Source organism: Crinia signifera, chromosome 1 (assembly GCF_055691185.1).
Source record: "Crinia signifera chromosome 1, ASM5569118v1, whole genome shotgun sequence".
Taxonomy (NCBI): Eukaryota; Metazoa; Chordata; class Amphibia; order Anura; family Myobatrachidae; genus Crinia; species Crinia signifera.
The window spans coordinates 280,785,469-281,362,184 of NC_139217.1; the positions used below are offsets into that span (position 1 = coordinate 280,785,469).

Sequence of the window (576,716 nt, forward strand, 5' to 3'; positions counted from 1 at the left end):
GTGCCTTAGCACGTTTTTTTTGCAGGAAAGTGGGAGCAGTGTGTTTTGGGATATTATCGGGCGGAGGCAATGCCAGCACCTTCCGCACTGGCGACCTAGCCAGCACCTCCCGCATTGCCCAGAAGCATATCTGCAGTAGTGTCGCTGCACGTCTAGCGAAGGGATCATGCACGGAGTGCGCCAAACAATCCTAACCCCCTTTACTTTTTAAAGAAAAAAATAACACTTACAGTATTTCGCCACCCAACACCCAGGTGAATAAAATGATGTGAAAATGACTAAGTTTAGACGACTAAAAATTATCACCAAACATTTGAGTAGGAAGCCCATTGAAAATGACTGTTGATATCACACTAATATCATGACATATAAAAGTTGTGAAAAATGGAAAAAACAACAATTGAATACCACCCCAAATTGTTAGCTCTTTAAACATGCTTAGGATAGACATAATAATATACTTAGAAAGAACTAAGGATTAATAAGGTGGAGATTACCTAAAGAAAAAAGGAAAGTGGCAAACTACAGTAGATAGGCCAAGTGGTTCTTATCTGCAGTCACATTCTGTTTTTCACTACTATTCTTAACAGTGGTTCCAGTGGCGTATTATAATGGGGCCAATGTGCGCAGTGCTCTTTAGTCCCAGGTGGGCCCACACCACGCATATTGCACCCATTTTTAATACTTGGCTGTTGGGAGTCCCGTGGTGAAGGCAGCATTGCTGTGTGAATCGCCGGAAAAATGGCAGTGGACATTTTTTTGGAGTTCTGTCCTCTAGTGCTCAGACTCTACTGTGCTTTGCACTAGTGCAGCGCTGGCTGAGAGAGAGAAGGGGGCCTGAATGGAGGAGGTGGCAGACATGCCTCCTCCTCCCTTAAAGAGCCTCTTAGTGGTTCTTAATATTTTTGAAACACAATGCTCTAGAGCAGGGATGGGGAACCTTCGACCCTCCAGCTGTTGTTGAACTACACATTCCCACATGCCCTGCTACAGTTTTGCTATTTGCCCATGCTAAAACTGTTGCAGGGCATGCTGGGATGTGTAGTTTACCAACAGCTGGAGGGACGAAGGTTCCCCATCCCTGCTCTAGAGTATCGGAAAAAATTTTTTCACAGCAACCCTTCGCCAAAGCTTCGGAAAAATGAATTAAACTGTTCTTACCTGTCAGCCTTAGGCTCCATTATGTGCGGGTGTACAGGGTTGCACGTCTCTTAGTCTTCACATTTTATGATTATCAGACACCAGCACTGGTTTTACCTGTCACATGTAAGGAACAGAAAAACTATAGTAATGTGTACAGCGACAGGTCTCTAAGTTTCATACTCTAATTCTACCAGAGTACAATGCCCATATGTGTGTAATATAACAACTTCTGTGCATGTGGCTTCCATAAGTGTCTCTCTCCCTTTTCTGCAGTGATACTTCTGGTCAGCAGATGAACTTGCTCATAATGAAGTCATTAGACGCACTGGAGGCTTGCTGCTTTGATTCCAGCCAGGACCACAAGTATGTAACATGGATATCATATACAGGGATTATTTTGGCAGGTTTAGCAAAAGGCTTCCAAAAGCATTAAGTAAAAACATCATTAACTCTTCCACCTATTTTTAGTAAACATTATCCAAAACCAATATGCTTAGTGACATAGTGTTTTGGTCCTTCTATGGAAACATTGCTTTCTTTGTGACCAAAGAAAGATTTGTAAATAACTTTTTGCTGCCAGTTAAGAGCAATCAGAAAATAACATCCTCCACTGTGGCCCATGTAGTGAGCTTAACATATATTTCAAGTGAGTTTGTCCATAGCTATATATAAATCTGTGTTCCAAAATCTCCAGTATCTAGGTTGACCAGGGACACTGATAAATGCTGGCTCTCACAATGTGACGGGTAAGCTGCATTCAGTCTCAGCTCCCGGAGTATTATTGATGTCGGCTTTTATTATAAAGCATTAGGCTAAATCACACTCTGATTACGAATGACATTCAAAGTGTGCATTGTGTAGGCCAATAAGGCTTTCAGGATAAATAAAATAGCTTTTGCCATACATTTCACTCACATTTCTTTTGAACCATGTTTTAGCACCAGTAACTGTCTTCCAGCCTTTATAAATGATCTTAGAGAGGTGCATAGTGCCATTTGTTTGAACATTTGCAATGTGCAGGCACCCATGTTGTCTAAAAAAACAGCTTATCAAGAATAATGATCTTAAAATGAGTCTTTCAAAACTGTTCCCTAGACGTAATTAGGCAAATTAAACCTGTGCAAATGCTTTTCTTCAAATAGCATTAAAACGGAGAATAATGTATCCATTTTATTTCTCATGTTAAATAGCTCTTTCCACCTGTGCGTTTGTGGTCTCACAGGCATGTGTACTCTAATGCATGCACAGTCTTATTTGGCACACAGAATGTAACAATTTAAGGAAATTGACCTGTGCATGTGTAGGTTTCTATGGTTGCTCTAGAAGAAATCCTTTGTGCTTTGTTGTTCGCTCATTCACTGTGAAATACTGCCATCTACTGGGCATTGCACAAATGATTGCTTAAATAATTGTCTTTGTTCGGATAATCAGAAAAGGAAGTGCACTAGGATAATTAGTTTGCTCTTACTATAAGTGCATTCACAAGACTTGACATGGACCCCGTATCAGTGCACCACATCCACTCATGGCTTGTTACACTTACCATGCTTCGGGCACGGTGCCTCGCTATGCTCGGCACACTATTGTATTCTCCCTAGTGCTGGGGTAGCCAACGCTAGTCCTCGAGAGCTACCAACAGTGCATGTTTTGCAGGTCTCCTCACAGAATCACAAGTGAGCTAATTAGCTCCATCTGTGGATCTTTTAAAATGTGTCAGTGATTAATGAGTGCAGCTGTGCAGCAGCTAGGTTGTCTGGAAAATGTGAACTGTTGGTAGCTCTCGAGGGCTAGGGTTGGCTACCACTGGTCTAGTGCATGGTAGGGCATGAAATACCGCCTGCCGGCTCAAACAAAAAGTGAAAAATCCACGTCGATCTTTTGACTGTCAACCTTCCCAATGTCGACCTAATGCATGTGTCAATCTTATGACCCTGTCAACCTTAGGCATGTTGACATTTTATCTGTGTCGACCTTCAGTGGTCTATTCAATGCATGTCGATCTAATGACCCATACCCAAACAAAGTGTTTCAAATCAAATGTGTTCTGCAGCAATGTGAGGATATTGTATTATTTCATGTGTAACCACTAATTGGAATGTGTTTCTTTTTACACTTTCTCACCAACCCTTTTTTCACATATATGCCCCCAAACTAGCAGCTCTCTGCTTACATAAATTCTATCAAGTATAGCAAATTGTTTTCTAAACCTGTCACAACACAAGGGAACCTTTCAGGGAATCAGTAAGTTAACATATGATTGCTTTTTCCTGAGGGAACTGCACGATTCAACACCAATGTTACCTTTAACAGCAGAGAGCTGTGAAACTGGATGACACCTCTATGGTGGTGAGAACATGTAATGGGAATGGTAGTCCATGAAAGTAAAAAACAACAGTTGTAAAATAACCAAAATAGAATGTACAGAATGTTGTTGTGATATAAATGTAATTTACAGAGCCACTACCGACAGTACAGCATTCATCCATGCCCAAATCTAAAGACTCTTGCTTTTAAAAGTAAAGCTGGTTAATTTTCTATCGTAGATCCTTTTTTATTCAGCACTTTATTTGAACCATTATAATCTATTAGAGCACAGCTTGTAGACGCCAGAGCCATAAAAATAAACTGACTTACCTACTTTTATATATACTTTTTATATATTAAAACTGTACTCGCATGTTCATACTCTGTTACAGCAACTCCCTGAGTACGTCTGCTGAACAAGTAGGCGGAGCTCATTATCCATTTGCCCATGTACCGATAATACCACTCATTACCTAGACACCTGTTACTTAGACATGATAGAAAACAGAAACAAGTCTGTTATGTCAGATGACACCCAGAAATATACGGCTTTTGGCATGAAGTACTGTTATGTACTGTACATACTGTAAAGAGTAACAATTGAAAAGATAATTGACCCTCCTTTGGAAAAACCATAAGAGTTTTTAGTACTTAGTAATGGTTACTTATTTATATATGTATATATATATTTGTATAACTGTGCCTGAATTGAATGAGGAGTTTATTGAATACATTAAAACATTCCACGAAAAAAAGCTTTTGTTACCTCAATGATTGTGTCAAAAACATTTAAAGGGTTAATCCACAACTTGAGAAGTTCAAACTCTCGAGATGTGGATCCTTACCTTAATAAATGTAAGTAACTGATTACCAGTGGTGTAGGTTGGTTCCACGGTGCCCGGAGCAAGTGCATGTTTGGCGCGCTGCTGGCCACGCTGCTGCTTTTCCTCCTCCTGCCCCTCGCCATGCAGCTTCACTCTCCTTCTCCTCCTCGTCGGGCTGACCCCCGACCCCGGGCTTCCTCTTCCTCTCCAGGGACCAGGCACATCTCTCCAAGGCTAATGTGGGCTCCTTGTTCCGCCCCCCTACACAGGCACAATGGGGATCCACGGCACAGAGCGGAGCGGGGGGAGCCTGCGTCAGAGCTCCAGGCGCCAGGTGACATGTCGGCGCCCGGAGCTGGTGCTCCGCCGGCTCCACCCTAGCTACGCCTCTGCTGATTACACATTAAGATGCAGCCTCTAATCGTATCTTTATCATTTCTTTGCACAGCATTGGCTGCATTTTAGGAGTGGGACTGGTCCTATCTTTTATGAGCCAGAACAGTCAGACTGACAGCCAAGTCCATGTCTCTGCTACTCTTCGTAAGCTCTACAGTTGCCTGGATAACAGTGCTGACCTCAGCCGTTCTGTGCAAGAGGTAATTGGTTTTATGTCGGTGTCAGCTGCTTTGATCTTTACCTCACCAAAATGTAGATTGTCCCTGAAAAATATAGGACCAATAGCGATACCAATGCCTTAGTATTTTTTTGGATTCAAGGGAAGCTAAGTTAAAGAGTTCTAGAGAAAGGTACAACGGTAACAGAGTCTCAACTGGAAATCACCTCTGGAAACTGAAATTTGGATTGAAAGTTAGGCCTTTCTTAAATAGATATATGCAATTTTCCGCTGCTGAAAATACTCATTGAAATATTGAGCTTTTTTCTGGTCAAAGAAAAGTAGTTAATTTGATATTGCAGCTTCTCTTGTAGCAGTTTATCTCAGTATCAGTAGCACTAGCTGCTGCTAGCAATAAAGAATAGAGGTGCCCACAGGAGCTACCACAAGTCATTTGCATTGCGTTATTTATATGCAGCCTATACACAAGAATGGGGAACATCGACTGATTGAGTAGGTCTATGGCTATGCAGACTGGATGCGGCAGTAGTCATGCTGGCGCCATGTTTTTGTACACTAGGGCTTGCAGGTGATGTCAGATTGCGCGTTCCAAAATTGGCCATGAAACATGCATTTTAACAGCTGCTCCCCATTAACACCCCAAACAGTCCCTTTCTGCGAATTACTTTGTGGATGCATCCTTATTGTGTGCAAGTATGGCACCCTGGCACTTGCACAATGCAAGCATATGCGTAGCTCTGTGGATCATTGTCTTTGAACACATCTCTAAATCAGGCCCACACTCATATGTGATTCTACCATGCCAGGTAAGTGACCTGCACCCGTACTGCGTTATTCACTTTTACTGTTGAAGTTATGAGCCTAATCTGTTTCGCAATGAGACTCACCACACACTATGCAAAGTACAATTTCTGTTTGCCAAATAACAGACAGGGTAGATGTATGAAGCAGAATGCTGGATAGATGAAGTTAGGTACCTGATAACACATCAGTTAAATAACAGATTATCTAGCCATCCATCCATTGCTAGCTTGTTGACTTGTTTATATAAAGCTGTTATACTGCGCCTATGAAGCCTATACCTTCTGTAAGAAATCCACTTGCGTATCGCTTACCTGTCACTATACACCATTTTTCTTTGCATTGAAACATCATTTGCGCCAAATCAGACATAAATATAATTCGATTTGGACTACTTTTGTTAAAAGTCATTTACAGCAAGTGCAAAGGTAATTCAAATAGTATTTTGCAAATAATATTGCCCTTTTTAGCTTAACCCTTACAGCTCCAACATCTAGTCAGGCTCAACAGCCCTAGCGCTAGTAGCAGATCCAATGGTGAGCCGCTTTAAAATAAGAACAGCAAATTCGTTCAACATTCAATGTGGACCATTCTTGAATAAACAATTTTTTTATTTTTTTTAAATACTTAAACCAGACTGAATTGCAAAAACAAAATTTGGACTGCAAGGGTTAATTCTGTCCAAAAATGTATCTAACAGAACTTGGAAATTAAAAAATGTCTCTTTTTAATTTTACATGCAGTAATACACAACATTAGATACATTACATACTTAAAATTGTCCCTGCCAAGCTAAAAGGAGGAGCAGTGGGTATAATCATTAGAAATTACAGATTGATTCCATTATATTTATTTATTATTTATTTATTTATATGCATCATCTTTAACACAAGTGCACTATTTCTTTAAATTCATAAGAAAATGAAAATAAACAATGATGGTCTAAACATAAATTGCACAGAAACTTCCCTGTATTAACTAATACCACTTTCAAGGGGTGTACACACCCTTTGATTTTGACAGGTTTTTTGATGCAGTTTTGCTTATAGAAGTAAAATCAAATCAAAATTGATCCGATTAGGGCTCCCATTTTCTCTATATCAAAAAGAAAAATAGTCTGTGCAGACAAGGAAATATCGAATTCGATCCAGTAAATCGAATGTGTACATCTAAATCAAAATCGATATTGAATGCAAAAGTGCAGATCGAATGTGAAATCGAATGGAAAGCAAAGGCCAAATCAAACTGGGTGAAATTGGGGAGATCGAAAGCAAATCTAATCGAAAAGTGACTTTCGGAAAATGGCTGCCCCCACTTTTTTTCATAAGTGCTTCCCCGACCATACTTCACTGCCGGGATCCACAACGAAGGTACCGGCTGCACGGCGGGTGTCGACACACGTGCCGCGTGGGGGGGTGTCGACACATGCGCGGGGGGGTGACACGCGCGGGGGGGCGGCTCCAGTGCTGCGAATATTTAATGAGTGCTCATTAAATATTTGCTGCTCTGAATTTAGGACCCAGCTCATTGGCTGGGTCCTAAATACCGTTTCAGACCCGATTTTGATCCCAAAATACCGGGTCTGAAACGGGTAGGACCCTGCATTTTAACCGGTTTGAAAAAACGGTATTTTCAAACCGGTTAATTGGATCTGCACCTTTCAGACCGCACAGATTACCGTTTTAAAACGGTAAAAAAACGGCAATATACCGTTTACAAAGTGCGGTCTGAAAGGGGCATTACAGTGTTCACATTTAATTTTGTCTATGTAGTACAGAACTGTACTATATAGTGTTTCCTGCCAAGACTATTTTTCTATTTGATTTACACTACACGGGAGCACGCATTTTGATCATATCTTCATCAAATGTAGAAAAAAAATGAGATTTTCTATTCGATTCTATTTTGCTTCTATAACCCTGGTTTAACCCAGCTCGGACCTGGACACTGAACATAGATTGAAGTTGGGGTTGTCTGTACTTATCCCCCTACATATAACTCTTCACACCTGGGTCTTCCAGCTTAGAGTGGTCACTTGAAGATGATCTCATCTCCATACGCTAATGTCCCCCGGCCAATTGATTTTTTTAGGTATGATCCAGGTCATCAAAACCCGGGTTATACCTTTCAAATACAACCTGGAACACTGACCCAAGTTACAAGTCCCGCGAATAACGCTGGTCAAATGAAGGGGCATGTACCCGGGTCAGACCCTACTAGAAATTAGCTGCACATACACTGCATAAATCCCAGAGACTTGGTTTATGTCTAAAAGGAGTATTACAATTGTCACAAAATAAGGTGTCATTTTCATGAAAATCAATGTTTAGTGTATGTAATTCTAATGTTCTAGTTAACAGGACAAACAAAATATTATAATATAGATTACATTCCAGCAAGACAAGACCAGTATTTGGCTTCTTGGTATATGTGTGTGTAGGGGTACAGATGTAACATGTGCAGAGAGATTTAGCTTTGGGTGAGTTACTTTGTTTCTGTGCAGGGAAAATACTGACTGCTTTATTTTTACACTGCAATATAGATCTCACTTTTAATTAAAACCCCACCCAAATCTTATTCTCTCTGCACAAGTTACATCTGCCCCACCTGCAGTGCACATGGTTTTGTCCATCGAAGAAGGAATTTGTCAGAAGACGTGAACCAGAATAACCCCCATAGTCTTTAAGTTTGCATATATTTACCATGCTATGCTTCAAAGTGTGTGGCTATACTTGGGCAACCACTTTCTCTATATTACAATAGCTCTATGTGTAGGAGAAGTAACCTGTTAGTTCTAAAAGTCTTGTTGATCCAAAGCACACATCTTGATCTGGAATAATGCAAATAGCTGGTATCTGGTAACAATATTGCAATGCTATTGTATTATACTGTACTTAATTTTGTACAGCTTTGTTCTTTGCATGTAGAAATATGTGCAGCACAGAAATGTCAATAATGTGAAATCCAGGATGCATCAAACATGTTCTAAGTATATTTTACATGCAGCATTTAATAACTAATTAATTACATCCATTATTAAACGTTATAGGTCATTTCATACTCTGTTGCCTGCGTCTCCGTATCGGCCTTCAGTTCAGGCATTCTTGCTGCCGAGGAAGCTGAAGAACATATGAATAAATTGAGAATATTGACAGAACAAAACCAGCAGGTTAGCATACATGCTGTTCAATTTTTGTTATTGTGTACCAGTGCCGTACTTAGAATAATGCCCAATCTAGTGTAAATATTAAAAGTGGCTAAGAAGTTCTGTGACCAAAGAAACATAAAATTCTATTTCCCAATAGCTTTTATTTAGGCCACATAAATGCAGGATGACTTCTAATAGTCGTATGTTAAAAATGAGATTACCTCAAAAAAGGGTAACAAAATGTGCCTGCTGCTTTGAATTTTTGCTTATTCGAGAGGTAGTTATGGAACCTACCAAAGAAACCAATAGCTTTTAATAAAGCTGTGTTGGACAGTGGTAAATGACATAATCAGCACAGATAAACAGCACAGACTTGTCTCTCCATGTCATGTTCTAGACCAGGGCTCGACAAATTTCTTTAAATTCTAGGAGCCAGGATGAAAGTGTAGGAGCCAGACCAACTAAAAATAGGGACAGGGCACGCCAAAACTTAACATCATAATGCCTGTCACACACCCATTACGTATTATACCACCATCCATAATGGGTATATAGTGTGTACACTAAAAATCAAATATATTTCGGATAATCCTTTAGTTCCCGCTAGTGCGGTTTGTCAAAACAGTCAGTTATGTAGCTAGATTTAGTAAGGTGCACAAATGCTAAACCCTATAAGATACATGTTATGCTCCATCTACGGGCAACCTGGGAAGTGTCAGTGAGTAATGAGTACACCTGTGTTTCTGCCCGGTGAACTGGGAAATGTCAGTGAGTACACTTGTGTACCTGGGAAGTGTGTCCACCTGTGTAACTGCCGGGTGACCTGGAAAGTGTGTCAGAGAGTAATGAGTACACCTGTGTGTCTGCCGATTGGCCTGGGAAGTGTGTCAGTGAGCGACAGTACACCTTTGAACCTTTCGGGTGACCTGACCCATATCACCTGTCTATAGCAGCAGAGTAACAGGACCACCATGTGCATGGTCCAGATGTCACAGCTGCTGGTGTGTGCAGCACTATCACTCACCCAATCACCTAGTTGCTGTAGTTCCTGCACTTCCAGGGGTTGCTGCTGTAGGAGCCCCTTGTTTTCCAGTCCCTTGGTCAAGCCTGCAGTAGGCTGTAGTTAAGCTGATAAGGCCATAGGTGTGCTATGGGCGTGCTCGGGTCCTTTCCTCCAGGACCAGGGGCTCTGGCTGAGTAGCTGTTGGTCACCAGGGGAAGAAAGTCTCTCTGCTCCGACAGCAGCTGCTGGGTACATGGTGGCCTCCCAGCCGGAGCTGCGGGGGGTGGCCGGGCTGCTGCAGCCATTAGAGGGGGTGGCTGCTGTGGGGGAGGCCAAGCTGTGCTGTCTGCCGCGTCCGTGAGTGGGGGTGGCCGGGCTGGGCTGTCTGCCGCGGGGGTGGCCGGGCTGGGCTGGCTGTCGCGGCCGTGAGCAGGGGGTGGCCGGGCTGGGCTGTCTACCACGGGGTGGCCAGGCTGAGCTGGCTGTCACGGCCGTGAGCAGGGGGTGGCCGGGCTGCTGCAGCCATTAGCGGGGGTGGCTGCTGCGGGGGAGGCCAAGCTGTGCTGTCTGCCGCGTCAGTGAGTGGGGGTGGCCGGGCTGGGCTGTCTGCCGCGGGGGTGGCCGGGCTGACTCAACTGGCCTTGCTGCCTCCTGTGAGGTGGCCCGGCTGGCAAAGCTGGGGGGGAGGGGGGCCGGGCTGGCCGCCGGGGCTGTGTGCGCTGGAGGCCGGGCTGCTGTGGATGAAGTACTGGTTCGCAACCCTCTGGGTTGTCCAGTCCACCGCTCTGACCAGATTCTGCTTCCTCCCCCCAAAAAAATCTGGTCGCCAGGAAGCAGAATCTGGTCGCCATGGCGACCTGGCTCCCGGGGTTTGTCGAGCCCTGTTCTAGACAATTGTATTATCTACAGTTTGGGGGGCATGTTAAATTACTGTTAGCAGATTAATATAATATATAAAGGATTAAAACTGCATGTCTGGTTTTTAAAGATTAAATGTCATAATATGTGCAATCTAGAACAGGTTGGGAGGGCACATTGACAAATAGATAAATTGAATAGATGCATTATGGGAATGACAAAGACATGGGTAACCTTTAATAGTAAGGTTCAAAGCACTTGGTATCCCGATGACTGACAGACAATGTCTAGGTTGACACAAGTACGCAGAACACTAATTTGGGGTCCATGTGCTCAGCTGTCAACATTGACACCAAATAAGCATGACAAATGCATGTCAACCTTTTCATGTGTTGACCTTTTCCACATTGTCCTTGCTTGTGAGCTGATCCGCACCCAAAGCGCTCATCACTAGCATTGTTTCTTATGTGTAGCTACCACATGGCATTTGTGTGACCATTCTACAACCTAGAGATAATTCTAGGTATCAATGTACAATATAGAGGGAATATTAAAGACTTATTACAATGCAGACAGCATGTTACTAGACAATACATATTAAACGAGTAGTAGCTGTACAATGCAAATTGGGTTCTAGTAGCGGAATCCGGTCAACACCATATGAATAAGGTTTACGTAGACATAAGGTTGTAATGACAATGGTTGACAAATTCAAAGATGCATTTTTTGGATTATTTTCTTTTTCATACTTTGAGGTCCATGTGGACACATGGACAACAAAACAAGACTAGTAAAGTGGTACACTAGTTTGGAGTCCATGTGATGAAATCTACAAACTGACACAAAAAAAAACATGAAAAATAAATTTCTCTGGTCCTGGTGACACAGCTTCACATTGAGATGTAGGAGGGTCCGCAGGAGCCAGGCACCTATACCAAAGCTTTTAGAGAGGTAGGCTCCTCCCACTGCATCCTAGAATCCTCAGTTCGTTTTAGGTGCCCACCGGAGTGGGTGCTATACTGAAGAGGCTGCTGCGCAACCGAAGATTAGAGATAGATAGGTGTTTTTTATTTTATTAATTTTACACTTATTAGGTAGGACGCAGTGCTGGGGATTCTCATAGAATCCTCGCACTGCCAGCACAGCAGGGGCTGACAGAAGCGCGTCCTGTCAGCTCCCTGCGCACAGAGGAGACACTGTCTGGTCTCTGTGCAGCGCTGACAGCTTCTATTAAGAGGCTGCCTGAGCTCCAGAGCGCCCCTGATCCGGCTTCACAAAGGTGAGGGTCATGAGGGATGGGTGCTCCGTTATGGCGGCGGTCATTTTATGCGGAGCTTACAAGCTGAGTTCTTTATTGAAAAAGACAGCAGCTTGTTACAGGGCCTGCGGGCGATTCCAAGTGGTCCCCAGTTGAAGGGGAGACACTGGGAATTAGGAGATCCAGCAGTGGGAGCGGCTACTGGGGGTAGTTTGGCGCCAAAACTCCACAGACCCTGCAGTAGCAGAGATAGTTGGTCTCTTCCCTCACTCTGCTTTGGGAGACGATGACTGCGGAGCTGAAGCGCTGTTTCTTGCTGAGTGGTGGATTTTCCTGGGCATCGCTACCCCCTACTTCTGGTGGAGACTACTGGAGCTGCAGACAGATAAGTGCTGTGATATACATTTATTCAGTATATAGCGCCTGTCATTTTGCACTGTGTGAATTACTTAATCATGTCAGAGCAACAGTCTGTAGCTTTGGGGGAGGGAGCCCAATTTGCATTATGCGCATGCAGTGTTTATGCACTCCAAATTTCCCCTGAACAGATGGCCAAGGGGGGATTGTGCCCTGCTTGCGCAGCTTTGAGACCCATGGGTAGTGTACCCCAGAGGGTAGAGCAGACAGAGCCTGCGTGGGCTAGTGCCCTGGGCAGGTCAGTGAATGCCTTAGTACAATTGTTTCAGCAGGTTTAATGCCTTGCTGGATAGATTTGACAATGACTCTGATGGGACTTCTAGACAGTCTTATTCAGTCCCCCTGTTACCTGTTGATTCAGGGGAGGAAGGAGAGATTACCTCTGATGTTCCCTGGGAGCAGGGTGATGATAATGAGGATTCCTCGACCCCTGGGGTGAAGGATTTGATTGCTGCTGTTAATCAGGCCTTGAATTTGTCAGAAGAAGACAAGACTCCTTTTAAAGGGGTGTTTAAGAGGCAACGTAGAGAGACTATTACCTTCCCAGCAGATGAAGGTTTGCAGGATCTTTTAGAAGGGGCTTGAAAATGCCCGATAGAAGGCTCCAGATGCCTAAAAGTTTTTTGAGTCTTTATCCTATGGCTGAGGAGCATTCAAATCTCTGGGAGAAGGTTCCTGTGGTGGATGCTTCAGTAGCCAGACTATCAAAAGCTACAGTGCTCCTGGTCCGAGGGGGTGCGGCTTTTAAGGCCCCCGTCAGGGGCGGGCTGGGCCGGGGGGCAGGGTGCCACATGCCCCCCCCCCGGGCCGGTATCTGCTCGCTGGGGCTGGGCTGGCTGTGTGCATCTTGCCGCAGCCGCTGCCTCCTCCTCCGGGTCCAGCCGCAGCGCAGAGCAGACAGCCTTCTGTAAGGCGACGGCCCCTCACAAAATGGCCGCCGCCCTGGAGGAGACAGACACTAGAGGTACTGCCATACCTCTAGTGTCTGCAGGGTCGGAGCTACGTTTAAGCAGCTGCCTATAAGTGCTGGCCACTAGGGGGCGCTGCTAAGTTCCCTTAACACAAGAATGAAGGATGTCTCTAAAAAAGACATCCTTCAGTGGCCATGCCATGTGACTTACCAGCCCTCTGTCTGCAGTCACCAGTCTCTAGTGTGGTCACCACACAGCCAGAGAGAGATGTTAGTGCACATGCAGCCTCAGTGCACTGCTGCCTCTCCCCCTCAGCCAGACACAGAGAAGCTCCGCCTCCATGGAAGACATGGAGCTGGTCTGAGCTGGGGAGCTGCATGATGATCATCAATTGAGGATCTTCAGATTGCAGCAGCAGACAGTCAGAGACCCCAGCAGCCAGGGCTCAAAGTTGAGGCTGACCTGACAGATCCATGGCATGTGCAACCTGTGTATATATATATACACACCTATATTGCATCTGTCCAGCATTAATTAAACTAGAAGTCCCACCATACTGTGCTGGTACTTGTAGTGCCACTGCAGGAGTATGTGTAATTAGTACATCTTGTGTCAGGTTTTTTTTTTTACTATAATTATTTTTCTTAATTTCTGTATACTGTATGCTTGGATACATACAGCATTCCAATGGTCAGGATGCCAGAGGTCATAATACCATCCCTGCATCCTGACAGGGGCTGCAATGACACCCTAACCTGCTCCCCTATCCCATAACCCTTCTTTCTAAAGCTTAACTCAGACCCTAAAGCTTACCCGCCACTGCCTAACCATAACCCCCGCACCATGATGCCTAAATCCTCTGCATCATGCAACCTAACTCCAACCCTAACCACCCCTGCAGTTTGACCCTAGCCCTACCCACTAGTGCCTAGCCCAACACCCCACTGCCTATACCTCACCCTCACAGCTTGCAGCTTAGCCCTAACCCCCCCTGAACAGGACATAACCTAACCCCTAGTGCCTAACCCTCACTGGCTAAACTTAACCCCCAAACAGCCTGTTCCTTACCCTACCGACCAGTGCCTAGCCCCCGCATCCCACCACCTAACCCCCCCATTGTATGTGCCTAAACCTAACCCCCCACAGCATAACCTTAAACCTTCCCATTACCACAGCCTAACCCTACGTCCCCCCAGGGTTTCATTAACCAACCCCCCCCCCATTCCAGGGTGCTTGCTAGCTAGCAACACACACTCACCAACCAGGATCCCGGCAAATACAATAGCAATTCTGATTCTCTGGGCCATGGAGCTGCTAACATTTACAATTGAAGCTGCCGCCCAGGATTGTAAAGATATGGCCACAGGAGCCATCGCAGACACCCAATTGTGTCCACATTAGCTGAGTATATACAATTATGGAAAACATCAAGAGTAAAGCTGTGTACACACGAGGGTGATAGGGGCTGAAATCGCTGGAAATATGGTCGCTGGCGACCATATTGCCAGTGATTGGAGTGTGCCCCGGTGATAAATCGCCGGGTGCACGCTCCTGTTTTCAGCCCCGTTCTAATCGCTGGTCGCAGGAGCTTGCTCCTGCGACCAGCTGATTACCTCTGCGGCTCCCCCAGCAGAGGTTCCTTCTCACCAGCGACCATCTCTGGTCGCTGATGAAAAGGAGACACTGAGCAATATATTGCTCAGCCATATATTGCTAGCAATATATGGCTGAGCAATATATTGCTCAGTGTGTACGGGGCTTAAGAGCTGGTCTATGACTATGCAGACTGGCCACAGCAGCAGAAGATATACATTCCCAAATCAGCCATGGAACATCTGCATGTGCATTGCCAATGCAGCACATTCACAGTTTGTCCTGTGTAGGCCTACAGGGCAGGAGTGGGCATTTACATGGGTTATGGCATGAATGGTCCACAGTCTGTAGGTTGGCAGTCACTAGACCAGGCATTCCCAACCACGGTCCTCAAGGCACACCAACAGTGCAGGTTTTAGTGATATCCAGGCTTCAGCACAGATGGTTTAATCAGAATCCCTCAGATACTAATTAAGTCACCTGTGCACAAGCCTGGATATCTAGAAAACCTGCACTGTTGGTGTGCCTTGAGGACCGTGGTTGGGAATGCCTGCACTAGACCGATCATTAATGGTCGACAGACAGAAGGTTGACATGGTCAAAAGGTCGGCATAGAAAATGTTGACATGGAATAAGTTTAACTTTTTTTTTTGCCTATGTCAACATAAGTCAACATGGACACCATCTAGTGTGCCCGTGACACAGTATTATAATCTTACTGTATGCCCTTCTGGGATGGTAAAGTATGAATAGTCTTTTTTTATAAAAAAAATCATGAAAAGTTATGTCAACCTTCTCCATGTTGACCTTTTGATTTGTGTTGAACCTTTGACTATGTCAACCTAATGCATGTTGTCCTTTTTCATATGTCCGCCTCCTGTCTGTCGACCTAGTGACTGTCCACCTAGACACTGTTGTAATGTAATGAGCAAGTAGCACTCCATAGCAACAAGAATGTAATTTACCCTAAAAATGAGCATGTAACCCCTGGCATCGAGCAATATACCCCTGACAGTGAGCATGTAGGTAAGCAGCAGTTATGTGTTATAATATGTAATAGGCATTATTATGTTTATTGGGCATTTTGGTGTGTGGCATTATGTGTAATGGGCATTACAGTGTGTGGCATTATGTTTATTTGGCATTACATTGTTGGTATTATGTGTAATGGGCATTACGGTGTTGGCATTATGTGTAATGGGCATTACGTTGTGTGGCATTATGTTTAATGGGCATTACGTTGTGTGGCATTATGTTTAATGGGCATTATGGTGTTGGCTTTATGTGTAATGGGCATTAGTGTTGGCATTAGGTTTAATGGGCATTATGGTGTTGGCTTTATGTGTAATGGGCATTACGGTGTGTGGCATTATGTGTAATGGGCATTAGGGTGTGTGGCATTATGTGTAATGGGCATTACAGTGTTGGCATTATGTGTAATGGGTATTAAGGTGTGGCATTATGTTTGATGGGCATTATGGTGTGTGGCATTATGTTTAATGGGCATTATGGTGTTGGCTTTATGTGTAATGGGCATTACAGTGTGGCATTATGTTTGATGGGCATTATGGTGTTGGCTTTATGTGTAATGGGCATTACAGTGTGTGGCATTATGTGTAATGGGCATTACATGCTAAAATTTTGCAAAGCGCCTTTGGCGCGCACTGTCCCCATTTCTGGTGTATGTGTGTGTGGGGGAATGATTATTTAATCCTTGGTGCATACTAAAGGGGAGAGGATAGGGTAGTGAATCAATGGCGGTGGGCTACTTGCTTGTGTTGCCCCCCAGGCTGAAAGTTGCCAGCCAGCCCCTGGCCCCCGTGGTTAAGAAGCTGGAAGGAAACCTTAAAGCTATATTTGAGGGGGTGGGATTTACTCTCAGGCCTCTTATAGCGTCTGCTTGGGTTTCTAAAGCCATGATTGTATGGGCAGGCAGTTTGTGTACAATGATGCACACAGATCCGGGTGTCCTGCTGTTCGCTGAAAAATTGAAGGCAGCGGCTGAATATGTATTAGAAGCTGAGGAAAAAGCTCTTAAAATGGCTTCTAAGGTGTCCACTATCTCGGTTAATGCCAGGAGAGTCCTGTGGCTAAAAGCATGGATAATGAGTCTAAGAAGGCTTTAGCATTTAAGGGTAAACCGCTCTTTGGTTCTTAGCTGGAGGAAATTATTAAGCAGGCCCCTCAGCTAAACAGTCCTCTAAATTCTTAGTCTTTCGGCCATCCTTTCGGCCCTCCCCTAGAGGAGGTGCGTCCTTTCAAGGGCAATCTTAAAGGGGTAAGTTTTAGTCGGGAAAAGGAAAAGCCCCAAAGTCTCGCTTTGGCTCCTTTCATAATAAAGGAGTGGGGCGTCGGCTTTTAAGGTTTTGGGAAGCTTGGGCCTTATTGGATCAGGATCCTTGGGTGTTGGACATTGTCTTTCAGGGATACAAGATTCCTTTAGGGGTCTTCCTCCAAGAAAGTTCTTACCCACACCACTTCCAAAGGAATCCCGGATCAGGACTGCTCTTTTGGGGGCGGCTCAATCCCTTCTAGAAAAAGGAGTGGTGATCCCGGTACTGCGGGAGGAATGGAAGAAAGGTTTTTATTCCATTCTGTTTTTAGTGCCCAAGCCAGACGGAACCCTCAGACCCATCCTGAATCTGAAGTCTTTAAATCTCCACTTGTGGGTGGATCACTTCAAAATAGAGTCTCTGTGGTCTGTGCTTCTCAGCCTAGACCAGGGAGAATGTTTGGCATCTATGGACATACAGGACGCATATTTACATGTCCCAATTCACCTGGAGCATCAGGCTGTTCTGCGCTTTGCAATTGGGGACCGCCATTACCAATTCCAGGCGCTTCCCTTTGGGCTCGCAACGGCTTCGAGGGTGTTCACAAAAATTATGTCGGTAATGGCTGCTGTTCTACGTTTGCGGGGTATCATCGTAATACCTTATTTGGACGATCTGCTGTTCAAAGCGGAATCAGCAGAGACTTTACAAAAGCATCTAACAGAGGCTATTCAGTTTTTGCAAACTCACGGGTGGCTGTTGAATTTGCAGAAGTCTCAACTGGTCCCGGCCCAGAGGATTCAATTTCTGGGAGTCATTCTGGATACTCACTTACATCGAGTATTTCTACCAGAGGTGAAAGCCAAGGACATTTGCCTCGTGGTAGTGTCGATTCTGGAATTACCGGACCCGTCGGTTTGGAAATGTCTGAAGTTGCTGGTCAAAATGGTGGCGACTTTTGAGACTCTGCAGTAAGCCAGATTCCATTCTTGGGCCTTTCAGTGGAACATCTTAACATCCTGGTCGGGGAACACGCAGACCATGAAGTCAGAAAGGGTGACACTGACTTTGGAAACAAGGTCCTCTCTACCATGGTGGACGGATGTGCATTCCCTTCAGTGGGGTCGGTCTCTTCAGTCTTGGGAGTGGCTGGTAGTTACTACCGACGCCAGTCTCAGGGGCTGGGGAGCGGTAGTCTTGGACCTAAGGCTTCAGGGTCTGTGGACTGCAGTGGAGTCAGCTCTCCTGATCAATATCCTAGAACTTTGTGCTGTATGGAAGGCTTTATCCCTGGCGGAAGACAGATTGAGGGGCCTCCCTATAAGGATTCAGTCGGACAACGCCATGGCTGTGGCATATCTGAATCATCAGGGCGGCACACACAGCAAGCTGGCTATGAGGGAGGTGTCGCAGATTCTGGTGTGGGCGGAGCAAAATGTTCCAGCCTTATCGGCAGTATTCATACCAGGCGTGAGGAATGTGGAGGCCGACTTCTTGAGCAGGGAAGAACTGCTAGAAGGGGAATGGGCTTTGAATTCACAGATATTCCAGGAGATTGTGTCTCGGTGGGGGCTCCCTGAGGTGGATTTAATGACGTCTAGGTTCAACAGTCAGGTCCCCAGATTCTTTTCCAGGACAAGGGATCCTCTGGCGTCAGCAGTGGATGCAATGACGGTGACCTGGTCAGGGAATCTGGCATACATTTTTCCACCATTCCCAATGATTGCCAGGGTTCTGAAGAGGATCACATTTCAAGGGATTCCGGTAATACTGATAGCACCAGATTAGCCAAGGAGGTCTTGGTATTTGAGTGTTTGGAGACTATCAGTAGAGTCGTGGCGTCTACCTCTAAGACCAGACCTACTAAGTTAAGGTCCGTTTTTCCATCAGGATTTAGCTCGGCTAACTTTGACGGCTTGGCTATTGAAACCGCCATTTTAAAGAACAAAGGATTTTCGGAGGCATTTGTGAATACGATGATCAAGGCTAGGAAGTCGGTGTCTTCGGCTAACTACTATAGGGTCTGGAAGACATATATTCGATGGTGTGAGCGCCAGAAGTCTCATACGTACAGATTTTGGCTTGAATTCCTTCAGGATGGATTTTCTTTAGGGCTGAGTCTCCAGTCTCTTAAAGTCCAGATATCGGCTCTGTCAATTTTCTTTCAGAGAAGAGTGGCTGTGATTCCAGAGGTGCAAACCTTCCTTCAGGGACTTACCAGATTAAAACCACCATACAAACAACCGGTGGCACCATGGGATTTGTCTCTGGTATTGGACATTCTTCAAAAGCCTCCATTTGAACCATTAAGGTCGTCTGACCTCAAGTTTCTTACTTGGAAGTTAGGGTTTTTGTTGGCTGTTTCCTCTGCAAAGAGGGTTTCGGAGTTGGGAGCGTTGTCTTGTAAGCCTCCCTTCTTAATTTTTTATGATGATAGGGCTGTTCTGAGAACAGTACCCAATTTTTTGCCGAAAGTGGTTTCTGCTTTTCATTTAAATCAGGATATTGATCTTCCTGTGTTTCAACCCCCTGAGTGTTCCAAGAAAAGGGACAAATTGAGCAATTTGGATGTGGTGCGCGCTTTGCGCATTTATGTGGACAGAGTTAAAGGTTTTCGGAAGACCAATACCTTGTTGGTCTTGTATGATGTACACAAGATAGGCTGGCCCGCTTCAAAACAGACCATTGCTAGGTGGTTGAGATTAGTTCTTGCCTTTGCATATACTAAGGTTGGTAGGCCTGTACCGGCCAGAATAAACGCACATACCACCAGGTCCATTGCTACCTCTTGGGCGGTACGCCATGGGGCTACGGCTGAGCAAGTATGTAGGGCTGCCACTTGGTCATCTGTTCACACTTTTGCCAAATTCTACAGGTTCCATGAGTTCGCGTCAGAGGATGCATTATTCGGGCGAGCAGTGATGAGAGCTGCAGACCTGAGCATACCCTCCCAAAGGACTGGCTCTTGAACGTCCCAATGTGAAGCTGTGTCACCAGGTCCATTGAAAGAGAAAAAGAGATTTTTGTAAGAACTTACCATTCGAATCCCTTTCTCTGATATGGTCCTGGTGACACAGTGATCCCTCCCTTACGCTCAGTAAGTATTGCCAGTTTTTATGATGTCATGTTATGATGGTAAAATTAAAGTTTGTGCATATAATATGTTCAGGCGTTGTACTGAGTCAATGTATTCCAGTGGCTTTGAAAGGTGAACTGAGGATTCTGGGATGCAGTGGGAGGAGCCTACCTCTCTAAAAGCTTTGGTATAGGTGCCTGGCTCCTGCGGACCCTCCTACATCCCAAAGTGAAGCTTTGTCACCAGGACCATATCAGAGAAAGGGATTCGAACGGTAAGTTCTTACAAAAATACCTTTTTTGAGCTTTTCATGCATCAACCATTTTCAAGTCGACCTTTTGTCTGTGATATTTTTTGTGACATGCTTTTGGTGTTAACCTAGTCACTGTCAACCTATACACTGTCGACTGTTCATACCATAATACTAGTTACTATATACAATACAGAAAACATTCTCATAGACCAGATACAATGCATACTAAAAAATGAAAATCCTGTCCTAGAGACCACTTTGGAAGACATATCTCTTAATGGGGCAGACATGTTAAGCCTGGAGAAGGGATAAAGTGAAAGGAGATAAAGCACCAGCTAATCAACTCCCAACTGTCATTTTCAAACACAGTTCATTGGCTGGTGCTTTATCTCCTCTCACTTTGTTCCAGATGTATCAAGCTTCAAAAAGTGAAAAAGTGGAGAGTGATAAACAGCCAGCCAATCAGCTCCTACCAGTTATTTTGCAAACCCAGCCTGTGACATGGCAGGTAGGAGCTGATTGGCTGGCTGTTTATCACTCTCCATTTTATCGCTTTTGAAGCTTGAATCATCTGGCCCTTTATCTCCAATTTGACGTTGCCCATATACAATGCGATTCGCACCCCCACGCGGGCATCGCATTGCACAGTACAAAAAGTATGTGCTGCACATACTTTTTGTACTGCCCGCGGATTGCATCGTTTACAAATCGCATGCGAACCCCATACATTGCTATGCGATCCAGCCCATAATGCATCACAATGCACGCTGCTATCACAGCGTGTATGGGCACCTTATCTCTTCTCCAGGCTTAATACATCTGCCCCACTATCTCTTGGTTTTATAGTGTAGAGATGCACCCAAATATCTAGTGCCTTTAAAATTTAGGCAATTCTAAATTGATGGTATTGTAGTTTAAGCCCTAGTAATTGTACTCTACCCAACCCCTACCCCAACCAACCTTGGCCTTGTCTATATATACTTAATTGAGAATACTGATAAAGTGTTTCCCAGAATCTTATTTTTTTCCCTGCTTTTGTGTATGTATTTTATGTGTTTTTTGTTGTTGTATATTCTGTATTTATTGAGTGTAATCAAATAAACGTTACAGCATGTCTATACAGTCAAGTATGAACGTAATAAAAGTAAATTACCAGTCTAGTTCTGAATAAACTACCAGTAGTCTCAGATCCCTGGAAACTTGCATAGACTTTTACTGTATGTTAAAATAATCTTCAACATATAAAACTAAGAATTTTATTGATTATTCTTACAGTGCGTAGACCACAGATTTGTAGTGGATTTATATTGCAGACACACATAATATATGTTGGCGACAAATCTTTTGTGACAAAAAATGTACCATTTACCAATCTAATATCGTGTCTTCACCTTTGAATTTGCTGCAGACTCCAGGTTTAGCTTTAGCCCTAGGAAGTATTGTCCATGGCCTATCTGTGTGTGGTCATGGAAAAGCAGAAGACCTGAACAACAGATTGATTCCTGCCTGGATAAAAATTCTACTTGCAGAGGTAACTGATAATTCAATATATTGTGATTTAAAAACATCGGATGAAAATAGTTGTTTATATAGTCTGGCTGTATTTCAGGGTTGTCCTACCATGCAACGCCTAGCTGCCCTCAATGGACTTGTTTCGCTGGTTGGATCAGAATCAATACTCATACAAGTAAGTGAAACTAACATAATGAGTACATAATTTCTACTACAAGAAAAATAGTATGTTTTTGTTTACTATTCCACCACAATTTATCTATGGTTGTAAACAATTTGATGAAATTCTCTTACTTGATAAAACCTTTCATTACAAGGGGGTTATCCAATTACTGAAATGCAGGGCTACTTTCGTGCATTTTGATTTGCCTGCCTGAGGCAGGTGAAAGAAAACCCCCAATAAGCCGGTGCTAAACTGAGAACCCCGGCGAGGAAAATCCCCCTTTGTCTACAAAGCTACCTGCTATTGTGCAGCGTTAAGAGGCAGAAAACACAAAACTGCTTTACTTTATAAAATATAAAGGTCTACAGAAGATACACGGGTTTATAATTGTGGAACTATTTCTTCATTAAATTATTGATATTATACCTGATAAATTAACTATTTCTTCAGCCAAGACTGAACTATGAAGAATATAATCTGCAAAGTGTCTACTGTTCCCTTTTTTGGGAAGGTGGTTGATTTTTAATTTAGTTTGAAATATCTGATTAAACGTTTAAGTACTTTGAAAACAGGCAGCATTCTGATGTTGGCACCATCTGCAATGCACCATCTACAATGCATGCATCTCAGGCTGCAGTCAGGCTCTGTGTTGTGCTATAGGCTCTACGTTGCACTATTTGTAATGAACACTACTTTTCTAGTTGATGTTAAATGTTTATCTCATTGCAGCTGAAATCTGAAGCTATCCAGTCATCTCTATTCCAAAGCAAACTTAATGAAGTAATTAAAACAATTACTCAGGTATGACAATGAACCCAATGTGAATAGGTTGCTCACAATCAGAAAGTTGACACCAATATCCTTGCTGCACTAAGGGAATAACTCAGACCTGGGTGCTGCTAAGCAAATTAACAGCATCCAGCAATCCAATAGATGCCGCCCAGCTAGAGTGAAAATGTCCAAAGTCCTTCATTACAGGCTCACCTCCTAATGATTTCTTCACTGGGCACCGGTCATCACAAGCTAGGAGTAGCCAGAGACTTGGCAGCTGCGATGAATCTGTGTCCGGCCTGGAGCTAACGTCACACACCCTCCCCTAAAACAGTTGGGTACACCTGTGTTTTCCTAGGCACGTCTACCGTTCTTCTGTCATGCCTGCGTTTTTCTTAGCACTCCCACTGAATGGCCGGTTACAACCCCCAGTGGCAAGATTTCTTTGCTAGCAGGCATTGAGCATGCATAACACATACTGTACACATACCTAGTGTATCAATAATAGTCTGCTATGTGAATTTGCACAGCAGCGATCAGGTCTGAATCGGGCCCTAAGTCTTAGGGACAGGTTCGGTTAGCCAAGAGGTTTCAGATAACATAAGATCGCTGGGGGAAAAGCCACTCAGTGCATACACACTGAGCGGCTTTCCCCCTGTCCGGCGCTGTCAGCGGGGAGTGGACGGCTTTACATAGCGCAGCGCTATGCAAAGCCATCCACAAAGCTACTTATCTGCTGGTAATACCAGCAGATGAGCAGCTTTCCCAACGATGATGCGGAAGCTCATCAACGGGCCATACACACTGGGCGGCATTGAGCTGAAATCCGTTCATACTGCTATGTTACCTGGGCTGGAAGAACGCACAATTTTGCTTGTATCCCATAGGGGTGACATTTTGTTATGTGTGGTTAATTGAATCGACCCATTGCTAGTGAAAAATCTCATGATTACTAAAAATAATTGTGTAACTAATTTTCATGAGAACCAATCTTCTTTAAGTAGAGAAGGTGTTTTTTATAGTATATTAAAACATTGGAGTGTGTACAAGTAGTTCTAGGTCTCCAGGGCTTCTGGGCTATAAAACAGACCCTGCTGTGTTAGTGGTTCTCCTGTCACAAATACAAAGCCAAATGTATTATTTTGAACATTTATTTTTCTCCAGATTATCAACTTTTCTGGGGTCATTGGTCTACAAACGAATGCAGCATGGATCCTGGGACACCTTCACCTATCCAGTCTGTCTTCATCTCAGAGCAGAACTTCTGGTATGAAAGTCCCCAAACTCACATAACTTGGAAAGGTTCACTGAGGTTTATTTTTCATATAGACCTGAGAAATTTGTTACAAATATGTGGTACAGATAGGAAATTATTATTATTATTATTATTATTATTATCATCCATTATTTACATGGTACAGCCGTATTATTATTATTTTTATTATTATTATTATTATTATTATAATTATAATAATCATCCTATATGTATATGGTACCACAAGGGACCTGCAGCACCCAATTACAGATTACATAAAGGAATAAGCAAAACAGTGACTTACAGTTGAATGCAATAGAGGACAAGTACAGGGTACATAACCATAGCTGTATCAGCAGAGGACACTGGAACAAGTAGAGAAGGAAAATTGGTACTTGTGTATTATCACGGAGCCCGATTTCATCTAAATCGCATACAATATCGCATACGATTTTTTTTTTGTCAGATTTGATCTGTGATGCGATTTTGCGGCCGATTTTTTGCCGATTTTCGGCCATTTCCTGCCGATTTGCATGTTATTCCATCCTTGCACACCCCCAGGTACTATGCAATGGTATGCAATGTGATTTTCGGGAAAATGACCCTGATTGTACAATTAAATATCCCATAGCAACGCATGCCAGCAAGTGGCATGCGATGCGATGTGATTCGCAATGTTAAATGCACCCCCATTGTTAACGCCACCCCCCACTATCAACGCCAACCCGAAGTGTGGCGAGGGGCGGCGGTACGTGTCCTCCGACCTTTTCATACCCCCACTATCCACGTTGGCGTGGAGTTGATTTTAGATAGTGTGGTGAGCCACCGAGCCCGAAGCGTGGCGAGGGGACGCGGATTACTTTACATGTATTTTGCGTCCCCTCGAGGGGCATGCTGCACTCGCCACGCTTCGGGCTATCTAAAATCAACTCCACGCCGACAAGTATAGTGGGGGTATGAAAAGGTCGAAAGGACACGTACCGCAAAATCGCATGCGATTTGCGGCCGATTTTCGGCCGATTTCGTGGGCGCCGTGATAATACACAAGTACCGGAAAAGCATAAGAGGGAAGAGGGTAATGCCAGTTAGAGATTACATAGCGTTGTTCACGTTGTGCTTTCCCACAGTGGTGTTTTCCAAATTCAGGCTCCCAGTGCTAGATTTCTTTGCTTTTTTTTATTCAGAAAGCGTTACACATTCATGTGTGTCCTTGGCCTAAGGCAGGAAATTGGTATACCCATATGGCAGAACATACAGTACAGACTGCATGCAGATTGCACCCTGGGTCAGAAATAAAACCAAAAACCTATATGTACCAGAGACGCCAATGCTAGCCACTGAGCCATCGTGCAGCCCAAGAACTGTTCAATAATATTTTACTCAAGTGAGCTTTTTAATTTGATTACAGTTCCCCCAGATTTCAGCTATCTGCCTGAGAGAAGCTTGATACGCAATGTTGTGGATTTCCTCATTTCAGCCGGAAAGAAAGGTACTGTTTGCTCTTGGCATGCATCTCTGATATATGGCTTGTTTATGGAAAGTAGGTGAAAGTGTCCAATGCCACCTAGATAATGGAGCTTTCATACCAACATCTACAAAAGTATATATGTTACACAGTATATACATATACATGGACCAGTTACTATGGAGGAACATGTGATATTTTACATCTTTGCATTTGCAGCATATACCACCTTTCTAAAACTTAAAGGAATTACTGCAGTGGCGAGGCACACAATAATTCAGTTGACAGGACCCGCATTGTGCAGTGTTTGCATAACACAATAACACGATTAGCATGACATCATACACAATGGTCCCAATTCAGACCTGATCACTGTGCTGCTAATCTTTGGAGCCCAGCAATAATTTAGCCATCCCTGCCCATGTGCAAGGCTGTGAATGGCATTGCAGCCTTGCGAGTTTCTGCAAATCCATTTGCGATCACAAAATATCTATTTTATTTTTTTCCTGGTTTGTTGAAGGTCCTGCTCAAGAACAGGAAAGAGCAGGTAACCCTTGTTCTATTTGAGGCAGAAAAGCTAGCCAAAATGTAGTCTGTTTCCAAACCCATCCAACCCCAGGACATGGTTTCAAACTTTGGTACTTATGTATTATCTGGACTCCCATGTTAAATGCACCCCATTTTTTCATACCCCTACTATCCAACTACGCATGGAGTTGATTTTATATAGTGTGGCGAGCGCAGCGAGCCACCTTGCCCGAAGCGTGGTGAGCGCAGCGAGCCCCGCGAGGGGACGCGGTCTCATAAGAAAAACGGGAGCCCAGATATTACATAAGTACCCAAACTTTAAATAATCAGTACTGACATTGTGTACGGAAGGATATTGTGGTACTGTAATACAGTGTGTGTGTGTGGGGCTATGGGGCGTTGCGAGTGTATGTGAGGCTAATAGATATACTGGTCTAATAATAATATGCAATATTTCTACAGAAGACAAATAATATTATGAGGCATATTGTGAAGGGTAAGCGCTAGTACAAGTCTCTCTGTCATGTGTAAAAATGGACACTTTTTAGTATGGGATTATTCCACAATATAATTTAACAGGAATCTTGTGTTACAGGTCCTGAATCAATCCCCCCAACTCTGGTCAAGGTGTGTGTGTCTTCCATTGCTGCAGCTGCTGACGAGCATCAGTACCCTCCTGTGAACTGGCCCTCCATACTTGCTCCTCTTATGAGACTCAACTTTGGTAAATAATTTACATGAGATCCTACACTGTTTTGTTCTGGAGTGTGAAGTCCTAACACCAGCATTGTGGAAAGCTGTGCATGTTGTGCTTTACATATTTGCAGGATCATACTAAAGCTGGCCATAAGACTGAACAATTGTTTAGACCAGGCATGTCCAACGTTGGCCCTCCAGATGTTGTGAAACTACACATCCCAGCATGCTTTGCAATAGTTTTAGCATTCTCTAATAGCAAAACTGTGGCAAAGCATGCTGGGATGTGTAGTTTCACAACATCTGGAGGGCCAACGTTGGACATGCCTGGTTTAGACTATCTGATGGAACAGATGAGGGCGGATGTATGGTTCAATATGCTCCCATACACTGCACAATGTACAGATTTTACTTTATTTCCTCATGTGTGCCAAACAGCCCTTCTTGGCGCACCAGCCCCATGTGACACACTTTGTGCCAAGTCTTTTTCACTTGAATGTGCACCTTAGTAAATGAAATAGTTGGATGCAGAGACTGCATAGATTATTTTATATGTGGCACTTGCATAGCTGTGTGTGAGTCTGATTCTATATAGTGCTATGATGCAGAGGCCACAGCAAGTTCCATTGTGCTTCATCTGCAACGTTGTATGTATACCAATTCCTGTGCGGTTAAAGTCGCAGCCCGTTATTTCTGATACAGATCGAGTGGTATGTACGTCTGTCTGTGTTATGATTGAAATGCGAAATAAAAGAAAACTTTTCTGTGCTCCGTGCGGGTCACTTGTACCTGGTGTTGTCTTGTGCTGTATGGCATATTGAGGTTTATTGAGGTCAAATTGGACATGTTTAATAATCAAATCCTGACCGTTTTTCAGCCATATCCATGCTGTAATCGATTATCATTGTCTGAACGATTGCTAGCATGCTAATATTTTATCCTATTTCACCAATTGTAGACCACACATTACAGATGCCAATATTGTACAAAGTATTCGGTACTCGTGTAGTTTCACGGCGCCAGCATGGCGTCTGAGTCCCCCTTGCGGGGCTCGCTTCAGTACTTGTGTAGTTTCACGGCGCCAGCATGGCGCCTTGCGTCTGAGTCCCCTTGCGGGGCTCGCTTCGCTCGCCACGCTATCTAAAATCAACTCCATGCCAACATGGATAGTGGAGGTATGAACTATCCATGTTGGCATGGAGTTAAGTTACTTTATTTTACATAGTTTGTGGCGAGCGTACAGCCCGGAAGTAGGACGGCGCCATGCTGGCGCCGTGAAACTACACAAGTGCCAAGTATTCATATAGATTTAGTAGTGTCTCTGAGCTGTGACTTCTGGTACAGTCTCTGTTTAACACATTGCCATAGATCAAAGTCTTACTTTACCATGCAATGCATGAGTACCAGTGTTTTATCATTTGACCACAATATATTATTTACAGTTCAGGTTTTTTAGCTATTTGATGGGTAAATATGTCCATTTGTTTAGTACTTCAAAGGGTAATTACTAAAACGTCTAAAAATTAAAAGAGGTTATGTTGCCAATAACAACCAATCAAATTCTTTCTATCATTTCTCTATTGCAACATCACCTCTTTTAATTTTAAGCTTTAGAAAATCTACCCCATAGTGTCATATCTGTATTATATTTTCTGAGGTTTTCTTTTCTTGAATTTTATTTGTGCAGGTGAAGAAATACAAATGCTTTGTGTTCAAATAGCAGTGACTCAGGCCCAGACCTCACAGAACGCAACAGTGCTACTTGGAATGTGGGTGATTCCACCCTTAGTTTACAGCCTTACTGTAAGTCACTTCTTGAGCAATGTTACATAGAATGCAAATACCTTTTTTTCTTTTGTACACTGGGGGACAATGTGGTATGGGCAGCGGCATGAGTACCTAGAACTTTAAAACCGATTTGGTTGAACATAAACTTCTCTACCCTATACCCTGCCAAGTGCCTTTAAACAATATTCTATGGACTTAATTCAGCTTGGGTTGTAATTGTATGAATCCTTGCAAAACTACATCCCGGGGGGAGACAGCACAGAGTGAGTCCATCCCTGAACGCCAGGTCCCGCCCTGTGATGTACCTGGAAAATGTTGTGGGCACATTGCTTTGCTATACAACAAAGTGCTAACACATCACCAGCGCCCCCCCCCACCCCAAAGCCAGGCGCAGGTCCACCATGTTTGTGATGTTACTCAGCCAACACAGCCCTTCCCCCAATGGCTCAGACATGCCTGGCCAAAAACACTGCATTACCGCTCCCAGAATGGTCTGTCTCCATCCCTAGTCTCTACTTGAACTATTTGCGGGTCTTGTTGAAACTGGCCTTGTACCAACTGGCTCTCAGGGGCAGATTTATTAAGCTCGGTGAAGTGATAAAGTGTCTAGTTTTTATCACCAGCCAATCAACTCCTAACTGTGAAGTTACAGGCTTGGTTTGAAAAATGACAGGTAGGAGCTGATTGGCCGGTGATAAAAAACAGACACTTTATCACTTCACCGAGATTAATAAATTTACCCCTCAGTCTGGTATATTTAGGTTGTTGCAATGGTTTTTAACAGCTACACTGACTGATGCCACAATGGGAAGCATCTCTAGAGATTTGCCACAGCCACTGCAGGCTGGTGGCAGGCATCCCTGAGCTCCATGTGACCATCAGTAATGTAGTGGCTGGTAAGTACTCTTCCTGTCTATGATAGGAAAGCAGTTTCATTATAGTTTTGGTCACCCTTCTATGACATAAAGATATTTTAAGGGCTCTGAAGCCATATAAGTATAGCAGTCCCTCATTTTTATGGTGTCAAGAAAAATGAGTCCAATTATCCAAATACATGATTTACAGTAGTTATTTGTTTGTATTTCAGGTTAAAACCCGCTCCTACCTACTCAGCTCCATATCACAGTGGATGAAGTATGTCTCTGAGGATAAGCTGCAGAGCTTTGCTGATGCCTTCATGATTTCACCGTTTGAGGCCCAGAGTAAGACATGGGATGTGGGGATGTCCAACACTATTCTGTCTGGTCTGAGCCAGGCAATGAAGCTTCCCAATCCCCCACAGCACTGCTGGAGCTTCTTGTGCAAAACTACAGATCGGATCTACCAGCTATTACCAGATGAAATACAGGTACAGTTCTAGCCAGTGTGCAGTTTAAAAATGGGTTTTATTTCTGGGTTATATTTCTGGGTTACCGTATATTTCTGTTGCATCTAGTTATATATATGTGTAATCGTTAAACAGATACAAGCTGGTTTGCTTTGTTTTTTTTTTTAATATAATTTATATTTAGTACCATTTGTATCCAAGAAGCTTTTAATGCGCGATATTCCAACCATCTTTTTCTTCCAGTATGGTGACACAGCTAATATTTTGTTTTTCCTTATACTTCAATACAGAGGACAAATGTGGAGCTCTACACTGAAATTGTTAAATGCATCTCAGAAATGGCCGATAGTGAGATTGAACGAATTTGTTGCATTTCCAAGGTAAATATACTTGAAAAAGGGCGGTTTTATTGTAATTCTTCATCATACGTTCACTTAATGCAAGAATGACCATTCTTAGAAGAATTCATTTTTGTAGGCCTAAGCTGAGACGATTTTATAACTTTCCAATTCTTCCCCGTTCTCCAACTACAGGAGATAATCACAAAATCTACATTTGTGCGAGTGAATTTGATCTCTCAGGGTCGGCTACCATTTTCATACCTGAGTGATGTGATGGGAGTGGCCGCAGGGTGCAAGGATAAGCAGACCATAATCTGGCTGTTACTGCAGGCTTTCTATCAAGCACGAGTCATAAGCCACCCCAACACAGGTAAGTTAGATTTAGTGCAACGACCCTGCTGTTATTTTTGTTCTCTTATATAAAACATAGTGACATTTAACATTTACGGTTAGGGAAGGAGGGTGTTTGGGACAAAGTCACACCAAATTTCTGGTGCTATAATTTAAATCAGTTTAGAAAGAAAAAACGCTGCATGTGACACGAAGCAAGTGAGCTTGTAAAATTTGGAGAGAAAAAAAAAACAATGGGAGATAACTTTCCACTTTATTATAAACAATCTTGTTCAGATCCACTTTTACAATAAGTAAAGCATTGTTTTCTTTATATAGAAATATTCAGCATAAAAAAATAATTTTAAAAAGCACAGAAATACACAGAATAATAAACAACAAGAACAATAAGTTTGAAAAATAAAATGAAAAAACTTAAAGCTGGCATCCAAACTATTGTTAGAAAGAAGCAATGTTTATGCGGCAGCAAGATTTACACTGGTGTAGCGAGGTTTAAGCAGATGCTAGTGGTTAGTAGCATAGAATCCCTATATAGCCATGGGGGTAAATAATGCATTTGTTTAAGTACCACATTGGAAAGATTGTCACTAACACAGTCACAGTGAGCGGGTATCGCCTTTAGGAAGTAGCATCTGCTGCTGTAGATGGAAGTTCAGCTGTCTTTTCCCATTTAAGATGCTAATATGGAGAGTGACTGTCCAGGTGCTGTAGTAATGGATTTTAAGTGCTGACCTGCCTTCGCAGTCAGCTGTTTGGCCTATCCACAATACAGGCACTGGAGCACTGCAGCCTTCTCAGGTTTATGACTGCTGGGCTGTGTGGCATGGTCGGCTCACTCAGAGCTCGTGGTGGTGTGGAGTTGCGGTTTGGCAGTGCAGGTCCAGGTTTTAGGGCTATCCCTGCTTGTGCACAGATGGTATAATCAAACTGATAGGTACAAATGTGTCTTCATATATCTTTTCTTAATGGATATGTGTGGTGTGAGTGAACTATTGTCACCTAGTTCTCCACGCCTTCTGGTAATTACATGCCTCCTCCTGCCCTTTGAGATTGATGTGGATTGATACACTGTCCATGTTCTTTTTATGTGTGTGTTTTGAGAACGTGTCTTCTCATAGAAAATTGAATTGTGCAAGTCTTCTTGTGACTATTGCCCTTGAAGGGATTTTACCTTGTTTTTCATGCCTTTTTTATGCCTTTTTTATGTCATTTTTAAAAAATAACACCCATGAAACGCTGATTGTTCCCATGGGCATGACTATACTCCCCCTCCCCCCCCCCACCTTCGCCGTGGCCCCACACACCCTGCGTGTGAACGCACTGGGGATTCAAATTAATCAGAATAATCCCCTATGCTGGAACTAATATGCAAAATGAAGGTTAAAGTTGCAATACTGAAAAACGATGCAGTCTATTTAAAATGCAAGCAGGTCCAATATGAGTGACCTGCAATATGCATGGTTATGCTTTTTGTGACAGAAATACTAATCCTAAGTACCTAGTATACTATATGGGCCTGATTCAGATGAAGTTGCTCACATGGACGCAGCAACAATAGCACTAACATGTTAATTCTGAAGGCAGCGTCATGCAGAACCCAAAGGGCAGCAGCTGCCATTCTGCTTTTGTATTTATGTGCAGTACAGATTCAATTTGTGCAAAAGCACTGACCTCTAATCATATTTAATTAGACTAAAAAATGTGAATTAAAACATAAAATTGAGGATAAAGTGCACAGCATGGTAATTGTGTCATTTTGGCAATACACATTTAGATGTATGAGGACACATCTGTATTCATGATTTTAGGGTTAAGTGAGTTGAGTAAGAAAATTGTCCGTAACATGTTTATCACCAAGGTTACACGTTAGACCGATAGGCTAAATCAGTGGTTCTTAAACTGTGGGTCCTGGCCCTTTAGTGTGTTCCGGCCATCTCTGCATGGGGTTAGGCTGACAATTTCCCTGATCTCTCAGTCAGTGATCCAGAGCCTGAAAAATCAGTTGAATTGTCTGTTACTTCAGACTTCTTGCATTGATGAACAGTGGTGAGAGCTGCTCAATCAAAGTAGTGATACTCTCCAGGTGCTGCAAGGGAGGGGGATTTAACCCCCAGCACACCAAAGGGCATTAGTAATAAGATTTGAAAAACCAACATAATAGTGGGTCATTCAGAGATCTTAGTTAAATATATTTTGCAAAAGATATGATAAGCTTCCGGGCCTCGTCAAGGCTTCTCTGATACCGGAAGTCCTACACTGCATGATAACAGTACCCATTCTGGGCCATATAATTGTCTACTGTAAGGCTACATTATAACAGCACTTACCAAATTATCAGGAGTTACCCCTAAATCCTCCTTCTTGCATTGATGGCTTAACAGATTTGAGGAGCCATCAGATAGCTCTAACTACACCTCAGTGATCTGCCTCTCATGTCCCATCCAGCAGGCTGCATTCCTAGCTTGCTCATCTACATGCAGATATTCAAAAGTTGGCGTTGAAGGTTGCACCAGTGTCTTGGGGTTTCTATTCTTCTGCTAAGCTTTGCATCTCCCTGCCATTCACTGCCTGCCCAGTCTCCCACTGCCACTTCCTGTCATCCTCTGCATCCCCCTGTCATCCACTGCCTCCCTGCTATCACCAAAGCCTTCACAGCAGGTATAAGCTTTAACATTTGCAGGCATATATTAAAAACCACGTGCAGGGCAAATACTCAGAAAGGAGCTGCAATTGTGTAAGAAATTAATTGATCAAATTTGCGGTAACTCACTTCTGGTTTGTGTCTCTGCAATGCTGGTGTCCATGTGTGGTCTGCTGACCGCACATGTGTGGCGGCCAATTCTGTGGTAAGTGCAGGTTCCTGTAATAATTTTTTTCCCCTGAAGGTGTACCTGAATTGAAATATTTAAAGATCCCCTTGGCCAGATGGTTGTAATTGATTATTTTACATAGATTGCTTCCCTGCAGTAATAACCATTCATTTTCTCAGACTTTACTTTATATCTCTATGCATGCCTGTCACACAGTTTTGCCATAAATCAGCCAAAAGTGGCATACAAATTGTCAATCCCACGGAATACAATAGAATAGTATTTGTTAAGTAGTTGTATGTTTTTAACCCTTTGAGTGCCAACATCTCTGTGAGAGATGTTCAAAATAGCCGTTAAAAATGCCAGCATCTCTCACATAGGTGTAAATCGTATTGTCGACCAGACTTAGGTCGACAGTCATTAGGTCTACACCGTAAGGTCGATAGGGTTGTAGGTCGACATGGGTTTAGGTCGACAAATGCACTGTATTGACAGGGGTTAGGTCGACAGGTCGCGAGGTCGACATGGGTTATTTCAGTTTTTTTGACCCGAATGTCAACACAGTCGACATGAACACAGTTGGAAGTGAACCACAGCACCTCGCATCGCTCGCAATGCTGCGGGCACGGTGCCACTGCACTCGGGACACTATTTTATTCTCACCCCACGCCCTAGTGGATGGTAGGGCATGAAATACCGCCTGTCGGCACATGTCGGCTCAAGAAACTGTGAAAAAACCCTTGTCGACCTTGCAACCTGTCGACCTAACCCATGTCTACCGAATGCCATTTGTCGACCTAAAACCATGTCGACCTAGTCCCATGTCGACCTAGACACATCCTCTACAAAGTAAACATTGCAGGTCATTATTATGAATAAAAAAATGTTTGCTTGGCAATTTGTACACCTATTTTGACAAATTCACTTGGCACTCAAAGGGTTAATGAGGAGATTTAAAGTTCTCTTCTCAGATAATTGATTTTACAATATGCATATTATTGTTATTTTAAAATTGAAATGCACAATCAAATACAATAAAAAAAATATACCCATAGTAGTGTATCAGGGATAAAAAGAGGAAAAAATATACAAAAAGAAAAAGAAAACATTTTTTTTTTTTATCACAATTTCTACGTAGATAGGAAAAAAGAAGAAAGTCTTATCTTTATGTTCCTGGATAGAGGCAAAGTTTCCAACGCGTTTGGTCATGCAGACTTTATCAAGGGATAAAGTCTGCACAACGAAACGCGTTGGGGAAATCTGCACAAAGAAACGCGTTGGAGAATTTGCCTCCATCCAGGAACATAAAGATAAGATTTTCTTCTTTTTTCCTATCTACGTAGAAATTGAGATTTAAAAAATATATATATATATTTTTTTTCTTTTTGTATGTTTTTTCCTATTTTTATCCCTGATAAACTACTATGGGTATATATTTTTATATTTTTAACTATTCCACCTAAAATAAATATATATTTCTTATGAATTATGGTCATTCGTAATTAATCCTTATTTATTTACATATATATGTCCTTGGCTATAAGACTATTTGTCGCTGAACCCTTATTCTGCCTTAATAATCTTTTTACCACATGTAACTTACCATTACATTTTTTACATAAGGGATAGCAGACACCCTTGGAAGCTAGGGGTATTGATATATGTATTGACATATATACCACTTAGAAGCTCACAAGTGGCGCGACACACCAATCCACTAGAAAAATATATATATTTATTTTTTCTTTTGGTAGGCGTTCTGAAGAGAATGGAATGGTTGCTGGACCTGATCAGTCACATCAGAAATGTAGCCCATGAGTGCATCCAGTTGCACAATGTTCAGCTAAGCACGGTACGGTTTATTTATAGCTTTCTAATACTCAGCATTGTATATTTGGCATATATAATGCTGCTTTTACTTTTTTATTTAATTTCTTTGGTCACTTCCTGTTTAGGCAGTGGATTTCCTGCTTCATGTTTTTGCTGCATCTGTAGTGTCTTGGTGTGATCATGCGATTCCGTTAGTTCTCGGAGTCCATGGCAGCTGGTTGCCATGGAAATGTGAATCTCCCATCACTCCTGGAGGTTTGGGAAAGAATCCTCTGGACATAGTGACGGTACATGAGTGCTTAACAGCACTGCCCTGTAGTTTGCGACTGTTGTTAGCCAAGGAGCCTTGGAAGGAACACACCGTAAAGGTATTTTGTTCAAGACAAAGAAAAACCTCTTCATTACTTTTCAATGCATTAGTGCTACTGTCCAATCGGGTTGTATCACAATTGTTATCTAGAATGAAAAGCCATTATATAAAATGTTGGTACTTTTGGTTTCCTAGCACGGCGCCCATCGCATCGCATACCATCATGCATATGATGGTATGCGATGCGATGTGCCCCCTATAAGATAATTAATTGTATAAGCACCGTAATTGGTGCTTACAATGTTAAAAGCACCCCCACGCCACCCCCACTATCAATGCCAACCCGAAGCGTGGCGAGCGCAGCGGTACGCATCCTCCGACCTTTTCATAACCCCACTATCCACGTCGGCGTGGAGTTGAACTTCTATAGTGCAGCGAGCCACCGAGCCCGAAGCGTGGCGAGAGCAGCGAGCCCCGCGAGGGGACGCGGAATACATGAAAAGTAATACGCGCCCCCTCGCTGCGTTCGCATCACTTCGGGCTCTGTGGCGTGCTGCGCTTGCCACACTATGTAAAATCGACTCCACGCCGACGTGGATAGTGGGGGTATGAAAAGGTCGGAGGACGCGTACCGCCGCCCCTCGTGGGCTCGCTGCGCTCGCCACGCTTCGGGTTGGCGTTGATAGTGGGGGTGGCGTGGGGGTGCATTTAACATTGTAAGCAACCAATACGGTGCTTATACAATTAAAAATCATATAGGGGATAATACAATTTAAAATCGCATGCGGGCATTTGGCATGCGATGCAATGCAATGTCATACAACTTAATATCGTGGGCGCCGTGCTAGGAAACAAGTACCAAAATGTTCTACCTGCCCATTACTGAGTCTGCATTATAATTAATTTACATATTTAACAATAATGCATGAGCAGGATAATGTGAATTTATTCCATCTTTTTTTATTTTATTTTTTATCTCAGATGATTACAGTATTCCCTTATATAAACAATGTTTTGACCTGTAAACACTGAGAATATTTTACTATACAGGTTTCTTACTCTCCATCATGGCAAATGTGGAGCAAGTCCAAATCTGATTTTGTTTATCCCTTTATGACCCATTGCATGTTTCTGGTGTATGAAACAACAAAAGCAGGGGGGAGAATCGGCATTCTCCCCTGCTTTTGTTGTTTCATAAATCTTTATCTGGGGAACTGACCATCCCCTGAATCGGCTGCTCTCTAAGGGAATAGACTCATACAGAAGCACTCTAATAGTCTTTTTTCCATGTTTCTGGTGTATTCTAGTGATAACACTGGTAAAGATGATGAATGAGGCCCAAAGTAACCCCCCAAAAATATGGTTTGGTCATTTTAGTGCATAAAGCATTGTAGCTTGTCTACCAAAACATTGATTCATTCTAATCCCTTAATTTGTTACTTTAGCATCTTCCGAAAACCTTTCACAGCATTTTGTACATTTAAATGGACATTGGAACTTGAATGGCAACCATCATCACAATGCAATCTACGCAATATATATTTCCATACAGACAAGAGGTTATATAGTGCATACACACGGTTTGATTCAGTTTTTGTTTCATTTTGATTTGATTTGGCCTATTCGACCTGTTCTGAAGTTTTTTCTACTTTATTTTCCATTTGATTTACTATTTGCTGTGCATTAGATTTGCACTATTCGATTTCAATTCGATCTCACAGTGTTCCTGATCCTTCAGGCAGGAGATTGAATCTGGATTGAACACATTCGATTTGCACTATCTACATTAGATTTGCACTAGATAGTCTTGCGTGTCAATACTTTTTCTATTCGATATACACTACACGGTACATTTGTGCAATCGTACTCTTTCCCTCAGCATAGCCTGTATAGACGTTATTGAAAGTATTAAATCTAAAAATGATTGCTTTGTACAGCACATAGGATGTGTGTGACCGGTTCTGGTATCTATACATCATGGAGGCATCCTTATGGTGCCATGAACCAGTATGCTATGAATTTGCCTGGAACTAGCAACATTATTGATAAAGTGCATTTTCCTGGTATTCAGTCCAGAGAGTCATCAGGGGCTGGTTTCTAGGAAATTCGTAGTTCACATTCTTTGATGTCTCTGCTGTATGCTTTTCTTTAAACAAAATATTCTTGTAAAATATATTTAACTCACTGGAAATTTTGAAAGACTGAGGCATCTATTTACTGAACCTTGGATGGAGATAAAGTGGAGAGAGATAAGTACCAGCAAATCAGCTTCTAACTGCCATGTTACAGGCTGTGTTGGCTGCTACTTAATCTCTCTTTCCAAGACTTAGTAAATAGTCCCATGAATTAACTACGTTACTTTATGAAAAATAAAGCAAACCTAAAACAAAAAGTATTATACCAATCATAGGGGTTTTCCATGTAGGTGATTTAATAGACACTCTTCTTCTTTTCACAAGTTTATTGACTGGCTAATGATTCTCCTTGAAAGTCCTGAAGAAGCCTTATCAGAATCATCAAGAAAAGTTTTAAAAGGTACGGTCATTTCTGCTGCTGCCTTGTTTGATTGACATAATGGGCCTAATTATATACCTGTATGCATACCTCCCAACTTTTGTCGACCTCGATGCGGGATGCAGCTCCTGCGCGCTGGAAATTTCGGGGGTGTGGCCTAATTTTGGGGGCATGGCCTATACTCGTGGCTCCCCCGCGAGGCCACGCACCCATTTTGCCGCTATGGGGGCATGACCCAGAGGCTCTGTGAGCCTCTAGCCATGCCCCTAGCCCCCTGGCTGCGGGGAATAGACGCTGTGCGCATGCGCACAGCGTTTATTCCCCGCTGCTTAGCAGCCGACAGGGGGGACTCCCAACAGCCCCCCTCACCGTGGGACACTGCCGCCCGCGGGAGGGACAGCGGGACAGGCCCTGATAATCGGGACTGTCCCGCTGAAATCGGGACTGTTGGGAGGTATGTGTATGGTGATCCAGCAGGAGGCCTCTAATGCAAGCAGATGCCTCCTGCTGCAGCATCGGATCTCTCCCACCATCAGGCAACGTAAGGCACCTATGGTGCCACCCATCACAGAGGCCAGGAAGTTGTCTGTCTTATGACAGAGATCCTTGACCTCTTACCTCCCACTAAATGGCAGCAACTTGCCTTCGTTTTTCACAAATGGAGGCCATCGCCGCCCCTCCCTGCCCCTGAAAGGCAGCAAACTGTTGGTCACTTAGGACGGGATGTATTAAAATACTTCGCCGCCTGCCCGCCGTGATGCCAGCGCATATGTACTTAAATATGTGGCTGGCATCGCGGTGCGATGATGGAGACCCCCTGCGATACCTGTACTGTGGTGTGCGGGGCAGTCTCCGTCACCTCCCTGCCACCTGCTTCTCCCCTCACGCCGGGGACAGCTAGGGTGGCCAATCCCGGGATCGGCGGGATCCCGGGATTTGGCCCCTAAAACGCCGGGATTTCAATCCCGGGATTGGAGTTTCCAATCCCGGGATTTTCGGGATTAGACTGCGCATGCGCAGTCTAATGCCGGGCAGCGTCTGAGCGTGTGCTCAGACACTGCCCGGCTTCTCCCTTACCCGGCAGTATGGCTCTGCGCAGCGTGACGAGGCCAGAAGTCACGCTGCGCAGGCCAAGTAGCAGCAGACGCGCACACAGCCGTCCAACATGACACGCCCGCCTGCCTCCTGTATCCTGCCTGCCCGGCTCCTGCTGCTCACCCGCCCGCCTCCCGACATCAATCAGCCGCCCACCCTCCCAGCTTCACCGACCACCCTCCCGGCCGCACCGCACATGTAAGTAAATATGCTGGGCGGCCGGGGCAGGTTTTTTAATCAGGGAAGCCAATCCCGGGATCCCGGGAATCCCGGGATCGGGCATTTTTCAATCCCGAATTCCGGGATTGAAAAAATGCTCCGGGATTGGCAACCCTAGGGACAGCTAAGCAGGCTGTCCCCGGCGCCGCCTCCTCTCCCTGCAGCCGGAAGGACGTACGGCTGCGTTGCTTGGGTAAGGAGGGGTTTACCTTCCAGGGTCCAGGAGGACCTTTCAGGAAGGTAAGTACAAGGGGGGGGGGGGGGGCGGCCAGGCGGCGGTGGCGGCAAAAAGAAGCCCATAGGCTTCTAAAGGGTATCGCCACCCGAAGGTGGCGATACCCTGTCCAGCTATATCGGTGCAGCCGGGTTTTAGTAAATATGAAAATGCGGTAAAATGGGGGGGGTTTACCGCATTTTCATTTTAATACATCTCGCCCTTAGTCTACTACCGTGCTGCTTCTGACTTTACAGGATCCATTGGTCGAACACACAGACAGGTCCTACTCATGTTCAAAGCACCGAACATCGGTACTTTGCGCATGATAGCACTATAACAACCGCACCTGGATGACCCTCAATATGGGCATGTAAAATACTAAACAGGAAAAAATAAAATCATTATTTCATGTATAAGTACTGGGAACATAAGTCTAGCATGTTTATGCATGTTATCATATGTTACGCAGATAAAAGTATCCTAATACTTAAGTGTCTTCACTACATTTCTTTAGTGTGTACATTTTGCCTTTAAGTCCTACAGTATATAACATGTTTTTTACTGTCTATGCAATGGTTAATCTATATTTTCATATACTGGATTTTATGTCTTTCAGCTTCACTTTTCAACTTGAGAGACCTGCCAGAGTTTAAGAGAAAAGCGGTGTGGACTAGAGCTTATGGCTGGTAGTGGGCTTCTGTTGTGGGGTATCTATAGGACCAGCCATGGCGATCATTACTTTCGGTACATAATTAAGGGTATTTCACCAGAGGCAAGTATAAGTAAATGGGAATTGTAATTTACATCAAACAGTTTTATTTAATTTCTATTATTTATTTCCACCGTGCCTGTATAACACTGCTAAAAATAAAAAGAACACACTCAAGCCAGCATGAGGATGTTTGTGTTTTTATTGCATAAATATAATCGCTTCTTGACTACATATTCATGATTTTTAGTTAATAGTGAACAGATAAAAGCTCCTCCTTCAATAAAAGTGTCCTAGCAGAGCAAGGAACAGTCACGATAATCACTTCATGGCTAGAAGGACCAGGAACAGCCTATGGAGATGGTTGTCATATAAACCATCAGAAATATGATACATCGTATGCAGTGGCGTAGCTTGGTTTAGGCCCCCCCCCCCCCGGTGCCGTTAATGGGGGGTTTGGCCCCCCTCCCCGCCGGCCTCCCCACCCCGGCCGCCGGTGCCCAACCCCCCCCCCCCCCCCCCATCGCCGCAGGCTTACCTGTCTGCGCGTCCCGGCTCCCCTCCTGGCTTCCATTAATAATTCTATGCAGACAGACCACGATAAAATGGCCGCCCCATACCGCAGACAGTTTCAGAGAACTGTCTGCTTTATGGGGCGGCCATTTTATCGTGGTCCGTCTCCATAGAATTGATTGAAGCCAGGAGGGGAGCCGAGACGCGCAGACAGGTAAGCCTGCGGGGGGTGGGGGCATTACTATAGCACCGCAGCCCCCCGGCGCCCCCACATGCACAGTGCCCCCCGCGACCGCGGGGGCCGCGGTGCTATAGTTAAGCCACTGACCGTATGCTTACGTCTGCTCCAAAATTTATAGTGTAATCATCACTATAGGTACATTTTCTATTATTATACATGACTCTTTATGGTTTCTGGGTACTTGTTTCCTAGCACGGCGCCCAGATTGCTGCATATCGCATCACATGGGCCATTATAGCGGCATGCGATGCAATTTTTTTAATGTATTTTTTTCTATGCTCATTGTACCCTACTATATCGCATCGCATTGCATTGCATCGCATGTCCTGCAAAATCGCATGCGATTTAATAGTGTGTGCGATGCCATGACATTAGCTATACAATAATGTGATTGTATGTCCCAAAAATCGGTTTAACGTAACCCCCCCCCCCCACTCTCCACGTCATCCCGAAGCGTGGCGAGCGCAGCGGAACAAGTCCTACGACTTTTTCATTACCCAACTATCCACGTCGGCGTGGAGTTGATTTTATACAGTGTGGCGAGCGCAGCAAACCACCGAGCCCGAAGCGTGACGAGCACAGTGAGCCCTGCGTGGGGACGCGGATAACTTTACATGTATTCCGCGTCCCCTCGCGGGGCTCGCTGCGCTTTTGCCACGCTTCGGGCACTATGTAAATTCAACTCTGCGCCGACGTGGATAGTGGGGTAATGAAAAAGTCGCTGCACTCACCACACTTCGGGGTGACGTGGGATGACGTGGATAGTTGGGGTGGGGGGGGTGCGTAAATAAATGACATTATATGTAATTTAATGGTATAGCACATTAAATGTGCAATCAGAACATTAAAAAGATAGGGTGCGATAAAAAATCCCATCCCATCGCATGCCATACAATAATGGCATGCGATGCGATGGGATGCAATTTTTTATCGCACCCTATCTTTTTAATGTATTCACTGACAGAGAGCAGTCAATACATTACATACAAAATCGCATCGCATGCCATACAATAATGACATGCGATGCAATTTCCCTATGCAGAATAGCCCACTACACAAATGCTGTAGTGGGCGCCGTGCTAGGAAACAAGTACCGGTTTCTGTATAATGTGAGTGGTACATTATTTTATGAACATTTCTGCTTATATGAGCTGTAGCCAGGTTTGTGCCCCTGAAATTGGGTGGGTTGGGGTGGGAACTGGGCAGCTACAATGTGATCGCACATTACCGCCCTGACTTGCGGGAGTGTTATGGGCAAAGTACAGTAACTCAAGCTTAGTTGTGTCTTCTCATCGATCTGTAGGCCATCCTGACCCCATTAATCCTCTACACTGTTGTTCTCATATGTAACAGGAAAGTACGGACTTTGTACCTACAGAATATGGTCCCTAGGGGCCAGGGTAAAATGTGCACTGAAGACTGTGCTAAATAAACAGTTTGTACGGTACCTTGAAATACACATTACTTGGGATTAATTGGATCATACACATTGGGGGAAATTTACTAAAAATACAAATTCTTAATTCTTAAAATTAATGCATACGACTGGCAACGGACATATTTTTTCATAAATAGGGCAGATTTACGAATTCGGCCAATGGCGTATGCATTCATATTCTGCTGCATTCGCATTTAGCGGCCGTATATACAGCTGCTAAATACAAATACGAGTCGGCAGCTTGCATGGATCAGTCAAAGATGCATGGACCGCATCTTCTTTCCAAGTAGCAAAACAAAAAAATGAATGACCCGACACCAGTACGGACTCCCGTAGACCTCAAGCCGGTCGCCACAATGACTAAACTCGTCACTTCCAACCACTGTTGCCTGAGTATCCACCCACCTCACATTTCCAGCCTCCCGTCTGGCTTCCTGGTTCCCAGTGCTCTGGTCTGTTGCCTCAATGAGGCTGCACGCTCCACTGCCACCAATGTGAGCCTGTCTGTTGACTGGATGGACATTCCTGCTTGAGCAGCATTTCTCTATACACGGCTGCCTATTTTATTATTATGATTATTAACAGTTTCTTATATAGCACATACATATTACGAAGCGCCTTACAGAGAATATTTGAACATTCACATCAGTCCCTGCCCCAGTGGAGTTTACAATCTATATTCCCTACCACATGTACACGCACACACAGACATTCTAGGGTTAATTTTGCCAATTAACCTATCTGTGTATTTTTGGATTGTGGGAGGAAACAGGAGTAAACACACGCAAGCACGGGGAGAATATACAAACTCCGCACAGTTAGAGCCATGGTGGGAATTGAACCCATGACCTCAGCGCTGTGAGGCAGTAATGCTAACCATTACACCATCCGTGCTGCCTAACACAACGCAGCATTAGGCAACAAGGCACCATGCATTTCTCCCTCCAAACAGGAGAGGTGAGCATAAGAAAAACTACTAAGTAACTGTGCTTTATTACTATCAGCTGCTACAGCTATGCTAACACTCTACAGCACTACAAAATCTCAGCAGCACTATTAACCTCATCTGCCAAACTGCTTTTGCCTGCTCATAAGCTCACTGACCTGATGACCTACTGCTACAAAATAACCTATTAACCCTTGTTGCTCCTGACCAGAGCTCCTGAATTTAATTGTATTACCAGGCTATTACTGTCTCATACATTCCAACTGGACATTAAGGCGGATTTTCATTTAGTTAACCTTAGGATCCTTTGGCTGGGATGCCAGTCTAATTAACCCCATTGTTGTTATTTGGAGAACCATTTATGTGGACGGCTCTCTCAGTGTGTAATAAAAATACTAATTTTTTGTCTTCCTGAGAAGCTTGAAAGGTACAAATTGATTTTATCGACCAAACTCATCAACGCAGTGTATTTTCATGTGCTCTTTTTGTCTTTTTGATGTCTCAACTAAAGGACTGATTTCTCTTTTATATACCTATAAGTAACTATACAGATGGTACTACCTGCCTTCCAGATTGAGTAGAATATGTCCTGGAATACAGTAACTGATAAAGACGGTGTACCTATGAGGGCAACTTTCTTGGTGATCCTGTCTGAAGATAGTTCCACTTTGGAGTTAAGTACTGTAATTGGTCTCTCATACCGCGTAGTATGGGTGTCACGCCAGGGGTCTGAGTCCCAGTGACCAGGAACTCAGGCCGATATAGAAATCGGGGAGGCTTCAGAAGAACCTTGTGCATTCACTTGCGTGACAGTGCACCAGATGCAGGAAGGAGGCAAGGTAAAATACAACCGGGTTTTATTAGAGAAACCGATGACAGGAGGGTTGTAATTGGCAGGCAGCAAAGTATAATAGCAAAGGGATAGTTTCCAAATATCAGTGCGCGATTAAAAAAATGTGCAGCTTATGTTCTTAACACCAGAAGGTATATATCCACAAATACCCAGAGTTACACATAGACAAAAAAAAAGGGGTAGGTGTGAAAACAATAGCGCTCAATGATTAACCACAGTGTAAATAATGAAATAAAATGGATTTCACCAAATTTTTTCGGGCACTTTTTGTTCCAGGCAGCAAAGTATGCAAGTTGACTGATACAAAGTAGGACAGATGGCATTTGGTGCAGTGCACAGCACTGATGAAGACTAATGGATTATTAGAAAACCCGGTACTTCTTTACTTTCACGGCGCCAGCATGGCGCCGTGCTACTTCCGGCTTCTACGCTCGCCACAAGCTATGTAAAATAAAGGAACTTAACGCCATGCCAACATGGATAGTTGATACCTCCACTATCCATGTTGGCATGGAGTTGATTTTAAATAGCGTAGCGAGCCACCGAGCCCGCAGCGTGGGAGAGCGCAGCGTGGGCGAGCGCAGCGAGCCCCGCAAGGGGACTCAGATGCACGGCGCCATGCTGGCGCCGTGAAAGTAAAGAAGTACCGAAAACCCTTGTGCAACTATGTTAGCACTGCTGAAAATGGGGATGCTCTTTAGAGAAACTATAAAACTGGCCTTCCTTTGACCTAGTTGAGTATCTGGAGTATCACATTTGTGGGTTCAATTATACCGCTTTCAGACCACAAATACAGTGTCGCATCGGGACTTTGAAATGGAGCGGTGGAGAAGGCAACGCTTACAGCTGGCGCTGCTCCAAGCACTGCCACCTCCATAGTGTGAACGGGAAACCCAATTAACCCGTTCACACCACAAAGCAACACACCAACAGACCGGTAAGAACACTTATTTTTAACCGGTTCGTATTGCATTGTTGCTGCCAGTTTGCTGTAACCAGTAACCCTTTTCACATTGCACAAATTGCCAGGTCGAACCGGCAAGAAACCGGCATGAACCCGGTAATTAGATGCGATGTTAAAGGGGTATTATGGTCTGAAAATGGCTTGAAAAAGAGAATTTTCATGTGAAACTTGACAGTCTTTTCTTGTTCTTAGAATTGAAGGCTATTCCATGTGAGAAATTGCCAAGAAACTGAACATTTCCTACAACTGTGTGTACTTCTCCATTCAAAGAACAGCACAAACAGGTTCTAACTCAAGCATGTCCAAACTATGGCCCTCCAGCTGTTGTGAAACTACAAGTCCCATCAAGCTTTGCCAGAGTATTGCTCTTAGGGAATGCTAAAACTATGGAAAAGCATGCTGGGATGTGTAGTTTCACAACAGCTGGAGGGCCACAGTTTGGACATGCCTGCTCTAACCAGAGTAGAAAGAAACGGGAGGCCCGCTGCACAACTAAGCAAGTACACTAGAGTCTCTAGTTTGAGAAGTAGACACCTTTATAGGTTCTCAACTAGCAGCTTCATTAAATGGTACCCACAAAACGCCAGTGTCAACGTCTACAGTCAAGAGGCAACTCTGGGATGCTGGCCTTCTAAACAGAGTGGCAAAGCAAGAGCCGAATCTGAGCCTGGTCAATAAAAGGAAAATAATAATATGGGTAAAATAACACAGAAGTCTGACAGAGGAAGATTGGAAAAAGTATTATGGACAGATGAATTGAAGTTTGAGGTGTTTGGATCACACAGAAGAATATTTCCGGGACACAGAACAAGTGAATCGGTGCTGTAAGAGTGTCTGTCACCATCTGTCAAGCATGGTGGAGGTAATGTGATGGTCAGGGGCTGCTTTGGTGCTGGTAATGTGGGAGATTTGTACAAGGTAAAAGTAGTGGCGGTTTTTACCTATGGGCTGCAGCCCCCCAGGTAAAATCCGCCACTGTAGTGAAGCCAGATGCAGTCTGTGAGACTGCAATGGCTTCACTGTGACTGTCAGTGACTTCCTATTGGAAGTCCGACCTGCCAGTCACAAAGGCAGTCCCATTGGGAGGTGTTCCCTCCCTCCGGGACGCCTTTGTGCAGGCTGCCGTGCAAAAACGGCAGATGCGCTAGTCCCGGCACCTGTCACTCATCACAGCACAGGCGCCGGGCCCGGGATGGGAGAGGAGGCAGCGGCGGGGACAGGGGAAGGGGGGGTGCCTGAATCGCTGCACCCCCACTGCGGCCAGAGGCAGCCCCCTCCCCCAATAAGGTACGAGCCACCGCTGGGTAAAAGGGATTTTTTAATAAGGAAGGCTTGATTGGAGGCAATTTCCTCCTCCAACAGGACAATGACCCAAATCACACCTCCAAATTATGCAAGAACTATTTAGGGTAGAAGCAGGTACTGTAGCTGGTATTCTGTCTGTAATGGAGTGGCCAGTGCAGTCTCCAGATCTCAACCCCACTGATGGTTGTTTGGAAGAAAAGACTGCGCATGGGGGCAAAAAGGTAAGTGGCAATTACTTTATAAATAAACAGAAAAATATTAATAAAAAAAAAGTTATATTTATTAATGAAACTTCTTACATACTAGATGATTGAATGTGTTTGGAATAAATAAAATAAACAGTAATTCCTCAATTGCACATATCATTTTTATTTAAGACTGAGGAATTTAAAATATCCTTATTGAAAAAGCAGCAAATGTTCCTTGTAAATAAGGAGATTATTCACGTAATCAGCTAATGGTTATTATGGAGCTAGTATCCTCATCAACTGGGCATTCCAGTTGATGAGGAAGATATTATAACAGTGATTATGTTTTAATATATGAAAAGGTGAGCTCACCTGAGGTGTGTTTTGGGATCTGAGATGGTGGGTGAGGGATTGCCACATAAAGAGACCTGCACTTGGTATTGCTGGGTCACTGGCACCAGGAAATCCCTGTCTTCTCAATGACCGCCGCTGGCTCTGTAAGCGGACAAAGCCAGCGGATGGAGAGGATGGGAATTTTCCATTGCCAGGACGCAAGCTCCAATTGGCTTATGAACTGAAGCCATATTTGAAATGGCTGCAGGAGGTGCTAGTAGTGGTGGCAGTGTGAGTCAGTCTGGGCTGAGGGAGAGTGCGGAGCGGTGGCCGCATCTATGACAGTCACCCCAGCCCCTGCAAGAACAAGGAACACACATGGCTCCGCCCCCTCTATTGTACTTTCCTACTAGCAGCAGGGAAGGTAGGAGGGGAGGAATGTTTCAGGGTCGCAGCATGCCTGCCCTGGCCCCAGCAGTCCCCTCACTCTCTTTAATTAGTTAGGCAGTACCCAGCTTCCTTATGTCTTGTGCCAGCCTACTCCTGCTGTCCCCAGCTCCCACCTATTCTGTCCTGGCTCTCCTCTAATATGCAGCACTCCTTGTCCTAATGCAGTTTCGGCCAATTCCTCCTTTCCCCAGCTTCCACCGCAACCTACATCTCTCTTTCCTCCCTAGCACCCTGTGTCTCTCATCCCTCCCTAGCACTCTTCATCTCTCTCTGCCCTCCCTAGCGCCCTATGTCTCTCATCCCTCCCTAGCTAAATACATCTCTCTATCCCGCCTTAGCGCCCTGCTTCTCTTTATCTCTCCCTAGCACCCTGCGTCTCTCTCTGCCCTCCCTGGCACCCTGTGTTTCTCTATCACTCCCTAGCACCTTGCGTCACCTCGCACTCACTGTCCCTGTGTCTCTCCCTGCCATCACTGTCCCTGTGGCTCTCCCCACCATCACTGTCCCTGCATCTCTCCCCGTCATCATTGTCTCTGCATCACCACCGACACTGTCCCTGCATCACCACCAACACTGCATTGAGGCCCACTCCATGTGGCATATTGTGAATTTTGGCTCAGTTTATGTGAATTTGGCTTATTCTGTGTGGAATGATGTGAATTTTTAATCATTGCGTGTGAATTTTAGCTTATTCAGTGTGGCATAATGTGCATTTTGGCTTAATCTGTGTAGTATAATGGGATTTGTGGCATGATGTACATTTTGGCTCCTGTGTAAATGATGGCTTATTCTAATGTTAATGTATCACGTCATTAAATTTTTTGTTAGTTGAAAATACACAATTGAATGTGTTCAGCTGAGCAGGAGCATGGCTTCCTAGTTATCTACTGGATTATACTGTAGTAAATGCACACATGTAAGAAAAGAACAAAACCAGAATGCTTAGTTAGATACATTTTGTTTATGCTCAATAGTAATACCATTATTTAAAGATCTAAACAAAGGTACTATTTCCATTGCTTATGTATAAAATATTTTTCCATTTGTTTTTTAAACTAAGGAATATTGTTCTGATATTTTATAATACTATACAATGTCATTTTAGTTGCAATATCAAACTATGTACTTCAAATTTTTTTTTGCATCAATAGTTTTTATTGAGAGTTTTGTTCCGTTAACCACGGAAGGGGAAGGGTACAGAAAATAAAATTGGAGGGGGTGGTGGGGAATCCAAACATAATCAACAAAATAATAGTATGTAATTTATACAATTTTGCCAAACATACGCATATACAACTCAAGTGGGTGATCCTGTCGTACCACAATATTATTTATATATACGATCAAGAAAGCCAACTCCCTGTCATCAATATTAGACTGTTCTAGAGCATACTGTCAAGGCCTTCACCAGAGGTTGAGTATTGATGCCAGCTGATCCATTTAGATGTGGGTGATCTAAGGCTGGTAGGGGGAGGAACACCTACTGCTTCCATTTCGTATGCAAAGAAATAAAAAATACTTTTTTCGGATAATCTTCGCAATGGGAGCGGGATCTGGGCATTTCCAGTTTTGAGCTATCGCTGCTCTAGTAGCTATTAGTATATGTCCAAGGACATAGTGGGCCGAGGTAGGGATGGCCTTCGGGTAGACGTGGAGTAGGGCTAGTGATGGCGACGTTGGAATAGATACCTGTAGGACCTTAGAGGCTAATGCGAATACGTCGCTCCACAGCTGACGGATTTTGGGGCATGTCCAGAATATATGGAAGCTATCTCCAACTTCTGTACAGTCTCGCCAGCAGTACTTGGAGACTGATGGCCATATCTTATGCAGCTTTGCAGGTGTGAAGTAGAGGCCGTGTATCAATTTGAAGTGCATCTCTATATGATTGCTACATTTAGACATAGAGTGAGACGACATACAAATTAGTTCCCACTGATTTTGTGTGAACGACAGGTTCAAGTCGGACTCCCATTTCATCTGTGAAGGTGACTTAGCGACCAGATCATCTCTATGTGTCAGCTGATATCAAAACTTAATAGAGCCCCTAGAGTTACCAGCCGAAATCTTGGCTATGATCTCAGGGGGAGGGAGAAGCACTGGACCAGATGTTCGGAGTGAGCTTTTTAGCCAGTGAATAATGTGGGTATAGGAGAATAATTCTGTATGGGGTAGATTCAATTGCGTTTGCAATGTGGCAAAAGGGGTAGTTATACTACCGTCTATGAGGTCTGTTATATTGTCTATGCCCCTAGAAACCCATCCGCCAAGTGCTAAATCTGGGATTATAATAGAGAGGGCCTGAAGCGATAGGGAGCGAGTGGGTAAAGAAAGCATCTTTGATGCGGCCAGGATCTCATCCCATGCTTTTAGGGAGTGTTTGAGCGCACAAGGGAAGTCATGTGCTAGAGGTCTCTGTTGTGCCGGGATCCACAGTAAATCAAGTAAGGGGAGTCTGGGGTACATTTGTTTCTCTAAGTCTACCCAGGGTTTTGTATCTGCTGGTAATGACCAGTCACAAATCTGGGCTACTAAGCTTGCCAATTGGTATTTGCTGAGGTCTGGTACTGCCAACCCACCCAACCTTCTACATCTAGTCAATCGCTGATATGCTATTCTAGGGGGCTTCTTCTTCCAGATGTATTTAAGAATAATTGTATGAATTTGAGTAACAACTTTCTGAGATATAAGATACGGAATGGAGCGGAACAAATACATCAGCTTCGGTAGGATCGACATTTTGAATGCATCTAGTCTTCCCATCCATGAGACCTCCAGACTCATCCACCTTTTTAATAATAAATCTATTTGTGCTATGAGTGGCTTGTAATTGATATCTACCGTCGAGGAGAGATCACTGGGGATGCGGATGCCGAGGTAAACAATAGAGTCTATCCTCCAGTTGTATCTATACCTCTGTTTAAGCTGGGAGAGTTTACGGGCTTGAATATTGAATGGTAACGCTTCTGTTTTAGTAGTATTAAGTTTATAAAATGATGCTGCACTGTTATGTACTTCAATTTTAATGTATTGCTTATAAGCATTACAGATAGAACATGGAGAACATTATGTACTATGGTACAATTAGTTGGCTCAATTTTCTTAAAACTTTAAGTATGGGATACGGCCGCTAGGTCAACATACATTAAATTAACCACTAAAGGTCAGGAGGTCGACAAAGAGAAGGTCAATAGTCAAAGGGTCGATATGAGTTTTTCATGGGTTTTTTTTGTGCCGACAGGCAGTATTTATACCCTACCATCCACTAGGACGTGGAGGTAGAGTAAAATAGTGTGCTCAAAGCATGGCAAGCACAGCAAGCCATGCGCTGGGACGTGGTACACTGATACAGTGTCCATGACGTCAAAGTTCGGGACAAAAAAAAACATTCACATTGTCAACCTAATGTATGCCGATCTTCATAGTGTCGACCCTATGACCCATACCCTCCAGTATGAAAGCTCGCTGCAATGGAGGCGCGTTTAACAGATCATCTGACTACCACCCATAAACTCTACGCCATCTCTTCCTTCATAGCCGAGCTGTCTATATACTTTAATTGTGAGAGAGACTTGCTTGGCCACATTTATGCATGGCAGATCCTGCTGTAGGAGGATGCTGAGATTGCATCAGAGGATGAACTTCAGATCTTCATGTCAGGAGGCAACCTATACACAAAACATTTTGCATTACATTTGAGCTGCTATCCTGAAAGTTTTTCAACATTTAGGAATTTGTCTAGGGGACTGTTAAGAATTGAAGACCAGTATTCATGCAAATGTATCCCCATCCCCCATTATCCCACCTTCCCCCTTTTTTTCATTCTGTATCCCTTTCCCTATTTGTGTTTTATAAAACGTTAATAAAAACTTAATTTTGAAAAAAAAAGAATTGAAGACCAGATTTGTAATAATGGTTCAGATTTTCCTGTATTTAACCCTTTGAGTACCAACGTTGCGGTGAGAGATGTGCAAAATATCCACTAAAAACAGCAGGGCCGTAGTCGAGGAATATCAATCACTTTAGTTATTGCTGGCAAATGTTCTGAAGTCAATTAATTGAAATTTATTTAAATATTACCCAGCAAGGCTGGCCTTTTTTTTTTTTTTTTTAATTCAATCATTTTTATTGAAAATTTCCATTTTTTGCAAAAACAAAAAAAACAGTTGCCGACAAAAACAAAGTAGGTGATAAACATATTAAGATAAGTGGTATTTTGGGTACATAGAAGAATGTGCACAGTTAGGATTTACACAGTATTGATTACTTTTACCTCTGTAGCAGAAACATTACAACCCGAAGGCGCCATCTGTGCATACATATCAGTATATAGCAGAGCGCGTCTACAGGGCAAGCGTTAGAGTAATACCTATATATATTAGAATATTTATCTGTCGAAAACTCTAACCTAACCCAATATTACTATTAAAATAAAATATACCTCCCCAAAAGCCCAAAGCAACCCTCCCATATAACCCCCCACCCTGTACAACCCAACCCCAACTAAGGTGTACATGGATCCCAATAACAACCCTATACCACCCTAAGCTATCCCACTAAACACACAACACCCTCTCCCCCCCTCTAGAGGAATAAAAAAAAGTGCAGGATATTAAAAAGAATATGTTGAGGGCTATATACTTAGGACCCTGAAACAAACTACATATATCCAGCTCCCCCACTCAAACGCCCAAATACAATATACCTTAGATGTTAAACAGAATATATTAAAAAATTACTGTTCTGGACCTATTAAGAATTATTTTCTGCCACACATAAAACAATAAGCTGAGAATAAAGAAAAGCATCTTACAGGGGGTAATAATAGAAATTAAGTATGGGTTAGACATAGGGGGTTATCCAAATTGCAATTTGATGCATAAATTTAGTCCAGCCACTTTACCAATCCAGGAAAATATAAGGAGAAAGGACCAGTGTCTCCATCTTCATCAAAAGGAAAAGGAGAATGAGTTCCATAATACAGACGTGACCAGATCCAGTATGTGGAGTTCATGATATGTAGATAAGGCCGGATGAAGCATACAGGAGCATATGTGAAACACCAAGGCCTGTATCAGGCATATTTTCAATTATTGATATAGGGCTCTGCGGGTAGTCGTCTTGGTTATCCAAAGGGGCAGAGACCATCTAAGTCACGATGTCAGTATGCATACATGCGGTATCATCAGGCGCGACAGCATGTGCAGTATTATTATACAAAGGAAGAGGATTAGCTTGCTGTAGATCAGTGAGTCAGTCTGGTTAAAAGCCTATCAGTAAAGGAGGTAATAGCTTGTAGGATATGACACACAGAAGCTTCCATCTTGAGCTTGGTGAAAGGAGTAGACAAGAGAGCACCTTCCCAGCCACAGGATATCTCCAGGGGGAAATAGAGATGGCTAGCACGACCCAATAGTGTATCCGGAAAGGCAACACCAAGTCCTTCCACACCTTAACCTCTCTAAGTATATTCCCGTGGATATACCACATATAGACAAGGCTTAGGGAATCAAATATTAAGCAGATGCGCTTCACCAGGATGCCAATTGAAGATTTAGAGAACTGCTCTCGGGTCTGATCCTCACCACATATGTCACAGGCTGTATAACCAGATACACCTCACCCAGGCAATCATGTGCCACAGGAGACCTTATAATGGCATCACCGCCTCAGGAGGGAGGAATCCTGCAGGTTGTAGGTTCAATGTGCGTCTCTCAACTCAGGGGAGAGGGAGCGACAGGAATGGAGCACAGGAGAGGAAGGTCGTGGTGGAGTCCACGCCACCAGTTCCCTCCAGCAGAAGTAGCTCGTTGCAGGTGCCCGCGGCCCAGGAGACGGTCAGGCAAGATGGCGCCAGCCCCTCTGTGCGGACAAGCAGCGCGCCTCAGCGAAGATGGCTCCCGCTTCTCACCGCCAATCCCCCATAGTCACCAGACGCCTTCACACACCCGCACACCCGGCAGGAGGCACCCACTCAGTCAAAGTATTGGATCGCGGTCCAAGAATGCCAGCACCCAGCAAGAGCCACCGGAGGTTCTAAAATGGCGCTCGCATCCAAGGGAGAGGACACACGGATCCTAGAAGGCCCAGGTCTCCACAAGCCACCAGGGAGGACCATGAGTGATGAAGGAAGCACAGGAACAGCTCCGGAGCCAGGAGAGGTAAGCAGAGAGCTTCCGCGGGTCCTGGGGCAGGATACTGTATATTGAAAGGATATTGCCAGAGCTTTCAGTCCGCGCCCGCTCACATTGCCGGCCAGGCCACACCCCCCAAGGCTGGCCTTTTTAACAGATATTTTGAACATCTCTCACAGCAACATTGGTGCTCAAAGGGTTAAAGTAAGTTACAGGTCATCATTTTATGACTAGAACACAGATGTCAGCAGTGTAGAGAAGTAATAGTTTATAGAAGGAACATTAGTACCAATGTATGCATGATATACTGTTATTCAAATAGGTCTCTTACTGTACCTTGTGTTTATTATTTAACTTTTAGCTTAGCATGCCTTTGTTTGAGATAACATTTCCTTTCTGAAAGTAAATGGCTGCATGTGTACAGCATTCCTAAGGGAGGACATGACAGTGTTAGCTGAATGGTTTATGCAGAGGATTCCAGAGCATATAATTTCTTATTAGTAATGTACCTGCAGGCAGGAAGACCTCATATACTTTTAAAACGTATGGAAAATGAATTGATACAGCAAATGGCAATGCCATTTTGTAGCAAAATGTGCCGAGGGTTTCAAAATATGGAAGTGATTCATAGACTGTATATACTGTAAAAAAAAAAAAAAAGTTAATCATATTACCTAAACACAAGAAAATAAAAAGCGCAATATAGTCTAGTAAATAGTATTGCAGCGATCAACTTATTTCTCCATCAAAATGGACAAATCATATGGGTTCCATGTTCCAGATACTAGAGTTCTAGAATAACCAATCGCTGTATTTTACACTTCTCTATTATGTTGAGCTCTGAACAACTGACCTTGATCAGTGCACCCAGGGAAGAGCATCCTACCCTGGGTGCACCCCCAAATGCTGGCTTCCTGTCAGTGAAGCTCCAGTCACATTGCATTTATGATCCATATGCTAATTGTAATTCCACATACCATGTATAGTATGCGATCCAGCCTCTGAATTGCAGTTGCCCAGTTATGGCATGTGAGGCTGCATGCAATACCTCAGTTTAGTGTACGAGAGCTTTTATATCGCTATAGTTTTTAAATCCTTGATGGCATAGAAATGTAATGTTGTTGCCATAGTCTATCTATGTAGCGGGTGAGAAGAACATTAAACAGAGGTTGCAGGAGATCAACATAGACGCAGACATGGAAGCAGGACAGCCCAAAAGGAAAAGAGAGCCAGAGAGTAGCGAGAGTTGGAAAAAAAACAAAAAGAGTATAATAAGGGAGATGTTGATTGGTATAGTTACAGATGGAGCCGCTCTCATCAGAGCAGCTCCCATTGCACCGCCCACCACACTGAGCCATTCGGCAGAATGGGGCATGCATGTTGAGACTCTCGTGCGCCACATTCTTGTCAATGGACGCTCGCGCATCCATGTCACGGCGGCCGCCGGATCGCCATCCTCCAGAAACCTGTGGATGGTGCGCCAGCCGCCACAACGAGAGTGGCCCCATCTATAGTAACTATATTTTTACTCAAATTAATCAAATAATATGAAAAAGTATCTCACGAATGTATTGAAGGGCTTTTGAAGCAAAACTTTAAATCAAAATTTTTAAATAATCGCATAGCATTTCCCATGATGTGATCTGGCCAAATTGATAAAATATATATATATATATATATACTGCAGTGAGCACTGTGATAATTACATCAGTTTACCTACCTGGGGACCGGTTATTGGTGCCCCAGTGAGAGCTGTTGGTCATCGGGACTCCTTGCTGCTCCTATGTCCCCCGGTAATGTTAATGCTGCAAAGATCTGATCGCTGGGGTTTGAAAAGTATGACCAGTAGTGGGGGGTTGTAAAATACCCCAATATGGCTGCAGGCTGGAATAGCAATACCCCAATATAAATGCAGCCTAGCATTGCAGAGATAGAGCTTTCTCACATGCAGGGTGACATTTAATAGAATGAGAGTTTTTCCCCAAAATACGGGGGACAAAATGACTAGGGGTAACCCATATTGGAATTTTCGCAGGGGACCTGAGTGAGTAGGATTTCCTTCCACAGGTCCCCCATGGATTTCTTTGGATCCAGGACCCCGGACTCTTCAGCCCTGGAGCCCCAGAACCAAGCCACCGGACCGGACACAGGGACCTACCGACGGGCTCAAGATAGGTAAGTATCAGTATGTGTGGGCTTTGTATGTATTAAAGTTTTATTTGGGTGTCAGTGTGTTTATTTAACTATTTATTTTTTCTGTGGAACTACAAGTGCTGGGACTTGTGGTTCTCCAAGTCCCAGCATGCGGGGGAGGCTTGCTGGGACTCATAGTTCCACGGTATAAGATAATAGTTTTTCATCTATTTTTTTACACCATTTATCAGCTCGATGCCCACCGCCCAGGGGCATCGAGGACAGCCCTGGGCTTCAGCATGGGCAGGTAAGTTCTGGAGGGGGGGGACCCCTTCCCCACTCCCCCAGGACCCCTGCTCTTGCTGACCGGTCAGGGGGATGAATGCTTTGGCCGGGGGGACTTGTATAAAAAGTCTCCCCCCGGCTCGTTGCGCACCCTATCAAATGTGTGTTTTGGCCAAAAAATGCGGGAAAAAAAATATCGCAAAAAAACAGAAATCTACTCCTTTTAAATGTCACCCGCAGTGTTTTCAATTATCACATTTGTGATTAGGCCAATATTATAACAGCACATGGGGATGCAGATGGTGATAAATTAGAGTTACCGAATTTGAGGCTGCCCTCTCCAGAAAGTAGGGGGTAGGGCCACCCTGATGTCAAAGGGGTTGGGCCAGAGGCAGAGCTCACCAAAGGAGCTTCTGAGTGGGGGCATGGCCATTGCAGTCACATCATTGTGGCCATGAATCTCTCCCCCCCTCCCACACCTTCTGTGTATTGCGAATATTCCAGGCATTGCACATCAAGGGGAGGAGAGGGGGGGGGGGTTGCGGGAGACTGGGTCATTGAGGGTGACTTGTCCACTTTTTCAACTAGGCGAGAATGTGATAAATCTGCCTATCAATGCCTAGCATAATTACACTGTATTAAACATAGTACAACTTTATGATTTCATGTAAAAAAAGATTTCAGTGTGGAAATGTTGGCTTAAAGGACAAACAGTCAATGAAAATATACATAATTACCTTCAGCCACCAGTGACAAAGGATAAACTGGAATCCACATGGTATGGTGGAGCCATGTCAGAATGGGGTAGTCTATTCCTACAGCTGACAACAGATGGTATGGGTATCTGCATAAAAACAATACAAACATGACTAAAACAAAAGACTGTTAGATCATAAGATGTCAAGCATGTCAATGAGTGCCATTGTGCTACTATTTTAAGTAATTAAAAAAATTGTTCATAAACACAAAGGAACATTTAGGAAGTTCTTCTGTGGAAAAAATATGCAGCAGATTGGCCGATACACTTCACACGTCTAAAAACTGCACTTGTAGTTTATGGGTTATATTCAATGCACTTTGGCGAGCTGTGACAGCGAGCAGTGCCGATAGCGCACCATCACAGTTCGCGAGTTAGTATTCAACTGACTCTCCTGCACTATTTTGACACCACTCTGGAAAAATGGAGCGAGATGGAAACAGCGAGTGCAGCCTTCAAAATAGTGAGGGTTGCCGCTATATGCAGCAGGCTTGCTGCATTAGTGGCGAACCTCGCCATGCTGGGGAATCCTCGCTGTCCTATGAATGATAATGATATCCTTAATGTTTATATAGTTTAGTGCGTACGCCCAATATATGCATGCTCTCACGCATCGGTAATGACCACCACCATCCCCCGTAGTCTGTGTTGCACATGTTACATTTGCCCCACCTGCAGTGCACATGCTTTTGCCCATTTTGAGAACATATTTTCCCTGCGATCAGGTCTGTATTATGCCCACTGTTCTATACAAGAATAACTCCCAATATGACCCTCTCCTGGAGGGACACAATGCTCTGCTCCTGGACATCCCTCTTAATTTATGTTTACCATCACCTGTGTTGAAACACCCTTCTCATCAATTCACCTGTTCAAAACAGGGGACAGCCATCAAAAATTAAAAAGGAAGTCCAGGAATAGAACATTGTGTTCCTCCTGTAGAGGGTCATGTTGGGAGGTAGGTACAAGGGCTGCACCTACCTGGCGTTACTTAGATCATTTCATTTTCACTGTGATCTTCTAGGGGAGGTTTGATGAGAATTCAGTTTTGCAGGGGGTGGCATAAGGTTGGTTGTGTAGCCCTAATGAATTCTCTCTTTAAACTTTTCCGAGTCAATCCCAGTGAAAATCAAGCAATTTGCATTCATGTTATTAATTGTGTACTCTATTCTGCCTATAAAGATAGAGAATTATTATGCATTACAATGGGTGACGACAGCAATATCTCAATCCCCACAAACATTTAGGTTTCTGCTCTTTTGACAACCTATTTCCTTGAGAAAGCTGCTGATCCCTAGACAGGAGGTGGGGAAACGCGTTGGGCCATTGAATCTACACCAGAGGGATACCATATCTCAGGGGCGGATTGGCCATTTACGCCACCGGGAACTTTCCCGGGAGGCCGGCCACATGTGAGGCCGAAAGTTGCAATCATCCACCCCCCAAACATGAGATGCGCCTGTGTAGCACAGCAGGGGCGCAGTGGAAGTTCAGGTGCGCTGTAGTAATGCATACCTCCCAACAGTCCCGATTTTATCGGGACAGTCCCGATTGTCAGGGCCTGTCCCGATGTCCCACCCGCGGGCAGCAGTGTCCCGCGGTGTGGGGGGGCTGTTGGGAGTCCCCCCTGACAGCTGCTAAGCAGCGGGGAATAAACGCTGTGCGCATGCGCACAGCGTCTATTCCCGTAGCCAGGGGGCTGGGGGCATGGCTGGAGGCTCACAGAGCCTCTGGGTCATGCCCCCATAGCGGCAAAGTGGGGGCGTGGCCTCGCGGAAGAGCCGCGAGTATAGGCCACGCCCCCGTTAGACCACGCCCCCCGAAAATTTCGGCGCGCCTCCGGCGCGTAGCAGCGGCGTCCCGACTCCCGTGCAGCTAAAGTTGGGAGGTATGGTAATGAATGCTGCTGTGCGCTGCTGCTTTATCCTGCGCCTGTCATATACTGTATGACAGGCAGCAGCAGCGTCAGCAGCAGAATCCCCCTACGGTACCTGCTCCGTGTCTTTCCCTCTCCTCTGCACTTGGCTGCCCCTGTCAGGCAGCGTCACTCCCTCCCCACAGTGTTTGTTTCCCCCGGCTTCCTGATCTAACCAGGAAGTCACATGGTGTGACTGGAGGAGCCCTGCTCACCGTGCTCAGCCTCAGCCCAGCAGAAAGAAAGGAGAAGAGCAGCAGCAGCAGCCACAACACTGCCACCCACTGAAGCAGAGGCCAGGCAAGTTCTTCTAAAAACAATCAGGGGAAAGTGTCACATTAAGGTTTGGGGAGGGAGGGGGCAGAGTGTCACATTAAGGTTTGGGGAGGGAGGGGGCAGAGTGTCACATTAAGGTTTGGGGGGGGGCATGTCACATTAAGGTTTGGGGGGGGTATGTCACATTACGGTTTGGGGGGGGGGGCATGTCACATTAAGGTTTGGGGGGGGCATGTCATATTAAGGTTTGGGGGGGGGCATGTCATATTAAGGTTTGGGGGGGGATGTCACATTAAGGTTTGGGGGGGCATGTCACATTAAGGTTTGGGGGGGGCATGTCACCTTAAGGTTTGGGGGGGCATGTCACATTAAGGTTTGGGGGGGCATGTCATATTAAGGTTTAGGGGGGGCATGTCACATTAAGGTTTGGGGGGACATGTCACCTTAAGGTTTGGAGGGGCATGTCACATTAAGGTTTGGGGGGGCATGTCACATTAAGGTTTAGGGGGGGGGCATGTCACATTAAGGTTTGGTGGGGGCATGTCACATTAAGGTTTGGGGGGGGCATGTCACATTAAGGTTTGGGGGGCATGTCACATTAAGGTTTGGGGGGGCATGTCACATTAAGGTATGGGAGGGAGGGGGGAGAGTGTCACATTAAGGTTTGGCGGGAGTAGGGAAAGAGTCACAGTAATATTTGCTGTGGGCAGGGCCGCCGAGAGGGGGGGGGGGGGTAGCGGGTACATTTTACCTGTGCCTGTCAGGGGGGCCCATATCTGGAGAAACACACACTTTATTTTTTATTTGGGGGGGGGGGGGTTGGGGGCAGTTCGGAAGGAGGGGGGTGAGCAGGGTCAGCTGCGTGTCCAGCAGTCACTTTCCAGGGACACGCAGCGCATCCAGCAGTCAGGACACCGTGGCGCTGCAGAGCTTTGCAGACAATCATGCAAGATGATGATCTCATCATCTTGCGAGTCAGATGCAGCAACCAGCTCGTGCCAGGGGATGGGGCTGCACATAGGGAGGGACGAACTCCGGGAGGGTGAGCCTGTGAGGACGCAGATGGAGGGAGAGGAGAGAGAGTGAGTGGCAAGGCTGATGCTGGCTGTGCGTTCCTCAGGCATGTGGCGCAGCAGCAGCTAGCATCAGAGAGAAACACCAGCAGGATCTGCGATCTGGCTACCTAGCTGTTAGTAACTTTTTGTGATTGGAAAAGGGTATTGGATATATATATATATATTTATATAGGCGGATTGGCCATTATTTCAGTGGCAGGCGTCATCACTGGAGGTGGGTGGCTGCAGTCACAGCTAGTGGCCCTGCCTCCTCCCGCCCGCTGTTCTACCTAAGCCTCTCCTAATGCTGCTGCCGGGACTTCACGTCCTCTTCTAGTGACACCCCCGGCGCGAGAAACAGCGGAGAGGAAGGAAGAGCTGGTGATGTGATGCTGCCTGGCAGGCACATCCTCCATGTGACTTACTACTGTCTACAGCTCCCGCCACCGGACTCGTGGCCTCATCTTCCATGGGCCACGCTGCCTCGGTCTTCTCCACGTGACTCACTTCTGCTCTCTCCACACAGAACCGTCCGCCACTACCACGGGACCTGCCACCTCCTCTATGGTACCTGCTGTTGACCTACTACCAGGTACACTAGTTGCCTTGTATATTGGAATGAGGGGGGGGGGGGAGTGTTTGCTGAGTTCTGTACAGGGGACGACGACACACATATCATTTTCAACCCTCTCCCTTTCCCCCACTTTTCCCTCTCTTTCTTTCTCTCCCTCTCTGCTCTATCTCCCCCCCTCCTATTTTTCTCACTTCTCTCTCTCTGCGCTCTCCTGGTCTCTCTCTCCGCGCTCTCCTGGTCTCTCTCTCTCTCTATGCGCTCTCTGGGTCTCTCTCTCTCTCTGCGCTCTCCTGGTCTCTCTCTCTCTCTCTCTGCGCTCTCCGCTCTCCAACTCTCGCTCTGCTCTCCATCTCTCTATCCTTTTTCTCTTCCTTCCCTTTTATCTCTCCAGCTTCTCTCAGCTCTTGTTACCCCCTACTCTCCGCTCTCCATCTCTCTCTCCGCTTTCCATCTCTCTCACTCCGCTCCCCAACTCTCGCTCTGCTCTTCATCTCTCCGCTCTCCATCTCTCTATTCTTTTTCTATCTCCCTTTCCTTTTCTCTCTCGCGCTTCTCTCAGCTCTTGTTACACCCCATGTTTTTTCCTGCCTGTCTGTCCCACTTGAGACCAGCTACCCTCTGCCTCTCACACTGCCTCTTCCTTTCACCTATTGTCCACCCTCTGCATTTCCACATCACCCTCTACTCCTCCCTTTCACCCACTCTTGGACACCCTCTGCCTCTCCCCATTACCCATGTTTTCTTTATGTCATGTCCCTCTTCCTGTTACCCTCTCTTTGTACTCCACAGCTTGTCATTCTCTGTCTCTACATCTCCCACTGCCTCTTTCTATCATTCTGTATACCTCAGTCATCCACAAGCCTGTGAGGCCACGCCCTTGGTCATGAACCCACACCCCTTTTCTGAGAGTGTTTGCACACCTGGCACCACTATCCACCCCTTGCCCTAACTTGGTGTCCCCCCTGTCATATTTTTCTGGATCCGCCCCTGTCTGTTACTACTGTATGCAGGCCGCTTCCTCCCACCTGCTGTTCTCCGGGACTCAGCCATTTGGAGAAGAGCGGGTGGGTGGAGGCGGGGCCGCATATAGTAGCAGGGCACTGTATGCGGCGTTGCCGCCGATCGGGGATTCATATTTTTATTTATACATTATGTCATAGCATTTATGATTATTGGCAGCATGGTCCATGTTGAGGAGTCATGAAGCTGCTGCTCCTCTCCCCCCTGTTCCGCCAAGATGCTCATGAAGCTGCTGTTCCTCTCCCCCTGTCCCTGCCGAAACGCTAATGAAGCTGCCACTCCTCTCCCCCTGCCCTAACAGCGCCAGACAAGAGCCTGCCGCTCCCCCGCTAACCCTGATGTTGTCCCCCTCTCCAGCCAAGTCATGAAGCTGATTCTCCTCTGCCCCTGTCCTGACAAACCATAAAGTGGCACCTTAGCCGACAGCAGCTCCAAACAACTGGAAGCTCCCTACCACCAGCAGAGCAGCGGAGCCACAATACACAAGGACCCAGTGGCAGCTCTGCACTCCTCTCCTTCCCTGAATGCCTGATACCAGCCTGCAAAAAAAAGGTGAGCATTACCATTGTAAGGGACACTACTGGGGGCATTATGTATAATGGACACTACTGGGGGCATTATGTATAATGGACACTACTGAGGGCATTGTGTAATGGACACTACTGGGGGCATTATGTATAATGGACACTACTGGGGGCATTATGTATAATGGACACTACTGGGGGCATTATGTATAATGGACACTACTGGGGGCCTTGTGTAATGGACACTACTGGGGGCATTATGTTTAATGGACACTACTGGGGGCATTATGTTTAATGGACACTACTGGGGGCATTATGTATAATGGACACTACTGGGGGCATTATGTATAATCGACTCTACTGGGGGCATTATGTATAATGGACACTACTGGGGGCATTATGTGTAATGGACACTACTGGGGGCATTATGTGTAATGGACACTACTGGGGGCATTATGTGTAATGGACACTACTGGGGGCATTATGTATAATGGACACTACTGGGGGCATTATGTATAATGGACACTACTGGGGGCATTATGTATAATGGACACTACTGGGGGCATTATGTATAATGGACACTACTGGGGGCATTATGTATAATGGACACTACTGGGGGCATTATGTATAATGGACACTACTGGGGGCATTATGTATAATGGACACTACTGGGGGCATTATGTATAATGGACACTACTGGGGGCATTTTGTATAATGGACACTACTGGGGGCATTATGTATAATGGACACTACTGGGGGCATTATGTATAATGGACACTACTGGGGGCATTATGTATAATGGACACTACTGGGGGCATTATGTATAATGGACACTACTGGGGGCATTATGTATAATGGACACTACTGGGGGCATTATGTATAATTGACACTACTGGGGGCATTATGGGTAATATACACTACTGGGGGCATTATGTGCTAACTGAATAAGCAGGAGTGCTGCGGAGCATTACAGTAGCATAATGTGTAATGGGCATTATGGTGTGAAGTATAATGTGTAATGGACATTACGTTGTGCGGCACAATATGTAATGGGCATTATGGTTTGCAACATAATATGGAATGGGTACTATGATGTGTAATGGGCATTACAGTGTGTGGCATAATTTCATGGGCATTATGGTGTGCTGCATAATATGTAATGGGCACTACGGTGTGCGGTATCATGTGTAATTTGCAATACAGTGTGTGAATTTGTAATGGACGCTACAGTGTGTAGCATAATGTATAATGGGCATTACGGTGTGTAGCATAATATGTCATAGGCGTTATGGTGTGCTGCATAATATGGAATGGGCACTACGGTGTGCTGTTTAATTTGCTTTACGGTGTGTAATTAGTAATCATTGGTATACTATGTAATGGGTGTGTGACGTGTAATAGGCATTACGGTGTGGATTTTCGACGCGCACTATCCCTGTTGTCCCTATTTTATTTTATTTTTATAATGGACACAACGGCATTAGTTTTGCCTGTCAACAATGTCTAAGTATAGTGATGTAATAATCCCGCCTACTGTAATGCTGGCTCCGCCCTTTATTGATTTGTTGCCGCCCACATGAGGCCACTTTCAGAAATTTTCCAGGGCCACTTTTAGTCCCCAATCCGCCCCTGCCATATCTAAAAGAACAGACCATCATTTCCCAAGGCGAGTCCAGATAAAGTTGTCTAAATAGGTGATTCAGCATTATCAACTGGGAGGCCGGAAGAATTACAGGTGGCAGCTGTAAGGTACACTCATTATTGAAAATGTCTGGCCAGACATAATACCTGGACATTATCAAATTAATTTTTTCCTTCACATCATCACTGGTTAACTAACCAATTACTAATCCATAACAAAATGTGTACTAATCAACCATTTAATCAAGTTAACAAACACTCCAATCTGACTGCTAATACCAGCAAGAGAAGTTATTCAAACTAATTATTTTTTAATCAACTAATGTCTGCATGCATTACATAGTCACAACCGGTTGTGTGTATTTTTTGCAATTTTAATAGAATAATTTTCTCCCCCCCTTTTTATGTTGTGTGATGTGTTGTACGTCTTGCTTATTTTAAAGAGCAAATAAATTGCTAATACTGTTTTACCCCTCATATTGCGCAGTTCTATTTTTCTTTTATCTTTCCGCTCTTTTTATATGTGACCTGGTTAGCTCCAATATATGGTAAGTTTCCCTTGATGTGCCATAAAACTAGGGCCCAATTAAGGGTTCCAGCTGCCCTAGGCTAATACAGAAGTGCGCCCCCCCCCCCCACTACCAATTTTTTTTGCCCATATACAGCTAGACATCTGTAACAGGATTGGGCCTAAGCTCCATTCATATTCCCACTTGGAGTCTTGGCAACAGTGGCAGAGGCATCCATCACAGTCTTGGTCCTTGGTCGGTGGAGGAGCCAACCATGGTTCTCACAGGATCTTCTCTTCCTGGTGCCCATGACTCGGTGATGCCAGCAATCCCAGCAGGCACCGCTGCTTCCACAGTTCCCAGGGGAAATCTCATGAGACCTTTCTCAACCTGGGAAACAGTGGCACCCGGCAGCACTCCCATCCCAGCACAATTTATTGTGTTGCACCCCTCCATGACCAAGCATCCCAGGTGGCAGCCTAATCAGCCTACTGGTCAATCAGGCTCTGCATGCAACTGATAACTACATGACTTGGTGTCAATGTAAACCTATCAGCCTGTCTGTGCAGTTCTATATAAGGGATACATATAATATTGCTGGTGGTCAAAAGACTGACCCTCTATCTCAATATGGAAAAATCCAGAGAATCTCGACACTGCTGCCTAAACCTAACCCACCCCAGCCAGAGGCTTAGCGATGGCGGAGCCGGTGGAGCACACGCTCCGGGCGCCGGAAGATAGCATGGCGCCAAAGTTGTGCCGGCACCGCCAGCTCACCCGCTCCCCTGCCCGCTGTGTCCTGGAGAGAGACGTGCTGCTATGTAGAATTCACGTCTCACGCTAGCCAATGTGCGCTTGCGGTCCAGCAGCCAATCAACTGGTGGCTGCTGGACCGCGAGCGTCTATTGGCTAGTGGTCCAGTGGGAGATATGAATTTTACATAGCAGCACATCTCTCTCCCGGACACAGCAGGCAGCAGGGAGCGGGCACAGGACGCAGCACATTCAGGGGGGTGACTCAGGACGCAGCACAGGCAGGGGGGAGGTGGGAGAAGAGCAGCTAACCGGCGGCTGTCTGGCTAAGTAAGGTGTACTCCCTCCCTGCTGCACACCACTGTACCCACCCTGCTGCACCCACCCTCGCACCATGCTGCACACTACTGCAACCCATCCTGCTGCACACTACTGCAACCCACCCTGCTGCACCCACCCTGCCGCACCCTACTGCACCCACCCACCCTGCTGCACACTACTGCACCCACCCTCCCTCCTTGCTGCACACTACCGCTCCCACCCTCCCTCCCTACTGCACACTACCGCTCCCACCCTCCCTCCCTGCTGCACACTACCGCTCCCACCCTCCCTCCCTCCCTCCCTGCTGCACACTACCACTCCCACCCTCCCTCCCTGCTGCACACTATCGCTCCCACCCTCCCTCCCTGCTGCAGACTACCACTATAATGGGCATTACGGTGTGTTATATAGTATGTAATGGGCATTGCGGATTGTTATTTAGTATGTCATGGGCATTGCGGAGTGTTATATAGTATGTCATGGGCATTGCGGAGTGTTATATAGTATGTCATGGGTATTGCGAAGTGTTATATAGTATGTCATGGGCATTGCGGAGTGTTATATAGTATGTCATGGGCATTGCGGAGTGTTATATAGTATGTCATGGGCATTGTGGAGTGTTATATAGTATGCAATGGGTATCATGTGTGGGCTTATTTGTATTTGGAATTACAAAGTTCACTAAACTGTGCAATGGGCATTATGGTGTGTGGTATAATGTTGGTCCGTGCTCACTTTTCACTGCGCAGGAGCCTCACCTATTACAAATTGGGGGGGGGCGCGAAACATGCCCTTGCTCCGGGTGCCGTGGCACCTAGCTACACCACTGACCCCTGCAGTCCAACCCTGTGCATAGTAACAGAATCCTAAAGATACAATAATCCCGGTTTGTACTTTTGAATGAAAATGGCACATGTGGTTGGATGCAGTCATCAGAGTTTTCATCTTTTATGATCAAAATAAGAAATATCCTCATCCTAACTGGCATCACAGCTCCCATTGGTGTCTTTGAGTCACTATCTTAGAAGAATTACCTGATTACATCCCATAGGTTCCACAGAAAGAAGAGGGCACATATTATACACTTGCTCTGCACCTCTTCCTGACTGCTGATGACCACAAACAAGATGACTAGTCTCTCTGTTACCTGTAAAGGAAGAGGGATGTATTACTTAATCACTCAACTGAAATGACAACTGGAATGACCAGGAACATATACTGTACATGCTGGTCTCAACATTTTAATCCTGCATATAGGGTTTCTTTAGATCCGGCTCTGTGTAACACCCCAATAAGGGTTCATGTTTAAATATAAACTAAGATTGTATATGATTGTGATACAGTAAATGTAGAGGATATCAAATGTTATATTAATAGTTGGTAAATTATTTAGAAAAGGTATTAATGGGTTAATATCTCTTATTAAAGGAATATTGTGGACTGAATATTGATTTCCCCTTTCCTGAACTGGCAATGGACTTGTCCTCATAGCCCGTTTGAGTGAACTATACCATACACCCTGCTTCAAAGGGGAGAACTGTAAGAAACATTCCAGAAAGGAAACTCTGACAGTTGGCAGAACCACTGCTCGTCAGGAAACCACAGAGCAGAGACTATAAATAAAGGTGTTGAGTAGAAAGAGCGGTACTTGTGTAGTTTCACGGCAGCAGCCTAAGCTACGTTGTCAGCGTAGCCCAACAGTAATGACGACATGTGGTAACTGGTAACTGAATTTTAGTGAACACTAAAGAAGAAAAAAAACAATGAACAATGTTCAATAATATCAAAGTTATATCAGAGTTAGTGCATGTAAAATGCGCATGAAAGCATTCTCTGCATCAAGGGTTTTGCGCCAAATAAATTCCTGCAACTAGTAGTCAAGGTATTGGCATGCAGTGCCCCTCTGTCTCTTGTTCCTCCACTTGCATGACCCCCAGATCCTATCAATGTTTTTGGTATGAACCCCAGTGTCTGGGTCCACAAAATTGTAGCGGTGGTTGACGCACGCATGATGGTACCCCACCTGCTCAAGTTGTTGAGTGTTGTACGTGCCAACAGTCATATGGTGTATATGGTGGTACCCGGTTCAATATGCATCTGGATGGCGGACATCAGAGTGCTGGCATCACAGCTGGCCACAGGTGTTACGAAACATTGACCTGTCACACAGGATATGACACCAAACAGCATACCTCCCAACTGTCACGATTACAGCGGGACATTCCCGATTTTCGGGTCCTGTCCCGCTGTCCCACCCGCGGCAGGCATTGCGGGGGGTGGCAGTTGGGAGACCCCCCAAACTAATAGAATAGACGCTGTGCGCATGCGCACAGCGTCTATTCTCGTATGAAAATGAGGTTGCGGCTAATTAGCATAAGTCACCGGGTTTTCTTGGAAATCATGAGGTGGTGCTCACAAAATTTAATGCTTGTTAGCTCCTCCACCCAAGAAAATATGAAGTGTAGAAGTCATAAATGTCAGGTGACATCCTTGAAACCATTGTGTGGCCCGGAGACTAACCTTCTTGCCCCAGCTTCTTATGTGGCAGCGCCACATCCACTCCTTTGCATCTAATTGGATGCCCATTTAAACAGGTCTGTGTCTCTGGCAGCAAGTGGTGGCGTTGTAAAAACACCACCAACTCCTCTTCCGTCTGCGGCAGGTTAAAGATTGTTAATGCTTCAGCAGCCATAACTGACGCAAATAAATTAGTGCTGACAGAATGCTGACTGACTACGCTAACTGACTATGCCAACTACGTAAGCTCCGGATAGCCGTCCTGGGGTGTGCACTGATTCTGACAGGGACACTAACTACGCTGGCCACGAGAACACTACGCTGATTCTGACAGGGACGCTAGATTGACTACGCTCACTACTTAAGCGGCTGCAGGAACACACTCTATTGACTATGCTAACTACAGTACTTAAGCAGCCGTAGGAACACTACGCAGATTCTGACAGGGACACTAACTACGCTGGCCGTGGGAACACTACGCTGATTCTGGCAGGGACGCTACGCTGACTATGTAACTGCCGCCGTGAAAGTACACAAGTACTGAAAGAGCAGTTGGTGTGCTGTGGAGATGGGCTGAGGAAAGCTGAAGTGCGGAAGAAGGGCACTGTGAAGCAGAACCTATGGAGAGTGACGCAGCAGCTTCCCCTGAAGGCCTAGTTACTGTAGCGGAGAAAGAAGTGTTCCAGTATAATAAACTTCCAATAAACTTGTTAAAATTCTCCATTATTGTTTTGAAAATGTAAATGCTGTTGATGTTATATGCAATACCTTATGTTCTGTGAATGGTGTGAGACACTGGACCACCTCACCAAAAGAAATAAAATTGCTTCAGACTAAAATACTTACCTGAAATTCAACCTGATACTTACCAAAGTGTTACATCTGTTTTTCAGGAAAAACACACTTCATACTTTACCATCCCAGTGGGGATTCAGTGAGAATATGCCCGAAGCATGGTAAGCAAAGAGAGCCATTCCTGGGGACTGGTCCACTGATACTTTTAGTAGTAACTAGAATCTCCAGTAATTCATCAGGGGGGAGGGGGGGGGGGGGGGGGGGGGGGGGCTAGCTTTTACAAACTGCACACACTGTTCAAGTCTTTGGAGAGTGATAAAGTAGAGAGAAATAAAGTACCAGGCTATGACACAGGCGTTGATTGACTGGTACTGTATCCCTCTCCACCTTAACACACTCCAAGACTTAGTACAATTTCACATATATGTATATGATCACATATCAGGCTGCGCTGATGGGCCAACTGTTATTTAAATAGTAGGAAGTCTTGACCTAGATAGACATGCTGCACATTTCCTGGGGGAAGTACATGTTTGCATTTGATGCCTCCAACTGTCAATACACCACTGGAGTAGAGTGTACATCAATGGCACATAAACCTCACTGTACAAGGGATTAATGTAACACATATCTCCCATGTCCCCTAAAATTTCTTATGCTGGGTACACACTAAACAATGCATGTACCCAACCGACGATACAACAGATATAACAATATATTGGTTGGCTGTACACAGGGGCGGATTGGCCTGGCGGGAAACCGGGACATTTCCCGGTGGGCCGCTCTCCCCCTGGCCGGTCTCCCCCCTGCCGGGCCGCAGACCGCACTACTGCACTGATTAGCGGCCGCGGCCGCAGCATCCCTCTCCTGCCCAAACCAAATATGGCGGCCGCGGCCGGCCGCAGCTATATCATTGACAGATTTAAAGATGGCCGCGGGAGGGCTGCTGCGCATGCGCGGCCGCACGCAGCTCCTCCCGCGGTTCAATGCAGAGGTGGCCATCGCGGGTGACGTCACCGCGCTCCCGCACTCCCGCACACTAGCCGCCCACTAAAAGGAGACAGGCAGGCTGCACGCACTGCAGTGTGTGTGGGTCCAACTTGGAATGCTGAGCGGCGGCAGGGGGCAGATTTACTGAAGCAGGGGAAATAAGTAAGAGGACTGCATGTTTTTTTATTTTTTTGTGCTTAATTGATATGGACGTGGGTCTCTTCATTAATGTATGTGCATGTAAGTTGCTGCCTGGGAGCAGTTTTGTGCCCCCCCCCCCCCCCCCCCTTAAGTGTATGTATATATGTATATATATATATATAAATATATATATATATATATATATATCATTATTATTAAAGGGGGGACAAAAATTCATCACAGGCACTTAAAGTCCATACACACTGGGCGACTATGCCCAGCGTGTATGGACAGCTGAGGGGAAAGCCGCTCAGTGTATACTCAGCGGCTTTCCCCCTGCCCGACACCGACGGAGGGGGGGAGGATGGCGCTGCATAGCGGAGCGCTATGCAAAGCTGCCCTGAAAGCCGCTCATCTGCTGGTATAACCAGCAGATGAACGGCTTTCCCGGCGATGTTGCGGAGCATGCAGCATACACATTGGGCGGCTTTGAGCTGAAAGCCGCTCAAACCTGCTGTTTTGAGCGACTTTCAGCTCAAAGTCGCCCAGTGTGTATGGGTCTATACACTTGTGAAGCCACGCCCTGTAGAACAAATTCTGCAAGATAAACGAGTATACATTGCAATATCTTAAATAGAGTAAATCTGTAGAGACATGACATGCCCTGACGCCGTTTGGGGTCTCCGTGGCAACGGATGTACACTTCTTGATGTCATCAGTGGCAGAGCCGTAAACGGCTTCCAACGTGTCCTTCCTGCCCCAGCCCCGGCCTGAGACTTTCATTACAGATTTGGGTACTTATGTACTATCTGGGCGCCCGATTTTTTGATTGTATGCCTTAACTTAAGGTATACAATCAACGCGATGCGACGCGATAATCGCATCGCATTCGACCAAATCGGATGCGATGGACCCGATTTTTCCATAGGATTCAATGTTAAAATGGTCTGAGTCCATTTTAACATAGAATTCAATGGGAAAAAGGGGTCCTGTTCCTTGCCCCACTATCCAAGTGGGCATGGAGTTGGATATAAACCTGTGGCGAGCCCGAAGCGTGGCGAGCGAAGCGTGGCGAGCGAAGCGAGCCCCGCAAGGGGACACAGATTTTTTTAAAAAGTATTCTGTGTCCCCTCGAAGGGGCTCGCTACGCTCGCCACGCTTCGGGCTCGGTGGCTCGCTACGCTCGCCACAGGTTTATATCCAACTCCATGCCCACTTGAATAGTGGGGCAAGGAACAGGACCCCTTTTTCCCATTGAATTCTATGTTAAATTGGACTCAGACCATTTTAACATTGAATCCTATGGAAAATCGGGTCCATCGCATCCGATTTGGTCGAATGCGATGCGATGCGATTATCGCGTCGCATCGCGTTGATTGTATACCTTAAGTTAAGGCATACAATCAAAAAATCGGGCGCCCCGATTTGGTCGCATGCGATGCGATGTGCCCGATCCGACCCGATTTCTAAATCGGGCGCCCAGATACTACATAAGTACCCAGATTTGCTCTATTTAAGGTAATGCAATGTATAATCATTAATCTTGCTGAATTTGTTCATATATTAGCATGTACAGCAGAAGTGGCCAAATGGTCGATCGCGATCTACCGGTCGATCGCTGACCTTCCGCCGGTAGATCGCGATCATTTTCTAAAGTGTAAAACCCCCGTTACTTTCAAATTTCTTCTGAAGCCTCTTCTGGCTTCTGCTTTCCCAGTAGTGCATTGCGTGGGTGCGTGGATGACGTCACCGTGAACCCGCGCACTGGCGCTGTGCAGGACCACCAAGGCGCTTTCATCAGGAGTGACGGTGAAAGCTCTGCAGGGCAGGAGGTCAGAGCGATGGAGACTGGAAGTCAGAGGGGTGGCGGCGGTAGCGACTGAAGGCTGAGCAGCAGCAGGCAGAATCTCAGTCGAAAAAGTGAGACTGAGTTTTTTTTTAATAAATGCTTAGTATGGTGGGGGTTTGGGTTGGGTGGGGGTGGGGGAGCAGAGAGAATATTGGTCTCTTTATCCCAGCTAAATGGGATGTTGATTTATGGCCCATATATTTTCTATAAAAAGTAAAAAAAGTAACACTACTGTTTTTTTATACTATCTCTGCACTGTTGTGTGTGTGTGTGTGTGTATATATATATATATATATATATATATATATATATATATATATATATATATATATATGAGGGCACATTTCGGCTCATTCCCTGTGTCAGAATGTGAATTTCAGGCTCATTCCCTGTGTCAGAATGTGACTTTGGGGCTCATTCCCTGTGTCAGAATGTGAATTTCGGGCACATTCCCTGTGTCAGAATGTGAATTTTGGCTCATTCCCTGTGTCAGAATGTGAATTTTTGGCACATTGCGTGTGTCAGAAAGTGAATTTTTGGCACACATCCTGTGTCCTAATGTTAAATTTTGAAACCTGTGTCCTAGTGTGAATTTTGACTCATACCTTGTGTCCTAATGTGAATTTTGGCCTATTTTGGTGTGGCATAATGTGTAAGGGGCGTATTGCACTGGAAAGGGAATATTTTTTGCACATGGGGAAATGCCGATAGATCACAGGTAAGTAAGTGTACAAAAAGTAGATCTCGAATTACAAAAGTAAGGCCATCCCTGATGTACAGTCTTGAGAAAAGGACCGCTGGTTCCTGAAACGTCAACCTTCAATGTACATGCCTTCATTGCAGTATTTGTGATGTGTGAGGTAATTTTTTAAAAAAACAGCTATCTATTTTAGGACTATATATATATATATATATATATATATATATATATATATATATATATATATATATAATATATAATATATAATATATACAGGTTGAGTATCCCTTATCCGAAATGCTCGGGACCACGAGCATTCCGAATTAGGGATTTTTACGGTTTTTGGATTTTTATTTTACATACTTACCTATCCTCCGGTTGGGTCCCCGATGGTCCTCCGGCGTCCATGGCAGTCCTTCAGCTTCATCTTCGGCGTCTCCAGCGGTCCCAGGAGTGCATTGCGCGAGGTCTCCTGGGAACTCGCTCAATGCGCTCCTGGGACCGCTGGAGACGCCGGAGATGTAGCTGAAGGCCTGCCTTGGACGCTGAGGGACTAGTTAAGTATAGAAAAAGGACCGGGGGGTGGGGAGAAAAAAAAATTAAAACTATTCCAAAAAAAAAAAAAAAAAACGTTTTTTGGAATAATTCAGATAACTGATATCTGGATACGGGATACTCAACCTGTATGTGTGTGTGTATATATGTGTGTATATGCACGTGGGGGTTAGACCCTGAAAGAGCTTCCAATATTAGATAGCGGCTACCTCTACAAAATCTCCCCTGTTAGTGGGAGACTATATACATATATATATGTTAGTGGGAGACTATATATATATATATATATATATATTCAGCAGATGTGGAAATGAAGTAGATACCCCAACGCATGGCACTTCAGGATTTTAACAAGCAGGTGAAATTTAATAATTACAACGTTTCGGGATGATAGACAACACGTCGTCAGGTGTACTGCGGCACTCAGAAATAAAGAAATACACAGAACGCCAGACGACGCCAACGTTTCAATGTTCAAAAAACTTTGAAACGTTGGCGTCATCTGGCGTTCTGTGTATTTCTTTATTTCTGAGTGCCGCCGAATCTCTGCTGTATGTATGTATGTATGTATGTATGTATATATATATATATATATATATATATATAACTTGCATTACACTCAATGTCAATCGGTATAACTTGCATTTCACTTATAACTTCCAGAATACTACCATTGAGTTTCTTGACATTCTCTTAACAGTTCCCCAAAACAGCGAGACCCACGGCTACTGCAGAAAACTCACTGTTTTTAGCCACGAGTCTCGCTGCTTCTGGAGCCGCATCCGCCAATTCTCCCTCGCTCAAAAAACGGAGCGAGGGGGAATTGGCGTATGCGGACTGTGTGTTGAATACTGTCAGGGTGAGTGGTGACAGCGAGCAGGAAGCCCTGCTCGCTGTCACCACTCGCAAACAGCATTGAATACCTGCCTTTGTGTCAAGGGTATAGAACAAATTAAACAAGGAAAAAGAGGAGGTGACATTGATAAATATCTCATAAAAAGGGAAACCCAGTGGATTTTAAAATGGGGAACTCTGGCCCCCGCTGGATTGAATGAAGGCTATGAGATTACGCCGTTCCTCAGATAGAATGGGTTCTGTATGTGTAAGCGCTTCTGTTTATCCACTACTCTTTTACATTATATCGATGAAAGTGTTATTATAAGGCCGATGCTAATGGCCTATATGATATTAATATGCTATGTTTTTATGTCTATTTTTTATATATATTATTATCATTATCAAATTGTTTGTTGTATAAGTATTGTGTTATTCATGTATGCTATTTTGACATGTGTCGTCTTTTAAAATGTCAGCAAGTGTGTTGACTTTTTTCCGATAAGTGTGTCCTCACAAACTGAGGTAAACTCAGGTGATGAGTGACTAATTTACTTGTTTCATAGTGATCTCCTATATTGGGAAAGTCTAAAATGTTTGTATTTACAAATGTCGACACATATGTATGTATTTTAGCTCTTCTGTTGAATTGCTAGGCTGGCCACAACCAGCATTACATCACTCTGCCGTGAGAGCAATCTCATTGGTTGGAGTCTTGTTTAAGTTCGGGTGAGACGTCACATTAGCCACGCCCTTGTGGCTTGTGACTTACTGCCCGTCCTCACTGATTCCCCGCTCCAAGCCAGTGTTGGTGTCTCCGTGTCCTCCTACAGCGTACAGCGCAATCCAGCGTGTGTGGGGTGTAGTGTCCAGGAGCTTTCGACCTGCCTGCCGGTGAACAGTGAGCTGATATTGCCTTTGTGGTACATGTTTATGCCGTGTGGTAACCAGCCCACATTGTATATCAATTTGGTACGAGCAATTGTTTTTACTTTGGATCAAGTGTATTGTTGGATCCTTATTCAACTCTTTTAATGCACCATGAAGCGCCCTCTTCTATCTTCCTTGTGTAATATATATATATATATATAAAAATATATATATATTCCACGAACTGCATCACTCTGTTCTGATTGAAGTGTGTAAATGAAGACTCAAATCATGGTTTTGATGCATGAATTTAGTCATACAGACCCTGCAGCATACCCCTAGCCATAGCTATTGTAGAGCCCAATGTGTTTTTATTTTATTTATTCATTTTTGTGTCTAGTGTCAGTGTGTTTTTTTCCCCTGTTGTGGCCACCAATGTGTATGGTTTTCTGTTTGGGCCAATTTTTGTTTGCTTTTACTTTGGGGCCAGTCTGGTTATTCATGTGGGGGCATATGTTTTTGTTTTCTTTGGGATTCTTTCTCCCTATAGGAGGTCAGTATGTTTGTTACCTGTTGGGGGTCAATTTTTTTTTTTTTTCCTGTGGGGTCAATGCTTTTTATTTATTTCTGTGGGGGCTTATGTAATGGTGTTCATACAGAGTTGCTGAGGCGCAAGCACCAACAAGTGTATTATTTATGTGTTATGCTTTCCTTGGGGTTACAGAAGGTCAGCTATTCACAGTATGGGCGTGTTATCGGAGTGATATGGGCGAGTTGCTGAAAGTGGTTGCTTACTGAGAAGCTGATTTGCTCTGGTTTTAGAGGATGAACTGCACCTAGGATCGGGCTGGTAAAAGCTTCAATAATGCATAAATAATAGTAATAATAATAAAAAATAGAAGGAAGGCCGCAACTGCATGCAATGCTGAATCCGATTCTATTAGTAGGGGTCCTCCCACTCTTGACAGACTCCACCCCCTCAGCAGACCCCGCCCCCAGGGCTGCTTCCATAAATTTCCCGGGCTGGTTTAACATCCCAATCCGCCCCTGGTGAGGGGCAGATTTATTAAGCTTGGAGAAGAGATAAACTGGAGATAAAGCGGAGAAAAGGTAAAAGGAGATAAAGCACCAGCCAATCAACTCCCAACTGTCTTTTTCAAACACAGCTGATTGGCTGGTGCTTTATCTCCTTTTACCTTGTCTCCGCTTTATCTCCAGTTTATCTCTTCTCCAAGCTTAATAAATCTGCCCCTGAATGATATTTTGCGCAATATATTGCTGGCAACTGCATATAGAAAGCATACCTCCCAACCGCCCCTCTTTCCTCAGGAATGTCCCCAAAGCCTTAATCAGCTCTTTGGACAGAGGGTGAAAGATGGCGTTCAATCCCTACCTTGCTGAGCAGAGATATACTGCTGGTAACCTATCAGTGAATACACCACAGGCATTTATGCACTGCCAACACCACTGTCATCCCCGCGCTGAGGATACTGCCGGCACCCATGCATTACTGACACTGCCAGCTGTTTATACCACAGGCACTCCTGCACTGCTGACACAACTGCCACCCTCTGCACTGCTGACACTGCCATCGATCCAGCACTGAGGACACCGCCAACAACTGCACACTGTGTACACCACAGACACTCCTGCACTTTCGACACAACTACCAGTGAGCCACTGCCGATACAGCTGTCACCCTCAAACTGATGACACCGCCATCACACATGAACTGGGTTAAACAACCAAAATTCTTGTACTTCCGACACTGCCTGTACTCCCTCACTGAGTACACAGCCGGCACTCCTGTACTGCCTACACAGCCGGGACCCATGCACTGAGGACACTGTCATCACTCCTGCACTGCCGACACAGCTAACACCTCCTGTCACAGTAAGTGTACAATTGATGTATTCATCCCACATTGTAAACTAGCTGCACTGTTTCCAACCCGCACTGTGTCCATCCCCCATTGTATTGACCCACACTTTATATAACCCACACTGTATCCTGCACTTTTTCCAACCTGCTCTGTATCTAACCCACTCTGTATTCCGCAATGTATACAACCTGCATTGTATCCAACCTACACTATATCCCGCACTGTGTCCGACCCACACTATTTCCTGCACACTATCCAACACACACTGTAACAAACATTGTATTTGAAGTGCACAGTATCTAATTAACACTGTATGGGACCAGCACTGTATCCTGCACTACATCTGAAGCAACTGTGTCCTACACTGTATCAGACCTGTATTGTAATCTGTACTGTATACGAGGCGCACTGTAACCATTTGTTTAATCATGGCGGTTTGGCAAACTAGAGCCAAATTGAAATCCAAATCCAGCAAAAATGGTCTGGCGCACATCTCTAATGTATATGCTTATTATGGATTCAATCCTAGTCATTGCAGCAGCAGACACACTTTACTAGTCCAAAAGTGCTCTTTGACAAAAACGCTCCAAACATTTCTATGCGAATCTGGGATGAAACCAGTTTGAGAAGGGTGCAATGAATCCCTGCGGCAATGACACATCGCACCGCACCCTCCGCCAAGCCTTCGGATTGATGTCTGCCTTAAAAATGATACATGTACCGGTATATGTCTTTCTGTCTACTAGGAAGTGCCTGCACAGTGATCACACAGCTTCTGTGCTGGGATCTCTGTAGCCTGATAATAATTATAGGATCACTTATTGCTGTGGTTCCCAAATTATTGAATCACTGCCCTAGATTATCAGAATCTTTCACAACACCACTAGGCCAAAGCTTTACTTTAATGAGAAGTTTACAAAAAATATGAGCGCTGTCCCTATCCGTCTGATCGTGTCAAATGGAAGGGTTCCCTACTGCTTAGAGAGGTGCCTACCACGTCCTTAGCATGCACCTGGCATCCTGTTCCATGCTCCAAGCCCCTCACTTTTATGCTGTCATGATGCCATATTTGGGGTGGTGTGTCATGGACTAGTACCGGGGCCCTTATTCATGTTTGTATGTAATTGCTTTTTTCTTTAGGCTTTAGAACAGCCTATCTTAGCAAGTGAAGCTGCTGCCCAGAATAGAAGACAGACTCCCACAGGAGCCACCGCAAACTCATGCAACTGCATACACCTACATAGACTACAGTATAAGCAAGGACCAGGAACATATACAGCTAGAGGTACACTATGGTCATGCAGACTGGCTGCACAGTTGGAATGCTGGCACCTGGTCTCTCTACTGACATGAGCTCTGCTAATGGCAGGTACACACCCTGAAAACGAATATAACATGGCAGTGTTTTTACTATCACTCCCTATTATCTCCCCCTTCTGTCAATCACTCTACAATAAACATCTCAGTGCGTGATCACAAAAGCATTCTGACGTGTGTGTAGTGTGAATGCTGTGCAAGCACAGTCTGCATATAATCACTCACTTGCATGAATATCGGCACTGGTGTATACACAAGAATTAGGCCCACGGCGTGTAAGTACCAGGCTACAGCTCTGATAAGATTATCTCTGAAGTACATGTTTATATGTTTCCCATGAGCATATCCAGATGGGATTTCTAAACAAGAAAAGGTGTGTGCAAGGTATTTCACGAGGGACAAAAGCAAAAGGGAATATGGGTTTGCTCTATATAGTTAAAAACATACACGTCCGAATGTTTGCAAAAAAAAAAAAAGCTGTTTCTGGATGACTGAAATAAAATATCACTATTAATACATAATGTAGTAATATTTATTTATTTATTTACAGTTTCTTATATAGCGCAGCAGATACCGTTGCGCTTTGTAATATCAACATACCTGTAAAAACTTTGGGAGAAAAGATTGTTGTTCTATACCAAACAAAACATGTAGTATCTCCAGGACTGACAGTAACTGGCACACCTGCATCACCAGCCCAATTGCGTAGAATGTATCTGCAAAAGAATCTAAACACAGTATGTTTTATTGAGCAAGCATACAGCTTATGGGCAGTGTAAACAATTGCCCTCAGCATAAAATGCAATACTGTGTCACTATTTACATGACCTTATTGGCCACACTTGCACTCAGACTACAGAATTCAATATGGGTGCAAATAATTTTTATGAGTATATTATATGCCCTACAGGCAGTGATGGACTCCGTTTTGAAAACTTAACGGCTCCTGTGACACCTCAACCAGTCACCGCTGGCAGCATTCCCAATGTCTCCAAACAATCAATACTATCAGCATTTCCAGTCTTCCCATCCATTTCCACCTGAGGCCTCTGTCTTTACATCCCTGCAAAGGTCTCCACAGTACTGAATAGGGCATTCTCCTCTATAGGCTAGGCCTCAGACTCCAGCTACCCCTCTTACTAGGCTTATGTAGGGTACACACCAGAATGATTTGGCCTCAAAACACCCAATTTATATACAATCTCGACCGATTGTATGTAATTTGGCCATGTTTTGGGCCATTTCCGATCCAATGCGCGACCCTGAGGGTCATTTTGTAGTTTCACAGATCCTACCTGCAGCAGGTAGGATCTGGAAACGACCATTCAGCTGGGTACAGGTCAAGATCGGATCGGATTCAGATCGTGTGCAGGTCGTGAGCCGATTGTACGATCATTTTACGATCTGCTCATGACCTGCATCGTTCGTGTGTGTACCAGGCATTAGAACCCCATGCCCTCCTGCACCAGTCAACTTTTATGGCTGCAGGAGCAGCATTGACTATGAGGCTGGATGGTGATGCTCTATCACTAACTTGTAGCTAGCACGCAGGAGGCAAGAGTGGTGCACACTACCCCCAGGACAGGAGCAAGCTGGAGTTCTACATCTGGCTGTTAAGAGACAAGCTAAGGCTGAAGATCAAGTTAGATGCGGACATCAGTAATCTGCTGGGGGGGCTCCCAGCAGGAGGTAGTAGGGAAACCTCCTGCCCCAACTGATATTTAACATTACGCATTTACTATCCACAGTACTGCCCAAGCTACTATCTATAGCTATATCGGCCTATAAATACTTTTATCAGTCTTCAGTAGTCAATTGGTTCAGTAGTCTTCATAGCCCAGGCTGTAAAACACTGCAAGTTATTAAACTGTGATGTAAATCATAAGACACACACACACACACTCTCAGGGAACACAACTGCAATATTACCTTTTCCAAAGAAAAGAAGCCTGGCTGTCATATTTGTAAAGATCCAAGAATGGCCACAGAATTGAAGGAGATAATAGATTGAAAGATAAGCCTTCATCTTGGACCTGCAAAGAGTAGGAACATAGAGGAGACGTTCAATTAAGTGTAGTCCGTTATATATCTTATTTTAATAGAGCAAATACTTGGTCAACAGGCAATCATCTCTGTCAGGCACATCAGAAAAGGGAATAACGTGAGTTATGGTTCCCATACACTAGTGCAATTTGGCCTGTTTTCATATGATGAAATCAGGCCAAATCACATGTGTATGACGTCCAAATCGACCAGATGCGGGGTCCAGTGGGCATTGGGTCAGACGTCAAACATGCTGCACATAAGATACATTGTATGTGCAGCTGTCAGTTGCACATTCCGGGTGCTTTGTAGCATTTGTTTTCCCTTTAACTCCCCCGGTAGCTCCCCGGAAGTCTTTTTACGTGCGATAAGACTGCCAGGGAAGTTCAAGGCAGACTTGTGGCAAGTCGGGTAAGTGTATGGGGGGGCTTTAGAGCACAGGGTTCTACTCACTCTAGTGACACCACTGGAACTCTGGGGGAGATGTATTATAGCAGCACTGATCAGGATACTATAGCACTCCCTGCTTTACAGAGGCAAAACAAGAAGTAGTTACAGTAGGATGCACTGTATTAACATCCCATCTGCCAAAGTGGGGACTGGAAACTCCCCTCTCCTGCAATCCCTGCCATTACTGATGTTCTGTGCCTCACCTGCTGGCCAGCTCCACTGGAGCATGCACAAGATTTTGGAAGTATCTTGAGAACTCCTATATGCAGCCCGAACCCCAGCAGCCACCACAGACATGGACAGTGTTGTCACCGCTGTGGTATTGTTTATTACTGCTGCAGCAGTTGGTGAGCTATCTTGTCATCACCTACATGTCTCATTAATACATGGGGGAGTAGTATCTGCAGCACTTACCAAGCGCTAAAGACCGCAATCTATTCTTTTTCTGTCTATGTGCGTATACTTTATACAGTATATGAAAACACAACAAGAAGTGGATCTCCTCAGCGCTGTTCACAGGATACTTCTCAATAGTACTTCCCAGACTAGCTAGAAGAGGTTCACATAAAGGTTTCTTTGGAATGGTCATCAATTACAGGTACATATGAAAAAGGACTCACCTAGGGTCAATGCCCTATATGCATCCAAAGGTTTCTTTAAGATGAAATAGGCACCGGGACACTTGGAAATTCTCCAGAATAAAAGTTCACACTTTATTAATAAAACAGGAACTCCATATCACCCATCTACAGCCACGTTCAAAAAACCCTCACCCGGAATGGGGGTTAGTCGGGGGCAGTAAGTCCACAGATGTTTCCAGGGAAATTGGAGATAGGAGTCCTGAATAAAATCCTTCAAACACCAACGCGTTTCGAACACTGCTTGTTCTTCCTCAGGGTGTGACATAAAAATGATCTCAGGGGGGGATTTTATACCCTAAAGCCACCTGAACATATCTAAAACCCGGCAAAATCCATATAATAAAACATTCCTTAAAGCCTATTTCCATACATAAAAACATCCTATCTTCTAATATAAAGCCTCTCGTCCACAGATATCATTACTACTATTATAAACGCCACAATTATATGCATAAATGTGTTTTTATATTCAGTCCGTTCAGTTCAGTACGCTCCAGGTCTTACTAGGAAGCTCTTTCACTGTGTAGCGCCGGTTTTCCGTACTTCCGCTTCCGGAAACCGGCGTCACTTCCGCCGCATGGAGCGCATATGCGTGTCATCCGTCTCCTTCCTGGATCTCTGCTTCCGGAAGGCGGTGTTACTTCTGACATACGGAGCACACTTGCGTGTCAGCCTGTCACTTCCGGATCCCTTACTCTTCCGGAGCTTTATAGTTGGAACGCAAACGGACTCGTCTCCTAGGATACCTCCTTGTACTTATGGTATCCACGGAGATCATAGCATCAAACCGGAGTAGTCTCCCATATTTAGAGGTCAGCGTGTAACCAACGAACATAAAATATAAATAGAAAGCAATTAGGCAATATTCCAGGACATAATCTCATTATATACAGTATACATTTTATTCTGTGAGAAAACATTTTAGTTCAAAATCGGCATTTAAGCCGCGGGGGGACAAAGTTTTTAGATTATAAATAAGACGCATTTCCATCTGTGACAGTCTGACATCCCTGTCATCCTTTCTCCAGTTGGAATTGATGACCCTTATGCCACAAAAGGATTTTATTTGGCTAGGGTCACTTCCATGATGGATTTTGAAATGGTGAGATACATTATGCGTCTCCACCCCCTTTCTAATGTTCCTTACATGTTCTGCAAGGCGGATTTTTAGTGCCCTGGAAGTCTTTCCAATATACTGTTTATCACAAGAACAGCTCAACATATAAATACAATATTTGGAGTCACAAGTAATAAAATCTTTTATTAAAAAACTTTCTCCCGTTTGGTTAGATTTATATTCTGTGATCTTACTGCTATTGGATTTGCATATTTTACAGATACTACAAGTCCCACATCTGTGGAAACCTTTTGATTTGATAGTGTTTCCAATCTTAGGGGCATTAATGGCGCTTCTCACCACCATATTCTTGATATTATTAGCTCTCCGATAGATGAACTTCGGTACCGGTCCTATATGCTTTTTCAAAAGGGGGTCATTATTGAGTATGCCCCAATGTTTTTTTATTATCTGTTCGATTTGTTTGTGCTGAGTATTGAATTTTGTAATGAAAGGGACTCCAATCATACTCTCTTTCTTCTTTTTGGGCCCTTTCTTGATGGCCTCTAATCTATTCAATTCAGCTCCTTCTTTCAGTGCAACCTCCACTCTCTCTGGGTCATATCCCTTGGCTAAAAATTGGGATTTTAAGACATTTGCCTGATCATTATATGTCTCCAAATCTGTACAGTTCCTCCTGATCCTATAAAACTGACTCTTTGGGACACTCTTTTTCCAGTTTTCATGGTGGTTGCTTTCAAACGGAATATAGGAGTTGCAGTCAGTGCTTTTTACATAGTTTTTAGTTTTCACAATATTTTCATCTATGTAAATGGATAAATCCAGAAAATGCACCTCCTGTTTACTCCTCTCAAACGTCAGGACAATGGATGAGTTGTTGTCATTGAGATGTTCTGAGAAAACATCCAATGAAGCCTCATCACCCCTCCAGACGAACAAGATATCGTCAATGTACCGGGACCAGGACACCAGGCTGGCACCATATGGGTGACCACCCCACACGGAGGTGGCCTCCCACCACGCCATAAACAAATTGGCGTAGCTTGGTGCCAGCCTAGTGCCCATAGCGGTCCCGGTCAACTGAAGGTAGTAAGATCCCTCGTACCAAAAGTAATTGTTATTTAAAATAAGGGATATACCCTCCAAAATAAAACTCTTGTGATCACTGGGTGTATTATTTAAGTCCATAAAATATTCCACCGCTGTTAAACCCAAATCGTGCTTAATTATGGTATACAAGGAAGTCACGTCTGCAGTGACCAAAAAATTACCCTCCTCCCATGCAGTTTCTTGTATTTTTTGAAGAACAGAAATGGTATCCTTCAAATAAGAGGGTACCTTCTGTACCATAGGTTGGAGTAGTGAGTCCAGGTAATGGGATAGGTTAGATAGTATAGAACCTGTCCCAGCCACAATAGGGCGTCCCGGTGGATTCTCCTTGCATTTGTGTATTTTGGGTAGCACGTATATCACTGGTACTGATGGTGAAGTGATGGAAATGTACTCTTTTACATCCTTGGTGATAACGTTCTTTCTGTGATAAGTATCTAAAAATGCTTCCAATTTTAATTTTATTTTGTCTGTCGGGTTGCCTCTTAATCTCTTATACGTATGAGCATCGGATAGTTGTCGCATTATCTCCTCCTGGTACTTAGTAGTATCCAGGATCACTATGCTACCCCCCTTGTCCGCGGGTTTTATAGTGATCAATTTGTTCTCTTTTAAATTTTTGACGGCTTCCCATTCTTTTTTTGAAAAATTTGGGTTCCTCTAGACCATATAATAGAACCTATAGAAGAGATAGATCTGAGGAGAGGAGGTCCCCTAAAAGATGGTTTAATAGACCTCAGTTTAACCCTAGAGGGAGAGGATCCCCACTACAGGATAGACCCAGAGAACAAAGAAGGGAATACCGTGAAGACAGGAGGAGGGGAAGAATTAATAGGGATACCCCATATCGGAGATATGAGGAAGAAGATAACCATCATTTTTTAGACAGGAGGATACAGAATGTAGAGGAAAATTGACCCGGATATCTGAATTAATTAAAACTAGTGAGATAAGACCGCCCTTGATAAACACAAAAAAAGCCAACAAGGTTAAACATAAAAAAAGAGGTAAAAGGGGAAAGAACCCCCATAGGAAAGAGAAAAGAAAGAAAAATAAACGTAGAAAAAAGAATAACCTAGAGGCCCCCCAAAATAATTCAGAGGAGCAACAACATAAAACGACCATTTTTAATCTGAGTTCCCACGTATTAAATGAATACGAACAAAGAGTCCTGGAAAAGGGTTTAAAGTTTGCCCCTACCAGCACCCCGGATAATTTCGAGGTGTTTATTGATTTACAAAAAATGGTGAGGAAGCTTGCTCTTAAACGTTTTTTCGAAGAAAAAAATAAAGATACGGAGCAAGTTGAAGGGGAAGAAGTTTACTCCACCTTCAGAAAAAAATCCACATTTTATCCCTTACATAAAAGGGGGTGCTTTGTGGAGTCGTTTGAACGACTTGTTAGAGACGACCTGGAGAAAATAGATTTTAAACCCGTAAGGAACCCAAATTTTTCAAAAAAAGAATGGGAAGCCGTCAAAAATTTAAAAGAGAACAAATTGATCACTATAAAACCCGCGGACAAGGGGGGTAGCATAGTGATCCTGGATACTACTAAGTACCAGGAGGAGATAATGCGACAACTATCCGATGCTCATACGTATAAGAGATTAAGAGGCAACCCGACAGACAAAATAAAATTAAAATTGGAAGCATTTTTAGATACTTATCACAGAAAGAACGTTATCACCAAGGATGTAAAAGAGTACATTTCCATCACTTCACCATCAGTACCAGTGATATACGTGCTACCCAAAATACACAAATGCAAGGAGAATCCACCGGGACGCCCTATTGTGGCTGGGACAGGTTCTATACTATCTAACCTATCCCATTACCTGGACTCACTACTCCAACCTATGGTACAGAAGGTACCCTCTTATTTGAAGGATACCATTTCTGTTCTTCAAAAAATACAAGAAACTGCATGGGAGGAGGGTAATTTTTTGGTCACTGCAGACGTGACTTCCTTGTATACCATAATTAAGCACGATTTGGGTTTAACAGCGGTGGAATATTTTATGGACTTAAATAATACACCCAGTGATCACAAGAGTTTTATTTTGGAGGGTATATCCCTTATTTTAAATAACAATTACTTTTGGTACGAGGGATCTTACTACCTTCAGTTGACCGGGACCGCTATGGGCACTAGGCTGGCACCAAGCTACGCCAATTTGTTTATGGCGTGGTGGGAGGCCACCTCCGTGTGGGGTGGTCACCCATATGGTGCCAGCCTGGTGTCCTGGTCCCGGTACATTGACGATATCTTGTTCGTCTGGAGGGGTGATGAGGCTTCATTGGATGTTTTCTCAGAACATCTCAATGACAACAACTCATCCATTGTCCTGACGTTTGAGAGGAGTAAACAGGAGGTGCATTTTCTGGATTTATCCATTTACATAGATGAAAATATTGTGAAAACTAAAAACTATGTAAAAAGCACTGACTGCAACTCCTATATTCCGTTTGAAAGCAACCACCATGAAAACTGGAAAAAGAGTGTCCCAAAGAGTCAGTTTTATAGGATCAGGAGGAACTGTACAGATTTGGAGACATATAATGATCAGGCAAATGTCTTAAAATCCCAATTTTTAGCCAAGGGATATGACCCAGAGAGAGTGGAGGTTGCACTGAAAGAAGGAGCTGAATTGAATAGATTAGAGGCCATCAAGAAAGGGCCCAAAAAGAAGAAAGAGAGTATGATTGGAGTCCCTTTCATTACAAAATTCAATACTCAGCACAAACAAATCGAACAGATAATAAAAAAACATTGGGGCATACTCAATAATGACCCCCTTTTGAAAAAGCATATAGGACCGGTACCGAAGTTCATCTATCGGAGAGCTAATAATATCAAGAATATGGTGGTGAGAAGCGCCATTAATGCCCCTAAGATTGGAAACACTATCAAATCAAAAGGTTTCCACAGATGTGGGACTTGTAGTATCTGTAAAATATGCAAATCCAATAGCAGTAAGATCACAGAATATAAATCTAACCAAACGGGAGAAAGTTTTTTAATAAAAGATTTTATTACTTGTGACTCCAAATATTGTATTTATATGTTGAGCTGTTCTTGTGATAAACAGTATATTGGAAAGACTTCCAGGGCACTAAAAATCCGCCTTGCAGAACATGTAAGGAACATTAGAAAGGGGGTGGAGACGCATAATGTATCTCACCATTTCAAAATCCATCATGGAAGTGACCCTAGCCAAATAAAATCCTTTCGTGGCATAAGGGTCATCAATTCCAACTGGAGAAAGGATGACAGGGATGTCAGACTGTCACAGATGGAAATGCGTCTTATTTATAATCTAAAAACTTTGTCCCCCCGCGGCTTAAATGCCGATTTTGAACTAAAATGTTTTCTCACAGAATAAAATGTATACTGTATATAATGAGATTATGTCCTGGAATATTGCCTAATTGCTTTCTATTTATATTTTATGTTCGTTGGTTACACGCTGACCTCTAAATATGGGAGACTACTCCGGTTTGATGCTATGATCTCCGTGGATACCAGAAGTACAAGGAGGTATCCTAGGAGACGAGTCCGTTTGCGTTCCAACTATAAAGCTCCGGAAGAGTAAGGGATCCGGAAGTGACAGGCTGACACGCAAGTGTGCTCCGTATGTCAGAAGTAACACCGCCTTCCGGAAGCAGAGATCCAGGAAGGAGACGGATGACACGCATATGCGCTCCATGCGGCGGAAGTGACGCCGGTTTCCGGAAGCGGAAGTACGGAAAACCGGCGCTACACAGTGAAAGAGCTTCCTAGTAAGACCTGGAGCGTACTGAACTGAACGGACTGAATATAAAAACACATTTATGCATATAATTGTGGCGTTTATAATAGTAGTAATGATATCTGTGGACGAGAGGCTTTATATTAGAAGATAGGATGTTTTTATGTATGGAAATAGGCTTTAAGGAATGTTTTATTATATGGATTTTGCCGGGTTTTAGATATGTTCAGGTGGCTTTAGGGTATAAAATCCCCCCCTGAGATCATTTTTATGTCACACCCTGAGGAAGAACAAGCAGTGTTTGAAACGCGTTGGTGTTTGAAGGATTTTATTCAGGACTCCTATCTCCAATTTCCCTGGAAACATCTGTGGACTTACTGCCCCCGACTAACCCCCATTCCGGGTGAGGGTTTTTTGAACGTGGCTGTAGATGGGTGATATGGAGTTCCTGTTTTATTAATAAAGTGTGAACTTTTATTCTGGAGAATTTCCAAGTGTCCCGGTGCCTATTTCATCTTAAAGAAACCTTTGGATGCATATAGGGCATTGACCCTAGGTGAGTCCTTTTTCATATGTACCTGTAATTGATGACCATTCCAAAGAAACCTTTATGTGAACCTCTCCTAGCTAGTCTGGGAAGTACTATTGAGAAGTATCCTGTGAACAGCGCTGAGGAGATCCACTTCTTGTTGTGTTTTCATGTCATTTTGGGTTTGGTAGCCCTCTATGTGTGATTTCTAGCGGCTGGTCCAAGTGAGCGCAGACTGTTTCCAATAATTCCCTTGTGTTATCTTTATACAGTATATGTGTGTGCAATGAGGCAGCAGTCGGGAATAATGATAGCCAGCAGTAATGTTTATTAACTTCATCCTCAGGATAGATACGTACATAAAATTTGCATAATCATACACACCAAAAAATTCAGAATGAGTGTGCACTAAACCTATTTTCTGAGGAGCAGACAAATTTGTGAGTCCTCACTGATACAAGGTCAGTCTAAATAAAAATTAAAACAACAAATAAACAGTGTTTATCTGAACAAATCCTGTAAAGTGGGTCTCATATCACATAAGGAGGAATCATAGTGTACCACAAGAAACAAACAGGATTTATTGGACTAATAAAAAACACATACTGTAAAATGTAAAAACATCAAAAAGCTTATTTGCATAAAGTAGGGCTGACTGCTGGCTGGAACTCTGTGGACTTCCCCTCACCCAGTGCGTTTTGTCTATGGCTTGGGCACCATATCTACTTGGTAGCCACATCCATAAGAAAGTTGTGTTAGGTAACTTACTGGATTGTTGGACTGAATCCACGTGGAAGGCCAAACACCTACCTGGAGATGTTAATTGTGTCTCCATAGAGGTCTTGTTCTATGCATTTGAACCATTAATTTGATGTAAATGTTTTTAATGTAGTATTTGAAGTACTATAATATGAGTGGACAAACAGTGAGAAAAGTCCCAAGGCGCTTGCAGCCGCAAATCCGACGGAGGACCACAACCAAATCCTCAGCTAGAAAGTATACCAAAACCCGAAAGGCGGAAATGATGGCGTTGAACTTGTTTGCAATCGAATCTTTGCTCTTGATGCGAAGTGATTCAGGTAGTTTTTCTCGTGATGTTCATAAATATGTGAAAAAGAAAATGTGTAAAAAACACAATGTGTGAATAAATGAACTGAAATGGGAAAATATTCCAGAAGTTCATACTTGTGTATTATAGCGGTGCCCCCGATGTACATCGCGCAATGTTTTTATCACATCGCATGCCATGCACCCGATGGCATGCGATGCGACGCGATTTTGGCCCCCTATGCGATGAAACATTGTATAAGCACCCTAAAGGGTGCTTTTAAGCACCCAAATTGGTGCTTTTAATGTTAAATGTACCCCCACGCCACCCCCCCACTATAAACGTGAACCCGAAGCGTGGCGAGCGCAGCGGTACCGCGAGGGGCGGCGATACGCGTCCTCCGACCTTTTCATACCCCCACTATCCACGTCGGCGTGGAGTTGAGAATACAAAGTGTGGCGAGACACCGAGCCCGAAGCGTGGCGAGCGGACACGGATACCTGTGAAGCCCGCGAGGGGACGCCGATACCTGTGAAGGTATCCGCGTGCGCTCGCCACGATTTGGGCTCTGTGGCTCGCTGTGCTCGCCACATTTTCTATTTTCAACTCCACGCCGACGTGGATAGTGGGGGTATGAAAAGGTCGGAGGACGCGTACCGCCGCCCCCTTGCGGGCGCGATGCGCTCGCCACGCATCGGGTTCACATCGCATTGTATGGCATTGTATGCCATACACAATGTCATACAATTTTAAAATTGTATGACATTGTACAATATCGCACCGCATCGCATACCATCGCATGCCTTATGGTATGCGATGCGGTGGGCGCCGCTATAATACACAAGTACCGAAATCTAAATTGCAGTGTTAAAATAATGCAGCCAGTATTCACCCTGCACAGAAACAAAATAACTCACACAAATCTAACTCTCTCTGCGCATGTTACATCTGCCCCACCTGCAGTGCACATGGTTTTGGCCATTTCTAAACAAATTGGTACTGCAATCAGATCTGAATAAGGGCCTTTGTGTTACTTACACATATTTTTTCTTTTTCACATATATATATTTATGAACATCATGAGAAAAACTGAATCACTTGACATCAAGAACAAAGACCTCCAGACAAGTTCAGCACCATCCTTTCCGCCTTTCAGGTTTTAGTATAATATGAGTGGCATTTTCCATTCTTCTCAAAATGCTTTCTGGTAAAGAATATTGGTATAGGCCAATGATAAATTTGCTTGGATAAAAGTAAAGGACAGATTTGCTGGATAAAGGAGATTTTACAGAAACCATATATAAGCATTCAATATACAATATGCATATATTATTTGAAAATTACTTTTATTGTATACTAAATGACTACACTATCGGCACCATCTTGTTCTACTATTGATCTGGCAACAATCTTTCAGGACAAGCAGCTGTGTTGTTCAATTGTGTTGTGTGCATGTTTGTTCATATAGATACATTCAGGGCCGGCGCCACCACTAGGCAGCTTTAGGCATTTGCCTAGGGCGCTGGCCACTAGAGGGCGGCACCGAGCTGAGCTCTTTGAAAGCGAAGAGGACCAAGACAGATACAGTCGCCTGCCAATTAACCATCCCAGCCGGCTGGGTCACTACCATTAGTGAAGTAAGTCCCCTCACACTATCAGCACCGCTCTCCCCCCCCCCCCCCCTGGTTATTACCTGCGGTTAGCATCCCTCCCCCCCCCATGGAGCTGGATTGCGTATGCCGCCGTTAGCACTGTCCCGCCCGCCGTGTATTTGTGTGGATAGTGCCCACAGGTAGGTGCCCCCCCCTCACGGTTAGGCACGTTGGATGGTGGCAGCCGCAGGTACCACCTTAAACCCCCCCTTCCCCGTGCAGCCAGATAGCGAAATCTGCGGGTAGAAGCCCCTGCCCCGTGCAGCTGTATAGTGGAGCGGCCCGCAGGTAGCACCCCCACCCTCCCGTGGAGCTGGATTGTGGCGGCCACGGGTAGCACCTCCACCTCCCCCTTGCAGCTGGATAGTGGCAGCTGCGAGTAACAGATCCCCGTGGAGCTCGATAGTGCAGCCCACTGGTAGCACCCCCCACCACCCCGATGGAGCTGGATAGCAGCGGCCGTGGGTAACATAGACACCCGATCACCCACGCCTCCTATATCTTTGTTTCAGCGCTCTACTTGTAGCAAAGAGATTTCTTTTGTAACAGGTGCCTGCATTGCATTAAAGAGAGCACTATTCATATGTTATAAGTGAGTTAATTATAACTTATCATAATTATATATTGTACGCCCACGATTCCTAATGCCCCATACCCTTGTGATTCACATCCCCCTATATCCCCATGTGATTAACAACCCCCCCCCCCCCTTCCTTCCCTAGCCAACCACTACTGCCCCTGCATACTCAGTAACCAAGATGCTGGATGCACACATGATGACAACATGGGCAGGCTGTTTTAGCAGGGCACTGCTAGAGGGGCAGGGTACATTTTGCCCTTTAAACATTGGGAACAGGACAGAGTCATGCTAAAATAGCCTAGTGTGAACACATTTTGGTGGTGGTGGTGGGGGAAGGAGGAGGGGGGGGGCTTGGGCTAACAGTTTGCCTAGAAACCGCACCGGCCCTGGATACATTTTCATAGCGACCATGTGACCCAACCTTATGGTGAAACGCATGTAACTTCCAGCTCTAAGTCCTACAGGATGGACCACACTCCTGAACAAAGGCCCTCCTGTACTTACTAACACATGTATCTTTTATTTCCTACTGGGAATGATCTCTCATCTGTGCTAACATTTATCCTCCTGCAATGCCTCCACTGATATTGTATCAGGGGTTATTTGCTGTAACATTTAACACAGAACTCAGAATTCTTTATTCTTCTACATCATTCTTGTGATCCAGCTGCCCACTCAACCGCCAATGAATGCCTGGGAAATGGCAGATAATAGAAGTGGTGGGAAACTCACATTCTAACCCAAAGTACTTGAAGCAGCTTCTTCCCATCTCGAATACTGCAATCTGCAGATGATGGATTATAAACAATATCTAGAATTTGCCATCTGGGGGTAGGTAGAGCTTTCGGTTTTGTGGCTCCGAGTGTAGAATCCTTCAAAAATAGACTCAAGGCTTCCTGTTCTCTCAAGCATTTCACTATTAGCCACTGTTAAGCTTGTTTTGTGTGCTGTAAAATGTAAAGGACTTTCAGTCCTATTGGGAGAAAAGTGTTATATAAATAGTATTATTATTATTATTATGATGATTGTAACTTTGCTATTTAGAGGCACAGAGGTATTTATTACCAGACATTTGGCTACTACCTAGATAAATTATTTACTTACTAGTTACCAGCTCATAAAAATGATTCAATAACATAACAGTAATGTCAGTGCCAGCGGCTGAATAGAGAAACACTGATATTGCTCTTAAGGGGCCCATACACAGTGCGATTTGAGGGTGCGATGCAATGCATGCTCCCGTGCACATCCCATTGCACAGATCAAAAAGTATGTGCTGCACTCCCTGAAATAGCAGCAATCTCCCTCTCTCCCTCATTAGTCTAGCAATCGCCATCATTTCCCCTAGCCCACATTACACTGTTACATTTTTTTTGGGAAAAAGGAATGAGAAATAGATACATTTACATTGAATCATCAGCACCATATCCCAGCACTTTACCAAGTATAGTAGCTCTTACTGACTGCTTTGGGGCTCATCTACATCTGGATATAAATAATTTTAAAAGATTCCGCTCAAATGTAGCAATACACTCACGCTTCTAGGTGCCATGTTCACAATCTCTTTTCACAATCTCTCCATATATGGAACTAGACACGCCCTTTAAGTGGAGAATGACACGCCCCCTCAATGGGGCGCAGTGCAAAATTCTACTACCAACTATAATCATCTTGAAACTATTTTTCAAAAGTAGGCAAGTATGTGGGACTATAAGTACTAATAATTGCTACACATACTTTCTGGGGCATGGATTCTATGAATATATAAGAATATAAATAAAATGATACTACTGCAGCATTGACAATGATTGTAGACATTTTCAGTAAAATTAGTTGAATACTTGTGATTGGTTTTCAGTTTATTTATGATATAAGCCTGCAGAGGACACATTGACTAAAATTTATGAAGATTGGAGTTCTATTGAAAATGTTGATATGGGCAACCATATTCTATCTATTATATTCAAGAAAGTGCTAAATAAATAAGTAGAATCTGATTGGTTGATATACTGTAGGCAACATCCCATCTTCAATACAACTCCCATCCTAGTAAAAAAGATGTACATCAGCACAAATTCTGTTGGACCATTAAATCTGTAAAAAATGTTGAGTACCTTATTAAATCCTTTGAATAATACTTAATATAGCTATCAAGTGATACACTAACACTCCAGCCCAGAACAGTGATTTTCAACCTTTTTCAACTCGTGGGGCACCAATTGCCAAGGCACACCATCAGACCGCACAGGAGGGGAAATGGCCTCCACAGAAAACAAACAAGCCCATATATCCCCAAGAACACACAAAGAAAACACTATTACCCCCTGATGGACACAGTACAGTCTGAACCAGGCTCATCTGTTTGCAGAACATAGGACAGACCTCATGCTAATGCCAATTGTTTTAAGTGGGTAGTGTCCCAGGAGAAACCGTTAAAAATGCCCTCATGTGAACACCATATGAGGCACTTAAAAAAAAAAAAAAAGCTGTGGAACCCGTGCTTTCTATTGGGGTTCTAAAGGTATCTAGTAGTTCAAAGGACTGTACCAGGTACTTCCAAACCATAAACCCATTTGGACCAGCTGGTCTTCCTCAGGGACACCCTCATGATACCCTGATAAAGACCAGCTGGTCGAAACACGTTGGTTGTTTGGAGGTGCCTGGTTGTCACTTGTCTGGACTGAACATTAGGATGCTTTGGAGGCCTATACAGAGGTGTTACCTTGTATTACAACCATCTCCTTTATGCTGACATACAAGCATTTTGTGTTAAGGCCGGGGACGATACAAGGCTTTATTTTATTTGTGTGTTTATATTTTCCTTTATGAATAAATGTTACATTTTTACATTATGAGAGGCTTCTACTTTTATTTACATTAAGGGATATCGGAGGAGGAAGGAAAAGAACCTTTGATGTTAGTATCTTTCATATGCCTATAGTATAAGATTGATTGATACTGTGTTTATCACAATTTTCCCCTCCTAGCACCCAAATCTGCACCATGAATTGTCTTTGTTTTTTTCTTTGAAGTTTCTTATCATGGATCAAAGTTCATCAAAATAATAAGGACATTTACTGGATATAGACCCATGATCCTTTGAAGTACTACTATATACCATTATCACTCCAATAGGAAGTGCAGGTTCCAAAGCTTGTATTTTTGTATACTGATTGTGTTGCAGGAGATGGTCCGACGGGTACCCAGCAGAATCCTAGTGAAGCGCAGAGAAACTCCCTCTACCTCTTCACCATACGAGTCACATCCTAGCAGTCATTATGTTCTCCTAAGAAGCTACTGGGGACAGTATAACAGCAGGACGCCTGAGAAGCGCCTCACCTAGCTCCCTGTGACTCATTTCCTATAAATCCGATTCATGTCCTATGCAGTCTCCAGGCAGCTTCTTAAGCAACCAGCCCTTGAAATGGGACACTGGGACTGACACTGACACCATCATTGAGAGAGGAAGCAACAATTGCTGCCGCTAATCAAAGTTGATTAAAGGATGAAGAGGAGGGGGACAGATCTGCACCCACTGATATCAGCAACGGGTGGTCTCATACTGTATGCCCAGGATACAGAGACAGGACTGGAGCAGGAAGATACCAGTGAATAACAGTTGAAGTGGTGGTTGTGGCTGTAACTGGTGTGGATATCTCTAGCTCTGGGAGCGCCCTTGAGAACAACTCAAGGCACACTAGTGTGCCATGGCACAGCAGGTGAAAAACATTACTAGACAGTGGATGTTTCATCATCTCAAAGTTATATTTTAGATGATCTATCTTTTCATGTCTGAACGTTCACCGAGTGGCGTGCCCAGTGTCTTATTTCGGTCCCAGCAGTCATGTGAAAAGCAGTTTTACTGGTGATATGTGAGCAGTGGCAATTTGGTGGTTAATGTAACCCCCAATCCTAATCTCTACCCATAACCCACCTAGTGCCTAGCCCTCACCCTCCCACCATCCCATGCAGCCAAAAAATAACCCCCTCCCATAGCCCTCACAGCAGCGCCTAACTGTTATCAAATGTAGCAATTTCCCATGTCAACATTGAAAATGTGACATATTGAGGTTGGCAACACTGTACAGTTAACATGAAGAACTAGCTTGACATTATGAATGTCTATATGGTAACTGCCAATATGTGCCCTAGTAATTGTATGTATTTAATTAACCCTAGAACACATACAGGGGTAATAAAATGCCCCAAAGAAACTTGAAATTACTGCCTGCAAAAATTATGTATGTGTTCTAGGGTTAACATTTTTTGTCTAATTGATTCATGATATACACTGTCTTCTATGGAATTATCCCCTCTGTTTCTTGATAAATCTTTAGACTAGCTAGAACAGTGGTGGCCAACCCGTGGCTCTTGAGCCTCATGCGGCTCTCCCCCTTGTAAAGTGTGGCTCCTGCTCCCACTGCTACCCGCCGCCCACCATCCGTTCCAGTCCCCCCTGTTGCCGGTTCCCTGAATCCCTTCTCCTTTTGAGGGGAAGAGAGTGTGCATCGTGCATCTCTCCTACCCCTTACTGTGCATCCTTGTGACTGGGCCGTCTGCCAATTAGAGCTCGCGGGCCAGCAGCCAATCAGGAGCCGGCCAGCGAGCTTTGATTGGTGGACTGCCCAGTCACAGGGAAGTGAGGGGGAAGGAGATGCGCGGTGTGCTGTGCTCTCCTCCCCTTGGTGACATCACAGGACTGCAGGGGGATGCCAGACTGTCCTCTCCCCGCCCGGCAGCAGCAGCAACAACGGTGAGTGCTGCTGCTGGGAAATTGCACTGTGGGGGCATGAGCAGTTTGTGGCACTGTGGGGGCATATCAGTTTGTGGCACTGTGGGGGCATACCAGCTTTCTGGCACCGTAGGGGTCATACCTGGCACCGTGTGGGGGGCATATGTATATATGGCACTGCACTATTGGAGGCATATTTGTATCACACCCACCCAAGGGGTCAAAATAGACTACCCCCCTTTTTTTGGCGCATGCGTCTTCGGCGCACGCATGATGTTGGCTCTTTAGCTTGACTACCGATATTTTTCGGCTCTTTACCTCTGACCGGTTGGCCACCCCTGAGCTAGAAAGAACTAATTGCTGCCCACCAATTTGTTGGCATTTAACCAGGTAGTCATTATTATTATCCTTTATTTATATCTATGGCACCACAAGGAATCCACAACGCCCAATAACAGAGTACATAAATGAAAAAGCAAAACAGTGACTTAGGCCCCATACACACTAGGCAACCGCAGCAGCAGCATGGCCGTCATTAACGAGTTAGCGATGCATGGGGGCACGCATTGTTCATGACATTAAGCATACACACTAGCAGATCTTTCAAGATAGGCTTTCTGAAAGATTTTCACTTTATTTTCTAGTGTGTATGGGGCACTACAGTTGAATACAATAGTGGACAAGTACAGGGTATATACACATTGTTACATCAGCAGAGGACACTGGAATAAGTATCAGCATGGCAGAAATCTACAGGATTTGGTGCCCTCAGAGATGGTTTATGTAATACCCCTTTTACACCGCTGCAAAACTCCGGGTCTTCGGAGGGTCAGACCCGGGTCAGCGGCGGAGTAAATGGGACACGCCGTGTCCCTTTACATGGGACTTCGACCTAGGTCCTGACCTGGGTAGAACATGGCCAGGACCTGGGTAGATAGTGGTGTAAATGAGTACGCCAGGTCATCCGACCCGGCTCAAATTGACATCAATGGGGGACGTGCAACCTGCAGACCAGTGGCGTAACTATAGCACCGCAGCCCCCGCAGTCGCGGGGGGGCACTGTGTATGTGGGGGCGCCGGGGGTCTGCGGTGCTATAGTAATGCCCCCGCCCCCTATCCCCTCCTGGCTTCAATCAATTCTATGGAGACGGACCACGATAAAATGGCCGCCCCATAAAGCAGACAGTTCTCTGAAACTGTCTGCAGTATGGGGGCGGCCATTTTATCATGGTCCGTCTGCATAGATTTATTAATTGAAGCCAGGAGGGGAGCCGGGACGCGCAGACAGGTAAGCCTGTGGCGATGGGGGGGCACTGGGCACCAGCGGCCGGGGTGGGGAGGCCGGAGGGGGGCGCCCCCCCATTAACGGCGGGGGGGCGCCCCAAACCAAGCTACGCCACTGCTGCAGACCGCAGCATCTGCAGGTTGGACGGGGGGGGGGGGGCACACACAGGCTGCGCTGCTGTCTGCTAAACTCTGCAGACAGCAGCAGCAGTGGAGGAGGAGGAGGTGAATGGATGCCTGTGTGCTTGTTAAGGCATGGTACGCTTCATTGCTTTAATGTGGCAATTTCGTCTGGTTATCTAATATGATATCTTATTAGATGACCTGACAAAATTGCCACATTAAAGGACATGAAACGTTGTTATATCATGCCTTAATGAGTGATTTATTTGAAAAGCCAACTGGGGTGCATAAATTGTAGTGGCTGCGGCACTCATCCACAATCTGCAGTACTATACAGGTGATAATGATACTGTGCCCTCCTTAGTTGGGGTAGATGAATCTCCAACGCATATATTCATATCATAGCGGCGGTACTCAGCAAAATAAGGGAGTCAAAAACATTTCAAAGCATTTAATGCTTGTCAGGAAATGGTGAACCATGTCCTAGTGATAAAGCAGTAAATGGTGGGTTAGGGTCAGACTCACAAGATTCAGCCACCTGCAGCATTAATTAGTGTTCATTTCTGGGTCCTATCTCACCGCCCAGCAGTAGCGACGGGTGCACCGTGCTTGTTTACGTACTTTCACGCCCCTTTTTTTTACAAGACCACCCCCCCTTTTTGGTGTGGGCGGCTACGCCGCGCAAGGGTCCCTGATTTTTGTGAGTGGTTGTGTAGGTATGGGCCCCACTGCACCTGTTTGCCCAGGGGCCCATCATGTTGTTAAGATGGCCCTGTGCCCATAGCAACATCCCATCTGAAATAGAACTCCCATCTTAGTAAATTCCCCCCTATGATTCAGATTAACAACATTCCAGAATATACATTCCTTGTGTGTCCAGATAAAGGATTGATTATAACAGTTTTCTATAAATATGTTGCATTACTTGGCACCCAAAGTGCAGCATTTGCTGACTTGCTCTGACTACTTCCTTTCTGTTTCCTGTTTCAAGCATACCGTATTAAATAAAATAGGCAGCTAGTGTAATATACAGATACATGTTTATGCAATCTATTAAAACTGTTAATTTATGGGATTCTGAAACAAGAGTGTGATTCAAAGCATTACAATGCACACCAGCTTCAGGCTGTCATTGCAAAACGTGTTTGCTAGCTAGGAAAGCCTTGCTGCTGTTTCTTGTTTTTTTCGGGATCAGTTTGTACAGGACATGCTGTGCTGGAGCTCGCAGCTCTCTGTCCCCGCAGCCTTTAATGAGAAATAGCAGAACTTTTAGTTCCCAATGATCACTCACATACAGTATCGGGATGCGGTCATTTGGTCTACTGCATTATGGTAGAAAGTCATTAGGTCGAATCCATTAGGTCGACATGCTAAAAGGTCGACATGACTCTAGGTCGACATGGGAAAAGGTCGACATGATTCTAGTTCGAAAGGTCATTAGTTCGACAGGTCATTAGTTCGACAAGGTCATTAGTTCGACATTGTCTATGTCGACATTCACAAGGTCGACATGGAGTTTTTCACTGTTTTTTGAGCCAACATGTGCCGACAGGCGGTATTTCATGCCCTACCATCCACTAGGGCGTGGTGGGAGAATAAAATAGTGTGCCGAGCGTAGCGAGGCACCGTGCCCGACGCATCGCGAGCGCAGCGAGCGATGCGAGGGGATGCAGTGCACTTTAAACTGTGTCCATGTCGACTGTGTTGACATTCAGGTAAAAAAACAGTGAAAAACCCCATGTCGACCTTGTGAATGTCGACATAGACAATGTCGAACTAATGACCTTGTCGAACTAATGACCTGTCGAACTAATGACCTTTCGACCTAGAATCATGTCGACCTTTTCCCATGTCGACCTAGAATCATGTCGACCTTTTAGCATGTCGACCTAATGGATTCGACCTAATGACTTTCTACCATAATGCAATAGACCAAATGATCCCAACCCACAGTATCTGCCATTAACAACAATGGGAAACAACTCACCCCGGCTGGATCTATTAGTTGAGGATGTCACCCTTTTCTGGAAGTGTAAAGGGCAGCTTTTCTCCAGGTGGGACCTCTCATCTGCAGTGCGCCAAAAGCGGAGAGTGGAGCTCAGTAATCTGTGTGTACTGTATATATATATATATATATATATATATATATATATATATATATATATATACACAATATACACTAATCCCTGCACTTCTGTTCTGCACTGTACCAAGCTACAGTCTTGGTCAGGGAGTGGAATACACGCCCATTAACTAAAATCAACTGCTCCTTCCCTCTTCTCCCCTCCTACATGACATTCTGCTTCATAGTTCATAGCCGTCACTGAGGAACAAGCCCACATAAAACCACAACTCTGAGCAGCTGCACTATGTCACACACTTCTGCTTTCATTTATTTTAATGTAGCCTATATACATAAATGAAGATTATTGAATTACATCTTAGAAGTGTGTATATATATACATATACACAAGCCCCAGCACCCCAGATATAAACTGTGTATCAGGACTGGGGTTTTGGGATTTTAGTGGGAGAGAACCAGATACCTGCTCACCGGTGTCTTTAGAGGTCTGGAACTGGAAGGGACATATATAATTCTTCCTCATAGATAGTTAGAATTGTAATATGAATATAGAAGAGTGGATAACCGTATATGTGCATAATCACTACACAGTATATTGTTAACGATATGCACAATAACAAAATATCGTTAACTGTATAGTGTGCATATTGTCTTGTGTGTACGCACTACTGTATATAGTTAACCATATGTACTCCCGCAGTTGTTGATGATGTCCTCTGTCATCTGAACATGCAGCTCAAGGTTTATTATATTGTCAATGACCGCATGTTCAGTGGGGGCCATGTGACATCACTGAACATTATCATTAACAACATTGTTCAGTGTGTATGCATTATATTATTCACCCAGTAGGTTATGAGATTTGTTGATGATATCGCTCATGGAGTGAATTGTCTAGCGTGCACCCAGATTACTGGCCTTGACAAAACTGTCTACTTTAATAGGCTGGCTTTGAGTTGAGAAAGCACAATAACTGGGAGCAGGCTGGAACTGGTATGGCACACTAACCGGATCCATACTGGAATGGTACAATAACTGGATCCATGCTGGAACTGGTATGGCACACTAACTGGATCCTTGCTGGAACTGGTATGGCACACTAACTGGATCCTTGCTGGAACAGCACACTAACTGGATCCTTGCTGGAACTGGTATGGCACACTAACCGGATCCATGCTGGAACTGGAATGGTACAATAACTGGATCCATGCTGGAACTGGTATGGCACACTAACTGGATCCTTGCTGGAACTGGTATGGCACACTAACTGGATCCTTGCTGGAACTGGTATGGCACACTAACTGGATCCTTGCTGGAACGGCACACTAACTGGATCCTTGCTGGAACTGGTATGGCACACTAACCGGAACCTTGCTGGAACTGAAATGGTACAATAACTGGATCCATGCTGGAACTGGAATGGCACACTAACTGAATACATGCTAGAACTGGAATAGTACAATAACTGGATCCTTACTGGAACTGGAATGGCACACTAACCGGATCCATGCTGGAACTGGAATGGTACAATAACTGGATCCATGCTGGAACTGGAATGGCACACTAACTGAATACATGCTAGAACTGGAATAGTACAATAACTGGATCCTTACTGGAACTGGAATGGCACACTAACCGGATCCATGCTGGAACTGGAATGGTACAATAACTGGATCCTTACTGGAACTGGAATGGCACACTAATCGGATCCTTGCTGGAACTGGAATGGCACACTAACTGGATCCTTGCTGGAACTGGAATGGTACAATAACTGGATCCATGCTGGAACTGGTATGGCACACTAACTGGATCCTTGCTGGAACTGGTATGGCACACTAACTGGATCCTTGCTGGAACTGGTATGGCACACTAACTGGATCCTTGCTGGAACGGCACACTAACTGGATCCTTGCTGGAACTGGTATGGCACACTAACCGGAACCTTGCTGGAACTGAAATGGTACAATAACTGGATCCATGCTGGAACTGGTATGGTACACTAACTGGATCCTTGCTGGAACTGGTGTGGCACACTAACTGGATCCTTGCTGGAACTGGAATGGCACACTAACTGAATCTATGCTGGAACTGGAATGGCACACTAACTGGAACCTTGCTGGAACTGGAATGGTACAATAACTGGATCCATGCTGGAACTGGTAGGGCACACTAACTGGATCCTTGATGGAACTGGAATGGCACACTAACTGAAAAATTTGACTGAAAACAGAGAAACTCAATAATTGGATCCAGGCTGGAACCAGGCTGGTACCGTAATGGCACTATACAGTAGCTGAAATAGACTGGTACTGAAATAGCACATACTGTAAGCTGGATCAGGCTATGTTGTTTTTCTTTGCTCAGTGTAAAAGGGGTATAGGTGATGTGATTTCTTTCTGATAAATGAACACCTTATGGCTTCCAGTTTCTAACTGCATAATAACAGTTTATGAGGAAATAGAACCTCACAACTGTGTTTCTAAACCAACCGGTAAAAAGTCCCTGAATGACACAATACATACAAGAAACAATTACATTGCCATCATACTTCTACTGAAATCATTGGGAACTTTCTAGATCAGTGGTTCCCAACCCTGGTCCACAAGTACCCCCAACAGTGCACGTTTTCCAGGTCTCCACACAGAATCACAAGTGACATAGGGCCTTATTCTGGTTCGGTCGGCCAAACGTACGTACATTCCGTATCACTGTACGTTTCCCGTATGCGGACGGCGAGCAAAAGTCCACCCACAAAACATCCGCATACGAACGGTCAGAAAGACCGACAAAGGGGAGTGGCATACACTTGAGCGTACGCCACTGTACACGGACAGATCTCCTCTTAGACACGATAACTGGCGTACAACAGAGCATACACCACCGTATACGGACGGGTCTCGTCCCCTATCACACCGACATCTAACGGCTATCTGAGCGTAATGCCACCTTGCATGGACGGGTCTCGCCTGTTTTCAATGGAAAACTCAGCGTATGTCACCAATCGTGAGAGTGAGCGTACGTCCGTGCATGCTGGCATACCCTTCACATATATGATCCTTCTAATCTAGCCTTTCAACTATGATTAAGCCAATTAAATTAATTATTCTAATTGTTAATCAATTATTGTTTTCTATTACCTCAATTGTCTACCTTAATGAACAGCCTAATAAAAATACCTTTTATCCCTCCTTACATGTATATTTATTATGTTCTAATGTTGCATTTTAATCACTATCTATGTGTCCCCACATTGCTGTTACTTTTAAATAAAGTTATGTTGGTGTTTGTGTGTATGTACTAAATTATGTCCATAATTAGTTGGATCACAATTGTTAACATGTATACCTACCCTGATGTTATGTGTGATGTTTTAATCTACCAATATAAACAAGAAAATTGCCTTTTCGCTATGTGGTATTTATCCCAAAAACACACACATTCACACATCAATCGTTACCCCTCACCTCAAATTACAAATATAAGTTACATTACACATCTGTATGTACCTGCCCTTACAAACCCTCTAACATATTTATGATTAAAAACACAGGCAACTTCTAACTGAACACAAACCTTTATTTTTATAAAACATAATAATGAAAATAAATAAAAAATTAAAGGAGGGCCTCTAGTCGGGCAAAAAGCAGGTTCAAATACACCAGAGTGAGGAATATTTCCTGGAGAATCTGGCCCACATCATCCTGGTGCCGTTCAGTGTCTGTAGTGAAGGAAAAAAAAAACAGGTACTTGTTTCCTAGAACGGCCACACCGATTTGCATCAGGGTGGTCGTGTCGGAAAAATCGCGTCGGTCGCATCGCATGCGATGCGACCGACGCGACCGACCCGATTTTTTAATTGAATCAAATGTGAATAGGGTGCCTGGGACCCTATTTTACATTGGATTCAATGTAAAATATTCCCTAGACCACCAATTTTACACCCTCAACGCCACCCCACGATTGAAGCCAACCCGAAGCGTGGCGAGCGAGGCGAGCCCGCGAGGGGCGGCGGTGCGCGTCCTCCGACCTTTTCATACCCCTACTATCCACGTCGCCGTGGAGTGGAGAAAATAAAGTGTGGCGAGCGTAGCGAGACCCGCGAGGGGACGCGTATAACTTCACAGGTATATGCATCCCCTCGCCACACTTCGGGCTCGGTGGCTCGCTGCGCTCGCCACACTTTATATTCTCAACTCCACGCCGACGTGGATAATAGGGGTATGAAAAGGTCGGAGGACGCGCACCGCCGCCCCTCCCGGGCTCGCTTCGGGTTCGCGTCAATCGTGGAGTGACGACGGGGCCATATACAATGTGAATGTGGGTCCGACCAGCGCCGCTCCACCTGCCCCAGGCTCCTGTGGACGTGGGTCCGGGCGTAAATTAAGCGCCGGGCAGCGTTATACGCCTGGTGCTTCTCCATATTGGAGACATAAGGGCCCCTGGCCCCCAGGCAACGGTCGATGACGAAGACCAACGCCAGCAGTTCCTGGGTGGAAAATGGGGCAGCCCGTGTGGAAGACATATTAGCAATGGCGCAGTTATTAATTGCAGGTACATATATAAGTTTTGGTGGTTGTTGATTGGTCGAAAGCCTAGTTTTTTTATTGTTAACTTTATTAATCCATCTTACATTAACAATATGTATGTGAATGTAAAGTTTCACTGACCGTTCCGATACGCACACCAGAACATACATTATGCATTCAATGTAGGGAGACACGTACTGTATATACAGTGTGCGAAAAATTATACACGCAACCTTGTACTAATACATACGCTGATAACAATGCACATACAACATGTTGCTGTGTGAAAAATTAATACACATTACAAATGTAAGGAAAGCATTGTAACGTTGGTATGTTTTTAAATTTGTTTAAGAAAGCATACACGTACTCCAACAGAGACCACCTGAAAACACTGATCATTGGAATGACATGTGCACACTTTTAGCCATGTAGCACATAATTTAAGCAGCATTTATCGGTGGTAATTAGCTACTACATTGCGGGGAAAAAAATATGCCCCTTGTGCAAGGCGGGAGTTTACCATATAAATATGCAGCCACAAGCAGACCACATTTGCTGCAAACATGTCAGGCTCTGATGATTTCGCAGCTGAGGACACCCTTCAGAGGGCAACAGCGGAATCCTTGCTGGAGGCTTTGACCAAGAGGGGACTGGAGCGGAGAAGGAGGGCCCAAGAGAGGAGTAGGACGCAAGAACAAGGGGACACCTCACAAACAGGCCCTGTTCCAACTCCACCGGCTCAACAACGGCCCAGCAACCAGCCAGAACAAGAGGTTGCATCTCTGCAAACATGTGTGACCCTGCAGCTGCATGGTGAGGTGACTGGGGCCACCAGAAAATGACCTGCAACATCTAGGCCGAGTACTGAGCAGGATTCCACCAGCAAAAAGAGAAACCCTGCATTTCTAGAGGAAGAATTGAGAGTTTTAGTGCCCCTAGCACGAGAATGGATTGAATTAGCTCCCAGGAGGCCGGTTGCCAGTGCAAGGCTAAACATTTGGGTGAAGATCACAGAGGAAGTGAACAAGGTGTCAAGACTGCCAAGGGATTTGGCGGCAGTGAAGAAAAGGCAAGTGTGTTTCTCCCCCTGATAATGAAATATATGTTTACATATGTTGCATGTATGTTTTGAGGATAATAGAAAGGTGTGTTTGTAGATAGTGCTACACTTCAATGATACATGTGAACACAACCATGTCTAATAACCAACATTTATATATGAACCATGCACCATTGGTGTGATTTGAGGTTATGGCCACAGTTCTGCTCATGTGAAGTATGTGATGGGACAACAACAAGTGTGTTTTTGTTAATGAGTTGTAGAAACAAGTTCCACATGATGCTAATGAAACAAGGATGTCCAAACTGTGCACATGTAACTGTTGAGAAACTACACATCCCAGCATGCCTTCCCATATTTAAATTACTCCCTAATAGCAACACTGCCAAGCTATGGTGGGATGTGTATTTTCTCAACAGCTGGAGGAGCATACTTTGGCCATGGCTGCTCTCATTTCAGCATAGTGAGACATGTACGTGCATTAAGCGGCCTAATGAGTGATATGAGACACTGTAATGCCTCATAATGGTGACATAAATGTGTGTGTAGCAAACATATGCAGAAAAGAAAACATATCACCCACACTAGGAAATGGAACGCAGTAATGATGTTCTGTAGTACAGTGGTGCACACATCTCCTGATGATAATTTTTTAATTTTGATTTGTAGGTGGTCAGACTTCAAAACTGTACTGAAGAGGAAGGTGACTGACCGGTACAATCACAGCATGTCCACCGGGAGGGGCCTATGCCATTCAATTTGGGATATACCCCCCTGGAGCGGGATGCTTTGGATGTGATAGATGTGGCCGAGGTCAGGGGAATATCCAATATGGATAGCGAGCTCCCGGTGGAGGTCTTTACTGCTGAGCTACCAGGTAATTTACAGTAATGCATTGATTGTGGTAAGAGATATTGTTTGTGTATGTGATGGTGACATTGTTTTAAATTTTTATTCTAGAACAACCAGATACTCCTGAGGAACCGGCAACATCTTCCCCTTCAGAGCCACAAGTTGATCAGCCTCCACCAACACAACACCCCCAGCCACAGGCCACATGGGATGCCAGGTGGATTGAGCTGTTGGACAGGATCGAGCAGCGAGGGGTGGAGGCTGCAGCCCGTCAGCAGCAGTTTGGGGAGTTTCTGGCGGATTGGAAGGAGACAAACAGGCAGCAGTTTGAGGCCTTCAACCGCCAGAATGGGCATGCAAAGCATTGCCCAACAACTCAGCCGCCACAATGACATTCTGGCGGAGCTGCTCACCACCGCCAGGTCCCAAAGGGACGACACCCCATCTGCTGCTCCACAACCTTCCACCTCTGCCGACCCTCCTGTGTCCACTGCCCAAAGACGCCGTAAAGGCTCCTGTCCCCAAGGTCCCATCCAAAAAGGGGAAAAAAGGGCCCAAGAAATGACACCTGATTCACTTCCTCTGTGTTTGTACCCCAAATGTTTGAATTTGCACTGGGGATCCACTTCCTGAGTGCTAAATCTGTCCATTCTCGTGCCAAGGGCAGTCATCTGTTTAATTTGACCTCTTGAAATGCAGGGTTTATTTTTGCTGGTGTGTATCGTGCTTAGTATTCTCCCTGGGTGTTACAGGTTGTTTGCTGGTGTCCACATTTATGTCACCATTGCAGTTGCTGGGTAACACATGTTTGTAGATATGCAACTTCTTGTTCTGGCAGATTGTTATTTTGGTATTTCTTTTTTATATGTTATTATTTATGGCATTACATTTAAAAAAAAAAGCTGTGATGCTTAACAGCAAATACAAATATTTTTTTCAATTAAAAACCACGTGTTGTATGTGTAATTTCTTGTGTAAACCAAATAATACATTTATGTGTACTAACTGACCTTGGTCTTTTGGTGCATTTAGTGAAGTGTTGTTCAAGTTTGCCAAGTATAACCCTCTCCATGGCCATGCACATGTTCATATCCACCATTTACCTGTTAATTTGTTTGTGTCAGCACATGTGCAGAGCAACTTGATAGGTGAGAAAGTAGTGTCTGTGCAGGTGAGGTAATTCCTACATTAGTAGTTAAAAGCAGGGCCAGAACAATGATTTCCTCATGGAGTGGGTGAGGTAGGCAAACAAGGGGCCAAAGTGACATTTGTGTAGGAATGCATATGTGTCCTCCCCAAAAAAACAGTCAGGTCTTGGTACAGGTATGTTAAAGATGTGTGAGTCGACCAAGCATGATAAAATTGTTTGTGTGCAAACATGTTAAAATATTTTTTGAAATATGAGTTTTCAGTGTCATAAGCAGATGCTGGGATCCTTTGTTAGAGAGATGTGATTGCAATAATGTGATTGGTGGCATCTTACATCCAGAGTGTGCTACTGTACATCCAATTCATAGCAGATATGAAAGTGGTTAAGTTATGTATTTTGGCTACAATATAAAGATTGTGTGCAAAATAGTGGCCATGGCCTTAGGACATTGCTGAAACATCCTTGTAGCTCTTAGATGTGGTTTATGTAATTTTATCATAAAAAAACCCTATGTTTGTATTAGAGTGAAAAGGTTGACACAGGTCGACTTGTGTAGATTGAGTGTCCTGCTGTTTAAAGTATATTAAAACACTTACTGAATGTGTGTAAATGGTTATAAACTAACTACCTTGGCATATATAAGCAGGTCTTAAAATTAATCTTAGCTAAAATGAAACCAACCTTTACATGTAGAGAAGTGTAGAAAGATATGCTTCCAATGTGTTTGAGGGCTGTGTGTGGCTTGCATGTAGTGAAATAATGGTTTTGACTTAATAGACTGCAGCATTGCTTATTACATTCAGGTGTATGTGTTTGAGTAGTAATCAGCGTTAATTAGCAGACCCAGGCTTCTGCTCTCATACTGTATCTCTAGGGGTGGTCTGGAGGTGTAATTGGCGTCCGCCTGTTTTCTGTCCGAAATGCAAGGTGCTTTCGCCGATCGAGCGGTTGTAGCACTGTACATTTTTGGTGCACCCCCCCGTGTACGCCCATGTTTACGCCCAGTTTCCCTCATTATTTTGGCTGCTCCCCTCAACACGCCCCTATGCCGCCCACAATGACCGTACTCTTGCGGACAGTTTTTTTCGCACGGAAAGACCCGTCCGTGAGCGTTGTGAAGTCGCCGCGCCTGCGCATTGCGGAAGGTACGCATGCGCAGAACAAAAAAAAACCCGATCCACCGGCGTACGTTCCCAACGTACCAACCAGAATAACCCCGATAATTAGCTCCACCTGTGGATCTTTAAAAATTTGTCTGAATAATGAGTGCACCTACCGGGTGACCTGGAAAATGTGCACTGTTGGGGGTACTTGAGGACCAGGGTTGGGAACCAGTGCCCTAGATGCTTTCGCTCCATCAGTGTGTGTGTCAGCCGCCGCCGTCCCAGAGCGCCTCTGCGTGCTGTCACGTCCGGGACGGGCGGCGGATATGGAGCGCCGGGGGAGCGTCGGGGGCGTTGCCTAGCAATGCCCCGAGCTTCCGGCTCTGTAGCTCCGGCTGCCGGACGTCGGGGCGTTGCTGGGCAGCGCTCCCGAGTCTCCAAGCAGCGTGCGGCGTCAGCGCAGCTGACGTCAGCACAGTCACAGGCGGCAGATTCAAATAAATAGCCGGCGTCTGCTGGGAACAGACGCCGGTTATAGCTTTGGTCATACCTGAGTGTGCCTTGGTGTTCCTGGTTCCAGAAGTGCTCTGCAGTGCTGTGCCGTTCCGTTCTGTGCCGTGCCTTGTGCTGTGCCTTGTGCCGTGTCCCGTGTACCCGTGTCCCCGTGTCCGGCTACAGATAAGTGTCATCAGAGAACCTGGTTGCCAGTGCTTTCTAGTCCCATATTCCATCTAGTTAGAAGCATTGCTGCCAGTTGTATCTTTTGTCTTTATATTCCATCTTCGGCATTGTTGCCCTCAGTTGTTGTGATAGCATACCATCTTCGTAGCATTGTTGCTCCCTTGTTCATCATTTATATTCATTACCATTTTCACGTATTGTTACGTTTAGTCATACTCCCCTGGATCTATCCCGTATTATTGGGTAGTGTCCCCCAGGGGTATTACACGCCAGGCGTCCGGGGTCCCCTTGCCTTCTGTAGGTGTAGTTAGCTGTACCCTTGCTCTCTATTGGCCTTGGCGGTCGTGTTGTCCTCTCATAAGACCAGGTGGCATCGGGGTTGGAGCCGGACTAACTGGCTCCCTCGAACACGGCTATTATTGGTGAAGCCTAGCTCTCTGCACACGTCCGCCAATCCCGGTTTGAGGCAACGGAGATAGGGGTGGCAAGGTGGTCCCCGGATCATAACATTATAACCGGCCACAAAAAAGTTGTAACACAACCATATTACCTCTACAGTGGTTGTGTGTTTCTTGGTTTAGCATGGATCCCAATGCGGGGGTTCCGGCCCAGGTTTTTGCTGAACTGTTACACCACCTCACTCAGCAGTTGCAGGATCTTACTTTCAGAGTTGAGTCTCAGGAGGAGGTTCGTAGAGCAGCTCCTGCAATGGCTGTGTCGGTTAAGGAACCCAAAATGAGTCTTCCTGATCGGTTCACTGGGGATAGACATCAGTTCTTTAATTTTAGGGAGAGCTGTAGATTATATTTTCGGTTACGGCCCCTGTCCTCCGGGTCTGAAATACAGAGAGTGGGGTTGGTGATTTCCCTACTCCAGGGGGATCCACAGACATGGGCATTTGGGCTGAAGTCAGACAGTCCGGCTCTCCGGTCCGTGGAGTCTTTTTTCCAGGCGATGGGGATTTTATATGATGACCCAGATAAGGCAGCCGCAGCAGAGGCTCATCTTAGATCTCTCAAACAGGGTCGCCAGGTGGCAGAAGCCTATTGCTCTGAATTCCGGCGACACGCCAATGATTCAGGGTGGAATGATCCAGCTTTACGCTCCCAATTTAGGGTTGGGCTGTCTGACCAAATAAAAGATTCCCTGGTGCAGTATCCCACACCGACGTCCTTGGACGATCTCATGCAGCTGGTTATCAGGGTGGATCGCCGGCTCCGTGAGAGACGCTCAGAACGAGGGGCAGGGTTGGCGCCATTGCCCAGTGTCCCCGAGGACTCCGCCGTCGACCTTGGGGAACCTATGCAGTTGGGCGCAGCTCGCTTATCTCCGCAGGAGAAGGCAAGACGGCGTGCTCAGGGTCTCTGTCTATACTGCGGGGTCCGTGGACACTTGGTGAATGCTTGTCCTGAGCGCCCGGGAAACGCCAAGGCCTGAGGATGCGGGGAGACATCCTATCAGGCCTATCTCTTATATCTCCCAGTAATTCTTTATTAATCCCCATATGTATTTTTTTCTGAGATTCATAGGTGGGATGGCCAGGCATTTATTGATAGTGGGGCTGCGGGTAATTTTCTGGACTCCCAGTTAGCTAAGGAACTGGGGATTGCCCTCATACCAGTATCTCCAGAGATTTCGGTGTATGGCTTAGATGGCAATCGCTTGCCCAGTGGGGTTATAACACAGCGCACCGTCCCCCTACAGGTCCAGGTTGGGGTTACCCATTCCGAGCTCTTATCCTTTTTTATTTTTCATAGTCCTGTTACACCCGTAGTGCTGGGATTGCCATGGCTCAAACTGCACAACCCATGTTTTGATTGGCAGTCAGGAGAACTTGTAAGTTGGGGTGAGCAATGTTCTCATAATTGTCTAGCTCTTCCAGTCCGCATGGTGACTCCCTCAGTTTCTGGGGTACCTGAACCTTATTTGTCATTTTCTGATGTGTTTTCCAAAAAAGAAGCAGACGTCTTGCCTCCTCATAGACCTTATGATTGCGCCATTAATCTCGTTCCTGAGGCCAAACTTCCCAAGGGGCGACTATACTCCTTGTCCCTTCCTGAGGAGAAGGCGATGGAGGAGTATATTGAGGAAAACCTTAAGAAAGGGTTCATTAGGCCCTCAAAATCACCCGTCGGAGCCGGGTTTTTTTTCGTGGGGAAAAAGGACGGCTCCCTTCGCCCGTGTATTGATTTTAGACAGCTTAATGCCATTACAGTAAAGAATTCGTATCCTCTTCCACTCATATCTGTCCTCTTCGATCAGCTTCGTAAGGCATCCATTTTTTCTAAAATTGATTTGAGAGGGGCGTACAATTTAATTCGCATTAAAGCAGGTGATGAGTGGAAAACTGCGTTTAATACGCATTCTGGACATTATGAGTATCTGGTTATGCCCTTTGGTCTCGCTAATGCACCTGCTGTGTTCCAGGATTTTATTAATGACGTCTTAAGGGAGTTTCTGGGAGTTTTTGTCGTAGTGTATCTGGATGATATTTTGATCTTCTCCCCATCACTGGAGCAACACCGCTTGCATGTATGCGCAGTTCTTAAAAAATTGAGGGAGAACAATTTATATGCTAAGTTGGAGAAATGCGAGTTCGAGGTGGAGAGCATTTCTTTCCTGGGTTACATTATTTCCCCTCGGGGTTTTCAAATGGACCCAGTAAAGCTTCAGGCCATCAAGGATTGGGTTCAACCATCTAACCTCAAGTCCACTCAAAGGTTTTTGGGGTTTGCTAACTATTATAGGAGATTTATTCCATTCTTCTCCGATATTGTAGCCCCCATAGTTGCTTTAACCAAGAAGGACGCCAATCCTTCGGTCTGGTCCGATGCCGCTGTTAACGCCTTTACTAAGTTGAAGGCAGCCTTTCTTTCCGCCGGGGTTTTGCGGCATCCCAATCCTGAATTACCCTTTGTCATGGAAGTAGATGCCTCAGAAGTAGGGATTGGGGCAGTCCTCTCACAGGTGGATAGGCAGGACGGGTTCTTACATCCTTGTGCTTTTTTTTCTCGGAAATTTTCCTCAGCGGAATGTAATTATGACGTCGGCAATCGGGAGCTTCTCGCCATTAAAGCAGCCTTAGAGGAATGGCGACATTGGCTGGAGGGGGCTAGGTTCCAGGTTACCATCATAACGGATCATAAAAATCTGGCATATCTCCAATCAGCCAAGAGAGTCAATGCTAGGCAGGCTAGGTGGACATTATTCTTTGCCCGATTTAATTTCATTATCACTTACAGGCCAGGGTCAAAGAATGTCGTTGCCGATGCTCTTTCGAGAAGTTTTTCTGCTGTCCAAGACCCGCATTTACAACTAGAGTCTATTATTCCTGCCTCTTGTATTATTGCTGGTTTTACTCACAGCCTTCTGGATCAAGTCATTTTGGCACAAGCTTCGGCTCCTAAGGCCGTTCCAGAGGGTAGACTCTTTGTACCTTTAGAGCTCCGCAAAAAAATTTTTTGGGAGTTTCATCAATGTAGATCGGCGGGACATCCTGGCATTGATAAAACGTTATCTTTGTTATCAAGAGCTGTCTGGTGGTCCACCATGAGGAGAGATGTCAAGGAATGGGTGTCTGCCTGCGACGTTTGTGCCAGGAATAAAACTCCCCGTTCTTCTCCAATTGGTCAGTTGGTTCCCTTGTCGATATCCCGGAGGCCATGGTCACATATTTCCATGGATTTTATAACCGATTTACCACTATCCAGGGGTTGTGATTCCATCTGGGTGGTGGTAGACCGATTCAGTAAGATGGCACATTTTGTCCCCTTGACCGGTTTACCTTCCGCGGAAAGGTTGGCCTCTTTGTTTTTATGCCACATTTTTCGCTTGCATGGTCTTCCTACTGATATTGTCTCAGATAGGGGCGTTCAATTTGTGGCCAAGTTTTGGAGGGCTATTTGCTCTGCGTTACAGATTAAGCTCAGTCCATCTTCGGCCTATCACCCACAATCTAATGGGCAGACGGAACGTGTGAATCAGACACTCGAGCAGTTCCTGCGGTGTTACGTATCAAAGTCCCAACAGGATTGGGTGGAAAATCTGCCATTCGCAGAATTTGCCTATAACAATGGCTGGCATTCTGCCACCAAGATGTCTCCATTTTTCTGTAACTATGGTTTCCACCCTCGGGCTAATTCTTTTGATCCTGTTCCCGCCAGAACAGGTAATCCCAGGTGGGTGACCAGTAGGAGGAGTATCTGGGCTATGGTCCGTAGGGCTCTCCTCTCTGCGACCACGGCCGCAAGGCGCTTCTCCGACCGTCACAGGAGACCTTGTTCGTTTAAAGTCGGAGACTGGGTGTGGCTATCCACCAGGAATATTAATATCCATCAGGCATCCAAGAAGTTGGGTCCTCGCTTTATCGGTCCCTACAGGATCATTAGGAGGATCAATCCTGTGGCCTTTCGACTCCAGATTCCACGCTCTCTGAAGGTCAATCCCACGTTCCATGCCTCATTACTTAAACCTGCCCATCGGCCGCGTGCTTACAGGCCAGCACCAGTAATTCGGCAAGGCATCAAGGAGTTTGTGATTGATAGTATTCTTGATTCGAGAATCACCCGCGGTCGTTTGTTCTTTCTGGTCCATTGGAAGGGCTATGGACCTGAGGAAAGGTCCTGGGTCCCGGACAAGGACCTTCACGCCCCATCCTTAAAAGAATTATTTCATAGGCAAAATCCGTTGAAGCCAGGACTTGGAGGTCGGTTGACCTCTCCTCAAGGGGGGGGTACTGTCAGCCGCCGCCGTCCCAGAGCGCCTCTGCGTGCTGTCACGTCCGGGACGGGCGGCGGATATGGAGCGCCGGGGGAGCGTCGGGGGCGTTGCCTAGCAATGCCCCGAGCTTCCGGCTCTGTAGCTCCGATTGCTGGACGTCGGGGCGTTGCTGGGCAGCGCTCCCGAGTCTCCAAGCAGCGTGCGGCGTCAGCGCAGCTGACGTCAGCACAGTCACAGGCGGCAGATTCAAATAAATAGCCGGCGTCTGCTGGGAACAGACGCCGGTTATAGCTTTGGTCATACCTGAGTGTGCCTTGGTGTTCCTGGTTCCAGAAGTGCTCTGCAGTGCTGTGCCGTTCCGTTCTGTGCCGTGCCTTGTGCTGTGCCTTGTGCCGTGTCCCGTGTACCCGTGTCCGGCTACAGATAAGTGTCATCAGAGAACCTGGTTGCCAGTGCTTTCTAGTCCCATATTCCATCTAGTTAGAAGCATTGCTGCCAGTTGTATCTTTTGTCTTTATATTCCATCTTCGGCATTGTTGCCCTCAGTTGTTGTGATAGCATACCATCTTCGTAGCATTGTTGCTCCCTTGTTCATCATTTATATTCATTACCATTTTCACGTATTGTTACGTTTAGTCATACTCCCCTGGATCTATCCCGTATTATTGGGTAGTGTCCCCCAGGGGTATTACACGCCAGGCGTCCGGGGTCCCCTTGCCTTCTGTAGGTGTAGTTAGCTGTACCCTTGCTCTCTATTGGCCTTGGCGGTCGTGTTGTCCTCTCATAAGGCCAGGTGGCATCGGGGTTGGAGCCGGACTAACTGGCTCCCTCGAACGCGGCTATTATTGGTGAAGCCTAGCTCTCTGCACACATCCGCCAATCCCGGTTTGAGGCAACGGAGATAGGGGTGGCAAGGTGGTCCCCGGATCATAACAGTGTGTATTGGCAGCATTTGAGGAAGATATTCTGGATAAGCTTACCCAATGTTATATCATTCATTTATGCATGTTAGTGAAGGTATGCATTGCCAGATCACGGTTGGGGTATGGCTATCTTTGACTAATGGAGTAGAACGGCATGAGAAATTTGTTTATGTACAGTATCTATAAAGTCGGAGAACATATATTATACAATTTGGAATAGGTGGTTGGATTCTTGTAGTGATATTTGGTTCCTGAGTGATTTGTAATGTTGGGCTAAAATAGTAACTTTCCATGGTAATATTGACTCAAACTATATTCATGACCATGCCACTTCATTTTTCAATGAAGGCTTGAATGACTGTGTTTTGACTTGAATGGTAAACATTTTTTCTTTATATACATTGGATAATAATGATTACAAATATGTATTGGTGAATCTGGCTATGATTGTTTACTGACCATATTTTTTATTACTGTACTTGCATTTATCTGCAGTAACAAGAAATTGTTGTATTTGTCTATCTGGGGTTGTTCTTTTTTTACTTCCCTTTCCCCCCCTCCTTCTCGTACAATGTTTGTATCTACAGTATGTGTACTATAAACAAAACAAAAAATGTACTCAATAAAAATGATTGAATTAAAAAAAACAAAACATTATTGTGGTGACAGCTGTGGTGTATTGCATACAAGACAGTTATGTTGACATTAAAATGGTTTCCTTTTGACATTAAGAAAAGATCAGAGACACCACTTGTACTCGAGGTCTCATTGGCTGGTGGCCGGTGCTACAGGAGGCATTTCATAAATCAGACAGGCAGCTATGCAAGGGTAGCTGGCAGGGGTGGGATGGGCCACATTAATCATTCCCTTAGCTCCGCCCAACACATCAGCCAGACCAGGAAGCTATCTGGCTGAGCCTCTATCTATTCTGGCCGCAGCTTAGGGTTACCACCTAGTCCCTTTAATTCCGGACACATGTTAATTACACAGGTTCTGTGGCAGTTTAAAATCAGGTGAAGTGGAGTCTTGAAGTCAGCCAGCCACAGAACCTGTGTAATTAATATGTGTCCGGAATTAAAGGGACTAGGTGGTAACCCTACCGCAGCTGCACAGCATTCAAGATGGGTGGGCTTGTAGAGGTGTGGCTGCTATGTCTGTTTTTCTGATTTACAGCTGATGATAGGATGGAGGATGAGAGGCAGACAGTGTGAGTCACAGCCTCTCATCATCCATCCTCTCATCAGCGGCAAGCCGACAATGAGTCGGCTTGCCGCTGTGGAGCCTGTCCGTGATAAGTGCATCAAGTACCACATTTGTGGAGTTTATATAACGTTATGCATATGCGTGTTTCAAATATTATCAGTTATTACACTGAAGACCATATTATTGACACAGAGTGTCAACATGCTGGTTACCCACTAAGGTATTACACCACGCGAAGGGTACGTGCACCCTATGAATTTGATGGGTAATTACTGGCAGCCCATGCACCAGTTCTGACAAGCACGGGCAACCTCTACACGGATATAAGTTACAATTGAGCCATAACGACACAGCGTGTCGACCCAGTTATTTAGCAGGTAAACAACACAATTATTTGGGCATCCTTATTTAATAGACATACAGGTCTAGCCCGTGTATCTGCTCTGCCAAGCGCAAGCAGCTTATTATCACAGTAACTACATATTTAACAAATGTAACAAGAGGAGGCATTTCCCACATTTGAAACAGTTAATGTTCTTTTGAGACGCTACATTGTAATATTATAGAGACCAACTTTAAACACATAATCAGTCCCAACACGTGCTGTTTTTAAACACGCACTATAATCACTTTGTTTGTCATCTGTATGTTTTTTTTATATTTCGCAGTTTTAAAAAATGTCTTATTAAAAGTTATATTTTATTGGCTTTGATTATTTCTTCATGGTGCACCACACCAAGACACACTTTTTCTTTCTTTGTATATTCTAATATATCAGTGTCAGTGGTAGCACACCCCTGACAACAATGGTCATTTTGAAATCATACTAATAGGGGGCCACAACATATACCATCAATTGCAATATTAAGTCCTGTGAGGCAGATTCCCCAACTGTGTCTTTTGTGTACAGATTCATATTGGGGCCAAGCATGGTGGGCGGACAGAGGTGGAACTGTTCCACCTCCAAATTGGAGCTGATGAAATGCAGTTCCGGTCCACTTTAACCCCTGAGTGGGTGAGTCATAAAACACCAGGGCCTACCAGTGAATCCCCCGGCTCCCTGCCAGACCAGTCCAAGCCTGGTTGTATGGAGTGCTATATCTGTGCCAGACCAAGTGGGAACATCCATAGCTTGCAACCAAAAATCATCTGGTAAAGATAACAGATACATTATAGACTGCTCCATAACCATCCAGCTTAGGGTTGGTCAGGTGGTGCTAATCCCTAGCCTGCCTGTGTACAAGCTGAGTGGTATTTTTCAAGAGAACGCTACACACTGTTTAGTGAGAGAAAGAGTATTCCTGGCTATTCCAGGCTTAGCATTCCTCCAAGTATAACAAGAGAGAATCCAATTAAGTGTATTACAAAGAAGCCTAAGCAATAGCCTCGGGATAGTCTGGAAAAGGTACATCCATTTAGGTAAGAGGACAATTTATACAGTTGTACTGACACCAGCAATTGCCTGTCTCTAAGACATCCTCCCTAAAAATCTGCATGGACATTTGTTTGCTATTCACTCCCTCTCTTCCACTGTGGATTGGAGGCTGCACTTGCACGGAGAAGTGAGGGTCCCGGAATCGGCGGCGGTGAGCCTGTCTCCTTCACGAGTGTCCGCCCCCAGCTGTGAGCATGTGGACGACTCTCAGATGCAGCGTTGGAGTGAACTGGTCTCACGCTGCAGTCTGTCTCCCAACAGAGCAGTAGATGCTACATACAGCATACCCTACTCCCCACTAAAATCTCCGGTGCCCGGGACATTCCTTGTGTGCAATATACTACTTAGAGCAGGCATGTCCAAAGTCAGGCCCGGGGGCCAATTGCGGCCTGTGCTGTCAATTCAAGCGGCCCGGTGCCTCCATCTGGAAGTGGGCAGGGCATCAGATGTGGGAAGCACAGCACAGGACACTAAAGGTGGGGCCCCAGCGAGCGCGCCTTTACCTTGTTGTCTGCTGCAGTTAGGAGGTGCCGGCCGCCACAGTCAGATGTGTTTGGCATCATACCCCTGCTGCTGCAATCATATATAACTCTACTCCACAATCACAGTGACAGCAGTGTTTGGGGAGGGGGGCAACAAGGGGGAAACTTGCTCCCATAACATGCAGAGCAGTGGGAGCCCAAGCATCTCCTGTCCTTGCAGTTCCGGCTTGGCCTCTCCTTCCTCTGGCTCACACAAGAGGCTGGGAAACATACAGAGAAGGGAGGGGGCAGAGTGGGGGACATACAGTGAATGGGGGCAGAGTGGGGTACATAGTGAATGGGGGTCATACAGTGAATGGGAGTCATACAATGAAGGAGGGTCAGGCTTGGGGACATACAATGAATGGAGGCACTGATGGATATTAAGAGAAGGGGGCAGGCTGGGGGACAGAGTGAATGGGTGCAGAGTGGGGAACATACAGTGAAGGAGGGGCAGGCTGGGGGACATACAGTGAATGGGGGCAGGCTGGGGAAAATAAAGTGAAGGGGCAGGCACGGGGACATACAGTGAATGGGGGCAGAGTGGGGAACATACAGTGAATGGGGGCAGAGTGGGGGACCATTCTGATCTGATTAATGATTCAAAGAATGTCAGGCTGAATGGTCGGCTCTCACACTTCACCAAATCTGGCCCTCGTCGCAAAAAGTTTGGACACCCCTGACTTAGAGGAATGCAGAGACACCAATCCTAAAGGTAATGTCATTACACACCAAAAAATTCCTTGCATGGCTGTGAATTGTTAATTAATGGAACTGACCATCCAAGCCCTTGCCGTCTGGATATAACTCCCTGTCAACTATAGTTAAATAAAAGGAGCAAACCAGTCTGGATGTCATGCCAACTTGCAGTATCAAGATTACTGCAAACTAATTTCATTACTAATCGAGCTGAACTGTCAAATCTTATGCTGCATAAAACTTACTGACTGTGTGGCACAAAGGCTAGATGTGTCTTAGAAATTAAATGGTACATCAAAACAGCTTCTAATCTCTCATTAGCCATAACAATGGATTAGAAAAGGCTGCTGTCTATCCCACTGTTTTTTTAACGCTTTTAAAGTATTGATTGATTTTTATAGTTGTGATTGATACATGTGTATCATATTAATAAATTATATATTGTGTTAAAAATGTCAGTGTCACCGGTGCGCTCTCTAACTGTTAGGAACCATTAATAATGGTTCCGTTCTGTTTTGTGTTCTGCTCGTTTGTGTTTGGCATTTGACTCTCTGGTGGCCTCCAGTGGTAGGTCTGTGCCATTACAGATCAGTATTCTGTGAACTTAATTTATTCACAAGTCTGAGAGGTAAAGAGCTCGTTATCATAGCTGGATCTCTCCCATGTGAAATTAAACACTTGAGCCATTCTTAAGGCATTCTCCCCAGCTTTGGTCTGCCAGTGATAGCTTCTACTTCTAATGCTGTGTACACACGGGGGCGATAGGGGCTGAAATCGCTGGGAATATGGTCGCTGAGCGACCATATTGCCAGTGATTGAAGTGTGCACCAGCAATAAATCGCCGGGTGCGCGCTCCCGTTTTCAGCACCTGTATGGTCGCTGGTCGGAGGAGCATGCTCCTCCGACCAGCGACAGCCCCTGCCTTTTCACCCAGCAGTGTTTGAATTTTCATCTGCGACCATCTCTGGTCGCAGATGAAAACGGGACACGGGGCAATATGATTGCTGAGCAGTATTGCCAGCGATCATATTACCCCGTGTGTACGCACCTTTAGTTTCCTGTTCCTTTTGCAGGTAGCTTCTAGTCCTGTTTCCTGCTGGCCCTTAGTCAGGTTACTGCTCTGTTAGGAGCTCACCAGCCGTCTGCTGTTCTCTTGTCTGATACTCTCAGTGCAGCTTTTCCCGGCCCTGTGCTGGTTCAGTTAGCTTACGTCCAGACGCGGTCCACCTGCCCAGAGGCGTAGGGAGGGCGGAGCCACCGGAGCATGAGCTCATGCACCGGGCGCCGATTGGTCAAATGGCGCCGCCGGCCCGCCCCCCCTCCGCAAATGATCCCACTGCAGTCTGCACAAGTAGTTCAAGCATCATGGCAGCCGCCGGCGCTGCGCATGCTGCCCGTTAGTATAGTACTATGATAGTACTATACTAACGGGCAGCATGCACAGTGCTGGTGGCTACCCTGTCCGGCCCCGCGGCAGGTAGGAGGAGCCAGCGCCGATGGGGTCTTCAGCGGCGCATTGAAGATCCGGAAGTACAGACTCCGAAGGCTCAGGAGCTGCTGCTGCAAGGAAGGAGGTGCATCATGGCCTGGTCCGGCTGTCACTGGGGTTAAGGAGGTCTCAGAGGCCTGTGCTCAGCTGTCTGCCTGAGCAGAGTTCAGTATATGCTCCTCCCCCATGTGACAGGCGTTTGCAGCAGTCAGACAACCTGAGGAAAGCTGATCCATTGGTGATTGAAGTCACAACAGCTGCCTGGCCCATTCTGGGGGTCCCATGTAATCTTGGACACGGTGCTTCAGTCCTAGAGGTGTGCAGGAATAGGTAAGCAGTCTGGGGGTCCTCAGGGTAACTACAGTAGGAGCAAGTTTCATCTTGTATTGCAGCTGAGAACAATAGAATAGCCATGGCTAGCCATGGCTAGACATGACCAAAGGAGCAAAGATGAAACTTGCTCCTACTGTATAATGATGCTTGTGCCTGTCCAAATGTGGTGGTACTAAAAGTCCCATCTATAGATCTATATACACACACACACACGTGGGAGGGGAGGGGGGAGCTAAGCAGATTCCGTTACAGTGTCTTATATAGCGCAGCAGATTCCGTCACAGTGTGTTATATAGCGCAGCAGATTCCGTTACAGGTTGTTATATAGCGCAGCAGATTCCGTCACAGTGTGTTATATAGCGCAGCAGATTCCGTTACAGGTTGTTATATAGCGCAGCAGATTCCGTTACAGGTTGTTATATAGCGCAGCAGATTCCGTTACAGCGTCTTATATAGCACAGCAGATTCCGTTACAGTGTCTTATATAGCACAGCAGATTCCGTTACATCGTCTTATATAGCACAGCAGATTCCATTACAGCGTCTTATATAGCGCAGCAGATTCCGTTACAGTGTCTTATATAGCGCAGCAGATTCCGTTACAGTGTCTTATATAGCGCAGTAGATTCCGTTACAGGTTCTTATAAAGTGCAGCAGATTCCATTACAGTGTCTTATATAGCGCAGCAGATTCTATTAGCCACGCCCCCAATTCATTACCGGGGGAGGGGGGGGGAATATGCCCTTGCTCCGCGCACCATGGCACCTAGCTACACCGCTGCACCTGCCTGATCCCATCTACTCCTGTGCCTGTCTGCTGCTGGGAATCCTACTTGGTGGTCACCTCTTGGCTGGCAGTCCGTTCCTGGTGCTGTAAGTTCCCCTGTCTGGGGACTTGGTTCTCTGGTTTTTGCAAGTTGCTCTCCTGGGCATTTTTCCTTTCTTTATCATCCCTCCACTTTGCTATTTAGGGGGAAATCTCCAGCAGTTGCTGTGTTCTCAGTTTCCCCAGCCTGGGTGTTCCCAGTGTGGGTTTATTCTTGGTGTGGTGTGGTGTATTTTCTATTGTGCAGTCGCGGTTGGTGGGCGACTAGGTCGCTGGCGCTATTAGTCGCGTTAAAGAAAAGAGGTAACTTGCCGAAACTATCTATGTCACAGTTAGGCTTCTGTAGTTAGATTATCCTTTTGGCTGTACTCTGAGGGGGTCCCTGGTTCCTTGTCTGCACATAACACCTAGCTGCACCGGAGCTAGGGCGGGCTTAACTCGCCCTTTCAAACATGGTGGTTACAGGCGAAGCCTAGTTCCTGCAGGAACCAGTCACCCTACTCGAGGGGTCAACAGAGTTAGCGTATGATCCTGCCGTGGCTGTCCTAAACAGCAGTACCGGCTGCGGGTGCATACCCAAAACCGTAACACTAACAGTGTGTTAAAATTGTGCAATTTAGGTAAAAGGACAATTTTTGCTGCTGCAATACAACCAAGCCAAGAGGTTTCATGGAGCATCCACTCTTTAGGTTAAACCCTCAAAAGCGTTCAATAATGGACCATATTTACATTCCAAGTACAGGGTTTATAGATTGACACCTAAATATTAGAGGGTCCTAGATTGCCACCCTCATTTATATTCCTCTTTCAAGCTCCAGTCTATGGCATCAGGAAGTCTGGAACATTAAAAGGGAGAGTAATGAGAAGAAAATAATAATAATAATAAAAAACATATGTAAGGGGCACAGCACTACACAGAACCCAAAAAATGAAAATGACACATCAAACATACACCCAAATACAATAACAATATTCAGAACACAAGGGCAGATTTTATTGGTATGTATTAAAATATATCACATTAATATCGGTACACAATCGGTGAAATGTAAAATGAAAAATGTAAAAAAGTGTATTCCAATATGTTTAAAAAAATGTAGGGCTGCTGTCTCTTTTCTTTTGTTAATCTGACATTTCGTAAAGAGTAAATTGCCAAATTTATTTATAATACTTAAATGTCACTTTAATTTATATGTGCCCCTAATCGGTTTTCTACATCAGCACTCTGTGGGATTCCTCCCCTATATCATAAGTTCATATATACAGGAATAATGGAGTATATCAATATAGTATTCCTGATAAATACAATGTAGTGGTATTCAAGAACACTGTGTTTATGAGCAGAGTCATTACCATCTGCTTTGACACCTGGTGCAGGCCCATACTTGCCTACTTTTGAAAACTAATCAGGGAGATTTGAGCTGCTAAAAGAACGCAACGTGTCGCTGAGAGGGTGTGTCATGCTCCGCCCAGTAGGCATGTCTAACTTCACCTATGGGCGCACCTATGGCCACTATGGGGTTTTCGTGCAGTGGCAGAAGAAAACTCTGGACCACTTTGGGCCTGATTCAGTTACGGATGTTGCTTCCAGGGGCGGATTGGCCATTTAAGCCATCGGGAACTTTCCCGGGAGGCCGGCCACATGCATACCTCCCAACTTCTGCAGTTGGGAGGTCGGGACATGCGCGCGGCGAAAAGGGGGCGCATTCCCGAGAAAAGGGGGCGTGGCCTCGCGGGACGACGCGATCTCCGGCCACGCCCCCGTTTTCGCCGCTCGTCGGCGCTGAATAAGACGCTGTGCGCATGCGCACAGCGTCTTTTCACGGCAGGCTTGGGGGGCTCCCAACTGTCCCCCCCCACCGCGGGACAAAGGGGGCCCCCGTGCGGGACGCGGGAACGTCCCCGAATATCGGGACGTTCCCGCGGTAAGCGGTACAGTTGGGAGGTATGCACATGTGAGGCCGAAAGTTGCAATCATCCACCCCCCAAACATGAGATGCGCCTGTGTAGCACAGCAGGGGCGCAGTGGAAGTTCAGGTGCGGTGAAGTAATGCATACCTCCCAACAGTCCCGATTGTCAGGGCCTGTCCCGATGTCCCACCCGCGGGCAGCAGTGTCCCGCGGTGTGGGGGGGCTGTTGGGAGTCCCCCCTGACAGCTGCTAAGCTGCGGGGAACAAACGCTGTGCGCATGCGCACAGCGTCTATTCCCGTAGCCAGGGGGCATGGCTGGAGGCTCACAGAGCATCTGGGTCATGCCCCCATAGCGGCAAAATGGGGGGCGTGGCCTCGCGGAAGAGCCGCGAGTATAGGCCACGCCCTCGAAAATTTCGCCGCGCCTCCGGCGCGTAGCAGCGGCGGCCCGACTCCCGTGCAGCTAAAGTTGGGAGGTATGGTAATGAATGCTGCTGTGCGCTGCTGCTTTATCCTGCGCCTGTCATACTGTATGACAGGCAGCAGCAGCGTCAGCAGCAGAATCCCCCTACGGTACCTGCTCCGTGTCCTTCCCTCTCCTCTGCACTTGGCTGCCCCTGTCAGGCAGCGTCACTCCCTCCCCACAGTGTTTGTTTCCCCCGGCTTCCTGATCTAACCAGGAAGTCACATGGTGTGACTGGAGGAGCCCTGCTCACCGTGCTCAGCCTCAGCCCAGCAGAAAGAAAGGAGAAGAGCAGCAGCAGCAGCCACAACACTGCCACCCACTGAAGCAGAGGCCAGGCAAGTTCTTCTAAAGACAATCAGGGGAAAGTGTCACATTAAGGTTTGGGGAGGGAGGGGGCAGAGTGTCACATTAAGGTTTGGGGAGGGAGGGGGCAGAGTGTCACATTAAGGTTTGGGGGGGGGGATGTCACATTAAGGTTTGGGGGGGGGGGCATGTCACATTAAGGTTTGGGGGGGGGGTATGTCACATTACGGTTGGGGGGGGGGGCATGTCACATTAAGGTTTGGGGGGGGGCATGTCATATTAAGGTTTGGGGGGGGGCATGTCATATTAAGGTTTGGGGGGGGATGTCACATTAAGGTTTGGGGGGGGGGCATGTCACCTTAAGGTTTGGGGGGGGCATGTCACCTTAAGGTTTGGGGGGGCATGTCACATTAAGGTTTGGGGGGGCATGTCATATTAAGGTTTAGGGGGGGGCATGTCACATTAAGGTTTGGGGGGGCATGTCACCTTAAGGTTTGGGGGGGCATGTCACCTTAAGGTTTGGGGGGGCATGTCACCTTAAGGTTTGGGGGGGCATGTCACATTAAGGTTTAGGGGGGGGGCATGTCACATTAAGGTTTGGTGGGGGCATGTCACATTAAGGTTTGGGGGGGGGCATGTCACATTAAGGTTTGGGGGGGGGCATGTCACATTAAGGTTTGGGGGGAGTGGGGAAAGAGTCACAGTAATATTTGCTGTGGGCAGGGCCGCCGAGAGGGGGGGGGGTAGCGGGTACATTTTACCTGTGCCTGTCAGGGGGGCCCATATCTGGAGAAACACACACTTTATTTTTTATTTGGTGGGGGGGGGGGGTTGGGGGCAGTTCGGAAGGAGGGGGGTGAGCAGGGTCAGCTGCGTGTCCAGCAGTCACTTTCCAGGGACACGCAGCGCATCCAGCAGTCAGGACACCGTGGCGCTGCAGAGCTTTGCAGACAATCATGCGAGATGATGATCTCATCATCTTGCGAGTCTTGCGAGTCAGATGCAGCAACCAGCTCGTGCCAGGGGATGGGGCTGCACATAGGGAGGGACGAACTCCGGGAGGGTGAGCCTGTGAGGACGCAGATGGAGGGAGAGGAGAGAGAGTGAGTGGCAAGGCTGATGCTGGCTGTGCGTTCCTCAGGCATGTGGCGCAGCAGCAGCTAGCATCAGAGAGAAACACCAGCAGGATCTGCGATCTGGCTACCTAGCTGTTAGTAACTTTTTGTGATTGGAAAAAGGTATTGGATATATATATATATATTTATATAGGCGGATTGGCCATTATTTCAGTGGCAGGCGGCATCACTGGAGGTGGGTGGCTGCAGTCACAGCTAGTGGCCCTGCCTCCTCCCGCCCGCTGTTTTACCTAAGCCTCTCCTAATGCTGCTGCCGGGACTTCACGTCCTCTTCTAGTGACACCCCCGGCGCGAGAAACAGCGGAGAGGAAGGAAGAGCTGGTGATGTGATGCTGCCTGGCAGGCACATCCTCCATGTGACTTACTACTGTCTACAGCTCCCGCCACCGGACTCGTGGCCTCATCTTCCATGGGCCACGCTGCCTCGGTCTTCTCCACGTGACTCACTTCTGCTCTCTCCACACAGAACCGTCCGCCACTACCACGGGACCTGCCACCTCCTCTATGGTACCTGCTGTTGACCTACTACCAGGTACACTATTTGCCTTGTATATTGGAATGAGGGATGGGGGGGGGGAGTGTTTGCTGAGTTCTGTACAGGGGACGACGACACACATATCATTTTCAACCCTCTCCCTTTCCCCCACTTTTCCCTCTCTTTCTTTCTCTCCCTCTCTGCTCTATCTCCCCCCCTCCTATTTTTCTCACTTCTCTCTCTCTGCGCTCTCCTGGTCTCTCTCTCCGCGCTCTCCTGGTCTCTCTCTCTCTCTATGCGCTCTCCGGGTCTCTCTCTCTCTGCGCTCTCCTGGTCTCTCTCTCTCTCTCTGCGCTCTCCTGGTCTCTCTCTCTCTCTGTGCTCTCTCCGCTCTCCAACTCTCGCTCTGCTCTCCATCTCTCTATCCTTTTTCTCTTCCTTCCTTTTTATCTCTCCAGCTTCTCTCAGCTCTTGTTACCCCCCTACTCTCCGCTCTCCATCTCTCTCTCCGCTTTCCATCTCTCTCACTCCGCTCCCCAACTCTCGCTCTGCTCTTCATCTCTCCGCTCTCCATCTCTCTATTCTTTTTCTATCTCCCTTTCCTTTTCTCTCTCGCGCTTCTCTCAGCTCTTGTTACACCCCATGTTTTTTCCTGCCTGTCTGTCCCACTTGAGACCAGCTACCCTCTGCCTCTCACACTGCCTCTTCCTTTCACCTATTGTCCACCCTCTGCATTTCCACATCACCCTCTACTCCTCCCTTTCACCCACTCTTGGACACCCTCTGCCTCTCCCCATTACCCATGTTTTCTTTATGTCATGTCCCTCTTCCTGTTACCCTCTCTTTGTACTCCACAGCTTGTCATTCTCTGTCTCTACATCTCCCACTGCCTCTTTCTATCATTCTGTATACCTCAGTCATCCACAAGCCTGTGAGGCCACGCCCTTGGTCATGAACCCACACCCCTTTTCTGAGAGTGTTTGCACACCTGGCACCACTATCCACCCCTTGCCCTAACTTGGTGTCCCCCCTGTCATTTTTTTCTGGATCCGCCCCTGTCTGTTACTACTGTATGCAGGCCGCTTCCTCCCACCTGCTGTTCTCCGGGACTCAGCCATTTGGAGAAGAGCGGGTGGGTGGAGGCGGGGCCGCATATAGTAGCAGGGCACTGTATGCGGCGTTGCCGCCGATCGGGGATTCATATTTTTATTTATACATTATGTCATAGCATTTATGATTATTGGCAGCATGGTCCATGTTGAGGAGTCATGAAGCTGCTGCTCCTCTCCCCCCTGTTCCGCCAAGATGCTCATGAAGCTGCTGTTCCTCTCCCCCTGTCCCTGCCGAAACGCTAATGAAGCTGCCACTCCTCTCCCCCTGCCCTAACAGCGCCAGACAAGAGCCTGCCGCTCCCCCGCTAACCCTGATGTTGTCCCCCTCTCCAGCCAAGTCATGAAGCTGATTCTCCTCTGCCCCTGTCCTGACAAACCATAAAGTGGCACCTTAGCCGACAGCAGCTCCAAACAACTGGAAGCTCCCAACCACCAGCAGAGCAGCGGAGCCACAATACACAAGGCCCCAGTGGCAGCTCTGCACTCCTCTCCTTCCCTGAATGCCTGATACCAGCCTGCAAAAAAAAGGTGAGCATTACCATTGTAAGGGACACTACTGGGGGCATTATGTATAATGGACACTACTGAGGGCATTGTGTAATGGACACTACTGGGGGCATTATGTATAATGGACACTACTGGGGGCATTATGTATAATGGACACTACTGGGGGCATTGTGTAATGGACACTACTGTGGGCATTATGTTTAATGGACACTACTGGGGGCATTATGTATAATGGACACTACTGAGGGCATTGTGTAATGGACACTACTGGGGGCATTATGTATAATGGGGGCATTATGTATAATGGACACTACTGGGGGCATTATGTATAATGGACACTACTGGGGGCATTATGTATAATGGACACTACTGGGGGCATTGTGTAATGGACACTACTGGGGGCATTATGTTTAATGGACACTACTGGGGGCATTATGTTTAATGGACACTACTGGGGGCATTATGTATAATCGACTCTACTGGGGGCATTATGTATAATCGACTCTACTGGGGGCATTATGTATAATGGACACTACTGGGGGCATTATGTATAATGGACACTACTGGGGGCATTATGTGTAATGGACACTACTGGGGGCATTATGTATAATGGACACTACTGGGGGCATTATGTATAATGGACACTACTGGGGGCATTATGTATAATGGACACTACTGGGGGCATTATGTATAATGGACACTACTGGGGGCATTATGTAATGGACACTACTGGGGGCATTATGTTTAATGGACACTACTGGGGGCATTATGTTTAATGGACACTACTGGGGGCATTATGTATAATCGACTCTACTGGGGGCATTATGTATAATCGACTCTACTGGGGGCATTATGTATAATGGACACTACTGGGGGCATTATGTATAATCGACTCTACTGGGGGCATTATGTATAATGGACACTACTGGGGGCATTATGTGTAATGGACACTACTGGGGGCATTATGTGTAATGGACACTACTGGGGGCATTATGTATAATGGACACTACTGGGGGCATTATGTATAATGGACACTACTGGGGGCATTATGTATAATGGACACTACTGGGGGCATTATGTATAATGGACACTACTGGGGGCATTATGTATAATGGACACTACTTGGGGCATTATGTATAATGGACACTACTGGGGGCATTATGTATAATGGACACTACTGGGGGCATTATGTATAATGGACACTACTTGGGGCATTATGTATAATGGACACTACTGGGGGCATTATGTATAATGGACACTACTGGGGGCATTATGTATAATGGACACTACTGGGGGCATTATGTATAATGGACACTACTGGGGGCATTATGTGTAATGGACACTACTGGGGGCATTATGTATAATGGACACTACTGGGGGCATTATGTATAATGGACACTACTGGGGGCATTATGTATAATGGACACTACTGGGGGCATTATGTATAATGGACACTACTGGGGGCATTATGTATAATGGACACTACTTGGGGCATTATGTATAATGGACACTACTGGGGGCATTATGTATAATGGACACTACTGGGGGCATTATGTATAATGGACACTACTGGGGGCATTATGTATAATGGACACTACTGGGGGCATTTTGTATAATGGACACTACTGGGGGCATTGTGTAATGGACACTACTGGGGGCATTATGTTTAATGGACACTACTGGGGGCATTATGTTTAATGGACACTACTGGGGGCATTATGTATAATCGACTCTACTGGGGGCATTATGTATAATCGACTCTACTGGGGGCATTATGTATAATGGACACTACTGGGGGCATTATGTGTAATGGACACTACTGGGGGCATTATGTGTAATGGACACTACTGGGGGCATTATGTATAATGGACACTACTGGGGGCATTATGTATAATGGACACTACTGGGGGCATTATGTATAATGGACACTACTGGGGGCATTATGTATAATGGACACTACTGGGGGCATTATGTATAATGGACACTACTTGGGGCATTATGTATAATGGACACTACTGGGGGCATTATGTATAATGGACACTACTGGGGGCATTATGTATAATGGACACTACTGGGGGCATTATGTATAATGGACACTACTGGGGGCATTTTGTATAATGGACACTACTGGGGGCATTATGTATAATGGACACTACTGGGGGCATTATGTATAATGGACACTACTGGGGGCATTATGTATAATGGACACTACTGGGGGCATTATGTATAATGGACACTACTGGGGGCATTATGGGTAATATACACTACTGGGGGCATTATGTGCTAACTGAATAAGCAGGAGTGCTGCGGAGCATTACAGTAGCATAATGTGTAATGGGCATTATGGTGTGAAGTATAATGTGTAATGGACATTACGTTGTGCGGCACAATATGTAATGGGCATTATGGTTTGCAACATAATATGGAATGGGTACTATGATGTGTAATGGGCATTACAGTGTGTGGCATAATTTCATGGGCATTATGGTGTGCTGCATAATATGTAATGGGCACGACGGTGTGCGGTATCATGTGTAATTTGCAATACAGTGTGTGAATTTGTAATGGACGCTACAGTGTGTAGCATAATGTATAATGGGCATTACGGTGTGTAGCATAATATGTCATAGGCGTTATGGTGTGCTGCATAATATGGAATGGGCACTACTGTGTGCTGTTTAATTTGCTTTACGGTGTGTAATTAGTAATCATTGCAATTGGTATACTATGTAATGGGTGTGTGACGTGTAATAGGCATTACGGTGTGGATTTTCGATGCGCACTATCCCTGTTGTCCCTATTTTATTTTATTTTTATAATGGACACAACGGCATTAGTTTTGCCTGTCAACAATGTCTAAGTATAGTGATGTAATAATCCCGCCTACTGTAATGCTGGCTCCGCCCTTTATTGATTTGTTGCCGCCCACATGAGGCCACTTTCAGAAATTTTCCAGGGCCACTTTTAGTCCCCAATCTGCCCCTGGTTGCTTCCTTGTCACACTGCACTAAACATGTGAAAGACAACTTCTGCCTCTTTTGCTGCCTATACATATATAAGTATGCATTACACACATCTACACCACAACCCTCCCCTCATATTGCAGTCAGTACACACCACTATATTACATTACACACATTCCCCCCATATTACACCCAGTACATACACGCTATTACATTACACCAGGGCTTGGCAAATGTTTAAAAATGTAGGAGCCAGGATGAAAGTGTGGGAAATAAACAAGGAAAAGACTGTGATAGTGCGCGCCGAAGGCGCGTAAAAAATTACACATGCTACACACCCATTACATATTATACCACTTGCTTTTGATGCCAGGGGTAACATGCTCTTTGCCAGGGGTTGCATACTCTTTGCCAGGGTACATGCTATTTGCCATGAGGGATTACCCCTCCTCCTCTTCCCTCTCTCTCCCTCCCCTCCGTTACAATGTGCGGTAATGACAAAAGCCGGGCAGAGTAGGGGACAATCCACCTGGCTCCGGCTGTATTAGATCAGGTCCGCGTCGTGGCTATTTCAAAACTTTAGGGCCAATTGGAGCTTGTGGTCCGACAGCCAGTCAGGAGCCACCACTGTAGCTCCTGCTTGGCTCCCGAAGTGCGAGCTCTGATTGGTCGCAAGCCAGCTCCACACTGCGGACTTGATCTGACACAGCCGGAGCCATGTGGAATCAGGTGGATTGTCCCCCACTCTGCCCGGCTGTGGCATTAACACAAACCACCACTCTGCCCAGCGTGATCAGATGCCTGGCATAATATTCAATTATACACAGCACCCCATATTACAACCAGTACACACACACTGCTATTTCATTACACACACACACACACACCACACCATTACACAATAATACATTATACACATCCCCCCCCCCAAAAAAAAATCATATTAAAGCCATTAAAACCTCTGTTTTAAATTACACACAGCCAACTCCTAAATAACACACACACACCTTTTATACAGCCCACCCTTTGCCCCAGGAGATACAGATCTCACCTGGCTGTGTTCTCCCTCCTGTGGAAGTGCAGGGACCCGGCAGTGTAGTGGAGCAGGCAGCTGAGCTCTCCGAAGGCAGACATAGGAGCAGGAAGGAATAGGCAGGAGCAGGGCTTGCTCCTGATACACGGAGCCTGGCTGCTGCTGCTGCTCTGAGTGTGGTGGGCGGGGCCAGCCTCAGCCGTGCAGAGCCCTGGCTGCTAGTCAGTCTAACTCTCTCCTAGTCCCGCTGATCAGCCGCACTAGACTGACTACCTCTCAGCTCGGCCGCCGTTACTCGCGGTGGCCGGCTGTGATGCGCGCATGCGCAGTCTGTCTCTCTAGGGAGGGGGTCCCAAAAACCGGGAGGATAGAGCCAGCTTGCGGGGCAGCTGGAGGCTCCTGTAAAATCCGGGAGCCTCCTGCTAAAAGCGGGAGGGTAAGCAAGTATGCTGGTGCAGGCCTCTACATAGAGTATAAGGCGAAGCTGCATGGTGTTAAAAAGTGTGCATGTCTTTGTGGGGTAGGGGATGTGTCCACCCGGGTAGTGCGAACCGTATCATCCTGTCTGTTCGCTGAGGTGTGGGCAGGATGCAAGAGATATGCCTGCTTTTCAGTGGGTGCGGGAGGCTCCCTGAAAAATCATGAGCCTCACGCAATTTCCAGGAGAGTAGTCAGCTAAGTATATACTGTATCTCCTATTATGCTCTGCCATCTCACTTCTTACTTATAGAGTAATAATTGTGTAACTAAACTGGTATTAAGATTGTAATACAGCCGGCATTGAATAGAGTGGTGGATGTATGACCACTAGAAATACAGATTGAGTACATGTCATATTAAATGTAGCCTGCCATCTCACAAGGGGGGTGACACTAGTACGGTTTTACTTTCGTTACTGATGATAGGGGTGTAGGTGTGACCTGTGTGCCAATTCCGTAACAGAATTATTACTCCATAGTGAGGCTGCAGAACAATATTATTTATTTAATTATTAACAGTTTCTTATATAGCGCACACATATTCTGCAGCACCATGACCTCAGTGCTGTGAGGCAGTAATGCTAACCATACAGATAGTGGTAGATGCTCAATTAGTTCAGTAGCATTTCCCAGGTGCATGAGGGAGGGGTTAAATACTGGGTAAGTAAAACAAGACATTTTTTCCCTCAGCACACTGAGCAATGCTAGTAACCAATCTAGAACACTACATGATAACAGAATTCAGAGATATTGGTTACATATACCTGCGCAGGTGTATGCTATGCCCCCAAGCCGCGTCAAGGCTTCTCTGTATATTGGGGGTCCCTAGCGCTATATCTAGGTGCAGGGTGCGCCACCCCAAAAAACCATCATAAGCTGGGAAGCCCAGCGCGGCATGCCAGTGATATACTAAGTGTTAGTAATTAGTGATAGGAAGCCGAAGCTATATAAAAAGAGAGAGATAAATGAATGTAATTAAAATAGGATAGAGATAGTGTTAGTGAGGGAAAAGTGTTAATAGAATGTAAGGGCATGCCGCATTAAAGTCACCCAGCCCATCCAGTCCAGGAGCACCGCACCCCACACCACCATTACCCTAAATTGGGTCTACGATTAACCAGCAAGGAGCCACATGATAATGGCTCCTTACTTGATATATCCAAACTAAGAGCTACCTACCTTGGAGCAACCCCAAACTACTCCATGTGGCATATTAGGACCCACATCTCCTCCTAATATGGGCTCCCTTCTGCCTCTAACAACATACATACAGATAGTGGTAGATGCTCAATTAGTTCAGTAGCATTTCCCAGGTGCATGAGGGAGGGGTTAAATACTGGGTAAGTAAAACAAGACATTTTTTCCCTCAGCACACTGAGCAATGCTAGTAACCAATCTAGAACACTACATGATAATAGAATTCAGAGATATTGGTTACATATACCTGCGCAGGTGTATGCTATGCCCCCAAGCCGCGTCAAGGCTTCTCTGTATATTGGGGGTCCCTAGCGCTATATCTAGGTGCAGGGTGCGGCACCCCAAAAAACCATCATAAGCTGGGAAGCCCAGTGCGGCATGCCAGTGATATACTAAGTGTTAGTAATTAGTGATAGGAAGCCGAAGCTATATAAAAAGAGAGAGATAAATGAATGTAATTAAAATAGGATAGAGATAGTGTTAGTGAGGGAAAAGTGTTAATAGAATGTAAGGGCATGCCGCATTAAAGTCACCCAGCCCATCCAGTCCAGGAGCACCGCACCCCACACCACCATTACCCTAAATTGGGTCTACGATTAACCAGCAAGGAGCCACATGATAATGGCTCCTTACTTGATATATCCAAACTAAGAGCTACCTACCTTGGAGCAACCCCAAACTACTCCATGTGGCATATCAGAACCCACATCTCCTCCTAATATGGGCTCCCTTCTGCCTCTAACAACATACATACAGATAGTGGTAGATGCTCAATTAGTTCAGTAGCATTTCCCAGGTGCATGAGGGAGGGGTTAAATACTGGGTAAGTAAAACAAGACATTTTTTCCCTCAGCACACTGAGCAATGCTAGTAACCAATCTAGAACACTACATGATAATAGAATTCAGAGATATTGGTTACATATACCTGCGCAGGTGTATGCTATGCCCCCAAGCCGCGTCAAGGCTTCTCTGTATAGCCTAGCCTATTTTAATTACATTCATTTATCTCTCTCTTTTTATATAGCTTCGGCTTCCTATCACTAATTATTAACACTTAGTATATCACTGGCATGCCGCACTGGGCTTCCCAGCTTATGATGGTTTTTTGGGGTGCCGCACCCTGCACCTAGATATAGCGCTAGGGACCCCAATACACAGAGAAGCCTTGACGCGGCTTGGGGGCATAGCATACACCTGCGCAGGTATATGTAACCAATATCTCTGAATTCTATTATCATGTAGTGTTCTAGATTGGTTACTAGCATTGCTCAGTGTGCTGAGGGAAAAAATGTCTTGTTTTACTTACCCAGTAATGCTAACCATTACACCATCTGTACTGCCCCTAGTATAGGACCATTTTGATTAAACTAGAGAATAATATACTGTTGTAGGATTGTTTTTGTGTTTGTTGGTGCCAAGCAATGACTAGCTCCTCTGAAATGTTTTGAGGGAGCTGCTCCAACCCCTATGCGGTGTTTCATGGCCAATAACTGTTTTAACTTTTGTTCATTTGCAATTGTAAGATATTGTAGTTCAGGGCTGGACTGGCCCTCTGGCACATGCCGCCCAGCACTCTGTTTGGTTTGCATGCCACGTCTTAGTACTACAGCCCCAATCCATCAATGATGTAGCTCCAGACTTAGTTAAAATAAATGAAGAGTTTACAGTTTTGCTAGTATTGCTAGTGTCACTTTTGCTTGCTTGTACCAATTATAGCCAATTATGGAGCTTCATTTAAGTGGAGTAAAAATCTTCTAGATGGTGTCAGGATACCAGCATGCTGTTTGGTTATTTCCAGTTGGCTACTCCTGAACGTGCCTTAAGCCTACAGCCTGCCCTTACCCTCTACATGGCAACTAAGCACTCATCCAGGAAAAAATCTGCATGAATTATACACAGGAAAGGGAAAACCTCAACAGGTAACAGAAACCAAATACCAGAATATATTATACCAGTACACTATGGGCCTAATTCAGACCTGATCACAAGACAAGTTTGTTCTCCAAATAGACAAAACTATGGGGCAGATTAAGACCTGTCCTTGATGGTGGGGGGCGTAAGAATGTGCATGTGCAAACCCCAGAGAGTGCCTGATTGACAGGCAAGGGTCACACCAACGGACCCGCACAGCGTTTCCTCGGCATGCCGACATAAAGGGTGGCACTAAAGAAACACTGGGTAGGCCCATCAGAACACAGTCCCTAACTGTTCACGGTTGGCTGACATCAGCGCTCCCAATGCGTTGGACAACATTCAAATGAAAAGTCCTAGTTTACTATTCACAATGAACAGAGGAAAAAAATCGGTACTTGTTTGCTAGCACGGCGCCCCCGATTTTGATCGCAGTGCATCTTATGCAATCGCATTGCATGCAATATAGCGGCATGCGATGCATGCGATGTGATTTTTAATTGTACAAGCAAACGTCGTAGGACGAGTACCGCCACCCCTCGCGGGCTCGCTGTGCTCGCCACGCTTCGGGTTGGCGTTGATAGTGGGGGTGGCGTTGACAATGGGGGTGCATTTAACATTGTAAGCACCCATCAGGGTGCTTGTACAATTAAAAATCACATTGCATGCCATTTGCTGGCATGCGATGCTATGCATTATTTCATTGTACAAGCACTCCTGTTAATTTAACGTGAATATTGCATCGCATGCATCGCATACCACTAAATACCGTATGCGATGGGCGCCGTGCTAGGAAACAAGTACCAAAAAATCATTTGATGGTGAGTAACCTTGGAATGATTGTTTCCTTTATGCAGGTGCATGTGTGTGGACGCTTCTGCTTGCATGGGGATTCAAGCATTGGGAGTGCCGTGCGTTCGATGAATAATATAAAGAGCAGGCTTAGGCCCTCATTCTGGTTGAGCTGTGCAAAGCTCGCAGCCTATCGAGTCCCAGCGAACGCAGGTCAGTGAGGGCACTCACACAGAAGTACTGCACATATGACAATATGCACATATGCAAAACTTAACCATCGGTCCCCGGTGCGAACAGCACTGTCCCTGCTGTGGAGATAGGGCTTTGCCACCCTGCTACTAGCGAAACAGATAGCAGCAGCGATGCTGACCGTTTATGCATTCGGCCTGCTATAATTTAGATAGCAGCACCATTACGGACAGGGGCATTTAGCGCTCACCGGCTGCTTTATACATGGGGGAGAAGCAGTATCAGTACACATAATAGTACGCTGATACCCCTTCTTCTCCATAACGCACCGTCATACATCTGCTCCATTATGAGAAATAACAGTATACAGTATAGAAAACAATAAATGTGGTAAGAAGTGTCTGCTGCTTATACTGATAGCTAACCAAGAAATAGCTCTTATTCTATAATGGGAAATGGAAGGAAGGACTGCAAAGGGCTAGATAAGAATTCAAAATATGCATTGTGTGGACACTTTAAAAAATATAAAGTTATATTATTATTACATACCATAGTAGTCAAGGTTTTAAAGATACAGACTGTAAAATGTATTAAACTACTTTGGCCATTGGTGTAACTATATAGACTGTGCTCCTTTGCTGTAATAAAAAAAACCTGGGCCCCCTCCCATGGTACAGTACCTGCTCAATATCAGGGGATTCCCCCCTTCCCCTCGGCAACTGCTTCCAGGAGCTTTCACATCTGCCCACATTCAAAATGTACTTCCCAAAATGGCTGTCTCCTCCTTAAGCAACCCTTAGGTGCTGGCCATTAATGCTGGGCATTTTCAATAGGAGGCAGGGGCGACAGATCCTAGTGGCAGTTAGACGAAGGAAGGAGATAGGGGTATTCTGTATTTTCAATATCAGCATTTTGACAGTGTTGGCATTTTGAATAATAAATGTTGTAATAAATGTCGTAATTTTGACACTGCCAATGCTTGACAGTGTTTTGACTGTCTGTATTTTGAAAAACTTTTTTATTAAGGGTTGAGCATATTTGGAACATAGTTTCCAATTACAGTCAAACTTTTGGAAATGACATATTGGTAACAGATAAAGAATTTTTCTTTTTAAAAGCATTCGTATACGGATACATTTTTAGTGATAAAGCTTAAAATTCTAAAAACAGTGTCAACTGGGGGCGGACACCACTCAAACAGTGGCTATATTTGGTAGAAAGTCTATCAGGTTGGGCCCAGTGAGGACACGAGTCTCGTACCATTGAGTGGAATGGAAGCATTTGTGAACTTGTGTCTTCAGATCATTGGACAACGAATCGATAAAACCCACCCATATTTGGAAAAACGTTTCCGTGCGCTCTTCTTTTTGGAGGGATGACTCCACCCACTCCATGTGAAATATATGGAATATCTCAACTCGAAACAGAGGAATAGAAGGAGGGTCCCTATGGATCCATTGGTGTAGGATACATTTGCGGACTACCGCTGATATGATGAGCATCATCTTTTTGCTTTCCTGTAGAATGGGCGTTCAAATGGGGAAAACGCCCAGGGTTGCCCACTCTACCGTCAGTGGGAGACGATCTAGTAAAAATGTAACGGAAAATCCCTGAACCTGTTTCCAGAAACGTTAATAAATTGTAGGGAAGTCCCACATGAGGTGTTGGAAGGTTGGTTTGGGACTATTATTTATTTACAGTTTCTTATATAGCGCAGCAGATTCTGTTGCGCTTTACAATGGGACTAGTGTGAGTTGAGGGAATGTTCACAACCATGTGGATAGGCCACTGCGTATTGTAGAATGCTCAATGGGTGTATGAAGGGTGTGATAGTAGGTAGAAATTGCTTTTCTGCCAGAAGTAGGTTTGAAGCGTGTCAAATTCGTTTATGCGGTCTGTAGGTGATAAGTACCGAAGTACTGAGCTAGCGTAATGTCTGGCCTGGTATACTGCCAATGCTTGTGTAGCAGGGAAAGCATACTTGTCTACAAATCCTGCACCGTCAGTGGGGCTGAGCCCGTGCTATCAACAAGGGCCTGAACCTGTAATATTCCCTTCGATTTCCAAGAAATAAATGGGTGCATTGCCGAGCCATTCTGGAAATTAGGATTGTTCAGAAGCAGGAGAAACAGTGAGTGATGGGATCTATCCACCCACCCTCCAATTTGTTTTAGTGTGCATGTACACAATACAGATGGATCAGGGACTGGAATAGGGACTGGGATGCACGTGCGTCTCATGCACACGCGCATCCCAGTATCAGTATCTCCCTGCCCGTCTCCGCTTCAGGAATATGGGCAGGGTTCGGGGGGGGGGGGGGGTGGGGCACGATGACGGCGGGGGGGGACCTAGGGCAAGCTCCGTTGGCACGGGGCGCGCGAGCGTCTTGTGCGCTCGCGCCCCTAGCGGGAGCCGGCCGCTGACGATACTTTTGCCAGCCCCTGCAAAGGCTAGGCTGGCTCCATCTGCACCAGAAAGATATTACCAGTAATTAATTATCATTAATTACCTGTCTGAGGCTCCAGTTGCTGAGCTTACTCTTTAATCCATGCCTTTAGTACAGAGAATCTCACAGTAGTCACTATTATGCTCTCTTCATTGGTTTCATGGGGAAAAAAAAACCTAAAAAAAAAAAAAAATGTGATCATATGTTACTGGTGTACATTGACACATAAAACCCATCTCCATCTGTATATTTATCTATCTACTCAAGCATCCATCTTTGTAGCCATGCATCCATCTTTCTACCGATACATCCTTCTTTCTAGACGTTAGGGGGTCTAGTATCTGAAGGGTCTAGTTATAAAGGGTCATCTTAAAATTAATAGCAGCGTTATACCCGCGTTATATTATTTATAACTTCCTTGGATATCGATTGTGAATTGACTCCTCTCTATATTCCATCAACAGGTAAACCTATTTCAGATTTCTACTGCAGAACATCGCAGCTGTTTGCACTGATTTAAACGGGGTAAACCTATTTCAGATTTCTACTGCAGAACATCGCAGCTGTTTGCACTGATTTAAACGGGGTAAACCTATTTCAGATTTCTACTGCAGAACATCGCAGCTGTTTGCACTGATTTAAACGGGGTAAACCTATTTCAGATTTCTACTGCAGAACATCGCAGCTGTTTGCACTGATTTAAACGGGGTAAACCTATTTCAGATTTCTACTGCAGAACATCGCAGCTGTTTGCACTGATTTAAACGGGGTAAACCTATTTCAGATTTCTACTGCAGAACATCGCTTTAAATCTGTAAAAGCTGCTATTGTGGTTTTATCTGTGCTATGTGAAGAACTTAGAAATATTGGGATAGTGCTACTGCTCTTACATTGGTTTGGTCTGATTAGCACCTTTTGCTGGTGGGGGAGGTGTATTGGGAGGGGCAGCTAATTCAGGATGGACATATGTTTGTTTTAGGCTTATATATTGAGTATAGTTTGGGACGTCAGTCCTTTAGGACGTTAGGGGGTCTAGTATCTGAAGGGTCTAGTTATAAAGGGTCATCTTAAAATTAATAGCAGCGTTATACCCGCGTTAACCCGAAGGAAACCAGAAGGCAAAGAACAAACCATCATTACTGCTGAAGGACTGCATTATACCCAAAAAACTCAGGAATATCATGTGGCCTCAACTCACCTTTGCCATGAGTGGACCAGGCCCACCACCCCTACGGCTGAGAACACCTGGACTACCCCCAGCCCTACCCCTCATGGTGAGCATGGAGCTGTGAGGGGAAGCAGCAGGGTCAGCCTATGCACCAACACTTCACCCATCAATCCCTTGTAAAAGTGTCAGTCCCCTGCAAATGTGTGTTCATGTCTTTTCTCTCTCCCCCCCCCCTCCTCCTCTCCTGCAGCACACATCAACCCCACCATGTGCTTTTTCCTGTATTGTGTACCTCCGCAGATTGCACACCCTGCCAGCGCTGACCTATGCAGTGCACCAAGCTGGTTGCCTCAGATGGTATCTCCGCGGACAGGATGTGGATCACGTGGATGTTTCTGTGCAGGGTTTATCATACTACTACAGAAGTATTTGCTTTCCAATGTATGCATTGGGTCCTTGTATGGCTCGCCCCTTACAGTTTAACCTTCGTAGTGCGCCCTCCATGGCTGCCTCATCTGGTGCACTTGTGAATGGGATGAAAAATACATGGACCTGAGTATACATTGAAATCATCCATTTTGGGTAGTTTCTTTTAGGGGTATTCTATTTCACCCAGGGTAATCCTACGCAGAGCGCCTAAAATGGCTGCCGCACTTGGTACCTTGTCAGGGTGGAGTACACAACCCATGGAAGTTATTATCCAAAATGCTGCACCACTCCTGCATTATGCTTACTGTGTGCTCAGGGGCTTTTGTCTGTGACATGTCTGTTACTGTACCTCCAACATCCTCTGTATTATGTGCATTGTTTTTTTTTTGTTTTTTTTAATGTCTGTAAGCGCCTTGAGTCCTGCTGGAGAAAGTGCGCTATATAAATTTTACTTACTTACTTACTTACTTACACCCACCCTCCCATATTTTTTAGTGTGCATGTACACTATACAGATGGAGCCGGGACTGGAATGCACATGCGTCTCATGCACACACGCGTCCCAGTATCACGGCAGCATCTCCCTGCCTATCTCCGCTTTAGGGAGATGGGCAGGGTTTGGGGGGGGGGGGAGTCAGGCGACGATGACGGTGGGGGGGACCCAGGTCAAGCTCCGTTGCCACGGGGTGCGCGAGCGTCTTATGCGCTCGCGCCCCTAGCGGGACCCGGCCGCTGACTGTTAGAGAATTTGAATGTTGACTGTTAGGGAACTTGAATGTTGACTGTTAGAGAATTTGAATGTTGACTGTTAGAGAATTTGAAGGTTGACTGTTACAGAATTTGAATGTTGACTGTTACAGAATTTGAATGTTGACTGTTAGAGAATTTGAAGGTTGACTGTTACAGAATTTGAATGTTGACTGTTAGAGAATTTGAATGTTGACTGTTAGAGAATTTGAATGTTGACTGTTAGAGAATTTGAATGTTGACTGTTAGGGAATTTGAATGTTGACTGTTAGAGAATTAAAATTTTTAGACTAGGCTGGCTCCATCTGCACTAGAAAGATAATACCAGTAATTAATCATCATTAATTACCTGTCTGAGGCTCCAGTTGCTGTGCTTACTCTTTAATCGATGCCTTTAGTACAGAGAATCTCACAATAGTCACTATTATGCTCTCTTCATTGGTTTCGTGGGGAAAAAGAACCTAAAAATTGAAAAAAGTGTGATAATATGTTCCTGGTGTACATTGACACATAAAACCCATCTATGTCTGTCTATCTATCTATCTATCTACTCATGCATCCATCTTTGTAACCATTCATCCATCTATCTACCGATACATCCTTCTTTCTACCTATACACCCACCCTCCCATTTTTTTTAGTGTGCATGTACACAATACAGATGGAGCCGGGACTGGAATAGGGACTGGGATGCACGTGCATCTCATGCACACGCGCGTCCCAGTATCACGGCAGCGTCTCCCTGCCCGTCTCCGCTTCAGGGAGATGGGCAGGATTCGGGGGGAAGGCGGGCGACGACGATGGCGTGGGGGACCCAGGGCAAGCTCCATTGGCACGGGGCGCGCAAGCGTCTTGTGCGCTCGTGCCCCTGGTGGGAGCCGGCCGCTGGCGATACTCTTGCCAGCCCCTGCAAAAACTAGGCTGGCTCCATCTGCACTAGAAAGATAATACCAGTAATTAATCATCATTAATTACCTGTCTGAGGCTCCAGTTGCTGTGCTTACTCTTTAATCGATGCCTTTAGTACAGAGAATCTCACAATAGTCACTATTATGCTCTCTTCATTGGTTTCATGGGGAAAAAGAACCTAAAAATTGAAAAAAAGTGTGATAATATGTTCCTGGTGTACATTGACACATAAAACCCATCTATGTCTATCTATCTATCTACTCATGCATCCATCTTTGTAACCATGCATCCATCTATCTACCGATACATCCTTCTTTCTACCTATACACCCACCCTCCCATTTTTTTTAGTGTGCATGTACACAATACAGATGGAGCCGGGACTGGAATAGGGACTGGGATGCACGTGAATCTCATGCACACGCGCGTCCCAGTATCACGGCAGCGTCTCCCTGCCCATCTCTGCTTCAGGGAGATGGGCAGGATTCGGGGGGAAGGCGGCCGACGACGATGGCGTGGGGGACCCAGGGCAAGCTCCATTGGCACGGGGCGCGTAAGCGTCTTGTGCGCTCGTGCCCCTGGTGGGAGCCGGCCGCTGGCGATACTCTTGCCAGCCCCTGCAAAAACTAGGCTGGCTCCATCTGCACTAGAAAGATAATACCAGTAATTAATCATCATTAATTACCTGTCTGAGGCTCCAGTTGCTGTGCTTACTCTTTAATCGATGCCTTTAGTACAGAGAATCTCACAATAGTCACTATTATGCTCTCTTCATTGGTTTAATGGGGAAAAATAACCTAAAAAATTGAAAAAAAGTGTGATAATATGTTCCTGGTGTACATTGACACATAAAACCCATCTATGTCTGTCTAACTATCTATCTACTCATGCATCCATCTTTGTAACCATGCATCCATCTATCTACCGATACATCCTTCTTTCTACCTATACACCCACCCTCCCATTTTTTTTAGTGTGCATGTACACAATACAGATGGAGCCGGGACTGGAATAGGGACTGGGAGGCACGTGCATCTCATGCACACGCGCGTCCCAGTATCACGGCAGCGTCTCCCTGCCCGTCTCCGCTTCAGGGAGATGGGCAGGATTCGGGGGGAAGGCGGGCGACGACGATGGCGTGGGGGACCCAGGGCAAGCTCCGTTGGCACTGGGCACGCAAGCGTCTTGTGCGCTCGTGCCCCTGGCGGGAGCCGGCCGCTGGTGATACTCTTGCCAGCCCCTGCAAAAACTAGGCTGGCTCCATCTGCACTAGAAAGATAATACCAGTAATTAATCATCATTAATTACCTGTCTGAGGCTCCAGTTGCTGTGCTTACTCTTTAATCGATGCCTTTAGTACAGAGAATCTCACAATAGTCACTATTATGCTCTCTTCATTGGTTTCATGGGGAAAAATAACCTAAAAAATTGAAAAAAAGTGTGATAATATGTTCCTGGTGTACATTGACACATAAAACCCATCTATGTCTGTCTATCTATCTATCTACTCATGCATCCATCTTTGTAACCATGCATCCATCTATCTACCGATACATCCTTCTTTCTACCTATACACCCACCCTCCCATTTTTTTTAGTGTGCATGTACACAATACAGATGGAGCCGGGACTGGAATAGGGACTGGGATGCACGTGCGTCTCATGCACACGCGCGTCCCAGTATCACGGCAGCGTCTCCCTGCCCGTCTCCGCTTCAGGGAGATGGGCAGGATTCGGGGGGAAGGCGGGCGACGACGATGGCGTGGTGGACCCAGGGCAAGCTCCGTTGGCACGGGGCACACAAGCGTCTTGTGCGCTCGTGCCCCTGGCGGGAGCCGGCCGCTGGCGATACTCTTGCCAGCCCCTGCAAAAACTAGGCTGGCTCCATCTGCACTAGAAAGATAATACCAGTAATTAATCATCATTAATTACCTGTCTGAGGCTCCAGTTGCTGTGCTTACTCTTTAATCGATGCCTTTAGTACAGAGAATCTCACAATTGTCACTATTATGCTCTCTTCATTGGTTTCATGGGGAAAAAGAACCTAAAAATTTAAAAAAAGTGTGATAATATGTTCCTGGTGTACATTGACACATAAAACCCATCTATGTCTGTCTATCTATCTATCTATCTACTCATGCATCCATCTTTGTAACCATTCATCCATCTATCTACCGATACATCCTTCTTTCTACCTATACACCCACCCTCCCATTTTTTTTAGTGTGCATGTACACAATACAGATGGAGCCGGGACTGGAATAGGGACTGGGATGCACGTGCATCTCATGCACACACGCGTCCCAGTATCACGGCAGCGTCTCCCTGCCCGTCTCCGCTTTAGGGAGATGGGCAGGATTCGGGGGGAAGGCGGCCGACGACGATGGCGTGGGGGACCCAGGGCAAGCTCCATTGGCACGGGGCGCGCAAGCGTCTTGTGCGCTTGTGCCCCTGGTGGGAGCCGGCCGCTGGCGATACTCTTGCCAGCCCCTGCAAAAACTAGGCTGGCTCCATCTGCACTAGAAAGATAATACCAGTAATTAATCATCATTAATTACCTGTCTGAGGCTCCAGTTGCTGTGCTTACTCTTTAATCGATGCCTTTAGTACAGAGAATCTCACAATAGTCACTATTATGCTCTCTTCATTGGTTTCATGGGGAAAAATAACCTAAAAAATTGAAAAAAACTGTGATAATATGTTCCTGGTGTACATTGACACATAAAACCCATCTATGTCTGTCTATCTATCTATCTACTCATGCATCCATCTTTGTAACCATGCATCCATCTATCTACCGATACATCCTTCTTTCTACCTATACACCCACCCTCCCATTTTTTTTAGTGTGCATGTACACAATACAGATGGAGCCGGGACTGGAATAGGGACTGGGATGCACGTGCGTCTCATGCACACGCGCGTCCCAGTATCACGGCAGCGTCTCCCTGCCCGTCTCCGCTTCAGGGAGATGGGCAGGATTCGGGGGAAGGCGGGCGACGACGATGGTGTGGGGGACCCAGGGCAAGCTCCGTTGGCACGGGGCACACAAGCGTCTTGTGCGCTCGTGCCCCTGGCGGGAGCCGGCCGCTGGCGATACTCTTGCCAGCCCCTGCAAAAACTAGGCTGGCTCCATCTGCACTAGAAAGATAATACCAGTAATTAATCATCATTAATTACCTGTCTGAGGCTCCAGTTGCTGTGCTTACTCTTTAATCGATGCCTTTAGTACAGAGAATCTCACAATTGTCACTATTATGCTCTCTTCATTGGTTTCATGGGGAAAAAGAACCTAAAAATTTAAAAAAAGTGTGATAATATGTTCCTGGTGTACATTGACACATAAAACCCATCTATGTCTGTCTATCTATCTATCTATCTACTCATGCATCCATCTTTGTAACCATTCATCCATCTATCTACCGATACATCCTTCTTTCTACCTATACACCCACCCTCCCATTTTTTTTAGTGTGCATGTACACAATACAGATGGAGCCGGGACTGGAATAGGGACTGGGATGCACGTGCATCTCATGCACACACGCGTCCCAGTATCACGGCAGCGTCTCCCTGCCCGTCTCCGCTTCAGGGAGATGGGCAGGATTCGGGGGGAAGGCGGGCGACGACGATGGCGTGGGGGACCCAGGGCAAGCTCCATTGGCACGGGGCGCGCAAGCGTCTTGTGCGCTTGTGCCCCTGGTGGGAGCCGGCCGCTGGCGATACTCTTGCCAGCCCCTGCAAAAACTAGGCTGGCTCCATCTGCACTAGAAAGATAATACCAGTAATTAATCATCATTAATTACCTGTCTGAGGCTCCAGTTGCTGTGCTTACTCTTTAATCGATGCCTTTAGTACAGAGAATCTCACAATAGTCACTATTATGCTCTCTTCATTGGTTTCATGGGGAAAAATAACCTAAAAAATTGAAAAAAACTGTGATAATATGTTCCTGGTGTACATTGACACATAAAACCCATCTATGTCTGTCTATCTATCTATCTACTCATGCATCCATCTTTGTAACCATGCATCCATCTATCTACCGATACATCCTTCTTTCTACCTATACACCCACCCTCCCATTTTTTTTAGTGTGCATGTACACAATACAGATGGAGCCGGGACTGGAATAGGGACTGGGATGCACGTGCGTCTCATGCACACGCGCGTCCCAGTATCACGGCAGCGTCTCCCTGCCCGTCTCCGCTTCAGGGAGATGGGCAGGATTCGGGGGAAGGCGGGCGACGACGATGGTGTGGGGGACCCAGGGCAAGCTCCGTTGGCACGGGGCACACAAGCGTCTTGTGCGCTCGTGCCCCTGGCGGGAGCCGGCCGCTGGCGATACTCTTGCCAGCCCCTGCAAAAACTAGGCTGGCTCCATCTGCACTAGAAAGATAATACCAGTAATTAATCATCATTAATTACCTGTCTGAGGCTCCAGTTGCTGTGCTTACTCTTTAATCGATGCCTTTAGTACAGAGAATCTCACAATTGTCACTATTATGCTCTCTTCATTGGTTTCATGGGGAAAAAGAACCTAAAAATTTAAAAAAAGTGTGATAATATGTTCCTGGTGTACATTGACACATAAAACCCATCTATGTCTGTCTATCTATCTATCTACTCATGCATCCATCTTTGTAACCATTCATCCATCTATCTACCGATACATCCTTCTTTCTACCTATACACCCACCCTCCCATTTTTTTTAGTGTGCATGTACACAATACAGATGGAGCCGGGACTGGAATAGGGACTGGGATGCACGTGCGTCTCATGCACACGCGCGTCCCAGTATCACGGCAGCGTCTCCCTGGCCGTCTCCGCTTCAGGGAGATGGGCAGGATTCGGGGGGAAGGCGGGCGACGACGATGGCGTGGGGGACCCAGGGCAAGCTCCATTGGCACGGGGCACACAAGCGTCTTGTGCGCTCGTGCCCCTGGCGGGAGCCGGCCGCTGGCGATACTCTTGCCAGCCCCTGCAAAAACTAGGCTGGCTCCATCTGCACTAGAAAGATAATACCAGTAATTAATCATCATTAATTACCTGTCTGAGGCTCCAGTTGCTGTGCTTACTCTTTAATCGATGCCTTTAGTACAGAGAATCTCACAATTGTCACTATTATGCTCTCTTCATTGGTTTCATGGGGAAAAAGAACCTAAAAATTTAAAAAAAGTGTGATAATATGTTCCTGGTGTACATTGACACATAAAACCCATCTATGTCTGTCTATCTATCTATCTATCTACTCATGCATCCATCTTTGTAACCATTCATCCATCTATCTACCGATACATCCTTCTTTCTACCTATACACCCACCCTCCCATTTTTTTTAGTGTGCATGTACACAATACAGATGGAGCCGGGACTGGAATAGGGACTGTGATGCACGTGCATCTCATGCACACGCGCGTCCCAGTATCACGGCAGCGTCTCCCTGCCCGTCTCCGCTTCAGGGAGATGGGCAGGATTCGGGGGGAAGGCGGGCGACGACGATGGCGTGGGGGACCCAGGGCAAGCTCCATTGGCACGGGGTGCGCAAGCGTCTTGTGCGCTCGTGCCCCTGGTGGGAGCCGGCCGCTGGCGATACTCTTGCCAGCCCCTGCAAAAACTAGGCTGGCTCCATCTGCACTAGAAAGATAATACCAGTAATTAATCATCATTAATTACCTGTCTGAGGCTCCAGTTGCTGTGCTTACTCTTTAATCGATGCCTTTAGTACAGAGAATCTCACAATAGTCACTATTATGCTCTCTTCATTGGTTTCATGGGGAAAAATAACCTAAAAAATTGAAAAAAAGTGTGATAATATGTTCCTGGTGTACATTGACACATAAAACCCATCTATGTCTGTCTATCTATCTATCTACTCATGCATCCATCTTTGTAACCATGCATCCATCTATCTACCGATACATCCTTCTTTCTACCTATACACCCACCCTCCCATTTTTTTTAGTGTGCATGTACACAATACAGATGGAGCCGGGACTGGAATAGGGACTGGGATGCACGTGCGTCTCATGCACACGCGCGTCCCAGTATCACGGCAGCGTCTCCCTGCCCGTCTCCGCTTCAGGGAGATGGGCAGGATTCGGGGGGAAGGCGGGCGACGACGATGGCGTGGGGGACCCAGGGCAAGCTCCGTTGGCACGGGGCACACAAGCGTCTTGTGCGCTCGTGCCCCTGGCGGGAGCCGGCCGCTGGCGATACTCTTGCCAGCCCCTGCAAAAACTAGGCTGGCTCCATCTGCACTAGAAAGATAATACCAGTAATTAATCATCATTAATTACCTGTCTGAGGCTCCAGTTGCTGTGCTTACTCTTTAATCGATGCCTTTAGTACAGAGAATCTCACAATAGTCACTATTATGCTCTCTTCATTGGTTTCATGGGGAAAAATAACCTAAAAAATTGAAAAAAAGTGTGATAATATGTTCCTGGTGTACATTGACACATAAAACCCATCTATGTCTGTCTATCTATCTATCTACTCATGCATCCATCTTTGTAACCATCCATCTTTGTAACATAAAAGTGTGATAATATGTTCCTGGTGTACATTGACACATAAAACCCATCTATGTCTGTCTATCTATCTATCTACTCATGCATCCACCTTGTAACCATCCATCTATCTACCGATACATCCTTCTTTCTACCTATACACCCACCCTCCCATTTTTTTTAGTGTGCATGTACACAATACAGATGGAGCCGGGACTGGAATAGGGACTGGGATGCACGTGCGTCTCATGCACACGCGCGTCCCAGTATCACGGCAGCGTCTCCCTGCCCGTCTCCGCTTCAGGGAGATGGGCAGGATTCGGGGGGAAGGCGGGCGACGACGATGGCGTGGGGGACCCAGGGCAAGCTCCGTTGGCACGGGGCACACAAGCGTCTTGTGCGCTCGTGCCCCTGGCGGGAGCCGGCCCCTGGCGATACTCTTGCCAGCCCCTGCAAAAACTAGGCTGGCTCCATCTGCACTAGAAAGATAATACCAGTAATTAATCATCATTAATTACCTGTCTGAGGCTCCAGTTGCTGTGCTTACTCTTTAATCGATGCCTTTAGTACAGAGAATCTCACAATAGTCACTATTATGCTCTCTTCATTGGTTTCATGGGGAAAAATAACCTAAAAAATTGAAAAAAAGTGTGATAATATGTTCCTGGTGTACATTGACACATAAACACCATCTATGTCTGTCTATCTATCTATCTACTCATGCATCCATCTTTGTAACCATGCATCCATCTATCTACCGATACATCCTTCTTTCTACCTATACACCCACCCTCCCATTTTTTTTAGTGTGCATGTACACAATACAGATGGAGCCGGGACTGGAATAGGGACTGGGATGCACGTGCGTCTCATGCACACGCGCGTCCCAGTATCACGGCAGCGTCTCCCTGCCCGTCTCCGCTTCAGGGAGATGGGCAGGATTCGGGGGGAAGGCGGGCGACGACGATGGCGTGGGGGACCCAGGGCAAGCTCCGTTGGCACGGGGCACACAAGCGTCTTGTGCGCTCGTGCCCCTGGCGGGAGCCGGCCGCTGGCGATACTCTTGCCAGCCCCTGCAAAAACTAGGCTGGCTCCATCTGCACTAGAAAGATAATACCAGTAATTAATCATCATTAATTACCTGTCTGAGGCTCCAGTTGCTGTGCTTACTCTTTAATCGATGCCTTTAGTACAGAGAATCTCACAATAGTCACTATTATGCTCTCTTCATTGGTTTCATGGGGAAAAATAACCTAAAAAATTGAAAAAAAGTGTGATAATATGTTCCTGGTGTACATTGACACATAAAACCCATCTATGTCTGTCTATCTATCTATCTACTCATGCATCCATCTTTGTAACCATGCATCCATCTATCTACCGATACATCCTTCTTTCTACCTATACACCCACCCTCCCATTTTTTTTAGTGTGCATGTACACAATACAGATGGAGCCGGGACTGGAATAGGGACTGGGATGCACGTGCGTCTCATGCACACGCGCGTCCCAGTATCACGGCAGCGTCTCCCTGCCCGTCTCCGCTTCAGGGAGATGGGCAGGATTCGGGGGGAAGGCGGGCGACGACGATGGCGTGGGGGACCCAGGGCAAGCTCCGTTGGCACGGGGCACACAAGCGTCTTGTGCGCTCGTGCCCCTGGCGATACTCTTGCCAGCCCCTGCAAAAACTAGGCTGGCTCCATCTGCACTAGAAAGATAATACCAGTAATTAATCATCATTAATTACCTGTCTGAGGCTCCAGTTGCTGTGCTTACTCTTTAATCGATGCCTTTAGTACAGAGAATCTCACAATAGTCACTATTATGCTCTCTTCATTGGTTTCATGGGGAAAAATAACCTAAAGAATTGAAAAAAAGTGTGATAATATGTTACTGGTGTACATTGACACATAAAACCCATCTATGTCTGTCTATCTATCTATCTACTCATGCATCCATCTTTGTAACCATGCATCCATCTATCTACCGATACATCCTTCTTTCTACCTATACACCCACCCTCCCATTTTTTTTAGTGTGCATGTACACAATACAGATGGAGCCGGGACTGGAATAGGGACTGGGATGCACGTGCGTCTCATGCACACGCGCGTCCCAGTATCACGGCAGCGTCTCCCTGCCCGTCTCCGCTTCAGGGAGATGGGCAGGATTCGGGGGGAAGGCGGGCGACGACGATGGCGTGGGGGACCCAGGGCAAGCTCCGTTGGCACGGGGCACACAAGCGTCTTGTGCGCTCGTGCCCCTGGCGGGAGCCGGCCGCTGGCGATACTCTTGCCAGCCCCTGCAAAAACTAGGCTGGCTCCATCTGCACTAGAAAGATAATACCAGTAATTAATCATCATTAATTACCTGTCTGAGGCTCCAGTTGCTGTGCTTACTCTTTAATCGATGCCTTTAGTACAGAGAATCTCACAATAGTCACTATTATGCTCTCTTCATTGGTTTCATGGGGAAAAATAACCTACAAAATTGAAAAAAAGTGTGATAATATGTTCCTGGTGTACATTGACACATAAAACCCATCTATGTCTGTCTATCTATCTATCTACTCATGCATCCATCTTTGTAACCATGCATCCATCTATCTACCGATACATCCTTCTTTCTACCTATACACCCACCCTCCCATTTTTTTTAGTGTGCATGTACACAATACAGATGGAGCCGGGACTGGAATAGGGACTGGGATGCACGTGCGTCTCATGCACACGCGCGTCCCAGTATCACGGCAGCGTCTCCCTGCCCGTCTCCGCTTCAGGGAGATGGGCAGGATTCGGGGGGAAGGCGGGCGACGACGATGGCGTGGGGGACCCAGGGCAAGCTCCGTTGGCACGGGGCACACAAGCGTCTTGTGCGCTCGTGCCCCTGGCGGGAGCCGGCCGCTGGCGATACTCTTGCCAGCCCCTGCAAAAACTAGGCTGGCTCCATCTGCACTAGAAAGATAATACCAGTAATTAATCATCATTAATTACCTGTCTGAGGCTCCAGTTGCTGTGCTTACTCTTTAATCGATGCCTTTAGTACAGAGAATCTCACAATAGTCACTATTATGCTCTCTTCATTGGTTTCATGGGGAAAAATAACCTAAAAAATTGAAAAAAAGTGTGATAATATGTTCCTGGTGTACATTGACACATAAAACCCATCTATGTCTGTCTATCTATCTATCTACTCATGCATCCATCTTTGTAACCATGCATCCATCTATCTACCGATACATCCTTCTTTCTACCTATACACCCACCCTCCCATTTTTTTTAGTGTGCATGTACACAATACAGATGGAGCCGGGACTGGAATAGGGACTGGGATGCACGTGCGTCTCATGCACACGCGCGTCCCAGTATCACGGCAGCGTCTCCCTGCCCGTCTCCGCTTCAGGGAGATGGGCAGGATTCGGGGGGAAGGCGGGCGACGACGATGGCGTGGGGGACCCAGGGCAAGCTCCGTTGGCACGGGGCACACAAGCGTCTTGTGCGCTCGTGCCCCTGGCGATACTCTTGCCAGCCCCTGCAAAAACTAGGCTGGCTCCATCTGCACTAGAAAGATAATACCAGTAATTAATCATCATTAATTACCTGTCTGAGGCTCCAGTTGCTGTGCTTACTCTTTAATCGATGCCTTTAGTACAGAGAATCTCACAATAGTCACTATTATGCTCTCTTCATTGGTTTCATGGGGAAAAATAACCTAAAGAATTGAAAAAAAGTGTGATAATATGTTACTGGTGTACATTGACACATAAAACCCATCTATGTCTGTCTATCTATCTATCTACTCATGCATCCATCTTTGTAACCATGCATCCATCTATCTACCGATACATCCTTCTTTCTACCTATACACCCACCCTCCCATTTTTTTTAGTGTGCATGTACACAATACAGATGGAGCCGGGACTGGAATAGGGACTGGGATGCACGTGCGTCTCATGCACACGCGCGTCCCAGTATCACGGCAGCGTCTCCCTGCCCGTCTCCGCTTCAGGGAGATGGGCAGGATTCGGGGGGAAGGCGGGCGACGACGATGGCGTGGGGGACCCAGGGCAAGCTCCGTTGGCACGGGGCACACAAGCGTCTTGTGCGCTCGTGCCCCTGGCGGGAGCCGGCCGCTGGCGATACTCTTGCCAGCCCCTGCAAAAACTAGGCTGGCTCCATCTGCACTAGAAAGATAATACCAGTAATTAATCATCATTAATTACCTGTCTGAGGCTCCAGTTGCTGTGCTTACTCTTTAATCGATGCCTTTAGTACAGAGAATCTCACAATAGTCACTATTATGCTCTCTTCATTGGTTTCATGGGGAAAAATAACCTAAAAAATTGAAAAAAAGTGTGATAATATGTTCCTGGTGTACATTGACACATAAAACCCATCTATGTCTGTCTATCTATCTATCTACTCATGCATCCATCTTTGTAACCATGCATCCATCTATGTACCGATACATCCTTCTTTCTACCTATACACCCACCCTCCCATTTTTTTTAGTGTGCATGTACACAATACAGATGGAGCCGGGACTGGAATAGGGACTGGGATGCACGTGCGTCTCATGCACACGCGCGTCCCAGTATCACGGCAGCGTCTCCCTGCCCGTCTCCGCTTCAGGGAGATGGGCAGGATTCGGGGGGAAGGCGGGCGACGACGATGGCGTGGGGGACCCAGGGCAAGCTCCGTTGGCACGGGGCACACAAGCGTCTTGTGCGCTCGTGCCCCTGGCGGGAGCCGGCCGCTGGCGATACTCTTGCCAGCCCCTGCAAAAACTAGGCTGGCTCCATCTGCACTAGAAAGATAATACCAGTAATTAATCATCATTAATTACCTGTCTGAGGCTCCAGTTGCTGTGCTTACTCTTTAATCGATGCCTTTAGTACAGAGAATCTCACAATTGTCACTATTATGCTCTCTTCATTGGTTTCATGGGGAAAAATAACCTAAAAAATTGAAAAAAAGTGTGATAATATGTTCCTGGTGTACATTGACACATAAAACCCATCTATGTCTGTCTATCTATCTATCTACTCATGCATCCATCTTTGTAACCATGCATCCATCTATCTACCGATACATCCTTCTTTCTACCTATACACCCACCCTCCCATTTTTTTCAGTGTGCATGCAGGGCAGCCGAGAGAGGGGGGGAGCGGGTACAAATTACCCGGGCCCAGGCTTGCTGGGGGGGGGCCCCGCAGGGGTCCTGGTCCGACCCCTCCCTTCCCCCTCCGTCCCTCCCGGGTAGCAACAGCAGCACACACTTCTACAGCATGTGCTGTGCTGACAGCAGGCTCAGCATGAGTGTCTCACTGACAGCGTGAGAGGTCATGCTGAGCCTGCGGTCAGCATAACACAGCACATGCTGTAGGTGTGTGCTGCTGCTGAGATTACAGTTTTAAGAGTTTTCTCTCACCCTCCTTTAAACATTTTGGGGGCGTGGCCTAAGTGCGGGAGGTGCCTACACCTCCCACACTTAGGCCACGCCTCAAATTTTTTACCGGGGCCCAGCATTCCTCTCGGCTGCCCTGTGTGCATGTACACAATACAGATGGAGCCGGGACTGGAATAGGGACTGGGATGCACGTGCGTCTCATGCACTCGCGCGTCCCAGTATCACGGCAGCGTCTCCCTGGCCGTCTCCGCTTCAGGGAGATGGACAGGATTCGGGGGGAAGGCGGGCGACGACGATGGCGTGGTGGACCCAGGGCAAGCTCCGTTGGCACGGGGCACACAAGCGTCTTGTGCGCTCGTGCCCCTGGCGGGAGCCGGCCGCTGGCGATACTCTTGCCAGCCCCTGCAAAAACTAGGCTGGCTCCATCTGCACTAGAAAGATAATACCAGTAATTAATCATCATTAATTACCTGTCTGAGGCTCCAGTTGCTGTGCTTACTCTTTAATCGATGCCTTTAGTACAGAGAATCTCACAATTGTCACTATTATGCTCTCTTCATTGGTTTCATGGGGAAAAAGAACCTAAAAATTTAAAAAAAGTGTGATAATATGTTCCTGGTGTACATTGACACATAAAACCCATCTATGTCTGTCTATCTATCTATCTATCTACTCATGCATCCATCTTTGTAACCATGCATCCATCTATCTACCGATACATCCTTCTTTCTACCTATACACCCACCCTCCCATTTTTTTAGTGTGCATGTACACAATACAGATGGAGCCGGGACTGGAATAGGGACTGGGATGCACGTGCGTCTCATGCACACGCGCGTCCCAGTATCACGGCAGCGTCTCCCTGCCCGTCTCCGCTTCAGGGAGATGGGCAGGATTCGGGGGGAAGGCGGGCGACGACGATGGCGTGGTAGACCCAGGGCAAGCTCCGTTGGCACGGGGCACACAAGCGTCTTGTGCGCTCACCCCTGGCGGGAGCCGGCCGCTGGCGATTCTCTTGCCAGCCCCTGCAAAAACTAGGCTGGCTCCATCTGCACTAGAAAGATAATACCAGTAATTAATCATCATTAATTACCTGTCTGAGGCTCCAGTTGCTGTGCTTACTCTTTAATCGATGCCTTTAGTACAGAGAATCTCACAATTGTCACTATTATGCTCTCTTCATTGGTTTCATGGGGAAAAATAACCTAAAAAATTGAAAAAAAGTGTGATAATATGTTCCTGGTGTACATTGACACATAAAACCCATCTATGTCTGTCTATCTATCTATCTACTCATGCATCCATCTTTGTAACCATGCATCCATCTATCTACCGATACATCCTTCTTTCTACCTATACACCCACCCTCCCATTTTTTTTAGTGTGCATGTACACAATACAGATGGAGCCGGGACTGGAATAGGGACTGGGATGCACGTGCGTCTCATGCACACGCGCGTCCCAGTATCACGGCAGCGTCTCCCTGCCCGTCTCCGCTTCAGGGAGATGGGCAGGATTCGGGGGGAAGGCGGGCGACGACGATGGCATGGTGGACCCAGGGCAAGCTCCGTTGGCACGGGGCACACAAGCGTCTTGTGCGCTCGTGCCCCTGGTGGGAGCCGGCCGCTGGCGATACTCTTGCCAGCCCCTGCAAAAACTAGGCTGGCTCCATCTGCACTAGAAAGATAATACCAGTAATTAATCATCATTAATTACCTGTCTGAGGCTCCAGTTGCTGTGCTTACTCTTTAATCGATGCCTTTAGTACAGAGAATCTCACAATAGTCACTATTATGCTCTCTTCATTGGTTTCATGGGGAAAAATAACCTAAAAAATTGAAAAAAAGTGTGATAATATGTTCCTGGTGTACATTGACACATAAAACCCATCTATGTCTGTCTATCTATCTATCTACTCATGCATCCATCTTTGTAACCATGCATCCATCTATCTACCGATACATCCTTCTTTCTACCTATACACCCACCCTCCCATTTTTTTTAGTGTGCATGTACACAATACAGATGGAGCCGGGACTGGAATAGGGACTGGGATGCACGTGCGTCTCATGCACACGCGCGTCCCAGTATCACGGCAGCGTCTCCCTGCCCGTCTCCGCTTCAGGGAGATGGGCAGGATTCGGGGGGAAGGCGGGCGACGACGATGGCGTGGTGGACCCAGGGCAAGCTCCGTTGGCACGGGGCACACAAGCGTCTTGTGCGCTCACCCCTGGCGGGAGCCGGCCGCTGGCGATACTCTTGCCAGCCCCTGCAAAAACTAGGCTGGCTCCATCTGCACTAGAAAGTTAATACCAGTAATTAATCATCATTAATTACCTGTCTGAGGCTCCAGTTGCTGTGCTTACTCTTTAATCGATGCCTTTAGTACAGAGAATCTCACAATAGTCACTATTATGCTCTCTTCATTGGTTTCATGGGGAAAAATAACCTAAAAAATTGAAAAAAAGTGTGATAATATGTTCCTGGTGTACATTGACACATAAAACCCATCTATGTCTGTCTATCTATCTATCTACTCATGCATCCATCTTTGTAACCATGCATCCATCTATCTACCGATACATCCTTCTTTCTACCTATACACCCACCCTCCCATTTTTTTTAGTGTGCATGTACACAATACAGATGGAGCCGGGACTGGAATAGGGACTGGGATGCACGTGCGTCTCATGCACACGCGCGTCCCAGTATCACGGCAGCGTCTCCCTGCCCGTCTCCGCTTCAGGGAGATGGGCAGGATTCGGGGGGAAGGCGGGCGACGACGATGGCGTGGGGGACCCAGGGCAAGCTCCGTTGGCACGGGGCACACAAGCGTCTTGTGCGCTCGTGCCCCTGGCGGGAGCCGGCCGCTGGCGATACTCTTGCCAGCCCCTGCAAAAACTAGGCTGGCTCCATCTGCACTAGAAAGATAATACCAGTAATTAATCATCATTAATTACCTGTCTGAGGCTCCAGTTGCTGTGCTTACTCTTTAATCGATGCCTTTAGTACAGAGAATCTCACAATTGTCACTATTATGCTCTCTTCATTGGTTTCATGGGGAAAAAGAACCTAAAAATTTAAAAAAAGTGTGATAATATGTTCCTGGTGTACATTGACACATAAAACCCATCTATGTCTGTCTATCTATCTATCTATCTACTCATGCATCCATCTTTGTAACCATTCATCCATCTATCTACCGATACATCCTTCTTTCTACCTATACACCCACCCTCCCATTTTTTTTAGTGTGCATGTACACAATACAGATGGAGCCGGGACTGGAATAGGGACTGGGATGCACGTGCATCTCATGCACACGCGCGTCCCAGTATCACGGCAGCGTCTCCCTGCCCGTCTCCGCTTCAGGGAGATGGGCAGGATTCGGGGGGAAGGCGGGCGACGACGATGGCGTGGGGGACCCAGGGCAAGCTCCATTGGTACGGGGCGCGCAAGCGTCTTGTGCGCTCGTGCCCCTGGTGGGAGCCGGCCGCTGGCGATACTCTTGCCAGCCCCTGCAAAAACTAGGCTGGCTCCATCTGCACTAGAAAGATAATACCAGTAATTAATCATCATTAATTACCTGTCTGAGGCTCCAGTTGCTGTGCTTACTCTTTAATCGATGCCTTTAGTACAGAGAATCTCACAATAGTCACTATTATGCTCTCTTCATTGGTTTCATGGGGAAAAATAACCTAAAAAATTGAAAAAAAGTGTGATAATATGTTCCTGGTGTACATTGACACATAAAACCCATCTATGTCTGTCTATCTATCTATCTACTCATGCATCCATCTTTGTAACCATGCATCCATCTATCTACCGATACATCCTTCTTTCTACCTATACACCCACCCTCCCATTTTTTTTAGTGTGCATGTACACAATACAGATGGAGCCGGGACTGGAATAGGGACTGGGATGCACGTGCGTCTCATGCACACGCGCGTCCCAGTATCACGGCAGCGTCTCCCTGCCCGTCTCCGCTTCAGGGAGATGGGCAGGATTCGGGGGGAAGGCGGGCGACGACGATGGCGTGGGGGACCCAGGGCAAGCTCCGTTGGCACGGGGCACACAAGCGTCTTGTGCGCTCGTGCCCCTGGCGGGAGCCGGCCGCTGGCGATACTCTTGCCAGCCCCTGCAAAAACTAGGCTGGCTCCATCTGCACTAGAAAGATAATACCAGTAATTAATCATCATTAATTACCTGTCTGAGGCTCCAGTTGCTGTGCTTACTCTTTAATCGATGCCTTTAGTACAGATAATCTCACAATAGTCACTATTATGCTCTCTTCATTGGTTTCATGGGGAAAAATAACCTAAAAAATTGAAAAAAAGTGTGATAATATGTTCCTGGTGTACATTGACACATAAAACCCATCTATGTCTGTCTTTCTATCTACTCATGCATCCATCTTTGTAACCATGCATCCATCTATCTACCGATACATCCTTCTTTCTACCTATACACCCACCCTCCCATTTTTTTTAGTGTGCATGTACACAATACAGATGGAGCCGGGACTGGAATAGGGACTGGGATGCACGTGCGTCTCATGCACACGCGCGTCCCAGTATCACGGCAGCGTCTCCCTGCCCGTCTCCGCTTCAGGGAGATGGGCAGGATTCGGGGGGAAGGCGGGCGACGACGATGGCGTGGGGGACCCAGGGCAAGCTCCGTTGGCACGGGGCACACAAGCGTCTTGTGCGCTCGTGCCCCTGGCGGGAGCCGGCCGCTGGCGATACTCTTGCCAGCCCCTGCAAAAACTAGGCTGGCTCCATCTGCACTAGAAAGATAATACCAGTAATTAATCATCATTAATTACCTGTCTGAGGCTCCAGTTGCTGTGCTTACTCTTTAATCGATGCCTTTAGTACAGAGAATCTCACAATTGTCACTATTACGCTCTCTTCATTGGTTTCATGGGGAAAAAGAACCTAAAAATTTAAAAAAAGTGTGATAATATGTTCCTGGTGTACATTGACACATAAAACCCATCTATGTCTGTCTATCTATCTATCTACTCATGCATCCATCTTTGTAACCATTCATCCATCTATCTACCGATACATCCTTCTTTCTACCTATACACCCACCCTCCCATTTTTTTTAGTGTGCATGTACACAATACAGATGGAGCCGGGACTGGAATAGGGACTGGGATGCACGTGCATCTCATGCACACGCGCGTCCCAGTATCACGGCAGCGTCTCCCTGCCCGTCTCCGCTTCAGGGAGATGGGCAGGATTCGGGGGGAAGGCGGGCGACGACGATGGAGTGGGGGACCCAGGGCAAGCTCCATTGGCACGGGGTGCGCAAGCGTCTTGTGCGCTCGTGCCCCTGGTGGGAGCCGGCCGCTGGCGATACTCTTGCCAGCCCCTGCAAAAACTAGGCTGGCTCCATCTGCACTAGAAAGATAATACCAGTAATTAATCATCATTAATTACCTGTCTGAGGCTTCAGTTGCTGTGCTTACTCTTTAATCGATGCCTTTAGTACAGAGAATCTCACAATAGTCACTATTATGCTCTCTTCATTGGTTTCATGGGGAAAAATAACCTAAAAAATTGAAAAAAAGTGTGATAATATGTTCCTGGTGTACATTGACACATAAAACCCATCTATGTCTGTCTATCTATCTATCTACTCATGCATCCATCTTTGTAACCATGCATCCATCTATCTACCGATACATCCATCTTTCTACCTATACACCCACCCTCCCATTTTTTTTAGTGTGCATGTACACAATACAGATGGAGCCGGGACTGGAATAGGGACTGGGATGCACGTGCGTCTCATGCACACGCGCGTCCCAGTATCACGGCAGCGTCTTCCTGCCCGTCTCCGCTTCAGGGAGATGGGCAGGATTCGGGGGGAAGGCGGGCGACGACGATGGCGTGGGGGACCCAGGGCAAGCTCCGTTGGCACGGGGCACACAAGCGTCTTGTGCGCTCGTGCCCCTGGCAGGAGCCGGCCGCTGGCGATACTCTTGCCAGCCCCTGCAAAAACTAGGCTGGCTCCATCTGCACTAGAAAGATAATACCAGTAATTAATCATCATTAATTACCTGTCTGAGGCTCCAGTTGCTGTGCTTACTCTTTAATCGATGCCTTTAGTACAGAGAATCTCACAATAGTCACTATTATGCTCTCTTCATTGGTTTCATGGGGAAAAATAACCTAAAAAATTGAAAAAAAGTGTGATAATATGTTCCTGGTGTACATTGACACATAAAACCCATCTATGTCTGTCTATCTATCTATCTACTCATGCATCCATCTTTGTAACCATGCATCCATCTATCTACCGATACATCCTTCTTTCTACCTATACACCCACCCTCCCATTTTTTTTAGTGTGCATGTACACAATACAGATGGAGCCGGGACTGGAATAGGGACTGGGATGCACGTGCGTCTCATGCACACGCGCGTCCCAGTATCACGGCAGCGTCTCCCTGCCCGTCTCCGCTTCAGGGAGATGGGCAGGATTCGGGGGGAAGGCGGGCGACGACGATGGCGTGGTGGACCCAGGGCAAGCTCCGTTGGCACGGGGCACACAAGCGTCTTGTGCGCTCGTGCCCCTGGCGGGAGCCGGCCGCTGGCGATACTCTTGCCAGCCCCTGCAAAAACTAGGCTGGCTCCATCTGCACTAGAAAGATAATACCAGTAATTAATCATCATTAATTACCTGTCTGAGGCTCCTGTTGCTGTGCTTACTCTTTAATCGATGCCTTTAGTACAGAGAATCTCACAATTGTCACTATTATGCTCTCTTCATTGGTTTCATGGGGAAAAAGAACCTAAAAATTTAAAAAAAGTGTGATAATATGTTCCTGGTGTACATTGACATATAAAACCCATCTATGTCTGTCTATCTATCTATCTATCTACTCATGCATCCATCTTTGTAACCATTCATCCATTTATCTACCGATACATCCTTCTTTCTACCTATACACCCACCCTCCCATTTTTTTTAGTGTGCATGTACACAATACAGAAGGAGCCGGGACTGGAATAGGGACTGGGATGCACGTGCGTCTCATGCACACGCGCGTCCCAGTATCACGGCAGCGTCTCCCTGCCCGTCTCCGCTTCAGGGAGATGGGCAGGATTCGGGGGGAAGGCGGGCGACGACGATGGCGTGGGGGACCCAGGGCAAGCTCCGTTGGCACGGGGCACACAAGCGTCTTGTGCGCTCGTGCCCCTGGTGGGAGCCGGCCGCTGGCGATACTCTTGCCAGCCCCTGCAAAAACTAGGCTGGCTCCATCTGCACTAGAAAGATAATACCAGTAATTAATCATCATTAATTACCTGTCTGAGGCTCCAGTTGCTGTGCTTACTCTTTAATCGATGCCTTTAGTACAGAGAATCTCACAATAGTCACTATTATGCTCTCTTCATTGGTTTCATGGGGAAAAATAACCTAAAAAATTGAAAAAAAGTGTGATAATATGTTCCTGGTGTACATTGACACATAAAACCCATCTATGTCTGTCTATCTATCTATCTACTCATGCATCCATCTTTGTAACCATGCATCCATCTATCTACCGATACATCCTTCTTTCTACCTATACACCCACCCTCCCATTTTTTTTAGTGTGCATATACACAATACAGATGGAGCCGGGACTGGAATAGGGACTGGGATGCACGTGCGTCTCATGCACACGCGCGTCCCAGTATCACGGCAGCGTCTCCCTGCCCGTCTCCGCTTCAGGGAGATGGGCAGGATTCGGGGGGAAGGCGGGCGACGACGATGGCGTGGTGGACCCAGGGCAAGCTCCGTTGGCACGGGGCACACAAGCGTCTTGTGCGCTCGTGCCCCTGGCGGGAGCCGGCCGCTGGCGATACTCTTGCCAGCCCCTGCAAAAACTAGGCTGGCTCCATCTGCACCAGAAAGATAATACCAGTAATTAATCATCATTAATTACCTGTCTGAGGCTCCAGTTGCTGTGCTTACTCTTTAATCGATGCCTTTAGTACAGAGAATCTCACAATTGTCACTATTATGCTCTCTTCATTGGTTTCATGGGGAAAAAGAACCTAAAAATTTAAAAAAAGTGTGATAATATGTTCCTGGTGTACATTGACATATAAAACCCATCTATGTCTGTCTATCTATCTATCTATCTACTCATGCATCCATCTTTGTAACCATTCATCCATCTATCTACCGATACATCCTTCTTTCTACCTATACACCCACCCTCCCATTTTTTTTAGTGTGCATGTACACAATACAGATGGAGCCGGGACTGGAATAGGGACTGGGATGCACGTGCGTCTCATGCACACGCGCGTCCCAGTATCACGGCAGCGTCTCCCTGCCCGTCTCCGCTTCAGGGAGATGGGCAGGATTCGGGGGGAAGGCGGGCGACGACGATGGCGTGGGGGACCCAGGGCAAGCTCCGTTGGCACGGGGCACACAAGCGTCTTGTGCGCTCGTGCCCCTGGTGGGAGCCGGCCGCTGGCGATACTCTTGCCAGCCCCTGCAAAAACTAGGCTGGCTCCATCTGCACTAGAAAGATAATACCAGTAATTAATCATCATTAATTACCTGTCTGAGGCTCCAGTTGCTGTGCTTACTCTTTAATCGATGCCTTTAGTACAGAGAATCTCACAATAGTCACTATTATGCTCTCTTCATTGGTTTCATGGGGAAAAATAACCTAAAAAATTGAAAAAAAGTGTGATAATATGTTCCTGGTGTACATTGACACATAAAACCCATCTATGTCTGTCTATCTATCTATCTACTCATGCATCCATCTTTGTAACCATGCATCCATCTATCTACCGATACATCCTTCTTTCTACCTATACACCCACCCTCCCATTTTTTTTAGTGTGCATGTACACAATACAGATGGAGCCGGGACTGGAATAGGGACTGGGATGCACGTGCGTCTCATGCACACGCGCGTCCCAGTATCACGGCAGCGTCTCCCTGCCCGTCTCCGCTTCAGGGAGATGGGCAGGATTCGGGGGGAAGGCGGGCGACGACGATGGCGTGGTGGACCCAGGGCAAGCTCCGTTGGCATGGGGCACACAAGCGTCTTGTGCGCTCGTGCCCCTGGCGGGAGCCGGCCGCTGGCGATACTCTTGCCAGCCCCTGCAAAAACTAGGCTGGCTCCATCTGCACTAGAAAGATAATACCAGTAATTAATCATCATTAATTACCTGTCTGAGGCTCCAGTTGCTGTGCTTACTCTTTAATCGATGCCTTTAGTACAGAGAATCTCACAATTGTCACTATTATGCTCTCTTCATTGGTTTCATGGGGAAAAAGAACCTAAAAATTTAAAAAAAGTGTGATAATATGTTCCTGGTGTACATTGACACATAAAACCCATCTATGTCTGTCTATCTATCTATCTATCTACTCATGCATCCATCTTTGTAACCATTCATCCATCTATCTACCGATACATCCTTCTTTCTACCTATACACCCACCCTCCCATTTTTTTTAGTGTGCATGTACACAATACAGATGGAGCCGGGACTGGAATAGGGACTGGGATGCACGTGCGTCTCATGCACACGAGCGTCCCAGTATCACGGCAGCGTCTCCCTGCCCGTCTCCGCTTCAGGGAGATGGGCAGGATTCGGGGGGAAGGCGGGCGACGACGATGGCGTGGGGGACCCAGGGCAAGCTCCGTTGGCACGGGGCACACAAGCGTCTTGTGCGCTCGTGCCCCTGGTGGGAGCCGGCCGCTGGCGATACTCTTGCCAGCCCCTGCAAAAACTAGGCTGGCTCCATCTGCACTAGAAAGATAATACCAGTAATTAATCATCATTAATTACCTGTCTGAGGCTCCAGTTGCTGTGCTTACTCTTTAATCGATGCCTTTAGTACAGAGAATCTCACAATAGTCACTATTATGCTCTCTTCATTGGTTTCATGGGGAAAAATAACCTAAAAAATTGAAAAAAAGTGTGATAATATGTTCCTGGTGTACATTGACACATAAAACCCATCTATGTCTGTCTATCTATCTATCTACTCATGCATCCATCTTTGTAACCATGCATCCATCTATCTACCGATACATCCTTCTTTCTACCTATACACCCACCCTCCCATTTTTTTTAGTGTGCATGTACACAATACAGATGGAGCCGGGACTGGAATAGGGACTGGGATGCACGTGCGTCTCATGCACACGCGCGTCCCAGTATCACGGCAGCGTCTCCCTGCCCGTCTCCGCTTCAGGGAGATGGGCAGGATTCGGGGGGAAGGCGGGCGACGACGATGGCGTGGTGGACCCAGGGCAAGCTCCGTTGGCACGGGGCACACAAGCGTCTTGTGCGCTCGTGCCCCTGGCGGGAGCCGGCCGCTGGCGATACTCTTGCCAGCCCCTGCAAAAACTAGGCTGGCTCCATCTGCACTAGAAAGATAATACCAGTAATTAATCATCATTAATTACCTGTCTGAGGCTCCAGTTGCTGTGCTTACTCTTTAATCGATGCCTTTAGTACAGAGAATCTCACAATTGTCACTATTATGCTCTCTTCATTGGTTTCATGGGGAAAAAGAACCTAAAAATTTAAAAAAAGTGTGATAATATGTTCCTGGTGTACATTGACACATAAAACCCATCTATGTCTGTCTATCTATCTATCTATCTATCTACTCATGCATCCATCTTTGTAACCATTCATCCATCTATCTACCGATACATCCTTCTTTCTACCTATACACCCACCCTCCCATTTTTTTTAGTGTGCATGTACACAATACAGATGGAGCCGGGACTGGAATAGGGACTGGGATGCACGTGCATCTCATGCACACACGCGTCCCAGTATCACGGCAGCGTCTCCCTGCCCGTCTCCGCTTCAGGGAGATGGGCAGGATTCGGGGGGAAGGCGGGCGACGACGATGGCGTGGGGGACCCAGGGCAAGCTCCATTGGCACGGGGCGCGCAAGCGTCTTGTGCGCTTGTGCCCCTGGTGGGAGCCGGCCGCTGGCGATACTCTTGCCAGCCCCTGCAAAAACTAGGCTGGCTCCATCTGCACTAGAAAGATAATACCAGTAATTAATCATCATTAATTACCTGTCTGAGGCTCCAGTTGCTGTGCTTACTCTTTAATCGATGCCTTTAGTACAGAGAATCTCACAATAGTCACTATTATGCTCTCTTCATTGGTTTCATGGGGAAAAATAACCTAAAAAATTGAAAAAAAGTGTGATAATATGTTCCTGGTGTACATTGACACATAAAACCCATCTATGTCTGTCTATCTATCTATCTACTCATGCATCCATCTTTGTAACCATGCATCCATCTATCTACCGATACATCCTTCTTTCTACCTATACACCCACCCTCCCATTTTTTTTAGTGTGCATGTACACAATACAGATGGAGCCGGGACTGGAATAGGGACTGGGATGCACGTGCGTCTCATGCACACGCGCGTCCCAGTATCACGGCAGCGTCTCCCTGCCCGTCTCCGCTTCAGGGAGATGGGCAGGATTCGGGGGGAAGGCGGGTGACGACAATGGCGTGGGGGACCCAGGGCAAGCTCCGTTGGCACGGGGCACACAAGCGTCTTGTGCGCTCGTGCCCCTGGCGGGAGCCGGCCGCTGGCGATACTCTTGCCAGCCCCTGCAAAAACTAGGCTGGCTCCATCTGCACTAGAAAGATAATACCAGTAATTAATCATCATTAATTACCTGTCTGAGGCTCCAGTTGCTGTGCTTACTCTTTAATCGATGCCTTTAGTACAGAGAATCTCACAATAGTCACTATTATGCTCTCTTCATTGGTTTCATGGGGAAAAATAACCTAAAAAATTGAAAAAAAGTGTGATAATATGTTCCTGGTGTACATTGACACATAAAACCCATCTATGTCTGTCTATCTATCTATCTACTCATGCATCCATCTTTGTAACCATGCATCCATCTATCTACCGATACATCCTTCTTTCTACCTATACACCCACCCTCCCATTTTTTTTAGTGTGCATGTACACAATACAGATGGAGCCGGGACTGGAATAGGGACTGGGATGCACGTGCGTCTCATGCACACGTGCGTCCCAGTATCACGGCAGCGTCTCCCTGGCCGTCTCCGCTTCAGGGAGATGGGCAGGATTCGGGGGGAAGGCGGGCGACGACGATGGCGTGGTGGACCCAGGGCAAGCTCCGTTGGCACGGGGCACACAAGCGTCTTGTGCGCTCGTGCCCCTGGCGGGAGCCGGCCGCTGGCGATACTCTTGCCAGCCCCTGCAAAAACTAGGCTGGCTCCATCTGCACTAGAAAGATAATACCAGTAATTAATCATCATTAATTACCTGTCTGAGGCTCCAGTTGCTGTGCTTACTCTTTAATCGATGCCTTTAGTACAGAGAATCTCACAATAGTCACTATTATGCTCTCTTCATTGGTTTCATGGGGAAAAATAACCTAAAAAATTGAAAAAAAGTGTGATCATATGTTCCTGGTGTACATTGACACATAAAACCCATCTATGTCTGTCTATCTATCTATCTACTCATGCATCCATCTTTGTAACCATGCATCCATCTATCTACCGATACATCCTTCTTTCTACCTATACACCCACCCTCCCATTTTTTTTAGTGTGCATGTACACAATACAGATGGAGCCGGGACTGGAATAGGGACTGGGATGCACGTGCGTCTCATGCACACGCGCGTCCCAGTATCACGGCAGCGTCTCCCTGCCTGTCTCCGCTTCAGGGAGATGGGCAGGATTCGGGGGGAAGGCGGGCGACGACGATGGCGTGGTGGACCCAGGGCAAGCTCCGTTGGCACGGGGCACACAAGCGTCTTGTGCGCTCGTGCCCCTGGCGGGAGCCGGCCGCTGGCGATACTCTTGCCAGCCCCTGCAAAAACTAGGCTGGCTCCATCTGCACTAGAAAGATAATACCAGTAATTAATCATCATTAATTACCTGTCTGAGGCTCCAGTTGCTGTGCTTACTCTTTAATCGATGCCTTTAGTACAGAGAATCTCACAATTGTCACTATTATGCTCTCTTCATTGGTTTCATGGGGAAAAAGAACCTAAAAATTTAAAAAAAGTGTGATAATATGTTCCTGGTGTACATTGACACATAAAACCCATCTATGTCTATCTATCTATCTATCTACTCATGCATCCATCTTTGTAACCATTCATCCATCTATCTACCGATACATCCTTCTTTCTACCTATACACCCACCCTCCCATTTTTTTTAGTGTGCATGTACACAATACAGATGGAGCCGGGACTGGAATAGGGACTGGGATGCACGTGCATCTCATGCACACGCGCGTCCCAGTATCACGGCAGCGTCTCCCTGCCCGTCTCCGCTTCAGGGAGATGGGCAGGATTCGGGGGGAAGGCGGGCGACGACGATGGCGTGGGGGACCCAGGGCAAGCTCCATTGGCACGGGGTGCGCAAGCGTCTTGTGCGCTCGTGCCCCTGGTGGGAGCCGGCCGCTGGCGATACTCTTGCCAGCCCCTGCAAAAACTAGGCTGGCTCCATCTGCACTAGAAAGATAATACCAGTAATTAATCATCATTAATTACCTGTCTGAGGCTCCAGTTGCTGTGCTTACTCTTTAATCGATGCCTTTAGTACAGAGAATCTCACAATAGTCACTATTATGCTCTCTTCATTGGTTTCATGGGGAAAAATAACCTAAAAAATTGAAAAAAAGTGTGATAATATGTTCCTGGTGTACATTGACACATAAAACCCATCTATGTCTGTCTATCTATCTATCTACTCATGCATCCATCTTTGTAACCATGCATCCATCTATCTACCGATACATCCTTCTTTCTACCTATACACCCACCCTCCCATTTTTTTTAGTGTGCATGTACACAATACAGATGGAGCCGGGACTGGAATAGGGACTGGGATGCACGTGCGTCTCATGCACACGCGCGTCCCAGTATCACGGCAGCGTCTCCCTGCCCGTCTCCGCTTCAGGGAGATGGGCAGGATTCGGGGGGAAGGCGGGCGACGACGATGGCGTGGGGGACCCAGGGCAAGCTCCGTTGGCACGGGGCACACAAGCGTCTTGTGCGCTCGTGCCCCTGGCGGGAGCCGGCCGCTGGCGATACTCTTGCCAGCCCCTGCAAAAACTAGGCTGGCTCCATCTGCACTAGAAAGATAATACCAGTAATTAATCATCATTACCTGTCTGAGGCTCCAGTTGCTGTGCTTACTCTTTAATCGATGCCTTTAGTACAGAGAATCTCACAATAGTCACTATTATGCTCTCTTCATTGGTTTCATGGGGAAAAATAACCTAAAAAATTGAAAAAAGTGTGATAATATGTTCCTGGTGTACATTGACACATAAAACCCATCTATGTCTGTCTATCTATCTATCTACTCATGCATCCATCTTTGTAACCATGCATCCATCTATCTACCGATACATCCTTCTTTCTACCTATACACCCACCCTCCCATTTTTTTTAGTGTGCATGTACACAATACAGATGGAGCCGGGACTGGAATAGGGACTGGGATGCACGTGCGTCTCATGCACACGCGCGTCCCAGTATCACGGCAGCGTCTCCCTGGCCGTCTCCGCTTCAGGGAGATGGGCAGGATTCGGGGGGAAGGCGGGCGACGACGATGGCGTGGTGGACCCAGGGCAAGCTCCGTTGGCACGGGGCACACAAGCGTCTTGTGCGCTCGTGCCCCTGGCGGGAGTCGGCCGCTGGCGATACTCTTGCCAGCCCCTGCAAAAACTAGGCTGGCTCCATCTGCACTAGAAAGATAATACCAGTAATTAATCATCATTAATTACCTGTCTGAGGCTCCAGTTGCTGTGCTTACTCTTTAATCGATGCCTTTAGTACAGAGAATCTCACAATAGTCACTATTATGCTCTCTTCATTGGTTTCATGGGGAAAAATAACCTAAAAAATTGAAAAAAAGTGTGATAATATGTTCCTGGTGTACATTGACACATAAAACCCATCTATGTCTGTCTATCTATCTATCTACTCATGCATCCATCTTTGTAACCATGCATCCATCTATCTACCGATACATCCTTCTTTCTACCTATACACCCACCCTCCCATTTTTTTTAGTGTGCATGTACACAATACAGATGGAGCCGGGACTGGAATAGGGACTGGGATGCACGTGCGTCTCATGCACACGCGCGTCCCAGTATCACGGCAGCGTCTCCCTGCCCGTCTCCGCTTCAGGGAGATGGGCAGGATTCGGGGGGAAGGCGGGCGACGACGATGGCGTGGGGGACCCAGGGCAAGCTCCGTTGGCACGGGGCACACAAGCGTCTTGTGCGCTCGTGCCCCTGGCGGGAGCCGGCCGCTGGCGATACTCTTGCCAGCCCCTGCAAAAACTAGGCTGGCTCCATCTGCACTAGAAAGATAATACCAGTAATTAATCATCATTAATTACCTGTCTGAGGCTCCAGTTGCTGTGCTTACTCTTTAATCGATGCCTTTAGTACAGAGAATCTCACAATTGTCACTATTATGCTCTCTTCATTGGTTTCATGGGGAAAAAGAACCTAAAAATTTAAAAAAAGTGTGATAATATGTTCCTGGTGTACATTGACACATAAAACCCATCTACAGTATGTCTGTCTATCTATCTATCTATCTACTCATGCATCCATCTTTGTAACCATTCATCCATCTATCTACCGATACATCCTTCTTTCTACCTATACACCCACCCTCCCATTTTTTTTAGTGTGCATGTACACAATACAGATATAGCCGGGACTGGAATAGGGACTGGGATGCACGTGCATCTCATGCACACGCGCGTCCCAGTATCACGGCAGCGTCTCCCTGCCCGTCTCCGCTTCAGGGAGATGGGCAGGATTCGGGGGGAAGGCGGGCGACGACGATGGCGTGGGGGACCCAGGGCAAGCTCCATTGGCACGGGGTGCGCAAGCGTCTTGTGCGCTCGTGTCCCTGGTGGGAGCCGGCCGCTGGCGATACTCTTGCCAGCCCCTGCAAAAACTAGGCTGGCTCCATCTGCACTAGAAAGATAATACCAGTAATTAATCATCATTAATTACCTGTCTGAGGCTCCAGTTGCTGTGCTTACTCTTTAATCGATGCCTTTAGTACAGAGAATCTCACAATAGTCACTATTATGCTCTCTTCATTGGTTTCATGGGGAAAAATAACCTAAAAAATTGAAAAAAAGTGTGATAATATGTTCCTGGTGTACATTGACACATAAAACCCATCTATGTCTGTCTATCTATCTATCTACTCATGCATCCATCTTTGTAACCATGCATCCATCTATCTACCGATACATCCTTCTTTCTACCTATACACCCACCCTCCCATTTTTTTTAGTGTGCATGTACACAATACAGATGGAGCCGGGACTGGAATAGGGACTGGGATGCACGTGCGTCTCATGCACACGCGCGTCCCAGTATCACGGCAGCGTCTCCCTGCCCGTCTCCGCTTCAGGGAGATGGGCAGGATTCGGGGGGAAGGCGGGCGACGACGATGGCGTGGGGGACCCAGGGCAAGCTCCGTTGGCACGGGGCACACAAGCGTCTTGTGCGCTCGTGCCCCTGGCGGGAGCCGGCCGCTGGCGATACTCTTGCCAGCCCCTGCAAAAACTAGGCTGGCTCCATCTGCACTAGAAAGATAATACCAGTAATTAATCATCATTACCTGTCTGAGGCTCCAGTTGCTGTGCTTACTCTTTAATCGATGCCTTTAGTACAGAGAATCTCACAATTGTCACTATTATGCTCTCTTCATTGGTTTCATGGGGAAAAAGAACCTAAAAATTTTAAAAAAGTGTGATAATATGTTCCTGGTGTACATTGACACATAAAACCCATCTATGTCTGTCTATCTATCTATCTATCTACTCATGCATCCATCTTTGTAACCATTCATCCATCTATCTACCGATACATCCTTCTTTCTACCTATACACCCACCCTCCCATTTTTTTTAGTGTGCATGTACACAATACAGATGGAGCCGGGACTGGAATAGGGACTGGGATGCACGTGCGTCTCATGCACACGCGCGTCCCAGTATCACGGCAGCGTCTCCCTGCCCGTCTCCGCTTCAGGGAGATGGGCAGGATTCGGGGGGAAGGCGGGCGACGACGATGGCGTGGGGGACCCAGGGCAAGCTCCGTTGGCACGGGGCACACAAGCGTCTTGTGCGCTCGTGCCCCTGGTGGGAGCCGGCCGCTGGCGATACTCTTGCCAGCCCCTGCAAAAACTAGGCTGGCTCCATCTGCACTAGAAAGATAATACCAGTAATTAATCATCATTAATTACCTGTCTGAGGCTCCAGTTGCTGTGCTTACTCTTTAATCGATGCCTTTAGTACAGAGAATCTCACAATAGTCACTATTATGCTCTCTTCATTGGTTTCATGGGGAAAAATAACCTAAAAAATTGAAAAAAAGTGTGATAATATGTTCCTGGTGTACATTGACACATAAAACCCATCTATGTCTGTCTATCTATCTATCTACTCATGCATCCATCTTTGTAACCATGCATCCATCTATCTACCGATACATCCTTCTTTCTACCTATACACCCACCCTCCCATTTTTTTTTAGTGTGCATGTACACAATACAGATGGAGCCGGGACTGGAATAGGGACTGGGATGCACGTGCGTCTCATGCACACGCGCGTCCCAGTATCACGGCAGCGTCTCCCTGCCCGTCTCCGCTTCAGGGAGATGGGCAGGATTCGGGGGGAAGGTGGGCGACGACGATGGCGTGGTGGACCCAGGGCAAGCTCCGTTGGCACGGGGCACACAAGCGTCTTGTGCGCTCGTGCCCCTGGCGGGAGCCGGCCGCTGGCGATACTCTTGCCAGCCCCTGCAAAAACTAGGCTGGCTCCATCTGCACTAGAAAGATAATACCAGTAATTAATCATCATTAATTACCTGTCTGAGGCTCCAGTTGCTGTGCTTACTCTTTAATCGATGCCTTTAGTACAGAGAATCTCACAATTGTCACTATTATGCTCTCTTCATTGGTTTCATGGGGAAAAAGAACCTAAAAATTTTAAAAAAGTGTGATAATATGTTCCTGGTGTACATTGACACATAAAACCCATCTATGTCTGTCTATCTATCTATCTATCTACTCATGCATCCATCTTTGTAACCATTCATCCATCTATCTACCGATACATCCTTCTTTCTACCTATACACCCACCCTCCCATTTTTTTTAGTGTGCATGTACACAATACAGATGGAGCCGGGACTGGAATAGGGACTGGGATGCACGTGCGTCTCATGCACACGCGCGTCCCAGTATCACGGCAGCGTCTCCCTGCCCGTCTCCGCTTCAGGGAGATGGGCAGGATTCGGGGGGAAGGCGGGCGACGACGATGGCGTGGGGGACCCAGGGCAAGCTCCGTTGGCACGGGGCACACAAGCGTCTTGTGCGCTCGTGCCCCTGGTGGGAGCCGGCCGCTGGCGATACTCTTGCCAGCCCCTGCAAAAACTAGGCTGGCTCCATCTGCACTAGAAAGATAATACCAGTAATTAATCATCATTAATTACCTGTCTGAGGCTCCAGTTGCTGTGCTTACTCTTTAATCGATGCCTTTAGTACAGAGAATCTCACAATAGTCACTATTATGCTCTCTTCATTGGTTTCATGGGGAAAAATAACCTAAAAAATTGAAAAAAAGTGTGATAATATGTTCCTGGTGTACATTGACACATAAAACCCATCTATGTCTGTCTATCTATCTACTCATGCATCCATCTTTGTAACCATGCATCCATCTATCTACCGATACATCCTTCTTTCTACCTATACACCCACCCTCCCATTTTTTTTAGTGTGCATGTACACAATACAGATGGAGCCGGGACTGGAATAGGGACTGGGATGCACGTGCGTCTCATGCACACGCGCGTCCCAGTATCACGGCAGCGTCTCCCTGCCCGTCTCCGCTTCAGGGAGATGGGCAGGATTCGGGGGAAGGCGGGCGACGACAATGGCGTGGGGGACCCAGGGCAAGCTCCGTTGGCACGGGGCACACAAGCGTCTTGTGCGCTCGTGCCCCTGGCGGGAGCCGGCCGCTGGCGATACTCTTGCCAGCCCCTGCAAAAACTAGGCTGGCTCCATCTGCACTAGAAAGATAATACCAGTAATTAATCATCATTAATTACCTGTCTGAGGCTCCAGTTGCTGTGCTTACTCTTTAATCGATGCCTTTAGTACAGAGAATCTCACAATTGTCACTATTATGCTCTCTTCATTGGTTTCATGGGGAAAAAGAACCTAAAAATTTAAAAAAAGTGTGATAATATGTTCTTGGTGTACATTGACACATAAAACCCATCTATGTCTGTCTATCTATCTATCTATCTACTCATGCATCCATCTTTGTAACCATTCATCCATCTATCTACCGATACATCCTTCTTTCTACCTATACACCCACCCTCCCATTTTTTTTAGTGTGCATGTACACAATACAGATGGAGCCGGGACTGGAATAGGGACTGGGATGCACGTGCATCTCATGCACACGCGCGTCCCAGTATCACGGCAGCGTCTCCCTGCCCGTCTCCGCTTCAGGGAGATGGGCAGGATTCGGGGGGAAGGCGGGCGACGACGATGGCGTGGGGGACCCAGGGCAAGCTCCATTGGCACGGGGTGCGCAAGCGTCTTGTGCGCTCGTGCCCCTGGTGGGAGCCGGCCGCTGGCGATACTCTTGCCAGCCCCTGCAAAAACTAGGCTGGCTCCATCTGCACTAGAAAGATAATACCAGTAATTAATCATCATTAATTACCTGTCTGAGGCTCCAGTTGCTGTGCTTACTCTTTAATCGATGCCTTTAGTACAGAGAATCTCACAATAGTCACTATTATGCTCTCTTCATTGGTTTCATGGGGAAAAATAACCTAAAAAATTGAAAAAAAGTGTGATAATATGTTCCTGGTGTACATTGACACATAAAACCCATCTATGTCTGTCTATCTATCTATCTACTCATGCATCCATCTTTGTAACCATGCATCCATCTATCTACCGATACATCCTTCTTTCTACCTATACACCCACCCTCCCATTTTTTTTAGTGTGCATGTACACAATACAGATGGAGCCGGGACTGGAATAGGGACTGGGATGCACGTGCGTCTCATGCACACGCGCGTCCCAGTATCACGGCAGCGTCTCCCTGCCCGTCTCCGCTTCAGGGAGATGGGCAGGATTCGGGGGGAAGGCGGGCGACGACGATGGCGTGGTGGACCCAGGGCAAGCTCCGTTGGCACGGGGCACACAAGCGTCTTGTGCGCTCGTGCCCCTGGCGGGAGCCGGCCGCTGGCGATACTCTTGCCAGCCCCTGCAAAAACTAGGCTGGCTCCATCTGCACTAGAAAGATAATACCAGTAATTAATCATCATTAATTACCTGTCTGAGGCTCCAGTTGCTGTGCTTACTCTTTAATCGATGCCTTTAGTACAGAGAATCTCACAATAGTCACTATTATGCTCTCTTCATTGGTTTCATGGGGAAAAATAACCTAAAAAATTGAAAAAAAGTGTGATAATATGTTCCTGGTGTACATTGACACATAAAACCCATCTATGTCTGTCTATCTATCTATCTATCTACTCATGCATCCATCTTTGTAACCATGCATCCATCTATCTACCGATACATCCTTCTTTCTACTTATACACCCACCCTCCCATTTTTTTAGTGTGCATGTACACAATACAGATGGAGCCGGGACTGGAATAGGGACTGGGATGCACGTGCGTCTCATGCACACGCGCGTCCCAGTATCACGGCAGCGTCTCCCTGCCCGTCTCCGCTTCAGGGAGATGGGCAGGATTCGGGGGGAAGGCGGGCGACGACGATGGCGTGGTGGACCCAGGGCAAGCTCCGTTGGCACGGGGCACACAAGCGTCTTGTGCGCTCGTGCCCCTGGCGGGAGCCGGCCGCTGGCGATACTCTTGCCAGCCCCTGCAAAAACTAGGCTGGCTCCATCTGCACTAGAAAGATAATACCAGTAATTAATCATCATTAATTACCTGTCTGAGGCTCCAGTTGCTGTGCTTACTCTTTAATCGATGCCTTTAGTACAGAGAATCTCACAATAGTCACTATTATGCTCTCTTCATTGGTTTCATGGGGAAAAATAACCTAAAAAATTGAAAAAAAGTGTGATAATATGTTCCTGGTGTACATTGACACATAAAACCCATCTATGTCTGTCTATCTATCTATCTACTCATGCATCCATCTTTGTAACCATGCATCCATCTATCTACCGATACATCCTTCTTTCTACCTATACACCCACCCTCCCATTTTTTTTAGTGTGCATGTACACAATACAGATGGAGCCGGGACTGGAATAGGGACTGGGATGCACGTGCGTCTCATGCACACGCGCGTCCCAGTATCACGGCAGCGTCTCCCTGCCCGTCTCCGCTTCAGGGAGATGGGCAGGATTCGGGGGGAAGGCGGGCGACGACGATGGCGTGGGGGACCCAGGGCAAGCTCCGTTGGCACGGGGCACACAAGCGTCTTGTGCGCTCGTGCCCCTGGCGGGAGCCGGCCGCTGGCGATACTCTTGCCAGCCCCTGCAAAAACTAGGCTGGCTCCATCTGCACTAGAAAGATAATACCAGTAATTAATCATCATTACCTGTCTGAGGCTCCAGTTGCTGTGCTTACTCTTTAATCGATGCCTTTAGTACAGAGAATCTCACAATAGTCACTATTATGCTCTCTTCATTGGTTTCATGGGGAAAAATAACCTAAAAAATTGAAAAAAAGTGTGATAATATGTTCCTGGTGTACATTGACACATAAAACCCATCTATGTCTGTCTATCTATCTATCTACTCATGCATCCATCTTTGTAACCATGCATCCATCTATCTACCGATACATCCTTCTTTCTACCTATACACCCACCCTCCCATTTTTTTTTAGTGTGCATGTACACAATACAGATGGAGCCGGGACTGGAATAGGGACTGGGATGCACGTGCGTCTCATGCACACGCGCGTCCCAGTATCACGGCAGCGTCTCCCTGCCCGTCTCCGCTTCAGGGAGATGGGCAGGATTCGGGGGGAAGGTGGGCGACGACGATGGCGTGGTGGACCCAGGGCAAGCTCCGTTGGCACGGGGCACACAAGCGTCTTGTGCGCTCGTGCCCCTGGCGGGAGCCGGCCGCTGGCGATACTCTTGCCAGCCCCTGCAAAAACTAGGCTGGCTCCATCTGCACTAGAAAGATAATACCAGTAATTAATCATCATTAATTACCTGTCTGAGGCTCCAGTTGCTGTGCTTACTCTTTAATCGATGCCTTTAGTACAGAGAATCTCACAATTGTCACTATTATGCTCTCTTCATTGGTTTCATGGGGAAAAAGAACCTAAAAATTTAAAAAAAAGTGTGATAATATGTTCCTGGTGTACATTGACACATAAAACCCATCTATGTCTGTCTATCTATCTATCTATCTACTCATGCATCCATCTTTGTAACCATTCATCCATCTATCTACCGATACATCCTTCTTTCTACCTATACACCCACCCTCCCATTTTTTTTAGTGTGCATGTACACAATACAGATGGAGCCGGGACTGGAATAGGGACTGGGATGCACGTGCATCTCATGCACACGCGCGTCCCAGTATCACGGCAGCGTCTCCCTGCCCGTCTCCGCTTCAGGGAGATGGGCAGGATTCGGGGGGAAGGCGGGCGACGACGATGGCGTGGGGGACCCAGGGCAAGCTCCATTGGCACGGGGTGCGCAAGCGTCTTGTGCGCTCGTGCCCCTGGTGGGAGCCGGCCGCTGGCGATACTCTTGCCAGCCCCTGCAAAAACTAGGCTGGCTCCATCTGCACTAGAAAGATAATACCAGTAATTAATCATCATTAATTACCTGTCTGAGGCTCCAGTTGCTGTGCTTACTCTTTAATCGATGCCTTTAGTACAGAGAATCTCACAATAGTCACTATTATGCTCTCTTCATTGGTTTCATGGGGAAAAATAACCTAAAAAATTGAAAAAAAGTGTGATAATATGTTCCTGGTGTACATTGACACATAAAACCCATCTATGTCTGTCTATCTATCTATCTACTCATGCATCCATCTTTGTAACCATGCATCCATCTATCTACCGATACATCCTTCTTTCTACCTATACACCCACCCTCCCATTTTTTTTAGTGTGCATGTACACAATACAGATGGAGCCGGGACTGGAATAGGGACTGGGATGCACGTGCGTCTCATGCACACGCGCGTCCCAGTATCACGGCAGCGTCTCCCTGCCCGTCTCCGCTTCAGGGAGATGGGCAGGATTCGGGGGGAAGGCGGGCGACGACGATGGCGTGGTGGACCCAGGGCAAGCTCCGTTGGCACGGGGCACACAAGCGTCTTGTGCGCTCGTGCCCCTGGCGGGAGCCGGCCGCTGGCGATACTCTTGCCAGCCCCTGCAAAAACTAGGCTGGCTCCATCTGCACTAGAAAGATAATACCAGTAATTAATCATCATTAATTACCTGTCTGAGGCTCCAGTTGCTGTGCTTACTCTTTAATCGATGCCTTTAGTACAGAGAATCTCACAATAGTCACTATTATGCTCTCTTCATTGGTTTCATGGGGAAAAATAACCTAAAAAATTGAAAAAAAGTGTGATAATATGTTCCTGGTGTACATTGACACATAAAACCCATCTATGTCTGTCTATCTATCTATCTATCTACTCATGCATCCATCTTTGTAACCATGCATCCATCTATCTACCGATACATCCTTCTTTCTACTTATACACCCACCCTCCCATTTTTTTTAGTGTGCATGTACACAATACAGATGGAGCCGGGACTGGAATAGGGACTGGGATGCACGTGCGTCTCATGCACACGCGCGTCCCAGTATCACGGCAGCGTCTCCCTGCCCGTCTCCGCTTCAGGGAGATGGGCAGGATTCGGGGGGAAGGCGGGCGACGACGATGGCGTGGTGGACCCAGGGCAAGCTCCGTTGGCACGGGGCACACAAGCGTCTTGTGCGCTCGTGCCCCTGGCGGGAGCCGGCCGCTGGCGATACTCTTGCCAGCCCCTGCAAAAACTAGGCTGGCTCCATCTGCACTAGAAAGATAATACCAGTAATTAATCATCATTAATTACCTGTCTGAGGCTCCAGTTGCTGTGCTTACTCTTTAATCGATGCCTTTAGTACAGAGAATCTCACAATAGTCACTATTATGCTCTCTTCATTGGTTTCATGGGGAAAAATAACCTAAAAAATTGAAAAAAAGTGTGATAATATGTTCCTGGTGTACATTGACACATAAAACCCATCTATGTCTGTCTATCTATCTATCTACTCATGCATCCATCTTTGTAACCATGCATCCATCTATCTACCGATACATCCTTCTTTCTACCTATACACCCACCCTCCCATTTTTTTTAGTGTGCATGTACACAATACAGATGGAGCCGGGACTGGAATAGGGACTGGGATGCACGTGCGTCTCATGCACACGCGCGTCCCAGTATCACGGCAGCGTCTCCCTGCCCGTCTCCGCTTCAGGGAGATGGGCAGGATTCGGGGGGAAGGCGGGCGACGACGATGGCGTGGGGGACCCAGGGCAAGCTCCGTTGGCACGGGGCACACAAGCGTCTTGTGCGCTCGTGCCCCTGGCGGGAGCCGGCCGCTGGCGATACTCTTGCCAGCCCCTGCAAAAACTAGGCTGGCTCCATCTGCACTAGAAAGATAATACCAGTAATTAATCATCATTACCTGTCTGAGGCTCCAGTTGCTGTGCTTACTCTTTAATCGATGCCTTTAGTACAGAGAATCTCACAATAGTCACTATTATGCTCTCTTCATTGGTTTCATGGGGAAAAATAACCTAAAAAATTGAAAAAAAGTGTGATAATATGTTCCTGGTGTACATTGACACATAAAACCCATCTATGTCTGTCTATCTATCTATCTACTCATGCATCCATCTTTGTAACCATGCATCCATCTATCTACCGATACATCCTTCTTTCTACCTATACACCCACCCTCCCATTTTTTTTTAGTGTGCATGTACACAATACAGATGGAGCCGGGACTGGAATAGGGACTGGGATGCACGTGCGTCTCATGCACACGCGCGTCCCAGTATCACGGCAGCGTCTCCCTGCCCGTCTCCGCTTCAGGGAGATGGGCAGGATTCGGGGGGAAGGTGGGCGACGACGATGGCGTGGTGGACCCAGGGCAAGCTCCGTTGGCACGGGGCACACAAGCGTCTTGTGCGCTCGTGCCCCTGGCGGGAGCCGGCCGCTGGCGATACTCTTGCCAGCCCCTGCAAAAACTAGGCTGGCTCCATCTGCACTAGAAAGATAATACCAGTAATTAATCATCATTAATTACCTGTCTGAGGCTCCAGTTGCTGTGCTTACTCTTTAATCGATGCCTTTAGTACAGAGAATCTCACAATTGTCACTATTATGCTCTCTTCATTGGTTTCATGGGGAAAAAGAACCTAAAAATTTTAAAAAAGTGTGATAATATGTTCCTGGTGTACATTGACACATAAAACCCATCTATGTCTGTCTATCTATCTATCTATCTACTCATGCATCCATCTTTGTAACCATTCATCCATCTATCTACCGATACATCCTTCTTTCTACCTATACACCCACCCTCCCATTTTTTTTAGTGTGCATGTACACAATACAGATGGAGCCGGGACTGGAATAGGGACTGGGATGCACGTGCGTCTCATGCACACGCGCGTCCCAGTATCACGGCAGCGTCTCCCTGCCCGTCTCCGCTTCAGGGAGATGGGCAGGATTCGGGGGGAAGGCGGGCGACGACGATGGCGTGGGGGACCCAGGGCAAGCTCCGTTGGCACGGGGCACACAAGCGTCTTGTGCGCTCGTGCCCCTGGTGGGAGCCGGCCGCTGGCGATACTCTTGCCAGCCCCTGCAAAAACTAGGCTGGCTCCATCTGCACTAGAAAGATAATACCAGTAATTAATCATCATTAATTACCTGTCTGAGGCTCCAGTTGCTGTGCTTACTCTTTAATCGATGCCTTTAGTACAGAGAATCTCACAATAGTCACTATTATGCTCTCTTCATTGGTTTCATGGGGAAAAATAACCTAAAAAATTGAAAAAAAGTGTGATAATATGTTCCTGGTGTACATTGACACATAAAACCCATCTATGTCTGTCTATCTATCTATCTACTCATGCATCCATCTTTGTAACCATGCATCCATCTATCTACCGATACATCCTTCTTTCTACCTATACACCCACCCTCCCATTTTTTTTTAGTGTGCATGTACACAATACAGATGGAGCCGGGACTGGAATAGGGACTGGGATGCACGTGCGTCTCATGCACACGCGCGTCCCAGTATCACGGCAGCGTCTCCCTGCCCGTCTCCGCTTCAGGGAGATGGGCAGGATTCGGGGGGAAGGTGGGCGACGACGATGGCGTGGTGGACCCAGGGCAAGCTCCGTTGGCACGGGGCACACAAGCGTCTTGTGCGCTCGTGCCCCTGGCGGGAGCCGGCCGCTGGCGATACTCTTGCCAGCCCCTGCAAAAACTAGGCTGGCTCCATCTGCACTAGAAAGATAATACCAGTAATTAATCATCATTAATTACCTGTCTGAGGCTCCAGTTGCTGTGCTTACTCTTTAATCGATGCCTTTAGTACAGAGAATCTCACAATTGTCACTATTATGCTCTCTTCATTGGTTTCATGGGGAAAAAGAACCTAAAAATTTTAAAAAAGTGTGATAATATGTTCCTGGTGTACATTGACACATAAAACCCATCTATGTCTGTCTATCTATCTATCTATCTACTCATGCATCCATCTTTGTAACCATTCATCCATCTATCTACCGATACATCCTTCTTTCTACCTATACACCCACCCTCCCATTTTTTTTAGTGTGCATGTACACAATACAGATGGAGCCGGGACTGGAATAGGGACTGGGATGCACGTGCGTCTCATGCACACGCGCGTCCCAGTATCACGGCAGCGTCTCCCTGCCCGTCTCCGCTTCAGGGAGATGGGCAGGATTCGGGGGGAAGGCGGGCGACGACGATGGCGTGGGGGACCCAGGGCAAGCTCCGTTGGCACGGGGCACACAAGCGTCTTGTGCGCTCGTGCCCCTGGTGGGAGCCGGCCGCTGGCGATACTCTTGCCAGCCCCTGCAAAAACTAGGCTGGCTCCATCTGCACTAGAAAGATAATACCAGTAATTAATCATCATTAATTACCTGTCTGAGGCTCCAGTTGCTGTGCTTACTCTTTAATCGATGCCTTTAGTACAGAGAATCTCACAATAGTCACTATTATGCTCTCTTCATTGGTTTCATGGGGAAAAATAACCTAAAAAATTGAAAAAAAGTGTGATAATATGTTCCTGGTGTACATTGACACATAAAACCCATCTATGTCTGTCTATCTATCTATCTACTCATGCATCCATCTTTGTAACCATGCATCCATCTATCTACCGATACATCCTTCTTTCTACCTATACACCCACCCTCCCATTTTTTTTAGTGTGCATGTACACAATACAGATGGAGCCGGGACTGGAATAGGGACTGGGATGCACGTGCGTCTCATGCACACGCGCGTCCCAGTATCACGGCAGCGTCTCCCTGCCCGTCTCCGCTTCAGGGAGATGGGCAGGATTCGGGGGAAGGCGGGCGACGACAATGGCGTGGGGGACCCAGGGCAAGCTCCGTTGGCACGGGGCACACAAGCGTCTTGTGCGCTCGTGCCCCTGGCGGGAGCCGGCCGCTGGCGATACTCTTGCCAGCCCCTGCAAAAACTAGGCTGGCTCCATCTGCACTAGAAAGATAATACCAGTAATTAATCATCATTAATTACCTGTCTGAGGCTCCAGTTGCTGTGCTTACTCTTTAATCGATGCCTTTAGTACAGAGAATCTCACAATTGTCACTATTATGCTCTCTTCATTGGTTTCATGGGGAAAAAGAACCTAAAAATTAAAAAAAAGTGTGATAATATGTTCCTGGTGTACATTGACACATAAAACCCATCTACAGTATGTCTGTCTATCTATCTATCTATCTACTCATGCATCCATCTTTGTAACCATTCATCCATCTATCTACCGATACATCCTTCTTTCTACCTATACACCCACCCTCCCATTTTTTTTAGTGTGCATGTACACAATACAGATGGAGCCGGGACTGGAATAGGGACTGGGATGCACGTGCATCTCATGCACACGCGCGTCCCAGTATCACGGCAGCGTCTCCCTGCCCGTCTCCGCTTCAGGGAGATGGGCAGGATTCGGGGGAAGGCGGGCGACGACGATGGCGTGGGGGACCCAGGGCAAGCTCCGTTGGCACGGGGCACACAAGCGTCTTGTGCGCTCGTGCCCCTGGCGGGAGCCGGCCGCTGGCGATACTCTTGCCAGCCCCTGCAAAAACTAGGCTGGCTCCATCTGCACTAGAAAGATAATACCAGTAATTAATCATCATTAATTACCTGTCTGAGGCTCCAGTTGCTGTGCTTACTCTTTAATCGATGCCTTTAGTACAGAGAATCTCACAATAGTCACTATTATGCTCTCTTCATTGGTTTCATGGGGAAAAATAACCTAAAAAATTGAAAAAAAGTGTGATAATATGTTCCTGGTGTACATTGACACATAAAACCCATCTATGTCTGTCTATCTATCTATCTACTCATGCATCCATCTTTGTAACCATGCATCCATCTATCTACCGATACATCCTTCTTTCTACCTATACACCCACCCTCCCATTTTTTTTAGTGTGCATGTACACAATACAGATGGAGCCGGGACTGGAATAGGGACTGGGATGCACGTGCGTCTCATGCACACGCGCGTCCCAGTATCACGGCAGCGTCTCCCTGGCCGTCTCCACTTCAGGGAGATGGGCAGGATTCGGGGGGAAGGCGGGCGACGACGATGGCGTGGTGGACCCAGGGCAAGCTCCGTTGGCACGGGGCACACAAGCGTCTTGTGCGCTCGTGCCCCTGGCGGGAGCCGGCCGCTGGCGATACTCTTGCCAGCCCCTGCAAAAACTAGGCTGGCTCCATCTGCACTAGAAAGATAATACCAGTAATTAATCATCATTAATTACCTGTCTGAGGCTCCAGTTGCTGTGCTTACTCTTTAATCGATGCCTTTAGTACAGAGAATCTCACAATTGTCACTATTATGCTCTCTTCATTGGTTTCATGGGGAAAAAGAACCTAAAAATTTTAAAAAAGTGTGATAATATGTTCCTGGTGTACATTGACACATAAAACCCATCTATGTCTGTCTATCTATCTATCTATCTACTCATGCATCCATCTTTGTAACCATTCATCCATCTATCTACCGATACATCCTTCTTTCTACCTATACACCCACCCTCCCATTTTTTTTAGTGTGCATGTACACAATACAGATGGAGCCGGGACTGGAATAGGGACTGGGATGCACGTGCGTCTCATGCACACGCGCGTCCCAGTATCACGGCAGCGTCTCCCTGCCCGTCTCCGCTTCAGGGAGATGGGCAGGATTCGGGGGGAAGGCGGGCGACGACGATGGCGTGGGGGACCCAGGGCAAGCTCCGTTGGCACGGGGCACACAAGCGTCTTGTGCGCTCGTGCCCCTGGTGGGAGCCGGCCGCTGGCGATACTCTTGCCAGCCCCTGCAAAAACTAGGCTGGCTCCATCTGCACTAGAAAGATAATACCAGTAATTAATCATCATTAATTACCTGTCTGAGGCTCCAGTTGCTGTGCTTACTCTTTAATCGATGCCTTTAGTACAGAGAATCTCACAATAGTCACTATTATGCTCTCTTCATTGGTTTCATGGGGAAAAATAACCTAAAAAATTGAAAAAAAGTGTGATAATATGTTCCTGGTGTACATTGACACATAAAACCCATCTATGTCTGTCTATCTATCTATCTACTCATGCATCCATCTTTGTAACCATGCATCCATCTATCTACCGATACATCCTTCTTTCTACCTATACACCCACCCTCCCATTTTTTTTAGTGTGCATGTACACAATACAGATGGAGCCGGGACTGGAATAGGGACTGGGATGCACGTGCGTCTCATGCACACGCGCGTCCCAGTATCACGGCAGCGTCTCCCTGCCCGTCTCCGCTTCAGGGAGATGGGCAGGATTCGGGGGAAGGCGGGCGACGACAATGGCGTGGGGGACCCAGGGCAAGCTCCGTTGGCACGGGGCACACAAGCGTCTTGTGCGCTCGTGCCCCTGGCGGGAGCCGGCCGCTGGCGATACTCTTGCCAGCCCCTGCAAAAACTAGGCTGGCTCCATCTGCACTAGAAAGATAATACCAGTAATTAATCATCATTAATTACCTGTCTGAGGCTCCAGTTGCTGTGCTTACTCTTTAATCGATGCCTTTAGTACAGAGAATCTCACAATTGTCACTATTATGCTCTCTTCATTGGTTTCATGGGGAAAAAGAACCTAAAAATTTAAAAAAAGTGTGATAATATGTTCTTGGTGTACATTGACACATAAAACCCATCTATGTCTGTCTATCTATCTATCTATCTACTCATGCATCCATCTTTGTAACCATTCATCCATCTATCTACCGATACATCCTTCTTTCTACCTATACACCCACCCTCCCATTTTTTTTAGTGTGCATGTACACAATACAGATGGAGCCGGGACTGGAATAGGGACTGGGATGCACGTGCATCTCATGCACACGCGCGTCCCAGTATCACGGCAGCGTCTCCCTGCCCGTCTCCGCTTCAGGGAGATGGGCAGGATTCGGGGGGAAGGCGGGCGACGACGATGGCGTGGGGGACCCAGGGCAAGCTCCATTGGCACGGGGTGCGCAAGCGTCTTGTGCGCTCGTGCCCCTGGTGGGAGCCGGCCGCTGGCGATACTCTTGCCAGCCCCTGCAAAAACTAGGCTGGCTCCATCTGCACTAGAAAGATAATACCAGTAATTAATCATCATTAATTACCTGTCTGAGGCTCCAGTTGCTGTGCTTACTCTTTAATCGATGCCTTTAGTACAGAGAATCTCACAATAGTCACTATTATGCTCTCTTCATTGGTTTCATGGGGAAAAATAACCTAAAAAATTGAAAAAAAGTGTGATAATATGTTCCTGGTGTACATTGACACATAAAACCCATCTATGTCTGTCTATCTATCTATCTACTCATGCATCCATCTTTGTAACCATGCATCCATCTATCTACCGATACATCCTTCTTTCTACCTATACACCCACCCTCCCATTTTTTTTAGTGTGCATGTACACAATACAGATGGAGCCGGGACTGGAATAGGGACTGGGATGCACGTGCGTCTCATGCACACGCGCATCCCAGTATCACGGCAGCGTCTCCCTGCCCGTCTCCGCTTCAGGGAGATGGGCAGGATTCGGGGGAAGGCGGGCGACGACGATGGCGTGGGGGACCCAGGGCAAGCTCCGTTGGCACGGGGCACACAAGCGTCTTGTGCGCTCGTGCCCCTGGCGGGAGCCGGCCGCTGGCGATACTCTTGCCAGCCCCTGCAAAAACTAGGCTGGCTCCATCTGCACTAGAAAGATAATACCAGTAATTAATCATCATTACCTGTCTGAGGCTCCAGTTGCTGTGCTTACTCTTTAATCGATGCCTTTAGTACAGAGAATCTCACAATAGTCACTATTATGCTCTCTTCATTGGTTTCATGGGGAAAAATAACCTAAAAAATTGAAAAAAAAGTGTGATAATATGTTCCTGGTGTACATTGACACATAAAACCCATCTATGTCTGTCTATCTATCTATCTACTCATGCATCCATCTTTGTAACCATGCATCCATCTATCTACCGATACATCCTTCTTTCTACCTATACACCCACCCTCCCATTTTTTTTAGTGTGCATGTACACAATACAGATGGAGCCGGGACTGGAATAGGGACTGGGATGCACGTGCGTCTCATGCACACGCGCGTCCCAGTATCACGGCAGCGTCTCCCTGCCCGTCTCCGCTTCAGGGAGATGGGCAGGATTCGGGGGGAAGGTGGGCGACGACGATGGCGTGGTGGACCCAGGGCAAGCTCCGTTGGCACGGGGCACACAAGCGTCTTGTGCGCTCGTGCCCCTGGCGGGAGCCGGCCGCTGGCGATACTCTTGCCAGCCCCTGCAAAAACTAGGCTGGCTCCATCTGCACTAGAAAGATAATACCAGTAATTAATCATCATTAATTACCTGTCTGAGGCTCCAGTTGCTGTGCTTACTCTTTAATCGATGCCTTTAGTACAGAGAATCTCACAATTGTCACTATTATGCTCTCTTCATTGGTTTCATGGGGAAAAAGAACCTAAAAATTTTAAAAAAGTGTGATAATATGTTCCTGGTGTACATTGACACATAAAACCCATCTATGTCTGTCTATCTATCTATCTATCTACTCATGCATCCATCTTTGTAACCATTCATCCATCTATCTACCGATACATCCTTCTTTCTACCTATACACCCACCCTCCCATTTTTTTTAGTGTGCATGTACACAATACAGATGGAGCCGGGACTGGAATAGGGACTGGGATGCACGTGTGTCTCATGCACACGCGCGTCCCAGTATCACGGCAGCGTCTCCCTGCCCGTCTCCGCTTCAGGGAGATGGGCAGGATTCGGGGGGAAGGCGGGCGACGACGATGGCGTGGGGGACCCAGGGCAAGCTCCGTTGGCACGGGGCACACAAGCGTCTTGTGCGCTCGTGCCCCTGGCGGGAGCCGGCCGCTGGCGATACTCTTGCCAGCCCCTGCAAAAACTAGGCTGGCTCCATCTGCACTAGAAAGATAATACCAGTAATTAATCATCATTACCTGTCTGAGGCTCCAGTTGCTGTGCTTACTCTTTAATCGATGCCTTTAGTACAGAGAATCTCACAATAGTCACTATTATGCTCTCTTCATTGGTTTCATGGGGAAAAATAACCTAAAAAATTGAAAAAAAAGTGTGATAATATGTTCCTGGTGTACATTGACACATAAAACCCATCTATGTCTGTCTATCTATCTATCTACTCATGCATCCATCTTTGTAACCATGCATCCATCTATCTACCGATACATCCTTCTTTCTACCTATACACCCACCCTCCCATTTTTTTTAGTGTGCATGTACACAATACAGATGGAGCCGGGACTGGAATAGGGACTGGGATGCACGTGCGTCTCATGCACACGCGCGTCCCAGTATCACGGCAGCGTCTCCCTGCCCGTCTCCGCTTCAGGGAGATGGGCAGGATTCGGGGGGAAGGTGGGCGACGACGATGGCGTGGTGGACCCAGGGCAAGCTCCGTTGGCACGGGGCACACAAGCGTCTTGTGCGCTCGTGCCCCTGGCGGGAGCCGGCCGCTGGCGATACTCTTGCCAGCCCCTGCAAAAACTAGGCTGGCTCCATCTGCACTAGAAAGATAATACCAGTAATTAATCATCATTAATTACCTGTCTGAGGCTCCAGTTGCTGTGCTTACTCTTTAATCGATGCCTTTAGTACAGAGAATCTCACAATTGTCACTATTATGCTCTCTTCATTGGTTTCATGGGGAAAAAGAACCTAAAAATTTTAAAAAAGTGTGATAATATGTTCCTGGTGTACATTGACACATAAAACCCATCTATGTCTGTCTATCTATCTATCTATCTACTCATGCATCCATCTTTGTAACCATTCATCCATCTATCTACCGATACATCCTTCTTTCTACCTATACACCCACCCTCCCATTTTTTTTAGTGTGCATGTACACAATACAGATGGAGCCGGGACTGGAATAGGGACTGGGATGCACGTGTGTCTCATGCACACGCGCGTCCCAGTATCACGGCAGCGTCTCCCTGCCCGTCTCCGCTTCAGGGAGATGGGCAGGATTCGGGGGGAAGGCGGGCGACGACGATGGCGTGGGGGACCCAGGGCAAGCTCCGTTGGCACGGGGCACACAAGCGTCTTGTGCGCTCGTGCCCCTGGCGGGAGCCGGCCGCTGGCGATACTCTTGCCAGCCCCTGCAAAAACTAGGCTGGCTCCATCTGCACTAGAAAGATAATACCAGTAATTATTCATCATTACCTGTCTGAGGCTCCAGTTGCTGTGCTTACTCTTTAATCGATGCCTTTAGTACAGAGAATCTCACAATAGTCACTATTATGCTCTCTTCATTGGTTTCATGGGGAAAAATAACCTAAAAAATTGAAAAAAAAGTGTGATAATATGTTCCTGGTGTACATTGACACATAAAACCCATCTATGTCTGTCTATCTATCTATCTACTCATGCATCCATCTTTGTAACCATGCATCCATCTATCTACCGATACATCCTTCTTTCTACCTATACACCCACCCTCCCATTTTTTTTAGTGTGCATGTACACAATACAGATGGAGCCGGGACTGGAATAGGGACTGGGATGCACGTGCGTCTCATGCACACGCGCGTCCCAGTATCACGGCAGCGTCTCCCTGCCCGTCTCCGCTTCAGGGAGATGGGCAGGATTCGGGGGGAAGGTGGGCGACGACGATGGCGTGGTGGACCCAGGGCAAGCTCCGTTGGCACGGGGCACACAAGCGTCTTGTGCGCTCGTGCCCCTGGCGGGAGCCGGCCGCTGGCGATACTCTTGCCAGCCCCTGCAAAAACTAGGCTGGCTCCATCTGCACTAGAAAGATAATACCAGTAATTAATCATCATTAATTACCTGTCTGAGGCTCCAGTTGCTGTGCTTACTCTTTAATCGATGCCTTTAGTACAGAGAATCTCACAATTGTCACTATTATGCTCTCTTCATTGGTTTCATGGGGAAAAAGAACCTAAAAATTTTAAAAAAGTGTGATAATATGTTCCTGGTGTACATTGACACATAAAACCCATCTATGTCTGTCTATCTATCTATCTATCTACTCATGCATCCATCTTTGTAACCATTCATCCATCTATCTACCGATACATCCTTCTTTCTACCTATACACCCACCCTCCCATTTTTTTTAGTGTGCATGTACACAATACAGATGGAGCCGGGACTGGAATAGGGACTGGGATGCACGTGCGTCTCATGCACACGCGCGTCCCAGTATCACGGCAGCGTCTCCCTGCCCGTCTCCGCTTCAGGGAGATGGGCAGGATTCGGGGGGAAGGCGGGCGACGACGATGGCATGGGGGACCCAGGGCAAGCTCCGTTGGCACGGGGCACACAAGCGTCTTGTGCGCTCGTGCCCCTGGTGGGAGCCGGCCGCTGGCGATACTCTTGCCAGCCCCTGCAAAAACTAGGCTGGCTCCATCTGCACTAGAAAGATAATACCAGTAATTAATCATCATTAATTACCTGTCTGAGGCTCCAGTTGCTGTGCTTACTCTTTAATCGATGCCTTTAGTACAGAGAATCTCACAATAGTCACTATTATGCTCTCTTCATTGGTTTCATGGGGAAAAATAACCTAAAAAATTGAAAAAAAGTGTGATAATATGTTCCTGGTGTACATTGACACATAAAACCCATCTATGTCTGTCTATCTATCTATCTATCTATCTACTCATGCATCCATCTTTGTAACCATGCATCCATCTATCTACCGATACATCCTTCTTTCTACCTATACACCCACCCTCCCATTTTTTTTTAGTGTGCATGTACACAATACAGATGGAGCCGGGACTGGAATAGGGACTGGGATGCACGTGCGTCTCATGCACACGCGCGTCCCAGTATCACGGCAGCGTCTCCCTGCCCGTCTCCGCTTCAGGGAGATGGGCAGGATTCGGGGGGAAGGTGGGCGACGACGATGGCGTGGTGGACCCAGGGCAAGCTCCGTTGGCACGGGGCACACAAGCGTCTTGTGCGCTCGTGCCCCTGGCGGGAGCCGGCCGCTGGCGATACTCTTGCCAGCCCCTGCAAAAACTAGGCTGGCTCCATCTGCACTAGAAAGATAATACCAGTAATTAATCATCATTAATTACCTGTCTGAGGCTCCAGTTGCTGTGCTTACTCTTTAATCGATGCCTTTAGTACAGAGAATCTCACAATTGTCACTATTATGCTCTCTTCATTGGTTTCATGGGGAAAAAGAACCTAAAAATTTTAAAAAAGTGTGATAATATGTTCCTGGTGTACATTGACACATAAAACCCATCTATGTCTGTCTATCTATCTATCTATCTACTCATGCATCCATCTTTGTAACCATTCATCCATCTATCTACCGATACATCCTTCTTTCTACCTATACACCCACCCTCCCATTTTTTTTAGTGTGCATGTACACAATACAGATGGAGCCGGGACTGGAATAGGGACTGGGATGCACGTGCGTCTCATGCACACGCGCGTCCCAGTATCACGGCAGCGTCTCCCTGCCCGTCTCCGCTTCAGGGAGATGGGCAGGATTCGGGGGGAAGGCGGGCGACGACGATGGCGTGGGGGACCCAGGGCAAGCTCCGTTGGCACGGGGCACACAAGCGTCTTGTGCGCTCGTGCCCCTGGTGGGAGCCGGCCGCTGGCGATACTCTTGCCAGCCCCTGCAAAAACTAGGCTGGCTCCATCTGCACTAGAAAGATAATACCAGTAATTAATCATCATTAATTACCTGTCTGAGGCTCCAGTTGCTGTGCTTACTCTTTAATCGATGCCTTTAGTACAGAGAATCTCACAATAGTCACTATTATGCTCTCTTCATTGGTTTCATGGGGAAAAATAACCTAAAAAATTGAAAAAAAGTGTGATAATATGTTCCTGGTGTACATTGACACATAAAACCCATCTATGTCTGTCTATCTATCTATCTACTCATGCATCCATCTTTGTAACCATGCATCCATCTATCTACCGATACATCCTTCTTTCTACCTATACACCCACCCTCCCATTTTTTTTAGTGTGCATGTACACAATACAGATGGAGCCGGGACTGGAATAGGGACTGGGATGCACGTGCGTCTCATGCACACGCGCGTCCCAGTATCACGGCAGCGTCTCCCTGCCCGTCTCCGCTTCAGGGAGATGGGCAGGATTCGGGGGAAGGCGGGCGACGACAATGGCGTGGGGGACCCAGGGCAAGCTCCGTTGGCACGGGGCACACAAGCGTCTTGTGCGCTCGTGCCCCTGGCGGGAGCCGGCCGCTGGCGATACTCTTGCCAGCCCCTGCAAAAACTAGGCTGGCTCCATCTGCACTAGAAAGATAATACCAGTAATTAATCATCATTAATTACCTGTCTGAGGCTCCAGTTGCTGTGCTTACTCTTTAATCGATGCCTTTAGTACAGAGAATCTCACAATTGTCACTATTATGCTCTCTTCATTGGTTTCATGGGGAAAAAGAACCTAAAAATTTAAAAAAAGTGTGATAATATGTTCCTGGTGTACATTGACACATAAAACCCATCTACAGTATGTCTGTCTATCTATCTATCTATCTACTCATGCATCCATCTTTGTAACCATTCATCCATCTATCTACCGATACATCCTTCTTTCTACCTATACACCCACCCTCCCATTTTTTTTAGTGTGCATGTACACAATACAGATGGAGCCGGGACTGGAATAGGGACTGGGATGCACGTGCATCTCATGCACACGCGCGTCCCAGTATCACGGCAGCGTCTCCCTGCCCGTATCCGCTTCAGGGAGATGGGCAGGATTCGGGGGAAGGCGGGCGACGACGATGGCGTGGGGGACCCAGGGCAAGCTCCGTTGGCACGGGGCACACAAGCGTCTTGTGCGCTCGTGCCCCTGGCGGGAGCCGGCCGCTGGTGATACTCTTGCCAGCCCCTGCAAAAACTAGGCTGGCTCCATCTGCACTAGAAAGATAATACCAGTAATTAATCATCATTAATTACCTGTCTGAGGCTCCAGTTGCTGTGCTTACTCTTTAATCGATGCCTTTAGTACAGAGAATCTCACAATAGTCACTATTATGCTCTCTTCATTGGTTTCATGGGGAAAAATAACCTAAAAAATTGAAAAAAAGTGTGATAATATGTTCCTGGTGTACATTGACACATAAAACCCATCTATGTCTGTCTATCTATCTATCTACTCATGCATCCATCTTTGTAACCATGCATCCATCTATCTACCGATACATCCTTCTTTCTACCTATACACCCACCATCCCATTTTTTTTAGTGTGCATGTACACAATACAGATGGAGCCGGGACTGGAATAGGGACTGGGATGCACGTGCGTCTCATGCACACGCGCGTCCCAGTATCACGGCAGCGTCTCCCTGGCCGTCTCCACTTCAGGGAGATGGGCAGGATTCGGGGGGAAGGCGGGCGACGACGATGGCGTGGTGGACCCAGGGCAAGCTCCGTTGGCAAGGGGCACACAAGCGTCTTGTGCGCTCGTGCCCCTGGCGGGAGCCGGCCGCTGGCGATACTCTTGCCAGCCCCTGCAAAAACTAGGCTGGCTCCATCTGCACTAGAAAGATAATACCAGTAATTAATCATCATTAATTACCTGTCTGAGGCTCCAGTTGCTGTGCTTACTCTTTAATCGATGCCTTTAGTACAGAGAATCTCACAATTGTCACTATTATGCTCTCTTCATTGGTTTCATGGGGAAAAAGAACCTAAAAATTTTAAAAAAGTGTGATAATATGTTCCTGGTGTACATTGACACATAAAACCCATCTATGTCTATCTATCTATCTATCTATCTACTCATGCATCCATCTTTGTAACCATTCATCCATCTATCTACCGATACATCCTTCTTTCTACCTATACACCCACCCTCCCATTTTTTTTAGTGTGCATGTACACAATACAGATGGAGCCGGGACTGGAATAGGGACTGGGATGCACGTGCGTCTCATGCACACGCGCGTCCCAGTATCACGGCAGCGTCTCCCTGCCCGTCTCCGCTTCAGGGAGATGGGCAGGATTCGGGGGGAAGGCGGGCGACGACGATGGCGTGGGGGACCCAGGGCAAGCTCCGTTGGCACGGGGCACACAAGCGTCTTGTGCGCTCGTGCCCCTGGTGGGAGCCGGCCGCTGGCGATACTCTTGCCAGCCCCTGCAAAAACTAGGCTGGCTCCATCTGCACTAGAAAGATAATACCAGTAATTAATCATCATTAATTACCTGTCTGAGGCTCCAGTTGCTGTGCTTACTCTTTAATCGATGCCTTTAGTACAGAGAATCTCACAATAGTCACTATTATGCTCTCTTCATTGGTTTCATGGGGAAAAATAACCTAAAAAATTGAAAAAAAGTGTGATAATATGTTCCTGGTGTACATTGACACATAAAACCCATCTATGTCTGTCTATCTATCTATCTACTCATGCATCCATGCATCCATCTATCTACCGATACATCCTTCTTTCTACCTATACACCCACCCTCCCATTTTTTTTAGTGTGCATGTACACAATACAGATGGAGCCGGGACTGGAATAGGGACTGGGATGCACGTGCGTCTCATGCACACGCGCGTCCCAGTATCACGGCAGCGTCTCCCTGCCCGTCTCCGCTTCAGGGAGATGGGCAGGATTCGGGGGAAGGCGGGCGACGACAATGGCGTGGGGGACCCAGGGCAAGCTCCGTTGGCACGGGGCACACAAGCGTCTTGTGCGCTCGTGCCCCTGGCGGGAGCCGGCCGCTGGCGATACTCTTGCCAGCCCCTGCAAAAACTAGGCTGGCTCCATCTGCACTAGAAAGATAATACCAGTAATTAATCATCATTAATTACCTGTCTGAGGCTCCAGTTGCTGTGCTTACTCTTTAATCGATGCCTTTAGTACAGAGAATCTCACAATTGTCACTATTATGCTCTCTTCATTGGTTTCATGGGGAAAAAGAACCTAAAAATTTAAAAAAAGTGTGATAATATGTTCTTGGTGTACATTGACACATAAAACCCATCTATGTCTGTCTATCTATCTATCTATCTACTCATGCATCCATCTTTGTAACCATTCATCCATCTATCTACCGATACATCCTTCTTTCTACCTATACACCCACCCTCCCATTTTTTTTAGTGTGCATGTACACAATACAGATGGAGCCGGGACTGGAATAGGGACTGGGATGCACGTGCATCTCATGCACACGCGCGTCCCAGTATCACGGCAGCGTCTCCCTGCCCGTCTCCGCTTCAGGGAGATGGGCAGGATTCGGGGGGAAGGCGGGCGACGACGATGGCGTGGGGGACCCAGGGCAAGCTCCATTGGCACGGGGTGCGCAAGCGTCTTGTGCGCTCGTGCCCCTGGTGGGAGCCGGCCGCTGGCGATACTCTTGCCAGCCCCTGCAAAAACTAGGCTGGCTCCATCTGCACTAGAAAGATAATACCAGTAATTAATCATCATTAATTACCTGTCTGAGGCTCCAGTTGCTGTGCTTACTCTTTAATCGATGCCTTTAGTACAGAGAATCTCACAATAGTCACTATTATGCTCTCTTCATTGGTTTCATGGGGAAAAATAACCTAAAAAATTGAAAAAAAGTGTGATAATATGTTCCTGGTGTACATTGACACATAAAACCCATCTATGTCTGTCTATCTATCTATCTACTCATGCATCCATCTTTGTAACCATGCATCCATCTATCTACCAATACATCCTTCTTTCTACCTATACACCCACCCTCCCATTTTTTTTAGTGTGCATGTACACAATACAGATGGAGCCGGGACTGGAATAGGGACTGGGATGCACGTGCGTCTCATGCACACGCGCATCCCAGTATCACGGCAGCGTCTCCCTGCCCGTCTCCGCTTCAGGGAGATGGGCAGGATTCGGGGGGAAGGCGGGCGACGACGATGGCGTGGGGGACCCAGGGCAAGCTCCGTTGGCACGGGGCACACAAGCGTCTTGTGCGCTCGTGCCCCTGGCGGGAGCCGGCCGCTGGCGATACTCTTGCCAGCCCCTGCAAAAACTAGGCTGGCTCCATCTGCACTAGAAAGATAATACCAGTAATTAATCATCATTACCTGTCTGAGGCTCCAGTTGCTGTGCTTACTCTTTAATCGATGCCTTTAGTACAGAGAATCTCACAATAGTCACTATTATGCTCTCTTCATTGGTTTCATGGGGAAAAATAACCTAAAAAATTGAAAAAAAAGTGTGATAATATGTTCCTGGTGTACATTGACACATAAAACCCATCTATGTCTGTCTATCTATCTATCTACTCATGCATCCATGCATCCATCTATCTACCGATACATCCTTCTTTCTACCTATACACCCACCCTCCCATTTTTTTTAGTGTGCATGTACACAATACAGATGGAGCCGGGACTGGAATAGGGACTGGGATGCACGTGCGTCTCATGCACACGCGCGTCCCAGTATCACGGCAGCGTCTCCCTGGCCGTCTCCGCTTCAGGGAGATGGGCAGGATTCGGGGGGAAGGCGGGCGACGACGATGGCGTGGTGGACCCAGGGCAAGCTCCGTTGGCACGGGGCACACAAGCGTCTTGTGCGCTCGTGCCCCTGGCGGGAGTCGGCCGCTGGCGATACTCTTGCCAGCCCCTGCAAAAACTAGGCTGGCTCCATCTGCACTAGAAAGATAATACCAGTAATTAATCATCATTAATTACCTGTCTGAGGCTCCAGTTGCTGTGCTTACTCTTTAATCGATGCCTTTAGTACAGAGAATCTCACAATAGTCACTATTATGCTCTCTTCATTGGTTTCATGGGGAAAAATAACCTAAAAAATTGAAAAAAAGTGTGATAATATGTTCCTGGTGTACATTGACACATAAAACCCATCTATGTCTGTCTATCTATCTATCTACTCATGCATCCATCTTTGTAACCATGCATCCATCTATCTACCGATACATCCTTCTTTCTACCTATACACCCACCCTCCCATTTTTTTTAGTGTGCATGTACACAATACAGATGGAGCCGGGACTGGAAAAGGGACTGGGATGCACGTGCGTCTCATGCACACGCGCGTCCCAGTATCACGGCAGCGTCTCCCTGCCCGTCTCCGCTTCAGGGAGATGGGCAGGATTCGGGGGGAAGGCGGGCGACGACGATGGCGTGGGGGACCCAGGGCAAGCTCCGTTGGCACGGGGCACACAAGCGTCTTGTGCGCTCGTGCCCCTGGCGGGAGCCGGCCGCTGGCGACACTCTTGCCAGCCCCTGCAAAAACTAGGCTGGCTCCATCTGCACTAGAAAGATAATACCAGTAATTAATCATCATTACCTGTCTGAGGCTCCAGTTGCTGTGCTTACTCTTTAATCGATGCCTTTAGTACAGAGAATCTCACAATAGTCACTATTATGCTCTCTTCATTGGTTTCATGGGAAAAAATAACCTAAAAAATTGAAAAAAAAGTGTGATAATATGTTCCTGGTGTACATTGACACATAAAACCCATCTATGTCTGTCTATCTATCTATCTACTCATGCATCCATGCATCCATCTATCTACCGATACATCCTTCTTTCTACCTATACACCCACCCTCCCATTTTTTTTAGTGTGCATGTACACAATACAGATGGAGCCGGGACTGGAATAGGGACTGGGATGCACGTGCGTCTCATGCACACGCGCGTCCCAGTATCACGGCAGCGTCTCCCTGGCCGTCTCCGCTTCAGGGAGATGGGCAGGATTCGGGGGGAAGGCGGGCGACGACGATGGCGTGGTGGACCCAGGGCAAGCTCCGTTGGCACGGGGCACACAAGCGTCTTGTGCGCTCGTGCCCCTGGCGGGAGTCGGCCGCTGGCGATACTCTTGCCAGCCCCTGCAAAAACTAGGCTGGCTCCATCTGCACTAGAAAGATAATACCAGTAATTAATCATCATTAATTACCTGTCTGAGGCTCCAGTTGCTGTGCTTACTCTTTAATCGATGCCTTTAGTACAGAGAATCTCACAATAGTCACTATTATGCTCTCTTCATTGGTTTCATGGGGAAAAATAACCTAAAAAATTGAAAAAAAGTGTGATAATATGTTCTTGGTGTACATTGACACATAAAACCCATCTATGTCTGTCTATCTATCTATCTACTCATGCATCCATCTTTGTAACCATGCATCCATCTATCTACCGATACATCCTTCTTTCTACCTATACACCCACCCTCCCATTTTTTTTAGTGTGCATGTACACAATACAGATGGAGCCGGGACTGGAATAGGGACTGGGATGCACGTGCGTCTCATGCACACGCGCGTCCCAGTATCACGGCAGCGTCTCCCTGCCCGTCTCCGCTTCAGGGAGATGGGCAGGATTCGGGGGGAAGGCGGGCGACGACGATGGCGTGGGGGACCCAGGGCAAGCTCCGTTGGCACGGGGCACACAAGCGTCTTGTGCGCTCGTGCCCCTGGCGGGAGCCGGCCGCTGGCGATACTCTTGCCAGCCCCTGCAAAAACTAGGCTGGCTCCATCTGCACTAGAAAGATAATACCAGTAATTAATCATCATTAATTACCTGTCTGAGGCTCCAGTTGCTGTGCTTACTCTTTAATCGATGCCTTTAGTACAGAGAATCTCACAATTGTCACTATTATGCTCTCTTCATTGGTTTCATGGGGAAAAAGAACCTAAAAATTTAAAAAAAGTGTGATAATATGTTCCTGGTGTACATTGACACATAAAACCCATCTACAGTATGTCTGTCTATCTATCTATCTACTCATGCATCCATCTTTGTAACCATTCATCCATCTATCTACCGATACATCCTTCTTTCTACCTATACACCCACCCTCCCATTTTTTTTAGTGTGCATGTACACAATACAGATGGAGCCGGGACTGGAATAGGGACTGGGATGCACGTGCATCTCATGCACACGCGCGTCCCAGTATCACGGCAGCGTCTCCCTGCCCGTCTCCGCTTCAGGGAGATGGGCAGGATTCGGGGGGAAGGCGGGCGACGACGATGGCGTGGGGGACCCAGGGCAAGCTCCATTGGCACGGGGTGCGCAAGCGTCTTGTGCGCTCGTGTCCCTGGTGGGAGCCGGCCGCTGGCGATACTCTTGCCAGCCCCTGCAAAAACTAGGCTGGCTCCATCTGCACTAGAAAGATAATACCAGTAATTAATCATCATTAATTACCTGTCTGAGGCTCCAGTTGCTGTGCTTACTCTTTAATCGATGCCTTTAGTACAGAGAATCTCACAATAGTCACTATTATGCTCTCTTCATTGGTTTCATGGGGAAAAATAACCTAAAAAATTGAAAAAAAGTGTGATAATATGTTCCTGGTGTACATTGACACATAAAACCCATCTATGTCTGTCTATCTATCTATCTACTCATGCATCCATCTTTGTAACCATGCATCCATCTATCTACCGATACATCCTTCTTTCTACCTATACACCCACCCTCCCATTTTTTTTAGTGTGCATGTACACAATACAGATGGAGCCGGGACTGGAATAGGGACTGGGATGCACGTGCGTCTCATGCACACGCGCGTCCCAGTATCACGGCAGCGTCTCCCTGCCCGTCTCCGCTTCAGGGAGATGGGCAGGATTCGGGGGGAAGGCGGGCGACGACGATGGCGTGGGGGACCCAGGGCAAGCTCCGTTGGCACGGGGCACACAAGCGTCTTGTGCGCTCGTGCCCCTGGCGGGAGCCGGCCGCTGGCGATACTCTTGCCAGCCCCTGCAAAAACTAGGCTGGCTCCATCTGCACTAGAAAGATAATACCAGTAATTAATCATCATTACCTGTCTGAGGCTCCAGTTGCTGTGCTTACTCTTTAATCGATGCCTTTAGTACAGAGAATCTCACAATAGTCACTATTATGCTCTCTTCATTGGTTTCATGGGGAAAAATAACCTAAAAAATTGAAAAAAAGTGTGATAATATGTTCCTGGTGTACATTGACACATAAAACCCATCTATGTCTGTCTATCTATCTATCTACTCATGCATCCATCTTTGTAACCATGCATCCATCTATCTACCGATACATCCTTCTTTCTACCTATACACCCACCCTCCCATTTTTTTTTAGTGTGCATGTACACAATACAGATGGAGCCGGGACTGGAATAGGGACTGGGATGCACGTGCGTCTCATGCACACGCGCGTCCCAGTATCACGGCAGCGTCTCCCTGCCCGTCTCCGCTTCAGGGAGATGGGCAGGATTCGGGGGGAAGGTGGGCGACGACAATGGCGCGGTGGACCCAGGGCAAGCTCCGTTGGCACGGGGCACACAAGCGTCTTGTGCGCTCGTGCCCCTGGCGGGAGCCGGCCGCTGGCGATACTCTTGCCAGCCCCTGCAAAAACTAGGCTGGCTCCATCTGCACTAGAAAGATAATACCAGTAATTAATCATCATTAATTACCTGTCTGAGGCTCCAGTTGCTGTGCTTACTCTTTAATCGATGCCTTTAGTACAGAGAATCTCACAATTGTCACTATTATGCTCTCTTCATTGGTTTCATGGGGAAAAAGAACCTAAAAATTTTAAAAAAGTGTGATAATATGTTCCTGGTGTACATTGACACATAAAACCCATCTATGTCTGTCTATCTATCTATCTATCTACTCATGCATCCATCTTTGTAACCATTCATCCATCTATCTACCGATACATCCTTCTTTCTACCTATACACCCACCCTCCCATTTTTTTTAGTGTGCATGTACACAATACAGATGGAGCCGGGACTGGAATAGGGACTGGGATGCACGTGCGTCTCATGCACACGCGCGTCCCAGTATCACGGCAGCGTCTCCCTGCCCGTCTCCGCTTCAGGGAGATGGGCAGGATTCGGGGGGAAGGCGGGCGACGACGATGGCGTGGGGGACCCAGGGCAAGCTCCGTTGGCACGGGGCACACAAGCGTCTTGTGCGCTCGTGCCCCTGGCGGGAGCCGGCCGCTGGCGATACTCTTGCCAGCCCCTGCAAAAACTAGGCTGGCTCCATCTGCACTAGAAAGATAATACCAGTAATTAATCATCATTAATTACCTGTCTGAGGCTCCAGTTGCTGTGCTTACTCTTTAATCGATGCCTTTAGTACAGAGAATCTCACAATTGTCACTATTATGCTCTCTTCATTGGTTTCATGGGGAAAAAGAACCTAAAAATTTAAAAAAAGTGTGATAATATGTTCCTGGTGTACATTGACACATAAAACCCATCTACAGTATGTCTGTCTATCTATCTATCTACTCATGCATCCATCTTTGTAACCATTCATCCATCTATCTACCGATACATCCTTCTTTCTACCTATACACCCACCCTCCCATTTTTTTTAGTGTGCATGTACACAATACAGATGGAGCCGGGACTGGAATAGGGACTGGGATGCACGTGCATCTCATGCACACGCGCGTCCCAGTATCACGGCAGCGTCTCCCTGCCCGTCTCCGCTTCAGGGAGATGGGCAGGATTCGGGGGGAAGGCGGGCGACGACGATGGCGTGGGGGACCCAGGGCAAGCTCCATTGGCACGGGGTGCGCAAGCGTCTTGTGCGCTCGTGTCCCTGGTGGGAGCCGGCCGCTGGCGATACTCTTGCCAGCCCCTGCAAAAACTAGGCTGGCTCCATCTGCACTAGAAAGATAATACCAGTAATTAATCATCATTAATTACCTGTCTGAGGCTCCAGTTGCTGTGCTTACTCTTTAATCGATGCCTTTAGTACAGAGAATCTCACAATAGTCACTATTATGCTCTCTTCATTGGTTTCATGGGGAAAAATAACCTAAAAAATTGAAAAAAAGTGTGATAATATGTTCCTGGTGTACATTGACACATAAAACCCATCTATGTCTGTCTATCTATCTATCTACTCATGCATCCATCTTTGTAACCATGCATCCATCTATCTACCGATACATCCTTCTTTCTACCTATACACCCACCCTCCCATTTTTTTTAGTGTGCATGTACACAATACAGATGGAGCCGGGACTGGAATAGGGACTGGGATGCACGTGCGTCTCATGCACACGCGCGTCCCAGTATCACGGCAGCGTCTCCCTGCCCGTCTCCGCTTCAGGGAGATGGGCAGGATTCGGGGGGAAGGCGGGCGACGACGATGGCGTGGGGGACCCAGGGCAAGCTCCGTTGGCACGGGGCACACAAGCGTCTTGTGCGCTCGTGCCCCTGGCGGGAGCCGGCCGCTGGCGATACTCTTGCCAGCCCCTGCAAAAACTAGGCTGGCTCCATCTGCACTAGAAAGATAATACCAGTAATTAATCATCATTACCTGTCTGAGGCTCCAGTTGCTGTGCTTACTCTTTAATCGATGCCTTTAGTACAGAGAATCTCACAATAGTCACTATTATGCTCTCTTCATTGGTTTCATGGGGAAAAATAACCTAAAAAATTGAAAAAAAGTGTGATAATATGTTCCTGGTGTACATTGACACATAAAACCCATCTATGTCTGTCTATCTATCTATCTACTCATGCATCCATCTTTGTAACCATGCATCCATCTATCTACCGATACATCCTTCTTTCTACCTATACACCCACCCTCCCATTTTTTTTTAGTGTGCATGTACACAATACAGATGGAGCCGGGACTGGAATAGGGACTGGGATGCACGTGCGTCTCATGCACACGCGCGTCCCAGTATCACGGCAGCGTCTCCCTGCCCGTCTCCGCTTCAGGGAGATGGGCAGGATTCGGGGGGAAGGTGGGCGACGACAGTGGCGCGGTGGACCCAGGGCAAGCTCCGTTGGCACGGGGCACACAAGCGTCTTGTGCGCTCGTGCCCCTGGCGGGAGCCGGCCGCTGGCGATACTCTTGCCAGCCCCTGCAAAAACTAGGCTGGCTCCATCTGCACTAGAAAGATAATACCAGTAATTAATCATCATTAATTACCTGTCTGAGGCTCCAGTTGCTGTGCTTACTCTTTAATCGATGCCTTTAGTACAGAGAATCTCACAATTGTCACTATTATGCTCTCTTCATTGGTTTCATGGGGAAAAAGAACCTAAAAATTTTAAAAAAGTGTGATAATATGTTCCTGGTGTACATTGACACATAAAACCCATCTATGTCTGTCTATCTATCTATCTATCTACTCATGCATCCATCTTTGTAACCATTCATCCATCTATCTACCGATACATCCTTCTTTCTACCTATACACCCACCCTCCCATTTTTTTTAGTGTGCATGTACACAATACAGATGGAGCCGGGACTGGAATAGGGACTGGGATGCACGTGCGTCTCATGCACACGCGCGTCCCAGTATCACGGCAGCGTCTCCCTGCCCGTCTCCGCTTCAGGGAGATGGGCAGGATTCGGGGGGAAGGCGGGCGACGACGATGGCGTGGGGGACCCAGGGCAAGCTCCGTTGGCACGGGGCACACAAGCGTCTTGTGCGCTCGTGCCCCTGGCGGGAGCCGGCCGCTGGCGATACTCTTGCCAGCCCCTGCAAAAACTAGGCTGGCTCCATCTGCACTAGAAAGATAATACCAGTAATTAATCATCATTAATTACCTGTCTGAGGCTCCAGTTGCTGTGCTTACTCTTTAATCGATGCCTTTAGTACAGAGAATCTCACAATTGTCACTATTATGCTCTCTTCATTGGTTTCATGGGGAAAAAGAACCTAAAAATTTAAAAAAAGTGTGATAATATGTTCCTGGTGTACATTGACACATAAAACCCATCTACAGTATGTCTGTCTATCTATCTACTCATGCATCCATCTTTGTAACCATTCATCCATCTATCTACCGATACATCCTTCTTTCTACCTATACACCCACCCTCCCATTTTTTTTAGTGTGCATGTACACAATACAGATGGAGCCGGGACTGGAATAGGGACTGGGATGCACGTGCATCTCATGCACACGCGCGTCCCAGTATCACGGCAGCGTCTCCCTGCCCGTCTCCGCTTCAGGGAGATGGGCAGGATTCGGGGGGAAGGCGGGCGACGACGATGGCGTGGGGGACCCAGGGCAAGCTCCATTGGCACGGGGTGCGCAAGCGTCTTGTGCGCTCGTGTCCCTGGTGGGAGCCGGCCGCTGGCGATACTCTTGCCAGCCCCTGCAAAAACTAGGCTGGCTCCATCTGCACTAGAAAGATAATACCAGTAATTAATCATCATTAATTACCTGTCTGAGGCTCCAGTTGCTGTGCTTACTCTTTAATCGATGCCTTTAGTACAGAGAATCTCACAATAGTCACTATTATGCTCTCTTCATTGGTTTCATGGGGAAAAATAACCTAAAAAATTGAAAAAAAGTGTGATAATATGTTCCTGGTGTACATTGACACATAAAACCCATCTATGTCTGTCTATCTATCTATCTACTCATGCATCCATCTTTGTAACCATGCATCCATCTATCTACCGATACATCCTTCTTTCTACCTATACACCCACCCTCCCATTTTTTTTAGTGTGCATGTACACAATACAGATGGAGCCGGGACTGGAATAGGGACTGGGATGCACGTGCGTCTCATGCACACGCGCGTCCCAGTATCACGGCAGCGTCTCCCTGCCCGTCTCCGCTTCAGGGAGATGGGCAGGATTCGGGGGGAAGGCGGGCGACGACGATGGCGTGGGGGACCCAGGGCAAGCTCCGTTGGCACGGGGCACACAAGCGTCTTGTGCGCTCGTGCCCCTGGCGGGAGCCGGCCGCTGGCGATACTCTTGCCAGCCCCTGCAAAAACTAGGCTGGCTCCATCTGCACTAGAAAGATAATACCAGTAATTAATCATCATTACCTGTCTGAGGCTCCAGTTGCTGTGCTTACTCTTTAATCGATGCCTTTAGTACAGAGAATCTCACAATAGTCACTATTATGCTCTCTTCATTGGTTTCATGGGGAAAAATAACCTAAAAAATTGAAAAAAAGTGTGATAATATGTTCCTGGTGTACATTGACACATAAAACCCATCTATGTCTGTCTATCTATCTATCTACTCATGCATCCATCTTTGTAACCATGCATCCATCTATCTACCGATACATCCTTCTTTCTACCTATACACCCACCCTCCCATTTTTTTTTAGTGTGCATGTACACAATACAGATGGAGCCGGGACTGGAATAGGGACTGGGATGCACGTGCGTCTCATGCACACGCGCGTCCCAGTATCACGGCAGCGTCTCCCTGCCCGTCTCCGCTTCAGGGAGATGGGCAGGATTCGGGGGGAAGGTGGGCGACGACAATGGCGCGGTGGACCCAGGGCAAGCTCCGTTGGCACGGGGCACACAAGCGTCTTGTGCGCTCGTGCCCCTGGCGGGAGCCGGCCGCTGGCGATACTCTTGCCAGCCCCTGCAAAATCTAGGCTGGCTCCATCTGCACTAGAAAGATAATACCAGTAATTAATCATCATTAATTACCTGTCTGAGGCTCCAGTTGCTGTGCTTACTCTTTAATCGATGCCTTTAGTACAGAGAATCTCACAATTGTCACTATTATGCTCTCTTCATTGGTTTCATGGGGAAAAAGAACCTAAAAATTTTAAAAAAGTGTGATAATATGTTCCTGGTGTACATTGACACATAAAACCCATCTATGTCTGTCTATCTATCTATCTATCTATCTACTCATGCATCCATCTTTGTAACCATTCATCCATCTATCTACCGATACATCCTTCTTTCTACCTATACACCCACCCTCCCATTTTTTTTAGTGTGCATGTACACAATACAGATGGAGCCGGGACTGGAATAGGGACTGGGATGCACGTGCGTCTCATGCACACGCGCGTCCCAGTATCACGGCAGCGTCTCCCTGCCCGTCTCCGCTTCAGGGAGATGGGCAGGATTCGGGGGGAAGGCGGGCGACGACGATGGCGTGGGGGACCCAGGGCAAGCTCCGTTGGCACGGGGCACACAAGCGTCTTGTGCGCTCGTGCCCCTGGTGGGAGCCGGCCGCTGGCGATACTCTTGCCAGCCCCTGCAAAAACTAGGCTGGCTCCATCTGCACTAGAAAGATAATACCAGTAATTAATCATCATTAATTACCTGTCTGAGGCTCCAGTTGCTGTGCTTACTCTTTAATCGATGCCTTTAGTACAGAGAATCTCACAATAGTCACTATTATGCTCTCTTCATTGGTTTCATGGGGAAAAATAACCTAAAAAATTGAAAAAAAGTGTGATAATATGTTCCTGGTGTACATTGACACATAAAACCCATCTATGTCTGTCTATCTATCTATCTACTCATGCATCCATCTTTGTAACCATGCATCCATCTATCTACCGATACATCCTTCTTTCTACCTATACACCCACCCTCCCATTTTTTTTAGTGTGCATGTACACAATACAGATGGAGCCGGGACTGGAATAGGGACTGGGATGCACGTGTGTCTCATGCACACGCGCGTCCCAGTATCACGGCAGCGTCTCCCTGCCCGTCTCCGCTTCAGGGAGATGGGCAGGATTCGGGGGAAGGCGGGCGACGACAATGGCGTGGGGGACCCAGGGCAAGCTCCGTTGGCACGGGGCACACAAGCGTCTTGTGCGCTCGTGCCCCTGGCGGGAGCCGGCCGCTGGCGATACTCTTGCCAGCCCCTGCAAAAACTAGGCTGGCTCCATCTGCACTAGAAAGATAATACCAGTAATTAATCATCATTAATTACCTGTCTGAGGCTCCAGTTGCTGTGCTTACTCTTTAATCGATGCCTTTAGTACAGAGAATCTCACAATTGTCACTATTATGCTCTCTTCATTGGTTTCATGGGGAAAAAGAACCTAAAAATTTAAAAAAAGTGTGATAATATGTTCTTGGTGTACATTGACACATAAAACCCATCTATGTCTGTCTATCTATCTATCTACTCATGCATCCATCTTTGTAACCATTCATCCATCTATCTACCGATACATCCTTCTTTCTACCTATACACCCACCCTCCCATTTTTTTTAGTGTGCATGTACACAATACAGATGGAGCCGGGACTGGAATAGGGACTGGGATGCACGTGCATCTCATGCACACGCGCGTCCCAGTATCACGGCAGCGTCTCCCTGCCCGTCTCCGCTTCAGGGAGATGGGCAGGATTCGGGGGGAAGGCGGGCGACGACGATGGCGTGGGGGACCCAGGGCAAGCTCCATTGGCACGGGGTGCGCAAGCGTCTTGTGCGCTCGTGCCCCTGGTGGGAGCCGGCCGCTGGCGATACTCTTGCCAGCCCCTGCAAAAACTAGGCTGGCTCCATCTGCACTAGAAAGATAATACCAGTAATTAATCATCATTAATTACCTGTCTGAGGCTCCAGTTGCTGTGCTTACTCTTTAATCGATGCCTTTAGTACAGTGAATCTCACAATAGTCACTATTATGCTCTCTTCATTGGTTTCATGGGGAAAAATAACCTAAAAAATTGAAAAAAACGTGTGATAATATGTTCCTGGTGTACATTGACACATAAAACCCATCTATGTCTGTCTATCTATCTATCTACTCATGCATCCATCTTTGTAACCATGCATCCATCTATCTACCGATACATCCTTCTTTCTACCTATACACCCACCCTCCCATTTTTTTTAGTGTGCATGTACACAATACAGATGGAGCCGGGACTGGAATAGGGACTGGGATGCACGTGCGTCTCATGCACACGCGCGTCCCAGTAACACGGCAGCTTCTCCCTGCCCGTCTCCGCTTCAGGGAGATGGGCAGGATTCGGGGGGAAGGCGGGCGACGACGATGGCGTGGGGGACCCAGGGCAAGCTCCGTTGGCACGGGGCACACAAGCGTCTTGTGCGCTCGTGCCCCTGGCGGGAGCCGGCCGCTGGCGATACTCTTGCCAGCCCCTGCAAAAACTAGGCTGGCTCCATCTGCACTAGAAAGATAATACCAGTAATTAATCATCATTAATTACCTGTCTGAGGCTCCAGTTGCTGTGCTTACTCTTTAATCGATGCCTTTAGTACAGAGAATCTCACAATAGTCACTATTATGCTCTCTTCATTGGTTTCATGGGGAAAAATAACCTAAAAAATTGAAAAAAAGTGTGATAATATGTTCCTGGTGTACATTGACACATAAAACCCATCTATGTCTGTCTATCTATCTATCTACTCATGCATCCATCTTTGTAACCATGCATCCATCTATCTACCGATACATCCTTCTTTCTACCTATACACCCACCCTCCCATTTTTTTTAGTGTGCATGTACACAATACAGATGGAGCCGGGACTGGAATAGGGACTGGGATGCACGTGCGTCTCATGCACACGCGCGTCCCAGTATCACGGCAGCGTCTCCCTGCCCGTCTCCGCTTCAGGGAGATGGGCAGGATTCGGGGGGAAGGCGGGCGACGACGATGGCGTGGTGGACCCAGGGCAAGCTCCGTTGGCACGGGGCACACAAGCGTCTTGTGCGCTCGTGCCCCTGGCGGGAGCCGGCCGCTGGCGATACTCTTGCCAGCCCCTGCAAAAACTAGGCTGGCTCCATCTGCACTAGAAAGATAATACCAGTAATTAATCATCATTAATTACCTGTCTGAGGCTCCAGTTGCTGTGCTTACTCTTTAATCGATGCCTTTAGTACAGAGAATCTCACAATTGTCACTATTATGCTCTCTTCATTGGTTTCATGGGGAAAAAGAACCTAAAAATTTAAAAAAAGTGTGATAATATGTTCCTGGTGTACATTGACACATAAAACCCATCTATGTCTGTCTATCTATCTATCTATCTACTCATGCATCCATCTTTGTAACCATTCATCCATCTATCTACCGATACATCCTTCTTTCTACCTATACACCCACCCTCCCATTTTTTTTAGTGTGCATGTACACAATACAGATGGAGCCGGGACTGGAATAGGGACTGGGATGCACGTGCGTCTCATGCACACGCGCGTCCCAGTATCACGGCAGCGTCTCCCTGCCCGTCTCCGCTTCAGGGAGATGGGCAGGATTCGGGGGGAAGGCGGGCGACGACGATGGCGTGGGGGACCCAGGGCAAGCTCCGTTGGCACGGGGCACACAAGCGTCTTGTGCGCTCGTGCCCCTGGTGGGAGCCGGCCGCTGGCGATACTCTTGCCAGCCCCTGCAAAAACTAGGCTGGCTCCATCTGCACTAGAAAGATAATACCAGTAATTAATCATCATTAATTACCTGTCTGAGGCTCCAGTTGCTGTGCTTTCTCTTTAATCGATGCTTTTAGTACAGAGAATCTCACAATTGTCACTATTATGCTCTCTTCATTGGTTTCATGGGGAAAAATAACCTAAAAAATTGAAAAAAAGTGTGATAATATGTTCCTGGTGTACATTGACACATAAAACCCATCTATGTCTGTCTATCTATCTATCTACTCATGCATCCATCTTTGTAACCATGCATCCATCTATCTACCGATACATCCTTCTTTCTACCTATACACCCACCCTCCCATTTTTTTTAGTGTGCATGTACACAATACAGATGGAGCCGGGACTGGAATAGGGACTGGGATGCACGTGCGTCTCATGCACACGCGCGTCCCAGTATCACGGCAGCGTCTCCCTGCCCGTCTCCGCTTCAGGGAGATGGGCAGGATTCGGGGGGAAGGCGGGCGACGACGATGGCGTGGTGGACCCAGGGCAAGCTCCATTGGCACGGGGCGCGCAAGCGTCTTGTGCGCTCGTGCCCCTGGTGGGAGCCGGCCGCTGGCGATACTCTTGCCAGCCCCTGCAAAAACTAGGCTGGCTCCATCTGCACTAGAAAGATAATACCAGTAATTAATCATCATTAATTACCTGTCTGAGGCTCCAGTTGCTGTGCTTTCTCTTTAATCGATGCCTTTAGTACAGAGAATCTCACAATTGTCACTATTATGCTCTCTTCATTGGTTTCATGGGGAAAAATAACCTAAAAAATTGAAAAAAAGTGTGATAATATGTTCCTGGTGTACATTGACACATAAAACCCATCTATGTCTGTCTATCTATCTATCTACTCATGCATCCATCTTTGTAACCATGCATCCATCTATCTACCGATACATCCTTCTTTCTACCTATACACCCACCCTCCCATTTTTTTTAGTGTGCATGTACACAATACAGATGGAGCCGGGACTGGAATAGGGACTGGGATGCACGTGCGTCTCATGCACACGCGCGTCCCAGTATCACGGCAGCGTCTCCCTGGCCGTCTCCACTTCAGGGAGATGGGCAGGATTCGGGGGGAAGGCGGGCGACGACGATGGCGTGGTGGACCCAGGGCAAGCTCCGTTGGCACGGGGCACACAAGCGTCTTGTGCGCTCGTGCCCCTGGCGGGAGCCGGCCGCTGGCGATACTCTTGCCAGCCCCTGCAAAAACTAGGCTGGCTCCATCTGCACTAGAAAGATAATACCAGTAATTAATCATCATTAATTACCTGTCTGAGGCTCCAGTTGCTGTGCTTACTCTTTAATCGATGCCTTTAGTACAGAGAATCTCACAATAGTCACTATTATGCTCTCTTCATTGGTTTCATGGGGAAAAATAACCTAAAAAATTGAAAAAAAGTGTGATAATATGTTCCTGGTGTACATTGACACATAAAACCCATCTATGTCTGTCTATCTATCTATCTACTCATGCATCCATCTTTGTAACCATGCATCCATCTATCTACCGATACATCCTTCTTTCTACCTATACACCCACCCTCCCATTTTTTTTAGTGTGCATGTACACAATACAGATGGAGCCGGGACTGGAATAGGGACTGGGATGCACGTGCGTCTCATGCACACGCGCGTCCCAGTATCACGGCAGCGTCTCCCTGCCCGTCTCCGCTTCAGGGAGATGGGCAGGATTCGGGGGGAAGGCGGGCGACGACGATGGCGTGGGGGACCCAGGGCAAGCTCCGTTGGCACAGGGCACACAAGCGTCTTGTGCGCTCGTGCCCCTGGCGGGAGCCGGCCGCTGGCGATACTCTTGCCAGCCCCTGCAAAAACTAGGCTGGCTCCATCTGCACTAGAAAGATAATACCAGTAATTAATCATCATTAATTACCTGTCTGAGGCTCCAGTTGCTGTGCTTACTCTTTAATCGATGCCTTTAGTACAGAGAATCTCACAATAGTCACTAATATGCTCTCTTCATTGGTTTCATGGGGAAAAATAACCTAAAAAATTGAAAAAAAGTGTGATAATATGTTCCTGGTGTACATTGACACATAAAACCCATCTATGTCTGTCTATCTATCTATCTACTCATGCATCCATCTTTGTAACCATGCATCCATCTATCTACCGATACATCCTTCTTTCTACCTATACACCCACCCTCCCATTTTTTTTAGTGTGCATGTACACAATACAGATGGAGCCGGGACTGGAATAGGGACTGGGATGCACGTGCGTCTCATGCACACGCGCGTCCCAGTATCACGGCAGCGTCTCCCTGGCCGTCTCCACTTCAGGGAGATGGGCAGGATTCGGGGGGAAGGCGGGCGACGACGATGGCGTGGTGGACCCAGGGCAAGCTCCGTTGGCACGGGGCACACAAGCGTCTTGTGCGCTCGTGCCCCTGGCGGGAGCCGGCCGCTGGCGATACTCTTGCCAGCCCCTGCAAAAACTAGGCTGGCTCCATCTGCACTAGAAAGATAATACCAGTAATTAATCATCATTAATTACCTGTCTGAGGCTCCAGTTGCTGTGCTTTCTCTTTAATCGATGCCTTTAGTACAGAGAATCTCACAATTGTCACTATTATGCTCTCTTCATTGGTTTCATGGGGAAAAATAACCTAAAAAATTGAAAAAAAGTGTGATAATATGTTCCTGGTGTACATTGACACATAAAACCCATCTATGTCTGTCTATCTATCTATCTACTCATGCATCCATCTTTGTAACCATGCATCCATCTATCTACCGATACATCCTTCTTTCTACCTATACACCCACCCTCCCATTTTTTTTAGTGTGCATGTACACAATACAGATGGAGCCGGGACTGGAATAGGGACTGGGATGCACGTGCGTCTCATGCACACGCGCGTCCCAGTATCACGGCAGCGTCTCCCTGCCCGTCTCCGCTTCAGGGAGATGGGCAGGATTCGGGGGGAAGGCGGGCGACGACGATGGCGTGGTGGACCCAGGGCAAGCTCCATTGGCACGGGGCGCGCAAGCGTCTTGTGCGCTCGTGCCCCTGGTGGGAGCCGGCCGCTGGCGATACTCTTGCCAGCCCCTGCAAAAACTAGGCTGGCTCCATCTGCACTAGAAAGATAATACCAGTAATTAATCATCATTAATTACCTGTCTGAGGCTCCAGTTGCTGTGCTTACTCTTTAATCGATGCCTTTAGTACAGAGAATCTCACAATAGTCACTATTATGCTCTCTTCATTGGTTTCATGGGGAAAAATAACCTAAAAAATTGAAAAAAAGTGTGATAATATGTTCCTGGTGTACATTGACACATAAAACCCATCTATGTCTGTCTATCTATCTATCTACTCATGCATCCATCTTTGTAACCATGCATCCATCTATCTACCGATACATCCTTCTTTCTACCTATACACCCACCCTCCCATTTTTTTTAGTGTGCATGTACACAATACAGATGGAGCCGGGACTGGAATAGGGACTGGGATGCACGTGCGTCTCATGCACACGCGCGTCCCAGTATCACGGCAGCGTCTCCCTGCCCGTCTCCGCTTCAGGGAGATGGGCAGGATTCGGGGGAAGGCGGGCGACGACGATGGCGTGGGGGACCCAGGGCAAGCTCCGTTGGCACGGGGCACACAAGCGTCTTGTGCGCTCGTGCCCCTGGCGGGAGCCGGCCGCTGGCGATACTCTTGCCAGCCCCTGCAAAAACTAGGCTGGCTCCATCTGCACTAGAAAGATAATACCAGTAATTAATCATCATTAATTACCTGTCTGAGGCTCCAGTTGCTGTGCTTACTCTTTAATCGATGCCTTTAGTACAGAGAATCTCACAATAGTCACTATTATGCTCTCTTCATTGGTTTCATGGGGAAAAATAACCTAAAAAATTGAAAAAAAGTGTGATAATATGTTCCTGGTGTACATTGACACATAAAACCCATCTATGTCTGTCTATCTATCTATCTACTCATGCATCCATCTTTGTAACCATGCATCCATCTATCTACCGATACATCCTTCTTTCTACCTATACACCCACCCTCCCATTTTTTTTAGTGTGCATGTACACAATACAGATGGAGCCGGGACTGGAATAGGGACTGGGATGCACGTGCGTCTCATGCACACGCGCGTCCCAGTATCACGGCAGCGTCTCCCTGGCCGTCTCCACTTCAGGGAGATGGGCAGGATTCGGGGGGAAGGCGGGCGACGACGATGGCGTGGTGGACCCAGGGCAAGCTCCGTTGGCACGGGGCACACAAGCGTCTTGTGCGCTCGTGCCCCTGGCGGGAGCCGGCCGCTGGCGATACTCTTGCCAGCCCCTGCAAAAACTAGGCTGGCTCCATCTGCACTAGAAAGATAATACCAGTAATTAATCATCATTAATTACCTGTCTGAGGCTCCAGTTGCTGTGCTTACTCTTTAATCGATGCCTTTAGTACAGAGAATCTCACAATAGTCACTATTATGCTCTCTTCATTGGTTTCATGGGGAAAAATAACCTAAAAAATTGAAAAAAAGTGTGATAATATGTTCCTGGTGTACATTGACACATAAAACTCATCTATGTCTGTCTATCTATCTATCTACTCATGCATCCATCTTTGTAACCATGCATCCATCTATCTACCGATACATCCTTCTTTCTACCTATACACCCACCCTCCCATTTTTTTTAGTGTGCATGTACACAATACAGATGGAGCCGGGACTGGAATAGGGACTGGGATGCACGTGCGTCTCATGCACACGCGCGTCCCAGTATCACGGCAGCGTCTCCCTGCCCGTCTCCGCTTCAGGGAGATGGGCAGGATTCGGGGGGAAGGCGGGCGACGACGATGGCGTGGGGGACCCAGGGCAAGCTCCGTTGGCACGGGGCACACAAGCGTCTTGTGCGCTCGTGCCCCTGGCGGGAGCCGGCCGCTGGCGATACTCTTGCCAGCCCCTGCAAAAACTAGGCTGGCTCTATCTGCACTAGAAAGATAATACCAGTAATTAATCATCATTAATTACCTGTCTGAGGCTCCAGTTGCTGTACTTACTCTTTAATCGATGCCTTTAGTACAGAGAATCTCACAATTGTCACTATTATGCTCTCTTCATTGGTTTCATGGGGAAAAAGAACCTACAAATTTAAAAAAAGTGTGATAATATGTTCCTGGTGTACATTGACACATAAAACCCATCTATGTCTGTCTATCTATCTATCTACTCATGCATCCATCTTTGTAACCATGCATCCATCTATCTACCGATACATCCTTCTTTCTACCTATACACCCACCCTCCCATTTTTTTTAGTGTGCATGTACACAATACAGATGGAGCCGGGACTGGAATAGGGACTGGGATGCACGTGCGTCTCATGCACACGCGCGTCCCAGTATCACGGCAGCGTCTCCCTGCCCGTCTCCGCTTCAGGGAGATGGGCAGGATTCGGGGGGAAGGCGGGCGACGACGATGGCGTGGGGGACCCAGGGCAAGCTCCGTTGGCACGGGGCACACAAGCGTCTTGTGCGCTCGTGCCCCTGGTGGGAGCCGGCCGCTGGCGATACTCTTGCCAGCCCCTGCAAAAACTAGGCTGGCTCCATCTGCACTAGAAAGATAATACCAGTAATTAATCATCATTAATTACCTGTCTGAGGCTCCAGTTGCTGTGCTTACTCTTTAATCGATGCCTTTAGTACAGAGAATCTCACAATAGTCACTATTATGCTCTCTTCATTGGTTTCATGGGGAAAAATAACCTAAAAAATTGAAAAAAAGTGTGATAATATGTTCCTGGTGTACATTGACACATAAAACCCATCTATGTCTGTCTATCTATCTATCTACTCATGCATCCATCTTTGTAACCATGCATCCATCTATCTACCGATACATCCTTTTTTTCTACCTATACACCCACCCTCCCATTTTTTTTAGTGTGCATGTACACAATACAGATGGAGCCGGGACTGGAATAGGGACTGGGATGCACGTGCGTCTCATGCACACGCGCGTCCCAGTATCACGGCAGCGTCTCCCTGCCCGTCTCCGCTTCAGGGAGATGGGCAGGATTCGGGGGGAAGGCGGGCGACGACGATGGCGTGGGGGACCCAGGGCAAGCTCCGTTGGCACGGGGCACACAAGCGTCTTGTGCGCTCGTGCCCCTGGCGGGAGCCGGCCGCTGGCGATACTCTTGCCAGCCCCTGCAAAAACTAGGCTGGCTCCATCTGCACTAGAAAGATAATACCAGTAATTAATCATCATTAATTACCTGTCTGAGGCTCCAGTTGCTGTGCTTACTCTTTAATCGATGCCTTTAGTACAGAGAATCTCACAATTGTCACTATTATGCTCTCTTCATTGGTTTCATGGGGAAAAAGAACCTAACAATTTAAAAAAAGTGTGATAATATGTTCCTGGTGTACATTGACACATAAAACCCATCTATGTCTGTCTATCTATCTATCTATCTATCTACTCATGCATCCATCTTTGTAACCATTCATCCATCTATCTACCGATACATCCTTCTTTCTACCTATACACCCACCCTCCCATTTTTTTTAGTGTGCATGTACACAATACAGATGGAGCCGGGACTGGAATAGGGACTGGGATGCACGTGCATCTCATGCACACGCGCGTCCCAGTATCACGGCAGCGTCTCTCTGCCCGTCTCCGCTTCAGGGAGATGGGCAGGATTCGGGGGGAAGGCGGGCGACGACGATGGCGTGGGGGACCCAGGGCAAGCTCCATTGGCACGGGGTGCGCAAGCGTCTTGTGCGCTCGTGCCCCTGGTGGGAGCCGGCCGCTGGCGATACTCTTGCCAGCCCCTGCAAAAACTAGGCTGGCTCCATCTGCACTAGAAAGATAATACCAGTAATTAATCATCATTAATTACCTGTCTGAGGCTCCAGTTGCTGTGCTTACTCTTTAATCGATGCCTTTAGTACAGAGAATCTCACAATAGTCACTATTATGCTCTCTTCATTGGTTTCATGGGGAAAAATAACCTAAAAAATTGAAAAAAAGTGTGATAATATGTTCCTGGTGTACATTGACACATAAAACCCATCTATGTCTGTCTATCTATCTATCTACTCATGCATCCATCTTTGTAACCATGCATCCATCTATCTACCGATACATCCTTCTTTCTACCTATACACCCACCCTCCCATTTTTTTTAGTGTGCATGTACACAATACAGATGGAGCCGGGACTGGAATAGGGACTGGGATGCACGTGCGTCTCATGCACACGCGCGTCCCAGTATCACGGCAGCGTCTCCCTGCCCGTCTCCGCTTCAGGGAGATGGGCAGGATTCGGGGGGAAGGCGGGCGACGACGATGGCGTGGGGGACCCAGGGCAAGCTCCGTTGGCACGGGGCACACAAGCGTCTTGTGCGCTCGTGCCCCTGGCGGGAGCCGGCCGCTGGCGATACTCTTGCCAGCCCCTGCAAAAACTAGGCTGGCTCCATCTGCACTAGAAAGATAATACCAGTAATTAATCATCATTAATTACCTGTCTGAGGCTCCAGTTGCTGTGCTTACTCTTTAATCGATGCCTTTAGTACAGAGAATCTCACAATAGTCACTATTATGCTCTCTTCATTGGTTTCATGGGGAAAAATAACCTAAAAAATTGAAAAAAAGTGTGATAATATGTTCCTGGTGTACATTGACACATAAAACCCATCTATGTCTGTCTATCTATCTATCTACTCATGCATCCATCTTTGTAACCATGCATCCATCTATCTACCGATACATCCTTCTTTCTACCTATACACCCACCCTCCCATTTTTTTTAGTGTGCATGTACACAATACAGATGGAGCCGGGACTGGAATAGGGACTGGGATGCACGTGCGTCTCATGCACACGCACGTCCCAGTATCACGGCAGCGTCTCCCTGCCCGTCTCCGCTTCAGGGAGATGGGCAGGATTCGGGGGGAAGGCGGGCGACGACGATGGCGTGGGGGACCCAGGGCAAGCTCCGTTGGCACGGGGCACACAAGCGTCTTGTGCGCTCGTGCCCCTGGTGGGAGCCGGCCGCTGGCGATACTCTTGCCAGCCCCTGCAAAAACTAGGCTGGCTAGTCCCCAGTCTACATCCCTCAAAAGTACTTTACTCAAATTAACGGCCTCCTATCTTCAATTATATGGGCTAATAAACGACCAAGGATCAACATACAAACCTTAACCAGATCCAAAGACAACGGAGGTCTGGCGCTCCCTAATTTCCAACACTACTACTACGCAGCACAATTATTGTTCATCTGGGAATGGCTGAATGAGACGGCTGACGCCTCCCTGCACATGCAGATGGTAATGTCCGCTTCCCCCGATTTAACCCCCCTACAGGTACTTCTAAGCAAAAATGCAAAGGCGACCAAAATCCCTATAATTAAACAGGCAGTAATTGTATGGCAGCGGGTGCATAAGCTAATGGGGGGCAGGGGGTGGGACCCTGACACTCCAATATTCAACCCCGGGGGTTTACCGGAACTCTCCTCTTTGCAAGTGCGGGAGACATGGAATATCTGGGGTGTTGGTACGTTGGGGCACTTGTATGCTAACAACACTTTGAAACCCTTCCAAGAACTACAACTGGAATTCCCTATCCCCAACTCACAATTTTACAGATATTTACAGATGCGACATGCTCTCAATACTCAATTTAAAACAGTTCCTCTGACTCTTTCTGACTCCCCGGTTAAAAAACTACTAAGCGGCAGACCACAGGGGCACTTAGTCTCCATCGCTTACTCGTCTATGCAACAAATTCACCACTCTGATCCGCTAACCCCCCTCAAACTAAAATGGGAGGCTGATTTGGGACCCCTCTCAGATGACACATGGTCCTGCGCACTTGAGGCCCCAAAGCGGTCTACTACTGCTATTAGATATCAGCAGATACAAATGTTTATATTACACAGAATATATATGACGCCAGTGCTGCTGTGCCGTATTGGGGGGGCTCCCTCCTCGGCCTGCCCAAAGTGTGGCTCCCTGGACGGTTCTTTCATACACATGGTATGGACATGCCCTAAGATAACGCAATATTGGAACGATGTCATTGGGGCTATAGAATCCACAGGCATACCTAGAGTGGCTCTGACACCAGAGTCCTGCCTGCTAGCCGCTATAGATGAAGAGATGTTACCAGACCCAGACAGACGGTATGTAGTTAACTTATGCACTCTGGCCAAGGTATGCATAGCCAGATTGTGGATGGCTGGGGAGGTCCCGAGGGTGGGCACCTGGGTGTCCTTAGTGAATGAGGTGATAAGCCACGAAAAATTTGTATACTTGGCCAGGAAGTCAGAGAAAAAATACTACGCCATATGGTCTAGATGGTTGGACTCCACATACTCAGGGAAAGAAACGTCTGCCGACTAGATGATGCGGCTCTACCCTCGTGGCTGTAGGGACAACCTCAGCTCAGCTCAAAATACCGACTGTAACTTGGGTGGTATGATATGTAGGGATAGGAACATACTGATGGACCCATGAGACACGTCCTGTATGCCGATATGCCTCCCGCCCCTCGCACATCTTATCTGAGACCCATGATACCTACACTTTGGGAACTACACCTATAATACTAACCAAGATGCTGGACTGGGGACACGCGGTCAATTGTGCTACTTGTTAAAATAATAGAATTTACTGCGTTTTACTTTATTTTATTTTATTTTATAATTAAATTCTCCAATGTCACAATGTCATAATGGCATGTTATATGATGTCTGATACATGATAGATGGGTGCCTCAGTGATCTCCGGATTGCTTTCTGGGTTACTTGGGGCACCATATCCTCTGGAATGATGCTGTACATGTTTATTGATTTGTTTTTTTTTTTTTTTTTTTTTTTTTTTGAAATGTTAATGTTTAACCTGCAAAAAATTCAATAAAAAAACGTTTGAATTAAAAAAAAAAAACTAGGCTGGCTCCATCTGCACTAGAAAGATAATACCAGTAATTAATCATCATTAATTACCTGTCTGAGGCTCCAGTTGCTGTGCTTACTCTTTAATCGATGCCTTTAGTACAGAGAATCTCACAATAGTCACTATTATGCTCTCTTCATTGGTTTCATGGGGAAAAATAACCTAAAAAATTGAAAAAAAGTGTGATAATATGTTCCTGGTGTACATTGACACATAAAACCCATCTATGTCTGTCTATCTATCTATCTACTCATGCATCCATCTTTGTAACCATGCATCCATCTATCTACCGATACATCCTTCTTTCTACCTATACACCCACCCTCCCATTTTTTTTAGTGTGCATGTACACAATACAGATGGAGCCGGGACTGGAATAGGGACTGGGATGCACGTGCGTCTCATGCACACGCGCGTCCCAGTATCACGGCAGCGTCTCCCTGCCCGTCTCCGCTTCAGGGAGATGGGCAGGATTCGGGGGGAAGGCGGGCGACGACGATGGCGTGGTGGACCCAGGGCAAGCTCCGTTGGCACGGGGCACACAAGCGTCTTGTGCGCTCACCCCTGGCGGGAGCCGGCCGCTGGCGATACTCTTGCCAGCCCCTGCAAAAACTAGGCTGGCTCCATCTGCACTAGAAAGATAATACCAGTAATTAATCATCATTAATTACCTGTCTGAGGCTCCAGTTGCTGTGCTTACTCTTTAATCGATGCCTTTAGTACAGAGAATCTCACAATAGTCACTATTATGCTCTCTTCATTGGTTTCATGGGGAAAAATAACCTAAAAAATTGAAAAAAACTGTGATAATATGTTCCTGGTGTACATTGACACATAAAACCCATCTATGTCTGTCTATCTATCTATCTACTCATGCATCCATCTTTGTAACCATGCATCCATCTATCTACCGATACATCCTTCTTTCTACCTATACACCCACCCTCCCATTTTTTTTAGTGTGCATGTACACAATACAGATGGAGCCGGGACTGGAATAGGGACTGGGATGCACGTGCGTCTCATGCACACGCGCGTCCCAGTATCACGGCAGCGTCTCCCTGCCCGTCTCCGCTTCAGGGAGATGGGCAGGATTCGGGGGAAGGCGGGCGACGACGATGGTGTGGGGGACCCAGGGCAAGCTCCGTTGGCACGGGGCACACAAGCGTCTTGTGCGCTCGTGCCCCTGGCGGGAGCCGGCCGCTGGCGATACTCTTGCCAGCCCCTGCAAAAACTAGGCTGGCTCCATCTGCACTAGAAAGATAATACCAGTAATTAATCATCATTAATTACCTGTCTGAGGCTCCAGTTGCTGTGCTTACTCTTTAATCGATGCCTTTAGTACAGAGAATCTCACAATAGTCACTATTATGCTCTCTTCATTGGTTTCATGGGGAAAAATAACCTAAAAAATTGAAAAAAAGTGTGATAATATGTTCCTGGTGTACATTGACACATAAAACCCATCTATGTCTGTCTATCTATCTATCTACTCATGCATCCATCTTTGTAACCATGCATCCATCTATCTACCGATACATCCTTCTTTCTACCTATACACCCACCCTCCCATTTTTTTTAATGTGCATGTACACAATACAGATGGAGCCGGGACTGGAATAGGGACTGGGATGCACGTGCGTCTCATGCACACGCGCGTCCCAGTATCACGGCAGCGTCTCCCTGCCCGTCTCCGCTTCAGGGAGATGGGCAGGATTCGGGGGGAAGGCGGGCGACGACGATGGCGTGGGGGACCCAGGGCAAGCTCCGTTGGCACGGGGCACACAAGCGTCTTGTGCGCTCGTGCCCCTGGCGGGAGCCGGCCGCTGGCGATACTCTTGCCAGCCCCTGCAAAAACTAGGCTGGCTCCATCTGCACTAGAAAGATAATACCAGTAATTAATCATCATTAATTACCTGTCTGAGGCTCCAGTTGCTGTGCTTACTCTTGTATCGATGCCTTTAGTACAGAGAATCTCACAATAGTCACTATTATGCTCTCTTCATTGGTTTCATGGGGAAAAATAACCTAAAAAATTGAAAAAAAGTGTGATAATATGTTCCTGGTGTACATTGACACATAAAACCCATCTATGTCTGTCTATCTATCTATCTACTCATGCATCCATCTTTGTAACCATGCATCCATCTATCTACCGATACATCCTTCTTTCTACCTATACACCCACCCTCCCATTTTTTTTTAGTGTGCATGTACACAATACAGATGGAGCCGGGACTGGAATAGGGACTGGGATGCACGTGCGTCTCATGCACACGCGCGTCCCAGTATCACGGCAGCGTCTCCCTGCCCGTCTCCGCTTCAGGGAGATGGGCAGGATTCGGGGGGAAGGCGGGCGACGACGATGGCGTGGGGGACCCAGGGCAAGCTCCGTTGGCACGGGGCACGCAAGCGTCTTGTGCGCTCGTGCCCCTGGCGGGAGCCGGCCGCTGGCGATACTCTTGCCAGCCCCTGCAAAAACTAGGCTGGCTCCATCTGCACTAGAAAGATAATACCAGTAATTAATCATCATTAATTACCTGTCTGAGGCTCCAGTTGCTGTGCTTACTCTTTAATCGATGCCTTTAGTACAGAGAATCTCACAATAGTCACTATTATGCTCTCTTCATTGGTTTCATGGGGAAAAATAACCTAAAAAATTGAAAAAAAGTGTGATAATATGTTCCTGGTGTACATTGACACATAAAACCCATCTATGTCTGTCTATCTATCTATCTACTCATGCATCCATCTTTGTAACCATGCATCCATCTATCTACCGATACATCCTTCTTTCTACCTATACACCCACCCTCCCATTTTTTTTAGTGTGCATGTACACAATACAGATGGAGCCGGGACTGGAATAGGGACTGGGATGCACGTGCGTCTCATGCACACGCGCGTCCCAGTATCACGGCAGTGTCTCCCTGCCCGTCTCTGCTTCAGGGAGATGGGCAGGATTCGGGGGGAAGGCGGGCGACGACGATGGCGTGGGGGACCCAGGGCAAGCTCCGTTGGCACGGGGCACACAAGCGTCTTGTGCGCTCGTGCCCCTGGCGGGAGCCGGCCGCTGGCGATACTCTTGCCAGCCCCTGCAAAACCTAGGCTGGCTCCATCTGCACTAGAAAGATAATACCAGTAATTAATCATCATTAATTACCTGTCTGAGGCTCCAGTTGCTGTGCTTACTCTTTAATCGATGCCTTTAGTACAGAGAATCTCACAATAGTCACTATTATGCTCTCTTCATTGGTTTCATGGGGAAAAATAACCTAAAAAATTGAAAAAAAGTGTGATAATATGTTCCTGGTGTACATTGACACATAAAACCCATCTATGTCTGTCTATCTATCTATCTATCTACTCATGCATCCATCTTTGTAACCATGCATCCATCTATCTACCGATACATCCTTCTTTCTACCTATACACCCACCCTCCCATTTTTTTTAGTGTGCATGTACACAATACAGATGGAGCCGGGACTGGAATAGGGACTGGGATGCACGTGCGTCTCATGCACTCGCGCGTCCCAGTATCACGGCAGCGTCTCCCTGGCCGTCTCCGCTTCAGGGAGATGGGCAGGATTCGGGGGGAAGGCGGGCGACGACGATGGCGTGGTGGACCCAGGGCAAGCTCCGTTGGCACGGGGCACACAAGCGTCTTGTGCGCTCGTGCCCCTGGCGGGAGCCGGCCGCTGGCGATACTCTTGCCAGCCCCTGAAAAAACTAGGCTGGCTCCATCTGCACTAGAAAGATAATACCAGTAATTAATCATCATTAATTACCTGTCTGAGGCTCCAGTTGCTGTGCTTACTCTTTAATCGATGCCTTTAGTACAGAGAATCTCACAATTGTCACTATTATGCTCTCTTCATTGGTTTCATGGGGAAAAAGAACCTAAAAATTTAAAAAAAGTGTAATAATATGTTCCTGGTGTACATTGACACATAAAACCCATCTATGTCTGTCTATCTATCTATCTACTCATGCATCCATCTTTGTAACCATGCATCCATCTATCTACCGATACATCCTTCTTTCTACCTATACACCCACCCTCCCATTTTTTTTAGTGTGCATGTACACAATACAGATGGAGCCGGGACTGGAATAGGGACTGGGATGCACGTGCGTCTCATGCACACGCGCATCCCAGTATCACGGCAGCGTCTCCCTGCCCGTCTCCGCTTCAGGGAGATGGGCAGGATTCGGGGGGAAGGCGGGCGACGACGATGGCGTGGGGGACCCAGGGCAAGCTCCGTTGGCACGGGGCACACAAGCGTCTTGTGCGCTCGTGCCCCTGGCGGGAGCCGGCCGCTGGCGATACTCTTGCCAGCCCCTGCAAAAACTAGGCTGGCTCCATCTGCACTAGAAAGATAATACCAGTAATTAATCATCATTAATTACCTGTCTGAGGCTCCAGTTGCTGTGCTTACTCTTTAATCGATGCCTTTAGTACAGAGAATCTCACAATAGTCACTATTATGCTCTCTTCATTGGTTTCATGGGGAAAAATAACCTACAAAATTGAAAAAAAGTGTGATAATATGTTCCTGGTGTACATTGACACATAAAACCCATCTATGTCTGTCTATCTATCTATCTACTCATGCATCCATCTTTGTAACCATGCATCCATCTATCTACCGATACATCCTTCTTTCTACCTATACACCCACCCTCCCATTTTTTTTAGTGTGCATGTACACAATACAGATGGAGCCGGGACTGGAATAGGGACTGGGATGCACGTGCGTCTCATGCACACGCGCGTCCCAGTATCACGGCAGCGTCTCCCTGCCCGTCTCCGCTTCAGGGAGATGGGCAGGATTCGGGGGGAAGGCGGGCGACGACGATGGCGTGGGGGACCCAGGGCAAGCTCCGTTGGCACGGGGCACACAAGCGTCTTGTGCCCCTGGCGGGAGCCGGCCGCTGGCGATACTCTTGCCAGCCCCTGCAAAAACTAGGCTGGCTCCATCTGCACTAGAAAGATAATACCAGTAATTAATCATCATTAATTACCTGTCTGAGGCTCCAGTTGCTGTGCTTACTCTTTAATCGATGCCTTTAGTACAGAGAATCTCACAATAGTCACTATTATGCTCTCTTCATTGGTTTCATGGGGAAAAATAACCTAAAGAATTGAAAAAAAGTGTGATAATATGTTCCTGGTGTACATTGACACATAAAACCCATCTATGTCTGTCTATCTATCTATCTACTCATGCATCCATCTTTGTAACCATGCATCCATCTATCTACCGATACATCCTTCTTTCTACCTATACACCCACCCTCCCATTTTTTTTAGTGTGCATGTACACAATACAGATGGAGCCGGGACTGGAATAGGGACTGGGATGCACGTGCGTCTCATGCACACGCGTGTCCCAGTATCACGGCAGCGTCTCCCTGCCCGTCTCCGCTTCAGGGAGATGGGCAGGATTCGGGGGGAAGGCGGGCGACGACGATGGCGTGGGGGACCCAGGGCAAGCTCCGTTGGCACGGGGCACACAAGCGTCTTGTGCGCTCGTGCCCCTGGCGGGAGCCGGCCGCTGGCGATACTCTTGCCAGCCCCTGCAAAAACTAGGCTGGCTCCATCTGCACTAGAAAGATAATACCAGTAATTAATCATCATTAATTACCTGTCTGAGGCTCCAGTTGCTGTGCTTACTCTTTAATCGATGCCTTTAGTACAGAGAATCTCACAATAGTCACTATTATGCTCTCTTCATTGGTTTCATGGGGAAAAATAACCTACAAAATTGAAAAAAAGTGTGATAATATGTTCCTGGTGTACATTGACACATAAAACCCATCTATGTCTGTCTATCTATCTATCTACTCATGCATCCATCTTTGTAACCATGCATCCATCTATCTACCGATACATCCTTCTTTCTACCTATACACCCACCCTCCCATTTTTTTTAGTGTGCATGTACACAATACAGATGGAGCCGGGACTGGAATAGGGACTGGGATGCACGTGCGTCTCATGCACACGCGCGTCCCAGTATCACGGCAGCGTCTCCCTGCCCGTCTCCGCTTCAGGGAGATGGGCAGGATTCGGGGGGAAGGCGGGCGACGACGATGGCGTGGGGGACCCAGGGCAAGCTCCGTTGGCACGGGGCACACAAGCGTCTTGTGCCCCTGGCGGGAGCCGGCCGCTGGCGATACTCTTGCCAGCCCCTGCAAAAACTAGGCTGGCTCCATCTGCACTAGAAAGATAATACCAGTAATTAATCATCATTAATTACCTGTCTGAGGCTCCAGTTGCTGTGCTTACTCTTTAATCGATGCCTTTAGTACAGAGAATCTCACAATAGTCACTATTATGCTCTCTTCATTGGTTTCATGGGGAAAAATAACCTAAAGAATTGAAAAAAAGTGTGATAATATGTTCCTGGTGTACATTGACACATAAAACCCATCTATGTCTGTCTATCTATCTATCTACTCATGCATCCATCTTTGTAACCATGCATCCATCTATCTACCGATACATCCTTCTTTCTACCTATACACCCACCCTCCCATTTTTTTTAGTGTGCATGTACACAATACAGATGGAGCCGGGACTGAAATAGGGACTGGGATGCACGTGCGTCTCATGCACACGCGTGTCCCAGTATCACGGCAGCGTCTCCCTGCCCGTCTCCGCTTCAGGGAGATGGGCAGGATTCGGGGGGAAGGCGGGCGACGACGATGGCGTGGGGGACCCAGGGCAAGCTCCGTTGGCACGGGGCACACAAGCGTCTTGTGCGCTCGTGCCCCTGGCGGGAGCCGGCCGCTGGCGATACTCTTGCCAGCCCCTGCAAAAACTAGGCTGGCTCCATCTGCACTAGAAAGATAATACCAGTAATTAATCATCATTAATTACCTGTCTGAGGCTCCAGTTGCTGTGCTTACTCTTTAATCGATGCCTTTAGTACAGAGAATCTCACAATAGTCACTATTATGCTCTCTTCATTGGTTTCATGGGGAAAAATAACCTAAAAAATTGAAAAAAAGTGTGATAATATGTTCCTGGTGTACATTGACACATAAAACCCATCTATGTCTGTCTATCTATCTATCTACTCATGCATCCATCTTTGTAACCATGCATCCATCTATCTACCGATACATCCTTCTTTCTACCTATACACCCACCCTCCCATTTTTTTTAGTGTGCATGCAGGGCAGCCGAGAGAGGGGGGGAGCGGGTACAAATTACCCGGGCCCAGGCTTGCTGGGGGGGCCCCGCAGGGGTCCTGGTCCGACCCCTCCCTTCCCCCTCCGTCCCTCCCGGGTAGCAACAGCAGCACACACTTCTACAGCATGTGCTGTGCTGACAGCAGGCTCAGCATGAGTGTCTCACTGACAGCGTGAGAGGTCATGCTGAGCCTGCGGTCAGCATAACACAGCACATGCTGTAGGTGTGTGCTGCTGCTGAGATTACAGTTTTAAGAGTTTTCTTTCACCCTCCTTTAAACATTTTGGGGGCGTGGCCTAAGTGTGGGAGGTGCCTACACCTCCCACACTTAGGCCACGCCTCAAATTTTTTACCGGGGCCCAGCATTCCTCTCGGCTGCCCTGTGTGCATGTACACAATACAGATGGAGCCGGGACTGGAATAGGGACTGGGATGCACATGCGTCTCATGCACTCGCGCGTCCCAGTATCACGGCAGCGTCTCCCTGGCCGTCTCCGCTTCAGGGAGATGGGCAGGATTCGGGGGGGAAGGCGGGCGACGACGATGGCGTGGTGGACCCAGGGCAAGCTCCGTTGGCACGGGGCACACAAGCGTCTTGTGCGCTCGTGCCCCTGGCGGGAGCCGGCCGCTGGCGATACTCTTGCCAGCCCCTGCAAAAACTAGGCTGGCTCCATCTGCACTAGAAAGATAATACCAGTAATTAATCATCATTAATTACCTGTCTGAGGCTCCAGTTGCTGTGCTTACTCTTTAATCGATGCCTTTAGTACAGAGAATCTCACAATTGTCACTATTATGCTCTCTTCATTGGTTTCATGGGGAAAAAGAACCTAAAAATTTAAAAAAAGTGTGATAATATGTTCCTGGTGTACATTGACACATAAAACCCATCTATGTCTATCTATCTATCTATCTATCTACTCATGCATCCATCTTTGTAACCATTCATCCATCTATCTACCGATACATCCTTCTTTCTACCTATACACCCACCCTCCCATTTTTTTTAGTGTGCATGTACACAATACAGATGGAGCCGGGACTGGAATAGGGACTGGGATGCATGTGCATCTCATGCACACGCGCGTTCCAGTATCACGGCAGCGTCTCCCTGCCCGTCTCCGCTTCAGGGAGATGGGCAGGATTCGGGGGGAAGGCGGGCGACGACGATGGCGTTGGGGACCCAGGGCAAGCTCCATTGGCACGGGGTGCGCAAGCGTCTTGTGCGCTCGTGCCCCTGGTGGGAGCCGGCCGCTGGCGATACTCTTGCCAGCCCCTGCAAAAACTAGGCTGGCTCCATCTGCACTAGAAAGATAATACCAGTAATTAATCATCATTAATTACCTGTCTGAGGCTCCAGTTGCTGTGCTTACTCTTTAATTGATGCCTTTAGTACAGAGAATCTCACAATAGTCACTATTATGCTCTCTTCATTGGTTTCATGGGGAAAAATAACCTAAAAAATTGAAAAAAAGTGTGATAATATGTTCCTGGTGTACATTGACACATAAAACCCATCTATGTCTGTCTATCTATCTATCTACTCATGCATCCATCTTTGTAACCATGCATCCATCTATCTACAGATACATCCTTCTTTCTACCTATACACCCACCCTCCCATTTTTTTTAGTGTGCATGTACACAATACAGATGGAGCCGGGACTGGAATAGGGACTGGGATGCACGTGCGTCTCATGCACACGCGCGTCCCAGTATCACGGCAGCGTCTCCCTGCCCGTCTCCGCTTCAGGGAGATGGGCAGGATTCGGGGGGAAGGCGGGCGACGACGATGGCGTGGGGGACCCAGGGCAAGCTCCGTTGGCACGGGGCACACAAGCGTCTTGTGCGCTCGTGCCCCTGGCGGGAGCCGGCCGCTGGCGATACTCTTGCCAGCCCCTGCAAAAACTAGGCTGGCTCCATCTGCACTAGAAAGATAATACCAGTAATTAATCATCATTAATTACCTGTCTGAGGCTCCAGTTGCTGTGCTTACTCTTTAATCGATGCCTTTAGTACAGAGAATCTCACAATAGTCACTATTATGCTCTCTTCATTGGTTTCATGGGGAAAAATAACCTAAAAAATTGAAAAAAAGTGTGATAATATGTTCCTGGTGTACATTGACACATAAAACCCATCTATGTCTGTCTATCTATCTATCTACTCATGCATCCATCTTTGTAACCATGCATCCATCTATCTACCGATACATCCTTCTTTCTACCTATACACCCACTCTCCCATTTTTTTTAGTGTGCATGCAGGGCAGCCGAGAGAGGGGGGGAGCGGGTACAAATTACCCGGGCCCAGGCTTGCTGGGGGGGCCCCGCAGGGGTCCTGGTCCGACCCCTCCCTTCCCCCTCCGTCCCTCCCGGGTAGCAACAGCAGCACACACTTCTACAGCATGTGCTGTGCTGACAGCAGGCTCAGCATGAGTGTCTCACTGACAGCGTGAGAGGTCATGCTGAGCCTGCGGTCAGCATAACACAGCACATGCTGTAGGTGTGTGCTGCTGCTGAGATTACAGTTTTAAGAGTTTTCTTTCACCCTCCTTTAAACATTTTGGGGGTGTGGCCTAAGTGTGGGAGGTGCCTACACCTCCCACACTTAGGCCACACCTCAAATTTTTTACCGGGGCCCAGCATTCCTCTCGGCTGCCCTGTGTGCATGTACACAATACAGATGGAGCCGGGACTGGAATAGGGACTGGGATGCACGTGCGTCTCATGCACTCGCGCGTCCCAGTATCACGGCAGCGTCTCCCTGGCCGTCTCCGCTTCAGGGAGATGGGCAGGATTCGGGGGGAAGGCGGGCGACGACGATGGCGTGGTGGACCCAGGGCAAGCTCCGTTGGCACGGGGCACACAAGCGTCTTGTGCGCTCGTGCCCCTGGCGGGAGCCGGCCGCTGGCGATACTCTTGCCAGCCCCTGCAAAAACTAGGCTGGCTCCATCTGCACTAGAAAGATAATACCAGTAATTAATCATCATTAATTACCTGTCTGAGGCTCCAGTTGCTGTGCTTACTCTTTAATCGATGCCTTTAGTACAGAGAATCTCACAATTGTCACTATTATGCTCTCTTCATTGGTTTCATGGGGAAAAAGAACCTAAAAATTTAAAAAAAGTGTGATAATATGTTCCTGGTGTACATTGACACATAAAACCCATCTATGTCTGTCTATCTATCTATCTATCTATCTACTCATGCATCCATCTTTGTAACCATTCATCCATCTATCTACCGATACATCCTTCTTTCTACCTATACACCCACCCTCCCATTTTTTTTAGTGTGCATGTACACAATACAGATGGAGCCGGGACTGGGATGCACGTGCATCTCATGCACACGCGCGTTCCAGTATCACGGCAGCGTCTCCCTGCCCGTCTCCGCTTCAGGGAGATGGGCAGGATTCGGGGGGAAGGCGGGCGACGACGATGGCGTTGGGGACCCAGGGCAAGCTCCATTGGCACGGGGTGCGCAAGCGTCTTGTGCGCTCGTGCCCCTGGTGGGAGCCGGCCGCTGGCGATACTCTTGCCAGCCCCTGCAAAAACTAGGCTGGCTCCATCTGCACTAGAAAGATAATACCAGTAATTAATCATCATTAATTACCTGTCTGAGGCTCCAGTTGCTGTGCTTACTCTTTAATTGATGCCTTTAGTACAGAGAATCTCACAATAGTCACTATTATGCTCTCTTCATTGGTTTCATGGGGAAAAATAACCTAAAAAATTGAAAAAAAGTGTGATAATATGTTCCTGGTGTACATTGACACATAAAACCCATCTATGTCTGTCTATCTATCTATCTACTCATGCATCCATCTTTGTAACCATGCATCCATCTATCTACAGATACATCCTTCTTTCTACCTATACACCCACCCTCCCATTTTTTTTAGTGTGCATGTACACAATACAGATGGAGCCGGGACTGGAATAGGGACTGGGATGCACGTGCGTCTCATGCACACGCGCGTCCCAGTATCACGGCAGCGTCTCCCTGCCCGTCTCCGCTTCAGGGAGATGGGCAGGATTCGGGGGGAAGGCGGGCGACGACGATGGCGTGGGGGACCCAGGGCAAGCTCCGTTGGCACGGGGCACACAAGCGTCTTGTGCGCTCGTGCCCCTGGCGGGAGCCGGCCGCTGGCGATACTCTTGCCAGCCCCTGCAAAAACTAGGCTGGCTCCATCTGCACTAGAAAGATAATACCAGTAATTAATCATCATTAATTACCTGTCTGAGGCTCCAGTTGCTGTGCTTACTCTTTAATCGATGCCTTTAGTACAGAGAATCTCACAATAGTCACTATTATGCTCTCTTCATTGGTTTCATGGGGAAAAATAACCTAAAAAATTGAAAAAAAATGTGATAATATGTTCCTGGTGTACATTGACACATAAAACCCATCTATGTCTGTCTATCTATCTATCTACTCATGCATCCATCTTTGTAACCATGCATCCATCTATCTACCGATACATCCTTCTTTCTACCTATACACCCACCCTCCCATTTTTTTTAGTGTGCATGTACACAATACAGATGGAGCCGGGACTGGAATAGGGACTGGGATGCACGTGCGTCTCATGCACACGCGCGTCCCAGTATCACGGCAGCGTCTCCCTGCCCGTCTCCGCTTCAGGGAGATGGGCAGGATTCGGGGGGAAGGCGGGCGACGACGATGGCGTGGTGGACCCAGGGCAAGCTCCGTTGGCACGGGGCACACAAGCGTCTTGTGCGCTCACCCCTGGCGGGAGCCGGCCGCTGGCGATACTCTTGCCAGCCCCTGCAAAAACTAGGCTGGCTCCATCTGCACTAGAAAGATAATACCAGTAATTAATCATCATTAATTACCTGTCTGAGGCTCCAGTTGCTGTGCTTACTCTTTAATCGATGCCTTTAGTACAGAGAATCTCACAATTGTCACTATTATGCTCTCTTCATTGGTTTCATGGGGAAAAATAACCTAAAAAATTGAAAAAAAGTGTGATAATATGTTCCTGGTGTACATTGACACATAAAACCCATTTATGTCTGTCTATCTATCTATCTAACACTTCTATTTGGTAAGCTGCTCAATCAGAGGTCTGTCATTCAGGTGCCAACAGGGAGGGGTAAATCTGGTTAGGAAAAAAAACAGTTTGTATCCCTATTGCACACTGAATGAGAAATATACATATAATAATCAGATAATACAGAGATCTTGGTTGCATATATCTGCAGATATAGGGTTAAGCCCCCAGGCCGTACGTCAAGGCATCTCTGTCACTGGGGGTCCCTAACACTGGGTATGGGTCTGGGGTGTGGGCCCCCAATATGCCGGCACATGCTGACTACTCCAGGGCAGCACACAAATGAAAGTTAGTAGGTGTTAAATAAGAAGCACATAAGTGCTATGTAGGGAGGTGAAGGTGTGATTAAAATAATACATACAATGTGATAGGGAAAAACATAAATGTTAATAAAGTGTTAGGGTGTGCTACCCTGGAGCAGACCAGCCATACCAACAAAGGGGGAATCACACTCCCAAACCCATCCCATGCACAATAACAAATTTATGGGCCTAATTGCCCAGTGTAAGGCCACATGATAATGGCTTACAACATCTGAGAGCCAGCTTACCTGGAGATACCCCTGGCTTCTCCAATGGCACTCAGGTGTCAGCAATCCCTCCTAATGCTGACCCATCTATGCCTCTCAACTGCACAACACTTCTATTTGGTAAGCTGCTCAATCAGAGGTCTGTCATTCAGGTGCCAACAGGGAGGGGTAAATCTGGTTAGGAAAAAAAACAGTTTGTATCCCTATTGCACACTGAATGAGAAATATACATATAATAATCAGATAATACAGAGATCTTGGTTGCATATATCTGCAGATATAGGGTTAAGCCCCCAGGCCGTACGTCAAGGCATCTCTGTCACTGGGGGTCCCTAACACTGGGTATGGGTCTGGGGTGTGGGCCCCCAATATGCCGGCACAGGCTGACTACTCCAGGGCAGCACACAAATGAAAGTTAGTAGGTGTTAAATAAGAAGCACATAAGTGCTATGTAGGGAGGTGAAGGTGTGATTAAAATAATACATACAATGTGATAGGGAAAAACATAAATGTTAATAAAGTGTTAGGGTGTGCTACCCTGGAGCAGACCAGCCATACCAACAAAGGGGGAATCACACTCCCAAACCCATCCCATGCACAATAACAAATTTATGGGCCTAATAGCCCAGTGTAAGGCCACATGATAATGGCTTACAACATCTGAGAGCCAGCTTACCTGGAGATACCCCTGGCTTCTCCAATGGCACTCAGGTGTCAGCAATCCCTCCTAATGCTGACCCATCTATGCCTCTCAACTGCACAACACTTCTATTTGGTAAGCTGCTCAATCAGAGGTCTGTCATTCAGGTGCCAACAGGGAGGGGTAAATCTGGTTAGGAAAAAAAACAGTTTGTATCCCTATTGCACACTGAATGAGAAATATACATATAATAATCAGATAATACAGAGATCTTGGTTGCATATATCTGCAGATATAGGGTTAAGCCCCCAGGCCGTACGTCAAGGCATCTCTGTCACTGGGGGTCCCTAACACTGGGTATGGGTCTGGGGTGTGGGCCCCCAATATGCCGGCACAGGCTGACTACTCCAGGGCAGCACACAAATGAAAGTTAGTAGGTGTTAAATAAGAAGCACATAAGTGCTATGTAGGGAGGTGAAGGTGTGATTAAAATAATACATACAATGTGATAGGGAAAAACATAAATGTTATAAAGTGTTAGGGTGTGCTACCCTGGAGCAGACCAGCCATACCAACAAAGGGGGAATCACACTCCCAAACCCATCCCATGCACAATAACAAATTTATGGGCCTAATAGCCCAGTGTAAGGCCACATGATAATGGCTTACAACATCTGAGAGCCAGTTTACCTGGAGATACCCCTGGCTTCTCCAATGGCACTCAGGTGTCAGCAATCCCTCCTAATGCTGACCCATCTATGCCTCTCAACTGCACAACACTTCTATTTGGTAAGCTGCTCAATCAGAGGTCTGTCATTCAGGTGCCAACAGGGAGGGGTAAATCTGGTTAGGAAAAAAAACAGTTTGTATCCCTATTGCACACTGAATGAGAAATATACATATAATAATCAGATAATACAGAGATCTTGGTTGCATATATCTGCAGATATAGGGTTAAGCCCCCAGGCCGTACGTCAAGGCATCTCTGTCACTGGGGGTCCCTAACACTGGGTATGGGTCTGGGGTGTGGGCCCCCAATATGCCGGCACAGGCTGACTACTCCAGGGCAGCACACAAATGAAAGTTAGTAGGTGTTAAATAAGAAGCACATAAGTGCTATGTAGGGAGGTGAAGGTGTGATTAAAATAATACATACAATGTGATAGGGAAAAACATAAATGTTAATAAAGTGTTAGGGTGTGCTACCCTGGAGCAGACCAGCCATACCAACAAAGGGGGAATCACACTCCCAAACCCATCCCATGCACAATAACAAATTTATGGGCCTAATAGCCCAGTGTAAGGCCACATGATAATGGCTTACAACATCTGAGAGCCAGCTTACCTGGAGATACCCCTGGCTTCTCCAATGGCACTCAGGTGTCAGCAATCCCTCCTAATGCTGACCCATCTATGCCTCTCAACTGCACAACACTTCTATTTGGTAAGCTGCTCAATCAGAGGTCTGTCATTCAGGTGCCAACAGGGAGGGGTAAATCTGGTTAGGAAAAAAAACAGTTTGTATCCCTATTGCACACTGAATGAGAAATATACATATAATAATCAGATAATACAGAGATCTTGGTTGCATATATCTGCAGATATAGGGTTAAGCCCCCAGGCCGTACGTCAAGGCATCTCTGTCACTGGGGGTCCCTAACACTGGGTATGGGTCTGGGGTGTGGGCCCCCAATATGCCGGCACAGGCTGACTACTCCAGGGCAGCACACAAATGAAAGTTAGTAGGTGTTAAATAAGAAGCACATAAGTGCTATGTAGGGAGGTGAAGGTGTGATTAAAATAATACATACAATGTGATAGGGAAAAACATAAATGTTAATAAAGTGTTAGGGTGTGCTACCCTGGAGCAGACCAGCCATACCAACAAAGGGGGAATCACACTCCCAAACCCATCCCATGCACAATAACAAATTTATGGGCCTAATAGCCCAGTGTAAGGCCACATGATAATGGCTTACAACATCTGAGAGCCAGCTTACCTGGAGATACCCCTGGCTTCTCCAATGGCACTCAGGTGTCAGCAATCCCTCCTAATGCTGACCCATCTATGCCTCTCAACTGCACAACACTTCTATTTGGTAAGCTGCTCAATCAGAGGTCTGTCATTCAGGTGCCAACAGGGAGGGGTAAATCTGGTTAGGAAAAAAAACAGTTTGTATCCCTATTGCACACTGAATGAGAAATATACATATAATAATCAGATAATACAGAGATCTTGGTTGCATATATCTGCAGATATAGGGTTAAGCCCCCAGGCCGTACGTCAAGGCATCTCTGTCACTGGGGGTCCCTAACACTGGGTATGGGTCTGGGGTGTGGGCCCCCAATATGCCGGCACAGGCTGACTACTCCAGGGCAGCACACAAATGAAAGTTAGTAGGTGTTAAATAAGAAGCACATAAGTGCTATGTAGGGAGGTGAAGGTGTGATTAAAATAATACATACAATGTGATAGGGAAAAACATAAATGTTAATAAAGTGTTAGGGTGTGCTACCCTGGAGCAGACCAGCCATACCAACAAAGGGGGAATCACACTCCCAAACCCATCCCATGCACAATAACAAATGTATGGGCCTAATAGCCCAGTGTAAGGCCACATGATAATGGCTTACAACATCTGAGAGCCAGCTTACCTGGAGATACCCCTGGCTTCTCCAATGGCACTCAGGTGTCAGCAATCCCTCCTAATGCTGACCCATCTATGCCTCTCAACTGCACAACACTTCTATTTGGTAAGCTGCTCAATCAGAGGTCTGTCATTCAGGTGCCAACAGGGAGGGGTAAATCTGGTTAGGAAAAAAAACAGTTTGTATCCCTATTGCACACTGAATGAGAAATATACATATAATAATCAGATAATACAGAGATCTTGGTTGCATATATCTGCAGATATAGGGTTAAGCCCCCAGGCCGTACGTCAAGGCATCTCATGCATCCATCTTTGTAACCATGCATCCATCTATCTACCGATACATCCTTCTTTCTACCTATACACCCACCCTCCCATTTTTTTTAGTGTGCATGTACACAATACAGATGGAGCCGGGACTGGAATAGGGACTGGGATGCACGTGCGTCTCATGCACACGCGCGTCCCAGTATCACGGCAGCGTCTCCCTGCCCGTCTCCGCTTCAGGGAGATGGGCAGGATTCGGGGGGAAGGCGGGCGACGACGATGGCGTGGGGGACCCAGGGCAAGCTCCGTTGGCACGGGGCACACAAGCGTCTTGTGCGCTCGTGCCCCTGGCGGGAGCCGGCCGCTGGCGATACTCTTGCCAGCCCCTGCAAAAACTAGGCTGGCTCCATCTGCACTAGAAAGATAATACCAGTAATTAATCATCATTAATTACCTGTCTGAGGCTCCAGTTGCTGTGCTTACTCTTTAATCGATGCCTTTAGTACAGAGAATCTCACAATAGTCACTATTATGCTCTCTTCATTGGTTTCATGGGGAAAAATAACCTAAAAAATTGAAAAAAAAGTGTGATAATATGTTCCTGGTGTACATTGACACATAAAACCCATCTATGTCTGTCTATCTATCTATCTACTCATGCATCCATCTTTGTAACCATTCATCCATCTATCTACCGATACATCCTTCTTTCTACCTATACACCCACCCTCCCATTTTTTTTAGTGTGCATGTACACAATACAGATGGAGCCGGGACTGGAATAGGGACTGGGATGCACGTGCGTCTCATGCACACGTGCGTCCCAGTATCACGGCAGCGTCTCCCTGGCCGTCTCCGCTTCAGGGAGATGGGCAGGATTCGGGGGGAAGGCGGGCGACGACGATGGCGTGGTGGACCCAGGGCAAGCTCCGTTGGCACGGGGCACACAAGCGTCTTGTGCGCTCGTGCCCCTGGCGGGAGCCGGCCGCTGGCGATACTCTTGCCAGCCCCTGCAAAAACTAGGCTGGCTCCATCTGCACTAGAAAGATAATACCAGTAATTAATCATCATTAATTACCTGTCTGAGGCTCCAGTTGCTGTGCTTACTCTTTAATCGATGCCTTTAGTACAGAGAATCTCACAATAGTCACTATTATGCTCTCTTCATTGGTTTCATGGGGAAAAATAACCTACAAAATTGAAAAAAACGTGTGATAATATGTTCCTGGTGTACATTGACACATAAAACCCATCTATGTCTGTCTATCTATCTATCTACTCATGCATCCATCTTTGTAACCATGCATCCATCTATCTACCGATACATCCTTCTTTCTACCTATACACCCACCCTCCCATTTTTTTTAGTGTGCATGTACACAATACAGATGGAGCCGGGACTGGAATAGGGACTGGGATGCACGTGCGTCTCATGCACACGCGCGTCCCAGTATCACGGCAGCATCTCCCTGCCCGTCTCCGCTTCATGGAGATGGGCAGGATTAGGGGGGAAGGCGGGCGACGACGATGGCGTGGGGGACCCAGGGCAAGCTCCGTTGGCACGGGGCACACAAGCGTCTTGTGCGCTCGTGCCCCTGGCGGGAGCCGACCGCTGGCGATACTCTTGCCAGCCCCTGCAAAAACTAGGCTGGCTCCATCTGCACTAGAAAGATAATACCAGTAATTAATCATCATTAATTACCTGTCTGAGGCTCCAGTTGCTGTGCTTACTCTTTAATCGATGCCTTTAGTACAGAGAATCTCACAATTGTCACTATTATGCTCTCTTCATTGGTTTCATGGGGAAAAAGAACCTAAAAATGTAAAAAAAGTGTGATAATATGTTCCTGGTGTACATTGACACATAAAACCCATCTATGTCTGTCTATCTATCTATCTATCTACTCATGCATCCATCTTTGTAACCATTCATCCATCTATCTACCGATACATCCTTCTTTCTACCTATACACCCTTCTTTCTACCTATACACCCACCCTCCCATTTTTTTTAGTGTGCATGTACACAATACAGATGGAGCCGGGACTGGAATAGGGACTGGGATGCACGTGCGTCTCATGCACACGCGCGTCCCAGTATCACGGCAGCGTCTCCCTGCCCGTCTCCGCTTCAGGGAGATGGGCAGGATTCGGGGGGAAGGCGGGCGACGACGATGGCGTGGGGGACCCAGGGCAAGCTCCGTTGGCACGGGGCACACAAGCGTCTTGTGAGCTCGTGCCCCTGGCGGGAGCCGGCCGCTGGCGATACTCTTGCCAGCCCCTGCAAAAACTAGGCTGGCTCCATCTGCACTAGAAAGATAATACCAGTAATTAATCATCATTAATTACCTGTCTGAGGCTCCAGTTGCTGTGCTTACTCTTTAATCGATGCCTTTAGTACAGAGAATCTCACAATTGTCACTATTATGCTCTCTTCATTGGTTTCATGGGGAAAAAGAACCTAAAAATTTAAAAAAAGTGTGATAATATGTTCCTGGTGTACATTGACACATAAAACCCATCTATGTCTGTCTATCTATCTATCTATCTATCTATCTACTCATGCATCCATCTTTGTAACCATTCATCCATCTATCTACCGATACATCCTTCTTTCTACCTATACACCCACCCTCCCATTTTTTTTAGTGTGCATGTACACAATACAGATGGAGCCGGGACTGGAATAGGGACTGGGATGCACGTGCATCTCATGCACACGCGCGTTCCAGTATCACGGCAGCGTCTCCCTGCCCGTCTCCGCTTCAGGGAGATGGGCAGGATTCTGGGGGAAGGCGGGCGACGACGATGGCGTGGGGGACCCAGGGCAAGCTCCATTGGCACGGGGTGCGCAAGCGTCTTGTGCGCTCGTGCCCCTGGTGGGAGCCGGCCGCTGGCGATACTCTTGCCAGCCCCTGCAAAAACTAGGCTGGCTCCATCTGCACTAGAAAGATAATACCAGTAATTAATCATCATTAATTACCTGTCTGAGGCTCCAGTTGCTGTGCTTACTCTTTAATCGATGCCTTTAGTACAGAGAATCTCACAATTGTCACTATTATGCTCTCTTCATTGGTTTCATGGGGAAAAATAACCTAAAAAATTGAAAAAAAGTGTGATAATATGTTCCTGGTGTACATTGACACATAAAACCCATCTATGTCTGTCTATCTATCTATCTACTCATGCATCCATCTTTGTAACCATGCATCCATCTATCTACCGATACATCCTTCTTTCTACCTATACACCCACCCTCCCATTTTTTTTAGTGTGCATGTACACAATACAGATGGAGCCGGGACTGGAATAGGGACTGGGATGCACGTGCGTCTCATGCACACGCGCGTCCCAGTATCACGGCAGCGTCTCCCTGCCCGTCTCCGCTTCAGGGAGATGGGCAGGATTCGGGGGAAGGCGGGTGACGACGATGGCGTGGGGGACCCAGGGCAAGCTCCGTTGGCACGGGGCACACAAGCGTCTTGTGCGCTCATGCCCCTGGCGGGAGCCGGCCGCTGGCGATACTCTCGCCAGCCCCTGCAAAAACTAGGCTGGCTCCATCTGCACTAGAAAGCTAATACCAGTAATTAATCATCATTAATTACCTGTCTGAGGCTCCAGTTGCTGTGCTTACTCTTTAATCGATGCCTTTAGTACAGAGAATCTCACAATTGTCACTATTATGCTCTCTTCATTGGTTTCATGGGGAAAAAGAACCTAAAAATTTAAAAAAAGTGTGATAATATGTTCCTGGTGTACATTGACACATAAAACCCATCTATGTCTGTCTATCTATCTATCTATCTACTCATGCATCCATCTTTGTAACCATTCATCCATCTATCTACCGATACATCCTTCTTTTTACCTATACACCCACCCTCCCATTTTTTTTAGTGTGCATGTACACAATACAGATGGAGCCGGGACTGGAATAGGGACTGGGATGCACGTGCATCTCATGCACACGCGCGTCCCAGTATCACGGCAGCGTCTCCCTGCCCGTCTCCGCTTCAGGGAGATGGGCAGGATTCGGGGGGAAGGCGGGCGACGACGATGGCGTGGGGGACCCAGGGCAAGCTCCATTGGCACGGGGTGCGCAAGCGTCTTGTGCGCTCGTGCCCCTGGTGGGAGCCGGCCGCTGGCGATACTCTTGCCAGCCCCTGCAAAAACTAGGCTGGCTCCATCTGCACTAGAAAGATAATACCAGTAATTAATCATCATTAATTACCTGTCTGAGGCTCCAGTTGCTGTGCTTACTCTTTAATCGATGCCTTTAGTACAGAGAATCTCACAATAGTCACTATTATGCTCTCTTCATTGGTTTCATGGGGAAAAATAACCTAAAAAATTGAAAAAAAAGTGTGATAATATGTTCCTGGTGTACATTGACACATAAAACCCATCTATGTCTGTCTATCTATCTATCTACTCATGCATCCATCTTTGTAACCATGCATCCATCTATCTACCGATACATCCTTCTTTCTACCTATACACCCACCCTCCCATTTTTTTTTAGTGTGCATGTACACAATACAGATGGAGCCGGGACTGGAATAGGGACTGGGATGCACGTGCGTCTCATGCACACGCGCGTCCCAGTATCACGGCAGCGTCTCCCTGCCCGTCTCCGCTTCAGGGAGATGGGCAGGATTCGGGGGAAAAGGCGGGCGACGACGATGGCGTGGGGGACCCAGGGCAAGCTCCGTTGGCACGGGGCACACAAGCGTCTTGTGCGCTCGTGCCCCTGGCGGGAGCCGGCCGCTGGCGATACTCTTGCCAGCCCCTGCAAAAACTAGGCTGGCTCCATCTGCACTAGAAAGATAATACCAGTAATTAATCATCATTAATTACCTGTCTGAGGCTCCAGTTGCTGTGCTTACTCTTTAATCGATGCCTTTAGTACAGAGAATCTCACAATAGTCACTATTATGCTCTCTTCATTGGTTTCATGGGGAAAAATAACCTAAAAAATTGAAAAAAAGTGTGATAATATGTTCCTGGTGTACATTGACACATAAAACCCATCTATGTCTGTCTATCTATCTATCTACTCATGCATCCATCTTTGTAACCATGCATCCATCTATCTACCGATACATCCTTCTTTCTACCTATACACCCACCCTCCCATTTTTTTTAGTGTGCATGTACACAATACAGATGGAGCCGGGACTGGAATAGGGACTGGGATGCACGTGCGTCTCATGCACACGCGCGTCCCAGTATCACGGCAGCGTCTCCCTGCCCGTCTCCGCTTCAGGGAGATGGGCAGGATTCGGGGGGAAGGCGGGCGACGACGATGGCGTGGTGGACCCAGGGCAAGCTCCGTTGGCACGGGGCACACAAGCGTCTTGTGCGCTCGTGCCCCTGGCGGGAGCCGGCCGCTGGCGATACTCTTGCCAGCCCCTGCAAAAACTAGGCTGGCTCCATCTGCACTAGAAAGATAATACCAGTAATTAATCATCATTAATTACCTGTCTGAGGCTCCAGTTGCTGTGCTTACTCTTTAATCGATGCCTTTAGTACAGAGAATCTCACAATAGTCACTATTATGCTCTCTTCATTGGTTTCATGGGGAAAAATAACCTAAAAAATTGAAAAAAAGTGTGATAATATGTTCCTGGTGTACATTGACACATAAAACCCATCTATGTCTGTCTATCTATCTATCTACTCATGCATCCATCTTTGTAACCATGCATCCATCTATCTACCGATACATCCTTCTTTCTACCTATACACCCACCCTCCCATTTTTTTTTAGTGTGCATGTACACAATACAGATGGAGCCGGGACTGGAATAGGGACTGGGATGCACGTGCGTCTCATGCACACGCGCGTCCCAGTATCACGGCAGCGTCTCCCTGCCCGTCTCCGCTTCAGGAAGATGGGCAGGATTCGGGGGGAAGGCGGGCGACGACGATGGCGTGGTGGACCCAGGGCAAGCTCCGTTGGCACGGGGCACACAAGCGTCTTGTGCGCTCGTGCCCCTGGCGGGAGCCGGCCGCTGGCGATACTCTTGCCAGCCCCTGCAAAAACTAGGCTGGCTCCATCTGCACTAGAAAGATAATACCAGTAATTAATCATCATTAATTACCTGTCTGAGGCTCCAGTTGCTGTGCTTACTCTTTAATCGATGCCTTTAGTACAGAGAATCTCACAATTGTCACTATTATGCTCTCTTCATTGGTTTCATGGGGAAAAAGAACCTAAAAATTTAAAAAAAGTGTGATAATATGTTCCTGGTGTACATTGACATATAAAACCCATCTATGTCTGTCTATCTATCTATCTATCTATCTACTCATGCATCCATCTTTGTAACCATTCATCCATCTATCTACCGATACATCCTTCTTTCTACCTATACACCCACCCTCCCATTTTTTTTAGTGTGCATGTACACAATACAGATGGAGCCGGGACTGGAATAGGGACTGGGATGCACGTGCGTCTCATGCACACGCGCGTCCCAGTATCACGGCAGCGTCTCCCTGCCCGTCTCCGCTTCAGGGAGATGGGCAGGATTCGGGGGGAAGGCGGGCGACGACGATGGCGTGGGGGACCCAGGGCAAGCTCCGTTGGCACGGGGCACACAAGCGTCTTGTGCGCTCGTGCCCCTGGTGGGAGCCGGCCGCTGGCGATACTCTTGCCAGCCCCTGCAAAAACTAGGCTGGCTCCATCTGCACTAGAAAGATAATACCAGTAATTAATCATCATTAATTACCTGTCTGAGGCTCCAGTTGCTGTGCTTACTCTTTAATCGATGCCTTTAGTACAGAGAATCTCACAATAGTCACTATTATGCTCTCTTCATTGGTTTCATGGGGAAAAATAACCTAAAAAATTGAAAAAAAGTGTGATAATATGTTCCTGGTGTACATTGACACATAAAACCCATCTATGTCTGTCTATCTATCTATCTACTCATGCATCCATCTTTGTAACCATGCATCCATCTATCTACCGATACATCCTTCTTTCTACCTATACACCCACCCTCCCATTTTTTTTAGTGTGCATGTACACAATACAGATGGAGCCGGGACTGGAATAGGGACTGGGATGCACGTGCGTCTCATGCACACGCGCGTCTCAGTATCACGGCAGCGTCTCCCTGCCCGTCTCCGCTTCAGGGAGATGGGCAGGATTCGGGGGAAGGCGGGCAACAACGATGGCGTGGGGGACCCAGGGCAAGCTCCGTTGGCACGGAGCACACAAGCGTCTTGTGCGCTTGTGCCCCTGGCGGGAGCCGGCCGCTGGCGATACTCTTGCCAGCCCCTGCAAAAACTAGGCTGGCTCCATCTGCACTAGAAAGATAATACCAGTAATTAATCATCATTAATTACCTGTCTGAGGCTCCAGTTGCTGTGCTTACTCTTTAATCGATGCCTTTAGTACAGAGAATCTCACAATTGTCACTATTATGCTCTCTTCATTGGTTTCATGGGGAAAAAGAACCTAAAAATTTAAAAAAAGTGTGATAATATGTTCCTGGTGTACATTGACACATAAAACCCATCTATGTCTGTCTATCTATCTATCTATCTACTCATGCATCCATCTTTGTAACCATTCATCCATCTATCTACCGATACATCCTTCTTTCTACCTATACACCCACCCTCCCATTTTTTTTAGTGTGCATGTACACAATACAGATGGAGCCGGGACTGGAATAGGGACTGGGATGCACGTGCATCTCATGCACACGCGCGTCCCAGTATCACGGCAGCGTCTCCCTGCCCGTCTCCGCTTCAGGGAGATGGGCAGGATTCGGAAGGAAGGCGGGCGACGACGATGGCGTGGGGGACCCAGGGCAAGCTCCATTGGCACGGGGTGCGCAAGCGTCTTGTGCGCTCGTGCCCCTGGTGGGAGCCGGCCGCTGGCGATACTCTTGCCAGCCCCTGCAAAAACTAGGCTGGCTCCATCTGCACTAGAAAGATAATACCAGTAATTAATCATCATTAATTACCTGTCTGAGGCTCCAGTTGCTGTGCTTACTCTTTAATCGATGCCTTTAGTACAGAGAATCTCACAATAGTCACTATTATGCTCTCTTCATTGGTTTCATGGGGAAAAATAACCTAAAAAATTGAAAAAAAGTGTGATAATATGTTCCTGGTGTACATTGACACATAAAACCCATCTATGTCTGTCTATCTATCTATCTACTCATGCATCCATCTTTGTAACCATGCATCCATCTATCTACCGATACATCCTTCTTTCTACCTATACACCCACCCTCCCATTTTTTTTAGTGTGCATGTACACAATACAGATGGAGCCGGGACTGGAATAGGGACTGGGATGCACGTGCGTCTCATGCACACGCGCGTCCCAGTATCACGGCAGCGTCTCCCTGCCCGTCTTCGCTTCAGGGAGATGGGCAGGATTCGGGGGGAAGGCGGGCGACGACGATGGCGTGGTGGACCCAGGGCAAGCTCCGTTGGCACGGGGCACACAAGCGTCTTGTGCGCTCGTGCCCCTGGCGGGAGCCGGCCGCTGGCGATACTCTTGCCAGCCCCTGCAAAAACTAGGCTGGCTCCATCTGCACTAGAAAGATAATACCAGTAATTAATCATCATTAATTACCTGTCTGAGGCTCCAGTTGCTGTGCTTACTCTTTAATCGATGCCTTTAGTACAGAGAATCTCACAATAGTCACTATTATGCTCTCTTCATTGGTTTCATGGGGAAAAATAACCTAAAAAATTGAAAAAAAGTGTGATAATATGTTCCTGGTGTACATTGACACATAAAACCCATCTATGTCTGTCTATCTATCTATCTATCTACTCATGCATCCATCTTTGTAACCATGCATCCATCTATCTACCGATACATCCTTCTTTCTACTTATACACCCACCCTCCCATTTTTTTTAGTGTGCATGTACACAATACAGATGGAGCCGGGACTGGAATAGGGACTGGGATGCACGTGCGTCTCATGCACACGCGCGTCCCAGTATCACGGCAGCGTCTCCCTGCCCGTCTCCGCTTCAGGGAGATGGGCAGGATTCGGGGGGAAGGCGGGCGACGACGATGGCGTGGTGGACCCAGGGCAAGCTCCGTTGGCACGGGGCACACAAGCGTCTTGTGCGCTCGTGCCCCTGGCGGGAGCCGGCCGCTGGCGATACTCTTGCCAGCCCCTGCAAAAACTAGGCTGGCTCCATCTGCACTAGAAAGATAATACCAGTAATTAATCATCATTAATTACCTGTCTGAGGCTCCAGTTGCTGTGCTTACTCTTTAATCGATGCCTTTAGTACAGAGAATCTCACAATTGTCACTATTATGCTCTCTTCATTGGTTTCATGGGGAAAAAGAACCTAAAAATTAAAAAAAAGTGTGATAATATGTTCCTGGTGTACATTGACACATAAAACCCATCTATGTCTGTCTATCTATCTATCTATCTACTCATGCATCCATCTTTGTAACCATTCATCCATCTATCTACCGATACATCCTTCTTTCTACCTATACACCCACCCTCCCATTTTTTTTAGTGTGCATGTACACAATACAGATGGAGCCGGGACTGGAATAGGGACTGGGATGCACGTGCATCTCATGCACACACGCGTCCCAGTATCACGGCAGCGTCTCCCTGCCCGTCTCCGCTTCAGGGAGATGGGCAGGATTCGGGGGGAAGGCGGGCGACGACGATGGCGTGGGGGACCCAGGGCAAGCTCCATTGGCACGGGGCGCGCAAGCGTCTTGTGCGCTCGTGCCCCTGGTGGGAGCCGGCCGCTGGCGATACTCTTGCCAGCCCCTGCAAAAACTAGGCTGGCTCCATCTGCACTAGAAAGATAATACCAGTAATTAATCATCATTAATTACCTGTCTGAGGCTCCAGTTGCTGTGCTTACTCTTTAATCGATGCCTTTAGTACAGAGAATCTCACAATAGTCACTATTATGCTCTCTTCATTGGTTTCATGGGGAAAAATAACCTAAAAAATTGAAAAAAAGTGTGATAATATGTTCCTGGTGTACATTGACACATAAAACCCATCTATGTCTGTCTATCTATCTATCTACTCATGCATCCATCTTTGTAACCATGCATCCATCTATCTACCGATACATCCTTCTTTCTACCTATACACCCACCCTCCCATTTTTTTTAGTGTGCATGTACACAATACAGATGGAGCCGGGACTGGAATAGGGACTGGGATGCACGTGCGTCTCATGCACACGCGCGTCCCAGTATCACGGCAGCGTCTCCCTGCCCGTCTCCGCTTCAGGGAGATGGGCAGGATTCGGGGGGAAGGCGGGCGACGACGATGGCGTGGGGGACCCAGGGCAAGCTCCGTTGGCACGGGGCACACAAGCGTCTTGTGCGCTCGTGCCCCTGGCGGGAGCCGGCCGCTGGCGATACTCTTGCCAGCCCCTGCAAAAACTAGGCTGGCTCCATCTGCACTAGAAAGATAATACCAGTAATTAATCATCATTAATTACCTGTCTGAGGCTCCAGTTGCTGTGCTTACTCTTTAATCGATGCCTTTAGTACAGAGAATCTCACAATAGTCACTATTATGCTCTCTTCATTGGTTTCATGGGGAAAAATAACCTAAAAAATTGAAAAAAAGTGTGATAATATGTTCCTGGTGTACATTGACACATAAAACCCATCTATGTCTGTCTATCTATCTATCTACTCATGCATCCATCTTTGTAACCATGCATCCATCTATCTACCGATACATCCTTCTTTCTACCTATACACCCACCCTCCCATTTTTTTTAGTGTGAATGTACACAATACAGATGGAGCCGGGACTGGAATAGGGACTGGGATGCACGTGCGTCTCATGCACACGCGCGTCCCAGTATCACGGCAGCGTCTCCCTGCCCGTCTCCGCTTCAGGGAGATGGGCAGGATTCGGGGGGAAGGCGGGCGACGACGATGGCGTGGGGGACCCAGGGCAAGCTCCGTTGGCACGGGGCACACAAGCGTCTTGTGCGCTCGTGCCCCTGGCGGGAGCCAGCCGCTGGCGATACTCTTGCCAGCCCCTGCAAAAACTAGGCTGGCTCCATCTGCACTAGAAAGATAATACCAGTAATTAATCATCATTAATTACCTGTCTGAGGCTCCAGTTGCTGTGCTTACTCTTTAATCGATGCCTTTTTTACAGAGAATCTCACAATTGTCACTATTATGCTCTCTTCATTGGTTTCATGGGGAAAAAGAACCTAAAAATTTAAAAAAAGTGTGATAATATGTTCCTGGTGTACATTGACACATAAAACCCATCTGTCTGTCTATCTATCTATCTATCTACTCATGCATCCATCTTTGTAACCATTCATCCATCTATCTACCGATACATCCTTCTTTCTACCTATACACCCACCCTCCCATTTTTTTTAGTGTGCATGTACACAATACAGATGGAGCCGGGACTGGAATAGGGACTGGGATGCACGTGCATCTCATGCACACGCGCGTCCCAGTATCACGGCAGCGTCTCCCTGCCCGTCTCCGCTTCAGGGAGATGGGCAGGATTCGGGGGGAAGGCGGGCGACGACGATGGCGTGGGGGACCCAGGGCAAGCTCCATTGGCACGGGGTGCGCAAGCGTCTTGTGTGCTCGTGCCCCTGGTGGGAGCCGGCCGCTGGCGATACTCTTGCCAGCCCCTGCAAAAACTAGGCTGGCTCCATCTGCACTAGAAAGATAATACCAGTAATTAATCATCATTAATTACCTGTCTGAGGCTCCAGTTGCTGTGCTTACTCTTTAATCGATGCCTTTAGTACAGAGAATCTCACAATAGTCACTATTATGCTCTCTTCATTGGTTTCATGGGGAAAAATAACCTAAAAAATTGAAAAAAAGTGTGATAATATGTTCCTGGTGTACATTGACACATAAAACCCATCTATGTCTGTCTATCTATCTATCTACTCATGCATCCATCTTTGTAACCATGCATCCATCTATCTACCGATACATCCTTCTTTCTACCTATACACCCACCCTACCATTTTTTTTAGTGTGCATGTACACAATACAGATGGAGCCGGGACTGGAATAGGGACTGGGATGCACGTGCGTCTCATGCACACGCGCGTCCCAGTATCACGGCAGCGTCTCCCTGCCCGTCTCCGCTTCAGGGAGATGGGCAGGATTCGGGGGGAAGGCGGGCGACGACGATGGCGTGGTGGACCCAGGGCAAGCTCCGTTGGCACGGGGCACACAAGCGTCTTGTGCGCTCGTGCCCCTGGCGGGAGCCGGCCGCTGGCGATACTCTTGCCAGCCCCTGCAAAAACTAGGCTGGCTCCATCTGCACTAGAAAGATAATACCAGTAATTAATCATCATTAATTACCTGTCTGAGGCTCCAGTTGCTGTGCTTACTCTTTAATCGATGCCTTTAGTACAGAGAATCTCACAATAGTCACTATTATGCTCTCTTCATTGGTTTCATGGGGAAAAATAACCTAAAAAATTGAAAAAAAGTGTGATAATATGTTCCTGGTGTACATTGACACATAAAACCCATCTATGTCTGTCTATCTATCTATCTATCTACTCATGCATCCATCTTTGTAACCATGCATCCATCTATCTACCGATACATCCTTCTTTCTACTTATACACCCACCCTCCCATTTTTTTTAGTGTGCATGTACACAATACAGATGGAGCCGGGACTGGAATAGGGACTGGGATGCACGTGCGTCTCATGCACACGCGCGTCCCAGTATCACGGCAGCGTCTCCCTGCCCGTCTCCGCTTCAGGGAGATGGGCAGGATTCGGGGGGAAGGCGGGCGACGACGATGGCGTGGTGGACCCAGGGCAAGCTCCGTTGGCACGGGGCACACAAGCGTCTTGTGCGCTCGTGCCCCTGGCGGGAGCCGGCCGCTGGCGATACTCTTGCCAGCCCCTGCAAAAACTAGGCTGGCTCCATCTGCACTAGAAAGATAATACCAGTAATTAATCATCATTAATTACCTGTCTGAGGCTCCAGTTGCTGTGCTTACTCTTTAATCGATGCCTTTAGTACAGAGAATCTTACAATTGTCACTATTATGCTCTCTTCATTGGTTTCATGGGGAAAAAGAACCTAAAAATTAAAAAAAAGTGTGATAATATGTTCCTGGTGTACATTGACACATAAAACCCATCTATGTCTGTCTATCTATCTATCTATCTATCTACTCATGCATCCATCTTTGTAACCATTCATCCATCTATCTACCGATACATCCTTCTTTCTACCTATACACCCACCCTCCCATTTTTTTTAGTGTGCATGTACACAATACAGATGGAGCCGGGACTGGAATAGGGACTGGGATGCACGTGCATCTCATGCACACACGCGTCCCAGTATCACGGCAGCGTCTCCCTGCCCGTCTCCGCTTCAGGGAGATGGGCAGGATTCGGGGGGAAGGCGGGCGACGACGATGGCGTGGGGGACCCAGGGCAAGCTCCATTGGCACGGGGCGCGCAAGCGTCTTGTGCGCTCGTGCCCCTGGTGGGAGCCGGCCGCTGGCGATACTCTTGCCAGCCCCTGCAAAAACTAGGCTGGCTCCATCTGCACTAGAAAGATAATACCAGTAATTAATCATCATTAATTACCTGTCTGAGGCTCCAGTTGCTGTGCTTACTCTTTAATCGATGCCTTTAGTACAGAGAATCTCACAATAGTCACTATTATGCTCTCTTCATTGGTTTCATGGGGAAAAATAACCTAAAAAATTGAAAAAAAGTGTGATAATATGTTCCTGGTGTACATTGACACATAAAACCCATCTATGTCTGTCTATCTATCTATCTACTCATGCATCCATCTTTGTAACCATGCATCCATCTATCTACCGATACATCCTTCTTTCTACCTATACACCCACCCTCCCATTTTTTTTAGTGTGCATGTACACAATACAGATGGAGCCGGGACTGGAATAGGGACTGGGATGCACGTGCGTCTCATGCACACGCGCGTCCCAGTATCACGGCAGCGTCTCCCTGCCCGTCTCCGCTTCAGGGAGATGGGCAGGATTCGGGGGGAAGGCGGGCGACGACGATGGCGTGGGGGACCCAGGGCAAGCTCCGTTGGCACGGGGCACACAAGCGTCTTGTGCGCTCGTGCCCCTGGCGGGAGCCGGCCGCTGGCGATACTCTTGCCAGCCCCTGCAAAAACTAGGCTGGCTCCATCTGCACTAGAAAGATAATACCAGTAATTAATCATCATTAATTACCTGTCTGAGGCTCCAGTTGCTGTGCTTACTCTTTAATCGATGCCTTTAGTACAGAGAATCTCACAATAGTCACTATTATGCTCTCTTCATTGGTTTCATGGGGAAAAATAACCTAAAAAATTGAAAAAAAGTGTGATAATATGTTCCTGGTGTACATTGACACATAAAACCCATCTATGTCTGTCTATCTATCTATCTACTCATGCATCCATCTTTGTAACCATGCATCCATCTATCTACCGATACATCCTTCTTTCTACCTATACACCCACCCTCCCATTTTTTTTAGTGTGCATGTACACAATACAGATGGAGCCGGGACTGGAATAGGGACTGGGATGCACGTGCGTCTCATGCACACGCGCGTCCCAGTATCACGGCAGCGTCTCCCTGCCCGTCTCCGCTTCAGGGAGATGGGCAGGATTCGGGGGGAAGGCGGGCGACGACGATGGCGTGGGGGACCCAGGGCAAGCTCCGTTGGCACGGGGCACACAAGCGTCTTGTGCGCTCGTGCCCCTGGCGGGAGCCAGCCGCTGGCGATACTCTTGCCAGCCCCTGCAAAAACTAGGCTGGCTCCATCTGCACTAGAAAGATAATACCAGTAATTAATCATCATTAATTACCTGTCTGAGGCTCCAGTTGCTGTGCTTACTCTTTAATCGATGCCTTTAGTACAGAGAATCTCACAATTGTCACTATTATGCTCTCTTCATTGGTTTCATGGGGAAAAAGAACCTAAAAATTTAAAAAAAGTGTGATAATATGTTCCTGGTGTACATTGACACATAAAACCCATCTATGTCTGTCTATCTATCTATCTACTCATGCATCCATCTTTGTAACCATGCATCCATCTATCTACCGATACATCCTTCTTTCTACCTATACACCCACCCTCCCATTTTTTTTAGTGTGCATGTACACAATACAGATGGAGCCGGGACTGGAATAGGGACTGGGATGCACGTGCGTCTCATGCACACGCGCGTCCCAGTATCACGGCAGCGTCTCCCTGCCCGTCTCCGCTTCAGGGAGATGGGCAGGATTCGGGGGGAAGGCGGGCGACGACGATGGCGTGGGGGACCCAGGGCAAGCTCCGTTGGCACGGGGCACACAAGCGTCTTGTGCGCTCGTGCCCCTGGCGGGAGCCGGCCGCTGGCGATACTCTTGCCAGCCCCTGCAAAAACTAGGCTGGCTCCATCTGCACTAGAAAGATAATACCAGTAATTAATCATCATTACCTGTCTGAGGCTCCAGTTGCTGTGCTTACTCTTTAATCGATGCCTTTAGTACAGAGAATCTCACAATAGTCACTATTATGCTCTCTTCATTGGTTTCATGGGGAAAAATAACCTAAAAAATTGAAAAAAAGTGTGATAATATGTTCCTGGTGTACATTGACACATAAAACCCATCTATGTCTGTCTATCTATCTATCTACTCATGCATCCATCTTTGTAACCATGCATCCATCTATCTACCGATACATCCTTCTTTCTACCTATACACCCACCCTCCCATTTTTTTTTAGTGTGCATGTACACAATACAGATGGAGCCGGGACTGGAATAGGGACTGGGATGCACGTGCGTCTCATGCACACGCGCGTCCCAGTATCACGGCAGCGTCTCCCTGCCCGTCTCCGCTTCAGGGAGATGGGCAGGATTCGGGGGGAAGGCGGGCGACGACGATGGCGTGGTGGACCCAGGGCAAGCTCCGTTGGCACGGGGCACACAAGCGTCTTGTGCGCTCGTGCCCCTGGCGGGAGCCGGCCGCTGGCGATACTCTTGCCAGCCCCTGCAAAAACTAGGCTGGCTCCATCTGCACTAGAAAGATAATACCAGTAATTAATCATCATTAATTACCTGTCTGAGGCTCCAGTTGCTGTGCTTACTCTTTAATCGATGCCTTTAGTACAGAGAATCTCACAATTGTCACTATTATGCTCTCTTCATTGGTTTCATGGGGAAAAAGAACCTAAAAATTTAAGTGTGATAATATGTTCCTGGTGTACATTGACACATAAAACCCATCTATGTCTGTCTATCTATCTATCTATCTACTCATGCATCCATCTTTGTAACCATTCATCCATCTATCTACCGATACATCCTTCTTTCTACCTATACACCCACCCTCCCATTTTTTTTAGTGTGCATGTACACAATACAGATGGAGCCGGGACTGGAATAGGGACTGGGATGCACGTGCGTCTCATGCACACGCGCGTCCCAGTATCACGGCAGCGTCTCCCTGCCCGTCTCCGCTTCAGGGAGATGGGCAGGATTCGGGGGGAAGGCGGGCGACGACGATGGCGTGGGGGACCCAGGGCAAGCTCCGTTGGCACGGGGCACACAAGCGTCTTGTGCGCTCGTGCCCCTGGTGGGAGCCGGCCGCTGGCGATACTCTTGCCAGCCCCTGCAAAAACTAGGCTGGCTCCATCTGCACTAGAAAGATAATACCAGTAATTAATCATCATTAATTACCTGTCTGAGGCTCCAGTTGCTGTGCTTACTCTTTAATCGATGCCTTTAGTACAGAGAATCTCACAATTGTCACTATTATGCTCTCTTCATTGGTTTCATGGGGAAAAAGAACCTAAAAATTTTAAAAAAGTGTGATAATATGTTCCTGGTGTACATTGACACATAAAACCCATCTATGTCTGTCTATCTATCTATCTATCTACTCATGCATCCATCTTTGTAACCATTCATCCATCTATCTACCGATACATCCTTCTTTCTACCTATACACCCACCCTCCCATTTTTTTTAGTGTGCATGTACACAATACAGATGGAGCCGGGACTGGAATAGGGACTGGGATGCACGTGCATCTCATGCACACGCGCGTCCCAGTATCACGGCAGCGTCTCCCTGCCCGTCTCCGCTTCAGGGAGATGGGCAGGATTCGGGGGGAAGGCGGGCGACGACGATGGCGTGGGGGACCCAGGGCAAGCTCCATTGGCACGGGGTGCGCAAGCGTCTTGTGCGCTCGTGCCCCTGGTGGGAGCCGGCCGCTGGCGATACTCTTGCCAGCCCCTGCAAAAACTAGGCTGGCTCCATCTGCACTAGAAAGATAATACCAGTAATTAATCATCATTAATTACCTGTCTGAGGCTCCAGTTGCTGTGCTTACTCTTTAATCGATGCCTTTAGTACAGAGAATCTCATAATAGTCACTATTATGCTCTCTTCATTGGTTTCATGGGGAAAAATAACCTAAAAAATTGAAAAAAAGTGTGATAATATGTTCCTGGTGTACATTGACACATAAAACCCATCTATGTCTGTCTATCTATCTATCTACTCATGCATCCATCTTTGTAACCATGCATCCATCTATCTACCGATACATCCTTCTTTCTACCTATACACCCACCCTCCCATTTTTTTTTAGTGTGCATGTACACAATACAGATGGAGCCGGGACTGGAATAGGGACTGGGATGCACGTGCGTCTCATGCACACGCGCGTCCCAGTATCACGGCAGCGTCTCCCTGCCCGTCTCCGCTTCAGGGAGATGGGCAGGATTCGGGGGGAAGGCGGGCGACGACGATGGCGTGGGGGACCCAGGGCAAGCTCCGTTGGCACGGGGCACACAAGCGTCTTGTGCGCTCGTGCCCCTGGCGGGAGCCGGCCGCTGGCGATACTCTTGCCAGCCCCTGCAAAAACTAGGCTGGCTCCATCTGCACTAGAAAGATAATACCAGTAATTAATCATCATTAATTACCTGTCTGAGGCTCCAGTTGCTGTGCTTACTCTTTAATCGATGCCTTTAGTACAGAGAATCTCACAATAGTCACTATTATGCTCTCTTCATTGGTTTCATGGGGAAAAATAACCTAAAAAATTGAAAAAAAGTGTGATAATATGTTCCTGGTGTACATTGACACATAAAACCCATCTATGTCTGTCTATCTATCTATCTACTCATGCATCCATCTTTGTAACCATGCATCCATCTATCTACCGATACATCCTTCTTTCTACCTATACACCCACCCTCCCATTTTTTTTAGTGTGCATGTACACAATACAGATGGAGCCGGGACTGGAATAGGGACTGGGATGCACGTGCGTCTCATGCACACGCGCGTCCCAGTATCACGGCAGCGTCTCCCTGCCCGTCTCCGCTTCAGGGAGATGGGCAGGATTCGGGGGGAAGGCGGGCGACGACGATGGCGTGGGGGACCCAGGGCAAGCTCCGTTGGCACGGGGCACACAAGCGTCTTGTGCGCTCGTGCCCCTGGTGGGAGCCGGCCGCTGGCGATACTCTTGCCAGCCCCTGCAAAAACTAGGCTGGCTCCATCTGCACTAGAAAGATAATACCAGTAATTAATCATCATTAATTACCTGTCTGAGGCTCCAGTTGCTGTGCTTACTCTTTAATCGATGCCTTTAGTACAGAGAATCTCACAATAGTCACTATTATGCTCTCTTCATTGGTTTCATGGGGAAAAATAACCTAAAAAATTGAAAAAAAGTGTGATAATATGTTCCTGGTGTACATTGACACATAAAACCCATCTATGTCTGTCTATCTATCTATCTACTCATGCATCCATCTTTGTAACCATGCATCCATCTATCTACCGATACATCCTTCTTTCTACCTATACACCCACCCTCCCATTTTTTTTAGTGTGCATGTACACAATACAGATGGAGCCGGGACTGGAATAGGGACTGGGATGCACGTGCGTCTCATGCACACGCGCGTCCCAGTATCACGGCAGCGTCTCCCTGCCCGTCTCCGCTTCAGGGAGATGGGCAGGATTCGGGGGAAGGCGGGCGACGACGATGGCGTGGGGGACCCAGGGCAAGCTCCGTTGGCACGGGGCACACAAGCGTCTTGTGCGCTCGTGCCCCTGGCGGGAGCCGGCCGCTGGCGATACTCTTGCCAGCCCCTGCAAAAACTAGGCTGGCTCCATCTGCACTAGAAAGATAATACCAGTAATTAATCATCATTAATTACCTGTCTGAGGCTCCAGTTGCTGTGCTTACTCTTTAATCGATGCCTTTAGTACAGAGAATCTCACAATTGTCACTATTATGCTCTCTTCATTGGTTTCATGGGGAAAAAGAACCTAAAAATTTAAAAAAAGTGTGATAATATGTTCCTGGTGTACATTGACACATAAAACCCATCTATGTCTGTCTATCTATCTATCTATCTACTCATGCATCCATCTTTGTAACCATTCATCCATCTATCTACCGATACATCCTTCTTTCTACCTATACACCCACCCTCCCATTTTTTTTAGTGTGCATGTACACAATACAGATGGAGCCGGGACTGGAATAGGGACTGGGATGCACGTGCATCTCATGCACACGCGCGTCCCAGTATCACGGCAGCGTCTCCCTGCCCGTCTCCGCTTCAGGGAGATGGGCAGGATTCGATGATTCGGGGGGAAGGCGGGCGAGGACGATGGCGTGGGGGACCCAGGGCAAGCTCCATTGGCACGGGGTGCGCAAGCGTCTTGTGCGCTCGTGCCCCTGGTGGAAGCCGGCCGCTGGCGATACTCTTGCCAGCCCCTGCAAAAACTAGGCTGGCTCCATCTGCACTAGAAAGATAATACCAGTAATTAATCATCATTAATTACCTGTCTGAGGCTCCAGTTGCTGTGCTTACTCTTTAATCGATGCCTTTAGTACAGAGAATCTCACAATAGTCACTATTATGCTCTCTTCATTGGTTTCATGGGGAAAAATAACCTAAAAAATTGAAAAAAAGTGTGATAATATGTTCCTGGTGTACATTGACACATAAAACCCATCTATGTCTGTCTATCTATCTATCTACTCATGCATCCATCTTTGTAACCATGCATCCATCTATCTACCGATACATCCTTCTTTCTACCTATACACCCACCCTCCCATTTTTTTTAGTGTGCATGTACACAATACAGATGGAGCCGGGACTGGAATAGGGACTGGGATGCACGTGCGTCTCATGCACACGCGCGTCCCAGTATCACGGCAGCGTCTCCCTGCCCGTCTCCGCTTCAGGGAGATGGGCAGGATTCGGGGGGAAGGCGGGCGACGACGATGGCGTGGTGGACCCAGGGCAAGCTCCGTTGGCATGGGGCACACAAGCGTCTTGTGCGCTCGTGCCCCTGGCGGGAGCCGGCCGCTGGCGATACTCTTGCCAGCCCCTGCAAAAACTAGGCTGGCTCCATCTGCACTAGAAAGATAATACCAGTAATTAATCATCATTAATTACCTGTCTGAGGCTTCAGTTGCTGTGCTTACTCTTTAATCGATGCCTTTAGTACAGAGAATCTCACAATTGTCACTATTATGCTCTCTTCATTGGTTTCATGGGGAAAAAGAACCTAAAAATTTAAAAAAAGTGTGATAATATGTTCCTGGTGTACATTGACACATAAAACCCATCTATGTCTGTCTATCTATCTATCTATCTACTCATGCATCCATCTTTGTAACCATTCATCCATCTATCTACCGATACATCCTTCTTTCTACCTATACACCCACCCTCCCATTTTTTTTAGTGTGCATGTACACAATACAGATGGAGCCGGGACTGGAATAGGGACTGGGATGCACGTGCGTCTCATGCACACGCGCGTCCCAGTATCACGGCAGCGTCTCCCTGCCCGTCTCCGCTTCAGGGAGATGGGCAGGATTCGGGGGGAAGGCGGGCGACGACGATGGCGTGGGGGACCCAGGGCAAGCTCCGTTGGCACGGGGCACACAAGCGTCTTGTGCGCTCGTGCCCCTGGTGGGAGCCGGCCGCTGGCGATACTCTTGCCAGCCCCTGCAAAAACTAGGCTGGCTCCATCTGCACTAGAAAGATAATACCAGTAATTAATCATCATTAATTACCTGTCTGAGGCTCCAGTTGCTGTGCTTACTCTTTAATCGATGCCTTTAGTACAGAGAATCTCACAATAGTCACTATTATGCTCTCTTCATTGGTTTCATGGGGAAAAATAACCTAAAAAATTGAAAAAAAGTGTGATAATATGTTCCTGGTGTACATTGACACATAAAACCCATCTATGTCTGTCTATCTATCTATCTACTCATGCATCCATCTTTGTAACCATGCATCCATCTATCTACCGATACATCCTTCTTTCTACCTATACACCCACCCTCCCATTTTTTTTAGTGTGCATGTACACAATACAGATGGAGCCGGGACTGGAATAGGGACTGGGATGCACGTGCGTCTCATGCACACGCGCGTCCCAGTATCACGGCAGCGTCTCCCTGCCCGTCTCCGCTTCAGGGAGATTGGCAGGATTCGGGGGGAAGGCGGGCGACGACGATGGCGTGGTGGACCCAGGGCAAGCTCCGTTGGCACGGGGCACACAAGCGTCTTGTGCGCTCGTGCCCCTGGCGGGAGCCGGCCGCTGGCGATACTCTTGCCAGCCCCTGCAAAAACTAGGCTGGCTCCATCTGCACTAGAAAGATAATACCAGTAATTAATCATCATTAATTACCTGTCTGAGGCTCCAGTTGCTGTGCTTACTCTTTAATCGATGCCTTTAGTACAGAGAATCTCACAATTGTCACTATTATGCTCTCTTCATTGGTTTCATGGGGAAAAAGAACCTAAAAATTTAAAAAAAGTGTGATAATATGTTCCTGGTGTACATTGACACATAAAACCCATCTATGTCTGTCTATCTATCTATCTATCTACTCATGCATCCATCTTTGTAACCATTCATCCATCTATCTACCGATACATCCTTCTTTCTACCTATACACCCACCCTCCCATTTTTTTTAGTGTGCATGTACACAATACAGATGGAGCCGGGACTGGAATAGGGACTGGGATGCACGTGCATCTCATGCACACACGCGTCCCAGTATCACGGCAGCGTCTCCCTGCCCGTCTCCGCTTCAGGGAGATGGGCAGGATTCGGGGGGAAGGCGGGCGACGACGATGGCGTGGGGGACCCAGGGCAAGCTCCATTGGCACGGGGCACGCAAGCGTCTTGTGCGCTCGTGCCCCTGGTGGGAGCCGGCCGCTGGCGATACTCTTGCCAGCCCCTGCAAAAACTAGGCTGGCTCCATCTGCACTAGAAAGATAATACCAGTAATTAATCATCATTAATTACCTGTCTGAGGCTCCAGTTGCTGTGCTTACTCTTTAATCGATGCCTTTAGTACAGAGAATCTCACAATAGTCACTATTATGCTCTCTTCATTGGTTTCATGGGGAAAAATAACCTAAAAAATTGAAAAAAGTGTGATAATATGTTCCTGGTGTACATTGACACATAAAACCCATCTATGTCTGTCTATCTATCTATCTACTCATGCATCCATCTTTGTAACCATGCATCCATCTATCTACCGATACATCCTTCTTTCTACCTATACACCCACCCTCCCATTTTTTTTAGTGTGCATGTACACAATACAGATGGAGCCGGGACTGGAATAGGGACTGGGATGCACGTGCGTCTCATGCACACGCGCGTCCCAGTATCACGGCAGCGTCTCCCTGCCCGTCTCCGCTTCAGGGAGATGGGCAGGATTCGGGGGGAAGGCGGGCGACGACGATGGCGTGGGGGACCCAGGGCAAGCTCCGTTGGCACGGGGCACACAAGCGTCTTGTGCGCTCGTGCCCCTGGCGGGAGCCGGCCGCTGGCGATACTCTTGCCAGCCCCTGCAAAAACTAGGCTGGCTCCATCTGCACTAGAAAGATAATACCAGTAATTAATCATCATTAATTACCTGTCTGAGGCTCCAGTTGCTGTGCTTACTCTTTAATCGATGCCTTTAGTACAGAGAATCTCACAATAGTCACTATTATGCTCTCTTCATTGGTTTCATGGGGAAAAATAACCTAAAAAATTGAAAAAAAGTGTGATAATATGTTCCTGGTGTACATTGACACATAAAACCCATCTATGTCTGTCTATCTATCTATCTACTCATGCATCCATCTTTGTAACCATGCATCCATCTATCTACCGATACATCCTTCTTTCTACCTATACACCCACCCTCCCATTTTTTTTAGTGTGCATGTACACAATACAGATGGAGCCGGGACTGGAATAGGGACTGGGATGCACGTGCGTCTCATGCACACGTGCGTCCCAGTATCACGGCAGCGTCTCCCTGGCCGTCTCCGCTTCAGGGAGATGGGCAGGATTCGGGGGGAAGGCGGGCGACGACGATGGCGTGGTGGACCCAGGGCAAGCTCCGTTGGCACGGGGCACACAAGCGTCTTGTGCGCTCGTGCCCCTGGCGGGAGCCGGCCGCTGGCGATACTCTTGCCAGCCCCTGCAAAAACTAGGCTGGCTCCATCTGCACTAGAAAGATAATACCAGTAATTAATCATCATTAATTACCTGTCTGAGGCTCCAGTTGCTGTGCTTACTCTTTAATCGATGCCTTTAGTACAGAGAATCTCACAATAGTCACTATTATGCTCTCTTCATTGGTTTCATGGGGAAAAATAACCTAAAAAATTGAAAAAAAGTGTGATAATATGTTCCTGGTGTTCATTGACACATAAAACCCATCTATGTCTGTCTATCTATCTATCTACTCATGCATCCATCTTTGTAACCATGCATCCATCTATCTACCGATACATCCTTCTTTCTACCTATACACCCACCCTCCCATTTTTTTTAGTGTGCATGTACACAATACAGATGGAGCCGGGACTGGAATAGGGACTGGGATGCACGTGCGTCTCATGCACACGCGCGTCCCAGTATCACGGCAGCGTCTCCCTGCCCGTCTCCGCTTCAGGGAGATGGGCAGGATTCGGGGGGAAGGCGGGCGACGACGATGGCGTGGGGGACCCAGGGCAAGCTCCGTTGGCACGGGGCACACAAGCGTCTTGTGCGCTCGTGCCCCTGGCGGGAGCCGGCCGCTGCCGATACTCTTGCCAGCCCCTGCAAAAACTAGGCTGGCTCCATCTGCACTAGAAAGATAATACCAGTAATTAATCATCATTAATTACCTGTCTGAGGCTCCAGTTGCTGTGCTTACTCTTTAATCGATGCCTTTAGTACAGAGAATCTCACAATAGTCACTATTATGCTCTCTTCATTGGTTTCATGGGGAAAAATAACCTAAAAAATTGAAAAAAAGTGTGATAATATGTTCCTGGTGTACATTGACACATAAAACCCATCTATGTCTGTCTATCTATCTATCTACTCATGCATCCATCTTTGTAACCATGCATCCATCTATCTACCGATACATCCTTCTTTCTACCTATACACCCACCCTCCCATTTTTTTTAGTGTGCATGTACACAATACAGATGGAGCCGGGACTGGAATAGGGACTGGGATGCACGTGCGTCTCATGCACACGCGCGTCCCAGTATCACGGCAGCGTCTCCCTGCCCGTCTCCGCTTCAGGGAGATGGGCAGGATTCGGGGGGAAGGCGGGCGACGACGATGGCGTGGGGGACCCAGGGCAAGCTCCGTTGGCACGGGGCACACAAGCGTCTTGTGCGCTCGTGCCCCTGGTGGGAGCCGGCCGCTGGCGATACTCTTGCCAGCCCCTGCAAAAACTAGGCTGGCTCCATCTGCACTAGAAAGATAATACCAGTAATTAATCATCATTAATTACCTGTCTGAGGCTCCAGTTGCTGTGCTTACTCTTTAATCGATGCCTTTAGTACAGAGAATCTCACAATAGTCACTATTATGCTCTCTTCATTGGTTTCATGGGGAAAAATAACCTAAAAAATTGAAAAAAAGTGTGATAATATGTTCCTGGTGTACATTGACACATAAAACCCATCTATGTCTGTCTATCTATCTATCTACTCATGCATCCATCTTTGTAACCATGCATCCATCTATCTACCGATACATCCTTCTTTCTACCTATACACCCACCCTCCCATTTTTTTTAGTGTGCATGTACACAATACAGATGGAGCCGGGACTGGAATAGGGACTGGGATGCACGTGCGTCTCATGCACACGCGCGTCCCAGTATCACGGCAGCGTCTCCCTGGCCGTCTCCGCTTCAGGGAGATGGGCAGGATTCGGGGGGAAGGCGGGCGACGACGATGGCGTGGTGGACCCAGGGCAAGCTCCGTTGGCACGGGGCACACAAGCGTCTTGTGCGCTCGTGCCCCTGGCGGGAGCCGGCCGCTGGCGATACTCTTGCCAGCCCCTGCAAAAACTAGGCTGGCTCCATCTGCACTAGAAAGATAATACCAGTAATTAATCATCATTAATTACCTGTCTGAGGCTCCAGTTGCTGTGCTTACTCTTTAATCGATGCCTTTAGTACAGAGAATCTCACAATAGTCACTATTATGCTCTCTTCATTGGTTTCATGGGGAAAAATAACCTAAAAAATTGAAAAAAAGTGTGATAATATGTTCCTGGTGTACATTGACACATAAAACCCATCTATGTCTGTCTATCTATCTATCTACTCATGCATCCATCTTTGTAACCATGCATCCATCTATCTACCGATACATCCTTCTTTCTACCTATACACCCACCCTCCCATTTTTTTTAGTGTGCATGTACACAATACAGATGGAGCCGGGACTGGAATAGGGACTGGGATGCACGTGTGTCTCATGCACACGCGCGTCCCAGTATCACGGCAGCGTCTCCCTGCCCGTCTCCGCTTCAGGGAGATGGGCAGGATTCGGGGGGAAGGCGGGCGACGACGATGGCGTGGGGGACCCAGGGCAAGTTCCGTTGGCACGGGGCACACAAGCGTCTTGTGCGCTCGTGCCCCTGGCGGGAGCCGGCCGCTGGCGATACTCTTGCCAGCCCCTGCAAAAACTAGGCTGGCTCCATCTGCACTAGAAAGATAATACCAGTAATTAATCATCATTAATTACCTGTCTGAGGCTCCAGTTGCTGTGCTTACTCTTTAATCGATGCCTTTAGTACAGAGAATCTCACAATTGTCACTATTATGCTCTCTTCATTGGTTTCATGGGGAAAAAGAACCTAAAAATTTAAAAAAAAGTGTGATAATATGTTCCTGGTGTACATTGACACATAAAACCCATCTATGTCTGTCTATCTATCTATCTATCTATCTATCTACTCATGCATCCATCTTTGTAACCATTCATCCATCTATCTACCGATACATCCTTCTTTCTACCTATACACCCACCCTCCCATTTTTTTTAGTGTGCATGTACACAATACAGATGGAGCCGGGACTGGAATAGGGACTGGGATGCACGTGCATCTCATGCACACGCGCGTCCCAGTATCACGGCAGCGTCTCCCTGCCCGTCTCCGCTTCAGGGAGATGGGCAGGATTCGGGGGGAAGGCGGGCGACGACGATGGCGTGGGGGACCCAGGGCAAGCTCCATTGGCACGGGGTGCGCAAGCGTCTTGTGCGCTCGTGCCCCTGGTGGGAGCCGGCCGCTGGCGATACTCTTGCCAGCCCCTGCAAAAACTAGGCTGGCTCCATCTGCACTAGAAAGATAATACCAGTAATTAATCATCATTAATTACCTGTCTGAGGCTCCAGTTGCTGTGCTTACTCTTTAATCTATGCCTTTAGTACAGAGAATCTCACAATAGTCACTATTATGCTCTCTTCATTGGTTTCATGGGGAAAAATAACCTAAAAAATTGAAAAAAAGTGTGATAATATGTTCCTGGTGTACATTGACACATAAAACCCATCTATGTCTGTCTATCTATCTATCTACTCATGCATCCATCTTTGTAACCATGCATCCATCTATCTACCGATACATCCTTCTTTCTACCTATACACCCACCCTCCCATTTTTTTTAGTGTGCATGTACACAATACAGATGGAGCCGGGACTGGAATAGGGACTGGGATGCACGTGCGTCTCATGCACACGCGCGTCCCAGTATCACGGCAGCGTCTCCCTGCCCGTCTCCGCTTCAGGGAGATGGGCAGGATTCGGGGGGAAGGCGGGCGACGACGATGGCGTGGGGGACCCAGGGCAAGCTCCGTTGGCACGGGGCACACAAGCGTCTTGTGCGCTCGTGCCCCTGGCGGGAGCCGGCCGCTGGCGATACTCTTGCCAGCCCCTGCAAAAACTAGGCTGGCTCCATCTGCACTAGAAAGATAATACCAGTAATTAATCATCATTACCTGTCTGAGGCTCCAGTTGCTGTGCTTACTCTTTAATCGATGCCTTTAGTACAGAGAATCTCACAATAGTCACTATTATGCTCTCTTCATTGGTTTCATGGGGAAAAATAACCTAAAAAATTGAAAAAAAGTGTGATATGTTCCTGGTGTACATTGACACATAAAACCCATCTATGTCTGTCTGTCTATCTATCTATCTACTCATGCATCCATCTTTGTAACCATGCATCCATCTATCTACCGATACATCCTTCTTTCTACCTATACACCCACCCTCCCATTTTTTTTTAGTGTGCATGTACACAATACAGATGGAGCCGGGACTGGAATAGGGACTGGGATGCACGTGCGTCTCATGCACACGCGCGTCCCAGTATCACGGCAGCGTCTCCCTGCCCGTCTCCGCTTCAGGGAGATGGGCAGGATTTGGGGGGAAGGTGGGCGACGACGATGGCGTGGTGGACCCAGGGCAAGCTCCGTTGGCACGGGGCACACAAGCGTCTTGTGCGCTCGTGCCCCTGGCGGGAGCCGGCCGCTGGCGATACTCTTGCCAGCCCCTGCAAAAACTAGGCTGGCTCCATCTGCACTAGAAAGATAATACCAGTAATTAATCATCATTAATTACCTGTCTGAGGCTCCAGTTGCTGTGCTTACTCTTTAATCGATGCCTTTAGTACAGAGAATCTCACAATTGTCACTATTATGCTCTCTTCATTGGTTTCATGGGGAAAAAGAACCTAAAAATTTAAAAAAAGTGTGATAATATGTTCCTGGTGTACATTGACACATAAAACCCATCTATGTCTGTCTATCTATCTATCTATCTACTCATGCATCCATCTTTGTAACCATTCATCCATCTATCTACCGATACATCCTTCTTTCTACCTATACACCCACCCTCCCATTTTTTTTAGTGTGCATGTACACAATACAGATGGAGCCGGGACTGGAATAGGGACTGGGATGCACGTGCGTCTCATGCACACGCGCGTCCCAGTATCACGGCAGCGTCTCCCTGCCCGTCTCCGCTTCAGGGAGATGGGCAGGATTCGGGGGGAAGGCGGGCGACGACGATGGCGTGGGGGACCCAGGGCAAGCTCCGTTGGCACGGGGCACACAAGCGTCTTGTGCGCTCGTGCCCCTGGTGGGAGCCGGCCGCTGGCGATACTCTTGCCAGCCCCTGCAAAAACTAGGCTGGCTCCATCTGCACTAGAAAGATAATACCAGTAATTAATCATCATTAATTACCTGTCTGAGGCTCCAGTTGCTGTGCTTACTCTTTAATCGATGCCATTAGTACAGAGAATCTCACAATAGTCACTATTATGCTCTCTTCATTGGTTTCATGGGGAAAAATAACCTAAAAAATTGAAAAAAAGTGTGATAATATGTTCCTGGTGTACATTGACACATAAAACCCATCTATGTCTGTCTATCTATCTATCTACTCATGCATCCATCTTTGTAACCATGCATCCATCTATCTACCGATACATCCTTCTTTCTACCTATACACCCACCCTCCCATTTTTTTTAGTGTGCATGTACACAATACAGATGGAGCCGGGACTGGAATAGGGACTGGGATGCACGTGCGTCTCATGCACACGCGCGTCCCAGTATCACGTCAGCGTCTCCCTGCCCGTCTCCGCTTCAGGGAGATGGGCAGGATTCGGGGGAAGGCGGGCGACGACAATGGCGTGGGGGACCCAGGGCAAGCTCCGTTGGCACGGGGCACACAAGCGTCTTGTGCGCTCGTGCCCCTGGCGGGAGCCGGCCGCTGGCGATACTCTTGCCAGCCCCTGCAAAAACTAGGCTGGCTCCATCTGCACTAGAAAGATAATACCAGTAATTAATCATCATTAATTACCTGTCTGAGGCTCCGGTTGCTGTGCTTACTCTTTAATCGATGCCTTTAGTACAGAGAATCTCACAATTGTCACTATTATGCTCTCTTCATTGGTTTCATGGGGAAAAAGAACCTAAAAATTTAAAAAAAGTGTGATAATATGTTCCTGGTGTACATTGACACATAAAACCCATCTATGTCTGTCTATCTATCTACTCATGCATCCATCTTTGTAACCATTCATCCATCTATCTACCGATACATCCTTCTTTCTACCTATACACCCACCCTCCCATTTTTTTTAGTGTGCATGTACACAATACAGATGGAGCCGGGACTGGAATAGGGACTGGGATGCACGTGCATCTCATGCACACGCGCGTCCCAGTATAACGGCAGCGTCTCCCTGCCCGTCTCCGCTTCAGGGAGATGGGCAGGATTCGGGGGGAAGGCGGGCGACGACGATGGCGTGGGGGACCCAGGGCAAGCTCCATTGGCACGGGGTGCGCAAGCGTCTTGTGCGCTCGTGCCCCTGGTGGGAGCCGGCCGCTGGCGATACTCTTGCCAGCCCCTGCAAAAACTAGGCTGGCTCCATCTGCACTAGAAAGATAATACCAGTAATTAATCATCATTAATTACCTGTCTGAGGCTCCAGTTGCTGTGCTTACTCTTTAATCGATGCCTTTAGTACAGAGAATCTCACAATAGTCACTATTATGCTCTCTTCATTGGTTTCATGGGGAAAAATAACCTAAAAAATTGAAAAAAAGTGTGATAATATGTTCCTGGTGTACATTGACACATAAAACCCATCTATGTCTGTCTATCTATCTATCTACTCATGCATCCATCTTTGTAACCATGCATCCATCTATCTACCGATACATCCTTCTTTCTACCTATACACCCACCCTCCCATTTTTTTTAGTGTGCATGTACACAATACAGATGGAGCCGGGACTGGAATAGGGACTGGGATGCACGTGCGTCTCATGCACACGCGCGTCCCAGTATCACGGCAGCTTCTCCCTGCCCGTCTCCGCTTCAGGGAGATGGGCAGGATTCGGGGGGAAGGCGGGCGACGACGATGGCGTGGGGGACCCAGGGCAAGCTCCGTTGGCACGGGGCACACAAGCGTCTTGTGCGCTCGTGCCCCTGGCGGGAGCCGGCCTCTGGCGATACTCTTGCCAGCCCCTGCAAAACCTAGGCTGGCTCCATCTGCACTAGAAAGATAATACCAGTAATTAATCATCATTAATTACCTGTCTGAGGCTCCAGTTGCTGTGCTTACTCTTTAATCGATGCCTTTAGTACAGAGAATCTCACAATAGTCACTATTATACTCTCTTCATTGGTTTCATGGGGAAAAATAACCTAAAAAATTGAAAAAAAGTGTGATAATATGTTCCTGGTGTACATTGACACATAAAACCCATCTATGTCTGTCTATCTATCTATCTACTCATGCATCCATCTTTGTAACCATGCATCCATCTATCTACCGATACATCCTTCTTTCTACCTATACACCCACCCTCCCATTTTTTTTAGTGTGCATGTACACAATACAGATGGAGCCGGGACTGGAATAGGGACTGGGATGCACGTGCGTCTCATGCACACGCGCGTCCCAGTATCACGGCAGCGTCTCCCTGCCCGTCTCCGCTTCAGGGAGATGGGCAGGATTCGGGGGGAAGGCGGGCGACGACGATGGCGTGGTGGACCCAGGGCAAGCTCCGTTGGCACGGGGCACACAAGCGTCTTGTGCGCTCGTGCCCCTGGCGGGAGCCGGCCGCTGGCGATACTCTTGCCAGCCCCTGCAAAAACTAGGCTGGCTCCATCTGCACTAGAAAGATAATACCAGTAATTAATCATCATTAATTACCTGTCTGAGGCTCCAGTTGCTGTGCTTACTCTTTAATCGATGCCTTTAGTACAGAGAATCTCACAATTGTCACTATTATGCTCTCTTCATTGGTTTCATGGGGAAAAAGAACCTAAAAATTTAAAAAAAGTGTGATAATATGTTCCTGGTGTACATTGACACATAAAACCCATCTATGTCTGTCTATCTATCTATCTATCTACTCATGCATCCATCTTTGTAACCATTCATCCATCTATCTACCGATACATCCTTCTTTCTACCTATACACCCACCCTCCCATTTTTTTTAGTGTGCATGTACACAATACAGATGGAGCCGGGACTGGAATAGGGACTGGGATGCACGTGCGTCTCATGCACACGCGCGTCCCAGTATCACGGCAGCGTCTCCCTGCCCGTCTCCGCTTCAGGGAGATGGGCAGGATTCGGGGGGAAGGCGGGCGACGACGATGGCGTGGGGGACCCAGGGCAAGCTCCGTTGGCACGGGGCACACAAGCGTCTTGTGCGCTCGTGCCCCTGGTGGGAGCCGGCCGCTGGCGATACTCTTGCCAGCCCCTGCAAAAACTAGGCTGGCTCCATCTGCACTAGAAAGATAATACCAGTAATTAATCATCATTAATTACCTGTCTGAGGCTCCAGTTGCTGTGCTTACTCTTTAATCGATGCCTTTAGTACAGAGAATCTCACAATTGTCACTATTATGCTCTCTTCATTGGTTTCATGGGGAAAAATAACCTAAAAAATTGAAAAAAAGTGTGATAATATGTTCCTGGTGTACATTGACACATAAAACCCATCTATGTCTGTCTATCTATCTATCTACTCATGCATCCATCTTTGTAACCATGCATCCATCTATCTACCGATACATCCTTCTTTCTACCTATACACCCACCCTCCCATTTTTTTTAGTGTGCATGTACACAATACAGATGGAGCCGGGACTGGAATAGGGACTGGGATGCACGTGCGTCTCATGCACACGCGCGTCCCAGTATCACGGCAGCGTCTCCCTGCCCGTCTCCGCTTCAGGGAGATGGGCAGGATTCGGGGGGAAGGCGGGCGGCGACGATGGCGTGGTGGACCCAGGGCAAGCTCCATTGGCACGGGGCGCGCAAGCGTCTTGTGCGCTCGTGCCCCTGGTGGGAGCCGGCCGCTGGCGATACTCTTGCCAGCCCCTGCAAAAACTAGGCTGGCTCCATCTGCACTAGAAAGATAATACCAGTAATTAATCATCATTAATTACCTGTCTGAGGCTCCAGTTGCTGTGCTTACTCTTTAATCGATGCCTTTAGTACAGAGAATCTCACAATAGTCACTATTATGCTCTCTTCATTGGTTTCATGGGGAAAAATAACCTAAAAAATTGAAAAAAGTGTGATAATATGTTCCTGGTGTACATTGACACATAAAACCCATCTATGTCTGTCTATCTATCTATCTACTCATGCATCCATCTTTGTAACCATGCATCCATCTATCTACCGATACATCCTTCTTTCTACCTATACACCCACCCTCCCATTTTTTTTAGTGTGCATGTACACAATACAGATGGAGCCGGGACTGGAATAGGGACTGGGATGCACGTGCGTCTCATGCACACGCGCGTCCCAGTATCACGGCAGCGTCTCCCTGGCCGTCTCCACTTCAGGGAGATGGGCAGGATTCGGGGGGAAGGCGGGCGACGACGATGGCGTGGGGGACCCAGGGCAAGCTCCGTTGGCACGGGGCACACAAGCGTCTTGTGCGCTCGTGCCCCTGGCGGGAGCCGGCCGCTGGCGATACTCTTGCCAGCCCCTGCAAAAACTAGGCTGGCTCCATCTGCACTAGAAAGATAATACCAGTAATTAATCATCATTAATTACCTGTCTGAGGCTCCAGTTGCTGTGCTTACTCTTTAATCGATGCCTTTAGTACAGAGAATCTCACAATTGTCACTATTATGCTCTCTTCATTGGTTTCATGGGGAAAAAGAACCTACAAATTTAAAAAAAAGTGTGATAATATTTTTCTGGTGTACATTGACACATAAAACCCATCTATGTCTGTCTGTCTATCTATCTATCTACTCATGCATCCATCTTTGTAACCATGCATCCATCTATCTACCGATACATCCTTCTTTCTACCTATACACCCACCCTCCCATTTTTTTTAGTGTGCATGTACACAATACAGATGGAGCCGGGACTGGAATAGGGACTGGGATGCACGTGCATCTCATGCACACGCGCGTCCCAGTATCACGGCAGCGTCTCCCTGCCCGTCTCCGCTTCAGGGAGATGGGCAGGATTCGGGGGGAAGGCGGGCGACGACGATGGCGTGGGGGACCCAGGGCAAGCTCCATTGGCACGGGGTGCGCAAGCGTCTTGTGCGCTCGTGCCCCTGGTGGGAGCCGGCCGCTGGCGATACTCTTGCCAGCCCCTGCAAAAACTAGGCTGGCTCCATCTGCACTAGAAAGATAATACCAGTAATTAATCATCATTAATTACCTGTCTGAGGCTCCAGTTGCTGTGCTTACTCTTTAATCGATGCCTTTAGTACAGAGAATCTCACAATAGTCACTATTATGCTCTCTTCATTGGTTTCATGGGGAAAAATAACCTAAAAAATTGAAAAAAAGTGTGATAATATGTTCCTGGTGTACATTGACACATAAAACCCATCTATGTCTGTCTATCTATCTATCTACTCATGCATCCATCTTTGTAACCATGCATCCATCTATCTACCGATACATCCTTCTTTCTACCTATACACCCACCCTCCCATTTTTTTTAGTGTGCATGTACACAATACAGATGGAGCCGGGACTGGAATAGGGACTGGGATGCACGTGCGTCTCATGCACACGCGCGTCCCAGTATCACGGCAGCGTCTCCCTGCCCGTCTCCGCTTCAGGGAGATGGGCAGGATTCGGGGGGAAGGCGGGCGACGACGATGGCGTGGTGGACCCAGGGCAAGCTCCGTTGGCACGGGGCACACAAGCGTCTTGTGCGCTCGTGCCCCTGGCGGGAGCCGGCCGCTGGCGATACTCTTGCCAGCCCCTGCAAAAACTAGGCTGGCTCCATCTGCACTAGAAAGATAATACCAGTAATTAATCATCATTAATTACCTGTCTGAGGCTCCAGTTGCTGTGCTTACTCTTTAATCGATGCCTTTAGTACAGAGAATCTCACAATTGTCACTATTATGCTCTCTTCATTGGTTTCATGGGGAAAAAGAACCTAAAAATTTAAAAAAAGTGTGATAATATGTTCCTGGTGTACATTGACACATAAAACCCATCTATGTCTGTCTATCTATCTATCTATCTACTCATGCATCCATCTTTGTAACCATTCATCCATCTATCTACCGATACATCCTTCTTTCTACCTATACACCCACCCTCCCATTTTTTTTAGTGTGCATTTACACAATACAGATGGAGCCGGGACTGGAATAGGGACTGGGATGCACGTGCATCTCATGCACACGCGCGTCCCAGTATCACGGCAGCGTCTCCCTGCCCGTCTCCGCTTCAGGGAGATGGGCAGGATTCGGGGGGAAGGCGGGCGACGACGATGGCGTGGGGGACCCAGGGCAAGCTCCATTGGCACGGGGTGCGCAAGCGTCTTGTGCGCTCGTGCCCCTGGTGGGAGCCGGCCGCTGGCGATACTCTTGCCAGCCCCTGCAAAAACTAGGCTGGCTCCATCTGCACTAGAAAGATAATACCAGTAATTAATCATCATTAATTACCTGTCTGAGGCTCCAGTTGCTGTGCTTACTCTTTAATCGATGCCTTTAGTACAGAGAATCTCACAATAGTCACTATTATGCTCTCTTCATTGGTTTCATGGGGAAAAATAACCTAAAAAATTGAAAAAAAGTGTGATAATATGTTCCTGGTGTACATTGACACATAAAACCCATCTATGTCTGTCTATCTATCTATCTATCTATCTACTCATGCATCCATCTTTGTAACCATGCATCCATCTATCTACCGATACATCCTTATTTCTACCTATACACCCACCCTCCCATTTTTTTTTAGTGTGCATGTACACAATACAGATGGAGCCGGGACTGGAATAGGGACTGGGATGCACGTGCGTCTCATGCACACGCGCGTCCCAGTATCACGGCAGCGTCTCCCTGCCCGTCTCCGCTTCAGGGAGATGGGCAGGATTCGGGGGGAAGGCGGGCGACGACGATGGCGTGGGGGACCCAGGGCAAGCTCCGTTGGCACGGGGCACACAAGCGTCTTGTGCGCTCGTGCCCCTGGTGGGAGCCGGCCGCTGGCGATACTCTTGCCAGCCCCTGCAAAAACTAGGCTGGCTCCATCTGCACTAGAAAGATAATACCAGTAATTAATCATCATTAATTACCTGTCTGAGGCTCCAGTTGCTGTGCTTACTCTTTAATCGATGCCTTTAGTACAGAAAATCTCACAATAGTCACTATTATGCTCTCTTCATTGGTTTCATGGGGAAAAATAACCTAAAAAATTGAAAAAAAGTGTGATAATATGTTCCTGGTGTACATTGACACATAAAACCCATCTATGTCTGTCTATCTATCTATCTACTCATGCATCCATCTTTGTAACCATGCATCCATCTATCTACCGATACATCCTTCTTTCTACCTATACACCCACCCTCCCATTTTTTTTAGTGTGCATGTACACAATACAGATGGAGCCGGGACTGGAATAGGGACTGGGATGCACGTGCGTCTCATGCACACGCGCGTCCCAGTATCACGGCAGCGTCTCCCTGCCCGTCTCCGCTTCAGGGAGATGGGCAGGATTCGGGGGGAAGGCGGGCGACGACGATGGCGTGGGGGACCCAGGGCAAGCTCCGTTGGCACGGGGCACACAAGCGTCTTGTGCGCTCGTGCCCCTGGCGGGAGCCGGCCGCTGGCGATACTCTTGCCAGCCCCTGCAAAAACTAGGCTGGCTCCATCTGCACTAGAAAGATAATACCAGTAATTAATCATCATTAATTACCTGTCTGAGGCTCCAGTTGCTGTGCTTACTCTTTAATCGATGCCTTTAGTACAGAGAATCTCACAATAGTCACTATTATGCTCTCTTCATTGGTTTCATGGGGAAAAATAACCTAAAAAATTGAAAAAAAGTGTGATAATATGTTCCTGGTGTACATTGACACATAAAACCCATCTATGTCTGTCTATCTATCTATCTACTCATGCATCCATCTTTGTAACCATGCATCCATCTATCTACCGATACATCCTTCTTTCTACCTATACACCCACCCTCCCATTTTTTTTAGTGTGCATGTACACAATACAGATGGAGCCGGGACTGGAATAGGGACTGGGATGCACGTGCGTCTCATGCACACGTGCGTCCCAGTATCACGGCAGCGTCTCCCTGGCCGTCTCCGCTTCAGGGAGATGGGCAGGATTCGGGGGGAAGGCGGGCGACGACGATGGCGTGGTGGACCCAGGGCAAGCTCCGTTGGCACGGGGCACACAAGCGTCTTGTGCGCTCGTGCCCCTGGCGGGAGCCGGCCGCTGGCGATACTCTTGCCAGCCCCTGCAAAAACTAGGCTGGCTCCATCTGCACTAGAAAGATAATACCAGTAATTAATCATCATTAATTACCTGTCTGAGGCTCCAGTTGCTGTGCTTACTCTTTAATCGATGCCTTTAGTACAGAGAATCTCACAATAGTCACTATTATGCTCTCTTCATTGGTTTCATGGGGAAAAATAACCTAAAAAATTGAAAAAAAGTGTGATAATATGTTCCTGGTGTACATTGACACATAAAACCCATCTATGTCTGTCTATCTATCTATCTACTCATGCATCCATCTTTGTAACCATGCATCCATCTATCTACCGATACATCCTTCTTTCTACCTATACACCCACCCTCCCATTTTTTTTAGTGTGCATGTACACAATACAGATGGAGCCGGGACTGGAATAGGGACTGGGATGCACGTGCGTCTCATGCACACGCGCGTCCCAGTATCACGGCAGCGTCTCCCTGCCCGTCTCCGCTTCAGGGAGATGGGCAGGATTCGGGGGGAAGGCGGGCGACGACGATGGCGTGGTGGACCCAGGGCAAGCTCCGTTGGCACGGGGCACACAAGCGTCTTGTGCGCTCACCCCTGGCGGGAGCCGGCCGCTGGCGATACTCTTGCCAGCCCCTGCAAAAACTAGGCTGGCTCCATCTGCACTAGAAAGATAATACCAGTAATTAATCATCATTAATTACCTGTCTGAGGCTCCAGTTGCTGTGCTTACTCTTTAATCGATGCCTTTAGTACAGAGAATCTCACAATTGTCACTATTATGCTCTCTTCATTGGTTTCATGGGGAAAAAGAACCTAAAAATTTAAAAAAAGTGTGATAATATGTTCCTGGTGTACATTGACACATAAAACCCATCTATGTCTGTCTATCTATCTATCTAACACTTCTATTTGGTAAGCTGCTCAATCAGAGGTCTGTCATTCAGGTGCCAACAGGGAGGGGTAAATCTGGTTAGGAAAAAAAACAGTTTGTATCCCTATTGCACACTGAATGAGAAATATACATATAATAATCAGATAATACAGAGATCTTGGTTGCATATATCTGCAGATATAGGGTTAAGCCCCCAGGCCGTACGTCAAGGCATCTCTGTCACTGGGGGTCCCTAACACTGGGTATGGGTCTGGGGTGTGGGCCCCCAATATGCCGGCACATGCTGACTACTCCAGGGCAGCACACAAATGAAAGTTAGTAGGTGTTAAATAAGAAGCACATAAGTGCTATGTAGGGAGGTGAAGGTGTGATTAAAATAATACATACAATGTGATAGGGAAAAACATAAATGTTAATAAAGTGTTAGGGTGTGCTACCCTGGAGCAGACCAGCCATACCAACAAAGGGGGAATCACACTCCCAAACCCATCCCATGCACAATAACAAATTTATGGGCCTAATAGCCCAGTGTAAGGCCACATGATAATGGCTTACAACATCTGAGAGCCAGCTTACCTGGAGATACCCCTGGCTTCTCCAATGGCACTCAGGTGTCAGCAATCCCTCCTAATGCTGACCCATCTATGCCTCTCAACTGCACAACACTTCTATTTGGTAAGCTGCTCAATCAGAGGTCTGTCATTCAGGTGCCAACAGGGAGGGGTAAATCTGGTTAGGAAAAAAAACAGTTTGTATCCCTATTGCACACTGAATGAGAAATATACATATAATAATCAGATAATACAGAGATCTTGGTTGCATATATCTGCACATATAGGGTTAAGCCCCCAGGCCGTACGTCAAGGCATCTCTGTCACTGGGGGTCCCTAACACTGGGTATGGGTCTGGGGTGTGGGCCCCCAATATGCCGGCACATGCTGACTACTCCAGGGCAGCACACAAATGAAAGTTAGTAGGTGTTAAATAAGAAGCACATAAGTGCTATGTAGGGAGGTGAAGGTGTGATTAAAATAATACATACAATGTGATAGGGAAAAACATAAATGTTAATAAAGTGTTAGGGTGTGCTACCCTGGAGCAGACCAGCCATACCAACAAAGGGGGAATCACACTCCCAAACCCATCCCATGCACAATAACAAATTTATGGGCCTAATAGCCCAGTGTAAGGCCACATGATAATGGCTTACAACATCTGAGAGCCAGCTTACCTGGAGATACCCCTGGCTTCTCCAATGGCACTCAGGTGTCAGCAATCCCTCCTAATGCTGACCCATCTATGCCTCTCAACTGCACAACACTTGTATTTGGTAAGCTGCTCAATCAGAGGTCTGTCATTCAGGTGCCAACAGGGAGGGGTAAATCTGGTTAGGAAAAAAAACAGTTTGTATCCCTATTGCACACTGAATGAGAAATATACATATAATAATCAGATAATACAGAGATCTTGGTTGCATATATCTGCACATATAGGGTTAAGCCCCCAGGCCGTACGTCAAGGCATCTCTGTCACTGGGGGTCCCTAACACTGGGTATGGGTCTGGGGTGTGGGCCCCCAATATGCCGGCACAGGCTGACTACTCCAGGGCAGCACACAAATGAAAGTTAGTAGGTGTTAAATAAGAAGCACATAAGTGCTATGTAGGGAGGTGAAGGTGTGATTAAAATAATACATACAATGTGATAGGGAAAAACATAAATGTTAATAAAGTGTTAGGGTGTGCTACCCTGGAGCAGACCAGCCATACCAACAAAGGGGGAATCACACTCCCAAACCCATCCCATGCACAATAACAAATTTATGGGCCTAATAGCCCAGTGTAAGGCCACATGATAATGGCTTACAACATCTGAGAGCCAGCTTACCTGGAGATACCCCTGGCTTCTCCAATGGCACTCAGGTGTCAGCAATCCCTCCTAATGCTGACCCATCTATGCCTCTCAACTGCACAACACTTCTATTTGGCAAGCTGCTCAATCAGAGGTCTGTCATTCAGGTGCCAACAGGGAGGGGTAAATCTGGTTAGGAAAAAAAACAGTTTGTATCCCTATTGCACACTGAATGAGAAATATACATATAATAATCAGATAATACAGAGATCTTGGTTGCATATATCTGCAGATATAGGGTTAAGCCCCCAGGCCGTACGTCAAGGCATCTCTGTCACTGGGGGTCCCTAACACTGGGTATGGGTCTGGGGTGTGGGCCCCCAATATGCCGGCACAGGCTGACTACTCCAGGGCAGCACACAAATGAAAGTTAGTAGGTGTTAAATAAGAAGCACATAAGTGCTATGTAGGGAGGTGAAGGTGTGATTAAAATAATACATACAATGTGATAGGGAAAAACATAAATGTTAATAAAGTGTTAGGGTGTGCTACCCTGGAGCAGACCAGCCATACCAACAAAGGGGGAATCACACTCCCAAACCCATCCCATGCACAATAACAAATTTATGGGCCTAATAGCCCAGTGTAAGGCCACATGATAATGGCTTACAACATCTGAGAGCCAGCTTACCTGGAGATACCCCTGGCTTCTCCAATGGCACTCAGGTGTCAGCAATCCCTCCTAATGCTGACCCATCTATGCCTCTCAACTGCACAACACTTCTATTTGGTAAGCTGCTCAATCAGAGGTCTGTCATTCAGGTGCCAACAGGGAGGGGTAAATCTGGTTAGGAAAAAAAACAGTTTGTATCCCTATTGCACACTGAATGAGAAATATACATATAATAATCAGATAATACAGAGATCTTGGTTGCATATATCTGCAGATATAGGGTTAAGCCCCCAGGCCGTACGTCAAGGCATCTCTGTCACTGGGGGTCCCTAACACTGGGTATGGGTCTGGGGTGTGGGCCCCCAATATGCCGGCACAGGCTGACTACTCCAGGGCAGCACACAAATGAAAGTTAGTAGGTGTTAAATAAGAAGCACATAAGTGCTATGTAGGGAGGTGAAGGTGTGATTAAAATAATACATACAATGTGATAGGGAAAAACATAAATGTTAATAAAGTGTTAGGGTGTGCTACCCTGGAGCAGACCAGCCATACCAACAAAGGGGGAATCACACTCCCAAACCCATCCCATGCACAATAACAAATTTATGGGCCTAATAGCCCAGTGTAAGGCCACATGATAATGGCTTACAACATCTGAGAGCCAGCTTACCTGGAGATACCCCTGGCTTCTCCAATGGCACTCAGGTGTCAGCAATCCCTCCTAATGCTGACCCATCTATGCCTCTCAACTGCACAACACTTCTATTTGGTAAGCTGCTCAATCAGAGGTCTGTCATTCAGGTGCCAACAGGGAGGGGTAAATCTGGTTAGGAAAAAAAACAGTTTGTATCCCTATTGCACACTGAATGAGAAATATACATATAATAATCAGATAATACAGAGATCTTGGTTGCATATATCTGCAGATATAGGGTTAAGCCCCCAGGCCGTACGTCAAGGCATCTCATGCATCCATCTTTGTAACCATGCATCCATCTATCTACCGATACATCCTTCTTTCTACCTATACACCCACCCTCCCATTTTTTTTAGTGTGCATGTACACAATACAGATGGAGCCGGGACTGGAATAGGGACTGGGATGCACGTGCGTCTCATGCACACGCGCGTCCCAGTATCACGGCAGCGTCTCCCTGCCCGTCTCCGCTTCAGGGAGATGGGCAGGATTCGGGGGGAAGGCGGGCGACGACGATGGCGTGGGGGACCCAGGGCAAGCTCCGTTGGCACGGGGCACACAAGCGTCTTGTGCGCTCGTGCCCCTGGCGGGAGCCGGCCGCTGGCGATACTCTAGCCAGCCCCTGCAAAAACTAGGCTGGCTCCATCTGCACTAGAAAGATAATACCAGTAATTAATCATCATTAATTACCTGTCTGAGGCTCCAGTTGCTGTGCTTACTCTTTAATCGATGCCTTTAGTACAGAGAATCTCACAATAGTCACTATTATGCTCTCTTCATTGGTTTCATGGGGAAAAATAACCTAAAAAATTGAAAAAAAGTGTGATAATATGTTCCTGGTGTACATTGACACATAAAACCCATCTATGTCTGTCTATCTATCTATCTACTCATGCATCCATCTTTGTAACCATGCATCCATCTATCTACCGATACATCCTTCTTTCTACCTATACACCCACCCTCCCATTTTTTTTAGTGTGCATGTACACAATACAGATGGAGCCGGGACTGGAATAGGGACTGGGATGCACGTGCGTCTCATGCACACGCGCGTCCCAGTATCACGGCAGCATCTCCCTGCCCGTCTCCGCTTCAGGGAGATGGGCAGGATTAGGGGGGAAGGCGGGCGACGACGATGGCGTGGGGGACCCAGGGCAAGCTCCGTTGGCACGGGGCACACAAGCGTCTTGTGCGCTCGTGCCCCTGGCGGGAGCCGGCCGCTGGCGATACTCTTGCCAGCCCCTGCAAAAACTAGGCTGGCTCCATCTGCACTAGAAAGATAATACCAGTAATTAATCATCATTAATTACCTGTCTGAGGCTCCAGTTGCTGTGCTTACTCTTTAATCGATGCCTTTAGTACAGAGAATCTCACAATTGTCACTATTATGCTCTCTTCATTGGTTTCATGGGGAAAAAGAACCTAAAAATTTAAAAAAAGTGTGATAATATGTTCCTGGTGTACATTGACACATAAAACCCATCTATGTCTGTCTATCTATCTATCTATCTACTCATGCATCCATCTTTGTAACCATTCATCCATCTATCTACCGATACATCCTTCTTTCTACCTATACACCCACCCTCCCATTTTTTTTAGTGTGCATGTACACAATACAGATGGAGCCGGGACTGGGATGCACGTGCATCTCATGCACACGCGCGTTCCAGTATCACGGCAGCGTCTCCCTGCCCGTCTCCGCTTCAGGGAGATGGGCAGGATTCGGGGGGAAGGCGGGCGACGACGATGGCGTGGGGGACCCAGGGCAAGCTCCATTGGCACGGGGTGCGCAAGCGTCTTGTGCGCTCGTGCCCCTGGTGGGAGCCGGCCGCTGGCGATACTCTTGCCAGCCCCTGCAAAAACTAGGCTGGCTCCATCTGCACTAGAAAGATAATACCAGTAATTAATCATCATTAATTGCCTGTCTGAGGCTCCAGTTGCTGTGCTTACTCTTTAATCGATGCCTTTAGTACAGAGAATCTCACAATAGTCACTATTATGCTCTCTTCATTGGTTTCATGGGGAAAAATAACCTAAAAAATTGAAAAAAAGTGTGATAATATGTTCCTGGTGTACATTGACACATAAAACCCATCTATGTCTGTCTATCTATCTATCTACTCATGCATCCATCTTTGTAACCATGCATCCATCTATCTACCGATACATCCTTCTTTCTACCTATACACCCACCCTCCCATTTTTTTTAGTGTGCATGTACACAATACAGATGGAGCCGGGACTGGGATGCACGTGCGTCTCATGCACACGCGCGTCCCAGTATCACGGCAGCGTCTCCCTGCCTGTCTCCGCTTCAGGGAGATGGGCAGGATTCGGGGGGACGGCGGGCGACGACGATGGCGTGGGGGACCCAGGGCAAGCTCCGTTGGCACGGGGCACACAAGCGTCTTGTGCGCTCGTGCCCCTGGCGGGAGCCGGCCGCTGGCGATACTCTTGCCAGCCCCTGCAAAAACTAGGCTGGCTCCATCTGCACTAGAAAGATAATACCAGTAATTAATCATCATTAATTACCTGTCTGAGGCTCCAGTTGCTGTGCTTACTCTTTAATCGATGCCTTTAGTACAGAGAATCTCACAATAGTCACTATTATGCTCTCTTCATTGGTTTCATGGGGAAAAATAACCTAAAAAATTGAAAAAAAGTGTGATAATATGTTCCTGGTGTACATTGACACATAAAACCCATCTATGTCTGTCTATCTATCTATCTACTCATGCATCCATCTTTGTAACCATGCATCCATCTATCTACCGATACATCCTTCTTTCTACCGATACACCCACCCTCCCATTTTTTTTAGTGTGCATGTACACAATACAGATGGAGCCGGGACTGGAATAGGGACTGGGATGCACGTGCGTCTCATGCACACGCACGTCCCAGTATCACGGCAGCGTCTCCCTGCCCGTCTCCGCTTCAGGGAGATGGGCAGGATTCGGGGGGAAGGCGGGCGACGACGATGGCGTGGTGGACCCAGGGCAAGCTCCGTTGGCACGGGGCACACAAGCGTCTTGTGCGCTCGTGCCCCTGGCGGGAGCCGGCCGCTGGCGATACTCTTGCCAGCCCCTGCAAAAACTAGGCTGGCTCCATCTGCACTAGAAAGATAATACCAGTAATTAATCATCATTAATTACCTGTCTGAGGCTCCAGTTGCTGTGCTTACTCTTTAATCGATGCCTTTAGTACAGAGAATCTCACAATAGTCACTATTATGCTCTCTTCATTGGTTTCATGGGGAAATATAACCTAAAAAATTGAAAAAAAGTGTGATAATATGTTCCTTGTTTACATTGACACATAAAACCCATCTATGTCTGTCTATCTATCTATCTACTCATGCATCCATCTTTGTAACCATGCATCCATCTATCTACCGATACATCCTTCTTTCTACCTATACACCCACCCTCCCATTTTTTTTAGTGTGCATGTACACAATACAGATGGAGCCGGGACTGGAATAGGGACTGGGATGCACGTGCGTCTCATGCACACGCGCGTCCCAGTATCACGGCAGCATCTCCCTGCCCGTCTCCGCTTCAGGGAGATGGGCAGGATTAGGGGGGAAGGCGGGCGACGACGATGGCGTGGGGGACCCAGGGCAAGCTCCGTTGGCACGGGGCACACAAGCGTCTTGTGCGCTCGTGCCCCTGGCGGGAGCCGGCCGCTGGCGATACTCTTGCCAGCCCCTGCAAAAACTAGGCTGGCTCCATCTGCACTAGAAAGATAATACCAGTAATTAATCATCATTAATTACCTGTCTGAGGCTCCAGTTGCTGTGCTTACTCTTTAATCGATGCCTTTAGTACAGAGAATCTCACAATTGTCACTATTATGCTCTCTTCATTGGTTTCATGGGGAAAAAGAACCTAAAAATTTAAAAAAAGTGTGATAATATGTTCCTGGTGTACATTGACACATAAAACCCATCTATGTCTGTCTATCTATCTATCTATCTACTCATGCATCCATCTTTGTAACCATTCATCCATCTATCTACCGATACATCCTTCTTTCTACCTATACACCCACCCTCCCATTTTTTTTAGTGTGCATGTACACAATACAGATGGAGCCGGGACTGGGATGCACGTGCATCTCATGCACACGCGCGTTCCAGTATCACGGCAGCGTCTCCCTGCCCGTCTCCGCTTCAGGGAGATGGGCAGGATTCGGGGGGAAGGCGGGCGACGACGATGGCGTGGGGGACCCAGGGCAAGCTCCATTGGCACGGGGTGCGCAAGCGTCTTGTGCGCTCGTGCCCCTGGTGGGAGCCGGCCGCTGGCGATACTCTTGCCAGCCCCTGCAAAAACTAGGCTGGCTCCATCTGCACTAGAAAGATAATACCAGTAATTAATCATCATTAATTACCTGTCTGAGGCTCCAGTTGCTGTGCTTACTCTTTAATCGATGCCTTTAGTACAGAGAATCTCACAATAGTCACTATTATGCTCTCTTCATTGGTTTCATGGGGAAAAATAACCTAAAAAATTGAAAAAAAGTGTGATAATATGTTCCTGGTGTACATTGACACATAAAACCCATCTATGTCTGTCTATCTATCTATCTACTCATGCATCCATCTTTGTAACCATGCATCCATCTATCTACCGATACATCCTTCTTTCTACCTATACACCCACCCTCCCATTTTTTTTAGTGTGCATGTACACAATACAGATGGAGCCGGGACTGGAATAGGGACTGGGATGCACGTGCGTCTCATGCACACGCGCGTCCCAGTATCACGGCAGCGTCTCCCTGCCCGTCTCCGCTTCAGGGAGATGGGCAGGATTCGGGGGGAAGGCGGGCGACGACGATGGCGTGGGGGACCCAGGGCAAGCTCCGTTGGCACGGGGCACACAAGCGTCTTGTGCGCTCGTGCCCCTGGCGGGAGCCGGCCGCTGGCGATACTCTTGCCAGCCCCTGCAAAAACTAGGCTGGCTCCATCTGCACTAGAAAGATAATACCAGTAATTAATCATCATTAATTACCTGTCTGAGGCTCCAGTTGCTGTGCTTACTCTTTAATCGATGCCTTTAGTACAGAGAATCTCACAATAGTCACTATTATGCTCTCTTCATTGGTTTCATGGGGAAAAATAACCTAAAAAATTGAAAAAAAGTGTGATAATATGTTCCTGGTGTACATTGACACATAAAACCCATCTATGTCTGTCTATCTATCTATCTACTCATGCATCCATCTTTGTAACCATGCATCCATCTATCTACCGATACATCCTTCTTTCTACCTATACACCCACCCTCCCATTTTTTTTAGTGTGCATGTACACAATACAGATGGAGCCGGGACTGGGATGCACGTGCGTCTCATGCACACGCGCGTCCCAGTATCACGGCAGCGTCTCCCTGCCTGTCTCCGCTTCAGGGAGATGGGCAGGATTCGGGGGGACGGCGGGCGACGACGATGGCGTGGGGGACCCAGGGCAAGCTCCGTTGGCACGGGGCACACAAGCGTCTTGTGCGCTCGTGCCCCTGGCGGGAGCCGGCCGCTGGCGATACTCTTGCCAGCCCCTGCAAAAACTAGGCTGGCTCCATCTGCACTAGAAAGATAATACCAGTAATTAATCATCATTAATTACCTGTCTGAGGCTCCAGTTGCTGTGCTTACTCTTTAATCGATGCCTTTAGTACAGAGAATCTCACAATAGTCACTATTATGCTCTCTTCATTGGTTTCATGGGGAAAAATAACCTAAAAAATTGAAAAAAAGTGTGATAATATGTTCCTGGTGTACATTGACACATAAAACCCATCTATGTCTGTCTATCTATCTATCTACTCATGCATCCATCTTTGTAACCATGCATCCATCTATCTACCGATACATCCTTCTTTCTACCGATACACCCACCCTCCCATTTTTTTTAGTGTGCATGTACACAATACAGATGGAGCCGGGACTGGAATAGGGACTGGGATGCACGTGCGTCTCATGCACACGCACGTCCCAGTATCACGGCAGCGTCTCCCTGCCCGTCTCCGCTTCAGGGAGATGGGCAGGATTCGGGGGGAAGGCGGGCGACGACGATGGCGTGGTGGACCCAGGGCAAGCTCCGTTGGCACGGGGCACACAAGCGTCTTGTGCGCTCGTGCCCCTGGCGGGAGCCGGCCGCTGGCGATACTCTTGCCAGCCCCTGCAAAAACTAGGCTGGCTCCATCTGCACTAGAAAGATAATACCAGTAATTAATCATCATTAATTACCTGTCTGAGGCTCCAGTTGCTGTGCTTACTCTTTAATCGATGCCTTTAGTACAGAGAATCTCACAATAGTCACTATTATGCTCTCTTCATTGGTTTCATGGGGAAATATAACCTAAAAAATTGAAAAAAAGTGTGATAATATGTTCCTTGTTTACATTGACACATAAAACCCATCTATGTCTGTCTATCTATCTATCTACTCATGCATCCATCTTTGTAACCATGCATCCATCTATCTACCGATACATCCTTCTTTCTACCTATACACCCACCCTCCCATTTTTTTTAGTGTGCATGTACACAATACAGATGGAGCCGGGACTGGAATAGGGACTGGGATGCACGTGCGTCTCATGCACACGCGCGTCCCAGTATCACGGCAGCATCTCCCTGCCCGTCTCCGCTTCAGGGAGATGGGCAGGATTAGGGGGGAAGGCGGGCGACGACGATGGCGTGGGGGACCCAGGGCAAGCTCCGTTGGCACGGGGCACACAAGCGTCTTGTGCGCTCGTGCCCCTGGCGGGAGCCGGCCGCTGGCGATACTCTTGCCAGCCCCTGCAAAAACTAGGCTGGCTCCATCTGCACTAGAAAGATAATACCAGTAATTAATCATCATTAATTACCTGTCTGAGGCTCCAGTTGCTGTGCTTACTCTTTAATCGATGCCTTTAGTACAGAGAATCTCACAATTGTCACTATTATGCTCTCTTCATTGGTTTCATGGGGAAAAAGAACCTAAAAATTTAAAAAAAGTGTGATAATATGTTCCTGGTGTACATTGACACATAAAACCCATCTATGTCTGTCTATCTATCTATCTATCTACTCATGCATCCATCTTTGTAACCATTCATCCATCTATCTACCGATACATCCTTCTTTCTACCTATACACCCACCCTCCCATTTTTTTTAGTGTGCATGTACACAATACAGATGGAGCCGGGACTGGGATGCACGTGCATCTCATGCACACGCGCGTTCCAGTATCACGGCAGCGTCTCCCTGCCCGTCTCCGCTTCAGGGAGATGGGCAGGATTCGGGGGGAAGGCGGGCGACGACGATGGCGTGGGGGACCCAGGGCAAGCTCCATTGGCACGGGGCACACAAGCGTCTTGTGCGCTCGTGCCCCTGGCGGGAGCCGGCCGCTGGCGATACTCTTGCCAGCCCCTGCAAAAACTAGGCTGGCTCCATCTGCACTAGAAAGATAATACCAGTAATTAATCATCATTAATTACCTGTCTGAGGCTCCAGTTGCTGTGCTTACTCTTTAATCGATGCCTTTAGTACAGAGAATCTCACAATAGTCACTATTATGCTCTCTTCATTGGTTTCATGGGGAAAAATAACCTAAAAAATTGAAAAAAAGTGTGATAATATGTTCCTGGTGTACATTGACACATAAAACCCATCTATGTCTGTCTATCTATCTATCTACTCATGCATCCATCTTTGTAACCATGCATCCATCTATCTACCGATACATCCTTCTTTCTACCTATACACCCACCCTCCCATTTTTTTTAGTGTGCATGTACACAATACAGATGGAGCCGGGACTGGAATAGGGACTGGGATGCACGTGCGTCTCATGCACACGCGCGTCCCAGTATCACGGCAGCGTCTCCCTGCCCGTCTCCGCTTCAGGGAGATGGGCAGGATTCGGGGGGAAGGCGGGCGACGACGATGGCGTGGTGGACCCAGGGCAAGCTCCGTTGGCACGGGGCACACAAGCGTCTTGTGCGCTCGTGCCCCTGGCGGGAGCCGGCCGCTGGCGATACTCTTGCCAGCCCCTGCAAAAACTAGGCTGGCTCCATCTGCACTAGAAAGATAATACCAGTAATTAATCATCATTAATTACCTGTCTGAGGCTCCAGTTGCTGTGCTTACTCTTTAATCGATGCCTTTAGTACAGAGAATCTCACAATTGTCACTATTATGCTCTCTTCATTGGTTTCATGGGGAAAAAGAACCTAAAAATTTAAAAAAAGTGTGATAATATGTTCCTGGTGTACATTGACACATAAAACCCATCTATGTCTGTCTATCTATCTATCTATCTACTCATGCATCCATCTTTGTAACCATTCATCCATCTATCTACCGATACATCCTTCTTTCTACCTATACACCCACCCTCCCATTTTTTTTAGTGTGCATGTACACAATACAGATGGAGCCGGGACTGGAATAGGGACTGGGATGCACGTGCGTCTCATGCACACGCGCGTCCCAGTATCACGGCAGCGTCTCCCTGCCCGTCTCTGCTTCAGGGAGATGGGCAGGATTCGGGGGGAAGGCGGGCGACGACGATGGCCTGGGGGACGCAGGGCAAGCTCCGTTGGCACGGGGCACACAAGCATCTTGTGCGCTCGTGCCCCTGGCGGGAGCCGGCCGCTGGCGATACTCTTGCCAGCCCCTGCAAAAACTAGGCTGGCTCCATCTGCACTAGAAAGATAATACCAGTAATTAATCATCATTAATTACCTGTCTGAGGCTCCAGTTGCTGTGCTTACTCTTTAATCGATGCCTTTAGTACAGAGAATCTCACAATAGTCACTATTATGCTCTCTTCATTGGTTTCATGGGGAAAAATAACCTAAAAAATTGAAAAAAAGTGTGATAATATGTTCCTGGTGTACATTGACACATAAAACCCATCTATGTCTGTCTATCTATCTATCTACTCATGCATCCATCTTTGTAACCATGCATCCATCTATCTACCGATACATCCTTCTTTCTACCTATACACCCACCCTCCCATTTTTTTTAGTGTGCATGTACACAATACAGATGGAGCCGGGACTGGAATAGGGACTGGGATGCACGTGCGTCTCATGCACACGCGCGTCCCAGTATCACGGCAGCGTCTCCCTGGCCGTCTCCGCTTCAGGGAGATGGGCAGGATTCGGGGGGAAGGCGGGCGACGACGATGGCGTGGTGGACCCAGGGCAAGCTCCGTTGGCACGGGGCACACAAGCGTCTTGTGCGCTCGTGCCCCTGGCGGGAGCCGGCCGCTGGCGATACTCTTGCCAGCCCCTGCAAAAACTAGGCTGGCTCCATCTGCACTAGAAAGATAATACCAGTAATTAATCATCATTAATTACCTGTCTGAGGCTCCAGTTGCTGTGCTTACTCTTTAATCGATGCCTTTAGTACAGAGAATCTCACAATTGTAACAATTATGCTCTATGCTCTCTTCATTGGTTTCATGGGGAAAAAGAACCTAAAAATTTAAAAAAAAGTGTGATAATATGTTCCTGGTGTACATTGACACATAAAACCCATCTATGTCTGTCTATCTATCTATCTATCTACTCATGCATCCATCTTTGTAACCATTCATCCATCTATCTACCGATACATCCTTCTTTCTACCTATACACCCACCCTCCCATTTTTTTTAGTGTGCATGTACACAATACAGATGGAGCCGGGACTGGAATAGGGACTGGGATGCACGTGCATCTCATGCAAACGCGCGTCCCAGTATCACGGCAGCGTCTCCCTGCCCGTCTCCGCTTCAGGGAGATGGGCAGGATTCGGGGGGAAGGCGGGCGACGACGATGGCGTGGGGGACCCAGGGCAAGCTCCATTGGCACGGGGTGCGCAAGCGTCTTGTGCGCTCGTGCCCCTGGTGGGAGCCGGCCGCTGGCGATACTCTTGCCAGCCCCTGCAAAAACTAGGCTGGCTCCATCTGCACTAGAAAGATAATACCAGTAATTAATCATCATTAATTACCTGTCTGAGGCTCCAGTTGCTGTGCTTACTCTTTAATCGATGCCTTTAGTACAGAGAATCTCACAATAGTCACTATTATGCTCTCTTCATTGGTTTCATGGGGAAAAATAACCTAAAAAATTGAAAAAAAGTGTGATAATATGTTCCTGGTGTACATTGACACATAAAACCCATCTATGTCTATCTATCTACTCATGCATCCATCTTTGTAACCATGCATCCATCTATCTACCGATACATCCTTCTTTCTACCTATACACCCACCCTCCCATTTTTTTTAGTGTGCATGTACACAATACAGATGGAGCCGGGACTGGAATAGGGACTGGGATGCACGTGCGTCTCATGCACACGCGCGTCCCAGTATCACGGCAGCGTCTCCCTGCCCGTCTCCGCTTCAGGGAGATGGGCAGGATTCGGGGGGAAGGCGGGCGACGACGATGGCGTGGTGGACCCAGGGCAAGCTCCGTTGGCACGGGGCACACAAGCGTCTTGTGCGCTCGTGCCCCTGGCGGGAGCCGGCCGCTGGCGATACTCTTGCCAGCCCCTGCAAAAACTAGGCTGGCTCCATCTGCACTAGAAAGATAATACCAGTAATTAATCATCATTAATTACCTGTCTGAGGCTCCAGTTGCTGTGCTTACTCTTTAATCGATGCCTTTAGTACAGAGAATCTCACAATTGTCACTATTATGCTCTCTTCATTGGTTTCATGGGGAAAAAGAACCTAAAAATTTAAAAAAAGTGTGATAATATGTTCCTGGTGTACATTGACACATAAAACCCATCTATGTCTGTCTATCTATCTATCTACTCATGCATCCATCTTTGTAACCATTCATCCATCTATCTACCGATACATCCTTCTTTCTACCTATACACCCACCCTCCCATTTTTTTTAGTGTGCATGTACACAATACAGATGGAGCCGGGACTGGGATGCACGTGCATCTCATGCACACGCGCGTTCCAGTATCACGGCAGCGTCTCCCTGCCCGTCTCCGCTTCAGGGAGATGGGCAGGATTCGGGGGGAAGGCGGGCGACGACGATGGCGTGGGGGACCCAGGGCAAGCTCCGTTGGCACGGGGCACACAAGCGTCTTGTGCGCTCGTGCCCCTGGCGGGAGCCGGCCGCTGGCGATACTCTTGCCAGCCCCTGCAAAAACTAGGCTGGCTCCATCTGCACTAGAAAGATAATACCAGTAATTAATCATCATTAATTACCTGTCTGAGGCTCCAGTTGCTGTGCTTACTCTTTAATCGATGCCTTTAGTACAGAGAATCTCACAATAGTCACTATTATGCTCTCTTCATTGGTTTCATGGGGAAAAATAACCTAAAAAATTGAAAAAAAGTGTGATAATATGTTCCTGGTGTACATTGACACATAAAACCCATCTATGTCTGTCTATCTATCTATCTACTCATGCATCCATCTTTGTAACCATGCATCCATCTATCTACCGATACATCCTTCTTTCTACCTATACACCCACCCTCCCATTTTTTTTAGTGTGCATGTACACAATACAGATGGAGCCGGGACTGGAATAGGGACTGGGATGCACGTGCGTCTCATGCACACGCGCGTCCCAGTAACACGGCAGCGTCTCCCTGGCCGTCTCCGCTTCAGGGAGATGGGCAGGATTCGGGGGGAAGGCGGGCGACGACGATGGCGTGGTGGACCCAGGGCAAGCTCCGTTGGCACGGGGCACACAAGCGTCTTGTGCGCTCGTGCCCCTGGCGGGAGCCGGCCGCTGGCGATACTCTTGCCAGCCCCTGCAAAAACTAGGCTGGCTCCATCTGCACTAGAAAGATAATACCAGTAATTAATCATCATTAATTACCTGTCTGAGGCTCCAGTTGCTGTGCTTACTCTTTAATCGATGCCTTTAGTACAGAGAATCTCACAATAGTCACTATTATGCTCTCTTCATTGGTTTCATGGGGAAAAATAACCTAAAAAATTGAAAAAAAGTGTGATAATATGTTCCTGGTGTACATTGACACATAAAACCCATCTATGTCTGTCTATCTATCTATCTACTCATGCATCCATCTTTGTAACCATGCATCCATCTATCTACCGATACATCCTTCTTTCTACCTATACACCCACCCTCCCATTTTTTTTAGTGTGCATGTACACAATACAGATGGAGCCGGGACTGGAATAGGGACTGGGATGCACGTGCGTCTCATGCACACGCGCGTCCCAGTATCACGGCAGCGTCTCCCTGCCCGTCTCCGCTTCAGGGAGATGGGCAGGATTCGGGGGAAGGCGGGCGACGACGATGGCGTGGGGGACCCAGGGCAAGCTCCGTTGGCACGGGGCACACAAGCGTCTTGTGCGCTCGTGCCCCTGGCGGGAGCCGGCCGCTGGCGATACTCTTGCCAGCCCCTGCAAAAACTAGGCTGGCTCCATCTCCACTAGAAAGATAATACCAGTAATTAATCATCATTAATTACCTGTCTGAGGCTCCAGTTGCTGTGCTTACTCTTTAATCGATGCCTTTAGTACAGAGAATCTCACAATAGTCACTATTATGCTCTCTTCATTGGTTTCATGGGGAAAAATAACCTAAAAAATTGAAAAAAAGTGTGATAATATGTTCCTGGTGTACATTGACACATAAAACCCATCTATGTCTGTCTATCTATCTATCTATCTACTCATGCATCCATCTTTGTAACCATTCATCCATCTATCTACCGATACATCCTTCTTTCTACCTATACACCCACCCTCCCATTTTTTTTAGTGTGCATGTACACAATACAGATGGAGCCGGGACTGGGATGCACGTGCATCTCATGCACACGCGCGTTCCAGTATCACGGCAGCGTCTCCCTGCCCGTCTCCGCTTCAGGGAGATGGGCAGGATTCGGGGGGAAGGCGGGCGACGACGATGGCGTGGGGGACCCAGGGCAAGCTCCATTGGCACGGGGTGCGCAAGCGTCTTGTGCGCTCGTGCCCCTGGTGGGAGCCGGCCGCTGGCGATACTCTTGCCAGCCCCTGCAAAAACTAGTCTGGCTCCATCTGCACTAGAAAGATAATACCAGTAATTAATCATCATTAATTACCTGTCTGAGGCTCCAGTTGCTGTGCTTACTCTTTAATCGATGCCTTTAGTACAGAGAATCTCACAATAGTCACTATTATGCTCTCTTCATTGGTTTCATGGGGAAAAATAACCTAAAAAATTGAAAAAAAGTGTGATAATATGTTCCTGGTGTACATTGACACATAAAACCCATCTATGTCTGTCTATCTATCTATCTACTCATGCATCCATCTTTGTAACCATGCATCCATCTATCTACCGATACATCCTTCTTTCTACCTATACACCCACCCTCCCATTTTCTTTAGTGTGCATGTACACAATACAGATGGAGCCGGGACTGGAATAGGGACTGGGATGCACGTGCGTCTCATGCACACGCGCGTCCCAGTATCACGGCAGCGTCTCCCTGCCCGTCTCCGCTTCAGGGAGATGGGCAGGATTCGGGGGGAAGGCGGGCGACGACGATGGCGTGGGGGACCCAGGGCAAGCTCCGTTGGCACGGGGCACACAAGCGTCTTGTGCGCTCGTGCCCCTGGCGGGAGCCGGCCGCTGGCGATACTCTTGCCAGCCCCTGCAAAAACTAGGCTGGCTCCATCTGCACTAGAAAGATAATACCAGTAATTAATCATCATTAATTACCTGTCTGAGGCTCCAGTTGCTGTGCTTACTCTTTAATCGATGCCTTTAGTACAGAGAATCTCACAATAGTCACTATTATGCTCTCTTCATTGGTTTCATGGGGAAAAATAACCTAAAAAATTGAAAAAAAGTGTGATAATATGTTCCTGGTGTACATTGACACATAAAACCCATCTATGTCTGTCTATCTATCTATCTACTCATGCATCCATCTTTGTAACCATGCATCCATCTATCTACCGATACATCCTTCTTTCTACCTATACACCCACCCTCCCATTTTTTTTAGTGTGCATGTACACAATACAGATGGAGCCGGGACTGGAATAGGGACTGGGATGCACGTGCGTCTCATGCACACGCGCGTCCCAGTATCACGGCAGCGTCTCCCTGCCCGTCTCCGCTTCAGGGAGATGGGCAGGATTCGGGGGGAAGGCGGGCGACGACGATGGCGTGGTGGACCCAGGGCAAGCTCCGTTGGCACGGGGCACACAAGCGTCTTGTGCGCTCGTGCCCCTGGCGGGAGCCGGCCGCTGGCGATACTCTTGCCAGCCCCTGCAAAAACTAGGCTGGCTCCATCTGCACTAGAAAGATAATACCAGTAATTAATCATCATTAATTACCTGTCTGAGGCTCCAGTTGCTGTGCTTACTCTTTAATCGATGCCTTTAGTACAGAGAATCTCACAATTCTCACTATTATGCTCTCTTCATTGGTTTCATGGGGAAAAAGAACCTAAAAATTTAAAAAAAGTGTGATAATATGTTCCTGGTGTACATTGACACATAAAACCCATCTATGTCTGTCTATCTATCTATCTATCTACTCATGCATCCATCTTTGTAACCATTCATCCATCTATCTACCGATACATCCTTCTTTCTACCTATACACCCACCCTCCCATTTTTTTTAGTGTGCATGTACACAATACAGATGGAGCCGGGACTGGAATAGGGACTGGGATGCACGTGCGTCTCATGCACACGCGCGTCCCAGTATCACGGCAGCGTCTCCCTGCCCGTCTCCGCTTCAGGGAGATGGGCAGGATTCGGGGGGAAGGCGGGCGACGACGATGGCGTGGGGGACCCAGGGCAAGCTCCGTTGGCACGGGGCACACAAGCGTCTTGTGCGCTCGTGCCCCTGGCGGGAGCCGGCCGCTGGCGATACTCTTGCCAGCCCCTGCAAAAACTAGGCTGGCTCCATCTGCACTAGAAAGATAATACCAGTAATTAATCATCATTAATTACCTGTCTGAGGCTCCAGTTGCTGTGCTTACACTTTAATCGATGCCTTTAGTACAGAGAATCTCACAATAGTCACTATTATGCTCTCTTCATTGGTTTCATGGGGAAAAATAACCTAAAAAATTGAAAAAAAGTGTGATAATATGTTCCTGGTGTACATTGACACATAAAACCCATCTATGTCTGTCTATCTATCTATCTACTCATGCATCCATCTTTGTAACCATGCATCCATCTATCTACCGATACATCCTTCTTTCTACCTATACACCCACCCTCCCATTTTTTTTAGTGTGCATGTACACAATACAGATGGAGCCGGGACTGGAATAGGGACTGGGATGCACGTGCTTCTCATGCACACGCGCGTCCCAGTATCACGGCAGCGTCTCCCTGGCCGTCTCCGCTTCAGGGAGATGGGCAGGATTCGGGGGGAAATCGGGCGACGACGATGGCGTGGTGGACCCAGGGCAAGCTCCGTTGGCACGGGGCACACAAGCGTCTTGTGCGCTCGTGCCCCTGGCGGGAGCCGGCCGCTGGCGATACTCTTGCCAGCCCCTGCAAAAACTAGGCTGGCTCCATCTGCACTAGAAAGATAATACCAGTAATTAATCATCATTAATTACCTGTCTGAGGCTCCAGTTGCTGTGCTTACTCTTTAATCGATGCCTTTAGTACAGAGAATCTCACAATTGTAACAATTGTGCTCTATGCTCTCTTCATTGGTTTCATGGGGAAAAAGAACCTAAAAATTTTAAAAAAAGTGTGATAATATGTTCCTGGTGTACATTGACACATAAAACCCATCTATGTCTGTCTATCTATCTATCTATCTACTCATGCATCCATCTTTGTAACCATTCATCCATCTATCTACCGATACATCCTTCTTTCTACCTATACACCCACCCTCCCATTTTTTTTAGTGTGCATGTACACAATACAGATGGAGCCGGGACTGGAATAGGGACTGGGATGCACGTGCATCTCATGCACATGCGCGTCCCAGTATCACGGCAGCGTCTCCCTGCCCGTCTCCGCTTCAGGGAGATGGGCAGGATTCGGGGGGAAGGCGGGCGACGACGATGGCGTGGGGGACCCAGGGCAAGCTCCATTGGCACGGGGTGCGCAAGCGTCTTGTGCGCTCGTGCCCCTGGTGGGAGCCGGCCGCTGGCGATACTCTTGCCAGCCCCTGCAAAAACTAGGCTGGCTCCATCTGCACTAGAAAGATAATACCAGTAATTAATCATCATTAATTACCTGTCTGAGGCTCCAGTTGCTGTGCTTACTCTTTAATCGATGCCTTTAGTACAGAGAATCTCACAATAGTCACTATTATGCTCTCTTCATTGGTTTCATGGGGAAAAATAACCTAAAAAATTGAAAAAAAGTGTGATAATATGTTCCTGGTGTACATTGACACATAAAACCCATCTATGTCTGTCTATCTATCTATCTACTCATGCATCCATCTTTGTAACCATGCATCCATCTATCTACCGATACATCCTTCTTTCTACCTATACACCCACCCTCCCATTTTTTTTAGTGTGCATGTACACAATACAGATGGAGCCGGGACTGGAATAGGGACTGGGATGCACGTGCGTCTCATGCACACGCGCGTCCCAGTATCACGGCAGCGTCTCCCTGCCCGTCTCCGCTTCAGGGAGATGGGCAGGATTCGGGGGGAAGGCGGGCGACGACGATGGCGTGGTGGACCCAGGGCAAGCTCCGTTGGCACGGGGCACACAAGCGTCTTGTGCGCTCGTGCCCCTGGCGGGAGCCGGCCGCTGGCGATACTCTTGCCAGCCCCTGCAAAAACTAGGCTGGCTCCATCTGCACTAGAAAGATAATACCAGTAATTAATCATCATTAATTACCTGTCTGAGGCTCCAGTTGCTGTGCTTACTCTTTAATCGATGCCTTTAGTACAGAGAATCTCACAATTGTCACTATTATGCTCTCTTCATTGGTTTCATGGGGAAAAAGAACCTAAAAATTTAAAAAAAAGTGTGATAATATGTTCCTGGTGTACATTGACACATAAAACCCATCTATGTCTGTCTATCTATCTATCTATCTACTCATGCATCCATCTTTGTAACCATTCATCCATCTATCTACCGATTCATCCTTCTTTCTACCTATACACCCACCCTCCCATTTTTTTTAGTGTGCATGTACACAATACAGATGGAGCCGGGACTGGAATAGGGACTGGGATGCACGTGCATCTCATGCACACGCGCGTCCCAGTATCACGGCAGCGTCTCCATGCCCGTCTCCGCTTCAGGGAGATGGGCAGGATTCGGGGGGAAGGCGGGCGACGACGATGGCGTGGGGGACCCAGGGCAAGCTCCATTGGCACGGGGCGCGCAAGCGTCTTGTGCGCTCGTGCCCCTGGTGGGAGCCGGCCGCTGGCGATACTCTTGCCAGCCCCTGCAAAAACTAGGCTGGCTCCATCTGCACTAGAAAGATAATACCAGTAATTAATCATCATTAATTACCTGTCTGAGGCTCCAGTTGCTGTGCTTACTCTTTAATCGATGCCTTTAGTACAGAGAATCTCACAATAGTCACTATTATGCTCTCTTCATTGGTTTCATGGGGAAAAATAACCTAAAAAATTGAAAAAAAGTGTGATAATATGTTCCTGGTGTACATTGACACATAAAACCCATCTATGTCTGTCTATCTATCTACTCATGCATCCATCTTTGTAACCATGCATCCATCTATCTACCGATACATCCTTCTTTCTACCTATACACCCACCCTCCCATTTTTTTTAGTGTGCATGTACACAATACAGATGGAGCCGGGACTGGAATAGGGACTGGGATGCACGTGCGTCTCATGTACACGCGCGTCCCAGTATCACGGCAGCGTCTCCCTGCCCGTCTCCGCTTCAGGGAGATGGGCAGGATTCGGGGGAAGGCGGGCGACGACGATGGCGTGGGGGACCCAGGGCAAGCTCCGTTGGCACGGGGCACACAAGCGTCTTGTGCGCTCGTGCCCCTGGCGGGAGCCGGCCGCTGGCGATACTCTTGCCAGCCCCTGCAAAAACTAGGCTGGCTCCATCTGCACTAGAAAGATAATACCAGTAATTAATCATCATTAATTACCTGTCTGAGGCTCCAGTTGCTGTGCTTACTCTTTAATCGATGCCTTTAGTACAGAGAATCTCACAATAGTCACTATTATGCTCTCTTCATTGGTTTCATGGGGAAAAATAACCTAAAAAATTGAAAAAAAGTGTGATAATATGTTCCTGGTGTACATTGACACATAAAACCCATCTATGTCTGTCTATCTATCTATCTACTCATGCATCCATCTTTGTAACCATGCATCCATCTATCTACCGATACATCCTTCTTTCTACCTATACACCCACCCTCCCATTTTTTTTAGTGTGCATGTACACAATACAGATGGAGCCGGGACTGGAATAGGGACTGGGATGCACGTGCGTCTCATGCACACGCGCGTCCCAGTATCACGGCAGCGTCTCCCTGGCCGTCTCCGCTTCAGGGAGATGGGCAGGATTCGGGGGGAAGGCGGGCGACGACGATGGCGTGGTGGACCCAGGGCAAGCTCCGTTGGCACGGGGCACACAAGCGTCTTGTGCGCTCGTGCCCCTGGCGGGAGCCGGCCGCTGGCGATACTCTTGCCAGCCCCTGCAAAAACTAGGCTGGCTCCATCTGCACTAGAAAGATAATACCAGTAATTAATCATCATTAATTACCTGTCTGAGGCTCCAGTTGCTGTGCTTACTCTTTAATCGATGCCTTTAGTACAGAGAATCTCACAATTGTCACTATTATGCTCTCTTCATTGGTTTCATGGGGAAAAAGAACCTAAAAATTTAAAAAAAGTGTGATAATATGTTCCTGGTGTACATTGACACATAAAACCCATCTATGTCTGTCTATCTATCTATCTATCTACTCATGCATCCATCTTTGTAACCATTCATCCATCTATCTACCGATACATCCTTCTTTCTACCTATACACCCACCCTCCCATTTTTTTTAGTGTGCATGTACACAATACAGATGGAGCCGGGACTGGAATAGGGACTGGGATGCACGTGCGTCTCATGCACACGCACGTCCCAGTATCACGGCAGCGTCTCCCTGCCCATCTCCGCTTCAGGGAGATGGGCAGGATTCGGGGGGAAGGCGGGCGACGACGATGGCGTGGTGGACCCAGGGCAAGCTCCGTTGGCACGGGGCACACAAGCGTCTTGTGCGCTCGTGCCCCTGGCGGGAGCCGGCCGCTGGCGATACTCTTGCCAGCCCCTGCAAAAACTAGGCTGGCTCCATCTGCACTAGAAAGATAATACCAGTAATTAATCATCATTAATTACCTGTCTGAGGCTCCAGTTGCTGTGCTTACTCTTTAATCGATGCCTTTAGTACAGAGAATCTCACAATAGTCACTATTATGCTCTCTTCATTGGTTTCATGGGGAAAAATAACCTAAAAAATTGAAAAAAAGTGTGATAATATGTTCCTTGTGTACATTGACACATAAAACCCATCTATGTCTGTCTATCTATCTATCTACTCATGCATCCATCTTTGTAACCATGCATCCATCTATCTACCGATACATCCTTCTTTCTACCTATACACCCACCCTCCCATTTTTTTTAGTGTGCATGTACACAATACAGATGGAGCCGGGACTGGAATAGGGACTGGGATGCACGTGCGTCTCATGCACATGCGCGTCCCAGTATCACGGCAGCATCTCCCTGCCCGTCTCCGCTTCAGGGAGATGGGCAGGATTAGGGGGGAAGGCGGGCGACGACGATGGCGTGGGGGACCCAGGGCAAGCTCCGTTGGCACGGGGCACACAAGCGTCTTGTGCGCTCGTGCCCCTGGCGGGAGCCGGCCGCTGGCGATACTCTTGCCAGCCCCTGCAAAAACTAGGCTGGCTCCATCTGCACTAGAAAGATAATACCAGTAATTAATCATCATTAATTACCTGTCTGAGGCTCCAGTTGCTGTGCTTACTCTTTAATCGATGCCTTTAGTACAGAGAATCTCACAATTGTCACTATTATGCTCTCTTCATTGGTTTCATGGGGAAAAATAACCTAAAAAATTGAAAAAAAGTGTGATAATATGTTCCTTGTGTACATTGACACATAAAACCCATCTATGTCTGTCTATCTATCTATCTACTCATGCATCCATCTTTGTAACCATGCATCCATCTATCTACCGATACATCCTTCTTTCTACCTATACACCCACCCTCCCATTTTTTTTAGTGTGCATGTACACAATACAGATGGAGCCGGGACTGGAATAGGGACTGGGATGCACGTGCGTCTCATGCACATGCGCGTCCCAGTATCACGGCAGCATCTCCCTGCCCGTCTCCGCTTCAGGGAGATGGGCAGGATTAGGGGGGAAGGCGGGCGACGACGATGGCGTGGGGGACCCAGGGCAAGCTCCGTTGGCACGGGGCACACAAGCGTCTTGTGCGCTCGTGCCCCTGGCGGGAGCCGGCCGCTGGCGATACTCTTGCCAGCCCCTGCAAAAACTAGGCTGGCTCCATCTGCACTAGAAAGATAATACCAGTAATTAATCATCATTAATTACCTGTCTGAGGCTCCAGTTGCTGTGCTTACTCTTTAATCGATGCCTTTAGTACAGAGAATCTCACAATTGTCACTATTATGCTCTCTTCATTGGTTTCATGGGGAAAAAGAACCTAAAAATTTAAAAAAAGTGTGATAATATGTTCCTGGTGTACATTGACACATAAAACCCATCTATCTATGTCTGTCTATCTATCTATCTATCTACTCATGCATCCATCTTTGTAACCATTCATCCATCTATCTACCGATACATCCTTCTTTCTACCTATACACCCACCCTCCCATTTTTTTTAGTGTGCATGTACACAATACAGATGGAGCCGGGACTGGGATGCACGTGCATCTCATGCACACGCGCGTTCCAGTATCACGGCAGCGTCTCCCTGCCCGTCTCCGCTTCAGGGAGATGGGCAGGATTCGGGGGGAAGGCGGGCGACGACGATGGCGTGGGGGACCCAGGGCAAGCTCCATTGGCACGGGGTGCGCAAGCGTCTTGTGCGCTCGTGCCCCTGGTGGGAGCCGGCCGCTGGCGATACTCTTGCCAGCCCCTGCAAAAACTAGGCTGGCTCCATCTGCACTAGAAAGATAATACCAGTAATTAATCATCATTAATTACTTGTCTGAGGCTCCAGTTGCTGTGCTTACTCTTTAATCGATGCCTTTAGTACAGAGAATCTCACAATAGTCACTATTATGCTCTCTTCATTGGTTTCATGGGGAAAAATAACCTAAAAAATTGAAAAAAGTGTGATAATATGTTCCTGGTGTACATTGACACATAAAACCCATCTATGTCTGTCTATCTATCTATCTACTCATGCATCCATCTTTGTAACCATGCATCCATCTATCTACCGATACATCCTTCTTTCTACCTATACACCCACCCTCCCATTTTTTTTAGTGTGCATGTACACAATACAGATGGAGCCGGGACTGGAATAGGGACTGGGATGCACGTGCGTCTTCATGCACACGCGCGTCCCAGTATCACGGCAGCGTCTCCCTGCCCGTCTCCGCTTCAGGGAGATGGGCAGGATTCGGGGGGAAGGCGGGCGACGACGATGGCGTGGTGGACCCAGGGCAAGCTCCGTTGGCACGGGGCACACAAGCGTCTTGTGCGCTCGTGCCCCTGGCGGGAGCCGGCCGCTGGCGATACTCTTGCCAGCCCCTGCAAAAACTAGGCTGGCTCCATCTGCACTAGAAAGATAATACCAGTAATTAATCATCATTAATTACCTGTCTGAGGCTCCAGTTGCTGTGCTTACTCTTTAATCGATGCCTTTAGTACAGAGAATCTCACAATAGTCACTATTATGCTCTCTTCATTGGTTTCATGGGGAAAAAGAACCTAAAAATTGAAAAAAAGTGTGATAATATGTTCCTGGTGTACATTGACACATAAAACCCATCTATGTCTGTCTATCTATCTATCTACTCATGCATCCATCTTTGTAACCATGCATCCATCTATCTACCGATACATCCTTCTTTCTACCTATACACCCACCCTCCCATTTTTTTTAGTGTGCATGTACACAATACAGATGGAGCCGGGACTGGAATAGGGACTGGGATGCACGTGCGTCTCATGCACACGCGCGTCCCAGTATCACGGCAGCGTCTCCCTGCCCGTCTCCGCTTCAGGGAGATGGGCAGGATTCGGGGGGAAGGCGGGCGACGACGATGGCGTGGTGGACCCAGGGCAAGCTCCGTTGGCACGGGGCACACAAGCGTCTTGTGCGCTCGTGCCCCTGGCGGGAGCCGGCCGCTGGCGATACTCTTGCCAGCCCCTGCAAAAACTAGGCTGGCTCCATCTGCACTAGAAAGATAATACCAGTAATTAATCATCATTAATTACCTGTCTGAGGCTCCAGTTGCTGTGCTTACTCTTTAATCGATGCCTTTAGTACAGAGAATCTCACAATTGTCACTATTATGCTCTCTTCATTGGTTTCATGGGGAAAAAGAACCTACAAATTTAAAAAAAGTGTGATAATATGTTCCTGGTGTACATTGACACATAAAACCCATCTATGTCTGTCTATCTATCTATCTATCTACTCATGCATCCATCTTTGTAACCATTCATCCATCTATCTACCGATACATCCTTCTTTCTACCTATACACCCACCCTCCCATTTTTTTTAGTGTGCATGTACACAATACAGATGGAGCCGGGACTGGAATAGGGACTGGGATGCACGTGCGTCTCATGCACACGCGCGTCCCAGTATCACGGCAGCGTCTCCCTGCCCGTCTCCGCTTCAGGGAGATGGGCAGGATTCGGGGGGAAGGCGGGCGACGACGATGGCGTGGGGGACCCAGGGCAAGCTCCGTTGGCACGGGGCACACAAGCGTCTTGTGCGCTCGTGCCCCTGGCGGGAGCCGGCCGCTGGCGATACTCTTGCCAGCCCCTGCAAAAACTAGGCTGGCTCCATCTGCACTAGAAAGATAATACCAGTAATTAATCATCATTAATTACCTGTCTGAGGCTCCAGTTGCTGTGCTTACTCTTTAATCGATGCCTTTAGTACAGAGAATCTCACAATAGTCACTATTATGCTCTCTTCATTGGTTTCATGGGGAAAAATAACCTAAAAAATTGAAAAAAAGTGTGATAATATGTTCCTGGTGTACATTGACACATAAAACCCATCTATGTCTGTCTATCTATCTATCTACTCATGCATCCATCTTTGTAACCATGCATCCATCTATCTACCGATACATCCTTCTTTCTACCTATACACCCACCCTCCCATTTTTTTTAGTGTGCATGTACACAATACAGATGGAGCCGGGACTGGAATAGGGACTGGGATGCACGTGCGTCTCATGCACACGCGCGTCCCAGTATCACGGCAGCGTCTCCCTGCCCGTCTCCGCTTCAGGGAGATGGGCAGGATTCGGGGGGAAGGCGGGCGACGACGATGGCGTGGTGGACCCAGGGCAAGCTCCGTTGGCACGGGGCACACAAGCGTCTTGTGCGCTCGTGCCCCTGGCGGGAGCCGGCCGCTGGCGATACTCTTGCCAGCCCCTGCAAAAACTAGGCTGGCTCCATCTGCACTAGAAAGATAATACCAGTAATTAATCATCATTAATTACCTGTCTGAGGCTCCAGTTGCTGTGCTTACTCTTTAATCGATGCCTTTAGTACAGAGAATCTCACAATAGTCACTATTATGCTCTCTTCATTGGTTTCATGGGGAAAAATAACCTAAAAAATTGAAAAAAAGTGTGATAATATGTTCCTGGTGTACATTGACACATAAAACCCATCTATGTCTGTCTATCTATCTATCTACTCATGCATCCATCTTTGTAACCATGCATCCATCTATCTACCGATACATCCTTCTTTCTACCTATACACCCACCCTCCCATTTTTTTTAGTGTGCATGTACACAATACAGATGGAGCCGGGACTGGAATAGGGACTGGGATGCACGTGCGTCTCATGTACACGCGCGTCCCAGTATCACGGCAGCGTCTCCCTGCCCGTCTCCGCTTCAGGGAGATGGGCAGGATTCGGGGGAAGGCGGGCGACGACGATGGCGTGGGGGACCCAGGGCAAGCTCCGTTGGCACGGGGCACACAAGCGTCTTGTGCGCTCGTGCCCCTGGCGGGAGCCGGCCGCTGCCGATACTCTTGCCAGCCCCTGCAAAAACTAGGCTGGCTCCATCTGCACTAGAAAGATAATACCAGTAATTAATCATCATTAATTACCTGTCTGAGGCTCCAGTTGCTGTGCTTACTCTTTAATCGATGCCTTTAGTACAGAGAATCTCACAATAGTCACTATTATGCTCTCTTCATTGGTTTCATGGGGAAAAATAACCTAAAAAATTGAAAAAAAGTGTGATAATATGTTCCTGGTGTACATTGACACATAAAACCCATCTATGTCTGTCTATCTATCTATCTACTCATGCATCCATCTTTGTAACCATGCATCCATCTATCTACCGATACATCCTTCTTTCTACCTATACACCCACCCTCCCATTTTTTTTAGTGTGCATGTACACAATACAGATGGAGCCGGGACTGGAATAGGGACTGGGATGCACGTGCGTCTCATGCACACGCGCGTCCCAGTATCACGGCAGCGTCTCCCTGGCCGTCTCCGCTTCAGGGAGATGGGCAGGATTCGGGGGGAAGGCGGGCGACGACGATGGCGTGGTGGACCCAGGGCAAGCTCCGTTGGCACGGGGCACACAAGCGTCTTGTGCGCTCGTGCCCCTGGCGGGAGCCGGCCGCTGGCGATACTCTTGCCAGCCCCTGCAAAAACTAGGCTGGCTCCATCTGCACTAGAAAGATAATACCAGTAATTAATCATCATTAATTACCTGTCTGAGGCTCCAGTTGCTGTGCTTACTCTTTAATCGATGCCTTTAGTACAGAGAATCTCACAATAGTCACTATTATGCTCTCTTCATTGGTTTCATGGGGAAAAATAACCTAAAAAATTGAAAAAAAGTGTGATAATATGTTCCTTGTGTACATTGACACATAAAACCCATCTATGTCTGTCTATCTATCTATCTACTCATGCATCCATCTTTGTAACCATGCATCCATCTATCTACCGATACATCCTTCTTTCTACCTATACACCCACCCTCCCTTTTTTTTTAGTGTGCATGTACACAATACAGATGGAGCCGGGACTGGAATAGGGACTGGGATGCACGTGCGTCTCATGCACACGCGCGTCCCAGTATCACGGCAGCGTCTCCCTGCCCGTCTCCGCTTCAGGGAGATGGGCAGGATTCGGGGGGAAGGCGGGCGACGACGATGGCGTGGGGGACCCAGGGCAAGCTCCGTTGGCACGGGGCACACAAGCGTCTTGTGCGCTCGTGCCCCTGGCGGGAGCCGGCCGCTGGCGATACTCTTGCCAGCCCCTGCAAAAACTAGGCTGGCTCCATCTGCACTAGAAAGATAATACCAGTAATTAATCATCATTAATTACCTGTCTAAGGCTCCAGTTGCTGTGCTTACTCTTTAATCGATGCCTTTAGTACAGAGAATCTCACAATTGTCACTATTATGCTCTCTTCATTGGTTTCATGGGGAAAAAGAACCTAAAAATTTAAAAAAAGTGTGATAATATGTTCCTGGTGTACATTGACACATAAAACCCATCTATGTCTGTCTATCTATCTATCTATCTACTCATGCATCCATCTTTGTAACCATTCATCCATCTATCTACCGATACATCCTTCTTTCTACCTATACACCCACCCTCCCATTTTTTTTAGTGTGCATGTACACAATACAGATGGAGCCGGGACTGGAATAGGGACTGGGATGCACGTGCATCTCATGCACACGCGCGTCCCAGTATCACGGCAGCGTCTCCCTGCCCGTCTCCGCTTCAGGGAGATGGGCAGGATTCGGGGGGAAGGCGGGCGACGACGATGGCGTGGGGGACCCAGGGCAAGCTCCATTGGCACGGGGTGCGCAAGCGTCTTGTGCGCTCGTGCCCCTGGTGGGAGCCGGCCGCTGGCGATACTCTTGCCAGCCCCTGCAAAAACTAGGCTGGCTCCATCTGCACTAGAAAGATAATACCAGTAATTAATCATCATTAATTACCTGTCTGAGGCTCCAGTTGCTGTGCTTACTCTTTAATCGATGCCTTTAGTACAGAGAATCTCACAATAGTCACTATTATGCTCTCTTCATTGGTTTCATGGGGAAAAATAACCTAAAAAATTGAAAAAAAGTGTGATAATATGTTCCTGGTGTACATTGACACATAAAACCCATCTATGTCTGTCTATCTATCTATCTACTCATGCATCCATCTTTGTAACCATGCATCCATCTATCTACCGATACATCCTTCTTTCTACCTATACACCCACCCTCCCATTTTTTTTAGTGTGCATGTACACAATACAGATGGAGCCGGGACTGGAATAGGGACTGGGATGCACGTGCGTCTCATGCACACGCGCGTCCCAGTATCACGGCAGCGTCTCCCTGCCCGTCTCCGCTTCAGGGAGATGGGCAGGATTCAGGGGGAAGGCGGGCGACGACGATGGCGTGGGGGACCCAGGGCAAGCTCCGTTGGCACGGGGCACACAAGCGTCTTGTGCGCTCGTGCCCCTGGCGGGAGCCGGCCGCTGGCGATACTCTTGCCAGCCCCTGCAAAAACTAGGCTGGCTCCATCTGCACTAGAAAGATAATACCAGTAATTAATCATCATTAATTACCTGTCTGAGGCTCCAGTTGCTGTGCTTACTCTTTAATCGATGCCTTTAGTACAGAGAATCTCACAATTGTCACTATTATGCTCTCTTCATTGGTTTCATGGGGAAAAATAACCTAAAAAATTGAAAAAAAGTGTGATAATATGTTCCTGGTGTACATTGACACATAAAACCCATCTATGTCTGTCTATCTATCTATCTACTCATGCATCCATCTTTGTAACCATGCATCCATCTATCTACCGATACATCCTTCTTTCTACCTATACACCCACCCTCCCATTTTTTTTAGTGTGCATGTACACAATACAGATGGAGCCGGGACTGGAATAGGGACTGGGATGCACGTGCGTCTCATGCACACGCGCGTCCCAGTATCACGGCAGCGTCTCCCTGCCCGTCTCCGCTTCAGGGAGATGGGCAGGATTCGGGGGGAAGGCGGGCGACGACGATGGCGTGGTGGACCCAGGGCAAGCTCCGTTGGCACGGGGCACACAAGCGTCTTGTGCGCTCGTGCCCCTGGCGGAAGCCGGCCGCTGGCGATACTCTTGCCAGCCCCTGCAAAAACTAGGCTGGCTCCATCTGCACTAGAAAGATAATACCAGTAATTAATCATCATTAATTACCTGTCTGAGGCTCCAGTTGCTGTGCTTACTCTTTAATCGATGCCTTTAGTACAGAGAATCTCACAATTGTCACTATTATGCTCTCTTCATTGGTTTCATGGGGAAAAAGAACCTAAAAATTTAAAAAAAGTGTGATAATATGTTCCTGGTGTACATTGACACATAAAACCCATCTATGTCTGTCTATCTATCTATCTATCTACTCATGCATCCATCTTTGTAACCATTCATCCATCTATCTACCGATACATCCTTCTTTCTACCTATACACCCACCCTCCCATTTTTTTTAGTGTGCATGTACACATTACAGATGGAGCCGGGACTGGAATAGGGACTGGGATGCACGTGCGTCTCATGCACACGCGCGTCCCAGTATCACGGCAGCGTCTCCCTGCCCGTCTCCGCTTCAGGGAGATGGGCAGGATTCGGGGGGAAGGCGGGCGACGACGATGGCGTGGGGGACCCAGGGCAAGCTCCGTTGGCACGGGGCACACAAGCGTCTTGTGCGCTCGTGCCCCTGGCGGGAGCCGGCCGCTGGCGATACTCTTGCCAGCCCCTGCAAAAACTAGGCTGGCTCCATCTGCACTAGAAAGATAATACCAGTAATTAATCATCATTAATTACCTGTCTGAGGCTCCAGTTGCTGTGCTTACTCTTTAATCGATGCCTTTAGTACAGAGAATCTCACAATAGTCACTATTATGCTCTCTTCATTGGTTTCATGGGGAAAAATAACCTAAAAAATTGAAAAAAAGTGTGATAATATGTTCCTGGTGTACATTGACACATAAAACCCATCTATGTCTGTCTATCTATCTATCTACTCATGCATCCATCTTTGTAACCATGCATCCATCTATCTACCGATACATCCTTCTTTCTACCTATACACCCACCCTCCCATTTTTTTTAGTGTGCATGTACACAATACAGATGGAGCCGGGACTGGAATAGGGACTGGGATGCACGTGCGTCTCATGCACACGCGCGTCCCAGTATCACGGCAGCGTCTCCCTGGCCGTCTCCGCTTCAGGGAGATGGGCAGGATTCGGGGGGAAGGCGGGCGACGACGATGGCGTGGTGGACCCAGGGCAAGCTCCGTTGGCACGGGGCACACAAGCGTCTTGTGCGCTCGTGCCCCTGGCGGGAGCCGGCCGCTGGCGATACTCTTGCCAGCCCCTGCAAAAACTAGGCTGGCTCCATCTGCACTAGAAAGATAATACCAGTAATTAATCATCATTAATTACCTGTCTGAGGCTCCAGTTGCTGTGCTTACTCTTTAATCGATGCCTTTAGTATAGAGAATCTCACAATTGTCACTATTATGCTCTCTTCATTGGTTTCATGGGGAAAAAGAACCTAAAAATTTAAAAAAAGTGTGATAATATGTTCCTGGTGTACATTGACACATAAAACCCATCTATGTCTGTCTATCTATCTATCTATCTACTCATGCATCCATCTTTGTAACCATTCATCCATCTATCCACCGATACATCCTTCTTTCTACCTATACACCCACCCTCCCATTTTTTTTAGTGTGCATGTACACAATACAGATGGAGCCGGGACTGGAATAGGGACTGGGATGCACGTGCATCTCATGCACACGCACGTCCCAGTATCACGGCAGCGTCTCCCTGCCCGTCTCCGCTTCAGGGAGATGGGCAGGATTCGGGGGGAAGGCGGGCGACGACGATGGCGTGGGGGACCCAGGGCAAGCTCCATTGGCACGGGGTGCGCAAGCGTCTTGTGCGCTCGTGCCCCTGGTGGGAGCCGGCCGCTGGCGATACTCTTGCCAGCCCCTGCAAAAACTAGGCTGGCTCCATCTGCACTAGAAAGATAATACCAGTAATTAATCATCATTAATTACCTGTCTGAGGCTCCAGTTGCTGTGCTTACTCTTTAATCGATGCCTTTAGTACAGAGAATCTCACAATAGTCACTATTATGCTCTCTTCATTGGTTTCATGGGGAAAAATAACCTAAAAAATTGAAAAAAAGTGTGATAATATGTTCCTGGTGTACATTGACACATAAAACCCATCTATGTCTGTCTATCTATCTATCTACTCATGCATCCATCTTTGTAACCATGCATCCATCTATCTACCGATACATCCTTCTTTCTACCTATACACCCACCCTCCCATTTTTTTTAGTGTAAATGTACACAATACAGATGGAGCCGGGACTGGAATAGGGACTGGGATGCACGTGCGTCTCATGCACACGCGCGTCCCAGTATCACGGCAGCGTCTCCCTGCCCGTCTCCGCTTCAGGGAGATGGGCAGGATTCGGGGGGAAGGCGAGCGACGACGATGGCGTGGTGGACCCAGGGCAAGCTCCGTTGGCACGGGGCACACAAGCGTCTTGTGCGCTCGTGCCCCTGGCGGGAGCCGGCCGCTGGCGATACTCTTGCCAGCCCCTGCAAAAACTAGGCTGGCTCCATCTGCACTAGAAAGATAATACCAGTAATTAATCATCATTAATTACCTGTCTGAGGCTCCAGTTGCTGTGCTTACTCTTTAATCGATGCCTTTAGTACAGAGAATCTCACAATTGTCACTATTATGCTCTCTTCATTGGTTTCATGGGGAAAAAGAACCTAAAAATTTAAAAAAAAGTGTGATAATATGTTCCTGGTGTACATTGACACATAAAACCCATCTATGTCTGTCTATCTATCTATCTATCTACTCATGCATCCATCTTTGTAACCATTCATCCATCTATCTACCGATACATCCTTCTTTCTACCTATACACCCACCCTCCCATTTTTTTTAGTGTGCATGTACACAATACAGATGGAGCCGGGACTGGAATAGGGACTGGGATGCACGTGCGTCTCATGCACACGCGCGTCCCAGTATCACGGCAGCGTCTCCCTGGCCGTCTCCGCTTCAGGGAGATGGGCAGGATTCGGGGGGAAGGCGGGCGACGACGATGGCGTGGTGGACCCAGGGCAAGCTCCGTTGGCACGGGGCACACAAGCGTCTTGTGCGCTCGTGCCCCTGGCGGGAGCCGGCCGCTGGCGATACTCTTGCCAGCCCCTGCAAAAACTAGGCTGGCTCCATCTGCACTAGAAAGATAATACCAGTAATTAATCATCATTAATTACCTGTCTGAGGCTCCAGTTGCTGTGCTTACTCTTTAATCGATGCCTTTAGTACAGAGAATCTCACAATTGTCACTATTATGCTCTCTTCATTGGTTTCATGGGGAAAAAGAACCTAAAAATAAAAAAAAAGTGTGATAATATGTTCCTGGTGTACATTGACACATAAAACCCATCTATGTCTGTCTATCTATCTATCTACTCATGCATCCATCTTTGTAACCATGCATCCATCTATCTACCGATACATCCTTCTTTCTACCTATACACCCACCCTCCCATTTTTTTTAGTGTGCATGTACACAATACAGATGGAGCCGGGACTGGAATAGGGACTGGGATGCACGTGCGTCTCATGCACACGCGCGTCCTAGTATCACGGCAGCGTCTCCCTGCCCGTCTCCGCTTCAGGGAGATGGGCAGGATTCTGGGGGAAGGCGGGCGAAGACGATGGCGTGGGGGACCCAGGGCAAGCTCCGTTGGCACGGGGCACACAAGCGTCTTGTGCGCTCGTGCCCCTGGCGGGAGCCGGCCGCTGGCGATACTCTTGCCAGCCCCTGCAAAAACTAGGCTGGCTCCATCTGCACTAGAAAGATAATACCAGTAATTAATCATCATTAATTACCTGTCTGAGGCTCCAGTTGCTGTGCTTACTCTTTAATCGATGCCTTTAGTACAGAGAATCTCACAATTGTCACTATTATGCTCTCTTCATTGGTTTCATGGGGAAAAAGAACCTAAAAATTTAAAAAAAGTGTGATAATATGTTCCTGGTGTACATTGACACATAAAACCCATCTATGTCTGTCTATCTATCTATCTATCTACTCATGCATCCATCTTTGTAACCATTCATCCATCTATCTACCGATACATCCTTCTTTCTACCTATACACCCACCCTCCCATTTTTTTTAGTGTGCATGTACACATTACAGATGGAGCCGGGACTGGAATAGGGACTGGGATGCACGTGCGTCTCATGCACACGCGCGTCCCAGTATCACGGCAGCGTCTCCCTGCCCGTCTCCGCTTCAGGGAGATGGGCAGGATTCGGGGGGAAGGCGGGCGACGACGATGGCGTGGGGGACCCAGGGCAAGCTCCGTTGGCACGGGGCACACAAGCGTCTTGTGCGCTCGTGCCCCTGGCGGGAGCCGGCCGCTGGCGATACTCTTGCCAGCCCCTGCAAAAACTAGGCTGGCTCCATCTGCACTAGAAAGATAATACCAGTAATTAATCATCATTAATTACCTGTCTGAGGCTCCAGTTGCTGTGCTTACTCTTTAATCGATGCCTTTAGTACAGAGAATCTCACAATAGTCACTATTATGCTCTCTTCATTGGTTTCATGGGGAAAAATAACCTAAAAAATTGAAAAAAAGTGTGATAATATGTTCCTGGTGTACATTGACACATAAAACCCATCTATGTCTGTCTATCTATCTATCTACTCATGCATCCATCTTTGTAACCATGCATCCATCTATCTACCGATACATCCTTCTTTCTACCTATACACCCACCCTCCCATTTTTTTTAGTGTGCATGTACACAATACAGATGGAGCCGGGACTGGAATAGGGACTGGGATGCACGTGCGTCTCATGCACACGCGCGTCCCAGTATCACGGCAGCGTCTCCCTGGCCGTCTCCGCTTCAGGGAGATGGGCAGGATTCGGGGGGAAGGCGGGCGACGACGATGGCGTGGTGGACCCAGGGCAAGCTCCGTTGGCACGGGGCACACAAGCGTCTTGTGCGCTCGTGCCCCTGGCGGGAGCCGGCCGCTGGCGATACTCTTGCCAGCCCCTGCAAAAACTAGGCTGGCTCCATCTGCACTAGAAAGATAATACCAGTAATTAATCATCATTAATTACCTGTCTGAGGCTCCAGTTGCTGTGCTTACTCTTTAATCGATGCCTTTAGTACAGAGAATCTCACAATTGTCACTATTATGCTCTCTTCATTGGTTTCATGGGGAAAAAGAACCTAAAAATTTAAAAAAAGTGTGATAATATGTTCCTGGTGTACATTGACACATAAAACCCATCTATGTCTGTCTATCTATCTATCTATCTACTCATGCATCCATCTTTGTAACCATTCATCCATCTATCTACCGATACATCCTTCTTTCTACCTATACACCCACCCTCCCATTTTTTTTAGTGTGCATGTACACATTACAGATGGAGCCGGGACTGGAATAGGGACTGGGATGCACGTGCGTCTCATGCACACGCGCGTCCCAGTATCACGGCAGCGTCTCCCTGCCCGTCTCCGCTTCAGGGAGATGGGCAGGATTCGGGGGGAAGGCGGGCGACGACGATGGCGTGGTGGACCAAGGGCAAGCTCCGTTGGCACGGGGCACACAAGCGTCTTGTGCGCTCGTGCCCCTGGCGGGAGCCGGCCGCTGGCGATACTCTTGCCAGCCCCTGCAAAAACTAGGCTGGCTCCATCTGCACTAGAAAGATAATACCAGTAATTAATCATCATTAATTACCTGTCTGAGGCTCCAGTTGCTGTGCTTACTCTTTAATCGATGCCTTTAGTACAGAGAATCTCACAATTGTCACTATTATGCTCTCTTCATTGGTTTCATGGGGAAAAAGAACCTAAAAATAAAAAAAAAGTGTGATAATATGTTCCTGGTGTACATTGACACATAAAACCCATCTATGTCTGTCTATCTATCTATCTACTCATGCATCCATCTTTGTAACCATGCATCCATCTATCTACCGATACATCCTTCTTTCTACCTATACACCCACCCTCCCATTTTTTTTAGTGTGCATGTACACAATACAGATGGAGCCGGGACTGGAATAGGGACTGGGATGCACGTGCGTCTCATGCACACGCGCGTCCCAGTATCACGGCAGCGTCTCCCTGCCCGTCTCCGCTTCAGGGAGATGGGCAGGATTCTGGGGGAAGGCGGGCGAAGACGATGGCGTGGGGGACCCAGGGCAAGCTCCGTTGGCACGGGGCACACAAGCGTCTTGTGCGCTCGTGCCCCTGGCGGGAGCCGGCCGCTGGCGATACTCTTGCCAGCCCCTGCAAAAACTAGGCTGGCTCCATCTGCACTAGAAAGATAATACCAGTAATTAATCATCATTAATTACCTGTCTGAGGCTCCAGTTGCTGTGCTTACTCTTTAATCGATGCCTTTAGTACAGAGAATCTCACAATTGTCACTATTATGCTCTCTTCATTGGTTTCATGGGGAAAAAGAACCTAAAAATTTAAAAAAAGTGTGATAATATGTTCCTGGTGTACATTGACACATAAAACCCATCTATGTCTGTCTATCTATCTATCTATCTACTCATGCATCCATCTTTGTAACCATTCATCCATCTATCTACCGATACATCCTTCTTTCTACCTATACACCCACCCTCCCATTTTTTTTAGTGTGCATGTACACATTACAGATGGAGCCGGGACTGGAATAGGGACTGGGATGCACGTGCGTCTCATGCACACGCGCGTCCCAGTATCACGGCAGCGTCTCCCTGCCCGTCTCCGCTTCAGGGAGATGGGCAGGATTCGGGGGGAAGGCGGGCGACGACGATGGCGTGGGGGACCCAGGGCAAGCTCCGTTGGCACGGGGCACACAAGCGTCTTGTGCGCTCGTGCCCCTGGCGGGAGCCGGCCGCTGGCGATACTCTTGCCAGCCCCTGCAAAAACTAGGCTGGCTCCATCTGCACTAGAAAGATAATACCAGTAATTAATCATCATTAATTACCTGTCTGAGGCTCCAGTTGCTGTGCTTACTCTTTAATCGATGCCTTTAGTACAGAGAATCTCACAATTGTCACTATTATGCTCTCTTCATTGGTTTCATGGGGAAAAAGAACCTAAAAATTTAAAAAAAGTGTGATAATATGTTCCTGGTGTACATTGACACATAAAACCCATCTATGTCTGTCTATCTATCTATCTATCTACTCATGCATCCATCTTTGTAACCATTCATCCATCTATCCACCGATACATCCTTCTTTCTACCTATACACCCACCCTCCCATTTTTTTTAGTGTGCATGTACACAATACAGATGGAGCCGGGACTGGAATAGGGACTGGGATGCACGTGCATCTCATGCACACGCACGTCCCAGTATCACGGCAGCGTCTCCCTGCCCGTCTCCGCTTCAGGGAGATGGGCAGGATTCGGGGGGAAGGCGGGCGACGACGATGGCGTGGGGGACCCAGGGCAAGCTCCATTGGCACGGGGTGCGCAAGCGTCTTGTGCGCTCGTGCCCCTGGTGGGAGCCGGCCGCTGGCGATACTCTTGCCAGCCCCTGCAAAAACTAGGCTGGCTCCATCTGCACTAGAAAGATAATACCAGTAATTAATCATCATTAATTACCTGTCTGAGGCTCCAGTTGCTGTGCTTACTCTTTAATCGATGCCTTTAGTACAGAGAATCTCACAATAGTCACTATTATGCTCTCTTCATTGGTTTCATGGGGAAAAATAACCTAAAAAATTGAAAAAAAGTGTGATAATATGTTCCTGGTGTACATTGACACATAAAACCCATCTATGTCTGTCTATCTATCTATCTACTCATGCATCCATCTTTGTAACCATGCATCCATCTATCTACCGATACATCCTTCTTTCTACCTATACACCCACCCTCCCATTTTTTTTAGTGTAAATGTACACAATACAGATGGAGCCGGGACTGGAATAGGGACTGGGATGCACGTGCGTCTCATGCACACGCGCGTCCCAGTATCACGGCAGCGTCTCCCTGCCCGTCTCCGCTTCAGGGAGATGGGCAGGATTCGGGGGGAAGGCGGGCGACGACGATGGCGTGGTGGACCCAGGGCAAGCTCCGTTGGCACGGGGCACACAAGCGTCTTGTGCGCTCGTGCCCCTGGCGGGAGCCGGCCGCTGGCGATACTCTTGCCAGCCCCTGCAAAAACTAGGCTGGCTCCATCTGCACTAGAAAGATAATACCAGTAATTAATCATCATTAATTACCTGTCTGAGGCTCCAGTTGCTGTGCTTACTCTTTAATCGATGCCTTTAGTACAGAGAATCTCACAATTGTCACTATTATGCTCTCTTCATTGGTTTCATGGGGAAAAAGAACCTAAAAATTTAAAAAAAAGTGTGATAATATGTTCCTGGTGTACATTGACACATAAAACCCATCTATGTCTGTCTATCTATCTATCTATCTACTCATGCATCCATCTTTGTAACCATTCATCCATCTATCTACCGATACATCCTTCTTTCTACCTATACACCCACCCTCCCATTTTTTTTAGTGTGCATGTACACAATACAGATGGAGCCGGGACTGGAATAGGGACTGGGATGCACGTGCGTCTCATGCACACGCGCGTCCCAGTATCACGGCAGCGTCTCCCTGGCCGTCTCCGCTTCAGGGAGATGGGCAGGATTCGGGGGGAAGGCGGGCGACGACGATGGCGTGGTGGACCCAGGGCAAGCTCCGTTGGCACGGGGCACACAAGCGTCTTGTGCGCTCGTGCCCCTGGCGGGAGCCGGCCGCTGGCGATACTCTTGCCAGCCCCTGCAAAAACTAGGCTGGCTCCATCTGCACTAGAAAGATAATACCAGTAATTAATCATCATTAATTACCTGTCTGAGGCTCCAGTTGCTGTGCTTACTCTTTAATCGATGCCTTTAGTACAGAGAATCTCACAATTGTCACTATTATGCTCTCTTCATTGGTTTCATGGGGAAAAAGAACCTAAAAATAAAAAAAAAGTGTGATAATATGTTCCTGGTGTACATTGACACATAAAACCCATCTATGTCTGTCTATCTATCTATCTACTCATGCATCCATCTTTGTAACCATGCATCCATCTATCTACCGATACATCCTTCTTTCTACCTATACACCCACCCTCCCATTTTTTTTAGTGTGCATGTACACAATACAGATGGAGCCGGGACTGGAATAGGGACTGGGATGCACGTGCGTCTCATGCACACGCGCGTCCCAGTATCACGGCAGCGTCTCCCTGCCCGTCTCCGCTTCAGGGAGATGGGCAGGATTCTGGGGGAAGGCGGGCGAAGACGATGGCGTGGGGGACCCAGGGCAAGCTCCGTTGGCACGGGGCACACAAGCGTCTTGTGCGCTCGTGCCCCTGGCGGGAGCCGGCCGCTGGCGATACTCTTGCCAGCCCCTGCAAAAACTAGGCTGGCTCCATCTGCACTAGAAAGATAATACCAGTAATTAATCATCATTAATTACCTGTCTGAGGCTCCAGTTGCTGTGCTTACTCTTTAATCGATGCCTTTAGTACAGAGAATCTCACAATAGTCACTATTATGCTCTCTTCATTGGTTTCATGGGGGAAAAGAACCTAAAAATTGAAAAAAAGTGTGATAATATGTTCCTGGTGTACATTGACACATAAAACCCATCTATGTCTGTCTATCTATCTATCTACTCATGCATCCATCTTTGTAACCATGCATCCATCTATCTACCGATACATCCTTCTTTCTACCTATACACCCACCCTCCCATTTTTTTTAGTGTGCATGTACACAATACAGATGGAGCCGGGACTGGAATAGGGACTGGGATGCACGTGCGTCTCATGCACACGCGCGTCCCAGTATCACGGCAACGTCTCCCTGCCCGTCTCCGCTTCAGGGAGATGGGCAGGATTCGGGGGGAAGGCGGGCGACGACGATGGCGTGGGGGACCCAGGGCAAGCTCCGTTGGCACGGGGCACACAAGCGTCTTGTGCGCTCGTGCCCCTGGCGGGAGCCGGCCGCTGGCGATACTCTTGCCAGCCCCTGCAAAAACTAGGCTGGCTCCATCTGCACTAGAAAGATAATACCAGTAATTAATCATCATTAATTACCTGTCTGAGGCTCCAGTTGCTGTGCTTACTCTTTAATCGATGCCTTTAGTACAGAGAATCTCACAATTGTCACTATTATGCTCTCTTCATTGGTTTCATGGGGAAAAAGAACCTAAAAATTAAAAAAAAGTGTGATAATATGTTCCTGGTGTACATTGACACATAAAACCCATCTATGTCTGTCTATCTATCTATCTACTCATGCATCCATCTTTGTAACCATTCATCCATCTATCTACCGATACATCCTTCTTTCTACCTATACACCCACCCTCCCATTTTTTTTAGTGTGCATGTACACAATACAGATGGAGCCGGGACTGGAATAGGGACTGGGATGCACGTGCATCTCATGCACACGCGCGTCCCAGTATCACGGCAGCGTCTCCCTGCCCGTCTCCGCTTCAGGGAGATGGGCAGGATTCGGGGGGAAGGCGGGCGACGACGATGGCGTGGGGGACCCAGGGCAAGCTCCATTGGCACGGGGTGCGCAAGCGTCTTGTGCGCTCGTGCCCCTGGTGGGAGCCGGCCGCTGGCGATACTCTTGCCAGCCCCTGCAAAAACTAGGCTGGCTCCATCTGCACTAGAAAGATAATACCAGTAATTAATCATCATTAATTACCTGTCTGAGGCTCCAGTTGCTGTGCTTACTCTTTAATCGATGCCTTTAGTACAGAGAATCTCACAATAGTCACTATTATGCTCTCTTCATTGGTTTCATGGGGAAAAATAACCTAAAAAATTGAAAAAAAGTGTGATAATATGTTCCTGGTGTACATTGACACATAAAACCCATCTATGTCTGTCTATCTATCTATCTACTCATGCATCCATCTTTGTAACCATGCATCCATCTATCTACCGATACATCCTTCTTTCTACCTATACACCCACCCTCCCATTTTTTTTAGTGTGCATGTACACAATACAGATGGAGCCGGGACTGGAATAGGGACTGGGATGCACGTGCGTCTCATGCACACGCGCGTCCCAGTATCACGGCAGCGTCTCCCTGCCCGTCTCCGCTTCAGGGAGATGGGCAGGATTCGGGGGGAAGGCGGGCGACGACGATGGCGTGGGGGACCCAGGGCAAGCTCCGTTGGCACGGGGCACACAAGCGTCTTGTGCGCTCGTGCCCCTGGCGGGAGCCGGCCGCTGGCGATACTCTTGCCAGCCCCTGCAAAAACTAGGCTGGCTCCATCTGCACTAGAAAGATAATACCAGTAATTAATCATCATTAATTACCTGTCTGAGGCTCCAGTTGCTGTGCTTACTCTTTAATCGATGCCTTTAGTACAGAGAATCTCACAATAGTCACTATTATGCTCTCTTCATTGGTTTCATGGGGAAAAATAACCTAAAAAATTGAAAAAAAGTGTGATAATATGTTCCTGGTGTACATTGACACATAAAACCCATCTATGTCTGTCTATCTATCTATCTACTCATGCATCCATCTTTGTAACCATGCATCCATCTATCTACCGATACATCCTTCTTTCTACCTATACACCCACCCTCCCATTTTTTTTAGTGTGCATGTACACAATACAGATGGAGCCGGGACTGGAATAGGGACTGGGATGCACGTGCGTCTCATGCACACGCGCGTCCCAGTATCACGGCAGCGTCTCCCTGCCCGTCTCCGCTTCAGGGAGATGGGCAGGATTCGGGGGGAAGGCGGGCGACGACGATGGCGTGGTGGACCCAGGGCAAGCTCCGTTAGCACGGGGCACACAAGCGTCTTGTGCGCTCGTGCCCCTGGCGGGAGCCGGCCGCTGGCAATACTCTTGCCAGCCCCTGCAAAAACTAGGCTGGCTCCATCTGCACTAGAAAGATAATACCAGTAATTAATCATCATTAATTACCTGTCTGAGGCTCCAGTTGCTGTGCTTACTCTTTAATCGATGCCTTTAGTACAGAGAATCTCACAATTGTCACTATTATGCTCTCTTCATTGGTTTCATGGGGAAAAAGAACCTAAAAATTTAAAAAAAGTGTGATAATATGTTCCTGGTGTACATTGACACATAAAACCCATCTATGTCTGTCTATCTATCTATCTATCTACTCATGCATCCATCTTTGTAACCATTCATCCATCTATCTACCGATACATCCTTCTTTCTACCTATACACCCACCCTCCCATTTTTTTTAGTGTGCATGTACACAATACAGATGGAGCCGGGACTGGGATGCACGTGCGTCTCATGCACACGCGCGTCCCAGTATCACGGCAGCGTCTCCCTGCCCGTCTCCGCTTCAGGGAGATGGGCAGGATTCGGGGGGAAGGCGGGCGACGACGATGGCGTGGGGGACCCAGGGCAAGCTCCGTTGGCACGGGGCACACAAGCGTCTTGTGCGCTCGTGCCCCTGGCGGGAGCCGGCCGCTGGCGATACTCTTGCCAGCCCCTGCAAAAACTAGGCTGGCTCCATCTGCACTAGAAAGATAATACCAGTAATTAATCATCATTAATTACCTGTCTGAGGCTCCAGTTGCTGTGCTTACTCTTTAATCGATGCCTTTAGTACAGAGAATCTCACAATTGTCACTATTATGCTCTCTTCATTGGTTTCATGGGGAAAAAGAACCTAAAAATTTAAAAAAAAGTGTGATAATATGTTCCTGGTGTACATTGACACATAAAACCCATCTATGTCTGTCTATCTATCTATCTATCTACTCATGCATCCATCTTTGTAACCATTCATCCATCTATCTACCGATACATCCTTCTTTCTACCTATACACCCACCCTCCCATTTTTTTTAGTGTGCATGTACACAATACAGATGGAGCCGGGACTGGAATAGGGACTGGGATGCACGTGCGTCTCATGCACACGCGCGTCCCAGTATCACGGCAGCGTCTCCCTGCCCGTCTCCGCTTCAGGGAGATGGGCAGGATTCTGGGGGAAGGCGGGCGAAGACGATGGCGTGGGGGACCCAGGGCAAGCTCCGTTGGCACGGGGCACACAAGCGTCTTGTGCGCTCGTGCCCCTGGCGGGAGCCGGCCGCTGGCGATACTCTTGCCAGCCCCTGCAAAAACTAGGCTGGCTCCATCTGCACTAGAAAGATAATACCAGTAATTAATCATCATTAATTACCTGTCTGAGGCTCCAGTTGCTGTGCTTACTCTTTAATCGATGCCTTTAGTACAGAGAATCTCACAATTGTCACTATTATGCTCTCTTCATTGGTTTCATGGGGAAAAAGAACCTAAAAATTTAAAAAAAGTGTGATAATATGTTCCTGGTGTACATTGACACATAAAACCCATCTATGTCTGTCTATCTATCTATCTATCTACTCATGCATCCATCTTTGTAACCATTCATCCATCTATCTACCGATACATCCTTCTTTCTACCTATACACCCACCCTCCCATTTTTTTTAGTGTGCATGTACACAATACAGATGGAGCCGGGACTGGAATAGGGACTGGGATGCACGTGCATCTCATGCACACGCACGTCCCAGTATCACGGCAGCGTCTCCCTGCCCGTCTCCGCTTCAGGGAGATGGGCAGGATTCGGGGGGAAGGCGGGCGACGACGATGGCGTGGGGGACCCAGGGCAAGCTCCATTGGCACGGGGTGCGCAAGCGTCTTGTGCGCTCGTGCCCCTGGTGGGAGCCGGCCGCTGGCGATACTCTTGCCAGCCCCTGCAAAAACTAGGCTGGCTCCATCTGCACTAGAAAGATAATACCAGTAATTAATCATCATTAATTACCTGTCTGAGGCTCCAGTTGCTGTGCTTACTCTTTAATCGATGCCTTTAGTACAGAGAATCTCACAATAGTCACTATTATGCTCTCTTCATTGGTTTCATGGGGAAAAATAACCTAAAAAATTGAAAAAAAGTGTGATAATATGTTCCTGGTGTACATTGACACATAAAACCCATCTATGTCTGTCTATCTATCTATCTACTCATGCATCCATCTTTGTAACCATGCATCCATCTATCTACCGATACATCCTTCTTTCTACCTATACACCCACCCTCCCATTTTTTTTAGTGTGCATGTACACAATACAGATGGAGCCGGGACTGGAATAGGGACTGGGATGCACGTGCGTCTCATGCACACGCGCGTCCCAGTATCACGGCAGCGTCTCCCTGCCCGTCTCCGCTTCAGGGAGATGGGCAGGATTCGGGGGGAAGGCGGGCGACGACGATGGCGTGGTGGACCCAGGGCAAGCTCCGTTGGCACGGGGCACACAAGCGTCTTGTGCGCTCGTGCCCCTGGCGGGAGCCGGCCGCTGGCGATACTCTTGCCAGCCCCTGCAAAAACTAGGCTGGCTCCATCTGCACTAGAAAGATAATACCAGTAATTAATCATCATTAATTACCTGTCTGAGGCTCCAGTTGCTGTGCTTACTCTTTAATCGATGCCTTTAGTACAGAGAATCTCACAATTGTCACTATTATGCTCTCTTCATTGGTTTCATGGGGAAAAAGAACCTAAAAATTTAAAAAAAGTGTGATAATATGTTCCTGGTGTACATTGACACATAAAACCCATCTATGTCTGTCTATCTATCTATCTATCTACTCATGCATCCATCTTTGTAACCATTCATCCATCTATCTACCGATACATCCTTCTTTCTACCTATACACCCACCCTCCCATTTTTTTTAGTGTGCATGTACACATTACAGATGGAGCCGGGACTGGAATAGGGACTGGGATGCACGTGCGTCTCATGCACACGCGCGTCCCAGTATCACGGCAGCGTCTCCCTGCCCGTCTCCGCTTCAGGGAGATGGGCAGGATTCGGGGGGAAGGCGGGCGACGACGATGGCGTGGGGGACCCAGGGCAAGCTCCGTTGGCACGGGGCACACAAGCGTCTTGTGCGCTCGTGCCCCTGGCGGGAGCCGGCCGCTGGCGATACTCTTGCCAGCCCCTGCAAAAACTAGGCTGGCTCCATCTGCACTAGAAAGATAATACCAGTAATTAATCATCATTAATTACCTGTCTGAGGCTCCAGTTGCTGTGCTTACTCTTTAATCGATGCCTTTAGTACAGAGAATCTCACAATAGTCACTATTATGCTCTCTTCATTGGTTTCATGGGGAAAAATAACCTAAAAAATTGAAAAAAAGTGTGATAATATGTTCCTGGTGTACATTGACACATAAAACCCATCTATGTCTGTCTATCTATCTATCTACTCATGCATCCATCTTTGTAACCATGCATCCATCTATCTACCGATACATCCTTCTTTCTACCTATACACCCACCCTCCCATTTTTTTTAGTGTGCATGTACACAATACAGATGGAGCCGGGACTGGAATAGGGACTGGGATGCACGTGCGTCTCATGCACACGCGCGTCCCAGTATCACGGCAGCGTCTCCCTGGCCGTCTCCGCTTCAGGGAGATGGGCAGGATTCGGGGGGAAGGCGGGCGACGACGATGGCGTGGTGGACCCAGGGCAAGCTCCGTTGGCACGGGGCACACAAGCGTCTTGTGCGCTCGTGCCCCTGGCGGGAGCCGGCCGCTGGCGATACTCTTGCCAGCCCCTGCAAAAACTAGGCTGGCTCCATCTGCACTAGAAAGATAATACCAGTAATTAATCATCATTAATTACCTGTCTGAGGCTCCAGTTGCTGTGCTTACTCTTTAATCGATGCCTTTAGTACAGAGAATCTCACAATAGTCACTATTATGCTCTCTTCATTGGTTTCATGGGGAAAAATAACCTAAAAAATTGAAAAAAAGTGTGATAATATGTTCCTGGTGTACATTGACACATAAAACCCATCTATGTCTGTCTATCTATCTATCTACTCATGCATCCATCTTTGTAACCATGCATCCATCTATCTACCGATACATCCTTCTTTCTACCTATACACCCACCCTCCCATTTTTTTTAGTGTGCATGTACACAATACAGATGGAGCCGGGACTGGAATAGGGACTGGGATGCACGTGCGTCTCATGCACACGCGCGTCCCAGTATCACGGCAGCGTCTCCCTGGCCGTCTCCGCTTCAGGGAGATGGGCAGGATTCGGGGGGAAGGCGGGCGACGACGATGGCGTGGTGGACCCAGGGCAAGCTCCGTTGGCACGGGGCACACAAGCGTCTTGTGCGCTCGTGCCCCTGGCGGGAGCCGGCCGCTGGCGATACTCTTGCCAGCCCCTGCAAAAACTAGGCTGGCTCCATCTGCACTAGAAAGATAATACCAGTAATTAATCATCATTAATTACCTGTCTGAGGCTCCAGTTGCTGTGCTTACTCTTTAATCGATGCCTTTAGTACAGAGAATCTCACAATTGTCACTATTATGCTCTCTTCATTGGTTTCATGGGGAAAAAGAACCTAAAAATTTAAAAAAAGTGTGATAATATGTTCCTGGTGTACATTGACACATAAAACCCATCTATGTCTGTCTATCTATCTATCTATCTACTCATGCATCCATCTTTGTAACCATTCATCCATCTATCTACCGATACATCCTTCTTTCTACCTATACACCCACCCTCCCATTTTTTTTAGTGTGCATGTACACAATACAGATGGAGCCGGGACTGGAATAGGGACTGGGATGCACGTGCATCTCATGCACACGCACGTCCCAGTATCACGGCAGCGTCTCCCTGCCCGTCTCCGCTTCAGGGAGATGGGCAGGATTCGGGGGGAAGGCGGGCGACGACGATGGCGTGGAGGACCCAGGGCAAGCTCCATTGGCACGGGGTGCGCAAGCGTCTTGTGCGCTCGTGCCCCTGGTGGGAGCCGGCCGCTGGCGATACTCTTGCCAGCCCCTGCAAAAACTAGGCTGGCTCCATCTGCACTAGAAAGATAATACCAGTAATTAATCATCATTAATTACCTGTCTGAGGCTCCAGTTGCTGTGCTTACTCTTTAATCGATGCCTTTAGTACAGAGAATCTCACAATAGTCACTATTATGCTCTCTTCATTGGTTTCATGGGGAAAAATAACCTAAAAAATTGAAAAAAAGTGTGATAATATGTTCCTGGTGTACATTGACACATAAAACCCATCTATGTCTGTCTATCTATCTATCTACTCATGCATCCATCTTTGTAACCATGCATCCATCTATCTACCGATACATCCTTCTTTCTACCTATACACCCACCCTCCCATTTTTTTTAGTGTGCATGTACACAATACAGATGGAGCCGGGACTGGAATAGGGACTGGGATGCACGTGCGTCTCATGCACACGCGCGTCCCAGTATCACGGCAGCGTCTCCCTGCCCGTCTCCGCTTCAGGGAGATGGGCAGGATTCGGGGGGAAGGCGGGCGACGACGATGGCGTGGTGGACCCAGGGCAAGCTCCGTTGGCACGGGGCACACAAGCGTCTTGTGCGCTCGTGCCCCTGGCGGGAGCCGGCCGCTGGCGATACTCTTGCCAGCCCCTGCAAAAACTAGGCTGGCTCCATCTGCACTAGAAAGATAATACCAGTAATTAATCATCATTAATTACCTGTCTGAGGCTCCAGTTGCTGTGCTTACTCTTTAATCGATGCCTTTAGTACAGAGAATCTCACAATTGTCACTATTATGCTCTCTTCATTGGTTTCATGGGGAAAAAGAACCTAAAAATTTAAAAAAAGTGTGATAATATGTTCCTGGTGTACATTGACACATAAAACCCATCTATGTCTGTCTATCTATCTATCTATCTACTCATGCATCCATCTTTGTAACCATTCATCCATCTATCTACCGATACATCCTTCTTTCTACCTATACACCCACCCTCCCATTTTTTTTAGTGTGCATGTACACATTACAGATGGAGCCGGGACTGGAATAGGGACTGGGATGCACGTGCGTCTCATGCACACGCGCGTCCCAGTATCACGGCAGCGTCTCCCTGCCCGTCTCCGCTTCAGGGAGATGGGCAGGATTCGGGGGGAAGGCGGGCGACGACGATGGCGTGGGGGACCCAGGGCAAGCTCCGTTGGCACGGGGCACACAAGCGTCTTGTGCGCTCGTGCCCCTGGCGGGAGCCGGCCGCTGGCGATACTCTTGCCAGCCCCTGCAAAAACTAGGCTGGCTCCATCTGCACTAGAAAGATAATACCAGTAATTAATCATCATTAATTACCTGTCTGAGGCTCCAGTTGCTGTGCTTACTCTTTAATCGATGCCTTTAGTACAGAGAATCTCACAATAGTCACTATTATGCTCTCTTCATTGGTTTCATGGGGAAAAATAACCTAAAAAATTGAAAAAAAGTGTGATAATATGTTCCTGGTGTACATTGACACATAAAACCCATCTATGTCTGTCTATCTATCTATCTACTCATGCATCCATCTTTGTAACCATGCATCCATCTATCTACCGATACATCCTTCTTTCTACCTATACACCCACCCTCCCATTTTTTTTAGTGTGCATGTACACAATACAGATGGAGCCGGGACTGGAATAGGGACTGGGATGCACGTGCGTCTCATGCACACGCGCGTCCCAGTATCACGGCAGCGTCTCCCTGGCCGTCTCCGCTTCAGGGAGATGGGCAGGATTCGGGGGGAAGGCGGGCGACGACGATGGCGTGGTGGACCCAGGGCAAGCTCCGTTGGCACGGGGCACACAAGCGTCTTGTGCGCTCGTGCCCCTGGCGGGAGCCGGCCGCTGGCGATACTCTTGCCAGCCCCTGCAAAAACTAGGCTGGCTCCATCTGCACTAGAAAGATAATACCAGTAATTAATCATCATTAATTACCTGTCTGAGGCTCCAGTTGCTGTGCTTACTCTTTAATCGATGCCTTTAGTACAGAGAATCTCACAATTGTCACTATTATGCTCTCTTCATTGGTTTCATGGGGAAAAAGAACCTAAAAATTTAAAAAAAGTGTGATAATATGTTCCTGGTGTACATTGACACATAAAACCCATCTATGTCTGTCTATCTATCTATCTATCTACTCATGCATCCATCTTTGTAACCATTCATCCATCTATCTACCGATACATCCTTCTTTCTACCTATACACCCACCCTCCCATTTTTTTTAGTGTGCATGTACACAATACAGATGGAGCCGGGACTGGAATAGGGACTGGGATGCACGTGCATCTCATGCACACACACGTCCCAGTATCACGGCAGCGTCTCCCTGCCCGTCTCCGCTTCAGGGAGATGGGCAGGATTCGGGGGGAAGGCGGGCGACGACGATGGCGTGGGGGACCCAGGGCAAGCTCCATTGGCACGGGGTGCGCAAGCGTCTTGTGCGCTCGTGCCCCTGGTGGGAGCCGGCCGCTGGCGATACTCTTGCCAGCCCCTGCAAAAACTAGGCTGGCTCCATCTGCACTAGAAAGATAATAACAGTAATTAATCATCATTAATTACCTGTCTGAGGCTCCAGTTGCTGTGCTTACTCTTTAATCGATGCCTTTAGTACAGAGAATCTCACAATAGTCACTATTATGCTCTCTTCATTGGTTTCATGGGGAAAAATAACCTAAAAAATTGAAAAAAAGTGTGATAATATGTTCCTGGTGTACATTGACACATAAAACCCATCTATGTCTGTCTATCCATCTATCTACTCATGCATCCATCTTTGTAACCATGCATCCATCTATCTACCGATACATCCTTCTTTCTACCTATACACCCACCCTCCCATTTTTTTTAGTGTGCATGTACACAATACAGATGGAGCCGGGACTGGAATAGGGACTGGGATGCACGTGCGTCTCATGCACACGCGCGTCCCAGTATCACGGCAGCGTCTCCCTGCCCGTCTCCGCTTCAGGGAGATGGGCAGGATTCGGGGGGAAGGCGGGCGACGACGATGGCGTGGTGGACCCAGGGCAAGCTCCGTTGGCACGGGGCACACAAGCGTCTTGTGCGCTCGTGCCCCTGGCGGGAGCCGGCCGCTGGCGATACTCTTGCCAGCCCCTGCAAAAACTAGGCTGGCTCCATCTGCACTAGAAAGATAATACCAGTAATTAATCATCATTAATTACCTGTCTGAGGCTCCAGTTGCTGTGCTTACTCTTTAATCGATGCCTTTAGTACAGAGAATCTCACAATTGTCACTATTATGCTCTCTTCATTGGTTTCATGGGGAAAAAGAACCTAAAAATTTAAAAAAAGTGTGATAATATGTTCCTGGTGTACATTGACACATAAAACCCATCTATGTCTGTCTATCTATCTATTTATCTACTCATGCATCCATCTTTGTAACCATTCATCCATCTATCTACCGATACATCCTTCTTTCTACCTATACACCCACCCTCCCATTTTTTTTAGTGTGCATGTACACATTACAGATGGAGCTGGGACTGGAATAGGGACTGGGATGCACGTGCGTCTCATGCACACGCGCGTCCCAGTATCACGGCAGCGTCTCCCTGCCCGTCTCCGCTTCAGGGAGATGGGCAGGATTCGGGGGGAAGGCGGGCGACGACGATGGCGTGGGGGACCCAGGGCAAGCTCCGTTGGCACGGGGCACACAAGCGTCTTGTGCGCTCGTGCCCCTGGCGGGAGCCGGCCGCTGGCGATACTCTTGCCAGCCCCTGCAAAAACTAGGCTGGCTCCATCTGCACTAGAAAGATAATACCAGTAATTAATCATCATTAATTACCTGTCTGAGGCTCCAGTTGCTGTGCTTACTCTTTAATCGATGCCTTTAGTACAGAGAATCTCACAATAGTCACTATTATGCTCTCTTCATTGGTTTCATGGGGAAAAATAACCTAAAAAATTGAAAAAAAGTGTGATAATATGTTCCTGGTGTACATTGACACATAAAACCCATCTATGTCTGTCTATCTATCTATCTACTCATGCATCCATCTTTGTAACCATGCATCCATCTATCTACCGATACATCCTTCTTTCTACCTATACACCCACCCTCCCATTTTTTTTAGTGTGCATGTACACAATACAGATGGAGCCGGGACTGGAATAGGGACTGGGATGCACGTGCGTCTCATGCACACGCGCGTCCCAGTATCACGGCAGCGTCTCCCTGGCCGTCTCCGCTTCAGGGAGATGGGCAGGATTCGGGGGGAAGGCGGGCGACGACGATGGCGTGGTGGACCCAGGGCAAGCTCCGTTGGCACGGGGCACACAAGCGTCTTGTGCGCTCGTGCCCCTGGCGGGAGCCGGCCGCTGGCGATACTCTTGCCAGCCCCTGCAAAAACTAGGCTGGCTCCATATGCACTAGAAAGATAATACCAGTAATTAATCATCATTAATTACCTGTCTGAGGCTCCAGTTGCTGTGCTTACTCTTTAATCGATGCCTTTAGTACAGAGAATCTCACAATTGTCACTATTATGCTCTCTTCATTGGTTTCATGGGGAAAAAGAACCTAAAAATTTAAAAAAAGTGTGATAATATGTTCCTGGTGTACATTGACACATAAAACCCATCTATGTCTGTCTATCTATCTATCTATCTACTCATGCATCCATCTTTGTAACCATTCATCCATCTATCTACCGATACATCCTTCTTTCTACCTATACACCCACCCTCCCATTTTTTTTAGTGTGCATGTACACAATACAGATGGAGCCGGGACTGGAATAGGGACTGGGATGCACGTGCATCTCATGCACACGCACGTCCCAGTATCACGGCAGCGTCTCCCTGCCCGTCTCCGCTTCAGGGAGATGGGCAGGATTCGGGGGGAAGGCGGGCGACGACGATGGCGTGGGGGACCCAGGGCAAGCTCCATTGGCACGGGGTGCGCAAGCGTCTTGTGCGCTCGTGCCCCTGGTGGGAGCCGGCCGCTGGCGATACTCTTGCCAGCCCCTGCAAAAACTAGGCTGGCTCCATCTGCACTAGAAAGATAATACCAGTAATTAATCATCATTAATTACCTGTCTGAGGCTCCAGTTGCTGTGCTTACTCTTTAATCGATGCCTTTAGTACAGAGAATCTCACAATAGTCACTATTTTGCTCTCTTCATTGGTTTCATGGGGAAAAATAACCTAAAAAATTGAAAAAAAGTGTGATAATATGTTCCTGGTGTACATTGACACATAAAACCCATCTATGTCTGTCTATCTATCTATCTACTCATGCATCCATCTTTGTAACCATGCATCCATCTATCTACCGATACATCCTTCTTTCTACCTATACACCCACCCTCCCATTTTTTTTAGTGTGCATGTACACAATACAGATGGAGCCGGGACTGGAATAGGGACTGGGATGCACGTGCGTCTCATGCACACGCGCGTCCCAGTATCACGGCAGCGTCTCCCTGGCCGTCTCCGCTTCAGGGAGATGGGCAGGATTCGGGGGGAAGGCGGGCGACGACGATGGCGTGGTGGACCCAGGGCAAGCTCCGTTGGCACGGGGCACACAAGCGTCTTGTGCGCTCGTGCCCCTGGCGGGAGCCGGCCGCTGGCGATACTCTTGCCAGCCCCTGCAAAAACTAGGCTGGCTCCATCTGCACTAGAAAGATAATACCAGTAATTAATCATCATTAATTACCTGTCTGAGGCTCCAGTTGCTGTGCTTACTCTTTAATCGATGCCTTTAGTACAGAGAATCTCACAATTGTCACTATTATGCTCTCTTCATTGGTTTCATGGGGAAAAAGAACCTAAAAATTTAAAAAAAGTGTGATAATATGTTCCTGGTGTACATTGACACATAAAACCCATCTATGTCTGTCTATCTATCTATCTATCTACTCATGCATCCATCTTTGTAACCATTCATCCATCTATCTACCGATACATCCTTCTTTCTACCTATACACCCACCCTCCCATTTTTTTTAGTGTGCATGTACACATTACAGATGGAGCCGGGACTGGAATAGGGACTGGGATGCACGTGCGTCTCATGCACACGCGCGTCCCAGTATCACGGCAGCGTCTCCCTGCCCGTCCCAGTATCACGGCAGCGTCTCCCTGGCGTGGGGGACCCAGGGCAAGCTCCGTTGGCACGGGGCACACAAGCATCTTGTGCGCTCGTGCCCCTGGCGGGAGCCGGCCGCTGGCGATACTCTTGCCAGCCCCTGCAAAAACTAGGCTGGCTCCATCTGCACTAGAAAGATAATACCAGTAATTAATCATCATTAATTACCTGTCTGAGGCTCCAGTTGCTGTGCTTACTCTTTAATCGATGCCTTTAGTACAGAGAATCTCACAATAGTCACTATTATGCTCTCTTCATTGGTTTCATGGGGAAAAATAACCTAAAAAATTGAAAAAAAGTGTGATAATATGTTCCTGGTGTACATTGACACATAAAACCCATCTATGTCTGTCTATCTATCTATCTACTCATGCATCCATCTTTGTAACCATGCATCCATCTATCTACCGATACATCCTTCTTTCTACCTATACACCCACCCTCCCATTTTTTTTAGTGTGCATGTACACAATACAGATGGAGCCGGGACTGGAATAGGGACTGGGATGCACGTGCGTCTCATGCACACGCGCGTCCCAGTATCACGGCAGCGTCTCCCTGGCCGTCTCCGCTTCAGGGAGATGGGCAGGATTCGGGGGGAAGGCGGGCGACGACGATGGCGTGGTGGACCCAGGGCAAGCTCCGTTGGCACGGGGCACACAAGCGTCTTGTGCGCTCGTGCCCCTGGCGGGAGCCGGCCGCTGGCGATACTCTTGCCAGCCCCTGCAAAAACTAGGCTGGCTCCATCTGCACTAGAAAGATAATACCAGTAATTAATCATCATTAATTACCTGTCTGAGGCTCCAGTTGCTGTGCTTACTCTTTAATCGATGCCTTTAGTACAGAGAATCTCACAATTGTCACTATTATGCTCTCTTCATTGGTTTCATGGGGAAAAAGAACCTAAAAATTTAAAAAAAGTGTGATAATATGTTCCTGGTGTACATTGACACATAAAACCCATCTATGTCTGTCTATCTATCTATCTATCTACTCATGCATCCATCTTTGTAACCATTCATCCATCTATCTACCGATACATCCTTCTTTCTACCTATACACCCACCCTCCCATTTTTTTTAGTGTGCATGTACACAATACAGATGGAGCCGGGACTGGAATAGGGACTGGGATGCACGTGCATCTCATGCACACGCACGTCCCAGTATCACGGCAGCGTCTCCCTGCCCGTCTCCGCTTCAGGGAGATGGGCAGGATTCGGGGGGAAGGCGGGCGACGACGATGGCGTGGTGGACCCAGGGCAAGCTCCGTTGGCACGGGGCACACAAGCGTCTTGTGCGCTCGTGCCCCTGGCGGGAGCCGGCCGCTGGCGATACTCTTGCCAGCCCCTGCAAAAACTAGGCTGGCTCCATCTGCACTAGAAAGATAATACCAGTAATTAATCATCATTAATTACCTGTCTGAGGCTCCAGTTGCTGTGCTTACTCTTTAATCGATGCCTTTAGTACAGAGAATCTCACAATTGTCACTATTATGCTCTCTTCATTGGTTTCATGGGGAAAAAGAACCTAAAAATTAAAAAAAAGTGTGATAATATGTTCCTGGTGTACATTGACACATAAAACCCATCTATGTCTGTCTATCTATCTATCTATCTATCTATCTACTCATGCATCCATCTTTGTAACCATTCATCCATCTATCTACCGATACATCCTTCTTTCTACCTATACACCCACCCTCCCATTTTTTTTAGTGTGCATGTACACAATACAGATGGAGCCGGGACTGGAATAGGGACTGGGATGCACGTGCGTCTCATGCACACGCGCGTCCCAGTATCACGGCAGCGTCTCCCTGCCCGTCTCCGCTTCAGGGAGATGGGCAGGATTCGGGGGGAAGGCGGGCGATGACGATGGCGTGGGGGACCCAGGGCAAGCTCCGTTGGCACGGGGCACACAAGCGTCTTGTGCGCTCGTGCCCCTGGCGGGAGCCGGCCGCTGGCGATACTCTTGCCAGCCCCTGCAAAAACTAGGCTGGCTCCATCTGCACTAGAAAGATAATACCAGTAATTAATCATCATTAATTACCTGTCTGAGGCTCCAGTTGCTGTGCTTACTCTTTAATCGATGCCTTTAGTACAGAGAATCTCACAATTGTCACTATTATGCTCTCTTCATTGGTTTCATGGGGAAAAAGAACCTAAAAATTTAAAAAAAAGTGTGATAATATGTTCCTGGTGTACATTGACACATAAAACCCATCTATGTCTGTCTATCTATCTATCTATCTACTCATGCATCCATCTTTGTAACCATTCATCCATCTATCTACCGATACATCCTTCTTTCTACCTATACACCCACCCTCCCATTTTTTTTAGTGTGCATGTACACAATACAGATGGAGCCGGGACTGGAATAGGGACTGGGATGCACGTGCGTCTCATGCACACGCGCGTCCCAGTATCACGGCAGCGTCTCCCTGCCCGTCTCCGCTTCAGGGAGATGGGCAGGATTCGGGGGGAAGGCGGGCGACGACGATGGCGTGGGGGACCCAGGGCAAGCTCCATTGGCACGGGGTGCGCAAGCGTCTTGTGCGCTCGTGCCCCTGGTGGGAGCCGGCCGCTGGCGATACTCTTGCCAGCCCCTGCAAAAACTAGGCTGGCTCCATCTGCACTAGAAAGATAATACCAGTAATTAATCATCATTAATTACCTGTCTGAGGCTCCAGTTGCTGTGCTTACTCTTTAATCGATGCCTTTAGTACAGAGAATCTCACAATAGTCACTATTATGCTCTCTTCATTGGTTTCATGGGGAAAAATAACCTAAAAAATTGAAAAAAAGTGTGATAATATGTTCCTGGTGTACATTGACACATAAAACCCATCTATGTCTGTCTATCTATCTATCTACTCATGCATCCATCTTTGTAACCATGCATCCATCTATCTACCGATACATCCTTCTTTCTACCTATACACCCACCCTCCCATTTTTTTTAGTGTGCATGTACACAATACAGATGGAGCCGGGACTGGAATAGGGACTGGGATGCACGTGCGTCTCATGCACACGCGCGTCCCAGTATCACGGCAGCGTCTCCCTGGCCGTCTCCGCTTCAGGGAGATGGGCAGGATTCGGGGGGAAGGCGGGCGACGACGATGGCGTGGTGGACCCAGGGCAAGCTCCGTTGGCACGGGGCACACAAGCGTCTTGTGCGCTCGTGCCCCTGGCGGGAGCCGGCCGCTGGCGATACTCTTGCCAGCCCCTGCAAAAACTAGGCTGGCTCCATCTGCACTAGAAAGATAATACCAGTAATTAATCATCATTAATTACCTGTCTGAGGCTCCAGTTGCTGTGCTTACTCTTTAATCGATGCCTTTAGTACAGAGAATCTCACAATTGTCACTATTATGCTCTCTTCATTGGTTTCATGGGGAAAAAGAACCTAAAAATTTAAAAAAAGTGTGATAATATGTTCCTGGTGTACATTGACACATAAAACCCATCTATGTCTGTCTATCTATCTATCTATCTACTCATGCATCTATCTTTGTAACCATTCATCCATCTATCTACCGATACATCCTTCTTTCTACCTATACACCCACCCTCCCATTTTTTTTAGTGTGCATGTACACAATACAGATGGAGCCGGGACTGGAATAGGGACTGGGATGCACGTGCATCTCATGCACACGCACGTCCCAGTATCACGGCAGCGTCTCCCTGCCCGTCTCCGCTTCAGGGAGATGGGCAGGATTCGGGGGGAAGGCGGGCGACGACGATGGCGTGGGGGACCCAGGGCAAGCTCCATTGGCACGGGGTGCGCAAGCGTCTTGTGCGCTCGTGCCCCTGGTGGGAGCCGGCCGCTGGCGATACTCTTGCCAGCCCCTGCAAAAACTAGGCTGGCTCCATCTGCACTAGAAAGATAATACCAGTAATTAATCATCATTAATTAACTTCCGGTTCCGGTCCCGATGTAGGAGGCTGCGGTTAACGAGACCTCCGCTGCATCCCCGGCGCTGATCGCCCCCCCTGCTCCCCCCGATCACCCGTGAAGCCCCTCACCTGTCTTCGGATCCCGGGCAGAAGACCCCGCCGCGCAGACTACCGTGAGATCGCGGCCCGCACACCGCCCAGGGGACATTGAAGCGAGACGCGGCCTGCGCCACGCTGAAAGCCGCGACCACGCCACTAAGATTGCCGCGCTGAGCCCCGGACCGGACATCACAGAGGTACAGACGGCGCCCACCCCCTCGTGCCGGAGCAACCCCAGACTGACAGCGGTGATCCCGCTGGTACATGTGCCGCACTGCAGCCCGCATAACCCGCCCTTTGGGGACACGCTGCTCCATACAGCGCAGACTGATAGGCGCTGGCTGCATACAACATTGAGGGGCGCGAGGGGCATGTTTGGCTGCCACTGACAGCCCGCAAGAGACACTCATTGACACCAGAGCTCTGCCTAAAAGCTGCCCATACATATTACAGCAGAGGTAACGCTGCTACCCAAAGTTGGGCACCTTACAGATCCGCCCATTGAAGACAGTTTGCCCATAGGGACCACCAGTTACACTGGGCAGGGACTCCAACCCCGGCCTATACAGCACTCAGTCACCCACCCCAGGCGGTGGATGGAGAGATACCTCTCCCCACAGATGCCGAGGAGGTCACAAAAAACTGACGACAAGAGGCCCAAATCCAGCTCCAGATCACAGTCCAGATCCAGATCCAAGATGGCCGCTACACGCGACAAGAATAGCGACACAGCCTCTCCGCCACTGCTCTCCCGAACCTCCGACACCCAGGAAGGCCCTCCTGTCACTTATTCTGAGGTGGTGAAGGCTATACAAGAGACTATGGGGCCCCTGATGGAGGCGCAGGCGGCAAAATTTAACACCGCTATTAAGGATGTCACGGCGCAGTTGAAACAAGTGGCACAGACACAGCACGCTACTGAATGCAGAGTTGGAGAACTCTTTCAAGATGTATCCACACTCAAAGACTCCTCTTCCAATCTCCAGCGAACCTGCTACGAGCTCCAGAACAAGATTGATGATCTTGAAAATAGATCGAGAAGAAATAACCTGAGGATTGTGGGGCTGGATGAAACCATAAAAGGCCCGGACTTATACAAATTTCTACAAATTTCCCTGCCTGAGATGTTGCAGATATCTGACCAATGCGGAGATATGGTGGTCGAGAGAGCACACCGTCTGGGCCCGACCCGCACCGCGAGAGGAAACAGACCGAGGGTGGTAATATTCCGCTGCCTTAATTACCTACACAAAGAGGCGATATGGTCGGCCTCCAGAAAGCACCGAGACCTGACCTGGAACGACGCCAAAATCTACATATTCCAGGACTATTCTGCTGAGGTCACTCGGGCCCGCAAGGAGTTCGCACCAATATGCACAAAATTATTCCACGCAAAGAAGAAATTTGCACTACTCTACCCGGCCAGACTACGCATATTCGAGGGAGACAAGGTCAAGGACTTTACCACTGCTGCGGACGCGGACTCTTACCTCAACGACTTGGCGCCGGCCCCAGAGACTGATCCTGATCCTCGGGTGTCGCCTGACGATGTGGTCTAAAAATCTGGGTAATGTAATACTCAATGAGGGCGGGCGAGAGACATATTTGGCTTGTTAAGGCCTGCCACACCGTGCACTAGATATGTGTATGCTAAGATAGCTTTGGTATTGCACTGATGGTTGATCAGCTGAGTAGCGTAATACTCAATGAGGGCGGGCGAGGGACTCCCGTGGTCCATCAAAACCCGCCACATCATGCACCAGGTCCGCATATACTGAAATGGCTTTCAAATTATATTGCCGATTCATAAATTCCAAGTGTTGATCCTTAAAGTTATAAAAACGTTACTGTTGGTTGTGGGTGTTGGCTTAACTGGGGGTGCGTACTGTTACTTGAAATTGCAGTATCCATAACATAGATGGGGAGGGGGGAATTGTTCGACATACGGCAAAACTATTTAGTATAACCACTTTTGGTTGTCTACTTACTTGATTTTCACTACTATTCATGGTTACAACCAAATGGGGGAAGCTTAGGGGGGTTTTGGGGGGGGGCGGGAGGGAATGGGGATCCTTTTAGGAGATTTCGTTAGATAGGAGGGTGATGTGTAAGGAAGTTCTGATTAAGATGTTCTTTGACCCCCACGGGAGCATATGCTCACTGTTGGGAGGCCTTGTTCTATGTGTATTGTTTGCGTCTTGTTTTCCCCCAGTGTGTCCTTCTTTCCTCATGTGTCTTTTCTTTGTCCCTAAAGGGTATGAGGTGCGACTCTATAGATATGTCTAGAGTTATGGGATGTTAATGCTCAAAATAGGCTCGCTGAATGTGGGAGGCTTTAATACACCTGCCAAACGCAGGAAGACTTTAACGTACCTAAACAAAATGTCCTTGGATATCGCCTTCCTACAGGAGACTCACCTTATCCCACGTGAGATTCTAAAACTTAACATGCTGAGATGGTCGGTGATGGCATCGGCATCTTTTAATTCTAAGTCGCGGGGAGTGGTGATTCTTATTAGGAATGGTATCGATCACAAAATAACATCAATTGAAACCGATGAAAATGGTAGATATGTTATTGTGAATGTGATAATACATGATGTCCCATATACTCTGTGTAACATATATGCCCCCAATACCAACCCCCGTGAGTTCTACACATCCCTGGTTGCCAAGCTTGAGTCAGTGCGAACCCACTCCTTGATTCTGGGGGGAGACTTCAATGTAGTGGCCTCACAAACGTTGGACAGGAACACGCCTGCCCCCAAACACAACCGCCACCCAGATGACACCATAGCATCCCTTTGCGATCGGTTTCAGCTGATAGATTCCTGGCGTGCATGCTATCCAGTGGAGAGAGACTACACGTGCTTGTCGGCTGCACATGGCACCCTCTCTAGAATAGATTACATACTGCTCCCTCGTCATATGTTCCCCAAAATCGCGGACGCCAAGATAGAAACAATTAGTATCTCTGATCATGCGTTGTGCTGGATCCAGCTTGCTGCCCAGGTTGATAAAGGCCCGATTCGCCAATGGCGCTTTCCGGCCTACCTGGCAAATTCCATCCAATTTAGAGCTATGTTGGAGGCAGCGTGGATGGACTTCAAGCATAATCACAAAGATCTGGAAACCACTGACCCCCTGCTATTCTGGCAAACCTCTAAAGCTGTCCTGAGAGGCAATATTATGTCCTACTGTAAGAAAAGGGAAAAAGACCTTGATAAAAACTACCTAGCAGCCCAATCCCAATTGACGCAATCCTACACTAATTTTAAAATTAACCCTACAAACGCCAATAAAGCCTGCTATTATAAAGACAAAACAGCATTCGATAATGTTCTGGCAGGCATCGAAAAGAAGTTTACCTTCCATAAAAACAGTAAATTTCACCGCTTTGGTAACAGGGCGGGGAGGTTGCTGTCACACCTACTGGCGGGACGGCATCCCCCCATGATAGTGAAGTCAGTCAGAGACCCTAATGGAACACTAAAGAAATCGAATGCTGACATTTCTAAGGTGTTTCTTGAATTCTACTCATCTCTTTACTCCGCCCCCACAATAGATATAGAGGCCAAGGATAGATTTTGGGACAGTCTTAAAATACCTGGACTCACGCAGGCCCAGAAGGAATCTTTAGTTGCCCCCATGACCGTGGAAGAAATACAAGCGACAATAGCGGGACTTAAAACCGGAAAATCTCCGGGACCGGATGGGTTCGCTAATGAGTACTATAGGATCTTGGCCCCTAAATTGGCCCCCCCCTTAACAGCAATGTTTAACGAGTTCATGACAGGAAAAGCCCTCCCTCCATACTTCAACTCGGCAGTAATTAGACTTATACCCAAACCAGGTAGAGACGCGGAGAACCCTGGTTCCTACCGCCCCATATCGTTGTTGAACACCGATTACAAATTGTTCACCAAGGCTTTGGCTGACAGACTTAAGCTGCTCCTCCCCCATCTGGTGCACCCGGACCAATCCGGATTCATCTGGGGCCGCCAGTCGGTGGTAAATATTAGGAAATTATTGGCTGTGATGGAGTGGCTTCGGGCCCACCCATCCGGGGAACAGAACGTGGTTCTTTCCTTGGATGCGGAGAAAGCCTTCGATCTAATAACATGGGATCATGTGTTCGAAACTCTTCACAGATTTGGGGCTCCCCCCCAGTTCTTGACTCTCCTTAAAACCTTATACACGGACCCAGCCACACAAATCCTTAATAACGGCTTTCTCTCACAATCGTTTAACACAAAACGGGGCACCCGACAGGGATGCCCACTGTCTCCATTAATATTTGCCCTGGCCCTGGAGCCATTAGCCATAGCACTTAGAGCATCCCCTGCATATACCGGAATTAGAGTTGGAGGAGAGGAGGTTAAATTAGCCCTCTTCGCTGACGATATGTTGGTCTTTGTATCTAACCCAAAGGAGTCCGTCCCTGTAATAGTTTCCCTGATAGAGCAATTTGGGTCATTCTCGGGTTTTAAAGTTAACTATAATAAATCTGAGTTAATGCTTCTTTCCGGCCCCAAACTTTCATCAGCCACAGACTCCCCGTTGGCACAGTTCTCCAGGGTAAAAAACACAATGAAATACCTAGGCGTTCGCATACCTCACTCTGTATCCGAAATATATTCGGTTAATTTTCGCCCCGTAGTAGCAGAAATATCGGCACTTCTACATAGATGGACCACCCTCCCCCTCTCACTGATGGGAAGAGCGGCGGTCATCAAATCCATTGCATTCCCTAAACTAGCTTATTTGCTACAAATGATACCATTATCCCTTACCAAACAGGATTGCGCTATCGTCAGGACTGTTTTCTCTAAATTCCTATGGGCTGGTGGGAAGCCGAGAGTTGCTTACGCAAAACTGCAGCTCCCTAAGTCTGAGGGAGGGCTCAGTATTCCAGACCCTGCATCATTTAGCAGAGCAGTTTTCTTCAGGTACATAACAGACTGGTTCTGGTTACACTCAACCTTTACTAACCGAACCCTCGAGGAAGCACTCTTTACCCCATACTCTCCATCCGCATTAATACACACGCCCAGGAACATGATCAGACAGGACATAGGAGACAACATTTTATTTAAGGACACGCACAAAGCCTGGGCATACACAAATAAAACACTGAAAAGATCCCCCCAGGTCTCACGCTTTATTACATTTTGGGGTAACCCCAGGTTCCCCCCCGGACTGGATAACCCCCAGTTCCTGGCTTGGAGGAAGGCTGGTCTGGCGGCAATCAGGGATGTGTACGATCCGGGTGGTCATCTCATGTCCTTCACAGGCCTGAGAGAAAAATATAAATTACCACAAAACCAATTCTTCATGTTTCTACAAATAAGACACATGATTCAGTCCCTTCCCCCGGCTGGCCCGGAGGGGGCAGAAACTGACCCAGTTGCCACCGTCTTATCGTTAGCTCGCGTGGGGACATACAGACTAAAATATTATTATACAGGGGTGGAGGTCACCGATGGGGAGAGGAAATGGACTAGAGCATTGACTTCCTGGAAATCGGATATTCCTTCGATCCCGGACTACGGAGATGTCCTGAAACACTGCCAACAGACCATGAAATATCTACATTCAGCATCCCTCCAGGAGGTGCACTGGAAAGTGTTACATAGGGCATACGTGGCCCCAATACAAAGGTCGCATATGCTACCGGGGGAGCCGGACGCCTGCATTAAATGCGGACAGAGGCGGGCCACCCTCTTTCACAACCTTTGGCAGTGTGGCAGGATATCTAAATATTGGAATAAATTGCTAACGTTTATTAATGATACTTTCCGACTAAAAGAAAAAAAAAACCCTATGGCGTGCTTGCTCCTGGTATTCAGAGATTGGGATTGGGGAGGCCGGAAGAAAACCCTGTTGCCAGTAATAACAGTGATATTAGGAATAGCAAAGAAATTAATTATGAAGTACTGGATTAAGAGAACAGCTCCCTCCATTCTCGAAACAAAGGCCATAATACTAACCACCTTGTACATGGAGAGACAGGCCACAATACCTGACATAGAAACGGGCGTCATGAGATTCTATAAAAAGTGGGGGCCCTACATTGAGACCTTGCCCAGCTCAGCACAAACACAAATTCTGAGCTTATATGAAAACACCTCATGGTACTTGATTCGACAACTGAGTCACACGTGATTACCACACCCAGCCATTTGAATAGAGAAGAGATGGCTCGAGTCAGTAAGACAAAGCGTTGCATCGCCACTAGACGCACCATTTAGAAACTAGTCATAGTAACCTCACTACCCACCCTTCCCCATACCTTTCCTTTGTCTTGTCTAGTCTGTTAAATGTACTATTTTACCAGTTTATTGAAATGTATGTTAATTTGTAATAGAAGAAAATATTGAAAATGTGGTCACCCTGCGTGGTGTCCTTTGTCTAACAAGGAGTGATATGTCGCCTTGATTTGATGCATGTTATATTTTGTGACCTATCCAATAAAACGTTTTGGAAAAAAAAAAAAAAAAAAATCATCATTAATTACCTGTCTGAGGCTCCAGTTGCTGTGCTTACTCTTTAATCGATGCCTTTAGTACAGAGAATCTCACAATAGTCACTATTATGCTCTCTTCATTGGTTTCATGGGGAAAAATAACCTAAAAAATTGAAAAAAAGTGTGATAATATGTTCCTGGTGTACATTGACACATAAAACCCATCTATGTCTGTCTATCTATCTATCTACTCATGCATCCATCTTTGTAACCATGCATCCATCTATCTACCGATACATCCTTCTTTCTACCTATACACCCACCCTCCCATTTTTTTTAGTGTAAATGTACACAATACAGATGGAGCCGGGACTGGAATAGGGACTGGGATGCACGTGCGTCTCATGCACACGCGCGTCCCAGTATCACGGCAGCGTCTCCCTGCCCGTCTCCGCTTCAGGGAGATGGGCAGGATTCGGGGGGAAGGCGGGCGACGACGATGGCGTGGTGGACCCAGGGCAAGCTCCGTTGGCACGGGGCACACAAGCGTCTTGTGCGCTCGTGCCCCTGGCGGGAGCCGGCCGCTGGCGATACTCTTGCCAGCCCCTGCAAAAACTAGGCTGGCTCCATCTGCACTAGAAAGATAATACCAGTAATTAATCATCATTAATTACCTGTCTGAGGCTCCAGTTGCTGTGCTTACTCTTTAATCGATGCCTTTAGTACAGAGAATCTCACAATTGTCACTATTATGCTCTCTTCATTGGTTTCATGGGGAAAAAGAACCTAAAAATTAAAAAAAAGTGTGATAATATGTTCCTGGTGTACATTGACACATAAAACCCATCTATGTCTGTCTATCTATCTATCTACTCATGCATCCATCTTTGTAACCATGCATCCATCTATCTACCGATACATCCTTCTTTCTACCTATACACCCACCCTCCCATTTTTTTTAGTGTGCATGTACACAATACAGATGGAGCCGGGACTGGAATAGGGACTGGGATGCACGTGCGTCTCATGCACACGCGCGTCCCAGTATCACGGCAGCGTCTCCCTGCCCGTCTCCGCTTCAGAGAGATGGGCAGGATTCTGGGGGAAGGCGGGCGAAGACGATGGCGTGGGGGACCCAGGGCAAGCTCCGTTGGCACGGGGCACACAAGCGTCTTGTGCGCTCGTGCCCCTGGCGGGAGCCGGCCGCTGGCGATACTCTTGCCAGCCCCTGCAAAAACTAGGCTGGCTCCATCTGCACTAGAAAGATAATACCAGTAATTAATCATCATTAATTACCTGTCTGAGGCTCCAGTTGCTGTGCTTACTCTTTAATCGATGCCTTTAGTACAGAGAATCTCACAATAGTCACTATTATGCTCTCTTCATTGGTTTCATGGGGGAAAAGAACCTAAAAATTGAAAAAAAGTGTGATAATATGTTCCTGGTGTACATTGACACATAAAACCCATCTATGTCTGTCTATCTATCTATCTACTCATGCATCCATCTTTGTAACCATGCATCCATCTATCTACCGATACATCCTTCTTTCTACCTATACACCCTCCCTCCCATTTTTTTTAGTGTGCATGTACACAATACAGATGGAGCCGGGACTGGAATAGGGACTGGGATGCACGTGCGTCTCATGCACACGCGCGTCCCAGTATCACGGCAACGTCTCCCTGCCCGTCTCCGCTTCAGGGAGATGGGCAGGATTCGGGGGGAAGGCGGGCGACGACGATGGCGTGGGGGACCCAGGGCAAGCTCCGTTGGCACGGGGCACACAAGCGTCTTGTGCGCTCGTGCCCCTGGCGGGAGCCGGCCGCTGGCGATACTCTTGCCAGCCCCTGCAAAAACTAGGCTGGCTCCATCTGCACTAGAAAGATAATACCAGTAATTAATCATCATTAATTACCTGTCTGAGGCTCCAGTTGCTGTGCTTACTCTTTAATCGATGCCTTTAGTACAGAGAATCTCACAATTGTCACTATTATGCTCTCTTCATTGGTTTCATGGGGAAAAAGAACCTAAAAATTAAAAAAAAGTGTGATAATATGTTCCTGGTGTACATTGACACATAAAACCCATCTATGTCTGTCTATCTATCTATCTATCTACTCATGCATCCATCTTTGTAACCATTCATCCATCTATCTACCGATACATCCTTCTTTCTACCTATACACCCACCCTCCCATTTTTTTTAGTGTGCATGTACACAATACAGATGGAGCCGGGACTGGAATAGGGACTGGGATGCACGTGCATCTCATGCACACGCGCGTCCCAGTATCACGGCAGCGTCTCCCTGCCCGTCTCCGCTTCAGGGAGATGGGCAGGATTCGGGGGGAAGGCGGGCGACGACGATGGCGTGGGGGACCCAGGGCAAGCTCCATTGGCACGGGGTGCGCAAGCGTCTTGTGCGCTCGTGCCCCTGGTGGGAGCCGGCCGCTGGCGATACTCTTGCCAGCCCCTGCAAAAACTAGGCTGGCTCCATCTGCACTAGAAAGATAATACCAGTAATTAATCATCATTAATTACCTGTCTGAGGCTCCAGTTGCTGTGCTTACTCTTTAATCGATGCCTTTAGTACAGAGAATCTCACAATAGTCACTATTATGCTCTCTTCATTGGTTTCATGGGGAAAAATAACCTAAAAAATTGAAAAAAAGTGTGATAATATGTTCCTGGTGTACATTGACACATAAAACCCATCTATGTCTGTCTATCTATCTATCTACTCATGCATCCATCTTTGTAACCATGCATCCATCTATCTACCGATACATCCTTCTTTCTACCTATACACCCACCCTCCCATTTTTTTTAGTGTGCATGTACACAATACAGATGGAGCCGGGACTGGAATAGGGACTGGGATGCACGTGCGTCTCATGCACACGCGCGTCCCAGTATCACGGCAGCGTCTCCCTGCCCGTCTCCGCTTCAGGGAGATGGGCAGGATTCGGGGGGAAGGCGGGCGACGACGATGGCGTGGGGGACCCAGGGCAAGCTCCGTTGGCACGGGGCACACAAGCGTCTTGTGCGCTCGTGCCCCTGGCGGGAGCCGGCCGCTGGCGATACTCTTGCCAGCCCCTGCAAAAACTAGGCTGGCTCCATCTGCACTAGAAAGATAATACCAGTAATTAATCATCATTAATTACCTGTCTGAGGCTCCAGTTGCTGTGCTTACTCTTTAATCGATGCCTTTAGTACAGAGAATCTCACAATAGTCACTATTATGCTCTCTTCATTGGTTTCATGGGGAAAAATAACCTAAAAAATTGAAAAAAAGTGTGATAATATGTTCCTGGTGTACATTGACACATAAAACCCATCTATGTCTGTCTATCTATCTATCTACTCATGCATCCATCTTTGTAACCATGCATCCATCTATCTACCGATACATCCTTCTTTCTACCTATACACCCACCCTCCCATTTTTTTTAGTGTGCATGTACACAATACAGATGGAGCCGGGACTGGAATAGGGACTGGGATGCACGTGCGTCTCATGCACACGCGCGTCCCAGTATCACGGCAGCGTCTCCCTGCCCGTCTCCGCTTCAGGGAGATGGGCAGGATTCGGGGGGAAGGCGGGCGACGACGATGGCGTGGTGGACCCAGGGCAAGCTCCGTTAGCACGGGGCACACAAGCGTCTTGTGCGCTCGTGCCCCTGGCGGGAGCCGGCCGCTGGCAATACTCTTGCCAGCCCCTGCAAAAACTAGGCTGGCTCCATCTGCACTAGAAAGATAATACCAGTAATTAATCATCATTAATTACCTGTCTGAGGCTCCAGTTGCTGTGCTTACTCTTTAATCGATGCCTTTAGTACAGAGAATCTCACAATTGTCACTATTATGCTCTCTTCATTGGTTTCATGGGGAAAAAGAACCTAAAAATTTAAAAAAAAGTGTGATAATATGTTCCTGGTGTACATTGACACATAAAACCCATCTATGTCTGTCTATCTATCTATCTATCTACTCATGCATCCATCTTTGTAACCATTCATCCATCTATCTACCGATACATCCTTCTTTCTACCTATACACCCACCCTCCCATTTTTTTTAGTGTGCATGTACACAATACAGATGGAGCCGGGACTGGAATAGGGACTGGGATGCACGTGCGTCTCATGCACACGCGCGTCCCAGTATCACGGCAGCGTCTCCCTGCCCGTCTCCGCTTCAGGGAGATGGGCAGGATTCGGGGGGAAGGCGGGCGATGACGATGGCGTGGGGGACCCAGGGCAAGCTCCGTTGGCACGGGGCACACAAGCGTCTTGTGCGCTCGTGCCCCTGGCGGGAGCCGGCCGCTGGCGATACTCTTGCCAGCCCCTGCAAAAACTAGGCTGGCTCCATCTGCACTAGAAAGATAATACCAGTAATTAATCATCATTAATTACCTGTCTGAGGCTCCAGTTGCTGTGCTTACTCTTTAATCGATGCCTTTAGTACAGAGAATCTCACAATAGTCACTATTATGCTCTCTTCATTGGTTTCATGGGGAAAAAGAACCTAAAAATTTAAAAAAAAGTGTGATAATATGTTCCTGGTGTACATTGACACATAAAACCCATCTATGTCTGTCTATCTATCTATCTATCTACTCATGCATCCATCTTTGTAACCATTCATCCATCTATCTACCGATACATCCTTCTTTCTACCTATACACCCACCCTCCCATTTTTTTTAGTGTGCATGTACACAATACAGATGGAGCCGGGACTGGAATAGGGACTGGGATGCACGTGCGTCTCATGCACACGCGCGTCCCAGTATCACGGCAGCGTCTCCCTGCCCGTCTCCGCTTCAGGGAGATGGGCAGGATTCGGGGGGAAGGCGGGCGATGACGATGGCGTGGTGGACCCAGGGCAAGCTCCGTTGGCACGGGGCACACAAGCGTCTTGTGCGCTCGTGCCCCTGGCGGGAGCCGGCCGCTGGCGATACTCTTGCCAGCCCCTGCAAAAACTAGGCTGGCTCCATCTGCACTAGAAAGATAATACCAGTAATTAATCATCATTAATTACCTGTCTGAGGCTCCAGTTGCTGTGCTTACTCTTTAATCGATGCCTTTAGTACAGAGAATCTCACAATAGTCACTATTATGCTCTCTTCATTGGTTTCATGGGGAAAAAGAACCTAAAAATTGAAAAAAAGTGTGATAATATGTTCCTGGTGTACATTGACACATAAAACCCATCTATGTCTGTCTATCTATCTATCTACTCATGCATCCATCTTTGTAACCATGCATCCATCTATCTACCGATACATCCTTCTTTCTACCTATACACCCACCCTCCCATTTTTTTTAGTGTGCATGTACACAATACAGATGGAGCCGGGACTGGAATAGGGACTGGGATGCACGTGCGTCTCATGCACACGCGCGTCCCAGTATCACGGCAGCGTCTCCCTGCCCGTCTCCGCTTCAGGGAGATGGGCAGGATTCGGGGGGAAGGCGGGCGACGACGATGGCGTGGTGGACCCAGGGCAAGCTCCGTTGGCACGGGGCACACAAGCGTCTTGTGCGCTCGTGCCCCTGGCGGGAGCCGGCCGCTGGCGATACTCTTGCCAGCCCCTGCAAAAACTAGGCTGGCTCCATCTGCACTAGAAAGATAATACCAGTAATTAATCATCATTAATTACCTGTCTGAGGCTCCAATTGCTGTGCTTACTCTTTAATCGATGCCTTTAGTACAGAGAATCTCACAATTGTCACTATTATGCTCTCTTCATTGGTTTCATGGGGAAAAAGAACCTAAAAATTTAAAAAAAGTGTGATAATATGTTCCTGGTGTACATTGACACATAAAACCCATCTATGTCTGTCTATCTATCTATCTATCTACTCATGCATCCATCTTTGTAACCATTCATCCATCTATCTACCGATACATCCTTCTTTCTACCTATACACCCACCCTCCCATTTTTTTTAGTGTGCATGTACACAATACAGATGGAGCCGGGACTGGAATAGGGACTGGGATGCACGTGCATCTCATGCACACGCGCGTCCCAGTATCACGGCAGCGTCTCCCTGCCCGTCTCCGCTTCAGGGAGATGGGCAGGATTCGGGGGGAAGGCGGGCGACGACGATGGCGTGGGGGACCCAGGGCAAGCTCCATTGGCACGGGGCGCGCAAGCGTCTTGTGCGCTCGTGCCCCTGGTGGGAGCCGGCCGCTGGCGATACTCTTGCCAGCCCCTGCAAAAACTAGGCTGGCTCCATCTGCACTAGAAAGATAATACCAGTAATTAATCATCATTAATTACCTGTCTGAGGCTCCAGTTGCTGTGCTTACTCTTTAATCGATGCCTTTAGTACAGAGAATCTCACAATAGTCACTATTATGCTCTCTTCATTGGTTTCATGGGGAAAAAGAACCTAAAAATTGAAAAAAAGTGTGATAATATGTTCCTGGTGTACATTGACACATAAAACCCATCTATGTCTGTCTATCTATCTATCTACTCATGCATCCATCTTTGTAACCATGCATCCATCTATCTACCGATACATCCTTCTTTCTACCTATACACCCACCCTCCCATTTTTTTTAGTGTGCATGTACACAATACAGATGGAGCCGGGACTGGAATAGGGACTGGGATGCACGTGCATCTCATGCACACGCGCGTCCCAGTATCACGGCAGCGTCTCCCTGCCCGTCTCCGCTTCAGGGAGATGGGCAGGATTCGGGGGGAAGGCGGGCGACGACGATGGCGTGGGGGACCCAGGGCAAGCTCCATTGGCACGGGGCGCGCAAGCGTCTTGTGCGCTCGTGCCCCTGGTGGGAGCCGGCCGCTGGCGATACTCTTGCCAGCCCCTGCAAAAACTAGGCTGGCTCCATCTGCACTAGAAAGATAATACCAGTAATTAATCATCAATAATTACCTGTCTGAGGCTCCAGTTGCTGTGCTTACTCTTTAATCGATGCCTTTAGTACAGAGAATCTCACAGTAGTCACTATTATGCTCTCTTCATTGGTTTCATGGGGAAAAAATTGAAAAAAAGTGTGATAATATGTTCCTGGTGTACAACACTTTTATTGGCAAGCTGCTCAATCAGAGGTAATGTCATTCCGGTGCCAACAGGGAGGGGTAAATCTGGTTAGGAAAAAAAAACAGTTTGTATCCCAATTGCACACTGAATGAGAAATGTACATATAATAATCAGATAATACAGAGATCTTGGTTGCATATATCTGCAGATATAGGGCTAAGCCCCCAGGCCGTACGTCAAGGCATCTCTGTCACTGGGGGTCCCTAACACTGGGTATGGGTCTGGGGTGTGGGCCCCCAACATGCCGGCACAGGCTGACTACTCCAGGGCAGCACACAAATGAAAATTAGTAGGGGTTAATAAGAAGCACATAAGTGCTATGTAAGGAAGTGAAGGTGTGGTTAAAATAATACATACAATGTGATAGGGAAAAACATAAATGTTAATAAAGTCTTAGGGTGTGCTAACCTGGAGCAGACCAGCCATACCAACAAAGAGGGAATCACACTCCCAAACCCATCCCATGCACAATAACAAATTTTTGGGCCTAATAGCCCAGTGTAAGGCCACATGATAATGGCTTACAACATCTGAGAGCCAGCTTACCTGGAGATACCCCTGGCTTCTCCAATGGCACTCAGGTGTCAGCAATCCCTCCTAATGCTGACCCATCTATGCCTCTCTCAACTGCACAACACTTTTATTGGCAAGCTGCTCAATCAGAGGTAATGTCATTCAGGTGCCAACAGGGAGGGGTAAATCTGGTTAGGAAAAAAAACAGTTTGTACCCCATTTGCACACTGAATGAGAAATATACATATAATAATCAGATAATACAGAGATCTTGGTTGCATATATCTGCAGATATAGGGCTAAGCCCCCAGGCCGTACGTCAAGGCATCTCTGTCACTGGGGGTCCCTAACACTGGGTATGGGTCTGGGGTGTGGGCCCCCAACATGCCGGCACAGGCTGACTACTCCAGGGCAGCACACAAATAAAAATTAGTAGGGGTTAATAAGAAGCACATAAGTGCTATGTAAGGAAGTGAAGGTGTGGATAAAATAATACATACAATGTGATAGGGAAAAACATAAATGTTAATAAAGTGTTAGGGTGTGCTAACCTGGAGCAGACCAGCCATACCAACAAAGAGGGAATCACACTCCCAAACCCATCCCATGCACAATAACAAATTTTTGGGCCTAATAGCCCAGTGTAAGGCCACATGATAATGGCTTACAACATCTGAGAGCCAGGTGTTCCTGGTGTACATTGACACATAAAACCCATCTATGTCTGTCTATCTATCTATCTACTCATGCATCCATCTTTGTAACCATGCATCCATCTTTTTTATATTTTTTTATATTTTGTAATTGATTTATTTTATTTTTTTAGTTGTAGGAGGAGGGGAAGGGGGGAGACTGTGCTAGGTTATTCTATGCTGTGCTTAGCTAAGATATACTAAGACCATAGTCTTAGCATAGCTTAGCTAAGCATAGCATAGAATAGCATAGTTGTCTCATCAGGTGGGTTTTGGGGGAGGGGGAGGGGTTTAATCTGAGTCAGATGTCTGCCCATCTGCAGCATGCACGTCTCATCATTTGGAGACCCTTGACCTGAATGAGCGTGGTTTCATCTACTCAGCTGGGGATTCAGGTGTGCATTTGGCATGATCATTGACCATATCTTCTGGCTTGGCCATGAGCAGAACTGACTGCTTTGGCATGAGCAGGTCTGCCGGCTTAGGCTTCACTGGTACTGCCGGCTTCGGCTTGACCGGGACTGACTGCTTGGGCATCAGCATCACTGACTGCTTGGGCATCAGCATCACTGATTGCTTGGGCATTAGCCGGTCTGCCGGCTTCGGCTTGACCGGGTCTGCCAGCCTCGGCTTGACCGGGACTGAATGCTTTGGCATGAGCAGGGCTGACTGCTTGGCCGTAACCAGGTTTGCCGGCTTGGCCCTGACCTGGGTCACCGGCTTGGCCCTGACCTGGGTCACCGGCTTGGCCTTGGCTGTGGTTTGGGGAGTGGCCTCTGTAAATATAGAGACCGCCTCACATGTTGGGTGCCTTTTTACCACATACCATTTTGACCCCAGTACCACAGGCCGATATTGAGGCCGGAAATGTTATTTCCGAGACTGCAGGACCAGGCATGACAACTATGACTCTTTTGAAATGTTTTTCTGCTTTGAGTTTTTAAAATGTGTGACTTCTCTTGTCAAGAGGCTGAAGCAGAATGAGGACAGCAGCTCTGGGCACTCATATTTATGCCCTGTCCGCGGGCCCCCCCTGCCCTCACATTCTATTTTAGAATTCTGCTGCTACCAACATTCTATTTTAGAATTCTGCTGCTACCAACATTCTATTTTAGAATTCTGCTGCTGCCAACATTCTATTTTAGAATTCAGGTAGGGAGGGGGAAGCAGGGTGGCGTATATGTATAAATACAGTATATATGTGTGTGTGTGTATATATATATATATATATATAATATATATATATATATATATATATACAGTGCTCAAAGTGGAAATTTTAAAGTGGGGGTATGGAAAAATAAAGGACTGGGAAAGGGGGTGTGGCCACTGAAAAAGGGTTGTGTCTTTAAGTGTAGCGTACCACACTACATACGCCTTATACACCACACTAGTAGGACCCCTTATACTATGTCATACTAGTGCCCTTAACACATTGTGCCACACTGTATGAGCCAAAACTCAAGGACAGCAAGGACAAAGGGACAGAGAGAGTGACAGCAGACAGAGAGTGACAGCGGGGACACAGAGAGAGCCACATATGTATATTGAGCATCACGTGTGTGGCAAATGTATATTGAGCATCACGGTGTGTGGCAAATGTATAATGGGCATCACGGTGTGTGGCCTATGTTTGAGTTTTTAAAATGTGTGACTTCTCTTGTCAAGAGGCTGGAGCAGAATGAGGACAGCAGCTCTGGGCACTCATATTTATGCCCTGTCCGCGGGACCCCCTGCCCTCACATTCTATTTTAGAATTCTGCTGCTGCCAACATTCTATTGTAGAATTCTGCTGCTGCCAACATTCTATTTTAGAATTCTGCAATGTCCAGCAACCTAAAACCACCCACTTCCGTGATCCAAACAAAATGTGTGCCCCAAATATCCTGACTAATGCTGTATATCATTATACATGTCCAATTTACTAAGAATACAAATATGAAAATTACTGTTCCTTATCTCACAAGCCCAGGACACAGACACATCATATTCACTTAGGGTTATCACCTCATCCCTTTAATTCCAGACACATTAATTACACAGGTTCTGTGGCTGATTAAAAAAAACAGTTGAACTGGAGACTTGATGGCTGTTTAAAAAAAAACTGTTGAAATGGAATTTTGAAGTCAGCCAGCCACAGAACCTGTGTAATTAATATGTGTCCGGAATTAAAGGGATGAGGTGGTAACCCTATATTCACTGCTGTCATTAACGTCCTCCAGATACGTCTCCTAAAACCACATGATTTATCATGTGTTTCACTAGTGTTTACTGACAGGGGGCATGTGTTGGTGTTGGTGCACTGCCCTCCCCCTAAAACAACCACTGTCTGCCAAGATAATGATCTTTCTTTTACTTACTATGTACTTGGTCTTCTTTCTTCTCCTGTCTTCTCTTTTCTTCTCCTTCTGTCTTCTAGGGCTCCTCTCTGTATGCTCCGTCATTCAATTAGAAAGGAGCAGGCAAGACCAACTGGACTGCGGAGGATGCTGCGCTTCTCTGGCTTGGCGCATCGCCTCCTCACCCCCCCCCTCCCTACCCGGCAGAGGGGAGCGCTTTTCTGGCCTCCCCTGTCCTGCCCCCGTGCTTACTGCAATGAGTACAGCAGCTCTGGGCACTCATATTTATGCCCTGTCCGCGGGCCCCCCCCCCTGCCCTCACATTCTATTTTAGAATTCTGCTGCTGCCAACATTCTATTTTAGAATTCTGCTGCTGCCAACATTCTATTTTAGAATTCAGGTAGGGATGGGGAAGCAGGGTGGCGTATATGTATAAATACAGTATATATATGTGTGTGTGTGTATATATATATATATATATATATATATACAGTGCTCGAAGTGGAAATTTTAAAGTGGGGGTATGGAAAAATAAAGGACTGGGAAAGGGGGTGTGGCCACTGAAAAAGGGTTGTGTCTTTAAGTGTAGCGTACCACACTACATACGCCTTATACACCACACTAGTAGGACCCCTTATACTATGTCATACTAGTGCCCTTAACACATTGTGCCACACTGTATGAGCCAAAACTCAAGGACAGCAAGGACAAAGGGAAAGAGAGAGTGACAGCAGACAGAGAGTGACAGCGGGGACACAGAGAGAGCCACATATGTATATTGAGCATCACGGTGTGTGGCAAATGTATATTGAGCATCACGGTGTGTGGCAAATGTATAATGGGCATCATGGTATGTGGCCTATGTTTGAGTTTTTAAAATGTGTGACTTCTCTTGTCAAGAGGCTGGAGCAGAATGAGAACAGCAGCTCTGGGCACTCATATTTATGCCCTGTCCGCGGGACCCCCTGCCCTCACATTCTATTTTAGAATTCTGCTGCCGCCAACATTCTATTTTAGAATTCTGCTGCTGCCAACATTCTATTTTAGAATTCTGCAATGGCCAGCAACCTAAAACCACCCACTTCCGTGATCCAAACAAAATGTGTGCCCCAAATATCCTGACTAATGCTGTATATCATTATACATGTCCAATTTACTAAGAATATAAATACGAAAATTGATGTTCCTTATCTCACAAGCCCAGGACACAGACACATCATATTCACTTAGGGTTACCACCTCATCCCTTTAATTCCGGACACATATTAATTACACAGGTTCTGTGGCTGATTTAAAAAAAACAGTTGAACTGGAGACTTGATGGCTGTTTAAAAAAAAACTGTTGAAATAGAATTTTGAAGTCAGCCAGCCACAGAACCTGTGTAATTAATATGTGTCCGGAATTAAAGTGATGAGGTGGTAACCCTATATTCACTGCTGTCATTAACGTCCTCCAAATACGTCTCCTAAAACCACATGATTTATCATGTGTTTCACTAGTGTTTACTGACAGGGGGCATGTGTTGGTGTTGGTGCACTGCCCTCCCCCTAAAACAACCACTGTCTGCCAAGATAATGATCTTTCTTTTACTTACTATGTACTTGGTCTTCTTTCTTCTCCTGTCTTTCTTCTCTTTTCTTCTCCTTCTGTCTTCTAGGGCTCCTCTCTGTATGCTCCGTCATTCAATTAGAAAGGAGCAGGCAAGACCAACTGGACTGCGGAGGATGCTGCGCTTCTCTGGCTTGGCGCATCGCCTCCTCACCCCCCCCTCCCTACCCGGCAGAGGGGAGCGCTTTTCTGGCCTCCCCTGTCCTGCCCCCGTGCTTACTGCAATGAGGACAGCAGCTCTGGGCACTCATATTTATGCCCTGTCCGCGGGCCCCCCCCCTGCCCTCACATTCTATTTTAGAATTCTGCTGCTGCCAACATTCTATTTTAGAATTCTGCTGCTGCCAACATTCTATTTTAGAATTCAGGTAGGGATGGGGAAGCAGGGTGGCGTATATGTATAAATACAGTATATATATGTGTGTGTGTGTATATATATATATATATATATATATATATATATATATATATATACAGTGCTCGAAGTGGAAATTTTAAAGTGGGGGTATGGAAAAATAAAGGACTGGGAAAGGGGGTGTGGCCACTGAAAAAGGGTTGTGTCTTTAAGTGTAGCGTACCACACTACATACGCCTTATACACCACACTAGTAGGACCCCTTATACTATGTCATACTAGTGCCCTTAACACATTGTGCCAAAACTCAAGGACAGCAAGGACAAAGGGACAGAGAGAGTGACAGCAGACAGAGAGTGACAGCGGGGACACAGAGAGAGCCACATATGTATATTGAGCATCACGGTGTGTGGCAAATGTATATTGAGCATCACGGTGTGTGGCAAATGTATAATGGGCATCACGGTGTGTGGCCTATGTTTGAGTTTTTAAAATGTGTGACTTCTCTTGTCAAGAGGCTGGAGCAGAATGAGGACAGCAGCTCTGGGCACTCATATTTATGCCCTGTCCGCGGGCCCCCTGCCCTCATATTCTATTTTAGAATTCTGCTGCCGCCAACATTCTATTTTAGAATTCTGCTGCTGCCAACATTCTATTTTAGAATTCTGCAATGGCCAGCAACCTAAAACCACCCACTTCCGTGATCCAAACAAAATGTGTGCCCCAAATATCCTGACTAATGCTGTATATCATTATACATGTCCAATTTACTAAGAATACAAATACGAAAATTGCTGTTCCTTATCTCACAAGCCCAGGACACAGACACATCATATTCACTTAGGGTTACCACCTCATCCCTTTAATTCCGGACACATATTAATTACACAGGTTCTGTGGCTGATTTAAAAAAAACAGTTGAACTGGAGACTTGATGGCTGTTTAAAAAAAAAACTGTTGAAATGGAATTTTGAAGTCAGCCAGCCACAGAACCTGTGTAATTAATATGTGTCCGAAATTAAAGGGATGAGGTGGTAACCCTATATTCACTGCTGTCATTAACGTCCTCCAGATACGTCTCCTAAAACCACATGATTTCTTATATATACCCAGCCTTCTAGGGTACAGATACCCACGGGAGGTAAGTATCTCTCCTCACTTGTATATGCCTGCAGACTTGGAGCTTGGCTACCCTAAAAAAAATGACCTGCTTGTTTACTATCAATGGAGGTTCCAGCAGACGAGCGATGTCCTGGGGACATGGCCGGCTTGGCCATGAGCAGGACTGTCTGCTTGGGTATGAGCAGGTCTGCCGGCTTAGGCTTCACTGGGTCTGCCGGCTTTGGCTTGACCGGGACTGCCGGCTTTGGCTATATGTTTGGAGGTAGAGTGTGCTAACTACATAGCCGAAATGGAATATATCACAGTGGCGCACGCAGGGGGTTTTCTGATTATCCAGAAACCCCCCAGGTCCCCATCCTGAGGGTATATTCCAAAAGCTGGGACTCTCCCCCTTTGATGGACAGTAGTAGCTTGTCTCTACTGTGCCCAGAACCAGAGATATCATCCCTCCAGCAGCTGGTTACTGCTCCAGCTCCACACACCTGGTATGTAGTTTTATATACTTGTTGGCAGATTGCTCTGCCTACTGAAGTCTTATCCCCTAGTCCCCAATACCATTTGGTAGGTGGGATTCTCTCATTTTTAATTCCATTAAGCTAAGAAATCTAGTTCCGGGAACTGGAAATATCTGCAGTCAAGCAAGCTGTCCTCCCACCAGAAAATTATGAATAATAAGCCCACTCCACTATACACCCCTCCTCTGTGTATTAAACATCCTCTACCACCCTGGAAGGTATCAGGACCGCTTCATTCAGCCCAATGCCCCCTTCTCCCACCTCATCTCCCACCATCTGTGCAGTAAAGGGGTAATTAGTGGAAATCACTGATCCAGGGCCTACAGGCGCGGTTTATATAATACCCCCTACCACCCACGGGACATCAAAGCTTCCACTCATAGCACCCCCCAGACCTACTGCTGGAGGATAGGTAGGGGCCCCATTAAATTTCTATGCCCAGGGGTCTACACCCGGGAAATATCTTGAAGCAGCCCTAATGGGGGGGTAGCATTATGGGGGTGTGGCCGATTTCAACGAGGCCATGCCCCATTATCGCCGCTGTGGGGGCATGGCCCCTCATGCTGCAGAATAGGCGCATGGGAGGGGGGACACAGGGTGGCGTAGAATGCTGGGAGGGGAGATGCAGGGTAGCTGAGGACGAATGGAGGGAGGACATACGCAGGGTGTCATAGGACGCAGATTGTGTGGGGGCATGGTGGCACAGGATGCCGTGTAGGAGGGGGAAAGCAGAGTGACAGAGGATGCAGGGAGGGGAGTCGCAAAGTGGTAAGGGATGCAGGGAGGGGAGACGCAGAGTGGCGTTGGTTGCATGGTGGCAGAGGATACAGGGAGGGGGGACGCAGTGTGGCGTAGGATGTAGGGTGACAGAGGGGAGACACAGAGGGGCATAGGATGTGGGTTTGCGGAGGATTCAGGTAGGGAGGGGGAAGCAGGGTGGTGTATATGTACAAATACAGTATATATATATTTGTGTGTGTGTGTGTGTGTGTGTATATATATATATATATATATATCAAAAGAAAAGTCCAATTAGCGCGCAAGTCCTTGTTCTTTTTAAATAGCAGGAATGAAACTGGCTTCTTCCACACAGAATATCACAGCACTTCAGATCATATGAGACCGGCAGCTTCCTCAAATTACCCTTGCGGGCACCTGGATTCTCAGGTAGTGGATTTTCTAAGAGAAGAAAAGAGGAGCGCTCCAAATAGTGCTTTATCTTTTTTTTTTTTTTTTTCAGCACAATAAAATATCCGACAGGTACACTTCAGAATGGCATCACGTACCGCAATAAACGGTTAGGCACAACCACGGGTGATAAACAGCATAAATCAAAGCTGACAAGCAGCAGAATAGCAGGATGACTGGATACAAGTGCCTTGTATCCAGTCATCCTGCTATTCTGCTGCTTGTCAGCTTTGATTTATGCTGTTTATCACCCGCGGTTGTGCCTAACCGTTTATTGCGGTATGTGATGCCATTCTGAAGTGTACCTGTCGGATATTTTATTGTGCTGAAAAATAAAAAAAGATAAAGCACTATTTGGAGCGCTCCTCTTTTCTTCTCTTAGAAAATATATATATATATATATATATATATATATATATATATATACAGTGCTCGAAGTGGAAATTTTAAAGTGGGGGTATGGAAAAATAAAGGGGGTGTGGCCACTGAAAAAGGGTTGTGTCTTTAAGTGTAGCGTACCACACTACATACGCTTATACACCACTCTAGTAGGACCCCTTATACTATGTCATACTAGTGCCCTTAACACATTTTGCCACACTGTATGAGCCAAAACTCAAGGACAGCAAGGACACAGGGACAGAGAGAGTGACAGCAGACAGAGAGTGACAGCGGGGACACAGAGAGAGCCACATATGTATATTGAGCATCACGGTGTGTGGCAAATGTATATTGAGCATCACGGTGTGTGGCAAATGTATAATGGGCATCACGGTGTGTGGCCTATGTATAACGAGTCCATAATACATAGGTCACACACCGTGATAACATATGCCACACACCGTGGTGCTCATTACACATATGCCACACAACATGAAGGCCTTTATACATATGCCACACACCATGATGCCCGTTATACATATGTCACACTCCGTGATGCCCATTATACATATGCCACACACCGTGATGCTCCATTATACATATGCCGCACACCATTATACATATGCCACACACGGTGATGCTCCATTATACATATGTCACACACCGTGATGCCCATTATACATATGCCACACACCATGATGCTCATTAGCATATGCCCCACTCCGTAATGCCCCAGTACTCCTGCTTATACATATGATGCCTCCAGTAGTGTGCTTCACACAATGCCCAAAATAGTGCCCCTTACACAATTCGATTTACAAATAATGCCCCCAAAAGTGCCACTTCCATTATCTCTCTGCTTCTGTGGGGAGCTGATGCTGCTGATGAAGATGGAAGAGCACAGCACAAAGCATGCACCTGCTTTCCTCTTGGCGGACATTTCAAATGTGCTCCCGCCCTCAGCCAATCAGAGCTTGTGGACTGGAAGCCGCAGTTAGCAATTGACCGCCTGACTGTTCGCTCCGATTGGCTCATGAGCCAGTGCCATAATTGAAATGTCAGCCGAGAGGGGAGCATGAGTTCGTTCTGCGCTGTGTTCTCCTCTCCCTGTCTCTCAGCTCATCATCAGTAGTTCAGCTGCTAGCAGCCAGTGGTGGGTGAGCGGTGCTGCCAGATGGTGTGCCCACAGTGGCACACTGAAAGTTACGTCCCTGTGTGGGACACAGATCAGGATGCTTCTGCCTCCACCCATACACATTATCGTGTGTTTCACTAGTGTTTACTGACATGTGTTGGTGTTGGTGCACTGCCCTCCCCCTAAAACAACCACTGTCTGCCAAGATAATGATCTTTCTTTTACTTACTATGTACTTGGTCTTCTTTCTTCTCCTGTCTTTCTTCTCTTTTCTTCTCCTTCTGTCTTCTAGGGCTCCTCTCTGTATGCTCCGTCATTCAATTAGAAAGGAGCAGGCAAGACCAACTGGACTGCGGAGGATGCTGCGCTTCTCTGGCTTGGCGCATCGCCTCCTCACCCCCCTCCCTACCCAGCAGAGGGGAGCGCTTTTCTGGCCTCCCCTGTCCTGCCCCCGTACTTACTGCATCCTGCCAGCTCAGGCCCATGTTTTCCACCTGCTGCGCTGCTCCTGTCCACAGTAATCAGACAACCTATCTGATCACTGTGTCCAGGAGCCGGGCGGCAGGCGGAAATACAGTCGGCGCAATAACTTCCCTCCCAGTCCACCCGGCAGTACATTGCCCTCCCCGTCTGTAGCATGCCCCACTTATAGCCAGGCAGCTCTTAATGGCCGGGTGTTTGAGCAGGGATTGAGTGGAGCCGGAAGGGGGATGACGAGAGCGACAGAGGAAGTTCCAATGGGCAGAGACAGACAACTCCAAGGGCCTGTGTGTGCACAGTATAACTGAGCCATGGCGCTGAGTAGACAGGGGAGCAGGGGCGAATTTAGGGGTCAAGCCGCCCCTAGGCACAACATTTTTGTCCGCCCCCACCACCCCCATATTAGGCGTGTGGCGTGATACAGGACACACACCGTGCACATCACCTACTGTACCTGGCAGCCTCCTGTGCCACTAATGAGGGCTCCCAAGCCCAGCACACACTGCCCTCTGCTCCCACTCACACAGGACGCACTCTATCACAGCTCAGAGCCTGCTCCCGCCACCCCGCGCACCCTCTTCCGCCATCCCGCACAACCTCTACCCTCAGCGTGCGGCTCTTACCGGTGGGCGTGAAAAAGTAATAAAGAAGCCGTGTAAACCTGGCCAGAGCCCCAGCCTGCAGTAGTACAGCCAGCAGCGTTAGCGGGCACCGGGCTGCCATCATGTGTAGCGTGGAGAGCGTGTACTCTGGAAGTGTACAGCTTGTGTACTTCTGGCGCTGCAGGGGTCAGTGTGCGGCAGCTTAGAGCCCACTCCCGCCACCCCGCGCACCCTCTTCCGCCATCCCGCGCACCCTCTACCCCCAGCGTGCGGCTCTTACCGGCGGGCGTGAAAAAGTAATAAAGAAGCCATGTAAACCTGGCCAGAGCACCAGCCTGCAGTAGTACAGCCAGTGGTGATAGCGGGCCCCGGGCTTCCATCATGTGTAGCATGGAGAGCATGTACTCTGGAAGTGCACAGCTTGTGTACTTCCTGCGCTGCAGGGGTCAGTGTGCGGCAGCCTGTGTATCACTGCAGACACGGGTCTAATGGGAAATCCGGCTCTGCAGGGGAGCCAAGAAAAAAAATATCAGTGCTCGAAGAAAGTGCCGGTATACCATATATACAGACAATATACCAATCTGCGCAAAGTCCCAATTTTCAATAGATTCCGTCCACGGAAAGGTAATAAGGGCAGCTCGACTTCAATGGAGGCTAGCTTGGGCCTCACACAGCAAAGGACATGGAAGAAAAATAGAAAGAGCGCACCGATAAGTATAACAGTTTGACTTTACTGAAAAAAGGTAATAAAAGTACATACATATAGGTAAAAGATAATCAGCATATCAACCGTATCATATTGCACAGGCCACGTCTGGACAAGGGCAGCAGAGTTCACAGCGCAGGCGGGGTGGTCACAATGGATCCCACAGATGAAGGTAAGCCAGGCGGTGGAGCGGTATCAAGCGTGTCAAACACTAAGATCAAGACCGGACGGAACAGCTAATGGAGCAGTAGACTCGTCGGGAAACCATGCCCCAACGCGTTTCGTCACTACGGACTTCGTCAGGAGGTGTCTCCACCCCGCCTGTGCTGTGAACTCTGCTGCCCTTGTCCAGACGTGGCCTGTGCAATATGATACGGTTGATATGCTGATTATCTTTTACCTATATGTATGTACTTTTATTACCTTTTTTCAGTAAAGTCAAACTGTTATACTTATCGGTGCGCTCCTTCTATTTTTCTTCCATATATATATATATATATATATATATATATATATATATATATACACACATAAATACATACACTACTTCACTGAGGCCCAACATTATTTTTTCTCCCATTGCCATGTTTAATTACCCTCCTCCTGGCCACCCTGGCCGTCACCTGCTGTTTATGTTGTGCAGCTTTTGCTGGCCTGGCTGCCTGCTCCTGCCGCCGCCGCCGCCCATCGGATCCAGCCCAGCAGTGCGAAACAGTTCTGCGCGCTGCTGCTTCTGGGGTCAGTGGCAAATGCAGGATATTTAAAGGGGGGTTTCCAAATAATTGGTTGCAGACCAATGAAAAAAAATATTGAGCAGAATAAACGCCCAATATACACTTTATTGTGTAACGATAAATAATATAAATAACATATGGGCATATACTTATACACATAATGCCCACAGTAGTAACAACGCTTATACACATAACACCCACAGTAGTAACGATACTTATACACGTAATGCCCACAGTAGTAATGATGCTTATACATATAACACCCGCAGTAGTAACGATACTTATACACGTAATGCCCACAGTAGTAACGACGCTTATACACATAACAGCCGCAGTAGTAATGATACTTATACACGTAATGCCCACAGTAGTAACGACGCTTAAACACATAACAGCCGCAGTAGTAATGATGCTTATACACGTAATGCCCACAGTAGTAACGACGCTTATACACATAACACCCACAGTAGTAATGATACTTATACACGTAATGCCCACAGTAGTAACAACGCTTATACACATAACACCCGCAGCAGTAATGATACTTATACACGTAATTCCCACAGTAGTAACAACGCTTATACATATAACAGCCGCAGTAGTAATGATACTTATACACGTAATGCCCACAGTAGTAATGATGCTTATACATATAACAGCCGCAGTAGTAACGATACTTATACACGTAATGCCCACAGTAGAAACGACGTTATACACATAACAGCCACAGTAGTAATGATACTTATACATGTAATGCCCACAGTAGTAACGACGCTTATACACATAACACCCACAGTAGTAATGATGCCTAAACATGTATCGCCCACAGTAGTAACAACGCTTATACACATAATGCCCGCTGTAGTAACGATACTTATACACATAACGCCAGCAGTAGTAACGATACTTATACACATAATGCCCACAGTAGTAACAATGCTTATATATGTAATACCCGCAGTAGTAACGATACTTATACACATAACGCCAGCAGTAGTAATGATACTTATACACATAACGGCAGAAGTACAACGCTTGTACACGTAATGCCCACAGCAGTAACAACACTTATACACATAATGCCCACAGTAGTAACGATACTTATACACATAATGCCCACAGTAGTAATAACGCCTATACATGTAATGCCCATAGTAGTAACAACACTTATACACATAATGCCTGCAGTAGTAATGACACCTATACATATAATGCCCACAGTAGTATCGACGTTGAAACATGTAATGCCCACAGTAGTAACAACACTTATACACATAATACTCACAGTAGTAACGATACTTATACACATAATGGCCGCAGTAGTAATGATGCCTATACATGTAACGCCCACAGTGTGGCTGCAAGTGGTGGCTGAAGGAACTTGCGTGGCAGGAGGGTTGAGTGGGCGGTCGGCTGAGTAGAGTGCTGTGTAGGCGGCTGAGTGCATCATCGCCGCAGCCATGCTTTGGGGCCCCTGAGAACGCCGGGGCCCAGGTCAGCTGTACCCTTTGACCCTCCCTGTTGCTGGGCCTGAGTACATCCCCCACCCCCATAGGCAGATGTGTCACATAATCAGATCCCCCTCCAGCACAGCCCCCAGCCCCCCCCACACACACACAAATAGGCAGACTTGTCACATAGTCACATGCCCCAGGCCCTCCAGCACAGCCCCCCCCCATAGGCAGACATGTCACATACCCCTCCAGCACAGCCCCTATAGACAGACATGGGGAGGGCATCTGAATGTCATATGTCTGCCTGTGAGGGAGCTGAGCTGGAGGGGGATCTGAGTTGTCACAGTGAGTCTGTCTGCCCTAATGTCACTGACCCCCTTCCCCCTAATGTGCAGGAATGTCACATACACAGAATCCCCTCCAGCACAGCCTACACTGTAAAACTGGCACATGCAGGGAGATTTATTCCCCATGTCCCTCACACACAGTGACAGGAGTGAGTCTCTCTCTCTCTCCCCTTACCCACCCACCCCCCACCCCCCCCATTCCCTAACAAGGTTGCCAACCAGTGTTCCCAGAGCCCGCAGTGTGACTCACATAATTCTGGAAGCTGAGAAGCCCGGCCACAGCGCTGCTGCTCCTCGTCTCTCTCTCCCCTCTCAGGCTGACGTCATTAGTCTGAGAGGTGCTCCCCCTGGCTGCCAGTGGCTGTATCTGCAGCTCATTGCAGAAGCAGCAGGGAGGGAGCCGGACAGAAGCACACACAGCCATCTTGATTTAGGGCACAGCACCGGGTGATCGGGCACAGAAAATCTGCACCTTGACAAAGGGGCTAGTCCCCCGAAACGTTGGTAGTGAAATACACAGATTTGAAAATCCTATTGAGTGCCGCTGTCTGCATGCTTTCTTACTACCTATTGGATCCGGAAGGCACCTAGGAATTTGTGCCTGTGAGCTGGAGTGCCGAACCGCCAGCGAAATCTCTCTCTCTCTCTATGTGTGTATATCATTATTATTATTTATATAAATTTGGTCTATCTATAATACTTTAACTGACCCGGCATATACTGGGTCACCTAAGTGTCCATCTCTGTGCTTTGCTCCGCCCCTCTCCAGAAACCCCCTTCTGAAAATCCTGCGTTTGCCCCTGCCCCTCCCTTTTCTTATGAAATATTAGTGAAAGCTATTACCTTTGTTGCAGGCAACCCCTCTGTATCGGTAATATGTACAGGGGATTTTAATAACGTTCTAGATCCACTACTGGATAGATGGAGAAGTGGCTCCACCATAGTTGCTGGCGGTAGCACCTCTTTTTCTAATTTCATACAAGTAGGATGTGTGGATATTTGGAGGGAGCGTAACTCCAAGGTCTCGCAATTTTCTTGTTTTTCCCTATGATATCAAACTTTTTCCAGAATTGATTTAATATTGGTATCTCGGCCCTTTATTTCTTCTGTCATAGAATATAAACCCCGGGGTATATCCGACCATTCCCCCATAATCATGGAATTTTCGGATGAACTAGAAATGGGTCAGGGGTTCTGGACATTAAATCTGTCATGGTTACACTACATAGGACAAGAGGATGCTATGAACAATCTTTGGCGAGAATTCTGGGAGGCTAATCAGGGGTCGGCAAAGGCCGCCTTGGAATGGGATGCATTTAAAGCCTATATGCGAGGAGTATTCAGAAAACGTATAACAGAAATTAAGAAGGCTAAGAAACAGCGCCTACAGGAGATGGAGGAAAAATGTTTAGAGCTAGAATCTGAATACTTATTAAATAAAATGGAAATAGCAAGGCAGAGTTGGCAAGAAGCTCAAAAAACTTGGTTAGTCACAATCCAGGATGAAAACACCAAATTGTTGATCCACCAGTCCTGTAAGGCCTACCAAACATCTGACAAAACAGGGCGTTATCTTGCATACCTGGCAAAAGCGGAAGCCCCCTCCTCCTGTATAGGCCCAATTAGAGATATGCAAGGCCAGCTAATATTTGATACACCGCAGTTGGGCAAAATGTTTTGTGATTATTTTGAGGAGCTGTACTCCTCCGAGCTTATGATTACCGTGGACGAGATCCTGCTCCAGATAGATAAGATCAAACTTCCTAACCTTTCCCCATATCCCTATTATCAAACGAGGCTAAAATCCTCGCAAAAATCTTGGCAAATAGATTTTAAAAATACATTTCTAAAATTGTACACATTAACCAGTCAAGTTTTATGCCCGGCAAATCAACATCGGCCAATTTGCGGAGGTTATATACACATCTACAGTTACCCCTGGAACCGGATAGTCAACCGGCGGTAGTATCTTTGGATGCTACCAAAGCATTTGACGTGGTGGAGTGGCCATACTTATGGGCTACCCTAAAAGCATTTGGAATAGGGGAAAATTTTATTAAGTGGGTAGAATTACTATATAAAAGCCCCACGGCCAGGGTGTCCCTGAACGGGTGGACATCACCCGCATTCAGGCTTTTTAGAGGTACCAGGCAGGGGTGTCCTCTTTCCCCCCTTTTATTTGCACTTGCAATCAAACCCCTTGCCTGTATGCTAAGAACCCATATTGATATTCGAGGACTTCCGATGGCCCAAGGGACAGACGTGGTTTCTTTATACGCAGATGATGTGTTAGTATATCTTTTTTACTACAGGGCTTCACTCCCTGGTGTCATAAAATTGATTGCTGATTTCGGAAAGCTTTACATCTTTAAAATCAACTGGAATAAATCATATATCTTGTATTTAGGTACCACGCAGCTTCAGGTATTGCCTCCTCCGTTTCCACTGGCCTGGGCAACACAATTTAAATATTTGGGGATACAGATAACTTGTAAATCCGAGGAATTTATTCAGTACAATATCCTCCCAATGTTGAATAAATGAGATACTATATTTAAATCATGGAGTAAATTACCTCTCACAGTCATGGGACGGATTAACTTAATCAAAATGGTGGTGCTGCCACAGTTGTTGTACATAATCCAGCAGTCCCCAATTTTTCTCCCCAAAATAATTTTTAGGAAATTTAATAGTAAACTTTCGTCTTTTATCTGGCACAACACCCGTCCAAAGGTCCAGCTAAATAAATTAACAATGGACAAGGGAGTAGGGGGAATGGGGCTTCCAGACTTTTGTTTATACTACATATCTGCCCAAATGGCCCAGTTACGCCCTTGGTTAGTGGAGACAAAGAACAGCGACCTGGCGCTGGCAGCAGTCACAGTGGCTTCACCGTGCTGCCATCCAAAAAATAGGATACTACAAACACGCATCCATGTGCGCGATCCACCATTAGTGAAACAAGCTATAAAAATCTGGCAGGAAGTCGATAGAATTTTGAATATACAAAGTATAATTCCACTGCACCCAATAGATGACCCCTTGATCTTTAAGGAACTAACAACAATACAAGTTAAAGAAGTTTGGAAGAGCTATTCCATCATAACTTTTGGCCAAATATTTCTCTCTGGTCGTATAAAAACCGAAGGCTGAATTCGGTCTCCCTAAATAATACCTCTACCAGTACTTGCAGCTGAAGGCGGCAATGGGGGCACAGTTCCGGAGGGCTCCCCAACCCTAGGAGAATCTCCGATTAAAACAATAATAAGGACAGGTGGGGAAAATAAATTGGTTAGTAGAATATACAAACAACTTAATCGGGACAAGGGTCAGGATGGTATGGAAGCCCTGAGGAACAAGTGGGAGCAGGATGTTGGGCCGATAGAGGAGGAAGATTGGCGATTTGCGGTCTCCAATATGGCACAGGCCACGAATGCACTTAGGGTACAACAGGTTCAATACTTTATAGTACACATAGAGTCTATATGTCAGTAACCCATATGGTAAAATTTAATGGACGTTCATCCATACTATGCACGAAGTGTAACCTGTATGAGGGCACTTTTTTCATCTTTTATGGCAGTGCCAAATGGTGACTGCATTTTGGGCAGAGGTAATCCAAACCTTAGTGGACTCGGGTATGCCCAGAATGGTACTGTCCGCAAGAGGTTGTCTGCTTTATATAATGGAATTGAGGCAGCTCGAGCCCGGCGACCGGCAATATATTACAAATCTATGTGCGTTAGCTAAAGTAATAATTTCCAGAAGCTGGATGGCAAAGAATGGCCTGAACCCAGCCTGCTGGAAAGCATTAGTAACTATACATTTAAGCACGAAAAATATCTCTATATAAGCAGAATATGTATAAACCAGGGTTGCCGACCCTCCCGGAATTTGCGGGAGTCTCCCGAAAATCGGGTCCTTCCTCCCGGCCCCCGGAGGGGTGGGCAACCCTCCCGGAATCAGGGGGACCCCCACTGAGCCCCCCGATCGCGGCATTTATATGCCGCAATCCGCGGGTCTCAGGGGAGGGGGCGGAGCTAAAACGGCACAATCGTGTCGTTTTAGCCCCGCCCCCTCCATGGATATCAGTTATTTCTGCTATTTGATGTAATGGGGGCGGGGCTCAATTACGTCACAGTTAAGCCCCGCCCCCAAAACTCGTAATGCAAGATTTAAGCCCGGAGAGGATTTTTTTAAAGTCGGCAACCCTGGTATAAACACCATAAAATCTGGCATCGGTGGTCCGAGCTCTTTCCCAGTATATAGGTATTATACATTAAATAAGGTAGTAATGGTTATATCAGACACGATAGTATCACATTATGATTAATAGATTGAGAAAACTAGTGAACGGGCAAGTAATGCCCCGCAGAATTTACTTTTTTCACAAAATAATTACAGTAGGCAGGCACATTTCCCAAACTATAAGCAATAGGATGTATAAGATTGATTTGTATGCACTCTGTTAAGTTTGATATTAATTGCACAATGCACTTTAAAAATGTTTAACAGGAACATAAAATCACTTACTTGTGGCACTTTAGTCGCTTTAATGAAATAAAACTCACTAATTATGTAAGACAAATTGATAAGTTAAGAATGGAAATATGGATTAGAGCAATGGTACTGTATATATACTGGTAAAGACGCGGGCCAACTGTAGTATAGGATAGAATTAGGACCAAAATGTAATTATTGAGGAGGCACACAGGTCAACCAAATGGTGGGGGACGGGGGGGGGGGGGGGAGGAGGGGGGGTGATAATTAGTGGCATTTACCCAACAATGTATTGTATGAATTGTATTGTGTTATTATTATATTGGTATGCCCTTACTGTGATTGTTTTGTTAAATGTGCAAAAAATGCAATAAAGAATATTGTTAAAAAAAAACATGCATCCATCTTTCTACCGATACATCCTTCTTTCTACCTATCCACCAACCCTCCCATTTTTATTAGTGTGCATGTTCACAATACAGATGGAGCCGGCCTCATTCAACTCTGGCGAGCGCCGGCGATAGGGACTAGTGCATCTCATGAACACGCGCATCCCAGTATCACGGCAGCTGGGCAGCATCTCCCTGCCCGTCTAGGACTTACTATCCCAATAACCTGCTAACTCACCCCTGAAATATTTACTTATTCACACTATTTTGTTAATTTGACTCATTTCTAATTTGAAATGCCCATTTTTGTGGGGCCAGAAATGTGCGTCTTTAAAAGCTGATTTCTACAGGGTTCAGGGGAAGGGGGGAAGTCGGGGCGGTGAGGGGGATGTCGGGGGAGGCGGCGGCGACCTGGGGCAAGCTCCGTTGCCATGGGGTGCAAGCGTCTCATGCGCGTGCGCCCCTGGCGGGAGCTTACCGCAGACGATACTTTTGCCAGCCCCTGCAAAAACTAGGCTGGCTCCATTTGTACCAGAAAGATATTACAGTAATTAATTATCATTAATTACCTGTCTGAGGCTCCTGTTGCTGTGCTTACTCTTTAATCGATGCCTTTAGTACAGAGAATCTCACAGTAGTCCCTATTATGCTCTCTTCATTGGTTTCATGGGGAAAAAGAACCAAAAAATTTGAAATAAAGTGTGATAATATGTTCCTGGTGTACATTAACACATAAAACCCATCTATGTCTGTCTAGCTATCTATCTACTCATGTATCCATCTTTGTAACCATGCATCCATCTTTCTACCGATAAATCCTTCTTTCTACCTATCCACCCACCCTCTCATTTTTATCAGTGTGCATGATCTAGAGCGGGCTGTTCAGCGACTGAGAGACATTTCCAATCTTGAGCAAAGCCTAGATAGAACGGTGGAGGAGTTGCAGTTGGGGCCACCGGTAGATGAGGAGGATCAGGTAGCCAGCTGGGTCATGGTCAGAAGGGGAAACAAGAGGGACAGGCATGACATCTCGGATCTATCTCACCCTAATAAATTATTATTATTATTATTATAATTTTATTTATAAGGCGCCACAAGTGTTTCGCAGCGCCGTACAAAGGAACAATACAGGGAGACAAAACTTGGCATAACATTGAATAAATAACAAAAATACAGTACAAATAAAGAGCACCACAGTTCAATACACATTACAGCTTAAATGTAAGTAGTGAGGACCCAATCAACAGACAACTAGAGGCTTGAGGCCAATGATGGAGATGAGTATGAAGATGGTCACTGAGTGTTGGAGTAAAGGAGAGCTGTGAGTGAAATGTGAAGAGAAGTGGGCTTTGACAACAGGAGGGCCCTACTCGGAGGAGCTTACAATCTAGTAGGAAGGGGAGACAGACAGATTACAAGAGGTGCAAGCGAGGGGGTGGTGGTTAGATAGCAGGATGTAAACAGGCAAGGGGTCGGAGAACTAGCTGGTTTATGCAGTGGAAGGGTACGCTTTGATGAATAGGTGAGTTTTCAGTGCCCGTTTGAAGCTTTGCAAGGTCGGGGAGAGTCTAATGGAGCGAGGGAGTGCGTTCCACTGAAGGGGTGCAGCACGGGCAAAATCCTGTACTCTAGCATGGGAAGCAGTGATCAGGGTGGAGGAGAGACGACAGTCGTCAGCTGACCGTAGAGGGCGGGAGGGTGTATGAATGGAGATGAGTGTATGAATGGAGAAATTCGCCCGGTTGGACGAAGTTTCGGCGGAGGATAGAGACGAAATGACGGAGCTGGAGGAGACTGACCAAAGGCGTGGCCCCTCTAGCTCAAACGGGATGACAGTCAGTGAGGTACCAAGTCAGATAGTGGTGGTAGGGGATTCTATCATCAGGAGAACAGACAGGGCAATCTGCTATCGGGATTGTGATCGCCGTACGGTCTGTTGCCTCCCGTTCGCTCGGGTACGGCACATTGCGGACCGAGTGGACAGATTGTTGGGAGGGGCTGGGAGCAACCCGGCGGTCTTGGTGCACATCGGTACCAACGACAAAGTTAATGGTAGGTGGGATGTCCTCAAGAAAGAGTATAGGGAATTATGTAAGAAATTAAAGGGGTGGACATCTAAGGTAATATTCTCAGAATTATTACCAGTGCCACGCGCTAGCCCAGGGAGGCAGAGGGAGATCAGGGAGGTAAACGTGTGGCTAAAGGACTGGTGTAGGAAGGAGGGATTTGTGTTCATGGAACACTGGGCGGACTTCTTGGTCAGGCGCCATCTTTTTTGCCGTGATGGATTGCACCTGAATGAGGAGGGGGCTGCAGTGCTGGGGGGAAGGATGGTTAGAGGGTTAGAGGAGATTTTAAACTAGGTGATGGGGGGGGTGGGGTTAGCTAGATACTATGGGTCCCGTAGTGAGAATAGTAGGATTGGGGTCAAGAATCAATTTTGGGGGAGGAGGAGGGGGGAAGACATAGTTACAGGCAATGTCCAGGGTACTAATAAGGGTAATATCGTGGGTAATTCCCAGGGTGCTCCAGAAATATTATGTAATAACAGTAATTTTACCTCATTACAGCTCTCAGGTACAGATGACCTTAGGGTATGGGAAGGAGTAAACGACATAGGAAGAAGTTTCAAAACTGTAAATAGGTCAGGCAGTGGGCATGGTGGGGAGGGCTGTAGTGAGCCAGAGGGAGTGGTGGGTACGAGGAAGTTAGTAAGGATTACAAATAAGTCCAGAGGAGAAATTAAACACATTATTAGGGATACTGTGTGATGCACAAAAAGCGCTAACCCTCACAACCATGTCCAGTGACCTAAGATGGGGATTAAACATAACCACAAACATCAAAAAGGCCCAACAGCGCCTGTTCTTCCTGAGGCAACTCAGGAAATTCAACATCCCACAGGAGCTGCTGTGCGTATTCTACACCGCCATCGTGGAGTCTGTTTTATGTTCCTCAATCACAATCTGGTACGGTGGCGCAAGCGAGAACGACAAACAAAAACTGCAGAGGGTAGTGAAGACTGCTGAAAGGATCATAGGGACTGACCTCCCCCGATAAGGGATCTGTTCTCATCCAGGGTAAGGAAACGTGCTGAGAAGATCGCAAACGACAAGCTGCATCCTGGTCACAACCTGTCCGACATCCTACCATCCAGAAGACGGTTCAGGTCCATCCCTGTCAAAACGTCCAGATCAGCAAGAAGCTTCTTTCCGTTAGCCGTCCATCACCTGAACAATCCAATCAAAGCGAATGCAATCCCAATATCAACAGCCAAACAACGTGTCCCTACTTGGCGACCTGACCACCATAGTCGTAGCTAGAAATTAAATGCTTGTAATGTCTTTATGTAATATATGTAATGTCTCCCTCCCCCTTTTCATCCCTGCTTGATGCTGCACTGTAATCCACGAAAAATTCCTAGTGTGCGCAAGCACACATGGCCAATAAAGTTGATTCTATTCTATTCTATTAGTGACTACTAGTATAAGTGACACAATTTACAGTGATGTAAATAATGGTAATATTATCAACACTCCAGAGTATATACTGTGGCAGCAAAGGTTTTCAGATTGGCCTAATTTCCATAGGTCCAAAAAAATAAAAAACGTCTATTTGGTGGTAAAGCTTCTGCACCTTCAGTGTTGACAAGGAAAATATTTTGTGACAATCCTTAAAAAACTTTCTATGTGCGTACCGAAAGTGATATGCAGTTTCGCGTGTAATGATGTCTTTCACTCCCAGATATTCATCCTTATCTTTTACTTCCAAGATCCGCCAGGAGGCGTGGAGATGTTCATTCGAATATGAAATATCCAAAAGGATGATATAAGGGTTTCAATAAGACAGTATCTGTGCAAAAGTGACTTTCTTTTTTCTAAAGTGCTTGTGCATGAAAAAATGCTTATAGAGGTGAACAACGCCACCTTGTGGCTAGTGTTGATAACACATGTGTAATCACCCTGTGCAGTGGCGTAACTAGAAATTTTGCTCCCCCCAGACAAAATAAATTCTGGCGCCCCCCCCCCCCTATTTTTGGTAAAACAAACAGGACTGACTCTTGGTAATTCGGTTCCCAGCGCGACCTGTAGAAATACCCCCTCATAAACTTAAAAAAAAAAAAAAAATATTTATAAAGAAAATAAAGAACCTATGGTACTCTTTACCTAGAACGGCGCCCGCGATTGGAATCGCGGGCGTCGGGGGTAAAAAATCGCGGGCATCGCGGGTACATAAAAAACGGGTGCGACGCGATGCCCGCGATTTTCCCATAGGGAACAATGTTAAAATGGTGATTGACCGCGATTTTACTGTTAAATGCCTCAATGCCCGCGATTTGGCCATAGGAAACAATGTTAAATGGGCCACAGAGCCCTAATAGTGCCCTTGAACTCTGAAATGGCCCCCACAATTGTTAACGCCACCCCACGATCAACGTCAACCCGAAGCGTGGCGAGCGCAGCGAGCCCGCGAGGGGCGGCGGTACGCGTCCTCCGACCTTTTCATGCCCCACTATCCACGTCGGCGTGGAGTTGAGAATAGAATAGTGTGGCGAGCGCAGCGAGCCACCTTGCCCGAAGCGTGGCGAGCGGACGCGGATACCTTCACAGGTAAACGCGTCCCTTCGCGGGCTTCAAAGGTGTCCGTGTCGCCACGGACACCTGTGAAGCCCGCGAGGGGACGCGTATAACTGTGAAGGTATCCGCGTCTCCTCGCAGGGCTCGCTGCGCTCGCCACGCTTCGGGCTCGGTGGCTCGCTGCGCTCGCCACACTATTCTCAACTCCACGCCGACGTGGATAGTGGGGCATGAAAAGGTCGGAGGACGCGTACCGCCGCCCCTCGCGGGCTCACTCCGCTCGCCACGCTTCGGGTTGACGTTGATCGTGGGGTGGCGTTAACAATTGTGGGGGCCATTTCAGACTTCACGGTGACTATTTGGGCTCTGTGGCCCATTTAACATTGTTTCCTATGTAAAAATCGCGGGCATTGAAGCATTGAACACTAAAATCGGGTCCAATCTCATTTTTAACATTGGTCCCTATGGGAAATCGCGGCCATCGCATCGCACCCGATTTTTAGTGCATTCGATGGTCGCGATGGGCGCCGTTCTAGGTAAAGAGTACCGAACCTATATAGTGCCCATTCCAAAAAGGGAGAGTAGCAATGCTTAGAACAAGATGCCACACACCATAATGCCCTTTACACAACATGCCACACACCGTAATGGCCCAGTACTCCTGCTTATACATATGACACCTACATTAGCATCCTTTACACAATGCACTTCATACAATGCCCCCAGTAGTGCCTCTCACTGGTCTGAGTAGGCCCCATAGTCCTCTAGGCCATAAATGCGACATCCATGAACGCAGTATCTCAGCACAGCAAGATGTCACGTGAAAGAGAAAGCTCATCCTATTTAAATTAAGCTGACTTTTGTCTTTCATGAGTGCAATGGTGACATCAACTCTTCTCCTAGTAAAGCATGAAGGTATGAAAGTGGCCATTCCTGCATTGCCTTATTGCTTGCTAGGACCCAAATTATATGCAAAAAAAGCACAAGCAAGGGGGGATTGGGTTTAGGTACTAGTGATTTAGGGTTTGGCTGTGGAGGGAGATTTGGGGACATGCAAGGCAGGGGTTATGGTCAGGCTTTTGGGTTCGGGAGGTTAGGTTTATACACCGCCCAGTACAACAAACAATGGGGTAATTTTACTAAGACGTGAGTTATATTGAAGATAGAATGTTGCCCATAGCAACCAATCAGATTCTAGCTTTTATCTTGTAGAATGTGCTAAATAAATAAATAGTAGAACCTGTTTGGCTGCTATGGGCATCATCCATAGCACGCCCATCTTAGTAAATGTACCACCATGTGTGTCCAGGTCGCGTGGGTGCATCTGTATGTGCTGGATTGCATGAATACTTTGGATGAGCTTATTCTTTTGGGACTATATTTATGTAAATAAATATATCTGATATATATAGATATAGAGATGATATATATCAGAAACCTTCAGAGATCCTCACACTAAGTATATTCAAACAAATAAAATAAAGGGAAAAAACAGCCCCCATGTACTGTACACACACACACAGCAAATAAATACACAAATGATTGCCACACTGACACTCCACATATACAGTATACATATTTGCCCCTACTAAAGCAATTACCTGTATTCTAAAAGTGAAGAGCCGGTACTCTTTACCTAGAACGGCGCCCATCGGGGTGATCGCGGGATCGCGGGCAGTACATAAACGGCCGCGACGCGATGCCCGCGATCACCCGATTTTCCCATAGGGAACAATGTTAAAAAGCCTAATTGACCGCGATTTTGCATTCAATGCCTCAATGCCCGCGATTTTACCATAGGAATCAATGTTAAATGGGCTACAGAGCCCAAATAGCCCCAATTAACCCTTAAATGTCACCCCAATTTTTGTACGCCACCCCACGATCCACGCCAACCCGAAGCGTGGCGAGCGCAGCGAGCCCGCGAGGGGCGGTGGTACGCGTCCTCCGACCTTTTCATGCCCTACTATCCACGTCGGCGTGGAGTTGAGAATAGAATAGTGTGGCGAGCCACCGAGCCCGAAGCGTGGCGAGGGGACGCGGATACCTTCACAGTTATACGCGTCCCCTCGCGGACTTCACAGGTGTCCGTGGCGACGCGGACACCTGTGAAGTCCGCGAAGGGACGCGTTTACCTGTGAAGGTATCCGCGTCCCCTCGCGGGGCTCGCTGCGCTCGCCACGCTTCGGGCTCGGTGGCTCGCTGCGCTCGCCACACTATTCTATTCTCAACTCCACGCCGACGTGGATAGTAGGGCATGAAAAGGTCGGAGGACGCGTACCGCGGCCCCTCGCGGGCTCGCTGCGCTCGCCACGCTTCGGGTTGGCGTGGATCGTGGGGTGGCGTACAAAAATTTGGGCTATTTGGGCTCTGTAGCCCATTTAACATTGATTCCTATGGTAAAATCGCGGGCATTGAGGCATTTTTAAGTAAAATCGCGGTCAATCAGGCTTTTTAACATTGTTCCCTATGGGAAAATCGCGGTCATCGCGGGTACAAGATTTTGATGTACCCGCGATTTACCCGCGATGACCGCGATTTTTTACCCCCGACGCCCGCGATTCTGATCGCGGGCGCCGTTCTAGGTAAAGAGTACCGAAGAGCCTTACAGGACTCGGAGGCTGGGCTGATGCTGGCTGGGAGGAGACAAGTCAGTCAGTGCTGCAGAAGGGAGGTCAGGGGACAGGAAGGGAAGAATTTGTATATGAGCTCCGCTCATTGGTGGCAGGTCCCGGGGGAGGGGCTGGCTCCATAATCACGGACACAGCAGCTGTGTAACTCAGGAAGCTGCCTGTGACACACTGACACTGCCTCAACTGCTCCAGCCCTGAACCTCTACATCTGAGGACATGCTGGGGCTGCCGGGGCAGGTGTCAGACGTTCAGAGCAGCCAGGAGAGCACTCATCATTCCTCCCGGCTGCCCCCTGCCCAGCCCGCACTGACTGCCTGTGTATAGCAGTCAGCCACTCATCCTGCCAGTAAAGGAAAGCCACAGGGAGCCCGGAATAGATAGCAGCGCCAGCGCAGCGTGTAAGGTGGGTGGGCAGCGGGCAGGGTGGAAGGGGAGCGCTCTCTGGCTGTCTGTGTGAGGACGCTCAGTGACCCTGTCACTGCGTCCTCACACAGCCAGAGGCGGAGAAGTGGCTGCTGCTGCTCTCTTGCTGCTGGCTCTGTTAGAGCGGGAATCTGCGCCCCCGGGGCGCCTGCTCCCCCCCGCCATCGCTGGGGCTGCGGAGCCTTAGCTACGCCTCTGACCCTGTGATAAAAATGGTTTTATATAAATAAATGTTGGACTCACACTGGGGTTAGCTCTGTCCAGGTGCAGTTCCCATCAGGTATAATACAGGAGCCCTTAAAACCAAAAAACTCCCAACAAAGGGAAAGGCTAATAGCGTAATATTGTTTTTACAAAACACATTTATTTAAAACAATACGCATAACAAATAAAAACAGTAGTGGATGGACCCGTACATTTGACATAAAAACATAAGCTTATCTGATTTTAGTCATCGGGAACGGAGAGGTGTGTGTATATCCCAGTTAGGGATATACACTCTACCGAAAAGATAGGGAAAATAGAAAGGGCGGGGGTGTGTGCCTATATGTAAAAAATAACTTAACATTGTGTGAGAAAGAAATGAGCACAGGTACAGAGGAAGATTACACTGAGGCCGTGTGGGCAGAGATAACCGACAATAACAAAAAACCTAATAAAATCTTAATAGGGGTATGCTCTAGACCTCCGAACATAAACGAAAGGGACGAGTCTCTTCTTTTAAACCAAATCAAACAATCATCAGATCAGGGTCAGGTATTAATTATGGGGGGTTTTAATTTACCTGATATTGATTGGAAAAACGTAACATGTAAAACGGCAAGAAGCAGTGGGTTCCTAAGCTTACTTAAATACCAGTTTATCACACAAATGGTAGAAGCTCCAACCCGCGCCGGGGAGCTGTCCGTCCGCCTTCAACTTCAACACCACAGCGGCCACCAGCAACAGGCGCCGGATAGCACATGGACTATCATGGGATGCTCAGCGGACTATCATGGGATGCCCCCCCAGCGGCCGCCGGTACATGCGCCCCCCCTCCCACCACCCGGCGGACTCACCTGTCCTCGGCGGTGGCGGCGGCCAGTCCTCTCGGCGGTGAGACGGGTGAGTGACATCTGCTTTCTCCCTGCAGGTGCCGAACTCCCCGCTGCCCGCGCTGCTGCATCCCTCCAGGGCCCTGCATGTATGTGATTGGACATCGGATCCAGCACTGGATCTGCTGGCCCAATCACATCTGGGGGCGTGCGTTTATACTGGTGCCGCTGTCATTGCGGCATCAGTATAAGTGCTGCTTCCCCATTCATTTTCAATGGGCTTTTACAGCCCATTGCTGCACCCTGCCCCCTGCCCTCCCCTACCCGCCCCCCGCTGCCCGGAGTTTTAATGTTAACAGCGGGAGGCACCTCTCCCGCTGCCTCCCACCCTCACATGCAGCAGTGCAAGAAGGTGGGAGGCAGGGGGAGAGGTAGAAATGATGAAAATAATAAAAGAAGATATATAAATATCTCCTTTTTATTATTTTCTCTGCCTCCCCTGACTGCACGTGCCTGGTGTACACCCCTTAAATGGCAGAGAAAGCTCTGGCACTGCATTATAGTAATGTAGAGAAATGTAAAATAGATGAATTTGTATGATGATGATGATGTTTATATATGGTTACCTATCACAATATGATTTTGGAAGTTACATATTGGAGGATATTTATTACAGAAAGCTTTGTGTGCAGATTGCAAACCTCCACACATTGGAAGCTGTGGTCTAAAAAAGTGTAACCCAAATAATTTTCTTGCAATCACCAGAATATGAGCTCCAGATTATACTATCACTTGTAATACCCATCGTGTTTGCACTACAAGTGTTGCACTTACAAATAAAGAGCTATTTTCCTCCATTATTACTTACTGTTTTGCAGATCACCTCTATCTATGGTTTAGGCAGCTGATCCATGTAGTTCTTCCCACAAACTGAAGAATTCATGCTGCATATAGTGACATCACAGGTATTGTGACATCACAGGCATTGGGACATCACAAATGATAGTGGTTGAAAGTAGAGATGTGCAGGTTCATATTTACCCACATCCAGTGGCGTAACTAGAAATTTTGCTCCCCCCAGCCAAAAAAAATCTGGCGCCCCCCTCCCATTTTTGGAACCTATAGCATTCCATGAAGGGTGTGTGGCAATGCTTATTAGACAATATGCCACACACTGTAATGTCTATTACATATTATACTACACACCATAATGACCCTTACACATTATTCCCCTTACCATAAAGCCCATTACACATTATGCCACATATTGTAATGTTCATAACACATTATGCCACACAAAGTTATGCCACATTATGCCACAACGTAATGCCCATTGCACATTATACCACACACCTTAAAGTCAATTACACATTATGCCACACACCGTAATGCCCATTACAGAATATAACACATTATGCACACATGGTGAAACCCGATATATATTGAATGAGGTCAGCTTCCAGGCAATCAGGTTGCTGGTGTTCAGTATATCGACACTGGCATCCCAACTGCCATTAGAACACTGAAACTGGAACATTTAAACGCATCAGGTTGCCAACAACGGAATGTCAACAGCCAACAATTAGCCGTAAGTATGCTGTAACGGGTTAGGGAGAGGCCAAGGTGGATTAGGGATAGGCAGTACTGGGGGTAGGGAAGGGGTATAGCAGCTACTAGGTTTAGAAGTGTACATACATTGCACTTTAAGCTGGCATATTGAAAGTTATTTCCAGTGCTGCTGCAGGCACCATTGACACCACCTCTATACCCCATGCACGGCCAGCAGCAGGAACCGGGGCAGCCTCTGGGAAGAGAGCACCATCCTGACACACAAACATATGAGGGTGCCCTAAATGAGCGCCAGTTACCCCATCTCCTGACCCGAAACCAAGCAAAACACATCTTACCAGATGCTAGAACTGCAGCCAGGAGAGGACACTGAAGCGCGGGGATGGCAGTGGGTCACAACCATTATCTTGAAGGTCACGACGGGTGCTTTGTGATGGCCGCTCCTCCTGGGCTTTGCGCGTGTGATAGCTTGGTTGGTCTCTAGGACAGGAAGGGTGGAGTCTGCACTGCAGCAGCAAGTTCTGCTGCCCAGGAGACACGCTGCTGCTGTGGGAGATGAAAAGGGATGATCATAGGTAAGGGTGCTCTGGTGCTGCTGCCAGCAACTCAGGGCAAACAATTGGGGTGCAGGAGCATAACTAGAACCTTGTGGGTCCCATTGCAAAATATATAAAGGGTCTGATTCTCTCTCTCTGACAATTTCTTTTTCTTTCCGTCACTGTCTCTCTATTTCTCTCTCCTTCACACCCCTACTCTCTCCATAGCGTTTCGCTGTCTCGCTCCGCTCTTTCCTTCATACTCACCAATCAGGATTCTAGCTGTCAGTATTACGGCATTGGCATCCTGACTCATTTCAAGTTCAGCGGCCGCTCTTCTAAAGGCATTAGGAATGCTAGTGACGATATACTGAATGCTGGCATCCAGGGACCAGGGGCTAATAGATACCAGACACACAGGGCATACATGCACACATACCATACACACATACCATACATATATATACAAACAGGACATACATGCACACATACCATATATACAGACACACATCACAAACACACACATATACCATACAGACACACATCATATACACGCACATACCATACATAAATACAAACAGGACATACATGCACACTACAGTAATCACACGCATGCCATACAGACACGCACACACACGCGCACATACCATTCACACACAGGATATTAAAGCACACATACCTTAGACACAAAGGACATACACGGACACACACATGGCATACTGGTACAGATACCATACATAGCATATTTACATATACACATATACACACACACACATACAGCATACACACATGGCATACAACCACAGATACCATACAACATGCACACATACAGCATATTTATAAACATACACACGCTATAGACACACAGAGCATACACAAAAAGTATACATACATACAGCATACTTACAAACACCAATACTAAAGCAAATAACCCCCACAAGCAATGGAGGGCACCCAGTTTCCATATACCCTGTCCTCCCCCTTCCCACTGCAGCTAACAAGACATAGTACTCACTGGGCCACCAGCTTACATTAATGGTGCCCACACTTTTCTTCCCCTGTCCATGCCCCTGCAACTGGCACCCACAACAAGGGACACAAACTTGTAAAATCAGCATGTCACCCATTCATAGCTCCGTGTATCAGGCAGCCCCATATCCTGGAGACAGAGAGAGGAGCTTCTTCCTGACAGCCGAGGAGCTCAGCTGTGCGCTGCAGCGCCACCTACAGGCGGCTCAACAGTATATACCCAGCTTCCTCCCAGCAGCAGAGCACTGAGCAGAGCTCGGCTTTGAGAGTGCCGTGACCCTGCTGCGCCCCAGTGGCACCGGCTCCCCCCCGCGACGGCTGGGGCTGCCTTACCATAGCTACGCCCCTGCCCACATCTCAAATCAGGATCTTACTGGCTATAGGCTGTCACATGTATTGGAGCCAAAACTTGTGGCAGCCGATAGCCAATAAGAACCCGATATGAGATCTGAGTATATCTCAGTAAATACGCACATCTCTAGTTGAAAGCCACTTACTTTGCATTGTATTCTGGTCTCCTTTGCATCTGTAGTTTCCTGGGAAAGTGAAGGAAAGTAGATGGGTACTTATGTAGTATCTGGGCTGCCGATTTTCTGATTGTATGCCTTACCTTAAGGCATACAATCAGATGCGATTCGACGCGATTTTCGGCACGCTTTATAAAATCAACTCTGTGCCCACTTGGATAGTGGGGAAATGAACAGGACTATGTTAACATTGAATCCTATGCAGAATCGCATCGCATGCGATTCGCATGCGATCCAATGCGATTCGATGATTTTAGATGTAATACTTGTGGGAAGCTTGCAGTGCTATACAAAATACATGGGGACAGATGATGGCGCAGGTGTATAGGGGGAAATTTACTAAGAATATGAATGCAAAAAGTTGCATTCGTATTCTTAATACGAATGAATACGACTGCATACATCGTATGCCAAGTCGTGTTCCGGAGGGGGATTTACAAAGCAATAAAATACGACTGCTTTGTAACCCTACGATGTTGTATTAATTCGTATTAACGGCAGTATATACGGTCGCTAATACGAAGTAGTACAGCCAGGCTGCAAGGTGTATAAAAAAACTGTAAAATAAATAAATGTAAAAAAATAAATGGCGTGGGGTCCCCCCCACAGCTGTAACCAGCACCAGGCTGACAGAGCCGGGGCCAGTAATTAAAAATCAGGGAACCCGACAAATAGGGGTTCCCCGATTTTTAACAACCAGCCCCAGGCTCCAGGTCCGGGGCTGGTTCCCAAAATACGGGGGAAAAAATGACTAGGGGTCCCCCGTATTTTAAGAACCAGCCCCAGGCCAAACAAGCCAGCAGGGTAATGCCACAGCTGCGGGGAGACTTTTTATACAAGTCCCCCCGGCCAAAGCATTATCCCCCTGACCGGTCAGCCTGGCGAGGGGCCCTGGGGGAGTGGGGACCCCCCCAAAAAAGGGGTCCCCCCCCCTCCAGGACTTACCTGACCAGGCTGAAGCCTGGTGCTGTCCTCGATGCCCCTGGACGGTGGGCATCGAGCTGATTTGAGTGTAAAAAATAGAATAAACTATTGTTTTTAACTGTGGTACTATGAGTCCCAGCAAGCCTACCTTGCAAGCTGGGACTTGGAGAACCACAAGTCCCAGCCTGCGGGGCATTAAAGGGCCCGCTGGGTCTTGTAGTTACACAGTTAAAAAAATAGTTAAATAAACACACACTGACACATAAGAAAAATAAAACTTTAATACATACATTACACACATACTGATACCTACCTATCTTGAACCCGTAGGTATGTCCCAGGGTCTTGATCCGGTGCCTTGTCCTGGCCCTGGATCCATGTCGGCATTCTTCAATGTAAAATGCACCCCCACGCCACCCCCCACTATAAACGTGAACCCGAAGCGTGGCGAGAGCAGCGTATACCTGTGAAGTTATGCGCGTCCCCTCGTGGGGCTCTCTGCGCTCGCCACGCTTCGAGCTCGGTGGCTCACTGCGCTCGCCACACTACATAAAATCGACTCCACGCCGACGTGGATAGTGGGGGTATGAAAAGGTCGTAGGACGCGTACCGCCGCCCCTCGCGGGTTCACGTTTATAGTGGGGGGTGGCATGGGGGTGCATTTAACATTGTAAGCACCCATTAGGGTGCATTTAACATTGTAAGCACCCATTAGGGTGCTTATACAATTTATAATCGCATCCCATCGCATTGTATGGCATTGTATGCCATATACAATGTCATACAATTTTAAAATTGTATGTCATTGTACAATATCGCGCGATATCGCATCGCATACCATCGTATGCCTTATGGTATACGATGCGATGGGCGCCGCTATAATACACAAGTACCGTTTATTCTATTTTTTACACTCAAATCAGCTCGATGCCCACCGCTCAGGGGCATCGAGGACAGCACCAGGCTTCAGCCTGGTCCGGTAAGTCCTGGAGGGGGGGACCCCTATATTGGGGGGGGGGGTCCCCACTCCCCCAGGGCCCCTGGCCAGGCTGACCGGTCAGGGGGTTAATGCTTTGGCCGGGGGGACTTGTATAAAAAGTTCCCCCCCGGCTGTGGCATTACCCTGCTGGCTGGTTTGGCCTGGGGCTGGTTCTTAAAATACGGGGAACCCCTATTTGTCGGGTTCCCTGATTTTTATTTAACGGCCCGGCTCTTTCAGCCTGGTGGGGGGGATCCCACGCGGTTTTTATTGTTTTTTTTTTACACACTGAAGCCTGCACGGATCTGACTGATGAAGGTCAGGTATTTTTGCAGGTTTCTGCCAAATACGACAGGAAAATAAAGTGTATTTTCCTGCTGTATATTCGTGGCAGTTTCACGCCAATTAGCAGCCATATTATCAATACAGCTGCTTAGTAAATCAGGAACCACCATTCTTTTGAATGGTGAATCCTGTCGTATTCTATCGATGGTGTAGACATTCATATTTGTAAATACAAATACGAATGTCCCATCATTAAGAATACGAAAATACGTTTTTTTGGCATAGTAAATGCCAAAAATACGTATACACCAAAAAAATTGTATTTTCGTATGAAAATACTATTTTTTTCCACGATTTTTTTTTAGTAAATTTCCTCCATAGTGTCACGGGGACCGTGGATGGGGCAGGTGTGTAGCATCATGGGTACAGGGTAGGTGTGTAGCCTGATGGGGACTGTGGATGGAACAGGTGTGTAGTGTCATGGGGACAATGGATGGGGCAGGTGTGTAGCATCATGGGGACAGGGGATGGGGCAGGTGCATAGCGACATGGGGACAGGGAATGGGGCAGGTATGTAGCGACATGGGGACAGGGGATTGGGCAGGTGTGTAGCGTCATGGGGACAGGGTATGGGGCAGGTGTACATTACTGTAACCTAATTTACATTATCTCTTTCTTATAACAAATGCAAATATATTTTATTGAATGTAATAATTTAATGCTCAATCCTGAATAAAAATATTTTGTAAAAAATTATGGCTCTCATAGCACCCCATGCCTCAACACACCCACACACTCTCTCACTCACTCACTCACACACAACCACACAATAAATTATCTGTATATAAATATATATATACACACAAAAACAGAAATATAAATATATACACACACACACACACTCTCACACACTCACAACCACACACTAAAACACCTGTATATAAATACACACAAAAAACAATATATATATGAATATATATATATATATATAGAGAGAGAGAGAGAGAGAGAGAGAGAAAGAGAGAGAGAGAGAGAGAGAGAGATAGTCCAATTCAGAATCTGCACTCCAATGTATATTAGCCAGTAGTACCGGCCTTCCTATGTATGTTCCCACACAGTGTACAGCAGTAAGGATCGGCGGCGGCACTCAGAGGGTTTTACAAATGACACGATAACACAGGATTGTGTAGCAACGTTTCAGTCTTTACTTCAGACCTTTGTCAAGCTGTGTTATCGTGTCATTTGTAAAACCCTCTGAGTGCCACCACCGATCCTGCTATATATATATATATCTATATATATATCACCCTTTTTCAGGGAAAATGTTTAAGATACAACATTTTTTGACTTGTTCAACTAAATTTGTTGTGTATATAATAACTTGTCCCTGTTCTCTTATTTACGTAGGTAAAACTGACTGTACCTTTAAAGAGCGCATGAATCAACATCGTAGCGCTATAAGAGCAGCGATCCAGTCGGGGTCCAGTGAACAGCCTGTTGCTAGGCATTTTGCCTTAGCTAAGCACTTAGATATCGCAACTTAGATATCGTATCATCGATCACGTCCCCCCCACCAGTCCGGGGTGGTGACAGGTCAAAAATGCTGCTGAGACTGGAGTCCCGCTGGATCACTAGGCTCGACGCTCTTACACCTAAAGGTCTGAATGATACACTCGGTCTACAGTGTTACTTATGAATAATGTTATGGTTTTTGTGTCCTATACTTTCTACTGTGCTCCTTTTATGAAGATACTGCCTACATGCTACAGTTCTAATAATTTGATAAAAATTAAACAGAAGCTTGCTCGCTACTGCATTTAACTGGTTAATATCATCTGCTTCTCAGGGAAACATTTGTATCACCGTTGATTACTGTGGTTTTTAACTTTGTTTTTGATGTAACTTGTTACATTTTGCATTTATGTTGTAGTGTTGTAACATTTATGTTATTTTTTTGATTATTTCTTTGTATGTTTGTCTAACTGGCTTTTTGATTGACATCGCCCCCAACGGACATGGGAGGTGATTTGTTAATTGATTTTGTCTGTGTTTGCTATATAATGAATGTATTTGTACCATGTGGCTTGACAAAAACTCCAAAAAAAGGAGTTGAAACATTGCAGAAAGACCATGGTTGCAGTCTCGTTTATTTAAAATCCTTCATCTAGACCGGAGTGACGCTGTCTTTGTGTATATTTGTGAACACGCTCCTCGTGTTCAGTTCAGAAGGCACCCGGCAAGCACTTTGCATTTGGTGGACTGTATGAGTGCTGACCTTCCAGAGTACTATATATATATATATATATATATATATATATATATATATATATACATACATACATACACACACACCCACACACTCTGTCACTCACTCACACACACACACACACACAACCACACACTAAAGCATCTGTATATAAATACAGATGGGGCAGGCTACATCCTGGCTGGCGGATCGCCAGAACGTCCCCGCTGGCGATCCGCCAGCTGCCTCGCCATCCATCGCCATCCATCACACCCATCGCACGCGCGTCTCAGTCTCCGTCGGCGGTACGACAGAAACCCTGTCCGTCTCTGCCTCAGGGAGATGGACATTGTTAGGGGGGGTTAGGGGGGGTGCGGGCAGGCGGCGGGGACCCCGGGATACCGCCGACAAGCCGGCGGGGACCTGGGGGAGCGGATGGAAGCGCCGTCGGAAGGGGACGCGCGTGCCTCTCGTGCGCACGCGTCCCCTTCTCGCCATAAATATGGCGCTGGCGGGGGATGGCGGCTGGCGTCGCCAGCGCCATCCCCTGCCAGGATGGGACTAGCTCCATCTGTATATGGTTCTTGTTTAGTTTCACGGCGGCAGCTGTACGCTCTGCTATGTTTGAAGAAAATTGAAGAACTGGGAGAATGTCTGTAATTGACTGTGAAGACTTGGAGCTGTGAAGACTTGGAGCTGCGAAGACTTGGGGCTGTGGCTGAGGTTAGCTGTAGCACTGGGAAGCACTTGGAAACAGCTGAGGATAACTGCAGAACTGGAATACAAAAGATAAAACAAATGTGAACAGCGCACATGTGATGAGAATCGATGAATAAAAATTTATTAAACAATGAAAACTCAACGTATAAAAATACAATTAATCTACATACATGGATATTAAAAACATAATAGGGCTAAAGAGAATTAGCACAATTATTGGAATATAAAATAATGGGGGGCCCCCAGATGGGGTGAAAATGATACTGGAGAGTCCGTTCCTATGTTACCCCTAGACAAATCTGATGATATAGAATATTTACCACCCTTAGTAGGGTAAGGTGTCCTCCTCCGAGTATCCACTGGTCGGCCCAAGGTTGGCTCAAATCACAGACAGTTTGTGGTTTTGTCTCGAGTGCTTGGATGCTCCCAAATGGGTAAATTATTGATGGTATGTTACCAAGGGGCTGATCTTGAAGCGGAGGCACATGGAGGTAATGTCCTTAATGGAAGGGACAAATTTGTAAATCCAGGGGTTGGTTTGGACTTCAATCCAGATGTGTGTGGTCAATGAGAGGGGGGGTCCCCAGTAGCTCCCTGACGCGTTTCGCCACTCCTGGTGTCTTTATGGAATACACTTGAAGATAACTGTGGTACTTGGAGCCACTTTAGGATAACTGTGGTACTTGTATAACTGAGGCACTTGTATAACTGAGATTCTTGGTTACAACTTAGAATAACTGCAGCACTTGCATATAGCTTGAAAGTAACTGAGGCACGAGGCACTTGGATACAACTCAGGATAACTGTGGCACTTGTATACAGCTTGAGAATAACTGCGGTACCTTGAGTATAGCTGAGAGTCACTGTGAGCTTTGGAGCACCACTGTGAAGCGCTTGGAGGTAATCCAAACAGGAGAGAGTAGTATTCCATGCAGCACGCTGGTGGGTCACTGTGGCACTGTACCTTTAAGGAACACCGGACAGGAACATCAGCGGGTTATGCAGGAAAACTGTGGAGCGCAAAGCCACTGAACCACTCTCCAGGAGGTAGACTGAAGCACTGGCAGTGAGATTGGAGAAACCTTGGTCTCCAACATGGCTGCCTCCAAACTGGAGACACTGCAGGGAACCAGGCACACCTCCTCTCACAGCCACAGACATGCAGCAGGTCTGCCCCTCCACAACACTGGAAGTTAGATGCAAGCGTTTTTTTTGGTGCCGAATGTCACAGGGGTCCCCGTTGACACTGAATATGTGCATGTATATGCGCTCACCATGCTTTGGGGATGATGTATCCCTGCTCTCACCATGCTTTGGGCACAGTGCCTCACTACGCAAGGCACACTATTATATTCTACCTCCATGCCCACTTGGATAGTAAAGTATGAACCAAGTCAACCTGTGACATTCAAAACTCATGTTGACCATATGTCCCTCAACCACGCTCCCGTCGATCTAACACTGGCGTCTAACTTCCATTACTACCGGTCTCTAGATGTGGTTGACTATGTTTAGGTGTCTAATCAGATGGGCTCAACTAAGTGTGGTTTTCCAGAACTGGAAACTAATGGCACTTCCAGACAATAGCCATTATGATAATACTAGAACATTTATGATGTTGTCACAGTCTTCCAGCGGGTTATGCAGGAAAACTGTGGAGCGCAAAGCCACTGAACCACTCTCCAGGAGGTAGACTAAAGCACTGGCAGTGAGATTGGAGAAACCTTGGTCTCCAACATGGCTGCCTCTATACTGGAGACACTGCAGGGAACCAGGCACACCTCCTCTCACAGCCACAGACGTGCAGCAGGTCTGCCCCTCCACAACACTGTGCTTACAATGGTGGCCTTCGCTGCTGCACCACGCTGCACAGATACTGCCTCATGTGTGCACCTGCTCCCCGGCGTCCCGACCACACAACGCGGCCCGCAAGGCAGACAGCGCGCCCACTACCTGCGGTAAGCCCGTGTGCACTGAAAGGAATGACATATAATCAATCTATCAAGGCACAGAGGAGGAAGTGAGATTGAGTCTGAGAGTTTCAGTTTTTTAGAATAGGGCAATTAGAACGGATAGGTATACCCTAATTGCCCTATTCTAGAAAAATGGAGAGGATCATCGCTGTCTAGAATGGCTATGTTATGGTCCTTTGTCAAAACCATCTAGTTAGATGCCTAAAGATAGTCAACAGCATCTAGATCTGCAGTAACGGAAGTTAGATGCAAGCGTTTTTTGGTGCCGAATGTCACAGGGGTCCCCGTTGACACTGAATATGTGCATGTATATGCGCTCACCATGCTTTGGGCATGATGTATCCCTGCTCTCACCATGCTTTGGGCACAGTGCCTCACTACGCAAGGCACACTATTATATTCTACCTCCATGCCCACTTGGATAGTAAAGTATGAACCAAGTCAACCTGTGACATTCAAAACTCATGTTGACCATATGTCCCTCAACCACGCTCCCGTCGATCTAACACTGGCATCTAACTTCCATTACTACCGGTCTCTAGATGTGGTTGACTATGTTTAGGTGTCTAATTAGATGGGCTCAACTAAGTGTGGTTTTCCAGAACTGGAAACTAATGGCACTTCCAGACAATAGCCATTATGATAATACTAGAACATTTATGATGTTGTCACAGTCTTCATATTCAGAATTGCCTCCTAATGTCCCCATTGCTTACATATCTGAGGGTACTACTTGTGGTTGGCACTGCTAGTGTGGATGGTGGTGATGTCCTAACATATAGTATGCACGGGTCCTGCTGACAGTTTGTATGTCCCATCCATTGGTGTTAAACACTGTTGTCCCTTCTTCCCCATTGTCAACAACTGTAGTGCCTGCCTCTCCTCACATTTGCTTTTTTGTCCATTGCTACTTTTATTGTTTCAATGGCATCAGCTGCAGCCCCTCTATATGGGGCTGGTCCTTCAGCAGGTAGGTGTGCAACTAGACCCACGAGCCATGCAGTTTATGCACCCATGTATAAAGAACACATAAAGGATAATTACAATACAACAGACTTGTATTTGAGGTACTGTACTAGCTCATCCCCTACTCTAGCAAAGAGCGATAGACCAGGTATTATTATATAATGAGTTACAGGTTTGTAGTGTAGTCTATATATTATTGTCTTCAAAATGATACTAAGCATCTTGAAAATGTATAAAAGTTACTTCATGGATTACAATAATACACATTTGTAGTCAATAAACACACATTTCATACTGTGGACATACTGGGTGAAATGTAATCGGATGAGATTCAGAAAGTGATAGATTTGGTAAGAAATCTACAGCTTTTTTAAAGCGGCAATCATTTACACTCCAAATTCAAACTCGTTTTGCAGTGTAAATGATTGCCGCTTAAAAAATCCTGGAGATTTCTTACCAAATCTCTCACTTTCTGAATCTCTCATCTTATTAAATTTCACCCACTGTATGACTGACAAGAGGCTATACAACTCGAGGCCAAAACAGAGGTTGTATTGCAAGCACCTTGCCCACATTAAAATGCTCTATTACTTACTATGATAAATATTTGCAGAACATCTCCACATCTTTGGAAATAAATAAATTGATAATAATCTTGCAATCATCGAACAATGGGTGTGGATCGTTTTATCGACCACAGTTAGGTCGACACTGTTGGGTCGACAGGTGGCAAGGTCGACAGGGATCTAGGTCGACATGGGTGAATGTCGACAGGTGCCACTGCCTGTGCCGCGCACAGGAGAGCCGAAGTGCTGCCCACACATGCTAACCAGCGCAACATCAGAGCCTGCCAACCCCCCAGGAGATCCAGGCGCACACATGAGACATGCTGCCCACACAGTATATCCGTTCCAGTATATTCATCCAGTGCCGCTTCAGAAAGTGCTAGAGCACCAGGAGACCCGGCACCATATCAGCAGGCATGGCACCATATCAGCAGACACGGCGCCACATCGCCTCATGAGGCCCGGAGCCACACAGGATTTGAGACACGCCAATGGTTGCTGGTGAGTGGAAGACCTGCCACTACCAGATGTGTACAGCACATTTTGTGCTGTGGGGGGGGGACACAAACTCAGGGGCGGGCTGGGCCGGGGGGCAGAGTGCCATATGCCCCCCGGGCCGCTTACCCACCCACTGGCTGCGGGCCGTGCTGCGGCTGGTTCGGCTTCTCCACTCCAGCCCTCCTGCACTAGCCGCGGCTTCCAGAACACGGCCGCGGCTACAGGAAAATGGCCGCCGGCCCCCTGCACTGAGGACATGTTCTCAGTGCAGGAGGCCGGCGGCCATTTTCCTGAAGCCGCGGGCGTGTTCTTCTGGAAGCCGCGGCCAGCGCAGGATGGCTGGAGAAGCTGATCCAGCCGCAGCACGGCCCGCAGCTAGTGAGTGGGTAAGCGCTCTCCCCCCCCCTCCCTCCCCCCAGCATATGTGTTTCTGTCACTGTGGGGGCATATCTGGCAATGTGTGGGGGCATATCTGGCAATGTGTGGGGGCATATGTGTATCTGGCACTGTGGGGGGCATATCTGGCACTGTGGGGGCATATGTGTCTCTGGCACTGTGGGGGCATATGTGTTTCTGTCACTGTGGGGGCATATCTGGCAATGTGTGGGGGCATATCTGGCAATGTGTGGGGGCATATGTGTATCTGGCACTGTGGGGGGCATATCTGGCACTGTGGGGGCATATGTGTCTCTGGCACTGTGGGGGCATATGTGTATTTGGCACTGTGGGGGCATATGTGTCTCTGGCACTGTGGGGGCATATGTGTCTCTGGCACTGTGGGGGCATATGTGGCTCTGGCACTGTGGGGGCATATGTGGCTCTGGCACTGTGGGGGCATATGTGTCTCTGACACTGTGGGGGGCATAGGTGTCTCTGGCACTTGGGGGGCATATGTGTCTCTGGCACTGTGGGGGAATATCTGGCACTGTGGGGGCATATGTGTATCTGGCACTGTGGGGGCATATGTTTATCTGGCACTGTGAGGGCATATCTGGCACTGTGGCGGCATATGTGTCTCTGGCACTTGGGGGGCATATGTGTCTCTGGCACTGTGGGGGCATATGTGTCTCTGGCACTGTGGGGGCATATGTGTCTCTGGCACTGTGGCGGCATATGTGTCTCTGGCACTGTGGGGGCATATGTGTCTCTGGCACTGTGGGGGCATATGTGTCTCTGGCACTGTGGGGGCATATGTGTCTCTGGCACTGTGGGGGCATATGTGTCTCTGGCACTGTGGGGGCATATGTGTCTCTGGCACTGTGGGGGCATATGTGTCTCTGGCACTGTGGGGGCATATGTGTCTCTGGCACTGTGGGGGCATATGTGTCTCTGGCACTGTGGGGGCATATGTGTCTCTGGCACTCTGGGGGCATATCTGTGGAGGAATATGCGTATTTGGCACTGTGGCAGAATATCTGGCACTGTGGCGGCATTTGTGTCTGGCACTGTGGGGGCATATGTGTATTTGGCACTGTGACGGAATATCTTGCACTGTGGGGGCATATCTGGCACTGTGGACATCACATTGTGCGGTGTAATGGGCATCATGGTATGGGGCGTAATGGACATTACGGTGTGGGGAGCATTGGGTAATTGCCATCACAGTATGGGGTGTAATGGGCATCAAGGTGTGCGGCATAATGTGTAATTAGCATCACAGTGTGCGGTGTATTGAGTAATTAGCATCGCAGTGTTGGGCGTAATGTGTAACTGGCATCATGGTGTTCAGCATAATGTGTAATGGCATTACGGCATGTGGCTTTATGTGTAATGGGTATTACAAGGTTCGCTAAAATGTGCAATCTGTAGGTACACAATACAATCATGGTACAGGCAACGCCCCTTATGATAGGCCACGCCCCTAATTTTTCGGCGCGCCTTAGGCGCGCAAAAGCATTCCTTCTACCGGTAAGTTGGCTGATTATGGGCCAGTGCTCTGGACTTGCCCCCTAGGCTAAAAGTTGCCAGCCAGCCCCTGCACAAACTGATGCCTTGCTCTTTACCCTCTAGTACTCTACCAATCCCCTCAACCCCCATTGCTTCCCTTCTCTCCCCCTGGCTTTCTCAATCACCCTACTTGTCTCACCTCTCTTCCTCCTTTCTCTCAAACCCCCCCCCCCCCACCACCACCACCGGCACCAGCACCGCCAGTCTTTCCTGATTTTCACTCTCTCTCCCCATACCATTTTGTCTTTCCTCTTTTTCTCGACCCTGCCCCCTCTCCCACACCCACTCTCTCTTCCATGTCCCCTCTCCTACACCTCCTCTCTCTCCTGTGTCCCCTCTCTCCCCGATCTCTGCAGTCTTTCTCTCCTCCTACCAGCTACCCCCCTGACCCTTCTCTTTCTCTCAACACATTCTCCCTTCCCCTCTGTCTCATCTCCCTATCTCTCGTTGCCCCTAGTCTCTCTCTTTCTCCACTATCTCTCTCTTTCTCCACTATCTCTCTGTTTCTCTACACTTCCCATCTCTCTTTCTTCCCTCTCCCTTTAACAGTCTCTCTCTTTCTCTCCCCGCTCTCTACCTGACACCTTCTTTCTCTGACTCCCTATCTCTCCCCCTTCTCTCCTGAAACCTCTCACTCAGGGCCGGCGCCACCACTAGGCAGGACTAGGCATTTGCCTAGGGCGCCGGCCACTAGAGGGCGGAACTGAACCGCCGAGGTACCATAGAGAGGGAGCACGCACACACTCCCGCCTCCGTGCCGTGACGCACCCGCCGAACCCCCCCCCCTCCCCCGCACGGGGGGCTTTGCCTGGGGCGGGGGGCTTCTTGCACCGGCCCTGCTCTCACTCTCTGTCTGGAATATAATAAAGACCTAGTTCCATGGTGATGTGGTATGCCGGACAAATTTTGACATTTATTTAAAGGGGCAAAGGGGCACAAGTCAAAATCATGCATATAAAAATAATGTCAGCGTTCGGCCAGCATTCGCACAGCCACCAAACAGGGGCTGCATTACATCCGGTCCCCTGTCTCTCTCCCTTTCACTCCCTAACACCCACTCTCACTCCCTTTCTCTTCCAATTTCTCCCTGACATTATCTCTGAGTCCCTTTCTCTAACCATCTATCCCTCACACCCTCTCTCTATTGTAACAATGCTGTGGGGGGCCCTTTCAAAATTCTGCTATGGGGCCCGCAAAGTTCTAGCTACGGCCCTGCAGTGACTGATTCCATATGTACAGACCCTAGCTTGATTTGTGACACTGTACCAGTACCAATACCAATACCAATGCCTGCTATACCATTCTGCTCCAATACCTTTACTTTAACCTTTGAATGTTATACAGTTCGATGTCTGAGGCTCTGACCTCAGCTTGATGTACAGTTTTGCCTGTGAACATAACATTGGATATGTTGGTCACTCTTTTGTGTACTTTGCCTTGCTTTTATTAACTGCCAACTAGTCACATCCAGGGGGAAGCTAGAGAACCATGACATGTGGGCTCCGAACAATTCCCACACTAGCTTGCAGCAATACCCATATAATATGGAGAGCCTTCTTTTTTTTTTTTTTTTACGCAGTTTTTTATAGAACAAAAAGTGTGTGTGTGTGTGTGGGGGGGTGGGGGGTGGGGGGTGTAGCAAATGTACATTCTTATAAAAGTGAATCAGAATTACAGTACCAGACAATATAGATATCAATTCACGTATATAAGATCTTGGAGTACAGTAGCACTGGTGAGTTTGCTACACACATAGTAAACACAAAGAAACAATAACAATAGAGCAGAGTAATGCTGTGTACACACGGCTGCAATTATGCATGAAATCGCTGGCAAAATGGTCGCTCAGCGACCATATTGCCAGTGATTTAATGTGCAGCCAGCGATAAATGGCTGGGAGCGCGCTCCCTCGGCCAGCCCTTCATGGTCGCTGGTCGCAGGAGCTTGCCTAAAAATTGCAGGTCGCTGGTGCTCAAAGCACTTTGCACCAGCGACACTAGCCTCCTGCACCGGCCGGGACCCGCCCACCCGCCTTGTCAGTCACCGCCCACCCGCCTTGTCAGTCACCGCCCACCCGCCTTGTCACGGAGCCAGCCCCTGCTTCTTGCTCCGTTCTCTTCCCGCGCACACAGCAGCAGCTCCCCCCATTGTGTCAGCACACTAGTACTGCACAGCCGCACTATCCAGTAAGTGCATAGGCTGTAGTAGAGACCATTGGTGTCGGGCAGCATGATTATGTTCATGCTGCCCATCGATGGTGATTTGCACCATCGGTGGGCAGCATGAGCATTACCATGCTGCCCCACACCAATAGTATGGGAACTTATTTAAAATGAAGGGGGCATTGGTATCGGGCAGCATGATTATGTTCATGCTGCCCATCGATGGTGATTTGCACCATCGTTGGGCAGCATGAGCATTACCATGCTGCCCCACACCAATAGTATGTGACCACATTTCAAATGAAGGGGGCATTGGTGTCGGGCAGCATGATTATGTTCATGCTGCCCATCGATGGTGATTTGTACCATCGGTGGGCAACATGAGCATTACCATACTGCACCACACCATTAGTATATGGGCTCAATATAAATGATAGGGACTGGGCGCGCATGCATCTCACGCAAACACGCGTTCCAGTATCACGACGGATGGGCAGTGTCTCCCTGCCCGTCTCGGCTCCCTGGCGGGAGCGGGGCACTAGCGGCTGCTGCCGCTAGATTATCCTGCCCCTACAAAGATGACCCCTGCTACATCTGTATATACACCATATACACTTTTATTCCCTTCCAGAAGGACTTCCCACAACCCATGTCAATCATAAATTAATTTAAATAGAGGGTAAAAAAAATCTAGTCAAAATTGCTAGCTATTTTCAGGGAAAATTGCTGGTCCCTCTAAAAAACTGGACACTGAGCAATATATTGCTGAGAAATATATTGCTGAGATATATTGCAAGTACACTGAGCAATATATTGCTAGCAATATATCTCCCCCGTGTGTACACAGCATAAGAGCAAATATAGCAGAAAGTAATGCAGTGTACACATGGTGAGATTCCCTTGCCATTCGAATGCTATGCAATCTTTGCTGTCTCTATGTAGTCATTGCTGCCCTGTCTATCTGGGTTTCGATTTGTGCTGTCACGGGAGTGCGCATCGGGATGGCAAGGTAAAAGACCTGTGTGATCTGCATATGATTTGCATATAATCTGCATGCAAATTTTACTATATAGTCAAAATCTAATGTCAAAGCTCACATGTGTACACAGCATAAGAAATAAGCCAGAAAGAAAGATAGAGCAAGCGGGAAAAGGTGTCTTCTCAATTTATATGGTAGTTGTACGGGGTTGTGGTCACATAAGTAGCATATTCCATACTTTCCTTAAAACTCAGCCACCGATACCAAGTGGTGGAGATAACGTGAAGATTAAATTTAGAATATGATGTGAGGTCATCCAGGAGCATATAACTGTCAATCCTGTGGAACCATCGAGACATTTGGGGATGAGTGGGTGACCTCCAATAACATGGTACAGTTTCCCTGGCAGCATTCATCTGATGTCTGAGTAGCAACATTTTGAACTGAGAAATAGGTATCCCTTTATAGTTAAGCAGCCAGAAGTCTGGAGTGTTTGGCAATAGAAGACCAGTAATTACTATAGACAGCCTTATGGAGAGCAATCTAATAGCAAAAGTATAGTGAAAAGAACACTTTTCTGGTATTTACATTGAAAAGTGTGGCAGATACTGTATACCATACAGAGAACATCCAAGATATAGCCATACAATACAGTGTATCCTACTATACTTTATTCAATACAGACAACATATCAATGGCATACATACAGTATTGGAGGGGCAATCATATAATAAATTGTGCATCATATTGACCGCCATACAATAAAGAAAGCATCCTAATATAATACCAAAACTACATCTTACCTGTCCAGGCTGTCATGACTGGGAGTTACTGTAGTTCTGGTTTGGACAGGCCTGGTGTTCAAGCAGGAGCAGAAGTCCCATGAATAAATCTGGTGGCTTGATCTAGCTCTTGCTCATAGAACAAAAGATGACTATGGTAGTTCAGTGCTTGCTGGGACTTGGAGTTAGCAGAAGTTGGTCTGATGGGAATAAACTTTATTGTACAGGAATAAATAGGTTAATGGAACTGGTTATGAATGAGCTGAGAACTGTGTCTGGCTGGAACTGGAAGGACTCAGAACATTATTGGAGCTGGGCTGAAGCATAGTACTGCATGCACTGGACTGGACCTGGAGTACAACTGAAGCTGGACTGAAGTAAAGTTAGCTTGAACTAGACTGCACCTAGTATACAGTATACAACTGGAGCTGCACTGAGTTAAAGGTCAGTTTAAACCGGAATGGATCCAGAATACAACAAGAGCCTGACTGGAGTACAGTACACCTTGAACTGGAATATAACTGGAGCTGGAATGAATCAAATTGCAGCTTGAACTAAACTGGACCCCTAATACAATTGTCAATGGACTGGAAAAAAAAAAGTCCAGCTTAAACTGGACTGGAATGAAATACAGCTGGCACCAGAAAGGAACAGAATACTGCTAGAGTAGAGCCAGACTGGAGTGGAATACAGCTGAAACCAGACTGGTACTGCAGCAGTAGTCACTTATCACCAGAATGGTACTGGAAGGCTGGAGAGAGCACTGAGACAGATTACCAGAGCAGTTACAGGCTAAGAGCAATACTAGTATAATCAGAACAGGCCAAGAGGCCGTACAGCACTGAGTAATAATTTCAACAGAAGTGAGGTTGTACTGGCGCATTGGTCTAAGCAGGAAGTTCCTTATAGCATAGAGTGGAATCTGATTGGGAGCTGCAATCAGCTGGTCTTGAAGCAGCATCTGAATAGGCTGTGGAGAGTTGACTATGGACCTTATTCCGGTCCATTCGCTGGCATGCAAATTCGCACTTCACCGAGATTAATAAATCTACCCGTCAGTCTGGTATATTTAGGTTGTTGCAATGGTTTTTAACAGCTACACTGACTGATGCCACAATGGGAAGCATCTCTAGAGATTTGCCACAGCCACTGCAGGCTGGTGGCAGGCATCCCTGAGCTCCATGTGACCATCAGTAATGTAGTGGCTGGTAAGTACTCTTCCTGTCTATGATAGGAAAGCAGTTTCATTATAGTTTTGGTCACCCTTCTATGACATAAAGACATTTTAAGGGCTCTGAAGCCATATAAGTATAGCAGTCCCTCATTTTTATGGTGTCAAGAAAAATGAGTCCAATTATCCAAATACATGATTTACAGTAGTTATTTGTTTGTATATCAGGTTAAAACCCGCTCCTACCTACTCAGCTCAATATCACAGTGGATGAAGTATGTCTCTGAGGATAAGCTGCAGAGCTTTGCTGATGCCTTCATGATTTCACCGTTTGAGGCCCAGAGTAAGACATGGGATGTGGGGATGTCCAACACTATTCTGTCTGGTCTGAGCCAGGCAATGAAGCTTCCCAATCCCCCACAGCACTGCTGGAGCTTCTTGTGCAAAACTACAGAGCGGATCTACCAGCTATTACCAGATGAGATACAGGTACAGTTCTAGCCAGTGTGCAGTTTAAAAATGGGTTATAGTTCTGGGTTATATTTCTGTTGCATCTAGTTATATATACATGTGTAATCAGTAAACAGATACAAGCTGGTTTACTTTGGTTTTTTTTTTAAATATAATTTATATTTAGTACCATTAGTATCCAAGAAACTTTTAATGCGCGATATTCCAACCATCTTTTCCTTCCAGTATGGTGACACAGCTCTTCTAATATTTTGTTTTTCCTTATACTTCAATACAGAGGACAAATGTGGAGCTCTACACTGAAATTGTTAAATGCATCTCAGAAATGGCCGATAGTGAGATTGAACGAATTTGTTGCATTTCCAAGGTAAATATACTAGAAAAAGGGCGGTTTTATTGTAATTCTTCATCATACGTTCATTTAATGCAAGAATGGCCATTCTTAGAAGTATTCATTTTTGTAGGCCTAAGCTGAGACGAATTTAACATTTCCAATGCTTCCCCGTTCTCCAACTACAGGAGATCATCACAAAATCTACATTTGTGCGAGTGAATTTGATCTCTCAGGGTCGGCTACCATTTTCATACCTGAGTGATGTGATGGGAGTGGCCGCAGGGTGCAAGGATAAGCAGACCATAATCTGGCTGTTACTGCAGGCTTTCTATCAAGCACGAGTCATAAGCCACCCCAACACAGGTAAGTTAGATTTAGTGCAACGACCATGCTGTTATTTTTCTTCTCTTATATAAAACATAGTGACATTTAACATTTACGGTTAGGGAAGGAGGGTGTTTGGGACAAAGTCACACCAAATTTCTGGTGCTATAATTTAAATCAGTTTAGAAAGATTGAAAGCTGCATGTGACACGAAGCAAGCTAGCTTGTAAAATTTGGAGAAAAAAAAAACAATGGGAGATAACTTTCCACTTTACAATCTTGTTCAGATCCACTTTTACAATAAGTAAAGCATTGTTTTCTTTATATAGAAATATTCAGCATAAAAAAATAATTTTAAAAAGCACAGAAATACACAGAATAATAAACAACAAGAACAATAAGTCTGAAAAATAAAATGAAAAAACTTAAAGCTGGTGTCCCAACTATTGTTATAGCAATAAGAAGCAATGTTTATGCGGCAGAAAGATTTACACTGGTGTAGTGAGGTTTAAGCAGATGCTAGTGGTTAGTAGCATAGAATCCCTATGTAGCCATGGGGGTAAATAATGCATTTGTTTAAGTACCACATTGGAAAGATTGTCACTTACACAGTCACAGTGAGCGGGTATCGCCTTTAGGAAGTAGCATCTGCTGCTGTAGATGGAAGTTCAGCTGTCTTTTCCCAGTGGTTTAAGATGCTAATATGGAGAGTGACTGTCCAGGTAGTAATGGATTTTAAGTGCTGACCTGCCTTCGCAGTCAGCTGTTTGGCCTATCCACAATACAGGTACTGGAGCACTGCATCGTTCTCAGGTTTATGACTGCTGGGCTGTGTGGCATGGTCGGCTCACTCAGAGCTCGTGGTGGTGTGGAGTTGCGGTTTGGCAGTGCAGGTCCAGGTTTTAGGGCTATCCCTGCTTGTGCACAGATGGTATAATCAAACTGATAGGTACAAATGTGTCTTCATATATCTTTTGTTAATGGATATGTGTGGTGTGAGTGAACTATTGTCACCTAGTTCTCCACGCCTTCTGGTAATTACATGCCTCCTCCTGCCCTTTGAGATTGATGTGGATTGATACACTGTCCATGTTCTTTTTATGTGTGTTTTGAGAACGTGTCTTCTCCTAGAAAATTGAATTGTGCAAGTCTTCTTGTGACTATTGCCCTTGAAGGGATTTTACATTGTTTTTCATGCCTTTTTTATGTCATTTTTAAAATATTATCCCCTATTAATACATGACAGCTGCCCACCCCTGCCACACATGTCACGGGCCGATTAGCATGGGAACACCCATGAAACGCTGATTGTTCCCATGGGCATGACTATACTCCCCCCATTTCGCCGTGGCCCCATGCACCCTGCGTGTGAACGCACTGGGGATTCAAATTAACCAGAATAATCCCCTATGCTGGAACTAATATGCAAAATGAAGGTTAAAGTTGCAATACTGAAAAACGATGCAGTCTATTTAAAATGCAAGCAGGTCCAATATGAGTGACCTGCAATATGCATGGTTATGCTTTTTGTGACAGAAATACTAATCCTAAGTACTTAGTATACTAAATGGGCCTGATTCAGATGAAGTTGCAGGTGCTATTGCTGCTCACATGGATGCAGCAACAATAGCACTAACATGTTAATTCTGAAGGCAGCGTCATGCAGAACCCAAATGGCAGCAGCTGCTATTCTGCTTTCGTATTTATGTGCAGTACAGATTCAATTTGTGCAAAAGCACTGACCTCTAATCATATTTAATTAGACTAAAATGTGAATTAAAACACAAAATTGAGGATAAAGTGCACAGCATGGTAATTGTGTCATTTGGCAATAAACATTTAGATGTATGAGGACACATCTGTATTCATGATTTTAGGGTTAAGTGAGTTGAGTAAGAAAATTGTCCGTAACATGTTTATCACCAAGGTTACACGTTAGACCAGGGGTGTCAAACTCAAATTCATCGGGGGTCGCATCAGCAGTTTGGTCACCCTCAAAGGGCCGGTTGTATCTGTAGGACTATGTGTTTACTCTTTATTATCATAAATTATTGTCACTGCATTCAATTATTACTGTTTTTTGTAATAATGTAAGTAATTACTAGCAGGGAGATTGGCTGGGGGCCTGGGACAGGGCACAGTGACGTGACGTCAGATCGCCCAGCAGGTGACATGGGGCTCTGGGTTCGCAGGACTCTCGCTAGAGTTCTGGACTGGTGGTAACAGTGGGACAGATAATGATAATGACCCTGGACACAGGCAGCCGCACTGCAGATTTGTGGGCTCAGGCTGCGGCTGTGTGCTGCTGGCCTGGCTCTCTGCCTGCCCGGCCACGGACTCTGGACTGGACAGACTGGTCTGGACAACAAGAGACAACACAACTGTGCCCACCCCACTGCCGATCTTACAGTAAATATAGTGAACCAACTGATGCCACTGCTGCGCAGCGCGGCACCACAGGCAGGAGGCAGCTCACCGCCGGGCCGGCGTCCAAGTCCGACAGGCAGCCGCAGTAGCATGCACGTCACGGTGTCACTGGCACTGCTGTCAGGCGGGCGTGTGTCACACATGGCAGCGCCGTAGCCGCTGCCCGCAGGAGGAGTCGGGCACGTCACACAGTGACACTAACAAGTCTGTGTCCACTGTCCTGCCTCCCTCCTCCTCCCAGCGAGCGCCGCGGCGGAGTGACTGTGTCACCCGGCTTCCTCACGTTGTTAGGTATGTCTCTCAGTCTCGAGTCATCATGTGAGTGTCACTGAATGTGATGTGACACTCACACTGTGATGGCTTCCCGCAGTAATGTAATCGGCGCCAGGCGGGGGGTGGGTGGCGGCGGCTGCCCGTGCGTTAGACCTATAGGCTAAATCCGTGGTTCTCAAACTCTGGGTCCTGGCCCTTTTTTTTTTTTTTTTTACAGGTATTAATTAAGTTTTTATTTTTCTTATGCAAAATACAGACATAACACTTAAATACAATACATCACATATACATAAAACAGCTTACAACCCCATGGCCGGTCACTCCCCCCACTATACAGGAAATCTCTACACCTATATGTTATAGATAGTAAGGCTGTAGACGGCACTAAAACGGGCAATCCCCTCTGATCCAGCCCGTATATCAAGAAGGAAGAGAACCAATCATCAATCACTATAACATTATTACTCATGAATTCATCGTGCTTAAACTTATACCACTTGTACTCCTATACTTAACACACCCCCCTAAAATATTTACTCTCTTGTCATGTTTCAACAAGCGTTGTCATTTTTAAACAGTGCCTAACAAATTCACTACCTATACATAAAGACATTTATTATTGAGTGAGTCCAAATAATTGAACAAACTGTATAATATTTAAATATCCGCCCCCCACCCCATACCCTATGAAGCTAGAAACACACCCTCGTGTGGCGACACATTATTTCATATACCCAAGTACCCCATAGTACATATTAATAATTCATTATACTAAAAATAAAATAAAATCAAATATTATATCCACTTCGTCCTCAATCGTGCCTTTACCTTATTTACCATTATATTTTAGTTATTTCAACAATTGTTATCGTTCATAAACAGTGCAAAAAATATTTCACTTAAAATAAAAAAAGAGAGCGTTTAGTGGTAAGTGCGTCAAAATTTCTTTACAAAGCTATATAGAATTTGGATGACGTCCACCTACCCCATACCTTGTAAAATTTAGAATAACACCCTCGTGTAGCATACACATATTTTTCATGAGAACAAGTAGCATTGACTAAATTGGTCCACTCCACCACTGAAGGCCCCACCGTTGCCATCCATTTCCTTGCTATGATTACTTTAGCACAAGATACTAAGATCCTGATCAATTGGGTCCAATGCCCACTTAATTGGACATCCACTACCCCCAAGACTAAACATAAAGTACTGAAGGTTGAACTTGGGATGCCCAGCTCCAGCATAATATTACAAATGGCGGACCAAAACGCTTGCACATGCACACATTCCCAGACTAAATGCCAGTGTGTGCCAGGCTCCACTCCACACCTAGGGCACCCCGCACTGTCGGTGTTCCCCATATGCCTCAATCGCTCCGGAGTAAAGTATATTCGATGAAAAATATTGAATTGGACCTGCTGTACTGAGAGGGACATAGAAGATTTACTTGTGGCCGAAAGAATCTCTCTCCAATCTATTAACAAGACCCGAGGGATAACCCTAGCCCACTGAGACCTCAGCTTGTCCCAGCCACTTTCTTGATTGAAGGAGTGGATATATCTGTATAATTTGGAAAGGTGCTTCCTGGGACCCAGTTTTTTCACAAAATCCTTACAGGGAGCTTCCCGAATCTTCAGGGATCCCTTCCTTAACATACATGCTAACGCACTCCTAACCTGGAGATAACTGAAGTACATTTTCCTAGGGAGATCATGCCCCTGTTGTAGGTCCTCAAAGGATCGAATACCCCCATCTTGTAGCCACGCTCCAACTTCCAACAAACCATATGTCTCCCACACTCCCCCTCCTAGGCCCTTCAAATTTTTAACCTCTGACAAGGACAGAACCGAGGTTTGTGGATCAATATCCACAAAGTTTGTCATCTTTTGCACCTGTCTACAGACGCGTAAGGCTTGGGCTATCAGGGGGGGAGCATTACCCGGTAACTTCCCCGCCAGGAGCAATTGAAGAGGAGACACCCCAGATTGCCCTATTAACGCCAGGGTCTTAAATTCCCCAACCCCCTCACAACCCTGTATCCATGGGCATAGATGACTTAACTGGGATGAATAGTAATAGAGTCTAAAATCCGGGAGGGCAAGACCCCCTTCTACTCTGTCCCGGGTCAAGATAGATAATCTAATCCTTGGGCTTCTATTTTTCCACACAAATGAGGACAGAACACTGTTTAGCTCATGAAAGAATTTTACGCCTACATAACACGGGGAATGAAGCAACATATACAACAGTTTAGGCTGAATACACATTTTCAACAAATTGACCCTGCCAATTTGCGAAAGTGGCAGACCCACCCATCTCCGACACTTGGTTTTAATTTCCGTTAAAAGCGGCCTCAGATTATCCGCGATATAATCCCGCGGATCGCCGGAGATTACAACGCCCAAGTACTTAAATTTCCTAGATATTTTTAACGGGCAGGCTAGCTGGATAACAGGGGGCACGGGACCCAGGAACATTACATGAGACTTATCCCAGTTCATTTTAATACCTGACATACCCCCAAATTCATTTAGAAGGTTCACGATTATTGGGAGATCAGTGTCCGGACTGTCAGACCCAATTAGGAGGTCATCGGCGTACAAAGATACCAATTTACTCCCGCAAGAATTATGACAGCCCAGCTTCTGTCTAAGTAGATGAGCCAGGGGCTCCACTGCCACCGCAAACAACAACGGGGACAGCGGACACCCCTGCCTCGTACCTCTGGCCAAAGGGAAGGAGGCGGAGGTGAAACCGTTAATCGATATTCGGGCCAATGGCCGTCGGTACAATAATCTTATCCATCCAATGAATCCCTCCCCGATGCCAAAGGCTCTTAATACCGGCCATAAAAACTCCCACTCAATTACGTCAAATGCCCTACTGGCATCAAACGAAGCCACCGCCGCACATTTATTACCGGAATTGATAATTTGGATAAAAGAAAGGACCCTCCTCAGGTTTACCGCCGTCGACCTTCCCGGTCTAAAACCTGTCTGGTCTTGGTGAACAATTTCATCTAACACCCTTCCCAATCGGTTGGCCAATATTTTTGCGAAAATCTTGGCGTCCGAGGACATAATGGATATAGGCCGATAGGATTCAACCTGGGAGGGGTCCTTCCCTGCCTTGGGAATCATAACTATATAAGCTTCCTCCATAGACGGAGGAAGCCTACCCTCCGCCTTGGCACCACCCAATAATTCCCATAGTGAAGAAGCCAGGACATTTGAATATTTTAAATAGAATTCCCCAGGTAACCCGTCCAACCCCGGGGCCTTATTTCGGGGGAGGGCTTGAATTACCGACGTTACCTCTTCTAGAGTCCAACATCTCTTTAGAGTCCCCAGAGATTTGCGGGAGTCCCAACGCCCCCAAGTAGTCAGCAATACTATCATTACTATTCAGGGACTGAGAGGCGAACAGTTTTTTATAATATGACACGAAGCTGGACACAATTGCAGGGGTATCCGTCACACTGTTGCCTTTTTCATCCGCTATTTCAGAGATAAGATTCGAAGACCGCTCGTTCTTGGCCATCAACGCTAGCCATTTCCCACCCCGATCTGCGTTTACATACCGCCTATGATCTCCAGTTCTCACTCTCTGACAGAAAGTGTCCTGGACGTGATCACGCCATTCATTAAGAGCAGCCTGCCACGCTACCCGGTCCACTTCCCGATCACTAGATACATAATTATTTTCTAACTCCACTGACCTAGCCTTCAGTCTTTCAGTCTCCACTCTATAGTTCTTCTTGACAAAGGCGATCTTCTTTATAAACACCCCTCTAATGTATGCTTTGAAGGAGTCCCATAAGGTGGACCCACAGACCGAGCCATAATTCAGTTGGAAATACTCCCCTATCAACTGTTCCACCTCCTCCGCCTCTCCCATCTGTGTAAGCCAGTATGGCTGCAATTTCCAGCACCTATATCCAACCTGCCTTGCCAAATCTAAATCTACAGTTATCGGAGAATGATCCGAAATGCCCCGCAACCTATATTCAACCTTCAGGACTTTATTTAATAGGTCCTTCGAGAGCAGCACTAAGTCCAGTCTCGAAAAGACCCCATAAGAATCGGAGTAGCATGAAAATTGTTTTCGATCAGGGTACCTTATCCGCCATGGATCCCACCAGCCGACTTCCTGAATAAATTCCCTGAACTTACTACCCTCATACGTAGGCTGAACTCCAGGCCTCCACCTATCCAAACGGGAGTCTAAAACCTTATTGAAATCGCCAAGGCAAATAACAGAATCCTGAGGATAGCCTGCCGCAAACTCCACGGCTTTCTTTATAACCTCATAGGAGAAAGGAGGGGGGATGTAAACTGATAATATACAAATCTGAACTTGATCTATACGGCCTTCAATAAAAATATACCGACCCCCCCGGGTCAATTTTTTGGCTACCAAGAGTAAATGCCAAGGACTTTTTGAACAGTATGGAGACCCCCCTAGACATGTTGGAGAAAGGGGCGTGAAAGACAGAGCCAATCCAGGGCCGCCTTAAGGAATTTGATTTTTCACCACTGAGATGAGTCTCTTGAAGGCAAATGACATCTGCCTCATACTTTCTACATTGCCCCAAGACTGTCGCCCTCTTGACCCTGTCGTTCAGTCCCCTAACATTCCATGACAGAAAACGCACCCCCATACATGTTTAACCTTATCTGGAAGATCACCATCACAGCCAACAACTTTATTAAAGATCCCCATATAGGTTCTATACACTCTCGGGGGTGACCGGACCATGTAAGCTCCCAAACAATACAATGACAAATACAAACACATCCCCGCCCCCCCTCCCTGTAGGCCCAACCCCAGGCATACCTACCCCAAATCTCGCTTTCCCCCCCTCTTTTGAGGCTTAAATTAATTAACCACTAGGAAACATACCCCCACCCCCCTCCCCCCCATCCCCCGGCCTTATCACCTACTGACCCCTACTATAACCCAGCGAGGTCACCCGAAAACCCGACAAGCATTAAACAGGACTGAGACTCCCCGATCAACCAGGAAACTGGCCCCCCGATCTGCTTAGCTAGCCAAAACCTGGCGTTTCCCTGGGTAAGAGCGGTCAAGCCACTCTGCAACATCACCTGGGGAAAAAAAAATGTTAGACACACCATCTACCACCACCCTCAATTTGGATGGGTACAGCATATTGAACTGAATGCTCAACTCCCGTAACCGGGTCTTGACCAATTTGAATTTCATTCTGTCCCTCTGCACCTCGAGGGGGAAATCGGGAAAGGTGGAAATCTTCTTCCCATTATGAGCCAAATCCCCCTTATCCCTGGCCATTCGAAGGAGGGTGTCCCTATCCTTAAAATGCAAAAACTTAGCAATAATAGTCCGCGGTAGTGCCCCCGGTGCAGGAGGTCTCCCCGGAATACGGTGGGCCCGCTCGATAGCGAACTGGGGAGAGAAGGCATTCCTTCCAAACTCTTGGGTCAGCCAGTCCTCTAGAAACTTTTCTGGCTCGCTGCCTTCTACTCTTTCATCGAAACCTAGAAAACGAACATTGCTTCGTCGAAGCCTTCCTTCCATATCTGTGAGTTTCGCTCTCATCTCGCCTACTTGTGAGGAGATGGATTTAATTTGAGTGCTTAAAGGAATGGCCAGATCCTCTAACGAAGAAACACGCGTCTCAACCTCTGTCATCCGTTCTCTCATTTTTTCAGCATCTTGCCGGATAAGCATAATGTCCGACTGAACTTTGCCCAACTGCTCGGCAAGGCGAGTTTCACACTTGTTAATTGCCTCTATGACCTGCTGCAGGGTTATGTCTGGGGTAGCCTGGGCCCCTTCGCTCTTACTGGGGGAAGATACAGGGGTTACCGTGCGAGAGCTGCCCCCAGTCTGGGACTGGGCCTGGGTTCTTGCATACTTCTCAAGCCTGGCGGCCGCAGTGGTTTGGCCTGTCTTTCCCATTATTGCCAGGAGAAATATTGCAGTTACAATGTAATACGTGAAGTTCACTAGAGCACAATCCCAGACCTATTATTCCTATAGCCAGAGATGCAGCGGCATATACGTAATTTAAGAAGTATCCCAGTCCAAGCTTGAATTAAGCCAGCCGGCTTACTGCCCCCCTCTCATCCGCAGACAGGGCCACCAGTGTGTGATCACCCACTCACAGAACACTTTAATAGGTCCACTACTGTTATTCTTCCATCTACTTAGTAATACACTGCTTGCCCCGCATACCCAGTATACAGCAGACCCAGCCGGGAATTTGATAGACCCAGGCTCTTTCCAGAAAAAATTAGTCGGGGCACTCACAGTTCTTGTAGACAGTCCCGTACAGAGGGGGAACAGGCGGCCTCTCCGCTTAACAAAGTGGGGTGGCTGATGGCTTCAGGCTAGCACACCTTCCTGGCGCTGGCGCCCCACCGGCTCTCTCTGCTTCCACCGGGTTTCACGTGGGCTGAGGGCTGCCGTACATTGCCGGCTGCTTGCATGCAGACACCGTGAGGCTGCAGGCGCCCAACAATGACGCGTGCCCCGCACGTCTCCCGTGCGTCTCCTCTCAGCAGCCCGACACCTTCACAGCGGCTTACACTCGCTCCGGCCGGACCTCTGACGCTGCGCCCACAGCAGCAGGGGGAACTCCACTACCAAGCGGTCTCCATAGCCGGCACCTCACGCATCCAGGTCTGCTCCGGGCTCGGGGAGGATGTGGCCACATCGAGATTAGCTGCCGGGCATCAGGCTCGATTACCTCGCTTCATTCGTGCCGGAGGTGGGGGGAGGGGAGAGCGTGTCTCCCTACGCTACGTGCGCCGTGGTCCGCCCCTTCCCCAGACTCCCTCCCACCGGGTCCTGGCCCTTTAGTGTGTTCCAGCCATCTCTGCATGGGGTTAGGCTGACAATTTCCCTGATCTCTCAGTCAGTGATCCAGAGCCTGAAAAATCAGTTGAAATGTCTGTTACTTCAGACTTTTTGCATTGATGGCTTTACAGATCTGAGGAGCCATCAGGTAGCTCTGACTACACCTCAGTGATCTGCCTCTCATGTCCCATCCAGCAGGCTGCATTCCTAGCTTGCTCATCTACATGCGGATATCCAAAAGTTGGCAGTGAAGGTTGCACCAGTGTCTTGGGGTTTCTCTCCATCTGCTAACCTTTGCATCTCCCTGCCATTCACTGCCTGCCCAGTCTCCCACTGCCACTCCCTGCCATCCTCCGCATCCCCCTGTCATCCACTGCCTCCCTGCCATCACCAAAGCCTTCACAGCAGGTATAAGCTTTAACATTTGCAGGCATATATTAAAAACCACGTGCAGGGCAAATACTCAGAAAGGAGCTGCAATTGTGTAAGAAATTAATTGATCAAATTTGCAGTAACTCACTTCTGTTTTGTGTCTCTGCAATGCTGCTGTCCATGTGTGGTCTGCTGACCACACATGTGTGGCAGCCAATTCTGTGCTAAGTGCAGGCTCCTGTAATAATTTTTTTCCCCTGAAGGTGTACCTGAATTAAAATATTTAAAGAACCCCTTGGCCAGATGGTTGTAATTGATTATTTTACATAGATTGCTTCCCTGCAGTAATAACCATTCATTTTCTCAGACTTTACTTTATATCTCTATGCATGCCTGTCACACAGTTTTGCCATAAATCAGCCAAAAGTGGCATACAAATTATCAATCGCACGGAATACAATATAATAGTATTTGTTAAATAGTTGTATGTTTTTAACCCTTTGAGTGCCTTTTTCTTTTTATGTTTTTTTCCTCTTTTTATCCCTGATAAACTACTATGGGTATATTTTTTATATTTTTAACTATTCCACCTAAAATAAATATATATTTCTTATGAATTATGGTCATTCGTAATTAATCCTTATTTATTTACATATATATGTCCTTGGCTATAAGACTATTTGTCGCTGAACCCTTATTCTGCCTTAATAATCCCTTTACCACATGTAATTTACCATTAAAGTTTTTACTTAAGTGATAGCAGACACCCTTGGAAGCAAGGGGTATTGATATATGTATTGACATATATACCACTAAGAAGCTCACAAGTGGCGCCACACACCAATCCACCAGAAAAATATATATATTAATTTATTTTCGTTTTGGTAAGCGTTCTGAAGAGAATGGAATGGTTGCTGGACCTGATTAGTCACATCAGAAATGTAGCCCATGAGTGCATCCAGTTGCACAATGTTCAGCTCAGCACGGTACGGTTTATTTATAGCTTTCTAATACTCAGCATTGTATATTTGGCATATATAATGCTGCTTTTTTTTTTTTTAAATTCCTTCTTTTTATTAATTTCAATATCAAAACACATATACAAACATAGATAATTATTCGACACATACAAAATACAACAATAAAGAAAGAAAAAAAAGACCAAAGGAAAAAAAAAAACCATAAAGAACAACACAACAGCATTGCAATACTAAAATCCTAACATTCCATTGATAGTATATAATTTTCCTAGATGCTCGAGACTGCCTACAGTCATTCTACCTTTTATATCCTTACTTCCTGCCGTGGCGATGGCTATTTACTTTTTTTTTTATTTATTTTTTTTTTCCTTTTTCTCTTTCTTTTTCCTTCCCTTTTCCATCCACTTTTTGTTAATTTACCCCGCCCACGTATCAATAGCTAAGAGCCTCAGGTAATTTTATCAAACTCTGATACAAATGGCCCAGACGACGTGACATCCTCCATTTGGATACATAAAGACCAACTTTCAATAATTTCATCCGTGTCTCAAAACCCTATATTCTAATACAGAAATTCATATATGTGCACAAATAATTTGTTGACTTCCTTTATTCTTCCCGTTTTACCATTTTCCTTTTCATATCTCCCTCCCCCCATATTCCAGTCCTCCACATTTTGAAAAAAATTTAAATATAAGTGCTCTATTATAAAAAATATACACAAATATGTGAGCAATAAATACATATAGCATTTAGTTGTGTTTAAATAACCATTCATAAACCCCCCAAAAAAAAAAAAAAAAAAAAGGGGAACCAACCAGAAAGGCCACTGTGAATATTAAACTCAAGTGCTTAAATATCTTATAGGTCAACACGTCTCCAATATATTGAGGATATCCATCTGGACCAAATCTCAGAGTGTTTATTTAAGCATTTTCTTTTCATATATACTTGTCTTTCCTGTCTTACAGTATAATTTACCAAAGCTTTCCAAGCTTCTATGTCTGGCTCGAGCATGGACATCCAGGTCCTAGCTATAATCACTTTTGCAAGCGCACAGATGTTAATAACAAACAGCTTATCACCCAGTTTAATTCTCGAGTCCTGAATTACCCCAAGAATACAGCACTTTACATTCAGGATTTCCCTAGGTATACCAGTTTCTATCAAGATCAACAATATCTCATCCCAGAACCTAGCGACTTTTGGGCATGCCCACATTAAGTGGAAAAATGTACCTGTCTCTTTCTTACATTTTGGGCATGTACTCGAGGCCCGACCCGCAAATTTCACCACCCTATCTGCTGATAGATAGGCTCTATGTAATACAAATAATTGGACCTGTTGCACCCGCAACGCATTAGTTGCTTTAAATATTGTCACCTTAGCTTGTTTCCACTCATCCTCTCCAATAGGTCCAACATCGCTTACCCACTTCTCTCTCAACTCAGAGAGGCCATCTCTACATTTATATGAGTTAATATACTTATAAATTTTGGATACTAATTTCGTTTTTTCAGTGGCTTTTAACAGTTTTTTGATAGGTGATTCTCTAAAAACTGGTATTTGATTGACCAATATCAAATATAATGCTGCTTTTACTTTTTTATTTAATTTCTTTGGTCACTTCCTGTTTAGGCAGTGGATTTCCTGCTTCATGTTTTTGCTGCATCTGTAGTGTCTTGGTGTGAGCATGTGATTCCGTTAGTTCTCGGAGTCCATGGCAGCTGGTTGCCATGGAAATGTGAATCTCCCATCACTCCTGGAGATTTGGGAAAGAATCCTCTGGACATAGCAACGGTACATGAGTGCTTAACGGCACTGCCCTGTAGTTTGCGACTGTTGTTAGCCAAGGAGCCTTGGAAGGAACACACCATAAAGGTATTTTGTTCAAGACAAAGAAAAACATCTTCAATACCTTTCAATGCATTAGTGCTACTGTCCAATTGGGTTGTATCACAATTGTTATCTAGAATGAAAAGTCATTATATAAAATTTTGGTACTTGTTTCCTAGCACGGCGCCCATAGCATTGCATACCATAAGGCATACGATGGTATGCGATGCGATGTTACGCGATGGCAGCTGATGTTATACAATTTAAAATTGTATACCATCGCATTGTATGCCATTGTATGCCATATACAATGGTATACGATTTAAAATTGTATAAGCACCCTAATGGGTGTTTTCAATGTTAAATGTGCCCCCTATAAGATGATTAATTGTATAAGCACCGTAATGGGTGCTTACAATGTTAAAAGCACCCCCACGCCACCCCCATTATCAACGCCAACCCGAAGCGTGGCGAGCGCAGCGGTACGTGTCCTCCGAACTTTTCATACCCCCACTATCCACATCGGCGTGGAGTTGAATTTATATAGTGTGGCAAGCGCAGGGAGCCACCGAGCCCGAAGCGTGGTGAGCGGACTCGGAATATATGTAAAGTAATACGCGTCCCCTCGCGGGGCTCGCTGCGCTTGCCACTCTTCGGGCTCGCCACACTATGTAAAATCAACTCCACGCCGACGTGGATAGTGGGGGTATGAAAAGGTCGGAGGACGCGTGCCGCCGCCCCTCGTGGGCTCACTGCGCTCGCCATGCTTCGGGTTGGCGTTGATAGTGGGGGTGCATTTAACATTGTAAGCACCCATTACGGTTCTTATACAATTTAAAATCGCATCGCATGCGGGCATATGGCATGCGATGCAATGCGATGTCATACAACTTAATATTGTGGGCGCCGTGCTAGGAAACAAGTACCAAAATGTTCTACCTGCCCATTACTGAGTCCGCATTATAATTAATTTACATATTTAACAATAATGCATGAGCAGGATAATGTGAATTTATTCCATTTTTTTTTTTTTTTTTATCTCAGATGATTACAGTATTCCCTTATATAAACAGTGTTTTGACCTGTAAACTCTGAGAATATTTTACTATACAGGTTTCTAACTCTCCATCATGGCAAATGTGGAGCAAGTCCAAATCTGATTTTGTTTATCCCTTTATAACCCATTGCATGTTTCTGGTGTATCCTAGTGAGAACACTGGTAAAGTAACCCCCCAAAAATATAGTTTGGTCATTTTAGTGCATAAAGCATTGTAGTTTGTCTACCAAAACATTGATTCATTCTAATCCCTTATTTTGTTACTTTAGCATCTTCCAAAAACCTTTCACAGCATTTTGTACATTTAAATGGACATTGGAACTTGAATGGCAACCATCATCACAATGCAGTCTACGCAATATATATTTCCATACAGACAAGAGGTTATATAGTGCATACACACGGTTTGATACAGTTTTCGTTTGATTTTGATTTGATTTGGCCTATTCGACCTGTTCTGAAGTTTTTTCTACTCTATTTTCCATTTGATTTACTATTTGCTGTGCATTCGATTTGCACTATTCGATTTCAATTCGATCTCACAGTGTTCCTGATCCTTCAGGCAGGAGATTGAATCTGGATTGAACACATTAGATTTGCACTATCTACATTAGATTTGCACTAGATAGTCTTGCCTGTCAATACTTTTTCTATTCGATATACACTACACGGTACATTTGTTCAATCGTACTCTTTCCCTCAGCATAGCCTGTATAGACGTTATTGAAAGTATTAAATCTAAAAATGATTGCTTTGTACAGCACATAGGATGTGTGTGACCGGTTCTGGTATCTATACATCATGGAGGCATCCTTTTGGTGCCATGAACCAGTATGCTATGAATTTGCCTGGAACTAGCATCATTATTGATAAAGTGCATTTTCCTGGTATTCAGTCCAGAGAGTCATCAGGGGCTGGTTTCTAGGAAATTCATAGTTCACATTCTTTGATGTCTCTGCTGTATGCTTTTCTTTGATCAAAATATTCTTGTAAAATATATTTAACTCACTGGAAATTTTGAATGACTGAGGCGTCTATTTACTGAACCTTGGATGGAGATAAAGTGGAGAGAGATAGGTACCAGCAAAGCAGCTTCTAACTGCCATGTTACAGGCTGTGTTGGCTGCTACTTTATCTCTCTTTCCAAGACTTAGTAAATAGTCCCATGAATTAACTACGTCACTTTATGAAAAATAAAGCAAACCTAAAACAAAAAGTATTATACCATAATCATAGGGGTTTTCCATGTAGATGATTTAATAGACACTCTTCTTCTTTTCACAAGTTTATTGACTGGCTAATGATTCTCCTTGAAAGTCCTGAAAAAGCCTTATCAGAATCATCAAGAAAAGTTTTAAAAGGTACGGTCGTTTCTTCTGCTGCCTTGTTTGATTGACATAGTGGGCCTAATTATATACCTGTATGGTGAGCCAGCAGGAGGCCTCTAATGCAAGCAGATGCCTCCTGCTGCAGCATCGGATCTCTCCCACCATCAGGCGACGTAAGGCACCTATGGTGCCACCCATCACAGAGGCCAGGAAGTTGTCTGTCTTATGACTGAGATCCTTGACCTCTTACCTCCCTCTAAATGGCAGCAACTTGCCTTCGTTTTTCACAAATGGAGGCCATCGCCGCCCCTCCCTGCCCCTGAAAGGCAGCAAACTGTTGGTCACTTAGGACGGGATGTATTAAAATACTTCGCCGCCTGCCCGCCGTGATGCCAGCGCATATGCACTAAAATATGCGGCTGGCATCGCAGTGCGGTGATGGAGACCCGCCGCGATACCTGTCCTGTGGTGTGCGGGGTGTCTCCGTCACCTCCCTGCCACCTGCTTCTCCTCTCATGTTGGGGACAGCTAAGCAGGCTGTCCCCAGCGCCTCCTCCTCCCCCTGCAGCCAGAAGGACGTCCAGCTGCATTGCTAGGGTAAGGAGGGGTTTACCTTCCAGGGTCCAGGAGGACCTTTCAGGAAGGTAAGTACAAGGGAGGGGGGGTCAGCGAGGTGGCGAGGTTGCGGCGGGCGGCGAAAAAAAGCCCATAGGCTTCTATATGGTATCACCACCCAAAGGTGGCGATACCCTGCCCAGCGATATCGGTGCGGCCGGGTTTTAGTAAATATGAAAATGCGGTAAAACGGGGGGTTTACCGCATTTTCATTTTAATACATCTCGCCCTTAGTCTACTACCTACCGTGCTGCTTCTGACTTGGTCGAACACACAGACAGGTCCTACTCATGTTCAAAGCACCGAACATCGGTACTTTGCGCATGATAGGACTATAACAACCGCACCTGGATGACCCTGGGCATGTAAAATACTAAACAGGAAAACATAAAATCATTATTTCATGTGTAAGTACTGGGAACATAAGTCTAGCATGTTTATGCATGTTATCATATGTTACACAGATAAAAGTATCTGCCAACAAAGTAATACTTAAGTTGTCTTCACTACATTTATTTAGTGTGTACATTTTGCCTTTAAGTCCTACAGTATATAACATGTTTGTTACTGTCTATGCAATGGTTAATCTATATTTTCATATATGTTTATGTCTTTCAGCTTCACTTTTCAACTTGAGAGACCTGCCAGAGTTTAAGAGAAAAGCGGTGTGGACTAGAGCTTATGGCTGGTAGTGGGCTTCTGTTGTGGGGGTATCTAGGACCAGCCATGGCGATCATTATTTTCGGTACATAATTAAGGGTATTTCACCAGAGGCAAGTATAAGTAAATGGGAATTGTAATTTACATCGAACGTCAGTTTTATTTAATTGCTATTATTTATTTCCACTGTGCCTGTATAACACTGATAAAAATAAAAAGAACACACTCAAGCCAGCATTAGCATGTTTGTGTTTTTATTGCATAAATAAATATAATCGCTTCTTGACTACATATTCATGATTTTTAGTTAATAGTGAACAGATAAAAGCTCCTCCTTCAATAAAAGTGTCCTAGCAGAGCAAGGAACAGTCATGACAATCACTTCATGGCTTGAAGGACTAGCAACAGCCTATGGAGATGGTTGTCATATAAACCATCACAAATATGATACATCGTATGCTTACGAAACAGCAGTCGCTATGCTGAGCTAGTCACAGTCTGCTCCAAAAATGATAGGTACATTTTCTATTATTATACATTACTCTTTATGGTTTCTTGGTACTTGTTTCCTAGCACGGCGCCCATATTTCCTGCGTATCGCATCGCATCACATGGGCCATTATAGCGGCATGCGATGCGATGCAATTTTTTAAATGTATTTTTTTCTATGCTCATTGTACCCCACTATATCGCATCGCATCGCATTGCATCGCATATCCCGCAAAATCCCATGCGATTTAATAGTGTGTGCGATGCCATGACATTAGCTATACAATAATATGATTGTATGTCCCAAAAATAGGTTTAACGTACTCCCCCACTCTCCACATCATCCCGAAGCGTGGAGAGCGCAGCGGAACGAGTCCTACGACTTTTTCATTACCCCGCTATCCACGTCGGTGTGGAGTTGATTTTATACAGTGTGGTGAGCGCAGCAAACCACGAGCCCTAAGCGTGGCGAGCACAGCGAGCCCTGCATCGGGTCGCGGATAACTTTACATGTATTCCGTGTCCCCTCGCGGGGCTCGCTACGCTTTTGCCACGCTTCGGGCACTATGTAAAATCAACTCTGCGCCGACGTGGATAGTGGGGTAATGAAAAAGTCGGAGGACACGTTCCACTGCACTCGCCACGCTTCGGGATGACGTGGATAGTTGGGGTGGGGGTGCGTAAATAAATGACATTATATGTAATTTAATGGTATAGCACATTAAGTGACATTATTGTATGTGCAATCAGGACATTAAAAAGATAGGGTGCGATAAAAAATCCCATCCCATCGCATGCCATACAATAATGGCATGCGATGCGATGGGATGCAATTTTTTATCGCACCCTATCTTTTTAATGTATTCACTGACAGAGAGCAGTCAATACATTACATACAAAAATCGCATCACATGCCATACAATAATGGCATGCGATGCAATTTCCCTATGCAGAATAGCCCACTACGCAAATGCTGTAGTGGGCGCCGTGCTAGGAAACAAGTACCGGTTTCTGTATAATGTGAGTGGTACATTATTTTATGAACATTTCTGCTTATAGGAGAGCTGTGGCCAGGTCTGTGCCCCTGAAATTGGGTGGGTTGGGGTGGGAACTGGCAGCTACAATGTGATCACACCAGGGCTATATTTGTGGCGGAACGGTCCGGAACGCCGTTCCTGAAGATCAGTTGAAAAATTACCTCACCTGGAACGGCGTTCCGGAAGTTCAACGCCGGGCGCAGGCTGCAGCACAGAGATTATCTCCAATCTCTGTTTCCGCTGCTGCAAGGAAGATCATCCCTGCCGCCGCCCGCTACATGCTGTTCTGTGTCCTGACTGCTGCGCTGCCCGGCCGTGGCTCATACAATATCGGCTGTGTGAGTCACGGCCGGGCGCCGCAGCAGTGAGGACTCAGGACACACTCCCTCCATGGTCCATCTTGTACCCGGTCTCCGTCCCGCTGCACACGTGCTGCAGCACAGGCCCAGGACAAGGTGACAGCGGCAGGGGCAGGTAGCAGGAGCCGCTGGGAGAAGATGACAGCCGCTGGGTTCAGTAACCCCAGGAGAAAGTGCCAGCAGCAGGAGGCGATGGGAGATGCTGACAGCCGCTGGGTGCAGTAACCCGAGGAGAAGGTGTCAGTGGCTGATTTAACTAATGGGCTGTGTGATCTAAATGGATAACTGTTTACAACATTAAATGGCAAATCACACATAGGAGAAGCTGGTACCGGCTTCTATATACAATAGTATATTGCAAGTGTTGGTAGATAGTGTTGGGCATCTTGGTGTGGGCCATATGTTTGATGGGCATCTCTGTGTGGGCTACATGGGCATCTCTGTGTGGGCCTTATGTATAATGGGCATCTCTGTGTGGGCCTTATGTATAATGGGTATCTCTGTGTGGGCCTTATGTATAACGGGCATCTCTGTGTGGGCCTTATGTATAACGGGCATCTCTGTGTGGGCCTTATGTATAACAGGCATCTCTGTGTGTGGCATATGTATAACAGGCATCTCTGTGTGCGGCATATGTATAATGGGCATCTCTGTGTGTGGCATATGTATAATGGGCATCACGGTGTGGGGCATATGTATAACGGGCATCTCTGTGTGGGCCATATGAATAACGGTCATCTCTGTGTGGTGCATATGTATAATAACTGTTACGGAGCGGGGGATTTGTTTAACAGGCATCTCTGTGAGTGGCATATGTAGAACAGGCATCTCTGTGTGGGCCTTATGTATAATGGGCATCTCTGTGTGCAGCATATGTATAATAAGCGTTACAGTGTGGGCCTTATGTATAATGGGCATCTCTGTGTGCAGCATATGTATAATAAGCGTTACAGTGTGGGCCTTATGTATAATGGGCATCTCTGTGTGCAGCATATGTATAATGGGCATCTCTGTGTGCAGCATATGTATAATAAGCGTTACAGTGTGGGCCTTATGTATAATGGGCATCTCTGTGTGCAGCATATGTATAAGAAGCGTTACATTGTGGGCCTTATGTATAATGGGCATCTCTGTGTGCAGCATATGTATAATAAGCATTACAGTGTGGGGCATATGTATAATAAGCATTACAGTGTGGGGCATATGTATAATGGGCATCACGTGTGGGGCATATTTATAATGGGCATCACGGTGTGTGGCATATGTATAATGCAAAACTCTGTGTGTGGCATATGTATAATAAGCGTGACGGAGTGAGGAATTATGTTTTTCTTTTTTTAATGTAATGCCCCGCCCCTTGTGTAACTCCTCCCACATCGCCGCCCACTTTCTGCCCCCGCCCACAGTTCCTGTACCTATTTTCCTACAAAAATAGCACTGGATCACACATTACCGCCCTGACTTGCGGGAGTGTTATGGGCAACCCATTAATCCTCTACACTGTTGTTCTCATACGTAACAGGAAAGTACGGACTTTGCACCTGCAGAATATGTAAAAAGGGTAAACGAAGAAATACCCGCGAGATAAAACCATCCCGGCAGCTTCTTTGCGCACTGTGGTGTATACCGACCCTATATTTGTACACCTGCAGAATATGTTCCCTAGGGGCCAGGGTAAAATGTGCACTGAAGACTGTGCTAAATAAACAGTTTGTACAGTACCTTGACATACACATTACTTGGGATGAATTGGATCATACTGTAGTAACATGACACATTGGGGGAAATTTACTAAAAATACAAATTCTTAAAATGAATGCAGACAACTGGCAACGGACATATTTTTTCATAAATAGGGCAGATTTACGAATTCGGCCAATGGCGTATGCATTCTTATTCTGCTGCATTTGTATTTAGCGGCCGTATATACAGCTGCTAAATACAAATACGAGTCGGCAGCTTGCATGGATCAGTCAAATCAGTGTAAAAAAAAAATGAAAAACAAATTAAATAATTTTAAAAACCGGCTTGGCATCCTCCACCCACGGCCATAACCAGCCCCAGGCTCAAAGAGCCGGTCCTGGTTTAAAAAAATCAGGGAACAAACCAAGTAGGGGCACAATGGTCCGGTCCTGGTTCCCAAAATACGGGGGACAAAATGAGTAGAGGTCGTTCCCCCCCCCCCCCTTATTTTGTGAACCAGCAACAGGCCCAACCAGCCAGCAGAGTAATGCCATAGACGGGGGGAGACTTTTTTATTACAAGTCCCCCTGCCAAAGCATTAACCCCCTGACCGGTCAGTCAGATCCTGGGGAAGTGGGGACCCCAATAAAGGAGTCCCCCCCTCCAGAATTTACCTGCCCAGGCAGACAGGCAGTAAAAAATAGAAATAACTATTGTGTATTGCTGTGGAATGATGAGTCCCAGCAAGCCTGCACCGCATGCAGAGACTTGGAGAACAACAAGTCCCAGCATGCGGGGCATTAAAGGACCTGCTCTGACTTGTAGTCCCACAACAGTACAAATAGTTAAAGTTCTACTTTGATGGTGTGTGTTTTATTTATTACACACTGAGCCCATCCATACAGATACTTACTTACCTTGACACGTGACGTAGGTAGGTATCCTCCATCCACTGTTCCTGAAGAAATACAATGTGGGTACCTGTGGAAGTAAACCATACTCACAGGGGTCCTCTGGCGTAGACCGCATCTTCTTTCCAAGTAGCATCCATGGAAATTGGCAAAACAAAAAAAATGAGTGACCCGACACCAGTACGGACTCCCGTAGACTTCCTCAAGCCGGTCGCCACAATGACTAAACGCGTCACTTCCACCCACTGTTGCCGGAGTATCCACCCACCTCACATTTACAGCCTCCCGCCTGGCTTCCTGGTTCCCGGTGCTCTGGTCTGTTGCCTCGCTGAGGCTGCACGCTCCACTGCCACCATTGTGAGCCTGCCTGTTGACTGTACTTATTGACATAAGTACAGTCAGAAATTCACTCTATACATTATTAATGTGGTAAATGACTATACTAGCTGCAAATGTCTGTTTTTTTAGGAAGGAATATGTACAAAGGTGTATAGCGTCCTATTCCCAGTAACCATCACTCCAGTGTTCTAATGGTAAATTGTGTTTGCTAATTGTGTTACAAGACTAATGGATTATTAGAAAACCCTTGTGCAACTATGTTAGCACTGCTGAAAATGGGGATGCTCTTTAGAGAAACTATAAAACTGGCCTTCCTTTCAGCTAGTTGAGTATCTGGAGTATCACATTTGTGGGTTCAATTATACCGCTTTCAGACCTCAAATACAGTGTCGCACCAGGACTTTGAAACGGAGCGGTGGAGCGGCATCGTTGAGAAGGCAACGCTTACAGCTGGCGCTGCTCCAAGCACTGCCTCCTCCATAGTGTGAACGGGAAACCCGATTAACCCGTTCACACCACAAAGCAACACACCAACAGACCGGTAAGAACACTTATTTTTAACCGGTTCGTATTGCATTGTTGCTGCCAGTTCGCTGTAACCAGTAACCCTTTTCACATCGCACCAATTGCCGGGTCGAACCCAGTGCCGAATTTCCCATTAGGCACGTGAGGCACGTGCCTAGGGGCGGCACATGTTTGGGGGCGGCACTTGGATGCATGTGATAGTACTATCACTGAAATGTACGAGTAACTGCAAAATGTTTCCACTGTACTGTACCATATTCCATCTTGATTAGAGTGTAAATTAATAGGACATGCATGTACTGCCCCTATAACTTGTCCTACTTAGTAAATATGTATACATAATAAAAAAATGTTAGTTGTTGGCTTTTTTATTATTAAATAAAATTGGCAATCATCAAATGAGGGCTTATAGCTAATCAATAAAAATAATACAATTAGGCAGGGGGCAGCCATTATTGTTGTGCCTACGGGCGCCCTCACCCCTAAATCTGCCCCTGGTCGAACCGGCAAGAAACTGGCATGAACCCGGTAATTAGGTGCAATGTTAAAGGGGTATTATGGTCTGAAAATGGCTTGAAAAAGAGAATTTTCATGTTTTTTCGAATTGAAGGCTATTCCATGTGAGAAATTGCCAAGAAACTGAACATTTCCTACAACTGTGTGTACTTCTTCATTCAAAGAACAGCACAAACAGGCTCTAACCCAGGCATGTCCAAACTATGGCCTTACAGCTGTTGTGAAACTACAAATCCCATCAAGCTTTGCCACAGTATTGCTCTTAGGGAATGCTAAAACTATGGAAAATCATGCTGGGATGTGTAGTTTCACAACAGCTGGAGGGCCACAGTTTGGACATGCCTGCTCTAACCAGAGTAGAAAGAAATGGGAGGCCCGCTGCACAACTGAGCAAGTACACTAGAGTCTCTAGTTTGAGAAGTAGACACCTTATAGGTTCTCAACTGGCAGCTTCATTAAATGGTACCCACAAAATGCCAGTGTCAACGTCTACAGTCAAGAGGCAACTCTGGGATGCTGGCCTTCTAAACAGAGTGGCAAAGAAAGAGCCAAATCTGAGCCTGGTCAATAAAAGGAAAATAATAATATGGGTAAAATAACACAGAGGTTGGACAGAGGAATATTGGAAAAAGTATTATGGACAGATGAATTGAAGTTTTGAGGTGTTTGGATCACACAGAAGAACATTTCCGGGACACAGAACAAGTTAATCGGTGAAGTTTTGGTATGAAAAATCCCTTGGCGCCTATATGATTAGAGAGAGTCGCCTACTCTGAGTTACAGGATATTTCCCTAATATCCAAAAAACGTTAGAACCACAAAGACAAAAAGATTTCAACTCAAAAATTGGGCGCCCTTCTCTCGGATCTAATAAGGTGATGATATAAAATATGAGGGGATAATAAACAGGTATACTTCCCCTTTAAGTTGTGCTTCTTTAACAGGCTTCACTCCTCATATATCCTTTTCTCTCATGAGGGGATTTTTTGGAATTTCCATATAATAGAGATGAGAGATAAAAAATAGAAATCCAAACATGTGAAGTATGTCTAAAATCAGAAGGTTTAAGGTAGAAAGGGATGATATAACGGTGGCGTACCACAACTCACTATAGGTAAGTTGGAATACTCTTATCAAGGTATCTTTCCTTAAAAGCAAATCGTACCCCTACTCACGATCAGATATGGATTTTCAAACATATAATGGTTTCTTTTCCGTCTCTTTTGGTAATACTTTTATTTTGCAGAAAACGGTATCCAATAAAAATTTACAAAAAACACAGAAGACTTGTGACAGATTTTAGGGTGAAGGCAGTGCGGCTGCGAAATCTACACACACAGCAAGAATCCGGATCTTAACTGCGTGTGGACTAACACTTTTCACTCACCTTCTTCCCTTGTAGTCTGTTCACAAGCTTACAATAAAATCCACATGCACTAGTCCAGCAACAACGACATGTTTCGAGATGCCTCAGATCTCTTCATCAGGTTCCTGGCTAGTGCTGACTTTCTGTTCCGTTTATATAGCTCCCGGCATCCCACTTCCGGTATTGCACTTCCGGTGCCGGGACCTCCGTGAAATTGCTTTAAGAGTGTCTGTCACCATCTGTCAAGCATGGTGGAGGTAATGTGATGGTCTGGGGCTGCTTTGGTGCTGGTAATGTGGGAGATTTGTACAAGGTAAAAGCAGTGGCGGTTTTTACCTATGGGCTGCAGGGCTGCAGCCCCCCCAGGTAAAATCCGCCACTGTAGTGAAGCCAGATGCAGTCTGTGAGACTGCAATGGCTTCACTGTGACTGGCAGTGACTTCCTATTGGAAGTCCGACCTGCCAGTCACAAAGGCAGTCCCATTGGGAGGTGTTCCCTCCCTCCGGGACACCTTTGTGCAGGCTGCCGTGCAAAAATGGCAGATGCGCTGGTCCGGGTGCCTGTAACTTACATTGTACAGGCGCCGGGACCAAGATTGCTTCTATGGGCTGTTACCCAAGCAGCCCATAGAAGTTGGCTGCATGCGCAGTACACGTGTGTACTGCGCATGCGCCAGTCCTGGCACCTGTCACTCATCACAGCACAGGCGCCAGGGATGGGAGAGGAGGTAGCGGCGGCGACAGGGGGAGCGGGGTGCCTGAATCGCTGCACCCCCACTGTGGCCAGAGGCAGCCCCCTCCCCCAATAAGGTACGAGCCACCGCTGGGTAAAAGGGATTTTGAATAAGGAAGGCTTGATTGGAGACAATTTCCTCCTCCAACAGGACAATGACCCAAATCACACCTCAAATTATGCAAGAACTATTTAGGGTAGAAGCAGGTACTGTAGCTGGTATTCTGTCTGTAATGGAGTGGCCAGTGTAGTCTCCAGATCTCAACCCCACTGATGGTTGTTTGGAAGAAAAGACTGCGCATGGGGGCAAAAAGGTGAGTGGCAATTACTTTATAAATAAACAGAAAAATATTAATAAAAAAAAAGTTATATTTATTAATGAAACTTCTTACATACTAGATGATTGAATGTGTTTGGAATAAATAAAATAAACAGTAATTCCTCAATTGCACATATTTTTATTTAAGACTGAGGAATTTAAAATATCCTTCTTGAAAAAGCAGCAAATGTTCCTTGTAAATAAGGAGGATTATTCACGTAATCAGCTAATGGTTATTATGGAACTAGTATCCTCATCCACTGGGCATTCCCAGTCTGGCAGGAGGATATTTTAACAGTGATTAAGTTTTAATATATGAAAAGGTGAGCTCACCTGAGTTCTTGGTTTCCCTGTGACTTTTAGTAATACCTCGGCCTGAGGTGTGTTTTGGGATCTGAGATGGTGGGTGAGGGATTGCCGCATAAAGAGACCTGCACTTGGTATTGCTAGGTCACTGGCACCAGGAAATCCCTGTCCACTCAATGACCGCCGCTGGCTCTGTAAGCGGACAAAGCCAGCGGAGGGAGAGGATGGGAATTTCCTGTTGCCAGGATGCAAGCTCCAATTGGCTTATGAACTGAAGCCATATTTGAAATTGCTGCAGGAGGTGCTAGTAGTGGTGGCAGTGTGAGTCAGGCTGGGCTGAGGGAGAGTGCTGAGCGGTGGCCGCATCTATGACAGCCATCCCAGCCCCTGCAAGAACCAGGAACACACATGGCTCCGCCCCCTCTATTGTACTTTCCTACTAGCAGCAGGGAAGGTAGGAGGGGAGGAATGTCTCAGGGTCGCAGCATGCCTGCCCTGGCCCCAGCAGTCCCCTCACTCTCTTTAAATAGTTAGACAGTACCCAGCTTCCTTATGTCTTGTGCCAGCCTACTCCTGCTGTCCCCAGCTCCCACCTATTCTGTCCTGGCTCTCCTCTAATATGCAGCACTCCTTGTCCTAATGCAGTATCGGCCTTTCCCCAGCTTCCACCGCAACCTACATTTCTCTTTCCTCCCTAGCACCCTGTGTCTTTCATCCCTCCCTAGCACTCTGCTTCTCTCTCTGTCCTCCCTAGCGCCCTGCGTCTCTGCTCTCCCTAGTGCCCTGTATATCTCATCCCTCCCTAGCGCTCTTCATCTCTCTCTGCCCTCCCTAGCGCCCTATATCTCTCATCCCTCCCTAGCTAAATACATCTCTCTATCCCTCCTTAGTGCCCTGCTTCTCTTTATCTCTCCCTAGCACCCTGCATCTCTCTCTGCCCTCCCTGGCACCCTGTGTTTCTCTATCCCTCCCTAGCACCTTGCCTCACTTCGCACTCACTGTTCCTGCGTCTCTCCCCGCCGTCACTGTCCATGTGTCTCTCCCCGCCATCACTGTCCCTGCATCTCTCCCCGTCATCATTGTCCCTGCATCACCACCAACACTGCATTGAGGCCCACTCCATGTGGCATATTGTGAATTTTGACTCAGTTCATGTGAATTTGGCTTATTCTGTGTGGAATGATGAATGATGATGAATTTTTAATCATTGCGTGTGAATTTTAGCTTATTTAGTGTGGCATAATGTGAATTTTGGTTTAATCTGTGTAGTATAATGGGATTTGTGGCATAATGTACATTTTGACTCCTTCTGTGTAAATTATGGCTTATTCTAATGTTAATGTATCACTTCTTCATTAAATTTTTTGTTAGTTGAAAATACACAATTGAATGTGTTCAGCTGAGCAGGAGCATGGCTTCCTAGTTATCTACTGGATTATACTGTAGTAAACGCACACATGTAAGAAAAGAACAAAACCAGAATGCTTAGTTAGATACATTTTGTTTATGCTCAATGGTAATACCATTATTTAAAGATCTAAACAAAGGTACTATTTCCATTGCTTATGTATAAAATATTTTTCCATTTGTTTTTTAAATTTAGGAAATATTGTTCTGATATTTTATAATACTGTACAATGCTATTTTAGTTGCAATATCACAAACTATGTACTTCAATTTTAATGTATTGCTTATAAGCATTACAGATAGAACATGTAGAACATTATGTACTATGGTACAATTAGTTGGCTCAATTTTCTTAAAACTTTCAGTATGGGATACGGCCGCTAGGTCGACATACATTAAATTAACCACTAAAGGTCAACAGGGTCAGAAGGTCGACACAAGCAGTAGGTCGACAAAGAGAAGGTCAACAGTCAAAGGGTCGATATGAGTTTTTCATGGGTTTTTTTTTGTGCCGACAGGACGTGGAGGTAGAGTAAAATAGTGTGCCCAAAGCATGGCAAGCACAGCAAGCCATGCGCTGGGACGTGGTACACTGATACAGTGTCCATGTCGTCAAAGTTCGGGACAAAAAAAAACCTTTCACATTGTCAACCTAATGTATGCCGATCTTCATAGTGTCGACCCTATGACCCATACCCTCCAGTATGAAAGCTCGCTGCAATGGAGGCGTGTTTAACAGATCATCTGACTACCACCCATAAACTCTACGCCATCTCTTCCTTCATAGCCGAGCCGTCTATATACTTTAATTGTGAGAGAGACTTGCTTGGCCGCATGCATGGCAGATCCTGCTGTAGGAGGATGCTGAGATTGCATCAGACGATGAACTTCAGATCTTCATGTCAGGAGGCAACCTATACACAAAACATTTTGCATTACATTTGAGCTGCTATCCTGATCGTTTTTCAACATTTAAGAATTTGTCTAGGGGACTGTTAAGAATTGAAGACCAGTATTCATGCAAATGTATCCCCTTCCCCCATTATCCCACCTTCCCCCTTTTTTTCATTCTGTATCCCTTTCCCTATTTGTGTTTTATAAAACGTTAATAAGAACTTAATTTTGAAAAAAAAAAAGAATTGAAGACCAGATTTGTAATAATGGTTCAGATTTTCCTGTATTTAACCCTTTGAGTACCAACGTTGCGGTGAGAGATGTGCAAAATATCCACTAAAAACAGCAGGTCCGTAGTCGAGGAATATCAATCACTTTAGTTATTGCTGGCAAATGTTCTGAAGTCAATTAATTGAAATGTATTTAAGTATTACCCAGCAAGGCTGGCCTTTTTTTATTTTATTTTTAATTCAATAATTTTTATTGAAAATTTCAATTTTTTGCAAAAAACAAAAAAAAACAGTTGCAGAAACATTACAACCCGCAGGCGCCATCCGTGCATACATATCAGGATATAGAAGAGCGCGTCTACAGGGCAAGCGTTAGAGTAATACCTCAGACCCAAATGAAGAAAAAAAATATATATATAATAATTTATATTACGGAGAATAATTATCTGTCGAAAACTCTATCCTAACCCAATATTACTATTAAAATAAAATATACCTCCCCTAAAGCGAAATTGAGTATGGGTTAGACATAGGGGGTTATCCAAATTGCAATTTGATGCATAAATTTAGTCCGGCCACTTTACCAATCCAGGAAAATATTAGGAGAAAGGACCAGTGTCTCCATCTTCATCAAAAGGAAAAGGAGAATGAGTTCCATAATACAGACGTGACCAGATCCAGTATGTGGAGTACATGATATGTAGATAAGGCCGGATGAAGCATACAGGAGCATTTGTGAAACACCAAGGCCTGTATCAGGCATATTTTCAATTATTGATATAGGGCTCTGCGGGTAGTCGTCTTGGTTATCCAAAGGGGCAGAGACCATGTAAGTCACGATGTCAGTACGCATACATGCGGTATCATCAGGCGCGACAGCATGTGCAGTATCATTATACAAAGGAAGAGGATTAGCTTGCTGTAGATCAGTGAGTCAGTCTGGTTAAAAGCCTATCAGTAAAGGAGGTAATAGCTTGTAGGATATGACACACAGAAGCTTCCATCTTGAGCTTGGTGAAAGGAGTAGACGAGAGAGCACCTTCCCAGCCACAGGATATCTCCAGGGGGAAATAGAGATGGCTAGCACGACCCAATAGTGTATCCGGAAAGGCAACACCAAGTCCTTCCACACCTTAACCTCTCTAAGTATAGGTATTCCCGTGGATATACCACATATAAACAAGGCTTAGGGAATCAAATATTAAGAAGATGCGCTTCACCAGGATGCCAATTGAAGATTTAGAGAACTGTGCTCGGGTCTGATCCTCACCACATATGTCACAGGCTGTATAACCAGATACACCTCACCCAGGCAATCATGTGCCACAGGAGACCTTATAATGGCGTCACCGCCTCAGGAGGGAGGAATCCTGCAGGTTGTAGGTTCAATGTGCGTCTCTCAACTCAGGGGAGAGGGAGCGACAGGAATGGAGCACAGGAGAGGAAGGTCGTGGTGGAGTCCACGCCACCAGTTCCCTCCAGCAGAAGTAGCTCGTTGCAGGTGCCGCGGCCCAGGAGACGGTCAGGCAAGATGGCGCCAGCCCCTCTGTGAGGTCAAGCAGCGTGCCTCAGCGATGATGGCTCCCGCTTCTCACCGCCAATCCCCCAGAGTCACCAGACGCCTTCACCCACCTGCACACCCGGCAGAAGGCACCCACTCAGTCAAAGTATTGGATCGCGGTCCAAGAATGCCAGCACCCAGCAAGAGCCACCGGAGGTTCTAAAATGGCGCCCGCATCCAAGGGAGAGGACACACGGATCCTAGAAGGCCCAGGTTCTCCACAAGCCACCAGGGAGGACCATGAGTGATGAGGAAGCACAGGAACAGCTCCGGAGCCAGGAGAGGTAAGCAGAGAGCTTCCGCGGGTCCTGGGGCAGGATATATTGAAAGGATATTGCCAGAGCTTTCAGTCCGCGCCCGCTCACATTGCCGGCCAGGCCACACCCCCCAAGGCTAGCCTTTTTAACAGATGTTTTGAACATCTCTCACAGCAACATTGGTACTCAAAGGGTTAAAGTAAGTTACAGGTCATCATTTTATGACTAGAACACAGATGTCAGCAGTGTAGAGAAGTAATAGTTTATAGAAGGAACATTAGTACCAATGTATGCATGATATGAAAAAAAAATAACCTCATAAACTGTTATTCAAATAGGTCTCTTACTGTACCTTGTGTTTATTATTTAACTTTTAGCTTAGCATGCCTTTGTTTGAGATAACATTTCCTTTCTGAAAGTAAATGGCTGCATGTGTACAGCATTCCTAAGGGAGGACATGACAGTGTTAGCTGAATGGTATATGCAGAGGATTCCAGAGCATATCATTTCTTATTAGTAATGTACCTGCAGGTAGGAAGACCTCATATACTTTTAAAACGTATGGAAAATGAATTGATACAGCAAATGGCAATGCCATGTTGTAGCAAAATGTGCCGAGGGTTTCAAAATATGGAAGTGATTCATAGACTGTATATACTGTAAAAGAAAAAAAAAAAGTTAATCATATTACCTAAACACAAGAAAATAAAAAGCGCAATATAGTCTAGTAAATAGTATTGCAGCGATAAACTTATTTCTCCATCAAAATGGACAAATCATATGGGTTCCATGTTCCAAATACTAGAGTTCTAGAGTAACCAATCGCTGTATTTTCCACTTCTCTATTATGTTGAGCTCTGAATAACTGACCTTGATCAGTGCACCCAGGGAAGAGCATTCTACCCTGGGTGCACCCCCAAATGCTGGCTTCCTGTCAGTGAAGCTCCAGTCACATTGCATTTATGATCCATATACTAATTGTAATTCCACATACCATGTATAGTATGCAATCCAGCCTCTGAATTGCAGTTGCCCAGTTATGGCATGTGAGGCTGCATGCAATACCTCAGTTTAGTGTACGAGGGCTTTTATATCGCTATAGTTTTTAAATCCTTGATGGCATAGAAATGTAATGCTGTTGCCATAGTCTATCTATGTAGCGGGTGTGAAGAACATTAAACAGAGGTTGCAGGAGATCAACATAGACACAGACATGGAAGCAGGACAGCCCAAAAGGAAAAGAGAGACAGAGAGTAGCGAGAGTTGGAAAAACAAAACAAAAAGAGTATAATAAGGGAGATGTTGATTGGTGGTATATTTACAGATGGAGCCATTCGGCAGAATGGGGCATGCATGTTGAGACTCGTGTGCCACATTTTTGTCAATGGACGCTCGCGCATCCATGTCACGGCGGCCGCCGGATTGCCATCCTCCAGAAACCTGTGGATGGTGCGCCAGCCGCCACAACGAGAGTGGCCCCATCTATATTAACTATATTTTTACTCAAATTACTCAAATAATATGAAAAAGTATCTCACGAATGTATTGAAGGGCTTTTGAAGCAAAACTTTAAATCAAAATTTTTAAATAATCGCATAGCATTTCCCATGATGTGATCTGGCCAAATTGATAAAATATATATATATATATATATACTGCAGTGAGCACTGTGATAATTACATCAGTTTACCTACCTGGGGACCGGTTATTGGTGCCCCAGTGAGAGCTGTTGGTCATTGGGACTCCTTGCTGCTCCTATGTCCCCCGGTAATGTTAATGCTGCAAAGGTCTGATCGCTGGGGTTTGAAAAGTATGACCAGTAGTGGGGGGTTGTAAAATACCCCAATATGGCTGCAGGCTGGAATAGCAATACCCCAATATAAATGCAGCCTAGCATTGCAGAGATAGAGCTTTCTCACATGCAGGGTGACATTTAATAGAATGAGAGTTTTTCCCCAAAATACGGGGGACAAAATGACTAGGGGTAACCCATATTGGATTTTTCGCAGGGGACCTGAGTGAGTAGGATTTCCTTCCACAGGTCCCCCATGGATTTCTTTGGATCCAGGACCCCGGACTCTTCAGCCCTGGAGCCCCAGACCAACCCCGGAACCAAGCCACCGGACCGGACACAGGGACCTACCGACGGGCTCAATATAGGTATGTATCAGTATGTGTGGGCTTTGTATGTATTAAAGTTTTATTTGGGTGTCAGTGTGTTTATTTAACTATTTATTTTTTTCTGTGGAACTACAAGTGCTGGGACTTGTGGTTCTCCAAGTCCCAGCATGCGGGGGAGGCTTGCTGGGACTCATAGTTCCACGGTATAAGATAATAGTTTTTCATCTATTTTATTACACCATTTATCAGCTCGATGCCCACCGCCCAGGGGCATCGAGGACAGCCCTGGGCTTCAGCATGGGCAGGTAAGTTCTGGAGGGGGGGACCCCTTCTTTGGGGGGGTCCCCACTCCCCCAGGACCCCTGCCCTTGCTGACCGGTCAGGGGGATGAATGCTTTGGCCGGGGGGACTTGTATAAAAAGTCTCCCCCCGGCTCGTTGCGCACCCTATCAAATGTGCGTTTTGGCCAAAAAATGCAGGGAAAAAATATCGCAAAAAAACAGAAATCTACTCCTTTTAAATGTCACCCGCAGTGTTTTCAATTATCACATTTGTGATTAGGCCAATATTATAACAGCACATGGGGATGCAGATGGTGATAAATTAGAGTTACCGAATTTGAGGCTGCCCTCTCCAGTAAGAAAGTAGGGGGTAGGGCCACCCTGATGTCAAAGGGGTTGGGCCAGAGGCAGAGCTCACCAAAGGAGCTTCTGAGTGGGGGCATGGCCATTGCAGTCACATCATTGTGGCCATGAATCTCTCCCCCCCCCCCCCCCACACCTTCTGTGTATTGCGAATATTCCAGGCATTGCACATCAAGGGGAGGAGAGGGGGGGGGTTGCGGGAGACTGGGTCATTGAGGATGACTTGTCCACTTTTTCAACTAGGCGAGAATGTCATAAATCTGCCTATCAATGCCTAGCATAATTACACTGTATTAAACATAGTACAACTTTATGATTTCATGTAAAAAAGATTTCAGTGTGGAAATGTTGGCTTAAAGGACAAACAGTCAATGAAAATATACATAATTACCTTCAGCCACCAGTGACAAAGGATAAACTGGAATCCACATGGTATGGTGGAGCCATGTCAGAATGGGGTAGTCTATTCCTACAGCTGACAACAGATGGTATGGGTATCTGCATAAAAACAATACAAACATGACTAAAACAAAAGACTGTTAGATCATAAGATGTCAAGCATGTCAATGAGTGCCATTGTGCTACTATTTTAAGTAATTAAAAAAATTGTTCATAAACACAAAGGAACATTTAGGAAGTTCTTCTGTGGAAAAAATATGCAGCAGATTGGCCGATACACTTCACACGTCTAAAAACTGCACTTGTAGTTTATGGGTTATATTCAATGCACTTTGGCGAGCTGTGACAGCGAGCAGTGCCGATAGTGCACCATCACAGTTCGCGAGTTAGTATTCAACTGACTCTCCTGCACTATTTTGACACCACTCTGGAAAAATGGAGCGAGATGGAAACAGCGAGTGCAGCCTTCAAAATAGTGAGGGTTGCCGCTATATGCAGCAGGCTTGCTGCATTAGTGGCGAACCTCGCCATGCTGGGGAATCCTCGCTGTCCTATGAATGATAATGATATCCTTAATGTTTATATAGTTTAGTGCGTACGCTCAATATATGCATGCTCTCACGCATCGGTAATGACCACCACCATCCCCCGTAGTCTGTGTTGCACATGTTACATTTGCCCCACCTGCAGTGAACATGCTTTTGCCCATTTTGAGAACAAATTTTCCCTGCGATCAGGTCTGGATTATGCCCACTGTTCTATACAAGAATAACTCCCAATATGACCCTCTCCTGGAGGGACACAATGCTCTGCTCCTGGACATCCCTCTTAATTTATGTTTACCATCACCTGTGTTGAAACACCCTTCTCATCAATTCACCTGTTCAAAACAGGGGACAGCCATCAAAAATTAAAAAGGAAGTCCAGGAATAGAACATTGTGTTCCTCCTGTAGAGGGTCATGTTGGGAGGTAGGTACAAGGGCTGCACCTACCTGGCGTTACTTAGATCATTTCATTTTCACTGTGATCTTCTAGGGGAGGTTTGATGAGAATTCAGTTTTGCAGGGGGTGGCATAAGGTTGGTTGTGTAGCCCTAATGAATTCTCTCTTTAAACTTTTCCGAGTCAATCCCAGTGAAAATCAAGCAATTTGCATTCATGTTATTAATTGTGTACTCTATTCTGCCTATAAAGATAGAGAATTATTATGCATTACAATGGGTGACGACAGCAATATCTCAATCCCCACAAACATTTAGGTTTCTGCTCTTTTGACAACCTATTTCCTTGAGAAAGCTGCTGATCCCTAGACAGGAGGTGGGGAAACGCGTTGGGCCATTGAATCTACACCAGAGGGATACCATATCTAAAAGAACAGACCATCATTTCCCAAGGCGAGTCCAGATAAAGTTGTCTAAATAGGTGATTCAGCATTATCAACTGGGAGGCCGGAAGAATTACAGGTGGCAGCTGTAAGGTACACTCATTATTGAAAATGTCTGGCCAGACATAATACCTGGACATTATCAAATTAATTTTTTCCTTCACATCATCACTGGTTAACTAACCAATTACTAATCCATAACAAAATGTGTACTAATCAACCATTTAATCAAGTTAACAAACACTCCAATCTGACTGCTAATACCGGCAAGAGAAGTTATTCAAACTAATTATTTTTTAATCAACTAATGTCTGCATGCATTACATAGTCACAACCGGTTGTGTGTATTTTTTGCAATTTTAATAGAATAATTTTCTCCCCCCCTTTTTATGTTGTGTGATGTGTTGTACGTCTTGCTTATTTTAAAGAGCAAATAAATTGCTAATACTGTTTTACCCCTCATATTGCGCAGTTCTATTTTTCTTTTATCTTTCCGCTCTTTTTATATGTGACCTGGTTAGCTCCAATATATGGTAAGTTTCCCTTGATGTGCCATAAAACTAGGGCCCAATTAAGGGTTCCAGCTGCCCTAGGCTAATACAGAAGTGCGCCGCCCCCCCCCCCCACTACCAATTTTTTTTGCCCATATACAGCTAGACATCTGTAACAGGATTGGGCCTAAGCTCCATTCATATTCCCACTTGGAGTCTTGGCAACAGTGGCAGAGGCATCCATCACAGTCTTGGTCCTTGGTCGGTGGAGGAGCCAACCATGGTTCTCACAGGATCTTCTCTTCCTGGTGCCCATGACTCGGTGATGCCAGCAATCCCAGCAGGCACCGCTGCTTCCACAGTTCCCAGGGGAAATCTCATGAGACCTTTCTCAACCTGGGAAACAGTGGCACCCGGCAGCACTCCCATCCCAGCACAATTTATTGTGCTGCACCCCTCCATGACCAAGCATCCCAGGTGGCAGCCTAATCAGCCTACTGGTCAATCAGGCTCTGCATGCAACTGATAACTACATGACTTGGTGTCAATGTAAACCTATCAGCCTGTCTGTGCAGTTCTATATAAGGGATACATATAATATTGCTGGTGGTCAAAAGACTGACCCTCTATCTCAATATGGAAAAATCCAGAGAATCTCGACACTGCTGCCTAAACCTAACCCACCCCAGCCAGAGGCTTAGCGATGGCGGAGCCGGTGGAGCACACGCTCCGGGCGCCGGAAGATAGCATGGCGCCAAAGTTGTGCCGGCACCGCCAGCTCACCCGCTCCCCTGCCCGCTGTGTCTGGGAGAGAGACGTGCTGCTATGTAGAATTCACGTCTCACGCTAGCCAATGTGCGCTTGCGGTCCAGCAGCCAATCAACTGGTGGCTGCTGGACCGCGAGCGTCTATTGGCTAGTGGTCCAGTGGGAGATATGAATTTTACATAGCAGCACATCTCTCTCCCGGACACAGCAGGCAGCAGGGAGCGGGCACAGGATGCAGCACATTCAGGGGGGTGACTCAGGACGCAGCACAGGCAGGGGGGAGGTGGGAGAAGAGCAGCTAACCGGCGGCTGTCTGGCTGGCTAAGTAAGGTGTACTCCCTCCCTGCTGCACACCACTGCACCCACCCTCCCACCCTGCTGCACCCACCCTCGCACCATGCTACACACTACTGCAACCCATCCTGCTGCACACTACTGCAACCCACCCTGCTGCACCCACCCTGCCGCACCCTACTGCACCCACCCACCCTGCTGCACACTACTGCACCCACCCTCCCTCCTTGCTGCACACTACCGCTCCCACCCTCCCTCCCTACTGCACACTACCGCTCCCTCCCTCCCTCCCTGCTGCACACTACCGCTCCCACCCTCCCTCCCTCCCTGCTGCACACTACCACTCCCACCCTCCCTCCCTGCTGCACACTATCGCTCCCACCCTCCCTCCCTGCTGCAGACTACCACTATAATGGGCATTACGGTGTGTTATATAGTATGTAATGGGCATTGCGGATTGTTATTTAGTATGTCATGGGCATTGCGGAGTGTTATATAGTATGTCATGGGCATTGCGGAGTGTTATATAGTATGTCATGGGTATTGCGAAGTGTTATATAGTATGTCATGGGCATTGCGGAGTGTTATATAGTATGTCATGGGCATTGCGGAGTGTTATATAGTATGTCATGGGCATTGCGGAGTGTTATATAGTATGTCATGGGCATTGCGGAGTGTTATATAGTATGCAATGGGTATCATGTGTGGGCTTATTTGTATTTGGAATGTTAGAATGGGACAAAGTTATATTTCCACACAAGTTGAAGATTTCAAGTTAATAAACAATATAGTTAATCAGTATATGTATCCAAGGCAGTGGTTCCCAAACTGTGTGCCGTGGCTCCCTGGGGTGCCTCAGGACACTTGCAGGGGTGCCTCGGGTTGGTCGTCCAGGACCAATTCAAATTATTTATGATCAAATATTTCTGGACAAAACCAGTGCTTGTGGCTGCCAATCATAATAAAGTATATAATCAGAATCAAATCCTGCCCTTTACCACATAACTGAACCTAAGAAGCACATATAAACACAATCAACTTAATTTGATATATATTTTTGGGGGCCTAGGGGTGCCATGGAAAAATTCTGATACTCTAGGGTGCCGTGATTAGAAAAAGATTGGGAACCCCTGATCCAAGGACTTATCCATGTGACATATCGTAATTGCAAGCTACTATCATCTGTTGTCATCAATCAAAGACTACCAGCTCAATCTATTTTGAAGCTACTATCACCTGTTGCTGTCAATAGAAGAGATCGTGAAGTGAATGTATAGCTGAAAATGTATACTCTAATTACAACATGTTTACGTCAGAGAGCCAACAAGAACTGCTGACCAGTACTAAAGATGTTCTTCCATATATGTAATGATTTAAATAGTTAGCATTATCACCATATATGAAATCACCCCCATACTATTGTGGCCAAAAATAGATAGTAAAAAGTATAAATTGTATGATGTGAGAACAGCAGGAAGGAGGGCTGGGGCCTGCCCCGCCACCTTCTCACACTCCTTCTCCACACGCCACACTTCATGCTGTTCTGTTCTGTCTGTCTAGGAATTAAGCAATATTGTATAATATATTATTTTGGATAAATATGTAATTACGTGTCATTTATTTATCCTCAAACTTAACAGTGGATTTATTCCCGACTTATCAATGGTGACTCCGACGTTCCTGCCTAAATCACATCAAGCTACCTGCTGCATTCTACGCAACTTCTACAAACACAAGGTGAGAAAAGCCTTTTTTACTATAATATGATTACAAAGTTGCGTTATGAATGACAGGTGGACTGATGTGGACGGTAGGTGACACGATATATCTTATGTGATATTGCTTATTCTTATTCTAAATTGGAAAACTTATTATAGAAACTGTAGTTATTTTTAAAATAATACAAAAATTATAGGCTGATAAGAGAATAGATGTCATTTAATCACAGTGAGTGATGTTAAGTCAGCTCTAGTATGTGATAGGTACAATGACTATTGTGTCATAAAATATAAGCCTTTCATTTGTACGGGTTTTTAAAACCTACGAAACTTCGATGAGATATGTCTGGGACTATCAGTTTGAAGTTTTATTCTAGTTCATATAGGTCTTAGCAAGAGACGTCTTGCTCAGATATTGAACTGGATTGTTCTGAATGTGGTAATTCAGTAATCATCTATTAACTAGATCAAAATCATAGCCTATTCTAAATTGAAGTAACATGTGGTATACAGTTTTTTTTAATAAAGCAAATGAAACTAAAGTAACTTAAGAAGAAGTGTTAAGATAATCATAACAGGTTAGAGATTAACATAGCTTAAACTTAATAAAATAATGTACACTGGGAGCAATTAAGAATAAAATTAAGTATTTTAAAGACAGACAGTATAAAAATTCAGATAAAACATGCCAACTAAAGTAACTAGTTACAATGAAATTAAAGTTTTTAAAATCCTAGGAATACATAAATGTGTGCCCAGATCAAACAACATGATCTGAGAAAGTAAAAATGTCTAATATGACTTATGTTTGAAGTCTGCAATTTGGTAAAATGGGAAAATGTATCCTGGCCAGGAAAGTACATTTATATCTTTATTCAGTTTTTTTTTCCCTTTACCAATAAACAGTCAAATGTATTGGTTTACGCTCATGAGCTCAAAAGTAACAAACTAAAATTATCTAAGAAATCTTGACATAAGTTTATGTCATGTGTCTAAAGTAATTTGTAATGTTTCATGTGAATGCCTAATTCTTACGTATGCCTTTGTATGCTCTGCATTTGGTGAATTTTACTACTTAACTGTATTTAAACATTCAGTAAATGCAATGTTTTAACATTTGAGCATGTACTGATCTAAACAACTGCATGTGAGAACTCAGGTCAAACAGGTCACGGTGCTGCACTATTTTTAGTACCAGTGTGTGAATTGAGTGATGTCTCTGTGTTAAAGCATGTGACGGAAGCCGAAGCTAGCTACAAGAATCATTCTTTAAGATCAAAAGCGCTAAATTTGAAAACTTTTTTTTCTTTTAGAAATCTGATCAGTATCTAATATTGTATGTTTCATTTGTTTTTGAAACCATTATGTGACAGTAACATTTGTTTTTTCTGTCTCCTCAGTCAAGTAGAAATGCGAGCTGACTGCTATTTGTACAGTTACATTATGTTTGCAGATAAGATATTTCTTATATTTCATTGATTATTTCTACTAGAATTTTTCCTTAAAGCAAGAAGTATGTGATATGTACACTAACACACATTATGTGTGCATTTAATTAGAACTGACAGTACTTAAAAGATCAGTGGTATAATTTTAGACCATCGCTAGTGTAATGACTTAGTATACAGATTGCTTAGAATGTAAAAACAAAACACGGATTACTATTGTTGTTCATATGTGACTACGTTATCCTTCATAGCCTAATATGAACACTGATACCTTACTGGAACATTTTTTACTAGCCACAGAGTGGCTCATTCCTGTTTTGGGATTTTGTTGAATTTTTATGTTCTGTGTTTAGTTTGTATGTTCTCTCCAGATAAGTTTTCTGGGTTTTGCCTTATTCATTTGTCATTGTTCTTGTATCTGTGAGCACAGCTGCTCAGGTGTAGCTTGTGAACTTTATAGTCTGTTTTGTATCATTTGTGGGTTAAGTCAATTTTCCAATTATGACCTCATAGCCTCTACGGGTGCCTTGTATATAACGATAAATCCATGCTGCAACGGAGTTTGGGCGAACCTAATTTGCCCTTCCAACCGCGGCGGCCACAGGTGAAGACTAGTACCTTGCAGGCACCGGTGGACCACTATGGGGATATAATATAATATATTATTATTTTATTTATAAGGTGCCACAAGTGGTTTACAGCACCTCAAAGGACCCAGTCTAGGGCTTCAGACTAAGTAGAGCTGTTGAAACATCACTACTAATCACAGCTTCACCGTTAGTTGTAATACTCGCCTCGTAACAAAAGATTGATACTTGAAATTATGTCATAGCCTATATTGACAACTGTGGTATGCAATCTCTTGATTAATTGGTTTATAACTATGCTAGTGGATTAATCTTTTTCCATAGTATGAATAATGCCCAAGTTTCATAATTATTTTCTCCTTTATAATTATATGGTTAATTAAGTATAATTAATAATGGCTAATTGTTTTTAAAAAAAAAAAAAAATATGTTTCTTAAGTGTTTTGTTTGCTCCATGGGCGAACCATTGTGCAAACAAACAGGGGATATATGTAATAAATATATTTTTAGTTTTATAATGACATAACTGCTGCTGTGCAGTTTTCAATGTTTTATTTTGTTATACAATAACCATGCGCATTCAAATAATGGTTATTTACAGAACACAAATGGGAAAAATAATGTCTAAGTGTTATTTAATAAGTATATATGCCTTGATAAGATTCCTTGTTTAGGGCTTATCATGTGTGAGACATTATTGACTATATGTTATTAAATGTTTTATAGATAAAATCCAAAATATGTAAATTATGAAGTTAAATCTACAAAATAGTCAGACAGAAAAGATTTGCCTTATGCTACCTCATAGAAACATCTAGACTGCTATTGGGGATAAGACAGTAAGTATTTGCACTGTACAGAGACAATTATTAAAAGTTATACAGTAACAATAGTATCCATTATGAAATGGAAGATGGATTATCTGCTGATATAAGGATTGCAGAAGTATTTTACATAAAATCTATTGTGTGAAACATTATCCTATGGTCAAAAGGTAGTTGTATATGTACTAAAGAAATATTGTCTTATTTCAGAGCAACTATTGGTAAGTGTGGGGAATTGTGACCTGTTCACAGACTACACCTCAGGACAATAGTGTGTGCCGTGAAGATCACGTGTGCTCACATATAGGGCAAGCCAGAACCCAAATTTGGGTTATCCGTCAAAACAGATGGAAGGTAGAATGGAGAACCGCAACACACAGTAAGTGGAATTCTTATTTAGGGTCTAAGAAGATCTGAGATAAGACCCAGTACTGTAACACATTGGAACTCCATGCTCTAAATAAAAATAAAAAATACATGTAGAAAAGGCTGTCCAATCCTGGAGCGTGGTTGTGAGCGATGGATATTTGGTTCAAGTTTCCTGGTATTACCAATAGCTTCTCTAGTCTGTGTTCATTGCACATAGCTAGGGTTACTGACGTACATAATGTTACACAAAATTAGATTTACTATAGATATAGATTAAATTGCTATAGTTTGAGAATTTACATTGTCTCAATCACACTAAGTGATTATAAGTACAATGGCCTTATTGTCTCTGGAGTGCAACATACTACTGACATTAAATTAAATGAAAAACATCTTTGATTAAGAAAAGCACAATAACTATTCGATATTATAAGTAAATTCACGATTTAAGGTTCAATGAAGAGAAAAGTAATTTAAAGCTAATGACACTGGTTTAATGTGTATAATAGTCTAAGATATTAGTCGACAGTCTATTTATCATATTCGTATTGTTCCTACATACTGATAATATTACTAATATCCATTGATTGACTATATAATTGATATAATGATGAAAAGATAGGGTGATAATTAACAATTTTCTTTTCACTTACACTTAGCTGAACATATGGTATCCATAAGAAAGAATAATGCAATGGGTTTATTCTTAGTAAGATTCTAATAAAATGGTTTATGAATCAAGACAATAGGTTACACGATTATTAATGCATTGTGCTCCAAGATTACAGAAGTTTCTCTGAGTACTTCGAACTGATCATCCGGATCCAGAGATGTCACCTGTATCTAAAGAAGTCCTGTCAACTATAAATCTTCATTTGTGGGAAAAACAGGAGGAACTGTTAGAATGGGACAAAGTTATATTTCCACACAAGTTGAAGATTTCAAGTTAATAAACAATATAGTTAATCAGTATATGTATCCAAGGACTTATCCATGTGACATATCGTAATTGCAAGCTACTATCATCTGTTGTCATCAATCAAAGACTACCAGCTCAATCTATTTTGAAGCTACTATCACCTGTTGCTGTCAATAGAAGAGATCGTGAAGTGAATGTATAGCTGAAAATGTATACTCTAATTACAACATGTTTACGTCAGAGAGCCAACAAGAACTGCTGACCAGTACTAAAGATGTTCTTCCATATATGTAATGATTTAAATAGTTAGCATTATCACCATATATGAAATCACCCCCATACTATTGTGGCCAAAAATAGATAGTAAAAAGTATAAATTGTATGATGTGAGAACAGCAGGAAGGAGGGCTGGGGCCTGCCCCGCCTCCTTCTCACACTCCTTCTCCACACGCCACACTTCATGCTGTTCTGTTCTGTCTGTCTAGGAATTAAGCAATATTGTATAATATATTATTTTGGATAAATATGTAATTACGTGTCATTTATTTATCCTCAAACTTAACAGTGGATTTATTCCCGACTTATCAGGAATTACAAAGTTCACTAAACTGTGCAATGGGCATTATGGTGTGTGGTATAATGTTGGTCCGTGCTCACTTTTCACTGCGCAGGAGCCTCACCTATTACAAATTGGGGGGGGCGCGAAACATGCCCTTGCTCCGGGTGCCGTGGCACCTAGCTACACCACTGACCCCTGCAGTCCAACCCTGTGCATAGTAACAGAATCCTAAAGATACAATAATCCCGGTTTGTACTTTTGAATGAAAATGGCACATGTGGTTGGATGCAGTCATCAGAGTTTTCATCTTTTATGATCAAAATAAGAAATATCCTCATCCGACCTAACTGGCATCACAGCTCCCATTGGTGTCTTTGAGTCACTATCTTAGAAGAATTACCTGATTACATCCCATAGGTTCCACAGAAAGAAGAGGGCACATATTATACACTTGCTCTGCACCTCTTCCTGACTGCTGATGACCACAAACAAGATGACTAGTCTCTCTGTTACCTGTAAAGGAAGAGGGATGTATTACTTAATCACTCAACTGAAATGACAACTGGAATGACCAGGAACATATACTGTACATGCTGGTCTCAACATTTTAATCCTGCATATAGGGTTTCTTTAGATCCGGCTCTGTGTAACACCCCAATAAGGGTTCATGTTTAAATATAAACTAAGATTGTATATGATTGTGATACAGTAAATGTAGAGGATATCAAATGTTATATTAATAGTTGGTAAATTATTTAGAAAAGGTATTAATGGGTTAATATCTCTTATTAAAGGAATATTGTGGACTGAATATTGATTTCCCCTTTCCTGAACTGGCAATGGACTTGTCCTCATAGCCCGTTTGAGTGAACTATACCATACACCCTGCTTCAAAGGGGAGAACTGTAAGAAACATTCCAGAAAGGAAACTCTGACAGTTGGCAGAACCACTGCTCGTCAGGAAACCACAGAGCAGAGACTATAAATAAAGGTGTTGAGTAGAAAGAGCGGTACTTGTGTAGTTTCACGGCAGCAGCCTAAGCTACGTTGTCAGCGTAGCCCAACAGTAATGACGACATGTGGTAACTGGTAACTGAATTTTAGTGAACACTAAAGAAGAAAAAAAACAATGAACAATGTTCAATAATATCAAAGTTATATCAGAGTTAGTGCATGTAAAATGCGCATGAAAGCATTCTCTGCATCAAGGGTTTTGCGCCAAATAAATTCCTGCAACTAGTAGTCAAGGTATTGGCATGCAGTGCCCCTCTGTCTCTTGTTCCTCCACTTGCATGACCCCCAGATCCTATCAATGTTTTTGGTATGAACCCCAGTGTCTGGGTCCACAAAATTGTAGCGGTGGTTGACGCACGCATGATGGTACCCCACCTGCTCAAGTTGTTGAGTGTTGTACGTGCCAACAGTCATATGGTGTATATGGTGGTACCCGGTTCAATATGCATCTGGATGGCGGACATCAGAGTGCTGGCATCACAGCTGGCCACAGGTGTTACGAAACATTGACCTGTCACACAGGATATGACACCAAACAGCCACTGCTGAGGCAGGATGCGTAAAAAATGATTTTTTTTCGCTGGACAAATAAACTTTCATCCACCTCAACAATTTTGCCAGGCCCGCCAATCTGGCGTTTGGGCTGTGACATCAAATCCAGGGTACACGCCTCCAGCATAAGGTTGTTATAAATCACCGGGTTTTCTTGGAAATCATGAGGTGGTGCTCACAAAATTTAATGCTTGTTAGCTCCTCCACCCAAGAAAATATGAAGTGTAGAAGAGTCATAAATGTCAGGTGACATCCTTGAAACCATTGTGTGGCCCGGAGACTAACCTTCTTGCCCCAGCTTCTTATGTGGCAGCGCCACATCCACTCCTTTGCATCTAATTGGATGCCCATTTAAACAGGTCTGTGTCTCTGGCAGCAAGTGGTGGCGTTGTAAAAACACCACCAACTCCTCTTCCGTCTGCGGCAGGTTAAAGATTGTTAATGCTTCAGCAGCCATAACTGACGCAAATAAATTAGTGCTGACAGAATGCTGACTGACTACGCTAACTGACTATGCCAACTACGTAAGCTCCGGATAGCCGCACTGGGGTGTGCACTGATTCTGACAGGGACACTAACTACGCTGGCCACGAGAACACTACGCTGATTCTGACAGGGACGCTAGATTGACTACGCTCACTACTTAAGCGGCTGCAGGAACACACTCTATTGACTATGCTAACTACAGTACTTAAGCAGCCGTAGGAACACTACGCAGATTCTGACAGGGACACTAACTACGCTGGCCGTGGGAACACTACGCTGATTCTGGCAGGGACGCTACGCTGACTATGTAACTGCCGCCTTGAAAGTACACAAGTACTGAAAGAGCAGTTGGTGTGCTGTGGAGATGGGCTGAGGAAAGCTGAAGTGCGGAAGAAGGGCACTGTGAAGCAGAACCTATGGAGAGTGACGCAGCAGCTTCCCCTGAAGGCCTAGTTACTGTAGCGGAGAAAGAAGTGTTCCAGTATAATAAACTTCCAATAAACTTGTTAAAATTCTCCATTATTGTTTTGAAAATGTAAATGCTGTTGATGTTATATGCAATACCTTATGTTCTGTGAATGGTGTGAGACACTGGACCACCTCACCAAAAGAAATAAAATTGCTTCAGACTAAAATACTTACCTGAAATTCAACCTGATACTTACCAAAGTGTTACATCTGTTTTTCAGGATAAACACACTTCATACTTTACCATCCCAGTGGGGATTCAGTGAGAATATGCCCGAAGCATGGTAAGCAAAGCGAGCCATTCCTGGGGACTGGTCCACTGATACTTTTAGTAGTAACTAGAATCTCCAGTAATTCATCAGGGGGGGAGGGGGGGGGGGGGGCTAGCTTTTACAAACTGCACACACTGTTCAAGTCTTTGGAGAGTGATAAAGTAGAGAGAAATAAAGTACCAGGCTATGACACAGGCGTTAGGAACTGATTGACTGGTACTGTATCCCTCTCCACCTTAACACACTCCAAGACTTAGTACAATTTCACATATATGTATATGATCACATATCAGGCTGCGCTGATGGGCCAACTGTTATTTAAATAGTAGGAAGTCTTGACCTAGATAGACATGCTGCACATTTCCTGGGGGTAGTACATGTTTGCATTTGATGCCTCCAACTGTCAATACACCACTGGAGTAGAGTGTACATCAATGGCACATAAACCTCACTGTACAAGGGATTAATGTAACACATATCTCCCATGTCCCCTAAAATTTCTTATGCTGGGTACACACTAAACAATGCATGTACCCAACCGACGATACAACAGATATAACAATATATTGGTTGGCTGTACACACTGAGGGGCAGATTTATTAAGCTTGGAGAAGAGATAAACTGGAGATAAAGCGGAGAAAAGGTAAAAGGAGATAAAGCACCAGCCAATCAACTCCCAACTGTCTTTTTCAAACACAGCTGATTGGCTGGTGCTTTATCTCCTTTTACCTTGTCTCCGCTTTATCTCCAGTTTATCTCTTCTCCAAGCTTAATAAATCTGCCCCTGAATGATATATTGCGCAATATATTGCTGGCAACTGCATATAGAAAGCATACCTCCCAACCGCCCCTCTTTCCTCAGGAATGTCCCCAAAGCCTTAATCAGCTCTTTGGACAGAGGGTGAAAGATGGCGTTCAATCCCTACCTTGCTGAGCAGAGATATACTGCTGGTAACCTAGCAGTGAATACACCACAGGCATTTATGCACTGCCAACACCACTGTCATCCCCGCGCTGAGGATGCTGCCGGCACCCATGCATTACTGACACAGCCAGCTGTTTATACCACAGGCACTCCTGCACTGCTGACACAACTGCCACCCTCTGCACTGCTGACACTGCCATCGATCCAGCACTGAGGACACCGCCAACAACTGCACACTGTGTACACCACAGACACTCCTGCACTTTCGACACAACTACCAGTGAGCCACTGCCGATACAGCTGTCACCCTCAAACTGATGACACCGCCATCACACATGAACTGGGTTAAACAACCAAAATTCTTGTACTTCCGACACTGCCTGTACTCCCTCACTGAGTACACAGCCGGCACTCCTGTACTGCCTACACAGCCGGGACCCATGCACTGAGGACACTGTCATCACTCCTGCACTGCCGACACAGCTAACACCGCCTGTCACAGTAAGTGTACGATTGATGTATTCATCCCACATTGTAAACTAGCTGCACTGTTTCCAACCCGCACTGTGTCCATCCCCCATTGTATTGACCCACACTTTATATAACCCACACTGTATCCTGCACTTTTTCCAACCTGCTCTGTATCTAACCCACTCTGTATTCCGCAATGTATACAACCTGCATTGTATCCAACCTACACTATATCCCGCACTGTGTCCGACCCACACTATTTCCTGCACACTATCCAACACACACTGTAACAAACATTGTATTTGAAGTGCACAGTATCTAATTAACACTGTATGGGACCAGCACTGTATCCTGCACTACATCTGAAGCAACTGTGTCCTACACTGTATAAGACCTGTATTGTAATCTGTACTGTATACGAGGCGCACTGTAACCATTTGTTTAATCATGGCGGTTTGGCAAACTAGAGCCAAATTGAAATCCAAATCCAGCAAAAATGGTCTGGCGCACATCTCTAATGTATATGCTTATTATGGATTCAATCCTAGTCATTGCAGCAGCAGACACACTTTACTAGTCCAAAAGTGCTCTTTGACAAAAACGCTCCAAACATTTCTATGCGAATCTGGGATGAAACCAGTTTGAGAAGGGTGCAATGAATCCCTGCGGCAATGACACATCGCACCGCACCCTCCGCCAAGCCTTCGGATTGATGTCTGCCTTAAAAATGATACATGTACCGGTATATGTCTTTCTGTCTACTAGGAAGTGCCTGCACAGTGATCACACAGCTTCTGTGCTGGGATCTCTGTAGCCTGATAATAATTATAGGATCACTTATTGCTGTGGTTCCCAAATTATTGAATCACTGCCCTAGATTATCAGAATCTTTCACAACACCACTAGGCCAAAGCTTTACTTTAATGAGAAGTTTACAAAAAATATGAGCGCTGTCCCTATCCGTCTGATCGTGTCAAATGGAAGGGTTCCCTACTGCTTAGAGAGGTGCCTACCACGTCCTTAGCATGCACCTGGCATCCTGTTCCATGCTCCAAGCCCCTCACTTTTATGCTGTCATGATGCCATATTTGGGGTGGTGTGTCATGGACTAGTACCGGGGCCCTTATTCATGTTTGTATGTAATTGCTTTTTTCTTTAGGCTTTAGAACAGCCTATCTTAGCAAGTGAAGCTGCTGCCCAGAATAGAAGACAGACTCCCACAGGAGCCACCGCAAACTCATGCAACTGCATACACCTACATAGACTACAGTATAAGCAAGGACCAGGAACATATACAGCTAGAGGTACACTATGGTCATGCAGACTGGCTGCACAGTTGGAATGCTGGCACCTGGTCTCTCTACTGACATGAGCTCTGCTAATGGCAGGTACACACCCTGAAAACGAATATAACATGGCAGTGTTTTTACTATCACTCCCTATTATCTCCCCCTTCTGTCAATCACTCTACAATAAACATCTCAGTGCGTGTTCACAAAAGCATTCTGACGTGTGTGTAGTGTGAATGCTGTGCAAGCACAGTCTGCATATAATCACTCACTTGCATGAATATCGGCACTGGTGTATACACAAGAATTAGGCCCACGGCGTGTAAGTACCAGGCTACAGCTCTGATAAGATTATCTCTGAAGTACATGTTTATATGTTTCCCATGAGCATATCCAGATGGGATTTCTAAACAAGAAAAGGTGTGTGCAAGGTATTTCACGAGGGACAAAAGCAAAAGGGAATATGGGTTTGCTCTATATAGTTAAAAACATACACGTCCGAATGTTTGCAAAAAAAAAAAAAGCTGTGTTTCTGGATGACTGAAATAAAATATCACTATTAATACATAATGTAGTAATATTTATTTATTTATTTACAGTTTCTTATATAGCGCAGCAGATACCGTTGCGCTTTGTAATATCAACATACCTGTAAAAACTTTGGGAGAAAAGATTGTGTCACAGCCTCCCGGACCGCGGTGATCACTTACCGGGTCCGGGGGCGTGGGTGGCGCGGGCGCTCCCTCCGGGGTCAGCGGCAATGGCGGCAGGGCTGGGGCGGCGTGCAGGGCTGGCCGCGTCAGTGTGCTGGAGTCCCCGCTTCCAGCAGTGGTTTCCCGGCGGTGCCGAGGAAACAGGAAGCGGGGCTCTGTCGGGCAGGCGGGCGCGCGCTCACTAGGGGCGCGCGCGCCGCTCTCATGAACTTTTAAAGGGACAGACAGGAAATTAGGGGGTTTTGCCTGCAGGGATAAAAGGAAGTCCCTGACAGGCAAACCCCGCCAGAGTATAGGCTCACACCTACTCCAGCGTTATTGTGCCTTAGTGCTTGTCCCTATTGCTACTATTTGATCCGGCTTGTTACTGACTACTCTTCCGCTTAACCCCTTGTACCGCAACCAGTGTCTCCCGTGTATGACCCCAGCTCGCTCTCGACTACTCTCCCGTCTCATCCCAGTGTACCGCAACCAGTGTCTCCCGTGTATGACCCGGCTTGTTTTGGACCTTCGTTGCCTCTCCCCTGGGCTCCTAACTGACCGTATAATACCGACCCGGCTAGACGACCGCTCCTCCATATTGCCTATCTCCCCGCCACCAGCTCATAAAGGGAAACCTAACCAGAGGACCGTGACCGACGTGTCGAGTGCCGCAGAAGCCCAAATCCCAATTGGAGGGGTCACTGGCAGAAAACCCTCGGCACGGTTAGACTCCACACCTCTGCGTTAGGTCGAGCCAATTCCCGAGCTGAATAGGCAGGGATCCTAGTAAACTTGTGACAGAATACTCTGGCCCTTAAATATGGATCCAGCGGCCGGTCCGTCTCCGAAGGAGCTTCTGGAACATCTGCTTACCAGGGTGAACAAGCAGGAACAGGATCAGGCACAGATCATGCAGTGTCTGCAGACCCTGATGCAACGAATAGAAGCCCCCCCGGCGCCGCCACCTCCGGCACCACTTCCTCCGGTGGTCGCAGCAAGTGCACCTTTGATTCGCATTCTGAATCCTGCCAAATTCGATGGAAATCCCAAGGAGTGTCGGGGATTTCTAAATCAGTGCCTCATCCAATTCGAAATACAGGCGGCATCCTTCCCGTCAGATAGGGCGAAGGTGGCCTACATGATTTCGCTACTCACGGGTCAAGCCCTGTCCTGGGCCTCTCCACTCTGGGAGAAGGATCACGCGGTGATTAATAACATCACTGAATTCATCACCGAGTTCCGTAAAGTGTTTGACGAGCCAGGTCGGGTGACGTCCGCCGCTTCGGCCATCCTCCGGCTGAGGCAGGGAACCCAGACTGTGGGACAATACACGGTTCAGTTCAGGACCCTCGCATCCGAGCTAGGGTGGAACGAGGAGGCCCTGATAGCTACCTTCACACAGGGGCTATCCGAAAAAATTAAGGATGAGTTGGCAGGTCGAGAGCCGTCGACTTCTTTGGACGACCTCATTTCTTTATGTACACGTGTGGACCTCCGTTACCAAGAGAGGGACAAGGAGAGGGAACAGTCCCGGAAGTACAGTTTCAAGTTGGCACCTCGATTTATTCCTCCAAGTAGCCCACCGTCGGCATCAGCCTCCGGGGCAAGTCAACAGTCAGAGGAACCCATGCAGATTGGGAAAGCTCGCCTTCCTTTCGCAGAAAGGGAGCGAAGATTCAAGAATCGACTGTGTCTGTACTGCGGGGAGTCAGGTCATCTCCTCTCCGCTTGCCCCAAGCGTCCGGGAAACGACAAGGCCTAACTGATTGTAAGGGGGTCAGGTTAGGCACATTATCGTATACCTCTTCTCAAGTATCCGCAATTGGGTTTACCATCGATGTAACCCTAACTTATAGAAACTCTTCCTTGATCCTCAAGGCATTTCTAGATTCCGGCGCAGATGGTAACTTCATCACCGCAGATACCGCCAAGCGCTTAGGAGTTCCGTGTCACGGACTGAAGAATCCCCTACACATCATCGGAATAGATGGTAATAGACTGCCCTTTTCAAACATCTGTTCCAATACTGCAGCTGTACAGATGAGAGTAGGGATTCTCCATCAAGAGTCCATCCCCTTCTTCGTGCTTCCATCAGCAGAGAACCCTGTAATATTGGGGTTGCCATGGCTACAGTTGCATTCACCTGTTCTGGACTGGAAGCATCCTCAAGTATTGGCATGGGGGCAGGAATGTCAGGGGCGATGTCTTGAACAGATTAAACGTCATTCATGTTCTATATCCTCCTCTAAACTGGGAACCAGCCCCAAGCTTCCAATCGCTTACCAAGCCTTTGCGGATGTGTTCAGCAAGAAGGAAGCAGAGAAGCTACCAGCCCATAGAATTTGGGATTGTGCCATAGATTTAGTTCCTGGGAAATGTCCTCCTCGAGGTCGAGTGTTTCCATTGTCCATGGCAGAGTCTCAGTCAGTTTCCGAGTATATTAAGGATAATCTGGAGCGGGGTTTTATCAGGGAATCTAAGTCACCAGCGGGGGCGGGTCTGTTCTTTGTTAAAAAGAAAGACGGGGGTCTCAGGCCCTGTATTGATTATAGGGGTCTCAATGCCATCACGGTGAAGGATCGTTTCCCCCTTCCCCTCATCTCCGAACTCTTTGACAGGATCAAAGGGGCTCATTTTTTCACGAAACTGGATCTCCGTGGGGCATATAACTTGATCCGCATTAGGTCAGGAGACGAGTGGAAAACAGCCTTCAATACGCGAGACGGACACTTCGAGTATTTGGTGATGCCGTTCGGCCTGAGCAACGCCCCGGCAGTTTTCCAAAGATACATGAATCATATCTTCCAAGATCTTTTAAACAAGTTTGTAATTGTCTACCTGGACGACATCTTAATTTTTTCAAGAAACCTTCATGTACATCAGCAGCATGTTCAAGAAGTTCTAACTCGCCTTCGTAGGCACAGGTTGTACTGCAAACTGGAGAAATGCTCATTCGAACAACAAGAGATGCCTTTCTTGGGATTCATTGTTACTGGGTCAGAATTACGGATGGATCCAAAGAAGTTGTCTGCAATCTCTGACTGGCCACAACCAGTAGGGTTAAAGTCCATTCAACGTTTTTTGGGTTTTTGCAACTTCTACAGACAGTTCATAAAGGGTTATTCTTCTGTAGTAGCACCTATAACCAAGCTCACTCGCAAAGGCGAGAATACCAAAGAGTGGTCCGCTGAGGCTAAGCAGGCCTTTTCATTGCTCAAGCAACTCTTTCTTTCGGCACCCATTTTAAGGCAGCCCAACCCTGACAAACCCTTCTTTGTGGAGGTAGATGCATCTTCAGTAGGCGTAGGGGCAGTTCTTTCCCAAAAGGATGAGGCTAACAAATGGTACGCCTGTGGTTTCTTCTCCAAGAAGTTCCAGCCTGCAGAAAGAAATTATGCTGTAGGGGACAAGGAGCTGTTAGCTATTAAACTAGCCTTACAGGAATGGCGTCATATATTGGAGGGCGCAAAATTCCCAGTAACAGTCTATACGGATCACAGAAACCTAATGTACCTCAAGACGGCTCATTGCCTAAATTATAGACAGGCTCGATGGTCCTTATTTTTTGACCGATTCGATCTGGTGCTAACTTATCGTCCAGGAGACAAGAACGTCAAGGCCGATGCACTTTCACGAGTATTTGGGCCAGCATCCTCAGAGGAGGTAGATGACCAGAAACCCATTCTAAAGTCTTCCTGTTTCATTGCATCCTCCAAAAAGATCAAAATCCCCGTAGGGAAGACGTTTGTGCCATTAAAGTCTCGAACCAAACTGCTAAGTTGGTTCCACTCCTCTCAATTCACCGGACACGCCGGTGTCAAAAAGACTACTGAAGTCATTTGTCGCAGTTACTGGTGGCCTTCAGTCAAAACAGACGTTAAGAACTTTGTAGCTGCTTGCGATACTTGTGCTCAACACAAGTCCATACCTCGAGCTCCAGCTGGCTTACTTCAGCCCCTTCCAGTCCCAACTCACCCCTGGGTTGATATTTCGATGGACTTCATCACTGAACTCCCTGTTAGCCAAGGTTTTAATACTGTCTGGGTGGTGGTGGATCGTTTTTCCAAGGCGGCTCACTTCATTCCTCTCAAGGGCCTTCCATCTGCTTCTCAGCTGGCCGACAGTTTTATAAAAAATATCTTCAGACTACATGGATTCCCTCAAAGTATTGTGTCAGATAGGGGAGTCCAATTCACTTCCAAATTTTGGCGAGCTCTATGTTCTTCTTTTCATATCAAACTCAACCTCTCTTCGGCTTACCATCCCCAGAGCAATGGGCAGACCGAGAGGGTTAACCAGGATCTTGAAAAGTTTTTAAGGATGTACATATCAGCCAATCAAGACGATTGGGTGTCTTTGCTTCCCTGGGCAGAATTTGCCCACAACAATCTGTACCACGAGTCCACCGGTCAGTCTCCATTCTTCATTCAAAATGGATTCCATCCCAACCTTCCTGAAATTTTTCCCAAGTCTTCCAGTACTCTGCCAGCTGTCCAACACACGGTTGAGAGGTTTTCGAATATATGGTCTGAGGTAAGAAGAAACCTCACTAAAACCTCTGACCGCTACACACGTTTTGCCAATTACAAAAGGAAAGCGGCTCCTCAATTTAAACCCGGAGATAGGGTATGGCTCTCCACAAAACATTTAAGGCTCAAAGTCCCGTCTATGAAATTAGCTCAAAGGTTCATCGGTCCCTTTCATGTCCTTCAAGTAATTAACCCAGTGGCTGTAAGGCTCAAACTTCCCAGTTCTCTTAAGATTCCCAATGTCTTTCATGTATCACTCCTAAAGCCACTTATTCTCAACAAGTTTTCCTCTTTCAAACGCCCTCATACGCCTCTCCTTGTGGATGGTCAGGAGGAATATGAGGTAAAGCAGATTCTGGATTCAAGAATTTCCCGGGGTCGTGTTCAGTTCCTCATCGACTGGAAAGGATTCGGTCCTGAAGAGCGCTGCTGGGTTAAGGCCTCTGAGATTCACGCTCCACAGTTACTCCGCAAGTTCCATCAGAAATACCCCAAAAAACCTTTCATAGGGTGTTCGGTGCCCACCCCTAGGGTGGGGGGTAATGTCACAGCCTCCCGGACCGCGGTGATCACTTACCGGGTCCGGGGGCGTGGGTGGCGCGGGCGCTCCCTCCGGGGTCAGCGGCAATGGCGGCAGGGCTGGGGCGGCGTGCAGGGCTGGCCGCGTCAGTGTGCTGGAGTCCCCGCTTCCAGCAGTGGTTTCCCGGCGGTGCCGAGGAAACAGGAAGCGGGGCTCTGTCGGGCAGGCGGGCGCGCGCTCACTAGGGGCGCGCGCGCCGCTCTCATGAACTTTTAAAGGGACAGACAGGAAATTAGGGGGTTTTGCCTGCAGGGATAAAAGGAAGTCCCTGACAGGCAAACCCCACCAGAGTATAGGCTCACACCTACTCCAGCGTTATTGTGCCTTAGTGCTTGTCCCTATTGCTACTATTTGATCCGGCTTGTTACTGACTACTCTTCCGCTTAACCCCTTGTACCGCAACCAGTGTCTCCCGTGTATGACCCCAGCTCGCTCTCGACTACTCTCCCGTCTCATCCCAGTGTACCGCAACCAGTGTCTCCCGTGTATGACCCGGCTTGTTTTGGACCTTCGTTGCCTCTCCCCTGGGCTCCTAACTGACCGTATAATACCGACCCGGCTAGACGACCGCTCCTCCATATTGCCTATCTCCCCGCCACCAGCTCATAAAGGGAAACCTAACCAGAGGACCGTGACCGACGTGTCGAGTGCCGCAGAAGCCCAAATCCCAATTGGAGGGGTCACTGGCAGAAAACCCTCGGCACGGTTAGACTCCACACCTCTGCGTTAGGTCGAGCCAATTCCCGAGCTGAATAGGCAGGGATCCTAGTAAACTTGTGACAGATTGTTGTTCTATACCAAACAAAACATGTAGTATCTCCAGGACTGACAGTAACTGGCACACCTGCATCACCAGCCCAATTGCGTAGAATGTATCTGCAAAAGAATCTAAACACAGTATGTTTTATTGAGCAAGCATACAGCTTATGGGCAGTGTAAACAATTGCCCTCAGCATAAAATGCAATACTGTGTCACTATTTACATGACCTTATTGGCCACACTTGCACTCAGACTACAGAATTCAATATGGGTGCAAATAATTTTTATGAGTATATTATATGCCCTACAGGCAGTGATGGACTCCGTTTTGAAAACTTAACGGCTCCTGTGACACCTCAACCAGTCACCGCTGGCAGCATTCCCAATGTCTCCAAACAATCAATACTATCAGCATTTCCAGTCTTCCCATCCATTTCCACCTGAGGCCTCTGTCTTTACATCCCTGCAAAGGTCTCCACAGTACTGAATAGGGCATTCTCCTCTATAGGCTAGGCCTCAGACTCCAGCTACCCCTCTTACTAGGCTTATGTAGGGTACACACCAGAATGATTTGGCCTCAAAACACCCAATTTATATACAATCTCGACCGATTGTATGTAATTTGGCCATGTTTTGGGCCATTTCCGATCCAATGCGCGACCCTGAGGGTCATTTTGTAGTTTCACAGATCCTACCTGCAGCAGGTAGGATCTGGAAACGACCATTCAGCTGGGTACAGGTCAAGATCGGATCGGATTCAGATCGTGTGCAGGTCGTGAGCCGATTGTACGATCATTTTACGATCTGCTCATGACCTGCATCGTTCGTGTGTGTACCAGGCATTAGAACCCCATGCCCTCCTGCACCAGTCAACTTTTATGGCTGCAGGAGCAGCATTGACTATGAGGCTGGATGGTGATGCTCTATCACTAACTTGTAGCTAGCACGCAGGAGGCAAGAGTGGTGCACACTACCCCCAGGACAGGAGCAAGCTGGAGTTCTACATCTGGCTGTTAAGAGACAAGCTAAGGCTGAAGATCAAGTTAGATGCGGACATCAGTAATCTGCTGGGGGGGCTCCCAGCAGGAGGTAGTAGGGAAACCTCCTGCCCCAACTGATATTTAACATTACGCATTTACTATCCACAGTACTGCCCAAGCTACTATCTATAGCTATATCGGCCTATAAATACTTTTATCAGTCTTCAGTAGTCAATTGGTTCAGTAGTCTTCATAGCCCAGGCTGTAAAACACTGCAAGTTATTAAACTGTGATGTAAATCATAAGACACACACACACACACACTCTCAGGGAACACAACTGCAATATTACCTTTTCCAAAGAAAAGAAGCCTGGCTGTCATATTTGTAAAGATCCAAGAATGGCCACAGAATTGAAGGAGATAATAGATTGAAAGATAAGCCTTCATCTTGGACCTGCAAAGAGTAGGAACATAGAGGAGACGTTCAATTAAGTGTAGTCCGTTACATGTCTTATTTTAATAGAGCAAATACTTGGTCAACAGGCAATCATCTCTGTCAGGCACATCAGAAAAGGGAATAACGTGAGTTATGGTTCCCATACACTAGTGCAATTTGGCCTGTTTTCATATGATGAAATCAGGCCAAATCACATGTGTATGACGTCCAAATCGACCAGATGCGGGGTCCAGTGGGCATTGGGTCAGACGTCAAACATGCTGCACATAAGATACATTGTATGTGCAGCTGTCAGTTGCACATTCCGGGTGCTTTGTAGCATTTGTTTTCCCTTTAACTCCCCCGGTAGCTCCCCGGAAGTCTTTTTACGTGCGATAAGACTGCCAGGGAAGTTAAGTGTATGGGGGGGCTTTAGAGCACAGGGTTCTACTCACTCTAGTGACACCACTGGAACTCTGGGGGAGATGTATTATAGCAGCACTGATCAGGATACTATAGCACTCCCTGCTTTACAGAGGCAAAACAAGAAGTAGTTACAGTAGGATGCACTGTATTAACATCCCATCTGCCAAAGTGGGGACTGGAAACTCCCCTCTCCTGCAATCCCTGCCATTACTGATGTTCTGTGCCTCACCTGCTGGCCAGCTCCACTGGAGCATGCACAAGATTTTGGAAGTATCTTGAGAACTCCTATATGCAGCCCGAACCCCAGCAGCCACCACAGACATGGACAGTGTTGTCACCGCTGTGGTATTGTTTATTACTGCTGCAGCAGTTGGTGAGCTATCTTGTCATCACCTACATGTCTCATTAATACATGGGGGAGTAATATCTGCAGCACGTACCAAGCGCTAAAGACCGCAATCTATTCTTTTTCTGTCTATGTGGGTATACTTTATACAGTATATGTGTGTGCAATGAGGCAGCAGTCGGGAATAATGATAGTCAGCAGTAATGTTTATTAACTTCATCCTCAGGATAGATACGTACATAACATTTGCATAATCATACACACCAAAAAATTCAGAATGAGTGTGCACTAAACCTATTTTCTGAGGAGCAGACAAATTTGTGAGTCCTCACTGATACAAGGTCAGTCTAAATAAAAATTAAAACAACAAATAAACAGTGTTTATCTGAACAAATCCTGTAAAGTGGGTCTCATATCACATAAGGAGGAATCATAGTGTACCACAAGAAACAAACAGGATTTATTGGACTAATAAAAAACACATACTGTAAAATGTAAAAACATCAAAAAGCTTATTTGCATAAAGTAGGGCTGACTGCTGGCTGGAACTCTGTGGACTTCCCCTCACCCAGTGCGTTTGGTCTATGGCTTGGGCACCATATCTACTTGGTAGCCACATCCATAAGAAAGTTGTGTTAGGTAACTTACTGGATTGTTGGACTGAATCCACGTGGAAGGCCAAACACCTACCTGGAGATGTTAATTGTGTCTCCATAGAGGTCTTGTTCTATGCATTTGAACCATTCATTTGATGTAAATGTTTTTAATGTAGTATTTGAAATACTATAATATGAGTGGAAAACAGTGAGAAAAGTCCCAAGGCGCTACCAGTCCTTGCAGCCGCAAATCCGACGGAGGACCACAACCAAATCCTCAGCTAGAAAGTATACCAAAACCCGAAAGGCGGAAATGATGGCGTTGAACTTGTTTGCAATCGAATCTTTGCTCTTGATGCGAAGTGATTCAGATAGTTTTTCTCGTGATGTTCATAAATATGTGAAAAAGAAAATGTGTAAAAAACACAATGTGTGAATAAATGAACTGAAATGGGAAAATATTCCAGGAGTTCATACTTGTGCATTATAGCGGTGCCCCCGATGACATCGCGCAATGTTTTTATCACATCGCATGCCATGCACCCGATGGCATGCGATGCGACGCGATTTTGGCCCCCATGCGATGAAACATTGTATAAGCACCCTAAAGGGTGCTTTTAAGCACCCAAATGGGTGCTTTTAATGTTAAATGTACCCCCACGCCACCCCCCCACTATAAACGTGAACCCGAAGCGTGGCGAGCGCAGCGAGCCCGCGAGGGGCGGCGGTACGCGTCCTCCGACCTTTTCATACCCCCACTATCCACGTCGGCGTGGAGTTGAGAATACAAAGTGTGGCGAGACACCGAGCCCGAAGCGTGGCGAGCGGACATGGATACCTGTGAAGCCCGCGAGGGGACGCCGATACCTGTGAAGGTATCCGCGTGCGCTCGCCACGATTTGGGCTCGGTGGCTCGCTGCGCTCGCCACATTTTATATTTTCAGCTCCACGCCGACGTGGATAGTGGGGGTATGAAAAGGTCGGAGGACGCGTACCGCCGCCCCTCGCGGGCGCGCTGCGCTCGCCACACTTCGGGTTCACGTTTATAGTAGGGGGTGGGGGGGGTGCATTTAACATTGTAAGCACCCATTAGGGTGCTTATACAATTTTTAATCGCATCGCATTGTATGGCATTGTATGCCATACACAATGTCATACAATTTTAAAATTGTATGACATTGTACAATATCGCGCGATATCGCGTCGCATCGCATACCATCGCATGCCTTATGGTATGCGATGCGATGGGCGCCGCTATAATACACAAGTACCGAAATCTAAATTGCAGTGTTAAAATAATGCAGCCAGTATTCACCCTGCACAGAAACAAAATAACTCACACAAATCTAACTCTCTCTGCGCATTTTACATCTGCCCCACCTGCAGTGCACATGGTTTTGGCCATTTCCAAACAAATTGGTACTGCAATCAGATCTGAATAAGGGCCTTTGTGTTACTTACACATATTTTTTCTTTTTCACATATATATATTTATGAACATCACGAGAAAAACTGAATCACTTGACACCAAGAACAAAGATTCGATTGCAGACAAGTTCAGCACCATCTTTTCCGCCTTTCAGGTTTTAGTATAATATGAGTGTCATTTTCCATTCTTCTCAAAATGCTTTCTGGTAAAGAATATTGGTATAGGCCAATGATAAATTTGCTTGGATAAAAGTAAAGGACAGATTTGCTGGATAAAGGAGATTTTACAGAAACCATATATAAGCATTCAATATACAATATGCATATATTATTTGAAAATTACTTTTATTGTATACTAAATGACTACACTATCGGCACCATCTTGTTCTACTATTGATCTGGCAACAATCTTTCAGGAGAAGCAGCTGTGTTGTTCAATTGTGTTGTGTGCATGTTTGTTCATATAGATACATTCAGGGCCGGCGCCACCACTAGGCAGCTTTAGGCATTTGCCTAGGGCGCTGGCCACTAGAGGGCGGCACCGAGCTGAGCTCTTTGGAAGCGAAGAGGACCAAGACAGATACAGTCGCCTGCCAATTAACCATCCCAGCCGGCTGGGCCACTACCATCAGTGAAGTAAGTCCCCTCACACTATCAGCACCGCTCTCCCCCCCCCCTGGTTATTACTTGCGGTTAGCATCCCTCTCCCCCCCATGGAGCTGGATTGCGTATGCTGCCGTTAGCACTGTCCCGCCCGCCGTGTATTTGTGTGGATAGTGCCCACAGGTAGGTGCCCCCCCCCCACGGTTAGGCACGTTGGATGGTGGCAGCCGCAGGTACCACCTTAAACCCCCCCTCCCCCGTGCAGCCAGATAGCTGCGGGTAGAAGCCCCTGCCCCGTGCAGCTGTATAGTGGAGCGGCCCGCAGGTAGCACCCCACCCTCCCGTGGAGCTGGATTGTGGCGGCCACGGGTAGAACCTCCACCTCCCCCTTGCAGCTGGATAGTGGCAGCTGCGAGTAACAGATGCCCGTGGAGCTCGATAGTGCAGCCCACTGGTAGCACCCCCCACCACCCCGGTGGAGCTGGATAGCAGCGACCGTGGGTAACATAGACACCCGATCAACCACGCCTCCTATATCTTTGTTTCAGCGCTCTACTTGTAGCAAAGAGATTTATTTTGTAACAGGTGCCTGCATTGCATTAAAGAGAGCACTATTCATATGTTATAAGTGAGTTAATTATAACTTATCATAATTATATATTGTACGCCCACGATTCCTAATGCCCCATACCCTTGTGATTCATATCCCCATGTGATTAACAACCCCCCCCCCCCCCCCCCCCTTCCTTCCCTAGCCAACCACTACTGCCCCTGCATACTCATTAACCAAGATGCTGGATGCACACATGATGACAACATGGGCAGGCTGTTTTAGCAGGGCACTGCTAAAGGAGCAGGGTACATTTTGCCCTTTAAACATTGGGAACAGGACAGAGTCCACACTCCTGAACAAAGGCCCTCCTGTACTTACTAACACATGTATCCTGCAATGCCTCCACTGATATTGTAGCAGGGGTTATTTGCTGTAACATTTAACACAGAACTCAGAATTCTTTATTCTTCTACATCATTCTTGTGATCCAGCTGCCCACTCAACCGCCAATGAATGCCTGGGAAATGGCAGATAATAGAAGTGGTGGGAAACTCACATTCTAACCCAAAGTACTTGAAGCAGCTTCTTCCCATCTCGAATACTGCAATCTGCAGATGATGGATTATAAACTAGAATCTGCCATCTAGAATTTGCCATCTGGGGGTAGGTAGAGCTTTCGGTTTTGTGGCTCCGAGTGTAGAATCCTTCAAAAATAGACTCAAGGCTTCCTGTTCTCTCAAGCATTTCACTATTATCCACTGTTAAGCTTGTTTTGTGTGCTGTAAAATGTAAAGGACTTTCAGTCCTATTGGGAGAAAAGTGTTATATAAATAGTATTATTATTATGATGATTGTAACTTTGCTATTTAGAGGCACAGAGGTATTTATTACCAGACATTTGGCTACTACCTAGATAAATTATTTACTTACTAGTTACCAGCTCATAAAAATGATTCAATAACATAACAGTAATGTCAGTGCCAGCGGCTGAATAGAGAAACACTGAAATTGCTCTTAAGGGGCCCATACACAGTGCGATTTGAGGGTGCGATGCAATGCATGCTCCCGTGCACATCCCATTGCATAGATCAAAAAGTATGTGCTGCACTCCCTGAAATAGCAGCAATCTCCCTCTCTCCCTCATTAGTCTAGCAATCGCCATCATTTTCCCTAGCCCACATTACACTGTTACATTTTTTGGGGGGAAAAGGAATGAGAAATAGATACATTTACATTGAATCATCAGCACCATATCCCAGCACCTTACCAAGTATAGTAGCTCTTACTGACTGCTTTGGGGCTCATCTACATCTGGATATAAATAATTTTAAAAGATTCCGCTCAAATGTAGCAGTACACATCCACGCTTCTAGGTGCCACATTCACAATCTCTTTTCACAATCTCTCCATATATGGAACTAGACACGCCCTTTAAGTGGAGCATGACACGCCCCCTCAATAGGGTGCTGTGCAAAATTCTACTACCAACTATAATCTCCTTGAAACTAGTTTTAAAAAGTAGGTAAGTATGTGGGACTATAAATACTAATAATTGCTACACATACTTTCTGGGGCATGGATTCTATGAATATATAAGAATATAAATAAAATGATACTACTGCAGCATTGACAATGATTGTAGACATTTTCAGTAAAATTAGTTGAATACTTGTGATTGGTTTTCAGTTTATTTATGATATAAAATTTATGAAGATTGGAGTTCTATTGAAGATGTTGATATGGGCAACCATATTCTATCTATTATATTCAAGAAAGTGCTAAATAAATAAGTAGAATCTGATTGGTTGATATACTGTAGGCAACATCCCATCTTCAATACAACTCCCATCCTAGTAAAAAAGATGTACATCAGCACAAATTCTGTTGGACCATTAAATCTGTAAAAAATGTTGAGTACCTTATTAAATCCTTTGAATAATACTTAATATAGCTATCAAGTGATACACTAACACTCCAGCCTAGACCAGTGATTTTCAACCTTTTTCAACTCGTGGGGCACCAATTGCCAAGGCACACCATCAGACCGCACAGGAGGGGAAATGGCCTCCACAGAAAACAAACAAGCCCATATATCCCCAAGAACACACAAAGAAAACACTATTACCCCCTGATGGACACAGTACAGTCTGAACCAGGCTCATCTGTTTGCAGAACATAGGACAGACCTCATGCTAATGCCAATTGTTTTAAGTGGGTAGTGTCCCAGGAGAAACCGTTAAAAATGCCCTCATGTGAACACCATATGAGGCACTTAAAAAAAAAAAAGCTGTGGGACTCGTGCTTTCTATTGGGGTTCTAAAGGTATCTAGTAGATCAAAGGACTGTACCAGGTACTTCCAAACCACAAACCCATTTGGACCAGCTGGTCTTCCTCAGGGACACCCTCATGATACCCTGATAAAGACCAGCTGGTCGAAACACGTTGGTTGTTTGGAGGTGCCTGGTTGTCACTTGTCTGGACTGAACATTAGGATGCTTTGGAGGCCTATACAGAGGTGTTACCTTTGTATTACAACCATCTCCTTTATGCTGACATACAAGCATTTTGTGTTAAGGCCGGGGACGGTACAAGGCTTTATTTTATTTGTGTGTTTATATTTTCCTTTATGAATAAATGTTACATTTTTACATTATGAGAGGCTTCTACTTTTATTTACATTAAGGGATATCGGAGGAGGAAGGAAAAGAACATTTGATGTTAGTATCTTTCGTATGCCTATAGTATAAGATACGGAGGATTGATTGATACTGTGTTTATCACAATTTTCCCCTCCTAGCACCCAAATCTGCACCATGAATTGTCTTAGTTTTTTTCTTTGAAGTTTCTTATCATGGATCAATGATCATCAAAATAATAAGGACATTTACTGGATATAGACCCATGATCCTTTGAAGTACTACTATATACCATTAGCACTCCAATAGGAAGTGCAGGTTCCAAAGCTTGTATTTTTGTATACTGATTGTGTTGCAGGAGATGGTCTGACGGGTACCCAGCAGATCCTAATGAAGCGCAGAGAAACTCCCTCTACCTCTTCACCATACGAGTCACAGCCTAGCAGTCATTATGTTCTCCTAAGAAGCTACTGGGGACAGTATAACAGCAGGACGCCTGAGAAGCGCCTCACCTAGCTCCCTGTGACTCGTTTCCTATAAATCCGATTCATGTCCTATGCAGTCTCCAGGCAGCTTCTTAAGCAACCAGCCCTTGAAATGGGACACTGGGACTGACACTGACACCATCATTGAGAGAGGAAGCAACAATTGCTGCCGCTAATCAAAGTTGATTAAAGGATGAAGAGGAGGGGGACAGATCTGCACCCACTGATATCAGCAAAGGGTGGTCTCATACTGTATGCCCAGGATACAGAGACAGGACTGGAGCAGGAAGATACCAGTGAATAACAGTTGAAGTGGTGGTTGTGGCTGTAACTGGTGTGGATATCTCTAGCTCTGGGAGCGCCCTTGAGAACAACTCAAGGCACACTAGTGTGCCATGGCACAGCAGGTGAAAAACATTACTAGACAGTGGATGTTTCATCATCTCAAAGTTATATTTTAGATGATCTATCTTTTCATGTCTGAACGTTCACCGAGTGGCGTGCCCAGTGTCTTATTTCGGTCCCAGCAGTCATGTGAAAAGCAGTTTTACTGGTGATATGTGAGCAGTGGCAATTTGGTGGTTAATGTAACCCCCAATCCTAATCTCTACCCATAACCCACCTAGTGCCTAGCCCTCACCATCCCATGCAGCCAAAAAATAACCCCCTCCCATAGCCCTCACAGCAGCGCCTAACTGTTATCAAATGTAGCAATTTCCCATGTCAACATTGAAAATGTGACATATTGAGGTTGGCAACACTGTACAGTTAACATGAAGAACTAGCTTGACATTATGAATGTCTATATGGTAACTGCCAATATGTGCCCTAGTAATTGTATGTATTTAATTAACCCTAGAACACATACAGGGGTAATAAAATGCCCCAAAGAAACTTGAAATTACTGCCTGCAAAAATTATGTATGTGTTCTAGGGTTAACATTTTTTGTCTAATTGATTCATGATATACACTGTCTTCTATGGAATTATCCCCTCTGTTTCTTGATAAATCTTTAGACTAGCTAGAACAGTGGTGGCCAACCCGTGGCTCTTGAGCCTCATGCGGCTCTCCCCCTTGTAAAGTGTGGCTCCTGCTCCCACTGCTACCCGCCGCCCACCATCCGTTCCAGTCCCCCCTGTTGCCGGTTCCCTGAATCCCTTCTCCTTTTGAGGGGAAGAGAGTGTGCATCGTGCATCTCTCCTACCCCTTACTGTGCATCCTTGTGACTGGGCCGTCTGCCAATTAGAGCTCGCGGGCCAGCAGCCAATCAGGAGCCGGCCAGCGAGCTTTGATTGGTGGACGGCCCAGTCACAGGGAAGTGAGGGGGAAGGAGATGCGCGGTGTGCTGTGCTCTCCTCCCCTTGGTGACATCACAGGACTGCAGGGGGATGCCAGACTGTCCTCTCCCCGCCCGGCAGCAGCAGCAACAACGGTGAGTGCTGCTGCTGGGAAATTGCACTGTGGGGGCATGAGCAGTTTGTGGCACTGTGGGGGCATATCAGTTTGTGGCACTGTGGGGGCATACCAGCTTTCTGGCACCGTAGGGGTCATACCTGGCACCGTGTGGGGGGCATATGTATATATGGCACTGCACTATTGGAGGCATATTTGTATCACACCCACCCAAGGGGTCAAAATAGACTACCCCCCTTTTTTTGGCGCATGCGTCTTCGGCGCACGCATGATGTTGGCTCTTTAGCTTGACTACCGATATTTTTCGGCTCTTTACCTCTGACCGGTTGGCCACCCCTGAGCTAGAAAGAACTAATTGCTGCCCACCAATTTGTTGGCATTTAACCAGGTAGTCATTATTATTATCCTTTATTTATATCTATGGCACCACAAGGAATCCACAACGCCCAATAACAGAGTACATAAATGAAAAAGCAAAACAGTGACTTAGGCCCCATACACACTAGGCAACCGCAGCAGCAGCATGGCCGTCATTAACGAGTTAGCGATGCATGGGGGCACGCATTGTTCATGACATTAAGCATACACACTAGCAGATCTTTCAAGATAGGCTTTCTGAAAGATTTTCACTTTATTTTCTAGTGTGTATGGGGCACTACAGTTGAATACAATAGTGGACAAGTACAGGGTATATACACATTGTTACATCAGCAGAGGACACTGGAATAAGTATCAGCATGGCAGAAATCTACAGGATTTGGTGCCCTCAGAGATGGTTTATGTAATACCCCTTTTACACCGCTGCAAAACTCCGGGTCTTCGGAGGGTCAGACCCGGGTCAGCGGCGGAGTAAATGGGACACGCCGTGTCCCTTTACATGGGACTTCGACCTAGGTCCTGACCTGGGTAGAACATGGCCAGGACCTGGGTAGATGGTGGTGTAAATGAGTACGCCAGGTCATCCGACCCGGCTCAAATTGACATCAATGGGGGACGTGCAACCTGCAGACCAGTGGCGTAACTATAGCACCGCAGCCCCCGCAGTCGCGGGGGGGGCACTGTGTATGTGGGGGCGCCGGGGGTCTGCGGTGCTATAGTAATGCCCCCGCCCCCTATCCCCTCCTGGCTTCAATCAATTCTATGGAGACGGACCACGATAAAATGGCCGCCCCATAAAGCAGACAGTTCTCTGAAACTGTCTGCAGTATGGGGGCGGCCATTTTATCATGGTCCGTCTGCATAGATTTATTAATTGAAGCCAGGAGGGGAGCCGGGACGCGCAGACAGGTAAGCCTGTGGCGATGGGGGGGCACTGGGCACCAGCGGCCGGGGTGGGGAGGCCGGAGGGGAGAGGGGCGCCCCCCCCATTAACGGCTGGGGGGCGCCCCAAACCAAGCTACGCCACTGCTGCAGACCGCAGCATCTGCAGGTTGGACGGGGGGGGGGGGGGCACACACAGGCAGCGCTGCTGTCTGCTAAACTCTGCAGACAGCAGCAGCAGTGGAGGAGGAGGAGGTGAATGGATGCCTGTGTGCTTGTTAAGGCATGGTACGCTTCATTGCTTTAATGTGGCAATTTCGTCTGGTTATCTAATATGATATCTTATTAGATGACCTGACAAAATTGCCACATTAAAGGACATGAAACGTTGTTATATCATGCCTTAATGAGTGATTTATTTGAAAAGCCAACTGGGGTGCATAAATTGTAGTGGCTGCGGCACTCATCCACAATCTGCAGTACTATACAGGTGATAATGATACTGTGCCCTCCTTAGTTGGGGTAGATGAATCTCCAACGCATATATTCATATCATAGCGGCGGTACTCAGCAAAATAAGGGAGTCAAAAACATTTCAAAGCATTTAATGCTTGTCAGGAAATGGTGAACCATGTCCTAGTGATAAAGCAGTAAATGGTGGGTTAGGGTCAGACTCACAAGATTCAGCCACCTGCAGCATTAATTAGTGTTCATTTCTGGGTCCTATCTCACCGCCCAGCAGTAGCGACGGGTGCACCGTGCTTGTTTACGTACTTTCACGCCCCTTTTTTTTACAAGACCACCCCCCCTTTTTGGTGTGGGCGGCTACGCCGCGCAAGGGTCCCTGATTTTTGTGAGTGGTTGTGTAGGTATGGGCCCCACTGCACCTGTTTGCCCAGGGGCCCATCATGTTGTTAAGATGGCCCTGTGCCCATAGCAACATCCCATCTGAAATAGAACTCCCATCTTAGTAAATTCCCCCCTATGATTCAGATTAACAACATTCCAGAATATACATTCCTTGTGTGTCCAGATAAAGGATTGATTATAACAGTTTTCTATAAATATGTTGCATTACTTGGCACCCAAAGTGCAGCATTTGCTGACTTGCTCTGCCTACTTCCTTTCTGTTTCCTGTTTCAAGCATACCGTATTAAATAAAATAGGCAGCTAGTGTAATATACAGATACATGTTTATGCAATCTATTAAAACTGTTAATTTATGGGATTCTGAAACAAGAGTGTGATTCAAAGCATTACAATGCACACCAGCTTCAGGCTGTCATTGCAAAACGTGTTTGCTAGCTAGGAAAGCCTTGCTGCTGTTTCTTGTTTTTTTCGGGATCAGTTTGTACAGGACATGCTGTGCTGGAGCTCGCAGCTCTCTGTCCCCGCAGCCTTTAATGAGAAATAGCAGAACTTTTAGTTCCCAATGATCACTCACATACAGTATCTGCCATTAACAACAATGGGAAACAACTCACCCCGGCTGGATCTATTAGTTGAGGATGTCACCCTTTTCTGGAAGTGTAAAGGGCAGCTTTTCTCCAGGTGGGACCTTTCATCTGCAGTGCGCCAAAAGCGGAGAGTGGAGCTCAGTAATCTGTGTGTACTGTATATATATATATATATATATATATATATATATATATATATATATATATATATATATATATATATATATATATATATATATACACACACACAATATACACTAATCCCTGCACTTCTGTTCTGCACTGTACCAAGCTACAGTCTTGGTCAGGGAGTGGAATACACGCCCATTAACTAAAATCAACTGCTCCTTCCCTCTTCTCCCCTCCTACATGACATTCTGCTTCATAGTTCATAGCCGTCACTGAGGAACAAGCCCACATAAAACCACAACTCTGAGCAGCTGCACTATGTCACACACTTCTGCTTTCATTTATTTTAATGTAGCCTATATACATAAATGAAGATTATTGAATTACATCTTAGAAGTGTGTATATATATACATATACACAAGCCCCAGCACCCCAGATATAAACTGTGTATCAGGACTGGGGTTTTGGGATTTTAGTGGGAGAGAACCAGATACCTGCTCACCGGTGTCTTTAGAGGTCTGGAACTGGAAGGGACATATATAATTCTTCCTCATAGATAGTTAGAATTGTAATATGAATATAGAAGAGTGGATAACCGTATATGTGCATAATCACTACACAGTATATTGTTAACGATATGCACAATAACAAAATATCGTTAACTGTATAGTGTGCATATTGTCTTGTGTGTACGCACTACTGTATATAGTTAACCATATGTACTCCCGCATAGGGTGGCCAATCCCGGGATCGGGATCGGCGGGATCCCGGGATTTGGCCCCAAAATGTCCGGGATTTCAATCCCGGGATTGGAGTATCCAATCCCGGGATTTCGGGATTAGACTGCGCACGCGCAGTCTAATGCCGAGCAGCTTCTGAGCACCCGCTCAGAAGCTGCCCGGCTGTTCCCAACCCCGGCGTGCGGCCTGCGCAGCGTGACCTCTGACTGTCACGCTGCGCAGGCCACAGCAGCCTATCACAGGTGACTGCTTCCGGCCGCACTGACCTCCCCGCAGCGTCCGCAGCGCTATGTGCCCCACTGCAGCCCGCCTATGTAAGGTAATCTGCGGGGCTGCAGCAGGCACCCCCCGCAGCGCTGCTCTGTCCGACCGCCCGCCCGCCCATGTCGATACCCGCCCGCCCTCCCGCCCATGTCGATACCCGCCCGCCCTCCCGCCCATGTCGATACCCGCCCGCGTCGATACCCGCCCACCCCCCATGTCCATGCCCGCCCGCCCGACCATGTCCACCCCCCCCCCCCCCGCCATGTTGATTATACGGGTGGACAGGGCATGTTTTTCTTTTAGGGATGCCAATCCCGGGATCCCGAGAATCCCGGGATTGAGCATTTTTCAATCCCGAAATCCGGGATTGAAAAAATGCCCCGGGATTGGCATCCCTACTCCCGCAGTTGTTGATGATGTCCTCTGTCATCTGAACATGCAGCTCAAGGTTTATTATATTGTCAATGACCGCATGTTCAGTGGGGGCCATGTGACATCACTGAACATTATCATTAACAACATTGTTCAGTGTGTATGCATTATATTATTCACCCAGTAGGTTATGAGATTTGTTAATGATATCGCTCATGGAGTGAATTGTCTAGCGTGCACCCAGATTACTGGCCTTGACAAAACTGTCTACTTTAATAGGCTGGCTTTGAGTTGAGAAAGCACAATAACTGGGAGCAGGCTGGAACTGGTATGGCACACTAACCGGATCCATGCTGGAACTGGAATGGTACAATAACTGGATCCATGCTGGAACTGGTATGGCACACTAACTGGATCCTTGCTGGAACTGGTATGGCACACTAACTGGATCCTTGCTGGAACAGCACACTAACTGGATCCTTGCTGGAACTGGTATGGCACACTAACCGGATCCATGCTGGAACTGGAATGGTACAATAACTGGATCCATGCTGGAACTGGTATGGCACACTAACTGGATCCTTGCTGGAACTGGTATGGCACACTAACTGGATCCTTGCTGGAACTGGTATGGCACACTAACTGGATCCTTGCTGGAACGGCACACTAACTGGATCCTTGCTGGAACTGGTATGGCACACTAACCGGAACCTTGCTGGAACTGAAATGGTACAATAACTGGATCCATGCTGGAACTGGAATGGCACACTAACTGAATACATGCTAGAACTGGAATAGTACAATAACTGGATCCTTACTGGAACTGGAATGGCACACTAACCGGATCCATGCTGGAACTGGAATGGTACAATAACTGGATCCATGCTGGAACTGGAATGGCACACTAACTGAATACATGCTAGAACTGGAATAGTACAATAACTGGATCCTTACTGGAACTGGAATGGCACACTAACCGGATCCATGCTGGAACTGGAATGGTACAATAACTGGATCCTTACTGGAACTGGAATGGTACAATAACTGGATCCATGCTGGAACTGGTATGGCACACTAACTGGATCCTTGCTGGAACTGGTATGGCACACTAACTGGATCCTTGCTGGAACTGGTATGGCACACTAACTGGATCCTTGCTGGAACGGCACACTAACTGGATCCTTGCTGGAACTGGTATGGCACACTAACCGGAACCTTGCTGGAACTGAAATGGTACAATAACTGGATCCATGCTGGAACTGGTATGGTACACTAACTGGATCCTTGCTGGAACTGGTGTGGCACACTAACTGGATCCTTGCTGGAACTGGAATGGCACACTAACTGAATCTATGCTGGAACTGGAATGGCACACTAACTGGAACCTTGCTGGAACTGGAATGGTACAATAACTGGATCCATGCTGGAACTGGTAGGGCACACTAACTGGATCCTTGATGGAACTGGAATGGCACACTAACTGAAAAATTTGACTGAAAACAGAGAAACTCAATAATTGGATCCAGGCTGGAACCAGGCTGGTACCGTAATGGCACTATACAGTAGCTGAAATAGACTGGTACTGAAATAGCACATACTGTAAGCTGGATCAGGCTATGTTGTTTTTCTTTGCTCAGTGTAAAAGGGGTATAGGTGATGTGATTTCTTTCTGATAAATGAACACCTTATGGCTTCCAGTTTCTAACTGCATAATAACAGTTTATGAGGAAATAGAACCTCACAACTGTGTTTCTAAACCAACCGGTAAAAAGTCCCTGAATGACACAATACATACAAGAAACAATTACATTGCCATCATACTTCTACTGAAATCATTGGGAACTTTCTAGATCAGTGGTTCCCAACCCTGGTCCACAAGTACCCCCAACAGTGCACGTTTTCCAGGTCTCCACACAGAATCACAAGTGACATAGGGCCTTATTCTGGTTCGGTCGGCCAAACGTACGTACATTCCGTATCACTGTACGTTTCCCGTATGCGGACGGCGAGCAAAAGTCCACCCACAAAACATCCGCATACGAACGGTCAGAAAGACCGACAAAGGGGAGTGGCATACACTTGAGCGTACGCCACTGTACACGGACAGATCTCCTCTTAGACACGATAACTGGCGTACAACAGAGCATACACCACCGTATACGGACGGGTCTCGTCCCCTATCACACCGACATCTAACGGCTATCTGAGCGTAATGCCACCTTGCATGGACGGGTCTCGCCTGTTTTCAATGGAAAACTCAGCGTATGTCACCAATCGTGAGAGTGAGCGTACGTCCGTGCATGCTGGCATACCCTTCACATATATGATCCTTCTAATCTAGCCTTTCAACTATGATTAAGCCAATTAAATTAATTATTCTAATTGTTAATCAATTATTGTTTTCTATTACCTCAATTGTCTACCTTAATGAACAGCCTAATAAAAATACCTTTTATCCCTCCTTACATGTATATTTATTATGTTCTAATGTTGCATTTTAATCACTATCTATGTGTCCCCACATTGCTGTTACTTTTAAATAAAGTTATGTTGGTGTTTGTGTGTATGTACTAAATTATGTCCATAATTAGTTGGATCACAATTGTTAACATGTATACCTACCCTGATGTTATGTGTGATGTTTTAATCTACCAATATAAACAAGAAAATTGCCTTTTCGCTATGTGGTATTTATCCCAAAAACACACACATTCACACATCAATCGTTACCCCTCACCTCAAATTACAAATATAAGTTACATTACACATCTGTATGTACCTGCCCTTACAAACCCTCTAACATATTTATGATTAAAAACACAGGCAACTTCTAACTGAACACAAACCTTTATTTTTATAAAACATAATAATGAAAATAAATAAAAAATTAAAGGAGGGCCTCTAGTCGGGCAAAAAGCAGGTTCAAATACACCAGAGTGAGGAATATTTCCTGGAGAATCTGGCCCACATCATCCTGGTGCCGTTCAGTGTCTGTAGTGAAGGAAAAAAAAAACAGGTACTTGTTTCCTAGAACGGCTACACCGATTTGCATCAGGGTGGTCGTGTCGGAAAAATTGCGTCGGTCGCATCGCATGCGATGCGACCGACGCGACCGACCCGATTTTTTAATTGAATCAAATGTGAATAGGGTGCCTGGGACCCTATTTTACATTGGATTCAATGTAAAATATTCCCTAGACCACCAATTTTACACCCTCAACGCCACCCCACGATTGAAGCCAACCCGAAGCGTGGCGAGCGAGGCGAGCCCGCGAGGGGCGGCGGTGCGCGTCCTCCGACCTTTTCATACCCCTACTATCCACGTCGCCGTGGAGTGGAGAAAATAAAGTGTGGCGAGCGTAGCGAGACCCGCGAGGGGACGCGTATAACTTCACAGGTATATGCATCCCCTCGCCACACTTCGGGCTCGGTGGCTCGCTGCGCTCGCCACACTTTATATTCTCAACTCCACGCCGACGTGGATAATAGGGGTATGAAAAGGTCGGAGGACGCGCACCGACGCCCCTCCCGGGCTCGCCTCGCTTCGGGTTCGCGTCAATCGTGGAGTGACGACGGGGCCATATACAATGTGAATGTGGGTCCGACCAGCGCCGCTCCACCTGCCCCAGGCTCCTGTGGACGTGGGTCCGGGCGTAAATTAAGCGCCGGGCAGCGTTATACGCCTGGTGCTTCTCCATATTGGAGACATAAGGGCCCCTGGCCCCCAGGCAACGGTCGATGACGAAGACCAACGCCAGCAGTTCCTGGGTGGAAAATGGGGCAGCCCGTGTGGAAGACATATTAGCAATGGCGCAGTTATTAATTGCAGGTACATATATAAGTTTTGGTGGTTGTTGATTGGTCGAAAGCCTAGTTTTTTTATTGTTAACTTTATTAATCCATCTTACATTAACAATATGTATGTGAATGTAAAGTTTCACTGACCGTTCCGATACGCACACCAGAACATACATTATGCATTCAATGTAGGGAGACACGTACTGTATATACAGTGTGCGAAAAATTATACACGCAACCTTGTACTAATACATACGCTGATAACAATGCACATACAACATGTTGCTGAGTGAAAAATTAATACACATTACAAATGTAAGGAAAGCATTGTAACGTTGGTATGTTTTTAAATTTGTTTAAGAAAGCATACACGTACTCCAACTGAGACCACCTGAAAACACTGATCATTGGAATGACATGTGCACACTTTTAGCCATGTAGCACATAATTTAAGCAGCATTTATCGGTGGTAATTAGCTACTACATTGCGGGGAAAAAAATATGCCCCTTGTGCAAGGCGGGAGTTTACCATATAAATATGCAGCCACAAGCAGACCACATTTGCTGCAAACATGTCAGGCTCTGATGATTTCGCAGCTGAGGACACCCTTCAGAGGGCAACAGCGGAATCCTTGCTGGAGGCTTTGACCAAGAGGGGACTGGAGCGGAGAAGGAGGGCCCAAGAGAGGAGTAGGACGCAAGAACAAGGGGACACCTCACAAACAGGCCCTGTTCCAACTCCACCGGCTCAACAACGGCCCAGCAACCAGCCAGAACAAGAGGTTGCATCTCTGCAAACATGTGTGACCCTGCAGCTGCATGGTGAGGTGACTGGGGCCACCAGAAAACGACCTGCAACATCTAGGCCGAGTACTGAGCAGGATTCCACCAGCAAAAAGAGAAACCCTGCATTTCTAGAGGAAGAATTGAGAGTTTTAGTGCCCCTAGCACGAGAATGGATTGAATTAGCTCCCAGGAGGCCGGTTGCCAGTGCAAGGCTAAACATTTGGGTGAAGATCACAGAGGAAGTGAACAAGGTGTCAAGACTGCCAAGGGATTTGGCGGCAGTGAAGAAAAGGCAAGTGTGTTTCTCCCCCTGATAATGAAATATATGTTTACATATGTTGCATGTATGTTTTGAGGATAATAGAAAGGTGTGTTTGTAGATAGTGCTACACTTCAATGATACATGTGAACACAACCATGTCTAATAACCAACATTTATATATGAACCATGCACCATTGGTGTGATTTGAGGTTATGGCCACAGTTCTGCTCATGTGAAGTATGTGATGGGACAACAACAAGTGTGTTTTTGTTAATGAGTTGTAGAAACAAGTTCCACATGATGCTAATGAAACAAGGATGTCCAAACTGTGCACATGTAACTGTTGAGAAACTACACATCCCAGCATGCCTTCCCATATTTAAATTACTCCCTAATAGCAACACTGCCAAGCTATGGTGGGATGTGTATTTTCTCAACAGCTGGAGGAGCATACTTTGGCCATGGCTGCTCTCATTTCAGCATAGTGAGACATGTACGTGCATTAAGCGGCCTAATGAGTGATATGAGACACTGTAATGCCTCATAATGGTGACATAAATGTGTGTGTAGCAAACATATGCAGAAAAGAAAACATATCACCCACACTAGGAAATGGAACGCAGTAATGATGTTCTGTAGTACAGTGGTGCACACATCTCCTGATGATAATTTTTAAATTTTGATTTGTAGGTGGTCAGACTTCAAAACTGTACTGAAGAGGAAGGTGACTGACCGGTACAATCACAGCATGTCCACCGGGAGGGGCCTATGCCATTCAATTTGGGATATACCCCCCTGGAGCGGGATGCTTTGGATGTGATAGATGTGGCCGAGGTCAGGGGAATATCCAATATGGATAGCGAGCTCCCGGTGGAGGTCTTTACTGCTGAGCTACCAGGTAATTTACAGTAATGCATTGATTGTGGTAAGAGATATTGTTTGTGTATGTGATGGTGACATTGTTTTAAATTTTTATTCTAGAACAACCAGATACTCCTGAGGAACCGGCAACATCTTCCCCTTCAGAGCCACAAGTTGATCAGCCTCCACCAACACAACACCCCCAGCCACAGGCCACATGGGATGCCAGGTGGATTGAGCTGTTGGACAGGATCGAGTAGCGAGGGGTGGAGGCTGCAGCCCGTCAGCAGCAGTTTGGGGAGTTTCTGGCGGATTGGAAGGAGACAAACAGGCAGCAGTTTGAGGCCTTCAACCGCCAGAATGGGCATGCAAAGCATTGCCCAACAACTCAGCCGCCACAATGACATTCTGGCGGAGCTGCTCACCACCGCCAGGTCCCAAAGGGACGACACCCCATCTGCTGCTCCACAACCTTCCACCTCTGCCGACCCTCCTGTGTCCACTGCCCAAAGACGCCGTAAAGGCTCCTGTCCCCAAGGTCCCATCCAAAAAGGGGAAAAAAGGGCCCAAGAAATGACACCTGATTCACTTCCTCTGTGTTTGTACCCCACATGTTTGAATTTGCACTGGGGATCCACTTCCTGAGTGCTAAATCTGTCCATTCTCGTGCCAAGGGCAGTCATCTGTTTAATTTGACCTCTTGAAATGCAGGGTTTATTTTTGCTGGTGTGTATCGTGCTTAGTATTCTCCCTGGGTGTTACAGGTTGTTTGCTGGTGTCCACATTTATGTCACCATTGCAGTTGCTGGGTAACACATGTTTGTAGATATGCAACTTCTTGTTCTGGCAGATTGTTATTTTGGTATTTCTTTTTTATATGTTATTATTTATGGCATTACATTTAAAAAAAAAAGCTGTGATGCTTAACAGCAAATACAAATATTTTTTTCAATTAAAAACCACGTGTTGTATGTGTAATTTCTTGTGTAAACCAAATAATACATTTATGTGTACTAACTGACCTTGGTCTTTTGGTGCATTTAGTGAAGTGTTGTTCAAGTTTGCCAAGTATAACCCTCTCCATGGCCATGCACATGTTCATATCCACCATTTACCTGTTAATTTGTTTGTGTCAGCACATGTGCAGAGCAACTTGATAGGTGAGAAAGTAGTGTCTGTGCAGGTGAGGTAATTCCTACATTAGTAGTTAAAAGCAGGGCCAGAACAATGATTTCCTCATGGAGTGGGTGAGGTAGGCAAACAAGGGGCCAAAGTGACATTTGTGTAGGAATGCATATGTGTCCTCCCCAAAAAAACAGTCAGGTCTTGGTACAGGTATGTTAAAGATGTGTGAGTCGACCAAGCATGATAAAATTGTTTGTGTGCAAACATGTTAAAATATTTTTTGAAATATGAGTTTTCAGTGTCATAAGCAGATGTTAGGATCCTTGGTTAGAGAGATGTGATTGCAATAATGTGATTGGTGGCATCTTACATCCAGAGTGTGCTACTGTACATCCAATTCATAGCAGATATGAAAGTGGTTAAGTTATGTATTTTGGCTACAATATAAAGATTGTGTGCAAAATAGTGGCCATGGCCTTAGGACATTGCTGAAACATCCTTGTAGCTCTTAGATGTGGTTTATGTAATTTTATCATAAAAAAACCCTATGTTTGTATTAGAGTGAAAAGGTTGACACAGGTCGACTTGTGTAGATTGAGTGTCCTGCTGTTTAAAGTATATTAAAACACTTACTGAATGTGTGTAAATGGTTATAAACTAACTACCTTGGCATATATAAGCAGGTCTTAAAATTAATCTTAGCTAAAATGAAACCAACCTTTACATGTAGAGAAGTGTAGAAAGATATGCTTCCAATGTGTTTGAGGGCTGTGTGTGGCTTGCATGTAGTGAAATAATGGTTTTGACTTAATAGACTGCAGCATTGCTTATTACATTCAGGTGTATGTGTTTGAGTAGTAATCAGCGTTAATTAGCAGACCCAGGCTTCTGCTCTCATACTGTATCTCTAGGGGTGGTCTGGAGGTGTAATTGGCGTCCGCCTGTTTTCTGTCCGAAATGCAAGGTGCTTTCGCCGATCGAGCGGTTGTAGCACTGTACATTTTTGGTGCACCCCCCCGTGTACGCCCATGTTTACGCCCAGTTTCCCTCATTATTTTGGCTGCTCCCCTCAACACGCCCCTATGCCGCCCACAATGACCGTACTCTTGCGGACAGTTTTTTTCGCACGGAAAGACCCGTCCGTGAGCGTTGTGAAGTCGCCGCGCCTGCGCATTGCGGAAGGTACGCATGCGCAGAACAAAAAAAAACCCGATCCACCGGCGTACGTTCCCAACGTACCAACCAGAATAACCCCGATAATTAGCTCCACCTGTGGATCTTTAAAAATTTGTCTGAATAATGAGTGCACCTACCGGGTGACCTGGAAAATGTGCACTGTTGGGGGTACTTGAGGACCAGGGTTGGGAACCAGTGCCCTAGATGCTTTCGCTCCATCAGTGTGTGTGTCAGCCGCCGCCGTCCCAGAGCGCCTCTGCGTGCTGTCACGTCCGGGACGGGCGGCGGATATGGAGCGCCGGGGGAGCGTCGGGGGCGTTGCCTAGCAATGCCCCGAGCTTCCGGCTCTGTAGCTCCGGCTGCTGGACGTCGGGGCGTTGCTGGGCAGCGCTCCCGAGTCTCCAAGCAGCGTGCGGCGTCAGCGCAGCTGACGTCAGCACAGTCACAGGCGGCAGATTCAAATAAATAGCCGGCGTCTGCTGGGAACAGACGCCGGTTATAGCTTTGGTCATACCTGAGTGTGCCTTGGTGTTCCTGGTTCCAGAAGTGCTCTGCAGTGCTGTGCCGTTCCGTTCTGTGCCGTGCCTTGTGCTGTGCCTTGTGCCGTGTCCCGTGTACCCGTGTCCGGCTACAGATAAGTGTCATCAGAGAACCTGGTTGCCAGTGCTTTCTAGTCCCATATTCCATCTAGTTAGAAGCATTGCTGCCAGTTGTATCTTTTGTCTTTATATTCCATCTTCGGCATTGTTGCCCTCAGTTGTTGTGATAGCATACCATCTTCGTAGCATTGTTGCTCCCTTGTTCATCATTTATATTCATTACCATTTTCACGTATTGTTACGTTTAGTCATACTCCCCTGGATCTATCCCGTATTATTGGGTAGTGTCCCCCAGGGGTATTACACGCCAGGCGTCCGGGGTCCCCTTGCCTTCTGTAGGTGTAGTTAGCTGTACCCTTGCTCTCTATTGGCCTTGGCGGTCGTGTTGTCCTCTCATAAGACCAGGTGGCATCGGGGTTGGAGCCGGACTAACTGGCTCCCTCGAACGCGGCTATTATTGGTGAAGCCTAGCTCTCTGCACACGTCCGCCAATCCCGGTTTGAGGCAACGGAGATAGGGGTGGCAAGGTGGTCCCCGGATCATAACAGTGTGTATTGGCAGCATTTGAGGAAGATATTCTGGATAAGCTTACCCAATGTTATATCATTCATTTATGCATGTTAGTGAAGGTATGCATTGCCAGATCACGGTTGGGGTATGGCTATCTTTGACTAATGGAGTAGAACGGCATGAGAAATTTGTTTATGTACAGTATCTATAAAGTCGGAGAACATATATTATACAATTTGGAATAGGTGGTTGGATTCTTGTAGTGATATTTGGTTCCTGAGTGATTTGTAATGTTGGGCTAAAATAGTAACTTTCCATGGTAATATTGACTCAAACTATATTCATGACCATGCCACTTCATTTTTCAATGAAGGCTTGAATGACTGTGTTTTGACTTGAATGGTAAACATTTTTTCTTTATATACATTGGATAATAATGATTACAAATATGTATTGGTGAATCTGGCTATGATTGTTTACTGACCATATTTTTTATTACTGTACTTGCATTTATCTGCAGTAACAAGAAATTGTTGTATTTGTCTATCTGGGGTTGTTCTTTTTTTACTTCCCTTTCCCCCCCTCCTTCTCGTACAATGTTTGTATCTACAGTATGTGTACTATAAACAAAACAAAAAATGTACTCAATAAAAATGATTGAATTAAAAAAAAAAAAAAACATTATTGTGGTGACAGCTGTGGTGTATTGCATACATGACAGTTATGTTGACATTAAAATGGTTTCCTTTTGACATTAAGAAAAGATCAGAGACACCACTTGTACTCGAGGTCTCATTGGCTGGTGGCCGGTGCTACAGGAGGCATTTCATAAATCAGACAGGCAGCTATGCAAGGGTAGCTGGCAGGGGTGGGATGGGCCACATTAATCATTCCCTTAGCTCCGCCCAACACATCAGCCAGACCAGGAAGCTATCTGGCTGAGCCTCTATCTATTCTGGCCGCAGCTTAGGGTTACCACCTAGTCCCTTTAATTCCGGACACATGTTAATTACACAGGTTCTGTGGCAGTTTAAAATCAGGTGAAGTGGAGTCTTGAAGTCAGCCAGCCACAGAACCTGTGTAATTAATATGTGTCCGGAATTAAAGGGACTAGGTGGTAACCCTACCGCAGCTGCACAGCATTCAAGATGGGTGGGCTTGTAGAGGTGTGGCTGCTATGTCTGTTTTTCTGATTTACAGCTGATGATAGGATGGAGGATGAGAGGCAGACAGTGTGAGTCACAGCCTCTCATCATCCATCCTCTCATCAGCGGCAAGCCGACAATGAGTCGGCTTGCCGCTGTGGAGCCTGTCCGTGATAAGTGCATCAAGTACCACATTTGTGGAGTTTATATAACGTTATGCATATGCGTGTTTCAAATATTATCAGTTATTACACTGAAGACCATATTATTGACACAGAGTGTCAACATGCTGGTTACCCACTAAGGTATTACACCACGCGAAGGGTACGTGCACCCTATGAATTTGATGGGTAATTACTGGCAGCCCATGCACCAGTTCTGACAAGCACGGGCAACCTCTACACGGAAATAAGTTACAATTGAGCCATAACGACACAGCGTGTCGACCCAGTTATTTAGCAGGTAAACAACACAATTATTAGGGCATCCTTATTTAATAGACATACAGGTCTAGCCCGTGTATCTGCTCTGCCAAGCGCAAGCAGCTTATTATCACAGTAACTACATATTTAACAAATGTAACAAGAGGAGGCATTTCCCACATTTGAAACAGTTAATGTTCTTTTGAGACGCTACATTGTAATATTATAGAGACCAACTTTAAACACATAATCAGTCCCAACACGTGCTGTTTTTAAACACGCACTATAATCACTTTGTTTGTCATCTGTATGTTTTTTTTATATTTCGCAGTTTTAAAAAATGTCTTATTAAAAGTTATATTTTATTGGCTTTGATTATTTCTTCATGGTGCACCACACCAAGACACACTTTTTCTTTCTTTGTATATTCTAATATATCAGTGTTAGTGGTAGCACACCCCTGACAACAATGGTCATTTTGAAATCATACTAATAGGGGGCCACAACATATACCATCAATTGCAATATTAAGTCCTGTGAGGCAGATTCCCCAACTGTGTCTTTTGTGTACAGATTCATATTGGGGCCAAGCATGGTGGGCGGACAGAGGTGGAACTGTTCCACCTCCAAATTGGAGCTGATGAAATGCAGTTCCGGTCCACTTTAACCCCTGAGTGGGTGAGTCATAAAACACCAGGGCCTACCAGTGAATCCCCCGGCTCCCTGCCAGACCAGTCCAAGCCTGGTTGTATGGAGTGCTATATCTGTGCCAGACCAAGTGGGAACATCCATAGCTTGCAACCAAAAATCATCTGGTAAAGATAACAGATACATTATAGACTGCTCCATAACCATCCAGCTTAGGGTTGGTCAGGTGGTGCTAATCCCTAGCCTGCCTGTGTACAAGCTGAGTGGTATTTTTCAAGAGAACGCTACACACTGTTTAGTGAGAGAAAGAGTATTCCTGGCTATTCCAGGCTTAGCATTCCTCCAAGTATAACAAGAGAGAATCCAATTAAGTGTATTACAAAGAAGCCTAAGCAATAGCCTCGGGATAGTCTGGAAAAGGTACATCCATTTAGGTAAGAGGACAATTTATACAGTTGTACTGACACCAGCAATTGCCTGTCTCTAAGACATCCTCCCTACAAATCTGCATGGACATTTGTTTGCTATTCACTCCCTCTCTTCCACTGTGGATTGGAGGCTGCACTTGCACGGAGAAGTGAGGGTCCCGGAATCGGTGGCGGTGAGCCTGTCTCCTTCACGAGTGTCCGCCCCCAGCTGTGAGCATGTGGACGACTCTCAGATGCAGCGTTGGAGTGAACTGGTCTCACGCTGCAGTCTGTCTCCCAACAGAGCAGTAGATGCTACATACAGCATACCCTACTCCCCACTAAAATCTCCGGTGCCCGGGACATTCCTTGTGTGCAATATACTACTTAGAGCAGGCATGTCCAAAGTCAGGCCCGGGGGCCAATTGCGGCCTGTGCTGTCAATTCAAGCGGCCCGGTGCCTCCATCTGGAAGTGGGCAGGGCATCAGATGTGGGAAGCACAGCACAGGACACTAAAGGTGGGGCCCCAGCGAGCGCGCCTTTACCTTGTTGTCTGCTGCAGTTAGGAGGTGCCGGCCGCCACAGTCAGATGTGTTTGGCATCCTACCCCTGCTGCTGCAATCATATATAACTCTACTCCACAATCACAGTGACAGCAGTGTTTGGGGAGGGGGGCAACAAGGGGGAAACTTGCTCCCATAACATGCAGAGCAGTGGGAGCCCAAGCATCTCCTGTCCTTGCAGTTCCGGCTTGGCCTCTCCTTCCTCTGGCTCACACAAGAGGCTGGGAAACATACAGAGAAGGGAGGGGGCAGAGTGGGGGACATACAGTGAATGGGGGCAGAGTGGGGTACATAGTGAATGGGGGTCATACAGTGAATGGGAGTCATACAATGAAGGAGGGTCAGGCTTGGGGACATACAATGAATGGAGGCACTGATGGATATTAAGAGAAGGGGGCAGGCTGGGGGACAGAGTGAATGGGTGCAGAGTGGGGAACATACAGTGAAGGAGGGGCAGGCTGGGGGACATACAGTGAATGGGGGCAGGCTGGGGAAAATAAAGTGAAGGGGCAGGCACGGGGACATACAGTGAATGGGGGCAGAGTGGGGAACATACAGTGAATGGGGGCAGAGTGGGGGACCATTCTGATCTGATTAATGATTCAAAGAATGTCAGGCTGAATGGTCGGCTCTCACACTTCACCAAATCTGGCCCTCGTCGCAAAAAGTTTGGACACCCCTGACTTAGAGGAATGCAGAGACACCAATCCTAAAGGTAATATCATTACACACCAAAAAATTCCTTGCATGGCTGTGAATTGTTAATTAATGGAACTGACCATCCAAGCCCTTGCCGTCTGGATATAACTCCCTGTCAACTATAGTTAAATAAAAGGAGCAAACCAGTCTGGATGTCATGCCAACTTGCAGTATCAAGATTACTGCAAACTAATTTCATTACTAATCGAGCTGAACTGTCAAATCTTATGCTGCATAAAACTTACTGACTGTGTGGCACAAAGGCTAGATGTGTCTTAGAAATTAAATGGTACATCAAAACAGCTTCTAATCTCTCATTAGCCATAACAATGGATTAGAAAAGGCTGCTGTCTACCCCACTGTTTTTTTAACGCTTTTAAAGTATTGATTGATTTTTATGGTTGTGATTGATACATGTGTATCATATTAATAAATTATATATTGTGTTAAAAATGTCAGTGTCACCGGTGCGCTCTCTAACTGTTAGGAACCATTAATAATGGTTCCGTTCTGTTTTGTGTTCTGCTCGTTTGTGTTTGGCATTTGACTCTCTGGTGGCCTCCAGTGGTAGGTCTGTGCCATTACAGATCAGTATTCTGTGAACTTAATTTATTCACAAGTCTGAGAGGTAAAGAGCTCGTTATCATAGCTGGATCTCTCCCATGTGAAATTAAACACTTGAGCCATTCTTAAGGCATTCTCCCCAGCTTTGGTCTGCCAGTGATAGCTTCTACTTCTAATGCTGTGTACACACGGGGGCGATAGGGGCTGAAATCGCTGGGAATATGGTCGCTGAGCGACCATATTGCCAGTGATTGAAGTGTGCACCAGCAATAAATCGCCGGGTGCGCGCTCCCGTTTTCAGCACCTGTATGGTCGCTGGTCGGAGGAGCATGCTCCTCCGACCAGCGACAGCCCCTGCCTTTTCACCCAGCAGTGTTTGAATTTTCATCTGCGACCATCTCTGGTCGCAGATGAAAACGGGACACGGGGCAATATGATTGCTGAGCAGTACTGTATATTGCTAGCAATATATTGCCAGCGATCATATTACCCCGTGTGTACGCACCTTTAGTTTCCTGTTCCTTTTGCAGGTAGCTTCTAGTCCTGTTTCCTGCTGGCCCTTAGTCAGGTTACTGCTCTGTTAGGAGCTCACCAGCCGTCTGCTGTTCTCTTGTCTGATACTCTCAGTGCAGCTTTTCCTGGCCCTGTGCTGGTTCAGTTAGCTTACGTCCAGACGCGGTCCACCTGCCCAGAGGCGTAGGGAGGGCGGAGCCACCGGAGCATGAGCTCATGCACCGGGCGCCGATTGGTCAAATGGCGCCGCCGGCCCGCCCCCCCTCCGCAAATGATCCCACTGCAGTCTGCACAAGTAGTTCAAGCATCATGGCAGCCGCCGGCGCTGCGCATGCTGCCCGTTAGTATAGTACTATGATAGTACTATACTAACGGGCAGCATGCACAGTGCTGGTGGCTACCCTGTCCGGCCCCGCGGCAGGTAGGAGGAGCCAGCGCCGATGGGGTCTTCAGCGGCGCATTGAAGATCCGGAAGTACAGACTCCGAAGGCTCAGGAGCTGCTGCTGCAAGGAAGGAGGTGCATCATGGCCTGGTCCGGCTGTCACTGGGGTTAAGGAGGTCTCAGAGGCCTGTGCTCAGCTGTCTGCCTGAGCAGAGTTCAGTATATGCTCCTCCCCCATGTGACAGGCATTTGCAGCAGTCAGACAACCTGAGGAAAGCTGATCCATTGGTGATTGAAGTCACAACAGCTGCCTGGCCCATTCTGGGGGTCCCATGTAATCTTGGACACGGTGCTTCAGTCCTAGAGGTGTGCAGGAATAGGTAAGCAGTCTGGGGGTCCTCAGGGTAACTACAGTAGGAGCAAGTTTCATCTTGTATTGCAGCTGAGAACAATAGAATAGCCATGGCTAGCCATGGCTAGACATGACCAAAGGAGCAAAGATGAAACTTGCTCCTACTGTATAATGATGCTTGTGCCTGTCCAAATGTGGTGGTACTACAAGTCCCATCTATAGATCTATATACACACACACACACGTGGGAGGGGAGGGGGGAGCTAAGCAGATTCCGTTACAGTGTCTTATATAGCGCAGCAGATTCCGTCACAGTGTGTTATATAGCGCAGCAGATTCCGTTACAGGTTGTTATATAGCGCAGCAGATTCCGTCACAGTGTGTTATATAGCGCAGCAGATTCCGTTACAGGTTGTTATATAGCGCAGCAGATTCCGTTACAGGTTGTTATATAGCGCAGCAGATTCCGTTACAGCGTCTTATATAGCACAGCAGATTCCGTTACAGTGTCTTATATAGCACAGCAGATTCCGTTACATCGTCTTATATAGCACAGCAGATTCCATTACAGCGTCTTATATAGCGCAGCAGATTCCGTTACAGTGTCTTATATAGCGCAGCAGATTCCGTTACAGTGTCTTATATAGCGCAGTAGATTCCGTTACAGGTTCTTATAAAGTGCAGCAGATTCCATTACAGTGTCTTATATAGCGCAGCAGATTCTATTAGCCACGCCCCCAATTCATTACCGGGGGAGGGGGGGGGAATATGCCCTTGCTCCGCGCACCATGGCACCTAGCTACACCGCTGCACCTGCCTGATCCCATCTACTCCTGTGCCTGTCTGCTGCTGGGAATCCTACTTGGTGGTCACCTCTTGGCTGGCAGTCCGTTCCTGGTGCTGTAAGTTCCCCTGTCTGGGGACTTGGTTCTCTGGTTTTTGCAAGTTGCTCTCCTGGGCATTTTTCCTTTCTTTATCATCCCTCCACTTTGCTATTTAGGGGGAAATCTCCAGCAGTTGCTGTGTTCTCAGTTTCCCCAGCCTGGGTGTTCCCAGTGTGGGTTTATTCTTGGTGTGGTGTGGTGTATTTTCTATTGTGCAGTCGCGGTTGGTGGGCGACTAGGTCGCTGGCGCTATTAGTCGCGTTAAAGAAAAGAGGCAACTTGCCGAAACTATCTATGTCACAGTTAGGCTTCTGTAGTTAGATTATCCTTTTGGCTGTACTCTGAGGGGGTCCCTGGTTCCTTGTCTGCACATAACACCTAGCTGCACCGGAGCTAGGGCGGGCTTAACTCGCCCTTTCAAACATGGTGGTTACAGGCGAAGCCTAGTTCCTGCAGGAACCAGTCACCCTACTCGAGGGGTCAACAGAGTTAGCGTATGATCCTGCCGTGGCTGTCCTAAACAGCAGTACCGGCTGCGGGTGCATACCCAAAACCGTAACACTAACAGTGTGTTAAAATTGTGCAATTTAGGTAAAAGGACAATTTTTGCTGCTGCAATACAACCAAGCCAAGAGGTTTCATGGAGCATCCACTCTTTAGGTTAAACCCTCAAAAGCGTTCAATAATGGACCATATTTACATTCCAAGTACAGGGTTTATAGATTGACACCTAAATATTAGAGGGTCCTAGATTGCCACCCTCATTTATATTCCTCTTTCAAGCTCCAGTCTATGGCATCAGGAAGTCTGGAACATTAAAAGGGAGAGTAATGAGAAGAAAATAATAATAATAATAAAAAACATATGTAAGGGGCACAGCACTACACAGAACCCAAAAAATGAAAATGACACATTAAACATACACCCAAATACAATAACAATATTCAGAACACAAGGGCAGATTTTATTGGTATGTATTAAAATATATCACATTAATATCGGTACACAATCGGTGAAATGTAAAATGAAAAATGTAAAAAAGTGTATTCCAATATGTTTAAAAAAATGTAGGGCTGCTGTCTCTTTTCTTTTGTTAATCTGACATTTCGTAAAGAGTAAATTGCCAAGTTTATTTATAATACTTAAATGTCACTTTAATTTATATGTGCCCCTAATCGGTTTTCTACATCAGCACTCTGTGGGATTCCTCCCCTATATCATAAGTTCATATATACAGGAATAATGGAGTATATCAATATAGTATTCCTGATAAATACAATGTAGTGGTATTCAAGAACACTGTGTTTATGAGCAGAGGCATTACCATCTGCTTTGACACCTGGTGCAGGCCCATACTTGCCTACTTTTGAAAACTAATCAGGGAGATTTGAGCTGCTAAAAGAACGCAACGTGTCGCTGAGAGGGTGTGTCATGCTCCGCCCAGTAGGCATGTCTAACTTCACCTATGGGCGCACCTATGGCCACTATGGGGTTTTCGTGCAGTGGCAGAAGAAAACTCTGGACCACTTTGGGCCTGATTCAGTTACGGATGTTGCTTCCAGGGGCGGATTGGCCATTTAAGCCATCGGGAACTTTCCCGGGAGGCCGGCCACATGCATACCTCCCAACTTCTGCAGTTGGGAGGTCGGGACATGCGCGCGGCGAAAAGGGGGCGCATTCCCGAGAAAAGGGGGCGTGGCCTCGCGGGACAACGCGATCTCCGGCCACGCCCCCGTTTTCGCCGCTCGTCGGCGCTGAATAAGACGCTGTGCGTCTTTTCACGGCAGGCTTGGGGGGCTCCCAACTGTCCCCCCCCACCGCGGGACAATGGCGGCCCCGGGCGGGACGCGGGAACGTCCCCGAATATCGGGACGTTCCCGCGGTAAGCGGGACAGTTGGGAGGTATGCACATGTGAGGCCGAAAGTTGCAATCATCCACCCCCCAAACATGAGATGCGCCTGTGTAGCACAGCAGGGGCGCAGTGGAAGTTCAGGTGCGCTGTAGTAATGCATACCTCCCAACAGTCCCGATTGTCAGGGCCTGTCCCGATGTCCCACCCGCGGGCAGCAGTGTCCCGCGGTGTGGGGGGGCTGTTGGGAGTCCCCCCTGACAGCTGCTAAGCTGCGGGGAACAAACGCTGTGCGCATGCGCACAGCGTCTATTCCCGTAGCCAGGGGGCATGGCTGGAGGCTCACAGAGCATCTGGGTCATGCCCCCATAGCGGCAAAATGGGGGGCGTGGCCTCGCGGAAGAGCCGCGAGTATAGGCCACGCCCCCGTTAGGCCACGCCCCCGAAAATTTCGCCGCGCCTCCGGCGCGTAGCAGCGGCGGCCCGACTCCCGTGCAGCTAAAGTTGGGAGGTATGGTAATGAATGCTGCTGTGCGCTGCTGCTTTATCCTGCGCCTGTCATACTGTATGACAGGCAGCAGCAGCGTCAGCAGCAGAATCCCCCTACGGTACCTGCTCCGTGTCCTTCCCTCTCCTCTGCACTTGGCTGCCCCTGTCAGGCAGCGTCACTCCCTCCCCACAGTGTTTGTTTCCCCCGGCTTCCTGATCTAACCAGGAAGTCACATGGTGTGACTGGAGGAGCCCTGCTCACCGTGCTCAGCCTCAGCCCAGCAGAAAGAAAGGAGAAGAGCAGCAGCAGCAGCCACAACACTGCCACCCACTGAAGCAGAGGCCAGGCAAGTTCTTCTAAAGACAATCAGGGGAAAGTGTCACATTAAGGTTTGGGGAGGGAGGGGGCAGAGTGTCACATTAAGGTTTGGGGAGGGAGGGGGCAGAGTGTCACATTAAGGTTTGGGGAGGGAGGGGGCAGAGAGTGTCACATTAAGGTTTGGGGGGGGGGATGTCACATTAAGGTTTGGGGGGGGGGCATGTCACATTAAGGTTTGGGGGGGGGTATGTCACATTACGGTTGGGGGGGGGGGCATGTCACATTAAGGTTTGGGGGGGGGCATGTCATATTAAGGTTTGGGGGGGGGGCATGTCATATTAAGGTTTGGGGGGGGATGTCACATTAAGGTTTGGGGGGGGGGCATGTCACCTTAAGGTTTGGGGGGGGCATGTCACCTTAAGGTTTGGGGGGGCATGTCACATTAAGGTTTGGGGGGGCATGTCATATTAAGGTTTAGGGGGGGGCATGTCACCTTAAGGTTTGGGGGGGCATGTCACCTTAAGGTTTGGGGGGGCATGTCACCTTAAGGTTTGGGGGGGCATGTCACATTAAGGTTTAGGGGGGGGGGGGCATGTCACATTAAGGTTTGGTGGGGGCATGTCACATTAAGGTTTGGGGGGGGGGCATGTCACATTAAGGTTTGGGGGGGGCATGTCACATTAAGGTTTGGGGGGAGTGGGGAAAGAGTCACAGTAATATTTGCTGTGGGCAGGGCCGCCGAGAGGGGGGGGGGTAGCGGGTACATTTTACCTGTGCCTATCAGGGGGGCCCATATCTGGAGAAACACACACTTTATTTTTTATTTGGTGGGGGGGGGGGGGTTGGGGGCAGTTCGGAAGGAGGGGGGTGAGCAGGGTCAGCTGCGTGTCCAGCAGTCACTTTCCAGGGACACGCAGCGCATCCAGCAGTCAGGACACCGTGGCGCTGCAGAGCTTTGCAGACAATCATGCGAGATGATGATCTCATCATCTTGCGAGTCAGATGCAGCAACCAGCTCGTGCCAGGGGATGGGGCTGCACATAGGGAGGGACGAACTCCGGGAGGGTGAGCCTGCGAGGACGCAGATGGAGGGAGAGGAGAGAGAGTGAGTGGCAAGGCTGATGCTGGCTGTGCGTTCCTCAGGCATGTGGCGCAGCAGCAGCTAGCATCAGAGAGAAACACCAGCAGGATCTGCGATCTGGCTACCTAGCTGTTAGTAACTTTTTGTGATTGGAAAAAGGTATTGGATATATATATATATATTTATATAGGCGGATTGGCCATTATTTCAGTGGCAGGCGGCATCACTGGAGGTGGGTGGCTGCAGTCACAGCTAGTGGCCCTGCCTCCTCCCGCCCGCTGTTTTACCTAAGCCTCTCCTAATGCTGCTGCCGGGACTTCACGTCCTCTTCTAGTGACACCCCCGGCGCGAGAAACAGCGGAGAGGAAGGAAGAGCTGGTGATGTGATGCTGCCTGGCAGGCACATCCTCCATGTGACTTACTACTGTCTACAGCTCCCGCCACCGGACTCGTGGCCTCATCTTCCATGGGCCACGCTGCCTCGGTCTTCTCCACGTGACTCACTTCTGCTCTCTCCACACAGAACCGTCCGCCACTACCACGGGACCTGCCACCTCCTCTATGGTACCTGCTGTTGACCTACTACCAGGTACACTATTTGCCTTGTATATTGGAATGAGGGATGGGGGGGGGGAGTGTTTGCTGAGTTCTGTACAGGGGACGACGACACACATATCATTTTCAACCCTCTCCCTTTCCCCCAGCTCTTTCTCTCAGCTCTTGTTACACCCCATGTTTTTTCCTGCCTGTCTGTCCCACTTGAGACCAGCTACCCTCTGCCTCTCACACTGCCTCTTCCTTTCACCTATTGTCCACCCTCTGCATTTCCACATCACCCTCTACTCCTCCCTTTCACCCACTCTTGGACACCCTCTGCCTCTCCCCATTACCCATGTTTTCTTTATGTCATGTCCCTCTTCCTGTTACCCTCTCTTTGTACTCCACAGCTTGTCATTCTCTGTCTCTACATCTCCCACTGCCTCTTTCTATCATTCTGTATACCTCAGTCATCCACAAGCCTGTGAGGCCACGCCCTTGGTCATGAACCCACACCCCTTTTCTGAGAGTGTTTGCACACCTGGCACCACTATCCACCCCTTGCCCTAACTTGGTGTCCCCCCTGTCATTTTTTTCTGGATCCGCCCCTGTCTGTTACTACTGTATGCAGGCCGCTTCCTCCCACCTGCTGTTCTCCGGGACTCAGCCATTTGGAGAAGAGCGGGTGGGTGGAGGCGGGGCCGCATATAGTAGCAGGGCACTGTATGCGGCGTTGCCGCCGATCGGGGATTCATATTTTTATTTATACATTATGTCATAGCATTTATGATTATTGGCAGCATGGTCCATGTTGAGGAGTCATGAAGCTGCTGCTCCTCTCCCCCCTGTTCCGCCAAGATGCTCATGAAGCTGCTGTTCCTCTCCCCCTGTCCCTGCCGAAACGCTAATGAAGCTGCCACTCCTCTCCCCCTGCCCTAACAGCGCCAGACAAGAGCCTGCCGCTCCCCCGCTAACCCTGATGTTGTCCCCCTCTCCAGCCAAGTCATGAAGCTGATTCTCCTCTGCCCCTGTCCTGACAAACCATAAAGTGGCACCTTAGCCGACAGCAGCTCCAAACAACTGGAAGCTCCCAACCACCAGCAGAGCAGCGGAGCCACAATACACAAGGCCCCAGTGGCAGCTCTGCACTCCTCTCCTTCCCTGAATGCCTGATACCAGCCTGCAAAAAAAAGGTGAGCATTACCATTGTAAGGGACACTACTGGGGGCATTATGTATAATGGACACTACTGAGGGCATTGTGTAATGGACACTACTGGGGGCATTATGTATAATGGACACTACTGGGGGCATTATGTATAATGGACACTACTGGGGGCATTGTGTAATGGACACTACTGTGGGCATTATGTTTAATGGACACTACTGGGGGCATTATGTATAATGGACACTACTGAGGGCATTATGTAATGGACACTACTGGGGGCATTATGTATAATGGACACTACTGGGGGCATTATGTATAATGGACACTACTGGGGGCATTATGTATAATGGACACTACTGGGGGCATTATGTATAATGGACACTACTGGGGGCATTGTGTAATGGACACTACTGGGGGCATTATGTTTAATGGACACTACTGGGGGCATTATGTTTAATGGACACTACTGGGGGCATTATGTATAATCGACTCTACTGGGGGCATTATGTATAATCGACTCTACTGGGGGCATTATGTATAATGGACACTACTGGGGGCATTATGTATAATGGACACTACTGGGGGCATTATGTGTAATGGACACTACTGGGGGCATTATGTATAATGGACACTACTGGGGGCATTATGTATAATGGACACTACTGGGGGCATTATGTATAATGGACACTACTGGGGGCATTATGTATAATGGACACTACTGGGGGCATTATGTATAATGGACACTACTTGGGGCATTATGTATAATGGACACTACTGGGGGCATTATGTATAATGGACACTACTGGGGGCATTATGTATAATGGACACTACTGGGGGCATTATGTATAATGGACACTACTGGGGGCATTTTGTATAATGGACACTACTGGGGGCATTATGTATAATGGACACTACTGGGGGCATTATGTATAATGGACACTACTGGGGGCATTATGTATAATGGACACTACTGGGGGCATTATGTATAATGGACACTACTGGGGGCATTATGTATAATGGACACTACTGAGGGCATTATGTAATGGACACTACTGGGGGCATTATGTATAATGGACACTACTGGGGGCATTATGTATAATGGACACTACTGGGGGCATTATGTATAATGGACACTACTGGGGGCATTATGTATAATGGACACTACTGGGGGCATTGTGTAATGGACACTACTGGGGGCATTATGTTTAATGGACACTACTGGGGGCATTATGTTTAATGGACACTACTGGGGGCATTATGTATAATCGACTCTACTGGGGGCATTATGTATAATCGACTCTACTGGGGGCATTATGTATAATGGACACTACTGGGGGCATTATGTATAATGGACACTACTGGGGGCATTATGTGTAATGGACACTACTGGGGGCATTATGTATAATGGACACTACTGGGGGCATTATGTATAATGGACACTACTGGGGGCATTATGTATAATGGACACTACTGGGGGCATTATGTATAATGGACACTACTTGGGGCATTATGTATAATGGACACTACTGGGGGCATTATGTATAATGGACACTACTGGGGGCATTATGTATAATGGACACTACTGGGGGCATTATGTATAATGGACACTACTGGGGGCATTTTGTATAATGGACACTACTGGGGGCATTATGTATAATGGACACTACTGGGGGCATTATGTATAATGGACACTACTGGGGGCATTATGTATAATGGACACTACTGGGGGCATTATGTATAATGGACACTACTGGGGGCATTATGTATAATGGACACTACTGGGGGCATTATGTATAATGGACACTACTGGGGGCATTATGTATAATTGGCACTACTGGGGGCATTATGGGTAATATACACTACTGGGGGCATTATGTGCTAACTGAATAAGCAGGAGTGCTGCGGAGCATTACAGTAGCATAATGTGTAACGGGCATTATGGTGTGAAGTATAATGTGTAATGGACATTACGTTGTGCGGCACAATATGTAATGGGCATTATGGTTTGCAACATAATATGGAATGGGTACTATGATGTGTAATGGGCATTACAGTGTGTGGCATAATTTCATGGGCATTATGGTGTGCTGCATAATATGTAATGGGCACGACGGTGTGCGGTATCATGTGTAATTTGCAATACAGTGTGTGAATTTGTAATGGACGCTACAGTGTGTAGCATAATGTATAATGGGCATTACGGTGTGTAGCATAATATGTCATAGGCGTTATGGTGTGCTGCATAATATGGAATGGGCACTACTGTGTGCTGTTTAATTTGCTTTACGGTGTGTAATTAGTAATCATTGCAATTGGTATACTATGTAATGGGTGTGTGACGTGTAATAGGCATTACAGTGTGGATTTTCGATGCGCACTATCCCTGTTGTCCCTATTTTATTTTATTTTTATAATGGACACAACGGCATTAGTTTTGCCTGTCAACAATGTCTAAGTATAGTGATGTAATAATCCCGCCTACTGTAATGCTGGCTCCGCCCTTTATTGATTTGTTGCCGCCCACATGAGGCCACTTTCAGAAATTTTCCAGGGCCACTTTTAGTCCCCAATCTGCCCCTGGTTGCTTCCTTGTCACACTGCACTAAACATGTGAAAGACAACTTCTGCCTCTTTTGCTGCCTATACATATATAAGTATGCATTACACACATCTACACCACAACCCTCCCCTCATATTGCAGTCAGTACACACCACTATATTACATTACACACATTCCCCCCATATTACACCCAGTACATACACGCTATTACATTACACCAGGGCTTGGCAAATGTTTAAAAATGTAGGAGCCAGGATGAAAGTGTGGGAAATAAACAAGGAAAAGACTGTGATAGTGCGCGCCGAAGGCGCGTAAAAAATTACACATGCTACACACCCATTACATATTATACCACTTGCTTTTGATGCCAGGGGTAACATGCTCTTTGCCAGGGGTTGCATACTCTTTGCCAGGGTACATGCTATTTGCCATGAGGGATTACCCCTCCTCCTCTTCCCTCTCTCTCCCTCCCCTCCGTTACAATGTGCGGTAATGACAAAAGCCGGGCAGAGTAGGGGACAATCCACCTGGCTCCGGCTGTATTAGATCAGGTCCGCGTCGTGGCTATTTCAAAACTTTAGGGCCAATTGGAGCTTGTGGTCCGACAGCCAGTCAGGAGCCACCACTGTAGCTCCTGCTTGGCTCCCGAAGTGCGAGCTCTGATTGGTCGCAAGCCAGCTCCACACTGCGGACTTGATCTGACACAGCCGGAGCCATGTGGAATCAGGTGGATTGTCCCCCACTCTGCCCGGCTGTGGCATTAACACAAACCACCACTCTGCCCAGCGTGATCAGATGCCTGGCATAATATTCAATTATACACAGCACCCCATATTACAACCAGTACACACACACACTGCTATTTCATTACACACACACACACACACACACCACACCATTACACAATAATACATTATACACATCCCCCCCCCCCCAAAAAAAATTCATATTAAAGCCATTAAAACCTCTGTTTTAAATTACACACAGCCAACTCCTAAATAACACACACACACACCTTTTATACAGCCCACCCTTTGCCCCAGGAGATACAGATCTCACCTGGCTGTGTTCTCCCTCCTGTGGAAGTGCAGGGACCCGGCAGTGTAGTGGAGCAGGCAGCTGAGCTCTCCGAAGGCAGACATAGGAGCAGGAAGGAATAGGCAGGAGCAGGGCTTGCTCCTGATACACGGAGCCTGGCTGCTGCTGCTGCTCTGAGTGTGGTGGGCGGGGCCAGCCTCAGCCGTGCAGAGCCCTGGCTGCTAGACAGTCTAACTCTCTCCTAGTCCCGCTGATCAGCCGCACTAGACTGACTACCTCTCAGCTCGGCCGCCGTTACTCGCGGTGGCCGGCTGTGATGCGCGCATGCGCAGTCTGTCTCTCTAGGGAGGGGGTCCCAAAAACCGGGAGGATAGAGCCAGCTTGCGGGGCAGCTGGAGGCTCCTGTAAAATCCGGGAGCCTCCTGCTAAAAGCGGGAGGGTAAGCAAGTATGCTGGTGCAGGCCTCTACATAGAGTATAAGGCGAAGCTGCATGGTGTTAAAAAGTGTGCATGTCTTTGTGGGGTAGGGGATGTGTCCACCCGGGTAGTGCGAACCGTATCATCCTGTCTGTTCGCTGAGGTGTGGGCAGGATGCAAGAGATATGCCTGTTTTTCTGTGGGTGCGGGAGGCTCCCTGAAAAATCATGAGCCTCACGCAATTTCCAGGAGAGTAGTCAGCTAAGTATATACTGTATCTCCTATTATGCTCTGCCATCTCACTTCTTACTTATAGAGTAATAATTGTGTAACTAAACTGGTATTAAGATTGTAATACAGCCGGCATTGAATAGAGTGGTGGATGTATGACCACTAGAAATACAGATTGAGTACATGTCATATTAAATGTAGCCTGCCATCTCACAAGGGGGGTGACACTAGTACGGTTTTACTTTCGTTACTGATGATAGGGGTGTAGGTGTGACCTGTGTGCCAATTCCGTAACAGAATTATTACTCCATAGTGAGGCTGCAGAACAATATTATTTATTTAATTATTAACAGTTTCTTATATAGCGCACACATATTCTGCAGCACCATGACCTCAGTGCTGTGAGGCAGTAATGCTAACCATACAGATAGTGGTAGATGCTCAATTAGTTCAGTAGCATTTCCCAGGTGCATGAGGGAGGGGTTAAATACTGGGTAAGTAAAACAAGACATTTTTTCCCTCAGCACACTGAGCAATGCTAGTAACCAATCTAGAACACTACATGATAACAGAATTCAGAGATATTGGTTACATATACCTGCGCAGGTGTATGCTATGCCCCCAAGCCGCGTCAAGGCTTCTCTGTATATTGGGGGTCCCTAGCGCTATATCTAGGTGCAGGGTGCGGCACCCCAAAAAACCATCATAAGCTGGGAAGCCCAGCGCGGCATGCCAGTGATATACTAAGTGTTAGTAATTAGTGATAGGAAGCCGAAGCTATATAAAAAGAGAGAGATAAATGAATGTAATTAAAATAGGATAGAGATAGTGTTAGTGAGGGAAAAGTGTTAATAGAATGTAAGGGCATGCCGCATTAAAGTCACCCAGCCCATCCAGTCCAGGAGCACCGCACCCCACACCACCATTACCCTAAATTGGGTCTACGATTAACCAGCAAGGAGCCACATGATAATGGCTCCTTACTTGATATATCCAAACTAAGAGCTACCTACCTTGGAGCAACCCCAAACTACTCCATGTGGCATATTAGGACCCACATCTCCTCCTAATATGGGCTCCCTTCTGCCTCTAACAACATACATACAGATAGTGGTAGATGCTCAATTAGTTCAGTAGCATTTCCCAGGTGCATGAGGGAGGGGTTAAATACTGGGTAAGTAAAACAAGACATTTTTTCCCTCAGCACACTGAGCAATGCTAGTAACCAATCTAGAACACTACATGATAATAGAATTCAGAGATATTGGTTACATATACCTGCGCAGGTGTATGCTATGCCCCCAAGCCGCGTCAAGGCTTCTCTGTATAGCCTAGCCTATTTTAATTACATTCATTTATCTCTCTCTTTTTATATAGCTTCGGCTTCCTATCACTAATTATTAACACTTAGTATATCACTGGCATGCCGCACTGGGCTTCCCAGCTTATGATGGTTTTTTGGGGTGCCGCACCCTGCACCTAGATATAGCGCTAGGGACCCCAATACACAGAGAAGCCTTGACGCGGCTTGGGGGCATAGCATACACCTGCGCAGGTATATGTAACCAATATCTCTGAATTCTATTATCATGTAGTGTTCTAGATTGGTTACTAGCATTGCTCAGTGTGCTGAGGGAAAAAATGTCTTGTTTTACTTACCCAGTAATGCTAACCATTACACCATCTGTACTGCCCCTAGTATAGGACCATTTTGATTAAACTAGAGAATAATATACTGTTGTAGGATTGTTTTTGTGTTTGTTGGTGCCAAGCAATGACTAGCTCCTCTGAAATGTTTTGAGGGAGCTGCTCCAACCCCTATGCGGTGTTTCATGGCCAATAACTGTTTTAACTTTTGTTCATTTGCAATTGTAAGATATTGTAGTTCAGGGCTGGACTGGCCCTCTGGCACATGCCGCCCAGCACTCTGTTTGGTTTGCATGCCACGTCTTAGTACTACAGCCCCAATCCATCAATGATGTAGCTCCAGACTTAGTTAAAATAAATGAAGAGTTTACAGTTTTGCTAGTATTGCTAGTGTCACTTTTGCTTGCTTGTACCAATTATAGCCAATTATGGAGCTTCATTTAAGTGGAGTCAAATCTTCTAGATGGTGTCAGGATACCAGCATGCTGTTTGGTTATTTCCAGTTGGCTACTCCTGAACGTGCCTTAAGCCTACAGCCTGCCCTTACCCTCTACATGGCAACTAAGCACTCATCCAGGAAAAAATCTGCATGAATTATACACAGGAAAGGGAAAACATCAACAGGTAACAGAAACCAAATACCAGAATATATTATACCAGTACACTATGGGCCTAATTCAGACCTGATCACAAGACAAGTTTGTTCTCCAAATAGACAAAACTATGGGGCAGATTAAGACCTGTCCTTGATGGTGGGGGGCGTAAGAATGTGCATGTGCAAACCCCAGAGAGTGCCTGATTGACAGGCAAGGGTCACACCAACGGACCCGCACAGCGTTTCCTCGGCATGCCGACATAAAGGGTGGCACTAAAGAAACACTGGGTAGGCCCATCAGAACACAGTCCCTAACTGTTCACGGTTGGCTGACATCAGCGCTCCCAATGCGTTGGACAACATTCAAATGAAAAGTCCTAGTTTACTATTCACAATGAACAGAGGAAAAAAATCGGTACTTGTTTGCTAGCACGGCGCCCCTGATTTTGATCGCAGTGCATCTTATGCAATCGCATTGCATTGCATGCAATATAGCGGCATGCGATGCATGCGATGTGATTTTTAATTGTACAAGCAAACGTCGTAGGACGAGTACCGCCACCCCTCGCGGGCTCGCTGTGCTCGCCACGCTTCGGGTTGGCGTTGATAGTGGGGGTGGCGTTGACAATGGGGGTGCATTTAACATTGTAAGCACCCATCAGGGTGCTTGTACAATTAAAAATCACATTGCATGCCATTTGCTGGCATGCGATGCTATGCATTATTTCATTGTACAAGCACTCCTGTTAATTTAACGTGAATATTGCATCGCATGCATCGCATACCACTAAATACCGTATGCGATGGGCGCCGTGCTAGGAAACAAGTACCAAAAAATCATTTGATGGTGAGTAACGTTGGAATGATTGTTTCCTTTATGCAGGTGCATGTGTGTGGACGCTTCTGCTTGCATGGGGATTCAAGCATTGGGAGTGCCGTGCGTTCGATGAATAATATAAAGAGCAGGCTTAGGCCCTCATTCTGGTTGAGCTGTGCAAAGCTCGCAGCCTATCGAGTCCCAGCGAACGCAGGTCAGTGAGGGCACTCACACAGAAGTACTGCACATATGACAATATGCACATATGCAAAACTTAACCATCGGTCCCCGGTGCGAACAGCACTGTCCCTGCTGTGGAGATAGGGCTTTGCCACCCTGCTACTAGCGAAACAGATAGCAGCAGCGATGCTGACCGTTTATGCATTCGGCCTGCTATAATTTAGATAGCAGCACCATTACGGATAGGGGCATTTAGCGCTCACCGGCTGCTTTATACATGGGGGAGAAGCAGTATCAGTACACATAATAGTACGCTGATACCCCTTCTTCTCCATAACGCACCGTCATACATCTGCTCCATTATGAGAAATAACAGTATACAGTATAGAAAACAATAAATGTGGTAAGAAGTGTCTGCTGCTTGTACTGATAGCTAACCAAGAAATAGCTCTTATTCTATAATGGGAAATGGAAGGAAGGACTGCAAAGGGCTAGATAAGAATTCAAAATATGCATTGTGTGGACACTTTAAAAAATATAAAGTTATATTATTATTACATACCATAGTAGTCAAGGTTTTAAAGATACAGACTGTAAAATGTATTAAACTACTTTGGCCATTGGTGTAACTATATAGACTGTGCTCCTTTGCTGTAATAAAAAAAACCTGGGCCCCCTCCCATGGTACAGTACCTGCTCAATATCAGGGGATTCCCCCCTTCCCCTCGGCAACTGCTTCCAGGAGCTTTCACATCTGCCCACATTCAAAATGTACTTCCCAAAATGGCTGTCTCCTCCTTAAGCAACCCTTAGGTGCTGGCCATTAATGCTGGGCATTTTCAATAGGAGGCAGGGGCGACAGATCCTAGTGGCAGTTAGACGAAGGAAGGAGATAGGGGTATTCTGTATTTTCAATATCAGCATTTTGACAGTGTTGGCATTTTGAATAATAAATGTTGTAATAAATGTCGTAATTTTAAAACTGCCAATGCTTGACAGTGTTTTGACTGTCTGTATTTTGAAAAACTTTTTTATTAAGGGTTGAGCATATTTGGAACATAGTTTCCAATTACAGTCAAACTTTTGGAAATTACATATTGGTAACAGATAAAGAATTTTTCTTTTTAAAAGCATTCGTATACGGATACATTTTTAGTGATAAAGCTTAAAATTCTAAAAACAGTGTCAACTGGGGGCGGACACCACTCAAACAGTGGCTATATTTGGTAGAAAGTCTATCAGGTTGGGCCCAGTGAGGACACGAGTCTCGTACCATTGAGTGGAATGGAAGCATTTGTGAACTTGTGTCTTCAGATCATTGGACAACGAATCGATAAAACCCACCCATATTTGGAAAAACGTTTCCGTGCGCTCTTCTTTTTGGAGGGATGACTCCACCCACTCCATGTGAAATATATGGAATATCTCAACTCGAAACAGAGGAATAGAAGGAGGGTCCCTATGGATCCATTGGTGTAGGATACATTTGCGGACTACCACTGATATGATGAGCATCATCTTTTTGCTTTCCTGTAGAATGGGCGTTCAAATGGGGAAAACGCCCAGGGTTACCCACTCTACCGTCAGTGGCAGACGATCTAGTAAAAATGTAACGGAAAATCCCTGAACCTGTTTCCAGAAACGTTAATAAATTGTAGGGAAGTCCCACATGAGGTGTTGGAAGGTTGGTTTGGGACTATTATTTATTTACAGTTTCTTATATAGCGCAGCAGATTCTGTTTCGCTTTACAATGGGACTAGTGTGAGTTGAGGGAATGTTCACAACCATGTGGATAGGCCACTGCGTATTGTAGAATGCTCAATGGGTGTATGAAGGGTGTGATAGTAGGTAGAAATTGCTTTTCTGCCAGAAGTAGGTTTGAAGCGTGTCAAATTCGTTTATGCGGTCTGTAGGTGATAAGTACCGAAGTACTGAGCTAGCGTAATGTCTGGCCTGGTATACTGCCAATGCTTGTGTAGCAGGGAAAGCATACTTGTCTACAAATCCTGCACCGTCAGTGGGGCTGAGCCCGTGCTATCAACAAGGGCCTGAACCTGTAATATTCCCTTCGATTTCCAAGAAATAAATGGGTGCATTGCCGAGCCATTCTGGAAATTAGGATTGTTCAGAAGCAGGAGAAACAGTGAGTGATGGGATCTATCCACCCACCCTCCAATTTGTTTTAGTGTGCATGTACACAATACAGATGGATCAGGGACTGGAATAGGGACTGGGATGCACGTGCGTCTCATGCACACGCGCATCCCAGTATCAGTATCTCCCTGCCCGTCTCCGCTTCAGGAATATGGGCAGGGTTCGGGGGGGGGGTGGGGCACGATGACGGCGGGGGGGGGACCTAGGGCAAGCTCCGTTGGCACGGGGCGCGCGAGCGTCTTGTGCGCTCGCGCCCCTAGCGGGAGCCGGCCGCTGACGATACTTTTGCCAGCCCCTGCAAAGGCTAGGCTGGCTCCATCTGCACCAGAAAGATATTACCAGTAATTAATTATCATTAATTACCTGTCTGAGGCTCCAGTTGCTGAGCTTACTCTTTAATCCATGCCTTTAGTACAGAGAATCTCACAGTAGTCACTATTATGCTCTCTTCATTGGTTTCATGGGGAAAAAAAAACCTAAAAAAAAAAAAAAAATGTGATCATATGTTACTGGTGTACATTGACACATAAAACCCATCTCCATCTGTATATCTATCTATCTACTCAAGCATCCATCTTTGTAGCCATGCATCCATCTTTCTACCGATACATCCTTCTTTCTACCTATCCACCCACCCTCCCATATTTTTTAGTGTGCATGTACACTATACAGATGGAGCCGGGACTGGAATGCACATGCATCTCATGCACACACGCGTCCCAGTATCACGGCAGCATCTCCCTGCCTATCTCCGCTTTAGGGAGATGGGCAGGGTTTGGGGGGGGGGGGGAGTCAGGCGACGATGACGGTGGGGGGGACCCAGGTCAAGCTCCGTTGCCACGGGGTGCGCGAGCGTCTTATGCGCTCGCGCCCCTAGCGGGACCCGGCCGCTGACTGTTAGAGAATTTGAATGTTGACTGTTAGGGAACTTGAATGTTGACTGTTAGAGAATTTGAATGTTGACTGTTAGAGAATTTGAAGGTTGACTGTTACAGAATTTGAATGTTGACTGTTACAGAATTTGAATGTTGACTGTTAGAGAATTTGAAGGTTGACTGTTACAGAATTTGAATGTTGACTGTTAGAGAATTTGAATGTTGACTGTTAGAGAATTTGAATGTTGACTGTTAGAGAATTTGAATGTTGACTGTTAGAGAATTTGAATGTTGACTGTTAGAGAATTTGAATGTTGACTGTTAGAGAATTTGAATGTTGACTGTTAGGGAATTTGAATGTTGACTGTTAGAGAATTTAAATTTTTAGACTAGGCTGGCTCCATCTGCACTAGAAAGATAATACCAGTAATTAATCATCATTAATTACCTGTCTGAGGCTCCAGTTGCTGTGCTTACTCTTTAATCGATGCCTTTAGTACAGAGAATCTCACAATAGTCACTATTATGCTCTCTTCATTGGTTTCGTGGGGAAAAAGAACCTAAAAATTGAAAAAAAGTGTGATAATATGTTCCTGGTGTACATTGACACATAAAACCCATCTATGTCTGTCTATCTATCTATCTATCTACTCATGCATCCATCTTTGTAACCATTCATCCATCTATCTACCGATACATCCTTCTTTCTACCTATACACCCACCCTCCCATTTTTTTTAGTGTGCATGTACACAATACAGATGGAGCCGGGACTGGAATAGGGACTGGGATGCACGTGCATCTCATGCACACGCGCGTCCCAGTATCACGGCAGCGTCTCCCTGCCCGTCTCCGCTTCAGGGAGATGGGCAGGATTCGGGGGGAAGGCGGGCGACGACGATGGCGTGGGGGACCCAGGGCAAGCTCCATTGGCACGGGGCGCGCAAGCGTCTTGTGCGCTCGTGCCCCTGGTGGGAGCCGGCCGCTGGCGATACTCTTGCCAGCCCCTGCAAAAACTAGGCTGGCTCCATCTGCACTAGAAAGATAATACCAGTAATTAATCATCATTAATTACCTGTCTGAGGCTCCAGTTGCTGTGCTTACTCTTTAATCGATGCCTTTAGTACAGAGAATCTCACAATAGTCACTATTATGCTCTCTTCATTGGTTTCATGGGGAAAAAGAACCTAAAAATTGAAAAAAAGTGTGATAATATGTTCCTGGTGTACATTGACACATAAAACCCATCTATGTCTGTCTATCTATCTATCTATCTATCTACTCATGCATCCATCTTTGTAACCATTCATCCATCTATCTACCGATACATCCTTCTTTCTACCTATACACCCACCCTCCCATTTTTTTTAGTGTGCATGTACACAATACAGATGGAGCCGGGACTGGAATAGGGACTGGGATGCACGTGCATCTCATGCACACACGCGTCCCAGTATCACGGCAGCGTCTCCCTGCCCGTCTCCGCTTCAGGGAGATGGGCAGGATTCGGGGGGAAGGCGGCCGACGACGATGGCGTGGGGGACCCAGGGCAAGCTCCATTGGCACGGGGCGCGCAAGCGTCTTGTGCGCTTGTGCCCCTGGTGGGAGCCGGCCGCTGGCGATACTCTTGCCAGCCCCTGCAAAAACTAGGCTGGCTCCATCTGCACTAGAAAGATAATACCAGTAATTAATCATCATTAATTACCTGTCTGAGGCTCCAGTTGCTGTGCTTACTCTTTAATCGATGCCTTTAGTACAGAGAATCTCACAATAGTCACTATTATGCTCTCTTCATTGGTTTCATGGGGAAAAATAACCTAAAAAATATAAAAAAACTGTGATAATATGTTCCTGGTGTACATTGACACATAAAACCCATCTATGTCTGTCTATCTATCTATCTACTCATGCATCCATCTTTGTAACCATGCATCCATCTATCTACCGATACATCCTTCTTTCTACCTATACACCCACCCTCCCATTTTTTTTAGTGTGCATGTACACAATACAGATGGAGCCGGGACTGGAATAGGGACTGGGATGCACGTGCGTCTCATGCACACGCGCGTCCCAGTATCACGGCAGCGTCTCCCTGCCCGTCTCCGCTTCAGGGAGATGGGCAGGATTCGGGGGAAGGCGGGCGACGACGATGGTGTGGGGGACCCAGGGCAAGCTCCGTTGGCACGGGGCACACAAGCGTCTTGTGCGCTCGTGCCCCTGGCGGGAGCCGGCCGCTGGCGATACTCTTGCCAGCCCCTGCAAAAACTAGGCTGGCTCCATCTGCACTAGAAAGATAATACCAGTAATTAATCATCATTAATTACCTGTCTGAGGCTCCAGTTGCTGTGCTTACTCTTTAATCGATGCCTTTAGTACAGAGAATCTCACAATAGTCACTATTATGCTCTCTTCATTGGTTTCATGGGGAAAAATAACCTAAAAAATTGAAAAAAAGTGTGATAATATGTTCCTGGTGTACATTGACACATAAAACCCATCTATGTCTGTCTATCTATCTATCTATCTACTCATGCATCCATCTTTGTAACCATGCATCCATCTATCTACCGATACATCCTTCTTTCTACCTATACACCCACCCTCCCATTTTTTTTAGTGTGCATGTACACAATACAGATGGAGCCGGGACTGGAATAGGGACTGGGATGCACGTGCGTCTCATGCACACGCGCGTCCCAGTATCACGGCAGCGTCTCCCTGGCCGTCTCCGCTTCAGGGAGATGGGCAGGATTCGGGGGGAAGGCGGGCGACGACGATGGCGTGGGGGACCCAGGGCAAGCTCCATTGGCACGGGGCACACAAGCGTCTTGTGCGCTCGTGCCCCTGGCGGGAGCCGGCCGCTGGCGATACTCTTGCCAGCCCCTGCAAAAACTAGGCTGGCTCCATCTGCACTAGAAAGATAATACCAGTAATTAATCATCATTAATTACCTGTCTGAGGCTCCAGTTGCTGTGCTTACTCTTTAATCGATGCCTTTAGTACAGAGAATCTCACAATTGTCACTATTATGCTCTCTTCATTGGTTTCATGGGGAAAAAGAACCTAAAAATTTAAAAAAAGTGTGATAATATGTTCCTGGTGTACATTGACACATAAAACCCATCTATGTCTGTCTATCTATCTATCTATCTACTCATGCATCCATCTTTGTAACCATTCATCCATCTATCTACCGATACATCCTTCTTTCTACCTATACACCCACCCTCCCATTTTTTTTAGTGTGCATGTACACAATACAGATGGAGCCGGGACTGGAATAGGGACTGTGATGCACGTGCATCTCATGCACACGCGCGTCCCAGTATCACGGCAGCGTCTCCCTGCCCGTCTCCGCTTCAGGGAGATGGGCAGGATTCGGGGGGAAGGCGGGCGACGACGATGGCGTGGGGGACCCAGGGCAAGCTCCGTTGGCACGGGGTGCGCAAGCGTCTTGTGTGCTCGTGCCCCTGGTGGGAGCCGGCCGCTGGCGATACTCTTGCCAGCCCCTGCAAAAACTGGGCTGGCTCCATCTGCACTAGAAAGATAATACCAGTAATTAATCATCATTAATTACCTGTCTGAGGCTCCAGTTGCTGTGCTTACTCTTTAATCGATGCCTTTAGTACAGAGAATCTCACAATAGTCACTATTATGCTCTCTTCATTGGTTTCATGGGGAAAAATAACCTAAAAAATTGAAAAAAAGTGTGATAATATGTTCCTGGTGTACATTGACACATAAAACCCATCTATGTCTGTCTATCTATCTATCTACTCATGCATCCATCTTTGTAACCATGCATCCATCTATCTACCGATACATCCTTCTTTCTACCTATACACCCACCCTCCCATTTTTTTTAGTGTGCATGTACACAATACAGATGGAGCCGGGACTGGAATAGGGACTGGGATGCACGTGCGTCTCATGCACACGCGCGTCCCAGTATCACGGCAGCGTCTCCCTGCCCGTCTCCGCTTCAGGGAGATGGGCAGGATTCGGGGGGAAGGCGGGCGACGACGATGGCGTGGGGGACCCAGGGCAAGCTCCGTTGGCACGGGGCACACAAGCGTCTTGTGCGCTCGTGCCCCTGGCGGGAGCCGGCCGCTGGCGATACTCTTGCCAGCCCCTGCAAAAACTAGGCTGGCTCCATCTGCACTAGAAAGATAATACCAGTAATTAATCATCATTAATTACCTGTCTGAGGCTCCAGTTGCTGTGCTTACTCTTTAATCGATGCCTTTAGTACAGAGAATCTCACAATAGTCACTATTATGCTCTCTTCATTGGTTTCATGGGGAAAAATAATCTAAAAAATTGAAAAAAAGTGTGATAATATGTTCCTGGTGTACATTGACACATAAAACCCATCTATGTCTGTCTATCTATCTATCTACTCATGCATCCATCTTTGTAACCATGCATCCATCTATCTACCGATACATCCTTCTTTCTACCTATACACCCACCCTCCCATTTTTTTTAGTGTGCATGTACACAATACAGATGGAGCCGGGACTGGAATAGGGACTGGGATGCACGTGCGTCTCATGCACACGCGCGTCCCAGTATCACGGCAGCGTCTCCCTGCCCGTCTCCGCTTCAGGGAGATGGGCAGGATTCGGGGGGAAGGCGGGCGACGACGATGGCGTGGGGGACCCAGGGCAAGCTCCGTTGGCACGGGGCACACAAGCGTCTTGTGCGCTCGTGCCCCTGGCGGGAGCCGGCCGCTGGCGATACTCTTGCCAGCCCCTGCAAAAACTAGGCTGGCTCCATCTGCACTAGAAAGATAATACCAGTAATTAATCATCATTAATTACCTGTCTGAGGCTCCAGTTGCTGTGCTTACTCTTTAATCGATGCCTTTAGTACAGAGAATCTCACAATAGTCACTATTATGCTCTCTTCATTGGTTTCATGGGGAAAAATAACCTAAAAAATTGAAAAAAGTGTGATAATATGTTCCTGGTGTACATTGACACATAAAACCCATCTATGTCTGTCTATCTATCTATCTACTCATGCATCCATCTTTGTAACCATGCATCCATCTATCTACCGATACATCCTTCTTTCTACCTATACACCCACCCTCCCATTTTTTTTATTGTGCATGTACACAATACAGATGGAGCCGGGACTGGAATAGGGACTGGGATGCACGTGCGTCTCATGCACACGCGCGTCCCAGTATCACGGCAGCGTCTCCCTGCCCGTCTCCGCTTCAGGGAGATGGGCAGGATTCGGGGGGAAGGCGGGCGACGACGATGGCGTGGGGGACCCAGGGCAAGCTCCGTTGGCACAGGGCACACAAGCGTCTTGTGCGCTCGTGCCCCTGGCAGGAGCCGGCCGCTGGCGATACTCTTGCCAGCCCCTGAAAAAACTAGGCTGGCTCCATCTGCACTAGAAAGATAATACCAGTAATTAATCATCATTAATTACCTGTCTGAGGCTCCAGTTGCTGTGCTTACTCTTTAATCGATGCCTTTTAGTACAGAGAATCTCACAATAGTCACTATTATGCTCTCTTCATTGGTTTCATGGGGAAAAATAACCTAAAAAATTGAAAAAAAGTGTGATAATATGTTCCTGGTGTACATTGACACATAAAACCCATCTATGTCTGTCTATCTATCTATCTACTCATGCATCCATTTTTGTAACCATGCATCCCTCTATCTACCGATACATCCTTCTTTCTACCTATACACCCACCCTCCCATTTTTTTTAATGTGCATGTACACAATACAGATGGAGCCGGGACTGGAATAGGGACTGGGATGCACGTGCGTCTCATGCACACGCGCGTCCCAGTATCACGGCAGCGTCTCCCTGCCCGTCTCCGCTTCAGGGAGATGGGCAGGATTCAGGGGGAAGGCGGGCGACGACGATGGCGTGGGGGACCCAGGGCAAGCTCCGTTGGCACGGGGCACACAAGCGTCTTGTGCGCTCGTGCCCCTGGCGGGAGCCGGCCGCTGGCGATACTCTTGCCAGCCCCTGCAAAAACTAGGCTGGCTCCATCTGCACTAGAAAGATAATACCAGTAATTAATCATCATTAATTACCTGTCTGAGGCTCCAGTTGCTGTGCTTACTCTTTAATCGATGCCTTTAGTACAGAGAATCTCACAATTGTCACTATTATGCTCTCTTCATTGGTTTCATGGGGAAAAAGAACCTAAAAATTGAAAAAAAGTGTGATAATATGTTCCTGGTGTACATTGACACATAAAACCCATCTATGTCTGTCTATCTATCTATCTATCTACTCATGCATCCATCTTTGTAACCATTCATCCATCTATCTACCGATACATCCTTCTTTCTACCTATACACCCACCCTCCCATTTTTTTTAGTGTGCATGTACACAATACAGATGGAGCCGGGACTGGAATAGGGACTGGGATGCACGTGCATCTCATGCACACGCGCGTCCCAGTATCACGGCAGCGTCTCCCTGCCCGTCTCCGCTTCAGGGAGATGGGCAGGATTCGGGGGGAAGGCGGGCGACGACGATGGCGTGGGGGACCCAGGGCAAGCTCCATTGGCACGGGGTGCGCAAGCGTCTTGTGTGCTCGTGCCCCTGGTGGGAGCCGGCCGCTGGCGATACTCTTGCCAGCCCCTGCAAAAACTAGGCTGGCTCCATCTGCACTAGAAAGATAATACCAGTAATTAATCATCATTAATTACCTGTCTGAGGCTCCAGTTGCTGTGCTTACTCTTTAATCGATGCCTTCAGTACAGAGAATCTCACAATAGTCACTATTATGCTCTCTTCATTGGTTTCATGGGGAAAAATAACCTAAAAAATTGAAAAAAAGTGTGATAATATGTTCCTGGTGTACATTGACACATAAAACCCATCTATGTCTGTCTATCTATCTATCTACTCATGCATCCATCTTTGTAACCATGCATCCATCTATCTACCGATACATCCTTCTTTCTACCTATACACCCACCCTCCCATTTTTTTTAGTGTGCATGTACACAATACAGATGGAGCCGGGACTGGAATAGGGACTGGGATGCACGTGCGTCTCATGCACACGCGCGTCCCAGTATCACGGCAGCGTCTCCCTGCCCGTCTCCGCTTCAGGGAGATGGGCAGGATTCGGGGGGAAGGCGGGCGACGACGATGGCGTGGGGGACCCAGGGCAAGCTCCGTTGGCACGGGGCACACAAGCGTCTTGTGCGCTCGTGCCCCTGGCGGGAGCCGGCCGCTGGCGATACTCTTGCCAGCCCCTGCAAAAACTAGGCTGGCTCCATCTGCACTAGAAAGATAATACCAGTAATTAATCATCATTAATTACCTGTCTGAGGCTCCAGTTGCTGTGCTTACTCTTTAATCGATGCCTTTAGTACAGAGAATCTCACAATAGTCACTATTATGCTCTCTTCATTGGTTTCATGGGGAAAAATAACCTAAAAAATTGAAAAAAAGTGTGATAATATGTTCCTGGTGTACATTGACACATAAAACCCATCTATGTCTGTCTATCTATCTATCTACTCATGCATCCATCTTTGTAACCATGCATCCATCTATCTACCGATACATCCTTCTTTCTACCTATACACCCACCCTCCCATTTTTTTTAGTGTGCATGTACACAATACAGATGGAGCCGGGACTGGAATAGGGACTGGGATGCACGTGCGTCTCATGCACACGCGCGTCCCAGTATCACGGCAGCGTCTCCCTGCCCGTCTCCGCTTCAGGGAGATGGGCAGGATTCGGGGGGAAGGCGGGCGACGACGATGGCGTGGGGGACCCAGGGCAAGCTCCGTTGGCACAGGGCACACAAGCGTCTTGTGCGCTCGTGCCCCTGGCGGGAGCCGGCCGCTGGCGATACTCTCGCCAGCCCCTGCAAAAACTAGGCTGGCTCCATCTGCACTAGAAAGATAATACCAGTAATTAATCATCATTAATTACCTGTCTGAGGCTCCAGTTGCTGTGCTTACTCTTTAATCGATGCCTTTAGTACAGAGAATCTCACAATAGTCACTATTATGCTCTCTTCATTGGTTTCATGGGGAAAAATAACCTAAAAAATTGAAAAAAAGTGTGATAATATGTTCCTGGTGTACATTGACACATAAAACCCATCTATGTCTGTCTATCTATCTATCTACTCATGCATCCATCTTTGTAACCATGCATCCATCTATCTACCGATACATCCTTCTTTCTACCTATACACCCACCCTCCCATTTTTTTTAGTGTGCATGTACACAATACAGATGGAGCCGGGACTGGAATAGGGACTGGGATGCACGTGCGTCTCATGCACACGCGCGTGCCCGTAACACGGCAGCGTCTCCCTGCCCGTCTCCGCTTCAGGGAGATGGGCAGGATTCGGGGGGAAGGCGGGCGACGACGATGGCGTGGGGGACCCAGGGCAAGCTCCGTTGGCACGGGGCACACAAGCGTCTTGTGCGCTCGTGCCCCTGGCGGGAGCCGGCCGCTGGCGATACTCTTGCCAGCCCCTGCAAAAACTAGGCTGGCTCCATCTGCACTAGAAAGATAATACCAGTAATTAATCATCATTAATTACCTGTCTGAGGCTCCAGTTGCTGTGCTTACTCTTTAATCGATGCCTTTAGTACAGAGAATCTCACAATAGTCACTATTATGCTCTCTTCATTGGTTTCATGGGGAAAAATAACCTAAAAAATTGAAAAAAAGTGTGATAATATGTTCCTGGTGTACATTGACACATAAAACCCATCTATGTCTGTCTATCTATCTATCTACTCATGCATCCATCTTTGTAACCATGCATCCATCTATCTACCGATACATCCTTCTTTCTACCTATACACCCACCCTCCCATTTTTTTTAGTGTGCATGTACACAATACAGATGGAGCCGGGACTGGAATAGGGACTGGGATGCACGTGCGTCTCATGCACACGCGCGTCCCAGTATCACGGCAGCGTCTCCCTGCCCGTCTCCGCTTCAGGGAGATGGGCAGGATTCGGGGGGAAGGCGGGCGACGACGATGGCGTGGGGGACCCAGGGCAAGCTCCGTTGGCACGGGGCACACAAGCGTCTTGTGCGCTCGTGCCCCTGGCGATACTCTTGCCAGCCCCTGCAAAAACTAGGCTGGCTCTATCTGCACTAGAAAGATAATACCAGTAATTAATCATCATTAATTACCTGTCTGAGGCTCCAGTTGCTGTGCTTACTCTTTAATCGATGCCTTTAGTACAGAGAATCTCACAATAGTCACTATTATGCTCTCTTCATTGGTTTCATGGGGAAAAATAACCTAAAGAATTGAAAAAAAGTGTGATAATATGTTCCTGGTGTACATTGACACATAAAACCCATCTATGTCTGTCTATCTATCTATATACTCATGCATCCATCTTTGTAACCATGCATCCATCTATCTACCGATACATCCTTCTTTCTACCTATACACCCACCTTCCCATTTTTTTTAGTGTGCATGTACACAATACAGATGGAGCCGGGACTGGAATAGGGACTGGGATGCACGTGCGTCTCATGCACACGCGCGTCCCAGTATCACGGCAGCGTCTCCCTGCCCGTCTCCGCTTCAGGTAGTTGGGCAGAATTCGGGGGGAAGGCGGGCGACGACGATGGCGTGGGGGACCCAGGGCAAGCTCCGTTGGCACGGGGCACACAAGCGTCTTGTGCGCTCGTGCCCCTGGCGGGAGCCGGCCGCTGGCGATACTCTTGCCAGCCCCTGCAAAAACTAGGCTGGCTCCATCTGCACTAGAAAGATAATACCAGTAATTAATCATCATTAATTACCTGTCTGAGGCTCCAGTTGCTGTGCTTACTCTTTAATCGATGCCTTTAGTACAGAGAATCTCACAATAGTCACTATTATGCTCTCTTCATTGGTTTCATGGGGAAAAATAACCTAAAAAATTGAAAAAAAGTGTGATAATATGTTCCTGGTGTACATTGACACATAAAACCCATCTATGTCTGTCTATCTATCTATCTACTCATGCATCCATCTTTGTAACCATGCATCCATCTATGTACCGATACATCCTTCTTTCTACCTATACACCCACCCTCCCATTTTTTTTAGTGTGCATGTACACAATACAGATGGAGCCGGGACTGGAATAGGGACTGGGATGCACGTGCGTCTCATGCACACGCGCGTCCCAGTATCACGGCAGCGTCTCCCTGCCCGTCTCCGCTTCAGGGAGATGGGCAGGATTCGGGGGGAAGGCGGGCGACGACGATGGCGTGGGGGACCCAGGGCAAGCTCCGTTGGCACGGGGCACACAAGCGTCTTGTGCGCTCGTGCCCCTGGCGGGAGCCGGCCGCTGGCGATACTCTTGCCAGCCCCTGCAAAAACTAGGCTGGCTCCATCTGCACTAGAAAGATAATACCAGTAATTAATCATCATTAATTACCTGTCTGAGGCTCCAGTTGCTGTGCTTACTCTTTAATCGATGCCTTTAGTACAGAGAATCTCACAATAGTCACTATTATGCTCTCTTCATTGGTTTCATGGGGAAAAATAACCTAAAAAATTGAAAAAAAAGTGTGATAATATGTTCCTGGTGTACATTGACACATAAAACCCATCTATGTCTGTCTATCTATCTATCTACTCATGCATCCATCTTTGTAACCATGCATCCATCTATCTACCGATACATCCTTCTTTCTACCTATACACCCACCCTCCCATTTTTTTTAGTGTGCATGTACACAATACAGATGGAGCCGGGACTGGAATAGGGACTGGGATGCACGTGCGTCTCATGCACACGCGCGTCCCAGTATCACGGCAGCGTCTCCCTGCCCGTCTCCGCTTCAGGGAGATGGGCAGGATTCGGGGGGAAGGCGGGCGACGACGATGGCGTGGGGGACCCAGGGCAAGCTCCGTTGGCACAGGGCACACAAGCGTCTTGTGCGCTCGTGCCCCTGGCAGGAGCCGGCCGCTGGCGATACTCTTGCCAGCCCCTGAAAAAACTAGGCTGGCTCCATCTGCACTAGAAAGATAATACCAGTAATTAATCATCATTAATTACCTGTCTGAGGCTCCAGTTGCTGTGCTTACTCTTTAATCGATGCCTTTTAGTACAGAGAATCTCACAATAGTCACTATTATGCTCTCTTCATTGGTTTCATGGGGAAAAATAACCTAAAAAATTGAAAAAAAGTGTGATAATATGTTCCTGGTGTACATTGACACATAAAACCCATCTATGTCTGTCTATCTATCTATCTACTCATGCATCCATTTTTGTAACCATGCATCCCTCTATCTACCGATACATCCTTCTTTCTACCTATACACCCACCCTCCCATTTTTTTTAATGTGCATGTACACAATACAGATGGAGCCGGGACTGGAATAGGGACTGGGATGCACGTGCGTCTCATGCACACGCGCGTCCCAGTATCACGGCAGCGTCTCCCTGCCCGTCTCCGCTTCAGGGAGATGGGCAGGATTCAGGGGGAAGGCGGGCGACGACGATGGCGTGGGGGACCCAGGGCAAGCTCCGTTGGCACGGGGCACACAAGCGTCTTGTGCGCTCGTGCCCCTGGCGGGAGCCGGCCGCTGGCGATACTCTTGCCAGCCCCTGCAAAAACTAGGCTGGCTCCATCTGCACTAGAAAGATAATACCAGTAATTAATCATCATTAATTACCTGTCTGAGGCTCCAGTTGCTGTGCTTACTCTTTAATCGATGCCTTTAGTACAGAGAATCTCACAATTGTCACTATTATGCTCTCTTCATTGGTTTCATGGGGAAAAAGAACCTAAAAATTGAAAAAAAGTGTGATAATATGTTCCTGGTGTACATTGACACATAAAACCCATCTATGTCTGTCTATCTATCTATCTATCTACTCATGCATCCATCTTTGTAACCATTCATCCATCTATCTACCGATACATCCTTCTTTCTACCTATACACCCACCCTCCCATTTTTTTTAGTGTGCATGTACACAATACAGATGGAGCCGGGACTGGAATAGGGACTGGGATGCACGTGCATCTCATGCACACGCGCGTCCCAGTATCACGGCAGCGTCTCCCTGCCCGTCTCCGCTTCAGGGAGATGGGCAGGATTCGGGGGGAAGGCGGGCGACGACGATGGCGTGGGGGACCCAGGGCAAGCTCCATTGGCACGGGGTGCGCAAGCGTCTTGTGCGCTCGTGCCCCTGGTGGGAGCCGGCCGCTGGCGATACTCTTGCCAGCCCCTGCAAAAACTAGGCTGGCTCCATCTGCACTAGAAAGATAATACCAGTAATTAATCATCATTAATTACCTGTCTGAGGCTCCAGTTGCTGTGCTTACTCTTTAATCGATGCCTTTAGTACAGAGAATCTCACAATAGTCACTATTATGCTCTCTTCATTGGTTTCATGGGGAAAAATAACCTAAAAAATTGAAAAAAAGTGTGATAATATGTTCCTGGTGTACATTGACACATAAAACCCATCTATGTCTGTCTATCTATCTATCTACTCATGCATCCATCTTTGTAACCATGCATCCATCTATCTACCGATACATCCTTCTTTCTACCTATACACCCACCCTCCCATTTTTTTTAGTGTGCATGTACACAATACAGATGGAGCCGGGACTGGAATAGGGACTGGGATGCACGTGCGTCTCATGCACACGCGCGTCCCAGTATCACGGCAGCGTCTCCCTGCCCGTCTCCGCTTCAGGGAGATGGGCAGGATTCGGGGGGAAGGCGGGCGACGACGATGGCGTGGGGGACCCAGGGCAAGCTCCGTTGGCACGGGGCACACAAGCGTCTTGTGCGCTCGTGCCCCTGGCGGGAGCCGGCCGCTGGCGATACTCTTGCCAGCCCCTGCAAAAACTAGGCTGGCTCCATCTGCACTAGAAAGATAATACCAGTAATTAATCATCATTAATTACCTGTCTGAGGCTCCAGTTGCTGTGCTTACTCTTTAATCGATGCCTTTAGTACAGAGAATCTCACAATAGTCACTATTATGCTCTCTTCATTGGTTTCATGGGGAAAAATAACCTAAAAAATTGAAAAAAAGTGTGATAATATGTTCCTGGTGTACATTGACACATAAAACCCATCTATGTCTGTCTATCTATCTATCTACTCATGCATCCATCTTTGTAACCATGCATCCATCTATCTACCGATACATCCTTCTTTCTACCTATACACCCACCCTCCCATTTTTTTTAGTGTGCATGTACACAATACAGATGGAGCCGGGACTGGAATAGGGACTGGGATGCACGTGCGTCTCATGCACACGCGCGTCCCAGTATCACGGCAGCGTCTCCCTGCCCGTCTCCGCTTCAGGGAGATGGGCAGGATTCGGGGGGAAGGCGGGCGACGACGATGGCGTGGGGGACCCAGGGCAAGCTCCGTTGGCACAGGGCACACAAGCGTCTTGTGCGCTCGTGCCCCTGGCGGGAGCCGGCCGCTGGCGATACTCTCGCCAGCCCCTGCAAAAACTAGGCTGGCTCCATCTGCACTAGAAAGATAATACCAGTAATTAATCATCATTAATTACCTGTCTGAGGCTCCAGTTGCTGTGCTTACTCTTTAATCGATGCCTTTAGTACAGAGAATCTCACAATAGTCACTATTATGCTCTCTTCATTGGTTTCATGGGGAAAAATAACCTAAAAAATTGAAAAAAAGTGTGATAATATGTTCCTGGTGTACATTGACACATAAAACCCATCTATGTCTGTCTATCTATCTATCTACTCATGCATCCATTTTTGTAACCATGCATCCCTCTATCTACCGATACATCCTTCTTTCTACCTATACACCCACCCTCCCATTTTTTTTAATGTGCATGTACACAATACAGATGGAGCCGGGACTGGAATAGGGACTGGGATGCACGTGCGTCTCATGCACACGCGCGTCCCAGTATCACGGCAGCGTCTCCCTGCCCGTCTCCGCTTCAGGGAGATGGGCAGGATTCAGGGGGAAGGCGGGCGACGACGATGGCGTGGGGGACCCAGGGCAAGCTCCGTTGGCACGGGGCACACAAGCGTCTTGTGCGCTCGTGCCCCTGGCGGGAGCCGGCCGCTGGCGATACTCTTGCCAGCCCCTGCAAAAACTAGGCTGGCTCCATCTGCACTAGAAAGATAATACCAGTAATTAATCATCATTAATTACCTGTCTGAGGCTCCAGTTGCTGTGCTTACTCTTTAATCGATGCCTTTAGTACAGAGAATCTCACAATTGTCACTATTATGCTCTCTTCATTGGTTTCATGGGGAAAAAGAACCTAAAAATTGAAAAAAAGTGTGATAATATGTTCCTGGTGTACATTGACACATAAAACCCATCTATGTCTGTCTATCTATCTATCTATCTACTCATGCATCCATCTTTGTAACCATTCATCCATCTATCTACCGATACATCCTTCTTTCTACCTATACACCCACCCTCCCATTTTTTTTAGTGTGCATGTACACAATACAGATGGAGCCGGGACTGGAATAGGGACTGGGATGCACGTGCATCTCATGCACACGCGCGTCCCAGTATCACGGCAGCGTCTCCCTGCCCGTCTCCGCTTCAGGGAGATGGGCAGGATTCGGGGGGAAGGCGGGCGACGACGATGGCGTGGGGGACCCAGGGCAAGCTCCATTGGCACGGGGTGCGCAAGCGTCTTGTGCGCTCGTGCCCCTGGTGGGAGCCGGCCGCTGGCGATACTCTTGCCAGCCCCTGCAAAAACTAGGCTGGCTCCATCTGCACTAGAAAGATAATACCAGTAATTAATCATCATTAATTACCTGTCTGAGGCTCCAGTTGCTGTGCTTACTCTTTAATCGATGCCTTTAGTACAGAGAATCTCACAATAGTCACTATTATGCTCTCTTCATTGGTTTCATGGGGAAAAATAACCTAAAAAATTGAAAAAAAGTGTGATAATATGTTCCTGGTGTACATTGACACATAAAACCCATCTATGTCTGTCTATCTATCTATCTACTCATGCATCCATCTTTGTAACCATGCATCCATCTATCTACCGATACATCCTTCTTTCTACCTATACACCCACCCTCCCATTTTTTTTAGTGTGCATGTACACAATACAGATGGAGCCGGGACTGGAATAGGGACTGGGATGCACGTGCGTCTCATGCACACGCGCGTCCCAGTATCACGGCAGCGTCTCCCTGCCCGTCTCCGCTTCAGGGAGATGGGCAGGATTCGGGGGGAAGGCGGGCGACGACGATGGCGTGGGGGACCCAGGGCAAGCTCCGTTGGCACGGGGCACACAAGCGTCTTGTGCGCTCGTGCCCCTGGCGGGAGCCGGCCGCTGGCGATACTCTTGCCAGCCCCTGCAAAAACTAGGCTGGCTCCATCTGCACTAGAAAGATAATACCAGTAATTAATCATCATTAATTACCTGTCTGAGGCTCCAGTTGCTGTGCTTACTCTTTAATCGATGCCTTTAGTACAGAGAATCTCACAATAGTCACTATTATGCTCTCTTCATTGGTTTCATGGGGAAAAATAACCTAAAAAATTGAAAAAAAGTGTGATAATATGTTCCTGGTGTACATTGACACATAAAACCCATCTATGTCTGTCTATCTATCTATCTACTCATGCATCCATCTTTGTAACCATGCATCCATCTATCTACCGATACATCCTTCTTTCTACCTATACACCCACCCTCCCATTTTTTTTAGTGTGCATGTACACAATACAGATGGAGCCGGGACTGGAATAGGGACTGGGATGCACGTGCGTCTCATGCACACGCGCGTCCCAGTATCACGGCAGCGTCTCCCTGCCCGTCTCCGCTTCAGGGAGATGGGCAGGATTCGGGGGGAAGGCGGGCGACGACGATGGCGTGGGGGACCCAGGGCAAGCTCCGTTGGCACGGGGCACACAAGCGTCTTGTGCGCTCGTGCCCCTGGCGGGAGCCGGCCGCTGGCGATACTCTTGCCAGCCCCTGCAAAAACTAGGCTGGCTCCATCTGCACTAGAAAGATAATACCAGTAATTAATCATCATTAATTACCTGTCTGAGGCTCCAGTTGCTGTGCTTACTCTTTAATCGATGCCTTTAGTACAGAGAATCTCACAATAGTCACTATTATGCTCTCTTCATTGGTTTCATGGGGAAAAATAACCTAAAAAATTGAAAAAAAGTGTGATAATATGTTCCTGGTGTACATTGACACATAAAACCCATCTATGTCTGTCTATCTATCTATCTACTCATGCATCCATCTTTGTAACCATGCATCCATCTATGTACCGATACATCCTTCTTTCTACCTATACACCCACCCTCCCATTTTTTTTAGTGTGCATGTACACAATACAGATGGAGCCGGGACTGGAATAGGGACTGGGATGCACGTGCGTCTCATGCACACGCGCGTCCCAGTATCACGGCAGCGTCTCCCTGCCCGTCTCCGCTTCAGGGAGATGGGCAGGATTCGGGGGGAAGGCGGGCGACGACGATGGCGTGGGGGACCCAGGGCAAGCTCCGTTGGCACGGGGCACACAAGCGTCTTGTGCGCTCGTGCCCCTGGCGGGAGCCGGCCGCTGGCGATACTCTTGCCAGCCCCTGCAAAAACTAGGCTGGCTCCATCTGCACTAGAAAGATAATACCAGTAATTAATCATCATTAATTACCTGTCTGAGGCTCCAGTTGCTGTGCTTACTCTTTAATCGATGCCTTTAGTACAGAGAATCTCACAATAGTCACTATTATGCTCTCTTCATTGGTTTCATGGGGAAAAATAACCTAAAAAATTGAAAAAAAAGTGTGATAATATGTTCCTGGTGTACATTGACACATAAAACCCATCTATGTCTGTCTATCTATCTATCTACTCATGCATCCATCTTTGTAACCATGCATCCATCTATCTACCGATACATCCTTCTTTCTACCTATACACCCACCCTCCCATTTTTTTTAGTGTGCATGTACACAATACAGATGGAGCCGGGACTGGAATAGGGACTGGGATGCACGTGCGTCTCATGCACACGCGCGTCCCAGTATCACGGCAGCGTCTCCCTGCCCGTCTCCGCTTCAGGGAGATGGGCAGGATTCGGGGGGAAGGCGGGCGACGACGATGGCGTGGGGGACCCAGGGCAAGCTCCGTTGGCACAGGGCACACAAGCGTCTTGTGCGCTCGTGCCCCTGGCAGGAGCCGGCCGCTGGCGATACTCTTGCCAGCCCCTGAAAAAACTAGGCTGGCTCCATCTGCACTAGAAAGATAATACCAGTAATTAATCATCATTAATTACCTGTCTGAGGCTCCAGTTGCTGTGCTTACTCTTTAATCGATGCCTTTTAGTACAGAGAATCTCACAATAGTCACTATTATGCTCTCTTCATTGGTTTCATGGGGAAAAATAACCTAAAAAATTGAAAAAAAGTGTGATAATATGTTCCTGGTGTACATTGACACATAAAACCCATCTATGTCTGTCTATCTATCTATCTACTCATGCATCCATTTTTGTAACCATGCATCCCTCTATCTACCGATACATCCTTCTTTCTACCTATACACCCACCCTCCCATTTTTTTTAATGTGCATGTACACAATACAGATGGAGCCGGGACTGGAATAGGGACTGGGATGCACGTGCGTCTCATGCACACGCGCGTCCCAGTATCACGGCAGCGTCTCCCTGCCCGTCTCCGCTTCAGGGAGATGGGCAGGATTCAGGGGGAAGGCGGGCGACGACGATGGCGTGGGGGACCCAGGGCAAGCTCCGTTGGCACGGGGCACACAAGCGTCTTGTGCGCTCGTGCCCCTGGCGGGAGCCGGCCGCTGGCGATACTCTTGCCAGCCCCTGCAAAAACTAGGCTGGCTCCATCTGCACTAGAAAGATAATACCAGTAATTAATCATCATTAATTACCTGTCTGAGGCTCCAGTTGCTGTGCTTACTCTTTAATCGATGCCTTTAGTACAGAGAATCTCACAATTGTCACTATTATGCTCTCTTCATTGGTTTCATGGGGAAAAAGAACCTAAAAATTGAAAAAAAGTGTGATAATATGTTCCTGGTGTACATTGACACATAAAACCCATCTATGTCTGTCTATCTATCTATCTATCTACTCATGCATCCATCTTTGTAACCATTCATCCATCTATCTACCGATACATCCTTCTTTCTACCTATACACCCACCCTCCCATTTTTTTTAGTGTGCATGTACACAATACAGATGGAGCCGGGACTGGAATAGGGACTGGGATGCACGTGCATCTCATGCACACGCGCGTCCCAGTATCACGGCAGCGTCTCCCTGCCCGTCTCCGCTTCAGGGAGATGGGCAGGATTCGGGGGGAAGGCGGGCGACGACGATGGCGTGGGGGACCCAGGGCAAGCTCCATTGGCACGGGGTGCGCAAGCGTCTTGTGCGCTCGTGCCCCTGGTGGGAGCCGGCCGCTGGCGATACTCTTGCCAGCCCCTGCAAAAACTAGGCTGGCTCCATCTGCACTAGAAAGATAATACCAGTAATTAATCATCATTAATTACCTGTCTGAGGCTCCAGTTGCTGTGCTTACTCTTTAATCGATGCCTTTAGTACAGAGAATCTCACAATAGTCACTATTATGCTCTCTTCATTGGTTTCATGGGGAAAAATAACCTAAAAAATTGAAAAAAAGTGTGATAATATGTTCCTGGTGTACATTGACACATAAAACCCATCTATGTCTGTCTATCTATCTATCTACTCATGCATCCATCTTTGTAACCATGCATCCATCTATCTACCGATACATCCTTCTTTCTACCTATACACCCACCCTCCCATTTTTTTTAGTGTGCATGTACACAATACAGATGGAGCCGGGACTGGAATAGGGACTGGGATGCACGTGCGTCTCATGCACACGCGCGTCCCAGTATCACGGCAGCGTCTCCCTGCCCGTCTCCGCTTCAGGGAGATGGGCAGGATTCGGGGGGAAGGCGGGCGACGACGATGGCGTGGGGGACCCAGGGCAAGCTCCGTTGGCACGGGGCACACAAGCGTCTTGTGCGCTCGTGCCCCTGGCGGGAGCCGGCCGCTGGCGATACTCTTGCCAGCCCCTGCAAAAACTAGGCTGGCTCCATCTGCACTAGAAAGATAATACCAGTAATTAATCATCATTAATTACCTGTCTGAGGCTCCAGTTGCTGTGCTTACTCTTTAATCGATGCCTTTAGTACAGAGAATCTCACAATAGTCACTATTATGCTCTCTTCATTGGTTTCATGGGGAAAAATAACCTAAAAAATTGAAAAAAAGTGTGATAATATGTTCCTGGTGTACATTGACACATAAAACCCATCTATGTCTGTCTATCTATCTATCTACTCATGCATCCATCTTTGTAACCATGCATCCATCTATCTACCGATACATCCTTCTTTCTACCTATACACCCACCCTCCCATTTTTTTTAGTGTGCATGTACACAATACAGATGGAGCCGGGACTGGAATAGGGACTGGGATGCACGTGCGTCTCATGCACACGCGCGTCCCAGTATCACGGCAGCGTCTCCCTGCCCGTCTCCGCTTCAGGGAGATGGGCAGGATTCGGGGGGAAGGCGGGCGACGACGATGGCGTGGGGGACCCAGGGCAAGCTCCGTTGGCACAGGGCACACAAGCGTCTTGTGCGCTCGTGCCCCTGGCGGGAGCCGGCCGCTGGCGATACTCTCGCCAGCCCCTGCAAAAACTAGGCTGGCTCCATCTGCACTAGAAAGATAATACCAGTAATTAATCATCATTAATTACCTGTCTGAGGCTCCAGTTGCTGTGCTTACTCTTTAATCGATGCCTTTAGTACAGAGAATCTCACAATAGTCACTATTATGCTCTCTTCATTGGTTTCATGGGGAAAAATAACCTAAAAAATTGAAAAAAAGTGTGATAATATGTTCCTGGTGTACATTGACACATAAAACCCATCTATGTCTGTCTATCTATCTATCTACTCATGCATCCATTTTTGTAACCATGCATCCCTCTATCTACCGATACATCCTTCTTTCTACCTATACACCCACCCTCCCATTTTTTTTAATGTGCATGTACACAATACAGATGGAGCCGGGACTGGAATAGGGACTGGGATGCACGTGCGTCTCATGCACACGCGCGTCCCAGTATCACGGCAGCGTCTCCCTGCCCGTCTCCGCTTCAGGGAGATGGGCAGGATTCAGGGGGAAGGCGGGCGACGACGATGGCGTGGGGGACCCAGGGCAAGCTCCGTTGGCACGGGGCACACAAGCGTCTTGTGCGCTCGTGCCCCTGGCGGGAGCCGGCCGCTGGCGATACTCTTGCCAGCCCCTGCAAAAACTAGGCTGGCTCCATCTGCACTAGAAAGATAATACCAGTAATTAATCATCATTAATTACCTGTCTGAGGCTCCAGTTGCTGTGCTTACTCTTTAATCGATGCCTTTAGTACAGAGAATCTCACAATTGTCACTATTATGCTCTCTTCATTGGTTTCATGGGGAAAAAGAACCTAAAAATTGAAAAAAAGTGTGATAATATGTTCCTGGTGTACATTGACACATAAAACCCATCTATGTCTGTCTATCTATCTATCTATCTACTCATGCATCCATCTTTGTAACCATTCATCCATCTATCTACCGATACATCCTTCTTTCTACCTATACACCCACCCTCCCATTTTTTTTAGTGTGCATGTACACAATACAGATGGAGCCGGGACTGGAATAGGGACTGGGATGCACGTGCATCTCATGCACACGCGCGTCCCAGTATCACGGCAGCGTCTCCCTGCCCGTCTCCGCTTCAGGGAGATGGGCAGGATTCGGGGGGAAGGCGGGCGACGACGATGGCGTGGGGGACCCAGGGCAAGCTCCATTGGCACGGGGTGCGCAAGCGTCTTGTGCGCTCGTGCCCCTGGTGGGAGCCGGCCGCTGGCGATACTCTTGCCAGCCCCTGCAAAAACTAGGCTGGCTCCATCTGCACTAGAAAGATAATACCAGTAATTAATCATCATTAATTACCTGTCTGAGGCTCCAGTTGCTGTGCTTACTCTTTAATCGATGCCTTTAGTACAGAGAATCTCACAATAGTCACTATTATGCTCTCTTCATTGGTTTCATGGGGAAAAATAACCTAAAAAATTGAAAAAAAGTGTGATAATATGTTCCTGGTGTACATTGACACATAAAACCCATCTATGTCTGTCTATCTATCTATCTACTCATGCATCCATCTTTGTAACCATGCATCCATCTATCTACCGATACATCCTTCTTTCTACCTATACACCCACCCTCCCATTTTTTTTAGTGTGCATGTACACAATACAGATGGAGCCGGGACTGGAATAGGGACTGGGATGCACGTGCGTCTCATGCACACGCGCGTCCCAGTATCACGGCAGCGTCTCCCTGCCCGTCTCCGCTTCAGGGAGATGGGCAGGATTCGGGGGGAAGGCGGGCGACGACGATGGCGTGGGGGACCCAGGGCAAGCTCCGTTGGCACGGGGCACACAAGCGTCTTGTGCGCTCGTGCCCCTGGCGGGAGCCGGCCGCTGGCGATACTCTTGCCAGCCCCTGCAAAAACTAGGCTGGCTCCATCTGCACTAGAAAGATAATACCAGTAATTAATCATCATTAATTACCTGTCTGAGGCTCCAGTTGCTGTGCTTACTCTTTAATCGATGCCTTTAGTACAGAGAATCTCACAATAGTCACTATTATGCTCTCTTCATTGGTTTCATGGGGAAAAATAACCTAAAAAATTGAAAAAAAGTGTGATAATATGTTCCTGGTGTACATTGACACATAAAACCCATCTATGTCTGTCTATCTATCTATCTACTCATGCATCCATCTTTGTAACCATGCATCCATCTATCTACCGATACATCCTTCTTTCTACCTATACACCCACCCTCCCATTTTTTTTAGTGTGCATGTACACAATACAGATGGAGCCGGGACTGGAATAGGGACTGGGATGCACGTGCGTCTCATGCACACGCGCGTCCCAGTATCACGGCAGCGTCTCCCTGCCCGTCTCCGCTTCAGGGAGATGGGCAGGATTCGGGGGGAAGGCGGGCGACGACGATGGCGTGGGGGACCCAGGGCAAGCTCCGTTGGCACAGGGCACACAAGCGTCTTGTGCGCTCGTGCCCCTGGCGGGAGCCGGCCGCTGGCGATACTCTCGCCAGCCCCTGCAAAAACTAGGCTGGCTCCATCTGCACTAGAAAGATAATACCAGTAATTAATCATCATTAATTACCTGTCTGAGGCTCCAGTTGCTGTGCTTACTCTTTAATCGATGCCTTTAGTACAGAGAATCTCACAATAGTCACTATTATGCTCTCTTCATTGGTTTCATGGGGAAAAATAACCTAAAAAAATTGAAAAAAAGTGTGATAATATGTTCCTGGTGTACATTGACACATAAAACCCATCTATGTCTGTCTATCTATCTATCTACTCATGCATCCATCTTTGTAACCATGCATCCATCTATCTACCGATACATCCTTCTTTCTACCTATACACCCACCCTCCCATTTTTTTTAGTGTGCATGTACACAATACAGATGGAGCCGGGACTGGAATAGGGACTGGGATGCACGTGCGTCTCATGCACACGCGCGTCCCAGTATCACGGCAGCGTCTCCCTGCCCGTCTCCGCTTCAGGGAGATGGGCAGGATTCGGGGGGAAGGCGGGCGACGACGATGGCGTGGGGGACCCAGGGCAAGCTCCGTTGGCACGGGGCACACAAGCGTCTTGTGCGCTCGTGCCCCTGGCGGGAGCCGGCCGCTGGCGATACTCTTGCCAGCCCCTGCAAAAACTAGTCTGGCTCCATCTGCACTAGAAAGATAATACCAGTAATTAATCATCATTAATTACCTGTCTGAGGCTCCAGTTGCTGTGCTTACTCTTTAATCGATGCCTTTAGTACAGAGAATCTCACAATAGTCACTATTATGCTCTCTTCATTGGTTTCATGGGGAAAAATAACCTAAAAAATTGAAAAAAATTGTGATAATATGTTCCTGGTGTACATTGACACATAAAACCCATCTATGTCTGTCTATCTATCTATCTACTCATGCATCCATCTTTGTAACCATGCATCCATCTATCTACCGATACATCCTTCTTTCTACCTATACACCCACCCTCCCATTTTTTTTAGTGTGCATGTACACAATACAGATGGAGCCGGGACTGGAATAGGGACTGGGATGCACGTGCGTCTCATGCACACGCGCGTCCCAGTATCACGGCAGCGTCTCCCTGCCCGTCTCCGCTTCAGGGAGATGGGCAGGATTCGGGGGGAAGGCGGGCGACGACGATGGCGTGGGGGACCCAGGGCAAGCTCCGTTGGCACGGGGCACACAAGCGTCTTGTGCGCTCGTGCCCCTGGCGATACTCTTGCCAGCCCCTGCAAAAACTAGGCTGGCTCTATCTGCACTAGAAAGATAATACCAGTAATTAATCATCATTAATTACCTGTCTGAGGCTCCAGTTGCTGTGCTTACTCTTTAATCGATGCCTTTAGTACAGAGAATCTCACAATAGTCACTATTATGCTCTCTTCATTGGTTTCATGGGGAAAAATAACCTAAAGAATTGAAAAAAAGTGTGATAATATGTTCCTGGTGTACATTGACACATAAAACCCATCTATGTCTGTCTATCTATCTATCTACTCATGCATCCATCTTTGTAACCATGCATCCATCTATCTACCGATACATCCTTCTTTCTACCTATACACCCACCTTCCCATTTTTTTTAGTGTGCATGTACACAATACAGATGGAGCCGGGACTGGAATAGGGACTGGGATGCACGTGCGTCTCATGCACACGCGCGTCCCAGTATCACGGCAGCGTCTCCCTGCCCGTCTCCGCTTCAGGTAGTTGGGCAGAATTCGGGGGGAAGGCGGGCGACGACGATGGCGTGGGGGACCCAGGGCAAGCTCCGTTGGCACGGGGCACACAAGCGTCTTGTGCGCTCGTGCCCCTGGCGGGAGCCGGCCGCTGGCGATACTCTTGCCAGCCCCTGCAAAAACTAGGCTGGCTCCATCTGCACTAGAAAGATAATACCAGTAATTAATCATCATTAATTACCTGTCTGAGGCTCCAGTTGCTGTGCTTACTCTTTAATCGATGCCTTTAGTACAGAGAATCTCACAATAGTCACTATTATGCTCTCTTCATTGGTTTCATGGGGAAAAATAACCTAAAAAATTGAAAAAAAGTGTGATAATATGTTCCTGGTGTACATTGACACATAAAACCCATCTATGTCTGTCTATCTATCTATCTACTCATGCATCCATCTTTGTAACCATGCATCCATCTATGTACCGATACATCCTTCTTTCTACCTATACACCCACCCTCCCATTTTTTTTAGTGTGCATGTACACAATACAGATGGAGCCGGGACTGGAATAGGGACTGGGATGCACGTGCGTCTCATGCACACGCGCGTCCCAGTATCACGGCAGCGTCTCCCTGCCCGTCTCCGCTTCAGGGAGATGGGCAGGATTCGGGGGGAAGGCGGGCGACGACGATGGCGTGGGGGACCCAGGGCAAGCTCCGTTGGCACGGGGCACACAAGCGTCTTGTGCGCTCGTGCCCCTGGCGGGAGCCGGCCGCTGGCGATACTCTTGCCAGCCCCTGCAAAAACTAGGCTGGCTCCATCTGCACTAGAAAGATAATACCAGTAATTAATCATCATTAATTACCTGTCTGAGGCTCCAGTTGCTGTGCTTACTCTTTAATCGATGCCTTTAGTACAGAGAATCTCACAATAGTCACTATTATGCTCTCTTCATTGGTTTCATGGGGAAAAATAACCTAAAAAATTGAAAAAAAAGTGTGATAATATGTTCCTGGTGTACATTGACACATAAAACCCATCTATGTCTGTCTATCTATCTATCTACTCATGCATCCATCTTTGTAACCATGCATCCATCTATCTACCGATACATCCTTCTTTCTACCTATACACCCACCCTCCCATTTTTTTTAGTGTGCATGTACACAATACAGATGGAGCCGGGACTGGAATAGGGACTGGGATGCACGTGCGTCTCATGCACACGCGCGTCCCAGTATCACGGCAGCGTCTCCCTGCCCGTCTCCGCTTCAGGGAGATGGGCAGGATTCGGGGGGAAGGCGGGCGACGACGATGGCGTGGGGGACCCAGGGCAAGCTCCGTTGGCACGGGGCACACAAGCATCTTGTGCGCTCGTGCCCCTGGTGGGAGCCGGCCGCTGGCGATACTCTTGCCAGCCCCTGCAAAAACTAGGCTGGCTCCATCTGCACTAGAAAGATAATACCAGTAATTAATCATCATTAATTACCTGTCTGAGGCTCCAGTTGCTGTGCTTACTCTTTAATCGATGCCTTTAGTACAGAGAATCTCACAATAGTCACTATTATGCTCTCTTCATTGGTTTCATGGGGAAAAATAACCTAAAAAATTGAAAAAAAGTGTGATAATATGTTCCTGGTGTACATTGACACATAAAACCCATCTATGTCTGTCTATCTATCTATCTACTCATGCATCCATCTTTGTAACCATGCATCCATCTATCTACCGATACATCCTTCTTTCTACCTATACACCCACCCTCCCATTTTTTTTAGTGTGCATGTACACAATACAGATGGAGCCGGGACTGGAATAGGGACTGGGATGCACGTGCGTCTCATGCACACGCGCGTCCCAGTATCACGGCAGCGTCTCCCTGCCCGTCTCCGCTTCAGGGAGATGGGCAGGATTCGGGGGGAAGGCGGGCGACGACGATGGCGTGGGGGACCCAGGGCAAGCTCCGTTGGCACGGGGCACACAAGCGTCTTGTGCGCTCGTGCCCCTGGCGGGAGCCGGCCGCTGGCGATACTCTTGCCAGCCCCTGCAAAAACTAGGCTGGCTCCATCTGCACTAGAAAGATAATACCAGTAATTAATCATCATTAATTACCTGTCTGAGGCTCCAGTTGCTGTGCTTACTCTTTAATCGATGCCTTTAGTACAGAGAATCTCACAATAGTCACTATTATGCTCTCTTCATTGGTTTCATGGGGAAAAATAACCTAAAAAATTGAAAAAAAGTGTGATAATATGTTCCTGGTGTACATTGACACATAAAACCCATCTATGTCTGTCTATCTATCTATCTACTCATGCATCCATCTTTGTAACCATGCATCCATCTATCTACCGATACATCCTTCTTTCTACCTATACACCCACCCTCCCATTTTTTTTAGTGTGCATGTACACAATACAGATGGAGCCGGGACTGGAATAGGGACTGGGATGCACGTGCGTCTCATGCACACGCGCGTCCCAGTATCACGGCAGCGTCTCCCTGCCCGTCTCCGCTTCAGGGAGATGGGCAGGATTCGGGGGGAAGGCGGGCGACGACGATGGCGTGGGGGACCCAGGGCAAGCTCCGTTGGCACGGGGCACACAAGCGTCTTGTGCGCTCGTGCCCCTGGCGGGAGCCGGCCGCTGGCGATACTCTTGCCAGCCCCTGCAAAAACTAGGCTGGCTCCATCTGCACTAGAAAGATAATACCAGTAATTAATCATCATTAATTACCTGTCTGAGGCTCCAGTTGCTGTGCTTACTCTTTAATCGATGCCTTTAGTACAGAGAATCTCACAATAGTCACTATTATGCTCTCTTCATTGGTTTCATGGGGAAAAATAACCTAAAAAATTGAAAAAAATTGTGATAATATGTTCCTGGTGTACATTGACACATAAAACCCATCTATGTCTGTCTATCTATCTATCTACTCATGCATCCATCTTTGTAACCATGCATCCATCTATCTACCGATACATCCTTCTTTCTACCTATACACCCACCCTCCCATTTTTTTTAGTGTGCATGTACACAATACAGATGGAGCCGGGACTGGAATAGGGACTGGGATGCACGTGCGTCTCATGCACACGCGCGTCCCAGTATCACGGCAGCGTCTCCCTGCCCGTCTCCGCTTCAGGGAGATGGGCAGGATTCGGGGGGAAGGCGGGCGACGACGATGGCGTGGGGGACCCAGGGCAAGCTCCGTTGGCACGGGGCACACAAGCGTCTTGTGCGCTCGTGCCCCTGGCGATACTCTTGCCAGCCCCTGCAAAAACTAGGCTGGCTCCATCTGCACTAGAAAGATAATACCAGTAATTAATCATCATTAATTACCTGTCTGAGGCTCCAGTTGCTGTGCTTACTCTTTAATCGATGCCTTTAGTACAGAGAATCTCACAATAGTCACTATTATGCTCTCTTCATTGGTTTCATGGGGAAAAATAACCTAAAGAATTGAAAAAAAGTGTGATAATATGTTCCTGGTGTACATTGACACATAAAACCCATCTATGTCTGTCTATCTATCTATCTACTCATGCATCCATCTTTGTAACCATGCATCCATCTATCTACCGATACATCCTTCTTTCTACCTATACACCCACCCTCCCATTTTTTTTAGTGTGCATGTACACAATACAGATGGAGCCGGGACTGGAATAGGGACTGGGATGCACGTGCGTCTCATGCACACGCGCGTCCCAGTATCACGGCAGCGTCTCCCTGCCCGTCTCCGCTTCAGGGAGATGGGCAGGATTCGGGGGGAAGGCGGGCGACGACGACGTGGGGGACCCAGGGCAAGCTCCGTTGGCACGGGGCACACAAGCGTCTTGTGCGCTCGTGCCCCTGGCGGGAGCCGGCCTCTGGCGATACTCTTGCCAGCCCCTGCAAAAACTAGGCTGGCTCCATCTGCACTAGAAAGATAATACCAGTAATTAATCATCATTAATTACCTGTCTGAGGCTCCAGTTGCTGTGCTTACTCTTTAATCGATGCCTTTAGTACAGAGAATCTCACAATAGTCACTATTATGCTCTCTTCATTGGTTTCATGGGGAAAAATAACCTAAAAAATTGAAAAAAAGTGTGATAATATGTTCCTGGTGTACATTGACACATAAAACCCATCTATGTCTGTCTATCTATCTATCTACTCATGCATCCATCTTTGTAACCATGCATCCATCTATCTACCGATACATCCTTCTTTCTACCTATACACCCACCCTCCCATTTTTTTCAGTGTGCATGCAGGGCAGCCGAGAGAGGGGGGGAGCGGGTACAAATTACCCGGGCCCAGGCTTGCTGGGGGGGGCCCCGCAGGGGTCCTGGTCCGACCCCTCCCTTCCCCCTCCGTCCCTTCCGGGTAGCAACAGCAGCACACACTTCTACAGCATGTGCTGTGCTGACAGCAGGCTCAGCATGAGTGTCTCACTGACAGCGTGAGAGGTCATGCTGAGCCTGCGGTCAGCATAACACAGCACATGCTGTAGGTGTGTGCTGCTGCTGAGATTACAGTTTTAAGAGTTTTCTTTCACCCTCCTTTAAACATTTTGGGGGCGTGGCCTAAGTGCGGGAGGTGCCTACACCTCCCACACTTAGGCCACGCCTCAAATTTTTTACCGGGGCCCAGCATTCCTCTCGGCTGCCCTGTGTGCATGTACACAATACAGATGGAGCCGGGACTGGAATAGGGACTGGGATGCACGTGCGTCTCATGCACTCGCGCGTCCCAGTATCATGGCAGCGTCTCCCTGCCCGTCTCCGCTTCAGGGAGATGGACAGGATTCGGGGGGAAGGCGGGCGACGACGATGGCGTGGTGGACCCAGGGCAAGCTCCGTTGGCACGGGGCACACAAGCGTCTTGTGCGCTCGTGCCCCTGGCGGGAGCCGGCCGCTGGCGATACTCTTGCCAGCCCCTGCAAAAACTAGGCTGGCTCCATCTGCACTAGAAAGATAATACCAGTAATTAATCATCATTAATTACCTGTCTGAGGCTCCAGTTGCTGTGCTTACTCTTTAATCGATGCCTTTAGTACAGAGAATCTCACAATTGTCACTATTATGCTCTCTTCATTGGTTTCATGGGGAAAAAGAACCTAAAAATTTAAAAAAAGTGTGATAATATGTTCCTGGTGTACATTGACACATAAAACCCATCTATGTCTGTCTATCTATCTATCTACTCATGCATCCATCTTTGTAACCATGCATCCATCTATCTACCGATACATCCTTCTTTCTACCTATACACCCACCCTCCCATTTTTTTTAGTGTGCATGTACACAATACAGATGGAGCCGGGACTGGAATAGGGACTGGGATGCACGTGCGTCTCATGCACACGCGCGTCCCAGTATCACGGCAGCGTCTCCCTGCCCGTCTCCGCTTCAGGGAGATGGGCAGGATTCGGGGGGAAGGCGGGCGACGACGATGGCGTGGTGGACCCAGGGCAAGCTCCGTTGGCACGGGGCACACAAGCGTCTTGTGCGCTCACCCCTGGCGGGGGCCGGCCGCTGGCGATACTCTTGCCAGCCCCTGCAAAAACTAGGCTGGCTCCATCTGCACTAGAAAGATAATACCAGTAATTAATCATCATTAATTACCTGTCTGAGGCTCCAGTTGCTGTGCTTACTCTTTAATCGATGCCTTTAGTACAGAGAATCTCACAATTGTCACTATTATGCTCTCTTCATTGGTTTCATGGGGAAAAATAACCTAAAAAATTGAAAAAAAGTGTGATAATATGTTCCTGGTGTACATTGACACATAAAACCCATCTATGTCTGTCTATCTATCTATCTACTCATGCATCCATCTTTGTAACCATGCATCCATCTATCTACCGATACATCCTTCTTTCTACCTATACACCCACCCTCCCATTTTTTTTAGTGTGCATGTACACAATACAGATGGAGCCGGGACTGGAATAGGGACTGGGATGCACGTGCGTCTCATGCACACGCGCGTCCCAGTATCACGGCAGCGTCTCCCTGCCCGTCTCCGCTTCAGGGAGATGGGCAGGATTCGGGGGGAAGGCGGGCGACGACGATGGCATGGTGGACCCAGGGCAAGCTCCGTTGGCACGGGGCACACAAGCGTCTTGTGCGCTCGTGCCCCTGGTGGGAGCCGGCCGCTGGCGATACTCTTGCCAGCCCCTGCAAAAACTAGGCTGGCTCCATCTGCACTAGAAAGATAATACCAGTAATTAATCATCATTAATTACCTGTCTGAGGCTCCAGTTGCTGTGCTTACTCTTTAATCGATGCCTTTAGTACAGAGAATCTCACAATAGTCACTATTATGCTCTCTTCATTGGTTTCATGGGGAAAAATAACCTAAAAAATTGAAAAAAAGTGTGATAATATGTTCCTGGTGTACATTGACACATAAAACCCATCTATGTCTGTCTATCTATCTATCTACTCATGCATCCATCTTTGTAACCATGCATCCATCTATCTACCGATACATCCTTCTTTCTACCTATACACCCACCCTCCCATTTTTTTTAGTGTGCATGTACACAATACAGATGGAGCCGGGACTGGAATAGAGACTGGGATGCACGTGCGTCTCATGCACACGCGCGTCCCAGTATCACGGCAGCGTCTCCCTGCCCGTCTCCGCTTCAGGGAGATGGGCAGGATTCGGGGGGAAGGCGGGCGACGACGATGGCGTGGTGGACCCAGGGCAAGCTCCGTTGGCACGGGGCACACAAGCGTCTTGTGCGCTCACCCCTGGCGGGAGCCGGCCGCTGGCGATACTCTTGCCAGCCCCTGCAAAAACTAGGCTGGCTCCATCTGCACTAGAAAGATAATACCAGTAATTAATCATCATTAATTACCTGTCTGAGGCTCCAGTTGCTGTGCTTACTCTTTAATCGATGCCTTTAGTACAGAGAATCTCACAATTGTCACTATTATGCTCTCTTCATTGGTTTCATGGGGAAAAAGAACCTAAAAATTTAAAAAAAGTGTGATAATATGTTCCTGGTGTACATTGACACATAAAACCCATCTATGTCTGTCTATCTATCTATCTACTCATGCATCCATCTTTGTAACCATGCATCCATCTATCTACCGATACATCCTTCTTTCTACCTATACACCCACCCTCCCATTTTTTTTAGTGTGCATGTACACAATACAGATGGAGCCGGGACTGGAATAGGGACTGGGATGCACGTGCGTCTCATGCACACGCGCGTCCCAGTATCACGGCAGCGTCTCCCTGCCCGTCTCCGCTTCAGGGAGATGGGCAGGATTCGGGGGGAAGGCGGGCGACGACGATGGCGTGGTGGACCCAGGGCAAGCTCCGTTGGCACGGGGCACACAAGCGTCTTGTGCGCTCGTGCCCCTGGTGGGAGCCGGCCGCTGGCGATACTCTTGCCAGCCCCTGCAAAAACTAGGCTGGCTCCATCTGCACTAGAAAGATAATACCAGTAATTAATCATCATTAATTACCTGTCTGAGGCTCCAGTTGCTGTGCTTACTCTTTAATCGATGCCTTTAGTACAGAGAATCTCACAATAGTCACTATTATGCTCTCTTCATTGGTTTCATGGGGAAAAATAACCTAAAAAATTGAAAAAAAGTGTGATAATATGTTCCTGGTGTACATTGACACATAAAACCCATCTATGTCTGTCTATCTATCTATCTACTCATGCATCCATCTTTGTAACCATGCATCCATCTATCTACCGATACATCCTTCTTTCTACCTATACACCCACCCTCCCATTTTTTTTAGTGTGCATGTACACAATACAGATGGAGCCGGGACTGGAATAGGGACTGGGATGCACGTGCGTCTCATGCACACGCGCGTCCCAGTATCACGGCAGCGTCTCCCTGCCCGTCTCCGCTTCAGGGAGATGGGCAGGATTCGGGGGGAAGGCGGGCGACGACGATGGCGTGGGGGAATCAGGGCAAGCTCCGTTGGCACGGGGCACACAAGCGTCTTGTGCGCTCGTGCCCCTGGCGGGAGCCGGCCGCTGGCGATACTCTTGCCAGCCCCTGCAAAAACTAGGCTGGCTCCATCTGCACTAGAAAGATAATACCAGTAATTAATCATCATTAATTACCTGTCTGAGGCTCCAGTTGCTGTGCTTACTCTTTAATCGATGCCTTTAGTACAGAGAATCTCACAATAGTCACTATTATGCTCTCTTCATTGGTTTCATGGGGAAAAAGAACCTAAAAATTTAAAAAAAAGTGTGATAATATATTCCTGGTGTACATTGACACATAAAACCCATCTATGTCTGTCTATCTATCTATCTATCTATCTATCTACTCATGCATCCATCTTTGTAACCATTCATCCATCTATCTACCGATACATCCTTCTTTCTACCTATACACCCACCCTCCCATTTTTTTTAGTGTGCATGTACACAATACAGATGGAGCCGGGACTGGAATAGGGACTGGGATGCACGTGCATCTCATGCACACGCGCGTCCCAGTATCACGGCAGCGTCTCCCTGCCCGTCTCCGCTTCAGGGAGATGGGCAGGATTCGGGGGGAAGGCGGGCGACGACGATGGCGTGGGGGACCCAGGGCAAGCTCCATTGGCACGGGGCGCGCAAGCGTCTTGTGCGCTCGTGCCCCTGGTGGGAGCCGGCCGCTGGCGATACTCTTGCCAGCCCCTGCAAAAACTAGGCTGGCTCCATCTGCACTAGAAAGATAATACCAGTAATTAATCATCATTAATTACCTGTCTGAGGCTCCAGTTGCTGTGCTTACTCTTTAATCGATGCCTTTAGTACAGAGAATCTCACAATTGTCACTATTATGCTCTCTTCATTGGTTTCATGGGGAAAAAGAACCTAAAAATTTAAAAAAAGTGTGATAATATGTTCCTGGTGTTCATTGACACATAAAACCCATCTATGTCTGTCTATCTATCTATCTATCTACTCATGCATCCATCTTTGTAACCATTCATCCATCTATCTACCGATACATCCTTCTTTCTACCTATACACCCACCCTCCCATTTTTTTTAGTGTGCATGTACACAATACAGATGGAGCCGGGACTGGAATAGGGACTGGGATGCACGTGCATCTCATGCACACGCGCGTCCCAGTATCACGGCAGCGTCTCCCTGCCCGTCTCCGCTTCAGGGAGATGGGCAGGATTCGGGGGGAAGGCGGGCGACGACGATGGCGTGGGGGACCCAGGGCAAGCTCCATTGGCACGGGGCGCGCAAGCGTCTTGTGCGCTCGTGCCCCTGGTGGGAGCCGGCCGCTGGCGATACTCTTGCCAGCCCCTGCAAAAACTAGGCTGGCTCCATCTGCACTAGAAAGATAATACCAGTAATTAATCATCATTAATTACCTGTCTGAGGCTCCAGTTGCTGTGCTTACTCTTTAATCGATGCCTTTAGTACAGAGAATCTCACAATAGTCACTATTATGCTCTCTTCATTGGTTTCATGGGGAAAAATAACCTAAAAAATTGAAAAAAAGTGTGATAATATGTTCCTGGTGTACATTGACACATAAAACCCATCTATGTCTGTCTATCTATCTATCTACTCATGCATCCATCTTTGTAACCATGCATCCATCTATCTACCGATACATCCTTCTTTCTACCTATACACCCACCCTCCCATTTTTTTTAGTGTGCATGTACACAATACAGATGGAGCCGGGACTGGAATAGGGACTGGGATGCACGTGCGTCTCATGCACACGCGCGTCCCAGTATAACGGCAGCGTCTCCCTGCCCGTCTCCGCTTCAGGGAGATGGGCATGATTCGGGGGGAAGGCGGGCGACGACGATGGCGTGGGGGACCCAGGGCAAGCTCCGTTGGCACGGGGCACACAAGCGTCTTGTGCGCTCGTGCCCCTGGCGGGAGCCGGCCGCTGGCGATACTCTTGCCAGCCCCTGCAAAAACTAGGCTGGCTCCATCTGCACTAGAAAGATAATACCAGTAATTAATCATCATTAATTACCTGTCTGAGGCTCCAGTTGCTGTGCTTACTCTTTAATCGATGCCTTTAGTACAGAGAATCTCACAATAGTCACTATTATGCTCTCTTCATTGGTTTCATGGGGAAAAATAACCTAAAAAATTGAAAAAAAGTGTGATAATATGTTCCTGGTGTACATTGACACATAAAACCCATCTATGTCTGTCTATCTATCTACTCATGCATCCATCTTTGTAACCATGCATCCATCTATCTACCGATACATCCTTCTTTCTACCTATACACCCACCCTCCCATTTTTTTTAGTGTGCATGTACACAATACAGATGGAGCCGGGACTGGAATAGGGACTGGGATGCACGTGCGTCTCATGCACACGCGCGTCCCAGTATCACGGCAGCGTCTCCCTGCCCGTCTCCGCTTCAGGGAGATGGGCAGGATTCGGGGGGAAGGCGGGCGACGACGATGGCGTGGGGGACCCAGGGCAAGCTCCATTGGCACGGGGTGCGCAAGCGTCTTGTGCGCTCGTGCCCCTGGTGGGAGCCGGCCGCTGGCGATACTCTTGCCAGCCCCTGCAAAAACTAGGCTGGCTCCATCTGCACTAGAAAGATAATACCAGTAATTAATCATCATTAATTACCTGTCTGAGGCTTCAGTTGCTGTGCTTACTCTTTAATCGATGCCTTTAGTACAGAGAATCTCACAATTGTCACTATTATGCTCTCTTCATTGGTTTCATGGGGAAAAAGAACCTAAAAATTTAAAAAAAGTGTGATAATATGTTCCTGGTGTACATTGACATATAAAACCCATCTATGTCTGTCTATCTATCTATCTATCTATCTACTCATGCATCCATCTTTGTAACCATTCATCCATCTATCTACCGATACATCCTTCTTTCTACCTATACACCCACCCTCCCATTTTTTTTAGTGTGCATGTACACAATACAGATGGAGCCGGGACTGGAATAGGGACTGGGATGCACGTGCGTCTCATGCACACGCGCGTCCCAGTATCACGGCAGCGTCTCCCTGCCCGTCTCCGCTTCAGGGAGATGGGCAGGATTCGGGGGGAAGGCGGGCGACGACGATGGCGTGGGGGACCCAGGGCAAGCTCCGTTGGCACGGGGCACACAAGCGTCTTGTGCGCTCGTGCCCCTGGTGGGAGCCGGCCGCTGGCGATACTCTTGCCAGCCCCTGCAAAAACTAGGCTGGCTCCATCTGCACTAGAAAGATAATACCAGTAATTAATCATCATTAATTACCTGTCTGAGGCTCCAGTTGCTGTGCTTACTCTTTAACCCCTTCCCGACATTTGACGTACATTTACGTCATGGTCGGGAAGTACTTCCCGACACATGGCATAAATGTACGTCATGGGTTAAAACTGTCACCGCGTCTATAGACGCGGTGACAGTTTGGAGATGTCTGCTGTCCCTGACAGCAGACATCCCCCCTCGCCGCCCGGGGGGGGCAGGGGTGCCCCCCCCGGTCGGCGATCGCTGTGATTGGCTGTTCAAATCTGAACAGCCATTCACAGCGTTTCCTGTGTTACCGGCGGCTAAGCCGCTCGGTAACACAGAAAACGGTGGTGATCGGTGCAGCACCGATCACCACCGATGAGCAGCACCCCCCTCCCACCCACCCGGCACTCACCCGGCAGCTCCCACAGGTCCCCCGGCAGCAGCAGCAGCACGCCAGGTCCCCCGGCAGCAGCAGCAGCACGGATCCTCAGCGCACGCAGCGCTTCCCCCCTCCCACCCCAGCAATGAGTTAAAAAAATAAAAATAAGGTACTGAGATATATATATATATATAAATATATATATATATATATATATATATATATGTGTGTATGTGTATATATATATATACACACATATATGTATGTGTATATATGTATATATATATATACACACATATATATATGTATATATATATATATACACAGATATATGTGTGTATATATATGTGTGTGTGTATATATATATATATATATATATATACACACATACATACATACACACACACACACACACACACACACACATATATATATATATATATATATATATATATATATATATATATATATAGAAAGATATTCCCGACATATGACGTATATATACGTCATGGTCGGGAGGTACTTCCCGACCGAAGACGTATATATACGTCATGGTTTTAAACTGTCACCGCGTCTATAGACGCGGTGACAGTTTGGATATGTCTGCTGTCCCTGACAGCAGACATCCCCCCTCGCGGCGATCGCTGCGATTGGCTGTTCAAATGTGAACAGCCAATTGCAGCGTTTTCTGTGTTACCGGCGGCTAAGCCGCTCGGTAACACAGTGATCGGTGGTGATCGGTGCTGTTAAGTACAGCACCGATCACCACCGATCGCCAGCCCCCCCCCCTCCCACCCGGCAGCCCCCCTCACTCCCACCCACCCGGCTGCCGCAGCGCCAGCACCCCTCCCACCCCCCCGCCAGCTGCAGCGCCAGCCCCCCTCCCAAAGCTGGTGACCAAAATGGGGTCACTTGTGGGGGGTTCCACTGTATTGGTGCTTCGGGGGTCTTGCTAATGCGACATAGCACCCACCATTCATTCCACCACCAAAAATCACTCCTTCCCTTCTGAGTCCTGCCATGCACCCAACTGGTATTTTTTGGTCACATGTGAGGCATTGCCGTACTCGGGAGAAATTGGGGCACAGATTTTGGGGTGCTTTGTATCCTTCATTCCTTGTGAAAATGAAAAATTTTGAGCCAGATCTGCATTTTTGTGTAAAAAAATGTAATTTTTTACAGAAAAATGCAGTTCTGGCTCAAAATTTTTCATTTTCACAAGGAATGAAGGATACAAAGCACCCCAAAATCTGTGCCCCAATTTCTCCCGAGTACGGCAATGCCTCACATGTGACCAAAAAATACCAGTTGGGTGCATGGCAGGACTCAGAAGGGAAGGAGTGATTTTTGGATTTTGCAGCACAGATTTTGGTGGAATGAATGGTGGGTGCTATGTTGCACCAATACAGTGGAACCCCCCCACAAGTCACCCCATTTTGCAAACTACACCCTTCAGGGAATTCATCAAGGGGTATAGTGTACATTTCAAACCCCCAGGGGTTTCACCAATTTTGATACAACTGAGCTGTGAAAATGAAAAATTAATTTTTTTTATTTTCACTGCCCAGTTGTACCACAATTGGTGAAACCCCTGGGGGTTTGAAATGTACACTATACCCCTAGATGAATTCCCTGAAGGGTGTAGTTTGCAAAATGGGGTCACTTGTGGGGGGGTTCCTAACTTTTAGCATCTTATGGTGCCTAGAAACCTACATGGTGCCTAAAAAATAATCTCATAAAAAGGAGGCTCCAAAATCAAGTAGGTGCTCCTTCTATTATGAAGCCTGTGGTTTGGTCACCGTGCACACTAGGGCCACATATAGGATATTTATGAAAACCAAAGAATTGGGGGAATCAATTTTTAGTCACATTTCTCTAGTAAAATCTACTGTATTCGTTAGAAAAATGTATTAAAATTGAAACTCTGCAAAAAAAATGAAATTTTGAAATTTCACCTACACTTTGTTTTAATTCCTGTGAAACACCTAAAGGGTTAACAAACTTCCAAAATGCTGTTTTGAATACTGTGAGGGGTGCAGTTTTTGAAATGGCATCATTTATGGGGGTGTCTCACATACAAGTCCCTCAAAGTCACATCAGAACTGAACTGGTCCCTAAAAAAATCAGTGTTTGAAATTTTCTTGAAAATTTGAGAATTTGCTATTCATATTGTAAGCCTCCTAGTGTCCAAAAAAATTAAAAGGAAGTTGAAATAATGATGGAAATATAAAGTAGACATATGGTCTATGTTAGTTATTAACTATTTTGAGTGGTATGATTATTTGTCTCACAAGCAGAAAATTTAACATTTTGCAAATCGCTAAATTTTCCATTTTTTCACGACATTTTGGTATTTTTCACAAAAAAACACAGACTGTATCGACCCAAATTTACCACTAATTTGAAGTACAATGTGTCACGAAAAAACAATCTCAAAATCACTGGGATAAGTAAAAGCAAAAAAAAGTTATCCCCACTTAAGTGAGACATGTCAGATTTGAAAAAAATGGCTCTGTCAGGAACGCAAAAACTAGCTCTGTCAGGAAGGGGTTAATCGATGCCTTTAGTACAGAGAATCTCACAATAGTCACTATTATGCTCTCTTCATTGGTTTCATGGGGAAAAATAACCTAAAAAATTGAAAAAAAGTGTGATAATATGTTCCTGGTGTACATTGACACATAAAACCCATCTATGTCTGTCTATCTATCTACTCATGCATCCATCTTTGTAACCATGCATCCATCTATCTACCGATACATCCTTCTTTCTACCTATACACCCACCCTCCCATTTTTTTTTAGTGTGCATGTACACAATACAGATGGAGCCGGGACTGGAATAGGGACTGGGATGCACGTGCGTCTCATGCACACGCGCGTCCCAGTATCACGGCAGCGTCTCCCTGCCCGTCTCCGCTTCAGGGAGATGGGCAGGATTCGGGGGGAAGGCGGGCGACGACGATGGCGTGGGGGACCCAGGGCAAGCTCCGTTGGCACGGGGCACACAAGCGTCTTGTGCGCTCGTGCCCCTGGCGGGAGCCGGCCGCTGGCGATACTCTTGCCGGCCCCTGCAAAAACTAGGCTGGCTCCATCTGCACTAGAAAGATAATACCAGTAATTAATCATCATTAATTACCTGTCTGAGGCTCCAGTTGCTGTGCTTACTCTTTAATCGATGCCTTGAGTACAGAGAATCTCACAATAGTCACTATTATGCTCTCTTCATTGGTTTCATGGGGAAAAATAACCTAAAAAATTGAAAAAAAGTGTGATAATATGTTCCTGGTGTACATTGACACATAAAACCCATCTATGTCTGTCTATCTATCTATCTACTCATGCATCCATCTTTGTAACCATGCATCCATCTATCTACCGATACATCCTTCTTTCTACCTATACACCCACCCTCCCATTTTTTTTAGTGTGCATGTACACAATACAGATGGAGCCGGGACTGGAATAGGGACTGGGATGCACGTGCGTCTCATGCACACGCGCGTCCCAGTATCACGGCAGCGTCTCCCTGCCCGTCTCCGCTTCAGGGAGATGGGCAGGATTCGGGGGGAAGGCGGGCGACGACGATGGCGTGGTGGACCCAGGGCAAGCTCCGTTGGCACGGGGCACACAAGCGTCTTGTGCGCTCGTGCCCCTGGCGGGAGCCGGCCGCTGGCGATACTCTTGCCAGCCCCTGCAAAAACTAGGCTGGCTCCATCTGCACTAGAAAGATAATACCAGTAATTAATCATCATTAATTACCTGTCTGAGGCTCCAGTTGCTGTGCTTACTCTTTAATCGATGCCTTTAGTACAGAGAATCTCACAATTGTCACTATTATGCTCTCTTCATTGGTTTCATGGGGAAAAAGAACCTAAAAATTTAAAAAAAGTGTGATAATATGTTCCTGGTGTACATTGACACATAAAACCCATCTATGTCTGTCTATCTATCTATCTATCTACTCATGCATCCATCTTTGTAACCATTCATCCATCTATCTACCGATACATCCTTCTTTCTACCTATACACCCACCCTCCCATTTTTTTTAGTGTGCATGTACACAATACAGATGGAGCCGGGACTGGAATAGGGACTGGGATGCACGTGCGTCTCATGCACACGCGCGTCCCAGTATCACGGCAGCGTCTCCCTGCCCGTCTCCGCTTCAGGGAGATGGGCAGGATTCGGGGGGAAGGCGGGCGACGACGATGGCGTGGGGGACCCAGGGCAAGCTCCGTTGGCACGGGGCACACAAGCGTCTTGTGCGCTCGTGCCCCTGGTGGGAGCCGGCCGCTGGCGATACTCTTGCCAGCCCCTGCAAAAACTAGGCTGGCTCCATCTGCACTAGAAAGATAATACCAGTAATTAATCATCATTAATTACCTGTCTGAGGCTCCAGTTGCTGTGCTTACTCTTTAATCGATGCCTTTAGTACAGAGAATCTCACAATAGTCACTATTATGCTCTCTTCATTGGTTTCATGGGGAAAAATAACCTAAAAAATTGAAAAAAAGTGTGATAATATGTTCCTGGTGTACATTGACACATAAAACCCATCTATGTCTGTCTATCTATCTATCTACTCATGCATCCATCTTTGTAACCATGCATCCATCTATCTACCGATACATCCTTCTTTCTACCTATACACCCACCCTCCCATTTTTTTTAGTGTGCATGTACACAATACAGATGGAGCCGGGACTGGAATAGGGACTGGGATGCACGTGCGTCTCATGCACACGCGCGTCCCAGTATCACGGCAGCGTCTCCCTGCCCGTCTCCGCTTCAGGGAGATGGGCAGGATTCGGGGGGAAGGCGGGCGACGACGATGGCGTGGTGGACCCAGGGCAAGCTCCGTTGGCATGGGGCACACAAGCGTCTTGTGCGCTCGTGCCCCTGGCGGGAGCCGGCCGCTGGCGATACTCTTGCCAGCCCCTGCAAAAACTAGGCTGGCTCCATCTGCACTAGAAAGATAATACCAGTAATTAATCATCATTAATTACCTGTCTGAGGCTCCAGTTGCTGTGCTTACTCTTTAATCGATGCCTTTAGTACAGAGAATCTCACAATTGTCACTATTATGCTCTCTTCATTGGTTTCATGGGGAAAAAGAACCTAAAAATTTAAAAAAAGTGTGATAATATGTTCCTGGTGTACATTGACACATAAAACCCATCTATGTCTGTCTATCTATCTATCTATCTACTCATGCATCCATCTTTGTAACCATTCATCCATCTATCTACCGATACATCCTTCTTTCTACCTATACACCCACCCTCCCATTTTTTTTAGTGTGCATGTACACAATACAGATGGAGCCGGGACTGGAATAGGGACTGGGATGCACGTGCGTCTCATGCACACTCGCGTCCCAGTATCACGGCAGCGTCTCCCTGCCCGTCTCCGCTTCAGGGAGATGGGCAGGATTCGGGGGGAAGGCGGGCGACGACGATGGCGTGGGGGACCCAGGGCAAGCTCCGTTGGCACGGGGCACACAAGCGTCTTGTGCGCTCGTGCCCCTGGTGGGAGCCGGCCGCTGGCGATACTCTTGCCAGCCCCTGCAAAAACTAGGCTGGCTCCATCTGCACTAGAAAGATAATACCAGTAATTAATCATCATTAATTACCTGTCTGAGGCTCCAGTTGCTGTGCTTACTCTTTAATCGATGCCTTTAGTACAGAGAATCTCACAATAGTCACTATTATGCTCTCTTCATTGGTTTCATGGGGAAAAATAACCTAAAAAATTGAAAAAAAGTGTGATAATATGTTCCTGGTGTACATTGACACATAAAACCCATCTATGTCTGTCTATCTATCTATCTACTCATGCATCCATCTTTGTAACCATGCATCCATCTATCTACCGATACATCCTTCTTTCTACCTATACACCCACCCTCCCATTTTTTTTAGTGTGCATGTACACAATACAGATGGAGCCGGGACTGGAATAGGGACTGGGATGCACGTGCGTCTCATGCACACGCGCGTCCCAGTATCACGGCAGCGTCTCCCTGCCCGTCTCCGCTTCAGGGAGATGGGCAGGATTCGGGGGGAAGGCGGGCGACGACGATGGCGTGGTGGACCCAGGGCAAGCTCCGTTGGCATGGGGCACACAAGCGTCTTGTGCGCTCGTGCCCCTGGCGGGAGCCGGCCGCTGGCGATACTCTTGCCAGCCCCTGCAAAAACTAGGCTGGCTCCATCTGCACTAGAAAGATAATACCAGTAATTAATCATCATTAATTACCTGTCTGAGGCTCCAGTTGCTGTGCTTACTCTTTAATCGATGCCTTTAGTACAGAGAATCTCACAATTGTCACTATTATGCTCTCTTCATTGGTTTCATGGGGAAAAAGAACCTAAAAATTTAAAAAAAGTGTGATAATATGTTCCTGGTGTACATTGACACATAAAACCCATCTATGTCTGTCTATCTATCTATCTATCTACTCATGCATCCATCTTTGTAACCATTCATCCATCTATCTACCGATACATCCTTCTTTCTACCTATACACCCACCCTCCCATTTTTTTTAGTGTGCATGTACACAATACAGATGGAGCCGGGACTGGAATAGGGACTGGGATGCACGTGCGTCTCATGCACACGCGCGTCCCAGTATCACGGCAGCGTCTCCCTGCCCGTCTCCGCTTCAGGGAGATGGGCAGGATTCGGGGGGAAGGCGGGCGACGACGATGGCGTGGGGGACCCAGGGCAAGCTCCGTTGGCACGGGGCACACAAGCGTCTTGTGCGCTCGTGCCCCTGGTGGGAGCCGGCCGCTGGCGATACTCTTGCCAGCCCCTGCAAAAACTAGGCTGGCTCCATCTGCACTAGAAAGATAATACCAGTAATTAATCATCATTAATTACCTGTCTGAGGCTCCAGTTGCTGTGCTTACTCTTTAATCGATGCCTTTAGTACAGAGAATCTCACAATTGTCACTATTATGCTCTCTTCATTGGTTTCATGGGGAAAAATAACCTAAAAAATTGAAAAAAAGTGTGATAATATGTTCCTGGTGTACATTGACACATAAAACCCATCTATGTCTGTCTATCTATCTATCTATCTACTCATGCATCCATCTTTGTAACCATTCATCCATCTATCTACCGATACATCCTTCTTTCTACCTATACACCCACCCTCCCATTTTTTTTAGTGTGCATGTACACAATACAGATGGAGCCGGGACTGGAATAGGGACTGGGATGCACGTGCATCTCATGCACACACGCGTCCCAGTATCACGGCAGGGTCTCCCTGCCCGTCTCCGCTTCAGGGAGATGGGCAGGATTCGGGGGGAAGGCGGGCGACGACGATGGCGTGGGGGACCCAGGGCAAGCTCCATTGGCACAGGGCGCGCAAGCGTCTTGTGCGCTCGTGCCCCTGGTGGGAGCCGGCCGCTGGCGATACTCTTGCCAGCCCCTGCAAAAACTAGGCTGGCTCCATCTGCACTAGAAAGATAATACCAGTAATTAATCATCATTAATTACCTGTCTGAGGCTCCAGTTGCTGTGCTTACTCTTTAATCGATGCCTTTAGTACAGAGAATCTCACAATAGTCACTATTATGCTCTCTTCATTGGTTTCATGGGGAAAAATAACCTAAAAAATTGAAAAAAAGTGTGATAATATGTTCCTGGTGTACATTGACACATAAAACCCATCTATGTCTGTCTATCTATCTATCTACTCATGCATCCATCTTTGTAACCATGCATCCATCTATCTACCGATACATCCTTCTTTCTACCTATACACCCACCCTCCCATTTTTTTTAGTGTGCATGTACACAATACAGATGGAGCCGGGACTGGAATAGGGACTGGGATGCACGTGCGTCTCATGCACACGCGCGTCCCAGTATCACGGCAGCGTCTCCCTGCCCGTCTCCGCTTCAGGGAGATGGGCAGGATTCGGGGGGAAGGCGGGTGACGACGATGGCGTGGGGGACCCAGGGCAAGCTCCGTTGGCACGGGGCACACAAGCGTCTTGTGCGCTCGTGCCCCTGGCGGGAGCCGGCCGCTGGCGATACTCTTGCCAGCCCCTGCAAAAACTAGGCTGGCTCCATCTGCACTAGAAAGATAATACCAGTAATTAATCATCATTAATTACCTGTCTGAGGCTCCAGTTGCTGTGCTTACTCTTTAATCGATGCCTTTAGTACAGAGAATCTCACAATAGTCACTATTATGCTCTCTTCATTGGTTTCATGGGGAAAAATAACCTAAAAAATTGAAAAAAAGTGTGATAATATGTTCCTGGTGTACATTGACACATAAAACCCATCTATGTCTGTCTATCTATCTATCTACTCATGCATCCATCTTTGTAACCATGCATCCATCTATCTACCGATACATCCTTCTTTCTACCTATACACCCACCCTCCCATTTTTTTTAGTGTGCATGTACACAATACAGATGGAGCCGGGACTGGAATAGGGACTGGGATGCACGTGCGTCTCATGCACACGCGCGTCCCAGTATCACGGCAGCGTCTCCCTGCCCGTCTCCGCTTCAGGGAGATGGGCAGGATTCGGGGGGAAGGCGGGTGACGACGATGGCGTGGTGGACCCAGGGCAAGCTCCGTTGGCACGGGGCACACAAGCGTCTTGTGCGCTCGTGCCCCTGGCGGGAGCCGGCCGCTGGCGATACTCTTGCCAGCCCCTGCAAAAACTAGGCTGGCTCCATCTGCACTAGAAAGATAATACCAGTAATTAATCATCATTAATTACCTGTCTGAGGCTCCAGTTGCTGTGCTTACTCTTTAATCGATGCCTTTAGTACAGAGAATCTCACAATTGTCACTATTATGCTCTCTTCATTGGTTTCATGGGGAAAAAGAACCTAAAAATTTAAAAAAAGTGTGATAATATGTTCCTGGTGTACATTGACACATAAAACCCATCTATGTCTGTCTATCTATCTATCTATCTACTCATGCATCCATCTTTGTAACCATTCATCCATCTATCTACCGATACATCCTTCTTTCTACCTATACACCCACCCTCCCATTTTTTATAGTGTGCATGTACACAATACAGATGGAGCCGGGACTGGAATAGGGACTGGGATGCACGTGCATCTCATGCACACGCGCGTCCCAGTATCACGGCAGCGTCTCCCTGCCCGTCTCCGCTTCAGGGAGATGGGCAGGAATCGGGGGGAAGGCGGGCGACGACGATGGCGTGGGGGACCCAGGGCAAGCTCCATTGGCACGGGGTGCGCAAGCGTCTTGTGCGCTCGTGCCCCTGGTGGGAGCCGGCCGCTGGTGATACTCTTGCCAGCCCCTGCAAAAACTAGGCTGGCTCCATCTGCACTAGAAAGATAATACCAGTAATTAATCATCATTAATTACCTGTCTGAGGCTCCAGTTGCTGTGCTTACTCTTTAATCGATGCCTTTAGTACAGAGAATCTCACAATAGTCACTATTATGCTCTCTTCATTGGTTTCATGGGGAAAAATAACCTAAAAAATTGAAAAAAAGTGTGATAATATGTTCCTGGTGTACATTGACACATAAAACCCATCTATGTCTGTCTATCTATCTATCTACTCATGCATCCATCTTTGTAACCATGCATCCATCTATCTACCGATACATCCTTCTTTCTACCTATACACCCACCCTCCCATTTTTTTTAGTGTGCATGTACACAATACAGATGGAGCCGGGACTGGAATAGGGACTGGGATGCACGTGCGTCTCATGCACACGCGCGTCCCAGTATCACGGCAGCGTCTCCCTGCCCGTCTCCGCTTCAGGGAGATGGGCAGGATTCGGGGGGAAGGCGGGCGACGACGATGGCGTGGAGGACCCAGGGCAAGCTCCGTTGGAACGGGGCACACAAGCGTCTTGTGCGCTCGTGCCCCTGGCGGGAGCCGGCCGCTGGCGATACTCTTGCCAGCCCCTGCAAAAACTAGGCTGGCTCCATCTGCACTAGAAAGATAATACCAGTAATTAATCATCATTAATTACCTGTCTGAGGCTCCAGTTGCTGTGCTTACTCTTTAATCGATGCCTTTAGTACAGAGAATCTCACAATTGTCACTATTATGCTCTCTTCATTGGTTTCATGGGGAAAAATAACCTAAAAAATTTAAAAAAAGTGTGATAATATGTTCCTGGTGTACATTGACACATAAAACCCATCTATGTCTGTCTATCTATCTATCTACTCATGCATCCATCTTTGTAACCATGCATCCATCTATCTACCGATACATCCTTCTTTCTACCTATACACCCACCCTCCCATTTTTTTTAGTGTGCATGTACACAATACAGATGGAGCCGGGACTGGAATAGGGACTGGGATGCACGTGCGTCTCATGCACACGCGCGTCCCAGTATCACGGCAGCGTCTCCCTGCCCGTCTCCGCTTCAGGGAGATGGGCAGGATTCGGGGGGAAGGCGGGCGACGACGATGGCGTGGTGGACCCAGGGCAAGCTCCGTTGGCACGGGGCACACAAGCGTCTTGTGCGCTCGTGCCCCTGGCGGGAGCCGGCCGCTGGCGATACTCTTGCCAGCCCCTGCAAAAACTAGGCTGGCTCCATCTGCACTAGAAAGATAATACCAGTAATGAATCATCATTAATTACCTGTCTGAGGCTCCAGTTGCTGTGCTTACTCTTTAATCGATGCCTTTAGTACAGAGAATCTCACAATTGTCACTATTATGCTCTCTTCATTGGTTTCATGGGGAAAAAGAACCTAAAAATTTAAAAAAAAGTGTGATAATATGTTCCTGGTGTACATTGACATATAAAACCCATCTATGTCTGTCTATCTATCTACTCATGCATCCATCTTTGTAACCATTCATCCATCTATCTACCGATACATCCTTCTTTCTACCTATACACCCACCCTCCCATTTTTTTTAGTGTGCATGTACACAATACAGATGGAGCCGGGACTGGAATAGGGACTGGGATGCACGTGCGTCTCATGCACACGCGCGTCCCAGTATCACGGCAGCGTCTCCCTGCCCGTCTCCGCTTCAGGGAGATGGGCAGGATTCGGGGGGAAGGCGGGCGACGACGATGGCGTGGGGGACCCAGGGCAAGCTCCGTTGGCATGGGGCACACAAGCGTCTTGTGCGCTCGTGCCCCTGGTGGGAGCCGGCCGCTGGCGATACTCTTGCCAGCCCCTGCAAAAACTAGGCTGGCTCCATCTGCACTAGAAAGATAATACCAGTAATTAATCATCATTAATTACCTGTCTGAGGCTCCAGTTGCTGTGCTTACTCTTTAATCGATGCCTTTAATACAGAGAATCTCACAATTGTCACTATTATGCTCTCTTCATTGGTTTCATGGGGAAAAAGAACCTAAAAATTTAAAAAAGTGTGATAATATGTTCCTGGTGTACATTGACACATAAAACCCATCTATGTCTGTCTATCTATCTATCTATCTACTCATGCATCCATCTTTGTAACCATTCATCCATCTATCTACCGATACATCCTTCTTTCTACCTATACACCCACCCTCCCATTTTTTTTAGTGTGCATGTACACAATACAGATGGAGCCGGGACTGGAATAGGGACTGGGATGCACGTGCATCTCATGCACACGCGCGTCCCAGTATCACGGCAGCGTCTCCCTGCCCGTCTCCGCTTCAGGGAGATGGGCAGGATTCGGGGGGGGAAGGCGGGCGACGACGATGGCGTGGGGGACCCAGGGCAAGCTCCATTGGCACGGGGCGCGCAAGCGTCTTGTGCGCTCGTGCCCCTGGTGGGAGCCGGCCGCTGGCGATACTCTTGCCAGCCCCTGCAAAAACTAGGCTGGCTCCATCTGCACTAGAAAGATAATACCAGTAATTAATCATCATTAATTACCTGTCTGAGGCTCCAGTTGCTGTGCTTACTCTTTAATCGATGCCTTTAGTACAGAGAATCTCACAATAGTCACTATTATGCTCTCTTCATTGGTTTCATGGGGAAAAATAACCTAAAAAATTGAAAAAAAGTGTGATAATATGTTCCTGGTGTACATTGACACATAAAACCCATCTATGTCTGTCTATCTATCTATCTACTCATGCATCCATCTTTGTAACCATGCATCCATCTATCTACCGATACATCCTTCTTTCTACCTATACACCCACCCTCCCATTTTTTTTAGTGTGCATGTACACAATACAGATGGAGCCGGGACTGGAATAGGGACTGGGATGCACGTGCGTCTCATGCACACGCGCGTCCCAGTATAACGGCAGCGTCTCCCTGCCCGTCTCCGCTTCAGGGAGATGGGCATGATTCGGGGGGAAGGCGGGCGACGACGATGGCGTGGGGGACCCAGGGCAAGCTCCGTTGGCACGGGGCACACAAGCGTCTTGTGCGCTCGTGCCCCTGGCGGGAGCCGGCCGCTGGCGATACTCTTGCCAGCCCCTGCAAAAACTAGGCTGGCTCCATCTGCACTAGAAAGATAATACCAGTAATTAATCATCATTAATTACCTGTCTGAGGCTCCAGTTGCTGTGCTTACTCTTTAATCGATGCCTTTAGTACAGAGAATCTCACAATAGTCACTATTATGCTCTCTTCATTGGTTTCATGGGGAAAAATAACCTAAAAAATTGAAAAAAAGTGTGATAATATGTTCCTGGTGTACATTGACACATAAAACCCATCTATGTCTGTCTATCTATCTACTCATGCATCCATCTTTGTAACCATGCATCCATCTATCTACCGATACATCCTTCTTTCTACCTATACACCCACCCTCCCATTTTTTTTAGTGTGCATGTACACAATACAGATGGAGCCGGGACTGGAATAGGGACTGGGATGCACGTGCGTCTCATGCACACGCGCGTCCCAGTATCACGGCAGCGTCTCCCTGCCCGTCTCCGCTTCAGGGAGATGGGCAGGATTCGGGGGGAAGGCGGGCGACGACGATGGCGTGGGGGACCCAGGGCAAACTCCATTGGCACGGGGTGCGCAAGCGTCTTGTGCGCTCGTGCCCCTGGTGAGAGCCGGCCGCTGGCGATACTCTTGCCAGCCCCTGCAAAAACTAGGCTGGCTCCATCTGCACTAGAAAGATAATACCAGTAATTAATCATCATTAATTACCTGTCTGAGGCTTCAGTTGCTGTGCTTACTCTTTAATCGATGCCTTTAGTACAGAGAATCTCACAATTGTCACTATTATGCTCTCTTCATTGGTTTCATGGGGAAAAAGAACCTAAAAATTTAAAAAAAGTGTGATAATATGTTCCTGGTGTACATTGACATATAAAACCCATCTATGTCTGTCTATCTATCTATCTATCTACTCATGCATCCATCTTTGTAACCATTCATCCATCTATCTACCGATACATCCTTCTTTCTACCTATACACCCACCCTCCCATTTTTTTTAGTGTGCATGTACACAATACAGATGGAGCCGGGACTGGAATAGGGACTGGGATGCACGTGCGTCTCATGCACACGCGCGTCCCAGTATCACGGCAGCGTCTCCCTGCCCGTCTCCGCTTCAGGGAGATGGGCAGGATTCGGGGGGAAGGCGGGCGACGACGATGGCGTGGGGGACCCAGGGCAAGCTCCGTTGGCACGGGGCACACAAGCGTCTTGTGTGCTCGTGCCCCTGGTGGGAGCCGGCCGCTGGCGATACTCTTGCCAGCCCCTGCAAAAACTAGGCTGGCTCCATCTGCACTAGAAAGATAATACCAGTAATTAATCATCATTAATTACCTGTCTGAGGCTCCAGTTGCTGTGCTTACTCTTTAATCGATGCCTTTAGTACAGAGAATCTCACAATAGTCACTATTATGCTCTCTTCATTGGTTTCATGGGGAAAAATAACCTAAAAAATTGAAAAAAAGTGTGATAATATGTTCCTGGTGTACATTGACACATAAAACCCATCTATGTCTGTCTATCTATCTATCTACTCATGCATCCATCTTTGTAACCATGCATCCATCTATCTACCGATACATCCTTCTTTCTACCTATACACCCACCCTCCCATTTTTTTTAGTGTGCATGTACACAATACAGATGGAGCCGGGACTGGAATAGGGACTGGGATGCACGTGCGTCTCATGCACACGCGCGTCCCAGTATCACGGCAGCGTCTCCCTGCCCGTCTCCGCTTCAGGGAGATGGGCAGGATTCGGGGGAAGGCGGGTGACGACGATGGCGTGGGGGACCCAGGGCAAGCTCCGTTGGCACGGGGCACACAAGCGTCTTGTGCGCTCGTGCCCCTGGCGGGAGCCGGCCGCTGGCGATACTCTTGCCAGCCCCTGCAAAAACTAGGCTGGCTCCATCTGCACTAGAAAGATAATACCAGTAATTAATCATCATTAATTACCTGTCTGAGGCTCCAGTTGCTGTGCTTACTCTTTAATCGATGCCTTTAGTACAGAGAATCTCACAATAGTCACTATTATGCTCTCTTCATTGGTTTCATGGGGAAAAATAACCTAAAAAATTGAAAAAAAGTGTGATAATATGTTCCTGGTGTACATTGACACATAAAACCCATCTATGTCTGTCTATCTATCTATCTACTCATGCATCCATCTTTGTAACCATGCATCCATCTATCTACCGATACATCCTTCTTTCTACCTATACACCCACCCTCCCATTTTTTTTAGTGTGCATGTACACAATACAGATGGAGCCGGGACTGGAATAGGGACTGGGATGCACGTGCGTCTCATGCACACGCGCGTCCCAGTATCACGGCAGCGTCTCCCTGCCCGTCTCCGCTTCAGGGAGATGGGCAGGATTCGGGGGAAGGCGGGTGACGACGATGGCGTGGGGGACCCAGGGCAAGCTCCGTTGGCACGGGGCACACAAGCGTCTTGTGCGCTCGTGCCCCTGGCGGGAGCCGGCCGCTGGCGATACTCTTGCCAGCCCCTGCAAAAACTAGGCTGGCTCCATCTGCACTAGAAAGATAATACCAGTAATTAATCATCATTAATTACCTGTCTGAGGCTCCAGTTGCTGTGCTTACTCTTTAATCGATGCCTTTAGTACAGAGAATCTCACAATTGTCACTATTATGCTCTCTTCATTGGTTTCATGGGGAAAAAGAACCTAAAAATTTAAAAAAAGTGTGATAATATGTTCCTGGTGTACATTGACACATAAAACCCATCTATGTCTGTCTATCTATCTATCTATCTACTCATGCATCCATCTTTGTAACCATTCATCCATCTATCTACCGATACATCCTTCTTTCTACCTATACACCCACCCTCCCATTTTTTTTAGTGTGCATGTACACAATACAGATGGAGCCGGGACTGGAATAGGGACTGGGATGCACGTGCATCTCATGCACACGCGCGTCCCAGTATCACGGCAGCGTCTCCCTTCCCGTCTCCGCTTCAGGGAGATGGGCAGGATTCGGGGGGAAGGCGGGCGACGACGATGGCGTGGGGGACCCAGGGCAAGCTCCATTGGCACGGGGTGCGCAAGCGTCTTGTGCGCTCGTGCCCCTGGTGGGAGCCGGCCGCTGGCGATACTCTTGCCAGCCCCTGCAAAAACTAGGCTGGCTCCATCTGCACTAGAAAGATAATACCAGTAATTAATCATCATTAATTACCTGTCTGAGGCTCCAGTTGCTGTGCTTACTCTTTAATCGATGCCTTTAGTACAGAGAATCTCACAATAGTCACTATTATGCTCTCTTCATTGGTTTCATGGGGAAAAATAACCTAAAAAATTGAAAAAAAGTGTGATAATATGTTCCTGGTGTACATTGACACATAAAACCCATCTATGTCTGTCTATCTATCTATCTACTCATGCATCCATCTTTGTAACCATGCATCCATCTATCTACCGATACATCCTTCTTTCTACCTATACACCCACCCTCCCATTTTTTTTTAGTGTGCATGTACACAATACAGATGGAGCCGGGACTGGAATAGGGACTGGGATGCACGTGCGTCTCATGCACACGCGCGTCCCAGTATCACGGCAGCGTCTCCCTGCCCGTCTCCGCTTCAGGGAGATGGGCAGGATTCGGGGGGAAGGCGGGCGACGACGATGGCGTGGGGGACCCAGGGCAAGCTCCGTTGGCACGGGGCACACAAGCGTCTTGTGCGCTCGTGCCCCTGGCGGGAGCCGGCCGCTGGCGATACTCTTGCCATCCCCTGCAAAAACTAGGCTGGCTCCATCTGCACTAGAAAGATAATACCAGTAATTAATCATCATTAATTACCTGTCTGAGGCTCCAGTTGCTGTGCTTACTCTTTAATCGATGCCTTTAGTACAGAGAATCTCACAATAGTCACTATTATGCTCTCTTCATTGGTTTCATGGGGAAAAATAACCTAAAAAATTGAAAAAAAGTGTGATAATATGTTTCTGGTGTACATTGACACATAAAACCCATCTATGTCTGTCTATCTATCTATCTACTCATGCATCCATCTTTGTAACCATGCATCCATCTATCTACCGATACATCCTTCTTTCTACCTATACACCCACCCTCCCATTTTTTTTAGTGTGCATGTACACAATACAGATGGAGCCGGGACTGGAATAGGGACTGGGATGCACGTGCGTCTCATGCACACGCGCGTCCCAGTATCACGGCAGCGTCTCCCTGCCCGTCTCCGCTTCAGGGAGATGGGCAGGATTCGGGGGGAAGGCGGGTGACGACGATGGCGTGGTGGACCCAGGGCAAGCTCCGTTGGCACGGGGCACACAAGCGTCTTGTGCGCTCGTGCCCCTGGCGGGAGCCGGCCGCTGGCGATACTCTTGCCAGCCCCTGCAAAAACTAGGCTGGCTCCATCTGCACTAGAAAGATAATACCAGTAATTAATCATCATTAATTACCTGTCTGAGGCTCCAGTTGCTGTGCTTACTCTTTAATCGATGCCTTTAGTACAGAGAATCTCACAATTGTCACTATTATGCTCTCTTCATTGGTTTCATGGGGAAAAAGAACCTAAAAATTTAAAAAAAGTGTGATAATATGTTCCTGGTGTACATTGACACATAAAACCCATCTATGTCTGTCTATCTATCTATCTATCTATCTACTCATGCATCCATCTTTGTAACCATTCATCCATCTATCTACCGATACATCCTTCTTTCTACCTATACACCCACCCTCCCATTTTTTATAGTGTGCATGTACACAATACAGATGGAGCCGGGACTGGAATAGGGACTGGGATGCACGTGCATCTCATGCACACGCGCGTCCCAGTATCACGGCAGCGTCTCCCTGCCCGTCTCCGCTTCAGGGAGATGGGCAGGAATCGGGGGGAAGGCGGGCGACGACGATGGCGTGGGGGACCCAGGGCAAGCTCCATTGGCACGGGGTGCGCAAGCGTCTTGTGCGCTCGTGCCCCTGGTGGGAGCCGGCCGCTGGTGATACTCTTGCCAGCCCCTGCAAAAACTAGGCTGGCTCCATCTGCACTAGAAAGATAATACCAGTAATTAATCATCATTAATTACCTGTCTGAGGCTCCAGTTGCTGTGCTTACTCTTTAATCGATGCCTTTAGTACAGAGAATCTCACAATAGTCACTATTATGCTCTCTTCATTGGTTTCATGGGGAAAAATAACCTAAAAAATTGAAAAAAAGTGTGATAATATGTTCCTGGTGTACATTGACACATAAAACCCATCTATGTCTGTCTATCTATCTATCTACTCATGCATCCATCTTTGTAATCATGCATCCATCTATCTACCGATACATCCTTCTTTCTACCTATACACCCACCCTCCCATTTTTTTTTAGTGTGCATGTACACAATACAGATGGAGCCGGGACTGGAATAGGGACTGGGATGCACGTGCGTCTCATGCACACGCGCGTCCCAGTATCACGGCAGCGTCTCCCTGCCCGTCTCCGCTTCAGGGAGATGGGCAGGATTCGGGGGGAAGGCGGGCGACGACGATGGCGTGGGGGACCCAGGGCAAGCTCCGTTGGCACGGGGCACACAAGCGTCTTGTGCGCTCGTGCCCCTGGCGGGAGCCGGCCGCTGGCGATACTCTTGCCAGCCCCTGCAAAAACTAGGCTGGCTCCATCTGCACTAGAAAGATAATACCAGTAATTAATCATCATTAATTACCTGTCTGAGGCTCCAGTTGCTGTGCTTACTCTTTAATCGATGCCTTTAGTACAGAGAATCTCACAATTGTCACTATTATGCTCTCTTCATTGGTTTCATGGGGAAAAATAACCTAAAAAATTGAAAAAAAGTGTGATAATATGTTCCTGGTGTACATTGACACATAAAACCCATCTATGTCTGTCTATCTATCTATCTACTCATGCATCCATCTTTGTAACCATGCATCCATCTATCTACCGATACATCCTTCTTTCTACCTATACACCCACCCTCCCATTTTTTTTAGTGTGCATGTACACAATACAGATGGAGCCGGGACTGGAATAGGGACTGGGATGCACGTGCGTCTCATGCACACGCGCGTCCCAGTATCACGGCAGTGTCTCCCTGCCCGTCTCCGCTTCAGGGAGATGGGCAGGATTCGGGGGGAAGGCGGGCGACGACGATGGCGTGGTGGACCCAGGGCAAGCTCCGTTGGCACGGGGCACACAAGCGTCTTGTGCGCTCGTGCCCCTGGTGGGAGCCGGCCGCTGGCGATACTCTTGCCAGCCCCTGCAAAAACTAGGCTGGCTCCATCTGCACTAGAAAGATAATACCAGTAATTAATCATCATTAATTACCTGTCTGAGGCTCCAGTTGCTGTGCTTACTCTTTAATCGATGCCTTTAGTACAGAGAATCTCACAATTGTCACTATTATGCTCTCTTCATTGGTTTCATGGGGAAAAAGAACCTAAAAATTTAAAAAAAGTGTGATAATATGTTCCTGGTGTACATTGACATATAAAACCCATCTATGTCTGTCTATCTATCTACTCATGCATCCATCTTTGTAACCATTCATCCATCTATCTACCGATACATCCTTCTTTCTACCTATACACCCACCCTCCCATTTTTTTTAGTGTGCATGTACACAATACAGATGGAGCCGGGACTGGAATAGGGACTGGGATGCACGTGCGTCTCATGCACACGCGCGTCCCAGTATCACGGCAGCGTCTCCCTGCCCGTCTCCGCTTCAGGGAGATGGGCAGGATTCGGGGGGAAGGCGGGCGACGACGATGGCGTGGGGGACCCAGGGCAAGCTCCGTTGGCACGGGGCACACAAGCGTCTTGTGCGCTCGTGCCCCTGGTGGGAGCCGGCCGCTGGCGATACTCTTGCCAGCCCCTGCAAAAACTAGGCTGGCTCCATCTGCACTAGAAAGATAATACCAGTAATTAATCATCATTAATTACCTGTCTGAGGCTCCAGTTGCTGTGCTTACTCTTTAATCGATGCCTTTAGTACAGAGAATCTCACAATAGTCACTATTATGCTCTCTTCATTGGTTTCATGGGGAAAAATAACCTAAAAAATTGAAAAAAAGTGTGATAATATGTTCCTGGTGTACATTGACACATAAAACCCATCTATGTCTGTCTATCTATCTATCTACTCATGCATCCATCTTTGTAACCATGCATCCATCTATCTACCGATACATCCTTCTTTCTACCTATACACCCACCCTCCCATTTTTTTTAGTGTGCATGTACACAATACAGATGGAGCCGGGACTGGAATAGGGACTGGGATGCACGTGCGTCTCATGCACACGCGCGTCCCAGTATCACGGCAGCGTCTCCCTGCCCGTCTCCGCTTCAGGGAGATGGGCAGGATTCGGGGGGAAGGCGGGCGACGACGATGGCGTGGGGGACCCAGGGCAAGCTCCGTTGGCACGGGGCACACAAGCGTCTTGTGCGCTCGTGCCCCTGGCGGGAGCCGGCCGCTGGCGATACTCTTGCCAGCCCCTGCAAAAACTAGGCTGGCTCCATCTGCACTAGAAAGATAATACCAGTAATTAATCATCATTAATTACCTGTCTGAGGCTCCAGTTGCTGTGCTTACTCTTTAATCGATGCCTTTAGTACAGAGAATCTCACAATAGTCACTATTATGCTCTCTTCATTGGTTTCATGGGGAAAAATAACCTAAAAAATTGAAAAAAAGTGTGATAATATGTTCCTGGTGTACATTGACACATAAAACCCATCTATGTCTGTCTATCTATCTATCTACTCATGCATCCATCTTTGTAACCATGCATCCATCTATCTACCGATACATCCTTCTTTCTACCTATACACCCACCCTCCCATTTTTTTTTAGTGTGCATGTACACAATACAGATGGAGCCGGGACTGGAATAGGGACTGGGATGCACGTGCGTCTCATGCACACGCGCGTCCCAGTATCACGGCAGCGTCTCCCTGCCCGTCTCCGCTTCAGGGAGATGGGCAGGATTCGGGGGGAAGGCGGGCGACGACGATGGCGTGGTGGACCCAGGGCAAGCTCCGTTGGCACGGGGCACACAAGCGTCTTGTGCGCTCGTGCCCCTGGCGGGAGCCGGCCGCTGGCGATACTCTTGCCAGCCCCTGCAAAAACTAGGCTGGCTCCATCTGCACTAGAAAGATAATACCAGTAATTAATCATCATTAATTACCTGTCTGAGGCTCCAGTTGCTGTGCTTACTCTTTAATCGATGCCTTTAGTACAGAGAATCTCACAATTGTCACTATTATGCTCTCTTCATTGGTTTCATGGGGAAAAAGAACCTAAAAATTTAAAAAAAGTGTGATAATATGTTCCTGGTGTACATTGACACATAAAACCCATCTATGTCTGTCTATCTATCTATCTATCTACTCATGCATCCATCTTTGTAACCATTCATCCATCTATCTACCGATACATCCTTCTTTCTACCTATACACCCACCCTCCCATTTTTTTTAGTGTGCATGTACACAATACAGATGGAGCCGGGACTGGAATAGGGACTGGGATGCACGTGCATCTCATGCACACACGCGTCCCAGTATCACGGCAGCGTCTCCCTGCCCGTCTCCGCTTCAGGGAGATGGGCAGGATTCGGGGGGAAGGCGGGCGACGACGATGGCGTGGGGGACCCAGGGCAAGCTCCATTGGCACGGGGCGCGCAAGCGTCTTGTGCGCTCGTGCCTCTGGTGGGAGCCGGCCGCTGGCGATACTCTTGCCAGCCCCTGCAAAAACTAGGCTGGCTCCATCTGCACTAGAAAGATAATACCAGTAATTAATCATCATTAATTACCTGTCTGAGGCTCCAGTTGCTGTGCTTACTCTTTAATCGATGCCTTTAGTACAGAGAATCTCACAATAGTCACTATTATGCTCTCTTCATTGGTTTCATGGGGAAAAATAACCTAAAAAATTGAAAAAAAGTGTGATAATATGTTCCTGGTGTACATTGACACATAAAACCCATCTATGTCTGTCTATCTATCTATCTACTCATGCATCCATCTTTGTAACCATGCATCCATCTATCTACCGATACATCCTTCTTTCTACCTATACACCCACCCTCCCATTTTTTTTAGTGTGCATGTACACAATACAGATGGAGCCGGGACTGGAATAGGGACTGGGATGCACGTGCGTCTCATGCACACGCGCGTCCCAGTATCACGGCAGCGTCTCCCTGCCCGTCTCCGCTTCAGGGAGATGGGCAGGATTCGGGGGGAAGGCGGGTGACGACGATGGCGTGGGAGACCCAGGGCAAGCTCCGTTGGCACGGGGCACACAAGCGTCTTGTGCGCTCGTGCCCCTGGCGGGAGCCGGCCGCTGGCGATACTCTTGCCAGCCCCTGCAAAAACTAGGCTGGCTCCATCTGCACTAGAAAGATAATACCAGTAATTAATCATCATTAATTACCTGTCTGAGGCTCCAGTTGCTGTGCTTACTCTTTAATCGATGCCTTTAGTACAGAGAATCTCACAATAGTCACTATTATGCTCTCTTCATTGGTTTCATGGGGAAAAATAACCTAAAAAATTGAAAAAAAGTGTGATAATATGTTCCTGGTGTACATTGACACATAAAACCCATCTATGTCTGTCTATCTATCTATCTACTCATGCATCCATCTTTGTAACCATGCATCCATCTATCTACCGATACATCCTTCTTTCTACCTATACACCCACCCTCCCATTTTTTTTAGTGTGCATGTACACAATACAGATGGAGCCGGGACTGGAATAGGGACTGGGATGCACGTGCGTCTCATGCACACGTGCGTCCCAGTATCACGGCAGCGTCTCCCTGGCCGTCTCCGCTTCAGGGAGATGGGCAGGATTCGGGGGGAAGGCGGGCGACGACGATGGCGTGGTGGACCCAGGGCAAGCTCCGTTGGCACGGGGCACACAAGCGTCTTGTGCGCTCGTGCCCCTGGCGGGAGCCGGCCGCTGGCGATACTCTTGCCAGCCCCTGCAAAAACTAGGCTGGCTCCATCTGCACTAGAAAGATAATACCAGTAATTAATCATCATTAATTACCTGTCTGAGGCTCCAGTTGCTGTGCTTACTCTTTAATCGATGCCTTTAGTACAGAGAATCTCACAATAGTCACTATTATGCTCTCTTCATTGGTTTCATGGGGAAAAATAACCTAAAAAATTGAAAAAAAGTGTGATAATATGTTCCTGGTGTACATTGACACATAAAACCCATCTATGTCTGTCTATCTATCTATCTACTCATGCATCCATCTTTGTAACCATGCATCCATCTATCTACCGATACATCCTTCTTTCTACCTATACACCCACCCTCCCATTTTTTTTAGTGTGCATGTACACAATACAGATGGAGCCGGGACTGGAATAGGGACTGGGATGCACGTGCGTCTCATGCACACGCGCGTCCCAGTATCACGGCAGCGTCTCCCTGCCCGTCTCCGCTTCAGGGAGATGGGCAGGATTCGGGGGGAAGGCGGGCGACGACGATGGCGTGGGGGACCCAGGGCAAGCTCCGTTGGCACGGGGCACACAAGCGTCTTGTGCGCTCGTGCCCCTGGCGGGAGCCGGCCGCTGGCGATACTCTTGCCAGCCCCTGCAAAAACTAGGCTGGCTCCATCTGCACTAGAAAGATAATACCAGTAATTAATCATCATTAATTACCTGTCTGAGGCTCCAGTTGCTGTGCTTACTCTTTAATCGATGCCTTTAGTACAGAGAATCTCACAATTGTCACTATTATGCTCTCTTCATTGGTTTCATGGGGAAAAAGAACCTAAAAATTTAAAAAAAGTGTGATAATATGTTCCTGGTGTACATTGACACATAAAACCCATCTATGTCTGTCTATCTATCTATCTATCTACTCATGCATCCATCTTTGTAACCATTCATCCATCTATCTACCGATACATCCTTCTTTCTACCTATACACCCACCCTCCCATTTTTTTTAGTGTGCATGTACACAATACAGATGGAGCCGGGACTGGAATAGGGACTGGGATGCACGTGCATCTCATGCACACGCGCGTCCCAGTATCACGGCAGCGTCTCCCTGCCCGTCTCCGCTTCAGGGAGATGGGCAGGATTCGGGGGGAAGGCGGGCGACGACGATGGCGTGGGGGACCCAGGGCAAGCTCCATTGGCACGGGGTGCGCAAGCGTCTTGTGCGCTCGTGCCCCTGGTGGGAGCCGGCCGCTGGCGATACTCTTGCCAGCCCCTGCAAAAACTAGGCTGGCTCCATCTGCACTAGAAAGATAATACCAGTAATTAATCATCATTAATTACCTGTCTGAGGCTCCAGTTGCTGTGCTTACTCTTTAATCGATGCCTTTAGTACAGAGAATCTCACAATAGTCACTATTATGCTCTCTTCATTGGTTTCATGGGGAAAAATAACCTAAAAAATTGAAAAAAAGTGTGATAATATGTTCCTGGTGTACATTGACACATAAAACCCATCTATGTCTGTCTATCTATCTATCTACTCATGCATCCATCTTTGTAACCATGCATCCATCTATCTACCGATACATCCTTCTTTCTACCTATACACCCACCCTCCCATTTTTTTTAGTGTGCATGTACACAATACAGATGGAGCCGGGACTGGAATAGGGACTGGGATGCACGTGCGTCTCATGCACACGCGCGTCCCAGTATCACGGCAGCGTCTCCCTGCCCGTCTCCGCTTCAGGGAGATGGGCAGGATTCGGGGGGAAGGCGGGTGACGACGATGGCGTGGGAGACCCAGGGCAAGCTCCGTTGGCACGGGGCACACAAGCGTCTTGTGCGCTCGTGCCCCTGGCGGGAGCCGGCCGCTGGCGATACTCTTGCCAGCCCCTGCAAAAACTAGGCTGGCTCCATCTGCACTAGAAAGATAATACCAGTAATTAATCATCATTAATTACCTGTCTGAGGCTCCAGTTGCTGTGCTTACTCTTTAATCGATGCCTTTAGTACAGAGAATCTCACAATAGTCACTATTATGCTCTCTTCATTGGTTTCATGGGGAAAAATAACCTAAAAAATTGAAAAAAAGTGTGATAATATGTTCCTGGTGTACATTGACACATAAAACCCATCTATGTCTGTCTATCTATCTATCTACTCATGCATCCATCTTTGTAACCATGCATCCATCTATCTACCGATACATCCTTCTTTCTACCTATACACCCACCCTCCCATTTTTTTTAGTGTGCATGTACACAATACAGATGGAGCCGGGACTGGAATAGGGACTGGGATGCACGTGCGTCTCATGCACACGTGCGTCCCAGTATCACGGCAGCGTCTCCCTGGCCGTCTCCGCTTCAGGGAGATGGGCAGGATTCGGGGGGAAGGCGGGCGACGACGATGGCGTGGTGGACCCAGGGCAAGCTCCGTTGGCACGGGGCACACAAGCGTCTTGTGCGCTCGTGCCCCTGGCGGGAGCCGGCCGCTGGCGATACTCTTGCCAGCCCCTGCAAAAACTAGGCTGGCTCCATCTGCACTAGAAAGATAATACCAGTAATTAATCATCATTAATTACCTGTCTGAGGCTCCAGTTGCTGTGCTTACTCTTTAATCGATGCCTTTAGTACAGAGAATCTCACAATAGTCACTATTATGCTCTCTTCATTGGTTTCATGGGGAAAAATAACCTAAAAAATTGAAAAAAAGTGTGATAATATGTTCCTGGTGTACATTGACACATAAAACCCATCTATGTCTGTCTATCTATCTATCTACTCATGCATCCATCTTTGTAACCATGCATCCATCTATCTACCGATACATCCTTCTTTCTACCTATACACCCACCCTCCCATTTTTTTTAGTGTGCATGTACACAATACAGATGGAGCCGGGACTGGAATAGGGACTGGGATGCACGTGCGTCTCATGCACACGCGCGTCCCAGTATCACGGCAGCGTCTCCCTGCCCGTCTCCGCTTCAGGGAGATGGGCAGGATTCGGGGGGAAGGCGGGCGACGACGATGGCGTGGGGGACCCAGGGCAAGCTCCGTTGGCACGGGGCACACAAGCGTCTTGTGCGCTCGTGCCCCTGGCGGGAGCCGGCCGCTGGCGATACTCTTGCCAGCCCCTGCAAAAACTAGGCTGGCTCCATCTGCACTAGAAAGATAATACCAGTAATTAATCATCATTAATTACCTGTCTGAGGCTCCAGTTGCTGTGCTTACTCTTTAATCGATGCCTTTAGTACAGAGAATCTCACAATTGTCACTATTATGCTCTCTTCATTGGTTTCATGGGGAAAAAGAACCTAAAAATTTAAAAAAAGTGTGATAATATGTTCCTGGTGTACATTGACACATAAAACCCATCTATGTCTGTCTATCTATCTATCTATCTATCTACTCATGCATCCATCTTTGTAACCATTCATCCATCTATCTACCGATACATCCTTCTTTCTACCTATACACCCACCCTCCCATTTTTTTTAGTGTGCATGTACACAATACAGATGGAGCCGGGACTGGAATAGGGACTGGGATGCACGTGCATCTCATGCACACGCGCGTCCCAGTATCACGGCAGCGTCTCCCTGCCCGTCTCCGCTTCAGGGAAATGGGCAGGATTCGGGGGGAAGGCGGGCGACGACGATGGCGTGGGGGACCCAGGGCAAGCTCCATTGGCACGGGGTGCGCAAGCGTCTTGTGCGCTCGTGCCCCTGGTGGGAGCCGGCCGCTGGCGATACTCTTGCCAGCCCCTGCAAAAACTAGGCTGGCTCCATCTGCACTAGAAAGATAATACCAGTAATTAATCATCATTAATTACCTGTCTGAGGCTCCAGTTGCTGTGCTTACTCTTTAATCGATGCCTTTAGTACAGAGAATCTCACAATAGTCACTATTATGCTCTCTTCATTGGTTTCATGGGGAAAAATAACCTAAAAAATTGAAAAAAAGTGTGATAATATGTTCCTGGTGTACATTGACACATAAAACCCATCTATGTCTGTCTATCTATCTATCTACTCATGCATCCATCTTTGTAACCATGCATCCATCTATCTACCGATACATCCTTCTTTCTACCTATACACCCACCCTCCCATTTTTTTTAGTGTGCATGTACACAATACAGATGGAGCCGGGACTGGAATAGGGACTGGGATGCACGTGCGTCTCATGCACACGCGCGTCCCAGTATCACGGCAGCGTCTCCCTGCCCGTCTCCGCTTCAGGGAGATGGGCAGGATTCGGGGGGAAGGCGGGTGACGACGATGGCGTGGGAGACCCAGGGCAAGCTCCGTTGGCACGGGGCACACAAGCGTCTTGTGCGCTCGTGCCCCTGGCGGGAGCCGGCCGCTGGCGATACTCTTGCCAGCCCCTGCAAAAACTAGGCTGGCTCCATCTGCACTAGAAAGATAATACCAGTAATTAATCATCATTAATTACCTGTCTGAGGCTCCAGTTGCTGTGCTTACTCTTTAATCGATGCCTTTAGTACAGAGAATCTCACAATAGTCACTATTATGCTCTCTTCATTGGTTTCATGGGGAAAAATAACCTAAAAAATTGAAAAAAAGTGTGATAATATGTTCCTGGTGTACATTGACACATAAAACCCATCTATGTCTGTCTATCTATCTATCTACTCATGCATCCATCTTTGTAACCATGCATCCATCTATCTACCGATACATCCTTCTTTCTACCTATACACCCACCCTCCCATTTTTTTTAGTGTGCATGTACACAATACAGATGGAGCCGGGACTGGAATAGGGACTGGGATGCACGTGCGTCTCATGCACACGTGCGTCCCAGTATCACGGCAGCGTCTCCCTGGCCGTCTCCGCTTCAGGGAGATGGGCAGGATTCGGGGGGAAGGCGGGCGACGACGATGGCGTGGTGGACCCAGGGCAAGCTCCGTTGGCACGGGGCACACAAGCGTCTTGTGCGCTCGTGCCCCTGGCGGGAGCCGGCCGCTGGCGATACTCTTGCCAGCCCCTGCAAAAACTAGGCTGGCTCCATCTGCACTAGAAAGATAATACCAGTAATTAATCATCATTAATTACCTGTCTGAGGCTCCAGTTGCTGTGCTTACTCTTTAATCGATGCCTTTAGTACAGAGAATCTCACAATAGTCACTATTATGCTCTCTTCATTGGTTTCATGGGGAAAAATAACCTAAAAAATTGAAAAAAAGTGTGATAATATGTTCCTGGTGTACATTGACACATAAAACCCATCTACAGATGGGTCTTTTGCCATCCTTGCTGGCGGGTCGCCAGAACGTACGCGCTGGCGACCCGCCAGCAGCCTCGCCAGCGAGGAGACTGAGACGCGCGTGCGTCTCACGCGCACGCGCGTCTCAGTCTCCGGCGCTAGCGCGACGGAAACCCTGTCCGTCTCCGCCTCAGGGAGACGGACAGGGCTAGGGGGGTTAGTGGGGGGTGCGGGCAGGCGGCGGGGACCCCGGGTTACCGCCGGCAAGCCGGCAGGGACCCGGGGGAACGCATCGAAGCGCCGTCGGAAGGGGACGCGCGCGCCTCTCGTGCGCGCGCGTCCGCTTCTCACCGTCGCCATGGCGCTGGCGGGGGATGGCGGCTGGCGACGCCAGCGCCATCCCCTGCAAAGATGGGACAAGACCCATCTGTATGTCTGTCTATCTATCTATCTACTCATGCATCCATCTTTGTAACCATGCATCCATCTATCTACCGATACATCCTTCTTTCTACCTATACACCCACCCTCCCATTTTTTTTAGTGTGCATGTACACAATACAGATGGAGCCGGGACTGGAATAGGGACTGGGATGCACGTGCGTCTCATGCACACGCGCGTCCCAGTATCACGGCAGCGTCTCCCTGCCCGTCTCCGCTTCAGGGAGATGGGCAGGATTCGGGGGGAAGGCGGGCGACGACGATGGCGTGGGGGACCCAGGGCAAGCTCCGTTGGCACGGGGCACACAAGCGTCTTGTGCGCTCGTGCCCCTGGCGGGAGCCGGCCGCTGGCGATACTCTTGCCAGCCCCTGCAAAAACTAGGCTGGCTCCATCTGCACTAGAAAGATAATACCAGTAATTAATCATCATTAATTACCTGTCTGAGGCTCCAGTTGCTGTGCTTACTCTTTAATCGATGCCTTTAGTACAGAGAATCTCACAATAGTCACTATTATGCTCTCTTCATTGGTTTCATGGGGAAAAATAACCTAAAAAATTGAAAAAAAGTGTGATAATATGTTCCTGGTGTACATTGACACATAAAACCCATCTATGTCTGTCTATCTATCTATCTACTCATGCATCCATCTTTGTAACCATGCATCCATCTATCTACCGATACATCCTTCTTTCTACCTATACACCCACCCTCCCATTTTTTTTAGTGTGCATGTACACAATACAGATGGAGCCGGGACTGGAATAGGGACTGGGATGCACGTGCGTCTCATGCACACGCGCGTCCCAGTATCACGGCAGCGTCTCCCTGCCCGTCTCCGCTTCAGGGAGATGGGCAGGATTCGGGGGGAAGGCGGGTGACGACGATGGCGTGGGAGACCCAGGGCAAGCTCCGTTGGCACGGGGCACACAAGCGTCTTGTGCGCTCGTGCCCCTGGCGGGAGCCGGCCGCTGGCGATACTCTTGCCAGCCCCTGCAAAAACTAGGCTGGCTCCATCTGCACTAGAAAGATAATACCAGTAATTAATCATCATTAATTACCTGTCTGAGGCTCCAGTTGCTGTGCTTACTCTTTAATCGATGCCTTTAGTACAGAGAATCTCACAATAGTCACTATTATGCTCTCTTCATTGGTTTCATGGGGAAAAATAACCTAAAAAATTGAAAAAAAGTGTGATAATATGTTCCTGGTGTACATTGACACATAAAACCCATCTATGTCTGTCTATCTATCTATCTACTCATGCATCCATCTTTGTAACCATGCATCCATCTATCTACCGATACATCCTTCTTTCTACCTATACACCCACCCTCCCATTTTTTTTAGTGTGCATGTACACAATACAGATGGAGCCGGGACTGGAATAGGGACTGGGATGCACGTGCGTCTCATGCACACGTGCGTCCCAGTATCACGGCAGCGTCTCCCTGGCCGTCTCCGCTTCAGGGAGATGGGCAGGATTCGGGGGGAAGGCGGGCGACGACGATGGCGTGGTGGACCCAGGGCAAGCTCCGTTGGCACGGGGCACACAAGCGTCTTGTGCGCTCGTGCCCCTGGCGGGAGCCGGCCGCTGGCGATACTCTTGCCAGCCCCTGCAAAAACTAGGCTGGCTCCATCTGCACTAGAAAGATAATACCAGTAATTAATCATCATTAATTACCTGTCTGAGGCTCCAGTTGCTGTGCTTACTCTTTAATCGATGCCTTTAGTACAGAGAATCTCACAATAGTCACTATTATGCTCTCTTCATTGGTTTCATGGGGAAAAATAACCTAAAAAATTGAAAAAAAGTGTGATAATATGTTCCTGGTGTACATTGACACATAAAACCCATCTACAGATGGGTCTTTTGCCATCCTTGCTGGCGGGTCGCCAGAACGTACGCGCTGGCGACCCGCCAGCAGCCTCGCCAGCGAGGAGACTGAGACGCGCGTGCGTCTCACGCGCACGCGCGTCTCAGTCTCCGGCGCTAGCGCGACGAAAACCCTGTCCGTCTCCGCCTCAGGGAGACGGACAGGGCTAGGGGGGTTAGTGGGGGGTGCGGGCAGGCGGCGGGGACCCCGGGTTACCGCCGGCAAGCCGGCAGGGACCCGGGGGAACGCATCGAAGCGCCGTCGGAAGGGGACGCGCGCGCCTCTCGTGCGCGCGCGTCCGCTTCTCACCGTCGCCATGGCGCTGGCGGGGGATGGCGGCTGGCGACGCCAGCGCCATCCCCTGCAAAGATGGGACAAGACCCATCTGTATGTCTGTCTATCTATCTATCTACTCATGCATCCATCTTTGTAACCATGCATCCATCTATCTACCGATACATCCTTCTTTCTACCTATACACCCACCCTCCCATTTTTTTTAGTGTGCATGTACACAATACAGATGGAGCCGGGACTGGAATAGGGACTGGGATGCACGTGCGTCTCATGCACACGCGCGTCCCAGTATCACGGCAGCGTCTCCCTGCCCGTCTCCGCTTCAGGGAGATGGGCAGGATTCGGGGGGAAGGCGGGCGACGACGATGGCGTGGGGGACCCAGGGCAAGCTCCGTTGGCACGGGGCACACAAGCGTCTTGTGCGCTCGTGCCCCTGGCGGGAGCCGGCCGCTGGCGATACTCTTGCCAGCCCCTGCAAAAACTAGGCTGGCTCCATCTGCACTAGAAAGATAATACCAGTAATTAATCATCATTAATTACCTGTCTGAGGCTCCAGTTGCTGTGCTTACTCTTTAATCGATGCCTTTAGTACAGAGAATCTCACAATTGTCACTATTATGCTCTCTTCATTGGTTTCATGGGGAAAAAGAACCTAAAAATTTAAAAAAAGTGTGATAATATGTTCCTGGTGTACATTGACACATAAAACCCATCTATGTCTGTCTATCTATCTATCTATCTACTCATGCATCCATCTTTGTAACCATTCATCCATCTATCTACCGATACATCCTTCTTTCTACCTATACACCCACCCTCCCATTTTTTTTAGTGTGCATGTACACAATACAGATGGAGCCGGGACTGGAATAGGGACTGGGATGCACGTGCATCTCATGCACACGCGCGTCCCAGTATCACGGCAGCGTCTCCCTGCCCGTCTCCGCTTCAGGGAGATGGGCAGGATTCGGGGGGAAGGCGGGCGACGACGATGGCGTGGGGGACCCAGGGCAAGCTCCATTGGCACGGGGTGCGCAAGCGTCTTGTGCGCTCGTGCCCCTGGTGGGAGCCGGCCGCTGGCGATACTCTTGCCAGCCCCTGCAAAAACTAGGCTGGCTCCATCTGCACTAGAAAGATAATACCAGTAATTAATCATCATTAATTACCTGTCTGAGGCTCCAGTTGCTGTGCTTACTCTTTAATCGATGCCTTTAGTACAGAGAATCTCACAATAGTCACTATTATGCTCTCTTCATTGGTTTCATGGGGAAAAATAACCTAAAAAATTGAAAAAAAGTGTGATAATATGTTCCTGGTGTACATTGACACATAAAACCCATCTATGTCTGTCTATCTATCTATCTACTCATGCATCCATCTTTGTAACCATGCATCCATCTATCTACCGATACATCCTTCTTTCTACCTATACACCCACCCTCCCATTTTTTTTAGTGTGCATGTACACAATACAGATGGAGCCGGGACTGGAATAGGGACTGGGATGCACGTGCGTCTCATGCACACGCGCGTCCCAGTATCACGGCAGCGTCTCCCTGCCCGTCTCCGCTTCAGGGAGATGGGCAGGATTCGGGGGGAAGGCGGGCGACGACGATGGCGTGGTGGACCCAGGGCAAGCTCCGTTGGCACGGGGCACACAAGCGTCTTGTGCGCTCGTGCCCCTGGCGGGAGCCGGCCGCTGGCGATACTCTTGCCAGCCCCTGCAAAAACTAGGCTGGCTCCATCTGCACTAGAAAGATAATACCAGTAATTAATCATCATTAATTACCTGTCTGAGGCTCCAGTTGCTGTGCTTACTCTTTAATCGATGCCTTTAGTACAGAGAATCTCACAATAGTCACTATTATGCTCTCTTCATTGGTTTCATGGGGAAAAATAACCTAAAAAATTGAAAAAAAGTGTGATAATATGTTCCTGGTGTACATTGACACATAAAACCCATCTATGTCTGTCTATCTATCTATCTACTCATGCATCCATCTTTGTAACCATGCATCCATCTATCTACCGATACATCCTTCTTTCTACCTATACACCCACCCTCCCATTTTTTTTAGTGTGCATGTACACAATACAGATGGAGCCGGGACTGGAATAGGGACTGGGATGCACGTGCGTCTCATGCACACGCGCGTCCCAGTATCACGGCAGCGTCTCCCTGCCCGTCTCCGCTTCAGGGAGATGGGCAGGATTCGGGGGGAAGGCGGGTGACGACGATGGCGTGGGAGACCCAGGGCAAGCTCCGTTGGCACGGGGCACACAAGCGTCTTGTGCGCTCGTGCCCCTGGCGGGAGCCGGCCGCTGGCGATACTCTTGCCAGCCCCTGCAAAAACTAGGCTGGCTCCATCTGCACTAGAAAGATAATACCAGTAATTAATCATCATTAATTACCTGTCTGAGGCTCCAGTTGCTGTGCTTACTCTATAATCGATGCCTTTAGTACAGAGAATCTCACAATAGTCACTATTATGCTCTCTTCATTGGTTTCATGGGGAAAAATAACCTAAAAAATTGAAAAAAAGTGTGATAATATGTTCCTGGTGTACATTGACACATAAAACCCATCTATGTCTGTCTATCTATCTATCTACTCATGCATCCATCTTTGTAACCATGCATCCATCTATCTACCGATACATCCTTCTTTCTACCTATACACCCACCCTCCCATTTTTTTTAGTGTGCATGTACACAATACAGATGGAGCCGGGACTGGAATAGGGACTGGGATGCACGTGCGTCTCATGCACACGTGCGTCCCAGTATCACGGCAGCGTCTCCCTGGCCGTCTCCGCTTCAGGGAGATGGGCAGGATTCGGGGGGAAGGCGGGCGACGACGATGGCGTGGTGGACCCAGGGCAAGCTCCGTTGGCACGGGGCACACAAGCGTCTTGTGCGCTCGTGCCCCTGGCGGGAGCCGGCCGCTGGCGATACTCTTGCCAGCCCCTGCAAAAACTAGGCTGGCTCCATCTGCACTAGAAAGATAATACCAGTAATTAATCATCATTAATTACCTGTCTGAGGCTCCAGTTGCTGTGCTTACTCTTTAATCGATGCCTTTAGTACAGAGAATCTCACAATAGTCACTATTATGCTCTCTTCATTGGTTTCATGGGGAAAAATAACCTAAAAAATTGAAAAAAAGTGTGATAATATGTTCCTGGTGTACATTGACACATAAAACCCATCTATGTCTGTCTATCTATCTATCTACTCATGCATCCATCTTTGTAACCATGCATCCATCTATCTACCGATACATCCTTCTTTCTACCTATACACCCACCCTCCCATTTTTTTTAGTGTGCATGTACACAATACAGATGGAGCCGGGACTGGAATAGGGACTGGGATGCACGTGCGTCTCATGCACACGCGCGTCCCAGTATCACGGCAGCGTCTCCCTGCCCGTCTCCGCTTCAGGGAGATGGGCAGGATTCGGGGGGAAGGCGGGCGACGACGATGGCGTGGGGGACCCAGGGCAAGCTCCGTTGGCACGGGGCACACAAGCGTCTTGTGCGCTCGTGCCCCTGGCGGGAGCCGGCCGCTGGCGATACTCTTGCCAGCCCCTGCAAAAACTAGGCTGGCTCCATCTGCACTAGAAAGATAATACCAGTAATTAATCATCATTAATTACCTGTCTGAGGCTCCAGTTGCTGTGCTTACTCTTTAATCGATGCCTTTAGTACAGAGAATCTCACAATTGTCACTATTATGCTCTCTTCATTGGTTTCATGGGGAAAAAGAACCTAAAAATTTAAAAAAAGTGTGATAATATGTTCCTGGTGTACATTGACACATAAAACCCATCTATGTCTGTCTATCTATCTATCTATCTACTCATGCATCCATCTTTGTAACCATTCATCCATCTATCTACCGATACATCCTTCTTTCTACCTATACACCCACCCTCCCATTTTTTTTAGTGTGCATGTACACAATACAGATGGAGCCGGGACTGGAATAGGGACTGGGATGCACGTGCATCTCATGCACACGCGCGTCCCAGTATCACGGCAGCGTCTCCCTGCCCGTCTCCGCTTCAGGGAGATGGGCAGGATTCGGGGGGAAGGCGGGCGACGACGATGGCGTGGGGGACCCAGGGCAAGCTCCATTGGCACGGGGTGCGCAAGCGTCTTGTGCGCTCGTGCCCCTGGTGGGAGCCGGCCGCTGGCGATACTCTTGCCAGCCCCTGCAAAAACTAGGCTGGCTCCATCTGCACTAGAAAGATAATACCAGTAATTAATCATCATTAATTACCTGTCTGAGGCTCCAGTTGCTGTGCTTACTCTTTAATCGATGCCTTTAGTACAGAGAATCTCACAATAGTCACTATTATGCTCTCTTCATTGGTTTCATGGGGAAAAATAACCTAAAAAATTGAAAAAAAGTGTGATAATATGTTCCTGGTGTACATTGACACATAAAACCCATCTATGTCTGTCTATCTATCTATCTACTCATGCATCCATCTTTGTAACCATGCATCCATCTATCTACCGATACATCCTTCTTTCTACCTATACACCCACCCTCCCATTTTTTTTAGTGTGCATGTACACAATACAGATGGAGCCGGGACTGGAATAGGGACTGGGATGCACGTGCGTCTCATGCACACGCGCGTCCCAGTATCACGGCAGCGTCTCCCTGCCCGTCTCCGCTTCAGGGAGATGGGCAGGATTCGGGGGGAAGGCGGGCGACGACGATGGCGTGGTGGACCCAGGGCAAGCTCCGTTGGCATGGGGCACACAAGCGTCTTGTGCGCTCGTGCCCCTGGCGGGAGCCGGCCGCTGGCGATACTCTTGCCAGCCCCTGCAAAAACTAGGCTGGCTCCATCTGCACTAGAAAGATAATACCAGTAATTAATCATCATTAATTACCTGTCTGAGGCTCCAGTTGCTGTGCTTACTCTTTAATCGATGCCTTTAGTACAGAGAATCTCACAATTGTCACTATTATGCTCTCTTCATTGGTTTCATGGGGAAAAAGAACCTAAAAATTTAAAAAAAGTGTGATAATATGTTCCTGGTGTACATTGACACATAAAACCCATCTATGTCTGTCTATCTATCTATCTATCTACTCATGCATCCATCTTTGTAACCATTCATCCATCTATCTACCGATACATCCTTCTTTCTACCTATACACCCACCCTCCCATTTTTTTTAGTGTGCATGTACACAATACAGATGGAGCCGGGACTGGAATAGGGACTGGGATGCACGTGCGTCTAATGCACACGCGCGTCCCAGTATCACGGCAGCGTCTCCCTGCCCGTCTCCGCTTCAGGGAGATGGGCAGGATTCGGGGGGAAGGCGGGCGACGACGATGGCGTGGGGGACCCAGGGCAAGCTCCGTTGGCACGGGGCACACAAGCGTCTTGTGCGCTCGTGCCCCTGGTGGGAGCCGGCCGCTGGCGATACTCTTGCCAGCCCCTGCAAAAACTAGGCTGGCTCCATCTGCACTAGAAAGATAATACCAGTAATTAATCATCATTAATTACCTGTCTGAGGCTCCAGTTGCTGTGCTTACTCTTTAATCGATGCCTTTAGTACAGAGAATCTCACAATAGTCACTATTATGCTCTCTTCATTGGTTTCATGGGGAAAAATAACCTAAAAAATTGAAAAAAAGTGTGATAATATGTTCCTGGTGTACATTGACACATAAAACCCATCTATGTCTGTCTATCTATCTATCTACTCATGCATCCATCTTTGTAACCATGCATCCATCTATCTACCGATACATCCTTCTTTCTACCTATACACCCACCCTCCCATTTTTTTTAGTGTGCATGTACACAATACAGATGGAGCCGGGACTGGAATAGGGACTGGGATGCACGTGCGTCTCATGCACACGCGCGTCCCAGTATCACGGCAGCGTCTCCCTGCCCGTCTCCGCTTCAGGGAGATGGGCAGGATTCGGGGGGAAGGCGGGCGACGACGATGGCGTGGTGGACCCAGGGCAAGCTCCGTTGGCACGGGGCACACAAGCGTCTTGTGCGCTCGTGCCCCTGGCGGGAGCCGGCCGCTGGCGATACTCTTGCCAGCCCCTGCAAAAACTAGGCTGGCTCCATCTGCACTAGAAAGATAATACCAGTAATTAATCATCATTAATTACCTGTCTGAGGCTCCAGTTGCTGTGCTTACTCTTTAATCGATGCCTTTAGTACAGAGAATCTCACAATTGTCACTATTATGCTTTCTTCATTGGTTTCATGGGGAAAAAGAACCTAAAAATTTAAAAAAAGTGTGATAATATGTTCCTGGTGTACATTGACACATAAAACCCATCTATGTCTGTCTATCTATCTATCTATCTATCTATCTACTCATGCATTTATCTTTGTAACCATTCATCCATCTATCTACCGATACATCCTTCTTTCTACCTATACACCCACCCTCCCATTTTTTTTAGTGTGCATGTACACAATACAGATGGAGCCGGGACTGGAATAGGGACTGGGATGCACGTGCATCTCATGCACACACGCATCCCAGTATCACGGCAGCGTCTCCCTGCCCGTCTCCGCTTCAGGGAGATGGGCAGGATTCGGGGGGAAGGCGGGCGACGACGATGGCGTGGGGGACCCAGGGCAAGCTCCATTGGCACGGGGCGCGCAAGCGTCTTGTGCGCTCGTGCCCCTGGTGGGAGCCGGCCGCTGGCGATACTCTTGCCAGCCCCTGCAAAAACTAGGCTGGCTCCATCTGCACTAGAAAGATAATACCAGTAATTAATCATCATTAATTACCTGTCTGAGGCTCCAGTTGCTGTGCTTACTCTTTAATCGATGCCTTTAGTACAGAGAATCTCACAATAGTCACTATTATGCTCTCTTCATTGGTTTCATGGGGAAAAATAACCTAAAAAATTGAAAAAAGTGTGATAATATGTTCCTGGTGTACATTGACACATAAAACCCATCTATGTCTGTCTATCTATCTATCTACTCATGCATCCATCTTTGTAACCATGCATCCATCTATCTACCGATACATCCTTCTTTCTACCTCTACACCCACCCTCCCATTTTTTTTAGTGTGCATGTACACAATACAGATGGAGCCGGGACTGGAATAGGGACTGGGATGCACGTGCGTCTCATGCACACGCGCGTCCCAGTATCACGGCAGCGTCTCCCTGCCCGTCTCCGCTTCAGGGAGATGGGCAGGATTCGGGGGGAAGGCGGGTGACGACGATGGCGTGGGAGACCCAGGGCAAGCTCCGTTGGCACGGGGCACACAAGCGTCTTGTGCGCTCGTGCCCCTGGCGGGAGCCGGCCGCTGGCGATACTCTTGCCAGCCCCTGCAAAAACTAGGCTGGCTCCATCTGCACTAGAAAGATAATACCAGTAATTAATCATCATTAATTACCTGTCTGAGGCTCCAGTTGCTGTGCTTACTCTTTAATCGATGCCTTTAGTACAGAGAATCTCACAATAGTCACTATTATGCTCTCTTCATTGGTTTCATGGGGAAAAATAACCTAAAAAATTGAAAAAAAGTGTGATAATATGTTCCTGGTGTACATTGACACATAAAACCCATCTATGTCTGTCTATCTATCTATCTACTCATGCATCCATCTTTGTAACCATGCATCCATCTATCTACCGATACATCCTTCTTTCTACCTATACACCCACCCTCCCATTTTTTTTAGTGTGCATGTACACAATACAGATGGAGCCGGGACTGGAATAGGGACTGGGATGCACGTGCGTCTCATGCACACGTGCGTCCCAGTATCACGGCAGCGTCTCCCTGGCCGTCTCCGCTTCAGGGAGATGGGCAGGATTCGGGGGGAAGGCGGGCGACGACGATGGCGTGGTGGACCCAGGGCAAGCTCCGTTGGCACGGGGCACACAAGCGTCTTGTGCGCTCGTGCCCCTGGCGGGAGCCGGCCGCTGGCGATACTCTTGCCAGCCCCTGCAAAAACTAGGCTGGCTCCATCTGCACTAGAAAGATAATACCAGTAATTAATCATCATTAATTACCTGTCTGAGGCTCCAGTTGCTGTGCTTACTCTTTAATCGATGCCTTTAGTACAGAGAATCTCACAATAGTCACTATTATGCTCTCTTCATTGGTTTCATGGGGAAAAATAACCTAAAAAATTGAAAAAAAGTGTGATAATATGTTCCTGGTGTACATTGACACATAAAACCCATCTATGTCTGTCTATCTATCTATCTACTCATGCATCCATCTTTGTAACCATGCATCCATCTATCTACCGATACATCCTTCTTTCTACCTATACACCCACCCTCCCATTTTTTTTAGTGTGCATGTACACAATACAGATGGAGCCGGGACTGGAATAGGGACTGGGATGCACGTGCGTCTCATGCACACGCGCGTCCCAGTATCACGGCAGCGTCTCCCTGGCCGTCTCCGCTTCAGGGAGATGGGCAGGATTCGGGGGGAAGGCGGGCGACGACGATGGCGTGGTGGACCCAGGGCAAGCTCCGTTGGCACGGGGCACACAAGCGTCTTGTGCGCTCGTGCCCCTGGCGGGAGCCGGCCGCTGGCGATACTCTTGCCAGCCCCTGCAAAAACTAGGCTGGCTCCATCTGCACTAGAAAGATAATACCAGTAATTAATCATCATTAATTACCTGTCTGAGGCTCCAGTTGCTGTGCTTACTCTTTAATCGATGCCTTTAGTACAGAGAATCTCACAATTGTCACTATTATGCTCTCTTCATTGGTTTCATGGGGAAAAAGAACCTAAAAATTTAAAAAAAAGTGTGATAATATGTTCCTGGTGTACATTGACACATAAAACCCATCTATGTCTGTCTATCTATCTATCTATCTACTCATGCATCCATCTTTGTAACCATTCATCCATCTATCTACCGATACATCCTTCTTTCTACCTATACACCCACCCTCCCATTTTTTTTAGTGTGCATGTACACAATACAGATGGAGCCGGGACTGGAATAGGGACTGGGATGCACGTGCATCTCATGCACACGCGCGTCCCAGTATCACGGCAGCGTCTCCCTGCCCGTCTCCGCTTCAGGGAGATGGGCAGGAATCGGGGGGAAGGCGGGCGACGACGATGGCGTGGGGGACCCAGGGCAAGCTCCATTGGCACGGGGTGCGCAAGCGTCTTGTGCGCTCGTGCCCCTGGTGGGAGCCGGCCGCTGGTGATACTCTTGCCAGCCCCTGCAAAAACTAGGCTGGCTCCATCTGCACTAGAAAGATAATACCAGTAATTAATCATCATTAATTACCTGTCTGAGGCTCCAGTTGCTGTGCTTACTCTTTAATCGATGCCTTTAGTACAGAGAATCTCACAATTGTCACTATTATGCTCTCTTCATTGGTTTCATGGGGAAAAATAACCTAAAAAATTGAAAAAAAGTGTGATAATATGTTCCTGGTGTACATTGACACATAAAACCCATCTATGTCTGTCTATCTATCTATCTACTCATGCATCCATCTTTGTAACCATGCATCCATCTATCTACCGATACATCCTTCTTTCTACCTATACACCCACCCTCCCATTTTTTTTAGTGTGCATGTACACAATACAGATGGAGCCGGGACTGGAATAGGGACTGGGATGCACGTGCGTCTCATGCACACGCGCGTCCCAGTATCACGGCAGCGTCTCCCTGCCCGTCTCCGCTTCAGGGAGATGGGCAGGATTCGGGGGGAATGCGGGCGACGACGATGGCGTGGTGGACCCAGGGCAAGCTCCGTTGGCACGGGGCACACAAGCGTCTTGTGCGCTCGTGCCCCTGGCGGGAGCCGGCCGCTGGCGATACTCTTGCCAGCCCCTGCAAAAACTAGGCTGGCTCCATCTGCACTAGAAAGATAATACCAGTAATTAATCATCATTAATTACCTGTCTGAGGCTCCAGTTGCTGTGCTTACTCTTTAATCGATGCCTTTAGTACAGAGAATCTCACAATTGTCACTATTATGCTCTCTTCATTGGTTTCATGGGGAAAAAGAACCTAAAAATTTAAAAAAGTGTGATAATATGTTCCTGGTGTACATTGACATATAAAACCCATCTATGTCTGTCTATCTATCTACTCATGCATCCATCTTTGTAACCATTCATCCATCTATCTACCGATACATCCTTCTTTCTACCTATACACCCACCCTCCCATTTTTTTTAGTGTGCATGTACACAATACAGATGGAGCCGGGACTGGAATAGGGACTGGGATGCACGTGCGTCTCATGCACACGCGCGTCCCAGTATCACGGCAGCGTCTCCCTGCCCGTCTCCGCTTCAGGGAGATGGGCAGGATTCGGGGGGAAGGCGGGCGACGACGATGGCGTGGGGGACCCAGGGCAAGCTCCGTTGGCACGGGGCACACAAGCGTCTTGTGCGCTCGTGCCCCTGGTGGGAGCCGGCCGCTGGCGATACTCTTGCCAGCCCCTGCAAAAACTAGGCTGGCTCCATCTGCACTAGAAAGATAATACCAGTAATTAATCATCATTAATTACCTGTCTGAGGCTCCAGTTGCTGTGCTTACTCTTTAATCGATGCCTTTAGTACAGAGAATCTCACAATAGTCACTATTATGCTCTCTTCATTGGTTTCATGGGGAAAAATAACCTAAAAAATTGAAAAAAAGTGTGATAATATGTTCCTGGTGTACATTGACACATAAAACCCATCTATGTCTGTCTATCTATCTATCTACTCATGCATCCATCTTTGTAACCATGCATCCATCTATCTACCGATACATCCTTCTTTCTACCTATACACCCACCCTCCCATTTTTTTTAGTGTGCATGTACACAATACAGATGGAGCCGGGACTGGAATAGGGACTGGGATGCACGTGCGTCTCATGCACACGCGCGTCCCAGTATCACGGCAGCGTCTCCCTGCCCGTCTCCGCTTCAGGGAGATGGGCAGGATTCGGGGGGAAGGCGGGCGACGACGATGGCGTGGGGGACCCAGGGCAAGCTCCGTTGGCACGGGGCACACAAGCGTCTTGTGCGCTCGTGCCCCTGGTGGGAGCCGGCCGCTGGCGATACTCTTGCCAGCCCCTGCAAAAACTAGGCTGGCTCCATCTGCACTAGAAAGATAATACCAGTAATTAATCATCATTAATTACCTGTCTGAGGCTCCAGTTGCTGTGCTTACTCTTTAATCGATGCCTTTAGTACAGAGAATCTCACAATAGTCACTATTATGCTCTCTTCATTGGTTTCATGGGGAAAAATAACCTAAAAAATTGAAAAAAAGTGTGATAATATGTTCCTGGTGTACATTGACACATAAAACCCATCTATGTCTGTCTATCTATCTATCTACTCATGCATCCATCTTTGTAACCATGCATCCATCTATCTACCGATACATCCTTCTTTCTACCTATACACCCACCCTCCCATTTTTTTTAGTGTGCATGTACACAATACAGATGGAGCCGGGACTGGAATAGGGACTGGGATGCACGTGCGTCTCATGCACACGCGCGTCCCAGTATCACGGCAGCGTCTCCCTGCCCGTCTCCGCTTCAGGGAGATGGGCAGGATTCGGGGGGAAGGCGGGCGACGACGATGGCGTGGTGGACCCAGGGCAAGCTCCGTTGGCATGGGGCACACAAGCGTCTTGTGCGCTCGTGCCCCTGGCGGGAGCCGGCCGCTGGCGATACTCTTGCCAGCCCCTGCAAAAACTAGGCTGGCTCCATCTGCACTAGAAAGATAATACCAGTAATTAATCATCATTAATTACCTGTCTGAGGCTCCAGTTGCTGTGCTTACTCTTTAATCGATGCCTTTAGTACAGAGAATCTCACAATTGTCACTATTATGCTCTCTTCATTGGTTTCATGGGGAAAAAGAACCTAAAAATTTAAAAAAAGTGTGATAATATGTTCCTGGTGTACATTGACACATAAAACCCATCTATGTCTGTCTATCTATCTATCTATCTACTCATGCATCCATCTTTGTAACCATTCATCCATCTATCTACCGATACATCCTTCTTTCTACCTATACACCCACCCTCCCATTTTTTTTAGTGTGCATGTACACAATACAGATGGAGCCGGGACTGGAATAGGGACTGGGATGCACGTGCGTCTCATGCACACGCGCGTCCCAGTATCACGGCAGCGTCTCCCTGCCCGTCTCCGCTTCAGGGAGATGGGCAGGATTCGGGGGGAAGGCGGGCGACGACGATGGCGTGGGGGACCCAGGGCAAGCTCCGTTGGCACGGGGCACACAAGCGTCTTGTGCGCTCGTGCCCCTGGTGGGAGCCGGCCGCTGGCGATACTCTTGCCAGCCCCTGCAAAAACTAGGCTGGCTCCATCTGCACTAGAAAGATAATACCAGTAATTAATCATCATTAATTACCTGTCTGAGGCTCCAGTTGCTGTGCTTACTCTTTAATCGATGCCTTTAGTACAGAGAATCTCACAATAGTCACTATTATGCTCTCTTCATTGGTTTCATGGGGAAAAATAACCTAAAAAATTGAAAAAAAGTGTGATAATATGTTCCTGGTGTACATTGACACATAAAACCCATCTATGTCTGTCTATCTATCTATCTACTCATGCATCCATCTTTGTAACCATGCATCCATCTATCTACCGATACATCCTTCTTTCTACCTATACACCCACCCTCCCATTTTTTTTAGTGTGCATGTACACAATACAGATGGAGCCGGGACTGGAATAGGGACTGGGATGCACGTGCGTCTCATGCACACGCGCGTCCCAGTATCACGGCAGCGTCTCCCTGCCCGTCTCCGCTTCAGGGAGATGGGCAGGATTCGGGGGGAAGGCGGGCGACGACGATGGCGTGGTGGACCCAGGGCAAGCTCCGTTGGCATGGGGCACACAAGCGTCTTGTGCGCTCGTGCCCCTGGCGGGAGCCGGCCGCTGGCGATACTCTTGCCAGCCCCTGCAAAAACTAGGCTGGCTCCATCTGCACTAGAAAGATAATACCAGTAATTAATCATCATTAATTACCTGTCTGAGGCTCCAGTTGCTGTGCTTACTCTTTAATCGATGCCTTTAGTACAGAGAATCTCACAATTGTCACTATTATGCTCTCTTCATTGGTTTCATGGGGAAAAAGAACCTAAAAATTTAAAAAAAGTGTGATAATATGTTCCTGGTGTACATTGACACATAAAACCCATCTATGTCTGTCTATCTATCTATCTATCTACTCATGCATCCATCTTTGTAACCATTCATCCATCTATCTACCGATACATCCTTCTTTCTACCTATACACCCACCCTCCCATTTTTTTTAGTGTGCATGTACACAATACAGATGGAGCCGGGACTGGAATAGGGACTGGGATGCACGTGCGTCTCATGCACACGCGCGTCCCAGTATCACGGCAGCGTCTCCCTGCCCGTCTCCGCTTCAGGGAGATGGGCAGGATTCGGGGGGAAGGCGGGCGACGACGATGGCGTGGGGGACCCAGGGCAAGCTCCATTGGCATGGGGCACACAAGCGTCTTGTGCGCTCGTGCCCCTGGTGGGAGCCGGCCGCTGGCGATACTCTTGCCAGCCCCTGCAAAAACTAGGCTGGCTCCATCTGCACTAGAAAGATAATACCAGTAATTAATCATCATTAATTACCTGTCTGAGGCTCCAGTTGCTGTGCTTACTCTTTAATCGATGCCTTTAGTACAGAGAATCTCACAATAGTCACTATTATGCTCTCTTCATTGGTTTCATGGGGAAAAATAACCTAAAAAATTGAAAAAAAGTGTGATAATATGTTCCTGGTGTACATTGACACATAAAACCCATCTATGTCTGTCTATCTATCTATCTACTCATGCATCCATCTTAGTAACCATGCATCCATCTATCTACCGATACATCCTTCTTTCTACCTATACACCCACCCTCCCATTTTTTTTAGTGTGCATGTACACAATACAGATGGAGCCGGGACTGGAATAGGGACTGGGATGCACGTGCGTCTCATGCACACGCGCGTCCCAGTATCACGGCAGCGTCTCCCTGCCCGTCTCCGCTTCAGGGAGATGGGCAGGATTCGGGGGGAAGGCGGGCGACGACGATGGCGTGGTGGACCCAGGGCAAGCTCCGTTGGCACGGGGCACACAAGCGTCTTGTGCGCTCGTGCCCCTGGCGGGAGCCGGCCGCTGGCGATACTCTTGCCAGCCCCTGCAAAAACTAGGCTGGCTCCATCTGCACTAGAAAGATAATACCAGTAATTAATCATCATTAATTACCTGTCTGAGGCTCCAGTTGCTGTGCTTACTCTTTAATCGATGCCTTTAGTACAGAGAATCTCACAATTGTCACTATTATGCTCTCTTCATTGGTTTCATGGGGAAAAAGAACCTAAAAATTTAAAAAAAGTGTGATAATATGTTCCTGGTGTACATTGACACATAAAACCCATCTATGTCTGTCTATCTATCTATCTATCTACTCATGCATCCATCTTTGTAACCATTCATCCATCTATCTACCGATACATCCTTCTTTCTACCTATACACCCACCCTCCCATTTTTTTTAGTGTGCATGTACACAATACAGATGGAGCCGGGACTGGAATAGGGACTGGGATGCACGTGCATCTCATGCACACACGCGTCCCAGTATCACGGCAGCGTCTCCCTGCCCGTCTCCGCTTCAGGGAGATGGGCAGGATTCGGGGGGAAGGCGGGCGACGACGATGGCGTGGGGGACCCAGGGCAAGCTCCATTGGCACGGGGCGCGCAAGCGTCTTGTGCGCTCGTGCCCCTGGTGGGAGCCGGCCGCTGGCGATACTCTTGCCAGCCCCTGCAAAAACTAGGCTGGCTCCATCTGCACTAGAAAGATAATACCAGTAATTAATCATCATTAATTACCTGTCTGAGGCTCCAGTTGCTGTGCTTACTCTTTAATCGATGCCTTTAGTACAGAGAATCTCACAATAGTCACTATTATGCTCTCTTCATTGGTTTCATGGGGAAAAATAACCTAAAAAATTGAAAAAAAGTGTGATAATATGTTCCTGGTGTACATTGACACATAAAACCCATCTATGTCTGTCTATCTATCTATCTACTCATGCATCCATCTTTGTAACCATGCATCCATCTATCTACCGATACATCCTTCTTTCTACCTATACACCCACCCTCCCATTTTTTTTAGTGTGCATGTACACAATACAGATGGAGCCGGGACTGGAATAGGGACTGGGATGCACGTGCGTCTCATGCACACGCGCGTCCCAGTATCACGGCAGCGTCTCCCTGCCCGTCTCCGCTTCAGGGAGATGGGCAGGATTCGGGGGGAAGGCGGGTGACGACGATGGCGTGGGAGACCCAGGGCAAGCTCCGTTGGCACGGGGCACACAAGCGTCTTGTGCGCTCGTGCCCCTGGCGGGAGCCGGCCGCTGGCGATACTCTTGCCAGCCCCTGCAAAAACTAGGCTGGCTCCATCTGCACTAGAAAGATAATACCAGTAATTAATCATCATTAATTACCTGTCTGAGGCTCCAGTTGCTGTGCTTACTCTTTAATCGATGCCTTTAGTACAGAGAATCTCACAATAGTCACTATTATGCTCTCTTCATTGGTTTCATGGGGAAAAATAACCTAAAAAATTGAAAAAAAGTGTGATAATATGTTCCTGGTGTACATTGACACATAAAACCCATCTATGTCTGTCTATCTATCTATCTACTCATGCATCCATCTTTGTAACCATGCATCCATCTATCTACCGATACATCCTTCTTTCTACCTATACACCCACCCTCCCATTTTTTTTAGTGTGCATGTACACAATACAGATGGAGCCGGGACTGGAATAGGGACTGGGATGCACGTGCGTCTCATGCACACGTGCGTCCCAGTATCACGGCAGCGTCTCCCTGGCCGTCTCCGCTTCAGGGAGATGGGCAGGATTCGGGGGGAAGGCGGGCGACGACGATGGCGTGGTGGACCCAGGGCAAGCTCCGTTGGCACGGGGCACACAAGCGTCTTGTGCGCTCGTGCCCCTGGCGGGAGCCGGCCGCTGGCGATACTCTTGCCAGCCCCTGCAAAAACTAGGCTGGCTCCATCTGCACTAGAAAGATAATACCAGTAATTAATCATCATTAATTACCTGTCTGAGGCTCCAGTTGCTGTGCTTACTCTTTAATCGATGCCTTTAGTACAGAGAATCTCACAATAGTCACTATTATGCTCTCTTCATTGGTTTCATGGGGAAAAATAACCTAAAAAATTGAAAAAAAGTGTGATAATATGTTCCTGGTGTACATTGACACATAAAACCCATCTATGTCTGTCTATCTATCTATCTACTCATGCATCCATCTTTGTAACCATGCATCCATCTATCTACCGATACATCCTTCTTTCTACCTATACACCCACCCTCCCATTTTTTTTAGTGTGCATGTACACAATACAGATGGAGCCGGGACTGGAATAGGGACTGGGATGCACGTGCGTCTCATGCACACGCGCGTCCCAGTATCACGGCAGCGTCTCCCTGCCCGTCTCCGCTTCAGGGAGATGGGCAGGATTCGGGGGGAAGGCGGGCGACGACGATGGCGTGGGGGACCCAGGGCAAGCTCCGTTGGCACGGGGCACACAAGCGTCTTGTGCGCTCGTGCCCCTGGCGGGAGCCGGCCGCTGGCGATACTCTTGCCAGCCCCTGCAAAAACTAGGCTGGCTCCATCTGCACTAGAAAGATAATACCAGTAATTAATCATCATTAATTACCTGTCTGAGGCTCCAGTTGCTGTGCTTACTCTTTAATCGATGCCTTTAGTACAGAGAATCTCACAATTGTCACTATTATGCTCTCTTCATTGGTTTCATGGGGAAAAAGAACCTAAAAATTTAAAAAAAGTGTGATAATATGTTCCTGGTGTACATTGACACATAAAACCCATCTATGTCTGTCTATCTATCTATCTATCTACTCATGCATCCATCTTTGTAACCATTCATCCATCTATCTACCGATACATCCTTCTTTCTACCTATACACCCACCCTCCCATTTTTTTTAGTGTGCATGTACACAATACAGATGGAGCCGGGACTGGAATAGGGACTGGGATGCACGTGCATCTCATGCACACGCGCGTCCCAGTATCACGGCAGCGTCTCCCTGCCCGTCTCCGCTTCAGGGAGATGGGCAGGATTCGGGGGGAAGGCGGGCGACGACGATGGCGTGGGGGACCCAGGGCAAGCTCCATTGGCACGGGGTGCGCAAGCGTCTTGTGCGCTCGTGCCCCTGGTGGGAGCCGGCCGCTGGCGATACTCTTGCCAGCCCCTGCAAAAACTAGGCTGGCTCCATCTGCACTAGAAAGATAATACCAGTAATTAATCATCATTAATTACCTGTCTGAGGCTCCAGTTGCTGTGCTTACTCTTTAATCGATGCCTTTAGTACAGAGAATCTCACAATAGTCACTATTATGCTCTCTTCATTGGTTTCATGGGGAAAAATAACCTAAAAAATTGAAAAAAAGTGTGATAATATGTTCCTGGTGTACATTGACACATAAAACCCATCTATGTCTGTCTATCTATCTATCTACTCATGCATCCATCTTTGTAACCATGCATCCATCTATCTACCAATACATCCTTCTTTCTACCTATACACCCACCCTCCCATTTTTTTTAGTGTGCATGTACACAATAAAGATGGAGCCGGGACTGGAATAGGGACTGGGATGCACGTGCGTCTCATGCACACGCGCGTCCCAGTATCACGGCAGCGTCTCCCTGCCCGTCTCTGCTTCAGGGAGATGGGCAGGATTCGGGGGGAAGGCGGGCGACGACGATGGCGTGGGGGACCCAGGGCAAGCTCCATTGGCACGGGGCGCGCAAGCGTCTTGTGCGCTCGTGCCCCTGGTGGGAGCCGGCCGCTGGCGATACTCTTGCCAGCCCCTGCAAAAACTAGGCTGGCTCCATCTGCACTAGAAAGATAATACCAGTAATTAATCATCATTAATTACCTGTCTGAGGCTCCAGTTGCTGTGCTTACTCTTTAATCGATGCCTTTAGTACAGAGAATCTCACAATAGTCACTATTATGCTCTCTTCATTGGTTTCATGGGGAAAAATAACCTAAAAAATTGAAAAAAAGTGTGATAATATGTTCCTGGTGTACATTGACACATAAAACCCATCTATGTCTGTCTATCTATCTATCTATCTACTCATGCATCCATCTTTGTAACCATGCATCCATCTATCTACCGATACATCCTTCTTTCTACCTATACACCCACCCTCCCATTTTTTTTAGTGTGCATGTACACAATACAGATGGAGCCGGGACTGGAATAGGGACTGGGATGCACGTGCGTCTCATGCACACGCGCGTCCCAGTATCACGGCAGCGTCTCCCTGCCCGTCTCCGCTTCAGGGAGATGGGCAGGATTCGGGGGGAAGGCGGGTGACGACGATGGCGTGGGAGACCCAGGGCAAGCTCCGTTGGCACGGGGCACACAAGCGTCTTGTGCGCTCGTGCCACTGGCGGGAGCCGGCCGCTGGCGATACTCTTGCCAGCCCCTGCAAAAACTAGGCTGGCTCCATCTGCACTAGAAAGATAATACCAGTAATTAATCATCATTAATTACCTGTCTGAGGCTCCAGTTGCTGTGCTTACTCTTTAATCGATGCCTTTAGTACAGAGAATCTCACAATAGTCACTATTATGCTCTCTTCATTGGTTTCATGGGGAAAAATAACCTAAAAAATTGAAAAAAAGTGTGATAATATGTTCCTGGTGTACATTGACACATAAAACCCATCTATGTCTGTCTATCTATCTATCTACTCATGCATCCATCTTTGTAACCATGCATCCATCTATCTACCGATACATCCTTCTTTCTACCTATACACCCACCCTCCCATTTTTTTTAGTGTGCATGTACACAATACAGATGGAGCCGGGACTGGAATAGGGACTGGGATGCACGTGCGTCTCATGCACACGTGCGTCCCAGTATCACGGCAGCGTCTCCCTGGCCATCTCCGCTTCAGGGAGATGGGCAGGATTCGGGGGGAAGGCGGGCGACGACGATGGCGTGGTGGACCCAGGGCAAGCTCCGTTGGCACGGGGCACACAAGCGTCTTGTGCGCTCGTGCCCCTGGCGGGAGCCGGCCGCTGGCGATACTCTTGCCAGCCCCTGCAAAAACTAGGCTGGCTCCATCTGCACTAGAAAGATAATACCAGTAATTAATCATCATTAATTACCTGTCTGAGGCTCCAGTTGCTGTGCTTACTCTTTAATCGATGCCTTTAGTACAGAGAATCTCACAATAGTCACTATTATGCTCTCTTCATTGGTTTCATGGGGAAAAATAACCTAAAAAATTGAAAAAAAGTGTGATAATATGTTCCTGGTGTACATTGACACATAAAACCCATCTATGTCTGTCTATCTATCTATCTACTCATGCATCCATCTTTGTAACCATGCATCCATCTATCTACCGATACATCCTTCTTTCTACCTATACACCCACCCTCCCATTTTTTTTAGTGTGCATGTACACAATACAGATGGAGCCGGGACTGGAATAGGGACTGGGATGCACGTGCGTCTCATGCACACGCGCGTCCCAGTATCACGGCAGCGTCTCCCTGCCCGTCTCCGCTTCAGGGAGATGGGCAGGATTCGGGGGGAAGGCGGGCGACGACGATGGCGTGGGGGACCCAGGGCAAGCTCCGTTGGCACGGGGCACACAAGCGTCTTGTGCGCTCGTGCCCCTGGCGGGAGCCGGCCGCTGGCGATACTCTTGCCAGCCCCTGCAAAAACTAGGCTGGCTCCATCTGCACTAGAAAGATAATACCAGTAATTAATCATCATTAATTACCTGTCTGAGGCTCCAGTTGCTGTGCTTACTCTTTAATCGATGCCTTTAGTACAGAGAATCTCACAATTGTCACTATTATGCTCTCTTCATTGGTTTCATGGGGAAAAAGAACCTAAAAATTTAAAAAAAGTGTGATAATATGTTCCTGGTGTACATTGACACATAAAACCCATCTATGTCTGTCTATCTATCTATCTATCTACTCATGCATCCATCTTTGTAACCATTCATCCATCTATCTACCGATACATCCTTCTTTCTACCTATACACCCACCCTCCCATTTTTTTTAGTGTGCATGTACACAATACAGATGGAGCCGGGACTGGAATAGGGACTGGGATGCACGTGCGTCTCATGCACACGCGCGTCCCAGTATCACGGCAGCGTCTCCCTGCCCGTCTCCGCTTCAGGGAGATGGGCAGGATTCGGGGGGAAGGCGGGCGACGACGATGGCGTGGGGGACCCAGGGCAAGCTCCGTTGGCACGGGGCACACAAGCGTCTTGTGCGCTCGTGCCCCTGGCGGGAGCCGGCCGCTGGCGATACTCTTGCCAGCCCCTGCAAAAACTAGGCTGGCTCCATCTGCACTAGAAAGATAATACCAGTAATTAATCATCATTACCTGTCTGAGGCTCCAGTTGCTGTGCTTAATCTTTAATCGATGCCTTTAGTACAGAGAATCTCACAATTGTCACTATTATGCTCTCTTCATTGGTTTCATGGGGAAAAATAACCTAAAAAATTGAAAAAAAGTGTGATAATATGTTCCTGGTGTACATTGACACATAAAACCAATCTATGTCTGTCTATCTATCTATCTACTCATGCATCCATCTTTGTAACCATGCATCCATCTATCTACCGATACATCCTTCTTTCTACCTATACACCCACCCTCCCATTTTTTTTAGTGTGCATGTACACAATACAGATGGAGCCGGGACTGGAATAGGGACTGGGATGCACGTGCGTCTCATGCACACGCGCGTCCCAGTATCACGGCAGCGTCTCCCTGCCCGTCTCCGCTTCAGGGAGATGGGCAGGATTCGGGGGGAAGGCGGGCGACGACGATGGCGTGGGGGACCCAGGGCAAGCTCCGTTGGCACGGGGCACACAAGCGTCTTGTG

At 47.2% G+C, this 576,716-nt stretch overlaps 3 protein-coding genes, 4 long non-coding RNA genes and 1 pseudogene across 13 annotated transcripts in view; 6 read left to right on the forward strand and 2 right to left on the reverse strand.

Annotated features, from left to right (window-relative positions):
• Positions 1–40,519, forward strand: part of FOCAD (focadhesin) — a 253,346-nt gene extending 212,827 nt beyond the window's left edge. Inside the window, exons 28-44 of the mRNA XM_083184719.1 lie at positions 1,417–1,506; positions 4,720–4,867; positions 8,696–8,815; positions 21,845–21,967; positions 22,046–22,123; positions 22,841–22,912; positions 24,047–24,149; positions 25,546–25,626; positions 26,726–26,854; positions 28,514–28,629; positions 29,702–29,962; positions 30,232–30,321; positions 30,475–30,652; positions 35,198–35,295; positions 35,399–35,641; positions 38,043–38,118; positions 40,245–40,519. Of these exons, the coding sequence (XP_083040845.1) occupies positions 1,417–1,506; positions 4,720–4,867; positions 8,696–8,815; positions 21,845–21,967; positions 22,046–22,123; positions 22,841–22,912; positions 24,047–24,149; positions 25,546–25,626; positions 26,726–26,854; positions 28,514–28,629; positions 29,702–29,962; positions 30,232–30,321; positions 30,475–30,652; positions 35,198–35,295; positions 35,399–35,641; positions 38,043–38,118; positions 40,245–40,318 (2,080 nt within the window). The 3' untranslated portion in view covers positions 40,319–40,519. The remainder of the gene's footprint in view (positions 1–1,416; positions 1,507–4,719; positions 4,868–8,695; positions 8,816–21,844; positions 21,968–22,045; positions 22,124–22,840; positions 22,913–24,046; positions 24,150–25,545; positions 25,627–26,725; positions 26,855–28,513; positions 28,630–29,701; positions 29,963–30,231; positions 30,322–30,474; positions 30,653–35,197; positions 35,296–35,398; positions 35,642–38,042; positions 38,119–40,244) is intronic.
• Positions 40,520–48,647: 8,128 nt separating this feature from the next.
• On the reverse strand, positions 48,648–107,327 carry HACD4 (3-hydroxyacyl-CoA dehydratase 4). 5 transcript variants are annotated; one of them, XM_083184740.1, is made up of 9 exons: positions 98,923–99,130; positions 91,529–91,769; positions 79,844–79,947; positions 78,515–78,642; positions 66,499–66,611; positions 56,858–56,964; positions 54,212–54,343; positions 54,039–54,131; positions 48,662–51,236 (listed from the first exon to the last, which is right to left on the reverse strand). In XM_083184740.1, coding segments are annotated over exons 2-8 (669 nt in total). In that variant the 5' UTR covers positions 91,531–91,769; positions 98,923–99,130; the 3' UTR covers positions 48,662–51,236; positions 54,039–54,048. The 5 variants fall into 5 exon arrangements, with proteins under 5 accessions (XP_083040894.1, XP_083040858.1, XP_083040886.1 ...); XM_083184732.1 differs by having other exon boundaries at positions 48,649–54,131; XM_083184768.1 differs by lacking the exon at positions 98,923–99,130 and having other exon boundaries at positions 48,648–54,131; positions 91,529–91,691.
• Positions 58,899–62,265, forward strand: LOC146075486 (uncharacterized). Its single transcript, XR_014473580.1, has 3 exons — positions 58,899–59,092; positions 60,650–60,715; positions 62,075–62,265. It is a non-coding gene; the product is annotated as an uncharacterized LOC146075486 (long non-coding RNA).
• A 15,633-nt stretch (positions 107,328–122,960) lies between the features above and the next one.
• LOC146028491 (uncharacterized) lies at positions 122,961–370,956 on the forward strand. Of its 2 annotated transcripts, none has more exons than XR_014455229.1 (4): positions 122,961–123,252; positions 124,823–124,888; positions 126,277–126,471; positions 370,214–370,956. It is a non-coding gene; the product is annotated as an uncharacterized LOC146028491 (long non-coding RNA). The 2 variants fall into 2 exon arrangements; XR_014455231.1 differs by lacking the exon at positions 370,214–370,956 and adding an exon at positions 134,893–135,104.
• An 18,471-nt stretch (positions 370,957–389,427) lies between these two features.
• Positions 389,428–390,429, forward strand: LOC146028507 (focadhesin-like). The gene is made up of 3 exons (XM_083158313.1): positions 389,428–389,682; positions 389,942–390,031; positions 390,184–390,429. Exons 1-3 carry the CDS (start codon positions 389,464–389,466, stop codon positions 390,412–390,414), a joined length of 540 nt encoding a protein of 179 aa, XP_083014439.1. The 5' UTR covers positions 389,428–389,463; the 3' UTR covers positions 390,415–390,429.
• Positions 390,430–402,852: 12,423 nt separating this feature from the next.
• On the forward strand, positions 402,853–406,831 carry LOC146028523 (uncharacterized). Its single transcript, XR_014455234.1, has 3 exons — positions 402,853–403,098; positions 405,396–405,471; positions 406,672–406,831. It is a non-coding gene; the product is annotated as an uncharacterized LOC146028523 (long non-coding RNA).
• Positions 406,832–415,022: 8,191 nt separating this feature from the next.
• On the reverse strand, positions 415,023–450,185 carry LOC146075490 (very-long-chain (3R)-3-hydroxyacyl-CoA dehydratase-like; annotated as a pseudogene). The gene is made up of 8 exons (XR_014473581.1): positions 450,136–450,185; positions 445,542–445,645; positions 444,232–444,338; positions 432,570–432,706; positions 422,802–422,908; positions 420,171–420,302; positions 419,998–420,090; positions 415,023–417,617 (listed from the first exon to the last, which is right to left on the reverse strand). The product of XR_014473581.1 is annotated as a very-long-chain (3R)-3-hydroxyacyl-CoA dehydratase-like (transcript).
• Positions 450,186–476,430: 26,245 nt separating this feature from the next.
• On the forward strand, positions 476,431–487,062 carry LOC146028534 (uncharacterized). Its single transcript, XR_014455236.1, has 4 exons — positions 476,431–476,722; positions 478,299–478,364; positions 479,311–479,505; positions 486,851–487,062. It is a non-coding gene; the product is annotated as an uncharacterized LOC146028534 (long non-coding RNA).
• Positions 487,063–576,716: the final 89,654 nt, after the last annotated feature.

Coding starts and splice junctions, on each gene's coding strand:
- HACD4 (XM_083184768.1), bottom strand. Junction 66,612..78,514: donor TTCTCCCAAAGTTTTTACAG/GTATGTTGATAT, acceptor CTTCCTTTACAG/GTAACAGAGAGACTAGTCAT. Junction 54,132..54,211: donor TGAGGTCTTCCTGCCTGCAG/GTACATTACTAA, acceptor GTCCTCCCTTAG/GAATGCTGTACACATGCAGC.
- LOC146028507 (XM_083158313.1), top strand. CDS start 389,464: ATGAAGTATGTCTCTGAGGATAAGCTGCAGAGCTTTGCTGATGCCTTC. Junction 389,683..389,941: donor TATTACCAGATGAGATACAG/GTACAGTTCTAG, acceptor ACTTCAATACAG/AGGACAAATGTGGAGCTCTA. Junction 390,032..390,183: donor GAATTTGTTGCATTTCCAAG/GTAAATATACTA, acceptor CTCCAACTACAG/GAGATCATCACAAAATCTAC.